The 576716-nt window shown below is 39.6% G+C and overlaps 8 protein-coding genes across 10 annotated transcripts in view; 2 read left to right on the forward strand and 6 right to left on the reverse strand.

The window, feature by feature from the left end:
- Positions 1-2879: 2879 nt before the first annotated feature.
- Positions 2880-45767, forward strand: ccser2a (coiled-coil serine-rich protein 2a; the record flags this gene model as incomplete). Its single annotated transcript, XM_083897693.1, has 9 exons — positions 2880-4323; positions 4401-4603; positions 15454-15547; positions 18165-18273; positions 18386-18566; positions 19583-19648; positions 19796-19918; positions 24503-24649; positions 39106-45767. 9 exons carry the CDS (start codon positions 2880-2882, stop codon positions 39739-39741), a joined length of 3003 nt encoding a protein of 1000 aa, XP_083753819.1. The 3' UTR covers positions 39742-45767.
- Positions 45768-117646: 71879 nt separating this feature from the next.
- grid1a (glutamate receptor, ionotropic, delta 1a) lies at positions 117647-359461 on the reverse strand (the record flags this gene model as incomplete). Its single annotated transcript, XM_083897762.1, has 16 exons — positions 117647-118078; positions 122621-122861; positions 124352-124518; positions 125943-126138; positions 130320-130458; positions 132137-132467; positions 133508-133705; positions 135250-135351; positions 147478-147597; positions 148145-148306; positions 150909-151082; positions 161717-161770; positions 193559-193764; positions 208704-208988; positions 357687-357842; positions 359383-359461. The coding sequence occupies 16 exons, from the start codon at positions 359459-359461 to the stop codon at positions 117647-117649; spliced, it is 3042 nt and encodes a 1013-aa protein (XP_083753888.1).
- Positions 359462-441927: 82466 nt separating this feature from the next.
- Positions 441928-458073, reverse strand: wapla (WAPL cohesin release factor a). Its single transcript, XM_083897811.1, has 20 exons — positions 457866-458073; positions 456859-457268; positions 455422-456145; positions 454197-454513; positions 453916-454040; positions 452778-452873; positions 451993-452202; positions 450827-450963; positions 449885-449996; positions 449082-449312; positions 448867-448978; positions 448615-448712; positions 448261-448337; positions 447563-447738; positions 447320-447435; positions 446803-447033; positions 446360-446561; positions 445410-445498; positions 445209-445304; positions 441928-443719 (listed from the first exon to the last, which is right to left on the reverse strand). Exons 2-20 carry the CDS (start codon positions 457241-457243, stop codon positions 443654-443656), a joined length of 3600 nt encoding a protein of 1199 aa, XP_083753937.1. The 5' UTR covers positions 457244-457268; positions 457866-458073; the 3' UTR covers positions 441928-443653.
- Positions 458074-461248: 3175 nt separating this feature from the next.
- Positions 461249-487820, reverse strand: LOC310933695 (serine protease HTRA1A-like). The gene is made up of 9 exons (XM_083897241.1): positions 487250-487820; positions 478529-478628; positions 477762-477966; positions 467435-467629; positions 467311-467343; positions 467099-467213; positions 466078-466135; positions 465895-465990; positions 461249-461891 (listed from the first exon to the last, which is right to left on the reverse strand). The coding sequence occupies exons 1-9, from the start codon at positions 487710-487712 to the stop codon at positions 461723-461725; spliced, it is 1434 nt and encodes a 477-aa protein (XP_083753367.1). The 5' UTR covers positions 487713-487820; the 3' UTR covers positions 461249-461722.
- Positions 487821-492261: 4441 nt separating this feature from the next.
- Positions 492262-510812, reverse strand: LOC310934361 (pleckstrin homology domain-containing family A member 1-like). Of its 3 annotated transcripts, none has more exons than XM_083898059.1 (13): positions 510715-510812; positions 505569-505787; positions 504431-504487; positions 503894-503939; positions 501626-501723; positions 501081-501212; positions 500506-500646; positions 499877-499945; positions 499262-499326; positions 499029-499092; positions 498483-498572; positions 496952-497025; positions 493687-494053 (listed from the first exon to the last, which is right to left on the reverse strand). In XM_083898059.1, the coding sequence occupies exons 2-13, from the start codon at positions 505707-505709 to the stop codon at positions 493822-493824; spliced, it is 1209 nt and encodes a 402-aa protein (XP_083754185.1). In that variant the 5' UTR covers positions 505710-505787; positions 510715-510812; the 3' UTR covers positions 493687-493821. The 3 variants fall into 3 exon arrangements, with proteins under 3 accessions (XP_083754184.1, XP_083754185.1, XP_083754186.1); XM_083898060.1 differs by lacking the exon at positions 493687-494053 and adding an exon at positions 496577-496858; XM_083898058.1 differs by lacking the exon at positions 496952-497025 and having other exon boundaries at positions 492262-494053.
- Positions 510813-512063: 1251 nt separating this feature from the next.
- Positions 512064-550555, forward strand: phactr2 (phosphatase and actin regulator 2; the record flags this gene model as incomplete). Its single annotated transcript, XM_083897538.1, has 12 exons — positions 512064-512202; positions 537599-537784; positions 538624-538698; positions 539125-539265; positions 541466-541985; positions 543167-543345; positions 543501-543657; positions 544011-544066; positions 546106-546167; positions 546503-546640; positions 548089-548165; positions 549536-550555. The coding sequence occupies 12 exons, from the start codon at positions 512064-512066 to the stop codon at positions 549549-549551; spliced, it is 1746 nt and encodes a 581-aa protein (XP_083753664.1). The 3' UTR covers positions 549552-550555.
- A 14118-nt stretch (positions 550556-564673) lies between these two features.
- Positions 564674-565702, reverse strand: sf3b5 (splicing factor 3b, subunit 5). Its single transcript, XM_083898030.1, has 2 exons — positions 565596-565702; positions 564674-565292 (listed from the first exon to the last, which is right to left on the reverse strand). The coding sequence occupies exon 2, from the start codon at positions 565262-565264 to the stop codon at positions 565004-565006; it is 261 nt and encodes an 86-aa protein (XP_083754156.1). The 5' UTR covers positions 565265-565292; positions 565596-565702; the 3' UTR covers positions 564674-565003.
- An 8336-nt stretch (positions 565703-574038) lies between these two features.
- The window catches only part of oprm1 (opioid receptor, mu 1), a gene marked incomplete at its 3' end in the record, with an annotated part of 26468 nt that continues 23790 nt past the window's right edge, over positions 574039-576716 (reverse strand). Inside the window, exons 4-7 of the mRNA XM_083898013.1 lie at positions 575952-576130; positions 575101-575284; positions 574332-574476; positions 574039-574100 (exon numbers count right to left, since the gene is read on the reverse strand). Coding sequence (XP_083754139.1) covers positions 574039-574100; positions 574332-574476; positions 575101-575284; positions 575952-576130 — 570 coding nt within the window. The remainder of the gene's footprint in view (positions 574101-574331; positions 574477-575100; positions 575285-575951; positions 576131-576716) is intronic.

The following is a 576716-nucleotide window of genomic DNA, read 5'->3' on the forward strand; positions in this document are numbered from 1 at the left end:
GCTGAACGACTTCACTCTTGCATGCCCGGATGTTTTGTGTCTCTGCAAGGTGCTGTTTGTCCTCTGAGGTGAAAACGAACGACAGGGTCATGTCTCATTTTTTTTTTATTTAAAATATTGAGGATTTGTTTACATATTTATTTTGCTGTTTTTAATGACTATAAAACTAAATAAAACATAAATGGTTAAACTTTCTTCTTTGGTCCTTCACTATTTGGTTGAATTTACAGTTCATAATATGTATTTTTCTTTTCTGTAACATGACAGGTTTATAAGATAAAGGTATGATCAGGATCCTGACTGAATCTGGAAGTCAGACTGTCTTTGGATGGAGTATATGGAGTTTATTCCAGGCCTTGACAGTTGTGGAGCTGTGGGATATTTATTTACTGTACTGTACTCTGGGGGGAGGGGCAGAAATGAGAGTGTGACAGATGGCCTGCAAGGGTTTTGCCCTGCCTCTGAATATGTGTCAGTCACAGGGGATCTTTTTTTATTCCAGCTTACCTTTGTCTTTGTACTAGTATTCAACATTTGACTGAGATTTAACCGTATTATATTTTTCCATTTTCCCATCTCTTGTTTGAAATTTAGCACATTAGTTTGAGAGACACTTCACACATCATTGATTTTGGCACTGGTACCTAAGCTGTAATGATGATGATGTGACGTTTATTAGAAAAATGCATTGCTTGTGATGGCATACAGTCACTGAACGAACGATAACATCTGACGTCGGTACAGAAATCCCCCTGAGGCTGGGTGAAGAGTGAGATGACCCAGATGAATAAAATTGCACTTAGTAGTGTGCCAATAGCTATGTGTCATTCTTGATATGAATGAAAGTTAAGATGTTGTGGGGCCATTGAAAGGCAAATCCAGTTGCTACCACAGACATCCACAGTTGCCACCCCCTCCCTAGGGCAAAGAGGCTTTGGCTGACCTGCTTGCACATGCTGACCTGATTTTGTGTAATTGTGGGTTTTTTTTGTGTGTGTCCTCATGCATGTTTATGAAGCAGATTAGAATGGTGGAATGGCCAGGCACTGGTGAGTGTGTCTTTTAGATTGTAGACACGGGTGTTTGTGCTTGAGAATGTGGGCCAGCATGCTATGATTTTTATTTCCAGAATAGGAGACAAGCCTCCCCTATCTGCTCAGTGGATTATTTCTGTAGTATCTCTTTTTGTGTCTGTGTATCAGTTGGTCAAGCGAACCTCTCATTAGGGTTTAACTGTTCCATCTTTTGTGGTGCAACAACACAGCTGGCATTTCTTAAAAGTGAATTAGTAGCTATAAATATTTATTTTATTTGATGCATCAGTACATTAGTTTTTAGTAACAGCTTTTTGTTCCTCGTGTAGATGGCTTGAATTGTTGCTGACTGCACCAACCATATGGAATGTTTCATCTTTTTAATTTCATAATCTTTCAGCCATAGCCAGATGCATGAGATATACAGGTGCACCATTAACACACTTGTCACAAGGCTCACTGGAATTGAATGAAACTAACAATGAGTGAAAGGAAACAGCCATGCTCTCCCTCTGTTGGCTTTCCATGCTATACATCCTCTATCATTGTTGGCTACAATCCCTGTTTGCGCTTTTGTTGGCCAGACGTGTCGGTACTAGTGCCATGTCATGTCATGTGAAAAACACAATTAATCTTGTTACTGTTATACTCAATTACTATATATTAAATTATTATCAAGAATGTTGTGTTTGTTCCTTAAATTTAGGGATTGTAAGCTTACATTTATTAGCTGAATAACAAAATATATATTTTTACAAAGCATGACCTGCTGTTGGCATTTTGGTGCCCTATGTAAGATAAGTATTTGGTTCCAAGTTCACCACATTTCCCAGCTTTATAGCCTCATTGCCTTCTCACATATTAGTGGCACCATAGCTATAGGATAAGTCATTATCCCCGTTATTCACTTTAATACATTGCCATGTTCAAGCAACAATTACCCCAATAGCTTGCGACTGGGCATTCATATTCATTTCCTTTTGCAGCTGTCATTGCAGTATCATCATTTACATTAACTGAATTGCAACTATAATTGGTAGTTGTTGCTAGCTAAAACAAAGGACATATCTACACATAAATCTATTTTAATGTTAGTATAAAAACATCTCCCATGTAAATTGAGCTATACTTACTGAGGTGTCTATCTTTCCCCTGGCAGATCCAATTTTAGCAATCATTATAAATAAAATGATGTACTTTGAGGCACTCTTGCATCAACTCCTGGCATTCTGTTCCCCAAACAACTTACTATATGTGAAATGTATGGATATTTTTTGTCCTCGTAGCATAAAGACAAAGACTCATTCAGCCTCATGTGATCATGTGCATGCATCAAGACAGACTTGCCGTGACAATGTCTAAATTATAATCTAAGCTTCCAGATTAATCCCTAATGCTCCTCGAGTCTGTGATCTTTGAAAAACAGGGTTAACCTAACCCACCACTGCAACGTGTGAACATGATTGCCCTTGTTAAAATTACCATAACACATTCAGTACAATGAACTTGGCTGAGTGATTGAGAACATTTTGACATGTATTATTTTGCGTATAAACATAAAGTAAAAGCTGGATCTCTCTTATGGAGTTTGACAGTGGTAAGTCAAACTATTTGTTTGAGTCATTTTATTTTTCTAGCTTTAGGTAGTAATAGAAAAGGTATACAATGTTACAGCTGTTGGTATTAGTGAAGAGTTTTAAGGACCAAATTAGTCTATGGAAGTATCTGACAGGTTGTCAAGGTAAAAAATGTAAACTTAAATTTAATCTCTTCTTCCATCTTTCTGTTTATTCTTGTTCCAGTTGTGAGTGATTCCACCCTCACCCATGCCTTTGTTGGCATCTAATGGAAAGAAAAGCATCAATCAAGTCTGCAATGGTATCCAGACTGCCTAAATTTGGTGGACGCTCGTCGAGCAGCGGTGCTAATCCCTTGTCTAATGGTTCCACCCAGGCAACTACTCCTACCCAGGATGATAAAACTACTCCCCCAGGATCACAACCAAATGGTGGGATTTGTGCCTCTCCTTTGACCTTGAAATGGAAGAGAGATGAGGGGTTGACCCTCTCCAGCCTCACCAGCCCTGCTGAAAGAGATGAAGGCAAGGCTCAGATGAAGCTTCCCTTGTTGGAAAAGGAGGTAAAGAATGGGTCTCCAGGTGCACCCAAGACTCGGAGGTCTGGTACGTTGATGGTTGCTGTGTCTAGTCCCAAGGCCATCCCTAAGCAATCCTCAAAGATGAGTCCCAAAGTAGGGACTAAGCTAGGCCAGAGCCCATTGGATAGAGCTCCAAAATTGGCTCATACTGGTTCCAACATTCCTGCGAGGACAGGGTCAGAGTCCCGCCTTGTGCGGCCAAAGTTGGGATCTGGTGCTGCTCGAAGCAGCTCCCAAGACAGCCTGTCCCAATCCAGTGACAGCCTGAAGTCTTTAGCCACTGACAACATGGTGCGTTCTAATAGCTTCACTCATTTCAAGCAGATTCCGTCTCCCACTACCCAGACAATGACCAGGTCTTTCTCCTTCAACCGTGCTGTGGAGCTGGCCAAACCTCTGGCCAACACACAACTTCGGCCTCCTTGCAGTTCTTTTCTCAAACCACCTCAGCTGAGCAATGGGAGAGTGGGTTTAGGACTTAGATGCCGAAATGGCAACTTGGGTGGTTCTGAAGGTCAAGATGATGGACCTGGAGTTCTTCAGTATAGCAGAAATCTTTCTGCTGCCTCCTCTCGGACTACATCCTCAATCCCCCAAGCACCCGTTACTCCCAGTGCTCTCAAGAAGCCTCTGTTCCCTAGCTGTGTGCTGACCAAGTCAGTGGGCAGCAATGTGGGGCCTTTGGGTTTCAAGCTGGCCCGATCTGGACAGGCCGTACAGCAAAAGCCTCTTTTTTCAGGTAGGGTCAAGGGGGAAATAAGACCTCCAGTTACCCCTGAGTGTGGAGAGCTATTAGATTTTGTGACAAATGGTGAGGCTAAAAAAGCAGACTCTCCAAGTGACAGTGATGCAAGCTCTGCAGATGGTGGAGGAACAGTAGGAGGAAGTAATGCATTCAGGCAAAACTTGAGCCAGGCAGCTGGCGAGACCATTGAGGACATGTCCTTATCCTCTGCCTCATCTATAGACAGAGGTGAAACCAGTGAAGAGTTTCTAGATGACTTTGACAGTATGAGAGATGCACTCAGTGATGGGGATGTGCCTGACAATAGGAAAGTTGGTGATACCACCCAAACCCGTCTACACAGCCCTCTCAATGAAACCATCAAATTGGACACAACAGACCTGAAAGGTAAATAAAGAGAATTAAAGGTAGATTCAATTAAATTGTATGTCGCCATTTTGTTTGTCCCTACATTTCTTTTGCAGGACATGAAGAAGAAAGCCCCATGCAAGACTCCCATGGACCATTGCTTTTTTCTCCAGAGCATGGTGATATTCCCCTTTCTTCATCTGTGGAGCTGTCGCCTTCCAACAGTTCTGGTGGAACTTACATGTGGGATGAGGAGCCTTTTGTGGGTCATGGGAGTCATCCATTAGACAGCTATGACGATTCAGAGCTCAACAGTATGGTGAGTCTGCTTGCACAACAATGCAAAACAAACAAAACACCCAGCCTTATACACTAATTTTGTCCTAAGATTTTGAACAACTTAGTGACTGGTTAAACAGCAAGAAAAGGAACATCTAAAATGAAAGAATTCACTAACAATGGCCTGTCAAATATAATGATGTTATAACAGCATAGCTTATTAGTTTCAACTCTATTATGATTTATGGTATATTTTCTCAACACTTTCTTTTTAGCTAGTACAGAATTAAACACTTCTATTGCAGTCTCTGTCAATACACCCTCATGCACTATTCCTAACTTACGATCTACTGGCAGATTGTTCAGTGACATTTTTCTGAACGGGAAAGTGGTGGAGAGCAGCCAAATCCCTTAGCACGGATGCTTACACTTAGGCTAAAACATCCTAAGTTAACTGCGAGAACATTCGAAGCTGTTGCAGTTTTAAGTGATTGGAAGTTGGCAAGGAAGAGGCTTGTATGAGAAGTGGGTTCATCAAAATGCAATAGATTTTCGAGAGAGAGAGAGGTTATGAAGTGAGGTGTAAAGGTTGTGAGACCTTAAGAACGATCTGGTGCACATTACTCAGGGGATTATTCTTACAATAGTGTGGGCACTGCAGATCGAAACTACACATAATCAGTCTGTAATTTCACATTTCTCTGTGAAAAATTAAAAAGCTGGAGTGTTATGGAATTTGTATATTTTAAAAAAGTAATGCAAGACAACACTCAGAAATTTGCATTATATAGCCAAGGGCTTTAAAACCTTACTCTTGTGTCATGAAGATGAATTCCCATTACCAAGGGGTAAACCTTACTAATCTAATAGAACCCATCACCATGTGCATATGCTTTTTGTGCAGGTTTCAGTGAAGTCCCCTGGTTACAGGCTTAGACTCTTTAAAATGACACACTGTAATTACCTTAGTCCACACAAATTTCTTTATTGCATAAGTCCTGTTTCCTGTTATAATGTGGGACTTAATTAGCAGAACAAAGAAGAAAAACAGTCTCCAGAGCTTACCACTAACTGAGCAACGGCTTTGTGCCAGTGCCCCTCTGCAGCTGAGAGGAATTCTGACCTCCGACCACAAACTAATGTATGTGTTAATATAGCATTGTTGGCCTTTGCTGTGCTTCTGTATGTTCAGGAACCATGGCACCTGATCACGGGAATGCAATAAACAGCTTAACATTAGCTGGATAAGAAATTGTATAATATGCCTTTCGTGTTTACTAGATTTACCATGTGATATTAACACAATACACTCACTACTTTTTAACATGGGTATATAGTATGCCATGATAATGGCCAGTAGCTACTACCAAGTCAGTAGAAAAAGGTAGCGTAATGGGTTTGTTTGTTTGTTTGAGATTAAGAGGCATTTTTCAAAGGCATTATTCAAATGATGGTTCAGATCCCAACTTGTGTGTATATATAACGTGTGTCTATATAATACTACATGTGTGTGTTTATATCTTAAGTCTTGGTCGGTCCTGGACAGTTTACCACAAAGTTACTAGCATGTGTTGAACTGAAGGACATGTATTCCTGTGACATGAAAGACTGTTATTGCATTTATTTGCTATTATTCCCACCCCGTGGCCACTGCAATGAAACACAACACCACTGACTGTATGTATGTATGTTTCCAGCTTGTGTTTAATATTTTCCGTCTCTTGGCTACCAAAGTAATCTTGAATAAGCCCTTGTCACTCATCTCGTCCATTTCTTAGTGAGGTACAAATAATTGGTTGATTGCTGAGAGATTGAGAGGTAGATGCAAAAGGGACTTTAAGACAATAAGGGTATAACTGAAAAAGATAAATTACGAGAGAGACTTGGAGTCTGATTGCTGGTGTGTGAAGATCAGGTCTATGGGGAATCTGCCTTTGAGATTTTTAACTGAGCTGTTTGATTAGAGGAAATGGGCCCACTTACGCTAATTGGATGCAGTGAGCTCTCTGCCCCACCCCTTTCTTCTTTCTTTTTAATTTCCATCTGTTTGTCTCTTACTCTCTCTTATTCTTTCCTTGTTCACTGAGTAAACAGTTTCTCTTAATGAGGAGACGAAAAACCATGAATCTAATTTTGTAACAAAGCAGTGTCTGTGTCCAAGATGATTAGTAATTCTTGGGGATTTATTTCTCATAATCTACAGTATGTGGTGTGTAGTAGTGTGTGTCATTGTTGGTAGCTAAATGAGGTGCATTTTTAGTAGGATTTTGTTCCTCTCTTGGTTTTGTCTCGGTGAGTGCCTTTTGCTCTGAATTAGATGCTGGGGAAAAATAATAAATGCAGACCTAATCTTAATTACATTCAGAAAATAATCAATTCAATCTTTGTTATTAGACAAGAAAATACTTATTAATGGACATAATGCAATTGGTGTTTATAGCGTGTATGTAAAACAATCTCACTTGTGTTGTTCCTTGCTTTTATGAGAATCTTCAGGTTTGCTTTACCACACTACAGTGGCATGCTCAGTCCACTTGGAGGCACTGTGCATCCTCAAACCAGCACAGGCGACTGCATGTGTGTTTCCGAGGCTGCCTGGTTTGTGGGTGCCCGTATTTTCTGCCTATATAAGGGTCTATCTACATTCATATGCCTCTGTGCAAAATCAAGAAGTGGGCTACCTGAGCTCTTAATAACATTCCCATGATGCACCATGCAGTGTGTTACAGTACCAGCTTTACAAAATTGGCATTGTGAAATGGAGGGCCTGTACTGACTGTTAATGTTTCCACAGCCTTAGTGCAATTTATCATGCACTGGAATCAGCACAATTGTGTATATGAACGTATGATTCAAGTATTTTGTCATGTAACTCACTAACAATGATACATGCTTAAGATAAGATGAGATGAGGGGGAGAGTTGGACTTCATTGTTGATGCTTTCTTCTGCTTATATGGGGGCGGACACCTATTCAATATAATACCTCTGTTCAATGTTTAAACGTTGTGTTGGAACTGATATTGTCTTTGTTGTATTATTACATCATATTGATTATACTGTAAGGGATATGTAATTATGACTTAATTTAATATAATCTAATTTATTATAAAATGGATTACAATATCACAATTGATGTCTTGTGATTGCTCTCATCTCTACCAAATGCACATTTGCCAAATGCAAAATCTTAACATTTTACAAATATAAAGTGGGTTATTAGTTGCATTCCTCATCATATTACATGATCATCATAGCTTATTGTTGCCATGTAGTTCATTGAACATGAACTCAAAACTAGAATGTCTGCAGTAAATTGTGGGTTGGAGTTGTTGCTTTCAGACCATGTATGCCTGTTGTTTGGGAGTGTTTCCTTGAAGAAATATATTTCTCTTGAAATTACAGCCCAGTGTCTCCCTCTTCACAACATGAAACCTTGAACACAAAATGCTTAATTGTTGTACTTTTCCGTCATATAATTCTCATAAGTTATTATCTTCTCTCTTTTTGTAACTACAATACTGGCGTTTGTCACTTTGTTCCTTTTGCACAGTTTCTGCTTAACCCTAATTTATTTATTGTGCCTCTAATTTTAGACTTTTGTGGATACAGGTTGAGACAGGTGAATTCATTAGTGTTTGAATGAGTGGGGTGACTAAGCTCATTGTCTTTAGAGTGTTCAGCCATTTATGGAACATGCTGCAACAGTACTGTTGAATTCACAAGGTTTATAGTTCATCTGTTTTCTTTTGTCTTGTTTTAAATTGACAACAACAGCTCTTAAAGATAAACAATGGTTTTGTGGATAAGGCTGATTCAGTGCTCTCATCACACACGACATACATTTTTGCTTGTAATGACAGTGGTCTGAGTCATCCTCAAAATGATAGTCTATGCTTAAGTTTTCACATCACAGCCATGACAATGTTAAACTGGCTTCTTCTCGTGAGATTTATGAAGGCAGCAACATTGGCAAGATAAAAACAAGACAAACTTTTACTGAGAAGTTTGGCTTCTGATAAATGGTCAAACTCATAGGGTATATATTTTACTGGCAGTGCAATGATTGGATATTGTACTTGAGTAAGTCAGTTAGTCTGTTCCTGCATGGCTGTCCATCTGTTATCATTTCATGAAGGAGAACTTAAAAAATATTTTGGTAATTTATTTGGGTGGAACTTGAAGTCAGTGATATATTGTGTTAAATGTGGGGATTTGTTGTCTTCCGATGACGTTTGAGGGTTGGTCTCTCACCTCTTTCCAACTTTATCTTACAGATAACACCAAATATATAATACAGTACTGTGCAAAAGTTTCAGGCACCACCAGCTCTGTTGTTTTTTCTGTCTGTCAAATTCTGTGATCATTGGAATTTGGAATGAAGTGATGCGACTTAAAGCTGGTCTTGTATATTAGCGAGCTGTCAATGAGTTTAACTCATGCAATATGTGTATGTAATGCTCAAGCATGTCTTGGATAAACCAAGCGTAATAGACATTTTTTTACAGCAGATATTTCTTTTAATGAAAAAAAAAAAAAAAAAAAAGTTGCATACATATTTTCTGGATGTGTTCCAGTAAAGTGAAATAGAAATAATTATATTCTATAAACAACACATTTAATGTTGGCCTAAGACTTCTGCACAGTGCTGTATATCAACACCACTAAATTAAATCAGAAAAATAAACCTAAGCAACTCATTCTGATTTGATGGTGCCTTCTTAGTTTTCTCTTGCAATGGCCATCACTCCAAAATAATTAATTCTACATTTAAAACCTCTAGACTGCCTCTATTATTGTCCCTGTGCAAAACAGAAACAACATATTTAGAAGGGATATAGGCATAGGTAGGGCTTTTGTTGTATTGATTTCTCTTCCTTCCACCATTTGCTGTTCTTTACTACAGTTTGTTGCCTCAATTCAATACATGGGGTGTATTTGAAACATGGGGCCACACAGTTGTTGTAGTGGTTAGCGGTCTGGCGAGACGGTCGGAACAAGGGCCTTCCTGCATGTAGTTTGCAGGATTTCACCATGTGTGCATAGGTTTGCTCTGGGTTCTCCAGTTTCTTCCCACAGTCCAAAAACATGCAGATTTGTGGATTAGGCAAACTCGGACGCTCTAACTTGACCGTAGGTGAGAGTGTGAGAGTCGATTGTTGTTTGTCTCTATGACAGACTGGCGACCTATCCAGGGTGTAACACAACTTTCTCCCTATGTCGGTTGGGATTGGGTTTTACTTTGAAAATTGAACGGTTTGAGTTTACTGGACTGAACACCAGGAAAGAAAGCAAATAGAGAATAATCAATAATTCATAAAAAGCTATCCGCAAAATTTTATAAGTGGCTTGAAACACAAAGTGTTTGTTACTGAGCTTGTCAACAGGCGACCTTGAGTGTCTTGAAAGGCGCCTTCAAATATAATGCATCATTATTATTATTATTATATGGAGGCTGGTGTACAAAATAATGGATGATAATACAGTGAAAAACTGTGTGAGATAGCACGTGTCTTCATGCAGAAGCTGCACATTAACAAGCAATTAAAATGTCCTCACAGTTGTAAACATAATAGTGTTAAATAAGATAAAAAAAAATATTAATTGACCAAACTATTAATCCGTCAATCTGTACTAAAGGGGGTGCTAATGTCACAATTTCATACATAATCTATGGCCCCCAAACACTTACTGTACACAATTAAAGTAGACATTGCATTAGTTTTGTTGCATTCGAGTTATTCTTGGATATTAGTCTGAAAAATATTCAACCTTCATATTATGGTAAAAGATACGTTTCATTTTCATTTCTATCTTTTTCTTTGACAGAACTGAGATTTTTTTTGAATCTATCAGAAAGGTGTTGGTCTGAAAGCTGCAGCTTACTTCATGTGAAACGAAAAAGAAGAACACGTCAGGAATGTCTGAGAGGAACAACTACAGTGAGTCTGGAAACATCTCTCTGGCACCTATTGATTTTACACTCTTATCATAAGTTGAACTTTGTGGTTGTTTGAAGTTGTTTGATAGCAAGCTGCCTAATCTGGGGTTTTGTGGCTTGAATTTTAAGTGACAAGGTAGCACTCAATCAGGCAAAAAGGCAAAGTCTATCACAGATCCAAAAAAAAATTCTCTCAGAGAATGTAATGGGTAGAATTAAGGTAATGAGCTTTTATTTTGCCTTGCAAGTGAGTCTCTCAGACGCACGGGTCATTTGAGGGTAAACTGTGAAAGTTAGCCTAGTCCTTTACCAATGATTATGAAGTTTTAATCAGTGTTTGAACCAGCCGAGTTTGGATTAAAGATTCACCTGATGTCACGGTGGGAGCAGAAGCTGTTCTATGAAACACATTAGAAGACCTTCTAGCCAGATTCTGAGTGATGCTCATGCCGCAGGGGGTGGATTGGTGGAGTGCCTTGAAGATATATAAAAAATATGCACGCCATGTGTCAAATTCATATATTGCTAAAAAGTAACATCATGAATTCCTCAGTAAGAGCAAGTACAACAGCTACAGCTTAATTGGCTCATAGCTTTTCTTCAGATCCATTTCAGCAATAGTTCATATCGGGATCTGCAGCTTATCTAGTTCTTGGTATTCATCGATTGTAAAACAGATTTTTGCTTAAATGAAACGTAACTGTTATACTAAACTCTATAACAGCACTGTAATACAAAAACTGTCTTCACAAAGGAAGTAGGCTGCATTTTTGCATAATATGTTTGACTGAAAAGGCTGGGTTTTAAAAACTTTCAAGGGATGTAGAAGTTATGTTCCAAGGATGACATAATCGGAGTTTGGTGGTGATTTGGATTCAGGATTTTTTTTTCCTTTATCTAAAAAAGTTTCTTAACTTGATGTAGGGTTGTTCTCTGGGTGCATTCTCTTGATCTGTAGCAGACATTTGTTTTTGTCTTTTTCAGTGGAAGAAGTCAGTGTCATAAAAACACACACATACGTGCACTGGACTTTCTTTACACACACGCATGCACGCACACACACAAACACACACACACACACACACACACTTCTCTTGAGATATGATCCAGATTTATCAGTGCTCTCAGCTGTTTTGTCCTGCAAGTGTGAAATGTAATTTCCTCCGGAGCTCCATGTTGTAAACAAGACGGTCAATGAAGATGAAGGGACAGAGACAGATAGTCGGTAAATGTTTTAGAAATAAAATAAGTCATCTAACACTGAGTGGTTCAGTGCTGATTCAGGTATTGGCTCTGAACAAGTCAAAACATAATGTCACATATCTAGTCACACACACACTTGGCATGAGTGTGTTACTATAAACAGGAAGCAGATGTTCTACACTGCTCTTGTTTGCTTATATAGAAACAAGTGTGGGATTTCTTTTGTTTGACCCCAGATGAGGTGAAAGTTGCGTAGTCAGGATTCATAAGAGTCAAACTGAAAACTTTGTCATCATGTGTCCACATCTGTCCATCCAGACAGAAACCAGCTTAAGACATGAACTCTGAAGAATGTCTCCAGAATGGTGTTTGGACATTTTTTGGATTGTGCTGCTCAAAACAGCAGATTAATCTCCACAGAATTCATACCACAGGGTGGAGCCTGGCTTGAGCATTCAGGAGGCATGACACTCACCCAAATACTCACTCTTGTCAGAATTGTCAGGAAGACTTGCAGCTTCTGGTGTTTGTTGCTTTGTGTTGTGCAGCTCATGAATCATCCAAATCTTCGTCAACAAGCAAAGGATTTATCAGATGGAAGAAAAGTTCTACAGCTAAAAAAAATAAATATCCAGCACCTTGGAAAGATGTGTTAACACCTTTATTCTGATGCCAGGACATTTCTAACACTTCGCCAAGAATGTGTGACTGTCCAGAATTTCACAGACTGTCCTTGAAAAAATTAATCATGATATATTGCTTGATCTAATATTAGTTTCATCCATAAACACTGACATACACCATCATATTTAGAGGGTCTGAGGTTAGACATGTGAGCAACAGGATAAAGGTGGACACCTCAAGCTGCTGATATTCTACCCTTCTGTATTCTTCTTGGTTGGTAGTATTTTGAATATTGCACATATGTGTATTTTTGTGTATTCTATTTCATTTACTTCATTACACCTGAAACACTGTGTGCCAGTCCGCTATCACACTACTCATGATATTTTCAATAATGGGTAATTTTATGCTTGTGTCTGGTATTAAAAGCCCTGTCAATTTGGCTTTGTGAAGCACAAAATTGCCTTGAAAAATAAAGCTTTGAACTACTGATTCTTTCTTTTGCTTTTGGGTATATACTTTGAATAATTCTGCAGACAGCAGCAAAGCAGACTCGCTGCATATTCTGAGGCTGTTATGAGAAGTGTTTTTGTTTGGTTTTCAAAGCATCCTGTATTATCCTTCATAACTGAGGAAAAAAATTTTTTTTCCCCTTTGAAACCTGTTTTGTTGTCTCCTCTTGTGTTTTTGTTGTGAGAGAATCGCGTGAAATGTAGGGCCCTATGAAATCCGTTTTATTTTTTTCCAAATTCCGTTTTATTTTTTTCCAAATTCCGTTTTTTCCGTTTTAATTTTTTAGAATTCCGTTTTTTCCGTTTTATTTTTTTTATTCTGTTTTTTTTTTTACCTTTTATACTTACTTTACCACCATAGAATGTGTGCTTTTTGTGTCAGTGAAAAAAATGTCCACTGAAATGCAGCTTTCTTCTTGAATCCACTGACTTCTCAATTGTTCAATTGTTTTGACTTAAGTTAAATCCTAATTAAGTAAATGCCAGTGAATCTTAAAACAAGCCATGCAATGCTGGTCACATTAAAAAGTAAAATAATTAACATAAATAAAAATGTGGTAGTGCCCCCTGGTGCAGACGGATTTCTGCGCACCGCCCCTGCGCTGTACTGTTCTCCCTCTCCTGCGCTGTCCGCTTCTCCGTATCCGTCTGGATCATTTCTCTACACGCAATATTACCCCTACAACTCTGCAATTAAGGGAATAACAGATGCATCAGATGAGCCGATGTCTTTAGTTAACTGTTCAAAGAGAGACAATGTTCTCTGGTGTGAAGTGAAAGTCGCGGGGAGTTCATAAGTTTCACTTTTGCGCAGAGACTTTCCAGCATTTAACAGGCGATGTTCCACAGTTTACTCGCCGTGTTTCGGCCGCCGAATTATCGGTGCATTCCTAAATATAACATCTTTATTGACAATAAAAATATAACCGTAATAATCGCGTATTTGATGGTGTGACTTGAGTTTCAATCGGCACCTGGACAAGGGGACGCTCGCCGGTTACATGCGAGCGCATCGCGCTTGTTCCGCGGTTTCGAAAAAAAAGTGTATATAAAGTAAATAAACAAGCAACACGCACTGGGGGAGACCCTGGCCGGGTGAGTGTTTGTGAGGAGATGCACGGGTGGTGCCACGAATGAGCATTCCCCGGAACATTTCTCCAGACAAACGTTCCTTCTCCTCACGATGACAGCATTTCAGTCAAATTATGTCAATTTCCGCGATATTCCGCGTTTAACATTAGATTCCGTTTTTATTGGCCAATTCCGCGATTCCGTCCGCGATTCCGTTAACACGGAAATCATAGGGCCCTAGAAATGGTATCGCAGAACATTATTATGAAATTAATAAAGCAAGCAATAGTAATAAAATATTATATCAGTGTTATAAAATGACAACGATATTACATGTCACTCTATTCTATATTGGTATTTCTGACATTCATGGACTTATTATATTTTAGTTATTCTTATGTACATTTACTGTATGTTTATACATATATGACTTAAATTGGTAGAAATTAGAAGACATTACTGATAGCTCGGGCTACAGATATTGGAATTACAATGTTGAATTCCTAGCAATACTGATATAACTTTGGTGGTACATGCAACAGCACAGATGTCTTATTAACAGCTAACATTTACAGACCTCACTCACCCTCTTGTCACATGACGGTGGTGGCGGACATCTCTCTTTTAAGCATGTTGCCTGTGTTTAGTCAAGCCTTTATGTCTGATTTATGGTTTACATATCATAAAAAACATTTTTTTAACCCAAATATCCAATCCAGTCATTTTGGCCGCTCTCAGAACAGTGCTGTTACTTGGTATTGTATCAGCTCATCCCTACTAGTATCAAAGTATCCGAGCTTACCACGGACATGTGAATATACAATACTTGCTGGAACTGAGATCATGTACGTCCACATAATTTCACAGTTATGTATTACAAAAAAAGCTGTATTGATAGCAAGAAAGGATGATTGCATATCCTTTTTTTTAAACTCTTACATACATAATGCCTTCAAGAGTAGGTTCTGGTTCATGTTTGACTCGGGCCAAGACGTGCCTCGTAATAAGTGAACATAATCAAATTGTATTAATTTGATCTATTCAAAAGGTATTATTTTTAGCTTTATTCAAGCAAGTCTTGTTACCTACATCTACTTCCTGGTGATGACTATGACTTGGATGATGGACATCTTTAACAGACATATGAATTATAATGTTTAAGGGATCAGTGAGAGTGTTTTTTTTCATGTTTCAGACCACTAGTCTTTGGGGGGAAATATAACACTGAATAATATCCTGTTTTACCAAAGACATTAAAACACAACAGCCATAATGCTTTTCACAAGACATGTTTTTCACTTATTGTTCTTTTATTTTTCCTTTATTTCTCTTTCTCCTTGCTGATACATTAGAACTTGCTTTTTGGTATATGTTTTATATTTTCTTCTTACTCCTTGTATGTGCAAATCTACTCGACCTTAACACATGGCCCTTGACCCTTTTTTGAGCAGAGCTCACACTTTTTGCCCAGGCACAAAATAATATGACTCTAATGCACTCATAATGTGCCTCTAATGCTGCATTCATGTTTATTTCTCAGGATATCCTGAATAACCTGGAGCCTTTAGGAAATAGAAAGTTGGATGATGATGACCTCATGTTAGATGTGGACCTGCCAGAAGACGGTTTGTATGGTGAGCATGCACGCACATGCACACACACACGTGCTGGTTTTGCATTCTTTGTGTGGACTCACATACCCAAACCTTAATAACTAAACTACACAAACTACTATAACTAAATGCCTAACCCTAACCTAAACCTAATTGTAATTCCTAACCATAAAACAAGGTCTTAATCTTCAAAAAGCCTGTTAAAGTTGCTTGGACCAGCCAACCTCACAAAGATAGGTTTGCTTGGTCCACACAGCCTACTCAAGACATTAACAAACACAGAGACAATGATTTCAGTTATCCCACAAAGGATTTAAATTCATGGGGTTTCACAGTGGCCAAGGCAATTCCCAACACCTCCAGCTAAACTGTTACGGCCATAATTGTAAATTAATGCATTAGTAAGGTTTTTGCTTGCTATTGTCAGCATTATTCTTCTTTCTCATATAATGCCTTGAATAAATTAATAATGGCCTGCCTTGGGTGACAATTTTTCTTTGTAGTAGCCATTAAAATCTTTGAATGGACATCTTGTTGTCTATTATGTGCTGTTACTAGAGTTTTAAGTTATTAAATCACGATTCAACTACTGCCCCTCAGCTGGCTCTGAATGACAATGAGGCAGCTGACTTGGAGAAGTACTTAGCCAGCTGTCTGGCTCCGTTTATATTAGCAGTTTCAGTAGGAGCAGAGTTTACGTCCGATTTCCTTGACAACAGCAGTATGATGTTTGCATGATTACCTTAATAGCCTTAATACCTCAATTACTGTTTACCCATTTCAACAACACATTGTGAAGTTATTTTCTACAATCATCCATTTTCATTTTGTAAATTTAATCAAAGACATATCTCATTAAAACTAACTAAAATAACAATACAGATGTTATAGGTTATGGGGTCACACTATTATCATATGATAATGCTGTTGATAATTATGGATTAATTATGGATTCATCAGTAAGCATTGCAGTTATTGTATTCGAGGAAAAGAAGTGTTGAGGAGTATTGAACTGTCATGAATTTTGGGTAGTCATTTGTAGTTGTCGCTCTGGAAACCAGGGTCTATACAGTTCAGTGATTATGTGTTGCACTGCTTTATTGTGGAATCATAGGCACAAATCGGTACAAATAAGGCTTATTTTAATCGGTGATCATGTACACCCATACCCACACTGAAATAGTGTACATGCAACAGTCTGGCAGTAGAGTGATTTAATAATATTTAAGGTTTGTGCTTGTGTTTTTTTAAGTTCATTTTAGTAGCTGTAGATTAGATTATTAAGTGAGAGGCTATGTTTCAGGTTTCTTGTATTAATTGCATTATTTATTGCTTGTTGTATCTAACAAATTATATCCCTGCAGTTGTTCTTTAAGTTTATAAACAGAGGGAGACAGAGAGTGAGAGCAAGGGATAGGAATGTGAATGGGAAAGTGCCATCTCTGCCTACTCTTTTTTTGGGAAGTGATATTTATAGCTCTCTCTGTCATGGCTAGAGTTAGAGTCTGCAGACATAGAGTGAAAGATAGAGGCTTAAGAGTTCCAACCCATGGGGCAGGCCCTGAGATGTGGGCCATGGAAAGGGTGTTTCCTTTCTTGTGTAAGCATTCTGATTCTGCCACAAAACCGGAAGAAGTGAAAGGGAGAAGACGAGTAACAAAAGATGGGTGTATCGAAGCGGTCTCATGTAGCATTTTCATCCAGCTAACACATCCTTTGACAGGAGAGAGTCCTCAGCTTTTCTCTGTCGGCTGCCTCAGCTGGTGACTTATAAGTTTTGGACATAAACCAGTTACCTCAGCTGCTTTCTCACCACCACCACAGTCCTCCTCTCCCCAGCTCCAGTTCCCAGGGAGTTCCCAGAAAAACAAGGCTGTCAACAAACAGAATCAGGCAGTTTGAGCTGCGAGCGGAGTTGACTTTCTCTCTCTGGCCCTTTAACTGCTCACCAGCTGACTGGACAAGGAGTCATTTCTTCCCACTCTCCGTCTCTGCTGTTGAGGGACTTTCTTCTCCACTTTTGTATTTTACTTTTTGAGGACTTTTTACCGAGCTGAATGAATAAGGGAGTTGTTTTGCTATAGTTCAGTATGAAACAGGCTGTTGGCTGCTGTGCTACTTGGTGAGGTGACACTTGGGGTAAAGTATTTTAACCACCATGTCTGAATTCTTTCTCTCTTTTTTGTCTTTACCTAATTTTTCCCTTTACAAAAACTGGTGACAAGTCAAGGGTTATGACTTCTTATGATTTCTTGGTGTTTGTGTTAGTTGTCTATTTTGTTGCTGCCATGGTCCATTTCATAACTTTATGCCATTGTGTGTTGCTAAATACCGTGTTTTTGTGACTCCTTGAAACTGAAATAGCCTAACAATGTGTGTAATAGCTTGTTTTACAGTTGATGGTGGAGACACTGAGAATAAGATAAATCTATGCAGATTTTACTATTTTATAGACAGTTATAGTTTATGCTGAATTACTTATTACCATGTTGTATGAAACATTCACTCACAGGTAGTGAAAGCCTGGAAAAGGCAGTATAATAGAAAACAATAAATAAAGACAAAAGCTATATATAAGTATTGCATGATGCTATTTATCATATTTTTGCTCTTTCTGCTCTACATTTTTCCTGTATAGAGTTGGACAGGATGTCCCACATTGAGCGGTCAGAGAGAGCCGGTCGGCAGGGGCAGCAGCATAAACACCACCGCTGGAGAGGATCAGGTCATTTCAACAATGACAGCAGGTTGGCTAGGCTAGTAATTTAGTAAAAAGTGGATATAAAAATGAGTGACACCACTGTGTTTCAGCCCGACTCTCTGTGACAGTTTCTCTGTCTTTCCCTGCCTTTTTCTCAGGGCTCATGTCTTTCAGAATTATGATAGACTCAAGTCTTCCAGGATTCCTGCACGTCCTCCTCCCTCTGAAGGCAAGCACCATGGCAACATGGCAATGCTGGATGAGCTCACACTCGAACACATGACGCAAGATTGTAGCTTGCTCAAGAACCAGCTGCTGAAGCTCAAAACATTGCTACAGGTGCGACCCACATGTAGTACATACAGTACATACTGTTGCATCACTTTATAATATGTCACACAGAAATTAAATGTTATTTTGCAGTCTTTCTACATTGTATACACTGCATTCAAAATTCAACAAAGAAAGCTGTTAAGGTAAAGGTAAAAAGATAAAGAAGTCCCTCTGGTGAGTTGAGTATAGTGGGGTACAAGTGACAAATACAATACAGTATCTTTGTTGGAGTGTCACACAAAAGAATTGAATACACAACACCCACCATACTAAAACACACAGTACCATCTGGGCAATCACAGAAATTCGCCAAAGCTTTTCACTGTGCACACTCTGCGAGAAGAAAAAGATTATCCTCAATGCCTTGACTCATTCTACCCTCTACCACATATGGCACCCTCTACCCTCTAATATCATATGTGATATTCACTGTTTTCTTTATCATGATGTGAAACTCTAGACAGTGATTTTAAATTAACACCTGAATGGGTTTTAAGTAGTTGGCTGAAAACATATTTATTCAACAAAATAAAAAGGTAATTAGTTGTGTAATTAGTATGAAATTGAGTGTAAGAATAATATTCTGCTTTCTTTTTTACCCCTTCTGTGCCACTATAAACCTGGCCAGATGAAATATACACTTTCATAAACAAAAAAACAAAACATAACCTGTTATAACATATGCATTTCATCACACATTTCATCACAAAATACTGTTCAATACTTCAAAAATAGTAATTGAATAGTTGCACAGAACAGTCTGTAAACTAGATGAAATAAATATATTGCATGTTCAAATACATACGTATCAACTCTGCTAAAGGTTTCAAACATCAGTGGTTGACAGCTCAGGGTTGATAAAGTATATGTGCTTAGGAGTAAAATTATACCCTCATATTGAAATATTGCACTTGAGGCATGCCTAAGGCTGTTGTCATTGATCTGGCTCACTGTGTACTCCTTATATGTGTGTTTCTCCGCTTGCTTGTCCATAATTGTGTGTGTGTTTTGTTTATTTCCAGCTTGAGGATGCAAACTCTAAAGCAGAGGCTCCTGAAGAGAATGAAGACAATACCAGTGCACCACAGGTAAGTAACTTCTACCTTAGCTTTACAGTGGTGATTGATTGAATGTGCTGTTTGCACAGTGTATATATTTTATTTTTCTACATTTTCCATCTGAGTTCATCTGCATCCTTTCACCAAGACTGCATGTGTGTGTTGGTGTGTTTCCAGTTGGGCGAGCTGATTAAGGAAGTTCAGGTGCTCAGAGAGGAGCTGAGGAATCGAGACAAGACCATTGCTCAGCTCACCCTGCAATGTCAACAGCTGCAACAACAACATCAGCGGGAACAAATGGTGAGTTGATATGAACAGGTCTAATAAAATGCCTGAAAAATAGAATTGTATACTGTTTTGGGGGATACACATTATATGCAGTGTTACCTTAAATTAAATATATACACTGAAATACACTGTACAATGTCCTTTTTTATTCTCACGTTTGGTGCACAGTTGCTGATTGAAAACCTTCCACAGAAATTATCTTTATAAAAAAAACTGTGTTTTTAGTGACCCTCATCATTTCTCATATGATGTAAATGTTAGAGCAACATGGCGAATATAAATACAAGCTAATCCTTGAGTGAGTATTGCAGGATTTATATAGTATGTGTGTTCTTAAAGCATTCACAAACAAGGTCAGACAGGCTTCAGCTCATATTTACTGATTGCTTTCATAAAGTGTTCAGGTACTGGGAGCAAGAGGCTTCTCTTCTGGTAGTTCAACCTCCCTGGCAGCAATTCTCACAGATCTGAGATAGTTGAGCATGTCCAGGCACAAATGTTTATCTTTTGTTTACACCAATTCCTGCTTTATCAGATCTTACAAAGAGATAACATGACAAGAAAAAAAGAACAAGTAGGACCTGAACAGCAGAAATTATAATAATAACCTTGTAGAGAAGTTCCAATGCAGTGTGGATGGTGGGCACAGCTGAACATATTTATACTCACATACACTCTATTCACTTTTAACTGGCTCAATCTTCAGTCTAACATTCATTAATGTCTTGGCCAGGCTTCCTTGTTAGCCAAACAACTGTATGCCTTGCTGCCATTATTAAAATACCCACCTTGTCAAGAAATACCAAAATGTCAATGCAGGGATCATCCACAAGCCATCCCACTGCATGCTATCCCTCCAATTAAAGTTAGCACTCACCCACAACATGCTGTTAACATCATTGCAATATTGCTGGCCTCTCACCCTCAACAAGCAAATATATATGGGAAAAGGTGTATTTTTTTATAAACTAATGAGTGTAGAGGCTAGAAGAATGAAGATGCAAGAGGATGTAGAAGAACATAAGATAAAAACAGAGACATTCCGCTCTGCTGCTGAAGGCCACATTATACTTCTACAACTGTGCAATGCGTTATTCAACTGCTTAACCATGGAGACCCCTCCAGCCTTCATAGTTCTCTGTCGTGGTGCCTGATACGCACTGCAATTTCCCACCCGATCAGTAGGGGTCTCTACGCAAAGTTGTTGTGCTTCTGGCTACAGTGAGCAATGGTGTCCGAGAGAGAAAGACTGCTGTTGTTGTTGCAGCTGAATAACATTGAAACAGTGGCCGTTTCTCACCTGAAATAAATATTTTTCTGTGTCCCGGAAACGCAGTTTTAAGATCATTTCAGGCGAGAAATTAGCCATTTAGAGTCTAAATATGTGATTTGTGTATTAAGATATGACATATTTATAGTCTGCCAGTGACGTTATCGGCGGTGATCAGCTCCGTCTCTGTGGATGCTCAGTGCGCACAGTGGCTGGCACAGAGCAGCGCTATCTCGGCCTGTCCTGAGGACCAATCGCAGCCCTTGCTGTCTCGTAGGTCTACGTAGGTTACGCAGAGCCCTCTGCGTCTCCGACTGCACAAAATATTTTTTAAGTGTCCGTCACTCCGTCAAGGGACAACGGAGACAGCAAGAGCTGCCAGGGTTTCCCCCAGTGTATTATAAGCGGCGGGCCGCCAGGCTTTACTTGCCCCCCCGCCAGGCTTAGCGTTGCTTGTTTATTTATTTTAAATAGATTTTCTTTTATACACCGCAGATTTCTGCTCTGTGCCGGCCACAGTGCGCACCGAGCATCCACAGAGGCGGAGCAGATCACCGCCGACAACGTTGCTGCCAAACTATAGTATATAAGTATACTGTGGCCTTTAAAAAAATATTCTGTGCAGCCAGAGACAACGGAGAGGGGTCTCCGTAACCGGCGCAGAGCACTTTATTCAGGAGTATAAATTGGGCTTGACTTAATGCTTAAAGCTCCAGTGTGGAACCTCGAGTGCCCCGTGGACCACTGAGTAATTATCAAAACACTGTGGACCTGATTTGACTTCCACATACCCCTCCCCATTCAACTACAACTATGATAAAGCAACAATAAGCATTGGGACACAACTCTTACAGCTCTGTTGTGCAATGGGACTGAACATTTTTGTACATTTTGAGGGGCCTCCCGTGTTAAATACACCTATAGCTCATCCCTGGGTAACCTGGGTGACCTCAGCTCACAAACTTATGGTTTATCCATAACCTAAAGCTTTTAGCTTCCTAAGCATACCTAAAAACACCAACTAGAAAAGCAAAAACAAAAAAAATAATAACAACAAGGCAATCAGAGATGGCAGACTTCACCCCATTCACGCAACAAGCCTCTGGCAGCCTCTGTTGGTCATACTGGCAAGTGCAAGTGTGGAAGCACAAACAAACAGACACAGAGCCACTAAAAACAATACTTCACTATCACTCTGTGGGGTGAAGCGACAATGACAAAGTCCTACAGAACATTCAGGTTCTCTTTTATCTGAAGAATCCACTTCACCTTGTCTGGGTGGATTGTGGTATTATAAGCCATAGTGTTGCTGCGTGAGATCAGGCAGGTTTGCACATGTAGGCATGTTGTGTGGAAATGTCACCACAGATGAAAACAAACAAAAAAAACTGCTATACTGAGAAACATAAAGAGTGTTGTGTGGAGCTGATAGGCTTAATTAGCAGTGTGTGAACTCAATTTGGCAATGATTTTAATGTAACAGATATTCATTTATTTTTAAAAAGTAACAAAATACAGCTCTAGTGTGCCATGTTGGCAGATGATGTTATGAGGAAAGCTGAAAATGGAATTCTGTTTGTGTTCTCATGGCTTTCGGTTGCCCTTGCAGCACAGGCTTCAACGGCAAATAAAGCACACAAGGCCTAGATCAGTGTGTATCTAATGGTGAGCCCACAGTTTTTGAAAGTAAACATTAGATTTGTTTTTAATATGCAGCAAAATATGCCCAGCCTGCATGCAGTTATAAAACACTTCAGATATAACAAAAACAAATGCAGCACAATTATAGCACAAGAAAAAAACAAAAAGATACACCTACATGCAAGCCAAACTATCAAAACCACCACTTTAGAGCACAATCCTTCATTTTGTTTCAGAAAACTTGAATAATGCAGGTCTGTGAAGATTATGTAGGCCTTGAAGTCAAAAGGCAAGGGACCTGTAGTTTGTCCTTGACATTGAGTAAAATATGATTCTATACTGTTGGTAAGCAACGAAGGAAATGCTAAGTGATGCAGAGAAACTGCTGAAAGACACAAAGGAGGAACCGACTAAAAAAAAAACAATAAAAGAACTGTGTGCGGTGGCGAGAAAGTTTAAATATATAGTATGCATGTCTGTGCGTTTGTGTATGCGGAGCTGAGAGCAGAGAATGAAAAATTTAATAATAGGAGAGAGAGAGAGAAGTGGAACGATCAAAGAAAGAAAGCATACATCTCGTTCCTACTTGACAGAATGAAGTTTTGGATTTGGCTGCTCATGATTATTCTTCTTGTTTGAGCTGGCAAAATACTAGCAACCTCTGTGGGATTGTGATGTAGTATGCATTGCAACCCAGACAAGCTGAACTGCCTATTATTCAGTTATGTAACATTGATTTATTAGTAATAATTCTGACAAAGGAGCATACAAAATAATTTGCTATAGGTGCTATATGTAAGAAATGTATTATATGAAGTCATAAAATAACCATGATGTATCATCAAAGATTAAGGAAACAGTGGTGCTATCAGTATTATATTTTATATGTGTGAAATAAATTTTCATTTGTGGGCAGCAAATTCTGTTTCGGTCTGTTGCTCCACCCAGCAGTTCAACACACACACAAAAGGAGCAGAGAGCAGCTAGTGCTAAGCGTCATAAATACTTAATGATACCAAACCTAAAAAGCCTCACTACCACTCTGAGAAACATCTTGACAAGAGGAGAAAGACAACAAAGATTTGCGGTGGAGATGCATCAACTATAAACAGGTGAAAGCCGTGAGGAAATTGATGACAGACATTCTGGTTAACTAACCCATTCACTCTGTCTTTCTCTCCCTCTTTCTCACACACTTTGTCAGTGGATATTTAAATGGGACATATTGTGCAAAATCAACTTTTTAATTATTTAAATCCTTATATCTGGCACTCTTGAGGTCCTATCAGTCGGCAAAGTGTGAAAAAAGATGACTCACTCATGCTTTTGTGGTCCTTCTCAGTCTAAGTACAGGAGATAAAACATGCGATGTTGAGTGTTTGTTGATTTTCCTGTTGTGAAGCGAACCCAACCAATTATTTCAAGTACTTTTTTTAAACTTTCAAGCAATATATAATTTAAAATTGTTTTGTAAAAGTGTGCTGTTGGTGGTGTTGTATTCGAAGGGCGTATTCAATACTTTTTAGTTTTGCCTATTTAAAGTTTTCTTTCTGTGTGTGTTTTGGTTTGAACCACACTACAAAAGTGGCAGACCTTTTAACGAGCACTATAGCAGAAGCAAGAGAAGTTGATAGATGTGATAGCTGAATATGTTCTTACATCTTTATTCATTTATGTCTCCCCAGCCTGCTGAGGGACATCAGGTCAGGTGTCAGTGCCACCACCAGAGGGCTCCCTCTTTACATCAACAGAGCTACAGGCAGATGGATAAACGGATGCAGCATCACTATGACAAGGCCACCCAGACGTACTGGAGACCGCTAAGCCATGCTGTGAGTCTGAACATCCGAGGCAGTGTTAACAGCTCCCCCGAGGAGTGCACTCTCTCAACCTTTGTTTGCAAACCATAGTTTATGAAAGCATAAGCTGTTATATCCTCCACTATCGAGCTGCTTGCTTGGTGCAGGAGTGCACGTCACATTTAAACAGTCACATCGGGTTAAACTGACCATGTGCACATGTGCAACATGTTGCTGAGTCATCCCACTTAATGTAATTCAGTCAGTCTATCATTTATCTTCTGCCTCTTTCCAGCTGGCGTGTCTGAACTGTTAGATGACTGTGCCCTGGCCTTTCTATAGCGGGCAATTTATTAGGTTGTTAGTGGGCTTGTCACTCTATCTTGCTCACTCTCCCACATCTCACACTGAAGTCAGAGTTGTGAGGCCAGTGTTAACGTTTGAGTGATGGGAACAGAGGAGAGATGTACAGTAGGGCAATAGGAGGAAAAGAGGATGGAAGATTCATTGGAGAAAGACAGAGAGAAAGACAGTCAGAGAGTGAGAGAGTGAGAGAAAGGTGAAAGATTGATAGATAGCCCTTACGTGAGTTCAGTGTGATGCCACAATAGCACGCTGTGTGGCCGCCAAGTATTGATTCAATAGCATGAGTGCCACAGGCAGGGTGCCTAGTAAACACTCACCTAATTGACCTGCTTTTAATGTTTGCACTGCTATACTTTTTAGGACACTGCACTGAATTACATTCCTTTGGGCAGCCTAAACAAAGTGTTATGTTATCCCTAACATAAACCACAACCTGTTTATGCCTCACCCTAACCTCGAAACTTCCTCATTAGGACCAGACTTTGTTCTCCCTGAGGATTACTGGTCCTGATGCACACACACACAACTGAAAAAAAAACTGTACTGTATAGTTAGTGAATTGGTTGATATATTAAGTTGAAAGTATAGTTTTATGTGATAAAGAAAGGCAACAGAAAAAAATAAAGGGAAAAACCAACAAGCTCAATAACTAAGGCTACCACAAGAGCCTGTGGTTTAACAGTTGCTATGGAAACTACCAAAGCAGGGCTAGCGGTACTCGGTGGACATCATCTCTATGGTGGAAACATCTATCTGTGACCTGGAGTGTCTGGTGTATATTTTCACACTACAACATGAAACATAGCAGGACTGAGTTTGTGCTTTTCCTCTGAGTGCTCCATTTTGTTATTTGTTTGCCTCCTATAATCTACATCACCATGCCATCACTACATTGGACACTATTTCCTGCTCTGTGTTTTGCAGGGTTGTGGGGAAAAGCACATTACGGTAGTGACATTTGGATTTTCAGAGAATGCTGTTCCTGTAAAAGGTTAACTGTGAGGTTTTTTGTGTTGTTGTTGTGTGTGGTTATTTTTGACACAGAGTACAGAGTAAACAAGTAACAGAGAGAAACGAATGCTTCTTCCTGAACCGTATCTTACTTTTAAATGGTATCAAAGCTTTTCTCTCACACTGACAGGTATAGCTCAATGTGTTCTTCAAGCAAGGCTTCGCAAATGCTTCTCATATTTTCCCAAACGCTCTTTTACTGTTTTAAAGTTTGGCTCTCTGGCTATAGTTCTAAACCTTGCCATTAAAAACACCAATATTTTTGTTTTTCTTCCGTAATTTTCAGTACTCTCTCACACACATGCACACACATACATCCTTGCTTTCCTTTTCCCTGCTTTTACCCTCTGAAATGCCCCTTTCTTTTTGATTGATACATCCCCTGAGAATTAATGTGCTGCTGTGTCGAAGTGTTCGAGCAGCTCCTCTTTCTCTGAATGTGAAGCCGGACGTATCCACGGAGAATCATTTCAGTGTCACAGGTCAGAAGCTATAATCCTTTTATAGCTTTTTAGCTTTTGATAGCTTATATGAAGTTTCCTTATCAGTAGCCCAGAGGATGAAGTATACAACATGGCCCTTGGAGATCGAGAATTGAGTCTTGCCAACTTGACCATTGACTCCAGAAAAAATTGACAACTTTCTGATGTAAAGTCAGTTTTTACATTTTTCTTAACAATTTGACTCATGCTTCTCAGGGGAATCATTCATTGCTGTGCGTTTTTGGTTTTTGATTTCAAAACATTGTGGGGGTTTGTTTATTGTTGTTTTTAACATATTTCATTGTTTGTGGAAGCCAGGGATGTGCTTGTCTCCTAACTTCTCACAGTCTGAATGCTTTGGCAACACATCCTGACCAACTGCTGTGGGCACCGCTTTCGACAGCTTCCCCTTCTTAATCTCCATACAATCCAATTTTGAGTCCAAAAAAAAAAATGATATGGATGATATGGTCAGTGTGCAACATGCAGAGAATTATTGGACACATTTTTTCACAGTGGGATGCACAAAATGAGCGACATATCAAACCGCCTAAATGTCACTTGAAGGAAATAATCTTTTTGAAAAGCTCCCCTGAGCAATCACAAGAGCATATTTTTTTGGCCCCATCTTCATTTTGCAAACAAATAAAACATGAATGGTATGATTTTAGTAATACTCCACGTAACATAGTATTAAACTGTTCTGCCTTGCATTTCTATTCATCTGTTTATTTGTTCTGTGCGTGTGTGTATACTTGTGTTTCTTACCTCTTTAGGACCTCTGCCGGCATAACCACTGATTTATTCATGGAGACCAAAACCTGGTCCCAATGAGGCAGAACCTCATCTCTGAGGAACTGGTTATGTTTAGGGCTAAGACTTGATTTGTGGTTTGGTGAAGGCTTGCTTTAGGCATTAACTGGTTGTGCTTAAGATCAGGGATGCTTTGTGTGTGCTGTCTAAATGAATGGAATTCAATGCAGTGTCCTGAGAAGAATAGCCTTGCAGACCTGTGTGTGTGCATACATGTGCCTGTGTGCACAAACGGCCACATGTGTCAACGCACACTCATTGTGAGTGAACACTGAGTTCAGCAGACTGAGGACTGGGGAGCCGACCTTGTTAATAACCCAGATAAACAAACACGAAGATGAGCAGCAGCAGTGAGACAAAAGCAACACAATAGGCAGTGTTTCATCAGTAATAGACAGAGAGGGTAATTAGAGCTCTACTCCCACTCCCTCTATGCATTTCAAATATCCCTATCTTAATCTCTCTCTCTCTTCTCATACCTCTCATGTCTTTTAATCACTCCTGCTCTCTCGCTCTTTCTTGCTTCGGTGATATCTTTGTTTCCCTATGTTTTTTGTTTTTCTCATTCTTTCTTTGACATCTCTTCTCTTCTTATACGTAACATGTAATTAGTTCAATACACACACGCACACACAGAGAAAGAGAGAACAGCAGAGCGATAGACAAAAGGATTGATCGGTGTTAAGCTGTAGGTTGAAAGAGCAACTTTTCCTCCCTCAACTCCTGTCATTACCTCGCTACCCACATCCTCTCAATTCTGCCCTCTTGCATCACAGATACACCTTCTCAAACACACACACACACACACACACTGGCCCATCAATGCATTCTCTCACAGCAGAGTCATTTTGGACAGGTGAGGATTAAATTTGCCAAACTTAGTGGAGGAAGACGTTGTTGTCAGACCTCGAGTATTAGCTGCAGGCAACTCTGTGTAGTAGATTAAAGGATTCACACAGAGAGTCTGTTTTGGGAACATAACGTAATCTTGGTTTCTTCTAAATACTGTTGAAAAATTTTGTAGGATCAACCAGAACAACTGTTAAATTCTTGTTCCGCTTAACCCAATGTCATACTTTTGGGTCTCTTCACAGGTGCAAATTGTTTTAAAAATGCTGAGAGTGCACTTTACTCTGAGAATGGAGAAAATCATACATATAACACAATTGCATGGTTTTGTTTTCTTGCATTTTTTTTCTTTTATATCCAGAGCTGAACATCATATTAGCTTTTATGCCACAGCACAAAGCAAGTAGATTTGAAACATATAGTATGGCATTTCCCAATCAAAAGAATACCAGGAGACTTGGATGACATTGGAAAGCAGCGTGGGATTGTGGGAATTGTAAATGTGTTGTCTCATTTGTTACCCCTGTGTGTTTATAGCTTCGGCAACAGAAAAGTAGTAGGAGCGAATATTTTTTTCCTTACTCTTACATTTCATGTGGTTTGCCCAGGAAGATATACTGGAGACAATAAAGCACATGACATCCTTAAAAGATGATCAAAATTTAAAGGTCCATTACCTTGAACCGAAAAACAAATTTCTATGGATTTAGAGTGCTGGTACCTTTCTGGCTAATGTAAATACACTTCTCAAAAAAACACATCATATTGGTTTTGTCTTTTTTGATATTTTAATGAAGAAATAATGCAGATTATATCTTTAAGTCCTGTTATATTCCTCGCCTTGTTTGGCCCTGACCACAAACAGAACTATTGATTCAAGTTTGATTACAGATTTCTTTATTTTATTTTACCAGAAGCATGTACTGTGTTAAAGGTCCCATATATTATATCCTATTTCTCCAAGTTAACCTAGTTCTCTGATGTCCTAATGAACATGTCTGTGACATGCTTTGGTCAAAATACCATTAGGATCAAGCACCACAGCAGTTCAATCACCCTTCCAAAACAGCCCTGGATAGAACGCTCTGTTTAGTAGTAAAAAAAGAGAAAAGTAAAACAAAACTTTTGGGACAGGAAATGAAAAGTGATCGTTTGAAGGCTCTAGCAGGCATATTGCCATCATATATAACATGTACCCACTGGACAGATAAATTCTCTGAGGCTGGAAGTTTGTGTAGCACTGTGGAGCCAAGAATAGAAAATTTTTCGCGGACTTCCGGTTTTAAGATTCTGTTGCCCTTACCAGTACTCTCGCGTGTCTTACAGACAAAGCGGAGCTCTGCGAGACAACAATTCCAGAAATTTAGCGTCTTGTGACGTCCCATGGAGCGCGGAAGTCAACATTGTGTGTTTTATTCATTACCCTTCCGGCGCTGTGTCGAGCGGCAGCCAGCAACAGTTGCTCTCTCTTTTTTCCGCATTTTTAGCTATTTTTTCTTATTTTATTTTATTTTTATTGGTGTTTTCTCCCAGTAAGTTGTTGTGCTAACCCTAGCCAACCATGTTTGTGAACTTTTTTCCATGTTTTTTGTCCTTGTGTCTCATTCTTGGGACAATTTTTCCCGACCGCATCTCCGTCTTGTCGCAGCAATGCGGCGGGTCTATTGTTTACACCCGAGACCAGCTGTTGTCGCTAACACCATCGGCGCTAATGCGGGAGAGGCCTGAAATCCCCAAAGAACTGAGGAGAAAGTACAGGGGATGTAAGGCTGGACGTAAACACCGGGAAAAGAAGAGGAGATACAAACCATCTCTCCTTTCCATCACCATGGGGAACGTGAGGTCGCTGGCTAATAAGATGGACGAGCTGGCGGGCCTGGTGAGGACTCAGCGGGTGTATCGTGAGAGCAGTGTGCTGTGTTTCACGGAGACGTGGCTCCACGAGGACATCCTGGACTCGAATGCAACTGTGGACCGCTTTCAGACTGTTCGGGCGGACAGGAGTCACCGGGAGAGTGGCAAGAGGAAAGGTGGGGGACTTGCTATTCTTATTAACAACAAGTGGTGTCATCCTGGTCACGTTACTGTGAAGGAGCGTGTGTGCAGCCCGGACATTTAACTGCTTGCTGTGAGTCTGCGGCCATACTATCTGCTGAGGGGGTTCTCACACGTTATCGTTCTGGTTGTTTACATTCCTCCGACCTCAAACGCGGCGCGCGCGAGTGACGTCATACACACCGTCTTCGCGGATCTTCAGACACGGCACCCAGGCGCATTCATTGCAATATCTGGGGACTTTAACCACATCACTCTGGCTGCCACACTGCCCACTTTCAAGCAGTTTGTGGACTGTCCCACCAGGGAAAACAAGACACTGGACCTGCTGTATGCCAATGTTAAGGAGGCTTACAGCTCCACTGCCCTTCCTCCTCTTGGAAGATAGGACCACAACCTCATCCACCTGCAGCCCCTGTATAAGGCTCAAGTCCAGCGGCTTCCTGTGACCACCTGGACTGTGAGGAGATGGTCACAGGAGACTAATGAAGCTTTACAGGGCTGCTTCGAACTAACAGACTGGGAGTTGCTCTGTGATTCACATGGAGAGGACCTTGATGATCTCATGGACTGCATAACGGGGTACATCAATTTCTGTGTGGACAGTGTTGTTCCTAAAGTGACTGTACGCTGTTTCCCCAACAACAAGCCGTGGGTCACCAGAGACATCAAGGTCCTGCTGAATGAGAAGAAGAGGGCCTTCAGAGATGGGGACAGAGAGCAGATGAGGCAGGTCCAGAGGGAGCTTAAGGAGAGGATTTAACAGGGCAAAGACAGCTACAGGAGGAAGCTGGAGCACAAACTCCAGCAGAACAATGTAAAGGACGTGTGGAGCGGTATGAGGAGCATCACTGGCTACAAACCATCTGGTAGCCAGACAATAGGAGGTGGTACTGAACGAGCCAACGTGCTGAATCTGTTCTTCAACAGATTTGATGAAAGGGCTCTGGACTACCCCTCCCCGGCTCCTCTACAACCATTCACCTCCAAACCTCCAGCCCTGCTGACACCCCTTCCCCTCAACTCCTTCCTGACTTTACCCTACCTGTCCCTCTGCACTGTGAGAATCATGTTCATGGACTTCTCCAGTGCGTTCAATACCATCCGGCCTGCTCTGCTGGGGAGTAAGCTGACGGCGATGCAGGTGGACCCTCCCCTGGTTTCCTGGATTATGGACTACTTGACGGGTCGACCACAGTATGTCAGACTGCAGGATGGTGTGTCTGATACTGTGGTCAGCAGCACTGGGGCTCCACAGGGAACTGTTCTTTCCCCCTTTCTGTTCACCCTGTACACCTCAGACTTTCAGTTCCTCTCTGAGTCCTGCCACCTGCAGAAGTTTGCTGACGACTCTGCAATTGTTGGCTGTGTCAGTGAGGGGAAGGAGGAGGAGTACAGGGGCGTCGTGGACTCTTTCGTCAACTGGTGTGGAGCTAATCATCTGATTCTCAACTCCACCAAGACTAAGGAGCTAGTGGTAGATTTCCGCAGGAGAAAATCTACCCCCACACCCATCTCCATCAACGGTGTGACTGTAGATGTTGTCCAGGATTACAAGTACCTTGGAGTATACCTGGACAATAAACTGGACTGGGCCAAGAACACTGAGGCTGTGTACAAGAAGGGCCAGAGTCGTCTCTATTTCCTGAAGAGGCTCTGGTCATTCAACGTATGTAACACCATGCTGAGGATGTTCTACCAGTCAGTGGTAGCCAGTGCCATCTTCTTTGCTGTTGTGTGCTGGGGAAGCAGGCTGAGGGCAGCAGACGCCAAGAAGATCAGCAGGATCATCAGGAAAGCTGGCTCCGTCCTGGGGGTCGAGCTGGATTCTTTGGTGGTGGTGTCTGAGAGGAGGATGCTGTGTAAACTGCACAGTATCCTGGACAACAACTCTCACCTTCTCCACCAGCTGCTGACTTCGAGCAGAAGCACCTTCAGCAACAGACTCATTCCCCCCCGGTGTAACACAGAACGCCAGAGGAAGTCTTTTCTTCCTGTGGCCATCAGGCTGTTTAATTTAGCTACTTCTGGCCGCATTAGGAACAGTGGAGACACTGTGTCCTGATCCAAAATGTGACTTTACCCATATCACTTCATCACTTTACTTTGTGTGCACTATGCTGATATCATTAGTCACCTTATCACTGTTTATCACTTTCAACATTTGCTCACCATATTTAGTTGTGCGTACTGCTGTAAATTATATATACCTACGTTGACTGTGATTCTTTTTTTGATTCTTTTTTGTGGCATTGTTGCATTTAAGTTACTGTTGTAAGTTACTGTTGTATGTCTTTTTCCTTCTGTTTGGCACTTTGTTGCATTTGTCTTATTTGTTTATTTTACTTTTATTTTTTTTTATTTTATTTTATTTTATTTTATTTTATGTATCTTTTAACTCTTGTACATCTCCACTTTTACCTCCCAATTGTTGCACAATAATTTCCCTTGGGATAAATAAAGCATCTTGAATCTTGAATCTTATCTCCTCTACTTAGACTGAGGAGGACCACAAAAACATTAGTGAGTAATCTTTTATCACACTTCGGTGACTGTTAGGTCCTCCAAAGTCCCAAATATAAGGATTTAAATGAATTAAAAGTTTAAAACTTTTTCCCAATCCCAATTTTCCAAATCCCAATTTTTCAAAATCACAATGTTCCCATTGTTGTGTAGGCACAACAATCCAGAAGAAAACAGCTTGGCAAGAGTTTTTATTCCCAGAAAAAACAGGCAAGAGTATGAGATTAACCTTTGAACCCGAGTACTAATGATAGAAATCCAAAGAAAAAAAACACAAAAACTTTTCTTCAAATGTATTATGTCCTTGTCCTTGTGAATCTCGCTCAGCCCTGGGAGAGCCTTTACAGCGATGGGAAACTTTTAAAAAAATTGACAGGCTAAGCTGCTCTGGAGGTCTAATAAAGCTGCCAGACTATGTCAGGATCATTTGAGAGCCCTACAACAGACAGACCCTCTCTTTTTCTCATTGCTGAAGGTTTTTCTCACTGCAAATGAAGCCTCAACAGGAGATTTCTGCCAAGACCTCCTGCTGAAACAGTTGTTGATGTTCAAGGAAGGACATGGGCAAGAGCAGATCAGGAAAACTCATTCCTCTCCCCTCCCGCAGTCTCAGTAGGAGGGCTCTAAAAGAGTCTGGGCTGGACTAGCTGGGAAGTAACCACCTTCATGTTCTATTCTTTATCTGTTTCTTTCATCCTCTTACAAAATCAGTATGTCCTTCTTTTGTAATATGTGAGAGATGGCCCTCTATGGAGCTGAGAATAGGAGGAGCATTTTTTTTCTAAGGTCCATCAGCTTAACTTGACAGCTCTGCTGTCCCCTCACTTAACCTCACTAAATTGGGGAAGGGACTTACATAACATGTGTTGTACTAAAGGTCCAGTGTGTAGTATTTAGTGACATCTAATGGTGAGACTGCAGTGTGTAAAAAAACTCAACTCACCCCTATTTTTTTTCAAATCTCCACATACCAAAAAGGATGCAAACATTTCACAATAATAGTCCTTTCCACTCTCTCTGCTTACCTTCTCATTTCTTGTTGGTTTGTGAATCTGATTTTTGAAACTGAACATTTTCAGTTTCTGCCAATATAGCACTGCAAATGTTGGACCTTTTAAGTCAAAGACTTGTATACATATTTTTGTGTATACTTACATACAGTATGTGTAAAATGAGAACGTAGACAGCAGAGTGAAATTTACCTGTCACAATGTTGACCAACATATGGTGACACCAGCTGTCACAGTCTGTATTTACTTGAGTGGATATTGTCTGCAGTATTTATGGATGCATTATTTTCTCAAGCATTGATGGTATCATCCCTTGGCAGTGCTGTTTCACAGGTTAGCTCACCTGTGAAAGCTATTTACCTTTCCATTATCACTGTCTTTTGCTCGACCTACGATGGTGTGCTCTACACTGATTTGTAGGCTACAGGCATCAGGGAGAGTGGGACTGGATGGTAATGGAAACCACAGTTTTCTACAGTGACCCAGAAAGAAACATCAAAAAGATGAATGAAGTCGGATGTTGAAAAGGGTAATTAGTATTAGCTAATAGTGTCTGTTGAACAGTAAGGAACAGTGGCAGACATTGTGGAAAGGATCGACTTGATGCAAATTAGTTTTCTCATAAAAATACACAGTTCAATATTAACATGTGTGCATGTTTATATCATAACATGCATAACCTCTTTAGTGTTTTCGTAGTTAAATGCCAGTGTACAGAACTTTGCAACGTGACACAGTAACACTCACATGGTTTATATGCTCTCTGTGTGCCAATGTATGTCTGCTTGTGTATGTTTTTGTGTGCTGTGTTAACCAGGATATGTCATTAACAATGTCCAGCATTTCTGCCTGTGGTTTTACTGTGTGAGCTTGCTTCTCTGTGTGCTCTGGTGCATCATGCCTTTTGTACCTTGTGTTTTTCCCCCCTCTGTGTAGGGTTTGTTGCCCGCCCCTCTGCTGTCCCCGTGGCAGGCACAGCACCAGGGCTTGACCCGTACCAGCATGCCCCAGCGCAGACAGAGTGAGTCACTAACATTCTTTGCAGTCTCCTCGCCATCTTTCCACAACAAGGGAGTCTAGTCTATTTCTTGGTGTCATCTTCTTATCTTTGTCAACTGTCCCTTCACATCCACCATAGTTCACAGTAGTGTCTTCATACAGTCCAACTATCAGGAGATATATCACAACATAATATGTGAAAAGTAAACTTTGCACCACTCATAAGGTGACCTAAACAGTTTGATGTTGTTAAGAATGATGGTATGAAAGAAACAAGCCCACTGCATTTGCAGCAACTGCACTTAATCCCAGTGAATCTTGCAACAAAGCCTCTGCATTACACTGTGCTGATGAAGTAGTATAGGTGAGGCACATAAAAGAGAGCTTAAGTTATTAAACAGACTTTAGAAGGTGGGCATAAAAGTTGGGAGTCAAAAGCAAAAAAAAAAAAAAACAGACAAAACAAAATAAGACTATCCCACGCTGTGCTCTTCTGGTATTCCTATAGGGTCCAGCTTTGGTTTTTTAACACTCAGGTTATTTCAATATAAATTGCTCTTGTATTTTCATACTATCTTGAAAAAAATGTGTGACAGCTGCCAAGGATTTCGTCAAAAGTTTCCCAAGTAAATAGCATGGTTTAATTAAAAAGAAGGTCTGTACAGTAGGAGGAAAAGGGTGGGAGGAAAGAAGTAATTACACTAAAACAGTCTAAATTCCAGTTGGCAGTCATATTCAAACTAAGATGAGAAAGAGCGGATGGGAGGAAAACAAGTATATTTTTGTACTACTGGATAATCCACTACTGCTTTGACCCCCTACTGTGAGCACTGCCTGTAAACAAACCAGCAAAGAGTTCATGCCAGTATAAAGGCTTTAGAATAGAAATTGCCAGTGTTAGATTAGATAATAAATAAACAAATACATTTTTAGACAGGTCTTGTTTAATGGAGGTAGTAGAAATTACCTTTTGCATTAACTTGGTTTGTTTGATGTGCTGATGTGTGACAATTTCTTGCAAGCATGTGCTGCATTTTAATTACAAATTAATTTTTTTTTAACCCAAATAAGTGTCTATGTTACATGTCTGTGCCTTCTCCTTTTCTCTCTCTGACCTCTAACCTCTCTCTCTCTCTCGCTCCCTCATCTCTGTGCGCACTCAAAAAACCTGAAAATCAATCTCCCTTGTTCTCCCTCTTGTACCTTTGCCTCCCTCGCACAATGGCAAGGAGTGGAGCACCTAGTGCAGTACTTCACTGACACAGCGTGGTACAGTAATCCTTTCTTTAACATGAAGTGGACTTGCTGCCCCCACCATCCTGAACTCCTGCACGCTGAGCTCTGGTGTCATGTGGAAACGACACAAGCATGACCCTTAACATCTGGGTTTGCATGCGCTGCATTGGGTTTTGGGTATTTCTTCTTTTAACTTTGGCGGGTTTTCTTAACTGATTTAGAAACTTTTAGTTTGGTAATTTTTTTTGTTCTTTGATTTCACTTTGCGGTCTTCTTCATTTGCGCAGTTCTATTAAGTAACTTGTAAGTACTGCATGTATTGGTTAATCTCTGTCTGGATTTGTTTTCCTGTATTTTATTTTAATTTATTGAAGCCTCCAGCTGGAAAAATTGGATAGTGTGTATTGAAAGGAACAGTGTTTAAAAAAACAGCTTGTACTATTCAACATGGATGCACATTACTGCTGTCCTAAGCAGTCGCCTTCATTTTAACTGCACTATCAAAGGCAGTTAGGAACAACACACGCAAGACAAATCTGAGTAATCTGACATCCTCTGCTGTCATTCTCTCTGTCTACAGCCTAATTTCAATCACAATCCAAATGGCCCTTTTCACAACCACCTGTATTAAACGATAGTATGAAGTCTAGTGCTTTAAAATGGAGTGCAGCCATATTGCCACTATCACCTGTTTATGGGCAGCAATTGAATTGTCTTCATGCATACGTCAAAAGGTTTATTTACATTTTGTCATCATCTTCTTCATGGTCTTGCATGTTGCTTATCTTATCTCATATTATGTTTTATGATGAGAGCATCTGTCAGTGGCTCCTGACATTGCCATGGTAGTGATTTTCTGTGCCATCATTACAGAGCTTTGATATTTATGTATTTTCAGTGCAGGGAAGAGCTTACAAAGAGAATGACTGCCATGAGTTATTAGCATCTGCATGATTTGCAGGTGGTAGTGGTAGTGTCAACATATCTTGGTGATTTAACAGTCCATCTATCAGAGGATGTGGAGCATCTGCGTATTGCTCATCACTGTCAGGGGATTCTTCCGGCTTGACTACTTACAAATAATATATGCAATCATTTTAATTATTATACATTTTACAATGGACATTTTTGGTCCAGATTATTCAAAACTGTAATTACAAAAAGGTCCAACAACATTTTAGTATGTTTTTGTCCTGTTTGTGAATGAGACAGAAACAAAACAGTAATTCAGGATCATCATAATAATGCCATCCACCTGTTAAATGATGCTGCTTTGATTTGCTTTGGTAAATCAAAGCTGTTTTTCTTGTATTTTGATTGAAGCTGTCCATAGCTGAAGCTGAATCATAATAGGAATGAGAGATGCTGCTTGTGAAGGCTAAACTTGATAACATGGGTTTGTGTTTGTTAAATGAATTTTCAATGTATTTTCTTCATCGAAAAACACTGGAAGGTGGTTGAGGGTTTTGTAACAGGACAGTGGCGGCATTGTGGCAAGGGACCAGGAGATGGAGCTGTGGCCTCGGACATTTACTCCCACTCACAGCACAGCCGGCTGCTGGAAGAAAGAGGCAGAACTGCCTGACCTGCTCAACTATATACCCACATCCTCTGAGATGATTTCACTCCCTCTGTGGGCGTGTTTCTGATGAAACTTAAGTTAATTCTTTTCAGTAGCTTTAGACAATTCAAGGTGGATTTAGATCCCCTTTAGGTTATGCTCAAATTGACATCAATTGAAAATGACCTTGATTTCTGAAACTAAAAAAGTCCAAAATGTTCATAGTGCTAACAGAAGAAATAACCTTAACTATTTTTTATTAATGTTGCAACTGTAAGATTTTGGAAAATGTACTTATGTACTGAATAAGATATTCATCCATCCATCCATCCATCCATTGTCTACCATTTTATCCTCCACATGAGGGTTGGGACACTTCTAGGACGAAAGGCAGGGTACATCCTGGAAAGGTCGCCAATCCATCGCAGGGCCAGTATATAGAGACAACCAAGCATTCACTCACACACTCACAACAATTTAGAGTGTCCAGTTAACCTCTGCATGTTTTTGGACATGTGGGAGGAAACTGGAGAACACGGAGTAAACCTATGCCCACACAGGGAGAACATGCAAACTCCACATAGAAAGGCCCGGACTGGAACACAAACCAGCAACCTTCTTGCTTTGTGTGCTAACCAGTGCTAGCCATGTGCAAGCCATGTGCTCTACTAACTAACTACCGTGTGGCCCTAAGATATTCATGTGAAATTCAATATGTTTATCATTATCTAAACAAGTCAATCCTCGTGGATTGGGTGGACGAACAAAGCAGTTAGCCAGATAAAGGGGCTGTGGAGATGCTCTATATCATGAACAGTCTGACGGACTAAACCAATTCAATGCAGGAGTGATGAAACAGATGTGAACACTTTGAAGTCATAATGAGAGATTGTCTTTTGAAACCATGGTGCATTATGTTGGCTTAACTGTTAATCAACATAGAAATGGAACAGTGTAAGCCTCACTGACGGTAATTGTTGTAGAGCTGTTAAAGAGTTGTATTTGACTGAACAGGTGTGTTTACAGTACCGCATTGAATGTCCCCTAGTGGAGGACAACGCCTTGGTTGGTCTAAATTCACACAGTTAAGTGCTCAGCATGCTCTCGGAATGTTTTTAAGCCCCTTACCAGCAGGGAAGGCAAAATGACTCAAAGACTTCAGTAGATTTGAGATACTAACATGGCAAGGTTATTCTGCACTGCTTGTTCCCACCGCAAGCGCTGAATCAGAGTCCCTCCGTGACTTTGCCCTTCCTGTTCAAGGGTTGTTTGAGGTGCTAGTAGAGAGACGCGCTGTGATATTAAGGAGTAAATAAACAAGTCAAAGAAAGGCAGAATGTTGGATTTGCTCTTTGATTCATTATTTTATTCAGAGGTGCAAAGGGTTTTTTTTTTCATTCAAATTTCTGCTTTCAGTGGGCATCAAAGACACCAATGAGAATATTTCAAAACAATTTTTCTAAAAATATCTGTTTTTCTTATTGTAAAGGGAAAGGTGTCCTTCCCATTGTCCACTAACTGCTCATTGAGACTTTATACTTTTTTTTTTAAATCTTATTGATATCTCTTTCTCTTTTTCTGCAGCCTCAAGTACTACAGCCTTACAGTCCCTGCCCCAACGAGCACCTCCACCAGGGAAGAATAACAAAAATTCCCCCCACCGAGGGCCGCAGTGATGTCACAAGGACCAGGTTAGAGGAAAGGACCTGTGCAAATGCTGACCATCCTCTTGAAGGCCTTATTTCAGATATGACTGCCCCAGCATACACCACCAAGAGGAGTAATCGTCTCAGCTACCACTCACACTTTCCAGGCTCTAGGGCTCCACAGGAGGTAACAGCCAGAGAGGGTGCAGCACCAGTGGCTTGGTCTGCAGCGCAGCATGAAGGGAGAGAACCAACTGTGATGCTGCAGAAGTCTCAGTGCAGAACTGTCTCTCCAAGATCTGCTGGTTCGACTTGCCCTCGCCTGCTGCAGCCCCCTCAACTTCATAAGCATGTGTCTCTCCCTGCACTCAAGCCAGGGTTCACTGGTAACTTTGCCTCTCCGAAGCTGGGCTCCTCTTTAGGGCCTTTTCCGAACCATGCCAAGCAGCTGCCCCCTCCATTTCGAGGTCTTCCTTGCTTCAACTCTGGACCCCAGGCACAGGCTCCAATTCTACGTCGCACTTCGCTGCTTCAGCCTCACAGAGCATCAGACCCTTGCAGAGACCCACGGTGAAAAGACTCCAGCCTGGTGTAATCTGACCCGATGGTCAAAGACCCTGGGTCAAACAAGTTCTTAATCTCTTTGAGCCAATCATATGTCCCCAAGGAAAATATTCCAAATGGAGCATAAATCCATCAAAACTCAAACGTAGAATAAATCTCATGTTGGCATTCATCCCCATTTTGACCTAGCCAAGGTAAAAGCATTATTGTTTTATCTTGTGAGTGTCTGCGAAACCCTCTGCTCAACTTCAATACAATGCACAAGAAATGTCCAGGCATAATTATAACATTTATTGCACCAATAATAAAATACAGTTAGACAGAGAGTGCAAATCAGGAAACTCCCAGTACAGGAGTGAGCCCAAGCAAGACACTGAATAACTGATCTCGAGAGGTGGAGACTGGGTAGTGGCGGCAGAGCTTTGCCAGTAGAAGCAGTGGGCTAGCACGTGAGTGTGAGAGTGGCTGTGATTGCAGCATGACTGATAGATTGTGGTCAGCTGGCAGTCTGATTACAGCTATGGGGCACATGACTAACATGTCCTGCATGAATTAATGCAAAGCTTCATTTAACTAGCTTTGCTCCTGAATGCGGCTTATGCAAAAACTAGAGTATTAGTCAGCGTTTTGTATTCATGTGTAATACCTGCTGGCTATTAAGGCATTTTAAAGTCTAACTTCAGTTGTTCTCACACAGCTGTGACCTCTGACACACACAAGCGTTTGGTTTTAAACACTGAAATGACACAAACGTGACCTTTCTCAGTGTAGTATAAGGTCCAGGGGAGGATGGGGCAAAAACAGGGAGTGGTAGAGAAAGGAAAAGCAAAGTAAAAATAACAGTGGAAGTAAAATTGGGGCTATAGACTGAAAAGCAAAAAAAAATGTCAAAGCTCTCTGAAGCTGTCACTTCAGAAATTAAATTATGTTTGTATGAAAGTGGGTGTGAGTGTGAGAGATGAGACAGAGGCGAGGGACGGCGTGCCCACGCTGTTGCTGCATATACAGTATGTTTTTTAGTTTAGTCTGCTATGCTTCCATCCTCAGTCAAACTTTGAACCCTGCACATATAAGCAAAAGCGGTCGTAGACCTTCTGTGCAATTTTGAGTCAGATGAAATATGGGTCTATAAAAAACAATATCATGCCGGTGCTGGAGATACAATTAGGAGAAACCATACACAAGTGAAAAACTGGCTTTCATAATGTAGAAAAGAGCAGCCTGATAAAGCACTCACACACTTATATAAGCTCAGGTACAATGTAGACTCACTCATGAGGGACACTCATGCACAGACACACAAAGTACTCTTACACTTTGAAGGGTCTGTTATTATTTCAGGGCTATTTTGTGTTTCTTTAGATGGAAAATGGCGAGGAGTAACAGGAACCTTGATGAAAAAGCAGACAGCATGCAACCAAGCTCATTTAGTATCTCTCTGGATAATGAGTTGCCTTCGTAGATGATCACAACACAGACGCATCATCTGGGGGGATGTAGAAAATGTCACTTGAATCAGCTACAAATACATCTGTTCCAGAAGTGCTGAGAACTTTAGAAGTTAGTCACATTATCTGCTGCCTTTTATCATTAAAGTGACCCTTGGTCTGATTTGAGCACAGTTAAAAACATATAATAGTATGGTAATCATTTTGTAATTTTCCAACGTGGTAATTACAACGTTAACGGTGGTGATAAGAAAATATTACAGTAATGCCATGTTATTTACAAAATAGTATCCAGGTTATAGCTTTGCCATTTGAATTTACTGTAGGCTACCATCAGTGTAATACCTTCACATGAAAGTATTTGTGAATCAAAATGGATAATTACCATATTATTATTATATTATTATAATTCATCCTCCTAAGCTTTCATTAAATAAGATAGTAGTGCAATACTATTATCTCCCTAATAAAAACATACAGTTATTCTATGATCACAGTGTTATTGTCCCGCAAAATAGTATGCGAGTCTGCTTCCTTGTGTGTGTCGGTGTGTATCTGAGCCATCGACCTTACCCCCTTCTCTCGCTCTCTTGCACATCACTTTGGGAACATCAAAGGTATTAGTGGGATATTTTCAGGTAGGGAGCCTTTGGGGCTTTACAGGTGTTTCACTTGGAGTTTTGTAAAATCGGGTTTATCTCTCCTTTGCGGAGACCGTTTGTAGTGAAACGCTCCGAAATGTCCCCATATCGGAGCGCAGCAGTGTGTTTAAAAAGAGGCTTTCTGACAGCAACTCTGCTCTCTTCTCTGTCAAGCTGCATGACCGCTTGGTGTACGCCTCCGGCACTGTCCGGTCTGCTGCGCCCAATAATGCACCCTGTATAGACAGAGAGAGAGAGAGACACACACACACACGTATCGTATAAAAAAAATTATATATATATATATAGATATGCACACATCACACACATTTGGACAAAGATGCACATGACAAAACTCAAAGAAACTCAAAGAGACACACACTCCCACAGTGCAGCAACTTGCACACACACACCTTGATATTTTTTTTTTTTTTTACCAAAGTGTGTTTGTGTTGTTTTGGTAGCTCTCACAAATGAGCTCCCCTAGTACCCATTGATTTATCTGTCCACTGTAGCCAGAAAAAGAAGATGGCTGTCTCCAGATTAACCTGGAAAGAGGCAGAAGGCTTTTGTTTGTGTACTTTCCCAGTGTGGATCCATGTGGCTGTTAAAACATGTTTACTCGTCATGTGGCTCAACACTGTGCCAAACCATCCGGGCAGTTAGTCGTTACTGTTCTGTAAAGCCAAAAAAAAAAAAAAAAAAGGACAAAAGTCCAAACATTAACAACAACCAAAACAAAAATATTTTAAATGGAGTTGGAAACAAAGAAGTGGGGGATGAGAAAGTCGCGCAGGAGAAACATTAAGTTGGAGCAACAGGAAAGAGATGAGACAAAAGATGAAGACGAGATAAAATGGAGATGGCACTATGATCAAGTTTCTGGCAGGTATTGTGAAGGTGTGTGTAAGAGAGGAGAGGAGAGGGCGACAGAATACATAGCATAGTTTGTTTGTGTGCATTGTTGTCCAGTGAATACCCCAATTCCCTCTGCTGTGTCACTCACTGCTTAGTAACGCCAAACAGGAAATCAATGTTGCCTGTGAGTGTGTGTGCTTGTGTGTGTTTGTCCTTTTGTCACACCTCTGGTTGCCACTGGTTCATTCATAGAAGTGTGTATATATGTGTGTGTGTGTGTGAGAGAGACACAGAGATGTGAATGCCCACAGGCCAAGAGCAGACCCATGCCAGGGAGAGGGGGCCAATGCCATCCTTCTATCCCTGTGCTGTATCCCCCATCCCCAAATCAATGTCTCTTCTCAGTTTAGCAGTCAAGACAATCTGTCTTGCTCGCTGTGCTGTAACAAAACAACCACAACTGGGCTGAAAACCCTCTGCATTGACTTGGATCAATTCTAATACAGGCTCTGAATTCAATCTATCAAAGCTGCATAATACAGCAGGTAAAAGAGTTACCAAAGGACCGTGCTGCTCTGTATTATTACTCCAAATGCTGCAGAACTGCACTTTGGCACTTATTGTACAATAATCGGTCTAAGAAGTAATTTCTTTTGCACTTCAGTGATGCATAACAACCAATATACTTGACTCGTAAGGCAATGTTTAGACTGCAGGCAAATTGGATTCTTCTCTCTCCCAAATATGATCTTTTCAGTGATCAAATCTGATTTGTGTCCAGGCATAACCAACCTGTTCACATTGGGTTGCTTTGCTCTCATGCAGGATACCTATGTCGTACTTATGTTTGTGATGTGGCTGTCAAACAAGGATGCAGGAAAAACCTGAGGTTCATTGTCTCACTCTCCAAACAGCTGCTCTCGATGCAGAACTCCTCCACTGCACAAGAGAAAGCCTGTATGCGTATATAGCAATGTTCTGTGCATCAGTCACAGCTCGCATCACTGTGCAGTGAGGGATGCAGCATTTCCATCACCAGTTTTGATGTTGTTTGTTATGCAAAAGGCAATTTGATGTCTGCTTTGAGCAGCCAGAGCATCCGCAGAAATCTGAATTTCAATCCCAAACTGCCTCTAAATGTGGTTTGAATCAGATTTCATTTGTTTCATGCAGGTTAAACGTCAGATTTAGTTGGACTTAGACAATTATTCGTTTTTCTTAATGTCATGTAAACACATTAGTTCGACTAAAATCGAGCTAGTCTTAGTCAGGCTAACATATCGGGATAATGCATTTCATAGTCCCATTACTCCTGCATGTATAGGCTTAGTCAGACTGAAGTCAGACTTGGCGTTACGCAGATACACCAATATTTCCTCCCCAGTCTTTGACCTGGAAGTAGATGGAGACGACGTATAAACTACAGTTCTGTTGCCAGAAAAGAACATACTGTGGACAGCTGTGGAGGAGACCCGCTTTTGGACCGATGAAAAGACATGTACAGCAGGTACGAAACATACAGAAACACCTTTTGTTTTTCTGTCACGTAAAGGTCAACAGGAAACGCGCTAGCTTATAGCAAGATACGGTCAATCGGCAAGTTGTCTGATTGCCCGTCTTAGTCGGACTACGGCCTTAGCTCGATCTATTTTTAGTTTTAGGTTTTACTTTGGAGCTGCTATGTGCAATTTTATATCCTTATCAAAATAAATATTGTGTATGTCGCTTTAAAAAAAATAAATAAAACGGAGGGGCCCACACTTTTAACAAGGACAGGAAGTCCATGCAAGCTTCAGCCACTCAAGTGATTTATTTTATTATTTATTTCTTAATCAGTAAGTCAGTGGTGAGGTGAACGTGTGGATGAGTGAATTGTGTTTGTGCATGCATGAGGAGCTTCTGAGAAACTGGCCAGGTGTGCTCATGATCTGATCTTTGCCAATCAGCCGAGCAGGACAACAGAGCGACTCCTCCTTAACTCTGCACACTCTCGCGACCTGCGAGAAACCCGAAGAGGTCATTGCATAAAAAAAAAAAAACTGCAAATGAGTTATAATAATCCTGCTATATATATTTATATATGTATCTGCTGAATAAAGCCACTGCTTGCAACATGTTTTAATATCAACTTTAAAGCAAGCGGCTAAATGCAGTTTGAAATGGTTTAATATCGTCCATGAGGAGGAGGTATTGTTTAGCCACCTCTACCTGCTCCTGATGAGTTTGAAAATCAAATCCAAAGCTTGAAATTACATGTGTTTTTGAGTATGTGTTTTCCAGCAGCAGCAGTTTTGGTCAAACAGCTTAATGAACTGTTAACAGCAGCTCTCAGTTCACCATTCAAGATGTTACTCTTGTCATTTTTTGTTTGCAGCCTAGACTTTGAACATGTTAGCAGATAAAGCATGAGCCATAAATGCAGCTGTATTCATCATCTCCAGTCTGAGCTCCTGTCTGGTGTTCAGCAGTGTCTCCAGAATACTGTGCAATATTGTATGAAGCATAGTGATTGAGGGAAAGCTGCACTATATTTTTAGTACCCTTATATGCAAATAATAAAATAGAAAGCAAATAGAAATCTATGATCTGAAGCACTTTAAAAGGATGCTGTTTATTGATGCTAGAAATATTTTTAGACTGGAGTGAAAAGCTACTTTGACGTTTTTACACCTACTTTGATTTCACTTTGTATTCTTTATTGGAAGTAATGTGAGGCACACGTAAAGGTTGAACCAAAGATCTGACGGAAGTGTTCATCTAATCTTCCTTTGGATGTCTGTGACCTCACACTGTATTCATTAAGAGGGCGTTTCTATCACAGTTCCATGCATGGTTTGTGTAAGTGTAGAGTACAGATGATGTTGCTCTGCTTTCAGTGAGAGACCACATGTGAAAATGCTGACCTGATGGTGAGAGGTACAACTTTAACAGTCAGTGCAGGCCATAGACCTGGATCACAGACCTTCAGCAATTCTTCAATACAAACATAATGCTGCTGATCTCAGTGTAAGATCGAAAGAAAACCTCATTCTCCGTTTGTTTTCCTGTTTTCCACTATCTACTGGTTGAGGTTATGTTGAAATAAAGTATGATTGTGAAAAAAACAACAACATTGTTTCATGTGATGTTTTGTTAAACCTGGATTTAGTGTAATACGGGGCTTGGAGTTTTCCACAATAACAGTTTCATTTTGAGGAAACGCCAAACATAGATAGACCTGGATATGGCTTTATTGTGTTTTCCTTGACAGGAAATGCCTAGAAGCGCAGGCATTTCTTGTAAAATAAATTAAACTGAGTATTATTACTTATCTCTGTTCATTACAAACCATACAACCTCTGTACACCTTGTATATTGTCCACATTCTGATGAGGTTACACATTTCCGTGATGACGGGTGGGTAACAGGCTGCCAAGCCCAAAGATTAGCATGACACCGTCATTAATTTGGTAAAGAGGGAGATGACGTGCAAAAGGTTTTCTTTTTGAAAAGGAAGCCAAGCTCTTTAATCATAAACTGTCAAATGTGAATTGAACATTTTCACGCTTGTAATTTTGTAAGAGTGCTGCTACTCCGAGAACACAGATTGCTTTTATAGGTAAGATGAGCTTTTCTGCGTGACATAAAGAATATATACACCATTTTGACGATGATTTTTCCTTAATCATAATTTATTTAATGCAAATATCTAATGCGTCTAGGCACGTTGACGTGGTCAAGACGACATGTGGAGGTTTAAACTCATCAGAATGAGAAAGAAAGTTGATTTTAGTGCCACACTGACTCGTCTGATTCTTTCAGAAACTGATCTACTGGGAATTTCATGCACAACCGTCTCCAGAGTTTACAGAAAAATATCTAGTGAGCAGCAGCAGCAGCCAAGTCTCATATGTCATATTTTCCACTCCGAGTGTGCTAGAGTTCAGCACATGCTTCCAAACATAAAGACGGGTTAATGTCAAAACCAGATCTTCCCACAGAATTGATTAAAGGTCCAGCAGTAATGATGAGGGTGTACGGACACACATGCTGGCACTTTCGCTGTCACATGCAGATCAGTCAGAGTGACGAGGCCTTGTCGATGCCAGAGGTCAGAGGATAATGGTCAGACTGGTTCAAAGATAACAAGGCAACAGTAAATCAAATAACAACTCGTTACAGCCAGGGTATGCGGACGACTATTTCTCAAAGACAAAATGTTGTGGAACCTTACAAACCTGGTTGTTATGAGATGTCGTCCTGTGTACCTTTATAAAGTGGCTGTGAATGTAAAAAAGAAACATAATATATATAATATGATAGCCTCATTAAAAAAAAATCTTAATAAGATTATGGTCTATCTATGGACTATTCTATTCTAATTATGTTGGAAGTGTGGCTCGTAGGATTGTAAGATTTTGTACAGCCAGCAGCTTCAGTTTTATAATTAATTGTTTATGGCCCGGAATTGAGTGGGACAGAACATTGATTTTAGTCATGTGTCATCCCCATTAGCTCAGCTGACGAGGCGTTGAGCTTTGAAACCAGAGTCCTGGCTTTATAACCCAGTTGTAACCGACTTATAGATACTTTCACCATGATGTTATGATGACTCCAGATATTTTTTTCTATCCTGCGTGGTGTAGATTTGGTTACATTGCCATTTAAAATATATAAAATTGTTGTTTAAAAAAAAAAGAAAAAAAAAAAGTGCATTTGTGTGTAACTTTTACTGTTGAAAAAAGTTATGAAGGGACCATTGGCCCCCGGAAATCTTCACATTATCAAATCTGGCCCTCATTTTAAAAAAGTTTGGACACACCTGATGTAGAGTAATTAAAGTAAGCGGACTTCTCTGCCTTAAACCTTTGCCTTCATCCATTGCCTTTACATGGATGTGAACACGCTCATCTTCAAACGTGGTCTGTTTGTGGACAAATGTTACAGTTTGGAAGAGTTTAGTCTTCCAAACTAACATCTGGAGTTTGGAAGACAAGCTCCATGACGTCGGCTGCTGAGGATTTTCAGGAAAAGTTTCCTCTGTCATGTATTTTGAGTCTGCAATCACTTCATCAGGTAAGTTTAGAACTGCTTTTGAACTTGCACGTCATTGAGTCGTCCTGATTTCTCTGTGTTCTGCTGCTGATGTGAGGCTTAATTGATAAATGATACTTTGGCTTCTCCGGCTGTTGTTTTTTGGTGCTGGATCATTTGCAATGTTTGTGATTAATTATTTGTTGTTGGCTTGTGGATTGGCATCTTCTACTGGTTTGACTGTTTGATTAAGTATAAATGATCGCCCATCTCTGTTTCAACTTTCGTCAACTTTATTTCAACTCCTTACCTGACGTATGAAACATGTCAACGTTCATTCACAAAAACATGTCTTCTTGCCGTAACTGCGCTGTATGTTCACATGCTGCTCATTTTTAATGTGTCTTTTTATTATTATTATTACTTAATTTGCTGAGTTGCCTTTGCATCACTGCTTTAAAGCATCACTGTCATTAATATATGTGTCGTAATATCAAAGAGAACACCAAAAGCATAAAAGTATAAAAGTTCCAACATTGTTGCCACCTTTACACGTTTTAACCAAGGTCCTTAAATGGTCCTTTACTATTAAACATAGTGTATTTAGATAAATAATACATAATTCTGTGGATGTGCTGACCAATTCACTGATGCACAAACCAAACTATAATGCTGAAACGATTACGCAATTACTATTCAGGTTTGTTTTTAAGAATGAAAACAAGTTTAATGATTTTTCAGCTTCTTAAATGTGGGTTCTTTGCTCCATATACAGTAACAACAAACTGCTTAAATCTGAATTTGAGATTCAGATTTGAGAAACAGTGAGCAACATTTTTCAGCATTTTCTGACAGTTTATGGACCAAACAAATAATTGACAGATTAATAAATTCTGAAAAATACTCATTTGTCGCAGCCCTAAACCAAAATATACATTTTCAGCTTTGTCTTTTCTGTCTCTATGACGTGAAGTTACAGTGTGTTTTCTTTTTACATTTACATGCATTCACATGAGCCACACAATTAAAAGTGATGTGAAATGAACCTTGGTGTAGCAGCTGAACGGAGTTATTGCATTAATTGCAGTAAATGTGAAAAGAATTTGAAGCAAAATGTGTAAATTGGTTATATGCAGTGTGCATTTAATAATTTCAGCCACCTGTTTCACTTGCAGAGGGTTGAATCTAATGTGTTACTGCGAAAATAAAATACAATCACGTATGTAAGACTTGTTTTTCACAACTTTAAGCCACATCTGTGTGTGAAATTACATTATTTATTAAGAGTTTTTTGTTTTTTTTACTAGGAAAAGGGCATGAGAAAACTCAGAAGCAAGTCTGCGATGCTTTACGAATAAAATTAGAAGTGGATAAAGGTAAGCATGCATATTTATCTTTTTGTTGTACTTCATTATTATGGGCTATAAACTAATTATCAGCACTAACGTGCTTAATTTCCCCCCATAAACAATGCATTTCTGCTAACTGACAGTTATTCTGAGTGGGAAACTAAATGTTATGTCTTCCATTTCAATTATATTCTGACTGAATATATTCAGACACCCAACTTTCTTCTTGTAGAAATGTGATTAGAAGTCAATTATCCCATAACTAATCTGTTTAGCCTGTGAGCTGGTCAAGCTTTATTATGTTTCAAGCTCTAACCAGACAAGTTCCAGATATTTAAATGCTCTCAGTTTTCATTTTAGTCTTTGAGAGTTTCAGCTTAAGACGAGGAACCCTATATTAGACAAAAAAAACACTAATCTGATATTTATTTGTTTGGCAGATTTGGACTCCACTTTGATCCGTATCTACCACAGGTCATTTATTTCAATGACATCCTAAACATATCTCTCCTCCTAAAGGTCAGTGTTTTCATTTTCAGCGTTTGTTTGTAGACGCGTTGAGTTTTATATACATCATGAAGAGCAGCTGAAACTCTTACACTCTTACTACAGCAGTGTCTTGTGAAGTGGCTGCTTTACAAGCTCTGGGCTTTTGTTTCTGTGACTGCGCACTTTGCCAAGTACCGAGTGGTGCATAAAAGGTAAACAGGACACCGTGAATGGGAATTGTACAGTATATAATTTTAATCCCTGGGGTGTTGTAGCAAGGTTAATGTAGGGCTGAGTTTCATTGTGTACTTGATTGCGTTTTAGAGTGTCTTTGCCGAAGCTGGCAGCTCTTGCATCGCACTCGTTTTTTCTGGGGTTACTGCATTGATACAACACATATGTCAGGTCAGGTGCTCCTATGGTTCACTTTGATTTTCCTTCTTTTGTGTGCGAGCAAATTCATGGCGGGATCACCTAAAATATGCTTAATTAATAATTAAAATGTACTCGTCCATTCATTGTTTGATGATGAACCAAACACTCCAGTATGTATGCAGCACTATTTCCCTCATGTGCTCAGTCTATTGTTCCTAAAGTTTTTACCTTCCACACAGTCACACAGAGACTTTTCTTAAGTTTAGGCTGCAGCTGTAACACTGAGTAATATGCACTGCAATTCTCCCTCACGTTTTGACTTCTCCTTCACTCTTTTAGTCTTTTTTTCTTGTCCCTGAACCACAGTTGCACATGATGCTGAAGTACAGTATATGCACGTGCTCTGCACTTTCTGTAAATGGAATTAGCTCCGTTGGAAACTCTGGTTTGACATTAACTCTTTTGTAGGAATGTGTAAAGATCTTTTCACACTTGGTGGTTCTCATAAGGTGCAAAAAAAAAAAATGAGAGTGAGACTTTGTTCTTTTAATTTAACTTTATTGAGTTGTCCCGATTGATAAATGTGCTCTGGCCCTCAGAAATTGATTCAAAATACCAGACGTGTGCGCTAGCTGATCCTTTTCAGTAAGAATTTGTTTGCATTTTTGGTTAATTCACCTCTCAGTCACTGTCACTACCTGGATCCACTCCCAGCAGGCCTGGGAGTTTGGTGTGAACAGTTAAGCAGCAACAAAGCCACACAAGGACTTTGTGTATTTGACTTTTGTCAAGTTTTCAGGAACACTCTTTGCCACCAAGGTACCATGTCACTTCTCTTCATGTTTTAAAGGCGGCCTTGTATGCATCCTGCGGCAATGCGTTCAAATATTAACAAATGCTGCAGGCAAATCAGCTTAACTTAAATGTAGAAGGAAGGTTTACGGGGGCATTACAGCATTTGTGTGTGTGCTGTGTGGGGTGGCAAGAAACTTGACCATAATTGGATCCCCTGACAGCTTTTTGACTTCCACCTCCTGGAGGACAGGACCCTCTCAGTCTGATGCTTTTATTCACACACAGATGCTCATTATAGCTGTCCTGATCAGTTTGCGCTATGCAGTGGTGATTACATTTAATGACCCAAAGACCATCCATCTATTTCAGAGTGCCCACTGTCAAGGGTGTTTGTTGGCATTGCAAGATGGCAAATTAAAATAAATCCATGTGTGCATAGAATACATTGTTCCTTGTAGTGAAATTACAGCACAACTAATTCTGTGAAATTTGATGCAACCTCACTTTTCACATGAAGCGTGACACAACTAAGTGAAAAAAAATGTTTGACAGGAACAATCCCAATTTCCCATTGTTTCCCCTCACCATTGCCACTTAGACCGAGTTACAAGAAGTACTGCATAAAATGTCGCCCCACAAAATGGGACAACCCTACACCGTGACACCTCATCACGTAAGCAGATGTGACATGTTGTTGCTGGCAATTCAACATATCATTAACTACAAAAACAAAACAATGATGGTTGACCGGTTATTGTATGCTCAAGAGACTGCAAACACATTGTTGTGGTTAGTTTATATATAAACTATAGCTTATAGCTAAAGTATAGCTTTAATCTACAAAAAACCTTTAAAACCTTAAAAAAAAACCTTTACCCTTCACTCTCCTATTCTTCCGCATCAAGTATTGGGACGCACTATGCCTACACGTGAACAGCAATGTGGAGGGGTGGAGACAAGCATTAGTGGCAGTGGGTGAAATGGGATTGAGCCGTAAAATCAGCTGGTGCATATCATCTCAAGAACTTAAACTTTACTGCTTTTCAGGATAGACTTTATACTGTCTGTAAGACGGTTTGAAGCTTGAGGAAGGTCCCATATCTTTGGATTTGAATATTTGTTCAATTTTGCACCGTTTTCCACAGGTTAAACCTAAAATAGATCAAGACAAAACAATTAAATTAGTTAATAGAGATGATGTTTCTCAACACCTCAGCGGATACATTATATAGCCAGATTATAGTGTGTTTTTTTCTGGGACATTCAGGGTGACAGCAGGGATTCTACATGTTGTTGTTCGGTTAGATTCATGTTGTTTCTCACGTCAGAAAAAATAAATTGCAATGTCCTGTCTCCTTTATATTCTCTTTTTCCAACTCCTGTGGGAAATGCCTGCATGGCTCCCCAGCCAGTCATTAACTTTGTGTCCCTGTTTGTCGCTGGACAGGTCATGCAAGGTTTTTTTTATTTTTTTTATACAGCCTTTCAGACAAAAAATAAATAATAATAAAAAAACTGCCTGCGGGAAGGTAAAAACCAAAGCAATGAGCTGTTCCATAGAGCCGGGAGAACCAGACATTTTGGGGACAACCCTCTGCAGAAGAATAGAGATGATGTGACTCAAGAGGAACAACATTTGTTAAGAAAGCAGAAGGTTTACAGTTTAATCCCCGACAGAAAGAGTGTGTGCGTTTGAGCAAATAGTAAAATTTCGAAGTGCTCCAGCGTCATCAATGCATGAATATATGTGAATGAAACTACTGAGCTGTCCTGTTTCTTTAACTTGGAACTTCAAATTCAAGCAGCAAAAAGCCCATAACAGCTTATTCTCTCTAATCTGCTCAACATATTCGAGAATGCAACACCACAGCCTTTTTGGAAGATTTAAAGCTTCAAGCAGCGTTGTGCGGGCCTAACAGCCGCTGTGCTGCCAGCAGGAGGCATTATATGGCCTTGACCTATAGTTTTCACGTGCTGATGTTTTCAGGCCAGGTCTCTTGTCTCACGTATGAAGTTTTGAGCTGATAGGTCAATGTACGGCAAAGGGCAGGGCACGAATGATCGGAATTTGCCAAAATGCTGATGGTTGTCATGGCCACGGCATTTTGAATCTGCAATACCTTTTTTTTTCATTATCGTGCTCAGACGAGTTTGTTCATTCATGAAACGTGCAAATCCCAAATTCAAGCTTGCTCAGCAGCTGAGACTCTACTGACTTCAGTGATTGGTAGTGCCAATGATTTGTGTGCCAAAAAGTGTGTGAGTGCTCGGGCGCTAATTATAGAAAACTGACTACCATGACTAACATGACTTCCAGTGTGTACTGTAACTTAAACCAGCTTAAACACTGGTAGCATCGTTAGGTCCATATTCCAACTGCTCACATTGCTTCACTCTTTGTGAAGAGCAGGAATGTCACAGATCTCAGTACCTGATAGTGATGGGATTGTCAGTTCATTTGAGTGTACTGAATCACTAGAATCCGTTCATTAAAATGATTCGTTCAAAAGATTCGTTCACCGAATTGTTCAGTGTGTCAGTTCGTTCGTCACGCGAACGAGATTCACGTCCACAGCCACAGTTCTCCAGTTCGCTGTGTGTCAGTTTGTTCGTCAGCCACAGTTCACCAGTTCCCTGTGTGTCAGTTTGTTCGCAATGTGAATTTGATTCACGTCCACAGCCACAGTTCAGTGTGTGTCAGTACGTGCGCGGGTCAGTCGACTGACAGCGCGAAAGAATCACAGCAGCACGGCAGACACAGTTATGCAGACTTGTCACTCCCTCCCTGCTCAGCGCACGTTGGCTGGCGTCGTTTGCCGAAGATTCACGAGTGAGTGACGGCGCCGGCGAACGACTTCTTTCGAACGAATCATTCATGACCACCAGAACCCAGAACTCAACCACTAATCCACCATACCTCTGTTATTGGTAAAACTTTGTCGTCCATCACAGGGACACTTAGAGACATACAACCATCCACTATCACACAAACACCTACGGTCAATTTAGAGCAGGGGTGTCAAACTCAAATACGGAGTGGGCCAAAATTTAAAACTGAACAAAGCCGCGGGCCAAGGTTGAACAAATAAACCTTTTAATAGGGACCAAAACAAGTTTTGCATTGAATATTGAACAAGCAAGGCTTATATAACTTTATAGCGACATGCAAAATCGAGTTTCAAATAATAATAATAATAATTAAAAAATATCAATGGCATATCAAATAAAATTTAAATAAAAATTGAATGCACCTTAAATACAGCATAAGCGGTAGATAATAGATGGATAAAAATTTAATGCCTCTTTTCTATTTGCAGCCTTCTGAGGTAAATATCAAAATAAACTTTTTCCACAGGCTAATAATACATTTGAAAATAAAATAACAATAATGAATGAATCAAACATTCAAGCCTTGAAGTAGCAAGAGAAAGTGCATGAATAAAATGTTAATTATTGCTCAGTTTGCTATACTGATTTGCTGAATATGGAACAAGCAACGCTTATATAACTTAAAAGTGCAAAATCAACTTTCAAAAAACAAACGAAAAAACATCAATGGCTTATTAAATAAAATTTAAATAAAAAATTGAATGCCTCTTTTCTATTTGCAGCCTTCTGAGGTAAATATCAACATTAACTTTTTCCACAAGCTAATAAATTTGAAAATAAAATAACAATGAATACAAAACAACAGCAGTGAATTAGCGGTGAATGCAGTGTTATAATACCGCTGTATAATACCGGCGGGCCAGCTCTAATGTTAATTTTATATTGCCTCAAGGGCCAAATGAAATTACACGGCGGGCCAAATTTGGCCCGCGGGCCAGAGTTTGACACCCATGATTTAGAGTATCCAATTTGCCTAATCCCCAAATCTGCTTGTTTTTGGACTGTAGGAGAAAACCCCCCCACACACAGGGAGAACATACAAACTCCATGCAGAGAATTCCCAGACCGGGATTTGAACCCAGCACCTTCTTGCTGTGAGGCAGCAGTGCTTAACCACCATGCCTCTTTTATTGGTTATATCGGCTGTGAATAAGGTCTATTACTGCAGGTTTATTCAAGACATGCTTGAACAGTACATATGCACATTGTACTCATTGTTCGCTAATATATACAGTATGTGCTGTGATTGTCAATGACAGAATTTAACACAGATAAAAACAACAAAGTTGGTGGCGCCCTAAGACATTTGCACAGTACTCTCTAAAGGTTACACTCTAAGATACTGCTTTTTTTTTGGCCTTCTGTTGCAAAAACTGTGGATATAAACAAACCCACTGTGAGTTGAGTGCATCTGAGATGAATGTTGATGTCTGGGGTTAAACCAAGTCTATTCCTTCCCAAGAAGCCACATTGTTCATGCACTTCCAGAGATTGAGGTTGCCTCCACTTCACAATAAAGGTTTCCTCCTCTGCAGGTAGCACTGGTTTGCATGATTGGTTTCGATGGATGTGTTTATTTCTTATTTATCGCCAAGCCTGTGGGAGATATTCATCATTTCTCAGCACTCTCCAGATTCCATATTACTGAGTTATGTGTGTGTGCATATGCATGTTTGGGGTTCTCATACCAACTCATGAGTCATATTTCCATAATCAATCACATGCAAGTTTGACATTTATCTGAACTGAATGGGACAGGGTTACATAACATGTACATCATGATGTTTATTTATTTTTTGTTAACTGCTAAATGTAGCTGCCCCTGGATAAAATAAAAATAAATACACCAGGCCACGTGGAAAATATTTTTTTTTTTTTTTTTTTTAGCTTTGTCTACTTAGTGTTCACTGAGCTAGTGCTGTAGGAAAAAAAGTAAAATTCTGGGCCAAAATGAAAAGACCTTCTCAAAACAGGACACGGCACAATGGGAGCCTTCGAATAAACATGCTTCAAATGAAATTGAAAAATGTCTTTTCAAAACCCTGAATTGCAGATAACACTGAGAAACACAAATCTGCAGCTGAGTATTTTCTGTACAACCTCCTCAATGTCACCGTCTTTCATCTGTCTTCACTGGACACATTGTCATGCTAAAACCTTTAACATCAGGATGTCAGACAAGTTATTATGTGACATACTCGCTAGAATTACTGTCACATTTGCCACAAAAAGGCTAGTCCTAAAAACACAAAGGTTCAAAGGTCAAAGGTATGTCATGAGTGTGCTTGTCTTGTATGCTTTCACCCAAAGAAGTTGATAGCAGACATTTTTCTTTTGATTCTTTTTCTCGAGGTTGCATTTTTTTTTGGCAGTGGCTGTGCTATTTTCTGTTCTTCCCACACTGCTGATACGTGATGGCAGATACATTTAACCTCTCTGAAACGAGGTTGGGAAAGGTGAGAATTCAGAGTGTACGTGCATGCACGGTCACAGCACAGAGCTGCTGTTCAGGCAGTGGTAGTTGGGGAAGAAATTGCAGCTTATAGGTAACATTATGGAGGTTTTATATTATATATGTATTATATGTATAATATATATATTTACATATGATACATATATAATATGTATATATCAGTGGTGATTGCTCTCTATAGACAGTAAGGGAAGCTCAGCTTTCTCTAAAATGTCTTCAAATGTGTTGTATTGTCTTACATGATTGTCGTTACCGTAGCAGCCTCTGCATTAAAACCAAATGTTCTCTATGGGATGACACAGGATAGGTTTTTTTCACTGCGGTGAGCTTGACGGTGATTGGACAAAAAATAGTCACTTCCATGGAAGCTGGGCTTCTGTGAAAGTGGATGGGGGAGTGGCCGGGCAAGGACGCTGGGCCTCTGCATGTTGATTGGAGGAACTGTCTGAAAGGCGGAATCAGTTTTTTATTGACAGCTTTGCAGAAACATACACAACAGTGGAGCCTTTTCTGCCTCAGGCCTGTGTGGATTTTGCATGGGAAGTATGTGGAAAAATAGATGTTCGTTGTGTATTATTTGTTATTTGCTCCTGTTATACTATGACACTATTATAGTATTTCAGTTTACCATAATTATCGCGTTTCCTTGTGCTTGTTGTTTGTTTGCAGAATTTATGTAAGAATGTATGTATAAATAACAGCCTGAAATAAGCTACACACATATATATACGTATATATTATTCCCTGATGCACAAAAGCAAGTCTGTCTCCTCTGTTGTATTAGCCTTTTTAGTGTTTGATAATGAGTAGTAAAAAAAAAAAAAAAGAGCAATAAAAATAGAACTTGACTTTTTTCAGTCCACTTGAAGGATTGCCATCCTGATGTTAAGAGAGAAAAAAAGGCTAAATAAAAGAGTACAAACAAGATTATAGTGCAACTGCATTTCTTCTGTCCTTGGACGCAACCTGTGATTGAAAACAGGATAATGATAAAGCACATAAGGCCACATACTGTGTTTTATAACTGTAAGTAAATGAGATAAAAGCTGCTCATTCATGGTGAGTTAATGACTTTAGCTCATGTTATGTGCCCTTAATGTCTCCTTTTTTGAAGGAGGGGGGCTCTTTATTGGATATTATTTGGGCCTGGAGTCTTTCCATCTACATTATACTAAAAGCGAAGCTTGAAGCTAAAGATAAATAGGTAGATGTCTTCAGAGCTTTTTTTTTTTTTTTTTTTGCATTCTATTCTGTCCGTCTCTCTTTGTCTGCTCCAGCTCAGTGGGAGGGAGCAGGAGAAGATCCATGTCCCGGGGAGAGTATTTGTCAGTAACAGATCAGCAGGTGCTGCTGCAATGGCAGGTATCTCCATCACCTCTATGCTGTCTTCTCCTCCCCTGCATTGATCAGCTCCTTATGTCTGTCTAACAGGAGCCTGGAAACACATCTGCTGCCAGTGAGACCCTTTAACAACTGGGGACTCGTTTGTTTTTCCAACTCTGTGAAAGTCTGGCCAATAGCTCAGGTATTTCATCTCCGCTTTTAACGCTAAGAGAGGTGGATCTGTCGGAGAAGGAGCTGATCTTACAAAAAGGCTCAGAAATGGAGAGCGTTTATGTGTGGCACACCACAATTGTGTGATAGACACCTTTCCTCCCTGTCTGCTGAGCACTACGTGTCATGACAGGCTTCTTTTGTCTCAGAGCACATTGACTCTTTGTGTCAGCCTCCGCACACACTCTTCATCACGAACTTGGTAGCTCTCCCATATGGTCTTGAGTGAGACTGGGAAACAAAGTGTTTGCGAGATGGACAGACGCAATTACAGATTGTTTTCTTGTCAGCCCACATATGTCGAGTGCCTTTCCAATTCTCGGGTACATCAGTAACACGGTTAACAGGAGATGTGATACAGAGTCTCAAGGTGCTGGTTTAAGAGAAGCTTCTATAGAGTAAACACTATATTATGTTTTGGTCCTCATAACAAAGGTCTCCTAAAGGTATCTGATGATCAAACGATATCATAGAACCGTAAAGTAGAGCTTTAGCGCATAATCTCTGGTGATGTTTTGTTGTTGGTGGTATTTTTCCGCCTCTGCAGAGTCTTTGAACACAAAGAAGATACAGTAACAATATTTGTATGATGTGTCCTTCATCTGAAAACAAGCTCTGTTCAGCACTTTCATCAGGCCAGACTGAGGGAGTGTTTGTGTGTATACAGTAGCAGTGCAGGGACAAGAAGCATTTATCCCGTCAAACTGCTCAATGAACCGGTTTTTATAAGAAGTAGCATTGACTTTTCAATTGAAATGTATTTGTATAGTGCCACATACATTATCTCAAGGCACAGTAAATAGTAAGGCAGACATCTTTACTATATTATAGAGAGTACAGAACCACGATAGTTCACACAATGAACAAACACTGGACATCAGTCGTTATAGAGGGTTATAGAGGCATAAGAGAGAGACCAGGAGCAGTTGTATCAACTTATAAGTGCAGGACAGTTCTGAATCTGTAATGACATGTTCATAGTACTATTTATAGTAGTAGTAGTATTCATAGTACGAATTTATACATGCAGTAGCATATTGTTGATATACATTAAACATATAACTTTTAATCATAGCATAATAATGATGGCAATACTACTACTACTAATGATAATAATAACAGTAGTCCCAAAACTGGATCTGGATCCTGCAGCCTGCAAGATGTGGAGAGAGGGAGAGAGAGAGAGAGAGGGAGAGAGAGAGGACAGAATGGAAAGACACAAACGAGAAAGAACAAGGTTAATGACATGTAATAAAGTCATATTCCTACCCTGAGTGTGAGTGCACCACAGAATGTATCCACCCCAGCAGGTTAGGTCTATAACAGCATAACTAAGAGATGGTTCCCTGAGCCTGCTTTAACTATAAGCTTTATCAAAAAGCGAGGTTCTTTAAGGTATGATGGAGCCTGATCATTACGTGCTTTGTAACGTGACAGGGAGGACTTTAAATTTAATTTGAAACTGTACGGGGAGCCAGTGTAGAGAAGCTAACACTGTAGTGATATGGTCTCTCTTTCTAGTTCCTGTCAGAACTCGTGCTGCAGAATTTTGGATTAACTGAAGGGTTTTGACAGACTTGTTGGAACATCCTGATAGTAATGAGTTGCAGTAAATACATTAACTAGTTTTTCAGCATCCTTTAATGTTTCTAATTTTCAGTATGTTCCGCAGGTGGAAGAAGGCTGTTCTGACATGTCCTGGTCAAAAAAGAACCATTTTAAAATAATTTTCTTTGCTCTTTAATGTCTGCATAGCCTTGCTTCACCCTACCTCTCTGAAGGTATTGTGGATCAGATATGCTGATCAATTGCTTCTGACTGTTCCAAAAACTAGGCTGAAGCTCAGAGGGGACCGGTCTTTCGCAGCCTGCTTGTCTTAAGACGTAGTTGTTCTCCTTCGCTTTTGATGCAGTATGAGCTGTTGACTATGTGCAGAACTGCTGTTCTCTCTGTTTTTATAGCCCTGTGAATGTGAGATGTTGTGTTTTTGCTTATTTATTAAGTACGTTTACTTATTTATTGGATTGAGACATTCCTGGAATTGAACAACCTGATTTATTCCATCTCGCCTCATGGATGAATTTAGCTGTGTGTCATCTGCATAACAGTGGACGTTTATGTTGTGCTCTCTAAGCTTTCTGGTCCCCATAAAGGAAGCATGTATAGGGTAAAAGGAATAGGCCCAAGCACCGAGCCATGTGGAACCCCATAATTACTTATGAGAAACTTACTTACTTACTTAACAACTTTTCAGTCATATTCCAACCTTTTTGCAGCTGTCTCACTTTATTAGCTCTGTGATATATATAGACGACACATATTTGTGATTTGTGAACTCATTTGACAATTGTTTGAATTTAATGGACATTTGTTTATTTAAAAAAAAAAAAAAAAAAATGCACTTCGATTTTAAAGTCTGGACAAGTTCTTTGTGGGTTGCTGTGCCTGTTTTTGATATTATTTGCTTTGAATTTTCACTCATTGTTTTAATATTTACTTATGACTGTGTCTGCCTTTACTCCCACGTGAGATGAACTACAGACATGTAGGAGGAGATAATGAAAAAGTTTGACAAAAAAAGTGATGATGGTAAATGAAAAGGTTCTTGAGATCAGAAGATTCTCTCACAGAGTGCTGCTGAAAGGAGGCTGGGATAAGCTTCATCAAAGCTACCTGCCAGGTGCAAGCGCAAGGATCAAGGATCGGAGAGTGATTCAGCAGGGTCAAACAGATCGATGTGAGCCATTTCAAACATGCTAAACTAGGATTTGGCTGTAATGAAGGTTTGCCTCCCTGGAGACAGCAAGCTGGAGAGGGTGAAAACTCCAACAAAGACAATAACTCTCATGTCAATTATCCGAGTATGTGAAACATTAAGATTCTAAGAGTTCGTACATCATTTAACAAAAACCGGATCTGGCATACAAAACAACCTTAAATCGCCTTTGTCCAGAGAGCTGAATGCTCGGAAGTCTCCCTTTATTTGTAACAATTACATAATATTGTGGCAGTAAACCTAACATTAGGGCTTAATGCTTTTCCAAACCTCAAAGAAGGGATGATGAAGAAAGTATATTAATTTAGTTTTAAAAATACCATTCTGAAAACAATGCATATCAGTCTTTTAGATTGTGTATTATATGCTTCTTCACTTTTTTGGCCAGACAGACAGAGGCACAAATTAAGGGATTTCTGAGGTTAACTTTCAATTGAATGCAGGAACCTAGTTACATGGTACAAATGGAAAACACACTTAGCTATTGCTGTGGCCCAAGGCAGTAGATGATGTCATGTTTTTCCTACTTTGTTGGAAAAATCATAAATTACATCCAGGTTTAAATTATTATGAATTCAGAAAAGCTTGTTGCCTGAAGACCAAACATTAGGGAATGGCTAGATGTTTTCTGCTGGTTCAGGCTGATGTAATCATCACAGTAATTGTAGTCATTGAATGCATCTTATGCAACTGTCCATGAAAAGCAGGTGAAATACAAGTAACCCTGATAATCTGTGTATCACTCGTTCATTCATTTTTCAAAATGTGTTCTCTTTCATCCAGTTTGGATTTTTCCATTTAATGCAAGTTAAGTGACGCAGAAGTTGCTTTTTGCATTTTGCATTTTGCATTTTTATGCTTTTCGCTGGAAGTAAGATAACTCCACAGAGAAAGTATCTGTCATCTACGTCTGTCATAAGTTCGAAAGATATTCACAGATTCGAACTTCTGCGATCAATTACATTTAAACAAAACATTGCTGAAACATTTTATTGATCGCTGAATCTTTGACTAGATTTCTAACATATTACTGACAGAGATGACAGATATATTTTCTCTGTGGTCATATCTTCTGGTTTCAGTTCCTCATTTTATTTTGAAAATCAAATTAGCAGTTTGTCAACTGATTATACATTTCATTTTGAGAATGAATGAACGAATGAAATACAGTTTCCAGAGTGTTGGTGGCTATAATTTATCATATGCAGTTGCTTTTACTTGCAGTTTTACCTCTAATAATCTATTCAGGGTTTAAGACAGACTTGCATCGTTGTCACATTGTCCTCGGTCCACTGGCCTTGGACACATTGGAAAGCTTGAGTTGAACCCTTTTTTGTTGAAGGTGCGACTCACTGATGTATGACGACAGACTCTTTGTGAAAAATGCCTTCAGACATGGCACAGAGGCAGACAAGTGTCAACCCCATCAGACAGTGGAGGAAATCCCTTTCAGCATCTTCCTCATCTGCATGTTGGGTGCAGATGAGGAAAACCACGCTATCACTATACCACAAGGACAAAAACATTGAGAGCTCTGAGCTACACCATTGACTTCACACAAACACCTTAAATTTACCAACTGTTATTTCAACAATTTGAGAAATTGCACAAAACTGAATTACACACAACTCACTTTCTGCTAAAAAACTAAAAACTGCTAAAAACACTCCCACTGCTCTTAAATATGGCACCTTTGGATGTGAGATCTCACCTAACTATAGTTTATCCACACTTTTAAAATAAAGGTATAAAAAAAAAAGTTGAGGTGCAGCAACTATCCTTCCAGACTCAGTTGGGTTTAAAAAACATTACATTTGTAATGTTACCTTTATAATATCATACAACTGTTTAAGATTGAAGATGACCAGTTGACCAGCAAAGTCGCTTTGCACTATTGAATAAGAAAATCAGGCCGTACCTAATCCAACAGCAGAGGTGGAAAGTAACGAAATACATTTACTCAAGTTACTGTATTGAATACTTTTTTTTGTGTATTTTGTATTTTTTAAGTACAATTTAAAATCAGGATTTTGTATTTTACTTGAGTACGTATTGACTCAAGTATTGTACTTAGTTACTTTATAAATCCTATCAGTTACAGAGTAAAAATAAAATTTCAGCACAATGAAGACCTACAGGGGGAAAATATAAACCAGAACCAGACGAATGATGATGTGTTTAGCACCAGCACTAGCGCGTGAACATAGAGGGCACACCAAAAGTGACGTAATATCCTGAATCGCGCCAGGCGCGTGAACACCAAAATAGTTTTGGATTTCTGACACCTTGTCATATTTCTACTACCCTCACACCCCACACAAAGTAACTAAGTAACTTTTACTTCAAGTACATTTCAAATGAACTACTTTTTACTTCTACTTGAGTACATTTTCAGATGACTACTTTTACTTCTACTTGAGTAATATTTCATCAAAGTATTGGTACTTGAGTACAATATTTTAGTACTTTTTCCACCTCTGCCCAACATGCTACTGTACAGGATTTCTTCTGCCTCTACTACTGAAATGCCCTGCTAACAGGCCTCCTGACCTGTATAATGTGCGATGAAACAGTTACAGAACGCGACAACCCGTTCCTGGTCTTCAAACAGCATAAAAGAGCACATGTCACCTCTAGCTCCATTGGCTACCCTTAGCTGCCTACATCAAATTCAAATCACTGATGCTAGCCTATAAAGTGCTTCATTGGTCTGCTCCCACCTATTTAAATGCCCTCCTAAAGGCTTTTGTTACCTTGCGGAGTATCAAAGGATTGGCGTCTGGCGGGGTTGTTGGCACCACCAGACGACAATACCCCGCACAAGACAATTCATAATCTTTTTGTGTCTCGTTCCACTCTGGTGGAATGACCCACCGAGCGCTACCAGTACAGGGGCGTCCGTGTCTATCTTCAAGAAGCTTATGAAGACCAAACTATTCCAAGAGCATTCTTCTGCCCTAGCACTTACCTTACCCCCTCCCCCGTACGATCCCTTTCTGCACTTGGATCCACTTCTACACTCCCGCCCTCTGTCATTCCACTGTTCCTATCTGGTGGATTTTTTCCCAAGTCTTCTTCTAGGTAGCTTATTCCTCTTTTGTAAGTCGCTTTGAATGACAGTGTCTGCTAAATGCTAAAATGTAAATGTAATGTCTTTTAGAAGAATTCTGATTTTAGACAATTTTACCTGCATCTTATCACTTCTTTGCCTCAGAATTTTTAAATCTCTAGAACTGCATGAATTTCACACAAAATGTTACTCAACCTTCCCATGACAATTGCAACACCTTGGACCGTGTAATGATGTATATTCTGTGTTCTAACACATCTTCATTTGCGGATGTTGCCTGATCTGATCACTTTTGTTTATTCTGTGGGTAGTTTTCTTCAACAGGATGTTCCAGAAGGAGCTGTTAGGAAAATGCTATCACACAGCTGCATTGGCTGCACATTTTATTGATCTTTAACACAACACTCCTGCAGATATTTTACCCTCCTCTTGTGATCTTGTTGTAGATAGTTTGAACTGTAAATTAAGATCGGCCCTGGACTCATTGGCCCCAATGAATTGAAAGAAGATTGTCTCTAAACCATCTCCTCCTGAGAAAACGAGAAAAATAAAACAATTAAAAAGAAAGTGTAGAATAGCAGAGAGCAAATGGAAAATGAATAAATTAATTACTAAAATTAGCTAATGACTATTTAAAATAACCAATTTTAACTTCAACTGTGATGACTTTGATGTATACTTAATAAAATGGAATCAACTAAATCAAATTAAATCAACTTTAGTCTACAGACCCTGAACCGCGAGGGTCTTTGTTATGAGTCTATTTTGTCCTGTTTTTTTGCTGAAATGTGAGCCAATTAATTTAAAAAAAACTTTATAGCACACTAGAAACAGATTTACTCAACATTGCAAACCCCTCTCTTTCTTTTGGATGTTTTCACAACTACTTGTGCCATAATTAAATCGGATAAATACCAAGCACTCAATTTTACATACCACTTTCCACGCTACCATTTTTAGGTAACATTGTAGATGTTTGATTGAGTTATTATTTTGTTCTTTTAAAATGTACACAATGGAATCTCTATTCTAAGCACTTCTTCGATCTCACCTCACTACTAAACAGTGTATTATAGCGGAAGCATGAATGAATCGTCATCTGAGACCTATAACTTGAACTGTGATGTGAGACGGGGCTCAATTTCAGGTATATCTTTACGTGCTGTCTCCTAGAGATGTCATCATGAGACAGAGCATCAATGTCCATGTAGGCTGGAAACACACTTTACATCGCTGTGTCTCCTAATAACTCTTTTAGACATCAAATCCTGGATGGCAGATACTTTTATTCAAGGTTCTGGAACCAAGAGCGAGACTGAGTGAATTTGAGACCGCAATCTCTGGCTTTCTATGAACATTTCCACAGTGTGCGTTTAACAAGCCACTGCAGAGACTTTGATTCATAAGTTTATTACTTTTTTAATTGATTATTGGAATTCTCTACTGGTCTTCCTAAAGCAAGTGTAGAGCATAGATCAGCTTCATTTAGTAGAAAATAGTGCTGTACACGTGTGGACTCAGACTAGAAAGAGAGCTCATATAACCCCAATTAATACTGACGTCTCTGCACGGGTTCCCTTTGTGCTTCAGAATTGATTTAGAATCACTTTTAAAGCTCTTAATGATCTTGGTCCGTTGTATCTCTCTGAGTCGCTTTTAACCCATCAGCCTCTAAGAATGTGGTCACCTTTTAATTATCACTAAAGGTGGAACAAAAACCCTCAGTGAGGCATCACTTTGTTGCCAACAACTGTGGAATAGCATTTCTTTTTAAACTTATTCTTGACGTTGCCTGTGTTGTTTTCTTCTATTTTAAACAGGTAAGAGTGTGTGTTTCAGCATATTTACACATATGAAGTGGTTAAATACATATTCTCAATCTCAACATTGCTATTTTTTAATGGAAGTCATGTCAGTTTTGGAGCAGTGATGATTTGGTGCTTCTACTGAAAAAGAATAGTGACCTACATGTGTTTTTAAAAATGTAATAAATTGATTTGAACTAACTTACTTATGTAAAGACTGTCTGGAGTTTCAATTTGCAGTGGCCAAATCAATCAAGTCTTAAATTTCCTCTGCCATAAACATTGTGTTTCCATTTTCTTAAATGTGACGATTTTGCTGCCTTTGTTGTCGTATCATTTAAGAATGTTTTTGAATTTTGAGTTATTGATCAGGCAAATTTACTGCAATTTGAACAGAACACAGTGAATCGAGCCATAACTGGCAAAGAAATGAATGAATACTCCCATTCATGAACATGGACAGGACATTTTCTGCTCGTTAACGGTATTCTTTCCAGATTTAAAAAAAATAAAAAAAAACTTTTCTTTTTGGCTCAATCATCATCATATCATTACATCTGTCAAAATGCATTTATTTTGAAAAGAAAGAAGTATATCATTTATTTATAGTAAATCTGTTTTTTTCCTGGCAGAAGCACAATATCACTTGCACAAAGTCAACTTAATGCCCACAGACATGGACTGCCAGTTTCAGTTGTCCAACACATTTGTGTTTATGTAGTGCATGTGATTGTACCTGATCAAATTAGTGTTTTAATTTCCCTGTCTTGCTGTGGGGTGTTTTATTAAAGGCTGAGCATGTAGACTGTTTACCACTATGTCATTTTCTAATTTATTTTAATGGCATAAAACATTTGCAGGGCAAATCATTGCATGTGTTGCATTTAATTGTTATTTTATGCATCGCTGGGTGCAATTTAGGGTTGAGTAATGTCTCAAAGAAGGAATCAGACAACAATAAATGAATCAACAAGTTTGATCATTTCTGACTAACACACATTTGCTGAGTTGCTGTGCATTAAATAACCTCGTAACTGTGGAGATTTTGACAATATTTTGATATCATTTTGACATCTTAATTTCTAGAGATGAACATTTGTGAGCAAAGCAACAGTTTTGAAGATACTTTGTTGAATGAGTTTTACTAATTAATATGTACGACAAGGACTAAGAAACCACTTTGAAACTACAATCTGTAAAGTGTCTAATAATAAAACAAATACATATTAGATTTCACTGTTTACTAGCATTTTATAGGTCATAGCGGTCGATTGGTTATTAAATTAATAAATTATGGTTTATAAATAATGAAATACTGCGTCTTTGACTGGATAATGAAACTTTTAAAATTTTAAAAGCCAAAAGATAGATGATAATCATTGAATGATTATCCCACACAACTTTATGAACAATTTCTAAAAAACTTGTTGCAGTTTATTCTGCCAGTTGAAAGTCACATTTGTCTTCCCTTACTGACACCTTTCCTCTGTCTTGTTTTATTATTGCACAGTAGATGAATTCCTTTGACTTTCACTTTATTTCGGGGGAGTCTGTCCTCTTGCTTCAGGCTCTGGCTCTAACTGATGCTGCTACAGCTGGTGATGAGCAGCAGCAGCAGGGAAAGGTTACCTGTCGACTGCAGCTCTTTCATACAGCTTGTCCTCATGATAGTTTTTGCAATTTTGTGTCTGCTCTGTTCTGCATGAGTGTGTGACAGTAACAGGGACACTGTGAATTGATGCAGAGAGACGAGGTGAAGTTCACTTCTTAAATATTAATCAGCACGGGCCCGGGAACAACATCTCCCTAACTTCCACTCTCATCCTCTGCCACAAAGGGCGAAAGAGCAATGTAGCAGCTGCATGTGCATTAAATTATCTTCTCATCCAGCAACTCTTCCCTCTGTAGTCTCGAAAGTTTATGTTCTTTTTGATATGTCCAGCCGAGAGTCAAAAACCATCTATCAAAACATATAAATTTGTTTGACAAAAATGGCATTTTTCCCCCTAATTTATGCTGCAGTTAATTGTATAAAAAAGTGATAAATAATCGTTGAGTGGTAATTTATTTACTTATTTTTTGTCCTCCAATAATGACAGAAATTAGTAAATGACTTTGAATTAATCAAATTAGTCAGACAAATACATTTATTTCAAATGTGTATGAATTGCAGCCAAACCATAATAGATTTGTTTGTCTTCACATGAGTTTAAAGCAAATGGCAATTGCATTAGGTTTATATTGAATATTAAAACAGAACAATCATCGACCAAATGAATAAAGACATTCAATACATATACTTAACCCGTATTTATAAATTGTTTTGTTATAGAACACAGTGAGTACATTGTTGACGTGAGTGACAGAATAGTATATATAGTATAGGTTTATCAATTATCTGATTATAACTTATTCATGTGTGTTCACACATTCCTCATGTATTAAATATTTAGTGTGAACATTCTGCTTTTATTCAGAATATGCAAGTGCACTGCAGAGAAGATACAAAATGAAGATTGGAGCGATGGACCATAAGTGTTGTTCAGAAAATGTTTGAATAAGGTAAGCAATTTTGCGCATCATTTGTTATGGTTAAGCTGTTGGGGGGTAACGGCCAAACGTGTGGGCCAAAAACTAGTTTTTATGAAATAATCAGCAACTGCTAATCCAGCAGCTGCTGGAGCAAGGAAAGGAGAGAAGTCAGTTTTATGTTTTTATGCTTTCTATTTTCAACAACAACAAAAACAACAACAAATAAATCACAGCACTTTGGTCAACCTGAGTTGTTCTTGAATTTGAGTTGAGTTCAATGCGGTGTCCTTTGACCAGCAGCTTGATTCTCAGGTGTGTGATAAAGTCATAACATACATGAAAGGAAACGCTGTGTATATATACTATATGATATGTTATGAGACATGTGTGATGAGCAATAAGCTGCAATTCATGATACACTTCAGTGTTTTTCATAAATTTACCAATGAGTAGCAGGTTGCCACAGAATCAACACTCACTGTCTTACATTGATTCTGTTCCCCCGACACGCAACGTGTCATTTTTAGCAGCTGTTAATGCACCGTAGGCGGTGAGAGAGGTAAAAGCTCGTTCTAGCTGCGCTCAATTGCTTTTGTCTTACTGCCAGGATACCTGGATGTGTGGCACAAAATAACTCTATTTGGATTGAAAGAAGAAGTGAAAGTGAAGTAAGAGAATGAATGAATGAAATACAGTTTCAAATTTAGTGCAATACATACTGTACTATGTTCTTTTTTTTCGGCGAGTATAAGTTTGTTCACCTTGACACTTTCGACTTCCTGCAATCTGCCTCAGAAGTGTAATGTGATGTGGTGTGATGTTGCTGTGAGCTCCGGTGTTATATTCAGGTTGGAGTGACAGTGCAAGGGTGAGGAGTCCAGCCACTTGGTGAGCACCAAAATATGTGAAGATGAGGGAGCATACAGTACGTACCAGCTGTCCCACACCTGGGATTTGGTACTAAAGAGGCACACCCCCACCGCCTGACCTCAGTCAGATAGCGGACCCCGGACGTTTTGGTAGCCACCAAGCAGCTGGAAGACCTTCTCTCTGCCAGATGGGTTGCACCGTCACTCCAACCTGGATATAACACCGGAGGTCACAGCAACATCACGTGACACTTCTGAGGAAGATTGCAGGAAGTGCAGTCGAAACTGTCAAGGTAAACAAAACAAACTTACACTTGACAAAAAAAAATAAAGAATATTACATTTTGTGAGCTAGAATGAACCTTTTTGGACTTATTGCAATCCACTTTCAAACCAGAACATTCAGTTTTAATTGACTTTTCAAATTCAAATTCAAAAGCAATTATTCAGATTGTTCCTTTCAGGTTCAAATTGATTTTATCCTGTAATTTTGGCTCACCCTCACCTGCACAGAACGCAAACCAAGGCAAAGAGATGAGTGAGAAGCAGCGCGATTTAAAGATGGAGCCTCCGAGTTAGTATTGTTAGAGGAGACGGAAAGTCTATTCCAGGGTACTGGAGAGGAGAGTTCGGCCGATAGTCGAACCTCGGATTCAAGAGGAACAATGCGGCTTTCGTCCTGGCCGTGGAACACTGGACCAGCTCTATACCCTTCGCAGGGTGCTCGAGGGTTCATGGGAGTTTGCTCAACCAGTCCACATGTGTTTTGTGGACTTGGAGAAGGCTTTCGACCGTGTCCCTCGTGGCATTCTGTGGGGGGTGCTCCGGGAGTATGGGGTCGGGGGCCCTTTGCTAAGGGCCGTGCGGTCCCTGTACGACCGGAGCAGGAGCTTGGTTCGCATCGCCGGCAGTAAGTCAGACTTGTTCCCAGTGCATGTCGGACTCCGGCAGGGCTGCCCTTTGTCACCGGTTCTGTTCATTATTTTTATGGACAGAATTTCTAGGCACAGCCGGGGGCCGGAAGGGGTCCAGTTCGGGAGCGGTTGGATTCCATCTCTGCTCTTTGCAGATGATGTGGTCTTGATGGCTCCTACGAACCAGGAACTCCAGAATGCGCTGGGGCGGTTTGCAGCCGAGTGTGAAGCGGCGGGGATGAGAATTAGCACCTCTAAGTCCGAGGCCATGGTTCTCGACCGGAAAAAGGTGGCTTGCTCCCTCCGGGTCAGTGGAGAGATCCTGCCTCAGGTGGAGGAGTTTAAGTATCTTGGGGTCTTGTTCACGAGTGAGGGAAGGATGGAGCGTGAGATTGACAGGCGGATCGGTGCAGCGGCCGCAGTAATGCGGTCGTTGTATCGGTCCGTTGTGGTGAAGAAGGAGCTGAGCCGAAAGGCAAAGCTCTCGATTTACCGGTCAATCTACGTTCCTACCCTCACCTATGGTCATGAGCTTTGGGTTATGACCGAAAGAACAAGATCCCGGATACAAGCGGCTGAAATGAGTTTTCTCCGCAGGGTGGCGGAGCGCTCCCTTAGAGATAGGGTGAGGAGCTCTGTCACCCGGGAGGAGCTCGGAGTAGAGCCGCTGCTCCTCCACATCGAGAGGAGCCAGCTGAGGTGGCTCGGGCATCTGAATCGGATGCCCCCTGGACGCCTCCCTCGGGAGGTGCTCCGGGCATGTCCCACCGGGAGGAGACCCAGAGGAAGACCCAGGACACGCTGGAGTGACTACGTCACCCGGCTGGCCTGGGAACGCCTTGGGGTCCCCCCGGAAGAGCTGGAGGAAGTGTCCTGCGAGAGGGAGATCTGGGCGTCCCTTCTCAGACTGCTGCCCCCGCGACCCGGCCCCGGATAAGCGGTGGAAAATGGATGGATGGATGGATGGAGACGGAAAGCAACAGCTTTATCATGCACTACAAATGAATAATTTGGAATCCACTGTAACATGGAACTTGGCTTCCTTGACAAATAATTGATACCCAGAACAGACAGATTTGCTGCAGACCCAGGAAGTATTGTGCTGTTGTTGCAACATCCCTCAACCAAGAGAGTTTAACTTGGGGCCATGCATCAAATGCTGGCTCACAAAATGTGCTTTGCAACACCACTGGATAATTGTAACAAATCTATTGCTTTTAAATTAACCGCGAGGTAATGAGATGGTTGTAGGGAAGAGTACTTTGGCTGTCAAAGTGATTCTCAGAATACCAAATGAAATGTGTGGGACACACATTTCAAGCAAGTAGTCTCATCAGTGGAGCGCTTCACACATTGTGATTTTCAAATGGTTGTACGCGATAACTTCAGAAAGGGCTTTTGTGGACTTTAAATCCCAGATGTCGTGTATTCTGCAGTGGAGCATGGCAAAAGATTAAGGCTTGCTGATTTTTCTCTTCTTGGCCTTTTTTTTTTTCTTCAAAAGTCAAGACTGTGCTCTTTTATAGGTGTACATTGTAGATGTAGAACATACAGTATAGATTAACTTGAGTATCCATAGCTCAACATCCTACATGTCGCCTACAGGTTCAAGTCAGCAGGAAACATCCGTTAATGTATGATTCATCTACAGTTAATAATATCTGAGGTCTGTTATCATCTACTAATAATGAGCTGTGTGGTTCAGTAGCTACTATGACTATCTGGCGTCTAATCCTTTGTTCACTCACAGTAATACTACTCTACATCATATTTTTGCTGTGGCACATGTAGATTGAAGTTTGTAGTCGTGAACTTTACTGATTAGCAAACCTAAATCCCCAGATGTCGATATGCCTGTATATGTTCAGCATTCATTTACCTGCAAGCCCATTCATTTTAAATGGGGCTGGCTATTACGACTGATTCACTCAAATCGAAGTGATATTTCAGTTTTGATACCAGTTGTGCTTACCTAACCTGATGCATCATTAACTATACACTATTTTTTAACTCACTGCTCTTCTCCAGTACAGTCATAAAGGAGCTAATTCAAACTTAAAACATATCCAGCCTAAAGCACCCCAGACAGTTTGAATTAAGTAACAAGTCATCCAGTAGAGGGCACTGTGAGCGAAGCAGTGACGTTGTGAGGTTTTGGGGTGACAAGAGAGGACACAAACAAACTACACTCATGATCAAAGCATCTAAAAAAGCCTGGTTCTACAGTGTAGATGGCAAAATAATAAACTGATCTGTGGACTCAGATGTTAGCTTCAAGTGTAGTGCTTTCAGACTGGCACAGTTCTGGTTCTGGTTCTGGCTCTGGTGCAGTGCTGGAGCCACGAGAACCAACTTTTCAGATTCCAGACCAAACACGCTGTATGGTTCAAAATTGCCCGTGTGAAAGGGCTGGTCTTGCGTGACCATGATAGTCTTGCAAGATATTTGCGAGAGGATACAGGAAACTGTATCTATCTATAAAAAAAGTTGTGTCTGTGTGTCTGTCTGTCTGTCTGTCTATGTGTCCGTGACCGTTAGTCAGATCGCCCTAAGACTTTGGATATGGGTTGAGCATGGCCCGATGGTGTGCATCCTCAATTTAAAAATTTTTGGATTAATTTTATTTTTCGCTGATTTATCATGGGCAGCGGCTCATCAGCAGCAGCTGTGCTGTCTGGAGCGGGAAGGTGGGAGTGAAGAGGCTGTCCTCACGGTGGGTGAGACATTTTCACATGGTTCACCGCAGAACATGGTGTTCTACTGAAACGACGAAGTCGCTGTCCATTCACCAATACGCTAGCACATATTTATTTTATTAGCATGCCACTACTTTGTGGCTAACTTGGCGAACCTGTTTCCAAAGGTAAGCCAGCGAGGCTACGATTAGCATTAGCATAGGGCTAACATAATAAAAACACTGTGCACCCTCATTAGGCACACAAATGTTTTAATTTTCGATTAGCATTTGCGTAGCTAGCTGTTGTGACTGTCAGCCACGCCAGCCTAATGAGGTTGCACAGTGTTTGTATTATGTTAGCCTTTACGTTCCTTATCATGCATTACCATAACTGAAACATCTTCTTCAGCTCCCACTATAGGAATACATACTTCTTACGGGCACTGCACTAGTATTTTAAATGATTGATCAAAGGATTTTATCAGTATCACTATCAGATCTTTCAAATGAAGCTCAGTACGAATTGGAAAATCAAGTCGTTGACTCAAGCCCTTACTAGGAAAACTTCCTGACTTTATATTTTATTGTCTGTGAGCTATGGATGCCCTTACGATGAGGGTAGGATTTTATCACAAGTGATGTCTTTTTTTCTTAACCTAAACTGTATGTTTTCATTAGCAACTGCCACTGTTGGATGAAATAAATGTGCTGCTGCGAGAGGAGAGAAATTCTGTTTCTGTGTTCTGGAACTGACAGAACCTCTGACACATTTCTTTATCTTGAACAGAAATCTGACAAGTGGCTTGTGAGGTGATACAAAGCAGCCACTGTGGAGGAAACAGAAACACTGTCACTGGCATTTTTTGTCTTTTGTCTGCTCTCTGAAAGGCAGGAGGAGCTCTTTGATAGCTTCTAATTTTTACCACTGGGTGTGAGAAGAATGCCTTGACTTTCTTGATTAGCTAATTCAGATAGTTTGTTTGACCTGAAGGTGTTGTTCGAAGTTTTCCACAAGCTTTTAAACAACTCTGTACAGAGGTTTGTTATTAGTGGTATGTTAACAAGCCTCCTTCTGACTGGTGCTCACAACTTTAAATGAACTTCTTCCAATAGTTTGCTCTGTAATGCGTGTCAAATTACACCTTAATACCAAACAGCTTTAATCTGGATATTCAATATGTATTTTTGGCACTGGTGAATTTCACATGATGCAGATAATCCATCATTGTAAGCAAATTCTTTTCAGTCACTGGGTGAGGAAAATGTATCTGTAAATAATTAGCTGGAGTGTTGTGGTGGTGATTCAAGTCTATATTGAAAGTGATTGCAGCCCGGGTGTATTCCGTAGATTAAGTGGGCAGAAATAATAGTTTGTTTAAGTTATGCTGTGGAGGAAAACGGGACAATATTACAAAATAAAAGAGGGCAGTTTTACTTCAGGTCAATTCTGGGATATAAAGTGAAATATTATTTTCAATAAATTAACAAACTAATTATGAATGTTTGAATGATGATGTTTTAAACACCCCTCAAATAAATTTTAAAAACACCTCGTCTGACAGTGAGAAATAATATGCTTTGCTGGAATATATTGGCGTAAGCGGAAGAGTTTTTGGGTCACCAAAGTTCACTACAACATAATATTTTACCTGTTTTCCACTGTCCTGTAAAATTCATTAGATGGAAGTGATTTGATTGAGGCACCACAGGTTTGTTTCCTTTTTGTTTCAGTCTTTAAGAAGAAAGGATGAAAACAGTAAACATGTTTAAAAAACACAGAACACAGTTACTCTGAATTTATATTTGAGTGACAGGAAATGTTCTTGTCACATGGTCCCATTGGCCACTCATTCCATATTTAAAAGTGCAATAAGGTTACAAAGCATTGTATTGAATTGCTGGATGGATTTTCCCCTGTGGCTAAGACAAAGTGTGTTAGATTGTATGTATCTATAAATTATCCCTAATGAGGGTCCTCTGAACTGTCACACCAAAAGGCACCGTCCAGTGTAAATAAATCATCCACTCATAACAGGAAATATTTGTAAAGGTCCAGAATGTTGAAATGTACTAAAATAAATAGTGGACAAATATAATTGTCTCGTAGTGAGCTATAGATAAATGATGGCCTTTAAATGGGAGTCACCATGCTGCATAAAATGATTCTAATCTCAAAACAAGATAAATATTACCTGTAGATGAAGACATATTTCTTTGAAAAGCTTGTTTTCTTATTACTGTTCCCTAAATAACTTGTAATAATTAATATTACATTATAGAGGCACAAACATTGCAAATGAGACATGATGAAAAATGAGATTACTTTTTTCTATTTTATATCTTCTATTCACACTGGTGACGGCCACACGTAAAGACCTTATGTTTTTAATGTGTCCTTACGAGTGTACCGTTCATCCCTCACTCATGAATGTGACATATCAGAAATGCTTGTGAGGCATTTCTTCACATTTTGATGTCAACAACAATTTGGATGTTGATTTTGATTGCTGCGTACAAGAATTTTCTGAAACACATTTTTGGCCGTTACTCAAACCCGGAGAAAACCCATGCACACACCGGGAGAACTATCTGCAAAGGCAAGGGTGCTAACTACTATACCAACTACGTGGCCCAAATTCATTGTCATGATAGGACACAATAATAATAAAAAAATACTTTTTTTTGGTTGAATTTCCTCAAAAGTCTGCACAGTTCAGCGTAATTGGAGGTCAAAGGATATATATCTGATGATGCAACTGAGCAAACCCAACACAAACCTGAGACTCAATGAGGCCAAATGACCAAACTCTTATCATCCTTCTGTCCAGTTGAATGTTTGTGCATTCTGCATTATCATCACCTTCTTCGTCAGGCCAACAGTTCATTGTTAAGATGCTGTGGATAAAGTTCATTAGCAGAAGAGGCTGTGATAAGCAATCTTACAGAAGAGGCCGGAATATCAATGTGCGACCAAATGAGGTGGGATGCTGGAGGTTTGTGGCCCACTAACAGTAAAGCTCCTGAGGGATCTTCAGAGTGAGGAGAACAGGCCCAGCACAAGGTTAGTAAAAGCACATTATTACCGGAACCTTAATTTGCTTACACGTTACTTACAGTCATGTACACCACACTCAAAATGAAGAGGTCAACCAAGTAGACGGGGGTTAACAAAAATTATGTGCAGGAGGAGTGAATACATTAGAATTTCAACTGAGCGTGTATAATGCAAAGTCAATTAATCCTATCCACAGGCTAAAAGGAGTCAAACCACATGGTTCTCAGGAGGTTGTGAACTAACCTCTAATGATTTCTGGCTTAGTCACAGATTTAATCATAAATAGCAGTATTTCGCCTACATATAAGAAAAAAAAAAAAAACAGTGACTATTTGATTTTACGGCCAACTTATTTCAACAGATGTGTTAACGTGAATGAATATGTGTATTTTCTTTTGTATTTCTGCATCTCTGCTGTTCTGTTGCACACTGAATTTTGCAATAAGACCTCGAGCAGAATAGCTTTGAAACACTCACATGTGAACTACATCTAAATGTAGATGTGATGTACAATCAAGGGACACATTTAACTACTTACTGTGGGGCCGTGCCCTTTGAAGTGACTTGGTGACAAATAAATTGGTTTTCTGAACCATTATATCATATTCTACCATATTTTATTCCTTCATTAATAGAGGTCACAGCGAGGCTGATTGACTGTCTCCTCATGTCTTTCATCATCTATGCGAATGGTTTCATCTAACGTCATGTAAACAAAATAACCAAGGTGAAGTTGAAGGGGAGCTTTGGTGTGTGAAATCCTAACGTCTTTTAGATGGAGTAATCCTGTTAATGATTTATTCTTTTAGCTGGCAAAAATCGCACTTTTTGCATATACTCATTAGAGATTAAGTAAATCTTAAAGCATGTCAAAATGTTCTTGTTGCGCGATACTGAAGGGGACAGTGTTGATATTAATCACGCGTGTTGTGCTGATTAGTAATCAGATCATCTTCCAGGGGTGATTTATATTTTTGCAGTTTTCTATCAGAATTAGGATGTAGGATGAAGATAAACTGTACAATTTGCACCTTGGTGTGCATCTTAACATATATCAGGCGAGGCAGCACGTTTGCCCTCTGAGACTCATGAATCAACACAGTGAATTTCAAATCCTAATAATTCAAGTTTTACAATATCTTCTCTTGAAATGAGACCCCCCACCGGCTGTCAGCTGGATTGACAGACTCAGTGACTGATAGAGATGGATGACTTCATTCATCCTTGTGTGGAAATGTGAGTGTTGTAGCAGCAATAGGACACTTACAGTGAAAATATAAACACAACTTATATGTGATAGAGAATTCTAATCTTCAAGCATCTTTAAGTTTAATTACTCACACACTCTTATAACCAGACCTGGTGTTCAATATAAACAGCCATAACTTAAGATAAGACACAAACGAGGTAGCCTTTTAAGGTTCTCTCCCTAGATACCAAGGCGCCAGGCATTTTAACTTGATGCTGTATCTCAAATCTTCCTAACTATATGTATCAGACATGGCACGCTGCTCGCCAGAATCTGCAATGACACCTCACTGTTCAGATGTCAGCCATTGCCTCAGTTCTCCGGATCTGAGCTGTCTTCAATAAAATCTTTCAACTTAACTCATCACTGACTCCAGAGGTTCCATCATAGGTTTTCATACCTGATAATCAAAAATCTCTATATACCTCCTCTTCCTCTACTTTTTTGGATATTCTTTGCTGATGAATATTAATAGGGCAGTCCACTCTGGCTACATGCCCTTGAGAGTGGATGTTACCTTTAGGGCTGCACTTTAGTGTTTGTTAAAGGTGGAGTCCAATGTCCACCCTTTTGGCCCAAGGTTCATCATGGCCCAGAAAGCTGGGATGTCTGCAGTGAGGTCCATGGGCTGTAGGTTTTAGTATGGTCTATCCTTGTCCTTGTCCCCTTATGTGGTTTAGCCCGCCTGCTGAAGAGGTGTACTGGGGTGTGGTGGTTGGGTCCAACACATGAACATTTTGGAGGATGTACGAGGGCCAGTATGGGCACAGCAGAAAGTAACCAAGGGACTAACCCCCTCTGTCCAGAGCCCCACTCTACATCCCCCATCATCTCACCTGTTAATCAAAAATGTCCGACAACAAATGACGGCGTAAAGACATCTGTAATCTGCATGTCCTTCAGCTGCACAGGTCATTTACAGAGCTTTCAGATTGATTGTTAGGCTCACCTTTGGTACCTGCTGAATCCCATAATATTCTAGGAATTGTCGGAGATTCGTGTCATCCATGTCAGCATTTTACTACTGTGCTGTACCTTTGGGACTGTGAGTCACACAGTTGACAGAGTAGTTTACTTTTGCATAAAAATGGTGGTTTATGCTGGTAATTCATATTTTTTTGTGCCTATTTTTTTTTTTAACATAAACAAAGAGGCTGTTAAATTTAAGTGTGACACTCAATTTAAATGGCATTGCAAATTGAATTCATTAATATACGACTGCCCTCTAGAGATTAAGTTGCAAACTGGTGATCTGAAGTCTGATGACTAAATCGCTGTAAAAACAAGTACTCGAATGGAGCGCTGTCAAAATGCGTTGCCAGACTGCATTGTGGGTCTGTTGCTTCGCGTGGCTCGCACAGTGTGCAGAATCAAAGAATGTTCAAATTTCTTAATCATAAGCACATTTTCTTGCCAACCGAATCAGCTTAAACAGTACACTGTCAAGCTGGAGCTCTGGAAGATATAGCCTTCCCCATTGTTGCCACTTTTTGTGTCAGACAGAATGCACAATGTTGAGATGACACCTGAAGTTTCTCCCATGGGAACAGGGGGTTTTGTGCAGTTTAAGGGTCTAAGGACAGAGGGGGTTACTTCTGTAAGACTGTAAAGCCCTTCGAGGCAAATTGTGTTTATGATGTTGGGCGATATAAATAAAATTGTCTTGACTTGACTTGACCACGTTGCCATTGCTTTAGCAACATTAGCAAGTCCTGACCTCAGGCATTTACGCTGGTAACTTCTGAAAGCATCTCCAAGAATCAGACAAATCCACTGTCGAGCATGAAAGCATCATATGTGGATGCATCATCCGTCATTTTGAAATGCTGCTGCACATCTTTTGACTGGAGCACATGAGAGGGAACACAAAACACCCATTTTAGCTTCACTCCACTGGCTGCCCGTCCATTTTAGAGTTCATTTTAACATTTGTTGGACTGAGCTGCTTCGTCCTTACACTACTGCTTGCTCTCTTAGGTCAGCTGATCAGTTGCTGCTGCAGATACCAAAATCTATTTGGACGCTCAGCGAGGACAGAGCTTTTGCTGTGGAAGAATCTTCCTCTGCATGTTAGACACGCCCTTTGACTGTCCATTTTTAAAACATACTTTAAAACCCATTACTCTTTGGCTTTCGACCCTTTGTGAGATCTTGATTTGTACAGCACTGTACAGCACTTTGTTTCTGCTGTTTTTTTTTTTTTGGATTGGATTGGACTAATTACTTACTTATATGGAACAGGTTTTCTCTGCATTCACCAGTTTCCTCCCCCAGTCCAAAAACGTGCAGATTTGGGGATTAGGCAAATTGGATACTCTAAATTTACCGTAGGTGTGAGTGTGAGAGTGGATGGTCGTTTGTCTCTATGTGACCCTGTAATGGACTGTGCAGGGTGTACCCCACCTTTCACCCTGTGTTAGCTGGGATTGGCACCAGTGCGCCTGTGACCCTCATGTGAAAGATAAAGCGGTAGAAGATGGATAGATAACTGGAACCAGTGTCCTTTATGTTCTTGGCATTATCATTTTTATAAAATCCACAGTTTTAATTCCGTCTGTGACCGCTCACCATTAGTATTCCTGCAGTCAGACATTATACATGTTAAATCTATAGGCACCTGCGAGTGCAGAGGGTCTTCACAGCAGTAGTGAATATCACAATATTCCCATTGGACTGGGATGTTCAGAAATCCTAAACATGTACAAGAGCCAATGTTTTACGCTGCTGCCAGTCCTGTGTGCCATCTCAACCGTCATTGTAAAGAGAATATGGTATGTGCTCATCTAATTGAATCTGCTGCAAATAGGAAACATCCCCTCTGGGCACGCTCTCCCCCTGACGCCTCTGTAAATGCGAATTGGTCCAAGATTTCACTGCTATTGCATATAAAACACTGGTTTAACACTGTTGCTGCTGCATATTCTCAGCTCATTAGGAATGGGCGGCACATCTGAGGTGGAGCTTGAAGAGCTGTCATCTTTGTCAGACAGAGCACGTTCACTAATCTGCTGCCATTCCCCTGGCCAAGGAGGTGCAGTGTGGCCAAGTGTTACCTGAATAGTGGGCAGAGTATGTTTGTCATGGGAAATTGCTTTATACCAGTTGAGTCGAGCAATGGCTGAGAAATCAACTCTATAAGATCTTTCATCAGCCATCAGAGGGCCATTAAAGGCAATTTTCAAAAGCTATTTTAAGCTGGCATAAAAGGACATGCAGACATGTGACCATCTCAGAGTCAATATATTTACCTTGTTTTCACATTCAGAAAAATAAAATAGGCCTTAACTTAACACTGTTTTATGTTTTGTTTTATGTTTGTGGCCTGTGTTAATACCCCCACATGTTTTAACATGTTGAGTTAAAGGTCACCTTGTTCTCTGATCCGTTTCCATTGTAATTTGATTTTGTGTTGGCCAGTATGTTTAATAAAAAAAAAGAAAAACGAAAAAAAAAGATGAGATTTTATGCGTTTGCTGCAGAGGAAGCATTTACTTCTTTCCACTTTTTACATAGCTTTTTAAAAAAATGTGTAATTTGCCCAACCATTTCCACACAACTGCTGCTATATCAGCAAGTTGGCTCTATATGGTTTGCGTTTGGGACCCTTGAGGTGTTGATGTTAATCTGAGTGATACATGCTTCAATCAGCAACATAGATGTTAAAACAATGGAGAAATGTTCAATATTTTTGATGCTGTAACAAATGTAATTCAGGATATTTGTTGAGGGCTTAATGTGCATGTGTTAACTCAGCGGTATTACTTCTAGTTCATTATACAGACAAATGAAGCTCAATTCCAGAGTAAACCGTATCTATTAAGCTTTAATGAGAAGCTTGAGGAATGCATTATACCACGGTATCACCAACCACCGCTATCTTCTTCTCTCCTCTGTCGGTTGTCTAAACAGCCCCATTGTCTTTTCTCTGACGAATATTTTTGACTCAGTCCTTTTTAATGATGAAGACCTATAAGCAATCCTTACTGCTGATGAGACTCCACTTTCTGAAAGGCTGCTGTTCTCTGAAATCTGTGCTCTGTACATCTGTTTCCATATTATATCTTATGTATTGTCCTTCACTTAAGATACCCTTAAAACCAGGACACCATCATTTATTTAGGAGCATTTGTTTTCTATTTGCCAACATTAAAGCATGTTGCAGCATCATTCTCAATTTTGTAATCATAGCAAATGGTCCCTGTATGTTGTAGGTAGAAGCATTTCTTTTTGTGTGTCTTTATGTTGGCCATTTTTTATTTTTTTAAATTATTATTATTATTTTTTTATTTAAAAAAAATAAGTGTTGCATCATGCACTCACGACTGTACAGATGGTGAAGGTAATGCAGGTACATTTAAAACAATTGAGCAAGAAATTAAAGCACTGAACAAACAACAAATCAAGTAACGAGGGAACTTAGTTGATGCCGCAATTAAAAGACACATTACAATACAAAGTAAATGACATTGTTCTCTGTAAAGATTTTTTTTGCAACAAATAACAGGAGAGAGGAAATGGGGGAAAGAAGACTGAGTGTTGCCATGGTGATGCTAGGCAGTCAATAGAGAGCTTGTGTGTCTCCTTTTTACCTCCTTTGAAAGCTGATTGAGTTGACTGGTGAGTCGTGGGGAAGAATGCTGTGGACAGACAGCCTATCCTTCCCTCTTGTTAGTCCTTCAGTCTGTCCTATTTTTTATTAATTTTGGTCATTAGCTCGATATTTGCCCAGGTCGTGGGTGTCCGAGAGTGCTTTCTAATAAAGGGAGATGTTTTTCTGGCTTGTTCCCATGTAGACACATCAACATAATTTTACATATTGCGGTAAAGTCCTAAATCAGTGCGAGCACCAGGTTTATTGCTGTGATGAAAGTGACTCTGTCCATATAAAGTCATTTTTTGAAAACAATTCAGATAGTATACAACGTAAAATGCCTGAAATGATTAGTTGAGAAAAATAAAAGGATAACTTTTGCTAAATCAACAATAACATAGATTTTTATGGAAAAACAGAAATGTCTCCCACCATTTCTTCCTTCTCATCGCTCTAACACTGAGTGGAGGAGATGCTCTGTCGGAGCGTTGACACACAGCTATGATTTATATGAGCCAGCACTTTTCTGCAGAGACTCTGCATTGCTGTTTCGAAAAAAATAACACAGAATCGATTGTATTTTGGACTCAGAGCTGAACCTGCTTTTCTTAAGTATTCTTTAAATATTGGTAGTACAATATGAGGTAGCTTTTTTCACTGATATTGTGATTGGATTTGCAATGTAATTCTCGAATTTCTAATGTCACTGTGTGACGGATCAAACCTTTTGATGGAGTATCACCAAATGAGGTACCATCCAAACATTTACTCTGGAATATTGAGATGCCAAAGACATGCATTGCTTCCAACATGCATGTAGCCTTTAGCATTTTAATTGGGATAGGACATAGAAAGAAGACTTTCCTGTAAAAACTGGTGAAAATGTCACTTCTCTAGTATGATTCTGTAGCTTTTACATTTTGTACAAACTATAACGATAGTGTAAACATATGCATAACATATCCATGGACACATACAGACCACTCACACACCTGCAGGTTAAAAAGGTTTTGTTCTTTGTTTGGATTGTATAACTTAATGAGACCATGCGACTGCGTAATAGGCATGTGCAACAAAGTGCATGGAAACTCAAAAACAAAACATTAATTTATCATCTCCTGTGTTATTATGGGAACTGTAAATATGTTTTGGGTTTATTACAAAACTACACCGGGGCAAATTAAACAATGGCAGGCCGACATAGTTTACATAATTAATGGAAAATGCTGATTGACTGGATCCATTTTCCCAAACGTGAGTCGGATCCGTTTCTATTAAAACCACCGCACTGTCCACTGTTTTATAATCAGAAAGTATTGGTAAACAGAAGCAAAACTAATGTGACATTTTGTGTGTACCATTTATAATACCTAATTAACATTTGACATGGTTCACCGTAGAAGCTAATCCAAAGTTAAGGTATTACTTTTAAGTAATCATAGCCAAAGTAAACGGAAACCTAATGATATGCCATGGTGTACATAATTGAATTTGGAATGGCAAATATAATCACCTTTAATACACATCAAGCCTGTTAGTTGTATTTGAGCTGCCCCATCATGATCATTTAACATCGGCACCAAAAAAATGCCTGTTGGCAACTGTGGGACTGAGATCAAGCTGAAGCTTCATTTGCCAGCGTACTGACACCGTAAAAGAGACAACAAAGAGTCTTTATCTTACGACACCATAATCACCTCCGACTTTGTTTGAACACTGGGGAAGATAATGGTCTGAAGAAACTGGTTTTGATAGTCGACTGTGGTATAAAATAAATATCAGCGGGCCACTAGTATTATAGTATAATACACGTGTAGTGTAATATATTGGTGACTGGGAGCAGAAGAGGAATGTGGAAGACATCAACATAAAATAAGCTCTTTATGCTTATTATAATAATGCTTATTTCCTTGTTATTCATCCATCCAAAAATGTAATCCCAGTTGCCATACGTTATTAAAATAGCATTTTTAAACCTGCAGAGGGTTAGGAATGTGGCCATTATGTAAAATCTGCACAGTAAAAAGCAGATTGTGACGTCACCCCTAACTAATACCTTTCCATAAAATACCAAGGTTTATATGAGACTTGTGCCTGTTATGGGTTGAATATACACCCAGATGCATTAGTGGTTGTTGATAGAACAAGGTGATATAGTGTGTGTTTCCCTTCCGTTACTTTGGTTTATGATAAATCTGCCTCTTGTTAAATGGTACGTGAGCCACTTAGGTGGTGGGCATATGAAGCGATATGCCTGTAAGACTATACTCATTTTTTATATTTTTATGAGCAAAAACAGTGCTGCTCATCAGGCTGTATTTTATCTAAAAATCCATATCATGATATTTAAAAAGACTCGGTCTGAGATTGAAGATCCTTTTCACCCATCACTTACACTGCACCTGCATACAGTACTTAGCAACATGGATATCCACATTTGTAATACATATATCTCTCCTGTCTGCTTGAGAGAAGTCAACAATGAGAAATTCTCAAACTAAATATCTAACATATCTAATAACCCAAGGCCACTAAACTCAACATGCACATGTGTCAGTATCTACACAAATCTCTGCAATGTTGGCGAGCAACACCAAATCCAAATTTAAATCTAAATGGTACAGTCATTTGTTAAAGGTGCATTATGTATTAAATCTAAAGCAACTGGCCATAAAATCCTCCTTATATGTCACAGAGACTCAGGAATAATATTCATATAACAAACTAAACTCACAAACAACAACAGTACAGCCAAAATATTTGCATTAAAAAAGATATTTTGCAGACTGCAAATCATGCTTATGTTTTGAAATCATGTTTTGGCATGTGGCGCCACCTACCGCCGTCTACCAAGCATTGCAGTCAGTAGAGTCTCATCTGCCGAGCAACCATGGGTTGCCAGTTACGTCAGAAAATGAAACCTAAAAGACCTCGGTATTTTGAATTTGAATGTAGTAACTGTTTTGGCCACATTCTTACATATGGCACCTTTAATTTTTAAAAGTTACGCACTACTGTTTTAAGCTCCACATATATATCAAATTGTCGTTTGATATGTGTGGATATCTGTGGTAGAACATGCAAACTCCACGCAGAAATGTTCTTGTTCATACCCGGGTCTACTTGCTGCAAACCACTACACTAGCCATGTCTCTAAGAAAAATACAAGCAATAATGTCCTAACTGAGCTGAAAGTTTTGACGATTAAATTAAGTTTCTATGTTAAAGTGGATCTAATTAAAACCAAATATAGTGAATATAAAATAAAAAGAATAGAATAAAAGAACAGAACAACATATATTATATAGGATTGTTTGCAGCAATCCCACTAATTACTGTTATTTAATTATCCATAGAAACAGTAAATGTCTTCTTTTATTGTCATTTACAACTGTACATGCCCAGATTAGTGTAAATCTTTTTTAATGATGCGTGGTTAATTCATTAAAACAGAGCTGTTTTCGTGTTCACCTACACCAGAACGTCAAGACGCAGAGTTTTTAAATTGCCGCTTGTGTTTTTACTTTAAAGAACATTTTAACATACTTGTTTATTTTTGTGTTTAAGAGCCGTTTGCCAATTAATGAAGGTAACTGCAGAATTAATATTTGCTGTCTGTGTCTTTTCAGATGTGAGGATTTAACTCTGATGATTGGACTTTTGGCTGCACAACACGGTGGCACAGTGGTGCTCGGAGTTTCCCCTCCCAGATTCAAAACACATGCAGTCAAGGTTAGTCGAAAAAAAAGTGCTTGTAGGTGTAAGAGTGAGGTGGAGTGGCTGTTTACATCCATATGTCAGGCATGTAATAAACTGCCTCTTACACATGTCAGCTGGATCTGACTCAACCCTGAAAGGATTTGCAGTATATCTACTTTATGCATTGTTCATTTTTCAGACTTTTATAGACACAATTAATTAGTTGAGTTACAATGTATATGTACTTATGTTGTATGCATTTTATTATGTTATCTAAATGCCTATTCTTGTATTTTAAAAAGGTACACAAACATGATTCGCTCATACTGCGAAATGTTTTTATTTTGGATGGTGCACTACCTTCAAGTCCCTCACCGTCTTTGTCAGGCTGTCTTTGAACGGGTATCCTTGCATTATTTATACTCATAGTACACACAGAATATCTCTCCTGGGCATTAGGTGGAGCTGCATTCACTGAACACATCCACGTTGGCAGGGGAGGAACATCTGCGCCAAGTGTGAGCAGAATTCCTTCCACTTTCAAGATGAAATCTTCTGAGACGGAGCCACAGCTAGAGTAGGTAATGACACGATTATGCACTACATGGTCAGAGTATGTTGACTCAACAGTGCAGCCACAAGTGGTCGGTGAAATCCGTTGGCATTAATATGCAGCTTTAACAGTGAGGGGAAAGGTCTTCGGTCCTGGCAGTGGGGATTTGCTCCTGGTCGACCATTAGAGCATCAGTGAGGTGTGAGGTCTAGCCCTCATGTTGGGTGATGAGGCCTGGCTCATAATTAGTGTTCCAGTTCACGTAGGTGTTTCAGTGGAGTTGGAAGTTAGGGCTCTGTGCAGGCCAGTCATGTTCTGCACAATAAGACATAGAACCCTCTCTTTCTTTTTGGACTATGTAGGGAAATGACAGAGAGGTTGTGTAGTGCTACAGTTGTGGCACAGACTGCTGGAAAGCTGCAGTGTGTAATTTATGGTGATGTTTGTGTGAACAGAAACGATGTAAGATTATCTGTATGTTGTTGCTAAGGCCGCAACTAACAATTATTTTCATAATCGATTATTGATTATTTTGCGATGATTCGAGAATCGTTTGGTCCATAAAATGTTGAAAAATGTTGATCAGTGTTTCTCAAACCAGGAAATGATCATGTTTTCAAAAAGAAACCAGAAAATTAATCACATTTAAGAAGCTGAGAAATCAGAAAATAGTTCAAAAGTAAAAAAAAACCTTAGACTGGTTAATCAGTTCTCAAAGTAGTTGACAATGAAGTTAGTAAGCTGAACACTGCTCTACTCAGAAACATGGAGAGAGTGGAGGCGTAATCAGCATCGTGTGACCACTGCTAAAGCAGATTTAATGGAACAGACATTTGTTTATATTTAAAAGTCGCTTACTACTGTATCAATAAAAGTGCTATCCTTCTGTGAAGAGCCGCAGGAACGTGTTGATATAAAGTCTGAGCATTTAAATCACAGACGTCAACATTCAATTCCATTAATTCCATCTTCAATCTGTGACAAATTCACTTAACTACTTTTCATACTGTGATTGTGCGTGCATGTGTTTTAGGCCTGTTCATTATTTAGTACACATTTAAAATTAATTAAAATATTAAAGGAGGTGCCTGTATCCACCTTGAGGAAGCACAATAAAATGCCCAAAGCCCCCAACCTCACAAATGGAAATTCATTATGTATTCATTATGCTCTTATTTCATCTTCCTTTTTATTTCTTTGATATATTATGTATCTCATTCCCACGTCGACTGGCCTTTTAATCCATAAATATAAAAGAGTTAATAAGATTCATGTTTTGTTCATTGAATCTCTTGAGAAAGAACAATTTTCCTCACACATTTTTTTTTTAACCACTTTATCAAATATGACACTGGCATAATCTTAAGATGCCTTTGATTGGACATGCTGTTGAAAAGGCAAACATCTGTATTACATGTGTTATATGTGGAGTGTGTCAATGTTCATGATGGCGAGTGTGTGAGAAGTCAGTAAGTCTCTTTCCCTCTTTTTTTTTTACCTTGAGCTGTAGTTGCTGCTGTAAAAACTTGCTCACCTTAGATGACTCTCACACCATGACTCCATTACCTGTAGTTATTATTTTAAATTAAAGGCCTTCTGCTGAGTAGCATACTTGTGACTTTATGGCATTGGTGCAGCAGCCGCCGCCGCTCGTTTGCTGTAAATATCAAAAATGCTCGTATGTCTTTGACAGAAACATGGCATCACCACAATGTTTCATGTTTTCCAGAGCTAAAGGAGAACAATGTACAGATCTTGCACAGCCTGTGTTAGTTGTCAGTGACATGGTTGGGAGCTGGAATATGAGAGATGATCAAACTTCTCCACTGCTTTGTTAAGAGTTTTTGTCGTCAAGCCACAGGTAAAATTGGTTCCTAAAGTTTAAGTTGATCTTCAGTCGTTAACCTTCCTCTTTATCCACAGACTGCCTGAGTGCGCTGCATTTTTAGATGATAGTTAATCTGCTCACTATAAAGCAACAGAATTGAATCAGGGACTATAAAGTCTTTATCTCACCATCTCGGACCAAAAATTAAAAATGACAAAATCTCCAATTCGATAAAATGTTTTAATCTTCAATGAGCACCTGTCATGACTCATTATCAGCACTTGATATCACTCGCATCAAAGTAAAACAAAAACAGTTTGGGAAAAGGGCAGCGATGTCTTTGGTTAAAAGAGCATAATTATACTGAATTAAAGAAAAAGTTGGATAAACCATCAGCTGTGTCCTTAAAGATGCAACAACTTAAGTGTATAATCGTTTGGATACTATTATAAAAGAAGCAGCAGTAGTATGGAGAGAATGTTGTGCCGTAATGAACAACATTGCTGTGAAATGTACTTCGGTTGAATGCAATGCAAATGCTAATTGACATGACAGGATCATTTTTAGCATTTTGCAATATCACAAATAAGATGTCCTGTTAAAGGAAAACAGCACAATATGTATCCATGCAGACTTTAACCCTTTAACACCTAACATTCAAAATGTCTGTCTTGACCTTTTTGCTTATTTTAAGGGTTTTTAAAAGGGAATTTGCCCATTTTTCCAGAATAACTTTTAATATCTGGCAGTTATTTACAACAATTTAAAATTAAGAAAATTTAAAAGTTTTACTTCGAAAAAAAAATCAAAACACTGTCCTTATACACTAACACCAGATTTTGCGTGTTCCAGTTGAAATATGAACAGTGTAACACATATTTAAAATAACATTGTTGAGGTTTTGTCTCAATGTCCAAAAGCAGTCCAACAAAAGGTAACTGTACAGGTGCTGATTCGCCAGCTTCCTGCCCACATGTTGGCTTTAAAATGCTTCTCAGCTTTCAGAAACTGTTGGAATTTTGTGTTAAAAGGGTTTAATTGCAAGGTTTTCTTTGCAGGCCTCTCAAAGAGGTCTTTAATCATCAGAGATAAAAATACAAAAGGTCTGCTGTGCCTGCATACACCTGTTCAGGTGGGCGAACTTCGCTCATGTTACCACATTTATGAGCAATTTTATTCCTCACTGCAAACTATTTCAGCAAAGCAAAAGTCATATTATTAGACATTATGTCGTTTGTAGCATAAGAGACTTAACTCGTGCTTATGCATGAATCCCTGTTGTCTGTGGAATCACAGACATAACTCATGCATAATGCTTCACTTCCCTGTTGTTGGTGCTTTCTCCATCTGCTCTGTGTTCCACACAACAATCTAACAGCAAAACACTTCAGCAACAGATACTTTGCACTCTTTGCTGGTTTATTGTGATGTTTTTGCTTTTTTACCCCCCTCTCTTCTACTGCTATAAAATTTCAACAGTGTTATTCGTATTGGAGAAAGTAAAGCACAGAAATGCATTGACATGACAAACGATGTTCCTCAAGCTGGTAATGCAGTTTGTGGGCCAGCTACACAATTTTGGGAGTCACACTGTGACATAAAATTCATTTATCCTAGTGTGCCCCTGTCTTATCGGTTAATACTGTTGATTCCACTTGAAACAGTGTCCTGCATTATTTTCTACATCAATTATTAACTGTCGGGAGGATCATTTTCAGAATTATAGTTGAAAATGGGACTTCTAAGGATTTACTATGCTGGATGTCCACCACAAATCTGGGTGGAGAATCATAATAATGTTTATGTCTTTGCCAAAACTCCAAATATGTATTAATTAATTCCAGCACTACCTGTAAATTAAAATAAATAAATAACAATACAAATAATACATAGTTTTTAGAATGATCCTAAATAGTGTTTGGAATGCCTTCTCGGTGCTAGCATATTTTAATTTGATTGATTTTAATTTAACAAAGTGCTATGCAGCCGGGAATGTTATAGCATATATTTTGCATAATGAGCAGTTGCTGCTTAGAGCTTAGAGCTCTCTTTTTTTGAAGCTGTAGATGTTTACCAATGTTAAGTTAAAGCATACACGTGTGCTGGCCATGCTTCATTGATTAATCCTTTGTATGTGTTTCAAATTCTATACATCGTTTAACTGGATAAAAACCTTTAATCAAACAAAAATGAATCCCGATTTTCTAATTGTTTGCATGAGTACGAATGTGCACTCATGCCAAGTTCGCTTCTGCAACTGCCAGAGACAATTTCATTCAAAGTTTGAAACACCCACTGTTGTCCAGAGCAATCATCCACTAACTCCAAACACTGCGGGACAGATGACAGGGTCTACAACAGCAGTGTTCTAAGAAATAAAAGTTTAGAAGCCCCAAAATGTAAACTGTTGATGTATTTCCAACATTTTGTCAGCACAGATATCATGTCAGCGATCGTTTATTTAAAGTTACAGTATGTCTAAAGAAAACACAGTCAACACACTGTGTCCTTTGGGTGAGGGGTGCACGAAGAGGACAGTTACTTCGTCACAGTGTGAGATCACGCTGAACTTATTCAGTGCGACAGTGCTTTTTTTGGACAGCTTGTTTGCTTAGCACGTGAATGTGCAATACGAAGAGAAGAATATGAAGTGAGACACAATTCAATGATATTTCAACACATTTAAAAGCTGGGGGCACAGTTCAATACTGCGGAAGCAAGCAGGTCATTGTTCAAAGTTACAGTAGAAAGAACTTCCTATAATTACCCCCCAAAAACACATAATAGTGGAATTATCAGGTCCATTGGACATTAATCATTTTCTTCACCCTCTAGGCATATCGGCATATTAACTATCTATGGCTGGGTGATCAATTTTTTTTTTTTTAAATGGCTCTCTGAGTATGCTCAAATCCAGTATATGCAAAGTGGCGTTACAGTGGCTTAGTGCTTGGCACCGTTGCCTCACAGCAAGAAGGTGCTGGGTTTGACTCCCAGTCTTGGTTGTATAATGACAATAAAGACCCTTTCATTTCAAGAGCGTTTTGACAATTTAAAGTAGCTTAAAGGACCCATATTATGCAAAATCTAATACTTTTAATCCTTATATTTGGGACTCTGGAGGTTCTATCAGTCGGCAGAGTGTGAAAAAAGATGACTCACTCACGTTTTTGTGGTCCTCCTCAGTCTAAGTACAGGAGATAAAACACTCATTGGGACGTCACAATGTGCTAAATTCCTGGAATTGAAACACACGAGAGTGCTGGCGAGGGCAACGGTATCCGAAAACCAGAATTGAGGGAAAAGTTCTATTCTTGGATCCACAGTGCAGCACAGAGTCCTACACAAACTTCCAGCCTCAGAGGATTTATCTGTCCAGTGGATACATGTTATATATGACGGCAATGTGCCTGCTAGAGCCTGCAAGTGATCACTTTTCTAAATGCTAACTGCTGTTAGCGCTCAGTAGCCTCTCTGGCTGATGTCATTTCCTGTCCCTTAAGTATCTTACTTTTACTGTTCCTTTTTTTTTTTTGAGAAATAGGGTATAATATGAGTCCTTTAATAATAACCAAATTATTTGATTAGATTTAAGATAAATATTGAAATAAATAACAAAATTAATATAAACATATCTTGTTTAAAACTCTAGTCAGTAACTTTGACATTCAAACCATTGTCAGATGAGCTCACAAAAAGCTCCAAATGACTCTGTTTTCTCAATAAAGCAGTATCTGTACTCTACTATGTATTTAAATAGGTCATATTTTCTTCCTCACACATGAGACTGAATGTTCCATTTTTCATTTGCAAATATTGTCCATATTTTGTCATGTCTGTGAGAAAAAACTGCAAAACATCTGTTTTTTCACACTACTGCTGCCTGACTGTTACCGCTAACAAATTAGCCACTCATCTATGACTTGTTAAAACCCATTGACTCCATGTAGGAATTTAAAAGCTTTTTTTTCACAAATTATACCAAAAAACACCTCAGAGTGTTTTTTGTCTCATGCTTCTTAGATGTGAATGTATCAGCTGGTATGATGAAATTAGAGGAGGGAACCACAATGCCTGCAATACCAGTGTAATAGTCATATGTCAAAAGTCATATGGACTTTCCACATAGTGTTTAGCATGTAAAGAATGGCACGTTTACATCATTTTCATTTCATCATTGATTGATTTTGTCATGGTCATTGTTTACTTCTGGTGTACGTTGACCTCTGACATGGAACCCGGAAATTATCCACGTGAAACAGTCACTTGCCTGCAGGCAGTCAGATACTGTAGAAGAGACAGATATATAGTAGCTGAAGATGGAGAGAGGTGAGGAATTGTTGGGCAGAAGTTACCAAAAGAAATAAACAAAAGTTACCTGGGTGTCAGGGCACAATTTATGGACAATGAGTGGAAGTTGCGATCCTTTGCCTTGACTGTCAAAAAAAACAGATGTGCCACCAATTGTTGAGAGGAGGGGAGAGGAATTCCTCATCGCAACAAGTGGAAAGTAAGTGGCAAACTAACCACTCCAGGCACCGATAGTGCCAGTAATATGCAGCTGCCACCTACGCTGCTTGGCTGACTTTGTCATGACAAATGTGAATGTCTGAGTTTCTAAGGACATTCTCAGGTGGAATTGTTTTGTTGTGATGGTAACACATGTTTTTGTTACATACAGGATGGAGTCATCCATGTTTAGCCTTTATTTTAAGATGACCTGGTTGGCACTTGAGAGATCCTGAGTGTCTTTGAAATCACATAGTTGTCTGAGTAATTCTGTGTTAAAAAAGAAAGATACAATTAAACAATGGTGTGTGAGTAATGCACACTTATTACAAATTAATTTAGTCATTAGAGGAAAAAACTTTTAGTAGTAGTAGATTATTCTTGGTTAGCCCAAGTATTTTTACCATAACATTTTTTTTTAAGGTAAGTCGTATAATATTACACATACAGACACATGAGAAATAATATGTGGAGTAAGACCCCATCACGGCAACATTAACACCTGCTTTGAACAAATTATGTGGGGTTCTAAACAGTTATGACAACCATTATTAAACACTGTTTACAACATGGATAGCTTCTTGTGCTTGCATGTTTTGTATGTTTATCTATTTGTCATCATAGTGTTAATTGTGCTATTTGAGTAAAAAGCTCCTTCCATGAAAAACATCTTTCCAAAGGTTGTGTGTCTGTTCTCACTGTGGGGAAAATGTGGCTGGCCATTCAAATATTTAAATAAAGTGTGGCACTAACAATTTGAAACACAAGCTCTAATCTACACAGTTGATTTAGTTGCTTTTAGCTAATTAAAGATATTAGTCATGACTGCCGGAAACATTGGGCTAGCAATTCTTTAAAATAAGTGAATACACAATCCAGAAGAAAATGTTGAATCTTGAATCCATTAAAGTAATTATGTCTGTGATTACTTTTTGTGTAATGAGAAATTAGTTGGCTGGTGATTTTCATTAATGCATTTTTCATAAACTATTATGGTTTGGATTTAAGGGCAAGGTCTCAGAGCAGAACATTGTTGTGGAGGCAAAGGATGGAGTTTCAAACAGGAATATTTAAATATATCCAGGCTTTGGGCTGATGTTCCGACAGGAGAATCTCTCTCAGTCGCTCACCTTCTTCTGCTTTATGGTGCCAATCCTGGGGCCAATTCTGGTGCCAATCCCAGCTGACATAGGGTGAAAGACAGGGTAGACCCTGGACAGGTCGCCAGTCCATCACAGGGCCACATATGGTGCTTTTACACTACCCAGTTCGGGCATGGCTTGATTCGACATGGCGCGACTTGGCACATTTTTGTTTTTGATTTTCCATTGGCGGTAATACCTGGTATCTGGCATGTTTTTTAAGTACCTGCTCTTGCGAAGTTCAGGCCACTGATTGGCAGAGTGTCGGTACTGGAAGAGCCATGAGCGTGACATCCATCACAGGAATCAAACTGAACAATGTCGAACTGCACATTTAGATCAGTTAAAAAGATTAACAAGCGTTATTCTTCAACATTTAGCAAGGCCATTTAAAATCCACCCAGCTCACTCATACCTTAAACGGCTAATTTTATACCCTATTTCTCCAAGTAAACCTTGTTCACTGATGTCGTAATGAACATGTCTGTGACATGCTTTGGTCAAAATACCATAAGGATGAAGCTCCACAGCAGTTCAATCACCCTGCCAAAACAGTCCTGTTCACAACGCTCTGTTTAGTAGTATCTCTTTTGGTCCACCTTAAAAAAAAAGAAAAAGTAAAACGAAACTAAAAGTGATAGTTCGGAATTTTGGACATAAGAACTCTAACTCAGCTGTTGTGATGGAGACGTCTGGAGACGTTTTCAAGAAATTTCATTCAGTTCTTCTAGTTGCCGAGTTTGCTGATGCTATGGCTAGCGCAAGTCAATGATACAAGTTAGCATGGCATTAAAAACACTCATACCGACTCCACAGTGCACCCGAGGCAAATCAATTGTAACAGCAGACTATCGATGTACAAGCAGGACCAAAAACCAGGAACTCTATCACTGCTGGATCACAGCACTCGTAGTCATAAATCCACTAAAAGCTCTGACTGAAACTTTATTCTATTTCTCAACTTTTTTTTTATCAAAAAAAATCAACACAGATATGTTTTCTATCAACACATATCTGTGTTGATAGAATAATATTCAAAACAAAACTAACCTCGCATCGCATGAATTTTTGAGGGACTACTTTCTCAGCAGCAGCGGAATCAGTCCGCCACTGCCGGAAGTATGACGCACTGCTGCTGAGACATACATTTTTCAAATTGCAAGGTTGGGTTGGAAAATAGGTCTTATGTCCAAAATTCTGAACTATCCCTTCAAGGGACAGGAAATGACATCAGCCACAGAGGCTACTGAGCGCTAACAGCAGTTAGCATTTGGAAAAGTGATCGTTTGCAGGCTCTAGCGGAGCAGAGTTCGCGAGACAACAATTTCAGGAATTTAGCGCATTGTGACGTCCAAATGAGTGCCAAAGTCAACATCGTGTTTCATCTCCTGTACTGAGACAGACCACAAAAACATGAGTGAGCCATTTTTTTTCACACTTTGCCGACTGATAGGACCTCCAGAGTCCCAAATTTAAGGATTTAAATGATTAAAAAGTTGATTTTGCATAATATGTCCCCTTTAAAACAACCTTGGAGAAATGTACACATAGAAAAAAAAACATTCCCTTTTCTATACCACTGTGAGCCGGAGCTCTCTGCCACATTAAATGTGGCAGAGAGCTCCGGCTCACGGAAATATTTGCAAGAGAAATTTTCTCTTGCAAACATTTCCGTTGACAGGATGAGACAAGTTAGATTTTCCTGGCAGATTGGTGAAAAGAAAGGAGGATTGGAGCTGCCACAACTACATTGATGTGGAGATGGAATCAATGTTTCGCTTTGATTGGACACTGAAGATAACCATCTCACATGGATTGGAGTCACTTAGGAATCTGCAGGGTGGAAGTGTTGATAGGTTTTCTTTCCCTCCCATCAGTGTGCCTCTACGAGAAGTTAGAGTAAGAAAACAGGCTCAAAAACAAAAATGTGAGATCACTTTTGTTTCCGTTCGATGCAGTTTAAGGATTTATACAAATTCCTTCATTTTTACTTGGTTGACAGCTATACAATCACTAGTTGTTGGTGACTTGACTTGAAAAAATGACATGGTGCTAGTGGTTTCTATGGGAACATCTCATTGCCCTGGGGCACTTCTCCTGTTGTCATTTCATGAGTCGAAAAAGATAATCCATGGAAACAGAATCAAAATGTAAATCTGAGAAAGAAACTAATCAAATTGAAACCATATTTTGTGCAGCAGAACCTCACTCTGTGCGCATGGTTGACCTGGTAAATTGTGGAGCAACAGGTTTTTGATTTGGATCCTTGATGAATATTTTGTTCTCCATTATGAGCTCCAGTAAATCCCAGACAGAGAAAGGCATGCTGCAGAGATTTAAATGGCTGATGACATGTATAGAGGGCTGTTAATTATCTTGAAAATTGGCTCTATGTTAACATGTAAATATGGAAATGTCTTACTGGTAAGTGTTCAAGTGCATCCTCTTATGTGAGCTCATGCACAGAGGTTCATGATTAAACCATGGATGCTTTCTCAGAAATGTCATTTTTTTCCTGCACTTAATATGCTGACTTGAATTTTTTTTGTTTGTTATTATGTGACAACGTGCCAAGCTTCAGCTCTTAGTTTTTTGTTTTTTATTTACGTTTTGCACAGATTATGTCAGAGGCATGAAGATAATGAGGAAAATGCCTCTTGAAAGCAATTTCAAGTGAAATGTCAGACTAAATGCGACCCTCTGTGTTCTTTACTGACAGAGAAAAATATTTTAGTCTCCTATAAGTAATTTCACATTTAGACGCTGAGCTGAGCTCTGTGATTCTGTATTATTTGTTATTGTTATTTTTCACCCAAACCTACATACATATTATTTGCTTAATCACACATAACATTAATTATTCGGAGTGTTTGTGCCACAGATTGTTGCACACTAGCACAGAACACACAGAATACAGAGCACAGAGTAGAGCATAAACAGACAAAACAACTGCTGTGTTCTCCATAAGATTTACATAAGTGCAAAAAGAGATGCAACATGGACCAGCCGAAATGAGAGAGGAGTTTTTCCAGTGTGCAAACAGAAAGATCCTGTCACTTCAGGTTTTTATTGTGGACCAGGATGAAAGCTGTGTGGGCAGAAGTGCCACAGGCTTCTCTGTGGTGTGGACGCTGAAGATTTTCTAATGCGATCTAAGCTCTCTCCTTATCGTGCATGTGTCCATATGAAGGGACAGCTGCCCTGCCGTGGGCATCATGTCAGATCACTCAGAGCGTACAAACTGCTTTGTAGATGTGTGTGTGTGTGTGTGTTAATGTGAGGGGAGATGACAAGGGCTCCCGCCGTTCTCACCTGACGTCCTGTGCTTCTCTGCTTGAGCTGGAGGAAGCAGAATTTGAGGAGGAGGTCTGAACTTGCAGAGATGCTGAGGCGCTCAAAAACCATTTCAACACATTTTATAAATAGCACGGGGAGGGGGGTCGTGGGTGGGTCGGAGCACAGACGTATGGCAGGTTGCCCTTGTCAGTTTGCTTGACAGAATCTCGGCAGGCTTTTAATGAACCCTGTGCAATTACCTAATTAGTGAATTCATTAAGAGAAGTACAGCATCATGCCAAATAACGCTTTTTCTGGCCAAATGGAAAACAACCAGATTTGCTTCTCTATAACCTAAACCAGATACATGTCTTATGGCTTTTTGACAATGGCAGTGTGACAATATATATACTTGAAGTCGAGTAATATTGTTTTTTAAATGGCTGCTAGAATAACGATAAGCATGAAAAAGCTGTTAGCTGATTAATCAGCCAATACTATGTAGGAATAATCATCATGGGATTCCAAGAATATGTATTCATAACTGTTTTAAAAAGACACAAAACTGAATAATGCTTTATCAGTGATTGCATTGGTTATAAAAAATAAGATGTGCTCGAGGATGTTATTGTTTGTTTTTCAGTGTGTGAAGAATTGCCCTCTTACAAAATGATGTCTGATGTAGAAACATCATTTAAAGTTTGTTGTGTGTGTTTGACTACAGCACAAAAAGAATATTCCTGTTGAAATGAACTTCAAAGTCATGTACTGTACCATTTGAGTTTGACTGGATTGTGTAAACAGTCACTTTTTTGTTATGAATCATCAAGAGAAAAGAAAATCACTGTGTACACACATTCCAAGTAAAAATAGGTATTTTTGAAGGCTTTGCTACTAGCTGAGGGCAACTATACCTATGGAGCATCCATGCCGAGCGCTGATCTGTTACTCCACATGACCGGCGGAGTTAGCACAGCTGTTGCCGTCTGTGCCAGTGGCTCTCAACCTTTTTGGAGACTCGACCCACCAAACCAGTCAGACTTGGGCATGCAAACCCAATAAATGGGAAAGAAAAGAAAAGAAGTCAGAAGCAAGAAAGAAAGGAGACAAAGGCTAACAGAAAGGTGTAAACAAATTTTCTTTAGACCTTTCTGTAAGCCTTTGTCTCCTTTCTTTCTTTTATGTTTGACTGCATCAGTCTCTATTGTGGCTCAGTTGTACTGGTGGCAAGAAGCTATCAGATATTTTTCTCATTGTATTCTCCATTATACCTAACTTAATGACTTTGATGGTATAAGTTAGAAGGAACACTGTGCACCCTGTTTTCTCTCGTTCTCCCTGTGCTGCTGATGCACTATCAGTACAGATAAACAGAACAAATCGCTGTTTAGTTTAAGATTAAGATTCCCTTATTAGTCCTGTCGTGGGGAAATTCCAATTTCTGCATTTTGCAAACAGGTCAGGGCTCAAACCAGCTACCCTCCGGTCTCAAGCTTGAAGCCCTAACCACTAGGCCACAGCTGCCCAACACTCTTTGTGTGTGGTTCTGACCCGGTGCCTTGTACGTTTTTTGTAATCCATTTACGTTATGTACACTTCACAAGCGCGACAGCCATCTTCATGTCATATTGATCCATGTTGCAGAAAGTCAAGCCCAGCGCTGAAACGGTTGGTTTCAGATGATGGAGCTGTTATCGGATTCACAGGAGCAGACCCACCTTAAGACACCTGTTCTTGTTCATCTTGATCCAGAATATTTTTAGAAGATATCCCTCTGTTTTGCTATCACAAACTGGCATGGGACAGGGGTGACATTTACTGCATGAACCCAATTTCCAACCCAATTTTTTTCTCCACAACAATCAATAAATACAAACCATTTACCAGGATGCCCTGTCCAGTGTTACATTGGAAATAGGATTATCAGTGGTGTACAGTGTTCAGGTACACACTGGCGACATGACTTGCCCACTAAGTCTATTTCATTTTCAAATATAACCAATATTATGGTTTATTACCAGTGTTGGGGTAGTTACTCAAAAAACTTAATAAGTTACTTCTGTTAATTGATTAGATTACTTTACTAGTTACTGAATTTGAAAAGTGACTTCAATACTTATTACTTTACTTTCCCGTTTCTTAATTTACCCTGTAGATATATGGACAAACATCACTTTGCCTGCCTACATAGTGTTTATTGTATAATGTATACATAATGGCATGTAAAACCATATGATCCAACGCAGACTGGATAATTTCTCTATGCGCAGTTATATCCACACATCCATTAATGACACGTAAATAATGATTTTTATGACGAGGATCGAGTACAGTTGCGATGAAATACAGGGGATCTGAGTAGATCTTAGTAAAACGTGTTGACAGATTCTCAAGAGCGCACTTTTCATTGTTTTCACTCTGTGGTCTCAATCTTTGTGTAGAATATGCTTTAGCACTGTATTTAAGGGAATAACAGATGCATCAGATGAGCTGATCTCTGTGGTTAACTGCTCAAAGAGCGAGAGTAGAGTCTTTAGGGCATCCTGCCTAAAAGTAGGGCGTCTAATTTCTTATTATTAGGCAAGCACACACACAAGCAACAGGCATGCACACACGTCACTTAAACGGATCAGAACTTTACACACAGACAAACACGGCATGGGTAACGCAGAAAGGCGTGTTACTATAGTCAAGTAAAGTAGTATAGTTACCGATATTTTTAGTGAAATGCATTACTTTACTTCATTACCCAAAAAAGTAGTATCGTTACTGTAATCTGTTACTTTGTAACTCATTACCCCCAACACTGTTAGTTACTGTATCTGTAATAGCACCCTCTTTCACTGAATAAAAATAGTTAAATTAGTTCACTATTGGGTTAAACACTGAACATTAGCAGTCTGTTCTCATGGCAAAAGTTGGCAAAAAGAGGCAAATGGCTTTGTATTCAAGCAAGTCATAACTGGCAAAAAAATATAACCTATTTACATTTAAACTAATAAAGTTGTTAGTATCTGGAGGTGACCTCATTATCTACACAACAAAGACACGGATAAGGCAACTTGCACTTCATGATAAAGACTAAAGCAAAGAAAAAAGCTTGCATAATTACATACATCAGCTTATTACCCTTTGGGAAAATTTTCTCATGTAGTGTCCCTAACAGAAATCACAGATAATCTAAGTTTAATCATCATAATTAAACAAATGTGTTTTTTTGTTGTTGTTTATGAGTAGTTATTAAAGATTGATTGAAGTCTGCCCGGCTGTCACAAGTCCCATGATGTTCAGAAATACAGACAAGCTTTAACACTAAGGGCCTGATTTACTAAGATTCCAAATAGCGAGCGCTAAATTGCTTGCGCGAGCAGAAAGACTGCGCCTGTTACTGGATTATATTTTGCGGGTGAACTACTAAGATTGCGGCCGCAATTGACTACAGGCGCAGAAGTGGTTAAGACCGCCCTATTGAAATGAGGATTTTGCGCGAGTCAAGAGTTGTCCACATGGAGAAAGAGCAGACTCAACGGAAGCGCTGAATTAAATTTGAAGCCACTGAACAGAAAGTGACGTTCAGCGATGAGCTGATAACTGAGATCGAGGGATATGACGTCCTTGTTCCCTGGTACCATAGGACCTTTTTATATTATTATTATTTTAATCCTGCGTCGGTATTTTGGACAGCTCCATCTTTACCTGACGTTTCAAACAAAGAAAACTATGGACAATGGATGTTGCTGTAAAAAAAAAGAAGAAGGTGCTGCGCTCTCCTCCTGACTCACCTGCAGCTCACTGACAGCTGCCAGGGAGCGAGTTCTGCTGTTTCTCTCAAGATTACACATAGGTCTAATTTCAATGGATGAGTCACTTTTTTGTCAATATGTAAATAAATAAATAAAGCGGATCATCAAAACGGCTTTTTAGTCCCAGTCCGTCCCTGGTTTCATCTGTGTTCATTCAGTCAGGCTGAGTTTCCATTACGCGTGCCAACAGCCTTTGATCTGACGTCCGAGGCGATGGGACAATCGATATAGATGACATATCTATAGCTGATTCAGATAGTTACATTAAATAGTGATTGTTGTGATTATTTATTGCATTTAAATGTGTCTGGAACTGGAAGGGTTAGGTTTAGGGTAACCTGCCTGTGAGGTTTTGAGGCCTTTCAAACTAAATACAGACGCAAAAATAAACACCGCAATCAGTTTCAGGTTTGATAAATCACTTTGCACGTGCTAAAATAACATATTTACATTTTATCCTCCCATCACACGCAAAATAGCGTGTAAACGCCCCATATTGCATATGCATTAAGGCAAGAACGCTAAATGGGTTGCCAGTGCTATTTTGCCCGTCTGAGGGACGCACTCCTCGTTGCGCCCTGTTAGTAGATCAGCATCAACGCTAATCTGCGTGTACAATCCAGTTTGCACACGTTTTTGCACGCGCAAAGCTTTAGTAAATCAGGCCCTAAGAGTTATCTTTGAACGTTGTTGCATTATGTTATGTGATGTATGTCTTTGCCATAATTTATATTCACATGTTTTGTTATGTTTTTTGTCTAATCTGCCACACTTTTGAGATTATAATTCAGCACATGTAGTTGTCTTCCTAATGCCAATATTCATCCAACAGCGATGTTCATCAGTTTGTGGGACTTCTATCTCAGAAACACAATTCATGCGATGGGACAGAGACTGTTATGGAAAAATATTGCTTCTGACTTCACACAATAAATATTTTGAATTGTTCCTGGTTCTGTCACGTCCCATTTTGTACTAAACTGTAATGCTTTCGTTCAGCATTATTTTAAAAGATGACACCAGCCCAAATGGAAAAGAGTGTGTGATACTGATTTTCAAATTGCCCACAGATGAAGTTGAGAACATGACTGGATAGATGGATGTTATTTTCTCTACTTCTGCTGTAAAAAGCAAAGACAAAACACCCTGTACAAACGAAATGGACAAAAACACTGCCTTTCATTCTTTGGCATGAACAATATTTTGCTAAAATAAGATGATTCAGCACTGCAATTTTGCCTTTGAACAGCATAGGAAATTATCACTTAGTCCACTCTCTCTGCATTGTTCAGGAAAATGAAAATCCATTTAAGTCTAATGTCCAAGCCACACACACACACACACACACACACACACACACACACACACACACACACACACACACACACACACACACACACACACACACACGTATAAATATACAGTACATATATATGTATGTATGTATGTGTAGATGTGTGTGTATATACACACGCACGCACACACACACACACACACACACACACACACACACACACACGTATATATATACAGTACATATATATGTATGTATGTATGTGTAGATGTGTGTGTATATACACACGCACGCACACACACACACACACACACACACACACACACACACACACACACACACACACACACACACACACACACACACACACACACACACACACACACGTACTGTATATCAAGAAATCCAAGCTAAATAATAATAAAAAAATATATACAAAATATAGCAGATGTAGCAGATATTTATGTCTGACAGTCCGACCAGGAATGATTGATTTGCGTGAGATGTGTTAACACGATTCCTTTGAGGTGTACTCAGTGTTCGCAACTATTTCTCCTTTAAGCTGGAGATGTCGGAGGTTGTTTACTCTGTGCTCAGAGCGTTGGCTGCCTCTCAGTGAGCAGCAGCTGGTGTATAAACCTGCCGTCTAAGTGCTGAGGTGCTATCAGGGAATTTGCACTCACATGAGACAGAAACAAACATTTGACAGCCAACTGTTCAATAACTGTTAAGAAAATGTAGACCTTCGTTTTAATTCTCATGGTTGCATTAGGTTGGGATGAACATTTTTATGTATCTGACCTGTCAAGCGAGTTGGTGTAACATATAAAATACATTGTGTCCTCCTGTGTTCTCGCAGTTTTAGAGGTGGAAATTCCCTCTCTGTTCTGCAGAAAAATAATTGCTTCTCAAAAACCTACAAGATAATGACACATAAATTTACATAATAAAATATGTTCTGAAATTGCACAAGAGGCTTAGCTTTGCATGGGGACAATGTTAACTGTTAAAGTACTTTGTTTAGTAAATTATGCATTTTTAGTGATTTTTTGGGGTAAAATAAATACTGTTTGGGTAAATAGTACATTTAATTTTGTTTTATAAAACAAAAATGCAGTATCTTGACTCAGTATGGCAAACAATCGACTTTAAACCAACATGAAGCCAGATATTGTGTGGACAGAATTTGACACATCTGTTACCACTGCAAGCGAGCTTTGTCTCCATTATAATTAAAAAAAAAACAACAACAACAACAAATCAATAGAAAGACAACAGAGTGTAGAGACAGTAAGCCAATGAAAGTTGAGGCCGATAAAGAAATAACAGTCTGTCTAGCAGAGCTTTATACCAATACAGTTGGAGCATGGATAAATACTCTACTGTTACATTGCAATTGCTGCATTTTACAATGCATTACATTACGTCCATCCATCCATGTTCTACCACTTTATCCTTCACACGAGGGTCGTGGTGTAGAGACAGACAACCATCCACTCTCGCACCTACGGTCAATTTAGAGTGTCCAATTTACCTAATTCCCATATTGCATTCCTCCCAACTGTGGGAGGAAGCCGTAGAAGCCGGAGAAATCCCACGCACACAAGGGGAGGACTCCATGCAAACTCCATGCAGAAAGGCCTTTGTCTCGAACCTGGGTCTTCTTGCTCTAACATTACATCAACATTTTCAAAATGAAATGAATCAAATCATGGTTGTGATTGGTTAAAAATGTATAGAATCCACGCACTTGGACTATTTATTAGACAGAAATAATGCCAAATAAAATAATGAGAAATTAGATGAAACTGAACACAGCGGGATAGTAGCTTGCACTGGCTAGCACAACAAATAGACCCGGCTTTGTGACTCGGCCCAACCGAGGGGCTTTCTGTATGCAGTTTGCATCTTCACCCCGTGTGTGTGCATGTTTCTTTTCTGGGTTCCCCGGTTTCTTCCCTCATTCCAAGACCATGCAAAGGTTGTGGGGAGTGAAAGAGTGAATATTTTGTCATCTCTGTGTGTCGGCTCTGTGATGGACTGGCGACCTGTCCAGGGTGAACCCTTTTGCCCTTTGTAGCGCATGTGGAGGACGAAGTGGTAGACAATGCATGAATGAATCAAAATGAAATGTCAATGTTTTAATGAATATTCTCAAAACTCTATTATCGTATGATCAAATGCTAATGACAACTGTTAATGCTAATGACAACTGAATAAGGCCATTTCAGTTCAAATGTTTGTCCATTTTTAATGTTAATTTAATATTTAAACAACCAAGGCACATCAGTGTACGTGTAATGGGGATAACAGTTGCTGAAAAAGGTCAACAAAATGTAGGACAAAGGACAAAACAGGAGGCAAACATCTCCATCAATTTGACAACATAATTCGCATTAACAAAAAAAAAAAACCTGAAGAGTCCATTTTATGAATTTGAATATGTGGCTTAAAGAACATTTGCTACAAACACACTGCATGCTGTTCAGAATAAAAGTGAGCTGCCAAACTAAAATACCCACTTATTATTCAGTATTAATCTCCCCCTCAAGAATACATGAAGAATGCAACCACATTGTTAAGAAATGTTCTAACATTAATCTTTTATGATTTTGGGAAGACTTGAAAAGTGAAGGTGCATTGTCACAACTTTTGTTTTACTCTGTTTTCTATTTAAACTGCCACATGTAGGTCTTCTTCTTCTTCTCCCTTTAGGGCTTGTCACAGCGGATCATCTGCCTCCATCTCCTCTGTCCTCTTCTGTTACACCAAATGTCCTCATGTCCTTCTTCACAACATCCATGATCCTTCTCTGTGGGCCTCCTCTTTCCCTCTTGCCCGGCAGCTCCATCTTCAACTTCCTTTGTCTAATATAATCATTATCGCTCCTCTGCAAGTGACCAAACAATCTCACCCTTGCCTCTCTTACTTTATCTCCAAACTGTTCAACCTGAGCTGTCTTTTGATTATGCTCATTTCTAATCGTGTCCATCCTGGTCACTCACAACCAAAGTCTCAGTGTCTTCAGTTCTGCCACCTCCAGCTCAGCCTCCAGTCTTTTCAGGTCTCACTAACAGCCTTTAGAGACTTGGTCTGCCTTTTGCTCAGCTTCAAAGGAAAGGAAAATCTAACACAGACAGCCTAAGACCTGGGACTTTCCATCAGTAAAACAGCCGTTATGTGTTATGTGTAACGCTAACCCACTCTTTAAACATTCTTTTAAAGTTTGTGGTGCACAAACAAACCCTTTGGTTTCCATTTTGTGCAAATGATTAAGCTTAAAATATCTAGAATAGAAAGTAAGTAAAACCTTGCTGCAAAAAACAAACAAAAACACATCCTCTGTCAACTGCTCCATGAAATAATGCATGGTTGAGAAGCCAAGTTTAAAAAGGATACGGGATTATTCCCAAGAAAAATGAGGGTTGTGGATTAGGGTTGCAACTACAGGCGTGGGACAGTTTAAAAATGATGTTGTGTTTAACCTGAGCCACTTAATTATTGATGATGATTTGATGACTTCAAATGCCAAAGTGAAATTGCTTCGTATCTTTGGCAAAGAACAAACAGATCTTCTGCATTACACATATTTTCTACTGAAAAATAATATAATTATATATCTTGAGGTCTTGGAATGAATGGAAAGAAGTAAGCTCCCTGTTCAAAATAAATTGCTAGGATTGTATGATGGTGCTTTTTCATGTGAATTAATAATGACTTTTCCCCATTTATGATTATTCAATTCAATTATTGTGAGTGATTTAGATTCTATCTCGAGTAAAATCAAAAGTTTAGTTCCTAATATCTTTATAATGCCTTGTTCTGTCTGATTACGATCAAATGCTTAAAAGTACTTGAGAGAAGCAGAACACGTTTCTTTTTATGGATTGGGCAAAAGATGGACAAACATGATGGCCTGAAATGAAACCATCTTGTACATGTCATAAACCCATCTCCTCCTTGTTAGTGGATGGAATATATGCCAAATTGAACATTTAAACTATATATAAAATATAATTAAAGTTTATTTATTTTGGACCGTTAATTGTACTGCACTTGAGACACATGCTCTAGAAATAGCATCTCCAACTGCAGGCAGGGGAAGTGCTGTGTGGGTGCTAAACAACCAGTTGGTGAAATTAGAACATTTTATTGGATATAATTAAGAGATAAATAGGGAAAAAATAGACACAATGTCTCTAAATATTAACACTAAGAAATGAAATGAAATCCAATATGGGCATTCTCAAAATATGAGAAGAAAAAACGGATGAAAACAAGAAATATTGAGATTCTGCTGGCTCGCCAGTTATGTCTGGTTTTCAGTGAGAGGAAGAGCCTCTGCAGCATGAGGCATAAAACTTTCATAGCTCTGTGGGGATGCTGTGTTTCTCTTGGATTATTTATCAAATAGTGAGAAGTTGTTTATCACACAGCTTATACAGCTCTGCTCAGGTAGGGTCCTGCAATTTTATATATATTGGGTGTGATCATAAATATTAATTTGTTTTCCAGTAAGGTGTAGAAAGGGTTGTGCCACGTCCATTTGACCTGTGCTAAGCTTCTCTTGTGCTGTTGTCTGGGTAAATAAAAACATGGCATAAATGATTTAATGAGGGTGTTATTAGGCGTAGATATAGTACAGTGTTGGTACTCACCTGAGCTGGAAGACAACAGTCAGCAAATAAAACAGTACATTTGTTGCCAAAACAACGTACACTTCCACAGAGACGGAAAAAGAGGCCGCCCTTTTCCAGATGCGGAATTTGTTGAGGTAATCATGGTTCATCACTAATTGACCCTATTGAGCTCTGAGGGCATTGTGTTGGCTTCACAACAAAGTCATTATCTCATCCTAATTAATCCCAGTACAAGCCGTGCAAAGGTCATCGATGGCTGTATGATGCAGCAAGGCGGAGGTCACACAGAGCCTATACTGCAGTGCTGACCTGTGAGGGGCAGTTCAGTTGATTGTCAGGCTACACGTGTTGTTGTGACTCCAGTAACTTTAAAAGAAAAACTCTACTAAAACTGTAGTCTGTACCTACCTATGTCCTTTAGACTGAAATCAATATCAAATGAGTTCATCAGCTCCACATTCACTGACTCTCTGTGTTTCCCGTTATAGCAGCTTTAAGATCTGGCATCACCTGGCAACGATGCTGTGCTGCACAGAGTAAGTCATTTGTTTCATCTGTTACAGCTGCAAACAGGTTGAAGTATAACTGAAATCAAAAAGAAGTGCCTGTTAAAAGTTTCACAAAAAATTTGTCTTTGGCAGTTTTTTTTATTTTTTTTATTTAAATTATTGCCCGCCCCTGTGCTGTTGTTGTATTCAAACAAACGCTCGCTCAGTCAGACCCGATAGTATTGCTTCACAGTTTTTAAATGAAGGACTTGGCATTCAAATAATGTTTCTGTTTATGAAGACCAAACAGAGGCAGAAAAATCCAATCCAGCTTTATTTGTACAGCACTTTAAAACCACCACAGTGGACCAAAGTGCTTTGCGGAATAATAAATAAAAGGCAGGATAAATTAAAATACATAAAACATGGCCAGAAGTAACAGCCATACAATAAAAACTAATAAAATAAAAAAACAAAAAACAAAATAACAACTTAAAATACTGTCAAAGGCCAATGAGAAGATATGATTTTTAAGAAGAGATTTAAAAACAAAAAAGGAAGAGGCCTGTCTAAAGTGCAGAGGCTGATCATTCCACTGTTTAGAAACTACAAATGAGAAAACATGGTCCCTTCTGAGTCTGCTTTTAAATGTTGGGCACATTCAGAAGCAGCTGATGAGCTGACCTGAGGGTGAATGTGTGACGGTGAAGCAGCTCAGCGAGGTAGGGTGGGGGTAAGGCCATTAAGGGATTTAAAAATAAATAAAATCATATTAAAAGGAATCCTAAAATGTATGGGCAGCCTGTGAGCGCTCATATTTACGAGTGCCAGTTAAAAGCATTTTGCACCATCTGAAGACAGGCGACAGAGGATCCACTATATCCACATAAAATGCATTACAGTAATCCAGTCGAGAGGTGAAAAAAAAGTCATTGATTACCGTCTCAAAATAATCCATTGAAGGATGTATTTTCTTTATTTTTGTCAGCTGTCTCAACTGAAAGAAGCTTGATTTTACGACAGCCCTAATCTGACTGTCAAATAAGTTCCATTTAACCCCTAGATGATGGTTACATCATGTTTTGGCAAGTGCAAAGGAGCATTTTATGGGTTGTATTGGCCCTTTAAGTGTATTCAAACAAGTAAAAAGAAGGACTGGGCGAAGTATAAGCTGCCAAACATTACCCTCATGAATGAAACCCAGCGATTTTAAGACAGAGAGAATCTTTCGGTCACAAGGTCAGAGCTGCAATCACTTTTTGGCAAGTGGAAATGTACATTTTGTGTATTCCAACGAGCAGAAATGACTGCGTGAGGTATAACCTTAAACCTTATTGATGAAATCAAGTGATTTTGAGGTGGGAAAAAAACATCATAGGTTACATGAGGTCATGATCATCTTGCCAAGAGGTGATGGTTGGCTTGATATACGGGGCCAATAATCACATAACAAAGAAACAACAATCACCAAAGGTTACACACTGCAGCTTTAAAGCGATGCAATATAGTAATTGCTCTTGGGGTGTCCTTGAAGTTGGAAAAAGGAACTGTCTGTCGCCACTGTTGTAAAACATCTGTTTACAAACCAACGATACCGGTGAACTAACACAGGATTCCAGAGGTGCTGTTCTTATGTTGTGTTTTATACAAGTGAGATACATGGCTTTATTTTTAAAGATATAAAGGAAAACTAACGCAGAACAGAACAATAGTGCTTCAGTTAGCGTAGCTTGCGTTTTCAACTTGGCTTATATGTTTTTCAGCTAAACTGTAATACACTGCTTTTTGCGTAATTGTGCTGTCAACAGGGCAACGTAACGCAAGCAATCATAGATGTTCTAGAAGAGAAAATAATACATACATTAATACATTTGAATTTTAGCCATAATTGACAAGGTTTAGAGAAACAATGTTCTAGCAAAATGTTTTCAATGTGTCTCCTTTCCTTTTCATACACTGACTGTTTCTTCTTACCTGCCTCTGTTGGTTCATTGCTGTGTAGGCCTGTAGATGAGTGAATGTACATCCACAATCCACAACCTGAATAATGACCTATCAACCCAGTTGTGAGACAACATGTTAAGAATATTCATTGGCCAAGTAAACATGGACTCAGACACTTTAAGACAAAAGCAGAAGGAACCAATTAAGGTTCAATCATTCAATCAATTAAGGTTTGTTTGCATAGTAATGTTTTCTCAACAGTGATTCTGTTTCATTGTGCTGATGTCTTGGTCATTAAATATGTGTAGTGATTATACAAAACTGCTAATTAAGACAAAGAAATCACTGACTGGATCGGAAAGACCCTGAACTCAAGGTGAACTCATTAGGAGCTTTTCTTTATTTTCCCCTGTTGAGGTTACGTGTGGAGATTTACACACATACTATTTTTAGGCTCATATAACAGCAGAAGTGACAGCATAGGTGTTACATTCATGTATTTCCATTATTTTATCTCAGAATTTCTCTCTGAGAAATACAGGTCAGAGGGTGAAAACCATGAAAAAAAAAAAAAAAAGAAGATGAATACGACCTCACAATAACAGCTCATTGTGTTGGCTCAGACAAGGATCTTGACAAAGAACTCAAGGCTTCAATTTTAATCTTCACAATAGGCAGTTTATTTTGCAGCCGGGAAAAACAACACTGAACACACATGAGGCAATGAACATAAAATACAATAAATTTATGTGCATACATAAATAAAATGTATGCTAAAAACCTGCCACATGAGCTCACATAAGATATTAGCTGTTCCTACTGTGCCAGCGGAACATAAAATCAGGAGCACACCCAGAAATTATTTTTTTTGATTTACTTTTTGTAAAAGACAATACATTGTTAATTACAGCCATCAATAAAACAGGTTCTAAAACCTCACATTTGCTCAGTTACATCTGCCTTACACAAATTAATTAACTCCATTAATTTACCAACCAACAGTTCTGATCTATTCAAATAAAATAAGCAAAAAACAAGCAAACAAAAAAAAAAACTAATCAGTCCAAAATCAGGTTCGGCAGAGCAGACGATATTGTTATGAGAATAAAGTGAACATGCTGATAATAAGGAAATAGTGATGCCAGACGTGTCTGTGACCTTGTTTACTCCCTCATGGCAGCAGCTGCGCAGGAATAAAAAATAGCTAAAATACCAACCTTTGACAATTTGTTTTAGGGCAATTCTTGGAAAAGAGTTGTCTCAGTAAAAGGAGAATAATATGTAAGACGTGTCGTATGAAGTCAACATGTCAGTGAACATGGTTTGTCATCATGGTTTAAAGAAACAGGCACTAAAGGGAAAGCTTCCCCTTTCTTCTCAGACACGGTGTAGGTGGATATTTATGTTTTTAACAGTGTTGTCTTTGTGTTGTCTCTCATCATGCAACAGACACACTTTTAAAGGCTGCCATGTGGGAATTGATCAAATAGTTCAGTGTGTATAAAAGCAAAACAGACTGTGGGGCAGTTGTATGTGAATGTGCATGAACGTAGTGTAATGCTGGGTGTAAATGCAGTTCTGAGCTTTGGAAAGTATTACATATTTTTATGTGCCTATTTTTCTGACTGTGAAAAGACTTTGTGGCCTGCTATACCTGACATATTTTGTCGAAGCTTTAATAGAAAAGGGCAATCCCCCTTTTTTTGAGAACAAATGTCTTTCTTCTGCACCGGCATAAAAAAATACATGTTTTTAAAGTTTAACATTTTTATGCAGGTACTTAGATCAGTAAGCCTTTACTGTAGGTCCACCACCAAATAGTTCAATAAAAATACATAATTTAACAGTCAAGCACTTATGCAGCCTCACCAACAATGTGTAGCACCTGTTCTTTTACAGCAGGCGCCTCATGAAAAATTCAATATATTTTAGGCCACAACATTTGTTATTATAATACTTTTTTCCCCTTTACCATTGTTTCTTTAACTCAGAAAGGTTCACAGCACGAACATTCACTTTCTCCCACCTGAGTGTCCAATAAAGTATCTAGTTTTGTTCTCATGCAGATAACATAGTTGGTGACAGTTGCGGTTTATTCACTCATGAAAATTGTGATTGCCATGAAGTTGGACACAGAGTTTAATGGCGTCCACAGTCTGACCTTTACTCTAGCACCTCAATTAATTAGATTTCCCTTTACTGAGAAATTGGCCCATAGTTATTCAAACTCAGAGTAGATCATTTCGTCTTCCCGATTTTGTTTTGTTCTCCTGACGGTGAATCAAGCGCCATTATCAAAATTGTTAATTGCCCAGCGCTTATTTTATTAAATACTGACATTCACACAACCAGGATATGTAATGAATTGATCCTAAAAGGTTTCAGTACCAAATAGATAGTCTGCCTTGATTGAAAGCTGAAAGTAAAAACAAAAAAAGCAAAAAAAAAATACACATTACTATTGATTTAACAGTGTTGTACAGATTTAGCCAAGAGCACATTCTTATGGCATAAGCTTAATATGACAACCTTCAGTTACTGTCATTAAAATCCAAAGTTTGAGGGCAAAAAAGGCAAAGCACTTCCCCCTGGATAAAGAAGCAAAGCCCTGCTTGCAGTCGAAGGTGGGATGGCTCAATGCATGGATAATGAGGCTGCAGAGGCAGTCTGGACAGACGGTCAGTGATCTCCCCGCGGGGAGAATAGAAGTTATTTTACAGCAGATTGCCTTGCACTGCCCACACAAGCTAATTATACAGACTATTCATGCGAGTCATGTATGGCAAAATTGTACAATTACAAAGTCCCTGTTCCTGTGATAATGTGCCATGTGAAAAACCAGGGGAGATTTTGTTTTTTTACGAGTAAGGGGTGATTCCCTTTCACGCATAGTGGATTGTCTATGTTAAACTAATATTATTATTAGTGATATATTAAGCAATTTTTTTTATTGTGTATTCACATAATTCTTGTGCTAACTCTCTAGTAATCTGTTCTCATTTTTTTGGGATTTGAAAGTGAGGCAGAGCCTCATAGGAAGAACGTTACTGGTCTGACCCAGGGCCTCTCTGTGTGGAGTTTGGCCATACTCCATAGGTGTGAGAGTGAATAGTTGTTTCTCTCTGCATGTTTGCTCTGCGATGGACTGATGATCTGTCCAGGGCGTACCCTGCCTTTCACCCTATGTCAGCTGGGATTGTCTCCAGCCCCCCTGGCAACCCTCATGTAGAGGATAAAGTGGTAGAAAATGAGTGAGTGAGGCAGAGTCCCTGCTGGATCAGATTTGGAGGTGAAAAAGTTCATGTTATGAGATGAGTCTTGACATAAAGTGGTAGAAGTAGACATTTGTATTAAGCAAAAAATATGAGTAACGTCCCTGACAGGACTCACGCTTAGCTCTCAGAACAAGGTCAGCGGTTCCTTAGAGCACAGCCATGGAGCCTTCAAAGCTCACTCTGCTCAGCAACACGTCCGTTACTGGCAGACAGCATCTTCAGACAGTAAAGGTGACGAGGGCAAATCACCAATCTCATTGTACATGAGCACAGACAGATTTCCTAACATGGTTAAGCTGAAGTCCATGCACACACTCACTCCTGAGGGAAGGAATTTAAATGCCTTACTTCCTTTTTGAAGACTGCACATTAAATGTTGAGCAAGTTTAACTGCAGTGTTATTAAAAAAAGACTGCTCAGAGTCAATTGGAGAGATAATCAACACCAGTCAGTCCAGTTGACAAGTATGAGCGTGTCTTCTCTTGGTGAGATGCTTTGCTACTGGGTGAAGATGAGTGTTCTTCAGACGTGGAGGCAGAAATGAGTCACCATCTGTTTTGGTACCACTGTTGGTGACGCAGCCAACCACCTCATGCTGCTGATGAAACCTACATCATGTAGTATATAGTGTGATAAAAATGTATTTGATGTACCATGTAACAATGGTTCAAATGTTCAACATATATACATATATAATTTATCAATGTAATGTTTATGTTTTTACAAACACACTTTGTGACTCAGTGCATTTAAACTGATTTAAAACGTTTTAACCGTGATGCCATTATTCACCGTTTCATCCAGACCTACAGCGTAGCACATACAGTTTTTTAGCAAAACTTTTCATCAAGTAAAATACTAAGAAAGTAATTTCATTTGCTCTGAAAACTATAATGCATTTATTCTGTTTATGAAGCTGCAAAGTCTTATTGATTATTGTAATTTAATACCAGAGATTATGTTTATTATTCACTGTTCTGTACTGATTTTGTTTACTCTGATTGAATCATTTAACTAACACAAGAACATTTTTTAAAATATCAGGCAATAATATTGTAGAACCCAATGTGAAATCAGGTTTTATCTATTGACAGAATCCTTAAATCCAAACATATTTTACACACTGAGATTCCAACAGAACCTGGGCACATCAAATGTTTAAGCTTCAAGTTACAGGGTTGTTTTCTTCGATTGAATAATAACTGTTTTTATTACCCCAGAGTTATTTGCTCTATCTTTCCATGGGTGTAGTTGTTTTTCTGATTGCTGGCTGATTATATTTCCTGCAGCTTTCCAGCGTGGGATGTCAAGCTGAGTAGTATTACATGATGCACTGGTCGACAGGTGGACAAAAAAAACAAAAAAAAAACGATGTGAGAGATCTCATTCAGTCATGATCGCTGTCAGCACTGAGTTTATTAGAGACACAACAGACAGATCTCTTTCAGTGAAATGTGTATCAAATAAACACAGCATGAAGGGGCCATGAAAAGAGACCTGTTAACCAGAAAGAAAGTTCAACCAACAGTGTTTCGTTTTCCACTTTGACATTTCGTTCAGCAGGTCTTTATGAATGCCTGGTTTGTTTGGCTGACAGGACACTGGGGGTTCAAACTTGGGGTGATGGATCACTAGCCAGACGTTTTCTTCATCAGTGATTCTCTCCACTGACAGTCTGTACTGTGGGTCTGAACAAAGATTTGGTAGCTTATAAACAGAAATGAGCTGAAGAGAATGCTGTTCAGGGAAATCAAGGAAATCAATAGGATATTGCAGCACTGGATGATTTTATTGCAGCTGTTTTTAAAAAATGCAAATATAAACAAATGTTGTCGACTAACTATTGTCAAATTAGTTCAGACAGTTCCACATGACTCCCTGAGTTTCTTAGTATTGCAGTGTTTTGTTTCTCTGCACACAGAGTGACATATTTTAAATCACGACAGATGAGGCATGGCTACACAAAGTGAGGTAAGACAGTGTGTAGTTGTAACAGTACAGCAAACCATTGGACTGTGGCTGAAAATGCTGATAATAATACCATGAAAATCTTCAGAAGTGGATTTTAATGCTAAACATAAACCTGGATGTTCAGTGGAACTTCACAATTGTATTTGACTCGCAATCATAATTTTGACTGAATATTGAAAATAAGAGCACTAAGTACATAAAGCCATCCTTCTGTTGCTGCACCATGCAGCTCCAAGTTTCTTCGCTGCAGTCAGATGAGTACTGCTACGTTCAACGACAGATATATAACACAACACTTACCAAAGTACTGTAAAAACAGAAAAATCGAATGTAATGCACAGCAGAAGGGGAAGAGCGCTGTCTCTCTCTATTCCTCCATCTCTTTCTACCTCTCAGTCTCTCTCTCTCTCTCTCTGTGTATGTGTGGGTGAGTGAGGATGTGCAGGGAGAGAGAGTGTTTTCTAGCTGTGTTTTAGTCATTACTTAAAAGTCCACAGGGGGTAATATAAGTGCTGAACGGAAGCTTTAAAGTACACTAAACAGTGTTAAACCCTTTGAACTAAAGTCCACATGATATTAGAGCTACAGCTAATATTATATTTTGTATAGCATTACATTATTTTTACACAAGTTACGAAATCAAATTACACATATTTTATTAATTTGCCAGTTGCTTGTTCTGTTCATTGATTAACCACTTGCACCATAAATTGTGTAATTGAAAACACATTTTTGACAAAATTAATTAAGCCCATGTCAAGCTTTTCAAATTGCTTGTTCTTCCAGACTAGAGTGTAAAACTCTACACAAAATGTATGAGCTGGAAAATTTAAGTTTGATGATCTGTACTGGGGTAAAAAAGAACAAATGGATTGTTTCAAACTTCTTAGTTGGATGTTGTCACTGGTTCTCATTGATTCTTTGAAAAGTTTGACCAAAAAAAGTCTTAGGTTAGTATTTTGTCCAAAATTTGACCAAAAAGTCAGTATAGTCAGTAAGACAGTATAGTATGTCGTCCAAAGTTTGGCAAAACCAGAAAGTCATATGTTGTCCAAAATCACCGAAAAATGTCTTACTGTCTGGCGTGGCATTCGAACCAGCGTCCCCTGGAAGTCCAAAATTTGACTAAAAAGTCATAGGTTAGTATGTCTTCCAAAATTTGACTAAAAAGTCATAGGTTAGTATGTCGTCCAAAATTTGACTAAAAGTCATAGGTTAGTATGTCGTCCAAAATTTGACTAAAAGTCATAGGTTAGTATGTCGTCCAAAATTTGACAAAAAAGTCATAGGTTAGTATGTCGTCCTAAATTTGACAAAAAAGTCATAGGTTAGTATGTCTTCCAAAATTTGACAAAAAAGTCATAGGTTAGTATGTCGTCCTAAATTTGACTAAAAAAGTCATAGGTTAGTATGTCGTCCAAAATTTGACAAAAAAGTCATAGGTTAGTATGTCGTCCAAAATTTGACTAAAAGTCATAGGTTAGTATGTCGTCCAAAATTTGACTAAAAGTCATAGGTTAGTATGTCTTCCAAAATTTGACTAAAAAGTCATAGGTTAGTATGTCGTCCAAAATTTGACAAAAAAGTCATAGGTTAGTATGTCGGCTAACATTTAACAAAAAAGTCATACTTTAGTATGTCGTCGAAAACGTGACCAAAAAGTCATAGGTTAGCATGTTGTTCAGCATTTAACAAAAAAGGTTTTAGGTTAGTATGTCGTCCAAAATTTGACCAAAAAATCATACTTTTGTATGTCGTCCAAAATTTAACGAAAAAAGTAATTGGTTAGTATGTTGTCCAAAATTTGACAAAAAAGACATAGTATAGTATGTCGTCCAAAATCACCTAAAAATGTCTTAGTTACTGTCCGGCTTGGGATTCGAACCAGCATCCCCTGGGTGAGGATGGCTCCCAAAATGAACCATCATAGGCTGCTGAGTCAATCAAAATCTTGAGCCAACCAAAATCTTAAGCCAGTATGATATATTGTCATATCTTTGTAATTCAACAAAAAAGTCATACTTGAGTATTTTCTTAAATTTGTAAGGGAGAAAGTTATGCAATTCACCAAAATTCATCACCCAGAGACTATTTTATTACGAAGATGATATTTGCACTTTCTTGTCCACCCATCCATCCATCTTCTACTGCTCGTCCGAGGTCAGGTCGCGGGGGTAGCAGCTTGAGCAGAAAAGCCCAGACTTCCCTCTCCCGGCCACTTCGTCTTGCTCTTCCGGGGGAATCCCAAGGCGTTTCCAGGCCAACCAAGAGTCTCTCCAGCAAGTCCTGGGTCGTTCCGGGGCCTCCTCCCAGTGGAACGTGCCTGGAAGACTGAGCCTCTCCCAGATGACCGAGCTTCTCAGCCTGTCTATAAGGGAGAGCAGACACCCGGCGGAGGAAACCCATTTTGGCCGATTGTATTCACGATCTCGTTCTTTCAGTCACTACCCACAGCTCGTGAGCATAGGTGATAGGACCGTAGATCGACCGGTAAATTGAGAGCTTCGCCTTTCGGATCAGCTCTTTCTTCACCAAGACAGACCGATACAGAGCCTGCATTACTGCAGACGCTGCACCGATTCGTCTGTCAATTTCTCGCTCCCGTCACTCGTGAACAAGACCCCAAGATACTTAAACTCCTCCACTTGGGGCAGGATCTCACCCCCAACCACAGCAAACAGGACCACATCATCAGCAAAAAGCAGAGACCCAATCCTGAGCTCACCAAACCGAACTCCCTCAACTCCCTGGCCGCGTCTAGAAATTCTGTACTGTACAATGAACAGAATCGGTGACAAAAGGCAACCTTGGCAGAGTCCAACTCCCACCGGAAACTAAGCTCTGGCACCGGTCATACAGGGTTCCGGAAGCCCATAATCCCAAAGCACTCCCCACAGGAGTCCAAGGGACTCGATCGAATGCCTTCTCCAAATCCACAAAGCCCATGTAGACTGGTTGGGAGTTGTTGGCATTAGAGTTAGCACTTTCTGGTGTCTTGTAATTAATGAGTGTAATTTAACAAGAACAGACTTTTTCATAATGAGATAGCATTGCTGCTTGTAAACATTACTTAAGCAAAAGTAAATCATAGGCCTGGATGATGCAGGAGTGAAGTATATCAACATTGCCGTATTCCAGTGTAAACTCAGAACTAAGAAACAAAACTATTAAAGGATTATTGGAATAAGTAAATAAACGGAGTGTAAATATACTATGCATAGATAAAAGGATGTGTGTTTATATTGTCTCGAACATCATTGGTGCATGGTCTGAGAAAATTCTAAATTTGTCTGCAGAGTGAACAAATTTAAGAAACAGTTTAATAACGATTAATCACAGATTTGTACCTCAAACATTTGTATGCACTTGAAGCACAGATTTATGTGCACACACTGTTTGTGAATGAGGCCCACTGAGTCTTAATTTGTTGCACTGTTTGTGGTCTGGTAAGCGAGTGATCAACACTTGATTTTATTTCCCTCCCGTTGTACAAGCAGACATTTTATCATCCTAGAATCACAGACACTCACTGACAACACACTGAGACTCTAAATATTTTTTCAAGCACACATCTGTGTAGTTTTTGTATTATACTTTTATTTTTTTCATATGAAACAAATCAGTTCTTCCAATGTCTCTGAAGTGTGAAATATCTTTTTTTTTTCATCATGAATTCTGACAGTACATTCAGTTAATGTTAATCAGAAAGAAAACATCTTTGAACTTGGCACTTAGAAAACAACCACAAAGAATTGTCACCTTTTTTCATTTAGAACAAAATTTACAAAGCCATTCAAACAGTCATTTTTTTTTTTTTTTGATAATTTTATGTTTTTTAAACTCAACTGTTGAGAATATTCAAAATACACTTTTAATGTTTCTCCTATCTCTCTTTGTACTTACAAATATTTACATTGAAGTCCCAGTATTTTGTCAAGCATCAGCCCTCTGATTCTTCATCACTGGTAGTAAAAATCCCTTTTTAGTGATTTCTCTTTTCACACTGTTAGCACTCTGTGTGGCTCTGCAGTATTCTTTTTGAGCTCGAGTGTCTGTGAATATTTGTCTTGCTCAGATGGATGTGCCGTGGCTGGGCTCACTGCCTTCTGGGATGGCTCCTCCTGGCACTGGTTGGTAGGCCATTGGCATGGGGGTCTTGACTGGGCTCTGTCGGAAGAGGCCCCCGTTGGGTGCCCTGTGTTTGCAGCGGATAGAGGGCATGGTGGCACTGCTGAGGGGCAATGGCAAGGTCCTGCCAGCCGCTGCACCCAGTGTCCTTCCTGGCCCGTGACCCTCCTGAAGGAAGGTGGTCACAGAGATTGGCCGTGGTCCTCGAGGGTAGTCCCGAGCAGACAAGGCCTCTAGGGACTGGCTGGGCTGCATGCTGCTAATGTCCAGGGCAGAGATCTCAATAGATTGGCCAGGCAGCTGCTTGTGGGCCAAGTCCTCGTCCAGGAGGCTGTTCAAACGCTGGTGGACCTGTTCCAGGTTTACCTCTTTGTCCTAAAGATAGAACCAGAGCAATAGAGAATGTAGGGGGAAAAAAGAAGCCAAGTGAATAGAGGTTTTAATGGAAGGGAGAGCAAAATTGCAATTGGAAACAAGTGTGATAAAGAATAAAAGTGGAAATGAAAGTGCAGTGAAAGGGGTCATGGGTTTAAAAGAAAAAAGAACAGGCAGAATGCAGAGAGTGAAAGAAGAGAGAGAGAAAAAAGACAGGTTACAAAGGTTGTTTCATTATCACCGTCATGACCATCACTTCAGTACATGCAGCTAATGCTTCTCTATTATTCAGCAACACAAAGACTAACACACACACACATAAGAGATTGAAGGATGCCTTAAAATAACACTGAATTATTTCCACTTTGTTTATACACGCATTTTAAAATTTGGGTCATAAAAAGGTAATGTCTCCAGTTTTAAAATGAACTTTAATGGAGATGTCTCTTCATGCAGAAGTTGTTAAGGTTTTCTCCATAATTAGGTGACCACACATTAGCTGGATGTGACTCTTGCATGAAAAGCATCAGCTGTTAACAAGGCAGGCTCCAATGGACACACAAATCGATGAATGTGACAGTAAAATCCAAATGGCGACAAAGTAATAATATCAGTTAATAAGTCTAAATTGTATTGACTTTCAGAAATATTTTCACCCTCGAGACATCAACGAGGCAACAGAGACATAGGAGAACAGAGGACAAGGCCAAGTACAAGAGGACGATTGATTATGAGACTCATGAGCATTAGCCTCCTCACACAACAGACACACACATACACAGAAACATTCAATTTAAGTCATAGTGAGGGGCAGGAGAAACTATCAAGACGACTAACAGGAGAGACAGTGGGGTGACATGACAGATGGAATGACTACAGTCTACCCCTGCCGAGCCCCCATGCCCCGCCCTTTTGCCCTGACAGTCACAATCACAATCCGCGACAGTACGTCAGGCCTCTCCTGACCTGTGTCAAGAACCTCTGCCTTCTCCCAGTCTCTGTCTCTCTGCCTGTCCATATGTCCCTCCCTGCAGGTGACATGCTTGTAATGTCATAATATGTCATTGGACCCGCAATCCTGTTCAGACCATAATCCCTGGTCACCTGCTGGAGATCACAGACAACAATACATGGTCTAATGTGAGTGCAGATATTGACATGTAATTATAATTATACTTTCTGGGCAATAACAGTAATAGTTCAGCTTTGCTTTCTGTTTGAGGATTAGACGGAATATCTATACCAGTCTCATGCCTGTGTGAGTATGAAGTTGCAAATAATATATTAGGCAATTGGGAAATGATTAGTACAAAAGTAGAAAAGGTGTTATTTGCTACAAAATATGGTTCTTGGAAAATACACATTGTTTTTCATTTCTATTGTTCTGCTATATATGATCAATCAAGAAATTAGCAAATAATGTGTCTGAGATTGCCAGGCAACCAGAGGAGGAGGTCAACAAACAGAACAGGTGAGAGTCAAGAAACAGTTTAATAATATAAACCCCTTGTTTTTAGTCTTAATTCTGAGCTAAGCTAGTCATGGGGTTTGTTGCTTTTTACTTAATGATCAGATATGAGAGTGGTGTCAGTCTTCTCATCTAAATCATCCCAAGAAAGCTCTAAAGTATACCTTTATGTGTATTGACCAATATAATTATAATTATAATTATAATTATTATTATTGAAACAGCCTTCACAATGTCCACATACAGTGAGCTGTGATGTTCCAGTAATTGTTAAAACAGATATCAAACATTTTCCCTGTAGGCTTGAAACATCACTGTAAAATGTTTGTTCGGAGGCAGAGATCACCTGTTTTCCATTAAAATGAATAACACATTTTCCAAAAAAAAAAAAAAAAAAAAAAGCATTTCCGTCCACTTCTGTTAAGTGAATGTTGAGGGTAGTTTACTGAGATAATCAGCAGGTGGTGCAAAGTGTGTCACCACAGAGGAAGAATCAGAAGGTGCAAACTGATAATGCAATCTAAGAATGCCAAGTAAGATCACTGTTTCCTCGATTCTTTTTACAATGCAGTAAGTGTGAAAGCTGGACTGAACGTCACCCTTTCTTTCGCCCAATCTGTTTCCAATACATTTATTCACATTCACCTTTTACTTTATCGCAGCTTTTGAGGCGTACACACTTTTCCCACATCTGATCACTAAATCATGATGGGATCAAAGGAGTCATCTGACTCTTGCACTTAGAAGACAATGTGAAATGTGTGATAAAGGGATCGGATCAGAGCTGATCCCCATCACCTCTGCTAAATCTTTTACACTAGTGCCATTTATTTAATATATATATATATATATATTTTTTTTTTAAATATAATTGGTCATATTTTTATAGGATGCCTAATTTTTATCCACCCCATGTCTCTGTCTTCTCTGACCTGAGATCTGTGCTGGGCCAAGCAAACATACACTCATACATGACTGTGGGAACAGTGTGGTTGAGCATCTCCAAGTTTACAACAACACTAGTCGGTGCTGGTACTGAATATAAATGCAAATAATTGGTATCAACACACACACACACACACACACACACACACACACACACACACACACACACACACACACACACACACACACACACACACACACACACACACACACACACACGACAACAACCCTGGTTTATCTACTGGTGAGACCCTGCCCTCCAAAGTCCAACTCGCTCTGCAGCCTCACAGCAAGTGGGTCCAGACTAAACATCTAAGAGCAGCCACACTGCTTGCAGCCTGCTCCTTGAGTACACGAGTGGGCACACTCCAAAGGAGCTCTGCAGGAGACGTGCACCTTAACAACAGAGGTGCACAAGGTGCAACAGATCAGTGCTACTGCCATCAGACACTGCACACTCAACCAGTGTGGACACAGACAGAGGAATCTGCTCTAAACTCCAGTCAGGAATATCCTTTATAGTACTGCCAGTGACTGATTTTAAATGGTGTACGGTGCAGCTTTGTTATCTTGGCAAATGCAAGGTTTGGATTTGGACTTGGATTGGTAGATAATCCACACTAAAAACAACTGAAAGGGGTTGGGGGCCCAAAAAAGCTGGCTGGGACATCCATTATATTAACAAAACATAATTTGCACCAAATCTGAGAAAAAAAAGCATAATTTTGTATTTTATGTTGCACAGTGAATTGTGTCGTAAAAAAAACCTGTCATATATATGTACAGCAATAAGAACTTAACTAGCTGCTCCTGCAGCAGTAGACTGGGGTTGCACGTTTGCTTCTTGTCATTCTAGACCATGATACGAGATCGTAGACACTTTAAAAAACGATTACAGTTGTGAAAACTCCTTAGAGTGTGTTAATTGTATATGTCAAAGAAGCTACAACTGGGAAAAGGGAGCTGCACATTTACATTTGAGATGCAACAAACAATGAGCAAATTATAATCTGCAGTGTTTTGATAAAATGCAGCCCTTACTATTTATTCTGCTGTGAATATCTGACACTATTGCATCAAGATTTATAACCAAGAAAATTGCAAATGATTAACAGTTTTGTTTCAAGCCAGGAAATTAGTGTTTGAAGCTCAAAAGACAGATTTCCGCCAATCAACATAATGGCACACAAAACCATATATAATACATCATAGATCTTTGTTTTGAAATTCACATGGCAGCTGTATGTGGTTGTCATGAGAGCAGTTCTGTACACAAGGACATGAATAGAAATCAATAGCATCAAGTCAAATTATTGTCTGCACCAAAAATTATCAATCATATGGTTCAATGTACTGTGATTACAGAACTGAGCCTTAAATGGACCTCATCCAGTGGTTCTTTTTGGATTGTTGGACTGTCATGTCAAACAGGCAGGTCAAGGCTCAAATTCAACTATCTGCTTTTGCTCACACTTTAGTTTAGGGATCCATGTCAAGCCTTAGTTGTAGTTTGAAGACCTCAAGCTGAGGGGCTGCCCAGTCGACAGCAGCAAGATGAAGTAAGAGCTCTAGAGCATTAAGACTTGAATGGATTAGCAAAACAAAGCTATTGTACAACTGAAGCACTTATTGAATCAGAGGCACAATTTCAGTTTGGTTTTGAATTTGCATTTCAACTTTGTATTTAGTGTTATCGTTCCAACTGCGGTTCTCTCCCATGAGCTCCAGTGACTGTGATTGCTTTCCAGCCTAAAGCACAGGCCTATGCTGTTCTGAATCAGTATGAGAGAGAAGCCTCAGTGAAATCCCTAACAAAGCACCCCAACCCCTCTCCCAATATGAGAAGGAATGGATAGATTGATCACATGATGTCTGGACTATCATTAGGGGCACACCTATTATAACTGGGTATACTGCAGCTCTACTAAATCGGGGCTGGTGTCAGCGCCTGCTGGATCCATAAAGTAGAGTGTGGCAGTGGCATCTCTGGGCAGGACCGGGGGGCCCGGGGGTCTGGGTCTCGACCGGGGCCTTGGAGGGGCAGGGGGACCCGTGGTGGCCACCATGGCCCGGTTCTGGGTAAGCAGGCTTAGGCCTGGGCCCTGGCCCGTTGAGTTGTCATTGGTCACCTCTTTGGGCTGCTCTCTTCGGCAGTGGTTGCTGTTCCACCAGGTCTCCAGTGCAGCCACCAGGAGGGCCAGCAGCAGCCCGGCAGCCAGGATGCAGAACACGCCGGCAAAGCTGTGGAGACGCAGTGCACGTCCCTCCGGCTGGGCATCTGTGTAGCTCTGCAGGTCACAGCGGCCTTTCTTTGGCCACCATTTCTGCTTTAGGATGTCGAGGTCACCTTTTTCCTGAAGCTCCAAGATCCTGTGGATGAGAAAAAACTGAGTAGTTCTTTGACACGAGCTTCTGCACAGCACGCTGGCATAACACACCTTCAGGACACTGAACAAAGCCTTTAGTAGCATTAATTTGTATTATGTGTATTACTACTGCAAATACACAGTACAGAGAACGAAAAAAGTAGAGAATGGAAAAATAAAATAATGACATAAAGCAAATTAAAAACCCATACCCACACCCATGGTGAGTAAAATGCTGTAATACTGCAGTTTGAACTGTTGCAGAGTGTAAGACATGTTGCTGAAACCATTTTAAATGCTAACATGAGCTAAAAGACCAGTTACATGTAAACAATGCAGACAAAACTACAAGATTAATTGTTTTCATATCAATCTCTGAAGTGTAGAAATAAAGATGATCAAATACTACAGTCAGCCCATTAGTTAGTGAGCAGAAGGCTGGGAGGAATGTATATATGCCTTGCTGGAGAATAATGACGGCTGAGTACAAACAAAGGCGAGACAGTTAATCTGTCCCATCGGAGCGGTGAGCTTTCTTCACAGTCATTATTCAACCTCTTCAACAGTGACTGGCACATATGTGCTTGAGCCCAGGCTCACACAGAAAAAAGTTTCTGACATTAAATCTACCGTGCAAATTTACATGCATCATTCATTATGGCAGTGCTTTAAGTTCTGAGAGCAATCAATCCTCCAATTTCAGATTGTGTTAGCTCTGAATTTTATTTTCATGAAGGAGAAAGTTGGTTCTTATTTATTTTGGAAATGAATTCACTAATATAGATTATCAAAACAATGGGTAAATGGTATAGACCAGAGGTGTGTGCCAATATATTTCGTTATAATGAGGCCTTCGCTTCCTTATAGACAGAATTCTATGTTTGTTAGTAATATTTTTTAGACTGAAATATAAATGATGTTCTCTGTCTGCTTCTTGAAGAGAAACTATTAAAATGGTTTCTGTTAAGCACAACATTTAAGCACAACTTAAATCATATTTTAGTATCTCTTGCAATGCCTTCTCTTATTGTTATAATAAAAACTAGGCACATGAAGCAATAAAAAGCCAGTGGACAAATTATGGCCCAATCGGTCCTTTGTAAATTGATATTACTTTTAAAATTGTACATTTTTGTTCAACCTGTGCAACTGAATTTGTGGTCATTTTCATAACAGTATATACTGTATAAAAAACAATAATGTGTATGGATAAGGTAATAATTTATATAAGAGATATAAGTTGAATAAACCCCAGGTTATTGAGTCGTGTTAGTCACACCTGGAAGTAAACCTGTGAAGCAAACTTCATACTTTTGTCAAAATGATTGTTTCCTGACCTCTTGGCCAGGTCACCCTTGGAAGGGCGATTGGATTGGATTTCAATTGGTTCCATCTAGTTAAATCAAGGTTCACTCACAGATTATTGTCCTACAAGTCATATGTTCCATCACTACATGGTATTATGTGGGGTGTTTGTTTATATACTGCACGTACTTCTGTGAGAAGAGGTCTCTGTAGGGACTGCCGTGCTGCAGAGCCATGCCGTAGCCTCTGGTGCTCATGCTGTTTCCCGCTACGGTCAGGGTGCAGTCGTCATCTGTCAGAGCAGCGTACTCCACCACTGCCATGTCCCACAGAAACGCATACGACTCCCGCTTTGCCTGTAAATTTAGGGAAAAAAAATAATGTGAAGCATGCAAACACAGACTTTACTACATCCAGACTCGGTTAAGCAAAGTGACATTATCTTAGCAAACAGACTAATAGAGCATAATAAAGCATCTATATGCAGAGTAAAAACATCATCGATGCTTACACTTGAACATAATGTCCCATTGCCAGTGGCACAGAAGCACAAATTTCTTATGATAAAAAAAAGCAATGAATGCAACAAAGTTCCATAAGCATGCAGAGAAATCAGCACTGGCAGTTTCTTCACTCAGTGAGCGTAAACATGCCCTGCAATGAACATTATTACTTTTCTTTATGTAGGTGAAAATAGATGGATGCTTTTTTGGCTCGCCATTCCTCTGTATGTAGCACATTTTCACAGATGCAATCATGTGCTGTTGCCTCGAGTGCAGAGCCGAATACGTGGAACTATGCCAGCTAAAATCAAATTTTGTGTTTGTTTGTATAAACTTTGCTGGCTTTTCTTCCTCCAGAGTAAAACTATCCCCTCAACAAATACAGCTAAACAGGCATTTCACCTCACTTCTCATTGAGATTGCACAGGGATCTCAGGTTCTCTCTCTTTTAATAAATAAACACAAACAGGAGAATTCACAGTCGTGATAAGTCGGATGGAGACACATGTAGGGGTTTGTTTGTTGTTAGCTCTAAAGAATGATGTTGTAAATTAATAACTGAGTCATTTAATATATTCAGAGTTAAAACTGAGAAGAATGGTCTTCCAATGATGCCATGCAGGCAACTGGCCTCACTACAGTGGATGCAGTAAACAGCTATACCAGTAATGAAGGTGTTTATTGTTTATAGCGTGAATATAAAGTATACTGTATGTATTATGGAGAAATTGGCAATGCCATTTTTTGAGTCTAATAATGTGTTTGTGTAGTTTGTTCGTGTTATCCTTCGAATTTTACTCGATAAAAACATCATTTAAATCATGTCTCAGTTTATCAGTGACACATATTATTAATGTCCTCCCTGTTTGTGTGATGCACACAAAAGAAAGAGCACATTTTTCATTCTTTCTGGAGCTGATTTGAAATGTATCAAAAATAACTATCTTAAAAGAAGTAACTCATGTGTAGCGACGGTAGCTCAGTGGTAGAGCGAGCCGTCTTTCAACTTGGTTGTGGGTTTGAAAAAAAGTGCTGTGCAGTATGGTAGTGTGAGTGAATGGGTGAATGGCACAACTGATCGAAAAACTAGAAAAACATTATATAAATGCATACCATTTACCATTTAATTCGACTTTAAATAATGTTAGCCAAATTCTATTGACAAATACTGTGTAAAGTTTGCGTTTGGTCCCACAAAAAAGCTTGTTGGGAAAAAAAAAATATTTGAGACACCAATGGAATGTTTTGTACTTTTGAAATCCAAAATAAATACTCACCTTCTTGATGCCTTCTGACGGATTGATGACAGAGTTCTCAAAGCCATTGTTCTTGTTAACAGTTTTCCAAAGCTCTGCGAATGTGTTGTCCTGCTCCAGAGGGTTGGTGCCTTTGGCCCGGAAATACTCATACACGGCCGAGTCCCTCACGGTCCCATAAGCCATATCCGCCTGCTTGGACAGGTCCTGGAAAGACCTGCATTCGGAGCACATTAGCGACTTAGTTCAATATATTTGACAGAAAACAGATTTGATAAACAGGAAATCATTTTAAAAAAGTTTTCTTTCACAAGAACATTTCAGTTTGTGTATTAACCAAGAACAGAGATTTATTTAGTCAACATTTTCTTAAACAATTACATAAACACAGATAATAAATAGTTGCAATTGAACCAATGCACTGATCTTCTCCTTTTGAAACACCTATGTGTAATTTGGCTACGAAAATCTATTTATTAACACACCTCAGTGTCTTTTATTTGTGCTATTTTTTTTTTCAAGTCCAGCTTTTGTGAACCTCCTGATTTGTTCCACAAACAGTGAACACTTGAAACTGTACCGCCTCTCCTCTTGTGTATGGCTGAGCAAATCACTAATCAGTGTGCTCTTTATCAACCAAATTAGCTGCCCGCATGCTGCTTAAGAAGTCGCTGCCAACATTTTCCCCGACTACCCCTTCCCTTCTGCAGTACCGACGCCATGCGTGCAACTGGGTTATTGATGACCAATGGGGGGCCAAATTTCTGACTTATTTTGCGATTCATCCTCATGATGGCCATTAACTCCGAAAAGAACCTGTGCCAAACTTTAATTTGCTTTTCATAAACACTACGCATTATACACGCACAATATGTGAAAACTGGCCTCTCCTGATTGAAATCTCTATTATGCAGATGCACTTCAGGCTGTAGGAAATGAGGCTCTTAGCAGCAGCTGTATTTTATATGTACAGATAATTGCTAATTTTGTAATTTAGCAGCATATTTGCTAAATGCCAATGTCCTTATAATTAGAGTTTGCTTCCAATGCAATTTGAATGACAGTCTACCCAGATGATTACCTACATCCTGGACATGTACTGTGGTGATGTGTACCTTTGTACATGTGCTACATTTCTTATTTTACTTATTATAAGAATATTCTACAATTGACTATTTTCCACAAATATAACATATGGTGCAACAATGGTGGTTGGGGGAAAATGTGAGTTAGTGACACAACTCTTTAGATTTTTCATTGTCTGTAGCACATTATGTCAGATTAAAATGAAAGCCTGAAAGCTTTACTGCATTTAGAGTAAAATGTTCAGCATTAACAGATGACTTTTATGTAACTACACAGGCATTTTAACCGATAACGTGTTCTGTGGATTATAAATCTGAGATAAATCAATACACTGTAATTAAGAGGTGAAAGGTAAAATGTCTCCACCTTGAAATGTAATAATTTACACTATGGGGATGAAGAGAAGTCCCTAAAATGTGACCGTGTAAACAGATTTAGGTCCTCACAGCATGTGTAATACCTGGATCATGTGTGCACAAATTCCACAGAAAAAACATGCATGTAGAGACTTTGCTATTTTACTTCTTCAATTTTCCCTTAGGTGTTCCAGTTGGAATTAAAGACACTGAATTGCTGGTCGCCCAGTTGGCCATGGTTATATTTAGCAATATAAATGGAGAATTTGCCAAAGCTCTTACAATTAAAGCAGCATTAAAAGCAAATAAACACTTTGTTGAGCCAAAGATTCCACTTAATTAGCATTCATTAATGCATGCGATATCCTGGAGGAGAAGTAAAGTAAAAACAAACAAAAAAACTAATAAGACTTTCTCTCTTGCTCTCACCACACAAACACATATTGTTATAAAACCCACTGTTATGGGAACAAAAAAATCACCTGTGAGACCAAAAGAGAGGGGGGAGTTGTGAAGTGGGAGAAGACAAACAAGGAAAAAGGTAAAAGTAACCACTGTGCAACAAACTTTGATTTCAATTCAACCAAATTAGGCAGAAATGCATTTAGAAACACAGTCAAAGCACACATTCCACCTCTTCTCTTGAGGCTTTTGCACATTTAAATAAAAAAAAAAACTTTTCTCTCTTTTGACTTTTAGCAGAGAGAAAAGTTGATTTCTTCAAGGATAATAAAAACAACTTGAGTTTGAATTGAACTGCAGATAGACTCAGTCCATCCATTTTTAAAATTCAAGTCATGTCTGCAGAAACTACCAAGGTTTGGGCATTGGATTTATGCTGGAGACAAGCTATCAATACTTTTATGACTAACATTTCAGACGAAGGGGAGAAGAAATTTCTGATTTGCAATTTTGGAGACATCTTGACTTTTCATACTAAGTGAACTTTGCACCTATAAATCCTAGTAATGCCTTTGTATACAAAGAAAAAAAAAGCACAGAATGGTAAAACAAAGTGAGCTGATCAGTGATGGAACTGTCAAACAGACAAAATCAATAAATCATCTCATGGTCCTTTGGCTTCCTTTTTTTGTCCTTAATAAATAAGCCTTGTGTTTAAGCATTTTTAAGAATCTTAGGATAGATGCCATAAAAGTTAATCTCAAAGTTTTTCTTGCAAAAATGTAATCTTACTGTTGAACACTAAATCAACTTAATTGTCCCTGTGAATGCTTTGTCTGGCATGGTGTTGAACACATTGTTCACCCACCTGCCCACTCTACGCTGGGATCTTCTTCAGCTCTTTGTCAAAAGGAAGTTTTGCTACTTTAGCTCAGGGCCAAAATGAGTTCTCCCCTCTCCCCTTTACATCCAGCTTAATTCTTTCTTTCTTTATTGAACTAGCGTTACAATATCTCACAATTTATGTAACAATGTTAAGTAAGATTTAGGACAATTATGGACTAATACAGAGTTGCCTGCCTTGTGATTTAACTTGCAAAATACACCAGAATTTTATGTTGTGCTGGCAGATGTGAAGATCCACTGTCTTAATGTTTATTGAACCCTCAAGTAAGCAGGTAAAAAAAATGCAAGAAAACCACAAGCTAGAGAAACAATATAAGCAGCCAATCCTTTTAAACATGTCAGAAAAACTCATCTTTGAGGTTAGATCTGATTTGCAATTCCTTTTCTTCCTAATAAAAAGAAAGCAATCCGATGTACTGCTGCTAAATGTGATGCCTTGCAGAGGTGTTTTTTTTTTTGCATGTCAGGAAAGAAATTAAGTACAAAATAAAGGCTTGAAATGCTGGTTAAAGAAACAAACATATTCTGCGGATGCAATGATTCCCTCTTCTTCAGCTATTAAAACAAATTAAATTGGTGTTTTAGAGTATTGTCGACTTCTCACGTTTTCATTTAACAAACAAAACATGCATTTTAGTGTAGCGTTAAGGTTTAACACCTCCAGAATTTAAAGTGGGTCGCTGGATTTACTGCTTTAAGGGTGTTTTTCATTTTCTGCACCATTTAGATAAGCCAAGAAGTGAATCCCATACAAGCTGCAGGAATTATAAAGAAGGTTCTATTGAGAACAATGGGGAGACATGTTCAGCTTGTGTTTTGATTATTCCAATGTAAATATAAAGTCAATATAAAGACCCTCTGATACATAAATGCAATCATTTGCTGACAGGTTGATTCCATTCCTGAAACAGTACAAACACACACACGTCCCTCCACAGGTGAGCTGGGTGCTGCTCAGCATTCACTCCCTGTCCCCACCTGTCCACATGTGACCATTTGTTGAGCAGAAGACAGAACCGATGTAATCAAATGCCTCTCTGCCCATTCCTTAGGGAAAGACAGCACACCAAATTGGATTCACTGACAAATAACATTTGGACTGAGAGCAGGCTAGTTGTTAAGATGCGGGTCAAATATTACAGGAATGCAGTCAGACCACACACTCCGTACCACGTGTAGCCGATGAGAGATGCAGACCGACCAACCTTCTGCCTCAGCCCCTGCACTTCTTCACTTCCTTAAGTTAAATTATTGAAAAAGATAACATGCCATGAAAAAAAGATTCCCCCACAATGTGAGCAGCATACACATCCTGCATGTACAAACATTTCCACTTAAACATCTACCTATAATGCTGACTTACAAACCAAGTAAGTGAAAGCACAATAAACAGCTTTTTCAACCTTGGAGAGAAAACAGTGAATCTCCTGACTGAACTGTTGCCAGCTAGGTTGCATTGTGGGTAACGGAGGTGCCAGGTTTTGCTGCAATAAAGGAAAATGTGTAAAAAATATCACTGCTCCTTTTCACAGTCAAAATCCAAGGATTCACTTGAGTCACTTGCATTTGAACCAATGAGATACATATTAATAACAATAATAAATAAATTAAAAAAAAACAGCAAAGTGAAGGAGTTATTGTGTTTTACCTGACAGCGTTATCCATGCGTGACACTGTGAGGTAGGCAGCCAGGTTTGCTGTGTATGACGAACACACAATGAGGGTGAAGAGCCACCAACTGCCCATGACAATACGCAGAGCCACCGAACCAAGAATGGAGTCAGTGCCTGTGGAGGAGAAGTTATACATTAAAATATATGGAGACACACCACCATTATCTTCACTAACCTTTAAATTGTCAGATCTCCCATTTTAATAACTATTTCTCGTCTCAATTTTGGTATGGAAACTAAAAAAAACAAGTTGTATTGCTGCCAAAATGTGTAGGTGTTTTATTATCATTAGGGACTTGTCAACTGATTTTATTGTCCTTAATTCTAAACTTCTACAATTTCATTTTGTAGATAAAATGTACCAGAATAATAGTTATTTTCATTCCAGTGTATTTCCATTAAAATACCTTTATTGAGTTTACAAAATCTACCCTGAAGTGTTAGTTTCAACCCTTTACTTTCCCCTTAATCCAAACCGAAAACGGTGTAATAATCACACATAGTCAATCTTCTTCCTGCCTTTCAAGGTCCTTTCCATGTAATATTTAATCACTGGTTTGTCATAATAACTTTGCTATGTTCAGTTTTTCTTGGTCAAACTCTCGAGCTTGTGAGGTGCATAAGAAAAATGACCGCACTCGTTTTAATTTTAGGGAGCAACGCCACCAAAATGTCATCTGAAAGATTAAGGATTGTGAAATGAAATGAAAACATATTTGTCTGAAAGTGTCACAATCAACGCAGCTGCACCCTGAGGACAGCTTTGGAAAAAAAAACTGAAGGCCATGTCAGATGCATAGTATTCTGGCATTAGTCATTTTTATTGCAGGCTTTGACTGGTTTCTTAAGGTCCTCAAATATGAAATGTGCATCTTGAAATTTTTACTGGATCTTGTCCTACTGCAACAATCCACTTTGGCACAGTTCCTTTCATCTTTGTAATAGATTGATTTAAATAGAAAACAGTTCCACAGTTTCATTTTTTTCATACATCTCCGTGACCTTCTTCTGAAAAACAAATGCATGCAATCCTTAAAATAGAGAAACCAGTGAGGGGAGTTTGTGCATCTGTGGGTGGATAGTTTAATCTGCTCTGAACATACAACAAAAAACAGCCGTATTATGAAATCATGTCATGGATATGTTTGCCAAGTTTATGTTCTCTGACAATGGCACACTATGCATCAGCAGCCAGATCCATATCAGAGTGACCTACCTCTACCAAACAAAAAAACACGCAATCTACTTGACTGAAACAAGAAGTGGCAACGTTAGAACATGAGCCAGAGACGAGGAGGAAAAAAGGGCTAAGAAGAGAAAAGAGATATGGGATTTATTTTCTTTTGAAATAAAGTGTGTGTCAAGTTAAAAAAGGTTCAAAGGCACTGAGCCAGACATTGATAGATGCAGCTCAGGCTTTATCATCACTTGCTGAAGTAGTAATTTATCCAAACCAGACATACCTGGATCACCACCAGGCCTAAAGAGGGGGTGTTCCCCTTGACATGGGCACCTTTAAAAGATGCAGGGCTGGGCATTGTGCCTCAAACAGACACAATAGGCTACTGAATCAGCATCTATTGTATGCGTTTACACCCATGTGTGAATTTTAATTAATTGCACTTGTTTTACTTGAATGGTCTATCCTTAACCTCATGGTTAGGTGTAACAGAAGCGCGGTGACTACAAACAGCTTGGAGTGATGAATCTTCCCAGGTTTGTTTGTGCAATATTTGATGAATACACAGCCGTCCTGCATGTCACTGTGGCCAGAATTAAATATATCACCCACCTTGTTGTACAAAAGCGCCATAGACAATCCAGATGGCACTCTGGAGAGAAGTGGAGACAGAAGGCGGCGGATGTCCGCCTGCACTGTTCTGGCAGCGCACCGCTTGGATGCGCCGGAGCAGGAAGATCATGATGCCTACAACGGGGATGGCTGCAGCAATACATGCCCACACTGCCAGATCAAATGGTGCTAGCAAGGAAAAAATGTTGAGCTTCTCCTCTGACTTGCGCATCAGGATTCCCACGGAATAATCCAGGTAGCGCTTGCTGAAATCGACCACACTCTCGCGCTCAGGGGTGATGGTGATGGCTGATATGGCCAAGTCGGCTCGCTGTGGATCGAGTCACATGTTACCATTATTACAAAAACAAAAAAACACATTTCTGGACATTTTATGCTGCTTGTCAAAAGAGAGAATCTGTTTAATCTCATCTGAATTGAACATGAACTGTTTTTTACTCACTATTCAGACGGTGAAGCATGTGAGAGGGCAAGTCTCAAGTGTGTTACTAAAGCTTACTTAACTTACTAACTGTCATGCAGTAAAAGTTGCAGGGACTAATTTCACTATTCCAAGTTTTTTCTTTTTTTTTTTATGGAGATCATTCTGCCACTGTGAAACTGACCTTTGACCATTTTTGAAAATATTTCATTTCATCACTTGTTCACTTCACCCATGTGTCTGGAATATGTTTATTAATTTATGACAAGAAATGTTGGCTTTGTGATGAGAGTTTGACCTCAGCCTTTGACGTTCAAGCATGAAAAGTTCTAATTTGGGTTCTAGCTTTTTTATTTATTTTCTTTTGCCAGTGTTTATACATTTCCTTAAGACATTTCTTGAGGCAAAAAAAAAACATGTTATGTGAGATCACTGTGAACATGACCTTGGCTCACTGACCACCACAATGTGTGCCAAAATGTAACATATTCCCATTTAAGCAATTCCTAAAATATCACAGTAAAAATATTACATTAATTAGAATGAGTCATTTTTGCACACACACATCAATTAGTGATAGTGCATTTGACCTCTGCATTTAACCCAGTAGTACCAGTAGTGAACACAGGGGAGCAATGGGGGATTGGGTGCCTTGCTTAGGGAACCACTACAGTTTTTTTAGCCAACTAAACCTTGTAAATATTTACAGTAAATAATGTATATCAAAAGGACTCAAAATCTCAAACTCTATACCTTTGTCAAATTATTGAACTCTTTCAGACCCACCTCAGTAAATTACAGGAGGAGAAGCATTATATAGCTTTTTGTTTGTTTTTCTTCCTACTTTACTGACCTCTAAGATTTGGCAGCCATTCAATTGCAAAACAGTGAGGCTGATTTGGACACACAAAAAACGAAAACACACTAACCTTGCCAATGAGATCCCCAATCATCCCATTCCAGGATCCATTAGGGAGTGCTGATCCATACTTCCCATCTCCAACTTGGTAGATGTCATACTTGAAGCCCAGGAGTTTAGCGAGGGCATCCAGAACATCTATTGAGAAACCCTTGTATCTCTTGGGTTGACCCAGAATGTTTTCTGCCACCATCACAAATGGTTCCTCCTGTTTGAACACATTATCGTACAATTACAAGGACCAGTTTGTAGGATTTTGTGAAATGTATTGACCATCTATAGAAATTTTCATTATAATGTAAGAATTGGTTTTAAGTAGGTATGAGCTCTAAAAAGGCAGCTGCCAAGTGTATTACCATAGCACAGACTGGACAAAGTATGTCTAGATAAAGAACTAAAGAACACAATTAAATGGTCATTCAAGGATGTTTGGCACTCACGGAAAGCAAGGGAAGCATAGTCACCATATAAATATAGACATAATAATAATGCTGAGAAATGTGAACATGCATGGACCAAGATTTAGCATCTGACTTGGGGGAAAATAGAGTAGAGTAGTATGTTTACTTTTAATCTCAGACATGTCATTTATCAAGATGCTCCATAATGTCATCTGGGCCAGACTGGTAACTGAGGTCTGGACACGCTCAGTCATCTTAAGAACTTCTGGGTGACAACTTTATGAAGCACTTTGAAGGTGATCTAAGTTAAACTTCAACTTTATAAAGTAGTTTTCCTGAGATACTGTTGGCCTGAAACACATGGTGCCATGACAACTGCTATGGTCCATTAATGTGGAAAACGCCATTTTGAATTGATTGCCCCAACCATGGTTTGTCAACTGTCAGGGCAGAATTAAATGGATGGAGGCGGAGTTAAAAAGAGTTGAAGTCGGGGAGAAAGGGATAGAGAAAAGAGGTTAAGTGTTAAAGCGGGCAGCGGCAAATAACTTGATTAAGTGACACTGCCAGGAGAGAGCTGAGAACGATTATGTGAATAGATATGGTGCAGGTAAATCATGTGTGAAGAAGAGGGAAAAACAGAAAGTGAAAGGAGTCGAGTGAGATGGAGAGGAAGAGGGAATTGGGAGTTGGTGAAGTTAGTTTAAGAAAAGATGCTGCAGTGTGTGATTGATTTTTCTCAGCTCGCCTATGCTTTAGATTCACAGCCAAGACTGAGAAGAGGACCTTATATTCCCTTTTCCAAGAGAGAAAATGTCAGGTGTTATAAACAAACGATGTCAAGCTGATTATAAGAGGTCCACTTCTAAAAGAGTATGTGTTGTTCCTGTCAGGTTCACATTAGTCTTTGATAACACCTCAATGAACCCAGTCCAACTCTAAACTTCAAAGGCGGCTTGTGTTTATACATATAAAACCTCAGACTGAACATAGCTCAGTGCATTTTTTTTTTAACATAAGAAACATGCTCTGCTTCTTTTTTTGCTCAATAAGCTGCTATTGTTGTCCACCTTTAATCCAAAATCACATTTATCAAGGAATCATCTGCAGTTAACATTTACAAAAACTAAAGGTATTAGTGCATTATTTTTTTTATTTGAGATGGATCTACATTTATGTGTTTAGATGTAGTGAACTGAAAAAAACAAACAAATGTTTCATCTGTAGGAGTAATGAACAACCTCATGAATATGTTGATGTGTTTGCTTGCTTCCTGTGGTGTTCATTTTCTTACAGATATTTGCCTACACAGGTCAAGTTCTAATAGATTCAGTGTACTCCCACTACTTACCAGCAGTGTAACAATCTTGAGCGTCACTCCCTGCATACCGCTCTCTATCCGATTTTCCTTTAGGCTACCATTCAAACCACGGGTAGAGTCCCAAGACGCCAGCTATTATCGGGATAAAGAAAAAACAAGATAGGGGAGAAAAAGAGGTAGAAAACTGTGAAGGTGTTAAAGACCCAAAGGTCCCAGGCATCTCTGTTAAACGTCTGTCACCAATGTTATTAAAGAATAAATACTGTGCGGCAGGACGGCATGAAGAGGCCACAAGTGAAGTAATCATCCAATTTACTATTTTGTGACTCAGTTATCAGTGATAATCAGCACTGAGTTTCCAGAGTGAACATCAGAGTTGATTTACAACAACAATCAGCCATTTGCAGTGTTCACAGTTTGTAAACAACTAACAATGTAATTTACGTTACAGGTGGGGATGATAAAATTGCATTTGTACAATAAAATAATAAAAGCTCTAGGTTTACTAAAAGAACTACTTAAGTTGACTGTTGTTAGACTGTTGTTGTTGTTATACTTACTATACTATACAACCATACTCCTTGGTTTTAGATTAAAAAAAAAAAACATAAATTCTGCTCCAGGTACGCCCGCCATCCAAATCACCCTGGAGTTATAGATCCCCAAACAGGGAGAAATATAAAAATGCTGCTGGCTCTGTTTTAGTTTGAAAAATACAGGACTGCATTTCAGCATAGATGGAGAAAAATGGATAACTGTGGAAACAATGACACAGATTCAGTACCTGTGAAAATCGCCATTTAAACACTTTCACAAAAAACCTTGTTCTGCTTTTCACCTTTTTTGTCAGTGCTCTCTGAAACGTGAAAAGTAACAGTCAATATTTTTAGTAAAGTGCACTTTCAAAAAAAAAAAAGAATCATGCCTCAATGCTCAAAGACATTTAAACAAAACAAAACATAGGTTAATACCGGGAATTTTCAGGTAATATTAAGTGCACAACAGAAAGTGATTGAGATCTCACCCACCCGGCTCTAGTCTACATATGCACAGGAAAGAAACATCCGAAACCCCCCCACCAAAGCACGGCATCCCCATCGCACCCACTGCAGAACTTGACGGCATCGCCTCCGCCCCTGGGTACACACCCACAGTACCCAACTCTCAGTTAAATCAGAGAGATTGCAGAGTGAAATTGTATTGTGTACAAAAACGCACACACAGAGAGGGAAAGGAACCTCACATAACTTGTCGAATTTTCTGTTAAAGTAGACATATTATACCTTATTTCTACAAGATAACCTAGTTCCCTGGTGTCCAAATGAACATTTCTGTGACATGCTTTGGTCAAAATACCGTAAGGATGAAGCACCATAGCAGTTCAGTCATCCTGCCAAAAAAGCCCTGTGCAGAATGCTACATTTTGAGGACCTGGAATGTCTCATTGTGACGTAGCAACGAGCCCCCAAGTCAACATTTTTATCAAGTTATATCTCCTGTACTTAGACTGAGGCAGACCACAAAAACATGAGTGAATCATCGTTTTACACATTTTGCCTTCTCATGCGACCTCCAGAGTCCCAAATATAAGTATTAAAATGATTAGAAAGTTGCATAATATGCCTCCTTTAAAGGGACAATGTGTAGTATTTGTGGGTTTATATAACCCAAAATCCACTTTTTTATAGATATTATGTGCTCCTGCATTGTCTAGTCGCTGTATAATAGTTTTTGTTTCATTTTCGTAGTGTTTCAAAAAGTAATGTAAAATAAAATGGTCGCGGACCACGGTTGCGTAACCACTGTTAGCAGCGAGACGCCATGTTTCTACCGGAGCCTGTAAGGACAAACACGAGAGAACAAATCAAGCGTCTCTTTACTTGTAGCGGAAGTCCCGCCTCCTCTCTCTCCGCTTCGTCTGCTACGGCCGCGGTAGCTCGCCCTCTCCCTCACCTCACGAACCTCATCTGCTGACACGGAGAAAGCCGACGAGGACGACATTTGACCAGCTGAGGATACCGTAGCGCTCAGGGAAGGGAGCAGAGCAGCAGGTCTTTGTTGTAAATTTCAGCCTCTCCTCTAGATGGCACTATAAACTACTTACTTCACCTTTAATGCCCGAACCTGAATGTTCATGTGATAAATGTTTGTTGTGTGTTAGTATGGGTGCAGATTACATCTGCAATAGAGCTAAATTGCTCATCTGGATGCAGATTTTTATTTTAATTTTTCAAATGTGAAAACACCCTTTTTACAATGAATGGTATGGATTATTAGCTTCATTCCACGGTCTTAAATTGTAATATTCTGGGATCATGGCTCTCTCTCCAGAGCCCCTCATACCAGATGGACATTCACAAAGGCACACGCCTCATACAGGAAAGATGACCTGAGACAATCTTGTCATTGCACACTCTCACAAACAAAATGTATACATCAGACAGTTTTTTTTCATTTTTTTTTCACTTCCTTTGCAATGTAGTTTGCTACCAATGCTATAGAATAGAACTGCGTAGAGCTGCTTAGTAGATCAGCCGAGAGAATCACCCTCTCTCTCTCTGAACTGTGATTGGTTAAAATCTCCTGTCACAGGAAATATTTTTCCAAGGCCGAAAATGAAGGCTAGAGTAGAGGCATAAGTCTAGTTATATAATGGATCATTCAATTTTAAATATACTGGAAGGTTGTTCTGGAATTATTGAATTATAGTTTGAAATATTGCCAAATAATAATATATCCCAGCATATACTATACACATTGGGTAAAGTTTGTTTCATTCCAAAAACAAACTCCCTCTCCCTCATCTATAAAACTCTCCTTCTGCACTGTCAACATTCTTAAGTTGTGTAGTTGATGTTTGTTAAATTCTTAATCAGTGCTGCGAGCTGGACAAGGATTTTCAAGGATCTGACACATCATTTTTGAGTGGTCTTTGATATTTGAGCTGACAGGACAAGCTTTGTGGCCCAGGGTCAAACAATGGGCCTTTCTGTGCTCATCTTGATACTGTTTTCTATAGAACCACACTGAACTACACATAAAAGTGATGTGCATTATAAAGCAGGCATGAAGGTATTTTTTTTTTTTTAAACTCTTGTTAAATTACTCACTTGTTCTAGCTTTTCATTTTGGATCATTGGGTCCCTCCGATTAACAGGCATTCATTTTGTTACTTGCAGTCTGACATTTCTATTAGATCCACTTGACTAGATACAACATCATACATTTATCAAACGCTCTAAAACTATTGGTAAACACATTGCTTCTTTGAAGTATGTTTGCTGTATGTTATTGCTGCCACACTGTCACAGCACAAGTTCAAAATGGTGCAAGAGGAAAACTTGCTGAATTAGCAGCTCACGTAACTTTTTGCACCATTTGCACCAGTGAAGGGAGGCATTCTATTCTATTTTTTCATTATTAGGTGGAAAACTGTGCCAGAGATCAAACACTTCACCAGGAAGGGAGATGTTTTTATGCTTCAAGTTTCATCATAAGTCAAACATTGTAACTTTGAACTCTCTCATAAAGTATTGATTTTTCTGAGGTACTTTTAGTTGATTGGACACAGGCAGCTTGACTCTCCCGCTCTCTCTTCCTTAAATTATAGTGTTTTTGTAATGTTTTGTGTGGCTACACTCAAGATTGATGAGAAACACAAAATGAACAAAAGGGGAAGAGAACAACTTGAAATTACAAACACCTGTACAATCAGGAGTGAACAAATACTACTGATATGCTGTGCAGCAACAAAGGCTTTCAACTGTGAATGAAGCAGAGGCTTGTACTGCGATGAAAGAGGGAGAAAAAGTAATAAATAAATAAATAACCGCAAAGTCTTTTGTTCCTCACAAACCCACTGGTGAGTAGGCCTCCAAATAATAAAACGAGTTAAGAGTTTCACAGCATTGCTATGCATAGTGTCAATGCAGACTGATAGTGAATTGTGTTCAGAACCTGCCAGCTTGTGTGGGTGTGTATAAACATGTTCTCCTTGTGCAGGATGTTACTCATGAAAAGGACTCCTAGGGCCTTTATCTATAAGCACAGTGTGCATGTCTGTGATATGGAAATTAGTTGTTCCAGGAGCCACTGATTGTAAATATAATATGTTAGTAGTTACACAGTATGTATTTACTTACCTTTGTGTGCTGAGAAGCAAAGCAGTTCCTGCACTGTAAACAGCTCAAAAAAAATAAAAAAATAAATCAAAATTGAGTTTGTTGTTGGCAGTAAACCTTGAGTCTACAGTATGTGTGTAATGAGTATAGTTAGGTAGAGTAGTTCTGCACAACCAAGCTTGCCTACTTTATCTTCATATCAGTTTGTGCAGCTGTGTCTTTTTGTGTGTTCGAGTGTGTGTGGGGAGGCACAACGTCAGTTCCCTGCTTCACAGCTATTTTCTCCATGAGCAGCTTCGTCCTCAGCGGTAAAAAAAAAAGAAAAAAGAAAACCAACAACGGAGCAATCTCTACTCTGTAAACTGAAGAACACTAAAGAGGAACACTTCTACTTCACAGAGCTTTGCACATCAACACAGCACTGGGACAAGGTCACAAATAAAAGCCACGCCACCTGCATATGAATGAACACTTGACTGGACACACTCTGGTCTTTGATTACCTTTAAAGGTATAACTTGTCAATGAATAAGCATTTTCATTTTATAATGTATAGATTTAATGTCATCTAACAAACTAATATCTTACTAAATCAATAATACAAACACATTTTGGGTTTTCCAAGGATGTGACTAACAAAACGACATCCACTCACTCATCTTCAATTGCTTTATCCTCCTCATAAGGGTCACAGGGCACTGGTGTCAGTCTCAGCTAACACCCTAGACAGTTTACTAGTCCATCACAGGGCGACATATAGAGACAAAAAACCCTGCACTCTCACGGTCAATTTACAGTGTCCAATTTGCCTATTCGCCAAAGCTGCATGTCTTTGGACTGTGGGAGGAAACTGGAGAACCCAGAGACATGAGAAGAACATGCAAACTCCATGCAGAAAGGCCCTTGTTCGGGTTGTGTGCTAACCACTACATCAACCGTGTCTTTAGAGGACACATCATGTAAAAAAGAAATATTCTAAAAAAATGTTTTTTTTGGTGCCAAAATCTTAGCTTATTTAGGATTTTAGGTTTAGATACAACTGTAAATACACACAGCAATCAGTCACTAAGAGTGTACATAAAGTGCACTTCAAGTGACATCACACATTAACTTGCTTCTAATCTCCACTAAGATTGTCGAACATCCAGTTTCAAAAGTCACACAAACAGCAAGGCTGCAATTACAGTGATGGTTATGACGCTTAATACCCCAAAATAATGATCTGTAATGGGGCAGAATAAATGCCAATTACCGTTTGAAAATGACAATGGGATGGAAAGGAAATAGCCCTGGATTCATTGCAGCACAACTGCTCAATTACAGTATCTCCTGCAAATCACAGGAAGGACCGCATTCTCTTTCATGCAACCAGTTAAACTGCGTCATTACAGATGCAGAACTATAGTTCAAGTGAGTTGCAGCTATTCTGCCTTTTTTCCCTCTTCTGCCAGTTCAGTCCATCACTTGCTTCCATATTGACAAGCCCATCATGCTGCCAAGTCTCTTATTGACCCACGCTGCTTTGTCTGCCACACATCTCCATTGACATGTGCGTGTGCTCAGTATATAGTATGATGCATCGTAACTTTCTGCCCTGTTTACTGCCTAAGTCAGATGTCTCTGCATGTGTCAGGGAATGTACTGTCTTTGTATTTTTGCTTTATTCGACAGTGACATTAAAGCAAGAAAGGAAAAGTATGGAGGAGAAAAGGGATGCAGCAAAAGTGTTTGCAGAGTACCAGGTGCTATTGGAATTTCCCAGAAGACCACTATTATTCTTATCGAGTACGTCCATGAACTTAGCATACACCACATAGAGTACATACTGTACTGTATGTTTGTAGGCTCGATTGGTGACGGATGGTATTATCTCTAATCACCAGAAGCATGGTGTAAAAATTTTACACCATGCTTCTGGTGTAAAATTTGATGCTTCTATTTAATATGCCCTTTAAATTAGTCAAAAAAGGAGACATCTGTCCTGAAATACTAGAGCTGGCCAGCCCTGCACTATAGTCAACTGCTCTACAGATACAAGAGGCAAGAAAGGCTTTTTCTAGGACTATATTAGACACAGTAACAGTAAAAGTCTTGAAAAATTGAGTTGAGGGGCAAAAGAAATTTGCGAAAAGGAAACAAAACACAAGAGAAAGATATTGGATGAGGTGACTTCATTCTTCTATCGAAGTGACATCACTCAATTTAATAGAAAAATACTGTGAAATGAAAGCGCCAAATGATTAGGTTCATTTCTTTTCCCCTTTCCCCATGCCTTTTCTGTGTTACCTTGAAGAATATCTGTGTCATTTTATATGGATCAGTGCAGTAAACAAGAGTCAGAGTAATGCTCCATCCTCCTGTCTGCTTGAGACTCAATTGTCATGCTTCAAAAAGACTGTATACAAGAGCTAAACAAAAAAGACTGTAATGTCTGCTGCTTTTCTGCAGATTCAGATGAAATATTGTTGAACAGTCTTGAATGTAGCATTTGAAACCCAGAGAGATTTAAGCTTTCCACTTCTCCAAACATATCAATTCTGTTTTCAGCTCATCACCTCCACTTATGAACTAATGATTTTTGCTTACTTCATCTCATGCATTGAGAAAAGCAATGAGCAGGTGGCACAGGGTGATGCTGTGCATTTACTGGACGTCACAAGGTTTATTTCTTGAGGGATGTGGAGAGATCCTGCAGAACAAGGGCCAATTTCAATTCCTACCTTAACCCTCAATCTTAACCCTCAAGCTCAACCCTTAATCTTAACTGGCCCTCAAAACCAATTGTTGAGTGTTGTTTTGTCACTTAGAAATGGGACACCCCTTAAATGCAGATACGTCTTCAGACTGTGGGGTGCAGAATAACGCGAAAGCTGCGTCCAGTCTGTCAACTCCAAAAAAGAAGAAGAACATATTTACATCACGATTATACTCATACAAATATCACAACCACGGACATATTCAGCTGACAGTTACCACACACCACGGCTTAAACTACAACCAACGATTGTGTGTGCGCACTAGCCGGCTATTGACAAAGTCAGTAATCCATAATATGGGCCTAAACTAAGATAATACAATGGTTTTCATAATTTTTATATATCTATTAACAAAGAAAACACTTCATTTGTAGCGTACTCGTTTCGCTGCTTTCGGTGCCATCTTTTTGTGGAAAAAAACAATGCATTCTGGGTAGCCCTTGCCCCTCAACTTAATTTTTCTGAGAATCTGGACAGCACTTGCACTAGCGGGAGCACGCATTTTTGAGATTGAGGGTTAAGATTGAGGGTTAAGCAAGGAATTGGAATTCACCCCAAGTATGACTGGATCCTGTCAGTTGAACAATTAGAGTTAACATTTGTGAGAAAAGGGAAATACATATTTACAGCTCAATGAATTGCACTACGTCACAAAATAAGATTGTTGCTCTAATTTATTCACATAGATTCACCAATGCTATAAGGAGTCTTGAGCCCTTTGTTCATTTTAATGATGTTGACTGGCAACAAAGGAGTTTCAGAATCAAGGTATCTGGCGCTACAGTCGCTACAGTTTTAATTAAATATGGAAATATACAAAATAATCAGTGGGAATGTACGAGTGTTTAATTTGTCTCCAAATATGTGCACATACAAATCATACGCAAGACACAATAAGAGCAAACAGCAGAGGAAACTCCAGTGGGAAACCAGATATGCCATGCACACACTTATAACTCGCCCAGTAAATTGACTTTTCAGACTTTGGAAGAGCAGACATATGCTGATGCCTGTTTAACCTTTGTTTGACCTTCAACAACTATGTGTCTGGTCTGAAGAGAGGCCAGGATGCCAAAATGACATTGATGCTACAATTTTTCATTGACACGCTACTTGCATGTGTTTACAGGCATGTGATGTCTGCTCCAATATGGTGGTAATGATGCAATAAAGCGTACTGCAATTTTTAAAACGCAATATTTGTTAAAGCCAAAATGTGTGTAAAAATATAATTGTGGATGAATTATTGTCTTGTTCTATACACATCATATTCTACAAACTGAAGCTAACATTTTTGTTTCTCACAGACCTGCACAAATATCACACAGTAATCAATTTAAATATGTTTTTTGAACTAAAATTACAATAATGATGTGGAAACCATGTTTTGTATGTTTATATTTTATGTGTTTATTCAAAATCTAATGGGCAGACATGAGCAATGTAATGGCTATGCATACAGCTTTATATGGAACTTTGTGTTTGCTGTATAGTTCACATGTGACAACATGGGAGTGGTTATGCCTGCTTTTTTCTGTGTTCATTTATTGCCAAATGTACAAATGTCATTCTGATCCACGCCGTTGTTCTGTACAACTGGTAAAGAAAAGAAAAAAACAGGTAGCTGCTGTGAAGCCAAAAGCTATACATCAATGCCTGGTAAATTAATCACTGGATCAACTGCCCCATCAACCCCCTCCAGATCTATTGTTGGCAAGGGAGGGAGTGTCCTTTAGAGACTGTTTAATAAAACTTCAGCTTGACAAGTCAGGAGAAATTGCATTTTGGAATGGGACAAATATAAGCTATCAACAACTGCATGCCTGTATGCATGCTATGTGACACATGGAGCTCATGTGACAAAGCCAACTGTTCTGATGAAAAACATCACCCATCAGAGATTGTCATTATGGCAGACTTGAATCATTTCTTGTGCCAGAAAACCGTATGTGAGCTGGCTCTGTTGGTACATGCCTGCCAGAGTTGGCCTGGTTTTTGAAAGTATGGATTTGGTCGATTGAGGATACACATTGGCACTGGGAGCACTTGTACTGATGAGTGTACATAGCTGAATGGATCACCACAAAATCTAGGGGAAAAATACATGTATGTGGCCGTTTTTACTGCTTCTATCTTTAATGGCATAGTCACATGTGCCACATGTCTCAGGCACTGTATTATGGTTCCATCAGATGCTTTAAAGGAGCCATCTGTAACAATGCGGCTAAAAACGGTTACTACACTCAAAATCAAAACACTGTGGCGAGTCGTATCCACCTCCACGGGGTGGTGGTGGTGGTTCTGCCCGGAGACACAACCCCCGCCGCACCGAAGCGGGTATGGCAGCCGCCCGCCGTATTTGACATTCATACCGAGGTCTTTTAGGTTTCCTTTCGTTTCATTTCAATTGTAGCTATGTAACTGGCAACCCATGGTTGCTCAGCAGCTGAGACTCTACCGACTGCTATGATTGGTAGATGGTGGTAGATGGCGCCTCATGCCAAAACATAATTTCAAAACATAAACAAACAAAAAAAAATGTTTTTAATGCAAATATTTATGTTGTACTTTTTTTGTTGGTGAGTTTGTTATATGAACATTATTCCTGGTCCTCTGTGACATAGGATGGCCAGTTGCTTTAGATTTATTACATAATGCACCTTTAAAATACACTAATGGATGTAAATAGTGTATCACAGTGTGCTGAATATAATATATAGTTTCATTTAAAAAAAAAAAAAAAAAATCTACTTTGATGTATTTCATGATTTCAAGAATTAGGAGCTTCACAGACAGACGTGCAGCACTAGGGGGAATTCTTTGTCCTATAAAAAACTACACAATAATACATTGCCAATCTTGTGATGGAGGACATGTTTAGAGACAATTACTGCATGATGCATTCAAAAATGTTTGGCTTGGAGGAACAATTACATTCAAATGAATTGACTTTTCTCTATGAAGATCTCTGGGCAAGCTGGAAGTCATTAGCAATATCTGCCTAGATACGAACTGACACATCAATAAGAGCAAACTGGGGAACCAAAACAACAACAGCAACATTGATCACTCTGTAGCATCACCGGATGGTGGAGAAAACTCACAGTAGCCATCCAGGAAATAGTATTTCAGTCTTCATTACAGTTTCTAAACAGAAAGACGCCTCATCTAAGACCCATCAGGCTTGGGAGAAAATGGACTGAATGCAGATAAACGATGATGGAGAGGGAGGAAACCAGGGCTGAAAAATGAGGAGGAAGGCTCGGGGGAAGAGGAGAAGTGAGCAGAAGAAGATGGTGTAATAGGACAAGAAAAAACGAGAAGGGAGAAAGGAACAAAAATGAGGAGGCTCTAAAGGGGAGGGTGTGGGTCAGGGGGTAGAGCAGGATGTGCAATCACAGTCAGACACCACTCGTAAAAACAAAACACAACAATGATCAGGGAAGCATGTACTAGCTGTCATTTCTTTATGGTACATGTTTTTTTTTCACAACACATGACAAAGAACAGGCTTAAAGTGTTTTGCTATAGAGAAACAGAGAGATGAGGGACACAAATCTGCACATTTTGTCCCAATAAATGGTTCTGTCAAGTTTGTGAGCAGACACACAAGCAGACATGCCACGCAACTAACTAACAACACCGAATGTGTTTGACATCCATTTTGTGGCTTTGCTGTTCCTTTTCCTCCTCTAATGATTTTGAGATACAAGCAGCCACATGTTCATGTGCTCCCTGGCCTCTGTTCTCTGTTCTCTGTTTGCTGGTCCAAACCTTTATAATAGTTGATCTTTACAAGACAAGTTTGTTAAGATCCACTATTAAAGGTTTGTATAATTTGGTGGATGGAAAAGGGTCTGTGCAGACAGGTGGCAAATTAAAGGAAAAAACAAACAAAGAATGCAGAAATATCCATATGACACAAGTGGTTATTTAATTGATTAAATGGCACGAAAACCATGTAATTCCTGTGCTTTGGTCCTCAATATACTATTGAGAGAGTCAGTGGCAAGGGGCTGAAGATGTGTTCTTGCAGAATGTGATGACGTAACACACCTACATGTTGGATCTTTTATTTGTTTACATGTCTGTATCTGTATATATGTGAGTAAACACAGGGTCTATCTCTCTTCTGCGAGCTAATGTTAATGGCCACATTATGATGAATTGGCGTCATGATTTCAGTTGGGCTAAGTGGTGATTAAATCTTCATTACCGCTTCTGGTCAGTCCTGCTCTACATAGATTGCCAAGAAACTCAATTTCTCTTCATTCTGCAAGAAGTCCCTGACTGAATCAGGACATCCACAGCGACAAACAAATTACAGCTCAGAGAAGAGAGCACGAATAACAACCTCCATCTCTCACTTCAGCTCTGCAACACTCAGCGCTCAAGCAGGTTCCGACACTTACTCATCATGAGCACAACACGAAACAATCGGTTTTCAACACATAACCACAGCTAGTATGCATGTTAAAACAAACCCTTATATGCAAAGTCACCATATTGTCTTGTATAATTAGAGTCAAAAAGCCCTAGTATGATTTTTTTCTTTTTGGTTTTTAACCCGGTGCTAGATGACAGTTTACAAGCCAATATGGGCGATACAGTGAAATGGAAGGGTAGAGTTAAGAGATGTGGTTAAATCTGGAGCTCCAGTAGAGGGCACCATCATACCTGACACATCGGCAGAAAATAATGTTAAACGCCCAGTAATCAGGGATCAAAATACATCCTGAAACTCCTGTACAATCATACCTTATGTGTTGCTAGGCAGCTTTGCACTATCAGAGTTAAAGTACAGTCCTATAGGTCCGTACTCTTCCCTGTTTGTAAATGAGGTAAACTTGATATGTACTGCATCTACTTGACAACAGGTTTGGAACAAAGTAACTATTAGGGGAGAAAAAAAAAAAAAAAAAAAAACTTGGGTCATCAATCCTGAAGACTAAAATGGGCACTTAAACTGAGGAGAATTGCAGGGGACCTTGAGCTAATGAGACACTGCTCATTTTTTGCACATTTATTTCTCTCATCTCACAGTAAGTGGTCACACTTAGACAATGTCTAAGTAAAGCTATTTCCATCAGCGGTTTCACAATACCTGCTGTTTCCCACCACCTACAGAAAAGAACAGTTACATAAGTCGTTGCAAAATCACATCCTCTATCACAGAGCTCTTTCGGACAGTATATAACTGGTACACACTGCGGCTGCTTTGTGAAATAACACATTTTGGCACCATGCTGTTAAATACATTATGCCTACTGTATGTACAGCAGCTATATGGTTCTAAAAAGAAACCATCTTGACGCATAAGATTATTGTTTTTGTTTATATCTCACACCACGAAAGGCCAAAAAAGATTTTAAATATTCTTACCCTTTTCACATCTTTCCCAAATGTCTCACTGTAGCTGGTTCCCAGAATCTCAAACTGAACATGTGAGTTAGAGCCTTCAGCACGGAAGTCCATCTGTCCTGTTAGTCCACTGATGCGTCCCTGTAGCAACAACAACCAGAAAGTATTTACTTCCTGTTTTTATGTACTTTTTATTCCTTCAAGCATTCATTAGTAAATGCAAATGCATGCACAATACATCTCAGTAAATGCAAGTGTTTTCATTGATCTAACTATAGAATTTGAACTATTAAACTTGGGGGAGGGGGAGTTTTCATCACTAGTCATACTACATGCAATTTATGCAATGTATTCCTTGTATGTTGAATTGAATATATATATATATATATATAATAGAACTATCAAGAGAAACACAAATAGTGTTTTGCTACTGCAAAAAAGTGAAAAATCTGATTTTGTGAAAATGTATTCGGCGTTAGAGCCTCTAACATGGAACATAAACAGATGCATAAACGTATGAGGAGAAAACAACTGTATTGAGCTGAGATTAAACCAGCATGACTCTCTGCAACAAGAAAAATGTAATTATCACATTGAAATTGATGAAATCAAGCCACCTTCTTGCAGCCATGTTTCAGTATGGAGAAGAATACACAAACAGAAAAAGATATCTCTTAACTTAAGTTACCTTTTGGATTGTGTCCAACATAGACCAGCCACCATTCCATGGCTTCGTGGACTTCCTAATGCAGTTAAGGCTGGCCATACTGTGCCATTTCCTGTCCTCCAGTTTCCTATAGAAGGCGTTGGCCAGCATCAAAACACTGTCGTACAGGTAGAGGTTGGACACCTGTCGTGAGAAAAGAAAAAAAAACAAATAAACTTTTATTTTTATTGATGCATCTTCGGTTTTGTAGATAGTTTCTGCTGTGCAACACACATATAACACTATACTCTGAAACTGAATTGTTGTTGTCAAGAGAACTTTTTTTTTAAAGTTTTTATATCACCCGGATCCACAGTGAAGCTATTGGAATGACGTAATGACACAAATATAGTTGTCTTTTTGTCTAGTTTGAAGTTGGATGGAAAGAAATAGAAGCAAGTAAATAAAAGTCTGTCTCCTCACTTGCAGCGAGAATCAGAAGTTTTAGGATGACTGTCGACCTTTTTTTTTCTCTTTTTTATCTGTCACTGTCATGGCTGCCTTCCGTTGGCAAGATGAAAACACAGTTTTGACACAGTGGCAACTTTGCTCTGTTTGTCCATGTGTTTACACGTATACAATAACAATCGTGGGCTTGAACCAATTATCAAGTCTGTGAAATGTTAGAAAAACAAACCGCTGTAATATCATGAAAGAGTAATTATAGAGTTGTGTGGTGTGAGCGAAAATAAAGGCAAAAAAACAAATTATTTCCAGTTCAATCATTGTCCTGCTAATGAGTTTCAGAGCTGCCATCAACTCAGTTGTTGTGCTCCAACTGCAGCACACTCTGTCATAAATAATGCTCCTGTGTTGGAGTGACAGTGGAATTGGATCGAACGCCTGGGTCAACTTAAGAAAAATCCTCCCACTGAAGAGGATCTGTGGAAGCGATACTAGCTGCCACTCCAGGTATTCATTTTCTGACATTTTAGGACTTCAGTCCAGCCCTCTTAAAGATCATGTTGCAGTGATTTCTGCAGGTCAAATCAAAGCTTGTTACAAGAACTAAAGCTGTGTGTGTTCTCCCCTTTGTGAGATTCGAATGAATTAACTATTCACCATGAGGGCTTCAACAGCCACTACCCTATATTTAAGCCTCTTTCGTGTGAATTATTAAGAACTGTGGGTGCATGCGCCACATGGTTCCGCCATCTGTCCAGAGAATGGCTAAAAACGAAAGTGAACGTTTCAAAGGGGGACACAGCAGTTACACTCCAGATGGATTGGGCAACAGAGATAAGTCTAGTAAAATGGAAAATGGTTTGTATTTATAAAGCACATTTCCAGTCGTGTGCGCTTTGCACTGCCACTTTGCCATTCACCCAGTCGTAGAGTGTATCCATATGCTGCAATTTTCTATTACCCATCATTCATATACTGCCGGCAAAGGCTGCAGGGCCAATTTGGAGTTCATTAATTCGCCTAAGATAACTTTTGCATATGGACTGGGGGAGCCAGGAATTGAACAAACTACCCTCTGATTAAGACCTGCTGTATTTACTGATTTACTTATTTGCTACTTATTATTTTGAGTAGAAAGTAATAACTTTGAAAGGAAAATAAGTGGCAGAGAGAGGGAGATTGGGAATGTCCAAACAAGGCAGTGGCATTGTGTTACCGAAATACTAAAGCTGTAATGTTGCTGAAAAGGTGTATCAACTCTGGAATTTGAATTTGACCTCTGCAATTCTAACCCATTGTTTTTACACACCAGTGGTGAACGCAGTAGGCACCACTTGCTCAGGGGCTCCCCCAGCCCTTGACCCATCTTCAAATTTGAGCTGGCAACCCTTCGGATACAAGCCTAATTCCCTTCCAGTTGGCTATGGGCTGCCATTATAATTTTATGTTAGGTTCAGACAAATCAATACAAATCATAAACATAAACTGTGAATAATACACAGTTTTGTCTACTGTAGAAACCTTTGTTAAACACATGATTTCTCATTATGTCTCATCATTTAACACATCATTTAAAATTAGTGTATAGCATAACCAGTAAGTGGTTCTGCACTTAGATAAAGACACACATTTATTCACATATTTTTACTATGTTATATTCTACTCTGCCTATATCCCCTAGTTACATAGAGCTGCAGCCATAATTATATTCATGGACACTCTTGTTCACCATAATTACGCTACCAGAGGAATTTAATCTATATTCAGTTGCATACATTCACTTAATATTTATATCCACGCCACACTTGGAGGATGTTGTCCTATAGCTGTATGCATATTATATCCTGTAAAGTGTGTGATCCATGAGAATCATGTACCTAACCTTCAGTGCATGCTGGCCGTTACTAAAGCTCAAAGTCGATGTCCTATGAACACAGCAGAAAAGCTTTAGAAAAGGACAGAGGAGAACCTTGTTAGGCTAATGCTCAATGCAACCTCATCCATCATATTACTTCCATGCTGCATACTCTCCATCCTCGCCGCTCAGTCAGAGGCTTTGGCTGAGCCTTGTTTGGAAAATCTATGACTCAACGTGTTCAGTGGAGAATTTGTTTTTTATTATTTCTTATTAGAGTGAAGAAAAATGTTTCTTTGGATAGTTTGATATTAGACGATTTGATTTTTATATATTAATTGTACGATTGGATGGGAAGAAAAACATTTTTTTTTTTTTTTTGAAAAGTAGTTATATTTTGTACCTGTAAACTGTAAATAAATTCACTTCTTTGAAAGCCGTTTGATCGCATTAACTTATAGTTTAAGGTTTTTTTTGTTTGTTTACCTCCAGAGATTGCAGATAGCCTTCCTGTGGGTCACAGAGCAGGGAGGAGATGCGGTGATTGTTCCTCATGCAGCGAACGTTTGTGTCCCTCCACAATGGGAAGATCTGACGAATGATGGTCATCCGGCCTAGAGAGCTGTGAACAAGCTCCATGATGTCTGGATCGCTCACCTCCTGAAGTTGAAAATTAGAAAAATAAATTTTTAAACCTGTACTGTGCAATGTCTACATAATAAAACACATCTCTGGCATTTAAACTATTGCCAAATGAGTTCACACAGTCCTGGTTAAACATATCAGCTCCTCACGACTCTCAGCATTTCTCTGTATAACTATTTTCAATCTGTGTTGCCAGTGGTATTCCTGCACTGTACACTGTTGTAATGCATTTTACATCACAGCTGAGGGAAGCACATCAGCGATACTATAAATATTGGGACAATGACACATTTCTGTTGATTTTGGCTCTCTACACCACTACAATGGAAACAAACACGATGTGCTTTAACTGCACACACTTTAATTTGAGGGTATTTACTTCCAAATCAGGTGAACTGTGTAGGAAACACTTTCTATATGTGCCCCCCACTTTTTAGGGGACCAAAAGTAATTGGACAATTGACTGAAAAGCTATTTCATGGACTAGTGTTGGACTATTCCCTCATCATGTCATCTTCAATTAAGCAGGTACATGTTCTGGAGTTGATTCCAGGAGTGATATTTGCATTTGAAATCAGTTGCTGTAAACTCTCAATATGACATCCAAGGAGCTGTCACTATCACATCTTGTTTGTTGCATTTCAAATCCATTGTAGTGGTGTATAGAGCCAAAAAGTAGAGAATCGTGTCAATGTCCCAATATTTATTGACCTGACTGTTCTGTATATAGCACAGTAAAGTGGATTAATGGCAAAACACACCCAGACGCATCCATAAAAGCTAAACTGCTAACTGTGACCTGCTAAAAGAAAAGATACCTAGTCATTATGTAGGGCTGCACAATCAGATTTAATTTCCAATCTCAATTTTGGCTTGTCATGATTAAATGAACGTGACTGTCTGTTAATTTAACCCCTTGGCCCTTGTTCATGAAGAATTCCCTAAACAACTCTCAGACTACTTGCTTACATGCACACATGACAGCTGTTGTTGTTCCTGTTTCCTGAATGCAGTCTGGGGTGATAGAAATTCCACACTGGTGCTTTTATGTCTTGCCCAGCATTACAATGGTGCGTTTGTGCACTGGGGAATCGTGACACAAACCGTGAATGTTTGAAACCAGTTTTCTGGGTGTAAATTAGTGACTTATGAAACAAGAACCTCTGTGGGGTTTGTGTTGGCAGTATCACTTCTTTAGCAATTAAAATATAAGATGACACACACATGGCTACAGAGCAATCAGTTTTGAGACAAAGGGAGGTAAAGTGAGGATAATTCGAGGAAATTGGGGACAAATGGTTGAGGCTTGGGTTAAAAAACAAACAAACTTGGGCTCAACTTGATTCTTAATCATTTTTTAATTGTTTGTTGCTGTTTGAAAGCCAGTGCACATTAACAGTGACCCTTTAAAGATTCATTCACACATCACTGCTGTCACAGCAGTAGTTCGATATGTGATGAGTCTATAATTTAAGAGTGAATACTACATTTAACAAGAAACATTTTCTCGCCAAGTTTCTAATTGCATTTAAAGGGCTTTTTGTGCCGCACACTTCTTTTTGTATTGATGTCAATTTGCTCATATAAAGCTGTGTCTCAACTGTTGGCACTTATATTTACTATTTTATGTGAAATTTAATGTGCTGAAGCGGAGACGATCAAAGTTGTTTATCTGTCCTGGTGTTTCTGCTTATGACTGTATAATTATGTGAAATCTGAAATTAGAATTTATTGTTCAGAAGAAAATCCTGTTATTGACCACTCAATGAGCATTTCATGCACAGCCTTCCAATAATAGTTCAGGTGACCTTTGACCCTGTTGAGCATGGTAATGCAGTGGATATTTGCCATGTTATGGTTCAGATCAATATTCATGAGGGAGTGAGAGCTGCTTTCCGGTCTCCAGGGCAGGACACGATTCGATGCTGAGGCAGAGACAGCGAGTCTCTTGGGAAACGATCGGTTCATATGCTATCTGACAATAAAATCAGGAGATTACAGTCAGGTTAAAAGTCAAGCAGCTCTGGGCTGAATCTGTGCTCTTTAATGGTTTTCCTGATCAGATAATCCTGATCCTTCCCCTTTGCATCAACTTCTTTGTTCTTAGTGCAGGTCTCTGTCCTCCATCACGTTTGTTTCCTCTGGCATGTGCCTTTTTATACTGCCTTTATTCCTTCATTTATATGCTTTTTAAATCATATTATCTTGTCATAATTCTTACATTGTATTGTTACCTTGTTTAGTTGACTGTCAGTCTTACTTTTTCACAGTATTTGTCTAAATTGTGGTGTAATTTTCTTGTGCTTGTCTGCCTCTTGGCTTTTGTAAAGGAGCTGGCAATAATTTAATTAAATATTTGTGCCTAAATATATAATACCAATCAAAGGGAAAAAAATGTGTATTATATAACAAATTGATATAGCGATGTGTGATAATTCTGAATATTTTTCAGCTCAGACTTCTGCAGTCTAACATTATTTAGTTTGTGGTGTTTTTATGTTTGTTTTCTGCAAATAAAGCAATTTTAAACCACAATTATAGGTTTCTTCAACTTTCACTGAAAACCTGAAGAACTCTTTTGCAATAATGATCAACTATGATCTTTGAGCCTTTTGACTGTGATAATCTATTTGGCCATATCTCCCACATCTATACCAGCATGTGTTGAACACACCCATTTATTCATATTCATTAATTGTGAGTAAACTTCAATGAAAATACAACAGCCAGTATTTCCATTAAATTGTGGGTAGCATTTAAATCACTCTGCAGGCGATTCGAGCTCATCTAGTTTTATCCCTTGGCACTTTCTGACTCTTCACAGTCAGTCAGGTGGAAAGTATGAATATTCATAAGTTCCCTTGACACATTAATCAGACAAATTATGCCTCATGGTTCACAGAGCCGAACCCTCACGTCCAAGCTAATAACTTCCTGTGCCACCCAGTCCAAGTGTTTTGTCATCATCGTGGGTAATATTTGTGTCATAGCATGACCCAGTGATGACATTGACCAGTGGGACATGGCTGACAAAATACATGCCTTTTAACTTCTTCAAAGTGCAGACCAATGGAGGGAAAGTACAGACCATTAAGTCACCATTCAGACACCATTATGATAAATGTATTTTACTTGTACAATATATATACATAGATACATTTTGTGACCATAAGTGGTACTGTTAAAGCAAATTAAGAGCAGTTAGATCAAGACCTCTGACTACAGTGGTACTGGAAACACTTGAGAAAAATAGTTTTAATCTAAATGTGCACTGAACGTGGACACGTCTCAGTATCATTAATAACAGAATAATATGAATTGGTTTAATTATACAATTACAAACTTTACAGTTATAACACAGTCACTTCAGCAGCACAAAAAATAGTGAGCACAGCACAGCCATGTTTCAATAACAGCCGGCGACCAAAACGCATTCATCAAATCAAGTTCAGCAGACAGATGGGCTAAATTATCCTCTTTGTGCTGCTCAGTCAATGTTATTAATTTGTCACCAGAAATAAATAAAAAATTACCCGTTATCATGACGGCAATTTAATTAGAAGTTAAGGTTTTGAAGCTGGAGGCAACAACATTGAGAAGTAACATAAGTCAGGGAGGAAGAACAAAGCAGAAAGTGTCGAACATTAATTGAGGTGACCCTTAAGCAGTACTTTGCTTTTTCAGGTATCTAGTAATAAAGTGTCATATTGGCCTTTTGCAATTGCAAAAAAAGCATTACATCATACAATGATACATTCAAAAGTATTTGCTGATTGGTCAGACTGCGATTTATAAAATGTAAGGTTAAATTTTACACACGTCGACCTTTTAATTCAGTCTTCCAGGTTCCTCCCCTTTTTCCCCTGTACAAGAGTTTCCGTGGAGTTTTTCCTCATTCAATGTGAGGGTCTAAGGATAGAGGGTGTCAATTGCTGTGCAGACTGTAAAGCCCTTCAAGGCAAATTGTGTTTGCGATGCTCGGCTATATAAATAAAATTGACTTTTCTCACCAACACCATCACCTCTATCTTTGGTGTTAACCAGAGAGGAAGTTGAATCATCAAAAATCTCAAGGAGGATTCAAGGGCATAGTAGCCTCTAGTAATCCAAAAGGAACATAGGAATAATAGCTCTTGGTTATTATTTGGTTGTATAGCTTATAAATTCAACATATACTTCATTAAAGCTAAAATGTTGATAGAAGATACTGAAAATCTACAGTCTACAATTTAGTTTTCTTTTGTCTTGCAATAAAATGATAAAATATTAAAACTACAACAAACAACACAATACAGTAAGAGCTAAAACACACTGACATGGCCAGAATAGAGGGAAAATATTGTTCTTGGTGCTTCAGATTACTGTGCAGTTGCAGATTTTCATTAGCATTAGTATAGTCAATGCTTTGTGCCTCAGATCAGTTTGTTATATTAATGATGATGAATCTGGGCTTCACTGGACTTCATTAGCAATGCTCTCAAGTCGGCTGCTGGCAGTAAAGAATGATTGGTAAAATAAAGTTATAGGCTAACACAATAGTTTGTGGCACCTCTTTACATTTCATCTCAGAATAGTACTATAGCAGTAGAAACAAACTTTTCTTTTCCCTTTTCTGTCTAAAAGGAAGCACTTTAAATGCAACTAAAATGAAAGACATTATGTGGTCTGAGCAGACAGAAATGCAACATAATTTCATGCCAAATTGCCTTTCACCGCCTGGACTGCCTCAAAATAACCGTAGCTGTGTTATTCCAACCGCTGTGGTGCACAAGGTTTGTTCTGAGGCAGAAAATTGCCAGCAAAGTACAGGAACTTGGGCCATAATGATACATTAGAACACTGTTGTTATTTAAGATTAGGCAAAAAATTGTCATTCATTTTAAAGCACAGTGTAAATGTGGAGGTCATCCAATTACAAAGCTCATTGTTAAGGAAACCAATTTAACTTCCTTAGTAATGTAGGAACATTCCTTATTGAGCGAACAGTGCAAACATAAGGTTGAGTGATTTGGACCCTGTTCAGGATGGATGAGTGACCTTCGCTGACATCTTCTGAACAGCAGTGGTTTAAATACATTTATTCTAATCAGCACTCTTGTGTTAATTTATTTGCAGCCACCATCATGTGATTTCTCTTTTTTTAATGATTACAACTTTTTTCAGCACAAGGAAAGTTGATTAACGCAAGCTCATCACACACAAACACAGGCTGACAGCGGACACATATTTACAATTTGACTCATTCAAAACATAATTCTGTTCCTGCAAGCAGGCATGATGTGTGTGTGTGTATTTGAGCACAAGGGAAGCCCAGATTTGATAAAATGTGGTCAAAGAAGACGCATCTAGGACACATTTTAATTACAGGTGTGAACAGTCCTACTTAATGCGTTCACACCCTGATTGGATCACTGAGGCTAATACGTAGCTTTATTGCTATGAGGTGGAGTGGATCTATTTAAATTGCATGTAAAGTGTCACTCCACAGGGAAATGTGCAACTAACCACCGGGCCAAATTTGATTGAATACAAAAATTAAAAACTAGGTTTCAATAAAAAGTGCTAAAGCGGTTAAGGAGGAGTTATGCTAACGATGGCCCCAGTGCATCATCAAGTCATTAGACATGCCTAAAACCTGCTGAACAAAACTGGAGAGAAACCGGTTTCAGTCTCGATCATCATGTTGTCTTTTTTCACATGTCCTCAGCTACTATTTTATAACATATATAATGAGTGAAGAGGAGAATCTCTGTATTTGCTTTACAATCACTTTAACGGGACATGCCGTGTGCCATTTCTTCCCTCAAAAACCTCTGTGTTCGGAAATGGCTAACTGCTATGAAATGTAAATCAGATGGTTAGTGAAGGGAGCTGTCTGTCTGAAATTCTTTTATAATTTAAAAAATGATTCATGACCATGACTATGGATGTCTCCTGTGGTCACCAGTTGTGCATACATGACCAGACCAGCATTGTTTACATTATTTTGAATAAGCTATAAGCTAAATGAAAGCTGCCCTTTTCTTGTAAGTGGCCTCTTCCTTAATCCACTTTCCTGCCCCATGGCCTACTGTGGTGCAGAATGCATCAGCAGAATAAGGTAACCAACTCAGTTGCTTGATGGGCAGATACCCCAGAGATCAGTCATATCACGACTGTCCTCCTCGACTCTTGTTTGTCACAGCAGACACAGCCACCTAATCCATCAAACATTCTGAGGTGTCACCATCCTGCCTATGAAGGAAAAAAAAACAAAAAAAAAACAACAAATCCTCCTGAGATGTGCAATCCATCTGAGTCCAGCAGACAGCATCAGATGCAGATAACCCTCTGTGTGCTTGCAGCTGCAGCACACTCATATATTGAGTGGTTCAAGAAGACACATGCCTGCTTGTCATCCCAGCACTCCTCTGTTCAATTCAAGTCTGCTGTTTTTTTTTTTTTTTTATACTCCAATTTCAAACCTTTTTATTTTGGTTGTTTGTGTGGTGAATAAGTTTCATACCCTCAAGGTCCGCAAACTCAGAGCTTTTCAAACCCACTCACTTGGTTTCAAAATACATTAGGGTCAATCTAAAACTAAAATCTAAAGAAAAGTTGTTTTGAGAGAAAAGTTTATTGTGTTAAACTCAAACTTAATTCAGTACATGGTCACTCCATCAGCTGTACATGACAGTTTAAAAATATGCTTTGTGGCTCTGGCAGTAATGTTAGGCGACATCGCTTGAGTTACTGCCGCTTGGGCTTGGCTTTGTGAACTTATAACATAAAAAAATGCATTTCTTGGGAATGTCAAATATGAAAAAAACAAGCATACAGTTCCCCAGCCTGTATAGACTGATCTTACAGAGAGTCAGTGCCACCAGCAAGACCCACCTAGCACAGCTCAAAACCTCCACTTTTTTATGGGGTTTCAACCCCACTCAAGTTGGAATTAATTGTTTCCCTTGTTGTTGACAATTAATTACCCATGTATGTGTACAATTCAGCTCCGGAGATGTCATACTCCTGTTTTCTGTCTCCATCTATCTCATTGTTTGCTCTTATCACACTTTGAGCTTGACAACTATATTCATTTACTGACACATTGCTGCTGGTGGTACATTAGCATAACAGTGTGTAGTGAGACCTGAAATGTGACACATTACTTTCTCTGTGAGAGGGGTAGAGGCTCGCAGGGTTGTGAGGAACTGATGAAAACTTCACAACCTGTTCACAAATAATCTGTGTGAACGAGGGGCCAATACAAATGTGTTTCCTCTGGCAAAGCAAATCCAAATCAGATTTTGTGTTGAACTCAACTTGGGTCAAATTTGATCAGTAAAGTTGCAGCTGAATGTTTGATGGGTTGACCACATTTGGCTGTCACTGGCTAGAGTTTCAATCGTTAGCCAGATGTGAAAGTGAGATTAATACTTATCACGCTCATCAAGTTCATCCCTTATTCTACGTTGGTGCCTCAGTGTCTGCCACCTTTGTCACAGGGAACATTCTGTCTGTCTGGCAGAGTACTATCAAGTTTTCTCGAATCTTTGGGGCCCTGGGAATTTGTACTCTTGGTAACACAAGGGTCATCACATACATAGTATATGGGAAGTGACTTAATGGACAAGTGTTAACAGTTTCATTTTTCTAAAAAGATGAATTAATTCATTAATGAGGGTGCATTCACACTTTGTGTGCATCTTTCATGTGGTTTGGTTCACGTTCACAAAGTTATATCTCAAACACTGTTCGCTGTAAACAAGTTATGTGCACAGAAATTCAGTTCAGTTATTAAGAAGAATGTAGATGAGTAAAAATAGCAAATCAATTGCAGTTTCTACATCATGGAGTACCTGCAGATATCCAGGAAATACCAGAGTAGCAGGCCTAGTGAATATGTTACAACCTCAGTCTTTTCATCCACAGGTGGAGGTATATGAAACTGAGTCATGGAACAGCATCCATCCACAGAGTCTGAGAGGTCCCTGGTTTTCCTCTGCTGCAGGTAAGACAGTACATGTATCCGAGCTAGCAGCATCATCCTGTAGCACCATGAAGCCAACGACTTGCTACTGTTATTTGGCAGACCAGCAGGTGTTTCCCTCCCCTCTTGGGCCATGTGCACTCTGCCTTTAGCTGAGAAACATTGGTAAGTCTGTGGTGAGTCATTGGCTTTGTGGTGCTCCAGGGTGAAGTTGCGTGGCTAAATGTGTCAGTATACCTGTGGAGGAGAGAGAGTTGGGACTTCCCAGAGGAGGATGCACTGTTTTCAGTTCACTCTGGTCCTCTTTTTGGTTCGCAACAAGGCTATATGCTGTGAGAGCTCTGCTTCCAGTAAAAGGTACAGGTGGAGTTCAGGCCAGTGAACTAACTGCTCACACCAACCCGAATGAACCGCATCTGGGGCCATACATGCTCCAGGTTTCACTTCAACCAGACTAAACAACAGCTTTGTGAATGCATCCTTAGATGTGTCAAACTGTACTATGTGATGAAAATAATGATCTGAGGAATGTGCATTTATAACCACATCCCAAGCATCTGCATCAGTGTAAACGTATCCTAAACTGCCTGCAGGCATAAAAATAATCATATGATTGAATTAATAGAAACAAACCCTGTGCCATCAGCCATGTTATGAGCTTCTTAGAAATCAAAGTACATGCTAAAGGAAACAAAGTAGAGTGGCGCCTTCCTTTAAATCCAGTTCCCTTTTAGTATACATGGTGTATTTTGTTGGTTAAACTATGAGAATTTGAAGAACTCAATTATAAATAAATTAAAACAAGATAAGTAACAAGTTGGGGTTCAAATGTTACTTTTCTCTGTATATGAAAAAAAGCCCCAGAGAAAGATCTGTGCGCAAAATAGGTTGGTATGAGTTGAAATCATATAAAGCTGATGTAGCCAAATAGGAAGTGGAAATATATTGAATAGCCACTAGGTTGCAAAGTGACATGTCCAGAGTATCATGGGTGACATCACCGACTATTACTGCAGATTACAACTTTGTTATAATAGGTTTTTCACACACTATCTTAGTAAAACTATAAAAGAGGAGAGATTAAAGAAGAAAAAGAACAACCACAACTTTGAGAGCAAACATATTAAAACATCTCTTTGCTGAGTTTACACAGAGCAAGAGATATGGGGGAGGGGGTGGGCAGAAAAGGAAATTAATATCTTGACAAGAGTTAAGAAAGAGTAAAGAGAATGGGGAAATATTTCACTGAAACAGACGGAAGTAATTTTTCTTTTTAAAGGCGGAAAAATGAGAGCTATCACCACGGTACATTGCACCACATCAAACACTAAGGGGGTGCTATTGAAATTAACATGCTTTAGGTTCTTACTTTCCCGAGTCTGATGCAATTAAAGATAATGTCTTGGTTGAGGTCTGAGATAATTGACTGAGAGACACGCATGAGTTTGTCTGTGAATACTGCTTTGCTTAATAATTACAGACTCTATCCTATCATCTCGTTTGGAACTACAAATTAATTTTTGGACATATCAGTGATCAATGAAATAATGGGACTTAAGCTGCCAGACTGAAAAGAAGTTTCAAAGAAGCCAGTGTCTCATTTGCTGTGAAAATCAATATTTGTTATGTGTGAACTGAAATGCAGTGAAAATGATTTAAAAAAACACAAGGTCGTTATTTCATGAAAACTCATTATAGTCGAAAATGAGGTAATTTAGGCTGCCAGATAGCAGAAGGTTTTCAACACATTGAGCCTCATTAACTTTTGTAAATCAATATTTAAGCTACTGAGACACATTGAAATTCAGCTCGGTGAATTTCTAACTAAAACACAAATGACAACTATTTATTATCTGTTGGTTAAAGTCTAATTTTTATTGGGGCCAATATGTGTTTTCAAGTTCTGTATCTAAAGCTGATTGGCCACACAGAAGCAAACCCTGCTATCCCCAGTGCTAAATTGGTGCTGTCTACATGCACCTGCAGATCATATACACATAAATAATGCTATAGGTTATGGATCAATTTGTGTCATACTTTACGAGCACAGGTTCAGATGTTCAAGATGTGCAAGTGAGGAGTGCATGTGTGTGTGTGTGTGTGTGTGTGTGTGTGTGTGTGTTAGAAAGCTATTAGATGCAGCAATGTTAATATTTCAGGTAAATCAACTGGGAGCAGCCTTTTATCTATTATGTTTCATCCACTGCTTTTAGTATTGGACCAATCACATGACTTCCCCTCAACTTCAAATCACTTTGAATCAATTGAAATGCAGAACAGAGACACTAAAGCTAAAGGCAGGGTCCACTGTTCTGTATTCACAAAGTGCACCTGAATTTTGTGCTGTTACAGCCACTTTGGAAGACCATTTAGGTCAATGTCAGACACACAGAGCACCGGCGCTGAGAGGGAGAAGTCACGCTAACATCACCAGCCAATGGCAGGACAATTATACAATATCTAATAAATGAACAGTCTCTTCGGCAGCCAAGCCAGAAAAAAAACAAGTGCTGCTAATGTAATTGGATATGAAAGCAGACAGAGCGACAGCCTTTATGTTTTCATGTGTCTCGCGTATCTTGGCAGCATAAGAGACAGAGTGACAGAGGTAAACTGACAATAAGGTCTAAATTCACTCAGTTGCAAGGTGCATTAAGTGTGTTTGTGTTTTGTGCCTCACCTCATTGGCATAGACCCAGTGACTGTCCTTGGACGCCAGATTGGTTTCCACAGCCTGAAGTGATGAATAAAAAGGGAGAGAAAGAGAAGAAAGAGACAGCCAATTTAGAACAATTTAAGAAGCTTGTACGTAATTCAATGAGATCTTTTCCTTCAGTCACTCCTCGAGACCATAAAGTGAATGGACCAACACATTTATTTACTGAGAGGACAAGCACACTACCACTGCGTATACATTTTTGCAAAGTAGAAAACCACATTTGGACACCTAATAGTTGCCGTAAAAGCACTCAGGTTTTATTCAGGCATGGAATGGAATCATCTGCATACAATGACGCACCCCAAAGTGGCATCAATCTCTTCCTGCTATTACAGCAACGAGTTCCTGCATCCAAAAGCTTACTTCAGATAGAAATAAATAATCAAGTCTCTCTACCTAAGATAGAATAGCCAGGTTTCTCAGATGCATGATGTTTAAGAAATGAGGTTTAAAAAAATGGAAATAACATCATTTGCAATTACCATAAATGTCTGTTTGATCATTCGTCCACCTGTTCCACATCCACACTTATTTGACATCTGTCATGTTTAATGCCTCTGCTATAATTAGCTGTCATTAGTGTCCAAATTAATCCCTTCCACACAAAGCAATGGATGTTGTTGTAAGACATAATAACAACATGAAACCAAGGAAACCCTGCTGCATTTTCACCCAACAACACTGTGTTTGTGTGCAGTAATTGACGTTCCAACCTGCTTGGACCTCATGATTTGGTTTTAATGCTCCTCTCATTTCCAGATTGTTCTCATCAGAAGAGTGTGATGGTTCTCTGTAGTTGGATATAGCCACAAGGACAGACCAACCTTTTTGGATGTTGAGAACATATTTATTTGAAGGGACGACATATCAGTACTTGTAATCTTTTTTAAACGTTTTAAGGATTAAGTTCTGAGCATCATTATTTTTTTTAATCATTCTTTTATCATGATACCTGGGTTTGCGACCCGTGCGGAACAAAGGCCTTTCTGCATGGAGTTTGCATGTTCTCCCTGGGTGTGCGTGGGTTCGCTGGTTTCCTTCTGCAGTCCAGAAACATGCAGATTTGGGGATTAGACAAAATGGGCGTGTGAAAGGGTGTGAATGTGAAAGTGAATTTGTCTCTATGTGGCCCTGTGATGGACTGCAGACCTGTCCAGGTTGTACACTGCCTTTCGCCCCATGTCAGTTGGGATTGGCACCAGCGTCCCCCACAATCCTCACGTGGAGGATAAAGTGGTAGAATATGAATGAGCAAGTGAGTACACCATGATGACCATGTTGGTTACTGGTTATAACATCCAGCTAGATTAAGTCATACTGACAGCAATTGGTCGAGATTCATGTGTAAATCTCAAATGTGTCATCAGTAACAAGACAACTCACATTTGGTGAAAAATATTGATCATTGTGATTCCATTAATATTGTTATCTCTGACTTTGCATAATGACAATACTGTACTGGTGTGTGTGTGTGTGTGTGTGTGTGTGAGGGAGAGAAAGAAAGGAAGGCTACAAGTAAACCACCTCTCCTTATTTTTTATGAATGTATATTTGAAGATATGCTGAAAAAGGTGTTTTACACTTTCCATAATAATTACCCTCTGAAAAATTTAATTAGCCCATAGGATAAAAATAACTGTTATTATTTTTATTTCCTTTTTAAATAATGTCTAATTCAAAACATGGCCTCTGTAACTAAGGCCTCACAGACACAACAGCTGACCATAAATATTAAAATTAAGAGCAAAATATTTATAGGGTGCTTGTTATCTATCCCCGCGGAAGAAAACAATCTATAAATCTATTCCCGCGGAAGAAATGTATTCAAATGATAAAATGTCTCCTTGAACTGAAAAAACAATCTGACAATGAGAACCATTGTCTGCCACGAAGAACAACCTTCAAAAGGGACACCAGCTCCTTGAACTGCAGTCATTGTTCCAGACAGAATCTGTCAGATGCCATAACGATAACAATAAAGTCAAGTACTACAGTGTGGGCTAGTTAATAGGCACCAGCTGGGATGCAATGTTTGCTGAAGCCCTGGGCACAACAGAACCCACGACTTGAGGTTCAGCACCAGTTCACCGCACAAGCCAATACTGACGACTTTAGACAGTGTTGACATAAAGGTTTATTCATTTGCAAAATTGTGTGTGAACTGCTGTTTAACCTCAATGACAATACACTATATATATTTATGCATCTACCTGCAACGTGCAATATTTCTCTAGCATTCATTCATTGTATATAATGTCCATATTTATTTCTTGTACATAATGCACATAGTCCTTTTTTTTCCTGTATTTTACTGTTCTTTAAACACTTTCTTGTTTTGTTATTGTCAAATTTCGCTGCAGTAACAAGCAAATTTCCCAGATGAGGGATAAATAAAGTTTATTTTATCTTATAGCTATAAGAATGTTAAAAAAAACACACACCCAAAAAAAACATAGTTAAGTGTTTGAAAGATGCTGAATTTATTATTGATCACTACAAGGTCACTCTTCATCATCCCTCTCACATCCTCTCACTGAGATTTAAAGGTGAGAATGATGACTCACACATGGAGATTGGATGTTTCTAGAATACTATAGAACACTAAACAGAGACTTAACATTCATAGCTTGTTTTTTTCGCAACCACTTTTTTTTACAAGCGCCCCATATTTCAAGCGGTTGCTCATTCAGATTGTGAATGAACAACTGTGAAGTGATTGGATGCTCCTGCAACATCACAAATATTTGAATTTGTCCTCAGGTTTCAAAGTGGGTAGCTGTTGGATACAAAATCCCCTACTGTCTGTAGTACAGATTCTACATTATTTCACATAAACAGCCCTTCACAGTCCTATAAGCAAGAATGATCTCATTTGATTCAAACTTATCACACCACTTTAAATGCATTAAACAGGCAGAGTAATTTTGCCATTGTGCATTTTCTCTCTTTCAATTCAATATAGGAGATGATGCAACATTGAAACGCTGGTGGGAAATGTGGTTTAAGAGAAGGAGGCATAGGCAAGAGTCTGGAGTGACATCTGAAAAAATATTTTACTGCCAAAGCCAGACGACAGTAAGATCTCTAATCTAAGAGGCAAAGTACCGCAGGCGTGTTCTTTCACAGTAGCAGTGCCACAAAGGCAGCCAGAGAATGCCAGCTCCAATTTGAAATTGTGACAGTCAGAAAAGGATCGAGAGGAGCAGTGGTTTGAAGGATGAGGAAAAAACAGTGGGTGCAAAAAATTCCTGAATATGAAAACACGGGAGAGCTCATTGTCAACAGGTTATATATTGTAAAGCAAAGCCAGTTTGGATTAGTCACACAGTTACTACACAGTTAGTCACCAAAACGAGTGCATTATTTCACAACAGTTGTGCAGATCACCATTGGATTAAATGTTTTTTTGATGAAAATGTTTTTATTTTTATTTTGTTAAACTTTATGATGATTTTGTTGGCAGGAGCTTGTGATGTTGTTTGACTGAATTGTCCACCCCCATGTGAATAACAATAATTTCAGCTGTATTGCAACACACCATAAGGCCGGAATCCTGTTGAACACATTATTCATGCGCTGTATAGCTATGTATATATATGCACAGTATGCAAATCCCAGTCTGCATCTACACAAATGTACACACAGGCTTTTTTATGAGCAACACACATTCAAATATAAAATAGAACAAACATTTTCCTGATTATTTGTTGAATTAGGTGCATTTGCAATAAAAAGAAACAGATCAGGATCTTTAATTCCATCAAACATTTCATTCATTACATTAACCTTTGAGTTATTAATAAGAAGGTAAATAAATTGAATTACTTAGAGAGCTTAATTAATTTGTAAGTTTGTAAAAAAAAAAAAAAAATACAAGTAAGGCAACACTATGATTCCAAGTTAAGCCAAAGTGTGACTTGCCAATAATATAAATGAACAGTATTTTAGAATCACAAATGTGATATTTCACTTGAGATGGACAACATTTGTTTCTATGTAGTTTTAGAATCAAAATTATGCATAAATCCTTGCTTACAGTGGACTTTGTGCAGTGATTAAAGTTTATTACAGTGTATAGATCTTCCAGGTGATGCAAATCCCCATCCTACAGTTAACAATTTAGATAATGATCTAAATTCAATGTGTTTTCAAAACAAGTACCTACAGCAGTGCCACGTAAGGAGAAAAAGCACCTCTTTTCCCAGCAGGTATTAAAACTCTATTTGCTGTTGAATAAATTATAACTATTTGAAAGTACATGACAGCACTTTTGATTATTATAGTTTATTATTGCCTATGAAACTAAACATCCAAGATAATCTCATTAAAAATGAATCACTAGTTCTATACTATAAATCTTAATAACTCAGTGGACTTATATACCTTTGCCTTATTAACTACCTGCACCTACTCTGCCACTGACTGTAAAAGCCTACATTTGGTGATTTTAGTAGATTGTAGGTACTGCCTCAAATCCACAATAAATGCATTAAAAGGTGTCAATAGTGGGCATATTCCTAGAGGTGGAGGGATTGCCTGATGGTAACAGTCACATATGAAATGCTCATCTGATGAGAGGAGCTCAGACCAAAGAGCGTTGATTCCAAAACATGAGCATTTTAACATGTAGATATATGGGGATCACATTGTGTCTAAGAACTATAATCACATTGCTGGATTTAAGCAATCAGTTTTTTTTTATAAAGTATTATGAGTGCATCGATATCCATTTTATTGTCTATAAAATGCTCTCAGAATGCAGTGTTTATTTTACACCCCTCCCCCTCCCTCACTGTGTGTGTGTGTGTGTGTTCAGTGACAAGCAATTTGTCCCTATTTGTGGCAATGCACCATAGCTTTAAGGTTAGGCCTGGGAGCCTAGCAACCAAAGCATCCTGTTGTTCTGAAGTGGGTACCTTTCGTCGAGTCTCAATATTTGGTTATTATTTGAAGAGGGTGGGCAATGAAAAGGTTTTGGTAGCTGTCACACTTTCTCTGTGCTTCCTGTGTCAGGATCTCACAATGAAGCCAGGAAAGAATAATGAGCTCTGTCATAAAAGATTCACAACAGTCCCTCTGAACTCGGCCCTGCCGCCGTTGCTGTGGTAACACCCTCAGACCACTTAATCTGCTCCATCAGTGCAGCATTGAATACAAAGGTGCCGACCACTTTGGTACAGGCGTTTAAGTCGGCAAATTACAAAGTTCATCTGTAAATATTGATATATTGTTTATTGACAATATGGGTTATCAGCCTGTAGGCAAGTATATGGCAAATTATTTTTCAAATATACTTTTCAGTCATCATTCATTTTCGTTTCACTAAGTTGGTTTATTTTTTTCGATGTGTACGAGATGAATCAAAACCAACAGTTATTTCAATCATGATTGTTCATCATACTGATCTGCAAGTGTTAATCCAACACCTGAACACATCTCCTCTGGCCTTTCACTGGCAGGATTCAAGACCAAGGTCCTCTCACCAAGATGGCACATCATGTGACACATTAAAAACAAATCAGGACTCCCATCTGCCATGGTACAAAGGCTGCCAGCTTCTCTCTGCACGTACAGTAGTTATCTTCCCACAAGCCTTTGCTATAGCAATTAGCAGAATAGCTAGTCTCCTCACCAGGAGACTCAACAGTTGGCGCATTACTGTGGAACTAAAATCAGGAGAAGAAGCTTAGCACTGAACACATGGCTGGAAAACAGCATTTTTATGAACTGGAGAAACATTTCAATGACCACAATGTTGAACAGTGATTCAAATCTTGTCTTCAGTAATACATCATTGCATAATATAGCATCTTCTCTATTGTCATGTTTTGCCTGGAATAGTCATAGGCTGCAAAAATAAGATGAAAGGGTAAAAACTGTACCGTAATGTGTAGTCTTGGATAACATTGCTTACTTAATTACTGCACAGAGGTTTTTATTACCAAATGAGTCACTTAAATAGCCTAAGTGTTTGTCACATGAATAACAAAAAGTGGATATTCTCAAATAATCACTTCTCAAAATCACAAAACCATTTTCACCCCCCCCCCTCAAAAAAAACAACAACAAAACAATTAGATGTCTTAATAACAGATGATAATGCAGTTAAAGGCATCTTAAAGTGACCATTTTTTACTGAAACTCTGCCACTGTACATTGTGTATATTCATCATTTATAGTGCCGCAAGTTTGAGGATTAACAGGATTACACAAACTAAGTGTGCCATTTTTATGAATACCAACGCAAACTGAAGAATTTCCCGGGTGCAAAAGTGAGGTTGGATGAAATATAAGGGTGAGGGTTTTGATGCACTTTTTCAATTGGGACAGTGCAATGGATATGAGTTGGATTCAACACAGCACACTACAGAAAACTGAATGAATTTAAACTGGGTCCTGTTATTTTCCTCAAATGTAATTAGCAATTCCATACAGACACAAACAACTATTCATTCTCACATCCACACTTAACCTAATCCCCAGTGGGACTGTGGGTGGAAGCTGGAGCACTGATGCACACAGGGAGAACATGACAACTCTACACAGAAATATCAAATTGGGATCCAATAATGATCTTCATGCTCTGAGGCCACAGCTCTAGCCACAGAACCTCCGTACAGCCCATGCTAATCTTAATCTATATGTCATTAACTCAGAGAGTAGGCAAAAACTTACTATGCAGCCAAACTGATCAACTGATCAGAGTTTAATCCATTAACAACAAACTCCAAATTATTATAGTTCATAATTATGCATTGGGAGCAAGATTGTCACTTACTTGTATAACCACATCTTGATTGACACAGAATTCAGACTAAGTAAGCATTTTAACAAGATGCCAAAACCAAACTCATGAGCAGTATATCTCAGACAAATGACTTGGCATTTCTGCATGGTGCCCTTGGGAAACATTAACGAAACTTCTGCACCTGGGGGAAAATTATGCTGTGGATCTTTGATGATATTTGCAATTTCATTTTTATTGCACAGCTGATGGAAATAATTAACCAGGATAATTACCAGAGAACAAACTGATTATCCCACCAAAACATACTTTGTTATTCTTTGACTACACTTAAAAAACATATTGATATATATTTAGTTTACAATTATTTTAGTAGAACACAAGGCTACATTTCAGTTGCTAATGGCGCTTTTCAACGACATAGTACCGCCTCGCCTCAGCTTGGCTTGCATCGGCGCGGTTTGGTTGGTTTTCTATTCCTATAATAGCCTCCTTAAAGTGGGCGGGGTCATCATACCACGGCAGCATGAAACTGCTGTGACTTTGTTTAACACTCGACACACACACAAACTAGTAACTAGTGACTTGTAAAGTAGTTGTAGCATGAAAACGATTAGCCTCCGTCTAACACAGTCACTGGACTGAAATACAGTGGCAGGTTTTGTGGCTGCTCGCCGCTTCTGATCGCCAGCTTTTAGCAGTGATGTCGCTAAATACACCAGACTCCATGAAATTTCAGACATTTTCTTGCTAAAAGTTGGAGATTAGCCCACGGACATCGCACTCATGTCTGGCACCTTCATGCATAGTATCAGCTCAACTCGCTTTGAACCTATCCAGTACTCGCATGTACAAAAAAAAGGTACTATCACTTATGGAAAAGCAGAAAAACTGTGCTGGGCTGAGGCAAGTCAAGTCGTGCTAGTGGAAACCATAAGTTTCTCAGTTTCCCAAACTTCCTGGGCCCACGGCCAGATTTGTATATTTGCAACAATGTTGATAACATTAAGTAAGTAGATAACATTGACAGAATTATAACGACCACTTTTGACATGGTTGAGAAGCCCTGTGTTGAATTTACAAATACAAATATCATCAGACATTGTAGGTTAATCCCTACAACTGAGTGTAATTAGCCAATATTAATTTTGACTGAAGAATTAAGGGATGAACTGATGAACAGATAACTGGAGCAAGACCAATTAAAATGAGGCTGACACATACATTCCAAAAAGGTACAAGTATGTAGCCATTGGGAAAGAATCCCAGCAGCAAAGACAGAAGTCTAGCAAAAATAATGCTATTTAAATGCAACTGAATAATACATGCCACCATTACCTAACATTAGAGGAATGATTTTAGGTAAGCAGAATACAGTTTTCCATAAAAGCACTTCCTACCATTTAAAGGCCATTAGCTCAGAATAATTAATCACATAACTTTCCTTTTAACATTAAACTTCAAGCACCGAAAACACAGTTTAAGAGAGAGGTAAGTGAATTTTATTTCAGAATCATAAATATTTAAGCTGTCCTTTTAGTTGATGTTCAATTTAGGGCAGCATAGGCCCTGACAAAAACTGTTTCGTGTAGTGTGCCCTTAGTAAAAAAAAAAATGTCATTTTGTTTATTTTGGTTCTCTCACAATCTCACAGCAAAAGAGAGAACACGAAGCAATGCAACAAAGACAAATGCAACAAAACAAAATCAATCAAAAGAGAAAGTGCAAGTCAAAGTATAAGTGACACTAGCAGCGCTTAGTAATTACGTTAAAGTATGGGTGATGGGTGGACTAAACCATCTCTGACCCTATAGCTATGTTTGTACTATTCATCATCATATTTCAATCTACAGTGTTCCTTGTTACTTTTTTATTTACTACACTTATTATCATGATTTCCCTTTATCTATCCATAATTGTATCTATTTTCCTTTATTTGTGTATCTATGATCTGTTGTACATTGACCAAGTTATCTATTTACTTGATTAGTCCATTTAGGAAACTGCCTAAATTTAACCTGCCTTTCTCTCAAGATTAAAAGCACTGCCACTAGCCTTGATTAGCCTTTAACATCTGATTAGTTGGAGGCTTGTGCTGTTTTGTGTGGCCAGAAATGAGCTGCTTTGATTTCATGCTGTAGCTGGTACACAAGGGTCCTTGTGGAGTTAGAGCCCTCTCACTAAACACCACTATTACAGCTATGATGCTGCGTCCCTGCATGGCACCCAGCTTGTCAAAGCCTCTCAGTTTCCCACATTGCTTGCAAGCAAAACACCCAGACCGTTGTTCAGAAATGCCAAAAGACGCATGTCACTGTAATCTTTGCTTGAGGATACTCGATTACACTCTCACACTGCTGAAACTGCCTCAGTCCCTTCTCACATGAGGGCTGTCAGGAGGGAAGTGACTAAGACATAACTAAGGTGAGAAACCTGAACAAAAAAAAAAAAAAGGAACGTGGTTCAGTATCACTGCTTAGTCGGAATGAAATAAGAAGCAAGATTCTCCCACACATCATCCACATCGTTCCTTGTTTTACGTTGTTTCGTCTTGCATTGATGTTTAAGAGGTGAGAGTGCCTTAAATATTTTTTGTAATTTCTTACTTAAAGGTGAAGTAAGTAGTTTATAGTGCCATCTAGAGGAGAGGCTGAAATTTACAACAAAGAACTGCTCCTCTGCTCACCCCCTCCCTTCCCTGAGCGCTACGGTATCCGCAGCTGGTCAAATGTCGTCCTCGTTGTCTTTCTCCGTGTCAGCAGATGAGGTTCGTGAGGCAAGGGAGAGGGCGAGCTACCGCGGCCGTAGCAGACGAAGCGGAGAGAGAGGAGGCGGGACTTCTGCTACAAGTAAAGAGACGCTTGATTTGTTCTCTCGCGTTTGTCCTTACAGGCTCCGGTAGAAACATGGCGTCTTGCTGCTAACAGTGGCAATGCAACCGCGGCCCGCGACCGTTATTTTACATGACTTTTTGAAACACTACGAAAATGAAACAAAAACTATTATACAGCGAATAGACAATGCAGGAGCACATAAAAAAGTAAATTTTGGGTTATATAAACCCATAAATACTACACAGTGTCCCTTTAATTGCAAAAACCTGTCTTAGGCATGCGGAGCAAATGTGGAGAAAACAAATCTGATTACTTCAAACGAACAAAGATGGAACGTTTCTAGCATCATTTTGAAATTGAATTGAAGTAATATTTATGGAATAATAACTTCTGACTGTCACTAGCATCACCTGCTGTGTAGAGCTATAGGTGTGTTATTTCTGGTGAGCACATTATTAGTACCACATACTGCTTCATGTACTTAATCATATGGCAACTTCACATCAAGGAAGCATCACAATCATTTTGACTCTGATCATGATTGTTGCCAACTCACAGTAGTGTGAGAAAGAAATATGCGCAGAGAGGAGCAGCAAAAATGGAAAACTGCTTATGATAAGAGAAGAATATCCAAGGCTTTGATAACTCAGATGGCCACTCTTCTCAGACAGTTTGAGAGGGAAAAAAGCACCTCAGAATGCAGAGAATGCTGAACCTTGAAGCAGATGGTTCATGACGGTAAAAGGCCAAGCTCCACCAATGCTTGGTGAAAAAACAGAAATTTGAAGCTTCACTGGCTTTGTCCAGGCTGCTGTTTGTCGTGACGATTCCTTTGCACACTTGTAAACTTTCAATACTAATCATTCATTCATCTTCTACCACTTTAGCTGACATAAGGCAAAAGGTGGGGTACAACCTGAACAAGTCGCCAGTCCATCACAGGGACACAGACAGACACAGTAAACAAACAACCATCCAGTCTCACACTCACACAATTTACAGTGTCCTATTTGCCTAACTCCCCAAATCTGCATGTTTTTGGACTGTGGGGGGAACACCCATGCACACACATGGGAGAACATCCAAACATTCCTTTCGTGCATTCCCTTATTCTTTTACACACAAACAATAATGGTAATAAATGATTTTTATTGTGTGCTTGTGTCTACATATTTCCTCATGATGATTTATGGAATGACATTCATACATAAAATACATTATTTATGACACATTGTCCCTGAAGCTATGTCTTACATACCCCCATTTTTCATTACGAGGGGATTTCTGTACTCAGAGATGACTACTTGTGAGGAAACCGTGCTCAGTGACCAGAATGATGTCACTGTAAGTCAGTACCACAGTTACCTTTTGTGTTAGTTGCTAGGTGTCCACTGAACACAAGGTGTGATGAAACATGTTCTTCCAATTTCCAATTAAAGCTCCCACTGCCTCTAATCTTCAGTGGAGTAAACAGGGATATTTCGAGCAGAAGAAATAAAGAAAAAGATAATGATACAAGTTCAGGCACCACAAGAGGTGAGCAGGTCCATCAGTTATTTGGTGTTGATGTGTTGTTTTCTGCAGAAAACCCAATAACCCTAAGTAGAACTATGTTATTAAATATTGCACTAAACTTGATTAGTCTGTATCAATGCTGTTTTCTTCTAGTTCTAAGAAACGACAATACGTGCTCCTGAGTAGTGCAGGTCAGAGGGAACAGATAGGCTTCATGTACAAATCCTGCCATATTAGACAAAAGGATGCAAGAGAAATGGGTGCGCAAGAAGTAAGAACAGAAGGATCTCAAGAGTTAGCTGAGGGAGGTTAGCCGGGCCAAAGATAAACATGAATCTCATTCTAATTATTTACATGCAGTATAAGGCATGTCTTCTTAGAACACCATTACAAAGAAGAGGAGATAATGGTAAGTAGTGTTAGTGTGAAAGTTTAAGTTTGACATAAAGCAATTTTCAAACAGCACTGACATCCTGTGAAGCTGAAGAGAAAAGCAGAGGAGGAGGCAGCAATAGCACTCTGCCAATTATACCTCATAACAATGAAGAGAAGTTTGTTTTGTACTAAATAGCATTAAGCTACAAACATTTTTCTAATACCAGGAAAAGATAAAGATTGGCCCTACCTCTAGTTTTGAAGGACCCTTCAAGGCTGCAAATATTTCAGGGCATTTTCTTCTACCATGCTCTACTCTGGATCCTGCATCTAAAAGGCTTTGTTTGGAAGGCCCTCTAAAGCGCTAGATGACTAATACCTCTATACCTCCTAAAAGCCCAGCTCACTAACAGGCAGACCGCAGTATGGATCCAATCATATTAGTGAATTGGGGCCACACTGAATGCCTGAACATCTGTGAATCTTGCTTTTCATCTCTGTGCAGCCCTATTGCCCACGTGAGACATGCTTTTCAGATCCACTGCTTTCCCTCTTGTGATTAGAGCTCTCGTCTATTTTTACCACAAACCGAATGCGTTTCATCAGGAAAAATAGTAACAGATAATTATCTTTCGCCGCACCATCTGTTGCATATGCTACACACGTAACACGTCCTGTTTTTGCTTAGAAGTAAAAGCTCAGACAAAACAGACAAAAGCTGGTAATTTGATGTAATTCATTCAAATTATTTCAAAACCAAGCCAGAAACTTAGGCATTGTTATGGACTCAGTCCTTAACTTCAACAGTCACATTAACACAGTGAAGTCAGCCTACTACCACCTGAAGGTCTTGTCTCAGCAGGTTGTCCATGCATTCATCTTCAGCAGGCTGGACTAGAGTCCTCACTAAGACCAGAAAAGTAGATCATATCACTCCAGTTCTGAAGTCTTTACACTGGCTTCCTGTGTATCAAAGAATTGACTTCAAAATACTATTGTTGGTTGTTCTGCTTAGCTACAAACCATCCAGAACTCTCAAATCATCGGGGACAGGTCTGCTCTGTGTCCCCAGAGTCAGAACTAAACATAGAGAGGCAGCATTCAGTTTCTATGCACCACATATCTGGAACAAACTCCCAGAAAACTGTAAGTCTGCTGAAACTCTCACCTCTTTTAAATCAAGACTGAAGACTTTTCTTTGCCGCTGCATTTCAGTGATTTCCAGTACTGCACTGTAACCTCTATTCCTTTGATACTCTTGATTTTATCATTTTCTATCTTTTTATTTTATTTGTATCTATTTTATTTTTTAATCTTCTATGTTTTCCGTATACATTTTACCTGCTTGTTTTTAGTTTTAGTTGTTATTTCGATTCTATATCTGATTTTATAAATGTCTATTTTCTACACTTTTTAATGTTTTAAGTAAACCACTTTGAAGTACCTTGTTGTTGAAATGTGCTACACAAATAAACTTGCCTTGCCTATTTATTTCAGTCCCTGACATTATTTTTTATATGTGCAACTAGAGTGCATTTTATGTTTTTTCTTTTGCAGTCTTCTTTTATTTTTTTATGATGCAGTATTAGGGGCAAACTGAAGAGAAAAAAAAAAATATTTCAATAATAATAACATAACAATAATCTTACCAGAAAAAAAGTTGCAATTATTATTATCGTCTTGATGCTAAATGCCAATGTGCCAAAAGTATTAAGTATTTCTTTATTTGTGAAGCCTCTGCGTTCATCTTGACAAGTTGCGGCTGATCATGTTATTTTGCTTAAATAATAATAATTGAAATGACTTCATTCTCATAATATTACGACTTTATTCTCGAAAAGATTACGACTTTATTCTCTGTCGTGATTTTTCACCTGACAGTCAGTTGTTGAAAAAACAAATGCTCATGCAAATATTTATATTGGACTTAACCACTTAACCAATTACACTTGTTTGTCGTTATGATGTTCCAGGCTTTTCGCTTGAGGAGATACTTTCTATCTCAACCTCATGTAAGGAATTGAATTGACTACCCTGGTTAACGCTCTCGCCTTTGCAGCAAGAAGACCCGGGTTCCCTGGGTTCGAGCCCTGGTTGGAACAAGGGCCTTTCTACATGGAGTTTGCATGTTCTCCTCGTGTCTGCGTGGGTTTTCTCCGCCTTCTCCGGCTTCCTCCAGTCCAAAAACATGCAGATTTAGGGATTAGGTGAATTGGTCACTCTAAATTGACCGTAGTTGTGAGAGTGTGAGTGAATGGTTGTTTGTCTATGTGGTCCTGCAATGGACTCGCGAGCTGTCCAGGGTGTACCCTGCCTATTGCCCAATGTCAGCTGAGATAGGCACAGCACCCCTCTATTGGAGGACAAAGCGGTAGATAATGGAAGGATGGATGGAATTGACTACCCCTCTTCTAAAGGAGTGGGAAACCGTTCTGTACAGGGTTGCCTGCAGTCTAGAGGGTAGGGCCAAGAGGCATTATTAGTCCTAAACTCAGTAAACAATGTAATTGTCGAATGAGAGCAATATTTGAATTAGCTACAAATGTATGCAATTAATTAGGTAAAAGTGCTGCATATGTGAAAGGCTTTGTGTTTTTCTGAGGTTGTATGAAAGACAAAACTATTTTTTTATTTTTCTTTCTCTCAGCAGTGGTTTGCATTGCTCGGAAGGAATCCGATTTGCCCACATGCTCAGGTTGTGCAGCCTCAAGTAATAGTTGCCCTGCTTTATAGCTGGCACCAGCTTTTCGATACACCTGAGAAGCACTTAAATTTAATCTGTCTCATCAAGATCAATAAATGTGTTTGAACTGTGACTCTTTGGGACATACTGCCTGTTAATAGGCCTCAATGATTTTAGAGTGGCCATTTTCTACAATCTCTTTTACACTGGGGTCCAGAAGTCTTTTCCGATACGAGAATGTGGTCTTACATGTTTGAAGCCCACTGTGCGCAGTTTGGTGCGCTGCTGTACAGTAAACCACAGCACTTCCAGAATGTGTTACCAACATTATCATAGGGCTGTAATATGAATTCCTTCACAGGGTAGAGTGAAGTGCACACACTTCAGCACAGTTAGAAAAGAAAGAATCAGAAGGATGGAAGCAGAGAGGTTCCCAAAGTTGAGGAGAAGGCAGACGTGGGAGAGGATAGCGGGTGCATGATCAAAGCCTATATTTTGAAATCACTTACTTCTCCATTAGTTTGATTAATGGGGCCGGCCTCACAATCAGACAGAGGCAAGGGGCTTGAAAAATGATGCAATTACTGCTTTTTGAATAGAAGGCTGAAAAGGCCTGTTTGAAAGAAGGATCTGGAGGAGATTCTACAGGGCATCCTGGACGGCAGACTACCTTCTCTTCATCCATCTATCCCCCCCACCCCCCGCCACACACCCTGAAGCCTCACAGCACTACTATAGCTCCTTACCCCCTGAGGCATCTCTCATCAGCCTCAGAGGCATGCATCACTGGCTCTTACTTAGCTGGTGGAGCACTTTATTAATTGTGATTAATATGTATCTGCAGCATCTTTTAATGTTTGTGTTGCATTCTGTTTTAATGCTCCACTCCATACCAAAGAGTTCTTCTTTTCATTTTCATTTTTTATAAAATTTCTTAAATTTGCTTGAAACATATATGCTCATTGTGCAATGTAACTAAGATATTATGCAAACCTGAGTGATCAAATGCAATTAAATGCCACTCACAGACGTTTACTGAGACACTGTAACTCGCCATAGTATTAAACTGCACACACTCTCAAAAGATGGTCATTAGAGTTGATGAGAAGACAAAGGGAATTGGAGGTCAACACTGTATCTCATGAATTACATTCATAAACAACTACGATATATTATCAATTACATTTCATCATAAACATACTTTCTTCCATGTGATACGTTGTTTAGCTATCACCAATAGGGATGTACTTCACATAGTATTTAAAAAAAATAAAATAGAACCTATATGTGTCCAAAAACAGAAAACGAGAACAGTGGTTTCAAACTTTTCTATGAGGGCTCTAAAACACCAGGGAATGTGGACAACAGGCATATCCACAGCAGAATGTATGCATTTTTAAACACAAAATAGTAGCCGCATTCTTGACTCTTCAGTATGAGTTGAGAACATGCAGCTCTCCACAAAAACATCAACCCCTTAGAAGACAACAAATCTCCCCGAGAAACCATCATGACCCAACAGCAGCGGTCATACAGACTGCTTATACACATGTTTATGCATCCATAATCAAGTGTTTGTCTGCAGATGTAGACACGGAGAGGGAGAGAATGTGAACAATGAAATGCTGCGATAGGTTCACCTTTTGAAGTTATGTGAATGAAAGTTTAATAGGAAAGATAAATAAAATCAAAAGTTCAAAGAGGATTCAAATTTTTAACTTTAATTTCACAGCACTCTAAATACTCAAAACTAGTTTTAAATTAATTACAGGATCATGGATTGATGTTGGCACAATAATTAAAAAAACATCCTTGGTAGTATGAAATGAGAGTTCATTAAAACATTTGTATTTACAAAGATTATCTCACAAGTTGTCTTTGCACTGGGGTTTTTACACCAATTTCAGTTAAGAATTTCATTCAGTGCGTCCAATGCACAGCAAATGTGGTAATGCAAATGTTGAAGCACTCACAGTTTTGTGAAACTCCCACAAGCGTATGAGGTGAACTCTTGAGCAGATCTCAGCACAGAGGTGTTGAATGCATAACAACAATAATTACAATAATATTTGTGAATTTATTCATAGTTAACGACCCTGAATGAGCTGCAATATCTGATATCTAATGGTTCTGAGAATTTCCAACATAAACTGATCGATACTGATGAAGATGGTGAAAATTCATACAAAAACAAATATGCTGCTTGAATTATTTTCAGTAGTTAGGCATAAATATGATGCAATACATGCCCATTTATTTTTAAATGTGGGAGTTAACACAGACCTGTGAATGAGACCTTGACAGATGGATGGAAAAATAAATATGTAGTATATATGTATGTAGTTGAACACTGACTCAAAAAATAAGGAACAACAAGCAACAAACAACTAAAACAGGTTAGAAAAAGGTAAAAAGACAATTGAACTGGCATGCAGGTATTTATATTCTTTCCACAGGGGTTGTACTTTAATTGAACATTTTCTCCAGAGCTTTTGGACTGTGATAGGATGTGTGCTGCGTACCAATACAGTACTTGTTTTCCAAGTGGTTGGCTTTGCAATTACCCTTATAACTCTTACTGTATTTGGAGTCTGCCACTTGGGAAGTGGGCAATAATCCTGAGCCCACAGCAACAATTTCACAGAGACAGAACTTTTCAATAGAATTGTTCGAGTTTTGGTATTATTGCATCTCATATTATGCTGCAGGGGGACAAATATGCAGCGATCAAACTGTTAACATACAGGCCAAGTAACTGTGTTTTGACTGTTCCGATTTAACAAGAAAATGAACCATACAAATGTTTTGCAAATGTTAGAAAAGTGTAAAGGAACACATTAGAGTGCACACATGTTTCTGATTTTGTGCTCGACAGTGTCGGCTGACAACAGGAGATAAGGCTTCTGCTTCCTACTTAACTGTAGAGGTTACCAGATAAATGAGACAGACATCACTATACATTTTATGAGATTTACAATTTTCCCTTCTGGAGAAACAACAATTGCCCAAGAGGTTTACTGTTTCAATAATGCAAAGCAAGACTCATAATCGCCAACATCAATCAAACTTTATTACCAGCTGTCAATAAAGTACTGAGGTTTGGGTGCTGCCACTAACATACACAGACTTTGAAGGGCTTTTGCTCTATGTGCCTCAGTGTCAAAAATATTTTATTTTCATACTGAGCAGGGGCAACAGGACATGTTTAATGGTAACATAAGCAGGGAAGCCACGGACTGTGCAGCCTTGGAGTCATAATGTGGCATAAGGAGGTTTTTTGAAACACTCCGGCCACAAATGAGCTTATTCACAATTCAAAAATTCTCAAAAATAATAATATACATATATATATATAAAAAAAAAAATATCACCTAGCAGAAGCATGAATTATCAGTTAGCAGTACTTCCTCTCTCATCTCCTTTATCTGTCCTTTACTATTTTGTCACAGTCTCCATCTGGTGCCTTATCGCTTCCCTCCCAGTCTTTTATTTTATATATTTATTTCATCTGTGTTGAAAACAGTTAACACAGGGTGAAGACATATCCACTTCTCCATTAGTGGTGCCATTTATCCTTTGAAGGGGGGTATAATGGTGATCTCTGCTCATATCAGGCAAGCGATGGAGTTGCCAGTCTATCTATCTATCTATCTATCTATCTATCTATCTATCTATCTATCTATCTATCTATCTATCTATCTATCTATCTATCTATCTATCTACAATGTACAACAATTTGATTATGCAGGCAACTGTGAGTTGGCAGAGTGTGAAAAGAGACCCTGGAGGGCCGCTGTGCAAATTTCAACAGCGCTAACAACTGCACCACTGTGATGACTAGCCAAGTACGTAGCATAAATGCAGATACATGTGTTTGTTTCATTGTCTGCCAAAACTACCCACTGTCTGAGTCAATGTTAGCTGTGAACCCACAGCAGACAGACATTAACACCATATAGACCCCTTGGCAGTCTACGTCACACATGCTTCACCTTCTCTCTACTGTGCATGTCGTTTGGAGAAAGCGCTATTGTGAGCAACAGGTAAACCAACAACATGTCATGTTGTGCTGTCGGTTGCACGAATTGTTTTACCGGATACCGTCAAGTTGCACCCCTTTCAAGGCTAACCGGAGACGTCTTTGGTAGCAAGTAGTGTTGTGTCGGTCATGAGTGATTCGTTCGAAGGAACGAATCATTTGAGTGAACGAACTGACTAGGATCAGTTCATGAAGTGATTCGTTACTTTCTTAGTTCAGTTGAGCTCAGCAGCGATCGCGGCGGCCGGGAACTGTCGCGTTCTGTGAATCACTTGTGAACGCCAGCCAACGTGCGCCGAGCGGGGGGGAAGTGACTAGTAAGAAGAACTGTGTCTGCCGTGCTGCTGTGAACACACACAGAGAACTGGAGAGAACTGTGGTGGTGGACGTGAATCCCGTGAACGAACTGACACACAGAGAACTGTGGATGAGGAACGAACTGACACACAGAGAACTGCAGAACTGTGGCTGAGGACAGGAATCTTGTTCGCGCTGTCACTCACTCTATGACCCGCGGCACGGACGTACTGCACTCAGGGAGGAGGTGAGTCACGTAGCAGTGCACTGGGCTTCTGCTTAGCACTGAACGATTCGGTGAACGAACGGTTTGAACAAATAATTTTAATGAACTGATTCAAGTGATTCAGTACACTCAAATGAACTGCTGATCCCATCACTAGTAGCAAGCCATCAGAAGGAGCGACTGGAACGAGCAAATGATAAAAGAAGCAAGAATTTGCAGTGCTCACGCCATGTCAGTTAAAGGGACACTGTCTAGTATTTATGGGTTTATATGACCCAAAATTCACTTTTTTATACATATTATGTGCTCCTGCATTGTCTAGTCGCTGTATAATATTCTTTGTTTAATTTTCGTAGTGTTTCAAAAAGTCTTGTAAAATAACATGGTCGCGGGCTGCTACTGCATTGCCACGACGACATGTTTCTACCGGAGCCTGTAAGGACAAACGCGAGATAACAAATCAAGCGTCTCTTTATTGTAGCGGAAGTCCCGCCTCCACTCTCTCCACTCTCGCCCTCTCCCTCTCCTCACGAACCTCATCTGCTGACACGGAGAAAGACGACTAGGACAACATTTGACCGGCTGAGGATACCGTAGCGCTCAGGGAAGGGAGGGGGTGAGCAGAGGAGCAGTTTGTTGTTGTACATTTCAGCCTCTCCTCTAGATGGCACTATAAACTACTTACTTCACCTTTAAGGTAAGTTAATTTTTGGCCTCAGGTAACAAGCTAACATGAATGAGGTAATTATTACTATGCATAACAATGTTAAAAAACAATGTTTGAGATCAACAGCGCAATTAAACTCAAGTTTAAGTCAAACTACCGTAGCTTAGAAGCTAATATACTCCGGTTGTTTTGCGAGTTGTGTAGAACTTTCCAGCAGGTATGGAGCATGTATATTGCTAATCTTTTATTTTCCTGTTTTTCATCTGTAACTGATCATCAGAACCTGTATGCTTTGTCGGTTTACAACCTATTAAGTAGTGTATTTAAGTTGTATGTAGAATAAAACCTCTCTCAAAGATGAGTTGTCTGCCATACTTGTACTGGTCGCCCTTCCCAGAGGGATGTTATTGAGCTGTCGGACTGTCGATCAGTTATGAGTGGATATCGGGCCACTGCAGACGGGGTCACTTTGTCTCGTCATTAATGTATGTAGACCTCCATAACTCACATATATGTGCTCTTTTTGCATGATTTTGGCAATAAAAGGTATTGAACTACAAGTAGTGGAAGATTTTGCAATGACTACATATAACATATTAATTTCAACCACACCAGATTCAAGATTGTATACAACACAAAGGGAAGAAGAATATTTGATCATTTTAATTACACACACCTTGGGGGAAAAAATCAAGGTCCAAACCTCTGTGACCTCAATGGTGAATAAGTCCTTGGTTTTAATATAATTCCTCCTCGCCATCCTCGTCATCACCATCACATTCATCATCTTTACCACCATCATCATTATCAGTTACAAAATGCTCATGTTATTTACAATGTAGAGGCCCTTTTCTAGATATTATAATGTCCCCTGACATTGACAAATGTGAAGAAATAAGCCATCACCTCAAATAACAACACAGTTTTAATTCTATCAACATTACTTATTAAAAGACAACCTATTTATATGTGAAAAGCTCTTTAACATCAGCAGATGACTCATACGTTTGCAACTAATAACTGCCAAATACGCTGGAGTTTGTAAATGCAATTATATCTCTCAACTATTTTGCCCTTTTGTGATTATGTGCCTGTAGAGATAGTTTATTTTGATTTAGCTGAAATAAACTATCCTAGTTTCAAAGTGCTGTACTGTTTCAGGTACCTCCTGGCATCCTGAATATTTTAAGCACGTGGTCAGAGAGTTTTGCTGAGGATTTCATAAGCTCCCAGCAGGTACCATTCATTGATATCGGACAGGCAGGGAGCCATTTTTTTTATCACTGAAGCATTTATTCATCAAAAAAAGCAAATAATGTTCTCTGTTTGCTCTACACTTTTATGAAAAAGTTAGAGATTATTATTGCGGGGGTGGGGGGTGTTGTAATGAGATGCTGAATTTAGTCACAGCCAAGTAAAATAATTTTCCCTCAGGGATCGGAGTAGAAATTATTTGTTGGAGGATACAAAGGCAACCAAATTACACACAGCAACAGATCTGCTATACTCATTTGTTCTGTACAAGTTACCATGTTACTGAATTATTACAGGGTTAAACAAATTACCGTGTCCGTGACATAAGTAGCGATGACAGGAAAACAGAGAAAATCAAAGGATAATAAATGAACACAAAGAGAAATGAAGACATAGTATACAGTGCAAAATGAGAGGAGACAGTGTAGGAGATGAGGTTACAGTGGGGCAAAAAGCAAGGGCAGGAAGATAGAAAGTCCATGTCGGGAGTAACATGGAACCGTTCGGATGGGGGGGCACAAAGAAGGAAAGGGGAATGTCCTGTAACAGGGACAAAAGAGGAAAGAGAAGCAATGAGAGAAAGAATAGAGGGTAGAAGAGGATGAGATGTGGGACAATGATAGATCGTTTCGTGGCAGGCTCAATTTGTCATGCTGTTATTGGGAAGAAAATGGAATAGAGGAGCAGTAGTGAGGGTCAGAGGGAGAAGACAGGGGCGCATAGGTGGGAGCGATAACCCACAAGAGAGCTACACCAGTGTATAGTTAAAGTGGGTGAAGTCCACACACCTCTGACCTTCAGCAGTTGATGACTGAGGTTACAGCGCTTTGACAGACCCCACTAATGTGTCCCATCACAAACTGAAAATATCGGTAACACTTTATAATAACTATTCGTTATAACTAGTTAATACATCATTAGTAAACTGTTGAGTAATGAGTTGCTAATGACTTGTTAAGTGTCTGTTAACAGGTTTGTTAAGGATTTATAACGATGCCTTATAGATAGCTAGTCTTACAAGCTGTTAGTTAAGTGAGTTATAAATTGCTTGTTAACTGTATGTTAATGATTTATAACTATACCTTATAAAGTAGTAATAGATCATGAACAAGCTATTAGTAAACTATTTACTAATGACTTGTTCAGTACCAGTTAATGGTTTGTATATGTTATTGGGACGTTATTCTAAAGTTGCAACTATTCCTCATTTATTAACCTTTAGTAAATGAGGAATAGTTGTAACTTTAGAATAACGTTCCAATAACATACATAAGCTAATAACTAATACTTAACTAATATATTTACTCACACATTACAGTTCAGTTGTTAATAGTTTGTTAACCATCTACTAATACCAGTGTAGAACAGCAAATGGGTGGAACAATTCAATCTACAGAAATTTGATATGATATTTCAAATATCACATTTTTGTACCTCAACCTTGTTCCACCCATAGGCTTTTCTGTGTACTCAATTTTACCAAAGAAACACCACAGATGAGATGTTGAACATTGTGTTTAATGTATAGAAACACACATACTGAGCCGTCACATGGCAGAACAGCAGTATACAACACTTTTTTTTGCTAAACACTGGATAAACTGAATTTCAGAGGGACATTTAATGTCCATACATCATAGCAATGTCATGGATTATCTGTCCTAACGGCCCTTTGCGATGCTTACGGGCAAGCCACTCATGCCATTCAATAACACTGAGATGGTCTACCAGCAACTCCTCTGTACGATTCCCCCTGAGTCTCCACACATTTTCCTTAACCGTTCTCCATGCCCTCTCTATGTGCACCCGTTTGGGCATCGACATATGACACACTGTGATTGACAGTGAAATGGGTGTAACCTAGTTGAGGTAAAGCATTGCAATATACGAGATGCTGTTCTGCCATGTGACGGCTCAGTGTGTTTGTTTCTATACATTAAACACAATGTTCAACATCTCATCTGTGGTGTTTCTTTGGTAAAATTGAGTACACAGAAAAGCATATGGGTGGAACAAGGTTGAGGTACAAAAATTTGATATTTGAAATATCATATCAAATTTCTGTAGATTGAATTGTTCCACCCATTTGCTGTTCTACACTGGTATTAGTAGATGGTTAACAAACTATTAACAACTGAACTGTAATGTGTGAGTAAATATATTAGTTAAGTATTAGTTATTAGCTTATGCATGTTATTGGAACGTTATTCTAAAGTTGCAACTATTCCTCATTTACTAAAGGTTAATAAATGAGGAATAGTTGCAACTTTAGAATAACGTCCCAATAACATATACAAACTATTAACTGGTACTGAACAAGTCATTAGTAAATAGTTTACTAATAGCTTGTTCATGATCTATTACTACTTTATTAGGCATTGTTATAAATCCTTAACAAACCTGTTAACAGACACTTAACAAGTCATTAGCAACTCATTAATCAACAGTTTACTAATGATGTATTAACTAGTTATAACAGAGAGTTATAATAAAGTGTTACCAAAATAGGTTCAGATATGATTTTAGCGTGTTTATTTTGTGTGTCGGTATCTTCTGATACACTTTATTAGGTACAGGCAACTGCTTGCATATGTTATCGCACATATCTGCGCAGTACATTTTGACCTATGGACATGGTCAAGATGATCTGCTGAAGTTTAATCTGAGCATCAGATTGGGGAAGATAATTGTCATTTACTTTGGAGATGAATTGAGTCTTCTGTGTGCAAGTGAGTCTTTTCATTGGTACAAAAAAAAAAAAGTACTTCTGGAGCCTTTTAATTATACCTGGCCTGAGTCATTAGCACTAAAGGAGGGGTGTAGAAAGACCTGGCAGTGATAGATCTAGGGAAGGGATGTGAGGTGACAAAATTAAAGTGTGCAAGTGTTTGGGCATTCCTTCCCTGTGTGTGCATGACTCTGAAGACTCTTGTTTGGTGCCAACTCTACGCTCCCCTGCACCAACACCATGCTCTCCGTGTCAGGTTAATGAGTCATGCTGGGATAAACGTTTCCAGGTCATGGCCAGGTTTATTCTGTCTGAGGAACCAGCAAAGTCCAGGTGCCAAGACGCAACTGTGCTGCCAGCTGGAATATTCTGACAAATGTGAGGAGGGAAAAAAATGTAACATGAGTGCAAGCATTAAAAACTAAGCCCAGTATTGTATACCGCCTGTAAAATATGGTGTTGGAAACTGGTGCAATAATACAAGCGGGCGGGGAAAAGTGAGCAAAAAAGAAAAGTACTGGGAACAGGAAATGAAGAATCCATACACAGGGGATATTATCTGTAACTGTTGAGTGGTGTTGGAGATGGAAAGTGGTTTTCTACCTTTTCCACACTTAATAAGTTAAAGTGCTGCAGATAAGAAGCTATAGCATTTGGTGTGAAACATTGCAGATAAAACTGAGCAGATTCTTCCTTTTTTTAAACCCAAATTCAACCACTATTTATTCAACCACTATCTTTAGTCTATTATTAGAACATTTTATTGGTATATAGTATACCCTGTGACTGTTAGCGAGGACACGATCTTCAAAAACCCTCTATTTCTTTAATAATGTTTTCAGCCTGTGACACTGACTTTGACAAAACAATTGGAAGGACACGGAAATGTTACAAAGTGAGAGATTACTGTCAAGAGGCATCAATGGCTTTTATGTCAAAATAAAAACATGTGCATGTGTGTGTGTGTCGTGCCAGACCAGCTGTCATGTCAACAGTACTGAAATCCCCAGCAAGGAAAACCATTACAGCTGTCTCTTTCCAGAGCACCCCGTAATAGCATGTCAACTCAGTCCACTCTTAAATCACCATCAACAAGCATTTGTGACAATAACCCGAAAGAGTCCTTGGCATCAAAACACAATTCCTAGCAAGGGCAAATGTGTTTATTACATCTAACAGTCAAGTGTCACAAAGGGTCTATGTTTAATCAGCGATTCATGGTCTTCTGATCAGTGAATCTATTTCCACCACATTAACCTCATATGACATGCTGTCTAGGGTTCACAAGGTCCTGAAAGACCTTGTGTGTTTTTGATTTTTTTGCCATTTTCTGAGTCAGAAAAGTCACAGTTTCAGTATTGGGTGTGCCTTTTTTTTCCTGATGTACAGTACGCAAAGCTTTGTTCTTTTTATGTTTGACAAATTCTGTGATCCTTGGAATGATGTGACTGAAATGGCACTTTTTTTTTTTTTTCATTAGCGATAGCACTTGGTACCTGGTGCTTTTCTTAGTACCCACTCTAACAAGGTTCCCTTCCGCAGGAAGTACTGAACAATTCTGTGAACAAATATTTTTAATTAACTGATTCTAATGATTCAGTTACACTGAAAAAAAACTGGTTTGACCGTCACTAGTTTGTGTGTCATGTGTACGAGTCACGGCAGTTTCGTGCCACGCCTTGTCGCGCAGTGCTGTGCTGTGCTGAGGTGAGGCAAGCCAGGACCATGTAATGGAAAAGTGGCAATAGTTTTGCCTGCCAGAGCCCTTTTTTCAGATGAAGAAGCCAAACATAAAAAAAAGAATATTGCATCAGTTCTGTTCACAGAGACTTAACAGAGGCAGAATAACAACATCAGCAACAACAAAAATCATCCAAAGTTACAGGCTGATGCAGCACAGAAGAAAGATGAGAGAAATCATCCAATGGGTAAAATAAACAGATTTTTTTCGGACAGTTTGCTGATTGTTTCATGACACAGCTCCAAAATGTTAGTGTTAGGTTTGGGTTAGCATTGCCTCCTTTCCTTTGTAATCAGTATCTGTATATTAAATAGGTCCCCGTTGGGCAGAGATGGTCCACAAAGTTGTAGATCAAAGAAACAGCTACGACTTAAAAAGAAGGCACATGAGCTATAAATGACTACCATCAGTCTAGCTTATCTACTGTATGTCTTAAATTCTTTGGCAGATTTCTGGAGCCTTGCTGAAGCTGCCGGGAATGTCTGCTTTAAAACTGATTTCATTTCAGTTGGAAAACCTCAAAAAACATTCCATCATACAGTGACAGATTCAGGATATCTATGTTTGAATCTGAGGTTTCTGTGACAAGCTGAGTAATGATTATATTTACTCCTAAAGACAGGTAGTGTATAATTCACTCTATCCCACACAGTTGAGACAGCAGTGCTGACGATTTCTCATTCCTGTGTAAACATAATTTAAAAAATAAAATAAAAAAATGCTCTACGCAGAGAATGGCTGGCGAACGTCACAGTCCATTATTTAAAAGGCTTTGGAGGAAAAGTGAAAAAAAGTCTTTAAATATGACGAACATTTTGAGCAATGAGTGTTGTCAGTTAAATTTAACCTCTGAACAGCCTTTCCAAATAAGATGACGATGATGACATTTTTGTTTTAAAAGGATCTTGCAGTGCTGTCGGTGATTTTCCTTCACACAATACAGAGTGTATGCGCTTTAAAAAAGAAAGAAAAAAAAACTAAACAAACAAACAACACATGCCTCCAACTGAAGTCATTTTAGCTGTCACTGTGGTAGAAAGGTATGATAAACCTGCAACAACTTTTCATCTCTCCCACATTAGATATGCAACCTGGGCAGCATTCACACTGTCATAGGCTCCAGATTTAAATGGCGACACAGCTGTCAGACTCCATTCGCTAATTGTCTCAGAACATAAAGCCCTCTTTTTTTCCATTGCTTTAAAAAAATCCTTTTTTCTTAAATGGATACTCTCTCTCGGCTACCACTCTGAAGTTGAGTCACTCATCTCTTTTGTCCCTTTCTCCATATCTCTTCCATTAGACCCCACTCATTATGGTTTCATAAGCATGTGGTTTATCAGGAGCTCTTTCTAGATCTCCTCTCTTTTTCTCATCTTTGACCTTTCTGCCCTAGACTTAACTCGCCATCATTTATTTTTTTCAATCTCCTCTCGGTTGTGCTCTCTCTCTCTCTCTGTCTCCATCTTCCTGTTTTTACCTTGCCTCCACCCGGTACAACGTCTCTCTGTCTTTCTCTCCCCCTCTCACTTTTCTTGGCAGCAAGCAGCAGTGCTTGTCACTCCTGTAGCTTGGTGTAACCGCCGCACAGGAGGCAGACCTCCCCCAACCTTGCTGCTCCATCTATCAAGTGGCCTGCAGAGCTGGCATGCTAACTGACACCACCCATTCTGTTTCCCCTCACATCAACATTTTAGGAGAACACGTCAAGCCGAGTGAGAGCGGATGCAGCGGAGTCTGAGAAGCATTTCCCTCATTCACATTACAAAGCTGATGCAGACTAAAATACTCCCTGGCATGTGATGCTTATCTGAAAAAGCGTGCATGCTCACTTACTGTTCTAGTGAACTTGAACCATATATATATATATATGTATGTAATAGGTTGACTATTGTAATCCATTCAGTAAAGGTATTCCAATTGCTTTTTAAAGCATTTTAATCAGTGATGGTAAAATTAAATCTTCAAAAGCAAAACCCCAGAGAGACAAAAATCTAATTTAGTTGTCTTTAAGATATATAGCTTGGAGCGGCACTGTTGGCAATTAATTGGAGAGTGACTTTGGCAACTCATAAAATGTGTCAAGTTTTTGTACGTAAATGTGCATCGTTTTATGCAAGTGATTTAGCAAATGCTCACTAATATCACCCAAGGACATGGAAATGGGACAGTTGAAAGCTTAAAATTCCACTTTATGGCCCTCTAAAAGCCTTGCATGTCTCAAGATCTCCCTATCGTGAGGGGGAACAGAGCATTTGGGTGTCAGGAACGCAGAGGCACTAAAGCTGACAGAATATGTTGTGTCCTCTCATGGCCATAGTGAACAAGCGATGAGATGGCAACTATCTGGATTGTGGGGGGAGGGGGGTACAAGAGCTCTGAATTTCTGTATGAAACGACTGACACTGCCAATGACATATGCGTCTTGTTCTAAGTATGAGAGATGACTGTGGCCTGAGAGTAGATTGGAGAAGTGACAAGTGACTTGTGAGTGAGTAGTCGAGCACCATTGGAGTAAAAGAACAGAGAAGATTGTGTGACCGAGGATGACTTTGAGCTATGTCCTTATATAATATTGGGTGAAATAATAATTTCAAATTAAAAGTTATGACTATGGTTTAGCTATATTAGTTACTGTAACTATCTGTCTAAAAAAGTGGGACTTTTTGTTTTTCCTCATGCCATCCGACCCTGTATAGTAATACGTAGGTGTGGACAATTGACAGGAAATTGTACATCAGGGCAAAACACAAGTGAAAGATGCCCTGACTTCCCACACAGGTATAACATACCTCATCTGAAAGACTTTGCGCTCACTGTCGTAACTGCTTCTCTGTAATCCTTTGCATCTCTTTGTCACATTTGCCATTTTTAATCACTTTCTTCTCACTTAATTCTCTCTGTAGTGTTTTGTCATTCTGTCATCACATATAAAGCTGCTTTATATGTGATGTATCAGCTGTTAGTTTTGAATTACTTATTAGGTTTGTATGCATCTGCATTCTTCTGTTGGTATTTGCTTAACATGTCTTTCTTTGTTGTTTTGCATTGATTTACAATACCCTCTTATTTTTTGTCTCCCTGACATCATTGTGTATATGTACCGCTTGTTTTTAAATGTGTTCCACTGGTCTTTATTGTTGTTTCTACTTATTTGTCATTTGTCTGAATTTCCTGCTAGTTGTTGTGGATCTCTTTGTGCAGCTGGTTTTGTTTCATTTTCCCGAGTATATTATTAGTTATGTCTCTTTATTCTGTATTTTGCTGATAAAACAAAACTGATGCATCATTGAAAATAATAAGAGTAACTTACGGCAGAGCAGAACATAAAAAAAATGGAGGTGAACAAACAATGATAGATTGAGAAATGACGAGGTAACAGAGTCCTGGACTAAACTACTACCACTTAATCTACTTATACAAATACTGTGAAACAACAAGTGCTGCTAATCCCAGTAACCAATCATATTTCTTGACACTTATATTACTACATGAGGAAAGATTTATCATCGGCCATGCTTTTTTAATCTGGCATTCTTTAGACTGGTCATCACCATGGCAACTTAACTTTTTTTTTCTATAATGCTAATTAGCTCTGGAGTATTTAACTCCCAACGGTGCCACCATCATTCTCCATTCACACCCCCCCCTACTATATTAATATATTCACAGGATCATTTGGAAAGTGCACTGGATGTGGTGCTGTGCTTATTTCCCAGCCCCCAAGATCTTAATTGTATTCAGGATGATGAAGAATATTATTGGTGACGTAAATGTAATCTCATTGGAGGAAAATATATCAACTGTCTTTGTGTTCGAGGAAAAGATCATTGCAGAATGTCAGTAATGGACTTGAAAACCTACACACTCATTTCAAAATGATTAAAAATAAATAATTTTAAATCATTTTTATCTTACTGTTGATTCTCAAAGGTTTAAAGGGGACATATTATACCCTATTTCTAAGTTAACCTAGTTCCCTGGTGTCCTAATAAATATATCACAATAAGTGTCTGTGACATGCTTTGGTCAAAACACCATAAGGATGAAGCACCACAGCAGTTCAATCACCCTGCCAAAACAGCCCTGTTCAGAACGCTCTCTTTAGTAGTATCTCTTTAGGTCCACCTTAAAAAAAGTAAAAACGAAACATAAGGGACAGGAAATGACATCAGCCACAGAGGCTACTGGGAGCTAACAGCAGTTAGCATTTGGAAAAGTGATCATTTGCAGGCTCTAGCAGGCACATTGTCGTCATATATATCCACTGGACAGATAAATCCTCTGAGGCTGGAAGTTTGTGTAGAACTATGTGCTGCACTGTGGAGCCAATAATCGAACTTTTCGCAGACTTCCAGTTCAGAGACAGAGACAACAATTCCAGGAATGTAGCGCATTGTAACGTCCCAGTGAGTGCGGAAGTCAACATTGTTGTTGAGTTAGTCATCTTTTTTCACACTTCGCAGACTGATAGGACCTCCAGAGTCCCAAATGTAAGGATTTAAATGATTAAAAAGTTGATTTTGCATAATATTACCCCTTTAAGAGGTTTAATGCCTGGTTTAATACCTGGTTTCACCACAACTGAGAGAGAACTGGGTAATATGGTTGTGCATAGGCAAAAAAAAATGATATGTGATGTGATACACATCTCTACATGATACATATCTCGATATGGCACTGATAATCCATGCTGTACATTTAAATGCAAGGTGATATATTGCAATTTTCCCCAACCCAAAATAGTCTATTTTAAGAAAACCTATCAGACTAAAGATAACAATTTTATATGCATACATAATATGCAAATGGAACAGCAGGAAAAAGGGAGAGAGTTAAACGGCTAAAACAGCTGCTGCCAACTTGCAGTCAAATGTTACACAACACCACTGTGAAGATTATTTATATGCGTGACAAGATATCTATATATTGTAATACTTTAGTGTATCTACATTTTCTTACACACATAAGGGAAAATCCCCCTGAAGGTGATGATGAGACAAGAGTTGAAATGTCTCTGCAAACAAGCATTAGTCAGACCTAAAAGTGTTTGTTCAGACGAATTCAGGATTAGTCCAGGGTTTTCTGCGGTGCGGTGTGTGGCGTTTTACTGCCATAGAGAGAGACAAGTCATGATAAAAAATAATTCACACCATCTTCTGTCACAGACAACCTGTCAAACAGCGACAAATTACAGCTGCCAAAGATGATGAGCGCACAAAGACAGCCTTAAAAAATGCCAACTGTCAGATAAGTCGATTTTGTGAGACGAATGAGAGTGAGAGGAATCTACTCACTACAGTAACTCAGTCCGCTGGCTAATGGCTTCACTTACAGGAAAAAAGACCTGCCAACAGCTGACATCCAGCTAAAAAGAACTTTTGGTTAGCAGTCGCTGCAACAACAATATGTTTTTACCAGTGTTATTTATATGTCATAGAAAATAGTCAGACATGAAGGATTACGGTTGGACTGACTTCATGAGTGAACATGAGTTTGCTCAACTTGTTGCGAAAAACAACAACAACAACATTTAGCAACATGAGCAAAGAAAGACGCAAGTCCTCTGCGACTCAACACTGTCGATGGTATCTTTCATGAAATGTTCCTGTGGGTCACATGCAATGCTGCTGATCAGAAATGTAAACAAAATCCCCTCACGAGTGAAGAATGGATTGTGTTTTTTTTTTTCCCATGTAAAAATTCTGTTTCATCTGCGCACTTCACATTTGGAGACAGGCAATTGCATCTCGTTTCATCATATTTAACAAGTCACTGATGCAGCATAGACACAGATCAAGAGAAAAGTATTTAAACATTTTTGTAATTAATCTTTTCATCTTTTTTTGTTTTCTCATGTTTTTGATTGTCTGATCGTCTGTTAGTTTAGGGTGTCAGACAGCATATTCCTGTGTAAGTTTTCTCGTCTTTTTGACCATCCCTCTGTTTTGTGTTACTTATCACTTAAAGGTCCCATATTATGCAAAATCAACTTTTCAATAGTTGTAATCCTTATATTTGGGACTCTGGAGGTCCTATCAGTTGGCAAAGTGTGAAAAAAAATGACTCACTTATGTTTTTGTGGTCCTCCTTAGTCTAAGTACAGGAGATACAACACGCAATGTTGACTTCCGTGCTCATTGGGACGTCACAATGGGCTGGAATTGTTATCTTGTGGAGCTTCGCTTTGTCCGCAAAACATGCGAGAGTGCGGGTGAGGGCAACGGCATCCGAAAACTGGAACTCCGCAAAAAGTTCTATTCTTGGCTCCACAGTGCAGCACAGTGTCCTACACAAACGTCCATCCTCAGAGGATTTATCTGTCCATTGGATACAAGTTATATATGACGGCAATGTGCCTGCCAGAGCCTGCAAATGATCACTTTTCCAAATGCTAACTGCTGTTAGCTCCCTATAGCCTCTGTGGCTGAGCATTTCCTATGCCTTAAGTTTTGTTTTATTTTTCATCTATTTATTTTTTATTTTTTTAAAGAAATACTACTAAACAGAGCGTTCTGAACAGGGCTGTTTTGGCAGGGTGATTGCACTGCCGTGGTGCTTCATTCTTATGGTATTTTGACCAAAGCATGTCACAGACATGTTCATTAGGACACCAGGGAACTAGTTTAACTTGGAGAAATAGGGTATAATATGACTCCTTTAATGAGGCAATGACTTGGTGTATGGGCAGTGACTTACCTGGTGGATGAACACCTGTGCACCACGAGGGCTCATGAGCAGCACGGCCCGACGTAGTGTGTCCCGATAGCGGTTGAGCTCCTCAGTGCGCATTGTGTTGAAAAGGTCTGTAAACACACGACTGACGTTGCGGTCCACCCTCTGCAAGGACACATCCAGTCCCAGCCGAGAAGCTTGGTCCATAAATGTTTGCAAACCTCGAATATCTGAAAGAGAACAACCAATGAGAGAGAACAGGTAATCGTGAGAGATGCAAATGTCAGACAGAGAAAGAGGAACAACATCACTTTAGACAGTGCACCATGTTAACAGCACTTTATTCTAAGCGCACTGAAACAGAATATCAGGTAAACAACTTTTATTTTCAACGCCTGTCACCTGCACATGTTCTAAACTTTTTCAGCATTCCTTCCAGGGGATTCAAGTCAGGGTTTGTTCTTTGCTCTTGATCTAAAACATGACAAAGCACAACAAGCAATCTTTCTTTTTCTATGTTTCAGGACAGGTGTTGCTGTCTCCCAGATCTCTCTCACTCTCTGTCTTTGTGTGTGTGTGAGTGTTCACAGCAGGAAACTACTTGTAAAAGAACTGAGCACATGCACGTATAAAAATGTGATTTGCTGCAGAGGGCTCACATTAAGCACTCCGGGTTACAAGAGTCACAGCAGGAGCAACAGCCAAACATGTGTCATGTCAGGACACATTGTTAAAGAGGCTAGTTCTACGTCTGTGTTTGTTGCTCTATTGCATCTGAAGAGTCAATATGCAGAGGCATTCAAAGTGAAATTGACCCTAAAACACATTGTTTGCACATAGATTTTTCATAGAGGTCCAAGCAGGAATTTGGATAATAGGAAATGCTCTGACCTGACCTGGTCTGAGCAGTGAAGCAGATACATTGGTAGTAGTACCAAATCAATCAAATCACAAAGAATGAGATGCAATGTTCGATTATTCCTGCAATTGCTGTATTGCAATTTATTTTATTTATTTATTTATTTTATAGAATATAATGTTCAAAGGGCAGAACAGAACATGAAATTAAATCATTCATCATTTTGAAGTATTGCCAAACTCTTACTGTAGGACTCATCGAACACAAACAGACTCTCTCTCACGCACACGCACGCAACTCCTTTATTTTGCCTCTAAATTGAAATAGCAACCCCTGGTGATGTTACGTTAAATACAATGGAAAAAAGCCCAACGACAGAGTAATCCATCCTTTTGTTAAAGTACAAACACAGTTTTAAATTAGTCACAGTTTGTTCCCTCCTGTCCCAGGACTGGACCATTGCAATTAATTCTGACTTTAGTATTTTCTATACAATGTTCAGCCGCAGTAACATTTGGTGGTATTGGCTAGGGACAGAAAATAAAATTTGTTTTTAATATTTTTTTGTTTTTCAGTGTTAGTCATCTCTTTTCAATAAAACTACAGAGGGAACAAAAGGTTCATAAATATGCAGTGTCTCAATAAGAAATTACTAACTCATAAACACAGCTGTTGTATTCCTGAAACTGGCACAGCACAATAGGAGTTTGAGAAAACGACCAAAAAAAGATTCTTAGTTGCAAAATCATGTAACTGTTGGGAGGAAAATGTACACATCTCAAATGGGAAAACATAGAAATAACATGTAAACAAATAAAGAAAAGTCTTTGATCCCATGAAGAACCAAGGGAAATAATATGATAACTTACAATGCAGATGGAGACTGCATGGAGATGCTCAATTGTTCCTAAACCAAAGCAGACTTTTCAAGGGCAAGCATGTCAGCCAGAAAAGAGGATTAATGTGGAACTGAAGGTCTGATCTTATGTTTACCCATTCATAATTTCTGAACAAAAATCCACTTCTGAAAATGTTTGATATCAAAACTTAATCCTTTTTTAACTTGATCAGTATGCTGCTCTCCTGCTCTGACAACTCATCCATGACCAGTTATTTGTTTCCCTTGCCTGTGTTTTGAAAAAGAACATGCACATCTGCTACCCAACGTTTGAGACCTCACTGGAAATCAAAAATACAAAATGCTGTAAAATGTTGTTCTACTACAAGGTCAGTCTTTAGTTGTGTTGCTTTCATTCAAGCACATATTCAGATGAGACTGAGGCAGTTTGATGTGGTCATTGGTGGGTAACTCCAATCGTTCAAGTTTCCATCATCATTTTTTTACCATTGCGCATTTGCTCATGGCACAAATGGTGTCAAATCTAAGTGAAAGCATCTGGAGCCAAATAGTTGTTGTAGCAAACAGCATCAAACTGTGACTGTGCCTGAGGATTTCTAAGGGGGCAGTAAATGGAGGTCTAATATGCTTTGAATAAAGTAAAGCTGTTGCATCCAAGGCACGATCAGGCTACCACAGCACCAGAGGATCAATACATCAACGTTGGTTTCCTGAGAAAAAAACCCCACAAGACTCCAAACAGCAAATGTACTGTGGAAAGAAAACAGTCTTGGAGTTGTTTCAGAAAATTAGCAATAGTTTCTGAGAGGAAATGAGGCCAAAGCCTGGATGTGGGCTAACTATTTAGTAGTCCTGTATGCCCTGTGTTTACTCATAAATCCATATTGAGATCAGTGTTGTTTTCGTCAACGATGACGATGACAAAATCATTTAGTTGACGCCACTTTTTTTCATGAAAAAAAACATGACGAGACTTTTCGGGCGGCGTGAGTTTTCGTTGCCGAGACGAGAATGGACGAACATGTTAGCGGGTGGTCTGTCCGACGTTTAAAAGGCATGACATTTCTGCTTATTGTGCGTGTCAATTAAAACCTAAAAAGTATCTGCCGCTGCATTCTATCCCTGTTCCCGGTTTTGCCATGGCTGGACACATATTGTAACCACCGAAACGATGTTGTGATGTTGCATGCAAAAACTGCGGCCAGCACGTGCCTGTCTATACCCACTTAGAGTCTGTCCAAGATCAGTTTTTGGAACATTAATAAAACGATTCCAACAAGATGTGAGTACACTGTGGAACAGCACCTATGAAGTGCTGGAAAGTCTCTCTGCACAAAAGCGAAACTTGGCTGCAGCACGGCGCAAATTATGAACACCCTGCAACAGAACTCTCTTCCCTCTTTGAGCAGTTAACTATAGAGAGGAGCTCATCTGATGCATCCGTTATTCCCTTAATTACAGCGTTAAAGCATTTCAACGCGTTTTACTAAGATCTACTCGGATCCGCTGTATGTCATCGCGACTGTACTCGATCCTCGTCATAAAAATCATTATTTATGTGTCATGGATGTGGAGATATAACTGCACATAGAGAAATGATCCATTGTGCGTTGGATACAGAGTCCGCTTACAGCGGCGCATAATGCAGGAGAGGGAGAAGAGCGTCAGCAGGGGCGATGCGCAGAAAAAAAAAGGTCTGCACCAGATGAGGGGCACCCTCTAGAATTGCAATGCATTGACTTTAGTGAGGTAAGGACAGAATAAGTGAGAATGGTACTGCAGTTTCATCAAACCTATTATTGAGAGGGAATAGTCAAGTGTTATTCTAGCTGTACACATTTTGACTGGCTGATTTTTGCTTTTATACCTTGTGTTTTGTTATAGGTGCCAGCCAGGTCTCCCTCCTGGCAATTAAGATCGGTCAGGCAAAAGCCTTAATCAATATACAAAAGGATATAATATAAACCCTTCATACTGAATAACAATCCTCCAAAACCCAGCATCAACAACATCACACAGTGAAGCCATGCACACACATAGAGATTATAAATCCCACAGTCCCAAAGTCCACAAAACCAAGAGGCTGTGGTGGATTAAAATGATAAAGGGATTTAACAACCTCATTGTAAGTTTATACCATAGAACATGTGTGTTCAGTCTGTTTCTCCTTCACGTCGGCTCTCCTGCTGTCTGACTATTCTCACAGAATGAGTCAAATAGAGACAGAAGTGAGTTGAACTGTGTCGCAAGCTGCATGGCAACCAATCTGTGAGTGGTTTGAGAATAGGGGTGTTCAAAAAAGTGCTCTCTGAGGTGAAATCCAAGTTGTTACAACCTGCACCAAATGGACTACACCCAGACCAAAAATACCACACTGTTCTTCAAAGAAATTACACCCACTGGTTTGCAACTTTGGCGAGAGGGATTAATTCTGGAGCAGGATAATGATCTCAAGCACACCTCAAAGCTTTGAAAGAGCCACTTGAAGATCAAAGATCACCAAAGAGTCCCGACTGTCAATAAACCATGAGGTGGACAAATGCTAATATATTCTGAAATGCAAATGCAAATTTTTTTTCAATGTATCACTCAATTTTTTTTGAAGCTGATAATATCGTTTTGACTTTCAAAAAACATTAATAATATTACATTCACAATAATCACAAAATAAAACTATCTTTACTTGTGGTCACAGGCTTTGGGAAACCGCTGCATCTGGCTGAGGGGACAGTGAAGGCACTGAAGATCAAGGGAGACTGATGAAGTTGTTTTTACATCCTTTTAAGCTCTATCTTACTTGAGTTGACCCTCTCAAATTGGAGAAATGCACAAATGAGCATATCACATCCTAAGTGGCTACACTGCTCGTGAATGCTTACAAATAGAGAGTCTGTTAAGCAATCATTATTATTTTATGCATCAATAGCCTCAGTTGTGCATAGGAAATACAGAAGAAAAATAGATAGGCTATAAATGATTTCCTTTCAATCCAATCATGTTTTACTGACTGCAGATCTATACTACATAAAGTTTTAAAGCTCTAAAAGGACAATCCAATACAAGACTGTATCTTATAGAATGGTTATAGGGTTAACACTTTATATTCATACAGCAGTAATTGTCAATCACCATCAGTGCTTTAAGCAGCTGCCAAACATTGAAAGTAAGACTGGAGCGACACTGAATACCTCACTGTAAATCTAAACATTGGCTTTAATAAAAGATATTAAGTGTACTTAACTCCATTTTTATTAACATGTTGCTAACACTCATTTTGAATAAGTTACTTGTACTTTGGGGTTGAAAAACCTTCCAAACTCAGTATGCTCAAGTTGTATTCATTTAGAAAAACCAAGTCCTGGGAACCACATTGTGCCACTGTTCCCCCCTCCCCCTTACCCCAAACGTTTAAAATTTTGCGCATGCGCACTGACACGGGTCTTCAACCACCTGCCTCTTGGCGCGCTGCAGACATGATGTTGGACTTCGACACCGCAGCAATCGCCATCATCACAATTCTGGGAGTCACCATTCTGCTGCTGTTGGGAACATTGATTTGGTGAGTCCATGCTTGAGTAAAAGGGGAACTATGAAAGTCTGTTCGCTTTTCTGCTGTTTCGCTAACCACGCTTTTCTGCTGTTTCGCCAAGTGTCCTCCAATGCATTTTTTTCGATTAAATCGGCGAGAAAACAATCGATAGAGATATGGATAACATTATCCATCATGTACGATGTTACGCCGTGTGTCTCTGTGTAGTCTTATCCGCTATAAACAATAGATTAGGGGGGTTATTTGCTTAGAGGTTAGCTTGGAGATGCGAGAACGTACTCGCAACCCACGACGTCAGTGGAGGTGCGTTTGTTGTTATCGCTGACATACTTAAGGTGAAACACGTTGTACACGCTGTAGTGCATATAACAGGCTGTTGTGACGCTGTGACGCTGCCACACATTGAAAAACAGAGAAGAAGATGGGAAACTTCCCCGCTGTATTTAAACTTTCGACATTATAAGTCGAGTATGTTGATTGGGAGTCGTGTCAGTGCAAATATGACGATCGATGATGATTTTTTATGTTCGGTTACAAGTTAGAGCGGGCGCTGCCTTGTTTGAAACGTGGGGACAGGTTAGTTAGTTATTTTTGTCATGAATGGTCCCTGGGAGTTTAAGATTTCTCTTGACTGCATTTTCAAAAGCAGCTTTGATAAGATGAACAAAATAAAAATTGAATTTGAGAAAGAATAAATGTTACTGTAGATTCACAATGACACAAGTCTTTGTAAATGTTTATGCTTTAACATGTTTTTTTTTTCTTGCTCTTAAAGTGAGGATTTATTGATGTCACTCAATATTATAGGAAATAGTATGGTGTGATTTTAGCATGCTTACCTGGTATTCTCACTGCCCCCCATAACCCCATCACCCTACTTTTTATTTTATTTTTTTTAGGTTTTTGCAGAGTTTAGCAGAATTGCCAACAAACATCTTGAAAGCAGTTTCTTTGAGTCTGTTGACAAGCACACTCCACGCATCATTGAACTCCTGCAGTCAAAAAAAGGAGCTGCTGGACAGAAAATTCAAGAATTAATGGCCAACTTGGTAAGAAATTAATTGTTTCATGTTTTTGAGGAGTTCTTAAACTCGTCTACATACACTGATACAGACCAACATTTTCATTCTTTGACTTGTACCTTGTCATTTTTTATTCTAATTGATGTTTTCTGTCTCTGTCTTTTAAGTCATCAGATGTAACTGCAAGACGCTCTGTGGTCCTCAAAGGGCTTCCCATGATCTTTGGAGATGACCCAAACGGGTTCTATAAGACATGTTTTGTAAGTACTTGGGACGCAAAATACAGTATATTCACTTGTAATACAAACATCAAAGATGTATGTCCCTCACATTTCTGCCTGTATTCATTGATGTAGGCCTTCCTTAACTGTCTTATCTATCACTTTATTTCAAATTTAGAGGGTGGTATTGTAGCTATTGTATTGTAGCTTTCATTTTTTTCAGTGTCTCTCCATCACAGATCTTAGTGTATATTGTATAATGATTCTAGTGTCTCACTATCCAAATGCTTCCTGACTACAATTGTTTTGCTGATTGTTTGTTTCTTTGCAGGAGACAACGAAAGATGAGGCGATAGACAATGTCACAGTCGGCGTATTGACCCTCCTGAGTGAAGACGATCCTGAGCAGCCCGTTTCCACAGCCATCATCCTAGAGGGAGGTATTGTGATGGACAAAATTCGGGATTTGGCACAGGCAGTTTGCCTCATATTTGGCCTCACATATGCCTTGAACCTTGATTACCCAAAATGCGTTGGAAACACATTCAAATTCATTCAAAGTGTAATGCTTGGTCTGGGAAACAGGGCCCTCCCCCCAAAACTGCTAACAGTTAAAAACATGTTGTATAACTAATGAGTCAGATGTGTACGGAAGCCCTGAACAGCAAGTGAAGAGATTTTTTTTTTTGAGATGTTATGTCAAAATAACGAGATAGTATATCGTAATTGCAAGATGAGATCTCGTTATTTCGAGATAACACACCTATGTAAAATAACAAATAAAAATTTTACTTTCAGACATTATCTCGTTATTTCGAGATATTATCTCGTTATTTCGAGATAACAAAAATATTTTTACATAGGTGTTATAACACACCTTTGTAAGTCTATTAAGTCCCTGTTACATGATGACTTCTCAACCTGAAAAGGAATGATATTTGTATTAGAATTCAAAACTTCAGTATTTACATCAACCTGAAAGGGAAGGACATCTGTATTAGATTTCAAGACTTCAGTACTTACATTATTTAGCACAGTATGTATCATTTCAGGGTAATGAGCTGTCTGCCTCTAATCTTGTAACATAACATCTCAAAAAAAAAAATGTCTTCACTTGCGGTTCGGGGCTTGTGTGATGTAGCACTCAATAACATTTGTTCAGCATTTTGAATTGTTTAAAAATGAAGTGAAAACATAATTTCATTATTCAATTCACTCAGACCTGTTCAGTGCCTTTATAATAGTGCCTTCTTATGATGCAGATGTTAAATGGGTTAAAAAAGAAGTGTGATATGTTGGATACCAGGAATCCAGGATGTTAAGAGTCACACTAAAACTGCATACTGTTAATGTTTTTATGACAGCGGTTTGATGCTTTTATTTGAACCATTTTAAGAGCTGCATAGGTACAGCTTTATTGTTAAACGTGATGTATTGGCTAATGTGGCCAGAAAATACCGGTAATCCAGCATACATTCTGTGTTTTCACACTAAATCTGCATACTGTTGATGTTATGACAAAGAGAGGTTTGACGCTTTTATTAAACTGCATTTTGTGATGCAGGTGTTAAATGTTATGAAAAGAAATGTGATGTTTCACAACATAAAAAAATGTGAGCACTAAATCTGCATACTGTTCTGTGCCCATTTGAAATAAATTCAATGCAGATGAAATTCTTTTTCACAGTATTTTTTTTCTTTTAAAATTAGGTGATGATAAAGTTATTTTAAGTACTGTAGACTCAGAATTGACAAGTTTATTTCAGTACAGTAAAGTTACAATAAATTAGTTATTTTAGTAAAATACAATCATAACAAACAAGTTAATTCAATAGCTGTGAACTCAAAATACCCATGTTTAGTTTAGTATAGTAAACTCATTATAAATAAGTTCTTGGAAGTACTGCACACTTATATTTGATAAGTTACATGTACTTACTTAATCAAGTTTACTTAACTCGGTTAGTTTAAGGCAATAAGTTTGCACATTTTTTTTGAGTAAAGCCAACTTATTATATCTTACAATGCTGAAGTAAAGGTAAAAGCACTCTGAAAGATCCACACTTCATACTAAGGAGTCCTGGTGTGTGGTTAAGTACACAGGCAAATTTAAAGGTAAGGACAATTTTCAAAAGCAAACATGTACCAGGTGATTTACCTTTTAAAATTTGAAAGGTGACATTTCCACTTTAAAAGAAGATAAGATCAGACTCATGTACACATTCAAAAAACAGACAAACATGTTTTATGCTGGAAAAAAAGAAGAAAAGAAAAAAGTAATTAACACCTTGTAAAGACCTCATGAACTCTTCAATGCAGCAGCAGTTAAGAAGATTGAGGGATCAAATACCTATTTGTTCAAATAATCAGTAAATGCAGCCAATATATATATATATCTCCAATACCATGTAAATGTCTGAATCACATTCCATGTTCAAATCATCTTTAGGTTTATCTTTGGACATATAAATGATAACGTACACTGCCGTCCATCCTTTTGCGTACACAGTGTGTCAGCACTGACTGAAGGACGTACAGCTTCTATTAGTGGTGGAAATGGAAAATAAAACAGCGAAGGGTAGCTACATTCAGTCAGTTCTGTACCCCAAGTGCTTTCAATGTATATCTCCCCTATATGACACACAACTGGAAAACAAACTAAAAATATCTTGACACACTGTGTACAAAAACAGACTGCAGATAAAGAGGAGGTGGAGGTACTGCTAAATGCCTTCAAATAGCTGCATGTTACATCCATGCCTATCCACACAATTATTATCTATATAGTGGATACGTCATTGGAATGAGGGCCTGAGGTACGTCACTTCTTCTCTTCTTGCTCTTAGTGTGTAAAAACTGCTATAAAGCACTTCAACAATATGGTTCCAATATATGCAATATGGTCTCAATATGCAGAGCAGGCTGAGCTGACGATACTAGACTGAATTATTATTTCGGTCTGAGTCTGATGAATGGTCTCAAAGATACAGCACGATGAGTGCATTTTTGGCTCAGGAGAGCAGAATAAAATTAATTACCCGACTCAGGTTTGCTTGGCATGCTTTTTGTAAGATACAATACTGAATGATTACAGAGTGAAAAAGCTCCATGCCTTGACTTTTGCTTTTGCCCTAAATTTAGCACAGGTTACCATCAAAGGTTCTGTTTAAACCCAAATGATTAAATATTTTTGCTATAGAGTGCAACGTTTCAATATAAATAGATATTTGTTACATTCAAGCCAGTGCAAAATGAGTTCATGATGCTGACTGACACTTGTCACACAATTGAGGCCACACGACTCTCTCTGTGTCTCTCAGAATAGCAGTGTTTTGTTTTCATATTTGTCTGAAGCACTACACATAGTTACAGATGTAAAAGCAAAGCAATTTGAATAGGGTTGAAAATGCCACGAAAATGCACCCACAGAAACTCCCTCATAATCGACCTGCAGCACCTACACATATAGCACATCATGTAGAGACACTGGCAGTTTTGGTTATTACTCAGACTTCCTCATGGAGTGCTTGAAGTTCAATGAGAAAAAAAAAAAAAGGTGTTGGGCCCGAGCATTGGATGCCTTTATGATAACAGAATAGATTTCATGTGGCTCTTTTCACCACTTCTCTATTTGACATCTATATTGTAAATCATTTTGCATCCTGCACCATGTTTACATTAACATCCACATTCTTCTATTGTTATGAAGAGTCAATTAAGTGACGAATTTATTTGACAGTATTATAGAACTTTTGGCCCATGAATGTAACATCAGCTGAGAACACAATAGGAGGCATATGAAAGCACGCCGTAACAAAGCAGCATCTTCACTGTACATAAAAGGCTTTTTAATTTTCTCAAATCTGTCACAACAAGTCAGTCCTCTCATTATACAAAGTCTACAAATGGATGTACAACTCTGCAAGAGATCTCCTTTGTTGTTTGTGTGCATTCAGACCTGAATGTCTGTGTAATAAATGCTTTTTCGACCTCAGAAACTACCTCCTATTTTTGAGCAAATGCAGGTTAATCCATCTAACACTTAGCCTAATTCTCTCTAAAGACCAGGGAGGCCAGAGACAGATGCAGCTTCTCCTCAGTCATTACTTAGTGCAGGTTGACTCAGACAGACATGTAAGAGAAGCTACTTATATTACAATAAAATTGACTCTTCGAAAAGACTTCCTATAATTCCTTATAGGCCTTTCATGCCTTCTTTGTTATGATAAAATGACAAGGCAAGTATTTGTGTTCAAATAGTCCCCAGTTGCTTGTCCTCCCCTACAGAATCAATATCTTTTACATACACAATCTTGTAAATAAAGTGTAAGCATTTCTCTCATGGCATTTAGAAAGCAGTAACATAATATACCCTCTTAAAGACTGTGTTCACACTTGCCTTGTTATGTCTAATTGAACCAAACCCTGGAGCATTTATGCCCCTGGTGCAGACCCTGGTCTATGTTTTGAAATAGGTGACTCTTGCAAGTAAACTCTTGAAACCAAATGGTTTGTCACTGGTGTGAATGCACAATCACAGGAAGCACTGCATTTACAGCTACAGCCACAGTGTTCTCATTCCCATCCCCCAGTTACAGTATGTGATGGGATAATTGAGAGGAAATATGTTGATACACGGAATGACAATGATGATGCTAGCTGGGCTTAATCTTACCTGCTGAGGAGGAAGAGTTAGGACATCCAAAAATCTGAGAATGGATTCTGTTCACAGCATGCTGCCTCATGGACTCATTTCCACCTATCTGTGTTTTTTCTTCTAGTTCTAGCAGATCCTCATTGGGGTTGTGGATGAAAGCACACTCTGCCTTTGGGGCCCTCCTCTGGTATCTCCCAGACATCATCATCATCATTATCAGAGCTAGTATGAACATCTAACCTGCTGATGCTCCAGCTTCCTTTAAGGTTTCCTTTCTGTAGAAATTGTGAGGGATTAGTCTTTTTACCCGCTTCTGTGCACATGGATTTTGTTTACAATTTATAGAGTTTGAGGTTTGCATATGCCAGTGTGAACCAAACCAACTGAAAAATTAAACAATGTTTCCAGATCCAACAAAGCGTACTGTCAGCCTTAAGAGTGCATGTTCTTTTGAGACTAATGCAAACACAATCACAATGACAATGTTAACATATACTGCTGAACGTATAATGCTCATTATATTAACCAGTTACCATACCAACTTATTTAAGTATGCTAGTGGGCTGACAATTGCGACAGTATAAAGGCTAATATAGGGGATGTCAGATGTGAAGCTCATGGTATAAGAGGAAAAGTCATGAATAACGAAAGCTATACGAGTTCATCCTCAGAGAAGTTTGAAAAGTTTCTGATTGTCTGCCTGCCTATAGGCTCTCATACAGGAAAAGTAGATAGACTTTGTCCAAAGAGCCACTTGATCTGTCCCTAAAGAGGTCTTAAAAGAATGTAAATCTTGTGACAAATGCTTTAAATTGGCATTACCGCCTGTAAATGTCCCCTGATGATGTAGTGCCAATTAAAACTTAAAAGAACAACGACCAATAGTGAAAGTCCAAAACTTGGCATGCTGACCAGTGGAGCAAATTCATCATTCAGTCATGAACATTATTTTTAGTTTTCGTGTAAGGTTTAAATGCAAAATGTAAAGACAAATGGAAAAACAATCCAAAACAATAAAGGGAAAGCTAAATCTTCAAAGGTATTGCGTGTATTAGTAGCATGCTGTGATAGGATTATCATACAATTCAGTTCCCTTTTATTTGCCTAAAGGCACAAAAGCCAAAAGCATATAAGGATGTTTTCCAGTTGCAACACAATAGAATGCCATCCTGCCTCCCATCGGGTTCCCGTAGCGTAAGAATAATGTTATTTTTTACTTAGCAAAGAAATGATGGAGCGTGCTCTCCCACAACAGAGAAACGCAATATGTGCTGCAAACATACAATGATAAATGGAACCAGAAGAGGTGAAGCTTTGGAAGGTGTTTACATAATGTGCTCTTCATGCATGTGATACACTGGTGGAGACTAGAATGAATTGGTTTCTGTGATACACTTCATTACTCAGAGCAACACTTTGCCCCTGGAGTCAGAGAAGCCAGATGTTTACGCTGTAATGAAACAGAAACTCTGCCTTGCACTCTACAGTGCTGAGCATGCCGCTGCTTTCTTTAATCAAAAACGAGGGATTAAAACAAATAAATTGTCTGCATACATGTAAAATAGACAATGATGTTTTGGACATTGTGCCACGCCTGGGGTAACATAGTATCCTTTGCAGCCCAGCAAAACACAGCCTTCTCATATCTTGTCCAGTAATCCATCACACAACGTTCCTCCGTTCAATAACGATAGCCTTGGTTTAGCAATAATGGAACTAATGAAGTTGTACTTCTAAGGTCCCATATCTTGTTCATTTACAGAGTCAATGTTTATAGCCTTTCAACGATATAGTTAATGTTGTAATACAACAAACCCCACAAAACATTGTATTTTTGCATGCCAGTTACTATAACCTGTTGGCACAGTGTGTGTGTCAACCATTGATTTGGCACCTGAGCAAGAGCCAGAGTGGAATATGGCAAGTGGATTATCTGGAGAAGGGAGCGGACTGCCTATGTCTTGCCACCACACCATGTGGAGTGTCGTATGGGATTGTTCAGGACTGCAATCAACATGGCCAGACGTGACAGTAAAACAAGAGCATAAAAGGAACAATACCTGTGGTGGTGTGTTGCTGGCACACATGGGGAAATTATGAAGGAAAAATGCTTTGTCTGGGCAGCAGCAGCTATACAGACAAAGCTGTCAAGCAGCTTATCTTATTTTATTTTTTTGATGTACAACATCCAAAACCTGATTGTTTTTTATCAGCCAAGACTCTTGGAAAGCACCATTAACACTTACATTGTTTTTCATTTTCACCTCAATGTAAGTCTCATAAAACATTCCTGCTCTACCTTGCTGTTTCTGGTTGACTGTAATTTGTGAAATGAAGAAGACAACTGCAGAAGGGATAATCAGCAGCATGTTTTTAGGTATTATTGTGGATGCAGACTGCCACTGATACAGAACCGAAATACTTGCCTGGATATAGATCTTTTTCATTTAAATTAAAAAACACGTGGTACAGTAACTGAATGAACCCATATGCAAAGGAGCAAGGCCTTTATAATGGTGTAAAAAAAAAATGGTTAGCACCAGAAAGACCTATTATTCTTCAATGTCATCATCAACCTTCCAGACCAATTTAAAAGCACCAGTACCCACATTCGAGAAACTGTAAACACTTAATCATAGATAATTTTTCAATTAATCATAACCCCAGACACACGCAGTCTGAGGAAGAGTGAGTCAACTCCTGCAGCTGTTTCTCCCTGCTCACACATGTTAAGTATAAATTCAAAATTCCCTCAGTGCCAACACAGATTTACAGACAGTGCGCTTCTCTCCAGGCTGTGGTGTGGGTCACAGTTGTACAGCTTCTAGTCAGGTACCTTGGGTATTTTGATGGTTCTGTGATGAGCATCCTAATTAGCTGCTACATTCTTTAATTAAATGGGTACAGAGTTAAACAGTGTAACACAAGCACAAATGTCACTGGTGCTGACTTTATAGCACCTAATTTAGCAGACTTGAAAAAGACTGTTTTGTCAGGGCGAGTACTTCTATCAATTATTTATTTTCTTACTAATACTGCCTTGTTTAACTGAGCATATATATATATATATATATATATATATATATACACCACACTTCTAAAAAGATTCACTCTGGTCAGGAACGATAGATGGTACTGAAATAACCTTGTTTAACCAGGATTTAAGTCTATCCTAGTAAGACAGACAGATATTACAGATTGATAGCCAATGTCAGAGTCAAATCCAAGGACAGATCAGGGTAAACGTGGAGCAACACATGTCACACACATACACGGATCACACTGACTAGCTATGGAGTCCAAGCTGTGGGGGATGGGCTTGTATGGGGGGGATGTGGCTGATTCCCTTGAGGGCTTGCTTTACTATACACTATATCAGCTCTAACTTCCACTGTACTGAAAAAATAAAACAGATTTACACTCCCTTCTAAATTGCACTCTTCCAAGTAGTAAAAAGATTAGCCAGCAGTGGCAAAGTATCATCTGAGGAATGCCAATGCAGCAATATATACTCTCTTCATCTCCCTGCCCTTGTGCTACCTTGCCAGTCACTCCTCAATTCCACATTCCCTCCTTTGCCAAATGTGGGTCAAGAAAGGTCTACACCATGGTTAGGATCATGAAAACAAAATGGAGAACATCCCAAATGAAGTCCCGTTGGGACGCGCTCTCATCATAGTGATATGGTGAGTGTAGGAAGGAGATCCTGTTTATCCTTATAGTTGCTCCTGTTTTGGATTTAATTACTTAGCACTTAACATATTCAGTGTGATAATGATGTTTTTTCTCAGTTCTCTTTTACTGTATTCATTTCAGCTTATGATTTCTTCATGCTCATTGTACAGCTTTACCTCAGGGGCAGCGTGATCCACCCCCTCGACATGAGAGATGGTTTTGATGCATTTACATTTAAATGGGAGAGCTGAGATTATTTTACATATATACGCCATGTTTATAAGATTCATGTCACCATCAACTGCTCACTTTCGCCAACAACTCACCGTAGTCGCTCTCATAAAAAATGATGAACTTCTGCCAGTGCAGCTCAGAGACTAGCGTGAGCAAGACGTCGTTGAGTCGCACAGGTGGACGAGCAGCCAGCGTGTAGCTCTCTCCGTCTGGGCTGGGGTTGAGCTGGCAGGCAGTTCTGGGTGAACCATCTCCATTTCTCTGGATGAAGAGATGTGGGATGTGCATTGCATCTGTCAGAGACTGCAGGGCACTTGCAGCTGCACAGCCTGTGGATGTGACCAGAGCGAGGATCCCCTGGTTCATCAGCTCACATGCTGGAGAGAAGAAAGAAGGTGGATGAAGTGAAAAAAAGATATGGAGGAATAACACAAAAATGACAGACATAAGGGATACAAAACCAAGGAAGAAATAAGGATAAGGTGGAAATGGGAACATGAATTGAGAAGAATAGAAGGAAGGACATAAAACCTGGTTAGATATGCCTTGAAAGTCAATCTCATACATTCCAACAAGATTGTTATTTCATTTTTATTTCATTTGACTTTTTCAAGGCTTGAATATTTCTGCACTGGACTAAAGAAGTCAAGATGGTTCTTTGTGTATGCTATTTAGGATTAAATCTGAGCCTCAGCAGCAGTTGAGAGGAGATCACAGAAAGGAGGGTGTTGCTACTGAAGCAGTATTATGATGTGTAGATGTGTAGAGATTCAGTGGAGAGGGGGGTGAGTCCTCTAATCCACGTCGCCAGACAAAAAGAGACAGCTGATTAAAGTGAAAATGCTTGCTAAAGGTGAAAGTCACTTGAAAACCACAAATGAATCAAAGAGCCGCAGGAGTCATTGTGATGCTTTGAAGGAAAAAATAATAAAACATACTGTAGACCAGAGGTGCCGAATGAGTGGGAGGAATCTGTCATAAATAAAAACCATAATATCAAGCTAGACGCAGAAGGTTAGAAGCAAACTTATGTTTCCCATGAGTCTAAACCAAACACTGTCCTGAACACCCTTCACCCTCATGTCTTACACATGGTGAATATCCGCCAACGACCACATATCGGCTGTGTGTCCTTGTTGAGTTTTAATGTGTCTACATTGTAAACTACACATGTAATTTGGAAAAAAAATAATGTGTTGGATCCTATTAAGGAATGGCTCAGTATGTAAAGTAAATATGTTCTGTCTAAGTGTAAATATTGAATGATTGTAATTAGACGGAGCTGCAGTGATCTGAAATATGAGGCACATACTCATTAGTGCTGTTTAGATTATCTGACAATTGATCACTAACTTAAAAAAGACAATAATAATATGAATATGTTTAGTGCATATTGGTGCATTCACCTTCAAAGAGCACTGTACTTGAATTGTATTGGCAACAAAGGTTCATAACCATTTACTTTTCACACAATTCTGTAAAGTTAAGGTAAAATACATTTCATAGGCATTATGGAAATATAGGCAGATCAAATTGAGGCTGAGTAGTAACAATCATAATCGTTTACATTTGACATGACATATCTGCAGCCTGTCTCAGCTTGATGGGCACAAGACATAGAAGGAGTCAATTATTAGCAAACTAATAATAATCATGAAATAATGATGTAAATCATAGCGCAAACTCTTGAAATTAAGAATTGTATAGCTCTATCTCTGTTAGGGACTGCATAATGATCGGATAAAGGATTACACTCTCCAGCCTAATGTAGCATATGACATGAGACAGGCTATGACAAATGTAGTATTTAAAATTCAAGTCACTATTTCTCATAAACCAGGGCTCTTACAATTCCAACATTAACAACAGAGAATTTTGTGAATAAAAAACAAACAAACAAGGACTACAATTAAATATTTCCCTGCAGCCTTTCACAACTTTCTCTTCAGTATATAGTCTACCTTAATTATAATGCAGGACTTAGCACTAAGGCAGTGGTTCTCAACCTTTTTGAGTCGCGACCCCCAATATAACATGCACGGCTGTCCGCGAGACAGGGGAGCAAAGCTTCCTTTGAAACATCGTCCATTTTTGTGTCACAGATTACAGACTGATAATCTTTACAATGAGGTTCCTGAAATAAATAACCGTATTCACTCATTACATACTCATTTCCAAACACATGTCAAAAGTCTCCACTTATAAACCTCATGCTATTCCTGCTGTTGCCACCCATGTGTGGTGGCACTGCACTCAAATCACCTACATGTTAATATGGCGTTCCCTCTTCAACTTCTATTTACGAGTTGGACAGAACTGTTTGTTGTGTAGAGGCGGCGATGACTGACACACAGGTGCCTGTTTGCTTGTCGATGTTGTAAGACAGCAGGGAAATGACAGGAGAGTGATTTTTTTTTTTTGCAGTTCTCTGCAAAGGACTGTGCTGCCACACACTTCGATTTGTGATAGCGTGTGACATGAAAATAGGGCTCCCCCAAATGTCACGGTGTAATCCAATCTGGATCCAGAGGAGGTGAAGAGGGGGAGGTGTTGCAGGAAGAAGGGTCATACAGAGAGATGGCATTATGTCTGAAAGGACGGGTGAGAAAGGGGAGGACTGTGATCAGAGAGCAGAACTGTTCTGCTAATGGAGCTATACTGGAAAATCCTTGTATAACGTGTGCACACGCAAGTGTGTGTGTGTGTGTAGAGGAGGACGACCATTAATGTGACAAATGACGATTTCATCTGCTGACTTCGAGCACAGGACTACATTAACGCACTGTAAATCATGGGTACGGGGACAACTAAATACACAGCGAGGAGAAAGAGAAATGACAGACATTGAGATGCTCTGTAGTTGTTGCAGGTGGATTACGACAAGAAAGGATTCACGGCAAGAAGCAAATAGGAAAATATTGCAAGGGGATTATTTGTAACTTCTTGCCTGAGTGGCGTCCCAGGAAGGAAGTCAGTTATTGTGCATGTTATAAGTTGTTATCTTTGTGAATACTTGACTTCTCCCTTCAGGGGTCGCCTCAGTGAATCATCTGCTGCTATCTTGTCTTTTCCCTTGTGGCCTTTTCTGATACACCAACTGTCCACATGTCCTCCTTAACAAAATCCATGAACCTTCTCTGTCTTCTCCTCCTGCCCAGCAGCTCCATCTTCAGCATCCTTTGTCCAACATATTCACTATCCCTCCTCTGCACGTGACCAAACCCTCTCCACCTTGCCTCTCTTACTTTATTTCCAAATCATTCAACTTGGGCTGTCTCTCATATGCTAATTTCTAATCCTGTCCATCCTTGTCTCTCCCAAGAAAAAATCTCAGCATCTTTAGCTGTCCTACACCCAGTTCCATCTCCTGTCTTTTAGACAGTGCCATAGCTGTCTCTAAGCCGTACATCATATCTGGCCTCACTCGACATTACAGAGTAAGGATATTATGGCCAGTACTCACTTCCTGACACATCCCTACTGTTCAGGTTTTATATAATATCTTAGCAAAGTAGATGGAATTAGGTCATTTTTTGCCACATTATTAATATTAATTTATTAAGCACGTGCCTGGTTGGCCACCTCCACAATGTTTAATTATGTATTTTTGTGTATTGATTATTTGAGTGTAATGATGCTAATTGTGTTTTATTTATTTACATTCAAGTCACCACAATTATGTTGTTTGTTCAATTTATTACAATTAATTTGATTTATACATTATATTTGATTTGATATTCATTTGTATTGTTGACTGATTATTATCTTCTCCTCCTTGTTTCCAGAGGAGCTGAGAGCCTAAGGTGGTTGAGGCTGCTTTTGGGTGGTGGTGTCTCCAGCTTGTGTGGGTGTGTTCTCCTGAGCACCCCTTGATCTTCATTCTGGCATGTGTGTGTGTGTGAGTGGGACTGTGCATGTGTGAATCAAGGTGACTCCCTTGGGATCTCCTCCCTCCTTAGCTATTCTCATGACCGGTAATAAGCCTCAGTCCTACATTTTCCTTCCACTATTTTAGCTGTTATATGTTGTTTGAATTGTACATGCGACGTGGAATAAAGATTATTGTCGGATGGAACCACATCTCTTGCTCCTTGGTATAATGAACATGTGTGCCCTTATTTGGGTATTTTGATCTTTTTCATTTCCAGATGAAAGACTTTCCCTGGCTTTCATATCTCCAGGGTAGAGTTGTCCTAATTTTACTATTGAACTAAATGTGCAGATTATCCTTTAAAGACCTATCAACCCTCCACCCTCGCATGAAAAGAAACAAAGCTCTCTCTCTCTCTTTGTTTGTGTGTGTGTGTAATTAACCTCTTGCAGAGGCCAGCATGTACAGTAGGCCACTTGGCAAAACTATTCTGTCATGCAGCATGAAATGCTAATGCTCTACTCAGCAGGAGGCTGTTTGACTGACAGTAATACAAACTGAGCCCACTGTAACACTGATGCAATGTCTGAATATATCTATTGGCAACAACAAACCGTGTACACCACTATGCACTGAAACTGGAGAGCCAGCTCACACATTTCCTCATAAAGTACTCCCTATTATTAATGGTATTGGTATCCATAAAAGTATCAATACCAATAAAAAAGCATTTTTCCTACCTCATCACTAGGATGCGAGATCACAAGCAGCACCATTTGTCCAGATGCTTGGTAATATTCAAGTACTGTAAAACCAGTTCTCAATACACAAATTGCATGGATTTAGTTGCATCTACTTATTTTTTTAAGATTATAGCTTTAGTTGCTGCCCTAGTTGTGAAAAAGTGATTTGATTGTTAATATTTTCCAAATGACTGCAGAACCACATCATTTGCTCCATATCTGGTCTTTCAAAGAAGTCCACGAGTGATTTGTAACTCTGACTTCCTCAGCCACTTTTTGTAGACTGAGACCAAAGTGTGACTGTAGCCATTGTGGCTTCCTAATGGGCCCAGGGCCCATTACGCGGCAGACAGCCCACTGACAGAAGGGAGGATGGCTCCACAGTCATTGGCAAGAATGATAATGGTGGAATAATGACTCTTAAATGTGCCCCCTCAAGTTGACAGGAGCCATCACTCATTTCCTGCGAGTTATCTGACGTCCAAAGTCAGCGTGTAATAGCAGTCTATGTACACTTAAAGGAATAGCATCTTCTGCCAGGATAATTCATATATTCATATGACACAGTCATTGACTTAGGCCAGTGCTTCTCAATTATTTTCTGTCATGCCCCCTTAGGATGAAGAAAACACACTCTCCCCCGCGGCTAAAAATATTATAATTTGTCTATACAATTACATCTTTTTTACAAATTACATATAGCATTTTAGTCTGTAACAGAAAAAAATTAAAGTGCATCAATTTGTGAATGTAGATGTGCAATTGCACTGTATTCTAGTACGGCAAAAATGGCATGACGATTATGGCAATAATTATAATCACCATTATTTCGATTGATATTGAAATCAAAATTAATAAACATGATTATTCATTGATTTCAAAACTTGAGTATTTATTGAACCACCAAAACTCAACATTAAATATAACTTAAAAGAACAGCCAGAAATAAATTAGTTACAACTAAACAAGTATAATATAATAATTATATCATATATAATTATAATATTATTATTATTATTATTATTATTATTATTATTAATAATAATAATAATAATAATAATAAGAGTAAATTAAAATAATGATAGCAATAAAAACAATAAATACAAATAAATAACCTACCTATATCTACTTGCACTGCTGCACAACAAAAAAAAAACACTAATAACACAGGCAAAAACAAAACAAAATACTAAAACAGTGCTATAGTCCCTCAGCCCATCTTTTGCAACGGCATTAGTGTTCTTAATAGAGGACTGGGTTGCGGTGGCGTTGACTGACAAGCTTTTATGCCTGGTCATAGACCACTTTAAGACTGAACTTTAAGTGACTGAATAAGTTGGTTGTCCCCGCGCCCGCCCCACTATTTGAGAAGGACTGACTTAGGGGGTGCATCAGTGGATGCAGAAGATTTAAAAGCACAAACAAAGTTTGCTGTAATTGAAATGTGTTGTAACAGGGAGATGCAAACGATAGATGCTTTCTTTAGCTAGGATTGGTCGACTAATTTATCAAAGCTGTTGTGGAGAAGGTGACTTTTTCTCCTCAGTAATGTTATGGTTGATGGATGGATGCTGCATTAACTTTTTAACATGTCTAATCAACACTGCAATTAAAAGCCTAATACAGCCTATATTACATCAGGATCCCACATATTTGCTCATATGTCAACAAAAGCAGTGACCAAATCAGCAAAGACGCAGGGAGAGTGAAAGCAGCAACGTTAGAAAAGACATCTGCCTCACAGATTGTGTCTCATTTACAAAAAGGACAGAGCATTTTTCTGCACAAGTCCTGGTCTCATTAGGCCAGCTCTATTATGTGTGTATGTGTATAGGGGAAATTATCATCTAGAGGTCAGGCAGGCGCACAATCTGTTTTCCTATGAAAACAGGATGTTATCAATGTCTTGCCCTCATTTTACCAATGTAATATGAAGAGATGAGTTGAACCACCACTGCTGGAGTGAAAACTGCATAAATTGGGGCTGTCTCAGAGATTTCACAGTCTGAATAAGATGGTCTCATTTAGTTTGTTCTGACTCAGAGAACAATCCCAGGATTCAAGAGAGATTCAACACTAGAATAACCTCCACCATGTTGTCAACGCCACTCTCTCTCACTGTGACAGTGATGCAACACTGATCTAATTGAGACAGTTTGTATCACTTGATACAGGGAGACATTTTTGGTGCATTTTCAAAGACAGATACAAAACTTATTCTAGTTATTTACAGGATTAGTTGATATTCAAACTAATAGTAGATTATGAGATAAGAATGATTCACCCCTTTAAAAACGTAAGTTAGTCATGGTAAGAAAAAAGATTTATCTCTCCCAGTGGATAGTGAATATTGAATATACTGTTGAACTTGGACTATTTTAGGCTGTCTAACTTACTCATTCCCCATTTATATTCATAAAACAAATGATTCAAACAATGTGCATGAAATGAACAATAGGTTACATAAGCCAAGTCGAAAATGTAAGCTACATAACCTCAAGCACTAATGTTATTTTGTCTTTTTTTGCTGGGTTAGTTTGTGTTTCTAATATCTTTAAAAAATAGTGTTCATATTTCATATCATTGTATAAAATTCTATGACATAGTCTAACTGTTCCTGGTCTGAAGACATGGTTGTTTGCAAATTAGAAGTCCTGCTTCAGATTCTGCGGTATCCTTGGCATGTCAACATATCCATGTGTAACAATGATTTTACAACAGTTGTAACAGACGAAACCATTTCCCAAATGTAGGAGGACCCAAAGAGCAAATCCTACATTGTGTTACTTTAAGATCTACCACATAATTTCACATTTAAACTGTCAGTGAATGAATGCTGGATCATATTCATCCTTTGTCAGTACATCATTGATTATATCAAGTGCTGAGATAAAGAAAGCCAGCTAGTAAATTAGTCATCAATGGTATTGAAGTATTGAGCATGGAAAAAAAATGTTATATAGTGCAGTTTTTGTGATGTGTTAATTGACGGAATATTCATAAGAGCTTCAAATGAGCGACATCACACGCAACTAAGAGGAGACGATGTTATGTCATTTCCTCATTATTATGAATGGGCCCTAACACTCTGCTGTTAGCTGCCTCCTACATCATAATAGCCCTTCACCACACAGAAGAGCTAAATAAAAGAAACCAATAATACTGTATATGGTGTCTCAGCCGCAGCTTAGTTCAATCTTTAAATGCACAGTAGCAACACTGCACCTCCAGTGAAAATAAAGGGCTTCTCCATCATTCTCTTATTCGCTCACTCAATCCATCTTGGTCTCATCTTTTGGAAAGATAAACATCCATGGCCCTTTCCCCGCACCTGCTTTCCGACTGTCAGACTCCGATAAGGGTAAATATCACTGTCAATACTATTGATGCTAAGACCACCCATGTCATCTGCAGTGTGATGGAGTATTTTGCTGCTGTAAATTATACCTCCCAGACAACTGACAGGTATAAATACTACAATACTGAAGTTACTGTTTCTATACAGCGAGTGGGTAAAATGACAACAAGATCTATACAGTGCAGCACAACTAGAGCAGATACTAGTGTTCAATATCTGTTTTAGCCAAGTGGAAAGCAGTGACATCACCAACAAGAAACTGAGCTCAAGATCTTGCCGATTGATGTTTTTTGCAAATGGAAGTTCACAGACGTCACCTACAACCCAGCGTCTAAAGGACTATACCAGCTGTCTTTCACACTGGTGTCATTTCGAAAATCGACATCATGTGCTATTGAAGAAAACCTGGAACTAGCAATTGAGACATTAACTCCTCGGAAGGAAATGGTAACTGACAATAAATCAATTAGACTCATTTTCCAAGTGACTTCCATTCAAATTGAGTTCTTTTTGCAACAAGCCCACTCACAGTGGCTATTCAATATATCTGTACTTCCTGATTGACTTTGCTGATTAAACCATACGACTACAGAGACATTCTACAGTCTCTATGATGAGCCATATCTGGATCTCTTACTGAGTCTGCACAATCTGGCAAAAAATTGACTACGTACAATACTATTATCTAATATTGCTATGAAGATATGGCATGTGATCAATAAAAGATCTTGAATTGTGCATATATAGTTCCTATGTCTGACTTCCTCTGTCTATTTGCCAGCTATCAGCTCAGTCACAACAAATCCATTCATATTTCTATGTGAAAGCTTGTTTAACATTTTTCACATTCCTCATTTTATCTTATGAGGCATTTGTCTTGTATTTTGTTAGGTCACAGTGACTTTGTTCTTTGACCACGAGATGATTGACCAGTTCAGTCTTGATGGACGTTTGTGCCAGACTGAAATCCTTTAAGGTTTAAGGTTTCCTAAGATGTCAGATTTATGAAGATGGAACATATAGAGGGATATGTTAAAATGTGGTTACACACACAAAATATTTGATCAAACATTCTGTTTTATAATCACGATAATGAAGTGAATCAAACATCAAATTGTCAAATTCAGCGATATCTTTTTCAGATAGGCTCCACTACTGCATGCTTTCCCTCAATCTTAACCCTCAAGCTCAACCCTTAATCTTAACTGGCCCTCAAAACCAAGTGTTGAGGGTTATTTTGTCACTTAGAAATGGGACACGCCTTAAATGCAATTACGTCTTCAGACTGTGGGGGGCAGAATAACGCGAAAGCTGCGTCCAGTCTGTCAACTCCAAAAAACAAGTAGAAGAACACATTTACGACCCAATTATTTATTTATAATTTTTTTCAGTCAAGTTATTAGGTTGTCAGTTAGTTATAAGATGATACTCGGCTTATTGAAGGGTTAACGATAGCGAACGATTGCGTGTCCGCACCGGCCAGCTATTGACAAACGATCGTAAAATAAAAATAAATGTTACGCAACAATGACGTCAGTAATCCATAATCTGGGCCTAAACTAAGATAATACAATGGTTTTCATAATTTTTATATCTCTATTAACAAAGAAAATACTTAATTTGTATCGCACTCGCTTCGCTGCTTTCGACACCATCTTTCTCATGTGAAAAAAAGCAATGCATTCTGGGTAGCCCTTGCTCCCAAGGGTGGTCTTGGAAAATCTCAATATTGAGGGCGATACAGCCCTTAAACCCGTCCCTCAACTCAATTTTTCTGAGAATCGGGACAGCACTTGCACTAGCGGGAGCGCGCATTTTTGAGATTGAGGGTTATGCAAGGAATTGGAATTCACCCTTTGTGTTTGGAATATGAACCTTCATATCTCAGAATGAAACAAAATATGTTTATTAAATGATACAATATATATATATATATTACCCAGTTGACATGAATAAACATTCCTAATGATGCACAGAAATCAAATGTCCAGGGTCTTTTAAACACTTTTCCTCACATGCTATAATATATGCTACTACAATACAACCTCTGAGAATATTATTCTCAGAGGTAACTCATCTATAGGGGGCACTAAGGTGCCAACCTGCCTGGTCCAAAATGTACCCACATTAGAAAAGAATAGCAGACTTTAATTGATTTTGAAAACATTTATAAGATGTATATATATATATATATATATATATATATATATATATATATACATATACATACACATATATATAGATATATATTATTTTCAACTTGCAAAATGCAAACTCTGAAGTGCATGAGAGACTGAGAGGAGCCATGAAATAAAACAGAGTTGCAGAGAACGCAACTGACATTGAGAAAGACAATTCAGCTGAGTTGCTAAAAACAATGCTGTCTGAAAGGAAAGAGTGTGGGTCTGGGTCTTTTGCTTTTTTTTATTGTCATGTATCAATCATTCACCAGAGACTGGGTTGGCATCCACAGATAAGTTGCATGAGATGTATTTTGGCTTGAGCGATACATTTTTCTGGCCTTTTACTCACATAGCACTCACTAAAAGTTGATTAATTTATCAAACATAGATCGCTCTTGAAATCATCGCATAGAATGGTCCTATCGCACATATATGTTAGTTATGGAGGTCTCTTTACATACATTAACTTGTTTTTATGGTCAAAAACCTCCTAGTTGCTGTAAAATGAGCCGATCGACCTCTGCTCACTGAAGCTCTCGTCAGCAGCACTGTTTCAGACCGAAATCGGACTGTGTTGTGATTGGCCCGGTACCTGGAAGTGACGTAACTAGCACGTCATCTCTCAGAAACGCAGCTCCCCCTGTGGAACCGTGGATGCACTGCTACTCGTTATCAAAACATTGTTTTAACAATGTTTGAAAATGGCTATGTCACGATTCCCGCCACAGTCCCTTTTACGCCTTTGACCCGGAGTCGGACCCAGAGTCAGAAGAGTCGTGAAACACCTCCACAACGGACGTTCTTCTTCTTCTGCAGTTCAATGTACACAACCGGATGTGCCCGGACTAGTGCCTGGAGCAAACAGGATCTGTTGTTCAGGAGACGAGATCCTTACATCACGATTCCAGGCTTTTTCAGACCACTTGTAGAGCCCAAGAATATAATAAAACCCAGCGTTCTCATCAGTTGAACTGTTTGTTAGAAGCTTTAGGGCTTCTTAAACAAGGTAATGGCGCATATATATATGTTAAATAAATATGATATGGTGCATAGACTTCCGGTCTATGGGAGCTTTATTGGACAATAAATGTCGTGCTCAGATTTTCTCTTTTTCTCGCAATTTTTTTAATGATCAGATTAGGAAACACTTTCATACATGATAGTAAATGAACAGTCCAACTAATGGTTGGTCGAATAAAAAAAGCGGTCGATGCGTTTGCTCTATGTGAAATCGAAATGAACAATTATATATAGCCAACAGCATTGTAGCTTGTAAAAGGAGGGACAATGTGTTGTGGTTTTCTGTCCCTCTTTTTGTCTGAGGCTTTGTGTTCTTTTACTGTAGAAGGCTCAATCAATAAAAAAATGTATATTGAACATCAAAATGGCCTGTGAATTGACAATGAGACCCAGTTTGTTCTGCTGTGCTTTCATGTCTCCCTGCCTCAGTCCTTATGTTAAATATACTTTTGAGAGCTGCTTCCTATTATTTCTGGAGCTGACAGAAGAAGATAGCTGCTGTGCTCTGTGAAATTTATGCTTGGGGATATTTTTCAACTGCTGCCACTCAAGGGACATGACAGACATAGGCCTGCAGTTGAAATCCTTGCAGCCTGGGCAACGAGTTTGACCTGATGATACATAATCTACGCCATATAAATTGAGACAACAAAAGTAAAAAGAGTAATTCTCAAAACGTTGTGAATCCCTTCCTGCTTTTTAGACACTGACGATAAGACAGCAATACCAACATGTGATGAAACGAGCTGTCTCGTCGCATGGCATCAAATTCAATAGTTGAACAATTGGTTGTGACTTAATCCTTTTCCCAAAAGCACTGAGCTTTTGGTGTGCTCTACAGGGCAGACATGGGTGTGGAGACTTAGCCTATAAAATAAAAGATTATGGGTTTACTTCAGAGGCCTTCTTTATGTCTCTTTTTCGAACAAGGAGACAAATAAATGTCAGTTTGGAAATTCACTCACATTAAGCTGTTTAAATGAAACTCCACCAGTCTAAGTTTTTTCTTGTTACCCCACGCCCCCCCCCCCTCCACGCCCCTTAAGTGTGTTTGACTCCCTGTCACTTATTTTCTCATCCACTCAGCACAGCCAATGTTTCTTCCAGGGCTAATATGGACAGTCTAATGTGCATAACATAGTCATTTGCATACAGAATTATGTTTTTTTTCTCTTTTTTTTCTTGTACTTAAATATTTTGCTCAATTGCTCTATCTCAATTGATAGCACTGTGCCCCGAAGCAGGTGACAAAGGGGTCAAACTAATACTTACGCATCATGTTTGGTTTTGGTGACTAAGTTGGACGGTGTCATTGAGAATCCAATCCAATTTATTTATAAAGCACAAAAAAAAAACAAAAACAAAAAAAAGTTGACCAAAGTGATGTACAATAACATTAAAACATAGATCACAAAGAGAGTACAACTTGACAAGCACTGTCTGGCCTACACTGTCAGAGGACTAGCATGACTCACCATGAGGGTAGGGACAGGCTGGGTGTTTGCTTGTCTGCTTGAATTAGGAAACATCTCACGCTCTCTTGGTAATGTGTCATTTGCTCTGATATCATCTTTTTCTTTGTCTCCCTCAGTCTCTACTTTTCTGGTCTCTCAGTCCGTGTCTACATGTCTCACATTTCTTTCTCATTTGATCCCACTTGTTTGCCACCAACTTATTGTCTTCGTCTCACCTTTCATGCTCCTTATTACAACCAACCGTTGTCTTTCTTGGCCTCTATGCGTCACTCAAATACGCAAGATGAATAATGATTAACAAACATTCAGTAAGGGGTCCTCTCTTCCAGCTTTTAATGATAATACAATGTTGGCAGATGGAAACAAAGTCTCATTCCATCCACAAGTAGATTAAAAAAAAAATAAAAGTAAGTCACCACAAAAAAGCAAAGCTACGACATGAAAAGCAAATAAAAGGTCAAAATATGTGCCAAGCATCATCGTGGCAGGTTTAAATAAACCATGTGCCCTTTTTTTTTAGCTGTAAATTATAAACTTGATGAAACAGAACATCCATTCATATATCAATAAATTAAGCTTGGAGACTCAATATGTTTTAAGCATGACCTTCACTATTCACATCAGATAGCTTGTTAAATAATGCATATTGGAATTGTAAATGTGTTCATTTCAATGTCTCGTGTATGGGCTATTTAATTACATATCCAACATAAATTATGGGCTCTGTCTCAGAATTGGCAGTTTCCCCATATTTAAAGAGTTGAATTGGAATCTTGGCAAAATAAGTTGATAAGGGCATGGATAGTAATAAATAAGAAACAAGTAAATCTTTTTGTCTCCAAGGCATATTTAGCAACTTGAATAGGCAGTGTGTGCATGGTTACTAGCAGATGCACTGTACTGAGGTTTTGCACATTTTTGGGAAGACGTAACTAGGAGAGTGGATCCACAAGCTGGCTGTCATCTCCAAGTGGGTAGAAGGCACTAAGTAGAGCACACTACACACACTAACCCACGTAACAACCCAGAATAAACTGCCATGCAGTTGTTTGTCTTTTTTGTTTTTGAGTAATTCATTGTTCATTGTTGTCATTGAGATCACAGGCTAAACTGAGGCTGCTGTTTTTTGTTCATTTAGTAAGAACGTTTCATTCACTCATTCATCTTCTACTGCTTTGTCCTCCACATGAGGATCACTGTCAGCTGAGGGTGAGGTACACCCCGGACAGATCTTCAGTCCATCCCAGGGCCACACATAGAGACAACCATCCACTCTCAAGATCAATTTAGATTGTCCAATTTGCATAATCCCCAAATCTGCATGTTTTTGGACTGTGGGAGGAAGCTGGAGAACCTGGAGATACCCTCGTACACAGGGAGAACATGCACACTCCATGCAGAAAGGCCCTTGTTGCAATTGAAATTCATTTCCAAGATGCTTCATCTCACTGTCCTAGCCCTGTACTGGGTCAGGTACGGCAACATATTCTAATTCTCCAAGAAATCTTTGTATGACCTGTCGGTTGGATGTTTAAATTAAACATTTACTGACTCCACTTTAGAGGCACACTTTCACCACAACACTGTGATGACATTGCAGAATGCTAACAGTGCTGTGGTGAAACACAGTCTGTGCCCTCTGCAGTATGTTGACCACAATACTGCAAACACTCTTACCAGCTCTACTGCTCCTGTTGGTTTACAAGAGTTACACCTTTTACCACTGTATGTATGCTTGATAGTTTGCAAAGGAACATCCACCACCATCATTACCTGAGATGTGACTCATTGAGAGGAACAGCCTTCTCAAATGTCAAATCAGCTTAATGCGTTGAGCGATTTTTTTGTTGTTGATTCACTTTGCTGAGTTGAGCAATATATCAATGCCATGTCAAGACACAGAACTTTTGTAATGTAGCTTCTGGCACTGGTTCTGAAGTATAAAAAACATATTTGTCAACCTGATGATAAAACTGTACAGAACTACTGACAGGAGGTTTAGAATAATGATATATATAATACCATTTGATGAGAAGGTTTGCACATGGCAAAGTAAAAATCTCATAAGCAGAAAAGTATTAATTAAAACAAGTAAATATACAATGAAGGGCGATGCCATCTTTTTTTTTTTTGTTTCACACATGTATAATACATGTAACAGCACATGTTACCCAGCAGATTTTAAAAATGCAAGGAATGGCAGCACTACTAAGTGTGACTATAAACTGCAGGCCTTAAAAAAGAAAAAAAAAAAAGTTAACAAAAATGAAATTCAAAAAACAAACAAGAGGTCTTTAGAGATAATGGTGTGGTGGACAAAAGTAAACGTGTGAGGTGGAAGGAAGACTATTTATTTAACCTGCTCTTCATTCCATTCCAAGTAATGCTTTTCCATAAGGAGGGCTGGGCTTATAGAAATCATTGGAAATGATTTAAATGTATTGTGCATTGGCCAGTGTATAGGGCTGTTGCACTTTCTTTTATTATGAGAAATTTGAAATGCACTGCTTATGCAAACACAATCCACATCCCGCAGCTTATCCATCAGTCATTTGCTGGTCACAGTGTGTACTTTAATTATTAGGAATGTCTATCTACAATTTGCCAATCAGTGGATTATATTCTGAACATACGACAATAATAATAGTTGTGTGACACTTAAAATTAGTATTTGATGTATGACAAGATAGCAAACAAACACACTGTAATATTATTGTTATTTGGTAAAACTATGCTATGTCTTCTTGCATTTGTTACCTTGACCCATAAAATGATCTTCCTTTAAAAAAAAAAATACATTTAGATTTAGATTAATTTGTTTAACCTGTTTAGAGATTGGAAATATGGGTTTCAGAAGATTTAACTGCATGAAAGTGATAGTTGTCCTTTGAAGAAGAGGCTGCTTCCCCCAAGCTACACTCTCCTTAACATTAGCACTGTCCTGTTGAAAAACAAATTAGCTCATTATCCTTGGGAGGCTGGACACGTAGGAGCAGCATGCATGACAAGCCAAGCCTTTGGATCTGCCAAGCTGAAAATGCCAACATACTACCTTGAGAGTGCACATTAAGCTCAGGCAGTAATGGCTGTCACAAGAGAGATCCCCATTATCAAGTACATGAAGGCACCACACTCCCCAGAAAAAAAAAACGTCCAACAAACATCTGGACTTCAAAGTATGGAATGAATATCTATGGATAAATGTCAAGGTGACATAACGTATGTTCTTTTGCCAACAACACACGTTCACTACTACTGGTGGGGAATGTGTAGCAGGCATATACATGTATATTGCAAGGCTAGATACGTTTTAGCCTTGCAATTCCCCCGTGAAAACTGCGCTTGTTTTTAAACATTGATAAACTAACACAAATGCTATGAAGAAAACAAGCTGTTTTGAAGCTGAGGAAAGAGGAAAAATTGATCAAAGCAATTCAAACAAACAGTAGCCAATGAATTGGGAGGTTCTGAAAGAGAAAGACATGACTGGTGAACAGAGCAACTGACAGTGAGAAGCCACAAAACAGTGGCACTACCACTAATCTCCCACAGAGAGAAGGAACAAGATATCACAAAGACTGAACAGAAACACGGATGCCTCAAATCAGCAGTATGGCAATTTTTGAAAACACAATTCTGGACTGATGTGACCTAGATTAACCTGCAATGAAATTGACAAAGTATGGAAAGGCTCTGCCCACCATCCAAATGTAGGAGTTGGGGACTGCATGTTGGCATGTCTAATAGACTCACTAATGTAAATTGTTGGGAGCAGCTAAATGAGCTTGGAGGTCTTAGAACAAGTGGTTTAGACCAAGCAGACTAACCCACACTTAAGCTAAGTACCCCTTTAACACCTGACATCAGTGTACATAACACTTTGTGTTGGAGGCAACTATCACAAGGTTTTTGTCATGGCCTACTTTGTAGCAAATGTTGCTATTGTTGCTATAGTGATGGCGGCATGATATTTTCCCGTTGTTAGGTGCAGCCTCTGGCAAAAACACAGACAAAGGCAAAAAATGGTCTTGTCCAAAAACTCACTTTGGTTGGAGAAGTACTTGAGTTGAAAGGCATTAATGTGATTTGATTAACTAGCACCTGCATTATATTTGCGTTACATTATTGGATTTTCTGATGAGAAAAGTTGAACATTTCTCAACTTCTGCCACACACAGCATGAGCAAAATGAAGCAGCGGACTCACAAAGCAGCCTTTACATTCAGTGGAGTCTTTTACTGCTTCAATTACAACTGCATTAAAACGTGTGCCATGCATTCTGGGCTGCTTAAATATGATCAAGTACTATCCAATTGCAATCCAATTACTTAAACCACATTTAATTCCAGGTGTAAATGTGATAATTGTCTCATAGCCTAAATAGCAAACCACATATCATTTCATGATTAGGATCCAATTTCCTCTTTGTTGGGCCTTCTCTTTGTTCTGTCGTATTCAGCACTCTAGGTTTTATTAATTTCCCCTTTTGGGAGCCGAATACTGAGCATAGAAACAACAAGATGCGGAAGAAAGGTCCCTCATGCATTAAATGAAAGGGAGCTTTGCCCTCCTGTAAGCTCTGACATTGACTTATCCTCTACAGGTAAAAGGGCTGCATACACTCCAGTCACTGTTACCACTGCATTCTACCACTCTGCTAAATAGGCCTCCAAAAAACACGGATCCACTATATTTGTGCTCCTGAACTTTCCATGAGTGTCTATATTGTCAAGTCTATAACATGTGGGTGGCTCCCTGACAACCACTTGACTACTGTTTCCCTGGTAACAGGCGCACTCATGATGTTAGTCACATTTGTATGCCTGTAGTAGTGTGTTTTTGCCTGCTGTGCATTCTTGTGATAGCAAGCATGCACATAAACTTGTACAAAACTGCTAATCAACACTTTCAAATGTCACCGTTTTAATTATGGTAATTCTTTAATGCTACAATTTTTACATTAAGTGAAAAGGATGTTTAAATATACACCACAACACTACACACAGATGCAGAAGAGACTTTGGCAAGTAGACATAGGAGAATAATACAGATGTGACAGCATATGATAATCCCATCTGTTTAAATATTTACAATAAATCTGTTCACTGTATAAGATTGCTACCATTGAGATCAGACCATTTCAAATGCTGTTTGAAATGGTCTGATCTTATTTATCCACAATATTTTTGAAATTTGTATTGGACTTGCAGTTCATCCGTATTTCATTGGTGTCTAGTGTAGATTTAAATTGTGTCATGTTGCTTAAACAATAGAATAACCTCTTTAACACAATAACCTCCTCACGGTTCATCTAACCCTACACGAGCCATAATGTACTGTGTGTCTCCAGCCAGGTATGTCTCAAAATGACACTAGGACACACAATGAACAATGAATTTGTTCACTATGCCAATCCAACGACACACAGAGCAGGCCATCTGCTTGTAGATACTGAGGTAAATGTGAGCAGACAGAGATTCTCGTGAAAATATGATTTAGTTTATGTAGTCCCTAAGTAAGCTGTCAGGCCGCATAATGCATGAAGAGAGCTGGCAAAAGTAGGTCTATTACCATGTTGATAACATCAATTTAAAGTGTCAGTATGGGGTGAGCTAATACCCTGTCCTGGAAGGCTGCTCTCTTGTCTCCTCAGCCACAGGGATTCTGCTGTGATTAAAATCACAAAGCAGCTTTCATTTCATACACAATTCATTCCACTACCTCCAATAGCAATTAGACATTTTAATACCCCCATTTTTCACTACTGCACAGAGTGAAATTGCTATATTGCAGAGACATTTCAGAAATTCATAATTTCATTGCATTCATAATTTGTATATAATTTGGCCTTAAATGTGTATTGCCTTAGAAATGTAATTTTAAGTTGGTGCACATGCCATTGTGAACGTTTGTGAGGCCATTGATGAAGAGGGGCAATATTTTAATCACTAATCAGGTATGCAACAGTTATGTTTGTAATTGTCTGCTTCCTCCTCTCATGCTGTACCAGTTTGTTCTTTATTTGGTATGAGACGCAGGTGGCTCGCTGCTGAATCGCTCTTCTGTTCTGTGCTCCAGTGATCACTGATCTGAATGACCCAGCAGACCTGAGCTGCCATCTGTTTGAAGACTCCTGCTGTCTTGTCTCAGTCCCCCAGATTTTAAAATGTTCTACGTGTGATGATTTTAAACCAAACCCTTTTATCCGTTTATCTGCATTCCCACCTTTCATCTCTGTGATGTGTTTTCTTGTCACTTGTTTATTCCTTCTGTGATGTGATTTCTCTGCAGCCCCATTTGCCCTGCTTCAATAGTTCTCTACATACAACGCAGTGTAGCAGATAAATCATCGCCCATTCTCTCTGCAATCATAGCCGGTCCAAGAAAACTATAGTAAAACATTTCACAGGTATCACAGGTATCATTACAGGATTCAAGGACTAACTGCGAACTAATCATGACTCCAGTCATCCTCTTGACACTCTGCCTGCATATAATGTATGTAGACTGTACCTTAGAGACTCCCTAAATCTACATATAGAAGAAGCTTTGAGTAATTTGTTACCCTTGAAGGGATTCTCTGTTTTACATTCATCAAGGCCTTCTTTATTGGTTCCTGTAGAAAACAATATACTTATGAGACGATCATGTACCCTGCTAGAATAACTAAATATGTAGCAAGGAACAAAATGAGACCAACATTATTCATGTGAATACATTTTAAGTAAAAAGCCAAATACATTCTTGTAATTTGTATATTAATTTAAAGAATAACATTTAACATGTTTGCATCAGAAGGGAATGGAAATATTTATGTTTGCTTCTGTTTCCATTTAGACCATACGCATAGACGATACGTATCTCTAACTGGAAGTTGTTGCTTTCTCCTTTAGCAGATTTTTCACTTCCCCTTGCTTATTCTCTCCAGCTTGTCTGATCACATAGGTTTGCTTTCCCTGACTATACATAATTCCAGTCCCTGGCCTCATCTCCAAGTCCATTTGCTGCTGGTTCTCGCTTTCGCTTTTTCTATCTCACACACGCTCTCTCACTCAATTTCCCACTGGCTTTGTGGTTGTTTTGCCCTGAGGTCAAACTGAATGGAGCCCAAACTCAGCTACGCTTCTTAAAGTCTAATAAGAGGTGTCAGCCCATAAGATTGTTTTGTTTTAAATTCTTGATATGTTCAGGTTAAATGAGATAATGGAAAACTATATCATATATATAGTTAAGGAGCTTGACAACAAAACTTGGGTTATCATATCTGTATGAAAACTCTACTAGGAACAGAAGTTGTGTATTATTATTATTATGATGATGATGATGATTATTATTGCATCATGTGCATCCTGACACATTTTTGGCCCCTGTCTGAGTTGTTCAATGTTGGGTATCTGCCAATACCATGATACATTTATGCTTGTGTTGGAGGCAAATATGTTTGTTAAGAGCTTCTTCTTCCAAATAAGGTCATGGTCAAAAAAACATACAATATTTAAGTATGATGAAAGTGTACATCGAAAGTGGAGAATGAGAATGAAACATAAAGCGCTGTTGAAACTGAAAGTGCAGCAACAGTGGCATAAAGGGAGGCAGTTCTTCAGTGACAAACAAGCTTTGACATGACGGCCATGTTCAAATCTTGCCTGCCATCAAATTAATTAACTGGTACGAGGTACCACCACTGTGTTATTTTTATCATCACATGCTTCCCTAGGTTAGACATGAAGGCAACGCGATGTAAAACGTGAAACCGAAAATAGGATATGATCCAAAAATGTGCCACTGGGTAATGAGATGTTGACTTTAATACGATCATGTTTTTACTATAATTTAAGTAAATGTCATCCAAAACTCAGATCCTAACAGCTGCCCACAAAAAAACTCCACTCCTCAGTCCTATGAGATAACTAATAAGCAGATGCTCTCTTGCTCGTTACTTCTCTGTTCACTTCATTACATTTTCAATCCTCTAACACTGTCCTCATATTGGCCCTGTCCTTGCTAAATAGCCAAATCCTATGCTATCGCTCTACTAAGAGCATCCCAGAGGTAGTGGGCAGACGGTGAGATGAATCCTGTCTGTCCTACGTTGATGGGGAAAGCAAAAGCCTTGTCACCTCACAGAGTAGCCTCAACTCCCCGGTGCTTCAACTACAGCATATTGTATGCAACAGAACATTTAATTTCATGTGATCAATGGACAGATTTGAAACCAAGTGACAGGGACATATGCAAATCTTTATGCTATAACTGTTTTATGAATAGGATACTGAATTTTCACAGCTTTGAAGTTGTCCTCAGCTGCATTTCAAAGTAGATAAAACAATGTGGTGGGTCTTGATGAACAAGAACCATGATTGCACTGACAGCATAAATGGAAGGAGTATGATTGACAAGACCGCTCCTGACAGTCAGCACTATCACCTCAACTGTCCACCTTTCTGCTGAGTCTTTCTTGCCATGTAGGCAAATGTAGTTTTACCTCAATCATAACTGAGTGACAATTAAAGCTCACTCTTAAGGAAAGGACATAGTTCTTATGTCATAATGACAGGCCATCCGTTTAAAAAAAAAGTGTAGTAGTAAATGCTTCTCAGATAAAAGGCAACATAGAAATGAACAACTAGGTTGAATTATTAGGGTTCGAGCACGACTGTGCAAGAACCCTATTGAAACTGAAAGAGTTATTATTATTATTATTAGGGTTCGAGCACGACTGTGCAAGAACCCTATTGAAACTGAAAGAGTTATTATTAGGGTTCGAGCACGACTGTGCAAGAACCCTATTGAAACTGAAAGAGTTATTAGGGTTCGAGCACGACTGTGCAAGAACCCTATTGAAACTGAAAGAGTTATTATTAGGGTTCGAGCACGACTGTGCAAGAACCCTATTGTAATTGAAAGAGTTATTATTATTATTATTATTATTCTTCACACGAGGAATGTGCATTTTTGAAGGCCTAAACGTATCCCAAACCTCGCGAATTTTTGGGACAACATCAGACCTAACTTAAATCGCCGAACCAAAGTGGTTCGGTGAATGTGCGTCAAAAAATGGAAGTGGGCGGGGCTTCAGACTGACGCAAAAATGTGCTACTAGGTCAACTCCTGTCGGGAATAACGTACATGAACGAAACTTGGTACACACGTTCATTAGGTTGTGCCATGGGCAAAAGTCAATCACAAGTTTTCTGTGAAAGCTACAGGAAGGCCGCCATTTTGGATTGAAGGCGAAAACGGAGGCGTTTTTGGCGAATTTACAGCATAACTTGCCGTAGATACCAAAATCTACAGTTTTTGAGCAATCACCTTCAAACTTGGCGAGGTTGATGTGGACCAGTTGAGGTACGATCTAATCTGACAAGTTTTTTGAAATATTGCATGGCGCACGAGATAGGGGGCGCCAAAGTTGGCGAAAATTCAAAATTTTCCCAACACTCAACGAAACGCTTATAACTTTGCGATGGAAGGTCACGTCGGTGCCAAACTTGCCATGATTGATGATGGGTAGTTGCTGAAGACACCTATGCAAAAATGATCACGTTTGAAACCATCGCCTCCTGGTGGTGGAAGAGAATATACAAAAAAAAAGTTTATTTACGATTTCGGTAATAACTTTTACAGAGTTTGTAAAAGTGTCACTCAAAATGACACTGAAACATTGAAAACACATGGTAGATAATGCGTGTTGAATATGATAGCGCATTCTTTAACGGTGTAGCAGCGTGGGCGGAGCAAAGTCGGATTTTTGCGACAAAAAAACAAACTCTTATAACTTTGCGAATCCTGGTCCAAACTGAACCAAACTTCCTTGGATTGATGTTCCTCCAGTCCTGACGACGTCTACATGAAAATATTCAATTTCGAAAACAGCGCCCCCTGGTGGCAACAGAAAGAATTTTATTTGCTATAAAATCTATCTTGTCCTAGAGCTTTTGTGCTATCACCTTCAAACTTGGCGAGGTCAATGTGGACGAGTTGAGGATCAAATGTTATTGAAAGCTTTCTAAAATGTCGCACGGCGTACGAGATAGGGGGCGCTAAAGTTGGCAAACATTCTGATGTTGACCAAATCTCTTATAACTTTGCATTGGAAGGTCAGATATGAACCAAACTTGCCGTGGTTCATGATCGATAGTTCTTAAAGATGAATATAAAAAAACTGTCACGTTCGGAAACAGCGCCTCTAGTGGTGAGAGGATTATTACCCAAAAAAAGTACATTTATGATGATAACTTTGTGAATCCTGTTCCGATTTGAACCAAACTTCCTTGGATCGATGACAGTCCGACCCTGAACAAGTCTAGATGAAAATATTTAATTTCGAAAACAGCGCCCCCTGGTGGAAACAGAAAGAATTTTATTTGCTATAAAATCTATCTTGTCCTAGAGCTTTTGTGCTATCACCTTCAAACTTGGCGAGGTCAATGTGGACGAGTTGAGGATCAAATGTTATTGAAAGCTTTCTAAAATGTCGCACGGCGTACGAGATAGGGGGCGCTAAAGTTGGCAAACATTCTGATTTGTAAAAACAGACAACGAAACACTTATAACTTTGCGATGGAGGATCCAATGTCCTTCCCTGGATTGATGCCTTGAAGTAGTCTATAAGACAATATTCAATGTCTTAACGACGCCCCCTGGTGGCAGCAGACTATGCCATCTACTGTGCAACACAAAAGAAACTGGTATAACTTTGTAAATCCTGTTCCAATCAGAACCAAACTTCCTTGGATTGATGACAGTATGACCCTGAAAAAGTCTATATGAAAATCTTCAATTTAAAAAACAGCGCCCCCTGGTTGCTGGATATAACATTACATATCAAACTTTTTTATGCTGCTATAACAGGGATTGTTGTATCCTCCTCATACGTGATATGTGGGACCACAAAACCGCTCCGACCATGTCAGCAACAGACGACTTCCTGACAGGAAGTGGATCCGCCACAACAGGAAGTAGAATGTAACTTTGCCATACATTGCCCGATCGCCACGAAACACGATATGTGAGTCAATTGAACTTCCCTGAACATGTTAATGGACACGCCTTTGACCCAACAGGAAGTCAGCCATTTTAAACAGGAAGTCCCCTGTAACTTTACCGTACATTGATCAATCTGCACGGAACTTGACACGTGAGACCAGGAACCTATCCTGGACATGTCTGCAAAAGCTAAACTCCAAACAGGAAGTGGAACGCCAAAACAGGAAGTAGAATTTAACTTTGCCGTACGTTGCCCAATCTCCACGAAACATTATATGTGTGTCAAGGGAACTTCCCTGAACATGTTAATAGACACGCTCTGACCCAACAGGAAGTCAGCCATTTTAACAGGAAGTGCCCTCTAACTTTACTGTACATTGACCGCTCTGCATGGAACTTGGTATGTGAGGCCAGGGACCTATCCTGAACACGCAAACAATGTCCTCCCAACAGAAAGTGTAACGCACTTAACAGGAAATAATATATGACTTTACTCCACAGCCCAACATCCGCACGGACGACGCCAATTAGAACTACGACAGCAAGCAGCGAATGAACGAGAGACGAGATCAGGGCGCAAGCGACGAGGTGGGCGCGGGTCGCGACGTAGCGTCAAGCTCGAACCCGTTACCACCGCTTGCGGTGCTAGTTATTATTATTATTATTATTATTCTTCACACGAGGAATGTGCATTTTTGAAGGCCTAAACGTATCCCAAACCTCGCGAATTTTTGGGACAACATCAGACCTAACTTAAATCGCCGAACCAAAGTGGTTCGGTGAATGTGCGTCAAAAAATGGAAGTGGGCGGGGCTTCAGACTGACGCAAAAATGTGCTACTAGGTCAACTCCTGTCGGGAATAACGTACATGAACGAAACTTGGTACACACGTTCATTAGGTTGTGCCATGGGCAAAAGTCAATCACAAGTTTTCTGTGAAACCTACAGGAAGGCCGCCATCTTGGATTGAAGGCGAAAACGGAGGCGTTTTTGGCGAATTTACAGCATAACTTGCCGTAGATACCAAAATCTACAGTTTTTGAGCAATCAACCTCAAACTTGGCGAGGTTGATGTGGACCAGTTGAGGTACGATCTAATCTGAAAAGTTTTTTGAAATATTGCATGGCGCACGAGATAGGTGGCGCCAAAGTTGGCGAAAATTCCAAATTTTCCCAACACGCAACGAAACGCTTATAACTTTGCGATGGAAGGTCAAGTCGGAGCCAAACTTGCCATGATTGATGATGGGTAGTTGCTGAAGACACCTATGCAAAAATGATCACGTTTGAAACCATCGCCTCCTGGTGGTGGAAGAGAATATACAAAAAAAAAGTTTATTTACGATTTCGGTAATAACTTTTACAGAGTTTGTAAAAGTGTCACTCAAAATGACACTGAAACATTGAAAACACATGGTAGATGATGCGTGTTGAATATGATAGCACATTCTTTAACGGTGTAGCGAGGTGCGGGGTGCAAAGTCGGATTATTGCGACAAAAAAACAAACTCTTATAACTTTGCGAGTCCTGGTCCAAACTGAACCAAACTTCCTTGGATTGATGTTCCTCCAGCCCTGACAATGTCTATATGAAAATATTCAATTTCGAAAACAGCGCCCCCTGGTGGAAACAGAAAGAATTTTATTTGCTATAAAATCTATCTTGTCCTAGAGCTTTTGTGCTATCACCTTCAAACTTGGCGAGGTCAATGTGGACAGGTAGAGGATCAAAAGTTGGTGAAAGCTTTCTAAAATGTCGCACGGCGTACGAGATAGGGGGCGCTAAAGTTGGCGATCATTATGATCTTGACCAAATCTCTTATAACTTTGCATTGGAAGGTCAGATATGAACCAAACTTGCCGTGGTTCATGATCGATAGGTCTTAAAGACGAATATGAAAAAACGGTCACGTTCGGAAACAGCGCCTCTAGTGGTGAGAGTATTATTACCCAAAAAAAGTACATTTATGATGATAACTTTGTGGAACATGTTCCGATTTGAACCAAACTTCCTTGGATCGATGACAGTCCGACCCTGAACAAGTCTACATGAAAATATTCAATTTCGAAAACAGCGCCCCCTGGTGGAAACAGAAAGAATTTTATTTGCTATAAAATCTATCTTGTCCTAGAGCTTTTGTGCTATCACCTTCAAACTTGGCGAGGTCAATGTGGACAGGTAGAGGATCAAAAGTTGGTGAAAGCTTTCTAAAATGTCACAAGGCGTAAGAGATAGGGGGCGCTAAAGTTGGCGATCATTCTGATGTTGACCAAATCTCTTATAACTTTGCATTGGAAGGTCAGATATGAACCAAACTTGCCGTGGTTCATGATCAATAGGTCTTAAAGACGAATATGAAAAAACGGTCACGTTCAGAAACAGCGCCTCTAGTGGTGAGAGTATTATTACCCAAAAAAAGTACATTTATGATGATAACTTTGTGGAACATGTTCGGATTTGAACCAAACCTCCTTGGATCGATGACAGTATGGCCCTGAAAAAGTCCGTATGAAAATCTTCAATTTAAAAAACAGCGCCCCCTGGTTGCTGGATATAACATTACATATCAAACTTTTTTATGCTGCTATAACAAGGATTGTTGTATCCTCCTCATACCTGATATGTGGGACCACAAAACCGCTCCGACCATGTCAGCAACAGACGACTTCCTGACAGGAAGTGGATCTGCCGCAACAGGAAGTAGAATGTAACTTTGCCATACATTGCCCGATCGCCACGAAACATGATATGTGAGTCAATAGAACTTCCCTGAACATGTTAATGGACACGCCTTTGACCCAACAGGAAGTCAGCCATTTTAAACAGGAAGTCCCCTGTAACTTTACCGTACATTGATCAATCTGCACGGAACTTGACACGTGAGACCAGGAACCTATCCTGGACATGTCTGCAAAAGCTAAACTCCAAACAGGAAGTGGAACGCCAAAACAGGAAGTAGAATTTAACTTTGCCGTACGTTGCCCTATCTCCACGAAACATTATATGTGTGTCAAGGGAACTTCCCTGAACATGTTAATAGACACGCTCTGACCCAACAGGAAGTCAGCCATTTTAACAGGAAGTGCCCTCTAACTTTACTGTACATTGACCGCTCTGCATGGAACTTTGTATGTGAGGCCAGGGACCTATCCTGAACACGCAAACAATGTCCTCCCGACAGAAAGTGTAACGCACTTAACAGGAAATAATATATGACTTTACTCCACAGCCCAACATCCGCACGGACGGCGCCAATTAGAACTACGACAGCAAGCAGCGAATGAACGAGAGACGAGATCAGGGCGCAAGCGACGAGGTGGGCGCGGGTCGCGACGTAGCGTCAAGCTCGAACCCGTTACCACCGCTTGCGGTGCTAGTTATTATTCTTATTCTTCCGCCAAATGAATCGCCTTTTTGAGGCCTTTCCCATGCTCAAAAACTCACAGATTTTTGCGACCACGTCAGGCCTGGTGAAAATTTACGTATTTCAAAGGTTCGGTGAAAAAGCGTGGAAAATTGGAAGTGGGAGGGGCAAATAACTGCTCCGCCCCACAAAAGCGTTTGTCCAGAACATCAGCTTTAACGTACATGCACGAAACTCGGTACACACGTTCCTTAGGTCAGGACGGTCAAAAAATCTAGTGAAGACCTATGCTCTAAAACGAACAGGGAAGCCGCCATCTTGGATTGAACGTTCACTTATTGGCGATTTTGGCGAATTTACACCATCGCTACAAAATCTATCTCCTCCTACAGTTTTTGAGCGATCACCTTCAAACTTGGGGAGATCACTGTGGACCAGTTGAGGAACAGAAACAATTGGAAGGATTTTTTAAATATCGTATGGCGCACGAGATAGGGGGCGCTAAAGTTGGCGAAAATTCAGGTTTTTCGCCGCAGAGAACGAAACTCTTATAACTTTACAACGAAAGGTCCGATCGGAACAAAACTTGCTGTGAGTGATGATGGGTGGTGTCTGAAGAAGACTATGAAGAAATGGTCCATTTTGAAAACAGCGCCTCCTGGTGGTGGCAGAAAACATACGAAAATTACACCAGCGCTACAAAATCTATCTCCTCCTACAGTTTTTGAGCGATCACCTTCAAACTTGGGGAGGTCACTGTGGACCAGTTGAGGAACAGAAACAATTGGAAGGATTTTTTAAATATCGTATGGCGCACGAGATAGGGGGCGCTAAAGTGAGTGAAGAACGAAACTCTTATAACTTTACAACGAAAGGTCCGATCGGAACCAAACTTGCCGTGAGTGATGATGGGTGGTTTCTGAAGAAGACTATGAAGAAATGGTCAATTTTGAAAAGAGCGCCTCCTGGTGGTGGCAGAAAACATACGAAAATTACAACAGCGCTACAAAATCTATCTCCTCCTACAGTTTTTGAGCGATCACCTTCAAACTTGGGGAGGTCACTGTGGACCAGTTGAGGAACAGAAACAATTGGAAGGATTTTTTAAATATCGTATGGCGCACGAGATAGGGGGCGCTAAAGTGAGTGAAGAACGAAACTCTTATAACTTCACAACGAAAGGTCCGATCTGAATCAAACTTGCTGTGAGTGATAACAGGCCAGGCCTGAAGACATTTATATGAAAATATTCATCTTTCAGCGCCCCCTGGTGGCTAAAGGCCAACATTGTCCGATCTGCAAGAAAATTGAAATGTGAGGCAAGTGAACTTCCCTGAACACGTTTACGGACACGACTTTCACCCACAGGAAGTCGGCCATTTTAAACAGGAAGTGCCCTCTAACTTTGCTGTACATTTACCGATAAGCACAGAACTTAATATGTGAGACCAGGGACCTGTCCTGAACATGTCTATATAAAAATATTCAACTTTCAGCACCCCCTGGTGGCAGCAGATAGTATTACCTGCACACGTCGCGATGGCTCCTCAGACCGACATGCGTGGGGACGCCGCTGAAAATAACTAGCCCCGCGAGCGGTGAATGAACGGGTTCGTGGGCGAGGCGAGCGAGGAGGCGTGGCACACGCCGACGAGCGCGCATCGGCTCGAACCCGTTCAGATCCGCTCGCGGGGCTAGTTATTTTTATTAGGGTTCGAGCACGACTGTGCAAGAACCCTATTGAAACTGAAAGAGTTATTATTATTATTATTAGGGTTCGAGCACGACTGTGCAAGAACCCTATTGAAACTGAAAGAGTTATTATTATTATTATTATTATTATTATTCTTCCGCCAAATGAATCGCCTTTTTGAGGCCTTTCCCATGCTCAAAAACTCACAGATTTTTGCGACCACGTCAGGCCTGGTGAAAATTTACGTATTTCAAAGGTTCGGTGAAAAAGCGTGGAAAATTGGAAGTGGGAGGGGCCTCAGAGTGACGCAAAAAAGTGCTAGTAGGTCATCTCCTGTCGGGTTTAACGAAAATGAACGAAACTCGGTACACATGTTCATTAGGTTGAGCTTTAAATAAAAGTCGATGACAAGCGTCCTGGGAATCCTACGGGAAGGCCGCCATCTTGGATTGAAGGCGAAAACGGCGGCGTTTTTGGCGAATTTACACCATCGCTACAAAATCTATCTCCTCCTACAGTTTTTGAGCGATCACCTTCAAACTTGGGGAGGTCACTGTGGACAAGTTGAGGAACAGAAACAATTGGAAGGATTTTTTAAATATCGTATGGCGCACGAGATAGGGGGCGCTAAAGTTGGCGAAAATTCGGGTTTTTCGTCACAGAGAACGAAACTCTTATAACTTTACAACGAAAGGTCCGATCGGAACCAAACTTGCTGTGAGTGATGATGGGTGGTTTCTGAAGAAGACTATGAAGAAATGGTCCATTTTGAAAACAGCGCCTCCTGGTGGTGGCAGAAAACATACAAAAATTACACCAGCGCTACAAAATCTATCTCCTCCTACAGTTTTTGGGCGATCACCTTCAAACTTGGGGAGGTCACTGTGGACCAGTTGAGGAACAGAAACAATTGGAAGGATTTTTTAAATATCGTATGGCGCACGAGATAGGGGGCGCTAAAGTGAGTGAAGAACGAAACTCTTATAACTTTACAACGAAAGGTCCGATCGGAACCAAACTTGCTGTGAGTGATAACAGGCCAGGCCTGAAGACATTTATATGAAAATATTCAACTTTCAGCGCCCCCTGGTGGCTAAAGGCCAACATTGTCCGATCTGCAAGAAAATTGAAATGTGAGGCAAGTGAACTTCCCTGAACACGTTTACGGACACGACTTTCACCCACAGGAAGTCGGCCATTTTAAACAGGAAGTGCCCTCTAACTTTGCTGTACATTTACCGATAAGCACAGAACTTAATATGTGAGACCAGGGACCTGTCCTGAACATGTCTATATAAAAATATTCAACTTTCAGCACCCCCTGGTGGCAGCAGATAGTATTACATGCACACGTCGCGATGGCTCCTCAGACCGACATGCGTGGGGACGCCGCTGAAAATAACTAGCCCCGCGAGCGGTGAATGAACGGGTTCGTGGGCGAGGCGAGCGAGGAGGCGTGGCACACGCCGACGAGCGCGCATCGGCTCGAACCCGTTCAGATCCGCTCGCGGGGCTAGTTATTATTATTATTATTATTCTTCCGCCAAATGAATCGCCTTTTTGAGGCCTTTCCCATGCTCAAAAACTCACAGATTTTTGCGACCACGTCAGGCCTGGTGAAAATTTACGTATTTCAAAGGTTCGGTGAAAAAGCGTGGAAAATTGGAAGTGGGAGGGGCTTCAGAGTGACGCAAAAAAGTGCTAGTAGGTCATCTCCTGTCGGGTTTAACGTAAATGAACGAAACTCGGTACACATGTTCATTAGGTTGAGCTTTAAATAAAAGTCGATGACAAGCGTCCTGGGAATCCTACGGGAAGGCCGCCATCTTGGATTGAACGCGAAAACGGCGGCGTTTTTGGCGAATTTACACCATCGCTACAAAATCTATCTCCTCCTACAGTTTTCGAGCGATCACCTTCAAACTTGGGGAGGTCACTGTGGACAAGTTGAGGAACAGAAACAATTGGAAGGATTTTTTAAATATAGTATGGCGCACGAGATAGGGGGCGCTAAAGTTGGCGAAAATTCAGGTTTTTCGCCGCAGAGAACGAAACTCTTATAACTTTACAACGAAAGGTCCGATCGGAACCAAACTTGATGTGAGTGATGATGGGTGGTGTCTGAAGAAGACTATGAAGAAATGGTCCATTTTGAAAACAGCGCCTCCTGGTGGTGGCAGAAAACATACGAAAATTACACCAGCGCTACAAAATCTATCTCCTCCTACAGTTTTTGAGCGATCACCTTCAAACTTGGGGAGGTCACTGTGGACCAGTTGAGGAACAGAAACAATTGGAAGGATTTTTTAAATATCATATGGCGCACGAGATAGGGGGCGCTAAAGTGAGTGAAGAACGAAACTCTTATAACTTTACAACGAAAGGTCCGATCTGAATCAAACTTGCTGTGAGTGATAACAGGCCAGGCCTGAAGACATTTATATGAAAATATTCAACTTTCAGCGCCCCCTGGTGGCTAAAGGCCAACATTGTCCGATCTGCAAGAAAATTGAAATGTGAGGCAAGTGAACTTCCCTGAACACTTTTACGGACACGACTTTCACCCACAGGAAGTCGGCCATCTTAAACAGGAAGTGCCCTCTAACTTTGCTGTACATTTACCGATAAGCACAGAACTTAATATGTGAGACCAGGGACCTGTCCTGAACATGTCTATATTCAACTTTCAGCACCCCCTGGTGGCAGCAGATAGTATTACATGCACACGTCGCGATGGCTCCTCAGACCGACATGCGTGGGGACGCCGCTGAAAATAACTAGCCCCGCGAGCGGTGAATGAACGGGTTCGTGGGCGAGGCGAGCGAGGAGGCGTGGCACACGCCGACGAGCGCGCATCGGCTCGAACCCGTTCAGATCCGCTCGCGGGGCTAGTTATTTTTATTATTATTATTCTTCCGCCAAATGAATCGCCTTTTTGAGGCCTTTCCCATGCTCAAAAACTCACAGATTTTTGCGACCACGTCAGGCCTGGTGAAAATTTACGTATTTCAAAGGTTCGGTGAAAAAGCGTGGAAAATTGGAAGTGGGAGGGGCCTCAGAGTGACGCAAAAAAGTGCTAGTAGGTCATCTCCTGTCGGGTTTAACGAAAATGAACGAAACTCGGTACACATGTTCATTAGGTTGAGCTTTAAATAAAAGTCGATGACAAGCGTCCTGGGAATCCTACGGGAAGGCCGCCATCTTGGATTGAAGGCGAAAACGGCGGCGTTTTTGGCGAATTTACACCATCGCTACAAAATCTATCTCCTCCTACAGTTTTTGAGCGATCACCTTCAAACTTGGGGAGGTCACTGTGGACAAGTTGAGGAACAGAAACAATTGGAAGGATTTTTTAAATATCGTATGGCGCACGAGATAGGGGGCGCTAAAGTTGGCGAAAATTCGGGTTTTTCGTCACAGAGAACGAAACTCTTATAACTTTACAACGAAAGGTCCGATCGGAACCAAACTTGCTGTGAGTGATGATGGGTGGTTTCTGAAGAAGACTATGAAGAAATGGTCCATTTTGAAAACAGCGCCTCCTGGTGGTGGCAGAAAACATACAAAAATTACACCAGCGCTACAAAATCTATCTCCTCCTACAGTTTTTGGGCGATCACCTTCAAACTTGGGGAGGTCACTGTGGACCAGTTGAGGAACAGAAACAATTGGAAGGATTTTTTAAATATCGTATGGCGCACGAGATAGGGGGCGCTAAAGTGAGTGAAGAACGAAACTCTTATAACTTTACAACGAAAGGTCCGATCGGAACCAAACTTGCTGTGAGTGATAACAGGCCAGGCCTGAAGACATTTATATGAAAATATTCAACTTTCAGCGCCCCCTGGTGGCTAAAGGCCAACATTGTCCGATCTGCAAGAAAATTGAAATGTGAGGCAAGTGAACTTCCCTGAACACGTTTACGGACACGACTTTCACCCACAGGAAGTCGGCCATTTTAAACAGGAAGTGCCCTCTAACTTTGCTGTACATTTACCGATAAGCACAGAACTTAATATGTGAGACCAGGGACCTGTCCTGAACATGTCTATATAAAAATATTCAACTTTCAGCACCCCCTGGTGGCAGCAGATAGTATTACATGCACACGTCGCGATGGCTCCTCAGACCGACATGCGTGGGGACGCCGCTGAAAATAACTAGCCCCGCGAGCGGTGAATGAACGGGTTCGTGGGCGAGGCGAGCGAGGAGGCGTGGCACACGCCGACGAGCGCGCATCGGCTCGAACCCGTTCAGATCCGCTCGCGGGGCTAGTTATTTTTATTATTATTATTATTATTCTTCCGCCAAATGAATCGCCTTTTTGAGGCCTTTCCCATGCTCAAAAACTCACAGATTTTTGCGACCACGTCAGGCCTGGTGAAAATTTACGTATTTCAAAGGTTCGGTGAAAAAGCGTGGAAAATTGGAAGTGGGAGGGGCTTCAGAGTGACGCAAAAAAGTGCTAGTAGGTCATCTCCTGTCGGGTTTAACGTAAATGAACGAAACTCGGTACACATGTTCATTAGGTTGAGCTTTAAATAAAAGTCGATGACAAGCGTCCTGGGAATCCTACGGGAAGGCCGCCATCTTGGATTGAACGCGAAAACGGCGGCGTTTTTGGCGAATTTACACCATCGCTACAAAATCTATCTCCTCCTACAGTTTTCGAGCGATCACCTTCAAACTTGGGGAGGTCACTGTGGACAAGTTGAGGAACAGAAACAATTGGAAGGATTTTTTAAATATAGTATGGCGCACGAGATAGGGGGCGCTAAAGTTGGCGAAAATTCAGGTTTTTCGCCGCAGAGAACGAAACTCTTATAACTTTACAACGAAAGGTCCGATCGGAACCAAACTTGATGTGAGTGATGATGGGTGGTGTCTGAAGAAGACTATGAAGAAATGGTCCATTTTGAAAACAGCGCCTCCTGGTGGTGGCAGAAAACATACGAAAATTACACCAGCGCTACAAAATCTATCTCCTCCTACAGTTTTTGAGCGATCACCTTCAAACTTGGGGAGGTCACTGTGGACCAGTTGAGGAACAGAAACAATTGGAAGGATTTTTTAAATATCATATGGCGCACGAGATAGGGGGCGCTAAAGTGAGTGAAGAACGAAACTCTTATAACTTTACAACGAAAGGTCCGATCTGAATCAAACTTGCTGTGAGTGATAACAGGCCAGGCCTGAAGACATTTATATGAAAATATTCAACTTTCAGCGCCCCCTGGTGGCTAAAGGCCAACATTGTCCGATCTGCAAGAAAATTGAAATGTGAGGCAAGTGAACTTCCCTGAACACTTTTACGGACACGACTTTCACCCACAGGAAGTCGGCCATCTTAAACAGGAAGTGCCCTCTAACTTTGCTGTACATTTACCGATAAGCACAGAACTTAATATGTGAGACCAGGGACCTGTCCTGAACATGTCTATATTCAACTTTCAGCACCCCCTGGTGGCAGCAGATAGTATTACATGCACACGTCGCGATGGCTCCTCAGACCGACATGCGTGGGGACGCCGCTGAAAATAACTAGCCCCGCGAGCGGTGAATGAACGGGTTCGTGGGCGAGGCGAGCGAGGAGGCGTGGCACACGCCGACGAGCGCGCATCGGCTCGTTATTATTATTATTATTCTTCCGCCAAATGAATCGCCTTTTTGAGGCCTTTCCCATGCCCAAAAACTCACAGATTTTTGCGACCACGTCAGGCCTGGTGAAAATTTACGTATTTCAAAGGTTCGGTGAAAAAGCGTGGAAAATTGGAAGTGGGAGGGGCTTCAGAGTGACGCAAAAAAGTGCTAGTAGGTCATCTCCTGTCGGGTTTAACGAAAATGAACGAAACTCGGTACACATGTTCATTAGGTTGAGCTTTAAATAAAAGTCGATGACAAGCGTCCTGGGAATCCTACGGGAAGGCCGCCATCTTGGATTGAACGCGAAAACGGCGGCGTTTTTGGCGAATTTACACCATCGCTACAAAATCTATCTCCTCCTACAGTTTTTGAGCGATCACCTTCAAACTTGGGGAGATCACTGTGGACAAGTTGAGGAACAGAAACAATTGGAAGGATTTTTTAAATATCGTATGGCGCACGAGATAGGGGGCGCTAAAGTTGGCGAAAATTCAGGTTTTTCGCCGCAGAGAACGAAACTCTTATAACTTTACAACGAAAGGTCCGATCGGAACCAAACTTGCTGTGAGTGATGATGGGTGGATTCTGAATAAGACTATGAAGAAATGGTCAATTTTGAAAACAGCGCCTCCTGGTGGTGGCAGAAAACATACGAAAATTACAACAGCGCTACAAAATCTATCTCCTCCTACAGTTTTTGAGCGATCACCTTCAAACTTGGGGAGGTCACTGTGGACCAGTTGAGGAACAGAAACAATTGGAAGGATTTTTTAAATATCGTATGGCGCACGAGATAGGGGGCGCTAAAGTGAGTGAAGAACGAAACTCTTATAACTTTACAACGAAAGGTCCGATCTGAATCAAACTTGCTGTGAGTGATAACAGGCCAGGCCTGAAGACATTTATATGAAAATATTCAACTTTCAGCGCCCCCTGGTGGCTAAAGGCCAACATTGTCCGATCTGCAAGAAAATTGAAATGTGAGGCAAGTGAACTTCCCTGAACACTTTTACGGACACGACTTTCACCCACAGGAAGTCGGCCATTTTAAACAGGAAGTGCCCTCTAACTTTGCTGTGCATTTACCGATTAGCACAGAACTTAATATGTGAGACCAGGGACCTGTCCTGAACATGTCTATATAAAAATATTCAACTTTCAGCACCCCCTGGTGGCAGCAGATAGTATTACATGCACACGTCGCGATGGCTCCTCAGACCGACATGCGTGGGGACGCCGCTGAAAATAACTAGCCCCGCGAGCGGTGAATGAACGGGTTCGTGGGCGAGGCGAGCGAGGAGGCGTGGCACACGCCGACGAGCGCGCATCGGCTCGAACCCGTTCAGATCCGCTCGCGGGGCTAGTTATTTTTATTATTATTATTATTATTATTATTCCGGCAAATGAATCGCCTTTTTGAGGCCTTTCCCATGCTCAAAAACTCACAGATTTTTGCGACCACGTCAGGCCTGGTGAAAATTTACGTATTTCAAAGGTTCGGTGAAAAAGCGTGGAAAATTGGAAGTGGGAGGGGCTTAAAAGTGACGCAAAAAAGTGCTAGTAGGTCATCTCCTGTCGGGTTTAACGAAAATGAACGAAACTCGGTACACATGTTCATTAGGTTGAGCTTTAAATAAAAGTCGATGACAAGCGTCCTGGGAATCCTACGGGAAGGCCGCCATCTTGGATTGAAGGCGAAAACGGCGGCGTTTTTGGCGAATTTACACCATCGCTACAAAATCTATCTCCTCCTACAGTTTTTGAGCGATCACCTTCAAACTTGGGGAGATCACTGTGGACAAGTTGAGGAACAGAAACAATTGGAAGGATTTTTTAAATATCGTATGGCGCACGAGATAGGGGGCGCTAAAGTTGGCGAAAATTCAGGTTTTTCGCCGCAGAGAACGAAACTCTTATAACTTTACAACGAAAGGTCCGATCGGAACCAAACTTGCTGTGAGTGATGATGGGTGGTTTCTGAAGAAGACTATGAAGAAATGGTCAATTTTGAAAAGAGCGCCTCCTGGTGGTGGCAGAAAACATACGAAAATTACACCAGCACTAAAAAATCTATCTCCTCCTACAGTTTTTGAGCGATCACCTTCAAACTTGGGGAGGTCACTGTGGACCAGTTGAGGAACAGAAACAATTGGAAGGATTTTTTAAATATCGTATGGCGCACGAGATAGGGGGCGCTAAAGTGAGTGAAGAACGAAACTCTTATAACTTTACAACGAAAGGTCCGATCGGAACCAAACTTGCTGTGGGTGATAACAGGCCAGGCCTGAAGACATTTATATGAAAATATTCAACTTTCAGCGCCCCCTGGTGGCTAAAGGCCAACATTGTCCGATCGGCAAGAAAATTGAAATGTGAGGCAAGTGAACTTCCCTGAACACTTTTACGGACACGACTTTCACCCACAGGAAGTCGGCCATTTTAAACAGGAAGTGCCCTCTAACTTTGCTGTACATTTACCGATAAGCACAGAACTTAATATGTGAGACCAGGGACCTGTCCTGAACATGTCTATATAAAAATATTCAACTTTCAGCACCCCCTGGTGGCAGCAGATAGTATTACATGCACACGTCGCGATGGCTCCTCAGACCGACATGCGTGGGGACGCCGCTGAAAATAACTAGCCCCGCGAGCGGTGAATGAACGGGTTCGTGGGCGAGGCGAGCGAGGAGGCGTGGCACACGCCGACGAGCGCGCATCGGCTCGAACCCGTTCAGATCCGCTCGCGGGGCTAGTTATTTTTATTATTATTATTCCGGCAAATGAATCGCCTTTTTGAGGCCTTTCCCATGCCCAAAAACTCACAGATTTTTGCGACCACGTCAGGCCTGGTGAAAATTTACGTATTTCAAAGGTTCGGGGAAAAAGCGTGGAAAATTGGAAGTGGGAGGGGCTTCAGAGTGACGAAAAAAAGTGCTAGTAGGTCATCTCCTGTCGGGTTTAACGAAAATGAACGAAACTCGGTACACATGTTCATTAGGTTGAGCTTTAAATAAAAGTCGATGACAAGCGTCCTGGGAATCCTACGGGAAGGCCGCCATCTTGGATTGAAGGCGAAAACGGCGGCGTTTTTGGCGAATTTACACCATCGCTACAAAATCTATCTCCTCCTACAGTTTTTGAGCGATCACCTTCAAACTTGGGGAGATCACTGTGGACAAGTTGAGGAACAGAAACAATTGGAAGGATTTTTTAAATATCGTATGGCGCACGAGATAGGGGGCGCTAAAGTTGGCGAAAATTCAGGTTTTTCGCCGCAGAGAACGAAACTCTTATAACTTTACAACGAAAGGTCCGATCGGAACCAAACTTGCTGTGAGTGATGATGGGTGGTTTCTGAAGAAGACTATGAAGAAATGGTCCATTTTGAAAAGAGCGCCTCCTGGTGGTGGCAGAAAACATACGAAAATTACACCAGCGCTACAAAATCTATCTCCTCCTACAGTTTTTGAGCGATCACCTTCAAACTTGGGGAGGTCACTGTGGACAAGTTGAGGAACAGAAACAATTGGAAGGATTTTTTAAATATCGTATGGCGCACGAGATAGGGGGCGCTAAAGTGAGTGAAGAACGAAACTCTTATAACTTTACAACGAAAGGTCCGATCTGAATCAAACTTGCTGTGAGTGATAACAGGCCAGGCCTGAAGACATTTATATGAAAATATTCAACTTTCAGCGCCCCCTGTTGGCTAAAGGCCAACATTGTCCGATCTGCAAGAAAATTGAAATGTGAGGCAAGTGAACTTCCCTGAACACGTTTACGGACACGACTTTCACCCACAGGAAGTCGGCCATTTTAAACAGGAAGTGCCCTCTAACTTTGCTGTACATTTACCGATAAGCACAGAACTTAATATGTGAGACCAGGGACCTGTCCTGAACATGTCTATATAAAAATATTCAACTTTCAGCACCCCCTGGTGGCAGCAGATAGTATTACATGCACACGTCGCGATGGCTCCTCAGACCGACATGCGTGGGGACGCCGCTGAAAATAACTAGCCCCGCGAGCGGTGAATGAACGGGTTCGTGGGCGAGGCGAGCGAGGAGGCGTGGCACACGCCGACGAGCGCGCATCGGCTCGAACCCGTTCAGATCCGCTCGCGGGGCTAGTTATTTTTTTAACTTGAATCTTGTGGGTTTAGAAAAGGGAGCCATGTGTAATCTTGTAAAATGATGGTACACACAGTATCAACAGTAACTCTCACTTTATTAAACCAGAGACTAATGTTGTTGTTTTTCCACCATTTGTTCTTCTTTTGTTTTCCTGTCTGGCATGTCTGTTCTTCAAGCATTCTAATCATACTATTAAGTTTGCAACATGGACGCATTCTAACATTTATTTTGAATTCTATCTCATCTATTGCCTCAGGTTTCATTTTACATTTTCCTTAACTAATATAATATTGCTTGTTCCAAACAGCGATTGCTCTAGGCTGGTGTCTGCTGAGCTCAGAGGAGGATCTTTTGTTGAATGCCAGTGCAGTAAAAACGGAACGACTAAAAATACAGTATAATATAAAAATACATATAAATACACTTTTGATTTGTGCCGCCAGGACATACTTCATGCACATCTGGTCTCCATTTAATGGCACATGAGCTGCCTTCATCAGGCTCATATCTGTTTCATTCACTGTTACTTTAGTTCATTCACTATCACTGAAGAAATCGGGTATTAAACGTGCATAGAACTTGGCGATGTTATACTGTAAGTCCTGTGGGCCTATTTGTTAGCTGTCAGTGACTATCTACCTTCATCGCAGCCCAATTGTGTTTGCTGGCCCACACTGCCAGGAACTGGATCTGTCAAACTGCTGTCCCCGTAGGGTAATAGCAGAGCTCTGCATTTTGTTAAATCGATCCAGGGAGACGTGTAAAGACAGAACGAGCCTAAGAGAGAGGAGATATGAGGGAAAGCAATAATACCACACCAGGAAGCTAGTTAGAGGGGAGATGCTGAGGAGCGAACAGGCAGGTTTGGGCTGACAGACCACAGAGATTAAAATAATAAAAAAAAAAAGATACCATCACAGATACTGAAAATGAGACTGAGGTAGGGAGGGAGATCTCCTTGCACAACAGATGGCTGGTAGGTGAAAGGAAAAAATAAATAAATGGTGTGATGAAGGATGCGTGGAAAATAGATTGCTGCTTTCCTTAGCCAATGTAACGTGTGATACCCAACCTTTGACCAACACATGACATCTGTTTAGCTCACATGAACAAGCTGGAACACTGAGGATGTGTGTGCACATTATGTTCGATGTGGTAACCTAAGAGATTCTGTAGCGACGCGGCAGAGCAAAGGCAGAAACCTTGAGAAAGTATGAATTTGTTTGCATTTTTGTACAGCGGCAATGAAGTGATGGCCATACATCCTCATTAGGAACCATGTCGGTGCCCCGGACATACTCTACATCAGCAGAACCACACACAGTATGTTAAGAGGAGTCGCATGCAATATGGCAGCCACTTAGCTGACACAAGAAGGAGGGAAAACACAAGAAAAGATCCCATAATAATGTAGTAGATGTGTTATTTTTAAAGCCAAGATATGTATTTCTTGAATAATACACGGACTCTTCAGATTCGTGCACATTCCTGCTGTGAGGAAATCGTCATATATAAAATGAGGTGACGTCTTGTAGCTATACGCTCCCATTGCAGGGCTCCATAACTGATGTATTAAATGCCTTATGCCCTTTCACACCCACAGGCAATCTCATTTCTAAATGTTAATAATAATAAGCAATTCTGCCACATTTTAATTAAGACATCAATTGCATAAAAACAAATGTGACTTTCTCCCTAAACCATTGATAATGCAGCATTACCCCATGTGATGTGGAGTAGCAGAAAACCTGTGATTAAGCAGTGAGAGACAGCAGCGGATGAGAGGGAGTGGGGGTGTTACCCTCATTTAGCCTATGGTTCGGACTATTTTCATGCTCATGTTGCTGTCATTCTAAGTTTGAATGAAAAGTAGCCTTTTGTCTTAAAGGGTGTTTGTGGCTACTCGAGAGATTGAAGACAGACTGACAACTGGACAAGGACAGACAGCAACATCGCTCTCCTTCCTTCTAGCGCAGAGGGCATTGAGAAGAGTGGACGTTTTAATTTGCTAGGTCAAAACAAATGCTTCAGGACTCCGCTGGCAGGCTCAGGAGAACCTAATGGGCTCTTGAGTACTGCACTGGCAGAGGGAACACAGACACCCATTCATAGCCCATCAATCTGCCTTAGTTTCTTGTAGTCATCATTTTCTAATGGGTTCTGAGAAAAACAACTTTAATGAACTAAAACAGAGAATGCAGCATTCAACTTGTGTATCAGTGCTTCGTGTGTGTCACACTGTGTCATTTAAGGACATGATGTATTACATTAAAGGAATACTTTGACATTTTTGGAATATTTTACAGATTTTCCTCTTGCTTAAGTAAACGGAAATATAAATATATGTATGAAAAAGCAAGCTACAGCAGACCAGAAGACTCTAAACTCGCTGTAGCAACTCCCTCACCAAGGAGGTCCATTCAACCCCTCAACCCTACTGCAGGTGGGTCAGGTTATAGTTTCATTGCCAATATAAGATCAAATCAATACCATGGGCCAGGAAAACAGCAAAGTCTTCCCAGTCTTACTTTTACTGTGTTCAGGTAATGTCCTTGAACAATGCCGGAGCAGCTAGTGTACCATTAAAAGAGTCATTACACCATCACTATGAAGTGATGCCCATAAGAGCCACAATAATGCTTCTAAATCAATTGGAATGGACATAATTTATCCTCTGGTATTTAAAATTCTGTTTGATTGTTGGAACAAAATGAAAATTTAATTATAGTCATTTAAACCAGAATGAGCAAAACATGATAATTATTCTCACATTGTACAGCTTCAGACCTACACGAAACACACCCAGTGAACATGGTGGACCAGAAAGATTAAAACCCCACGTACTTCAGGAAATATCTGATATCTGTCTCTATTTTCTTAGCACAACTGAATAAACTATGTCCCCTGGTATTTCTGAATAATCTCTCACTAAACACCTACAAAACATATTGTCTGCCTGCTCAAGAGGAGTATAGCGCAATTTTTTTGTGAGCAATTCAAAATGATAATTATTAATTTCTAAAAAAAAAGAATAACTGTCTCATGAATTCTGATGGGGACTGAAGTACCATGGCAATGTCAAGGAAGCAAATATTCACACACTAAAAATCATTTTTATTACTACTTATGAAGAAAGTTAATAACCAGACACAGGGAGCTTCATTTTTAACTCTTATTTTTTTAACTTAACATTTGCATAACATGGAACACTTCGCTTTACAGCAAGAAGCTGTAACAATGGCTCTACTGCATACATGTTTGCATGGTGTCCCCGTGTGTGGGGGGGTTTTCTCTCCAGTTTCCTCCAGCAGTCCAAAAACATGCAGATTTGAGGATGAGGCAGATTGGACACTCTATATTGACTGTGTGTGAGAGTGGATGGTTGTGTGGATGTGGCCCTGTGATGGACCCACAACCCTCATGTGGAGGATAAAGCAGTAGAACTTGAGTGAGTACATAACATGGAGTCTAGATATCATAAATGAGAGGGAGAAGAATCACATTATTATTTAAGTAATAATAATAATGATAATATACAAAAGTCAATCACTACAGAAGGATAGGTAAATATATCTGGTATTTTCAATCAGGTATGACATAGTCATCAAGATCTCTGCAGTAGAGAGAGGAAATGCTGGATTTATTTGAAAGTGATTAATTTTTTCGATTTTTCTGAAAGTAGGGCACAGAGATGTGCTGGTGTTGACTCAGAGGCATTAAGGAGTCAATTTGGTGCATTCTTTGATGCCTGGCCTGGTTGGTGAGATTCTTCAGTAATGAGTAGGTTCAAGGTTTTTTGCGTTTGCTCATCACTGAGCCTTAAAAAAAGACCTGCTGGAGAAACCTGCAGTGAAAGTTAAGCGCTCACAGCATCACTTTTAGAAATAAAAAGGAGAAAGACAGCGAGAAAATCCTTGTCTTTCTTGCCAAGGATTAAAACTGCAAAATCCAGAGCCGAGCACAAAGCCTAACACAGGGATCAATGTAGATACAATTTAGAAATTCATGAAGGGAAAGTAGCCTTCATGAGCCTTCTATCTTTTAATCCTTTTCACTCATCTCTTGTGAGTTTTTTTTTTTTTTTTGCTAATGACAGGTGTCATGTGTCCGCACAATTTAAATTTTTTAAAATGTAACCTAATTAAATCCTCAAACCACTGATCTCTGTCCAACAAACATAACACAGAAACAACAACGGAGCTAAGGTCATCCTTATCACCATCAAATACATTCAAATCCATTCCAAGTGGTTGTCATTAAAATGCAGTTACTGACAGGCTCCATTATCTAAAAACAGATTTTGCCTTAATAGAATCAGCTTGACACTAAATCTTTACCACTCTGTGTACATGCAATTTGTATTTTGGCTGAGGAGGCCACTTATCTAACTAAGCAGCGTCATGCCGACTTTTTTAAAAATGTTTCTCTCTTGTTTGAGTATTTCTGTATTCACAGTATGCTTGCCCGCATGTTTGTATTCTGCAGCCATATTCACCCACTCTCTACAAACTGTTGTTTGACTAAAAGTTGAGCATGTATACATAATTTGTCATGACTAAAGACTTGAGCTCAAAGCAACAGCTTGGCTTTATTTTTGGCAGAACAAAACTTTTATCAGCAAATATTTTTGTTAGCTGTTTGCAGAGTTTTAGTGGGGAAGCAGCAACCTTTATAGAGTGAAGGATCTGAGTGATGCATACACAAACTCTATCCATCAACACACAAGGCGGCAGACAGACAGGGAGTAGAAAAACACTAAAATTACATCCTGATGGATTGGGAAGACCCACACTATGTAATTCAGCTGATGGTTACAAGGATGGTCAGGTGGCTGGTTGAAAGGATTGACAAACTAATTCAGGTTGTTCTACATACAGTAAAAGAGATGAGAAACACTGGACACACACTGGGACGTGTGGGAATGATGATGTGAAAAAGGATAACAAATTACGTATATCCTTTCCTTAGAAGATTTAACAAGGTGATAATTTACTCAGTCTGTACGTTCTTACATCAATGCATGGCAAGGTCAATTTAACATCCAGTAATTTGTTAAGATGAAGAAGACGACCAAGCTTTACAGGCTAAGTGAAATGCCAGAGATGATAAGCCTTTTATTAAACTGTGAACTGGCATTGAGAACTACGACCTCAGCCACGTTATAATGGCATATGTTACACATGGCACGGTTTTCTGTTTTCAAGCTGTTTTCCCCTTTGAGTTGTCTATCAAACTTTACTTTTTACATCTATGATTGTATAAAGCTTATATAATCTTGTACGTCATTTTTAAACACAGCTCTGCAAAAAAACTATTCAAAAAAATTACAACGATCGCATTAACATATTGTCAGCTTTTGCCAACAAGGGATGCTTTAGTGTTTAAGTGCAGGACAAAGGACACTTGAAACACAGAATATTAAGTAAACCTTTACTTACTTAAGAAATGTGGAAATATTTGGAACTTAACAGCTGCATGGTAACATTTCCAGGGCAATGGACACAGACATCCGCTACCAAATTACATGGGGTACATAAACAATAATAATGACTTGCACTAAAATATAATTGTTATTGGGTTTTTTTGTTTGTTTGTTTTTTTTGGGGGGGTCCTTCCCTAACTAAACTGAACTAAACTAAACACATGACAAGGTCAACATTCAGTGTGTGCAAAGATGAAGAGGATAACCAACCTTGGCACCCACTTGGGATCAAAAGTGACAGATTGGACACAAATTGGACAAGCCATCACCAATTAATTGTTTTGAGTATGAAATGTGTCTCCCAAGGACAGAAAAAACACACAGGCACACATATGCACGCAAACACACTCCTTAGTTGGAGGAAAACCAAGCCAGATATTGGCATTGACCACAGGCCTCGTTAACGATGCCAAAGCAAAATGCTGCACTAATCCCAATTAGTCTTCTGTAATGAGGGGAGCCTGCACACAAGGAGGAGGTGCCAAGCTGCATCCCCCAAAACTCAATTACACAGCCATCCAGGCAAAGAACTCAGTGACAGAGCCCAATAATGTGTGTTTATGTAAATGTGCGTGTGTGTGTGTGTGTGTATGTAAGCAAGTTCACTGTGAAGGTTCTGACTATATAAAGAAACAATGGCCACAGAGGGGAAAAACCAAAGGGATTGTGTGGGTGCACAAGAGGCTCTAAGTCCAAGAGAACACACACAGCGAGGATTAAGTGAAAGTCAGGGTTATTTTGTAAGGGAGCGAGAGGTTCACACATGAAATGTCTCTGCAGCTGCAGGCAGAAGCCAACAACCAACAAGTGAGAATAAACTTTGTTACCCACACTGACTCGGTTATGTGAAACAGAGGGGTCAGGTGTAGGTCAAAGAAACACACGCAAACTTTTAACAGAAAGTGCCCAAAAGAAATAACAATGAACAGTCAAGATGTTTGGTGTTATTAACAGATATCACATCAAGAAAACATACTATATGATGAAAGAGTGAGCACTTAACACACCCTTACACTGGCCACTTACACCAGTTAACATCATTTGGAAAAACATTATAAAAATTATACCTACAAATGGCAGTAAGTCCTCGAAAACAAGTCCATTAATGCATTACAGTTACAAAATTTTAGTTAATTAAAGTATTAAATAAACACACAATAAGCCCTTTGCCTCAAATGCTTGGATATTATTATTTTAAGTAGAATATGACACAAATTTCAAAGTGTAAAAGCCATTCACGCTTGTATTCAAGCAAGTTTTCTCTGGGACCAGGTTCTCTGAATTTACTGCTGGCAGCCAGAAAACCCAAGCCAAGTAGAATTAAGTATGATTATTTAAATTCAATACAATTCCAGTCAAATGCACACCCATTTGGATGACCTGTGGGCAGTAACTATTATTCACAATGTGACTGTGACTTAGTAAAAAAGAAATGACAAATATTTATTTATGTTTTCTGCTCAAAGTGTGTGATTCTCTCAGGTTTTCAGAGTCTCCAAATGCTGTTCTCACTTTCTGAATGTGTGGTGAGGCAAGAAAAAGTACTGGATTATAATGCAGTCATTAAACATTTTATCTGAAGTAGATAAAATGCTCTATTAAAATAATTTATCTTAAATAGAATGGGAGGGAGGGAGTTCTGCCCGCCAATCCCACATGGAGATGACAGGTAAAATGGCATATGGCATGATGATTGCATGCTAACTCACTAGATTAATAGACCTTGGCCTTTGAGTGTGTGCAATGCTGAGTATGGGGGAAGGAGGTAGGGTGTCTCCAGTAAAGGTCACCCAGTCCCCGATTAGACACAACAGCAGGATATTAGCAACACAGGGACTGCTGCTGCCGTTCTTCAATCGATGAAAAGGAGGCCATGTGAAAGGACAACTACCACTTCTATCTGCCTCTACCTATATTCCTCACCACACACATACACACACACAAACATGCTGACTGACTGAACCTGGCTAATGCACGTGCACTGGAACACTGCTGGCATGGGTGACTTAATTGCTATAAATGTCCAAATCTCTAATCTCAAAGCCGGGCTTCACATAGATTAGTTTTCTTTCCATCACCATATTGTTAGGAAAAGCTTCGGCATAAATGAACGGCACCAGTGCTGGATTCACTGTGCACTTTAAAGCTCCCATTGAGTGGTCCCATCGCACATAATATGCAAGTTATGGGTGTCTAAATACATACATTAGCTTGTTTTTATGGGCAAAAACCTCCGAGTTGCTTTAAATGAGCCAAAACCTCTCCTCATTGAAGCTCTCGTCAGACTGTGTTGTGAGCGTGAGCTTTCCCAACTGTCCTTTGATTGGCCAATACCTGGAACTGACGTAATCAGCACACCAGCTCTGGAGCGGTGGATGCACTGCTCCTCATTATCAAAACATTGTTTTAACAATGTGTAAAAATAGCTTCGTCACGACTCCCCGCTGCAGTCCCTTTTACGCCTTTGACCCGGAGTCGGACCCAGAGTCAGAAGACACTTTTGCTCGTGAAAAACCTCTGCAACAGCCCTTCTTCTTCTTCTTCTGCGGTTCAATGTACGCAACTGGATGTGTCCGGAGCAGGAGGATCCGCTGTTCGGGAGAAATGTTGTTTACGTAGCGGGACCGGGTGTTTTCAGAGATCTCGTTGAGCCCGAGATTACAATACATCAAAGCATTCTCAGCAGTGGCTGAACTTTTTCGGACCTCCAGGGCTTCAAAACATGGTAATGGCACAAATACACACTACAGATACAAACAGCGCTAATTGGTACTTCCGGGAGCTTTAAATCCACTGAGATCAACCAAAATATCACAAAGGTTGACAGACTGAATATACCTGACCTCGACAATGCCCCCAGTGTGCTTTTCACAAGTATGAAAACAACCAGAATGGACATTTTTCCAGACTTGCAGTATTCAACTTTGTGATAAACCTTCCCTATTCCTAAAATAAACAAGATATTAGGTTAATTATCATTGAATTCTGTAACTGATATGAAGTGAGCACTTCACAAGCAGAATCCATTGCCTGTGGATTCCCATCACTCCATCTTCTATGCTCGTTTTGTGGCAGTTGTCTAACTCTGCTGTTTCGCTGGATCTTTGGTGATCCAGTAAAATGTTCTCTTCTTTGCTTTCCCTTGACTTTCTTGGCATCCCAGTAGGCCAGAACAGCTATCCGCTGTTTTCAGCCAGCGAAGAGATGAATTTGTGGGCAGATGTGAACAGGGCAGCTTCCTGCCAAAATGGCAATGTTTTGATTTCCGAGTGTTGCATGATGGGATTGCATGACGTCCGCTACTTGAGCTTTATGGGCCAAATGCTGCATGGTTTCAAAAATCATTCATGTCGCACGGCCGCATTTCAGATATATCAGACATGAAGTGACACAACAATGGATTCCTGTGTAGACACAGCCCTGAAAAAGATCTGAGTCGCATCAGACCGACAATGTAAATGTAGTCTTTTACCCTGAGTTTTCAAATCTACAGGTGCCTTTTAAACACACAAGAACAACATGCCATCAAATCCATTCACAAATAAACACACAACCATAATTGAATTAATTTCTATTTCTCAGCATAAATGGCAGAGACTCAACACTCTATGCTCTTTTTATGCACATATCATTTTCATTCAAATTTGGAATGACATTCTGATAAAGTGCCTTTGTTACTTGCTCCACCCACCACACACTCAGGCACGCTGAATTACACTGAATTTCTTTCTGTGAGAACAAATCTTTCAACTGCTACCATTGCTCTCGTCTCGTGATGACTTCATTTGAATAATACCCTCAAGGAGAGATAGTAGCAAGAACATTAAGGAATGTCCAGTGTGTTAATGTGTGTCACACTAAAAGTAATTGCAAATCTCTCTCTCTTGACAACATGTAGGTAAGATGAATGGTTTGAGAGGGCCTGGTGATCTGCAGTAGTCAGCTCATAACTAAAGTAATCCAGTGTTAAGTGATGATTTTGTGGAAGACTGCACAAAATATGAGAACACTATGTCTATGTATCATGCAATAAGAGCTGTCCAGGAAATATTTGCGTAACAGTGAACACCAGACAGAGTAATTAGGCTTCTGCGGATTAATCTGAAGATAATTTAAAAGGGATGGTTTCTTAAACTGGTTCTGACGCAAGTCATTTTGTCAGCTCAATTGTAACTTTAACAATACACAATGAAAGAATACCCTTGCAATGAACTGTCAAATATCAGACACTGTATTATCCTAACATAGCCCTTCACCAGCAGGATTACAGTAATTGAAAATGGCTGAAAAGTGTATTTGCATTTGTATCCATATTTAAAAACAGATTAGTGGTGAGGGTTTACAAGCTACGTTCTCAGAACTAAGTGAATCATTAGAATATTTCTTCTTGATCACTCAGCAGGTCAAGTGGGGAATGTCCTCTCTAATATTTTTATTTATGTGGGTCTTGTGTTGGCTCTTCCTCACTTACTCCAAAGTGAGCCTCCACTGTGGGTCCCCCCCATCCCTTTCTTCTCAGGTATAATTTCACCAGCATAGGAATGAAGACTCCCTTTTCATCACATAAAATGTGCAATGAGGGAATGGGAGCTGTTAGCCAATCCCAGGATAATTAATCTTGTTTTTTCCCCCATTTTCATCTCCTCTGACTCCTGTCTTTCAACACGTTTAACGCCAAGTTATTCAGTTGACCAATAAGGAACCAAAAGAGCTCGATATTATCTGTTATTCCAATTACAAAGACAATAATAATTAGAAGAGAATCCGAGGTCATACATTTAAAGACCTAAACTCAAACTGCTAACACCAACTTCAAATTACTCTATTTTAATTAGTCTCCAGAGCTTGAAATGAAGTGATGCATAATTCAAATTAGATTTTTTTTGTTTTTCCCATTTTAGAACTGAAAGAAACAATGATCGGCCTTTTTCTCCCACAGTTAAACTGCATGAACATTCTGACAGACATATCAATGCAGAGGATGCAAATCCTCTTCAACTATGCTCACAAAGTAAACCGATTGGTTCTGCTGAGGATGTCAAGAATTCATTAATCCACAATTAAATAGCTAATTAAAATAGTCTTATTGTGCCTGCTATAAACAGATAAATTACTATTTTTTAAATTATTTCTACACACAGGGAGTTTTTTTTTTTTTTTTTATTCAAAATAAGAAGTAGAAAACATGATGAATAAACATATAATCCGTTTAGTTGTAATCAATGGTAATGCATTTTAATCACTTTCACTGCACAACGATGTTAGCTTTGAAGCTTATTTTATGTTGTATACCACTCTGAATGACATGTCACATATACACCCCATCCCAATGAAGTGCTTTATTTGGAAAACCATATAAAATCTTGAATCTTTGTGACGTGAATTTCACAAGATGCTTCAGGTTCAGTTCCATGTCGACATGGTTGCATCACATCGTTCCTTTGGATTTTGTCAGCTGCACATTCCTGCTGCAAATCTCAAAACCCCTACCACATCCCAAAAGTGATTATGGGATTCAGATCCGAGGCATCGCTGTTGTGACAAAACAGGGGCCTGAAACATGTGCACTGCAATTCCTATGCAAAAGCTGTCACCCATAAAAGCAAAAGAAAATGCCCTGTCTGCTAAATAAAACCTCTTCCCACAAGTTCCCTGGCCTTGTTGTGCAAAAAGTGACTCAGACTTTGACTCAGAACAGTCAACAGCTAAATGATATAAGTCCAATATAGAGTAGTTTGTAAACCCCAGACATAAAATCTGTTTAATAATTAAGGATGGCTGCTTCAAGCTATGAGTCATAAGCATGGGTGTGACGTGCGTGTTTTGAAGTGACAGTTGACCTTCAGCTGGCCTTAGAAGAAGAAATCAAGCATCAACACAGCAGCACTGAAATGGCTTGACATCTTACAAATAGGATGTAATTCTTAACAATGTATTTTGTTGGCTGGTCATCCACTCGTCTTAGTTGACTCACTGGATAAAAATCGGCATTATCTTGGCCTGTCCAGCTATTTGTGTCTAAGATTGGGGGGGAGACAAAGCCAAGGATTTCAGTGAAAAAAATCAATCAGATAGCGTGTGATCTGCAGATCCTCTGAAAAAATGCCATGCTCAGCTGAGCCAAACTGGCTTAGTGCTTTCACTGGGTGATCACACACTGTTTCCAAGGGAGGCCTGGGCATTAGGAAAGTGCTCACTCAACACAGAGGAGACTGACCGTCCTACGATGTGAGTTTGTGTCAACTGAAGCCATTCAAAACCAATTAGCTGATGGATAATGGAAACAAAGATGTTGCTTCGGAAGTGACCAGCGAAAGGACACTATCTATCCTTGCTGTATACTGTAAGGGTAAAGGTCAGAGTCAAATGGGAGGAGGATTGAAACAAACTCCATCCATTATTATCTTATCAAGCAGAGCAGGGCAGGCAAGAAGAAGGGCAAATCTCCTGAAACCCATTAAAGAGGGAACTGGACAGCAGGGCAATCAATGTCGCTTAACGCTTCCTAGTGAATGACAATGGAGCACTTAGCAAGCTTAATTAGTAAAATATTATAAGTGTTTCACAGACAATTAAAGTTTGATTGATGGTATGGCGTCGTCTCACCTATTGTGATGTCATAACAGTGTCCTGCCCCCGTCAACACATTGGAGGAGATATTAAAGGGGTTAGAGCATCAGACGGCCTATGGTCAGATTTTGAGAAATGATGCAATATATGAGAGGACCTTTCTTGTCCCACTTAGACCAATGAGGAGGAATCAGTCCATAAATTTGTATCATTCATGATGTTATGCTTTCAGAGAAGGGAACAAGTAACCTCCAGAGTCTGGGTCATTTCATTGTCTTGTTTCAATGTAGTTTCACCTCTTTAATCTCTGTGTTAATGTCATTACCTTTTGACCCCATTATACTCACCTGCATGTTATTTTATTTTATTTTATTATATATTCACTTTCTTTTTCCATTTGTGACCCTTGTCCTGTGGCATGTCTCCCCCCCCCCCCATTTGGTTCTCTTTGATATGAGTCATAGAGATGACCTTGAGCTAATTACACAAGATTGATCACTGCTTAGATGGGGGAAAGGGAAAAGACCTGGAGTGAATTGCATGAAAGTGCATTGAAGTGGGAGGACATTTTCAATTCACCCTGTGCCCTGTTTCTGTGACACGGATGTGATGTGATGAACACAGTGAACTTGACTTACAGTTAGACAGTAGTAATTATTATTTCTCTCCATTTAAGTACTATATATTGTCAAGTCTTTAAAATGACATTATGACACTGCTCTATATTTATTCATATTTCTCCACTGCTTTCTCTCTACCTGCATGTGGTAATTATGTTCCTCATTAAATTACATCTATATGCAAAGATGGAAATGTCCCCTGCAGATGACTTTTCTGTTCTTTTCTTCAGCTACCATCCTACACACCTAAAAAAATAGACAAAACCACATTTATACTGCCTCTGAATAATTGACATTGGCTAATTTCTTTATGTGTTATTGGGTATAGGTTTTTCTGCAGGTCTCTAATTGTTGAACTGTACAGTGAGCCATTGCAGTTACATACCCTTGCTTAAGTTCACCGTTTACACTGGTGTGTAAAACAATGTTTTTATATTTTGAGGTATTGATGTACACTTACATTAATCATGGTTTGCATGTACTATGGGATTTTACTTATAATTCAGTATCTCGAATGATAAAACATATAAAGTCTAGTGTTTGTTAAATGTGATAACTTTTTTTTCAAAAATTTGCAGAAGTTGAAAGCAAGAAACACCTGAGGCTTCTCTGTAATGTTTGATGCATAACTTCATTCCATATTAGAATTGTGCTCCTCCACACTGTGGAAGTTTTAAACAATGCTGAGCCATTAGGGCTACTGTACTGTGAGACTGTGTTTACTATAGGCAAACAGAGAAAACACAGTAACAGTGAGAGCGAAAGAAGAGAAAATCCCTGTATAATAATGCAATCTGATGCAATATCATAACAAATGGTAGCCTGAAATATTTCCTGTCTGCCACATATTTCACTTCTGTACAACAAGAAATCCCAGAGCAGGTAGTAGAAAACATACAGTACAACTATGGCTTTGGAGTTCTGGGTTGAAGTGGGGGTGCTTTTTTTATTTTGTTTTTATTTTATTTATTTATTTATTTATTTAATTAATTAAGGAAAGGCATATTTAGATTCAGGTGCTCGTTGTGTTCATGATAATAAAAAGGTCTACCATATTTATTTTAAGTTATTTTGCATAATAAACCACATGTAAATATGGCAAAAAAAAAAAAATATTTTTAAATGCAGGCATCTAAGAAAAGCTGCAGGTGTCAAAACAGTGTTTTACAAACAGATTGAAACAAAAGCAAGAACGTTTATCCAGACAAACAACAGCTGCAGCAGCACCAAATGATCAGTGTTTCCTGGTGCTCGCAGTTGTTGTGAAAATTGTTTTAGAACTTTGATTTTCTTATGACAATATCAGAGCAGCAAAATGCATCAGAATGAACTTTATTGTCAGTGTGTCCATAAACAAGTCTACTGTGTACTGCAATTATTTCACACTGACACAAACAATGCTTAACTGCATGCAACACAGCCAGCAGATAAAGGCACAAACAATATGACCAACCATGAGACATTCAGGATGGATGACATTCATCAAGAGTCTTTCCATCCACCCCCCAGTTTCATGGTCTTTTGTGATTGATAGTCAGCATAACTGTGACCAACATGTTGTCCGCTTTAATTAACAAAGATGAACAGCAGTGTGTTGAGGCAGTGTCAGTGTTGTTTGTTGAAAAAAAAAATACATGGAGGGTTGCCCACCAGAAGCAATGGAGGGTGAAACTGTAGCACCTTGCCAACCAAGGTGAGTTTGCAGCTCAAAGTATGCAAGACAAAGTTAAGCTTTTCAGTGCATGTGAAGGGCAAGAATTTCTTCACATACACATTTACACATTTTCCTCGGGCATAGATGCATCATCGGTCATCTCAGCTAACAGACATGATGGTGTCTCACAACCCTCTGTCCAATGCAGATTATTGATATATTTTTTTTCTAAGCATAGACAACAAAATAAATGTTTCTTGTTTTTACAATGAATACCTAATTTGTGGTGCATCTATTATCACAAGTTGGCAGCGACAGCAAACATTTAGCTAGTGGACTCCAAGGTCAACATGCTGTAGATCCTGCAAGTGAGGAAAACTGTTGTTAGATCAACACCATAATCCTGTATCACTTTCACTTGCTCTCTTGCACTGGAGTTTCAAGGAATAGGCAGCCCATGACTGGGAGGAAGGAAATTGGGATCTCCCAATGGGAGATTGCACCTATGTGTGCTCCTGCGCCCGACTTGTGCGTTCACTACTGGTGTGTGATGAGGATCGGTTAAATGCAGAGGATAATTCCCTATCACTAATTGGTGTGTGTGTGCAATAATTACTAATTCTAATTCAGTAGCATTGAATATTTGGATAGCAGATATACTAGAAATACTCATCCGTGCCATAACGGTTTAAGAGTGGGCCTGTCACATATATCAAATAATAATTTAATTGCAAATATATCCATCCATCTTTTACTGATTTTATCCTCGGTCACGGGGGACGCTGGTGCCAATCCCAGCTGATAAAGTGGGGTACACCGTGGACAGGTCGCAGTCCATCACAGGGCCACATCGAGATAAGCAACCATTCACTCTCACACTCGCACCTATGCTCAATTTAGAGTGTTTAATTTGCCTAATCCCCAAATCTACATGTTTCTGGATTGTGGAAGGACACAGGGAGAACATGCAATCTCCATGCAGAAAGGGCCTTGTTCTAGCTGGGTGGCAAACCTGGGTCTTCTTGCTGCAAAAACAAGAGTGCTAACCACTACACCCACCGTGTGGCCTTGCATCGTTAACTTTGTTACAAAATAAGACTATGGTGAAAAACAGTAATATCACAAAACTACAACTAACAAGCAAAGAAATCATTATTATTATTTTTTTTTTTAAAGGCCAGTCATGCAAGTAGATATTACTGAAGCTATATTGTTTAATTGTTTAATTGAGAAAAAAAAGAAAAAGAAAAACATGTTTTCTTCTTAAGGTGCATTAGCCTAATTTGTTGAATGTGGAATAACCTTAGAGAGGAAAAAAAAGATGAAGCTTAAAAAATGAACAGAAGGCAATTAAATCATCAATTGCAGTTTTATGTATGACAATTAATTACCAGCTTAATTTGACAAATGTGACAGCGCAATTTAACAATTGAGGAATTACATAAAATATATAATGAGGGTTTATGCAAACAACTTCAGAGTTCAACTTTAATAATTCATGACTGAAGGAAGACTCTGGTGCTGACTCATACAGTCAGAAAATAGCAAACATTTGTTTTATAGCAAATCGGAATCACTTTTCAAACTGACCTTGTCCACATCTATCAAGTGGCCCATTTGCTGAGGACAGGGGAAACACCACATTTAATAAGAGATACTACATACAGTATGTAATTAAATAACACCCACACTTAGAGCAACCCAAAGGAGGCCATGGAATCAAGCTTTTCTTTCAGTCACTTTTCTATATCAGCTTGGGGTGACATAATATCTGTGAAAATGAAGGGAGTTGATTTTTTAAACTCATGGACAGAATCATGTCAACAGCAACATGTAGGGCTATTACGAAACCAATACAGCAATGGAAAAAAAGTGAAAGCTATCGGACGAGCAAGCGCTCTTCAAATTCAATTTCGTAATGTCACCTTTATAGGTTCAGGTATTCTATATCCGCTTGTGTAACCACATCCTGTAAGTCTGCAAATGATATCGGGAACAATTATTTACCATTTGTTTGTGGGGTGAGGACCTTTTATGATGATCGAGTCCACTGTTCATCATCAAACAGCGGAGGGTGAGCACATTAGGAACCTTGGCAACGGAAAATGACACAGCTTTAGCTCTGAAACCGAGAGCTTCGTATATAAGGATGTGTCTTGCTTCTATTTATTTAGAGTTGTCAAACGTGAATGAGAGGTACCACGTTGTTGCGGAAAAACAATTTTCCACCTTGCTTCTAAAGTGCTTATTACTTAGGTGAATACATGCAGTAAGCTGCCAAATAAATGGCACCTTCGCAGGGCACGCAACACTGGGATGGGATCATTATTTTAAACATTGTTTTCTTAACTTTAAACAGTCCAATAACCACAGTCGTATGTTCTACATGCAAGTGTTTGAGAAACAAATGCCTCCTGGTGGCCCTTTGTTTTTAAGCGGCCCTCATGCTTGAAGACTGCAGCTTGAAGTTTGTTAGACTATTTATTTTCTTTCTAAAGGTGTGTTCCTTTTGTTAGGGTTATAATGATGGTTAACAATGTGTGGTAATATTGATAAAAGTAAGAACAATGCAGTATTGAGGTATGAGGTACCATTGATCTAAGATCAACCTGGCAGTGTGAGACAAAGTAATGTTGTGCTACAGACTCAATATAATGTCAATATAATGGTGAAACAAAACACACTCTGTATTTGATATTTAATAGTTAAGATACAAACAAAGTATATGTGAATAATCGAGACTGGAATATTTCACTTTTCTTCTGCTGTCTTAAGAGTGTCAGCAGTAAAGACTTATAATTGCATCACATTACTTGTGATTTATACACCTGATCTAGATCAATATCAATCAGTATTGGACCAATATTGTATAGAATCTGTACATTATTAGATATCCTGAAATAAAGTGTTAAAGTGAACAATTCAGTTACTCAAGAAGGCATCACCAAGGCTGGGCTGATTTGGGAAAATGTTGGAAGAAATCAGGGGTGAGAGACCATCTCCTCGACGGATCAAGGTGATAAGGTCCTAAGAAAATAGGAGAGCTAGTCATTGTTGGACATCGTTCTTATTTTGTGATTTGCACAATTCCTCAGTGCCAATACTCTGGAACGGTTCAAACAGAAGTGGTGGTTCCAATTTAGAAAAGTAAGGACTTGACGGTGGCTGAGCATTTTAAGTATTTCAGAATCCATGGTTAAAGCTAATGGAAAGGTGCTGACTGTCACTTCTTGTGGAAGAAAAATCTGCTGTGTTTTATATTTTTGAAAGCATGGCAGTGGCACAAATCAAATGTATTGAATAAGAAAATGTAAAAAAAGAAATCAATCAAATATTTGTTCATGGATTTCAGTACTTTGTGTAATGTTGTTTGAGCCACCGATGAATATATTTAGCTTTTAGAAGTGAAATGTTACTGTGAGACTGGGCAAAAGAAAACATGTGGATATAGGAATAATGATCCAAGATTTCAACCTTAGTGACAAAAAGCACCCCGTTTAAGACGTTTGTTTCAGGCCGATCCAAATAGTAGATCTTCGCCAGTATTTGCATACAACAGTGGTTCGTGGTTTTTAATTACAGGAAAGAAGAAAAGCCTTAGAGGACACGCAAAACACAATTGAACTAATCTAAATGAGTTTGGATTACAAAGGTCAGAACAAAGCGAGCAGTGTGCAATGAGGGAATGATGCAGAAAATCTCCAAAACATGATATTTTGAAGATGGAAACAAAGGGGCGACTGAGTCAGCTTTAAGATGACAGCTGTGTACTCGAGTTACTGTAATAATCTGCATGTAAGACACATACTGCACTTCAGAGAGAATCCCCCAGTATTTAAAAGTATGATATACATTTATGCTCAGCATCATAAACTGGTGAAGGATGAGAGAATAACGGAAAATGATGTTGATGGTTCATTCAAAGTTACGTGAAGAGAGCATTAAGTGACGCAACTCAGGGTTCCACTGGAAACAAAAATGCCCTGACTACACAAGTCAATGTTGCCTATAATAACAAGAACATAAGTTATTTTCATTTAGTTTTACAATAAGTAAAACTATACTCATGCATAAAATATGAATAAGGATATATGGAAACCATATACCTACATATTACTGTGGATAAAAAGAAAGTATGACAAAGTGCTGTGGAGTGCATTAGTGGCAGTTGTGGGTGGATGAGCAAGGCTGACTTTAAAGTTCTCAGCAGCCTTGTGGAGTGAACAGGTCTGGGTCTACAGTCTGCCTGTGCTTGATAGATGGCTCTGTATCTCCTACCAGATATAACAGTAATAACAATATTAATACTAATACTAACAATAATGATGTAGGAGTATTTTACCAGATGGAATAATCCACACTGACTGAATTGACTTTAAGTTAACCATCTTTTCTCTTTACAATGGTCCCTTTTCCACCGCAGGAACTTTTCTCATTTACCCTGGATTTTGAAAAACCTTGACACGTTTCCACCAAAAATTATCCAAAAAAATTACTCGAAAGAAGTACCTACGAGTGAATAGGAACTTTTCAGATTACCATGAACTCCAGAGGGGTGGGGCTGTGTGCTGAAGAACGCTGACACACATTTTGCAGCTGTTTCAGTGTTACCAGCTTAGCGAGTATTCAGGTGCCTCTAGTGACTCTTTCAAAAAAGCAATAGCGACAAATCTAGAGACTATTTTTGGTGTTATTAGAGACTTTTGGAGACACTGACGGGAAAGTACAAGTATTTTTTTTAAAGGTCTTTGCAAACCAGATGAGAAAATCGGATGCAAATAACGCACCCTCCCTTGCCACATCAAGCGCGATGCAAAGAAACTAATACATTATGAGGACGAGGGGAACTTATCGCATCACAGTCTGTCTGAGACCAGGCTTCACACACACACAGACACACACACTCAGGTGATGCGGTCTCCCTGGCTGCTGCTGTGGAGACAACAGTTCACAGTGAATTTCGTTGAAAACTAGCTTGATTTACCCACACCGTCACATGGAAGCTCCATTACAACCCCCCTCCACACGTCTTGTAATAGTTTTATAGTGTTTTTTTGTGTTCATTTTGGGAAATGTTTGGTGTACGTCATCAACAGCACTGAATGTGACATTAAAAAAAACAAGAACTTCGAGGTGCGGTGGAAACGCGAACGACACAGATTAGGGGGAATTCTTTCCCCCAGGTAAATACAATGCATTCCTGGTAATAAAAGGGGCTATTGAGGTTTGAGGTTTGGTATGATTTGATACTTAAAGAATGAAAAAAAGACGTTTGTCATAGCCTTCTCAAGAGCAAGAGGCACTCTCCATTCAGTAATTTTCAGAGCAGTAGATTGTTATCCAGATGAGGGGTGTACACTGTGTGAAAGAAAAACTATCCTGCTTTTTAACATGCACTGCAACCATGAACTTTTCAAGACATTATCCAGTGGAACCATCTTAATGAGAACAAACCTCTGAACAGCTGAACCAGACAAAGAAAACAGACTTCACGATATATCCGATACCCAGATCCTTAGTACAAAGTCCATGTAACATCCTTGTATTGTTTCTAAAGAATTCTCCTGGTGATCATCACTCACAGAATATTTCCAACTGTTGTGAATTTATCTTACACATAATATGCCGTTGTCCTGTCACTTGGAAATGCATCCGTTACTGAGCATTTTGCATGCAAATTTATCCCAAAAACCAACACAGCCATTATCTTTAACTCATGGTGATTTTGTGAGAAATAATGGATTTTAGCTGTGCAGAGCAGTAGCTTGGAAATGGCTTGGAAGTGACAGTTGGTTAACATGCAAACTTAATGGCCCATGTTTTTTCACTCACTATTTCATACTAGTTCTGTTCTCTGACAACAGATGCAACAAAAAACTGCCTTCTCTTTGGCTACATTTGGGCACAGAGAGAAGGCAAGGAATAAATAGATAAAGGGTTGAAACTAGCCATCTTTAGACAGAATGTCATCACTAACATGGAAACTGTTCCTCAACCGTTTCTGTAGTCATGCTCTTCTGGGGTTTGATCTTGTCTTGTTTTATCAAATATGAACAAGGTCAATGGCCTGTCTGAATATGAGTTACCATCTGTGATCCGTGGAAGTGTAGCGTGCCATGTTTGTGGCATCACACTGACAAATAGTGACAATCCGTTGCTCAGTTGACAGCATGTAATACCAATGATTTCAGTGTAATACAGACAAGAGCACCGTGAAGCCAATGCTGAAAAGAGTAGAAAAGATGAATAAAGGCAAAGATTAAAGAACAAAAACTAAATATACCTCCCCATCCCAGCAACCTCTCCAGAATTAAATTAGTTTGCTCCAAATGCCATGCACAGATATTGGGCCACAGGCAACTTGCATATATCACATTCTTAGTAGATTAGTCCAGCAATGAGTTCCTCTTCACTGAAACAAGATATCCAAGAATATTAAGCTGTATGGGAGAAGTTTGGTCACAAATGCACCTTGTTTAGAGCAGGTGAAAGATTTGCCAAGTTCAACAGAAATGTATGAATTCTGCGTCGTCCCAAAGAAAAAAAAAACTCTATTAAACTATTAAAAAGTCTATTTTGTCAACACCACAAGCATGAAGACACATCCAACATTTTGGACATTGGAACAACTGCAAGCTAAGCTGTCTGTTAACCTAGCAGTCACAGTGTTACAGAGTTACAGTGACACAGCCAAATAATGCTGTGCTGAAGGACCCTCCTGCTTTTTGATGCATTGAGAGGGGCGATGTTGAACAACACAGCAGCTTCTCGCTCAACAAAAATCACACCTTCACTCATTTGCATATATACCCACAAAGCAAGCTGGCAGATGCTCATTAAACCATCAACATTCTCCCATCTACCCTCAATCATGAAGATAAACTAGTAGCTAAATAGAAACACCCCTTTTTCCATGCTTTATTTGGTTCTAAAGGACAGGAAGCATTGGCAAATTAAGAAATATCTGAAGTACTGTTGCAGCTGAGGATACAGTCCACACGTTATAGGTCGTTTATATTGTTTGTTAGGCTGTTCACATTATTTGTATTATTATTATTATTATTATGTGAGTGTATTAAAAGATCCCAATTATGATGATGAATTTTCTTTCCGTTAAACATGGAGTTTCACAAGGTTTGGTTCTCAGACCAATTATTTTAACCTTATGCACACTTCCTCTAGGCAGTATCATTAAAAAAACGCAACCTAAATATTCATAATTATGCAGATGATAAGCATGAGGTCATACGACAGTAACCAAGTAATAAAGCTCCAGGAATGTTTCACAGACATTAAGGATGATACATACAGTAACGTTTTACTTCTAAAAGGACAAAACTGAAGTTATAGTCCTCGGCCCTAAACTCTACCTGAACATTTAGTCACCCTGAATGGCATTACCATGGCCTCTGGTTCTACTCTAAGGAACCTCTGAGTTGTTATTGACCCAGATGTGTCATTCCACTCACACCTATACAACAAGTCTTCATGTCAGCCTTCTTCCACCTGTGCACCTGTGAAACATTCCACCATTAAAGGATGCTGAAAAACGTGTTCAAGCATTTATTACCTCAAGATGACTACTTATTATCAGGATGCTCTAAAAAAAGTCTCTGAAGATCACATCACTCCAGTGCTGAACACTTTACACTGGCTCCCTATAAAATTTAGAATTTGAAAATCAAGCTCCTCACATTTAAAGCACTCAGGCCACATCATATCTCAAAGACACGATTACTCCTTACCACCCAAAGAGACCACTCTGCTCTGAAAATGGAGACTTGCTTGTGGTTCCCAGATTTTCAAAGTAAAATGGGAGGCGGAGCTTTCGGCTACCAAGCTCCTCTCCCGTGGAACCAGCTCCCACTTTGGGCCCAGAAGGCAGACACTCTCCCTACATTTAAAGTTCAAGTTAAAACTTTCCTCATTAATAAAAGCTTATAGTTAGGGCTGATTCAAGTGAAATCTGAACCACCGCTTAGGTATGCTGCCACAGGCCTAAACTGCTGATCTTTCTCTCTTGCCTCCTCTCTGTCTATCTGTCTGTCTCTCTTCCTCTGCCTCGCTCTCCTCCCCCTTTTCCTACTGCTTGCATTAATGTTATTCTCATCCTCATCCGCCCTACATCAATGGCTTGTCCTTTTCTAAAGGGTCACATGAGGAGCTGGAACCAATCCCAGATGGCGTTGTGATGGCAAAGAGACATGTCACACCCTGGACGAGATGATGAAGATAAAACTGACGATGATTTTTGAAATGCCCCTGGTTTCTATCTTGTTCTCTTTCCTCTCTTTGTAAGTTTATGCTTTGTTTGTAATGTGCTGAACTTGTTTGTGTACACATCTGTCCGTCCTGGGGGAGGGATCTCCCATTTTTGTCGGAAGTTTTTCCTTACTTGTGAGGGTCTAAGGACAGAGGGTGTCACTCGCTGTACAGACTGTAAACCCCTTCAAGGCAAATTGTGTTTGTGATGTTGGGCTGTTGAATACAATTTACTTGTATAGGCAAATTAGAAGATTAAAGGTCAATATATATGTCAAATTTGTTTCATTTCCTGACTCATTATAAGACCACAGCAGACAATCCAGTGTGTGCCAAATTATTTTGTTTTATATAAACTGTATATAATAGAAAGAGACAATTTGATGATAAAGCAGGAATCCCTTATGTGCTTTCACTCTCTCTTCTGATCTGTGAAAACACTTTGGCTTCATCTCAGGAGAGGTTTCTGAGTGAAAAATTAATCATTAAAGTATATGACAACCTCGGCTACGGGTGGGCTGTCACAGCAAGGAAATGCAGTTAGACTTGGCCCAACCACAGACTCAGGCAAAATAACTGGACAGACCTATGACTCCTGTGACCAAAGCATCACCATCGAGCCACCAGAGGCTGCAGGCTCTACAAAAATTGTATGCCACATAAAACTAAACAGAGAACCTCTTGTGAATTGCATTGTAGAGGGATGGAAAATAGATATGAATGTCGAGAATATGAATGAAATTAAGATAGAACTTAAAAGAAATTTAAAAAATAAAATTGATGTTGGACATAATTTTTTACCATATACTATGTATATATAGTATATGTAATTTATTTAATTTATTTTCACTTATTTTGTCTTGTATCTACTAACAATCCACAACAAACTAATTTATTTAAACTCCCCAAACTTCTGTGAATTCTGTAATCTTAAGTTTTACCCAGTGGACTCGAGTGATTATTAAATTTGGCGTGAACAAAACCAAAAAAAAGGTGTGCAAAAAATGGAAAGAGCATGAAACAGATGGAGGGAGCGTTTAATAACACACATGGCTATGAGGACTGAAAACAGCTCTATCAAAATGCTTTTTTTCTGCTTCATTCCCCATTAGGTTTGTTCAGACTGAGTGAACCTATCAGTAAATCAATGACTAACACCACCTGTTTTTATTAAAAGACACCGATACAGCAAAGTAACAGTTTTTAAAATAACAATAAATTCCACTATTTAGGTAATTCACGTAACACAGTTTTTCGTTGAGCTAAAAGGTGGGTCTGTTTGTTTTTAGCATCTCTCTCATCTTAACAAATCAAGGTCGATGAGAGTGTCGGCTCAGGTTGGAATATGTTTGGTTTAAAACTATGATTATGATGTTAGAACTGAATACACATTGAAACAGAAATAAAAAAAACCTGCGTCATTTTTATTGATCACCTATGCTTTCATCATGTTTGGCATGCTGGTAGCTTCTAAGCCTGTCTGTGAAGAAAAATACTCTGAGGCTTCAGTGGCCACAGACTCACCAAAGTTGGACATAAAGACTTTAAAAAAAAAAAAACCTGCTGATGATTGATTTGAATTATTCAGTGCAATCGTGTCAACATGAAGCAGGAAAGTGAATGTATTAATTCTTGTGTCATCCAAGTCAGAAAGGATTGAGGCCCCAGGGCATGCGGCAAACCAGGCTATAAAAACCCACACAAAACAATCCAGGAAATGTCAAAATATGAAAAATGAAACTTTTCACTTGATTTCACAGAAGAATGTTAATTCATTTAAAAGCAGACTGGGCATTAAAGGTACAGTGAGTAAACTTTAGCAACATTTTTGGTGAGGTTGCATGTTGTTACCTTTCAAATATTATGTTGGAGAACTATATCCTTCAGTTAGCGTCACAACTAAAGATATCACCTTGTGTAAAAACAGAGTACAAAACTGTGGCCTCTGTAGAGCTCCCACAGTTCCTCATATAAATATGAAAGGATAATTCTGGGGTGATGAAAAGCAACAATTCAAATCAAATTTAAAAAAAAGTCACCTTATTTTACACACTGGACCTTTAAAAACCTGCTGCATCTGTCACTCATGGTGTGGCTCAGGGTTTGAATTAATGTTAAGTTAAGCAGTGATGTGTGTTTATTTCGCTTCATATGTTTTAAGGTTGGGCTTTGCTTTATAAAACTATAACATGACATTCGTGGATCATTATTAGCATATCATTAACCTACAGCATATCATGTCCCCCACCTGTCTGTCAGAAATATAACCACCATCTGTTCTAGTAACTATTAAAGTTGTCTCATATTTGGTTTGTATTTCATTGCATATGTTCTCACGATTCAGCCACTGTCAGGCAGGAATTTGAAATGCCAATTGAAACTTTTGCCCCCAGACAAAAAGGTAAAAGGGCAGTCTGTAAATGCCACATGATGAACCATGAAACATGCCCACAACGTAGTGTCGGTCTTCTTGTGTCAAAAAGTCTCCCTAACATTCAAAGCAAAAATAAAATGTAGTAAAATAAGCACACAATTAAACTTTGCAAAATGCCAAAGAGATATATTTGTCATTTGGTGTGTGTGTGTGAGGGGCCGTTGGAGAAATAATTCAGTCTTGCGCTCACATGTTACATCATAGTCTCTCACAAACAGTACTATAGTCGAATACATTTACTACCATAATCTCTCACAAACAGTGCTATAGTTGCGTACATTTACTATCATACTCTCTCACAAACAGTACTATAGTCGCGTACATTTACTATCATACTCTCTCACAAACAGTACTATAGTCGCGTACATTTACTATCATACTCTCTCACAAACAGTACTTTAGTCGCGTACATTTACTATCATACTCTCTCACAAACAGTACTATAGTCGCGTACATTTACTATCATACTCTCTCACAAACAGTACTGTAGTCGCATACATTTACTATCATACTCTCTCACAAACAGTACTATAGTCGCGTACATTTACTATCATACTCTCTCACAAACAGTACTATAGTCACGTACATTTACTATCATACTCTCTCACAAACCGTACTATAGTCATGTACATTTAATATCATACTCTCTCACAAACAGTACTATAGTCACGTACATTTACTATCATAGTCTCTCACAAACCGTACTATAGTCATGTACATTTAATATCATACTCTCTTTCACACTATTATGGATGCAACAACATGATAATGAATGTATGAGACAATGATATGCAGTGTATGCGAGTATACTACTGTGTGAGAAAGTTTGATTGAAACAGAAGTTTATATAGTCATATATAACATGTTTCCACTGGACAGATAAATCCTCTGAGGCTGGAAGTTTGTGTAGGACTCTGTGCTGCACTGTGGAACCAAGAATAGAACTTTTCGCAGACTTCCAGTTTTTGTATGGCGTTGCCCTCGCCAGCACTCTCGCGTGTTTTACGGACAAAGCATTTCATCTCCTGTACTTAGACTAAGGAGTACCACAAAACCATGCGTGGGTCATCTTTTTGTTACACTTTGGCGACTGGTAGGGCCTCCAGAGTCCCAAATATGTATTCAAATGATTAAGTTGATTTTGCATTATATGGTATTTAAAGTGATGAAGCTGTGAAAATCTGTGGAGCTGTCATTTTCAATTATGCCTTTTCAAGAACTCACCTTAATAATTAACGTGTCAGGTACAATTTAAAATATGCATAAATATACTCTTATATTCAGTCACTCTGAGTGACTCGGCTCAAAATTATTTTTGAGGGAGGGAGGCTCTGCAGAAAATATTTAAATGATATATAATATTTTATCATTTGAAAGAAATGTAGATATCTTTAGATACATTTATACATGTGAATAGTGTCAACCATATATTTTTCAATTCAAGTCCAGTATCACCACAGGCAGTGTTTCACTTTGAATATAAAAAATCTAATTAAAAGTAGGCCATGCGATTTTGGCCCAGTAACATTGAGGAACCTCCAGCAGCTGTTGCATATTAAGTAGCCATGTGTTTCCTGAAAAACAACAGAAGCACTGGAATATATCAGTGCACCCTAAGTAGGAATCGATTGACAGCGATCAAACAACCATAATAAACACAGTAGTTTGTGGTTTTAAGACCCACAATACTATGATTTGAAGAATGTAGTGGCTTCTTCGAAACTTCAACTTGCATAATTTTGAAAAAAAAAAGAAAATTCCTAATTTCCTTTGTTTACTTGGTTTGAGCTGACTTGTTGCTGGGGGGGTCACATTTGGGAGCCACTGATTTATTGGATCAGTACAAACATGGTTTGACTAAAATATACTGTTTACTGAGGGCGTCTTAAAACGTTTTAACATTTTTAAATGAAAAAAACTGGAGACATGCAAAATATTATACATTCTATGAAATAAGTCTGTTATTATAGTCAAATCCAAATCTACACACCTTTCTTTCCATTCCTCTTTTGCTGCTAATTCCCACTAATGATTCTTGGTATTCTAAAAAATAAAGTATAATCCTGAATATGAAAATTTCACCACACTACTTCTGGGCTTACAGTATTTATTTGATTTTTCTCTAGATTTTGCGGTCAATTTCTGAGTAAAGAACGGATGCAGGTTGGATTACGTCTGTGTTTGTACTCGCATACACACACAGGTGTGCATGAATCTACAAGTGTTGTGTGCATTCTAATGGTAAATGCATGTGTGCATGTGCATTCAAGAGATCAGGCAGAACAGAGAACATGGCAGCTCGAAGCCCCTCAAGCTCAGTCTCAGAGACAGAATACTGATAGAGAAATCTACAGCCTTCACACTTCATGAGCTTCTATCTCTCCATCTTCACCCTGAATCTCCCTCCACCATGCAGTCTTGCTCTTATGCTGTACCCTAATCTCCAACTATCCCTTCCTATTTCAGCTTTCTTATATATTTGATTCATGCGGATTTCCAAATGAGTAGTTCCCCCACCCAGTGTTTTCATTCTAGTTGAATATTTCCCAACTTCACCTAATCCACCTCTCACTCTGTACCCTGCATACGACTATAGTGTTGTCTCTCTGTCACTCACCTCAATTCCCTCTTAGCCACCACATTTAAATGCTTGTTAACTCAAACAAGACTCCGGAGTCCCTCTGGCTTTGCCATCTCAATTAACCATCCACAGCTCATTGAGTGAGCCCTTTATCCATAGTGAGGTATAACATTGACATTGTTTCTCTAAATAAGGACGATCAAGTGTGAATATAAACTTTTTGACAATGACTCTGCGTATGGATTTCACACCATATAAGGCTCCATATTTATTAAAAACCTTTTGTTTTTTATCTTATTTTTTTTAAGCTTATTCAAACATGTTGGTTTGCCATTCAGGTGAATGGTCTATATGATTGTTCTTTATGATTGCATTATGTATTCCTTTTAATCTGGAAAGCAGTATGTGCTAATGAAAAGTGCAACAATACAACAACAGCAATAACAATAATAACAATAATAATAATAATAGTAATAATAATAATAATAATAATAATAATTATAAAAACAACAAGAATAATAATAATAAAAACAATAATAATAATAATAATAATAATAAATATATATATTTTGATTAAACCACATCACACCTAATCCAAAACAAGTCGCATCTGGTCATTACATCGCCCATGGGAATCTGAACTTGCATTTTTAAATCCCTAGAGATTAGTGATTTGTTATCATGTTGGCATTTTGCAACTGGAAATGACATTATTGAAGAAGACCTGAGACTATAGTGTTGTGCATCAAATGAGAAGTTTACTAATTTTTCCAAATAATTCCATTTAAATTGACTAATTTTTGCAACTTTCCCCCTGATGGCCATTAAATACATTATATTTTTACTTCCAGTTTGGCTTCAGGAGGAACCTGGATGATCGGCTCCTGTTGTAATGAGTGTGTGGGTATGTTGTTACAGGCCAGCAGGAAGCAAAGGTTCAAAATTGTGTACAATTATTGTCCTGTTCTAGAGAAGTACTAACTTTATGGCTTTCCTTTTAAAACCACACACACACACACACAACAGTTTCCTTAAAGTGTGTGCATTTGTGTGAAAAAACAAAACACAAAAACAAAGGTTCTTACCTGGTGTAGAGGAATGTCAGCATGAAGCCACAGAGAAAGAGAAAGAGAGAGAAAAAGGAAACACAGTTAGTCAAGCATGGTACCAAACAAATTTATGAGAGAATTAAAAGTGTCATTGGCAAGGTGACATCTATCAATGTCAGTGTTCCTACGTCCAACTTTGAACAGTCATTAATCACAGAGTTGGACTGATGTGGCTCATAATGGCACATACTAGCTTTAGGCTTTAATTATAATTGGCATGGACACCTAGCTTGACAAAAAAACAAACCAAAAAAAAAACAACACAGCCAGAAAAGTGAAAATCCTTGCTTAACCAATCACCTTTAACACAGGACTTTCCAGAGCTATTGGCGTGACTCAAGTGTATGTGGCCTGTGAAGTACTTTGTAATTTCAGCCAAACAAAAACCACGTCTTCATATGATTTCAACACACATTTCAACAAGTCAGTTTTATTTAACCAGATAAAAGACCCATTGAGAGCAAGATCTCATTTACAAGGGTGACCCGGCCATGAGGCAGGTATGGTATTTTCCACTCATCACTTTTGATTGCCATAGAAACACTTAGTGTTGCAGCTCTTCCTTATAATCATCTCCTCAAATTAGTATGCATGTTAAACGAGGCCTTCACTGAACTGCAACTTTCTAAAGATGGCAGGTATGCTATTTCCACACAAGTCAGTAGAGTAGTCTTAATAAATATCACAAATACAAAAAAACAGATTAGAAACAATACATTGACATTAAACAGTGATTTAAAGCTGGAGTTGTGAAAGCAGTCAACATTTTAAGAACACAGGCACTGAACAATGGATTTCCCTTGTCTGCCATTTAAGATGGAGCAAGAAGCATTGATGCATTTGCCACAAGGTTTCCTTGCGTAGAACGGTGAAACAATGTTTTACTGTTGTTCTCTGTGACAAATGTTCACAGATAACAAAATAACCAGGACCTAACCAAATATCTTCATTCATTGTACGACACACTTATGTGAGTAGTGCCATTTCCAAAATAAGGTGTTTGATACTTTGTGTGTAATTTGTGAGTTTAACCAGTCCAAACATAATATGGTTATACTGCCAGTAATGGTGATTTCCAAATTTCTTTCTGTTAGTTCCATGTGCACTGAACCATGGACACCTTATTGTGTTGAACTGCATATTTGTGACGGGCCAAGAAACAGACCATAGGTAATTGTCGTGTGTGCATGATGGAACAAGTACTAATTTGGCATTAATTTTACTGCACAGAGAGTGAATATGAATCCAAAGCAAAGTGAGCTAAAATGGCTGGAGCTTATTATCTCTAGAAAATTAACTCTACAGATTGATAAGCCAGAAGATGCACAGGGTCTTTTTAATTCACTTTATATAGCCTTGCCGTTCTTCTTTCAGAAAAGGCTTGAGGTGTTTTTATAGTTATAGGGCCCCAATTTTAAAACACAAGTGCTTTAACATTGTTGTGTTTTTGTCTTTTCATACTTTACCTTTGTCCATGTCCATTTGTATGACAGATACATGTCCTTGTATGAGCAATCAACCAAATACTAACTAACATTTCTCAATAACTGAGATACACAGTTTATGACTGAAAACAGTTCCCTGTTATATTACATTTTGCCTCTTTTTAAATACTTTTTAAATTGAGGGCCATTTTGTGATTAAGATAATACAAAACACTGAACATTCTTTTTCTGGCTCAGTGTTCTGCCTCGGCTCCAACAATCTGAAGTTTGTGGAAGACACTTTTGATTGCCATAGAAACACTTAGTGTTGCAGCTTTTCCTTATAATCATCCCCTCAAATTAGCATGCACGTGAAATGAGGCCTTCACTGATCTGCAAGTTTCTAAAGATGGCAGGTATGGTGTTTCCACTCAAGTGCACCTGTTTAATAAATGACAGGTAGCCCCATGGCTTTCTGCACAGACTACATCTGGAATAGATGCACACATCACAGTAAATGTGGCTGCTTCAGCTGCATGACCTACGTAACTCAAGAAGATATGCCTGCATAACAAGGTGCTCCTCTCATTCAAAGTGCAATTAAATTGCTTTATTTTACGCATGAATTCATGCATCTTGCCTGCTGTTTCTGCACCATACCTTGTCTGCACTAATAAAAAGGAATATCTCACTGTATTTAATGGTAGTAACACCAAAAGGCAGTGCAAACTCATGAATATTTATCACAGACAACAGCCACTGTCTTGACTCCAACAAGACATCTCCAAGTCCAACAGTTATACCAAGTCAATGACAATTGGAAACTATGACCTGGATGAATGAGAATCTACACAGTAAAAAAGAACAGAACAGGGAGTCTGGATGAAGTGAAGGAGAGACAGTTTTGGATTTTATTTTACAATTTGGATTGACATGCAGCATGAAGTGTGAGGTGTTTTATTTGGTTGTTTTGTTGGTCTGTTCCATATTCAGAAACCTGAAAACCACTGAGAGTTGATCAAGAAACATGTAACATATTAATAAAGTTGAATCAGTAGTACCAAAATGTGGAAATTTGGCTAATTTCCAATTTGTTCTTGTGGCCTCCATATTAATAGGGGTGCTGCATGTTTGTTTAATGTGGTGTCTTTTTGTTGTTTTTTTTTTGGGGGGGGGGGGGCGGACTCTTATTGCAGACACTTTTGGAAACCCATTATTTCCCAGAGTGAGAATTAAATTGCAATAGCAGGATTCTCTCCTGTCTCCTTCCTTCCCCCTGAGTGGCGATAAGATGCTCTGCCCATTTGGACCAAACTTTTCTGTTGCCTCTTATCAAGTCTGATCATAGTACTTTTAAAATAGGTGGCCTGAGAGTAAATGCTCCTTGCTCTGTTTTCTCCTTATTGGCCTAGTCATTGCAATGTCCACTTAAGCCCCATGGGCCCCTGGTCCTGCCCTGTTTCACCTTCTCTTGAAGCCTTTTTAATCACCTTGACTGTGACCTTCCCTATGGGCTGTCTAGTCCAAGGAAATAAAGAATATGAAGCAGCACATACACACAAACACACGTGCGCGCCTGCATGTGCACGCAAAGCTACGACACTGCAACACATATGTTGAAATCTAAACTCCTGATTAATCACAATTTGCATGCAATTATGCGTGGAAATAATCAAGCATCTGTGTTTTCGAGTGAGCTTAAACGACTGCATTTAGCTACTTGCGAGTTTATCAAGTATCTGTCAGCGTTTCAGTTTGTGTTCTGTGATTGCTCTAACCTCTAAACCCACTCTCTAACCTCGCTCAGTGTGATCATTACTGCAAAAACATCAATCTCTCCACACGGCAAACAGAAGAGAGACTTAAAAACACTTGCGAAACCTCTACAAAGTAAAGCAAACAAAATAGAATCACATGCACACATAGGGGTGGATCATACTGTGTGTTGACTTTATATTGTCTTTTGTTATAAGATTTAACATTTTTGATGCATTCATAAACAAGGAAGAAAGATCATGAATGGTGATTATGTGTTTAAAAGACAGTGACGCCTGTTCCCTACTCTACTGAAAATGTCAGGTTTCTGTTGAGATCTAAAATATCAATGTACTGTATGATATATTTATTTAAGTACAATGGTGAAAATATTGCACATTTAAACCATTTTACCTTGACACGAAAACCCCTTTTGCTTATTCAAATGGCTACTTTACTGTCTACATGCAACACACCAATAAATGGTAATAGCAAATGTACTGGATTGAATGCTTTTCCAACAGTATTATAGAGTACGAGCACAAATATGAATCACAGACATCTAATTTCCTACTTTCAGTGATCAAGCGTTTGAATACGTTTTGAGGAAGACCTTGAGGGAAAAATGCAATTGCAGAGGCCCTGTGCTTAGAGACGTCTGGTAGAAGCAACACAGCATCACTGCAGCTGTGGATCACTGTCCCCTCTTTACGTTGTCCTATTTCTTTAAATTACAGCCTACTGTCAATATGGTGGACTCTCCTAGACCCGTTAAGCGTCTTTAGGATGCTGGATGATGACAAATTATATCAGATGTATCGTACAATATACCCTGTCATACAACTCCTGTTGTGCATCGTCTCATACACATTTTAGTGTCAGGACACAGAATAAAGATTCACAACCACATTTGCTTACGTGACCTGACAAACTCATGAATGTGGCTGTAGATCATCCCTCTCTTCTTGACCAGCATACTAATTAATATCAGAGCTGCAAATCTAAACAATTCCCGAGTGAGAGCAGAATATTGATGTGCATGTTGACCCACAACGCTCTGTTGATCGGGCAGGTTCAAGTGGACTTAAAAGATTAAATATATTATAAATAAACTATGGACAACTTGTTGTTTGCGTAGGTTTCACCACATTTTCCTTTCCATCCCTCTCACTCACTCACTCACTCAGACTACAAAACTTTCACAGTTTTTACTGATTTTGAAAAAGCCTTGGAATGCACACTCAACGACTGGTTTCAAGTTTCAACAGATTTTTTTTTTTATGATGACAGAAAGTGTGGGGATGACACATTTAACAACTACACCTGATGAGGCATCACAGACTACATGATTTGTCAAACCAACTGAGGCCAACTGAACACATCAGTGCGAGGGGTAACGTTGTTTAGATATTCCCAGTACATCCATCCTGTGGTCTTCTGACACTATGTTCTGTATCCAACCCACTCTTTTACATTGGCTGTTGGCAGCATGTGTTTGCAGTAAGAGATTTTATTCTGTGAGAATCAGAGTGTTGAAGTTATCGATTGAGGTTTTTTCTCATGCAATTGAAAAAAAACTTGTTTGGCATAATTTGTCTGTTTATCTCTGTTTATTCTCTTTGTCTATTTAACCTCTAAACCTGTAGAGGCCGGAATGTGGAAAGAGCAGCACCCAGGACAGAACTCAGAGTGAGACCTCCTGATAAGTGCTATAAGACAAATAAAGGGTAAACACATACATGGATACAGGATAGCTAAATGTGTGTGCCGGGTTCAGGTCAGGTTTGGCTTTAGTAATGGGTCGGGCGGCTGTAGGTCATAAAAATCCCCACCCTATGCATCATCACAGGATAGCACTTTAATACATGTATTACAGCCTGGTAAAATTGTGACATTTTTGAAATGTTACGACCAAGAAAACTTCAGTTTAACCATTATTTAGGAATGATTATAGGCTCAAGTCTCTAAAGGGCGGCAATCCACAAGATACATCAAGACACAGGATTACACTGGAAAGTAGAATTTACAACTAGACTTATTCTGTTTTAAAAGTAATACCAGTCATTATTTGAACTTGTTCTTTTCTTATGCAAAACTGGGCTCATCGACGGCACATTTACAGTACACACACACACACACACACACACACACACACACACACACGTGTGCATTCACTTATTGGCAACTTTATTAAGGAGTACACAGCCATTCAAATATCTAATGAGCCAGGCAGCAACTCGATGCATTTCAAGACAACCTGCTTACAATAAGAATTGAGCATCAGAATGGAGAAAGAAAGTAATTTAAGTAACTTTGAATGCATGGTTGTTGGTGTCAGATGGGCTGATCAGAGTATTCCAGAAACTGCTAATTTCCTCAGATCTTCACACAAAACCACCACAAGTAATTATTGAGAATTGATTGTATGTATATTAAAAAAGAAAATATCTAGTGCCTAGCAGTTTTCCGGGTGAAAATGTTGATGCCAGAGGTCAGAAGGGGAGTGGCCAGACTGGTTCGAGGTGACCGAGAGGCAACAGTAGCTTGCAACAGGAAGTCAAATAACTACATGTTACAAGAGAGATAGCAGAAGTCTCTGAAACACCTTGAAGTAAGTGTAATACAGCACCATCAGTTGTATTTTGTACCTGATAAAATGGCTGGTGATTATTGGCCATTTGTACAGTGGCTTGATTCAGCAGTTAAACCACCAGCCTGACAAATTGGTTTCCATGAGTGGGTTAACATACTTGCCATCAAACAGTATCAGTAACATCATGACCAACAAACATGATCAAGAACGGTTAAAAAACAAACAAACAAAAAACAATTAAAAGTGTTCATTAACATTTTTTTGAGTGCAGCCGGAACAAAAGAAGTACTGTAATGCACTGAGGAACCACAAGCTGCTGACTAAATTAGCCACTGACGCAGTTAAAGACATTGTATAGGGGATAACATCAAGAAGCAGAATTGTTTTATACTCCTAGCAGCAGAGGAGAACACAGCACATGAGTGTTAGGGTTTGCATGTTTCTCTTCCCTGACAATCTTGTTCAGTAATTGGGTGATTGCAGTTGTATTTGGGTTAGTTCTTTACTCCCGGGCAAGGGTTAAATCAAACAAGTCCAGCTTGTTAAAAAGCCCCCTGGCTCTCAAGAGGAAGTCAGTAAAATGCAAGTTTCCCAGATTTTGCTCATTTAGCCTAATGTTGGTTGTGCTGGGATGGAATTTGGACGGACTCATCACCTACTTTTAATCTGCTCCAACTGTTAGAGTCAGTCAGCTCAGCACTGAAAAGCAAAAACACTCATGAAAACAAACAATTTTTAGCTCGAGTCATAGGCCCAGACATACGCCAAGTGGAAATTTTTTTCTATTCATGTTTTTTTATCTACTTCGTTCTTAATGCTGAAACGCTTTGAGACTGTGTGCTCTCAACTGTGCGGTCTTCCCGGCAAGTTATGAAATCAATCTTTCATTTGTTTAAGTATGCTCGTACAAAGCATGGTGAGGAACGTAGAAAGTGGTGTAGAGACAGTGCCTTTTGGTTAATCGGACTAAGACAAAGGAGATGGTCATGTGGAGGCAACAGAGTGCTTGTCAAAACATGCCCCCAGTTCTGCTCAGCCAGTTGAAATTGTATCAGAATTTAAATAGAATTAATTTAAATTATAGTATAGTACAGCTAAATTCTGGTTATATATATATTTATAAAAAAAATGCAGAGTGTGTACCTCATCAATATAATGTAAGGACAAATGTTTATATAAGTGTTGAATGTGTTTTAACTTTTAATGACGGTCAAGAATTCTCAACATGACTAGTAAAATTATAGGGTTTGGCACATGGGAAGTGTTTATGGAAACCACAAAGAATTGTGTCTGATTCTACCCATTCACCTTTTATAGAGTTCATAAAACTACCCTTGAGCAAACGCAATCGAGCTGCAGCATCAATCAAGAACATTTTTAAGAAGTATTTTATGCCAAATGCAATAACTTTATTTTTATAATTTGTAATTATGAATTCAGAACATTTTTGTGCCTACGTGTTATTTCATTTTGTGTATTGTTGTGTATTAGTTGTCTTTTTAATCACTTTGTGAAGCCAAAGGCAAATTTCCAGTTTTGTGGACAATAAAGATTATTATTTCAGTGAGAATTTCTACTTGCAATCACACTGATTCAGTGTTATAAATAATCTGGGTTCCAGTGAATAAGTGAGTGAGTACATCGTTTAGTTATATCTTACATCTTATATCTTACAATGAGTGGAATGCCCTCATGGTTTAGGCCTTGAAATAAAAGGATGAAAGGTTTTCTTTTTCTGTCTTCTTTCAGGAGGCAATTTGCGAGACATTTTCCACATTTATTACTGCATTTAGACTGTGCATGTCCTTTTTGAGGTTTTTGCAGTGGGAGGTTGAGAAGATGAGCAGTTTAAGCAGTTTAATATGCAGAGAGCTGCCTTTATTGATAAGTTGGTTTTTGAACATCAGACGTCAAAGTAAATCTCTTTTGTGAGGTAAATTTTGTAATTTTTAATTGTTTTACTCAACATAAATCATTGATTTCATTTCAGCAAAATATACACATTCAATCATCTTCCTTTACCTTTGAATAGTACCTTGTGTTTGAGCTGTGACTGAACCTGGCAATGATCGGTTGAGGTGTTCATTTTGGTTAAGATCGGAGACTGCAAATTGAGCCAGAAAATGATCTGGTTGACAGTGTCCTGTGGGAGTTAGGAATTAGCTTTTCATAAAGTCTTTGATCAGAGCCTTGGGACTTTCATGCAGCTGTCGAAGGACCCCAGAGTAGATGAATATTGCTGTGAGGGCCTTAAGTTTGAATATGGATAATTTTCATAGTTTTATTCAACAGTCTGCCAGAAATCACATTCCCACACATCTGAACTGCATTCTCAAGCAACTTTTCATTAGGAACATATATTTTTTTGTAAAACTCTTCATCAGTATTGCTGTAAGTAAGTTTTGCTGCATTTATTGTTAAAATCCGTTTTAGCATCTTTCTGTTTTTTTTTTTCTTTGCTAGATTAAATCACATTGGATACCCATAAATACTTGCTGGTCTCTCGCCTGGTATGGACAAAAATACATTCCTTTCAAAATGTAATTTAGAATGCGATTCAGCTCTGCGAAATGTCATTTTGAAGAGATAGTGTTGTTTTATTTGGCTGCGGGTATTTGGGGAGTAAATTTAAAACTTTGGAGCAAGGTTCATTGCATTGTGCCAGCTGCCACAAACTGACAATTTGGTATCAACTCTTTCTTCACATAAACAGCTTTTGAATTTGTTTTGGCTCTATTGAGGGATACTAACAAATGGATACTGAGCGTGCTACCATATACCAATATATAAAGTAAACAATGTTGTCAGAATTACCAGTTATTAAAAAGCAAGAGAACCACTTTAAGTTCTTTGAAAATATTGCTCTCCATTGAACAATATCACACACTTCAATAATGCACCCTGTATTATTGGTCATGGCAGGAGGAAATTTACTGAACCAACAGCTTTGACGCGTGCCGTCTAAAGCAGGGACTGTAAGGAATACATGTGACAGATCTCACAGTCACCGTATTTTAATTTCATACAGCTCTCTATGTGCTGTCTCTCATCTTATGTTTCCAGCTTTAGCAATATCACTGCCTCGTGCCAACAGCAACTAAATATGCCAATATCCAACACTACCTGTGTCATACTCAAGATCTGTGCTGTTCCATTTCTAAAGAGACAAATCTACACTTTCAATTTCTCTCTAACAACCCACTATGTCAAGTATTCCCCTCTGCTTTTTTCAGTACAATGACAAACTACTGTGATAATGATTACAATGATGATGTCAATATGAGTGATTTTGTTTTAATGTTGTTTTTAATGTTATGTTTAAACACAGCCAACATGACCTAGTAGGAGTCTCTTGCTCTGCATGTGGAGTTTCTATGTGCAAGCAACCAAATCCGGCTCAAGCATGATCAAAAACGGAAACCAAAAGGGTGGAAGGCCCAAAATTGCGTCCCTCGTCTATGATTCTACACATTATCACTTGAAGAATCTGTTGAAAGATAATGTGCAAATGTAACCAGGCAAAAGACAACACTGCTAATAGTAGCCTTAATGATTTTTTTGAGGCTTGTTCTGGAAATAAAAACATATCATTAGTTGCAATAATTGGAAGTTCTCAAACAAGTCTCTGCTGGCCTTTGCACAGTTTTAGCTGAGGAACAAGTGGGACTGAGGTCTCCACACTTTGAAGCATCCTCTTTGAGGATAGACTCCTAATTCCATCCTAAAGGGACACTTTTCTGAGTACCATTTCTCAGAAATTGGGGTCTGAATTTGCTTTCAAGTTGTCAAGTCAGGTCTTTATACATAATATATCAAACCATTATCCTTTAAAATATTTAAGACCCTTTTATTTAAAGGTATTCTGCTGTTAAAGTCCCTGCCTATGTCATTAAACAATTTGCAATTGTAGAAATGTTTATCAGTATTATTGCATACATTAAGAAACATTAAGTAGAAATGTTTGATGGAGATAAGTGAGCCTGAGGTTAGGTTGGTTTGAATCTCCCGTTTTTACCAGAGGAGCAGCCTCAGCTGAAGCGCTAGGACAGCAGCCAAGGTCTGCTGCATTGACTGCGCTGACTCAGCTCATACAGTGCAAGGACATGTTCAGTCAGTGCTGTCTGTTCTGAATGGACTGTGGCCATGTTGCTTTTGCAACTTGTTTTTTAATAACGATGCCATCACTGAGAAACACTCCATCAAGTATAGTGAGCATCCTAAAGGGGGGGGGGGGCAAACAAACAGACAACTGTGTCAAATGCTAATTATTTGGTAGACACTGCTTTTCCCAACTTTTTGTGAAGCCCGCAATCAACCAATCAATCAATCAATCTATCAGACATTATTTATACTTGTAGCAACTTTCATACATAGCAATGCAAATCAAAGTGGTTCACAGGGTAAAAACATAACATCACCCAACAGAACCTCCTCCACACACCAGCCCTAACCCAACCTATCAACATCACTACTCAAAACATGCATAAGACTGACAAATATTAAACATAAAACAGAGATGAGGAAGTGAGAAAGGGTGGGGGAGTGATGAAACACAAACATGGATCACGCACTCAGTCACAACAGAAAGCACCAGAGACTAAAAAACTGATGAATAACCAGAACTCAGCAGGAATAAAAGAGGCATAAATACTTAAAATGTAAAAAATGAAAATTAAATAAATCCATCCAGTATTTGTAGCTCAGTAAATTATTTGGGTGAAAGAATAATACCATGACATAACCTAAATACGCATTCAGCACTCTTAAGCCAGATTTATTTTGGTAGATTTAGGACTGTGTTAGCAATACAAAGAAGTGACAGACAGAACATGTTGGTTCGTAACAAAAATAGTTCAAATGGAGAGCAATTGCACAGCTCCAGAGTGGGATCGGGTTGTTTTATTGGTTGCTTTATCAGGCCCTGACCCCCGATTCTCGTCTCAGCTGGGGTAAACAAATACGAGAAACCAAAACTTGCACTCCTTCACAAGAAACATGAAGAACCTACAAAAACAGACAGTATTTAAATCTGAACAGAACTCTTGACTGTTTTTGTTGTTGTTGTTGTGCATTAAGATATAGAATAAATGTACTCATTGACACACTAAAACTGTTACAAATACCAATTAAAAAAAATGCATTATCTCCAGAAACAGGATTCAATAGATTGCTCATTTATGGACCACAGTGTATCTATGAGCAACTAATAATTATTTCAGGCAATAGCAAATGTTTCCTTGATTACAATTAATTATTTGTTCCATGAGATGAGAACAAGATGAGATTATTAATCAATAGAGAATGGTGATCATATTAACCTGGAGTCCAAGGTGACCATTAAGTCCTAATTTGTCTGCAAAAAAAAAATGATAGTAAATCTGTCACCACATAAACCTGTAGCTAAAAAAACATAATTCATTAAAGACTTAATTATGAACACTTGAAGATTATATCTACGCCAGTTTTCTCATCAAATAGTACTTCTGTGGTGTGCAAACATTTTAAAATAAACAAATTACAGGGACCTAACACCTCCTCTTTACCAATTATGATATGCTTCTTTGACATTGCTCCAGGTTATCCATATACTAATACTATAATAACTGTTCTCCCTGTAATGAAGATGTCCATGGACAACAATAACATTGTTAATAAGCTATTAAAACAGCTCCTCACATTGGTGCCGTGGGGTTGAATGAGTGTTTAAAACTGTAAATGGATTCTAAACATCAGGAGCAGGAGTGTTGGGGAAAAGTCTGTGTGAGTGGTCTGACAGGAAGTGCTGTTTTGAAGTTTGTTTTCCTGCTCTCATAATCCATCTACTCAAACTGCTCTGGAAGGAAGTAGCGCTCTGTGCTGAAGAAGCACAGCTATTTGAAGCCCAGCAGCCGAAAAAAGACAGTGCAAAGATGAGTCTTCAGAATACTAAAATTACATTTAAAATGCTACAGTTACTCTACCCCCTCAGTGTCATTCGGTATAATACCTGTGGGTAGCAAATGGCAGCTGACAGTTTTAGGTTACAATACAAACATGGATAAAGTGACACACCTGAGCGGTGTTCCATAAAATAAGAATAAACAGGTTGCCATGGATTAACTATAGAGTATTTTATATTTGCAGCTCTTCAAACAGAAAGTGCTGATGAGCAGAGTTAATTAGTGAGAGGCAGAATGGCTCTAGGGTTTATGTAATGTTACATTCATCCTGTCAAGCCAGATTAGTGGAGAACAGTGTGGAAAAAGGCATGAGCAAGCAAACGAACAAGGGAAAATAAAGAAACAGATTCCTTCCAGTTTGGCTGACTGCCATGCCGTGACAAAGTCCATATAATAACTCTGCCATCGTGTTGGCATAATACTGGCCACAAATTACTTCAGCACAGAAATGCAAAGTCTAAAAACTAGCAAGCAAACACACAAAAAAAAGATTTGAGTTAATTAATTCACCTCCATATCTCCATATTACACTTTAACAATAATACATAATTTTCCTCTAATTGGATGTCTGAAGTAAACTACCTACAAAAGTGTGAATACTGACTGTCACATGATGATACAACCTCAAAATCCCTTTTTATATTTCCTGTTACACAAAAGCAGCTTTTCTCCTCTTCACGCGTTACATAATGTTAAAAAAAACTGTGGCTGAAAAGAAAATGTAACTGATGATTAAAGAATTACAGAGTAAAGACTAAAAACACTTTCTCTCTGCAGTGTTCTGTTCAGGATTTTATAGACGTGTCTAAAATATGGCTTGATGATGCACCAGAGCCATAATTAGCATAGCTCCTCCTCCAGTGCTGTAACTTCTCTACATGCTTGTTGAACAGGAAAGGTGATACCAGTGTGTTTGTTTATATTGTATATAAATTAACAACTAAGGTGAGTGGACCAGCATGGATGTGTGTGTGGGCTCAGGTCTTCCAGTGCAGCGGTCCCCAAACTTTTTTCTCCACGGACCGGTTTAATGTCAAGAAATATTTTCACGGACTGGCCCCCTAACGTTCTCTGGTCGATATGGTAACGCTTAAACGTGCCTTCAAAAAAAGATACACAAAACAGCTTTAAACGTTTCATTAATGATGATATATTTGTTTCAATCGCTGAATGAAGCCTGTCATATTTGGAACAAGAGTCGGGACATTCAATTGTTTGCACAAAACTATTGATCAGCTCTCAGCATTTGTTTGTTGTTCATCTGGCTGCTGCTCCAGTGGACACACCCATAGTGTTTCAGAGCAGAGAATGCTCCCTAATTTTATATGATTTACCTAATTTCAACACTTAAGCACAGTCATGAGATCTTCAGTGTCACAGCTACCTAATAGGGAAGTGGATTTCAAACCTGTCACCAGCTGCAATGCTGGATAAATAGGTTGGATAAGCCCAACTCAAGGCTGACATCTCACAGCAGCAGAAATCCAATCCACAGAGAAATAAAGATACCATGTAAACTGTATTCCTTCCAGTTTAATTGAAAAAAAAAAAAAAATATATATATATATATATATGTATATATATAATATATACACTACTCACAAAAGTTATAGATGTTTAGCTTTTGGATTCAATTTCAGAATGCACCATGAACTATAAACTTAACAGGTGAACTTAAGCTAACCTTCTCTAAACTTTTGAATGCACATGTCCAATTGTTCAATGTTTCAGTACTTATTGATTAACATGCTGTTCTCTTACAAGGGGATTAACTGCAAAAATCACAAAATCACAACCGTCTGATGTATTGGTTCAGTTGTTATTGAACCACTAAAAGTTCTGGTTCAATGACAATTTGTATTCAAACAGTCAGTTTCGGGATATTCTTGTTGTATACATATATATATATGTGTGTCTATATACTATTGTTAATAAATTCTTAATACTTTTCTAAAGGCAGTGAGGACATTGTCAACAAACAAAGAATTGTGTATTTTGTTTTTTTTTCAGAATGATGTAGGAGAAACTCGATCAAAGTATCAAAGGTCTCCCTAATTGTCGTTGTTTTTTACATGAATGAACACAATGCACTTGTTCTTGGGAACCAATTTGGAATGAATCCACCTTGGGAATATAAAACCTGATAAATGTTTTATCTTAATCTCTGCCATTATGAGCTACACTGTGCACAACAAGGCCCTCTAAAAAAATCCCAGCTTGTGTGCATTAGAGGTAACAGAATAAATAGGAGGCATGATGAGAATGCATTTAACAGCTAATGTCAAAACATCGGCAGGATATTTAGCAATCACAGGGCGAATCATGACTTTGGACCTTGTGAGTTGATCACCACCCACTGTGATGACGCTTTGAAAAAGAACCACCACCCTGGACTGACCTCTCCACACAAGGGAGTCACGCTGACCTTGGTATGCATATACTGTAAAGAGCATGCACACACACACACACGCAGGTAATGCATAAATGTTTCTCAGTGGCTCTGCTCAGCAAAAACATGCAGCTTGAAGGGGAGGTTGCAGGGACGGATAAAAGGGATGATAATTTGACCTTCCCAGGACACTCAAATGACTGAATATGACCACTTTCTATTTCCAGGCAATGCAAGATAGCAAAAGTCTCAACAAACAAACAAAAGAAAATACTTATTCAGTTGTTTATTTAGAAGCAAATAAAACATAAACACCTCCTTTTATGATTCAAATGCGATGAGATGCAGCTTACTTCACAAATGGCTCTCAAACAGGTGTAGATGATATATCCACCGTGCATGTATATGTCCAAAGGGAATTAAATAGTGTAGTGCATTGCAGGATCCAGAGCAGCTGCAAAGATGACTGATACAAGGGCTGTAAAAAATTACTTGTCGCCATAAACTGTTGACAAACACAAAAGGAAACCACAAAACTTAGTATTTAATATGAGAGCATGCACTATATGAAGTTGAACAATTGAAATGTCAAGTAACAAATCAAAAATGCCAATTTAAATATGTCGGCACATTTATATTGTGTCTCTGCAACAAGATAGATGTATCTGCACCACCAGTTTACTGCAAGTCATTTTCAGTTCTCATCTATTTTTCTGCCAACTTTCATCAGCTGCTGACAGCTAAGCCACAATGCCTCTCCTCTCCGTCTTTATTTTGAGATCTCGATCAAACAGAGTCTTTAATCAGAGTGGTGTCTAACTGTTACTCACGGCTTTGTGTCTCACCTGGAAGACAAGTGATACATATACTCTGCATTATCTCCTCTGTCTGATTCCTTGTCTTTTTTCAGTCTCTCGGCTCAAGCATTTCATCCCTAGACTTAACCAGCTACTAAAGGAAGGGGGATAAATCAGAACCCGGTGCTCTACACGCCATCATATTTCCACTTCATCTTTTTGCACCGCAGCACACCAGAGGTGAGAATCACAGGGTACTTCACGACACAATAGGATATGATACACAATACATGCAGGACTTCTCGATTTATTCGCAACATTGAGAACAGAGTGCATGAAATCTATGTATTGAATGTGGTTGGGGCATCACTTAACGTAGCTTTGGCCATTACCCTGCTGTAAACTCCCTGTTCTTCAGCCAAGGTAAATTTGAGCAGTTGCGTTGCGAGGAGACATCATCTAGTGACGCCCATCGACTGAAACTGGCAGGGACTTTTTTAACTTTAGAGTGCCTTAATTATTGATATATATACTAAATATACTACAATATACTAAACCAATATTTTGACCAACCGCTATAGAACATGAATGGAGTGTATGATACTATCATTGTATGATTTACAGCTTCATGATTTGTTACACTGTAATAACTTGATTTAAATAAACCAATGGTAGAGGGGAAATATATTCACAAAACCACAGAGTGGATTCTTCTGAAGGCGCTGGATGACTGCAACTTTTGATGTGGGAAAAAAACAGTTGCGCTGCTTCCACAGGGCCACAAATTCAAGATTTTACCTTATTTAAAGAGTTAAAATGTATGTTTCAAGTGAGGCCTGGCAAACTAGAGACATATTTCTTTTGCTGTTTGGATATTTTGACTACTCAATGTGTATCTTTACTAACGACATCCCACTGCAAAAGCTTTTGACTTATGCTGCCTTCATGTGCAGAGCCATCAGAATCTAAGTCTGATCAAAGCAGTGACTTACCCTTAATGAGACAAGGCCGGAAGATCTCCAGATAGATGAATAGATTAGCATCATTAATGGCAGTGACACAGGGCTTTAATTGTGGCTCTTGTATTCTGGCTAACATGAACCCCAGCGGGCTATATCTCTCAGTGGTGTGGCACAGGCCACTCACAAAAAGCCAGAGCAGACGGATTGGCTCAGATGCTAAATTCATACAGCTATAACCATGGCTACACTTCCATTTCACCCAGAGAGAGAGAGTTACAAGTTCATAGTTCTGTCTATACTTGTCAAGAAGCCTAATTAACAGAGGTTAGGACTTGCCCAAGGATCACCAAATTACTCATGCAGAAAAACACTGAAGGAGCTTTGTTGTGTTTATTCAGAGGTGAAGAAAAATTGGAAGATTAACCACTGGGAAGCAGTGATAAATGATGAAGACTTAACTGGTACTTTGGCAGTGATGCTTGGACAAATTATGTAAAAACTGTAATTTGTGAGGGAAATTATAGCTGCTATGTGGGTCAAACAGTTAGTGATATGAAACAATAGCATTAACTTGAAATATATCACACCATTTATTCGTCGTAGATATATATTCAGAGAGTTAATTGCATACATACATGATTGGATATCATGGCTCTGGTTGGTTAAGTGAATTCTATTATGCCAAGAAAACTTTATCAAAGGTAGCAAGGTACAGAATATGAGGGTTTACAATAGCACTAAGTGCTGTAAAATAAGTAATACATGGGCTTTATGAAGAGAAATAAAACACTTTACAAAGCTCATTTGGCTTCTATGATTGGTTCTCTTTTACCTTCCCTCTTTACTGCACAAAGCACTCACAGATTGTAGAAAAGATCAAGAAAGCACCAGATTTAAAAGAAGAAAATGTCATGTGCCAGGACATAGGAGAGCCATTTAATTTGCCTGCATCGACCAAAGCATGACCAAACTCGGGGGAACACTATGAATAAATGACATGCATTATTTCACATGGATCTGCTTCAACTTTCACTGTTTCTGTTAACTTTGTCATTGCCATGCTCTCTCCACTCACACTGCCATGCCTGTACAATGGAAGCTTCTGAAATGAGTTCAGTGTTGGCATGTCCCACCTCCCCTTTGTCTGTAATGTAAAGGATGTTGCCTCATTGCTGCTGTGTGAATGTCTCCTGCTTTGCTGATGGATGTTCACAGGGTGGATGAAACAGCAGAGACTGATTGAATTTCCCACCGTTAGATTAATCTCAAGCACCGTCACCTAATAGATGGATAGATATGCACGTACATCTATGTGCACATGAACCTAATCACATATTAATAATAAGTAGAATGTTCTCCCTGTGTGTGTGCATGCTTTCTCCAGGTTTTCCGGTTTCCTTCCACAGTCCATAAACATCCAGATTTGGGTATTAGGCAAATTGGACACTATAAATTGACCGTGGGTGTGAGAGTGGATGGTTGTCTGTATGTGGCCTTGGGATGGTTCCATGGTGTACACCACCTTTAGCCCTGCGTCAGTTGGTATTAGCACCAACATCCCCCGCAACCCACATGTAGAGGATAAAGCATATACATATTCCATATGCACTTGTTGAACTGCCTGTTTATAGTTGACCAATCATGTGACAGCACTCAATCCATTCAGGCATGTATACATGGTCATGGTGACCTGCTGAAGTTTAAACTGAGCAACCAAATATTTAAGAAAGGTGATTTAAGTGACTTGAAATGTGACATGGTTGTTGGAGCCAGAGTATTTCAGGAAACTAAGCTACTGGGATTTTTACCACAACCGTCTTAAGGGTTTACAGATAATGTTTTGGAAAAAAAAAGGAAATATCCAGTGAGTGGCAGTTCTCAGGGCAAAAATGCCTTGTTGACACCAGAGGTCATAAGATAAGTGCCAGACCAGCTTGGGATGATAGTGAGTCAACAGTAACTAAAAGAACCACTTGTAATAACAAAAGTATGTAGAGGACCAGCTTTGAATATTGAAGCAGATGGGGAGAACTACGGCTAAATAACGGCTACTTTATTGGAGGTTTGTACCTAATATAGTGGCCTCTGAGTGTGCGCCGTATCCAACCTGTGTTAATTCATTACGAGATTTCCTAGAAAAGATGTTTAAAAAAATATCATGTACATGATAATTATCCAACCTGAAAAAGCTCAGCAGCCATGCCTATTATAATTCCAATGCCAGACACTAATTGTATTCAAACAACCCCTTTCTTCAAACCCAGTTACCTATTTATTATGACCAAGGACAACACCTTTACAATAAGAAGTGGCAGCTTTAATTAATTTTCCTGGCATGCTTTTACATTGCCCTTAATTATGATTTTTTTTTTTTTTATGGGGAAAATGTCCACATTATCAATTAGATTTATAGTCCTATATTATGCGAAACAAAGTTTAAAAGTCGAGAATAGTAGACATTGTCTAAGCAGATACAATTATCTTCCCATACTCAATTCAAGCGTGGAATTACTTTTAATATATCCACAAGTCACTTTGGCATAAATTAACATAATCATCTGATTTAAAATGAAGTATTAGGTTAGTCAAAGCAGTAGTCTACCTTCTGCAATCAGTTTATGTGAGTTTTTGGGTGCTGTGTGACCTGTTAAACAAAGCAGTTGCAGAGACAGGAAAACATGCTTGTAAAGACAATGGATTTATAATTAAAGGTGTAAAGGTGTAGTTTGTATCTACACCTTTACACCTTTAATTCTGAATCCAGGGGAAATAAAATAACACAGATGCAAATATTGATGTTTCTGTTCTAGAATGTAAGTCTTGTGATACTATGGAATAAATAGATAAATGAAATGGAAAATATTGTTAATTGTCATGGCAGGTTTATTTCATAATGCCCCAGCTAAAGGTTTCAACATCATTCGTTATGGATATCATAAAAGTGATAACTTTTTCAGGTTGAAATTATCTTTTTCTAATAGTTCTGTCCAGGCTCTCAGTGCCACTGCAGCTGGACAGCTGTTTGTTGATGGGGTAAAGATACTTAAGAAGATGTTTAATGTTCCTTGTGCATATGTTCAAAAGAAGACGTGACTCTCAGTGGGACAGTTGGATCACAACACATCTGTTCGTGCTCAGACTGTGGTGTCACTTTTAACAATCATACCAAGTGTGCTGCATTCTCCACTCAAAATTTTGCTTTTAAAAAAATCCAGCATGGGAGGTTGCTGGAATGTCTGCTAAAGCTTGTAATAGATCTAACTTTTTATAAAGTTTTCCAACAAAGATGGCATAGGAGTTCTTTTTGACCTAAATTACAGATATTCAAATTCAGCTATTACTTATGAATGGACTTCGCTGTTTCTGGCAGCTTTTTAAAAGTAAGGGAAATGCTGACATTATGAATGAAACATTAGATGAAATCACAAGTTAAATATTTTAACTTAAATTTAGACTGAATGCAACAACGTATGATGAATTCAAAGGCCCAAGAACAAGGAAGGGTTGTACACGAGAGAGACAGACTTAAAACATTTCTGGATTAAAATACGTAAAACAAAAAGTGCTGCAAAGCTGCTGCAATGTTTCACATAGGTTTGCCTTTATAAATTTGCATCAATAATCTACTATCAAATGCTATAAATGCTCCTCTACTCAATAAAATGCCTGGTCTATTCAGCGTGAAGATTGCTTTTAATTTGATATGGGTACAGGACATGTTGTGTTTGTGACACATGCGACAGATATAGGCATCAACCTGCTGTTCAGGGGAGCTGAGAGCCACCAATGCAGCAGCAGACACAGCTTAAGTGAGCCATAGAGAGAGCGAGAGATTGATGTTAACAAATAAATAAATAATAATAATCATAATAAAAAACAGCTGATTGATGGGTGGCATAAGCAACTTAAAAAAAGAAAGAAATACAATGCAACTTTGAGGAAAAGCAAAAAAGACAGAGTATCAGTCACTTAATTAGGAAGTGAGCCAAAGCTCATGATCCCATGATGCTCCCTGATGTCATTTAACTAGATCTTTTGTTATTGTTTTGACTGAGAGAGAGATAGAGAGAGACTCCTTGCGGCAGAAATTACACACTGTGCTTTCAACAAAATAAAACATCCTATATGCAATTATGTATTTACCACAAAAAGGTTTGCAGTGGTTGAAATTCTGTTGAAAGGAATTCATTTTTAATTGTAACAATTACAAAAAAGATGCAACTCATTCACTCATCACTAATAATTTACAAAATGAAAACATCCATCCAACTCAAACCAGTAAGTTAATTAATCAAAATAACACATTAGAAATTCCATAAGAAAAATCAACAAGTGTATGCCTGCCACCTCTGTTGACAGAACAGTAGCTTTCATGCCCTGTCCACAGCATAAAATAGTCACTGAGAACCTGTTTTAAAAGGAAGTGCTGGCCATTCTGCCTTGCAAATGCCAAGTCAGTTAAAACCTACTGTAGGCTACTGACTGCATCATTGTATAACCAACGGATGTCTGAAATCACCAGAAAATGTAATTTCCTGTGGTATTGTTGTCATAGATGAAGTCTGCAGTAGTATAACGTGTCACCCAATCATCTACAGGGGGTTTGGGCAAAACTGTTTTACTTGAGTGTGCTCAAATTCTTTCTATTTTCCCATGCCAGTAGTGCTTACAGTGATTCTCACAGCGGGTGACTTCAAAGAACAAATCCATGCATGTACTACAAATGGTTCAAAATCAGCTTGCTATGTACTTTGGGTGTGCCTTGTAGTAAAGCACCAGTAGTAGCAGTGACCATGTATTGGGTTTCTGCAGGCAGGAAAGTACATTGTCATTCATTTTTGCTCTACAGAACAGAAGTCAAATGCAAGTTTGTTGGCAATCATGGTTACCAGCTCATAATATGCTATTGCGATTATATTCCCACAGTCTGGCCTCCTTGATAAACATTGCTATTTATTTTTCTGCAATCCACGGGAACCTTCGCATTTGTAGTACATTGTGAATGTTATACATATATATATATATACCATATATATATATTAGGACTGTCAAAAAAATCGAATTTTCTCTTTATATTGTTGTAGGAACGGAGAGATAAATAAAGTATGTGAAAATATAAATGTAAAGAACAATAAAATACTGTAAATAACTTGTAAAACCTATACAAACTTAGTAAAAAATAAACATTACATGTAAAAAAAAACACATTATAAGACAATATAAATAAATAGAAAAAATAAAATGCGGTAAATAACTTAAAACAAATATATATACATTGCACTGTAAATAACTCACATTATAAACAAAATATAAAGTATAGAAGTTAAATGGTTTTCTTGGGGGTACTAAACCCACAGCAGGAAATTCCTCATCAGCACTTTGAAGCACTGCTTCTACTAGTTAGCGTTAGCGTCAGCTAGCATTCTGACGCTAATGTTAGCTGCTGTCTGTGTCCCCATTAGTTAGACAATGACTGTTAATGTTATGATTATATCATTATCTGCGCCAGTAGCGCCACTTACAACTGTGTGTCTTTCTTTCTTTTTTCTTCATCCTCTTTTTTTCTTCCTCTTCTAACTACCTGATTGATAACTCCTCCTCATTTTCCTTCAGCTTCACACAGGTTAACGTGAGGAGACGTGGGGCCCCGTTAGGGACGTTTCCTACTGAGATGTCATTGCAAATCAACCCTTGTTGTTTAAGGGAGAAGGGGATGCGGCTGCTCACTGATGCATTTAGGCTCCGACTGTCGGGAGCCCCCCTATCGGCTCTGCACGTCTACCCGTAGCACGATGAAAGTGAGAAAGTGCGTTAATGCGTTAAAAAAAATTAACGCGTTAATTCCACAAATTAATCATCCTGCGTTAACGCGTTAATTTTGACAGCCCTAATGTATATATATATATATATATATATATACATTACCAGTCAAAAGCTTGAACACACCTTCTCATTTTAATGTTTTTTTCTTTATTTTCATGAGTATTTACATTGTAGGTTCTCGCTGAAGGCATCAAAACTATGAATGAACACATAGGGATTAATGTTGCAAACAAGAAAATGTGAAATAACTCGAGATTCCTCCATGTAGCTACCCTTTTCTTTGGTTACGCTTTGCACACTCTTGGCATTCTCTCGATGAGCTTCATGCTGTAGTCACCTGAAAGGTTTTCCAACAGTCTTGTATACAGAGATGCTGAGCACTTGTTGGCCCTTCTGCCTTCACTCTGCAGCAGGGGTCACCAACGTGGTGCCCGCGGGCACCTGGTAGCCCGCAGGCAGCCAATACGGTGCCCGCGGGCTCACTTCACTTCACCTCACTTGCATGTATCCGTATGATCGCTCAGTAAAATATCTTTGATATTGTTTATAAAAACTGGTAATCGTTAGGAGTAAGCACTGGAATTAATGTGTATGCAGTTGAATGCATAATATTAGTCATTTAAATGGTAAACAAACAAAAAAATATTATATGGTAGCCCTCCATATTATTTTTTACCCTTAAGGTAGCTCTCTGTCTCAAAAAGGTTGGTGACCCCTGCTCTGCAGTGTGTCCAAACTTTTGACTGGTAGTATACTTCTCAATACTTTTTGAAGCAAAATTGCTGTGTGTTGCTGTGTAACGTAGAGAGTGAAAGTGAAACACCAGATAGCAAACCACTATTCCAGGACCAGGTTGAAACCATAGATTGGTGTGTTTTAACTTTATGACAGATGTTGTTGCTTCAAGGAAGGACCACAATATGTTCCTCATCCTGACCAGGTGTTTTTGTGTCTAAACCTAAGCATGGGTTACTCACTTAGGGCCTGATTTACTAAGATCCCAAATAGAGAGTGCTAGATTAAAGATTGCACCTGCTGCTGGATTGCGTTTGGTTTAGATTGCCGCCGCAATTGACTACAGGTGCATAAGTGGTTAAAACCACCCTATTTAAATGAGGATTGGGATCGAGGGATATGACATCCTTGAACCACAAACTGCAGACCAAGGTAAGCCCATACCAGTAGAAACACACATTTCTCCTATGGATATCTATATTTAATATATTCAGATATACCAAATAAGAAATGAACGTGCGTCATCGTTGAACGCGTAGTTGAACATGGTCTGGTAAAGTGTAATTTCCTGCTTTACAAAAAGTATTTTTGTTTATGGATTTCTCAGAGGATTATGCTTCAGCAGGGGTGCAGAAGTATGTGCGTAACCGCAGTCATTTGTGCGCACGGCTGTGCCAGTTAAGACCTGGCATTCAAATGTGCTATTATATATGCAAAAATAAGCACCACAATCAGTTTCAGGTTTCATAAATCACTTTGCCCGTGCTAAAATTACATATTTACATTTTCTCCTCCCAGCACACGCAAAATTGCGTGTAAACGCCCCACATCGCATATTCATTAAGGCAAGACCGCTAAATGGAATGCAAACTTTTTTTGCACGTGCAAAGCTTTAGTAAATCAGGCTCTTAGTACTTTCACAGATTGTTCTGGCTAACCCTAACCCTAACGGGAACCAAAGTGGGAGTATGTTACACGCCAGCTGGTTCAAAGTTAGGTTCATGAACCAGAAACCGGCACACAGCCCTGCCGATGTGAAAGGACTCACTAAGACTAAACCTAACCACATTCATAACCAGGAAATCACACCTCATTTCAGCCAAAAGAGAAATAAAACACTATTTCACTGATATGTAGACATTCTATACATAATTGTTCATCAATGTGGCTTCATCTTTGTATCTTTGATTTGCAGGAAAGTAACTGCAACATCCTGATCCTGCCAACTGGGCTTGTGCTTAATGTCTTCCTCTCATTCCTCTGTTATGAGTATTTAAAACATACACTATACATCTATAATAATCCAATGAATTATTAAAATGTCCACTCCACTAAGAGACAAAGAAAGGTTTTTCAAGTTCAAGTATACTTTGCCAAAATAGAAGCTTATTGTTTCTGATAAATAAAGCCAAGTGTCATGGAAACAACATGGAAGTCCCTTGATAGGAAACCAAATTTAGACAACAGCATATGGTTAGTTTCTTAATCCTGGAGCACGGTGAATATTATAGAAAGAGTATTCTCACAAGACAGATCATCACCTCTGTAAATCCAGCATCGTCGTCGGGGTAATTTGTTCCCTCGGTTATCCTCAGCTATATTGTTAGTGACACAGCTTTTAGGACAAATGGATGGGAGTAGACACTGAGGTCATCGAGGTGCTGCTGCTTTCTGCACTCACATCAGATGGCAAAGCCTTGTCTCGCCTCTTTTGTCTTGTCTCCATGCTCGTTTTTCTCATTTTCGCCACAGACTGCAGTCAATGCTATTCTTGCTGGGAGAAATATTGTTTACTACCAGAGATGGCACTGTGAGGCCCACTGTTAAGTCAAATGAATGCAGATGCATTTATGAGATGCAAGCTTCTGTTTACTGCAATAATTTCCCTCAGTGGGGGTTATCGCTGCGATGCACCCTGTGTATAGATCATCTGTTCAACACATCTCATCCCTCATGCTCCCTCTTTCCCAACCTCCATCAACAAACCAGTGGCTAATTGATTCTACCCAGTTTTGTGCTAATTTACAGCAGTATGTTCACACCCATCCTCAAATCACTAATGTGACTGCACAGTTGTTGCCCATTTGTGTGCATTCATACTTGTCTGTGTGGTCTACCTGATGAAGACACATCTTGCTGTGATGATGTATGCATACTAAGCAGATGTGAATCAAACGGAGCTGTATACCAGCACAGGGGAGAAAAAGACTGTAAGAGAGATACAGGGGATAAATGAGGGAGAGAGAGAGAGAGAGACACTGTGAAGAGAGAGACAAGACACTGAGCCTCTGGGCTGAGTAACTGTAATGGTGTCAAATGAATAAGGTCATTACTGACTTTCAGGGCATTACAGTCTATTTGTTAAATCCTTTATACACCCAGACGATGCCTGGACACACTATTGTATGATTTGCATCATTTGAATAGATGGAATCCAGTTTCTATCTCTATTTTAGTGTTGTTTTCTTAGACTAATGAGTCCAAACGTTTTAACTGCCTGAGTTGCTACTGCTCCAAACCACCTAGATTTACAGGTGTCCTGAGTTAACAAGGCACTGGCAGCAGATCCTTTAGTCTCATGAACTGAGATGTGGACCTGCCATTGATCAGACTTGCTCCAGCACGTGCCCAAAAGTCCAGCTGTCGGTTTGTAATTTGCCCGTCCTGGCACCTCTGTCTTTATGCAGCGATGACTTGGACATCCTCATAAGTACTGATGTTAAGAAGATGATCCAACCCAGTCAGAGTTAGTCACAATGATTTGGCTCTAAATCAAAGTCACACAGAGTCCTGGGATCTTCTACCATATTCTCCTGGCTGACAACAGGAACTGTTTGAATGATGATGCTGATAATAATAATGATGATAATAATAATAATAATAGTAATAATAATAATACTAGGTTGTATTGCAGACCTTAGTGTGACTTTTGTTACAAAATGTACAGATGTTGATGTAATTGTCCAATGGCTGATGGCTGTCATCATTTTGATGCATTAGTATTAAAATGTACCGGTGAGGCGCCATATGCAGTATAGTGGGATTCGATTGTCAGTGTTTAACTGTACAAACACATTTGTTTAATCTTTTGATCCATTTGTCAATATGTTATGCACAAAGTAACCCATTACCTGTGAAAAATGTATATTTACAATGCACCTCTTGAGACTATTGGGCATGTAGTTTTTATATAGTAATTATTTAATGATTAAATCACTCTAACATCTAACTTTGCTTCAAACCAAGTTATCAAATATGAAAATAACTGCCAACTTAAATTTTAATGAAAACAATTAGCAGTTGCAGCCCTGGTAAAAAACATATACAAATTCAAATGTATTGATGAGTGTAGCTCTTGGCATAGCCAGTCACTGCTGTCATTTTCATCTATTGCTGTTAATGACCCTTGACTTTGTTGGATGCCCCCAGGCCATGGACAGTGCCATTTCTCAACTTGATGTGGCTGACAGTCTGTCTACCCAGCAGGTCCTCAGGCCTCACTTTCAGCCACTGACCTGCACTGATAAAAACACAGGCCGTCTGTTAGCTCTCTCAGCCAGGCTTTTTGGCACATGGTGCAATCTACTGCACTTAAGCACTCTTCTTTGTGCATGCATGCAAATAATGAGTCATAACAGATACTGGATATGCAAAAAAAATATGTACGGAATATTACAACTAAAGTTTGATGTTTGCATCTCCATCATACAACCAACACTGATGACAGTTAACACTTGCACATCACCTTAACATTTCTCTGCTGGCACCCGAGCGTCTGTCCTAACACCATGACTCCTGCCATATGGCTGGTGACATACTGCTCTTCATTAGAGCTCAAAGCGACAGACCTCTGGGGTAATACCCAAGAATCAAAAATGCCACCCTCCACTCTTATTTACATCCAGGGAGCTTTTCAGTATAGAAGGGTATTTTCTCTGCAAACCAAGACCATCAGGTCAGGTAATCTAAATAATCAGCTAAATAAAATGCTTTGCAAGGGAAAATACACATGATCTTCCCTTTAATCTCTGCAGTGACTATTGTCCATATTTATCTGCTTCCTGTCTGTCTTAATTTGTCAAAATTGTTTTTGTGCAGAATAATGGGCATTTCTATTATTTGTGTAATCTTCATGTAGTAGGTGAGTTCTTCTCATTAACATCACAAATAAGAATAAAATGCAACAATGAATTAACCTTGACCTTGTTTTGGTTTTATAGAATGTATGAAACATCAATATTGATCAATTGGAAAATCTCAAGATAAAACACATGGCCAGTCAGTGATTTCCAATAACACACTGACTAAACAACGCCTCAGTGCACAGGTTTGCATGGTTAACATATTATATGAAGAGATCTAACAATGAATAAAACAACATGGATAGGAGTGGTAGGGGTGAGCTCTAATAAAGATAAGAAAGTAAATTCATGCGACATGGATCGAGGGGGGAGCTACCTGTATCTACCTCCCTTTCACAGATAATAACAGCACTAAAGGCCTCTATAAACGCCCATGTCATTAAGGCAACAAAAGCAAACCCCAGTGGACTGATAAAAAAAAAAATCAATTAAATGATGGTTTCGACCGTGATGATGCATTTTATTTTAATCAAAAATGTTTTGTTCTTCTTTTACTCTAGTGCCACCCTAATCATTTCAAATCAACAGGGAAGAGCACACACCACTTTATTTGGGGACAGTTTTTGTGTTCTACACATTTATGCTATTACTGGAAATGGATTACATTACATATATTATTCATTGATGTGCTTTCTCAGTGCATACCCCATAATAACACTATGTACAAAGGAGTGCTTTTGCCATCCGTGCATACATAAAAACATCATCGCAAACAAATATTTGTCCAGCCTTTCAGTTTATTGGCCTAACTGACCAATAGAGTGTGCAATTAGGGCTATAGCAGCTTTTCCCATGGAGTAACAAAAAACATTGTTGCTTGCAACCATTGAGTCATAGGTGGTGTTTTAGTTTAAAAGCTTTGTAGACCAATTGTTGATGCTGGCTGAGTCAATAAGCAGGGTTGGCGAGAGGAGTGCACACTGGACTCGCTTTAGTGATTATGTTCCTGAATTTTATTTGTGATCAAGGATGGAGATTAAAAGCAGTGAAGGTCAGAGAGGAAACTGCGTTAAAGAGGTACACTTCATGCCAAAGGGTCTTTGAGATCACCGCAAGATTGACCGCGGATGTATCAGCAGACACACAGCTGTCAGATGTCCGGATCCTCAACCAGTGGTGTTTCAAAGCGAAAAACAGCTTAGCGCCCAAAGAGTTTATATTGTGCATGACTCTTAATACCTCAAAGCTACCCGGTTTGATAGGGGACTCTTTGCTACGCAGACTCTTCTGGATAGTACAGCTCTACTCTGACTCTAAGCCCAGATTTCTATGAAATGAGATCCCCCTGTCATACTGAGCAATCACACTGAGCTGTTGACATTTTGAGAAATCCCTGCTGTGTCATCCCTGATGAAAAATGGTCTGCAGCTCAATGACAATCTATTATGGATAGGGTTTTTCTGGAGACACTAAGCCCCAGTGTTAGCATCCAAAGGGCAAACATTTATTCCTTTCCACCACGTTCATCACACGCAATTATATATCTACCTCGTATCACAATTATTATCAATTTTATTAAGACAAACCGATGCTTGTTGACAAAATAGGGAATATAATCCATCAAAGACAAACATGTACATTTACAAATACATATTTACATACATTTAGCACATTGAACATACAGTGTCTCAGAGTTCAGCCTGAATTATTAATAATATCCACATTTTCAGTAGGTTTTATGATGCCAATATGTGTATACAGTAAATATTGGCAGCCCTGTCGTATGTGTATACTCTGACACAAAAGTAATTTTCTCTAGAAAATCAGTTGAAATGCAGGCACTGAGAGAAAGAGCGATATCAATGTTACAGTTGCGATCTATCATCTCGTTCAGAGACACTGACCTGTCTGCTCCCTGTAAGTTGACTTGACCGCTCTAATCTTTAATCATCTGCCCTTCAACCCGTCTGAAATTCTCTCAGGTGCTGCTTTTCTTTCATGCTCTGCTCCAGCACAAACAAGTGAATGTACAACCTGCTGGATTAATTTCACAAACACAGATTCTTTTTCCAGTATAATAGAAAGTTTATGTGCTTATCTAAGTCATACTACAAAATCTAGTCCATCAAACTCCCACAGAAACCTGAGACCTTGCATACCTTGCAGAGGTGACAAAGAAACAACCTTAAAATACCAAATATTGACACGTGTTATGATTCAAAACTAGTCTGTTGTCAATTAGCAAAATTTCTGCAGTGGCATTTCCATAAAAATCTCAAATCAATCCAAAATACTAATTCTCAAGTCAACAATGAATACTTTTTGTATCATCATGTGATCCTATTATTCTACTAACTGGGCAAAAGAACACAATTTCACAAATAGACCAAAATACAAATTTACTATTTTATAAAGAGCAACCAAGCAAATTCTGAGATAAAAAAAAAAAAAAAAAAAATCCCATTCAGCAGCTGATGCTCAACCAGTCCACATTTCGTACTTAGAACTTTGAAAGACTTTTCAAAAAGTCCTTGAGCAAGACCATTCAGCTCAAAATGTAGGGGGGGGGGGTTGCTTCAGGCAGCTTTGAGCTTTTAAAGACATATTTTTAAATCATTGCCATTCCAACAGTTGCTTCATAGTAAGACGAGCATGTTTAGTAGTGAACCATACGTTACCACATTTGAATTATAAAACAAGAGTGAGCCACAAAGAAATCACACGTAGCATCCCTTACGCAAAATATATTAGTAATATAACTCAGGAATTTGTGGTGATATGTTTCTTTATGAGCCTGATAAATAAACACTGCAGTCTGTGACCATAACTCCTCTGTAACGTAATCACTGGAATTGCTGCAAACAATCACATTATATGTTGTTTCTTCTTATTCCGACAACTACTTCCACATAGTTCAATGTAGAAACTTAATTCGGACTTCAAAAAATTCATCTCAATAATAAAAGTATTGCTGTAATTTTTCTAAATGGAATATTTCATAATTTCCCAAATATTTTTTTTTTATTTCTTTTTTTGCACAGTTTATTTGCCGGTTAAAATTAAAAAAACATCTTCTAAAGCACCAATGTTCAGCTTTCTACTCGTTCCACTCACTTAAATGTAGAAATATCATTCAAACTTCAAAATGTTCAGCTGAAAGCTCAGCAATGTTTGACCCTGTCTTCAAATAACCTATACTGGGGTCTTTGGGCCAAGTCTTGTGACATTCACCGGCTGTGAAGAATCAGACAAAACAAGTGCATTTCCAGCAGATTTATGGTCACAGTTCAAACCAAAAGTCAGTCAAGTTGTGGAATAGAGCACTCGTGCGCACAGTGCAACACCAGTCATGGAGTGACACCTTACGTTGTTGCAGCACATCAGCTTGTCATACACTGGTGCTCTGTGTGGTTGTGCTGCATCTTGTCATCCTGTGTGATCGTCTCGGTCATACGGGAGTATTACCATGAGAGCCCTAATGGATGTATTTCCATTTTCGATACATTTTCTACTTTCAATCCCTCATTTTCCAAAAAATTTCAACTTCTTTCCAAACAGTCAGGCATTCAATTAGAAACTTGAACTCATCATTTCCACTTCTTATTCATACCAATTCACTGCAGCATGCCAGATTGGCTTCAGCTCGGGCAGAAGGCAGCAATCCCACTGCAATTTCTACAGAAATTGCCTTCTCTAGTTCAAGGAGTGTGAGACTCTTGACTTTTTTTTTTTTTACATTTTCACATGTCATGGTAGGATATAAAAAATAAATAAAACCAATTACCAGAGTGATCTTAATCAGAAACACCTGGCCTTTCGTTCTGTGTCAGGATCTTTAAGTTGTCTTGTCTTAATTAAAGCTAATAAGTAAAACAAACACAAATATTTTCAAAGTCTCAAATAGCTTTACATTTTAACAGAACAGCACAAACTCTCAACCATTTCCATCAATAAACAAATGGAAATTAGATCACCATGGTAGGCATTGCTCAAATAACTATAATCAAAAATGTGCCACTGACTATTTCTCATTGCATCATCTCCCGCTCTGTTAGGGCCTCAATGAAAAAACATAAGAATAATATCAATTTTGTTCTCTTGAGAAACCTGCTGTTTTGAATCTTGGTATTATCTCCACGCTAAAGTGCCAGTTTGGTTTTTGATACCCTGAAACAAATGTGCATCGTCTCTGGAAAGTTTTAACCGCAAACACTTTAAACTTTAAATGACAGCAAAGATTAAGATACAAATCAGTATTGTATTGAATTTGTGATAAGACTTTTTTTTAAATCCAAGTAACTGAAGTATACATGCAGAAACTTCAACATCACACCTATATCACATTCATATTCATGTCAACAATTGCCTTTAAAACAGCTGTAAATATCTGTTTACAGTTTTATTATTATTATTATTATTATTATTATATTTCTCCCACCAATAGTTCACAGTTAAAAAATTATTCAGTTTTACTATGATGTGTGACAAAGTCAAGTATCAAATATCAATGTGGCCTGCATTGGATTCAATGGTTAACCTCCTACTCCCAAGGCTTAGAGGGCATTACAAGTATTATGAAATCACTACTAGTCAACGTGATGTGATGATAAGTATGAGGGAAGTTTAGACATACATTTGCATGTTTTGCATTTTGTACAACAGAATGGCTGAAGCATTGTTATTTCAGAGAGAGGCATCCGAAATGTTGTTCTTTTTTTTGCCATGCTTGGACGAGTGCATAAAAGCATGTGTTTGCATTTATGCAACTCCATTTCTATCCTTGGTGCCCGGCTTGATGCAAGTCTCCATGAGTATTTCCACTATGATTAGAAGGGTACTGCGGCACTGCAAAAGCCCATCATTCTCGTTTTTCTTTTCTCCACCAGTCACATTTTCATATAAAGAGCTGACAGCCTATTGAACATCATTACAGCGATGCTGCCGGTGCCTTTTGGCACCGTAATGAATACCTCTTTTTGAGGTATGGCCATGTGAAAGTAAACAGTACCTGCTGCTCCTTTACACCTGTCACACGGAAATATACCTCTATATCTCTCTCTCTCACACACACATACACGCACGCACGCACACACAGGGGTGGGGGGTTGTGAATAATAGGCTCCTTTCAATACCTGTAGCTACTCACACATGTGGTATAATTTGAAGAAAATGCAAATTCACGAACACACACACCGGTTTGTGCTGCTATTCTTCTTCTGACACTGCATTGTCTACCATTGATTTGGGCAGCCTAAGCAGAACAGTATCCTCAAACATAACCATAAGCAGTCAATTCTTAATTCTAACCTAGTTATTAATTAATTATTCTCTTTTAAATACACTTTATCTCCCGCATTTTAATGACTATTTTAATTTTAACATAATTTTAATGTCTTGCTTTTATTATGATTCAAGTGATTTCAATGTCTACCTTTTATTTTGATTAATGTCATTTTAATGTATTGCTTTTATTCTATGATTTTCTGAATACATTTCCATGCCCTTGTAAACTACTTTGGGTTGTCATGTATATGAATAAAGCTATACAAATAAACTTCCCTTGCTTTACCTTGCCATGTCTTGCCTAACCCCAATTCAAATCTGTTCCGCTTCATAAGGACGAGGTTTTGATCATCACAACAACTGGACTAAAGGTCCTAAAGAGGTAACTTATACCAGTGTACACACTCTCGCACACAGACATGTAAATATTGCGTTTGTACTTGTTTGAAGGAGAAAAGTGCTGGCGGGTGGAGCGGGTCTTGTATTTGTGGGCATGCTGCAGTAATGGAATCAAAGACTGATGAGTGTGCATACCAGGCTCTTTCCTCTGCCTGCCTCCAAAACAAAAAGCCACAATCCTCACCGTCTTTTCACCAGTGGCCCCACCACCCCACCCCACAACATATGTCCCTCTACCCTCCCCGTCCGCTACAAACTCTGAGTTAATCATTTAGAAATAATTAAATTCAATAAAGCGGAACAGATTAAATAAGAAACAACGATTTGGTGTTAAGGGGCAGGGTGTGTGTTTGTAGCATCCTCCCTCACTGTAGGAAATATAATGCGCAATAAGAGAGAACTAGAGAGAGAGAGAGAGGTGGAGGATGCAGACAGACAAATGTGTGCAACAGTGACAGAAAGGTTTGACAAAGGATAAGAGAAAAAAAAAGCATGAGAATGAAAAGAGAGCAGAGAAGCTTGAGGACCGGTTAAATATTCATAAAGGCTGTGTGGTGATGGGCAGTGACGTAGAGCGGGGAGATAGAGGAGGCTGACTAAGGCGAATAATGAGCAGAAAGGGAGACACCCCCATGCTTTATGACACAGCTGGAGGCACACAGGCAGCAGCAAATACAGTACTCACAAATACAAACATGCAATTGCAGAGAAACAAACACAATGCACGCAAACCTGCACATACTCTGCAGACAGAGCAGCAGCTCTCTCTACTCTGAACAGCTCCAAAAATGCATCATGGCTGTACTGATAAAAGCCTGTGCTTGTATTACGTTTCACAACAAATAATACTTTTTAATACAGTCCAATCCAGTGGTCATTACTGGGGATTGTAAACCATCAAAATACTCAACAATTCCATACACACTAAATGGACCATCCATCCATCTTCTACCGGTTTATACTCCACATGAGGGTCGCGGTGGTGCTGTGCCAATCTCAGCTGACATAGGGCGAGAGGTTGGTACACTCTGGACACTTAGACAGTCCATCGCAGGGACACATATAGAGACAAACAACCATACACTCTCATACCTATGGTCAATTTAAAGTGACCAATTTACCTAATCCCCATATTGCATGTTTTTGGACTGTGGGAGGAAGCCGGAGAACCTGGAAAAAACCCATGCACGCATGGGGAGAACATGCAAACTCCTTGCAGAAAGGCCCTTGTTCCAACTGAGGCTTGAACCCAGGCTAACCACTACTAAGTGGACCATTCAAATAATAATAATACATTATTACAGGGTCTCTGCAGGTTTCAACAAGTCAAATTTAAGATTTTTTTAAGACTTCTTTTAAGACCATAATGAATACAATTTAAGACCCATTTCAAATCCATACTGGCAAAAAAGTACAAAAGACATGAAGGAAAATTGGAGCAACAAATTGCTGAATTTGCACTTACCCATCTTATGCAAGCTATTCGGCTTAGTGGTGGGCTTTCATTAAGTTTTCTCCACTGCTATGCTAAACTGTAACACACCGTGGCGCGTGCACAGCACACTAGCTAGTGGTGCTCTATAAATTCTCACCGTGCAGCACAGGTGGTCTACTTTAGTTCCGTGTTGTAGTTATCGCATCCTCAAAAATAGAAACATTTCAAAGCGAGACTGAAGTTTATGCATGTTTTAAATAAAAGTAACGTTAACAGATTTTTAAGACCTTTCAGAATTGTATTTAAGACCTTTTATGAGATTTAAAGGCCTTAAATTCAAATTTAAGACTTTTTTAAGACCCAGCAGATACCCTGTATTAGCACCTTGAAATGCACCCATGTACACAACAAGCAAGTAAGCATTTAAAACTAAAGTAAAAAGAGGTATAGAGGACATAAATTAATGCGTAAAAATAAGCAATAAAAAGTAAAACAATTGCAAAAGAATAAAAAAAATGGTGCCATATGTTTAAAGGTTCAATGTGAAAAGTCTATTTAAAAAGGTCTGTTTTTAGTTGTGATTTAGAAGCTGTTGGTAAGGCACATTGGTGCACGATTAATGGGAGGCCATTCCAGAGTTTAGAACCAGCAAACTGAGAATGATATTTGTTTCCAAAATAAATATTTACTTCTCAGGTTCCACACAGAATACACAGTGCCCATGTTAATCACTATGGGGAAACATATCTTGCCAGAATAACCTATTTTTTTTTTACAGATAGTAACTGAACAATGAATTCAGGTTTGGTCTTTTCATGGCATTTGTTGGTTATCACAGTAAAACAAGAATATCACCAAACTTATCCTTTAAGGGTAAAGTCAATTGGTTTAGTGCAGGTTGTCCACAAATTGGATTTCTATTGGTCGCTGCCTCCTGAGGGAAACAGCACAAGTATTGACCTTGATAATGCATTTCATATTCTTGCTGTGGTTTACACCACTGGACACTTGAAATCTAGCATCCTCACACTAAGATGAATAAACACTCAATTCCCTTTGCACCCTGCTTTCAAGGCTCATGATTTGTATGTATGGGGTTGTATAGTTCCAGTTGACATATGGGGGCATTTCAGTATCTTTTTTTTCTTTTTTTTTTTTTTAAAGTTGGCTATTGTCCAAGTTAACCCCCCCCCCCCTCTCTTCGCCCTACGACGGAGAAGAAGCTATTGACCAAGCTGCACTGGATTGGACATAAACACTGTATTAGTGTGATTGGTTGGATAGAGCTGATCCATGCTGGGGGCAGCCTGTCTGCCTGCCTGCTGCTGCTAACCAATCTCAGAGGGAAAATCGGAATTCAATTAGTCTGGCCAAAGGAGCTATCCCTATCTTTCTCTCCCTCTCTCCCTCTCTTGCTCTCTCTCTCATTCTCTCTAATGTTTGTTATCCAGTCTCTCAGACCTTTGCTAACTTGCTTTCTTGCAATTCTCCTTTTTTCCCCTCCCTTCTTTCTTATTTCAGTCAGAATTGCCGTATGACTGCTGCTGCAAACCAAACACAGGGGGGCGTGCAATTCAATTAGTCTAGCCTTAGTTTCTCTCTCTTGTTATATTGTATCTCCATTTGAAGCGATGTTATTCATTCTTGCATTCTTGCACTTTCTCTGATGGTCACTCTGATCTCTGCCCACCCTCCTCTCATCCCCTGACTCTGCTCACCTCCTGCATGTTTGCAGCAGCGGTGTAAATCCTTATTGACAGCTGTATAGCGCAATGGTGGAGAACAAAAATAAATAAATAAAATAAAGCTAGAGGGAGAAATGGAGAACGATAGCCATAAGAGGCAGTTGACATCCAGGGGGCTATTAAAAGAGAGGGGGAAGATAAAAGAGGCAGGGAAATGTTGGATGGACTGTAAAGAGAACTGATGGGATAATGGAGTGAAAAAGTAAGACGTATAAATAACTGGATATGACAGAAGCAAGGGAAAGAAACAGTGGATGGTGAAATAATGCAACACAGAACGTAAAAGAGAGACAATGAGGCAAAAGGAAACCAAAGATGCATTTATTACTATGTACAATGGAAACCAGACAAACGTAAAAATTGGAGAGATGAGATAGAAATAGAAAGAACAAAGAGTAATGTGGGAGTCTGATATGAAATGCATTTATCATGAATAACTGACTCCTGACGCAACAGATGTTCAGAAACCCAATCAGCACATCGCTCCATTCCCCCCTCTCCATCCATTTCACACATTATCAGGCTTGTCTGTCTGCACAGCCACAAAAAAGCCAGTGTTATCACAGACTCAAACAACACAACAAGCTGCTCTGGTGAAATTCCAAACACAGGGTACTTTCTCCTCAAACAGTGCTGAATTCACGTCATGCAGTTGTTAGACATCTCTTTTCCACTCAAACCGTGTGTTGTCCACCACAAACGCACACCCACCTGTGGAGAATTTTATTGCTTTGAATCTTCGGCGGGGGGAAAATGGTGAGAGTTGCCTGAAAAGCACTTCAGATTTTATGAATATTATAGTGAGAGATGTGCACACTGTGCTTCAGCGCCTGCCAACGGCTTGTACTATGTTCATCCACAAATCCCACGAGGATCGTGAGCAGTCTGCTTTCCCTTTGACGAGCATCAACTCTCAGCGCTTTGGAGGATTTCAAAGTTGTTGAGGGTGTAAAGTTTTCTATTACAGTCAACTCTAAAATAGGGAAGTAGTTCTTCATCAAAAGACAGCAGGGTTGAAGAGATGTAGGCAGAAAGATGGATTTAGAGCAGAACAACATGTATTATATTATATTGCAGTGCAATCACAATTAGCAGCTACACTTGGTTATATTAAGCGTCACTATAGAAGATAAATATTGAGTATCAGCCTGGATCCACTGAGGATTTTCAGTTTCAATTTTTGCACATGTTGAGAGTTTATCTCTTTGTAATTTGTACATGTACATATATGTTGCGCATGCTTCTTCAGCACTCACATTTAAAATAATATTTAATGGGTCAAATTCAAATAGCTCAGCCCTGGTCGGTTAAGTGACACCACCAGTTTAACACAGCTTTGGAGCTGTAAAACACACAATTGGCCTTTTAATGAAGATCTATCATTGACTGTGGTTGTCAAAATGATCCACTGGCAGAAAATGAGGACGGTATTGTTTCCAGATTATTTTTGAAAAGGATAGGAAGGCTAAGATAGCCCCATGAATGTGAACCTGCGGTGTATGGAATTGTTTGGTTTAAATTAACAGCAATTTATTTACAGTCCCCTTAGAGAGCATGTTCGGCAGCGAGGTTACCTTCCTCAGCCTGTGAAAAGGGATTTGTTTTGTCACTTTCATGACTTTGTTGGCAGTTCATATTTTGATGTGTGTTACATGGGACTGAAAGCCAGCATAACACCTGCGCTGATATAAAAGGTGTTGCTCTTGAGGCATTCAGGGCAAGGACTTAGACAAAGCTGCTGATCCCAGTGAGAGATGGCAGGGCATGACTGCGTTTGATTAGCATGCTGTATAGAGAAGATAAGATGGCACAGCGGAGCAGTGGAGGACAGGAGAGTAAAAAGGTTTTCAAGACCAATCGTTTTCAACATCTTTTTTCTCTTTTGAGGGGAATTGCCTTGGAGCAAGGAAATACAATTTGCAGTATTTTGTTTCTAGATGTGAGTGTATGCGTATGCCTGCCCAAAGGATAGCACAAAGAAGAGGGGAAAGCAGGAAAAGTTGTACCTTGGACATGTATCTCTGTCTATTTAAGTGAGAACTTTTTAAACCCCAAGTGGGAAAAAAAAGTCTCATTCTTATCTGTTCAAGTATTTCAAAGGAGGATGAAAGCAATCTTCACATGGCATCTGTAGCCAAGGAGCTCTTGAACCCAATCAGTAACCGTCAGCCACAAATGGACTCACAGGAGAGTTTCTGTGGTGAACGAAGCTTAATGCCAATCACACCAAACCCTCAAATTCACACACATCAATCAGGCTTTATCAGGCTAAAATAGCTACAACCGGACAGCAGTTGCACCTCTGAAGGGATAAACATCAAACACTCCAAGACTTAATAGTGCAGTCTTGCTCTGGCACTAGATGCAGCAATCCTGTGGTTATGGGGCAGCACATGATCATTGTCCCCAAACAAGGTAAATACTTGCCTCTACTTTATCACAAAGCTAAAGAATGGTCATTCAGACGGAGACGACGGTGCGTGATGCTGAATGTCACCTGCAGCACAACAGGCTGCTGAAACGCATGGCAACTCACTAAAGGTAGTGATACTTGGCAGAATTAGGTTAAATGCAAGACAACATGACAACCTTCGCACTTTATCAAAGATTCAGTTCAACATTGACATCCATAGCAGGGATTATTATTATTCTAAAGTATCAGCAATGACAGTCTAAGAGAAGAGGATATTTCATGCTGTGTAGTTTGCAAAGCTATTTGAAGTGACTGTATGATTTGGCTATACATTAAATTGACTCTACTTGGCTTCATTTACCTGAGCAATCACCTGGAGTCGCTCAGTAGCAAGGTAATACATTTACCTGATGTATTCAAATTGGATCATTTACTTTTTGGCGAATTCCATTTCCTCCTTCATAAAAAATGGTCAAATAGTAGAATATGTAGATTATTTTATGTATGTGTTATTTGTGTGTATACAGTAAAGACAGCAGGAGATGTATTTAGAGCAGGACTACATCAAAAATTTAATTTTACTCACTGCTAGTAACCTGGAAACTCCATTAGTTGGACCACATGTAAAGGAAGTGAAAATGAATATAGTGGTTTCTCTCCATTTTTAAATAAATAAATAAAAAAAATAACTTGTATGCTTTTATTGTGCTATCTGCAAATGGCCTGGAGCAAAGATTGTATATGCTTGATGCTTCTCTAAGTGGGTGACCATAGAGTCATTTTACCTGAAACATGTACAATATGCTGCCAAAAATGCCTCCTGTATTCTCCTGTTTTCAAGGATGGAAAAGCTGTTTTTAACCAAATATAAAGTGCAACGCAGCTCTCTTACAGTTTAAATTCCTTTATTACTCTGCTTAAGATGGTTTATGTATTTATTATTTAGTATACATAAATCACCTTTAGTGTGTACCACTTTTTTGAGCAAAACATCCACTATAGATGTTTAATAAAACAGTAACATTTCTAATAAAGTCTCTTCCCTCCCAGAGAAATAAGTCACTGCTCTCAGGGTATTAAGTGGATGACTTTCCACAGGGCTGGAAATGAATTCCTTGGAACCTTTGCAATTTTCCTGAAACAGAACATTGGCAGTCTGCTTTAGTTAAGTTAAGTCATTTCTGTAATATAAAAATGGTTCTGAATGCAGGCATGTCACTGTCACCTGTGAACTACTAAATGACTTTCGAAATGTGTCATATGACTGCTTTTAAGTTTCATCTGATACTCACAGATTATGTAGAAACATAATATAGATTGCTACTGCTATAATACTGGAGAAAGATGAGATACATGTTTTAAAAGACTGAGATAGAGTTTCTCAAACAGTTGAAGTAATTCTCTAGAAGGAGCCAAATTAACATTAATTGTGTGTGTCTAATGAATTATTGAAGAGATTAATCATTTGGGTATATTTGGTGATGAAAAGGGGATTATTATGACCTCTTATGCATTCTGTTTATTGGATGAGACTGGGCTACATGCCAGTGTCTGTGTATTACAAGGACAAACTCCATCTGTGTCCACTTAAACCCAGCTTGGGTGGACATGAAGTGCTTTGAATGTGGTTGTCTTGTCCACAGAAAGCAGCAAAGAGCCGCTGCCATGGTCAAATGACGCTCATCAGTGTGCCAACCTCTGACGCCAGACAGTTGAATACCTGATACATTTCAGAAACTGCTCATGCACTTATTTATACTTAAATTATCAGGGTAAAAAAATGTGGCACTTAAAGCCAAGAAAACATTTTGACAGCATCGGTGGGTGGCATATCCCCTCTGTGTAACCATGGCAACATGGTGAGTGCAGCCTGGTTTGCTGTGCACAGTTAAGTTTGTTTAGACTCTGGTGTTGGTCATTTTATTTCTCTGCTGGAACTCTTTAGTTATTTGAACTCTAAATAGTTTTCCACCATGTTTATAGTCTCTTGCTCAGTTTATGTGTGTGCCTCCCTGTGTTTTCTCAGCACATGTTGCAAGGGTTACCCAATGAAACCTTGAGACATCTTTACTTTGAAACAGTATATGCAAAATGATGTATGCTCAAGCTGGCAACTTAACACGAGAGAAATGGGTTCACAAGCTTTTAAAGCATAAAGACAAAATTGTATGTTTTTTTGGAAAAAAGGCCAGTGTACTTACAGTGGAAAGCATCTGTCTCTAAGACAAGATCCAATAAACACTGACGATAACTCTTCCACAATACAAACACAGCAAAAGGCCAGAGGAGAAATGCAAATAATAAAACTTCTGGTCTCTTCTTGCTTGTTATATCATTGTTTGTTAGCTACAGTCCACAATGAGTCACTTTTTATCACTGTATTGAAATAGCGTGTGCTCAGTTTGTTGCTTAACCTTTAGTAGAACATAATGTAATAATAATATCCATCCATTTCCAACTGCTTTATCCTCCAAATGAGGGTTGTGGGGATGCTGCAGCCAATCCCACTTGACATAGGGCAAAAGGCAAGGGTACACATTGGACAGGAGCCAATATACAGAGATGGACAACAATTCACTCTCACACCTAGGTCAGTTTAGAGTGAGAATTAATTTAATCTCCAATCTGTGTTTAGACTGTGGAAGGAAGCTGGAGTAGGGAGGGAGAACCCATGTGCAACATAACATCATATAGAAAAAAAATAAATATGGTTATATATGAGTTTTTATTTTATTATTATTTTAGAGTAGTGTAGTTTACCTATGAATATCTCAGTAGCCACAGCCGCCCGCTTGAATTACTGCCGAAAACAGTTATTAATGACATAATTTAAAACAAGAGAAACAAAAAAAAAACACAAATGAGCAAATAATATTGTCATTTAGAATGTACCTGATCTGAATAATGTCCTCAACAATGACAAGCAACATCACCCCTCTTAAAATAGAAGCAGCAACAGTGGCACAATATCTGCACCATGTAACCATCGACTTTTCTGTATAGAGCTGCAAACGCCACGTGACTCAGTTTGTTTCATTTGTCATGTTGGCAGGAAAAGGTTCTGTCAAAATGAACAGTGCTGGAATGGTACTTGGTTCTTCCGGTGTATGGAAGCAGCCATATCGGACATTATCAGTGATCAGCTATATCCACTATTGTCATCTTTTTATAGATGCAGTCAGTGAAGTATCTTTGCTGCTGGTTATATACAGAGTTGAACAGCAGTGTCGCATAATGAGAATGTGTGACGTCAGCTACAAGAGAGCTATTCAGCAAATAGGGATAAACCAAAAAGGATATAAAAGTTGAAAGAAAGAGGAACACACTGGAGGTTGGGGGCGTTGATGCTTCTCTCTGTGTGTGTCTGTGTGTGAATATGTTAATGTATACAATGTGTCAACGTCTGTGTGGGAGCAATACAGAAATGAGTGGGGGAGGGGAAATGTGTTTGTGTGTGGTCCTTTGAGATCCAAGCATCTGTGTCGCAGTAATTATTAACAGATTAGCCGGAAGAAATTCACAAGCGAGAGGTAACAGAATCGCAAAGCTGAATTCCAGTGGCCATTAAATACTTTGATCCGTTGCCTTTGTTACCTTGTCTGTCTTCTGGCTACCATTACTAAACATACACTCACTGACACACACATACACGCGTACACGTGCACAGAACACTCACACACGCAAACAAGTTTGCTCAAACACACACAAAAACATTGTTAGGCAAACAAGTGGATATTCGTGGAGACACAGACTAGAGCAGTGACACAAGTATGTCAGCTCCAATCAAGAAGTATTTGTGTGCTTTGCTCTCTTATTTTCCCAGTGTTTTTCTTCAGTGCTTCACACTTGCATAGGCTCATGCAAAGTGACTGGAAGTGAGCCGCACCCTCTGGGTTTAGGCCCCCCACATCTAACAAAGGCCTATAAGCACAGAAGGGACAGCTAATTAAATATGGATGGAGCTACACTTATGGCTTAGGACATTTTGCCGGCAGTGCCAGTGTGAGCAGGGAGCCACTTCGTTTGCTTGTTCACATCAATTCTGGTCTTATCCACAGGTTTCCTTGTACATTGTCCCTGAAAAAACACTGCGTCTTCATCTGTGAGAGAATGAGAATATAATATATTTACTTAATACTGTATTTAAGTATACATGTGAGGGAGTTTGATTGATTTCAAACAAGTTATACTTGATTTAATAGTACTTTTTTTTTATTTTGCAATTGACTAATTGCTGCTTTTCCAATCAGGTTCCATAGTGTTGTGCAGACTTGCTCAGGCTTTGACAGGGGTGCCATTCACTCTGTTTTAAGTTAGTGTACTATCAAAATAATCTTGGAATCCTACATTGTGTCGTGTTAAAGCTCACATAGAGTGGTCCTGTTGCACATATATGTGAGTTATGGAGGTCTACTTACATACATTAACTTATTTTTATGGTCAAAAACCTCCTAGTTGCTGTAAACGAGCCGATAGAAATCTCTTCTAACTGAAGCTCTTGTCAGCTGCGGTGTTTCAGACTGAAATCTCACACCCAGAAGACAGATTGTGTTGTGATTGGCCAGCCAGCGTGAGCGTTCCCAACTGTCTTATGATTGGCCAATAACCGGAAGTGATGTAATTAGCACACCCGCTCTCAGAACCGCAGCTCCCCCTCTGGAACGGTGGATGCACTGCTACTCATTATCAAAAAAACATGTTTTATATTTATATTTAAAAATAGCTTTGTCACGACTCCTTACCGCAGTCCCTTTTATGACTTTGACCCGGAGTCGGAACCAGAGTCAGAAGACACTGTCGCAAGTGAGACACCTCCACAACGGACGTTCTTCTTCTTCTGCGGTACAATGTACGCAACAGGATTCGCCCGGTCTAGTGCCCGGAGCAGGAGGATCCACTGTTCAGGAGAAATGCTGTTTACGTAACCGGACCGGGTTTTTTCAGACATCTCGCTGAGCCTGAGATTACAATACAACACAGCAGGGCTTCATAAACGAGGTAATGTCGCAGATACACACCAAAAGAACAGCGTTAATTGGAACTTCAGGTCTAGGTATCTGGTCTAGGTCCGCTTTAAATTACAGGAGCCTTTTACTGTATATTCCTTCTTTCATTTTAGATTTTTAATATTAAATTGTAAACTTGTCACTTGTAATTAACTATATTTGTACACATGTTGGTGACATATAGAGTGATTCTTCTACAGCTGGTCTCCATAAATCCTTGTTATGTATACTAAGCAGAGAGCTATGTGACATGTAAATCATGTGTAGCCCTGAACAGACGCCCCTATGAGCTTTGCTTGATGATTTTATGTTATCAAATATGCACTCATGTTTTATTACCACATACTGTAGGTTCCTATGCACCACCACCAAGGACCAGTGCCAGTGCAAAGTGAGGACCTCTCCAGAGAGCTACTACAACACACATTTATGTCGAAGCAGATGGCGGCCATGATGTGTGGTATGGCTGAGTGCACGTGACTAACAATGTCAAGATGAGCCACGGGAGAAATTTTTTAATTGAACTGAAAGATAAATGGATGGTTTTATCAAGGCTTCATTTTGGTGAGAGGAATAGTCTGTATATCAGATAACATTTACTGCTTACAGAAAAAGGTCAAAGCAGGGGAGAAACAAAATCTCTCAATAGTTCAATGAGACGTCCTTACAAACTCACAGAGTGAAATCTGAAATGAAGGGCGTAATGTGAAGTAAAAGGCACCATGAGTTAATATCATGCTGTAAGGAGAAATGAGATGGAACATTATATTTTATCTAACCCGAAGTTAAACTGAAATGAGATGAAGATGACGAGTTGGGGGGGACACTCCACTGAAAATGGAATAAAAGAGTAATTTGAATTTTGTGACATGGTGTCATTGTTATCTTCGTGTTACACAGCGATCGCAGCCAAGTCAATTTTATCCAATCCAATTCAATTTATTTATAAAGCAGATTGAAAACAACATAGTTGACCCAAGTGCTGTACAATAATAATGCAAGACATTTCAACAACATAAAATGCAAAGAGGTCTTACATTTAAAGGGGAAGAACAAAAGGCAAACAGGCAATGACTCACATTCTGTCGAAGGCCAGCGATAAATGATGTGTTTGCCTGTCAAATCTAAAATCAGAGTCCATTATTGCCCCCACGTAAATAACCATTGGGACTCTTTAAAGAACCAAAGAACTCAGAATTGATAGAGGTACTGCCTAGGCCAAACTATATAACTTCAATCTTCTTGTCTTGAGGTGGGACAGAGCATGCATTATTCCACAACAAGGGCACATGCAAGTACACTTGGCAGTTGTCTGCATAAAAATCGAATGACATGCTGAAAGACAGAGCCCAAGGCGAGCTAGTATGAGAACATAAGGGGCCCGAGGACTGAACCCTGCGGCATTCCACAGGGGAAAGTCGCCATAGAAGACACAGAATTACCAACACTAGCACAGACGCTTCTGTCAGTCAGGTAAGAACAAAACCATTCCAAGGTGGAAATTTTAAGTTTTTGAGTAAAGAGGGGATTCAAGGACAGGGTTTTGATAAGCGGCTGCACTACTGCATGCTTAAAACCCTGAGTTACCAAACTAAAGGAAACACTACTGCCAATGACAATGAGGAAAGAGTGACCAATAGTGGCAAAGACCTCTTTAAACAAATTAGGTTGGTTACCATTTGTGGGGGAACCTGAAGGTTTCATATGACCATGAAATGGTGCGGGACATGGGGTCAAACTGATTTAAGACAGCAGGGCTGAGCTCGGTGGGTCATATAAGGGGGGGAGTGCTGAGAGCCTTATAGTTGACGAAACTTTATTAGCAAAACAGCTGAGATTTTTTTTTCAATGAGGTTTCCACCGGCAGTTCGCTCAGTGGTTAAAGCATTGTATTTTTGTTTGATCAACATGGGTTTGACTTTTCCTCACATTTTTTTATGTCATTGTTAATTAGTGCCTAGCCCTGTCTTATCATAGCCCTAACCCTAATCTCATAAACACTTGTGCCTAGTTGAAAAATACCGGTACGCTAAAAACATACGTATGGGTCATATTCAGGGGTTCACCAAAACGACCCAGAGTTTCGTTTCAGTCAGATGACTTGCTGATGTATTGATCACGTCACCAGCTGTCTAATAGCACACCCTTCTTGCACTTGCGCTCTACTCTGATGCACTCTTGTCCGTCAGCAAGAGAGACGTCATTCAAACAATGTAATGTAAATGACGTAGAATAATATACAATGTGAACCCATTTGCCCATACACTAACATAATCATGGGAGCCTTTAGTTTCTTACGCCCCTTCGTTCTTGACATTTCATGCACATCAGATTTGACAACCTGCTCACATTAGCTCACATGCACAGACACACACACACACGTACGCACACACACAACCTTTCCTTGTATAGACACACATGCAATCAAACACTCAAAAGGAACATCCATCAGTGCTGAATACACACTTGTGAATCTAACGCTCAATAAAGCAAATATAAACCTCTAGTTCCTGTTATCTGTCTTCAGCAGGAGCCAAAGCTGTGACAGAAAGCAGGAGAAGAGAAGAGAATTTATTAAAAAAATTAAAGAAAATATGAGGAATGACCACTCTCCAAGTTAACTTTCCTGCAACACCTGAAGCACATTTATATGAAGAAAGATCATATTATCAGAAAACCACACTCTGACACAGACACATATCCAAGAAAATACCCCCACTGTCATAATTCTATAAATAAGGCCACATACAACAGACCTCCATTCACCTCTAATACTCTGTTTGTAGGAGAGAGGTTATTCTGAAAAACACATTTAGAATTTAATCCTACTTTTCTTATATCTCAACCATCGCTCCTCATGGCCAATAGAAACAAAATGTAATCCATGATAGTGTAATAGTAAACAATAGAACAATGGTTTGGTCCAAAATTGTTACAATCATTTTAAGTACAATAAATAAGTTTCCACCCCACCAAGGGTTCTCAGTGGCATCTGGCGCCACCATAAAACATTTCTGTCTTGTCAACTTAGACTGGCAATAAAGTTACGATTTAAAATATGTACCAGCCTAAACATGAGTATTTAAAACTGTTGTACCATCGGTTTTGTTTTATAAACACTGAACCACTTTGGTTAAATTTGTGTGCATGTTAGAAAGTCGCAGGAGGTCAGAAAGTGAAAATATGTCTGCTCCAAGCAACAGCAGCAGAAATCTACCACGTGAAAAGAGGAGGTGAAAAGGCTACAATAACTGACTCTAAAAACATTACATATGTTAAATGTCTGCTGAAAACATGTAGGAGAGTGAGCCAGAGAGAGTTATCTAACCTTTGCTGAAGTTTAATTTCTTCTTAAGACAAAATTACCCACTCTGGCATTTGTCTTCAAATTTCTCTCTTCTTTCAGCCCTTTACATTAAAACATACTGCAGACCCTTGATTCGCTTCTCTGCTGCTCAAGATACTTCTGTGAGGGGTGGTGAGGTATTTTCAGGTTTGGTAACATTAGACATTTCCGATCCATAGTTGCAGCACGTATTGTTTAACTCTTTTGGCAACCCATCCATCCATCCATTATCTACTGCTTTATCCTCAACCAGAGGGTCGCGGGGGTTGCCTATCTCAGCTGACATAGGCGATAGCGATAGGCAGGATACACCCTGGACAGGTCGCCAGTCCATCGTAGGGCCACATAGAGACAAACAACCATTCACTCACACTCTCCTACGCTCAATTTACAGTGACCAATTCACCTAATCCCCAAATCTGTATGTTTTTGGGCTGTGGGAGGATGCCAGAGAACAGTCTCTTTACTTTGCTGATGTTTTCTCCTGTCAAGGAAGGTGGTGTTTTAAGTATTTTATTTAGTTTTCAGCCACAGGTTTTTACCTGTTCCCTCATGGGAAAGGTCAAGCTTGAGTAAAAGCACCGAAGACCTTCACTGGCCCCTGTGGTGGTCGATACACACCACTGCATCTTTTCTCACTTCCCCACATAACGCTGTAGTCATTTCTGTGGTGCCTTGTGTTATCATAAACCCAAAGAGAGGCTTCACTCTCCTGGAAGGAAAGAGAGACAGAGAGACTAATATGGGATGGAAGAGATGGAGATAGAGAGACAGATAGATGTGTGAGGATGAAATTATAATGAAACTGAGATATAAAATGAGATGAGATGTTACTGTTAAATATATTCCCTCTTAGCCATGCATTTCTTTACACCGAATAAATAGCTAACATTACAAACATCCAAGAGTATTTTTTGTTGCGATGTAAGTACACAGTAGGTTACAGCAGAAAAGGATCGGAAAATACTGAGAAAATGTTTAACATGCAGTAGAGCCGGTTTGAGGAATAGGGGGTTTCTGAGGCACTGAAGCATGATGTTACATTATCAATAAGGGGTGCTGGGGGTGACGATTTCCATCAGGCATTGAGCATGGCTGCATCTGTAACTAATGCTTCTGTACTTAAGTTAATCAGTTCCTGGGATGGCATTTGTACAATGGCTGATATTTCTTCTCATTTTACATACTGATTTGTTCTTCCCTCGGGTGCCTCAGATGTACTGTGGTTAAATTGGTAGTAGTATTTCAGCAAATTCAGTGAAGCTTCCTAGTGTTTCTGGGATAGTGAAAGCTGTTATTTGCTCATTGTGGGGATTTATTGTGCTTTGATTTCTACCACCAACAATGTAGCTCACCAAGACAACTCAAACATCACTTGAACAAACCAGAGAAGAATTTGGACAACTATTTTATGACTAGGGCCACACAGTGGTGCACTGGTGCCGTTTTGACCAAGGGCCTTTCTGTGTGGAGATTGCATGTTCTCCTTGGGTGCTTGTGGATTCACTTCAGGTTCTCCTGCTTACTCCCACAGTCCAAATGCATGAGGTTAATTGGACACTAAATTGAAGGTAGGTGTGAGTGTGAGGGGTAATGGTTGTTCATATCTGTATGTTGACCCTGTGATGGACTGGCGACCTGTCTAGTGTACCCCACCCAAGTCAGCTGGGATTGACTACAGCCCCCTGCGACGTCATGTGGAGGACAAATCGGTTTATGAGTTCTATGACTAAGCTCTGTGCTCTTTGCGCAAGGACTCACACAAAGATAGATGACATTTGTGAAGGCATACTCAAACAACAATGGAAACTGTATCGATCCAGCAATTCAAATGGCACACTGATATGCATGAGAATTACCTGAAAAATAAATGTTAACAAGCTCAAAAAGAGGGAAAATAAGTATATCCAAATGAGTAAATCCTTGTCCTCCAGTTCCCTTGCAATTAATGTCAGAGAAACTCAAGTCAAGCAAGGCAAGGTTTAAGGTCAGGAGTGTAAAATTTTCTTGGCAGATATTGAATGCACTACCCACGAGTATGTGTGTACGTATATAAACTGCTTTTGCGTTAAAAAATAAATATTTGATTTCCATAGCCTCAGAATAAGCCATACAAAAATAAGCATAAAGAGGTTGTCGTCTTGAGTACTACATGAACGATGATAAAGAAAAAAGAGTGCTTGAGAAAAGGGAAGGGTGAGTAAAGTATTCATCAACAGTGGTGACTGCAGCAAGGGAAGCTCAACTTCCACTAAAATGTCTTCAAATATGTACTTTCAAGACTAAATGTGCGCCAGAACATGTTCTGTTCAGAATCAGCTGTTTATCACAGATGACAGATCGTCTTACGTGATTTTCCTTTTCCTGTAACCACTTGAATCTCAGCTTCAACTGTTCTCTATGGAACAGCACAGAATTTCTTTTTTTCACTGTGGTGAGCTTGACGGTGATTAGACAAATGTGGCAAAAATGTCACTTCCATGAGCAGAGGGTGGTGCAGAGGCTGGGCTACAGCATGATGATTGGAGGAACTGTCTGAAAGGCCGTTTTTGCTTGACGGCGTTGCAGAGACTTTTCTGCCTTAGTCCTGTGTGAATGAGGGAAGTCTGGAGTCAAATAGCTGGTTATTGTGTGTTATTTGCTCGGCGATATAGACCATTTTTGTTTGTACATATGCACTGTAAATAAAAAAAAAGTATGAGAACATTTCAGTTTTTCACAAGTATCGTGTTTCCTAGTTCTAGTTGTTAGCTTGCAGAATTGATGTAAGAATGTATGCATAAATAACTGGGCCTGAACAGAGCTTCCCCTGTTTGAAAGACCAGCAACTGCCACTGGTCCTTTTTAGATGTCAGTAATTCTTACAGACTAAAATTAAGAATAGAAATCAAATGGAACAACACCCAAGTGAATGCAATATTTTCCTTTGCATCGCAGAACAGTGCTTTGTACTTTTGATGCTTAAGATGCTGCCTGTTTGCCTTCACCTTGTAATTTATTGCCCTCTGACTATTTATGAAAGCTAAGATGAGAACCAGTCATTTCCTGTATTTCCTGTGACATTTTCCTCTGTGACACCGTGTCTGTGTTCAGTTGACAAAGGGGACACAACCGTATCAATATTGGGCTCATCAAGCAAAAGGGGGGTGATTGGTTACAGCTATGGGCAGGTGTGCCTGTCATGTTAAGCCTGACACAGCTTCTGACCTTTCTGTTAGGTCACATTATAAAACACGTGTGTGGAAACTGTGCTCACGCATCTGTGGTTCAGGTTTTTTTCTTGATAGAATGACTAACTTCGCAAAAATGTATCTTCGTGTTAAAATCTCTCTAAATGTAAATTTTGACATGTCATCTACTTTGTTGTATTTTATTCCATCAAGCTTTCATATGCAATTTTGACAAGCAATCTGTACCACTATGAAAGCTTGGCCCTTTGTAGCAGCACGAAAGAATTGTATTTAGACGATCGACACATTCCACACTATGATTTCCCTTCCACAAATGTGTATAAAACCAAACTTCTTCGCTGTCAAATGAAATCCTTTAGCAATTCACTTCACACCATACATAGATGTAGACAAGATATTTCTCAAATTAAACTCTTAAAACAGTGTTTTGAAGCAGAGAAGAGAGGAGTGACAGCATAGAAAGAAGGCGATATATTCTCTATCTAACCCATCAAGGCCATCAGCATTCATAACCTCTGTGACAGATGAGGCAAGGGCTTCTGTTTCGATTAAACTTTGCTCAGTCTGAGACGACATTTACGTGAGAGGACAGTTGATATTTTCACACTGTAATTACAGGCCTGGGTCAGTGAAATGCAGAGGCAGCTGTATACAACCCAGTTCTTACTTCCTAGCAAATCAGTGCTGAGCCAGCCAACAGAAGACTGCTTCGAACCAGAGGTGCATACAGTTTTTTCAATGAAGGAAAAAAGGCAGCATTAGCAAAGAAAAAGGGCATAGTCCTAGTCGATTCTAATTTGTACCACTGTTCAATAAGCATATATATATATTTATTTTTTTTAAGTTGCAGTGTTTGGTATTTGATCGATAGACTCTACAAGCCACAAAACTCAATGCAATAAAATTCAGTACACCAGTGGCTACTGTATCAAAAGTGATTAAGCCTGTAATTTCCAGTTAGGGCTAAGTGCAACAACAAGGTTATAAAATAAACTATAAACACCACCAGCTTCCTCAGGTCTGGCCAGGGTTGTGTCTACTGCGAAGTAGCTCCAAATGGTAAATCACTGAACAAGTTAGACACCAAAGTGAGAATCTTTACAGAGATGATAGCGAGAAAGGCGACAGAGCACAAGCCAAAGCGCAGTTCGAGCTGAGAAGCCACATATAACAGGGGACACGGTGGTCAAAATTATGCTTAAAAAATAGCTAATCTTGTGTTGATTGACACAAGGGATTCTGCAATGATTTTCTGTGTGTTAACGTCAAGTCACAGACAGTGTCCAAGCAGGTAACACCCACAATACAGGACAACACTGCAAGGCTGAACATGTAAAGTACCTTATGACTATCAGCAGCACATTCTTCAGTCAAATGAAACTAATGGCGCTTTTCCACTATTCAGTTCCAGCACGACTCTGCTCAGCTCTAGTCTACTTGTTATTGTTTTCCAGTACTATAGGCTCTCCTCAATATGGGTGGAGACAATTGCTGTGACACACACACAAACTAGTGACTAGTGACTTGTAAAGCAATTCTTTTCACTGTACTGAATCATTAGACTCAGTAAATTAACTGATTATCAATTAACCAATTAATGAAAAGATTTGTTAACAGAACCGTTCAGTACTTCCTGCATGACTCTAGCCAACACATTCACTGAACTGAAATACGGCAGAAGGGGTCCGCTCATGATTGCCGGCTTTTTCGGCAGTGATGGCGCTTAGTACACCAGACTTCTCTGTGATATATTGAGATTTTAGAAATTCCCTTGTTATAGGTTGGAGATCAGCGCATGTTTTCAGGATATTTTAATTCTTTGGATCTGATCTACAGTTCGGCATTGTACGGTTTGATTCCTGTGTTTGATTCCTCATGACTCTTTCAGTGCTGACACTGGCCAATCGGTGGCCAGTAGTCTGTCGACATCACGCTTCATATCGGCTCTGCGCACTTGGAACCTCACCAGAGCATTTATTTAAAAAAGTACCAGGTATCAGTACTATCCCTAACGGAAAAGCAAAAAAAAACCCCAAAAAAACCAGTAGAGCCGAGCCAAGTTGTGCTGGAACTTTGTAGTGGGAAAGCTCGATAATACATTTTGTCTGTATCAGATGCGGTCAAAGATGTTCTGTGCAGAGCAGGCAAGAACTACCACTGCGCTGGAGGTGAAACATGAAGGTGGGGTTGTGTAGTAGAGATGACATTTAGAGGAGGCACTTTGACGTTTCTATACCCAAATGCAGAGTGAAAATAAGACTCCCATTCCGAAGAAGCTTGGCAGGAGAGGAAGTTTAACAGCATTACAGACTCCCACTGCAAACATCACCAGAGGTTTATAAAAGAAAGAAGTGAAAGCTATGACCTGGCAAAGTGCACTAACTTGAAACTATACTGAAACAACTTGATAGTATTTTAAAATGGATGGTAGAGCAAAACCTCCCCCACAGAGCAGCTGAAGGAAAGGAATCATATTTAAAAAAAAAAAATGCATATCTGTCCATAGATTTGTGCGAGACTGGTTTCAGTCAAAGAAAATAGTGCCAACAATAATAATGTTATCTTTTAAATATGAGCCTTTCATTTATATAATCAGCCAAATGTTTCTGCTTTTCCCATTAATTAATTAATACTACATGAACAGGATTTGTGAAGGCTTTAGAGAAAATGTATCTCTCAACACTTAGAGGCTGATGATTTTTGTTTTCTTCTGCAAAAGGTAACTAGTTTATTTTTGCGAGTTGAAAGAACCTTTTGATCAAAATGTTTCTTCGTTATCAGGCTCCTCAGTGGATATTTGATTGATTTAATCCACCAGTATGTATGTTAATCAAATGAATAAATCTGCTGTCAGTCTTCTTAAATCCTCTTATCAAAACTGCATAGAATTCAATCTGCTCATTGTTGTGTTGTAGAACTCGTCGTCAAGTCTCTCCTTTTTTTAAAAAAAAAAGTAATTGAGGGAATAGAACAATGATGATGCTCTTACATGGCATGGTTTGTGAAAAGCAATAATTATTTCAATGTCAATCTGCTGTGTGTATAGTACATGAATGTGTTTTGCATTAGTCCAGTTGCAAGAATAGATTGGACTTCTGGTCTTTATGTCCAATCAAATACAAAGACTGTATTATTTTATTATTTCCCCCTCAGACTGACTAAAATGAGAGTCTTTCTATATGTGACTGATGAGTTAGCCTGTATCATTAAAACCTCTCCTGTTTACTGATTTCTTCATTGATCTCAGAGTCGGTGTCAAATTAGGAGAACAGAAATGCAGAACTGGTTGGGTTCATGGAGCCAAATCAGGTGCATTCTCTCAAGAGTGCTGTTTTCTTCTTTCTTTCATTAACCTTTTACCTCTGCTCCCCATATGGCATTTACTTGAATCATTAGTTCACTTTAAAAAGCCTAATTAGTCCATTTTAAATCTGGGGTTTAGTTACAAATCAACTCAGTTTTGATTTGGCTTAAGTGCATCCAAAATAAATTGATTTTCATAATGCTGTTTGTTTGTTTTTTCCAGTCCCTCCTCTATTATGGTGATATGACTCATGGCAACTGCCCACTTGCTTCTCACATTAGTCACAAAAAAATTGATTTTATTTGAAATCATAATTATTTATTTATATATGTTTTTGTTTGAGTGTTTTTCACTTTTCGCTCTTCCTGTCCTTCTTTGTCTGAGGGAGGTCGGCTGAGTCCAGCCATAATGTAACTCACTACAGCTAAGCCTTTTGTCAGATGCAGCCTGATGCTAGGAGAAGCCCTGTTGATTGGTTTTCCTTTCCTTGGTTGCACTGTCATGTACTGAAAATGGCATTTTCTCACAACACTGAGTAAAACAGCAAAAACTATATATCATACACATGCATATATGTGTGTGTGTGTGTATATATATATATATATATATATATATATATATATATAATATATATATACACACACACACATCATTATATGCAGCAATTAAACATCATTAACCAAATAAATAGTTAAAAATCTACATTGACATATGCAATGTCAAGACAATGGTAAAGCACATTTGCTTTATTCAGCAGAACACGTTTGATACTGCAAATGTTCACTTTGGTGAATACAGACACGGTGAATGCAGCCAAATAGTTAAATAAAAATGTTTGGGATTACATTTTTTAAGTGACATTTATTTTTTTGCTAGTGATGAAAAGGCTGAAGAACTGATTTTGTTTTTTTGACTGATGCAGGAATACATTTTGGCATTTGAAAAAACGAAGTGACATTGTGCACAGGATGAAGTCGGCTGATGCTTGCAATAGATGGAAAGTAAAACTATTTGGGGAAATTTGCAAACACAGTGGCAGTGGAAATTGGTTTGTTGAAATTCATGCTCGAGATGCACCGTGTTAAAATGATCAGAATGCCCTGGCTCACCTTGCGCATAATGGCAAGGCAGTTAGTGATTATCAGCACACGTGCAGCCCGTATGTGCATGCATTCAATGGACCACTGCACATATGTTAACCAGTTCCACACATATCTTCCATAAACACATGCCATTTGTAGATGCCTGCAGAGCATGGCAAGGTTGGTGAAACCATCTGACGAATAACAAATGGCTTGCTGGATTGATGGTGGGGCATAAAATTCCAGGATTAATTACAGTACTTTGCCCGTGTATTTACATAAACATCTATACTCAACGTTTATGGTTCTCTTATTGAAGCATAATCCAATTAAATTCAAAAACAGACTGTGTATACTTCACTGATCAGAACTGTGTCTTACTTATTATGTGTGTGTTCATGGGTATTTGTATGTGTGCATGTTTGTTTGTTAAGTGTTGCATATCCCTGCTTCTGTTTCCAAGTAACTGTTGGACGTGATCAATCCGAGTCCCACACAGCAGCAGGAAATCTATAGAGAATGGACACGTTTCTATCCAATCGTCTGTATAATTGGCAGGTTAGAAGTTCATCCTGCCAGAGAGGCCTACACATAATGTGAACCCATGGCATACATAAGATGTGAACACCGAAGATACTAAATCTCTCTGTTCATTCATGAGTGAAATCCATCTGGTAGACCAGATAACGTCAAGCAAGAGATTCCATTCATTTCTTATGGTCAGACTGCTTTACTGCAATACACTCAGGCTGTATTCTATATATAATATTATTTTTTCTTTGGCTGTATTATACATCAACACCATGTTATTGTGGAATATGGTGTTGGGAAGGATGACAATTTCATTTTCGGCATGCAATTTATCAGTGTGAAGGATCCAGATATTCGAGGTGTAATGATCTGAATCACCAGTCATCTTGAGAAAGGTCAGAAGTAAAATAAATGTCATCTACAGTGAATCCGAAAGAGTTGCAAAGACTTTGGGAGTAAATAATAGATTGACATTAACCAGTTTGCATGCATTTTCAAAGGGCTGCCCCTGCTGCTTTAGAACCATTGGCCATTGACAGATATTGCTGTTATAAATTCAAGGAAGGCTGGTTTTTGCATGTCTGACTGAGTTGAGTGCATATGTCTGATAAAATAATACTAAACTGTCCATAAAATGAATTCAAAAATATCGATTGCATTACATAACAGCTGAGAATGCCAGCTACAGGTACCTATAGAGTGCATCGCATGATTTCCCTATGGACAGCATGAACCTCAAAACACTCTTTGTATGCAAAGGCACTGCATTAGAAGCACATTGATTGATCTCATCCCCCACACACACTGACAGAGGGTGATGCAGTACCTAAAGGCTCAACTGTGCCAGGAAGAAGAAGAAGTATGGCTCAAGAGGCTCAAGTTGATTCAAGGGAGATATGAGGGAAGAGACAAAGAGATATGAGGGAAACAAAAACAGAGACACGTGGGACAGAGACAGACAGACAGATGCTATAATTTATTTTGATAAATGACTGCATGTTGCTGGATGCCATTAACAAATGATTAGTTCTTGATCCATTTATTTACACTAGCTTCGTGGTAACAAACACGATGAGCAAGGATTCAATTGATGGATCATTCTTCCACTAGAGAGGCCAATACCATTTATGCTGGTGAACCTATCAAGTGATAAATTGTTTGCGTTTTCTTTAGCCTAATTTGCTGCTTGGGGCGGAACCTAAAGCAATACAAAATAATATAATAATAATAATAATGATAATTTATGTGCTGAAGTATAATCTCTTCCACAAGGTTAATGGCAGTGTGTGTATGGACAAAATCACAATCTTAAAGCAATGGTTCATTGTAAGGTTCTAGTTATATCCTATGCTGACAGTAAAATACGTGTGTGTGCTTATGAGACAGGCAGAAAACACTGCATTTATACTTTTTTTCTTTTTAAAAATATCTCATTCAATAAATAAATGGTGTATGAGAGAGCTGATCATAAACCACAGAACATATTAAAGCACCAGCAATTTTAAAAAGATTCTTGGTGTGTTTATACCGCCTACATTCTTACGAGAGTCTGGTTCTCAAGGTTTATCAACCATACTGCCATTGCTTCCTCCCTATCTCGATTTTCTAACCTGTTTTTATGCTTTAACATGTTCCCTTTTCTGAAAGGTCATTAAGAAGTTACATTGTTTTTTGTTGAATCATTTTGTAAATTAAAAAAAACCTTATTCGTATCAACCATGACATAGAAACAAAAAGCACTTCTAAAGAGAAAATAAACTTGCCAGTCAGAATGCAAGACAGAGTGAGAGTGAGGGAGAAATAAAAATGACTTACCTCTTTAATATTGCATTAAAGCAATTGAATCCCGATATGACACTGACTCAGAAATGTTGATAAGTATTGATAAGTATTGTTTTTGATGGAATTAGTCGATTAATAATGGAAATGCATAAAAAGACCGAGTACACTCAAGTTTCATTTAAGTTGGTCTAAGCCCCTTATGAGGACTGAGAGTGTAATTTCCAGGATGTTGCAAATGTGTATCTGTGTGTGTTTACACTTTTATCATTGGCATCATGCATGCTCTGATGACCTCACCCCATCATAACCACCATGGAGGATTCAGCATTTCATTTTACTGGTATTTGAGACAGAAAAAACATACATTCAAATGTGGCATACGTACACAATAAACTGTCAAAGTAACACATTATCATATGATCCGTTTCACAACAGCCACTACTGATAGTAGGAATAGCCCATTATTAAGAACCTCTTGCATTTACGTTAAGATTGCACTACATGATATCAGCCTATAATTTCCCAAACTGACAGACATGGGTGTCAGGAGTAAAAAACAAGGAGCATATGTGATGCATGTAATATCTTGTGTGATATACAGTATTATATTGAAAGATAATTCAGGCAGTACCCAGAGTGCCTTGCAACATCCTGGGGAAAACACTAACATGATGGCATAAATCTCTTTGTGGTGCACAAAGTACAGCCACACTGTGATTCCGCCGGGAGTGAATATCTTCATATGCAGTGCATGCATGCTACTGTATGTATTTATAATTAATCGTGAGTGCAGGACACGTGCATGTGTGTGTGTGAATACTCACATTCTTGCATGTGTAGATTAGATTAATCCGAATAAATCCAGCCATCTAAATGATTAGGGGATTCATGCTGCAAAAGGATCGATACAGAGATGAAGGAGGGGATGTGTCATGGCCAGTCAGCCCCCACTCAGATCTCAGATACAGTGTGACAGTGAACACAAGTGAGCAGAGCTAAGCTGACGGGGGAGAATGGGTGAAGGGAACTGCGGTGTTTTTTAATTTCTGAGGAGCAAACAGTTGGCCTTATCTCTGTGTCAGGAGAGAAAGCCTATTGGTGATTCACAACCACATGCTGTAAAGTGGCCAGTCTCTTATTGAGGAACACTATCGCACAGCCGACAACAGCAAACATGTTTAGGTAACACAGCACGAAGAAGGAGCTGTGCATCACACACACAAAGATATGAACACAATTTAAAATGAAGCCTTACAATACACGATCAGCCATTATCATAAATAAGAGTACCGTTTTAATCATGATCCCTTTCATAGCCCCAGCATCTCTTTTTTGAGCTTGTCAGTATGCAATGTGTCATCATAGTTATTCATAATCATGTAAAATAACATAAGACATGGGCGGTAAATGGACTACAGTAACTATAGCTAACAAGGATAACACCTTTTCCCTCTAGTCCAGCTGTTTTTACACAATGTAAAAAACAGTCAACAAACACATGGAGAGTCTCAACATTGAACCAACCGAGGCAGGAAGGAGCACTGAAGACACATGAAGACTGCACCCCATGTGGACCAGTAATCTCTGACCATTGATTGTTAGAACTGCAGCATCAATACGTGAAGTCACAACACCTCCAGCCTCCACCTGCCATCACCAGAAAATGCCTTGAGTAACGTTTTTAACCCAAAACAGCAACTCCCAGTGTCTAACCGATGACCTTTATTAACATTACCTCTTGGACCACTCACAGGAACGGACAGAGAAAAGGTGAAAGATGAATGAAGAGCATGGCTAAAGGGGCTTCTTGAAAGTTTTTCAAAAAAGATGGTATATGAGCGCCCAAGCAAATCCCAGGTGAGCAGAGGTGATAAGCTGGGCTAATGGCTTCAGCACTCAAGGCCACATTGCAGTTGTTTCTGCATTACCAACTCTTATCTCTTCAGGGCCTCTAACCTGTCACTTATTCATCAGCCTCGTTTTTTTTTCTGAAATCACAGTTTACGGTGCATCCACATTGCAAGACTGGCCATTCACAACAGATAACCAAGAAATTATTACACATACACATTCTTCAAAAAACAATCTAAAAAAACAATAACACATAATTGTGTGAATTGTGAACAATCAACGATATTCTTAATAGATTCCAAATAATTGACAAGCCACAGCTGTTGCATACATGCCACTGTATCTGGCATCAAACACCAGCCTGATACCATGGCACTGCTTATTTTTTTTCCAGTTGATTAAGCAACTCTCATACCTTCCGGGGACGGCCAAGAAATCAGCTTGAAGTAGTCTGTTTATTTGTTCAATTAGCCAACACTGGTGATTATTTCATGCACACTTAATGAACTGTCAAGGCAAGTGGGGCCTCGCTCATATTTTGATCTAGTGGCTCTGACAGACAGCTAAGATATCCTCAGTTCATTAGTGCCAAACACTGCATTCTATTCACACAGAATTGTGCAAAACGTGACCTCCATTGTTTTTTTTTTATTATTATTATTTTGAGCTGACTGAATTCTAATGAACTCAACTATCATCAAAAAATGTTCTTAAGGGCTGATTATAGCATTTTCCCAAAAGGATGACAATATGATTCATGTTGTGATTTCAGAAGCATTATGTTTACTCATAGGCAAAAGCAATACTATGCGGGGGGAAAAACCTGAACCAAAAACATAGCAGTCTGATACTGTATGATCTTTATTTTTAGGATTTCCTCTTAAAGCAGCCAGTCATGTTAGTCCTGAGATGTTTTGAAAATATAGCCCCTGGTATCTAAACTCTATGGCTCCACAGGAGTGTAAGCACTACTCCAAAGGGCAATGAACTGTGTCAATTTTTGTGTGGAGAGTACATGTACCATGAAATGTGTGAATGGAACGACCAACCCTGGGACACAAACAGTAGCTCCGTTCTTCTCATTAGGAAGTAGTGAGCTTTGCCGGAAAAGGTAGTCCGAGCTGAATATGAGAATTAATGCTGGAAAGAGCACCTGCTGTGAGTGGGATGAAGACAAACTGAAGAAAAACAGCATGACTTGCGGATGGGAATGAAAAGAGTGAGAGATTGAGTCAAGACAGCAAATGAAGGAGACGGTTTTTTTTACTAGCACAGGGATACTCAGGTCACCACCCTCTTTCGCCATCTACCAACAACCCGCCATGTTGTAAAGGTCACCTGAGGGTCACTCACACAGACCTGAAAAGCCACAGCTCTGCCTTAATCACTACTTGAAACATGGAGGGAATTATGTGTCTCGACCTCTCTTGTGTTAACTCCACTTATCGCCGCTGTATTACTGTGCAATCCTACCCTCATGCCCCTGTGATTATAGCCACACATCTATGCATTCATCTCTCAGAAATTGCTTTCTATACCTCCAGTGACTAAAGTACGCTATTCTGCAATGATAAATGGGTGTTTTGATCAACGAGAAAGCAATAATAAAACACCAAATCTGGGGGACTTTGAGATGATTAATGAAGTAGAAAATAAGGGGGAAAATTTTTTGTTTGTTTTTTAAACTTTATATATGTACTTTTCTGGTGAAACAATACTTATTTTTGTCATGTTTCAATCTCAAAAAGTAATACAATACATGAAAAAAATCTGAGAAGTTTATGGAAAATGAACCATGATCAACTGCTATGAAGAACTCAACTTAACTACACCTCTACATGGTCATTAGCTTTGCTGCATTTCTGATGAACATACATGGTTTAAAGCTTATGACACAAGTCAGATCACTAGTTTAGTGCTATAATTAAACATGATATACACTTTGCAATAATATGTGAACCTTGATCACCTTCTGCAGCAGCACAGCGTAGTTGAGCCCTTGGCACTTAAACGCTCATTGCACAGCTTCATCACACCTGCTGCTGCTGCTATACTCTGGTGAAAGCGCAGCTGGAGATCCTGCATAAATAGTTTCATAAGATCCCACATCCTCCCACCAGATTTTCATTCTCTGCAGAGGTCAGGGTGCCTTGTTGCCACATATCAACTGGGGCTGCAAATAATAATTATTCATTGTTTATATTATCAAACCAACAACATAATAACTTTTAATGGATTATTCAGTTTGACGGAAAAGTATTTGCTTAAAGCAGTGACTTTACTGCAGCTATCTTTTCATTTTGGCTTCTCCATTCATTTTCATATCATTTTCGCCACAGTGGATCATCTGCCTCCATCTCCTCAAGTCCTCCTTCACAACATCCATGAAACCTCTCTGTATGTAAATAATTACTGAGAAATTGTTTCTGAACAGATAAACATTCCAATCATGATTTAAATTACTGAAATTCTTGTGTTTAAATTGTTTGTAAATGAGTATTTTTGCTGGCAAAACCTAATGCCCAAAGTATTTCAATGTATTTACTTATTTTTTTTTTTTAAATTTGTTTTAAATTTAGAAATTAATTTGACTATAGAGTGTGAGTGAACTGTGAAACTGTTAAGTGTTTACCCCACCTATCGCCCTATGTCAGCTGAGATTGGCACAGTACATCCCGTGACCCATGTGGAGGATAAAGTGGTAGAAAATGGATGAATGGATGAATTGATGCCAAATATATTACCTCTTACCACAGTTCCTCAAGTATGTTTTTTGTTTGTTTTTTTAGTCAAGCTTTCATTAAATTTACAGAAACATGTTGCCTGGATTAAGGATGATTTTTTTAGAGAGATTGCTAACCTGGGACCCCAAGATTAAAAGTAGTTTATTTACTTCTGATGCCACATTTGTAGAAGAATGAGAAGATTAACAACATTACCACCATCTTCTTGGCTCAGGATATGATACACACTAAGAAATCAAAGTACAATACTGCACCTAAAAAGGTACAAATGCTTTGTCGCTCCAGTTGTACCTTATCAGGGTACAATCACTTTACATTAAAAATGTGTACCTGCTTGTTTGTACCTCAAAAGAAACATTTCTGCACCCCTAGTGACAAAAATGCACCTGTACACACTGAGAAAGGTACAGTGCTTACGGTACAACTGGAGCAACATCAAAAGGTACAGTCTCGGACTTTGATTTCTTAGTGTGTAGAAGAGTGAGGTTAATCTTGACATTGCTTTAGTGCAAAGACATAAGTGACCCATTCCAACATGTTATATTTAATAGCCTACTAGCGTCTGGGTCCTGGGACTTTATAGCAGTTGGCAACCTGGGAATGTGTTCCTGTTTTACTGCGAGATCATGTCTTGTCTCAAGGTGAGCTTTGCAAAAGCACAAATGTATGAACATGAGAGGTGCTTCACACTGTGTCACATTCATCCAACTCCATTATTAAACAAAGGAGAGATATGAGGTCATGTTTCTCTGAAACATAAAAATCTTTGCCAGAACAATTTCTTTGATTCTGCCACACCCCTCCCTCTAGGAAAAAAAAAACAAAAAACAAAATGAGGAACATGGCTGTTTTGACAACTCTGTGTGATTCTAAATACACAAGTGAGAGAGGATGTTTCTCAACACTTTTGTCTGTCATTTGTTCTCTCCCTAATGTTGAATTGTAAAGCCAGACACCCGCTGTGCTGTTTACTGTCAAACTCTCTGCATGCTGCCTCCAAGCTTTTCATTCAAAAGCATCAGTAAAAAAAAAAAAAACATGATTTATCTCAAAATGAATCATTCAGTAAATAAGAACAAAATAACCAGATTGAGGACAACACTGTGCAATTAAAAGAAATTGTTCATGTTGCATTATGCAACAATATAACAGCAAATGGAGATTTTCAGTGCTGTCTATTTCGATACAAACAATGGTATTGTGCTTTTTAGGGCTCATCTGTGCCTGACCTTGAAGAGCGCCTGTTAGGGTAAAGAGGAGTGCCAGGCAGAGGTCTAATCAGCCAGTGACAAATCAGCTTCTTCTCCAGCTTGTTTTTCATTTGGATAATGCAAGCCTCCTCACATAAGTGATAAAACAACCTCTGTGGAGTGGTCTTTACACACTCAGATTAAATGTGATCACCTTGCCAACATACCCTGGAAGATTGCCATGATTAACAGGCAAGAGACTATGATGATAATCATATGCAGGATAATAGCTGGTTCCAAATGGCTGATCCGTAGATAAATCACAACCCATCTCCCCTAAAGGACACAGGTTTACCCTTTGGCAGGATTTTCCCCGAAAAAAAAGGGTTAACCCCGCATGTGACCTTAATCTGTTTGTTTCACAACCAGACCAAAATATAATATCTCTAATAAATATGTAAAGCCATATTGTTTGTGTTTTATTTTGGGTGATTACAGTCTTTAAAAACCAGCTAAGGGGCTACAAACTGGAACACACACAAGGTTAAGACCTCATGAATGTGATCATGAGGATAATAACCTTTGGGCAAATATTAGCTTAACCTCAAACAACACAGTAATGAGTACATGAGAGTGACTATGTTAGAAGGTGATGCCTTGTAAATCAGCTTCATGAAACCTTGTAGTGTACTAATAAAATTTGTAAATGAGTTACTGCATGTCTATGTCTGTATATGCTTCACATATAAAGACAATGGACTCAGGTGGAAAACAAAAAGATGAATAACTTGCAATTCCCATTGCCAGCAGTTGGTCTGCCCTGTGTTTTGATTGTTTTTTTTAACCCTGCATCAGCCATGCGTGAAGTGCGATGTCATGAATTTCCTGCAAACAGAACCTCCAAACAACAAGAACCCCATGGAGATCAGTCAGCCAATGTTAGGGCGGTTACTATGATGTATATTTTACTTTGGTCCATCTTTCAATCAATTGGTCAACAGATGTGTTCTTGTTTCCCCACTAATGCCAAACCTCATGAAAACCCATACAACTCCGAGAGTCATTTGATCATTTGAGAGTGTTTGATTATTTCACACTCCCCTTGGGTTAACAAAAACATCTTTAAACCATGAGGCCACAGTTAGTTTAAGACAAGTTCGACACCAAACTTTGGCACACACTTGGGCCCTTTCTCAATACCCAAGTACGTACTTGCATACTTGGGTAGTATGCACTTGAGAAGTACGACTGGAGTACATACTCGCCAAGTACGGGAGTACACTCTTAGAAATAAGGGTTCCAAAAGGGTCCTTCTACAAGGGCTGAGGTTCCACCTGGAACTATTTGCTTCTGAAAAACCCTTTCCCGAAGAAAGGGTTTTCCAAGGGTTCTTGGTAACCTTCTACCTGGAGCCAAAAAGGGTTCTCCTATGAGGACAAGCCGAAGAACCTAATATGGTTCTTCTTAGCACTTTTATTTCTAAGAGTGTACACGAGTACGATCTCTTCAATTGGAACAGCAACAGCACCCTACTACCTTGTTTTAGTGTTTGAATGGCGGGTGGCGCCAAGTGCTTAAGCCTTCAAACCCCAACTTTGAATCTTAAATTCAAAATTAAAATGAATAAAACATTAATTATATACAAACGCTCAAACTGTCAGGTCAAAAGGTTTGCATTAAAAACAAAATAATGCGTCAACAACAAATCTGGGCCGTCTGAGCCAGCAGATCATTTAATTACGACAGACTTTTCTTGGCCCTAACCAGGTACTTTTTGCGTTCAAACCTAACTACAAGTCTCATTAACCTAACAACATTCATAACGAACAAAAAATCATGATTACCATTTTCATTTCCTTAAAAAGCACCACAAGCAGTTAAAGCACTATCACGTTAATATGGACATCTGTAGACATGTAAATAAGTAGCGTAATTTTGGAACAGAATATTGCTGCTTTATGAAACACAATTAAGCATGCAGTTAAGTTGTGTGGGAATGTAATTTATAGGAGACAAGGTTATCCACTGAGTTGGGAGAGGGGTTTTTAAGTACTTATACTGGCTCTTTATCTGCAATAATAATAAAAAAAAATCTTCTAAAATCTGGGAGCATCCCATGATTCAGAAGCAGTTCTTGCAGAGACTGAAAGAGTGTGAAATGAATTAGCACCAACTCAATTTGTGATCTATATGATACAGACAGAGCTAGCATCTAGGTAAGACCTCTGACAAGCTTTAGCAATGCCCAAAACCCTCAGGGAAATCGACTCCACAACTAATCCTTTTGAGTAACAAGCTAAGTGGGGAGAGAAAATGCAGAAACAGAGCACATTATTTTAGTGGAAGAAATCGGAAACAGGAAAAAAAAGGTGAGAGGGAGAGGGAGATAAAGAATTACAAAACAAGTGGAAGTGAATCTTAACATTTAGTCTATAATGAGATTGTCTCTGGAGACTCAACACGGGCAAAGGAAGAGCAAATGCAAAATAAACATGAACCAATCAGCAGCAAGAAAACGTGACGCAAAGGGTCAACTGTGTTCAGCGATGTAAACAAAGAGATGAAAGTGAGCTGGAGCCTCAGTGCGCTGCTTCTCACTAACTTTGTGCTGTAAATGTGAAAAACAAAATGTTCTGTCAGAAAAGTACTGCACTTTGCAGGTGCGGCAGGGGAAAGTTTTCTGTCCTTTGAAACACAATTACCATGTGAAATGGAAAGGTCACATTCATCAAGTTATAGCTAGATGTTTGTAACGAAGAATGTGAGGTAAATACCAATTAGGTCGTATCTCAATTTGACTGGAAAGGTGATTGGACGTGTTGAGATGCTAATGCTGTTCCACTGTGCATCACAGTTTTTTTTGTTGTTTTTATTAATTTCATTTTCCAAGTATCGCGACAAAGACAAGGATTTTCCCTCTTTTTGGATCTCCTCTTGAACAGCAAGTGTGTACCTACGCAAAGATAAACAAAGCTAAACAAATAGCTGTTATGTTCTAGTAATTGTGTTTACTTATTTGTCGTGTGAACAGAGGGAAAACCGATAAGGAATAACTTGTATGAATGTAAATGGAAAGGTATATATATGTATATATATATATATATATATATATATTTCCAAGCACTAACATCCATTTATAAAACAGTGAGGGGCATTGAATTCATCACTAGTTGATTTTCCGAGGTCCCTAATGAGGTGATAATATTATGTAAAGCTAACTGTATTTTACAAATAATGTGTTGTTGTCACTGTTGCAATTATTGTTTAGTCCTATTGTGTGTATGAATGTGTGTGGGTGTGTGTGTGTGTGTGTGTGTGTGTGTGTGTGTGTGTGGTGATGCTGTTGCTGTTGCTGTTGCAGTGCCGTTGTTGCAGGAAGGAATGGGGAGCTAAACAAACAAATAGAGTACACATAGAGAACTGGGAGCCGGAGGGTCTGCTCCAACCATTTTGTTTGTCTGCAGTGTTGCGGTGTGGTTTTCCCTGAATATACAGCACAAGAGCGCATGACAGCAAAGGGGACTGAAATAAAACGCAATATAAATTAAGGATTTAGGATTCATTTATTTATTAATATAGCTGTGACCCAATGGTATCAAAAAAGCACTTGATTGTTGCATGCTATTATTTTCTTTTGTCCTTCAATGACTGGCATACTGTTTGTCATGATCTCATCTTAAATTTCCCTTTATATAAGAATGCACTTCAAAGGCTGTTCAGTAATTGTGTATAGCCTGAACTATGGATACCAGTGATTTTTTGCTGAGTGGACAGAAAGACATCCATCCCTTTCTTTGATCATTAAAGGGGGGAGGTATAAGGTCAATTAGAAACCCGCTCCCTCCTGAAAACTTAACAGGGGGATGGTGAATTCACACAGCATGGTCAAACACGCTTGCTCAAACACCTCTGATCAGACTTAATCACATGATCGTTACACTGCAAGCCGATGATGAGTCCAGGAAGGAGAACAGAAGTGCACCACATCCTGATTAGGACGATAATACTGCTGATGGCAATTCCCTTCAGCCTCCAACTCCACTAGTGGCTTTATTGGCCCTCTGTTCAGACACCTATACATTAACCTTCACTCTCTACAAACAGCAAACACAAGGTGCAACAGGTGAACTCACGAGGCAAACTCAACAGGCAGAGAAAGATAAAAGTAGTAGTGTGGTTGTGTTTCACTCAGCAATGGCTGCTGAAATGACTTTTGTATAATATTGGCCAAAAGAAGACAAGGCTTAAAATAACCACTCCGTCATCAGCAGATTACATGGCAACAGTCAAATGGGGGGGGGGGGGGATAATTAGCTAAATGCTACTACATCATACTCATCATAACACTAGAAACAAAATGGATGGCTGTTAATCATTAATTTGGACAACAGAAGCTTGTGAAATGATAACAGATGATAAAATAATCTTAATGTTTTTCCCTTAAAACTTAATTAATGATGAAAAAATGGTTCAGCCATAATGGATATGTATTTGTTTAAAAAACAAAGCACCATAATAATGAAGATTATATACTGTATAATTGTGGCTTGTTGGCTTATTGAGTTATATATCTCCCAAAGCCACATTCATTGAGATCATGTTACATTTAATAAGCAAGCACCACCTCTTAAAATGAAGGGCTGTGAATGAGTCATTGTCAATCTTGATCAATAATCAACACTGCCCAGCCCAGGGTCACAAAGCATTAGAGGAGATACACACACGCACACATCCCTGGTACTGTATTCTTGTTCTCCTCATTTCAAGCCAAACATTGATCCTCACCTTAAACAGTGCCAGGTGTAATCCATTTCTGCTGAGAGCAGCAGCTACAAAGTTTGCAAAGCCTTTCCCTCTTTAGCAGCGCAGCAGTGGGATAAACTCTCCTCTGACAGTCAGAAATACTGCAACGGTCTGACATTAAGGAGCTATAAAAGAAGCTGACATAGACTTTGTTGGATTAGAATGGCTAGTTTAAACGGATAGCAAAAGTAAAAATGGCATTGACAGCACACAAAAATTGAGCGATTGAAAGGCTTTACGGGACTATCAAGATTAGTAATGACAAATTCCATGACTCTTCCCTATTGAGACCTTGCTTTGTGATAGAGGAATGCATTTTCAGAGATTTACACAGTTTAAGGCAAAATCCCAAATGCTTTGAGCCTGTTCCCCACCAGGATGACACTGAGCCTAATCATACATGCACACACCAACACAGAGCCAGACACACGGACTAATACTCGCAAACACATTGATGATCTCAAACAGCAGCATGATTCTAATCTGGCTCTTACAAAAGCTGCTATTAGCAATAACAATTGGAAATGTTTCCAGATAGGGATTTTCAACCTAAAAAATAGCCACTGAAATCCCTTCCAAATGTGATATAATGGGAGCAGATTGTGTCGATGTTCTCTGAAGGTAAAGCAAACAGAGCCAAACAACAAAGAATCACAACCTGCCTTGAAAACTATTCAACAAACGGACAAACAAAACCTTTTTGTTGTTCTGGTTAAATCGCATGAAAAATACTCTTGATATTATGCTCAGAAATATAAAAAACAAACTTAGCTTAAGTACTAAATGGACTTAGACTAACCAGAAAACCAATACAGATGTGTGATCTCGACAGATATTTCACACTGCAATGATTCCATCAACATTTATCCCTCGAGACAAATTCCCAGCAGCCACAGCCATACAACAACTTTGACTTTCAGGCTGATGGGTTTTCTCTCCTCATGAGCTCAGAAGGTAAAAGTACCAGGCACAGTCATTACTGCTCGCTTGCTTCGTTTTCCGATGAGCGGGACTGAAGCTGAACATTCCTGCATATATACCACTAAACCCGCTCTTTTTTTTTTTTTTGGAGAGGACAGCACACATCCATTACAGCAAAGAGAAAATGAATTCCCACTTGACTTGACTGGAGCATTTGGAAAATATCCAGTGCTTGTGTGACAACTATTTGAAATGCTAGGACTTCTCTCCTGCATCTATGTATACATCCCTTTGTCTGTTTCTACCTCCTCAACAGGTGGAGAGGGAATTCTCCAGAGTGCGGGCTGTTGCCATATCAACCAACGCATTGGATCAAAGCACTAAATTATTAATTCCAAGTGCAATTTAGAATATAGATCTGTGTTAACAGGTATGTGGCATAATCATCACAATGTGGACTATGGTTGGTAACTTATCACAGGGTGATAACATGTTAACTCAACTGGCGTGGTATGTAGAACATTATGACCCATGAGCAGTGGCGGCTGGTGTTAAAAAAATTAATTGGGGGGCGTATTTTTATGAAGACAGGACAAAAAAAGGCACAACACACATTAAAAGAAAAAATAGCCGACGCGATCCATTAGAGATCAGACATGACACTCTGACACAGAGAGAGAGAGACGGAGTGTTGCTGGTAATACGTCACTTGACTGGCACTCGCTGTAAACGAGTGAGGGAACGTTTTTAAACTACAATTAAATGCAGATTACAGACTATAAAATGTGTAACTCATTTATTAAAATTGTCATTGTTTTCAATTTATTTTAGACTGGTGCAGTGCCCGTAGGAAGTATGCATTCCTATAGTAGGAGCTGAAGAAGATTTTTAAGTTATAGTAATGCATGATAATGCATGTTTTGTGATTATCAGCCACAGCTAGCTATGCTACTGCCAATCGAAAATGAAAACATTTGCATTGTGCCTAATGAGGTTGCACACGCTAATGCTAATCGTAGCCTCGCTAGCTTACCTTTGGAAACAGGTTCGCCAAGTTAGCCGTAAAACAGTAGCATGCTAATGCTAGATAAATATGTGCTTGCGTATTGGTGAATGGACACCGACTTTGTTGTCTCAGTATAACACCATATTCTGTGGTGAACCGGTTGAAAGTGTCTCACCCACAGTGAGGTCAGCCTCTTCACTCCCACCTCCCCACCAGACAGTGCAGCTGCTGCTGATGAGCCGCTGCCTGTCTGGTGTAGCTTGACAAATCAGCGAAAGTGCAGCATGATAAATCAGTGAAAATTAAAATTCCTCCAAAAAATGTGAAAATCAAGGATGCACACCATTGGACCATGCTCAACCCATAATCAAAGTCTTAGGGCGATCTGACTAACGGTCAGCGAGATTTGCCTGTCACAGACAGACAGACAGACACACAGACACAACTTGCTTTATAGATAGATGATTCCTATCTTCTTAGAGTGGTGGGGCAGCAACCTAGCGTCCACTGTGGACAGGCTGCCACTGCCCATTAGTATATTTTCCTGGGATGATAATAAAATAATTCAAGCCAAAATTGTGTAACATTAGCTGAGCAACAGCAGCCTCTGCGGCCTTGAGAGGTAATTTGTTCTGTTGGGCTCAGTGTCAGAGCGGTTGAGTGATTTTCTTGTATAAAAAAAAACAAAAAAACAATGACTATCAGACACCATGGACTGGAGCTCCAACTGCTTAGTCTCACTCACTGAACTGAAACAAAGCCAAAGGGATTATGTTCCTAAAGATCCCTGGCTTTCCGAACCAGAAGTGCCATCACTGTCACAATCCTGCCAAACTCTGTTGGAAATTCTAGGTCGAGATTCATGCTGCTTCGTAACGACTTGATGATCTACAGTTCAACAGTCCTCATGAATATATTGAACCTGATTCTTTACATGCACGTTATTATCATTAAGAAACAGGCACTCTCCACATCACAAGTCTGCTACCATCAAAATAGTCAAAAAAAATTGTATTTCACATGTTGCAACATAAGCTCATGCAATAAATGTATGAACATGAGCATATTGATCAACGTTAATGACATAAGTGTGACCAAAATTTGGTTTAAGACTTAAGACTTACCCTAATGTCTGTCTAACATTGATTGAAACCTTGGGTGTACTGTACATTTGGTCTTGAGTGGATGACTAACAAGGTAGACTGCTGTTATTTTTACAGAGCCTTTGAAAAACAGGGGGAAAAACAGCCATACACAAGCACAAAGAGTGCACAGATCTTGGCAAATGTGCTGAAGAAGAACTGCAATTCAGTTTTGATGATGACATTGTTATACAAAAACATCCTACTGTGCTGGAAAGAATGTAACAGTGTCCAGAGTTTCCTTTTTGTGTCAGATGGAGGCTTTATTCTGTTAGTGAGTGGGCATGTGGTGAGTCAGTGAAGGACAACTATTCAATGGGGAGATGCCTCATTTTTCTGCATCTCTTCCTGGATGTGTGGCCCGCCAGAATGTTGCTGTGAGGAAGCTGGCACTGCCAGATATTATGACATTGCCTTGATAGACATCCTCAACGCTGTCCAAGAGAAAAGGGAAAGATATGAGAGATGATCTGAAATACAGCTCCATCCTCCTCCACCGCTCCTCCTCTTCATCTCTCCTCAAGGCGATTTGCTTCTCTTCTCTTCCTACTCAACCCTTTTGTATACTTTCACAAAGGTTTCGAGGCATATTTTTCTGATTATGATATTGTTCCTGAGAGGAAAGATAAGTCCTTACATTATGAAAGTTTTGTGTGTTCCCTGAGTTTGACCTCATGAAAATGTTGCTCTTCAAAGCATCTCAATTCATTATTTTTTCTCGCGTTGCTCAGGACACAGCATTTGCTGTTGTGGCAGTGGTGAAGGTACTGATAACTAAGGCTCTAAGTGGCTGAAAACCACTACAGCCAATCTTATTTTTGCCCAAGGGTCATTTGTTTGTTTTACTCTGTGCAAGAGAGTGTGCTTTGTTCAATTTCTACCTGAAGTGAGTCTTGGATGGCCTGTTACTTCAGCAGCAACATACCCAAAGGCCAAAGAACATTGTTTGTTAGCTGGTAGGTGTTGCTTTCACAGGCTCCAAATACTGCGAAAGCAACACATATACTGTTGTATTGAACCAAATATATTTAATTTGATAATGTAAAGGCTAAATATGATCCTAATGCATAATGCTTGGAATTCTATACTTTTACAAGAACCACAGAGACAATGGGACACTGTGATTGTTTCAGGACAGACAATAGATCCATATGATGGATGAGATATATAATATATAATGTTTCATGTAATTGCATTATGTTGTACTTTAGGCTTAAGCGTATGATATTTATAGCCACTTGTCTTGTCTTCTTACACGACCCATATATCGAATGTATGCTGCTATCTGGGGAATGAAGCATCCTATTGTGATGACTGAATCCCTTCAGAGAACATAATTAAGATGGCTCTCTGCTCTGCATGACATCAATCATTGGCTTAATTAGACCAACATGGGGTCAATTACTGTATTTGAAAGTCAAGCAGGTCCAACCCAGGAGATGCCTTTCATTGATTTCAGTTTAAATAAAGACTTATAAACACAGACACATTTGTCATGGTGTTAATGAGAAGGCACCAGGTGTAATAGTTGTCTTAGAGTTTTGAATAAAATGTACAGCTGTTGGTTCTAGTTTCTGCTCATATCACATTGAAGATGACCCAGGGTGAAAATGTTGATATTGATGCCATAACTCTGTGTGTGACTTTCTGGACTTTTGCATCTTGTTAAGTGTGGATTCAAAGGTGGAAGAATGACTTTTGGAAGAGGAAGCGAAACCACACATACACATATAGAGCAGGCTATGTCAGCATTCAAGACACACAAAGGTATACAGGTGACATTCAAATTATGCTATCAAGCGATAAATGCTATGACATCCACATTGTTATTATTTAGACAATCCTAAATATCCTAAGTACATTTCACTCCACAAGTCAACACACTGATTGAAAGACAGTGGAGCCGCAAAATGCCTTGAAAACATGTTGTGTCTAAAGCAAACAAAATGACTATGTCTCAGAGTGACATGATAATGCAGGATGATGAACCTGCTCTGTCTCACTCAAGTGAAACAATGAATCATTCACTTGCCTTGGGTTTGGAAAGGCTTAAGAGCACAAACATTACATTAAGACAACACTCTCCATCACCTCTTTCTCTGGGTGAAGTGATCTTCCTTAACCTGTTAAACCTTCCTGCAGATGAGTGAAATATTTATGGCTGCTAAAGACATCACGCTCTATGCCATCTGTGGTCATGGTATAAATAGCAAATTAATAAATATATTTTTCAGCCGGTAATACTAAGCACATTTTGCATTCCACAAAGAACTCGTAACCACCAGTCAAAAATCACCCGACCTGAAAAACCCCACAACAAAGTCTGACAAAATGTGAAATCACCTCAAATAATGATCATTCTAATTCACGCCTCAATCCTCTGAAGAGCAGTGACGCTAACGGCAGATGCCACAACAGGATACAGCAGAGAGAAAACTATCCTGCATAATGGTACTTAGCGTGTGACAAATGTTTTTTACTTTTTAATGAAACTATTACAAATGTGGACCATAATCATATTTGCTCAAACTGTTTCAGCCTACAGTTACACAATGTTATAATTACTGTGTGGAAATGTGTGAATTTAGCACTATTCATTCATTCTCAATGGGATAAAATGCATTTAAAGGGCAACATATTGTATGAGGCTCTATATTCCAAAAATTAATATACGTAAAATGTAATAATTTTGAATGTAATTGATAACTGGTGATGTGCTGTGAAATGCTTTGGAATAAAATTATGTCAGATCAATTCCATTCACCTCAAATAGCATTATCGATGTTGTTATTATAGTAAAGCTACTTGAACTGAACTGAAAAGAAATAAATACTAGTAGAGTTTTGCTGGTCGATTCCCACCACTTAGAGCCAATTCAGATATCGCAATAATAATTAGGGTTTATTGTGAAATTTGGTGCAGGCATGCATGTTCCTCAGAGGAAAGTCCTAATTACTTTGGGGTAACGCTTTCTTTTACAGTCCCCTAATTACCAGGTATTTACCTGGTAAATTCATGGTAACACCAAAGTGTTACTAGGTAATTACCAATGGTAATAAGAAAGTAAATACAGTGAAACTGTTGCCAAAATACTGGGCATTTACCTGGTAACTATATAGTTAATTATAGCGTGTTAAACTGCTGTTAATAAGAAGGTATGTATAGCTAAACTATGGCAAAACTATGGTAAATGTAAGTGTATTATTGGGTTATAAACTGGTAATAAGCAGGTACCTACAGTCCCCTAATTACTAGCTATTTACCCAAGGGGTAATCTAACAAACCTAACCCTAAAAATGTGTGTAATTACATGGAAACAAGCTTGGCTTTCTTTTACAGTACAGTTTTACTTTACTTACCGAGTACATTACCGTGCATTACCCAGTATTTTGGCAACGGTTTCACTGTATTTACTTATCTTATTACCCTTGGTAATTACCTAGCAACACTTTAGTGTTACCATGAATTTACCAGCTAAATACCAGGTAATTAGGGGACTGTAAAAGAAAGCGTTACCTACTTTGGTTATACCATGACATTTGTGTGCCACAGAGGCTGACATTTGCTCTTATTCATGAATCGTCTTCACATATTGGATGGATTACCAAAAAAAACCTGTCAAATCCTATGATTAAAAGATAATCGTTGCCATTAAGTTTGTTTTAACATCACACAAATGCCATACAAGGACACAGACAGATCAGATAAGAGTCATTCTAGGTCAGTGCTGCAACGTCATTACACTGTTGAGTTTGTTTTTACAGGTGTCGCCATCAGTGTACCACAGCCGCCTCAGCAGAGGAACATGCTTATCATAAACCACACACAAGCATTTTGGCCCCAGTCTTAGGAAGAGGGTTCGGTACAGAATTTCTTACCCCTGGTTCATGTGATCATGTGATGGAGTAATAAGAGTCTCTGTATGACACAATCTACTGTAATAAGAAGCTCACTATGTTAAGATAACAAGTATAAAAAAAGAAGCGTTCATTAGACTCTGTGACACAGGATTTCAAAATCTTGTTCTAGTTATAATTAAAACCCAGCAATGACAACTTGCTTTAATATGACCTACATAGAACTCCTTCTTGTAAAGCGAATAATACAACCGAAACTGGGCCACCATGGACCACATGTGCTCCCAGAATGACTGGCCATGATGTTATAACGGGATGGATTCAAAAAACATGACAAATCATAGTCTATTTAATGTGGAAATGTGTCGTCAGCCCCTTTTTAGAAACAGCAGTGTTCAAGTATTCAACATATATTTGTTGAGTCTCATCTCATCTATTGGCTTACATTTACAAACAATAACAAGTTAAACATCTCATGTTTAAAAAAAAAAAAAAAAAAGGAACAACTCTGACGTGCAGGACGGAGGAATAAGCGGTCAATGAACAGGAACAGAAATTAGTGAATCAGAGAATAAACCTTGTTCACCATGGCATAATATTGCAGAGTTTAAAGGAACTGAGCAATAATCCAATGGCTTGTAATGATTTTATGTAAAATGACTTATTCATCAGCAATACCGTTTGAAGTCATGCAAATATGACCCAGTTTTTAGTGATGCATGTATACTTAGCCATTGACACAATTTTAAGCTTTCAATTATGAGGTATATGCTGGGTGGGTTTTGAGTCCTTAGACACTAGCTTAGCCACATCTTTGGATAAAGTCCATTTGCACGGGCATAGCAGGGGTCCCATGGCAGTGATCGAGGGTCAGAGTCAGAGATTCAGAGACCCGGCGAGGACAACCAAGTCTTGTGACAGATGGTCCCACTCGGCATTCATCTCTGAGGGCAGTAATGCAAACAATGGCTCCCAAATACATTTTGGCATTTCTTCATCAATGAGGCTAGTGAGGCGTTTAAAATGACTTTGCCCCTCTCGTCTTCAATAAAGCCTGACATTTCACTGACTCTGCTCCTTTCACATTATCTTTACCCCATGCCTTCCCCCATCCTCCATCGCCCCACTTCCTCGCTTATGATCACACTTGCTCTCTAGTTCACTCAACTTCAGACCTCCACTCTCAGTAGGACTCCACTTCCTCTACTCACTTCCTTCATCTCTCTCTTGCTCCTTTCTGAAAAGAGTGTGAAGTCGGCAACAGCCGTACAGCATTCCTTTAGCTGACTTTAGCCTCTAATGGGATTTACTCGGGGGCTGATTTTCTGCTCCTTGTCTTCTATCCCGGAATGAATTTGTTGTAATGCCAATGGTGCAGGTGGTGTGTAGTAAATTATATACACTTCCCTCTGAGCTACGCAGCATCGGAGGAGAATGAACACCCTTTCATTTCTAAGCTATTATCAGCACCGTCTCAAACCAAACAACAAAGACATTTAAAAAAAAAAGAAAGAAAAACAGACACTAACTGTCATCACAGCACATTTCGGGCAGCTCAGTGAAGTTGATGCCAATGAGAAATTATGCTAGTAAAAAACATGTGGGACTGCGATGTATTACAGCAGACAGAGGCCGAGGGCCTCATCAGCATCAATCTGGCAGGACAGAACATCTCCTCTGGGCTCTCTCTCTCTCTCCCTCTCTCCCTCTCTCTCTCTCACTGTTTGTGTGTTTCATTCTCACTTGGTCTCTCTCTCTCGCTCTAACAGGTAGAGTAGTATTGATGGCCAATCCCCAGTGGTGGTTGGGGGCTGTTTGGGGTCGTGGCAAAGCACTAACATCTGTCACAGTGTTCTCTACAGCTCGTTATAAATCTGTCACACCGGAAAAAGACAGGAACATGAATAAGACATGGGGCTGAGAGACCTGTGATAGAGAAAACATATGTTATGTGTTCATGTGTATGTATATCAGGCAGCTCCATGAGTTACGTGTGGCATAACGTGCAGGTGTGTTGATAATGGTTTCCCCTTTGTAGCCATTCATCAGACATCAGATGCGGCTTCTGTCACATCTGAAAATCAATACACGCACTTAATGTCTTTCAAACAACAGTTACAAAACCCGGGCCAGGATACATTTCATAGCCTGCTAGTTTGATGTCAGCATCTGACAGTGCTAAATGACCCACATAATCTTTTCTGATGCCATATTTAAGAATCCTGCACACATGTTGCATCATGGCAGGAACAACAGTCAAAATCAATCAAGGTTTTCATTGATATTTCCCAAATGAAATGAGATTTTCAAATGGATTTTTTCCTGTGTTTTGCCAACAGAGACATACCAAGAAACCATTAATCAGCCTTATACACAATGACCTCACAGAACATGCTCAATCAAATACTATGCCAGTTTGAAAAGCAGTGGGAAAGCTTTTAAATCAGCTCTCAGCTGTCTGCCAGTGCGCCACCATTACAATGCCATCATGACGACATAAACACAATAGGATTAGCACAATAATGTAAATCTGTTTGCATCACACACCAAACACCACTCCCTCATTTCCACGTCCAAGTCCCGGTAAAAGTCTTTTGAAAGCAAAACTTGGTGCTTATTTCTTCGTGCGACTTTGTGAAAACTTCAGGCTTCAATTCGTTAACTCAGATTAAAAGATGTATTAAATCCACACTCGTGGTGACATTTAGCAAGCTGACGATTACTCCTTTGAATGCAGATCAGACTTGGCATTTAAGAAAATTGATGTTGTTCCTTTAAATTAATCAGATCAAGAGAAAGCCAAATCATCTGAGACCAAAGCTAAAATCATTTGCACGTCTTTCAAGTCATCATATTTGTTTTTTTCCCCTGTGGGCTGGTAATTGAATTCCAAAAAAAATTCCATTGCTGCTTTTTCAAGCACCCCAAAAAAATAACCAAAGAGAGATCTGATACCTATGTCGAGACTATGAGACTCAGAGGTGTCCTGCTGCAGGGGATGATTGCTGACTGTCTGGCTGTTTGTAGACAGCAAAGAGGATCAATGGGTCCTCAATAAGTAGAGCCAGCATTTAAAAGCCTTGACCTCTGTGTCACTTTCTCTCTGTACTCGACTGTCTCTGTCCTACTCTGTGGCATAGGCTGGTAATAGCACATATTTTTCAGTCAACTCATATAGGCTACAGGTCCAATAGGGGCTCCACTCTTCCTCTGTTCCATCCACATTCAATGGGTATAAAAATATTGTTTAATCCAAAGAACTATTATTTCAACATCACCATACATACATTACTAACATTCATATCATGCAAAACAGTCTGCTTGCATTAACACATCAAAGTCCTCTGATATGCTGTTAATCACACATTGTTCGTTGTTGCACAATAAATAGTCCTCAGTTATGCAAAGTCAACACGGGCCTAGTGGCAATGCTGGCATGTTTTGTCTGAGTCGGTAGATAGTAAATATTTTCGAAAGCATCTTCACTTTGCAGTAATGTAGTAATGTGTGTATATTTTAGAATCATAGCATCATTATTTTTTTAAACCTCAGCTAATCCATCATCTTCCCAGATACCCTCTGGCAACTGCTGAAGTTGTCCCTGATGCAAAAGCACTGGTTTATTAATACTATTATTTTTGAAACAACTAAACTTTGCAATTCTCTTATGTAAAAACATTTATTTATACACGAATAGATCTCCTTGTGTAGGTGTTCTACACCTTTGCATGAACTTGAATGAGCTTACAACTGCAGGATAACCCTATGTGAATGCTGAGTGGTGGGCTTCACACTGTGCAGGGATTAAATTGTGAAAGGTATACGTCTATACCTCAGCTGCAGCATCACTTAGCAGATTAAGGTACCAGCAGCCCTTTATACAGCCCATTGAGGAGCTTATGATGGATTAAAATAACCAGTGGGTAATTAACAGGGGCTGGCAAAATGGCCTGATCATCCCCTCTCTGTGTAGAGCTGGTAGAAAAAAAAAATCCACAAACAAATCCATTACCAAGATTCATGCGGTATTATTAAATTCATTGGGACAATAATAGAGAAAGGGCTGCATTCCATCACGTTTAGAGCACATCGAGTAATGAGTTGTCATAAGCGGAGCATCAGATGGAGGATATTAGATTACCCATTCCAACACTTTAGAATGAGTCATTCTCTTGACTTTTGTGATTTCAGATTGAGAACAGGAAAAGATCAAGCAAACTATGATCAGAATCTCAGTGGGAGCTTTCAATTATTTTTTTATTCGAATTCCTGAACTTTGGAGGTGTAGTGAACTTTTAACGTTTAACAAAAAATATGTGTGTGTAAATATATATACAAGGTTGACCTATTTTGCCTATAGGTCATTTTGATAGAGACATATCATGAGGTGCAATCATTAGATCCATATTTTAATTTGTGTTATGATCAAATACCTGTAAAGTCTCATTTTAACAGACGTTAAATTAGTGTAATATCTGACCGCTGTTGGATCATGTTTGTAAATGGTGTAAATAGAGCATAAGAGACAACGACATAAGATTAATGGTGATAAAATAAAAGCATTAGCATCACCTTCTCAGACTCTGTTTTCTTGTCTTCATGCATCTTTGGTGAAAGAAACATGATCACAATATTTGAACTATGCATCTGGCACAATGGCAACTTGGCCTTTTGGGTTGTCTGTGTTATAGAGCATTGCTCTCTTTTTATATTGAGTTTCTATTATTTGGTCTATCCTTGAATTGATTGATGGTAGGAAAAAGTCGAAATGCAGTACCAAGTACTAATGGTTCAGTCTGTCTCATCACAAACCTTTAAATATTGATGCAGAGGAGAAATGCTAACTTCGTCCTAAAGAGGCTGTGCTTATATTCTCTATGCACGCACATTGTTATTAACAATTTCCATAGGTTAACTTCACATAATCACACAGGAAAGTGGCAGCTTTGCTGTCCCTTTTCTGCCTCTAACTTTGAATAAAATGGAAGGGATTCATACTTGGAGGACAAATGTCTTCTTTTAAATTAAGGTGTGGAATAAGGGGTATGGATCTAATGATGTGTGAATGCGCTGAACTTCAACTTCTAAATTGACTTTGCTCATGTTCAAGTCCTGGTGACACCCAGAAAAATGTATGTGTCAAAATTGCATTTACAATTGCTCACAATGGCAGAACTTGCAGTTAAATTATGCACCGCCATAGCTGAGAGTCAACTAAACTTTCACTTCCATGTGAATTGTGTAATTAAAGGTCCAGTGTTTTACATTTAGGAGGGTTACAGACAGAATTTCTGTCAGGAAGTAGACTGACATGTTTTTTTTTTACTATTATTGTTCTTGTAATTGTATCACAAAGCTGATGGTATCTAGAGACCATCATTTTGGTGACAGACACGCACATTTGTGAGATATTCTTCTTTTATTAATTCTCCAGTTGTTCTAATATATAAACAGGATGGTGGCTGCCAGTTATGTGATCAGGCTTTATATCCAGCCAGCCTTGAGTTGTCATTTCTGAGCGATAAGAGCATGGGAGGACTGAATAGTTGAGTGTTTTTGCGTCCATGGTGTCTATGCGACATCCTTGTTAATGTATGTTCCACCAGTACAAGGACAAAGGAAGCTCAATAAGGACAAGAATGACACGGCAACTACTCCTCTAACTAGGCTGGAAAATCTCTCATAACCACCCATTCACTGTGCATCTGTACTTCTTTTGTCCACTCATGTTTATTCAGGTTCAGGTTTTTCTTTTCAATTTCCTCCCCCTTTGCCGGTACTCACTGTTATACCTGTCGTCTTTCTTCTCTTGACCCTTAATATTTTCCACGACCACTTTATTCTCCTCCATCATCTCAACCTCATTCCCCTCGCTCGGCCTCATCTCCTTCACGTTTGTGCCAACCCGACTGCTCCCCCCTTTGCCATGCAATGGCAAGGTCCTGACTGCCACTCACAGTGGGAAGGTAGCAAACGAAAGAGCAACGCAAAAAGGTCAAGTCGCTTTCAAGTTGTCAGTCAACACGTACCACCGTGCCTTAGATGTGCAACAAGGGTCACGTATCGATCCTCACATCATCGACTGCTCAATATTCCCCATTCTCTATCCTTCCTGCGCCCACTAATCACCCACTTCGGTGAATATTTGATTATCAGCAGTCTAACTGTAAACAATAATTAAGCATTCTAAATGATACCCTATCAAGTCCCAATGACAGACAATTCACTCAGCATGGCAGTAACAGACCCTTTTCATGTCGTCATTCTTTTTTCTGTTTACACATTTTCTGTATGTTTATGCTAATAAACATATATATCATGCAGGGCTGCGTGATCAGAAAACAGCTTGATGATGATAAGTCTGCATTCAGTGAGTATATATCCACCACCAAATGTAGGTCTTAAGTAGGTACGTTTTAAATACTTTAGTCATTAAAGCACTGCACAGATGGCAAATGATTTCCCTGCAAAGTCTGAATAATATCCAGGCTTTCAAGCAAGAGCAATTGATAAATTAGGGAGGTCACACGTGGCTAATACATGGCATTTTCTAATCTCATCACTGCAGCAGCAAGCTACATTTTCTGTGTACTACCATTTATTTGAAGAACCACTCATCTTCATGTGAGCACCATCAGGATTTAAGTTGCCAAAACAATGTGAATTATAGCAAGAGATATCTGTTACAGTGCTATGGACCATGACTAAATGAAAGTGGATAATTATAGCATAAGGCGGCACATATTTTCATCTTTCTATGCCTGTCAGGGGCACTATGAATAGCAATGAGTCATCAGGGCCTTTGTGCAACTGGCAGACAAAAGTACAGACTGGTGCCCAAGTGCAAGGGACATCAACAGCCTTTGAAGGTCCAAAGGAACTTAATCAATGGTTTGTATTTATATAATGCCTTTCTCATCTTGGTGAGTACTGAAAGCTTTGTTACACTACAGTTTTACCATCCAACCACCAAAAGCTGTGGATTAAATTCCCAGCTCTGCTAGTCTACATGCCGATGTGTCCTTGGGCAAGACCCGAAAACCGCCGTTACTCCTGATGGCAACGTATAAACATAAAAGACCTGTGATAGAGAATGCGCTGCAAATTGATGTGCTGTATGAAAGTGTGAAAGGGTGTGAATGGTAAAACTGTAGATTTTAAAGAACCATCAAGATTAGAAAAGCATTATATAAATATACACCATTCACCATACCCACCCACAGCTGTGGGATGGGTATGAATGTGGGGTTAAGTGTCTTGCCCAAGGAAACAATGGCATGTAAACTGGCAAGGCTGGGAAACAAACTCACAACCTTCCGGTTGAAAGACAACCTGGTTTACCACTTACTCACTGTAGCCCCTTATAAAGTATTGATAAAACATTTTAGTAGAATTATTGATAACACTTTATATTAAGGAACACATATTCACGATTAACTATAGGTGCTTACTAACATATATATGTAGCATACTAGCCCGTTATTAGTAATAATTAAGCAGGCATTAACACCTTATTCTACATAACCTTATGCTACCTCTATTACGACATTAATTAAGATTTTCCCTAAATAAGGTGTTAATACGTGCTTAATATTTAGAAATAAGCTAGTATGCTACTTATATCCATGCTAGTCAGCACCTAGTTAATGGTGAATATGTGTCCCCTAATCTAAAGTGTTTATATTTATTTATTCAGGTATGCCATCAACAGCATTTCCACCTTTCAGCGAGTGAAAGTGATAAACGTGACTGAAATAATGTTGTTGCTAAATTCCTTCCTCTCTATATTCTTTACATTACATGGAATCCAAATGAAGCCGACAACATGTGTTTCCAATGAAAAAAGTGAAGGTTAAAACAATGTGCATGAAAATGATTGTGGTGCTCATCCTTCAAACAGAAGCCATACACAAGTGTTTTACCTCCGGGTAAAAAAATAAAAAAATAAAAAACATAGGTGGAGTATTTTTTGTGTGAATTGCAACTTTCAGCATTTTGATATTATTTTGATTTAACACATCCTAAGCTGTTGTGCTCTAACTCAATGCTTCCACCTAGCTTTTCATCCATAGAAGACACCTTGAACAGGAGTTTTGCAGGAGTTGACACGCACGCGCGCACACACACAAACACGCACACAATATCTGGTCACCGATCACAGCAATTAGTCTTGTCCTCACAGAGGCAGAAGCAGAATGTACTAATATATGGATGAACACCAGCTCAGTGCTCATAGGATCAGAGACGAATCAAGAGGAGTGATCCGCCTTGCCGAAGGGGGCAGCCCCAAATAATCAAATAAAAGTGCAGTGACAGCTTATTGAAAGACTGATCCAGTCGGAATTGCACTTACCTTCCTGCACAGCCTGGAAAGGATTGTTAGGCTCGATAAGTTTCACCGAGTGGGTTATTTTCTCGCTCTGCAGAATGTCGTCATTCAGACTGAGGTCTGAAATGGCAAGTTGGAAAATCTCCTCATCTCTCACTGCATTTTCCTCGAATATGGCACCTGTAGAATACAATAGTCACAAGTTATTAGGGCGATGGGGGGGAAGTGAATGAGAATGAGGTGTGATAACGAGGGAGTTGGAGTTAGAGCTTGAGGAGAAGTGAATGAGTCACACCATGACTGTGTAGAAGAAGTGATTGACCAAAAAGGGTCACAGTGATGTATGGTGGAAGGATGGCACGCGGAATTCACTTATATATCATCTGTTTGTGGTTAGTTTATTCTTGGAGTTGTGCAACGTGTGAGTTCAGCGCGCCGCGAGAATATTTCAGCACCATGGACAGCGGGGAGGCCTTATCGCTACAACGCAGTATGAACCGATGTTTAAAAAATAATAAAAAAAAACACCATCGCCAATATTAAGCATTATAGGCCTTGTGTGGGAGGAACAGTGAAGCTTAACTGTCTCTCTCCTCCTCTCCCTTTTTTCCTTTTTATCAAAATGGCATCTGACGCTTTGGGGAGACGCATATATATCACGGAAATGGTTTTAAGCATATACGAGAAGTAGAGGTAAACGTTATGCAGGGCATCAGCCAATATTATCTGGACGGAGTCCCAATGCTGTATTAAGCCAGTGACTGAGCACCTGCTGCTTGCCAGACTGTTGCAGCAAACTGTGAGCAGCAGCTGCAGCAGCGGTGGTGATCGCTGCATCGGCGCAGGGAGACTAAATTTTGGTCTTAGTGACATTGACATTTTGATTTGGGATCACTAAACCAGTCATCATTAGTGCCTACGTGACTGTGAGCGTAAAGGCAGGACCACAGACCGAGTCGAATATTCAGTAGCTGTGTGCGTAACAAGAGGGGAGATCATATTTCAAAAAACTCGAAAATGAAATGTTGCCAAACACCAGATCAGAACGTTGAATGTCATCATGTGCGTAAAGCATCCCCAATCTGTAAATGAAGCAGCTCTGGTTTGAAGTTTCAATACAAAGAGGCTCTATGCGTTTTGCATCTCAGAGACGAAACTCCATTGACATTCCTTCTGTCCTATTATTGACATTGCAGTCACGTTCCGGTGAAAGTTGAGCCTTGTCGGCTACAGACAAGAGGTAGCTTAGTCTAAAAAAAGGCATTGGCCTTTTGGAGGGTTATTGGATCTTAATTTCATCAACTGAAACAGGCCTTCGTGCTTAACTATAAATGTGTGGTTTGCATACAGAGTTGCGGTTTACAGGCCGAGGTAGGGGGTTTAGATCTGAAGTAAAACATGAATGCAGCGATCAGCCGTTTGAAAAGTGAATGCCTGCAAAAACCGACCAATAAATAACTTGTTGTAATAATTAATGTCAAAACAGTTCAGCCAGTTAAAGTCAGTGGTGTCAAGTCTGGAATTTACCAAACACTAACTTTTTAAGAGTCGAGGTGTTGCTTAAAACACATGGATGCAAAGCTGAATAGACCATTTATCCCGCCCTCCCAACAAAACCCCTGTGATAAACGCAGTATGCGCTGGCTGAGCTTTATTCCCGCATGCCTTGCCTTTAACTCCTGCCTGATCCAAACAGCATGTTGTTTGACCGGACGCTTACCAATATGTATGATGGAGTCCGCGCTGGCCGAATTGCATTGCAATATCCACAGGGAGAGGCAGATCAGCAGCAACTCCATCTCGGGATTACAAGGCGGCTCATCCAAGCTCTGCTCTGCTGTCCTATACTGACTGTCCAGATGGAGAGCACCGAGAAGAAGAAGGGGGAAAAAAAGAGAAGATGATCAGAAACCAGCGCAAAACAGAACCGCTTTCCTCCTGCTGCAAGAACAAAACCCGCATAAAAGACTACAGCAAAAAAAAATCACTACAGCTTTTTTTTCCTCTGTATTTTTTTTTTTTTTTACCAACAAAAACAAGCCGACCCCAGAAAAGGTAATCAAAGAGGCGAGGAGGAACCAACGAGGACCCGAGATACAAGACCGAAAAGAAGAAGGTAAAGCCCAATGAGAGAGAGAGAGACCGGTGTTACCTCTCTCACTCTCGCCTCTCTCCCTGCGCTCCGGCGTCTAAAGCATGGCAAGCAGCAAAAATGCGGAGGAGGGACACCCCTCTAACCACACACACACACACAAACACACACACACGCCGAAAAAAATAACGCACTCTTCAGTCCTGTCTCGATCACGTGACTGCAGAGACTTCACGACTCGGCTGCTATCCCGACAAGCCGGCTAGAAATGATCTGAACGAGCCGGAGAAAGACGCTTGGAGACCTAACAACTAAACACATGATAGGAGGTTACCAAGGGATCAGCCGAGAGGAAAAAAACAGAAGAAGAAAAAAAACGACCACACAGACCTGCTCCAGAGACTTAAAACTGGACTGCGCTGTTTACTTTTCGAGAAGTTGGCGTTTGCAGAGAGAGGAGACGCGTGAGAGCTGAGAGACCGAGGCGCATTTTCAGCGCTGCTCCACTTGAGCAGAGACAGACCGCAGCTGATGTGGCAGAGAAAAGGATTTCCACACACACGCCGCGCTCCTCGGTAAAGCGCTGATGGATGAGGGACAGACGTGACAGAAGTAGCAGCAGCAGAGGAAGAAGCAGCAGCGCCAGGCTGGAGCGGTGAACAGCTGGACGGAGTTTAACGGAGGAGCGTTTTGCACACAAATAAACACAAAATATGCTCAATGTTTTGTTGTTTTTTGATCGTAGCTGCTTGACTTGTTCGATCTGTAATTGATTGGTGCTTCGGCGACATTGACGCCCTTGTTTTATCGCGGGATTTTGGCATTGTGGGCTTATTGCATCGACATATGTGTATATACAGTACATATTGGATCACACATACAGTAAATGGTTACTGCCAGTTACACGCCTCATAAGGCTTGAGCAATGCAGAGACACGAAGGAGTCGTACAAGAGACGGAGTGTGTAGATGGGCATAATCTTACAATTAAAGGATATTTCTCGTGGCTGCAATAAAAAACGGAAATATCTCTTAATTGTTTGGTTACGTCTGTCAGAAGCGCAGAGCGCAAACTTTCAGAACCACCGGGGGTGGACAGCTCCCTTCGCAACACGCCAGTGAAAAGGACACCTGTGGAGCAAACAGCAAACTCTGTTCTTTCCCTCATCTATAAACATTGGTTTAGTCCATGTTTCACAATGTGTGTCTTAAATTGAGGGGAACGACGCTTCAGCGACTCTGAAGCTCATTTAAAGAAAACCACTTAAGCATTCACGCCACGTTCATGTCACAATCATGTTCTGTGTCATCATAACCGCCGGGCTTTCATCTCACAGAGAATTAACATCCCTGCCTCCAAAGTTGATGTAAAATCACACAGTACCCCTGCTGGCCACATGTTGACACTGCAGTTGTGGTTACGCAAAAACATCGCCATCTTTTTTTTTTCTTTTTTTTTAACAGGTGAGCCATAACTGCACTCCATTGATATATGTGTCATTTGCATAAACTGTTATTATACTAACTATAATTATGGATGGGGTGTGTGTGGGGGCTTTCCTTAAGCAATTGAGAAAAAGCTAAATAGTACAGGAATTATTCATTCACCTTTGATCCCAATAGAAGCGCCTGTAAGACAGGAGATCGATCGACACTCGTTCCCCTGAGATGAAAATAGACTGATTAGCCTGGAGGTTTGGGGCTGGTTTGGGGTTTGAGTTGATAGGCATCGAAAATACCATGAAAAATTCAGCGCTTCCAGTAGACATATACATCTCTTAATTTCATTGACCTATGAAGTAATTCATTGCGGCGATTTCACAGCTAAATTACTCATTTTAACTTGCTTAAATTGGCATTTCACGCAGCAGCTCTGAGAACATCGTTATTGTTTGTTTATTTGTATCATGGCTCTATGTGATGCAAAGCTGACATTCTCCTCACTTTCTCTCTCTCTCAGTTTCCTCTTCTGGGGAAGTAAAACATGTAAACATGTTGTTGAAAAAACACTTTTATAACAATAATAAAAACAATAGCTTTATGCACATAAAATATTGAAAATGATCAAATGGATATACTGTATGTGCAAACTGCATTTTGTATCAAGTGACAGTTTTGCTTCATGTTTACAGGGGAGCTCCTTGAATTGGAAATGTACACAATTGTATTCAATGTTAGCTATTACCATACATCAGACAGGCATGTTGAATATAACGTATGCCCTCTATAATACTTACACTCTGCATATAGAATGTTATTTATGAGATATTTGAATGGCTGGCACTGAGTGCTTTGTGCTGCTGGTTAGGCAACTTCCATGCATTAGAAAGTAGATTTAATGTGATGGAAAACCATGGAGTGTTATAGTGGTGGAAGTGGAAAAAAAGGCAATTTCCACCTTTTTCAGTGCACTGTTTTTGATTTTTCTTTTAAGACTTCCCCAAATTATTTTCTATATATTTAAAAACAAAGTGCACTTGTCAGCTTTTTGTTCCTTCAGCTCCACTTGTGGAAGCCATCTAATGACCTTCCGTGGGTGTCAACACAAGTTAGCCTCAACAGTTCCGCACACAGCCGCTGAGACGTTGGTGGGAGGTCATGCATGAAGGAAATTCATTGTCAAACAAAACTGCTTCATAATGTTTATGGATATGAGCAATGAGATGAAAAGGAAAGGCACAGTTTCTCTCTTCTTTTTTGAAACAAGGCTGAAAAGTGAGTTTAGAAGAAGAGGATCTGTCATGTGTAGAGGGATCAAAGGTGAAAAAAAAGCAACAAGAGCAGATAAGTACCACTGCTACACTGTGACCTCTTGCTAATGGCCTTTTGCTTGATAAACCCATTTTCCTTCATCTCAAATAAAACGCTTTTCAAAACCAAAAGCCTGTGGCACATGTCTCAGCGTGATTAATTGTAGCTATAGAACGGCATCTTTGTGATCTGGGTCCTCAGTTCCTTCTGATGACTCCCATCTTTCAGTTTAATCTCACATTATTTTCTTATGCGTGGCTTGGGGCAGTGCACACTGCTGCCTGTGAAATGACTGCTGTTTACAGTGTTATACACATGCCTTGCTCCTTTGTAACAGGTCTCGATCTTCAGTGATTAGTCACTCTGTTAGTGCTGTTTATGACTCCGAGAAGGAAAACCTAGCCTTCTACTGAAACACAGTAAGTTTAACTATAACTTTGGCTGATGTGCTATTGACAAAGCCTGACTTTAATTTTTTTATAAGCCTTTAGTTTCAAATATTTATTGTCTAGAGCAGGGGTGTCAAACTCAAATGACCTGGGGACCAATGAGTGTCTAGTCTGGTCAAGATGGGGCCGGACTAGAGAAAAAAAAGCGGGTGAAAAAAAACTGTTCAGTAGTGGCTGGGCAATATGACCTTAAAAATATAATGCAATAAAGATATTGATGATGATATTTCACTGAATTTCAAAGTAAAAGTGCTCATTTTGACATGGAACGATGTGTCATTCACAATAATATATATTTGTAATGCAAAAAGAGAGAAATAAATCTAAAATCAAGTAAATAATAATGTGCACAACTGTAATTAAAACACCTAATAAGCTCATCTATATTTATGTAATTTGCAAATACATTTAGTATTATACTGTGTCTATATTATTTCACCTCACTGTGTTTAAAGGAAGAAGGGTCACATTTTCATTATAACCCAGATATTCATTGGTGGGCCACATGTGGCCGACGGGCCATCAGTTTGACACCTGTGGTCTAGAGCTTGTTGTGTCCCATTCTAAAAATCTTCTAAGGCCCAACTCTTACATCACAACTCAGATCAACACACAAGACCACAGGATCAAGTCCATATTTATTTCAAACGGGCAGAAAAAAAAAAGTAGCTCCATAAATTATCCGTTTACATTTACATGAATATAAAAATTTGCAAAGTAGCTTTAAAAAAAAAAGACCCTATTTCAGTTTTTCCTGAAAGCATAACAAAACAAAACTTTAATACCTGCCTTGTTTATTTGTATGCGCTTCTATGTCCCACTTTGGGCCTCACCTTTTTAAAGAAATAACTTCAGTGAGTGTAAGATAACAGAATTAGGCCAGTTATTGCAGTAGAAACCTGGTCTATTCAAACGTATTAATTCTTAGAACATATTTTTATTAACAGAAAGGAGTGATGTGCAATAAAAAAAGACATGAATTCATTTAGTTTCTATATTAGCCTTTCGCTTAAACTATATGGTCTAAAGACTTAATTTAACAGAGCAGCATAACGTCAGTGTAAGTCAAAATATAAGCCAATTACTGCAGTAGCTGGAATATAATGTTAACATTTCTCAAAATGCACCCAGTGCAACACCATGTGCTCCACAATGATAGAATTACTTGTGTATTTATAAAGCAGTGGGTTAACTTCACTGAAGCGAAAAGCTCAAAATTATACTTTAATAATACTGAACTGTCACCATGCAGATGGCCTTGTCCACCCCACTGTGGACCTGAGTGTTGTGATATGAAATCCCCTGCAGCAATTTGGAAAATGAAGGGTTAAATCTCAGACAAGTTGAAAATCCATTCATGTCAAGCAGAAATGTGCAGGGAATAGCAATAAGTGTCTGCAGCACTAGAGGTGAATAAGCAAGAGTCTCTCTTCCAAATACACAGCCTGAGGTAACATTATAGATTAATCATGTTATGGGAGAATAAGCACAACCTCCATCACAGACTCTGAATTTCAATGTGTGAATTGTTGACTGTCCGCATCATTATATATTTCAGGATTACACTGGGTGGAACCATTGTGAAATATGTACGAGGTTATAAATATATTAAGGTTTACATATACTGAAAGGTGAAAAAAGAACCAGTGGACAAAAGCTCTGAAACAGACAGGTAATAACTATCTGTGTCCCCCGCCTCCTTTTGACAGATGCCAGATCAGAGGTGTTGGAAGTTGGCTGGCCAGAGGCATAACTTTGGATTCAGTCGTATTCAAGTATGCAACCTCGAAGCATAGCCTTGTTATGGGTTTGTTACGATAAGGTAGCGCTTCTATAATGTAGTAACTCCAGACAAGGACCAGTTTTCAGCGACGAACAGTTTACATTAAGCAAAGATAAAATCTCTTTATTCACATTGAGCCCCAGTATGCTGTAGATTTCTATTCATATCGCACACTCGTATTACCACAGCAACCAAAATGTGACAAAGAGTTTTGAAAACAAAACATATGCACTACATCACCTACAGAAAAGACATGGCGTTATGATTGATTGTTGGATTTATCATCCTATTCTTCTTTTTTTTAATGTTTTTTTTTCTTTGTTGGCCCCTAACCATGTTGTTTATCACAATGCTAGTCTCCAAGTGGAGTGTATTGTGGTTGTTCTTTATTATTAAAAATAAAAGAGGTAAAGCACAGACATTGGATGTGTTGTTGTTGTCTGTAACTTATTGTCTGTGTGTGCTTAGTCTGCCTGCCTTTTTGAAGTAGCTCAAAACATTGAGAAGTAATATTTTCTGAAATCTGAGAGCCCCTGTTGCTTTAAATAATGGTTTTCATTTGGAAAATGTGCAAATACAATGAAATAAACATCGAGCTGTTGCAGTCAATACGGCATGCTTATTTTTCAGAATTAGAGGGATCTGCAAAACACCCATTCTGCCTTCAGATGTATTTATAATTTATACTTAAATTGACTGTCCAACCATTTGTTTTGTTGTGCCCCGAGCAGCACTAGTGAATCCAGTCCCTGTCTCAGCTACGTTTCATTCCAGCTGTGACTCATTAGTGAATGAGGTTGTTTAAAGGGTAGCTGGTTAGCAGAAATGTACCTGCAAGAGATACACTCCTGAAATGTGTGCTACAAAAAATTAATTCCAGTCATTAAGTTTCAGGTCAGTCTATTTCAATATTAACCAGATAACACACACACACAAAGTGATAGCGTAAAATATAGAAATATCTAGGTAACCAACATCTGTTTTTCTATTTATCACATTTCTGAGCTTAGGAAAAAAAAAAGTCTTATAATGATGTTTCATTTGTGTTATATAATATGCTTTTCTCTAGCAAAACAATACGATCTATAAAGTCAATGTTTGTAGCTCCATAGGTTATAGACCATACTCATTATCATTGTGCACAAAACACACACATATGCACAAATAATCGAAACGACAATATCTAATACCCTGATTGATTTTTATAAAGATTGAAATGCATGTTATATTGTGTTTTTTGCCAGGCCTGTCATTTCTCTGGACCACACATACAGTGCACCAGCAGAGGGCGCCCACAAACCAAAACACTTGCATAATTAGCAGGAGAAGAAGTCAAAATGCTAGTTGAAGAGACCTCTAGGCTACACCTTCGCTATGACATACTGTAGCACCACGACACAGGAAATGGACAATGCAGCTACAACCGTGATGCAACTGCTTGTGGACCACTCATTTTTAAATGCATCTAATGACAAGAAAAAAAACATCCTGTATCCCCGACTTAACAACAAGGTGACCTGAATGGCTTGCATTTCTATAATTCACTGTTAAATATTCACAAACTATCATTTATTAACACAACTCACAATACAATTTGTGACCGCATCATGCAGCTCTTTCTCATCTGGAAAGTTTTCCCTGTACTGAACTCACAAAGTGTGTCAGTCTCTCAATGCCATTTCCTCTTCTTTTCACTCTCTCTCTCAAGCCGTCCCAATCTGACTATGTTTCTTTCTCAATGCCACCTTCCTCTCTCTCTCATACTGTGAGAGATGACAAGAATCTTAGTATTCAGCTCAGTTCCTGCTCCTTTCAACTCTATGGGGTTCCTCCCTTTCCCTTTGGCACCCCAAACCTATTTTTAAGAAGTTAAACCCTTAGGCCCAATGAATCTAACACAAAGAATGATACCGATATTGGATTTCCTTGCAGTGCCTCCAAATTAATGCTTCTCACTTCAGTGGTTGTGAAGCTCATCCTGGAACTCAGTTGCCAGCATTCTTATGCAGAAATGTCCCACTACAGCTGATTACCGCTCACAGCCAAGATTTATGAACTCCCTGGTCAATCTGTCAGTTCAATACAAAAGATGTGAAGGTATACGCCTCATTTCCTTATTTAAAAGCAGATATTATTTTTTTAAAGTCTCGGCAGCTAAATTATGTGCTTCCATTTGGGTAATTATCCCTCAAATTTAGGGTAAGTGACAGAGTATCCTGGTGGCATCTGATTAATTAGAATGGGATTTAATAGGCATAACCGAGCTGCATTGGATTAATTAATTGGCAGATGATTTAGTCTCATGTTGTGGGTCTATTACATTAACTGTCATACTGCATTTGATGACAAGGTGCCAAGTGATCTATTCAGTGACACAAACACGATTGCAGGAGGATATTATACCGCTTAGGGAGGCCTTAGATCATTTAAAATTCACACTTCTAAGACTTAACAGTAATGGCAATGTCATGAATAGTCCGATAAATGGAGATTACTTGATGCAGCTGTCAGGCAGAATGAAAGGGTTTCCCCTGCAGACAGGAGTAACCATTCATTCAGAGGAGACAGGTGCAGTACAGCAGCAACACACTCCTTTATTTTCATTTGCATACAATTAACATTGTTCTCCTTCATCAGGATCATTCAAAAAGACACCACAAGCAGGTTTTGGTCCAATCTGATCAAACATCTGCATTAGAACGACTTACTGAATAATGGACGGATATTACAGATACAAGTACTGAGCCATAGCCTGCTGTTTTCATGAATTATAAATATGAAACAGTGCAATTTTAGGGCCACAGCCTAAATGTTGTAGCACATACTGGTCAGCACAGATCTACAAAAATATCCACTAGTTTAATTTCTCTTTATCTTTGAGCTTATGTACAGAAATTTTATTGAACTTGATTGTCTTTTTAAAACAATGAATCCATCACCTTCCTTTGTCCAGAAATGTCAAATCAGTTTACATTTGATACATTTCAATGATCAGCTGAGACATTTTGATTAATTGAAAAGACAAGCTTGACTCAAACTTTACAGATTCAAATGCAGATATGAATCAGTCTCCCTGCGCCAGTTGAGAAAACCCTGACAACATCATGAAGCTGAATCTGGAAAAGACTGAGTTTGTATTCTTCACGGGGGGGAGGCGGGAAACCATCCATCTGAAACCTATCTCTCAGTATTGCTGGAGTTCTCGGCACACATGGCAGGAGTAACCTTCACCTGTAAGTTTGTCCATGTACATCAGAAGGAATTTTCCCTTCCCTCACTACAGAGACAACCCAGTGCATCCATATACATTTTCTATCACATGGTTAGCTGTAACTCCCTTCATATCACAGCCTCTACTGTCAAACCTCTACAGGTTGTCCAGAATAATGTTTTTGCCTAGTGTTCAGTCCAAAATGTCCCACACCAATCCCTCGTCTGTGCTCAATACTGGCTCCTTGCTGGAGCTTGCAGCCAGTTAGAGCCTCTGGTGGTGGCCTGCAGGGCAGGAGATAAGGATGAAATGCTCCTTTCTACCTTCAAGCCATGATCACACCCTACACTGTGGCACATCTACAGCACTCCTTTGCCTCTGGATGACTGAGTGACTACATCATTTCTCTGGATTATGTGGTTGCTCCTCTCAATGTGGACTCTTGTTGTGGAATTAACTCTTCACTGTCAGCGAAATCTGCTTCTGCTGCAGGTTGAAAACACCTCAGCACCAATGTTAGCGCTTCACATATTTGTTTTATCTCATACAGTATTAACCCAGAACACTTGTTTGTTTGTAAAGTTTGGGTTACAAGTAGTTCTCGTCTGAATTAATTTTGAATGCATTTCTTTCTAGGGCAGAGAACTATCTGAACTATTTTCACAGGCTGACAAGTTAAGTTACTTTAATGTGTGGAAAAAGTAACCTTTTGACTTTGGCTGAGAAAGGAATATGTAGTTCACAATAAAGCAAGATACAGAATGCAGAGTTTAGAAAAGTAAATTTAGCAGCATTGCAAAAGTGCACAGATTCAGAACAATTTAAAAGTCACATTACTGCCTTTATTGACAAAAACAAATCTGCTCATCCTTTCACGAATGTCTTTTGTTTTTTGGATTGCCCCAGGTTTTTTTGTGGGAGGACAATGTTTTAATATGTCTCCTCTGTCTACCTTAGCTGCAGGCAAAGTATGTCTTGCTGACAGATGATAACAGCATTATTTCACAATGACTGTGACAAGAAAATTGTGTGTGCAGGTCTGTGTGTGTGTGTTTATAGTTTTTATATTTAAGTGTGGTTAAACTGGTCCCGTGACAACCAAATTGTATTATTACAATTTTAAATAGCAGTCTGTCCTCAGGTGTGGTCCCCAAAAAATTTAAACAAGCAGTAGTGCAGCCTCTCATTAAAAAAACCTGGTCTAGATCCTGCAGTTATTTCAAATTTCTGGCCCATCTCCAAACTGTCTTTTATCTCAAAAACCAAAGAGAAAATAATCCATGGTCAATTAATGGCCTTTTTAGAAGAAAATAATATTCTTGAGGTTTTCCAGTCCGGTTTTAAAGACTGCACTGCACAGCACAGAATCAGCACTTTTAAGAATTTTTAATGATGTCTTTTTAGCTACTGACTCCGGTGACTGTGGACCAAAAGATCCTGATCTCTTGTTTGGAGCAGCAGGTGGGCATCAGTGGTTCAGGTCATACTTGGCAGACCGAACTTTCTGTCTCGGCCTCGGTGACTCTGTGTCCTCCTCGGCCCCTCTCACCTGTGGGGTACCACAAGGCTCAGTTTTGGGCCCCCTTCTTTTTCTATCTATCTGCTCCCACTTGGCTCCATTCTTAGAAAGTATGGCATGGTGTTCCACTGTTATACAGATGATAGTCAGATTTATGTACCACTTAAAAAGAATGATGTGGACTCTTTTACTCTTTTACTTAAGTGTCTAGATGACATAAAGGCCTGGATGGCTTTGAACTTTTTACAAACCTGGGGGGAAAAAAAGCTCGACAGCCAGCTCAGGTCCATTGTCAAATCAAAAATCAAGTTTCTTTCATTTGAGGCAGCTGGCCAAAATAAAGCAAATTCTCTCAAGGCAATACTTCGAAATGGTAAATCATGCCTTTGTGACCACACGGCTGGATTACTGCAATTCTCTTCATGTGAAGGTTAGCGCGTCCTTCATTGCCCGCCTTCAGATGGTACAAAATGGGCACACACAAATTTGAGCACATTTTCCCCCATTTTAGCCTAACTCCACTGGCTGCCCATACATTCCAGGATCCATTTTAAAATGATTTTATTTGTTTTTAAATCCCTGAATGGCCTTGCCCCGCCCTACCTCTCTGAGCTTCTACACCCATATTCACCCGCTCGCTCTCTCAGGTCAGCTGATCAGCTGCTCCTAAGTGTGCCTAAAACCAAGCAGAAGCTCAGAAGGGATCGTGCAGTCGCAGCTCCAAAACTTTGGAATGATCTGCCTTTGAACATTAGACAGGCCTCGTCTTTGCCTGTTTTTAAATCCCTTCTTGAAACCCACCTCTTCTCTTTGGCCTTCGACACTTTGCAAGATGTTTGATTTTTATTGTATGGCTGCCATTTTCCTTGTGTTTTTATGATTTTTAAATTATTTTAATCTATTTTATGTTATTTTATTGTATTTCATTTTGTAGGTTTTTACTCATTATGTGTTTTATGATTACTGTAAATAAATTAGGGGAAAAAATATTTTTGTATTTGCAGATTGGATTTGTGAGCAAAATATCTCACCAAGGCAAGGTTATTTCATTATTTAGTAGTCTGAAGAAAGCACAGTGTATGTGTGGATGTTGCTAAGCAGCAAGGAGAATGGTCCACGGGGTCTATATTTCCCAACACCTTGCAGAGTTTTAACCCTTAGTTGTCGCTGTGTGAGAGAATCTACCTGCATTTCTGTCAGTGAAATAGTGTGTGTGTGTGTGTGTGTGTGTTAAAGAGAGAGAGAGCGAGAAAGAGAGAGGAAAAAAACAATTGAGGGGGTTGAGGGTTGCAACGTCTTTAACCAGCTCTGAGCTGATGTCGCGCTTCATTGCTTCAACGCTCCGCTTCTGAATTTATTTTCTCAAAGTGATGGACCTCAGCGGTTTCCGATATTGCTGGTGCATAAGAACTGAACCCAGGTAGTTTCATTCACACACACACACACACACACACACACACACACACACACACACACACACACACACACACACACACACACACACACACACACACACACACAAGACAGTGATCGTTTCCCAGCAGTTGAATCACAAATACGATCTGCTGAGTCCAATAGTACAAACAGGTATGTCACTGGCAGAATCTTAAATGTGCAGTCATACACACCATGTTCTCTTAAATTGGTACACTGAGGAACGGTTTGATGACAGGAGCACGTAGTTAAGTTGCTGATAGCCTTTGCAGAAATCTTTGGACTCCATTGTTAGTCTTGCAATTGTAACCCTTACCTTTTCCTGTCATGTTGAGGCAGCGTAGTATCAACAGTAAAATTAGGGTTAACGTTTATTCTAGACCCGATGAGGAGACTGCTGATATTTACCAGGCTGATTGCTTGACCAGACCATGTAAAATCTACCCCAAAAGTTACACGGAATACAGGTTTATTGTTATATTGGACCAAATGAATATTTATATATAATAGACGATATATATATAATAGACGAATGGCAGCAGATGGACCAAGGACCCAAGTGAAGGATTGAGAAAAACAGCCGGGATTTGAGTGAGTGAACGAACTGACTGGGATCACTTCATGAACTGATTTGTTTCTTTCTTAGTTCAGTTGAGCTCAGCAGTGATCGTGGCGGCTGGGAGTGGAACTGCCGCGTTCTGTGAATCACTCGTGAAGTCGTTCGCCGGCACCGTCACTCACTCGTGCGCCAAGCGGGGAGGGAGTGACTAGTAAGAAGAACTGTGTCTGCCGTGCTGCTGTGATTCGTTCCCGCTGTCAGTCACTGACTCACTCATGATTCGCGAACGATCCGAGACAGAGAGAACTGGTGAACTGTGGCTGAGGACATGAATCTCGTTCGCACCACGAACGAACTGACACAGAACTGGGGAACTGTGGCTGAGGAATGAACTGACACACAGAGAACTGGTGAACTGTGGCTGAGGACATGAAGCTCATGAATTTCGCGCTGTCACTCACTCACTGACCCGCGGCAAGAACTCAGGGAGGAGGTGAGTCACGTAGCAGGGCACTGGGCTCCTGCTGAGCACTGAACGATTCGGTGAACAAATCTTTTGAACGAATAATTTTAATGAATGGATTCTAGTGATTCAGTCAACTCAAATGAACTGCCGAACCCATCACTAGATGGAGATCGACGAATGGCAGCAGACGAACCAAGGACCCAAGTGACTCTATGAAAAAAAAAACAGCTATTTCCTATTTCTTCTCTTCTCTTCCAGCTACTCACACAAACGCACCAGGCATCAGTCAAGAGGGACTTGCAAAGATCGGTGCTTAGGTGAGATGCACACTCTGTCACCTAATTTAAAGCGGACCTAGAGTGGTCCTGTTGCACATATATGTTAGTTATGGAGGTCTACTTACATACATTAACTTTTTTATGGTCAAAAATCTCCTAGTTGCTGTAAACAAGCCAATAGAAATCCTCTTTTCTGACGGTGTTTCCCAGCCGCGAGACTTGAGACTCAACTCTCTCCCCCAGAAGACAGAGTCTTGTGATTGGCCAGTATATTCAGCACACCCGCTCTCAGAAGCACAGCTCCCCCCTCTGGAATGATGGATGCACTGCTACTCATTATCAAAACATTGTTTTAACAATGTTTAAAAATAGCTTCTTCATGACTCCCCGCCGCAGTCCCTTTTATGACTTTGACCCGGAGTCAGACCCAGAGTCAGAAGACACGATCGCTCTGCTAGGGTTTCCTCTAGTCTCTGATCCTGTTTGCGGTTTTCATGGACATGATACTTGTGCCACAGCTGGGGAGAAGAAGCTATCCAATTTCAGGACCTCAGCTATGCAAATGATGTTACGCAGACAGTGACCTTCAGCATATTTATGCACGTGTTGTAGGTCTGGATGAGAGGCAGTACCGGCAATACAGACACCATGGTTCCTCACTGCAAGTTGAGATTGAGTTTCGGCACAAAATAAAAGGAGTTCATGTAAGTATGTACATCAGGGTTAAAATAAAATACAGTAAAATAAAGTGTGAGGTCAGCTTTGGCGCTGCATCAGCAAGAACGTGGGCGTTCAAGTGGATCACAAGAGGAAGAGCCTGAAGGTAAACGTCTCAATTTACCAGGCGTTCAGACACTAGCCTTGAATTGTGACGAAGGGAACAACATTGTGGATTTAAGTAGCTCAGTGAGTTTCCTCAGCAGGAAGGTTTGGCTCACCCATGAAGAAATGATTGCTCCAAAAGTTGGAAGGGAGTATAGAGCAGTTTTCATCAAAGAAGGGGATGGACAGGAGAAGAGTTTGATCATGTGGCCAGAGAGGGGGACATCTGCTGCCACAGTTATCTAGCCACAAAAAAGATGGATGAATGGACTGTGAAGATTTAATACTGTGCTCAGCGCCACACATCATCATTGTGTTCTACATGGAAACCTTTAACTGCATTGCCTTCACAAGATATTGTCAAACACTTAGAGGTAAAGTATGCATTGTGTGAGCCTTTTTGACTTATAATATGTGAGAGCAGTAAGTCAAGACACCACAGTAAAAGAGAAATGGCTGCTGTGAAATGCTGGAGAGAAATTATCCCAATATGTCTTGTTTTGATGAACTTGCATCCGTTTGCAACAAGTAGATGTACAGGCTGCAGGTAAAGCCGCAGGCACTTGGTTAACCTTTGAAAAGAGCAGGGCGGGTTACACAAGTTATTATTTCAGATTAAAAGCAAGTGGGTTGCAGCGAGTGAGATAAATGCATAGCTGATGAGGAAAACATTAATGAGTGCGTGAGTGAGTATTGAGTGAGTATTGGTATACTGCACCAAGACAAGGTATCAAAACTACAAACATTTTTGGCCATACGATGCCTATGGTTGAGCTCACTGAGGTTGTGTGCGAGTTGTGTGTGCGTCCCTCCCTGGTCAGTGCGAGAAGTCGTTCATTTTATTTTCCAGTGGTATAATAGCAGAAGGAAGTGACATTTTACAGCTGAAATCACAATATGGTGAAACTGTGCTATTCTTGTTCATATCATCAGAACCTCAGACAGTCCCATGCCACATGATATGTACACAATTGTGGAGCAGAGCTGCACATCACTAGTACCACACCATCATGTCACATTCAAGAGAATAAAGCCATATTTCCACCGAGTGGAACAATTTGGTACAACACTTGTGTTTTTGAGTTTCCATTAGGAATAGTACCAAAATAACCAGGCAACAGTTCTATTGTTTATAGTACTTGGTAATGGTGCGGTAATAGTGAAGCCAGACCCACAATAGTCAACTTATGGGGCGACCGCTGTTTCGACAACGCCTGCAGTCTATTCTCATACAAAGCTTGTCTTTTTGAGACAATGAGCCACAAACCTCTTCGTTCGTCTTCACACCGGTACAACGTCACACTACTTATCCCGCTGATACAGCCTTCGAACATAGCGCACAACCTAGCTACTAAGTAAAGCATTGCTGTTCTTAGACGAAACTCAAGCCTGACTGACTGAGGGATTTTCCTTTCCAAACCGTATCGTACTGTACCAAACTGAACTGTGCCATGATGGAAACACAGCTTAAAACAGTTCCTGCCAGAACTCCTTTAAAAAGAAGATCCCCATGTCACTGGAGTTGACATACAACAGGAGTCCACTGCATTATATTTTAGATAGTGATGACCCAGTCTGTCAAGATACTATTCTATGTGTAATGGTTTTCAGTAAAAACATTGTAAAAACTTGCAGCCAGCACTGCATCTCAGTGGGTGATCAGTTCAGAGTCCATTAGGGACATCCCACAACCCCAACAGGTTGTTTAAAGTTTTATATTTATTTTAAAGCACTTGAGGTAACCAATTTATATTTTGTGGCAGTTATTGCAGCGGTATCAATGGCTGTTAAATGTTTTTTATGACTGCTCCAGGAGCGCCTGAATCATCCTCTGGGGATGAATAAAGTTTTTTTTTGGAATTGAATGAGTTTACAAATGTGTGCAGTAAGAAAGAAATCAATACCACAGCGGCCTTGTCTGTACCTTCATTTGGGTTTGAAAGCCAAGAGAGACACACATTAAGACAATTAACTGAACGAGAGTTTTAAAATTAGAAATCTAACCAGGTATTTGTTATTTTAGAGGAAACTCTTTGACCAAAATGTTTGAATAAAATTCAAAAACTCCAAAAAGAAATATCCAAAGTAAAACAATTTTCTGGTTTGATTCTTAAAACAAAATGTGCATCAGTGCCCTTAAAGATTTACAGAAGGATTGATGCCTGGTTGTGGTGCTTTGCCTTCAAGAGACAAAGAAAAACACTCGGTGACCCATAACAACAGCAAAGAAAAGGCCCTGTTCCCGTCAGTCACCACCTAGCTTCAAGTGGAGATATTAAATCTAGCCAGAAGGGCTCTCAAAAAGAGAGTTTGGAGGAGTCCAAAAGCGTATATAGCTAAAAGACTGCCAGTTCTTTCGCTGTAATTGTTTGATCTGTTGTAGATATCAGAGTGCATGTGTGTCTGTGGGTGCCGCGGTGTGTGTTTGCTTTCAACCAGGATACAATGCTAATGAGCCGACTTTGAAAAGACATTGTGTTCTGTGTTCATAAAGCTAACATCCTCTGTGCTGAGCTGCTGTGATGAGGCCAAGACAAGCTCCCAGAGTGAGTGGCACTGAAGCAATTAGCATGACCACTACCATTTTCTCATATGCTGCATTCGAATGTGCATGAAAAGCCTAATATTTAATTAAAAGAAAATGTCTGTACATTATCCCTGGCTTTAATGCAGCCATGAAGCAAATGTAAGAATGTTTATTTTAATTTATTTGAGGTTACATCAGATTCTATATGGAGACAAAATATAATATGTACATATCACAGATGGAAGTAGGAGTTTGTACGACAATTGAAGTCTGTGGGAAAATTAGCTTACTTTTCACTTGATTTTATCACCAGTTCCTTGTTACCAATAGTATATGATGTAAATTTCATAAATTTTATAAATAATAATATTTTATGCATATGCATTTAGAGGAAAACACAGCACATATATGATTGACATCTATATCGTCTAACAGGTGCCAGAAGATTACTTCCATTCATAATTATATAGGGTTAAATTAGAGACTTTTTTCATTTTTGCATTGATCGCTTCCCTCATCAACTGTGGAATCAATTAAGATGATAAATCAAATTATTTCCCCTGCATTCTTTCTCTTCCATGCATTCCCAAATAATTATCTGCCCTGACTTATTATAATTACTTGTACATATTGGAAATATGTCAAACCCGTAGTAGATCATTTCCAAGAATGTGTTTTGAGAAAATGAAAATGAAAAAATGAAAATATCCCAGCATCAAATCTGTTGTGTAATATAATGGCCTCAGTATTTGCAGTGATGAGGCTGGTGGGAGAAAACGATTGACTGTGGAGGTGTTTGATAAACCAGTGTTGAAATTACTGTTTCTCACTCTCTCCTATTTCATTCTGTCCTCCAGCACAGCACAACTCTCCCACTGCCACTTACAGACCTGACAATTGGGAGAGAAAAGCTGATTGGTCATGCATGTGTGTGTGTGTTTCTGGCAGCCAGGGCTTTTCTAGTGGGTATGAACAAGTGTGTGCGTGTCTGTAGGAGAGTTTCATTATCCAGTTTCTGATCCCCTACAGTAGCCAGATACCCTGATCTCAGCATCAGTTGCACAGACTCTTCAGGGCCACAGCTTAGAGATTCTTTATACGGCACTGAGCACAAGCAATCAGAACAGGGATATCCATCAAAGAGCTGGCCACGCAGCCGTGTGCAGCTCACTGAGCCGGTTTTTGAGCCTTATAATACTTTCCAAATCATCACTCCATTAGTCGAGGTAAAAGGGGGAGAACGATGCAGTGGTAAGTGCGAGGAGGAGCGTGCTGAAGTGACAAATGAGACAAAGCTCATTGATTTTTCTTTAAAAAGTGATCATTCAGTGCAGCCAAGCACAGTCAGTGTTTTTAGAGCTTTTGAATGACGAGACAGTGGGGGAAAGACCCCCGAGGGCTGGTGTCTAACAGACCAGCCAAAAACAGAAAAGTCAATTAAAGCTCAAATATTTCCGAAAAGATGTTTTAGAAAAAAGATCCAAGACCGCCCAACTATAGAAGTCAAGCACTTTGCTGTAAAGCTGAGACATGTGAATACTTGTGGATGGGGTTGGGCAGTAGTTTTGATATATGCATTTAAAATACATATTTCAAATACAAAACATTATCTTGTAATTTGTATTTTATTGAGGTGACGAAACTGCCATCATATTTTGTATCAAAAATACTTCAGTGCCATGTATTTTTAAAATACTGTCAAATACATACAATGCAATTTCTTTGAAACAACATGCTGATGTCACAAGAACAATACAGATGCAGATTGGACGTCATGGTGCTTGGTGCCTCCTTCATTTTGCCTGGACTTGTGAAAGTCACACATGGCAACACAGTGACTAAGTCACAAGCTTTCAGAGCCACACTTGAGTTACCCTTTTTTTTATTTATGTTTTATTTATTTGTTCTCCATTTAGTGATTGGAGTTATAATAATTGATCTCTTTGAATGTATGTTCTCAGTCCTTCAGCTAAGTGCTATGGTGTGTACAACTTGACAGGATTATTGGCTTCTAAGTAATTATTGTATTGGATGGTAATATGATGTTACATATAAATAGAGGTGGTGCACACACACACACACCAATCACAGTTTCCGCTGTAGACTAAATTATGCAAGTGTACTGTGATGAAACACCATTAGTGTAGTCAGAGCATCCATTTCGATTGTTTGCAGATTCGTTGTGGGCTTCATCTGTTACTGAACACCAAGAAAGTAAATAAAGATACTTATAAAGAGTACCTTGAATTTTGAAAATACAAAAATACAGCAGTTTATTTTGAATGGTGTGGATGCTGTATTGTGTAGTAGGGTAAGTTGGGTATTTAGATGTATTTTTGGAGCATGGAGCAGTTTATGTTATTTACAGACGACGCAAAAACGTTTCATTGTGATAAGCCTATGCACAACTTTAGCTTTGTGACGAGTTTCTTTGCATTTTTAACGTGGAGGAAAATGTCATAGCCCTCTGTTTAAAATGTCCCCCTTAAAAATCTACATTTAAGAGCTACTTAGCCCTTACACTTCACCCTAATCAGGACACACTACAACGACATGTGAACCTTCAAAATAGTGGTGTAGGGCTAAGTGGTAAAGGCAAAGGCAACGGATGAAATGACATTTTCCAAACAAAACCATCCTTATCAATTACAGGCATCGTGACTTAGTGACAACATCAAGAAGCCAAGGTGCAACACATTACTCCGAGTCCGGACAGATGCTTTCTTTACAGCACCCCTATCTGTGGCCAATAACATTTACAAGCTACTTTGGCATTTTATGATCTCTCTTTATTTAGATGGATTAAATCATTAGATTCAATAGTCTATAGTTCATAAACCCTGAGAAATTGCAGTGTTGGGGAGGTCATTTGCCAACTTTACACATTAACCTTAAGATCCCCCTGACTTGGGGGAGAACAATATGCAGATTATACTACTCTCTAAAGTTTCACAGACAATCCACCAAACTGAAATCCACCATTGATCAGATTTATACCTCATTAAGATGAGTCTATTCGCGGCAGATAGATGTGTACCGCATTTACATTTTCCCACAGGGAGATTTCACTCTGTGTGGCTAATTAGAAAAAAAAAACTTGAGAAACGACAACATAGTGCTGTCACACTATATGAATAACACTACATCCGTTTAAAATCTGACTTTCGTTGTCAAGGCCGCCCTCGCAGTAACAAATTGGGTGCCAGGTGTCTTGTGGGCAGCAGACAGAACATGTAGGAGATAAGCGCTGCCTCACCTTGCTGCCACAGGACACGACAGATTATGAAAGAACTCATGCATATTCTGCACAAACCATCACTGATTCCTTCTTTGTAGAAGACGGCTACATATACTGACTTTCTCCACAAGACTTCAGGCCACAACACACTGACTACCAACACCAAAGCCAAACCTCCCCTCAGCCTCTGATATGTGGTCATAAAATAGGATTTCATGGCTTAAGGGGGTTAGGCTGAGGGCTGGTAATTGTTCTGCTAGAGTCAGCTCATCAAGCACAGTGGAACACAAATAAATGAATGCATATACAGATAACCATATGGAATGCCCATATCCTCATTAACATGCCTGTCTGCACACATTCTATGCACAGTTGGGGAAATACAGTACGGAAGTTCCACAACATTACCCGCAGTTAGTACTTGTATAATTACATTTGCAGACCCTCCTTTGGTAATAAACAAACTTGAAAGACATAAAATGTTACAAAGGATGTCCCTGGTGTTGGTATGTTGTATAAATGTTCTTGTCAGTTACTGAGGCAGTTATTCAGATGCCTGAGCAGAATTGATAGAATGAAAATGAAAACAATGGACGCAATGCACGTCACCCTACATGTTACCCTACATGTTACCCTACATGTCACCCTACATGACACCCTACTCGACTTTGAAACTCGAGATCTCGGGTTTCAAAGTCAAGATCTCGAGTTTCCAAAAAAAAAGAAGAAAAAAACAATATTTTTACATTATGTTTTGGAAACTCGAGATATCGACTTTGAAACTTCATGTGTTAGATGCCACTGCTAAATGTTAATAGGAACAAAATGCAATGCCAAATTGATATTTTGGAATTAAAATTTCCCATTCAAATTTGATGCACCCTATATGTACATACAGTATATATATATATATATATATACTATTTAATATATATATATATATATATATATATATATATATAAAATTACACCCACACAATTACTTTGTGTAATGGTCATATAGTATGCTGTATAAATACTGTAAAATAAATGAAAATAAGTAAAGTTATTTATAGTCCCAAGTACGATGTACATGTATATATGTAGTTTTCTCTCTCTTTTTTTTTCATCAAACCATATTTCATAATTATAGTTTTGTTCATTAATATTTGAGGCAAAACTCAGCTTTCTGTGAGGAGGAGGTGTTGGCGGTGTTATTATAATTGTTGACAGGGAGGTTTGTGCAATGATTCAGTAACAATAACTATCACAACATTATTTTCTTTCATGTAATATGTCAAAGTTTAATAAACAGTAAACTGATATGTTTGTGCATTTTGGAAATGTGACCTAAATAAAACAAGAGAAATAAAACAATGTTAGTCAGTGTAACATGTTTGAGCTAAGATGTAGCTCTATTGATTTTAACTTAAAATCAATAGAGCTACATCTTAGCTCAAACATGTTACGCTGACTTTGAGCTAAGGTCAGTGTAACATGATTTTCTTGGATGAGTGGAGATGAAACTATGCTTCCATGTTCACTCACCTTTTGATCAGGGCGTGTGAATGTGTATAGCAATGAGAGACATCAGGCCCACTGACAGGCAGCAAGAGGAGAGGTCATGCAAGAGTAAAAATGACAGCAGTCATTTATGGTGACACGGCTGAGAGGAAAACATCTCCCCTAGACTTAGATGACGCTTTCAGAGACTTTAACAGAAACTACTTCTATGAATATAAATGATGGACAACAGCCTTTGAAAAGGGTACAAAAAATGTACAAGCCTGGTGCCGGGAAAACAGACGCAGTCGTGGCTTGGGCTGACAAGTTAGTCTCCTTAGAGTGTCCATGTTTCTAAAGTGTCCCAGCAGAGAACAGGGATTCAAATGCACATGACATGCTTCCTTGAGTATCAGACTTGTAGCAAAATGTGAAGTGAGTGGATGAACTGAGTGGTGTTTTCATTTCGCTTTCACCATCTGCAGCTTGATATGTGGCTTGGGAGTGGAGATTAAAGACTATGAACTGAGTGTATGAGGAAACCTGTCATTGAATCACAGGGGAGAAATAATATCTGCATTTCACTGGGGGCACATTTTCAGAGTCATACTAAGCTTCAGCCCACTCTTACGAGATCACAACAAATATGTAAAAATATAACCTTGATATATTAAAGCAATAAGACCTTAAATAAAATAGGATCCCTGCAGTGTGTAAATGATTAAACCTTTGCAGCCTATAGCCAACACTGAACACCATGGCACGCACTTAGCATGCTGTTATAAGCTGGTGTCTGACTTAAACAATTATATATATAATAAATAATAAATGTCATGTAATATATATCATTATTTCATTTACTATGATAGAATTATAAAATGATAATAAGACAATATACTACCATTTTGAAAAAAGGTACATATATTATCAAACATATTGTGGTATAATATTTATTTTGTTATATATTAACAGGTTTTACCTCCATCAATCCAGCAAAGTGTGTGTGTGTTCGCATCATGTGATAATGTATACGCATGAACACGATTCCAGCAGTAATGTACATTTTGTGAAATGTCCAATACATTTGTATGCACAAGTGAAAATGCATTAAAATAAGGCCATTATTGAGTATGAAAAGGTAAACAGTAGGGGCGCCAGAACGCAGTTGGTACAGCTGATGCCGCTTTATTTGTAGTGGGAAATCTCAGGAAAAAATCTACCCCAATCAGAGGCTTTAAACGAGTGGGGGGTGGGGGGGGGGGGGGCATCAACAAAAAAAACAACCCGATCCTGCTGAGAAATACTGTTGAAATGCATATTCTGCACAACCCATTCACAACAACCCAATACTGTTACTGCCACTAAATAGATAAATGAATAGCTAACATCCGTGCAGCCATAAATACTCATAAATGTGTTCTCATGCCTAGTTGGTAAAACTTGGTTGACACTGATCTATTGCCACACCGTGTACAGTATGCAGCACGGTCTCATGCACATCTGAATGACAGGCACATGGAGCGGGCCAGTGAAGACTAGGCAGGTAAAAGCTTTGGTGGTTCACTGGGATTTGCCACGGTATATGCCCAGTGGCAGGTCTGATCCTGTTCTGCAGTGGAGGAGGATTTATTTTACATCAGCACAGCTATCAAAAATCCAGGGTCGCAAGATTGTTTTTAAACATGAAATGATAAACACAATGGGCAGTTTTGACTGATAAGAAAAGAAAAAAAAGACAAGTAAATATGTCTGTAAACGCAGTCAAGAAAAACATCTACCTGTCATACTTTACTGTCAATGGAGAGAGCCTTGTGTCTTAAATGGGAATGTTCATAAATGTGGGTGCGTAATGGCGCGTTTACACTGGCTCGACTCTACTCGCCTGAGCGGGGCACGGTTATTTTGCATTTCCACTAGCGATAGTACCTGCTACCTGGTCCTATTTCAGTACACGCTCTGGCGATTCTATGTGTGACGTCTCCGGACTGCCAGACACTGGAAGAGGCATGCGCAACACAGTCAGTCACAAGAATCAACCCGTCAAATGCAGAACTGTAGATCAATTAAAAAGACTTAACGATCCTAAAAATGTGGGTTAATCTCCAACAATTACCAGGAGAAATGTCGAGTCTGGTGTGTTTAGCGACAGCACCACTGATTGTGAGCGACGAGAAACTCTGCCACTGTAATTCAGTCCAGCGTCTGTGTCAAAGTTTTGGTGCTCCGGTCACGGAGGAAGTACTAAGCGCCACGAGACAACAATTCCAGGGATTTTGCACATTGTGACGTCCCAGTGAGCGTGGAAGTCAAAATTGTGTGTTTTATCTCCTGTACTTAGACTGAGGAGGAAGACAAAAACATGAGTGAGTCATCTTTTTTCACACTTTGCCGACTGATAGGACCTCCAGAGTTCCATATATAAGGATTTAAATAATTAAAAAGTTAATTTTGCATAATATTTCCCCTTTAATTAACTTATTCTAATGATTCAGTTACACCGAAAACAACTGCTTTACAAGTCACTATTCACTCAGCCCACGTTGAGTATACTATTTTGTAGTAGAAAAATGTCATAACTGCCAGTAGCTCAGTTCGGCCAGCAGCTGCAGCACAGTGACGATGTCCTATTATGGGACAACTGTGACACTTGTGTCATGTCCACTTAAAGTGCTTTTTTTAAACAAATAAATGGCTCAGATTTCTCTTTCAAAACATTACTGAAGCACTAGTGTCACAGCTCCACAGGATTACATTGTAGCCATTTCCACCGTGTCATGCTGCCGACAGAACCCATCTCATGCACTCATTCTTAAGGTTTCTGTTCACTTACTGCACACACACACACACACATATTTATAAACGTAGAGTCCCAGAAATCCCCCTTTAAATCTAGAAATGATGTCGTAAACATTTAACTTGCATCATTTGTGACAATGTCCTTTCAATAAATAAAACTCCATTGCCGAGTTTCCCAAACATAAATTGTTAAGCTTTAGATTGTTTCTTCCTCCAAAAAGACAGTTAAGACTAAATTGTTTGGCTAGAATTGAAGCAAACCCTCCAGAAAACTGTCATCAGATGCCACACTTAAGTGAGTTTAATCCTTTCCATTTTCTTCGGTTTGTTTATTTTCCCTGTGATGTGCACAAATACAGATGAAGCTGTCTTACCTCGTGGCACCATCTGGGGACATGAAAACAATAAATACAGTCAGATTTTTTTTTTTCCTGAAGCCCATTAAATATGCTCCCCTACTCCTCAGTGTTAAAACTCAACCAATTCAAGTTCAGTCAGAGACTCGACTAAACATAGCTTTCTTTAGGATCTCTGTGTGTGTGCCTGTGTTTGTTTTATATTTTTTTTAAAACTTACTATCTCTGCTGTGCAGCCCTTCACCCAGGGCTGCACAGCCTTGCACCAGCAGCTGCCCAGATGCCACCAACAACAGCCCTCTTAGCTGTGGTGGTTGTGTATCTTTATGCAGAAGTCTTAACTTTTGTGTATAAGTGTGTGTGTGTGTCAGATAAAAGTCAGACACAAATTACACATTTTAGTTTATGTGTAATCGCTTTGGCGAAGACCATGGTTGGCCTTTTAGAAAGTTGATTAGCGCATAAAATTTGGAAATTACTCAAGACAGTGGAACTCCGTGAAGGCACCAACGTGTCGAGGACAGTTTATGTGTAGGAGAAGAAGAGTCGGAGCAGAAGTGATGCATGTTCACAGAAGCTCTGAGCAATTTGAGAGCTGCTAACAAGGCTGAAGCCTTCAACGCACATCGAGTGAGGGGGCACAACCAAACTGACTGACTCATATTCACACCTAAAGGCAATTTTTAGCTACCATGTCACCTCGGTAGGTGGGACTGAACCTGCATCGACATAAAAGAAAAAAAGACATACACAGAAATGCCCCAACCGTCTATAATGGCCGCTGCTCCTAGGCAATTTACTGCATGCACATCTACATGTACAGTATGAGTCTTGATACTGTAGTGGGCAGAGGGACTGATCCTGCTGCAGGAAGAAATGGTATGGATGAAGGATTGCATAAGGTCCCTGAAGCATTTACTAATGCAGTGGCTGCTAGAAAATGCAAATGCCCTATGGGCTGGTTGGTTATCCAGTTTTAATAACTGCATAAACTGAAATACTACTGGATGAATTATCAATTGCATTCATTTATAATGAATGTAAGTGTGAAAATACTCACCCCTACTCACATAATCAGGAAACTGCACGCACACGGCTCTTTTAATTATCCTCAAATTATTGTCTCCTATTGAGGCAATTAATGTTTTAAATATGAAACCTTTCTCTGTTGCTATATTTAAAACATGTTCCCAAATGTTATGGAGTATTTGAGTCCGTAAAACCAAGATATTTGGATGCTGACAGATAATTCATGACTACAATTGTTGTAGGCATGTCCATGAGTGCATGGCCATTTGATGTGAATTTGTAATATTCTTAGAATTATCTGGACAAGGATCATTCCATATAATTTGTATTCACATGTATATTATTATACATAATAATTATTAGTATATAGTTTCTTTGCCAGGCATTTTTATCTAAAACAACTTGAGTACGCTTGAGCACAGCTGGATACTGTGCTAAGTTCGGTGGGGATGAGTTGTTGACTACGTGCAGCAGGACAGCTCTTTTCTGAACAAGAAACATGAAGAGTCTAGACCAGGGGTCTCAAACTCAAACGACCTTGGGGCCAATAAGCATCCAGTCTGGTCATGAGGCGGCCAGTCATGGGGAAAAAGGTTGAAGTATGCAGGGAATTAGCTAAAAATCATATCACAATAATCCCATAAAGATATTTATAATGATATTTCACAGAATTTAAAATAAAAGTATATATGTAAGTATTATATATATATACAAACAAATTTATGTTGTAAATTGAAAAGAAAAATGTAATAATCCAGTAACACGGGCAACTGTAATAAAAATGTACTGTGCATTAAATAAATACATTTAGAAGTGGGAGTCATATAAATGTATTATTATAAAAGTATTGCTCCCTGTTCATGACAATATCATATTTAGTATTATATTCATATATATTCATCTATAATCTAGCTCCCAATAACCACATTGCATCTTTTATTTTCTTTTTTTCTGTGTTTGTGTTTTACGTAAGGTGACCTTTAGTGTCGACAAATGGATTATTATTATTACTACTACATGTGGAGGAGGTCATAGGCCACTTCTCATTAAAAGATGATATTAAGGGGTGGGCCTCATAAAATCAAGTGGGGGCCGTATGAGGCCTGCGGGCCGCGAGTTTGAAACGTTTGGTCTAGACAATGTTTGCTTTGGTGCCGTGTTGACAGTGTTTATGTTCCTTATAGGATCACATCGGCTGAGAGGGAGCCTGAGTCTGCATGACAGGACATAGACATGTAGCCTCTGTCATGGTATTGAAGACACGGCCTTCCTGTTGGAAAATTTAGAACGTACACACAAAAACATGCAGTGTCTCTTAGTCTCAAATCACCCGGGCAATCATGGCAAAGCCAGCAGGCTGACAGTTTTACCATGTGTGATAAAGGACTCCTTCAAGCAGAGGAAACAAATGACCTGTAGAAGGTTCCGTGTGTAATTGGAAAACATGACTCAATGTAAGTCTGAACTATGTCTTTCTTTAGAGGAGGAAAAAGTAAACTGAATACACATGCATGTGCGTGTGTTTAAGAGACGGACAGGGAAAGAAAGAGAAGCAAAACAAGAGCTCTTTTAAAAGTGATGCCTGAGGCTTTTTATACTACAAAGCTTTTCCCTCAGATCAAATGCGATAGGTTACTTTCTTTAATCACTATGTGTCCACAACACCTACACAGACAGAAAAAGATACTGTATATCTGTACAACCATTATTTGAACGTTACCTTTATGTCAATGAGTTCGACGTACTGTATTTACAGCCAACAAGTCAAGAGCACACCCTGTTTTGGACAGAAAGAACAGGTGGCTTAAATGGTTTCTTTAACATTCAGGAAAACCGATACCAGGAAACCAGTTTGTAAAAATGTTTTTTTGTCTCCTATAGCACAGACATCAGGTGAGACTGGAACCCTGACACTTAAAAAAGAAAAGGAAAGAGGTGATTGCTACTGTGGCCTTTAAATCTTTGAAGCAGGACAAAGAATCTGGAGTGAAAAGGCTCTGGGTCAGAAATAGTTCTACATTGAAGAGTGAAAAGAAAATCTATTCAAATGAAGATTTTTGAAAAAAAATGAGCAGCAAAGAGTATTACATTGAGAAAACTAATTTTCCCTTTACAAATCCTCTAATGCTTTAGCCTTCGCTCCTAATCTGCAATACTGTTGGACTAATAATGCATTTTAAAAATGATTAAATTGAAATTGAAAAATGAGATGTCACTTCTTCTTTTTCTTCTTCATTGTCAAAAACCTTGTCTGCTTTACCTACAATTCTACTGAACTGCTGACAGTTCAGCTGAGGTTCTGGATGTTTTATGCTAAGAGTGGCAAATGTAGCCTTGAGCCACTAGCTTCAAGCTGAGATGGCATCGCTACAGAGGTCTCCGAGTTCACTTTTTCATATCCAGAACGCCCTCAGAATTTTTTTTCTTTCAACAAAACCAGGTTCCCTGTGGAGCCGTTAAAAGTATGTGTGTTTTCCACACGTGTGTAGATGCTCACGATCAGTGGAATTCCCCCCTTCATCAAACACATACAAAGCTATTTGATCCAAGTTAAATCAACATTACCAAAGGCTCAGCTTTAGATAGATGTCAGGGTGCTGAGGGGAGTTGAAACAGAGGCACACAGACGTAAGTATTAAGGTATCAGCAGATTACATATGAGAAATGGCAAGTTGTAAAGGTTGCTTTGTTTCAGCTGCTTGTTTTGTGAAAACAAATATTTATTCAGTCTGGCACTGAGCAGTAAAGGAAGGAACTGACATGGTCACAGTGACCTGCTGAAGTTTAAACTGAGAATCAGAATGGGTGATTTGAGAAAGGTGATTATTTTGGCTGATGGTGCAGAAAACGAGACACACAGCGGTTCTTGGGTAAAAAAAAAAAACACTTGTTGATGCCAGAGGTCAGAGGAAAATGACCAAAGAAGTTGGAAATGATCTAGAAAGCCAACAGTAACTCAATTAACCAACAAAGGTATGTGCCCTTTTTGGTGCCCTAGGTGAGATACATTGTATGTATGCATCCCAATGGTTTGTAGAAACTAATTCTTAAGTCACTTCTCAGACAACACATTAATAAACAAGTCATAAAACACTAAATAGTATGGTTGTCAACAGTGAAATTTATAATAGGAGTCTGGAAGCTGGTCTGGAAGCTGGAAGCAAAATGTGCAAATAATTATTAAAAAAAAAAAAATAAACTCTGCATACTAACAAATATCGAGCCCCAGACAAAACATTAATTTGTGCAGACTAATTCATTCCTGGCATTGCAAGGAATCATTATTAGCAAGAAGCATTTAAACCGAATATTAACCCTTGTGTGGCGTCATATTTTTGTTACCCAGCCAGTGATGTTTTGGGTTTTTAATTCAACACAATCAAACAGTTTTATTGATCATCTTGATCAAGTGCAAGAACCTCTGACCATAGAATCGTTTGGCCATCTTGATCAGTTGTGATAAGGAACCACATTGACAAAGCTATATTGATCATGTCCCACCTTAAAATAGAGTGGTCCTATCGCTCATATATGTGAGTTATGGAGGTCTACCTACATACATTAACTTGTTTTTATGGTCAAAAACTCTCACTGAAGCTCTCGTCAGCCACGCTGTTTCAGACTGAACTCTCACACCCAGAATACATACTGTGTTGTGATTGGCCAGCCAATGAGAGCTTTCACAACTCTCTTGTGATTGGCCAGGTACCTGGAATTGACATAATTAGCACACTAGCTTTCAGAAGCGCAGCTCCTCCCTCTGGAACGGTGGATGCACTGCTACTCATTATCAAAACATTGTTTTAACAATGTTTAAAAATGTCTTCGTCACGACTCCCCGCCGCAGTCCCTTTTACGACTTTGACCATCAGACCTAGAGTCAGAAGACACTTTCGCAAGTGAAACACCTCCACAACGGATGTTCTTCTTCTTCTGCGGTTCAATGTACGCAGTGGCTGAACTGTTTGTTTTGAACCTTCAGGGCTTCATAAACGAGGTAAGGGCGCAGATACACACCAAAAAAACAGCGTTAATTGGTACCTCCGTTCTATGGCCGCTTTAAAGTTACAGCTGGGATAGATTATGACAACAAAATACAACAAGACGGAGGGTAAAATGTGCAGGGACGTGAGAGCAGATGGGGTCGGTGCTTGAATTTTGCAATGTTTTGATTTTGTGCGCGCACGGCAGGGGCAGAAACACAAAACTCAAACTTGCATTCTCACACATGCACACAAAGAGCAGGCCCAGACAGGAGTAGGACAGAGTGAAGGTACACAGGACTTACAATTTCCCCCATTTATTAACTCTGGTTCCAGTGGACCCGAATACCCTGTATGTAATGTAACTGTGTAGAGGTGGTGTACAGTGTGTGGTCGATGGAATTGTGTTCGGATACAAATATTTGGTCGTATTTTTCTTTTGATAAAAAAATTTAAAACAGGTCCCAAAGACCCGCACACCATACAAGGGTCAATTAACTTTACAGGAAGCAACATAACCCCACCTCTGCCTCGCTGAATGCATGCACGCTCCTGCAGCAGGGGATACAAATCCTGTCGGGGGAAAACTACCTAGGTACGACACTTGCAGTGCCAGGCTTTTGAGAATATCTTTGTAACTCATTGCCAACCTAAAATAAAACTCAATCACACTCTCTCTGTCCATCCCGAAGCTTAAGCCCTCTTAACTCGCTTTACTTGAGCAGCTCTCCAGGTAATTCATGAGAATGTTATTAATATTATGCGTGTGCACATTTGACCTATTTCGTGGGAACTAATTTGTATTTTGTGCACACAAATAAAAAAAAAATTCCCATGTCATGTCTGGGGCTCTGTAAATAAATAATGTAAATGGTAATAAATGTAGAAAATGGTAAAATGAAGATAACATTGTTACAGATCATTTAAATTTGACACATGTGACTTCATCTTTATCTCTGTCTTAACTATCATTTTATTATTATGTATGTTAATTTGTTAAAAGTAAAGTAAGGCACCAATGAGGGTATGCTGTATATATCATTTGTCTTTGTGGTTGTCGAGCAGATGACTTATGTCTAGAGCCGGCTCTGAATGCAGAAGAACAAGCAACTCTGCAGACATATGGATTTGTCCAAGTGTCCCAGTGTGACAGTAAGTCAACATGCACAACACAAGGATTTAATTTAGCCATTATTTATTTTTATTACACCTATTCTCAAATCTCAGTAAAAGGCTTCGGCGAAGGACAAATGTGGTCAAAACTGAATTTTAAGTTCAGCACTAGCATGGGAAATGACGCATTGGTGTTGTGTGAGGTGGAGGGTGAGGGTCGTTAGAACGGACAGTAGTTCATAAATCAGAACTGTGCTGCACCTGCCATGTGAGTACTTTAAATCAGTTAAGTCTTTTAAAATCTTGGGCACTATTATTAATATGAATTTCAATTTGTTTAGATAACCTTGTTTATAGTGTCTCACAATATTGGATTTATAATTTCATATAGGTTTAATTAAAAATAAAAGGTGAAAACACTTGCCGCAGTTTGATTTGTGTCACTATACATGTGAGCTTATGTACAAGTCCTTATGGACTGTGATGTAAATCTGTGTGTTTACCAGGGCAGGGGAGACTGAACCTGTCACGTAGGTGAGGTATGAGTGATGGAAGGGTTTTGGCCTCTAATACTTTTTTTTTTTTTTATCACCACCAGCGTAGGGCGACCATAAAGCATTTACTCATGCGTTTACAAGAAGCAAATGCAAATGAGGTACCCCACGGTGCAGTAAGTTATTTAGTTTTAATAACTGCGAAGACTTTTATAATACTGCATAAATTACCAACAGATGTATTAATCGAAAAATTAAAGTCAATGTGAGCATTGCCCCAGCCCACTTCAGACATTTCCCACAAGCCACTGATTTATCCATTATTTTTCAGCTACTATACAGTTACTATGGTGAGGAGGTATTGTTCTGGTACTTCACTTAATTATACACAGTAACAGACTTATTACTGCACGGGTAATATATCATTAATGGGTAGGTGGAATTATTAGTACTGCTTTGCAATTTGTTTTTGGTGAAAAATAAGTAGATGTCGTTTACAATTCAAAACTGAATAAAAAGATATCAATTTCAACAATATCAGTCAAACTTACTTTATCTCCTATAGTCTGGTTGATGTGTTGCAATCAAAGCAAATGAAGTGAAAATGATGAGTTCCTTTATCTCACTTTCATGAAGCGAATCAAAACATAATCAAACACGTTCTGCAATAAACCTTTGAAGAAAGGTCTTCAATAGGAGGAGAAGAATATCCACGTGCATGTGTGTGTGTGTGTGTGTGTGTGTGTGTGAGAGAGAGAGATAGACATGAAAAGAAGAAGAGGAATTGAACTGCTCGTCTTTAAAGTGATGTCAAAGGCTTTTTAAACTAAAACATAAATAAATAAGTAATGTATCTCTTCTGATGATTCGTCCATTCAACATGGCTGGATTGTACATACAGTATTTACATATTTAAAGACTATAAAAGTTATTGGATTCCTGTGGTTAAAACACTTCAGGCTTCAGTGGATTAATTATTTACCTCATAAGACTTGGTCTTAGGAGGAAATATTGAATGGCATTGTCTGTAAACTTTCTCTTGTTACTATATCACCCAAGTAAAAATCTGATTCCATCTTTAAAACTCAGTATGAACATCTTGCATTGTAGCACTGTCAGAAAAAACTTGGCAGCAGTGAACAGTTTTTGAGTATCTGTGTTGGATACACCATTACCCCAGCTTCTCCCAGTCAGGAGAGACTCCAATTTACAGCTTCCGTCACAACACTGAATTTAATTTACCAAACCAGAAGTTCTAGTTTTACTTCGTCAATCCATTGGCCTCAAGTCATTTCCATTTCCCTGTTGAAACCTGGTCATAAAAGAGAAGCTGATTGACATGGATTCAGACATGGATTTGAGACAGTCTGCAGCTGGAAACAAGGCTGACGCAGCGCTGTGGGCCCGAAAAACCAAACAAGCTAAAAGTTGCCACAGATGTGTGTAACAGCTGAGCCGGGAAACCTGACAGCACAAACATGAGCAATTTGTAGTTTCAATCAGTGCTTTTCTCTGCACAATTTGAGCTACAGCTGCATGGTGTTCAAAAGCCCTGGTCTATAAGCACTGGTGGGGAATTGATTTGTTGAATAAAGAGTAACCGCCTCTGTCATAACAGTTGGTGATATGTCCTCTTTCAGCCTGTTCATACTCCTCGTCAGTCAAATGAGTGTACTGGCCTAGATTTGACCATGTTTGTTGTTGCTGTGTTCTTATTCACTCTGGTCCAACTGAACACATACATGAAGTATTCATTTTTGTTTTGATTAAGGACCATTTCAGTCAGACTAACATTTTAAAGGTGCCATATTATACCCTATTTCTCCAAGCCAACCTAGTTCCCTGGTGTCCTAATGAACATGTCTGTGACATGCTTTAGTCAAAATACCATAAGGATGAAGCACCAGAGCAGTTCAATCCTGTTCAGTTCAAAGCCCTGTTCAGAACGCTTGGTTTAGAAGTATCTCTTTAGGTCCACCTTAAAAAAAAGTAAAACAATACTTAAAGGGACACTGTGTAGTATTTATGGGTTTATATGACCCAAAATCCACTTTTTTATACGTATTATGTGCTCCTACATTGTCTAGTCGCTGTATAATATTTTTTGTTTCATTTTCGTAGTGTTTCAAAAAGTCATGTAAAATAACATGGTCGCAGGCCGCGGTTGCATTGCCACTGTTAGCAGCGAGACGCCATGTTTCTACTGGAGCCTGTAAGGACAAACGCGAGAGAACAAATCAAGCGTCGCTTTGCTTGTAGCGGAAGTCCCGCCTCCACTCTCTCCGCTTCGTCTGATACGGCCGCGGTAGCTCGCCCTCTCCCTCGCCTCACGAACCTCATCTGCTGACAGAGAAAGATGACGAGGACGACATTTGACCAGCTGCGGACACCGTATCGCTCAGGGAAGGGAGGGGGTGAGCAGAGGAGCAGTTCTTTGTTGTAAATTTCAGCCTCTCCTCTAGATGTCACTATAAACTACTTACTTCACCTTTAAGGGACAGGAAATTACATCAGCCACAGAGGCTACTGGGAGCTAACAGCAGTTAGCATTTGGAAAATGTGATGTCCCAAGGAGCACAGAAGTCAACACCGTGTGTTTTATCTCCTGTACTTAGACTGAGGAGGACCACAAAAACATGAGTGAGTCTTCTTTTTTCACACTTTGGCAACTGGTAGGGCCTCCAGAGTCCCAAATAATATGATTTAAATGATTAAAAAGTTGATTTTGTATGATATGGGACCTTTAAAAGACTACACATCATTGTTTTGTTTACCTTCTATATCGCCATGTTAACATATACAGAAGGTTGAGAAACAGTTGTAAAAGCAATGTGAATTGTGGGCATCGCTTAAACGTATGGTCTTAGAATCTTATTGAGGCTCTGTAGGAACACAAACACATATATTCTACTATTTATCAGATACACACACATGGACAGCAGCAAAGTAGATGTTATTGTTATGCTTACTGAAACAAGTGCATGCTCAGTTGTTGCCCTTTCAGTGTAGTGTTCATGTAGTCTTGTCCACAGCAGTCCTTTTAATAAATTGGAGAGTACAGGGACATCCACACAAAGCACTTTGTTTTAAGTAACACAGGGATGCTTCCAAGGCTACGGTGGAATTTCATTTGAAGAAAGAGTGGGGCTGCACGATGATGAAGAGGAGATGAGAACATTGACGAACAGATCTAGTTCTTGAGGTAAAAATAAACAATAATAATTGTTAGCAAAAAGAAAGAAGATGAAGTAAGAAGAAGGAAAAACTGTTGATATATTTTTCAGCAGATCGAACATGAGAACCCAAATACCCTATCTAAGCTAATAAAAGCCCAACACTCTTTATTTGTTGTGAATTAAAATCAAATGAAGGTTTCAGCATTTTACAGTTTTTTCTGATTGTTTAAACGCATTTTTTGTAACTATTGGCTATTTTTGCAAAACTCTACACACAATAAGAAAACCTTTCACCAAATTATCAAAACATTGTAGTTCTCTTGCAAAAGCGAACACAGTTAGATTAACTCTTCACACCTTCGTAAAAATGGTGTTTTCGTATATCAAACAGTAAACACAAGCCATCATCTACTAAGCACACAATGTGCCAACTACACACTGATGGTATGAATACAAAACACATCTGACTTTTGCTTTCTCTCTGCACAGATGTCAATTTGAGGTCATACTTTTGTCATAGTTCTGTAAACATAAAAGGATCCAAACTTCAAGTATTGGTGTTTATTCACACTCATCAAAACCAAGACAAAGTCAGAACACAAAACAGTAATTTCACACAAAAAAAAGAAAAAAAAAGACAACCAGCCTACATCAAGTCGTCTCTCTAGGTTCGGCCACAAAATTTCGTCCACATCGCATGCGATATCCTCCAGTCCAAGGCACCGGGGAAAATATCTCCTTGAATGCCGTATCCAGGCCTGACATGATGCCTGGTCAATATCCCCACATGCTTCCTCCATTGCCTGTAAAAGAGCTACCTGTTGATGGGGATGACGGTCGTACACTTTCCAGCACCAGGCAAAGAAGAACTCTTCAATGAAATAATGTGTGCAGTGTTATATGGGCCTATGGTTGCATGATGGTGAACAACACCACCAACAACACATGGTTATGTTACCACCACGTTGTCCTGGGACATTGATGATGGCACGGTGTCCAATAATATTCCTGCCACGTCTCCTTGTTTTATTGATGTTAAAACTGGCCTCATCTACAAAAAACAGCTCATGTCCCATGGCACCTGCTTCTAGTTCCATCTCTCTCTGGACAAGACAAAACAAATGCAACACATCAGGCCCATGCACAGCACTACAGTATGCACTTCCAAATTCAGAACCAATGACACTATAGCTTACCTGCACATAGTCATATCTCAGTTGCTTTACACGTTGAGTGTTTCTCTCGAAAGGAACTCTGTAAATTTGCTTCATTCTAATTCTGTTTTGGAAGATGGTGTCATTATCAATTATGCGCTGCTTCATTTTGCGTAGTCTTATTGTGTTATTGGCAATCACCATATTTACTATATGGGTCACTTGCTCTGGAGTGAACATTCTTCCTCTGCCCCCAACATCTGGACGAAATTAGGCTGAACCCATTGGCCAGCTTCCCTCAGGGTCATCCCATGGTTGATGACATGGTCCACTATTGTAGCTCTGATTTTATCAGATATTCTATTTCTTACTCTTCTCACCCTTCCTCTTTCCCCTCCGCGTCCTCTTCTTGCTCCTCCTTGTTACGATTCCACCTGCACCTTCTCCTCAATTTTATTGTTAGTGTTGTTTTTGTGGCTGCTGCTCTTTCCCTCTCCTCTGACTCTGCAGGGGGCGTGGCTGACCCAGTTCCCAGACACCGGTGATCATTTGCACCTGCGCAGCTCCTCCTCACCTGCACCAGATGTGTAATCAGCGGGGCTTAAAGGCGGAGCCATTTCTCCTCACCGGTGTCAGATCGTTTTCGAACTTACATGGGTAAAGACATGCTGCTAGCTCTCTCGCTGTACTTACCTCACAAAGTTACTTACCCGTTCGTCTCCGCTCCAGGTCGTCACGTCTCCTGCTGGTCGTCAACTCCTTGGCTGTTCCGGTCTCCCTATTCTCCTGGGATCTCCTGTGCCACGTTCGTGAGTTGTTTCCACTGTGGTTTTCCGCCGACCTGCCGAGTCACCCCCGCAGTAGCTGCAAGGACAATTTTCCTCCTATCACTCCTTCTATCCCCTATCGCTTCCCACTTTTGGGAAGTCGTTTTATGTTACACATTTTTGTAAATAAATTTATATTGTTTTGAAATAGCTTCCGTCTCCGTCTGCTTTCGGGTCCACGCCACTTAATCATTACATAACGATCTGACCAACATGGACCCGGCGGACTTTGACGCATGTAAGCAGGCTATTTCCGCCCAGGGCGTACTCATCGGGCGCCATAGTCAGATTCTTTCGAAGGTCTCTCTTTCACTCCGCGAACTCATGGCTAATGCGGCTAGGTCGGCTAACCCTCCCGTAGCCTCCGCCACTTCCGTGTCCGCTAGCGCGGAGCGGGTAGTTGCGGCTAGTAGCGCTAGCTTAGCCACTTCCACTAGTTCGCCGCGGGAACCTTTTGTCCCTATCCCCGAACGATTCTCCGGGGAGATTGGTAAATGCACAAGCTTCCTTTTTCAATGTTCGCTAGTTTTTAGCTTACAACCACGCACCTACCCCGATGACAACGCCAGAATTGCCTTCGTGGTAAACTTATTGTCGGGGCGAGCCGCTCAGTGGGCAACGGCCACGCTATCCAACGCAGCCCCCGCTTCAGTTAGCTACTCGTCGTTCACCAGCCAGTTGCGCAAGGTTTTCGATCACTCTCCTCAGGAGTCCGACATCTCCACCAAATTAATCAACACTGAACAGGGCAATTCGTCGGTGGCCGATTTTTCTATTCAGTTCCGCATTCACGCTGCGGAGAGTTCGTGGAACGACGCGGCGCTGCGCGCTATGTTCGTTACAAATCTGAATAGAGAAATACGCGATGAACTAGCAACACGGAACGACGCCCACGATTTAGATTCACTCATTGCCTTGTGTATCATGCTCGATAATCGCATCCAGGAGAGGGATCGAGAGAGAACGGCGAGTAGCCGGCGCGTCACTAGCCACTCACGTCCCCACAATCCGGTTCCCATTCCTCTGCCTCCTTTTTCTACCTTTCCTGGTTCACCTGAACCGATGCAGCTGGGGCGTACTCGACTCACCTCCGCGGAGCGGACGGTGAGGGTGAGAAGCGGGGCCTGCCTCTACTGCGGCGAACTGGGCCATCAACGGGCAAACTGTCCAGTACGCCCTAAAGGACTAAGCCCTCCAACACACGCAGGAGTGTTGGCAGGCGGTGCCGTTTCCCGGGCCACAAAGAAACGTGTGATCCTCCCAGGTCAACTCCGGTGGGACCAGAAGTCGATCACGCTCCCCTGTCTGGTCGATTCGGGCGCAGACGACTGTTTCCTGGACCTGGACACTGCCCTCCAGGCCGGGATCCCCACGATCCCGCTCGAGACTCCGAAGGAGATCCACGATCTCGACGGCAAGATCCTGGCCACAGTCACTCATCGCACCAGACCCATCGCCCTGGTCCTGTCCGGCAACCACCACGAGCTGCTTCAATTGTTCCTGATTCCGTCGTCTTCCTCCCCGATCGTGCTGGGCCTGCCCTGGTTGGCGCTCCACAATCCCCGGTTCGACTGGTCGTCTGGGCAACTCTCCAGCTGGAGCGTTCCATGTCACTCCCGCTGCCTCCGCTCAGCACTGCCCGCTCCTTCGACCTCTCCGGTTCCGGTTCCCAAGCCACCAGATCTTTCCACGATTCCGGCGGCGTACCACGACCTCGGGGAGGTGTTCTCCAAGGACTTGGCTCTCTCACTTCCTCCCCATCGACCATACGACTGCGGCATTGACCTGCTTCCGGGGTCCACATTACCTTCCCGACGGCTGTATAACCTCTCCCAGACCGAACGCTCATGCATGGAGGAATACGTCAACCAGTCTCTGGCCGCTGGTCTCATTCGTCCCTCTTCATCCCCTGTCGGAGCCGGCTTCTTCTTTGTTCAGAAGAAAGATGGTACCCTGCGCCCGTGTATCGACTATCGTGGTCTCAATGAGATCACGGTCCACAACAAATACGCGCTACCGCTTATGGACGCTGCCTTCAGCCCGCTGTGCAAAGCTAAAGTATTCTCCAAACTCGACCTTCGCAACGCGTACCATCTGGTTCGCATCAGAGAGGCCGATGAATGGAAGACCGCCTTCAACACGCCAATGGGACATTTTGAATACCTCGTCATGCCTTTTGGATTAACGAACGCTCCAGCAGTCTTTCAGCACCTAGTCAACGACATTCTGCGTGACATGCTGGACAAATTCCTGTTCGTGTATTTGGATGACATCCTCATCTTCTCGGAGTCCGAGCAGGAACACGTCCAGCATGTCCGCATGGTGCTGCAAAGACTGCTGGAGAACAAGCTGTATGCCAAGGCAGAGAAGTGCGTCTTCCACGCTTCATCAGTTCCTTTCCTAGGCTTCATTATCGACCAGGGTAAGCTGTCTCCAGATCCGGCCAAGATCAGTGCGGTGAGGGACTGGCCGACCCCCTCCAACCGGAAGCAGCTGCAGCGATTCCTGGGTTTCGCGAACTTCTACCGGCGATTCATCCGGGACTACAGCAAGGTGGCTGGACCCCTCACTCGACTCACCTCTCCGCTGCAACCATTCTGCTGGTCCGATGACGCCGAGAACTCATTCCAGAGACTCAAGGTACTGTTCACATCTGCACCTATCCTCTCCCACCCTGACTCTTCCCTACAGTTTGTTGTCGAGGTCGACGCCTCCGACACTGGAGTGGGAGCCGTTCTCTCACAACGCTCACCTGCCGACCAAAAGCTGCACCCATGCGCTTTCTTCAGCCGACGCCTTTCTCCGGCCGAGGCGAACTATGACGTGGGGAACAGGGAGCTGTTGGCGGTCGTGCTGGCACTCCAAGAGTGGCGGCACTGGTTGGAAGGTGCGTCTTTTCCTTTTATCGTTTGGACAGACCATAAAAACTTATCCTATTTACGAGACGCTAAACGTCTCAACTCCAGGCAGGCACGTTGGGCCCTGTTCCTGGGGAGGTTTGTTTTTACCCTTACCTTCCGACCTGGGTCAAGGAACGTTAAACCGGACGCACTATCACGACTATTCTCACCTGATCCACCTTCTCTGTCTCCCGAGCCGATCATTCCCCCAGCTTGTATCGTGGGAGCCGCTTCCTGGCCGGTGGAGGAGAGGGTTCGTCTGGCCCAAAGAGAGGAACCAGACCCAGGGGACGGTCCTCCCAATCGGCTCTTCGTCCCGGGCGCGGCACGTTCGGAGGTGTTACAGTGGGCACATGGCTCTAAGCTCACATGTCATCCCGGCCTCAATCGCACTCTCCGGTTCCTCCGCCAGCGATTTTGGTGGTCCTCCATGCCTCAGGACACTGCCGAGTTCATCCGAGCCTGTCCCGTCTGTGCCCGAGGGAAGACCTCGAACCGCCCTCCAGCTGGTCTCCTGCAGCCGCTCTCCATCCCACGTCGTCCCTGGTCCCACATTGCGGTGGACTTCGTTACCGGTCTACCACCGTCTCGCCTAAACACCACGGTCCTGACGGTGGTGGACCGGTTTTCGAAGTCCGTCCACTATATACCGCTCACCAAGCTCCCAACTGCCATCGAGACGGGGGACCTACTAGTCGAACACGTCTTCAGACTCCACGGGTTCCCGCAGGACATCGTCTCGGACAGAGGGCCTCAGTTCACCTCCCAGGTCTGGAAGGCGTTCTGCTCGGCGCTGGGGGCGTCCACCAGCCTCACGTCGGGCTATCACCCCCAGTCTAACGGCCAAACAGAACGGGCCAACCAGAGCATGGAGAGTGCCCTTCGTTGTGTCGCCGCCCGCCACCCCGCCTCCTGGAGTTCCATGCTTCCATGGGTGGAATACGCGCACAATTCTCTGGTCTCCGCATCTACCGGCATCTCTCCATTCATGGCGACCCTGGGCTACCAACCACCCCTCTTCGACTTCCAGGAGGAGGAGGTCGCCGTTCCTTCTGTCCAGACCTACCTTCGCCGGTGCCACGCGGTGTGGAGACAGGTCCGGTCATCCCTTCAACGATCTTCCATCCAGAGCCAGAGGCAGGCCAATCGCCACCGCATCCCGGCTCCAGACTATCGCCCGGGACAAAAGGTATGGCTGTCCTCTAAAGACCTTCCCCTACAGGTCGAGTCCCGGAAGTTGGCGCCTCGGTTCATTGGGCCGTTCGTCATCGAGCGAATGGTCAACAAGTCCGCCGCCCGCCTGAAGCTTCCTAGAGCTCTACGAGTCCACCCGACCTTCCACGTCTCACTCCTTAAACCAGTGGAGGAGTCGGACCTGGTCCCACCCTCCAACCCTCCTCCTCCACCCAGGTTTATCGACGGGGGGGAGGCCTACACAGCCAGGCGTATCCTGGACAGCCGACGCAGGGGCCGGGGTCACCAGTACCTCGTCGACTGGAAGGGGTACGGCCCGGAGGAGAGATCTTGGGTACCACGCCATTTCATCCTGGACAAAGATTTGCTGAGGGACTTCCATCGGTCCCATCCGGATAAGCCTGGCCTAGCGCCAGGAGGCGCTCTTTGAGGGGGAGGTACTGTTACGATTCCACCTGCACCTTCTCCTCAATTTTATTGTTAGTGTTGTTTTTGTGGCTGCTGCTCTTTCCCTCTCCTCTGACTCTGCAGGGGGCGTGGCTGACCCAGTTCCCAGACACCGGTGATCATTTGCACCTGCGCAGCTCCTCCTCACCTGCACCAGATGTGTAATCAGCGGGGCTTAAAGGCGGAGCCATTTCTCCTCACCGGTGTCAGATCGTTTTCGAACTTACATGGGTAAAGACATGCTGCTAGCTCTCTCGCTGTACTTACCTCACAAAGTTACTTACCCGTTCGTCTCCGCTCCAGGTCGTCACGTCTCCTGCTGGTCGTCAACTCCTTGGCTGTTCCGGTCTCCCTATTCTCCTGGGATCTCCTGTGCCACGTTCGTGAGTTGTTTCCACTGTGGTTTTCCGCCGACCTGCCGAGTCACCCCCGCAGTAGCTGCAAGGACAATTTTCCTCCTATCACTCCTTCTATCCCCTATCGCTTCCCACTTTTGGGAAGTCGTTTTATGTTACACATTTTTGTAAATAAATTTATATTGTTTTGAAATAGCTTCCGTCTCCGTCTGCTTTCGGGTCCACGCCACTTAATCATTACACTCCTTGTCCTCTTCCTCTAACCCTCTCGCTTCTTCACCGCCACGTCCTCTCCCTCGACCTCCTCTGATTCTCACTCTTTTCACTCTTACTGCTCCTTCCATTGTTCTCCACACAGACAGCTTACCTGTGGTTTATTTATAGTGCTATTGCAAAGTGAACTAATTATCTAAAACAGTTTTTACATGTGAAAGTGTGCCAGACAGTTGGCAAAATAGTGTTAATGATAGCCATACATGTGTATAATTTTGCTAGGAGTGTGTTAGAAATTTGGTAATTGAGTGTAAGCAGTGAGTTGTGTTTAAAGTTCCGCAAAAAAGGTGTTGTGCAGTGAATTGTGCCTACAGTTTTGCAAAGTGTGTGTTACAAAATTGCAAACTGAGTTCAAAGCAGTGTTTGTGCTTTTAGTTTTGCAAACTCAGTGAGTGGTTTTGCTATACGTAATAATAGTTTTAGAAATTGTATCACGAGATTAGAATCACGATTAGCGCTTAAGCATTCAGAAAAAACTGTAAGCTTTGTTTTGACTGTATATTTGCAAGGCCAGAAACTTCTCTAATGGATGCTAATGGACACTGTTGCTCTACAACAGCTGAATGAAACATCCTTTTACTAATTAGTGTCACATGCTTTCTTATAATTCACCCGCCTCAAGGTGTCGTCAACAAACAAAACATAAACATAAAATCATTTCATTCACTTGTAACAAATATAATTTTATCTTCCAGTTCATCAACTACATCCCCATTCACATGGCAAAGCCATTCGTGTCGGACTGCTGCTGCTGAAAATGCACCACCCACGCCTCCAACCTTGAGCTATTTTATTACCCTAATTCATGGGCTTGTATATTATAACCTGATAGTCTTCTCCGTATCTATAACACAGTACGTCAAGCATGTAAAAACTTGCCCCCTGTCCCATTTTCAGTACCATTAATTGTTGTGTTTGTACGTGTGGTTCAGATTAAGCATTGTTTGTGTATTTACATTTTACAGGTTTTACAAGAAGCAAAAGCTTTGCAAATAGTCTCACTTTATGCAAGACACTACATACATTTACATGAGATGGAGCAATCTGACAGAAATTCGTTTCTTTCCCTTGTTAACCCTTAGTGCTCACGTGACACGGATCTGTGCTGCAGGTGAACCCATGGTAATTTGCCGTGGGATAATGCACAACTCCGTATATGGACATCCTGGGGGTGTGTTTATAGGTGACAGGCTCTAAAAAAAATAGTCTTCTTACATGTTGTTGAGTACAGTTATGATTCATTGTCAAGTGAACAGTCAGAAAGTTTTTATTTTATTTTTGTTCATAAAAATGAGGCAAGCGAACTTTGAACTGTGACGTATTTCCAATTTTCACAAATTCAATTTTATACATCTTGCCTACCTTTTGCTCAGGTGTGTTCATATAGTTGATGCATTGTTATACTCTGTATATTTTGTATGTTTACACATAGTAATGGAAAAAAGCAGCCACAATGTTCCGTGTTCTAAGGGTTAAAGCGCCTTTCAGTTCAGAATCATTCATGTCATGTCTGAGGCGTGAGCATCATAAAGAGTCAACAGGTGAGTTTATCTGTAAGAGGGAGCGAGTTTGACCTGGAGGAGGCCTGCAACCCAACTGATGCAGAAGCTGTGAAAGGATTGATTCACCACTGAAGAGTATTATTCCCACACCGTCTTGCCAGAGGACAGAGCCAGTGGTGAGGATGTAACACTGTGGCCAAATACAACTCGGTGAAGAGATAATGCTAAGGTTTATATATATGTATGTATATATATATATATATATATAAAAATATATATATTCACATATGTGTGTGTGTATGTATATGTATACAAACATATATACAGTACTGTGCAAAAGTTTCAGCTGTGTTATGTTTTCTGTCTGTCAAATTCTGTGATAATTGGAATTTGGAATGAAGTGATGTGACTTAAAGCTGGTCTTATATATTAGTGAGCTGTTAATGACGTTAACTCATGCAACATGTCTATGTAATGCTCAAGCATGTCTTGAATAAACCTGGCGTAATAGATCTTTTTTTACAGCAGATATTTATTTAAATGAAATAGGTCAAACACAGGATTTACCAGTAACATTAATTAAGTTTCCAATCCAGTATTAACAGAGCTGTGTTATTGTTCAAGTGTAAGGTTAGATCACACTTAAAGCTATACCTACCTTTCTTGCATTTTTACACTTTTTTTTTGTAATCATAAATTGCTCCTAATAATAAGCATATGGCATTCTAAAACGTAAGATAAACCCACCAGTTTTTGAAACTCATCATTATTTAATTATCATATTTTTATGATAAAAGTATGACCAATTAAAATATTCGGACCGAATAAAATAATTGGCCGAGCAACCCGTTTGTCATCTGTCGCGTGCCTCGCGGATCGCTGTCACGGCTTGCGAGTCGCGCGCATCTCTGACAGAGCAGTGTTGGCAACGTGGCGACTTTGTCGCTAAATCTGCCGACTTTTTGTGGTGTTTGAAGACTCTCACGTAATTTATCGCGTATCACTCTGCAGTTACTGTGCTCCACAAACAGCGTGTGTTGTCGGGATCACCTCCCAAAGCACAGGAGCCTCCGCAGTCCCAGCCTACAGTCAGAGCAGGGCGGACAACCTCAGCACTCTGCCTCCACGCTGCTAATGAATCGCACGTGTGCATAGCCTACACTGGGCGGGACTTTGAGGGAGGCGGAGTTGTTAATGTTAATTTTTTTACTAAGTGCTGTGAGACATGCAAGAAAGGTAAGTAAAGCTTTAATACTTGACACCTGTAGATGATGTTTTTTGTTCTCTGAAAAATGTTTAAAAGAAAAAAAAAAGCTGCATTCATATTTTCTGGATGTGTTCCAGTAAAGTGAAATAGAAATAATTATCCTCCATTGTCGTTATAGCATTGCTAAAACAACAAATCTAATGGTGGCATAAGACTTCTGCACAGAACTGTATATACAGTACATGCATATGAACTCATACATTCATACATATACGTTCATGCTTTTTTTTCTCATCACAAACATTTTTGCTGTGTTTATGTGCTTTTTCTGTTGTGATTGTCAGTGCAAAATGGATGTACGGACTGATTTTGACGATGTCAAATTCATGTGTTCATCAGTGTGTAACATTTGTCTTGTGGGTCAATATATTCATGTCATTTACTTTTAAATCATCTCCAGAAAAATAAAACCCCAACTATATTGTCAGATAATGTGTGAGCCACTGAGAAAAACAGATTGATTCACAGAAATGATTGTATAATTTTGAATGAACTTCTGTTTTCAAACGCATATTTAATCAATACAAAAACAACTGTAATGGGTACCGACAAAGCAAACAAGGCTTCAAACAAGGCCAGCACTGTCTAAAAACACTGCAACAGATGCTTGCTGTTGTTCACTAGACAGAATATAATTTATATTCAGACCAGAAGAGCACAGTGTATTTAAAGGTGTGTATTCGCTCTTGTTAACCTGATCAATAGCTGTGATGGAGAAAAGAGATCCTGCAGGATCATTAAATGGACTGTTTGAAGCTCAGCTACAGGTCAGCATTTGTGACGGTCACACAGTTAAATATTTCTGATTATCACCCAGCTGCACCACATAAACACATTGTATAGATTTCCCATCAGTACTGATATGCAGTCTGCAATAAAGAGTATTTCATTGAAACAGTAAATTTGAACACAGTACAAAAGATCGTTATGTTAATGGCACGTCTTATTTTCTATAATATTAAAGACAAGCTAAATGAGCTTTCTTAAATTGTGTGTGTGTATGTGAGAAAGGGAGAGGGGGAGAGAGAGTGAGAGAGATCTATTTTCAGCTTGAGCATGAACTCATCTTAGCACAAAGTAGACCCAATATCATCTCTGCTAGTCTGCTTTGAAAACAAGTTTAAAAATAGAAAAGCCAACAACTGACTGACACATCATTTAAACACTTATGAAAAGAGAACTGCGAGTTATCTATTAATAATACAGAACATGATGTCTAACTCCAATCAAAACTGTCAGAGAACACAACCTACATAGCGGTGTCCTTACGGAAAATAGCAAAACTTTTTTTCTTTTTTCTCAACCTGCTGCAAGAAACAAATTCTGATCAATTTCCCTCCATCCCTGTCTTTTTTAATTAGTGTGCACTGTTTTATCTGGAAAGGTTCTCTTCAGAAGAGGGTCACCCAGCCCTCTACTTATCTCCATTACAGGACATTGCTCTTTTTTATTATCAGCGGTAACCATGGTAACCGAGGATGATCCGTGGAGTTGTGTAGATAACTGAGGAAGGATCCCAGGAGATAACATTCACTCTGACATTCTTACAGACAGAGCAGCAATGTCAAGAGAAGATACAACTAGGTTTAGGACATGGAAAGCATAAAAAGAATTCAAGCAAAGATATAAATAGAATGGAATAGAAATTGGAGAACCTTAAAATAGAGATAGAAAAACAACATCATTTGGTGAGATTGTTTTACATTTCATGTTGTTAGCTTCCTGTATCTAAGCTATCTGTTCCATGGATGCATAGTAGAAATAGTGACTTATTTATTTATGGTGGGAACTGTAGAATTGTTGATGACTGTGCAGTTCATCATTCCTGTATCCTTGTTGAATCAAACCTCCACAATAAATACATCCGTCTCCTGAAACCTCATTACCCCAGCTCACAAGATTTCCACCACAGTCACATCCCGATTAAAGGAGGGGAAATAAACAGTTTGTGTCTATCAGCTCTAACACAACATGACTGTAGTTATATCAAGAGTCCATTCATCTCCTGGCTATTACCACAGATGATAATTAACACATCTGAATCTTAACCCTTTAACACCTAAACCTCAAAATGTTTGTCTGGACTTTTTCTTTTTTGCTTATTTTAACGATAAAAGGTCCAGAAAATGTGCTGTGAGTGAGTGCTTTTGCCCAGTTTTCCCAGAATAACATTCAACACCTGGCAGAATTTACTGCATGTTTAAATAGTGATAGTTAGTTAAACTAGTTCCCTGGTGTCCAAATGAACATGTCTGTGACATGCTGTGGTCAAAATACCGAAGGATGATAAAAGGATGAAGCACCACAGCAGTTCAATCCCCCTGCCAAAACAGCCTTGTTCAGAAAACTCTGTTTAGTATCTCTTTACAAAAAAAAAAAAGTAAAACAGAACTTAAGTGATAGAAAATTACATCAGCCACAGAGGCTACTGGGAGCTAACAGCAGTTAGCATTTGGAAAAGTTATAATTTGCAGGCTCTAGCAGGCACATTGGTGTCATATATAACATGTATCCACTGGACAGATAAATCCTCTGAGGCTGGAAGTGTGTGTAGTACTCTGTGCTGCACTGTGGAGCCAAGAATAGAACATTTTGCTGACTTTCGGTTTTCGGATACCGTTACCCTTGCCAGCACTCTTGCGTGTTTTATGGACAAAGCAGAGCTCCACTTTATTTTCCATGATCAGTTACTGACACTTTCTTCTCCTGTGTTTTTGTGGGGTTTTGTTTGTTTGCTTTAAGATGAAACAAACACCATGCTCACAAAGGGAAAAACTCCAAAAGGTCATTACTCCAAATGTTTACATGGCACAGGAAACTCAATGGAATATCTGCTCCTTGATCTGATCACTGTTATCTACAATCATTACTGCCACAGGCAAAGCAGAGTAGTGAAGTCTGACGATGGGTGCCAGACTATACATATGTTCCCTTTCCCTAAGCCTGATATAAGAGCTTGAAGAAGACCTGGCTGACACAGTGCCTCCCCAGAGGCCAGCAACATTTATTCATATAATATATCACCTTAGCTGATATGGTATTATGATTATGACTAAAGAAAGTAGTTAGAGTTAATAACCATAATTCCCCCCCTTTGTCCAACAAAGTGGACACATTACTGCACTGTGCACACAGGTTTTTTTTTTTTATGATTCAACCTCATATTTTCCTGCTTAGGACATTTTGTGACATTAATGTAAAAATCAGATTTGGAGAGATAAATTGCCACTAACATAATGCGTATGAGTCCTAAACAAGTAAACAACTAATACCACTGATCCCTTCTGTGCTGGGGGACGTTTCACACGGCACAACTTCCATGCTGGCCAGCATGTGATTCATCAGGTCATTTTTAAAGTGTACATCTGTCATTGTTCCAGTGACTGTAATCTGATGTGCCGTTACCACCAGGCCTGGGCCACACTGATTGTGCCTCGCACATCTTTGTTGTTCACACAGGAAGTGCTGCTGCCGTCTTAAATAAGGTTTGCCTTTGAAAAATCACTTTCAAATACTCCTTTGTAGTATGAATTGTGCATCCTTCAGTTATGCAAATATTTCACAATAAAAACCTCACTAAAAAACTGAAATACCAGAGTGCTTTGAAATGGTAAAGCCCTTGGTCAGGTTTGATTTCAACAGGGTGTGGGCTGTACCCGACGGCTGCATGTCGCGACATCGTATCTGTGTGACGTCAACGAACGACGACATCGAACGCAACACAACAGCAATGGAGGACATCCAGCAACTCTTTCTTCGCTGCTCGGTTTGTGGCCGTTTGACATCGACATCAAACTTTGTACAAGAATCCAGTCTACAGGGAGGAGCCAGGAGCCAGGAGCCAGTCTATAGCTCCACCCTTACATATCACACCATTTTACACTGGTAAAGAGGTCATTATTTTGGAAGTTTTCCTAATGGAAACGCAATAGAATATGTATCGTACTGTACCAAACTGAACCATTTAGCTCATTGGAAACACAGTTTATGTATTTGTGACTGATTCAATAAATATAGGCATTAAACATAGGGCTCTATTCCCCAAAAAAATAACAGTCCAGCTCAATCTTTTGTCACAGAGTGGGTCTGCTCTACTCTGATAACATGGGTAAATAAAAAGCAAGACTTTTCATGACACAAACTGAGGCCCAGACCCTAGTTTGGCTTGTTTTCATGTTCTCCAGATACTCCTTCCAAATTTCCAAGGTCTCTGCCCTAATTCTATGGACCTCTAGTATTTATAAGCACATATGCCTGGCACCAAAATGTTAATATGCAGCAAGAGCTTTCAGTGCATTGTCTGATACTCTAGGGCCAAAGATGTTCATCATTTCACATTCACACGTTTTTAGATGCTGCATGTGAATGGCCCTGTGATTGCTCAGTACATCCTGCTGACTTTGGCTTGATGGTCTAAATCCCAGGCCATATTGTGACAACTTATCACCACTACAAGTTGTGTAGATGTGTGTACTTTATAAGCATAAGTGCTGTCAGTCTATTGGAAAGTTTATGTTATTACTGTATCTGTTTTGACCTTAAGCCTGACAGTAGAAAGAAATTACACCTATAAGTGGGGATAACAGACCATTTGCAATTGCAGCACATTACTTGGAAGAAATACTAGATCCTATATCAGTGTATGTGTATAGGGATCAGCTCACTAAAGCACATAAATGCCATGAAGATTTAATTACATGTATATGTCATATAGATTTCCCAGATGAGATAAAAGGTGCAAAAGCAAGAACATATTTACAGCACAATAAACTGGATTTACCTTGACATAGAGGTGTACTTATATGCATGCACATACAAGAGTGTTTGTGCATGTATTATGGTCTTATACTTCAACTTTTATGAGAACCAGAGGAGCACACCACAGAGAGAAACAGTGGAAGAGCCTGTGCCACGAAATAATTTGTGTTCTGTCAGTTCTGAATTGTAAGAAGTCGTGTGGATAACGTATAGAACTACATTTAAAATAAATAATATTATGAGCTTAGGTGTTTTTAAGGGTGATGTCTTATGCGTTACAGGTTACAGGATAGAGGTCTTTAAAAAATAAAAGAATTGCAGAGATACTATAAGAATATGACACAAACAGGTCGACTATGCAGGTTTCGTCGCATCATCCATATGTATTGATGAGTGCGCTTTACTGATCTGATGTACAGTGCAGTATCTATGGGGGATTATGTAGTGCACTGCATATGAAGCACAAATGGCATTTATTTATCTTAAATGCCATCAGCTTCAAGACATCGCCCTTAACGCGATAAGCTTTTTTATAGTGGACATTTTTGACACACATATGTTGCTTAAAACATTAGCATTGGCTATTATCAGTTCAAGAAAAAGAAAGTCAGAAAAGAACCAGCAAGCACCCTTGAATGGGCCTTTTGCACAGCAGCCATTTTGACATAATTTTGACAGCCATTTTAAGATAACAGTAAAAGTATGGACCTTTTTGCTTAATTTAACAATAAAAGGACCAGAAAATGTCCTGCGAGTGAAGTGCTTTTGTCCATTTTTCCAGAATAATTTCCAATATCTGGCAGTTATTTACAATTTCCTGTCTGTTAAAATACTGTTTTAGCTATTTTAAAGGTGCCATATGTAAGAATGTGGCCAAAAACAGTTACTACATTCAAATGTAGTAACTGAGTCTTTGTCTCTCAATGTGCAAAAACATGCTAAAATGCTGTATGTACAGGTGTTCTTCCTACTCTCTCCTCTCTGACAACAAAGATGCTGATTCTCCGGCTTCCTGAAACAGCACGAGTGAAACTACTGTAATAACCACACGTCTCAGAAAGCATTGGAATTCCGATAGCAAAAACCGCTGTGTGATTACGGTAATGCAATATGTGCTTGTGTGAAATGTGTCGTCTGTGATACGCTCTGACTCTGTTCAGTTCAATGTTAAATGGAACTCAGCCATCATTAATAGGATTACTTACACCTGTGATTTTCCTACTGTGACCAGTCAAAATGGCTGCTGTGCAAAGAGCTCCCTGAGAAAGGTAAACTGAACACAGCCATGATTCATTTGATTTCCACCTTTGCTTTTCCTACTGTGACCCATAAAAAATATATGTCATTTTAAAAAAAAAAGTCTATAAAGTCATATTTTCCCCGTGTTGCTGACACCCCCCAGAGTCACATAGGACTGAAGTTGATAAGTAGGACCAAACACATCTTCCATGAGTCTCAAAGTCATCACCTCAATGCCCTCAGATGAGGTCTCTCTGCTGATGAGGTGAAAAGTGTCTAACAGTTTTGTTGCTCTTTGTCTCAGTCTCCCCAAGGCAAGTCATTATATCCATTTTGTCGCTTGTCTTCTCTAGTCTGCTGCCTTGCCAACTCCCAGTACCAAATAGGATGAGAGGAAAGGGAGACTGTTGCCTGAAGTACTCAATTTGGGGTTATGATAACACTACACAGGGTTATTATTAACATCCTCATCACTCCTGGTTAGGACTGAGATCCTCAAAGAGCACAACAAGAGGATTTGACAAAAGAGGGGCCAGGGGACAAAGATCTGCACTGAATAAAACAGTGAACGCTTTACAGCGTCCGTATGTGTGTGTGTGTTTGTGTGTGTGTATATATATATATATATATATGTATATATATATATAAAGACTCTGGCGGCAGCTTAGGATGAGTGTGTCCAAGTTTCCCCGTTGCAGCAGTGCTAACACTGTTGTATGGACAACCCGAGGCTGATTGATGTTTACTTTATGTACAAAATGTACAGAATGAGATCTGATTAAAAGGAGATTGTATTATTGATGTCTAGTGCTGAACACATTTATCAGACCACCACCCAAAGCCACAGCTGCCCTAAATTAACAGCATTGGTAATTATCAAAATCCCTTTTTATGTATCTGTAATGGTAGTGGTTAGCACTCTTGCCTTTGCAGCAAGAAGACCCAGGTTTGAGCCCCAGTCAGAACAAGGGCCTTCCTGCATAGCGTTGATAACATTGGTCAACATCAAATTTATTGTTTAAGGTTTTTTTTAGCTGATTTATGATAATTTTGATGTGTGAATCCAAAAATCACATTGGTTTTGCTCAAGCAGGTCAACTTTCTGAACAAAGCTACATATTTTTTTTACATTTTTGTTAACATGTACGGGTATTTTCCACGTCATATGATGCAAAATTATTTTATATTTCTTGCAATAAACAAATTCTGAAGATTTTGCATGACTAATAAATTGTATTTATTATTTTATATTAATTTTTATATATATATTACAAGTGAATGAAATGGCTTCGACTGGAAGATCTTGCAAAAATAAGCCTGATGTATTCTGCTACTTCTAACAGGAATCTGTTAGAAAACTTTTTTTTTCTCCTAAAACCTTTTTGGATGAGAAATATTAACAAAAATCAACTGATAATGTCACAAAAATGTAATCAATTTAGTCAGATGATTGGATTTTTCCAAATAGAATTAGCATAAAAACCTGACCTGATTGAGAAAAATGGATGTAATTTTTGGATTCAGCGGTGCAAAATGGTCCTAATTAAGTTGAAAAGACAACATACAATATTTTTTTTTGGAACCCAGTGTAACGAGTCGCAGTGCATCCATCGTTCAGAGGGGGAGCTGCGCTTCTGAGAGCTGACGTGCCAATTACGTCACTTCCAGGTATTGGCCAATCAAAGGACAGAGGGAATGCTCTCGTTGTCACATATACAGTATGTGCGATAGGACCACTCTACGGGGGCTTTAATACACCAGTATGTAGAAGCTCTTGAACCAAAAAGATGTTTTTAATGCTAAAATATTATTATTGTTGTTGAATGTTCAAATGTACTGATTTACAAAAAAAAGTACATTATTATTTCTTAATTGAGATGCCAAATTATAGTTATATATTTTCTCATTATAATGACTGGCAGTCTAATCACTGTACTTCATAAATATCTTAATATTAATCCTAGGTGGATGTTGAAACAAAAAGAATGACGGGCAGAGAGAGGGACAGGAAGTGATGCACTTTAAATTGATGCCAAATTGGAAAAGGTTGTGTTTGATATGTACGATGCCGTACGTACGAGTTAAAGATAATTTCCAGCCTTGTATGCATATATAGGACTGTTATTTACCACACATTTGACATTTACACCACTGCACTTCTGAATACTAACACACAAATCAAAGATTAAACTATGAAAACGACTGTTTACAAAAAAACACAATGTTCTGATATGTGCGTAATTTATCCTCAGATTATGTCATTGAACGTCAACGTGTAAACACCTTTTGATTAATACACTTTTTCTATAAATGAGTCTTTGATAATAGTTCATCAATCTTTTGAATTAATTCAGTTATATAGTGTCAATGCAGACTCTTGGTTTAATTAAATTAGCACAAACTCTTATTAAAATGCACCGCCACACTGTTCTTATTTACATAATTTGACAAAGCAAGCAAAGACTTCATCAGATCTTTCGGTGGCTACATTGCCGCCCAGCTACAAATGTTTGATTAGGATATTGGAGTCCACCATGAGACATCTAAGGAGGGTTTAAGGCAGCTTATATTACGACTCAATTAAGAAAGTTACAAATTCACGTTCAACTTTGAGATGGAACACCTACAAAGAAACGGAGAGGGGTGAAGTGGATCAAAGAGTGAACTCATGCAGTGATGTTTTATGTGAGCATCAGAGAATACTGCTGTAGATGTGAAAAATGATTTTCTTTTGGAGAAAATGTGATTTAAATGAAAACACTTATCCCACAAACCTCAGTAAAGACAGTCAGAAGAAATAGTTAGAATAGAAGAAGAAACAAGAGGAAAGACCACCCCTTTGCTTTAGTCTCACATTTTTGTTTTGTTTTATATATTCAGGACATTTTCTTCAGTTTATTTTTAAAACAGAATAGCTAATCAATCAAGAAAATATCCCAAAAGATAAACAACATTTAAAAGAAACCTCACCTTCATGTATTATGCATGAGAGAGTATTAGGGCCAAACTGATGGAAAAAAGAAATGTAATCTTTCGAGAATAAAATTATAATATTATGAGAATAAAGTCAAAATATTATGAGAATAAAGTCATAAAAGTCACTATTATATAATGCATTACATAATTATTATTCAAGCAAAATCTCAGAGGATCAGCTGCTACTCTTGAGGAATGCGGACCATTTTGTGAAGTAAAACTTTGGTTTGAGGCTTCACAAATAAGGAAATACTTCATCCTTTGGCACAGCAGCAGCACATTATCATGAGCATCGAGACTTTGAAAAGATTGTGCAAAGAAACGGAGTCTGTTTGGAAGAAAGAATCACGCAGACTTGGGAGGAAATCATCGCTTTTGTGGTCGACTGCAGGGATATCCCCGGTCACATCTGTGTTCTGTTGCTATTTAAGAACAATAACAATACATTTAGTTTAAAAAAAAAAAGAATATTTTTTTAGATTCCGATTGACATAATTTCGTACAATTTAAATATAAGCAATTTGTTTTTTCATGCCTTCTTGAAGGAAGTAAAATGCTCAGTGGTAAAGATAACAAGGACCTGCATCTTGTTTATTCACATCTTTGTGAAACCTTTTCTGGCCGATCTTTTATCTTTTCCTATCTCATTCATGCCCGCATACATACACCGACATCCCCGCTGTGTGCTGCAGTCCATGGAAGATGATTGCTTGTGTCATGTGAAGAGAAGGCCACAGTTACTGTCCAAGTTACCTTGGAAACTTTTCTCTATGGAAACTAAATAATCTATTCCATGTCCACATAAGTGCATATTGTCCCGTTATATGTCTTACTCTGGAGAGCGACTACATATAAACTGTGCATTTTCTTTATTTCTTCTTGAATGTAGGCTGCTGTACAACATTGACCAAACATTGCACTGAAAGTGTCTGACATATAGCTAGAGTGATATTTTTATATTTAGGCTCATAAAAAGACCGAGATTTAGACAGAGTGTTTAAAAACCTGTTAGCAATCAGGCTGTGAAATTGAAAAGGATCGCCAATAATGTGGATAAATATTTAAGAACCCGCCAGCTTCTGTTGGAAAAAAAAGTGGGAGAAAACGCAGATCTAATGAAAAATAAATGAGGTGCAGTGTAATGCATTTCATTCTGCGTCTTAACATGTGTAAAAACACAAAGGGAATTGTTGCAGATAATGATTGGCAGTTTCATCATATTTCATGCCGACGTCCTCTCACTTGGCACACAGATTCAAGTTTGAAGAACAATGGAGAGCATCACACACGTTTCCATCCCACTTCATCCGATCAGTTTCCTAGTAATCATGTCTGCTATAGCTTTAGCCTCATTTCCTCAAGCCTGCAGCAAACTGCTTTACATTTCCACGTTCCGAGTGTGACATCATACCGGCTCGAACTTATTGAAGATCAAGAAGATAAAAACGGTAATCAAAGAGTTCCTCATTACTCCTTATTCTTTCTTCTAGGATCGTAATAATCTTTTTGCAGAAAAAAATCTACCCTATCTGTGATGTCTCTGACCACAGTGAGTGCAGACAGAAGGCTGCACCTGTAAAATGTTTCAGTCATCGCAATAGGGCTGCAACTTTGTTTATCTGTTCTGTTAATCATTTTGTCCAAAATGATTCAGTTTGATTTTGGGAGGGGGGGGGGTTATACGGAGAAAAGAAACAAGAAAATATTTACATATAAGAAGCTGAACAATCTGGTTTCAATTCAATAGCAATCTACATCGCAATAATATTGTTAATCGCTATTATTTTGGTCAGGATAATTGTGACGTAAACTTTCAAAATCATCCCATGCCTCCTCCCACAGATTAAACATGAAGAGTCGTCCATCCTCTCACAACTCCATGATCACACAGATTCTCTGTTGACCACAGACTGTTGTGTGTGTGTGTGTAGCTCTTCTCTTTAAGAGCTGCACCACTGTGCTGGATACTGTGTGCCGAGTATTTTGGCACTGCTCACAATATTTGACAACGGAAACACACATAATTGTGTAATGTACCGAACTGAACCAAACTGTAATGGTTTTGTTAATACCGACTCGGACTCCACTTGAGCCTGCCCGGGGAGCCTGCCCGGGTCACCTAAACGTCTGTTTCATCTCATCTCATAATTTTTGCTCTATTTCTCCTGATCGCCCTCTTCCTGTCCATCTTTCTGTTTCTCTGAATGTGTCTTCCTCTTCTTTTGTGTTCTCTCAGCCAGTGGAGGAGGAGGAGGAGGAGTGAGGCGGGACCATGCGATTATCCGTCGAGGGAAAGAGAGAGAATTTTCCCATTTAGCTCAGCCAACAGTCAGTTTGCCTTGATATATCTGTGATTGCATTCACTCGATAAACTCGACCTTTCGTTCACACACAGATGCCGACGGTTTCTCCTCAAAGGTCTGTCTCAGACACTTCTCACCAGTCAAAGCTCACACCGTTCCTCTGACCTCACCCCTTCCACTGTAAAAGCATATGTAGCATTGTATTCTGACCATCATCCTCACATGAATTAGGCATCATGCATTTGTTTTCTGTTATTTATGCAAACTTGCAGACTGTGTTGCCAAATAGGCTATTACAAAGCAAATTGCTATTATGCAAATACCTACAGAAAATGAGCACAGGGGATGAGAGCTGTGCTACTGGGACAGTCCAAAGCTGGCAGCAGTATGAATTAATTGCGTCTTGGCATGTTGGGCAGGAGGAAGCAACAGCAGGAGAGGGCTTTATACCTCTCAGTGTGGCCTGGAGTTCTGCTGGAGTTTTAGATCTGGTGATTAGGCTGCGAGGTCGAGCTAGACTCAGCGGAAATCTCATTTGAATTCTGAGGAAGAGCCAAAAGGCATGTTCTTCACCGCGTCAGAGCAGGAGGCCAAAAAAGAGGCTTCTTTTAGGAAGATGCAGGCCCAGATACAGCTGGCCAGTCCACAAAAGAGGAGCGGTCTTCAGGGTCCTTTGATTTGAATCCAGGATCTCATTGTGAGACTTCTAATTGAACCATTTACCCTGATGCCTTTTATACGATGGCTAAAAGTTTCCCTGCCTTGATTAAACTTGTCCCTGTCCATGTTTAATTGCTATGAATATTTCACTTTGCCATCAGTATTCAGACCTGCAGTCCAGTTAAAAGAATTATCTGTGTAATATTAAGAAAAAAAACCACTGGACTCTAGTTTATAATTTACTCACAATTCACATCAAAATAACTGGCTGATATGCAAATTCCCCAGACACTTTCGCAGGAAAGGAACATATTTAGTAATTCAACCACCAAGGTTGTAAATCCACCTAAGGCACTGCATTATTCACAACATAGTCCACAGTATGTTTTGGTGAACAGCATGAAAACACATTCCAATCCCTGACAGACAAGATATAAATCTGACATGATGCAACCATCTCTCATTTGTGAGTGCCCTTTCTGCAAGGAAAACACACCGTTGTCTCAAACAGTGTTACAAGCAGGTGTTAATGTCTGAAAACAATCATTTTCCACGCGATCACAGCGCTGACACAGAGATGCTGGGGAAATGAGTGCACAGAGTGGCAGTTAGGGGTCATAATAAATTGGATCATGAGAGAAAGGAGGAGAGAGAAAAGGGAAACAATCTATACACACTACTATAATCCAATCACAAAGCCACTGCTCTCTATGAAGATGTGAAAGGAAATGGGTGGGGGTTTTGACAGGATACTGCACATCAGTGAAGATGACATAATAATATATTGTGACAGACAGTGTTCAAAGTGAAAACTGCTACTAAAACATTTAGAGCATCAGTATGCCAATCACCGTGCAGGAACTGCACCCTCTGAAGACCTCTGTTGTTTTTCCCCCCCCACATTTCATACCACGACTTCTGTCACTTTTCATGTGTATAAAAGAAAGTCTTTGAAGAGAGGAGATGTGTGCCCTCGTCCCATCTGTACAGTTATCACGTCTCGTCCTTCCTAGCGTCGCAAGTGCAAGCTTTTCACCTCGTCGCGTCTGTCTGGAAGAGGTAAACACAAGCTTTACATGCACGCGCACCGGCACCTCACTTACAGAGACGCTACAAAGCCTAAGCGTGCAGTGGCTACACAGTTCCTCATTTCAGACACTTCTCTTTGTACTATTACAGTTCATACACTCTATGGGCGATATTCTCACCGGTGTGCACTTACTGAAGATGAATTAGCGCTGAAGGATTTGAGTGAAATCTAGTTGTAACTTCTCTGACAAATATATTGCGATGTCATTTGCAATATCGCCTTTTAAGTGTTGTAAATGTTTAAAGGTGCCATATGTAAGAATGTGGCCAAAAACGGTAAAATTTTGAATTTGAATGTAGTAGTTCGTTTTTTGACGTAACTGGCAAACCGTGGTTGCTCGGCAGTTGAGACTCTACTGACTGCAATGATTAGTAGACGGCAGTAGGTGGCGCCACATGCCAAAACATGATTTCAAAACATAAACATGATTTGCAGTCTGCAAAAAAAAATGTAATGTAAATATTTTGGCTCTACTGTTGTTGTTTGTGAGTTCAGTTTGTTATATGAACATTATTCCTGAGTCTCCGTGACATATTAGGAGGATTTTATGCCCAGTTGCTTTAGATTTATTATATAATGCACCTTTAACAAAATGGGGCATTACCACATGAGATACCATCAAACTAGTATACACTAATGCAATTATAAGTTATTTTACAACATTTATAGCATATAATTTCATATTCATTTCTTGTTTAATTGGCATGAATGATTGATGAAATCACACATTTAAAGAGATTAAACGGCGTCCTTTGGGATTTGCTAATTGCATTGTTTGTTATTGCTATTTCAAATTTGAATTTAAAAATAACGAATTGCTCCGCTATAAAATTAATCACAACATTTGACAAGGGCTGTTGCCTGCCAAAATATCCCAGTTAATATGACTCAAACTTAAAAGAACCATTTTCCTTTCCTTACTTTCTTTATACGATGGGTAAATTACACAACTGTCAGCACCAGCGACATCTTTGTCGTGTGTTGCTTCTAAGGAGCCACAGTGCTGCCAGCACAGCAGTCAAGTCCCAGCCGAGAATTCTTAAACAAATAGGACATGATGTTTAATTTATTCGATTTCTTATTCACACCAAAAAATGTGACATGATTTTTAAAATATTTTTTGAGTTGCATCCCCAAGGATATGCACTGCCCTCATAAGGATCAAAAAGTAAAAGCCATAAACACTCTTGCACAAAAAAATAATTAGTAGCATTAATGTCCATTTTGCAAGCAGAAACATTAATAAAAGGATTATTTGAATAGTATGCCTATAGTATCATGATCTAAACACGTGTGCATGATAAGATCTGTCGGGAATATTAACGCGCCAACCGTCTTCTTGCTGATCCGTCAGGTTTTTGTCGTGCGTGACCCAGAAACCCATGACTGAACTGCTCACAGTCAATATTCTGCTTTGTAATCAAAACCTACAGGGAATTTCTAATTAGGTAAGGAAAGAGCACAATGCTGCGAGTAGGAGATAGGATGAGAGGAGAGTGGAGGAAGTGTGAAGGTTCTGGGTCTGATTCGGAAATGAAGACAGAGGAAGACAATCAGCAGAGAGAGGGAGAGGGAGGGAAGAGGAGGAGGAAGATGGACGGGAAAGCAGTGGAAGATAACGGGAGTATTGGGAACTTATCAATTAATTATTACTCAATTGGAAGTGGAAATAGTTGTATGAATAACATGAAGTCACGGTGATATGTGAGGAGAAGCAGTGGCACACACAAAAGAAACCATCACTATGTAGATTTCCACATGGATGGATTTGTAGTAAAAAAGTGATTGGACAGAGCAATTTGCACATAAAAAAGATCAAGAATGAAACTGGACAGAGGGGATATTGGAGGGGAATAAAATCCACCACACAGGAAACCTAAGCATTAACCAGAGAGGCGGCAGGGCCACGTTCCAGCTATCTTGTGTCTACATACCTGCCTGTCAAACTGCCAGCTCTGAATATCCCACAGATGATGTTCCAGAGGGGCCATGGCTCCGTGCCGACACATTCCAACACAGGGGCCCTTTGAGTAGGCATGAGACGGTGGTTATGTGGCCATGGACCAGTCTGGGTCAGCCAGCACTGCAGAGCTAATACGTGCCTAGACTTTCACCACAAAGCCCCACAGGCCCCACAGTCAGTGAGCCTAGAGATTGCTGTGCCTCTTTCACTTTGGGAGCTCGGGATTTGAGAGTGAGAGTGGAGTGGCTCAGCAGCGCCTTGGAAAGAGAAGTAACTGAAACAGATGTTTTAATGGACGTGCAGCTGGCTGCTCTGATATGTATTCAGCTTTAATGACAACACAGCACAGCATCTACGCTAAAAACTGCATCCTCGCACCTGTCAGCCTGTCTTTGCTTTTAAATACAGTATGAAGTGGAAATAAGGCTGTTTCAACAGGATTTCTCTGTTGGTGCCTATTTGCAATTCACACAGGCGGCGTGGGCCTTCTTCTCCACATCATACTTGCAAATGATGCATAGAAGTGTTGGTAAGTGGGTTCACAGGGATGTTGGGAGATAAGCCAGAGACCATCTAAAGCTTTTGGAGAAACTCCACTGAGAAAAACATCGCAGTCTGAGCACAGTTATCAGACACTCTGTTGGAGCCAGCAACACTGTAGCAGCAGTGGAGTCCAAGTGAATATAAAGATGTGTCATGTTTTGACAGTTTGTTTTTCGTCGTTGGACTGATGACTTGTTATCTTGAATTCCATCTGTTGATATTAACCCTCTCTCTTTTGAATAAACATCTTCAGAGGCGAAAGAAACACCGCTGTCACACCAGTGAACACACCACACATGTATTTGTCTTTAACCTATTTAATAAGCCTGTGCGAGTGTGTAACAACGTTGAATGTATTGGCAGATCAGTCCAGATTGTTGGCGATCAGAGAATCTCAGCTGAGCTAAGACTCGCTGCGCGGTTACAGTCACGAGCAAGGCCAAATTTCTGTTGTTTACTTCCTCCCTCTTTTTAGCAAATTCCAGCCTTTCCCACATGGCAGAAGATTTCAAGTCCCAAAATGGAGTGCAACACAAACTGCAACAGAAGCAGCTGCTTTCATTCTTCTTAATAAGCCCAAGGAACTCCTCTCACGTTGCCATATTTGCGGTCTTATTTTGTACATTTTACGAGGATTTTTATCCAAATGTTTTTTTTCACAGAGGATTTTCAAGGATGAACTTTTAATTAACTAAGTACAAATACATATTTAACAACTATCAAATACCTTACACACCCTTGACTGGGTATGGAAATTGAAAACACATAATAAGATAAATAATACAACTTTTCACAATGTTTGTGTTTTAGACAACTTTACTCCATGAATTGGAGTTTGTGTCTAAACTGTGACATGGAAAAAATTAATGACAACAATAAAAACACGTTACCTTTTTGTGGCTTGTCCAAGTTTGGAGTGTGAACAATGTTTGTCACTCTTATTTTGTTGAGGCTGGGTTAACAAAAGGTTGTTGTTATTTTTTTGGTCTGAGTACATTCACTATTCTATTTGCAGTGAAGATAAGTATAGAATAGTATTCCACTAACTCCAGCTGGCATATGTTTGTAAGCACCTGGCTATAAGGTAGAAACAAAAACCCATCATACATCGCTCTTAAAGTGACAGGCACTATCACATGTCACATGGTGACATTAGAGGGAGGGCTTTTCTCAAATCACTACCCACAACCTCATCCAACCTACTTATACTCAGTGTTAACAGTCAAGCAGAGGCACAATAAAGGCCATTCCAAATCAATAGGCCATTTACACAGCAGCCATTTCGACAGGTCACCGTTGGAAAATCACAGCTGTAAATACCCTAAATTAATGACAGCCGAGTTCCATTTAGCTTCCTCTCTTTCAGGGCGCACGCTGGTCCACCGTCACACTGTGACTTACAGGAAATGAACACAGCCGTCATTAATGTGATCCATAACACCTACAGACACGACGCTTGGACACTTAACCCCAAGTTGCTCCTGACAGCTGTGCTGGCGGCATGTGAATGGATATGAAAGATGTCTGATTGTAAAAGCGCAGCACACGGATGCGCCGTATGAATGTGTGAGTGAACGGGTCAATGGCATAGCTGTAGAGAGTGGTCACTGCATAAATACAAACATTTAGGATCAAATATAGCCTCATATAGAAAATGTCACATGTGTTTTTTTATGGGTGAAATCTACATATGTTTCAACTTCATATTATTTATGCATACTCCATTTTTTTTCCCAGTGAACAAGATCTTTTGAACATACAACCACTTGGAAAAAAAGAATAAAATAAAATAAACTTTTGACTATCCCTTTGGGCTTCCCTCATACCGCCAGAGACAAGAATATTTCACAACCTCTGGTTGTTATTTCCCAATTAGTGGCATGAGCGGTATTATGTTAATGGAATAAAACAGAAAAGGAATACCACATAATGGTATTGTGTCAACAAGAAAACAATAATTCATGTTTGTGAACAAATGAAAGGACCACAGTTAAATCCTATTAACAGGCTTAGAGCTGCTGCTTGTGCTTGGTATGAAACCATAGATAAAAAAAAAAGTTCCTCTTCCATCCAGAGAGAGCGTACGTCCCAAAGCAGACCACCGAGTTTCAAGGGAAATTCCTTCAGCGCTGAGTGTCACTAGATATGATTATTGCTATGATGGAGTGGGAGTGGGGAGGGACTGGTTTAAGAAAGCCTCTATAACTTCCTGCCATGATTATCCTGACCAAAATAATTGTCATACACATTATTATTGCAGCAACTGTTAAAATATTCTTTAAAATGCTTTGTTCTTGTTCGTTTGAGATGTGTAAATGTAACATACTGTCCCTACAATCACTTAATGTGTGTACTCTCACAGATTCAGGAGAAAGATATGATTTTATCACTAATGTTACCAAACAAAAAAAAACACTTAAAGGTACAATATGTAGTATTTATGGGTTTATATAACCCAAAATCCACTTTTTTATACATATTATGTGCTCCTGCATTGTCTAGTCGCTGTATAATAGTTTTTGTTTCATTTTCGTAGTGTTTCAAAAAGTCATGTTAAATAACATGACCGCGGACCGCGGTTGCATAGCCACTGTTAGCAGCGAGACGCCATGTTTCTACCGGAGCCTGTAAGGACAAACACGAGAGAACAAAACAAGCGTCTCTTTACTTGTAGCGGAAGTCCCGCCTCCTCTCTCTCCGCTTCGTCTGCTACGGCCGTGGTAGCTCGCCCTCTCCCTCGCCTCACGAACCTCATCTGCTGACACGGAGAAAGACGACGAGGACGACATTTGACCAGCTGCGGATACCGTAGCGCTCAGGGAAGGGAGGGGGTGAGCAGAGCAGCAGGTCTTTGTTGTTAATTTCAGCCTCTCCTCTAGATGGCACTATAAACTACTTATTTCCCCTTTAAAGGTGCCATATGTAAGAATGTGGCCAAAAACTGTTACTACATTCAAATTCAAAATGCAGAGGTCTTTTAGGTTTCGTTTTGTGACGTAACTGGCAACCCGTGGTTGCTCGGCAGCTGAGACTCTACTGAATGCAATGACTAGTAGACAGTGGTAGGTGGCGCCACATGCCAAAACATGATTTCAAAACATAAACATGATTTGCAGTCTGCCAAATATTTTTTTAATGCAAATATTATGGCTGTACTGTTGTTGTTGGTGAGTTTAGTTTGTTATATGAACATTATTCCTGAGTCTCTGTGACATATTAGGAGGATTTTATGGCCAGTTGCTTTAGATTTATTACATAATGCGCCTTTAATCTATCAAAAAAAACTTTAATAAATCGGGTTTCTAAGGAAACATAATGTTTGTGAACAAAGTGAAAAACAACAATCTTGTTGTGAAGCATGAGGCCCTAAAATTGTGGAACTTCAAAATAAATCACAATTACTGTAGAGTGGCAGGCTAGACAGATCGACTCACATGGAATTAGTATTACTTTGCCCATTCACAATTATCCAGAACAGAAACGATGATCAACTTGCAATGAGAGCTTTTCATGAGAGACTAGAACTCCAACTGTTTGCTGTTTAACATTATTGACATTGTTACTCAATAATTAGAATAGTTGCTAGAGTGGATGTTGTCTCAATCAACCAATCAATTCTGGGTGCCGCAGAGATTTACTATTGAAAATGTAATTTGTATATAAGTAACTCTCTGCTGCTACAATAACATGGTGGCCATATGATGACTGAGAAAATGTGTTGTATTTTAGTAAAAATGTGTGAGGTGTGTGTATTTCTGGATGTAGACCTGCCATTAAGTGTATGAAAGAAGTTTTATGGACGGCTGTCCGTCCTTTCGCCAACTGACTGGGCTTAGTGTGCTCCCGAAAGGACCACTTCCTGCTTCTACAGGTACTAGCCACAGGAAAGGGAAGTAGGCTGAGACTATATTTGACCCATAGATGGGGCCCTTACAGGTACTATCGCTACGGTCACTCCACACTCCCTACAAGCAAAAATCTTCATAAACATGGCCCTATCACGGGTTGCTGTTTAACGTCATACCCAGGACCCATTTCTACTGATGAACAATCATATCCTACTGCTTTATCATCCACTTGAGGGTCACGGGGGGCGCTGGTGCCAATCCCAGCCAACATAGGTTGAAAGGCACCCAGGTCTTCTTGCTGCAAACGAAAGGGTGCTAACCACGACACCAACTGTGTGGCACAGTGGTATACATATATCATTTGAGTTAAAAATGCTAATTGACAAAATAAGAGTAGATGCCCATTAGGCCCAGATTATGGAGAGAAAAAACGAAAGCTGTAGCTGCATTAGCGTGAGGCTAATCTACAGTGTCAGCCTTTGATAAATGCATACGTTTTACACATTAATAACGGTTTTAAACGTGAGTTTCATGGGCTCATCTTCATTGTTGTACTTCAACTTCAGCACGACAGACAAAAGTAAAGTCTCGCACAACACAAGTGTGGTGCTTCTGCTCAACTATGCACTGATTCACACGATCAAAGTATCCCACATATCCAGGTCAATTTCATGATAGATTTATCAGATTTGCTTCGGTGTGTTCCGGCTGAACGGCTTCTTGATCAGTACATATCTTCTGAAACCTGATTCTGCGCTCCAACATAGAGTATGATTTCCTTTTTTTTCTTCTGTCTCTCTCTTCAGTTTAATCCCACCTTAGTGCAGGGTGGAAATTATCTCCTTCTGAAGCATCAACATAAAAGACTTCTTTTCATCACTGATAGCCATTGGATTATATTTTCTCCCCTGCAATATATTTCAAAGTCTCTCAGAGGTTGAACACTATTTTGGTCTTTAATGCACAATGTCTTCAAGTGAGGCCCAGACTCACTGAGCGATGTTGTGTTCAGCATACTGAGTGACACGAATAAAGCAGGACGAGACACAGCAGTAAAGATGGTGGGGGGGGGGGGGGGGGATAAAATTACTGAGAGTTTGAAAACAAAACCATAAACATGACATTTGGAAAAGCCTGTGGCCAAAAATAGCAATCACAAGAGCAATCTGAACTGTCACAACGGAGAAGAACCAATCAGCATGGTGGGATGATGCACTGCTTAAACACAGATGCATGGTACTGTAACCATAAAGTTAATGACGCGTTCCTCAACAACTCCTTTTTTTAGGAGGCACACAAAATTGAAGAAGTCACAGTTTATGATTCAAACTGTGCCATTTAGCAGCTCATTCACAGCTAATTAGGAGTGATTGATTAAAAGTGGTCAATGTGCAGGCTTTAAAGGGTTTAGAAATAAGAAACAGATGAATCACTCATGTTACAGAGAGGTGTTTCTTTTGCTGTTTGTTGATGAAGAAAGCTCCGAAATGATTATTGTGGTGATGAGTTGGTGAACGGAAAGGAGCCCTCAAGGAGATATTCTTTTCTCAAGGGATAATGGAGACAAAAACAGGACTGAAAATGAATGCTAATGCTGCTCAATGTCTGATGGATGTGTAAACAGCCCTCTCTTAACATGTTTACCATATTACCATATTAATGCAAACTAATAATGTACAATCGTGTTGTCGACAGATTGCTCTGCTGTTGTCCAAAATGATATGATTTAATCATATTGAGCACGTATACATGTCATGTGTCAATAGGTCCTTGTCTGTGTTGTATTGATTAAAAATATCAGACTCTTTCATTCATTCAACCCTCCATCCATTTTCCCATAATCCATGCATGGGGTGATGTGAGATCTCAATTCTAAGGATTCAACGTGGAGGATAACACTTCTTTATCTTAAAATATGTTCTATGTTGTATATTGTTATTATATTTTGACAATTTAAGCAAACATTGCTGTAAATTTCCATCGCTTTTCTCCCAGTTTGGTCACGGCAACACGTGGCTCAGCCAAATGGCAGCAGGTCATGATATTTCTGAACTCCTGTTTTAAACCTCCAAATATGAGTGGTGTTAACCCTTTAAGGTATGCACCAAGAAAAAAGCAAAGGAAAGGAATTTCTTTGCATTTTTTATTATTTTATTTAATTTACTTATGATAACAATGATGACAATACATATGTATATATATATATATATATGTACAGTATATATATGTATATATCTTTTTTTTTTCTTTAAATTAGACCCTATAGTATTTTAGATACAGGTCTCTACCAAATGGTTGAGATGTCTCTTCATAATAAACCTGGTTTGCATAATTTATAAAGTACAACATTCAGAACAAGTCACATTAATTTAGTGTTAGTGAGTTCAGCTTGATGCATTTTTCAATGAGATATGGTGACTTAAAGTGTCGTAGACCAAATGGTTGAGTAGTACCTTAAAGGGTTAATGTTGATGATTTGCCACGAGAAGTTTAGAGGAGCGGCTTGCAAACAAAAAAAAACTACTGTAACTAATCTGGGTGTGAAATTGATCAAGATATTAAAATTAATAAATTCACTGGTCAAATCTTTTTTTCAGTTGAATTGGTTCATTCATTTAAACTACACTGGATTATTCTAATACCCTCTATATGTTGGCGTTAGCCAGGTTGCCCTCTCTTTTTTTTATACTGCTTTTAGTTTACATTGTTTCATATCCTGTCTGTTTTAAGTGTTTATGCGATGTACAGCACTTTGGCCAACTCAGTTGTTTTTAAATGTGCTATAGAAATACATTTGGATTGTATTGGATTTATATAAGCCATACTTTATTCTCCATTTACATATAAAAGGGACCAAAATTGACATAATGTGCAATTAACCCTCCTGTTACCATCCTGTTGATAGGATTTGGCGTGCGTACTTCTCATGACCATAACTCCTAGACCGTCTGCGATATCTAGAAAATTCAGAAACTATGAACTATGAAACTATGGAAAACAGGGTACCGGAAAACAGAGAAATAGAGCTGTGCGTCCATATACTCGTCATTACGGTAGCCCTCAGAACTTCCGCTGAATGACCGTCTAATCACAGACAACATTGACCAGCGAGTCACACATTTGTGATGTCAGCTTCTAAGTACTGTAATTCCTAAACGGTTGAATAAGTTATAAGTTAGAAACAGTTATTGAAAGTTATCTTGGAGATAATAATTCTATAGCCATGAAATCAAAATACCTCCAGGCGGCCTGATTATCATGATGTCACAAGAGAGTTAAAGAAGGCGAAAAACTAACGAGTGAGGCCATAAACTCATCATGGAGATTTTTAAGGCACCTTAACCCATAGATTTCCATTCAAACAGTTTTGTTTTTGCAACCTGTGAAACTGCCCCCTGGTGGCTATTTATTACATTACTACTTCTAGGTTGACTTCATCAAGACATTTTTCATGGGCTCACCATAACAATAGAATCCATCCTCGTTTGTAAGCCATCCCAGTCACCTGATCATGTATTGTTGCCCACACACACTACAGTCCCTTATCAAATTGTCTATTTTGCCTCTCTCGTCATATCACAGTCCCACCTCTGTTCTTGTGTGCTTGTCTGTATGCCCCCTATATGGATTTGTCTGCCTTTGTTGACTGTCTGCCTGCTGTTGAACTTTGCTTTGAATTTCAGCCCAATAAACCCATCCTCAATACAACTCAGCATCACATCCTGAAGAATGCCTCTAAAGAAAAGAAAAAATGTGCTTCCCTCAGACTAAATGCATTCTGCTGCATTAAGAATGTATGGGAGGCTATTGATTAGAGCTGGCCTCAACTATGTGGAAGTTAAACCTGCAAAGTACTCAGAATGCCTTGAAAACCTTTGCATAATTACTCATCTCAACAATTCCATCATTGCTCACTTTTGGGTGAGGGTAAATCTGATCTAATTACTTTTTAATTCACAATGATTATGACATTCCAGAGGCGACTTTAATAAAATTAGCTGTTTGATTAGGGATTTCACGCAGAGTAGTGCACATTCTGCTCCTATCTCGTTAAAAGGCTAATGAATCTTCTGTGGCACAACCTCCACAGGTGTTACCCCAATATTTTAAATCTAAATCAATTTCTGCCCTTTATGGCATGGCAGAAACTGTGGAATTGGATTTGCAAGGCTCATAGCACCATCCATTGGTCAACTACATTGCTGTCACTAAACCCTCGCCACAGCGTGTGCAGTCCTCGTCGCTGTGGCCTGAGATTAGATGCACAATCCCAGCAGGACTGTTCACTGTTCCCAAGGGACATCTGGTCCCCTGACTGACTGCATGAGCTGTGATGGAGAGGGTAATTAGAAGTGATAAATGTATTCATAATACAGGCAATGTGTGTGTGGAGGGTTTGTAAAGGACAGATGACATGTCTGCTAATTCAGCTGCTCACAGACTAAACTCATTGAATCAGATTACAATAAAATATTTCCACTGTTCAACAGCGAGCGCCGTGGTCTCCAAGGTGATAATAGTTTTGGATTTTTCATTAGTTTTCTTTTTTATTTAGTTTTGAATATTGTTTTAATTAGTTTTCAGAGCGGGTGTGCTTGTTTTAATTTTTTGTAAATGCTTAGTTTGTCTTTATGTAGTTTGGATTTTTTTTTGTGTTGTTTGTATTTGCACAGTGCAAGATTCAAAAACTGGTCAAATGTGTGAACGACATTAAGGCATGGAAGGCGTTAAACTTCCTGAGTTTCAATTACAAAAAAACGGATGTTATATTGTTCTACGGCGCTTTTTGGGGTAGGTGTTCTTTTGCTTTTATACTGATAGTGATAGTATAGTGATAGTACCTGGTACCTGGTACTTTTTTAGTACCTGCTCTGGTGAGGTTCCAAGCGAGCTGAGCCAAAACTAAAATGTGACATCAACGCACTACTAGCCTCTGCCAGGATAAGAGTGTCGAGTCATGAGCGACACAAGAATCAAACCGGTGTGTATCTGCATCCTTACCTTGTTTAAGAAGCCCTGAAGGTTCTAAACAAACAGTTCAGCCACTGCTGAGAACGCTGTGTTTTATTGTAATCTCAGGCTCAGCGAGATCTCTGAAAAAACTCTGTCCGGTTACGTAAACACATGAAGGTCGTGGGGGTGCCGTGCCTATCTTTGCTGACATAGAGCGATAGGCGCGGTACACCCTGGACGGTCCACCATGCCATCGCAGGGCCACGTATTGAGACAACCATTCACACTCACACCTATGTTATTTAGATTTAGAATGTCCAATTTACCTAATCCCCATATTGCATGTTTTTGACTGTGGAATGAAGCCGGAGAACCCGGAGAAAACCCACGCATACACAGGGCGAACATGCAAACTCCATGCAGAAAGGCCCTTGTTCCAACCCACCCGACATGGTTCTTGCTGCAAAGGCAAGAGTGCTCACCACTACACCAACTGTATGGCCCATACATACAACATAAATAATATATATAACAATGTACCCTCATGAGACACATCGCATTACTCAGGGAGCTAAATCAGAAAGAAAATAAAAATAAATATTCATTTAGATGATCCAACTCAACCCAATTAACTACATAACAAATGTTATGTTTAGCTAAGCTTAGCATAGCCTTATGTCCCAGACTGTAAACAAAAACGCATTTATTATATTTTTATTATAATTTCCGTTAACTATAATAACCATGATTGTTTCGTTATGTTTCCACCAAAAGTGATACTTGATTGTTACCTGGATTATATTTCTCCATGGTGTGTGGGCCCTTCTTAGGGCCCCATAAAGGCTTGGCGTGGCCCTGCATTAAAACAACACACGCACACAAACACAACAGGTCAGAGGAACACGCAGGAGGATTTGTTTCACATTGACCACAGTTGCTGCTTCCATGGCGACCTTACGTAAATAAGCAATGAGATCCAGGCCCACGTTGCGCACTGAATACACAAAATACGTTTGAATTAAAATGCCAAAAACACAGAGATGACACAAAACAAATGCTGCAAAAAATACAATTAGATATATGCATCAATACATACGCGGCATGCATGAGCACAAAACCAAGTGTTTTGCACGGCTTTTTGTTTCAGCATCCTGTGACGATACTTATTTCTGTCAAAGCAACAGCAAAACACAGCAGAAAGAAGGAGATTGCAGGCACTGGGATTGTGAGGATGAATAAAAAAAGCTCATGGAGGCAGAAAGAGGAAAAAAGCAGCAGTGGAGAGACAGAGGAGAGTCAGGAGGTTAAAAATGGATACGCATTCTTCCCTCTGAGTATAATTTGTTCTTCACAACAGATCTTTAGTTATTTATTTTCCAGGTTCAGGTGAAGCTCGGCCTGGACCAGTGAGGATAATCAGAGCACAGATGCAGAAAACTCTAAGTGAACTTTCCAAAGTCGACCGGAATCACTCAATAGGGGCAGGAGCTTAGGGAGAGCAAAGGAGGCATGCATTGTTGTTTTGGTTTTAGTGTGCAAATGTTTTTAGTCACCCATGGATAAAGAACAACAAAGCCACTTCGATGCCGGCAACCTCAATTTAGAGTGTTTTCATGCCTGGTAAACTCACCTCGACTCTTAAAAGAGAGCTGTGGGTGTCAGTAAAGATTATGTTTCCCTGTGCCGATCAATAATGGGAACAATCACATCAGATGTCCTCCTGGTGGACGGCCACAATGTGAAAGGAATAAATGAGAGTTGTGATTACATATTCAATTTTGCCTCCAATCTAATGACCTCCTGATCCACTGAAGATTCTTCAGAGACTTTTTTTTTCAGATATTCTAACCAGAGAAATCATCAGTATGTAAAATGGACGAGCGTGTCATTCTATTCTCCCCTTAAGACTCAAGGCTTAGACTCAGCTCATATCATGTCATCTGTATGCAGTTGTATAACATTTGGAGGGGAGCAAGTTCATATTTCCCATGTTCATTTCTGACTTTAACTATCAATTAGGTTGAAGTCCTTGTCTACTCCACTTTAGGTGAAATTAGTGTGCGCCATCAAGAGCTGGTTCAGCTTCATGTAAGCCACCATGAGTTTTGATGCAAATGGCGCTGTTGCACCATACAGTTCTAGCGCGACTCGGCACAGCAGCACGGCTTTTCAATTATTTTGCTTTTCCATTGGTGATTTGTTCTGGCGAGGTTCCAGGCAAGTTGAGCCAATACTAAAATGTGAAGTCGACAGACTGCCGGGCCGCTGATTGACAGAGTGTCATCACTGGAAGAGTCATGAGCACGATGTCTGACACAGGAATCAAACGGAATAATGCCGAACTATAGATCAGTTAAAAAGACTCAAAAATCCTAATTAATCTCCAACATTTAGCAAGGAAATCTCTAATTAATCTCAATATTTAACACAAGAGTCTGGAGTATTTAACCGTCAGCACTGCTGAAAGCCGGCAATCGCGAGCCGAATCACAACCTGTTAAGCTGTGTTTCAGTTCAGTGACCGTGTCAGACGGAGTCTGTGCTCCGGTCATGCAAGGAAGTACTGAACTAATCTTTTTAATGAACTGATTTTAACGATTCAGTGACACTGAAAACAACTGCTTTGCTCGTCGGTAGTTTGTGTGTTTGTGTCATGGATAAAATGACGTCAGCCATTGGACACAATGGGAAGAGATTGGTGGCGGTGGGGGAAATTCAAATGCAACCTGCAACTTCATCTGCTGCTAAATATAACACTCTGTATCGTTCGAAGAACGTTCAACAACATGGTCGCTTTGGTGTTCAAAGACAGCACCGTGTACAGCGTGCAGGTGTAACAGCACCAAATGTGCTACAGCTCACAGCATTTGTCACATTCGTTTCTTTGCCTTCAGCTGTGCAACACAAAAACAACCCGATGTGTTTCGGGCAAGTGGATATTTTTCATCTTTCAAGTGTTTGGAGTTTACCAGGCCATCTTTGTTTAATACGACCATTCATCAGCTCATGATGGCTTGCAGGCCAACGAGGATAAAGGTCACTTCTAAATTGTTGTTTTGGACCATTTTTACCATGGCTCTGAGGATGTCAGCCACGCTGAAACCGTATATAACAGTACACTTTACCTTACAATACAATAACAGAATGTGATAATGTTGTAATACAATACTATGGTAATACCATCCTATTTTATATGAAGGTATTACTATATCTTTGTATTACAACACATCACCATTGTTTTTAAGCTGGAAATTGCAATAGAAATAAAATATTACCATAACATTGTGGCGCTGTTACAAATACATTATCATACAATTATACTTTGTTGTAACTGTACTAGTGTAAATGCAATAATTCTGGCTTTTTATAAATGAAATGTTTCAACAATTGAGTTCCGGCACTGACATCGCTCAAATGAGGCATTTGTATATGTCAATATTGTAGTTGCACTAAAGTTTAAAGCTAAAGAGCACATTTTTAGTAGTATATTGGTGCAGCTGTGGACGGGTTTGTATCGTAAACAGAAGATCGGCAATTTCATCCACAGTTCCTCTGCTGAAATGTCCTTGAGCAAGACGCTGTACCCCAAATAATTACAGGCTGACCCGGCAGCAATGTGGTGGATGTGTGACAGAAAATAGTGCCGCAAACTGTGCTGAATGAATGTTATTTTTACTTGACTTCAATTATTTCTCCCCTACTGCAGAGGTCTACACTGACAAGACAGAGAAAACTGTGAGTTTTCTAGTTTATTTTAGAAATTACTCTACGTTTTTCTCAGGTTTTCTCCAAAAAGAAAAAAAAATGAAAAATCTTGTCAACTTTACTTCAGACAGTCCTAGAATGTCTTTCAACAACTTGTTGGAGGGAAAATGTAAAATTGTTTAATTTAACTGTGAGGAAACCAGTGATGGGTATAGCAACGATATAATGAGAGAGAGAGAGAGAGAGAGAGAGAGAGAGAGAGAGAGCTTGTCTGGGGTTTTTTTGTCCAAAAACAAGGTGAAACTCATTTTACTCAAATACCAAGGCTGCATCAATGTCGATGAAACGTGCTGCAGCTGGAGGAGAAACCACAGTCTCTGTTCTGCTGTATCTGTCAGTATCTGTATCCGTCTGTTTATGTGACTGGTGCAAACTGGTGTGTTTATAATAACCCTTAAACGGTATAATAACAAAGCAATTTAAAAAAAATGGTCAATTGCATTTCTATACAATAAAAAAAATCAGTGTTTTCACTTTCATCGCTGCAGACAAAATGTGTCATTCTGTCAGATTAGATTTTTATTCTTCCTCCTTAAATACTGCCATGGTCAGACTTGGTCTATTCTTCCTTGCATATTAAGGCAAAAGGTCTACATTCATTTCAACATCACGCCATTTGAATAATAAAGATCAGATCAAGTCTGTTTGTAGCCCTCCGTCGGATTATAGCTTCAAGGCAACCAGCACAATTCTGATGTTTCCTCGTTGGATAAATTAAACATTTATAAAAAAAATGGTGTGTTAAAACAAAATCACAAACGTAGGATATTCACAGTTTTGTCTCTGTGTGCCTATAAATGACATCATAGATTAGAATCGTGATATTTTTATATAAAGGAGTGAGGAAAGTCAGCCATGTTTATAAATCCAAATAACAGTTGCCCATGGTCATAAAATGAGCACGAGTCATTCTTATTTATAATAATTTGTGGATTAATTCCGATGGTGAAGGAGCTCTCTCCAAGCAAACGTTGAATTTCAAATTTCCTCATAATGTGCTCCTGACCATGCAGTGAAAACTGGAAAATTAGTTACCTGAAGATATGGAAAGCAATAATGCTGAACTGAGGAGTATAACATGCCCCGGGGGCTGTTCGTCTCTCCTCACTTCATTCAGGCTCCGGTGAACACACCAGTCATTTACCTGAGAAAAGTTCATGTGTTATCACTGTATGAGTTCATGCTAATTAGGAAAAAAAAAACACTGCAGCTTCTCCCTAGATTCTTCATTACACGTCTGACAACATTTCGGATTTGAATGATGAATGCAAAGTGAAAAAAGTTGTTTGCACAAACCTGAACTCTAGACTCTAGACTACAAATACTCACACATAATAGGAATCAGGGTAAGTGTTGTCATACAACTGGAAGACTGAGTAAAACACTCCATTTGGGAGATACAGGCCTGTTTGTTTGCCTCGCTCCAAACTGTTAACATCCTCACAGGGAATTAACTGCTCCATGCAAGTGTCACCAACTTCAAGGGAAAATCCCCAGATCCAAAACAGGGTGCTGAAAAAGTTCCTGCGAGGGAAAAGCTCTAAAAAGCAGGTTATAGTGGAGTTGCATGTGGAAATCCTAAGTAGTTTTGCGGCAAATCTGTTCAAGCAAAAAAAAATAAAATGCAAAACATATTCGGCTCAGTGTTCGCAGAGACAAAACACTTTCCTTTGTTGAAAGTACAACCACAAACTTTCCCTCACCCCAGGGTGCTAAACTGTTTTTATTTATTTATTTTTTGACTACAAGAAAGTTTTACAGGTTTTTTTTTTCACCTTATTGTTTGTCTTCTACCTTCTACCCTCGAACAGAGAAGATGCAGATCTCAGGAGTGTCTCTGTCTTCTTCTTTTTTTCCAAAGGAAATACAGAAGACATTTCACATAAAAACATTGGCAACCGTTCACTTCTCCCTTTTATTGTAATACTGCTTTTACTATTGATCCACATTCAGTTTTACGTATATTTTTTTTTTTATATTGTGAGTCGCTCCATTTAGCCTTTACAGGCAGAACATAAAAAAGAGTTTATGACACATTAAAGCACATGATTTGGCTGGACGCGAACACACAGCAGGAGGACATGTTTTAAGTGGCAATTATCGGTGTGTTTATAAAGAGAAAATCACATTGCCAGCGCCTCTAAGCAAGAAGGTCACCGGTTTGAATCCTGTATCGATTTCGTCCCACAGTCCAGAATATGCAGAGGTTAATTGGACACTCTAGATTGACCTCAGGTGTGAGTGCGAATAGACCGGTGACCAGGTTTGGACACGACCCCCCGCCTTTCACCCTATGTCAGCTGGGATTGACTCCACTTCACACCGGTGACCTTCGTGTGGAGGATAAAGCGGTATTTACATGTGTGCGTGAGCCCACGGAGGACAGTTTTCTGCAGTTCTTATGTGACGCATTTCAGCGTCTTTCAATCCCTAGTTCACGGACAACAAGCAAGCAGCTGTTTCCAGCATAAACACGATTAACAACCAGCACCACACTGCACAGCACCAGACGGCAGACAGATGCTTTTCTGGGAATATTTATAAATTCTGACGACAATTTACATAAACTCTTCATGAAATCATCGCACAAAGTAAAAGAGCCAAATAGTAGTGTTGCCAGAAAGAGATTGGAGAGTGGATATCAAAATGAAAACACTCTTTATTCATTAAATGCGTCCAGCCAATTATAATTCCCTGTGCAGATTATGATGCAAAGTGAAAGGGGTTGCTAAGAGTTATACTCTAAAAAGAATGTCCACCACTGTGAGCTAAATCCCATGTCCTACACTTCACAGCACACACACTCCTGACATGTGGTAGCTTAGACTCTGCCACTGCTGTTTTCAGAGCTACTGCAGAACAGTCAGACGTGTGGATAAAACCAAATGAATCTCTGGATTGGAAGACTTTTCCACCTTTTTTTCACATCCCTGGTGTGAAGCCGCAGCTCTGAATTCAAACCCTGTAAAGCACCGTTTAGCCACATTCCCTGTGATACTGAATGTTTTACTTGAACAGGATATTGGCATGTTCCCCTCAGCGTGTTTTTCCTGTGTTTTCTGTGAGGTGCATCAGCCTCACACAGCAGAGGATTAATATTAATTCCATCCAAGTTGCCCAGAGATTCAAATAATTAAGATAAAGAAAGTGTTTCAGGTCTGTGGTACTCACAGGTGATCAGCTGGAGCAGCAATGTCTGACGCAGCTGAAATGCACCTTCACTGAGATATCCCAGTGTACAGGGTAATGACATCTGGGAGATATTGCCACGGCTAATTTATTATACAACTTAAACTCTGCTGTGCCACTGCAGATTCAGTATCAAAAACCCTTTTTCGCCTTGTCGTATCTCAGTTAAATGTTGTGCCTGTGCTGAATACCAGCCTCTGGAGAAGTATCACTGGGCCCATTAGATGAGGAAAAAGGGAAGATCTTCCAACTCTAGTTAGAGGCCTGTGCAGCTGATGTTTTGGTTTGTTTTTCAGACACCACAGGGGTCTGGAGTAGTTGGGCTGACGTGCCCTTAAATGCTTCACAGGGGCAGTTAATCACACAGATCTCTGGCAATGAAATCGGCCAAGTCAGAGAAAAGTTGGAGAGAGAGAGCGACGGACTATCAGACAGGAGGGACAGAGGGAGACTAAAATAGAAGGAATCGTGCCAAACAAGAGGTAGAGGAGGGAGAAAGTAAGTAATGATAGGAAACATGGCTGTAGCAGACAGCTGTAAACACTAACCCTTTTTTTATTGTGGCAACACTCAGCGTGTTAACTGATTACACTGACTATTGACATCTCATTTGTTTAAAGTGTTCTGCAGGCCGGCAGATCACAAAGTCAACAGCAAAACCATAAAAAATCTGTTTGTTTATCACGCTGTTGGCACTGCGCTAGCTCTTTGCATTCCTCCCACTCCCGCTCTCTCTCTGCCAATCACAGGTACACGCTCTCCTTGCCATAGTTAGATTGAATAACTAAAAGACATCACGGCTTTGATGCTGACTCCACGGTTTTCTTTTTGAACAGTCGTAACAATAAATAATCATTAGATCCAGAGGGATTTGTCACAGAAAAAAAAGATATATTAGACATATTAACTGTCTGCAGGTTTGTAAACATACAGACACTCAAATGAACCTTTGTTGGTGTATCAACGAGGGAAAAGGAGAGTGCTGCAATGCATCATCACAACATATGAATATATAATAATACATTGATATCTTTGAAGTTATAAACCAGTGCTATTCAACTCAAACAGCCGTCAACAATCAGGGCACACTACAGACAAGGGGTGTCAAACTTACATCCCAGGGGCCAGAGGGTCCAATCCGGTCCACAGGATGAATTTATCAAATACAATATTTTCCACTTCCAGATACCTGTGACTAAATGTTTGTGCCTTCATAGATCCAGTGTGATGTGTAAATGGTAAATTTAGGCATAAAATTGTTGAAATTGCACTTATATTTCTCAAGAAATATCATGTTTTGTAAAAGATGCCTCATTAAAGGTGCATTATGTAATAAATCTAAAGCAACTGGCCATACAATCCTCCTAATATGTCACAGAGACTCAGGAATAATATTCATATAACAAACTGAACTCACCAACAACAACAGTACAGCCAAAATATTTGCATTCCAAAAAATATTTTGCAGACTGCAAATCATGTTTATGTTTTGAAATCATGTTTTTGGCATGTGGCGCCACCTACCGCCGTCTACCAATCATTGCAGTCAGTAGAGTCTCAGCTGCCGAGCAACCACGGGTTGCAAGTTACGTCAGAAAACGAAACCTTAAAGAGCTCGGTATTTTGAATTTGAATGTAGTAACCGTTTTTGGCCACATTCTTACATATGGCACCTTTAAATGTAAGTTATTGTTCATAGATTATTATGCTATTATTTTACTGGTCCGGCCGACTTGAGATCAAATTGTCAAAACGGTTTGACACCCCTGCCATAGACATATATATATAAAAAAGTGGAGTTTTCTGGTTTGAGGAGAATCTGGGACATATGCTGCATGGAGTGTTTACATTTCTTGTTTATTGCTATATACCTTCTGTGGGTCAAACTCTCCCTATGTTGCAAATGATGTCTGAAGTGGCAGACATGCACAGATGCCGTGAATTAGTATGTGTCACAGGGACCGATCATAATGTTCTTTTCAGCCCAGCCCACACACACTTATACTCTGTTCACAGCAACCAGCCTCAGAATCATCTGTGCAGCAAGGATTAAATTATAAACAGATATAGATCCTTACACGGCAAATGATTTAAGAACGTGTGCTTGGTTTGTGTTTGAGGAGAGAGACACATGAGACTGTGTGCGTGTGCTGACAGGAGGCAGACATTTTCTTTCCTTCTTTTTTAAATCAAGGGCATATACAGAGCAACGATGTCCAGCTCACTCCGTGGCAACTCAAGGTCTTTAATGAAACAAGCTTGGTGTGTCCGACACTGACGGTGTTCCACTTCTCATATTCGTGAGAGTTTCAGACAGAAAAAGGAAAACGGCATCACATTATGCATGTATTTAACATCTCATCTGTGCACGGCTCTCTTTTTCTTTTCTTTTTCTAAATCATGCACCATGGCTTTCATATTCATAGATATTACTTATAACTCATAACTCCATTCAAAAGCCTCTTTTCCACCTATAGTCCCAGCTCGCCTCGGCAAGTTGGTTTTTTCACTACAATATAGTTACTCCTCAACGTGGGCGGAGTCATCACTGCACGGCTGCATGAAACTGCCGTGACTTTGTTTTACATGCGACACACACAAACCAGTTGTTTTCAGTGTAACTGAATCATTAGAATTAGTTAATTAAAACGATTAATTCAGTTCTTCCTCCATGACCAGAGCACAGACTCCGTCTGACACAGTCACTGGACGGGAATACAGCGGCAGGGTTTGTGATGCGGCTCGCCGCTCGAGATCAGCAGTGCTGTCGCTAAATACACCAGACTCCTCTGTTAAATATTGAGATTTTAGACATTTCCCTGGTAATTGTTGGAAATTAACCCACGTTTTTTGGGATTGTAAAGTCTTTTTAACTGGTCGGCATTGTTCAGCTTGATTCTTGTGTCGGACGGGTTAGGGTTACTTGTGAGGTTCTTGGTTTAGATGCAAAAAAAAAAATCATTTCTATTCACTGCATTAATTATTTTAACACACTTCTTCGAGTTCTTTGTGTGGACTTTCATAGACATGCATTCCCCGAGCGCCTTGCCCTAACCTTAACCATCACAACTAAATGCCTTACCCTAACCCTAAAAACCAGGTCTTATTCCTCAAAAAGGCCATTCAAGTTGTGTGCACGAGCCAAAATATCCTCACAAAGATAGATTTGCTTGACAATTGATCCACACAGCCTATAAGACCTTAAAACTGTTAAACTAACTGTTAAAGTCTAACCCTTATCTTACCATAACCCCAATCCAATTAATCCTAGCCCTAAACTCAGCCTGTTCCTCGCAAATGAGATTTTTACCTGTTTATGCCACAAAAACAAGTAGAAATACAGGTCTACTCCACACATCCTATAATACCTTAACTATAATCATAACCAGTTAAAGTCTAACCCTAATCTTATCATAACCACAATTCGCAAATGAGGTTTGTGCTGCATCAGGACCAGGTTTTGTCTCCATGAGGACTACCGACTACTGACAAGATCAGTGTTCATGCCACAAAGATAGGTTCACAAATACACACACACAAACACAAGAGTGCGCACACACACACACACACAAACACACACACGCACATGACAGAGCACAGCTTCCAGCCCTATTGCTCACACTCAGATTGACAGAGACAAACATACGCATATAAAAAAAAAAACCACAACAGCCATCGGGCTTTCACACCTCTGCCACTGACAGAGAAGGCTGACAGAGCCTGGACATGGAGAACAGCAAAAGGCAGTGTTGAGTAGTAATACCACCACTCTGCTCTGCTTCTCATCTGGCACGTCCGTGGACAAAGCCCATCCGTTAGAGTGCAGGTCACGCACATGCAGGAATACAGATGAGCTAGTGAGTCTTTCCGTCGCGCTACTCAATGATTTAAGGGGTGAGATTAAACAAGAGGAGCTGCCCTCACGTGTTATTAGCAGAGAGGGGTGTGTGTACCTCTCTCTGTTGGGATGTGAAGGCATTTGTGTTTACACATCTGACGTGTTGCACGTGCAGCTACTGCTGTGCCTTTGTTCACTCATTGTTACTGTGAGGGGTTTTCGGGGCCTCTGTTTGTGTGTTTTTTATACTCGCCTGGTTAACTGGTGTACAAATGTGTACTTGTGCGAGAGTAAACAAGACACTAGTGACAGCATGTGTTTCAGCCGCAGAGCACAGTGTGCTGTGGCAGCAGAATACGGCTGCACTGGTAGACAAAGCGAGTAAATTCTTTGTAGTGAAGTTTAAAAAAAAAAAAAAAAAAAAAAAAGATTCATGGCTTGTGCACAACTCATTAAGCGCCGACTCTCTCCCTGCCCAGCACTGTGGTCAAGTGGAAAGATCCTAATTGGGTTAAGAGTGGATATGTTCAGTGTATCCACGTGAATCCCAGTGTATCCAAGAGAGTACATCCAGTTCAGCTCCACCGTCTACCCTCTGCCTTAATCTGCCTTGACATACAAAATTGAAAAGCACAAGTTAGACTGGGGGAAAGGCTGGCTTCACAGGTTTAGCAGCGGTGAACAGTAAGTAAATACTGTATTTTGTTCTTAAGCACAGAGCAGATCTACTTTGTACTTTACATCTTTACTACAAGGCTCAGGCAGCCATCAATTACCTTTACTGCTTATCCTTTCGAGTGTCGTGGGAGGAGCTGGAACCTGGCAAGAGGCGGAGAACACTCTGGACAGGTCGCCAAACACACCGAGACAATCATTCACACTCACAACGATGAGCAATTAAACGTCTCATGTTCACTGAACCTGTGGACGGAGAGAATCCCGCACAAACAAGGGGGTTAATGCGCAAAGTCCTCACAGAAAAGCCTCTGGGATTCAAACCAGCGACAGTCCTAATCACTGCACCACGGCTGTCACAGACCGTATAATGAGTCTTTATGATGAGGCATGACCAGCAATACGCTGATATTAACCAGACTGATATGAACAATTGTCTGAATATGAGGGCGACATGTAATGTCACGTGTGATTACTTGGATACCACATAAGCTCATATTCAGAATGAGCAGAAATGGGATTCCAGTCTTACTCTGATCATGTGGGCATACAGTAAGTGTCTTCATGACATTAGGACATTATGTTAGAATTGTCACAATGTGATGTAGATGTGAGTCATAATTGCAGCATGTAAACAGAAATAGTCTCATAGCCACATCACAATCTGAATAATAATAATAATAATCAGTCAATCAGAATACCTGCAGTCATATCACTGATGTCAGTGTTGCATCACCGTCGATCTAAAAGTGGCATCAGAGGAATAGAGGAAAATATAAAAGAAATAACACCACGCTGCTTTTTGTATTTTTATGGGATTTGTGCACAATATAGAAAAAATACTGCTAACCTCATCTTTTATTTACATTTCGCCGACAGCAATCTCTGTTGTGAGACTGCTATATTCTCTCATGTGAAATTGTGAATGTGGAACTTTTATTCTAATGTTGTGCTTTGGCTGCTCTTATGTAAATAATTCAGCGCCGTTTTAAAAACACAGAGTGTTTGTTTGGGGTTTTTGTTTGCACCTTCATATTTCAGTCGGTGCTCTAAATGACACAGTCAAGTGTCGTGACATTGATTTGACACGGATCAATCCCCTGAAAGAAAAGAGCCGAGTGGCAGCAGGTGGTTATTTTGTCCTGTTTTCTTTTGAGTCTCCACTCACGACCATTTTCAAAAGCAGTCAGAACACACGGACGTAAAAGATTAATGCCTCTGCAGGTGCCCGTCTGTGCCTCACGTGTTTGACGCGCAGGTGAGGTGACAGCTCGATTTAAATTCACTGAATACAGGTGCTGACGGTCAGCAGAGAAACCACTGAGCTTATTCATAAATGTTTCACCACTCTCCAGGACGTGCACGAGTGTGTGCGTGTGACCGCGTCAGTGAGACGAAGGCGTTTATCTCTCTGAAGACAGCAGACTTCTTACAGCTTGAGGGGAAATCAGTAGGCAACACCACTGATGATGTTTGTGTGTGTGTACATGCGTGTTTCACCTTAGCCTTTCAGTGGTCAGAGTGCTCACACCACCTAGTGGCATTAAAGCTTTTTTTTTCCTACCCACAGGAATATTACAAAAATAACAATAAGAAAACAAATATATTTGCGCCTGCAGACTAATCACCCAGTCGATCTTTCCATTCACAACAAAGCAAGCGTGTGACGCAAGTGAGCGACAAATGCTGCCACATGGCATTAAAAGGTCATTTGTTGCTGGAGTTAATCTCACAATAAAAAAACATCACAAAAGAAAAGAACACAGGGGAGACTGGGAGGACAAATGGGGGGGGGGGGTCAGGGAAATTGTAGTCAAAGTCTGTGGGAGATGGAAAGAACGGACGCTGAGGGGAGCTGTAAAATTCAGTTGTAGTTCTCCACCCTTAGGCTGTGCAGCTTCACCGAGACGTCCTTGATTGACAGTTGAGAAAGCGTTAATCCCCATGAGCCCTGCATCAGTTTCTCTCACTGGAGGACATCCCATCAATCTCATTAACCTATAGTAACGCAGCTCCCCCCCCCTCATGTTTACTCTCGTCTTTTTCCCTGCCACCGATCATCAAAGGGGGGAATAATCTCACCGCATTTGACTGAAGACCCGGCATGAATAATGTGCAAAGGTGGATGAAAGGAAAGAGGCGGCGGTCATCCACATGCAAGATTTCTGCCGTTTTGAATTTAAATGTATTTCCACCACCGCCCGTGTCACCTCATATTTACATGCTGCGCAATGACACATAATTAAATGCCATTTGCACTCTTAACTAATCTTGTTTCCCCGACTTGTAAATTCCTGACATTGCTGATTTAAAGCCTGCATTCGTTACCGCTTGTTAGATCATAGTTGACACAGCTGTCGCCTGCATGGAACCACTGTTGCCAGATAGTGTTTTACTACATTCCCCCAGCTCCCTGAGCTATTTGTAAGTTTGACTCTGAGTGCAACTGCAACAAGAATCTTTTGTTTCCATTAAGCAACAGTCAGTCAAGCCAGGGAGTCGTGTCCACAAACTGTCACCACTGAGTACTGTTAAGTACACCAACCACACTTTGGACGCAAACCCTTTGTCAAGGATGAAAAAGAAACAAAGGTGTCTCTCTCACACACACACACACTCGCATGGTTACAGGCACAGCAGGGACAAGCCGGTGTTCAAAGTTCAGCATTCAGCAGCTGCTAGGCACATGAATACCAAAGCAAACTTAAGACATCACTTCTGTTTGGGAGCATTTGCCACCTGTAGCTCAGACTGCAAAAACAAAGCTCAACAATTCCAAGGAACAAAACACGGCGAGTATATTGAAAGTAGCAATTTTTTTTTGTTTTCATTTTGAGATACAACTATTTACACGTAACCAAAGACAATGTCCTTGAAACAGTACAAACTATTTTGCGATGTTTGTGTTTTTTTTTCTCCAAATGATAACTCAGAAATATTGTATAAAATAAAAATATCAGCTTCAGGGAAAAAAAGTAGTCTAAGCATTTTTAAATGTCCATTAACCACTATGTACAGAGTATTTACATGCAGACCAGAATTTGCAAAGGAATCAAAACAGTAAACGGTTGCAGGTGTGTTCACTGCAGCCTTACAAACCAGTTCCACCGCATCTGCTTATACAGGTTATGGCTGTCATTGAAATCAGTGATCGTACATTTGAGCAGTACAAGACGGAGGCGTTTTCAAAAGTCTGGGTTCATCATCACAAAGAAAACGACGTTGTGAAAGAATAAATAAGTAGGAGCTTAACGTGCCATGTTTGATGGAGACACACGATGATACAGGGAGTAAAAACATGAAGCTGCATGTGGCTGGACGCGGAAAATTCATGTGAAATAACGTAAGGATAACATGGCATTTCCCATGTAATTAAATGCATGTTTTATTGAAATTTGACGTGGTTTGAGGCCCAAACAATATTAATGAAGTCGGTTAAATCTGTGGTTACTATACATATCTGTCCAACCACTGAGCGGTGTCTCATGGGGTATATTATAATGAATCATGATGTGAAAGTTTACACACAAATGCTATGTCACGAGGTAAAGACTTTCCATTTACAAAGGAGAAATAAAAAAAAAAAGCATTAAATTAAATACATTAAAAAATAACTTCATGGTCAATTCAAAAGGGGAAGCACAACCATCAATTTCTTGTGAGAAATTTTCTTTTACGTTTGAGATTAAATGCATACTGTAATTACAAACTGTTGATGAATTAATCAAAATTTATATCTAAACAAACCAAAATTCATAATAGTGTGTCGTTTTCTCAGTTTTCATTATCTGTCAAATCAAGAAAATCCTATTAAAACCGGCTCATCACACAGCCCTAATTTTGTTAAAAGCAATTCATAACCTGGGTGGAAAAACAAAATGCCCTTGAGATAAAAAAACAAAAAAACAAAACTAAAAACATGAGAACTCCTATCTCCTCTTCTAACTCACATAGTTCGCTAAATGAATGAGTACAATGAAAACATTAAAATCAAAGCTGAAAAAAAAAGAAGACTCTTTCCCTTAAAACATTCAAGCCAACTGCAAACACACAGCTAAAATGGATGCATGTGTTCAAAATCATTTCACATACGTTTAAGAACAGAGATGTCACTAAAACATCCATGAAAATGATTGTTTTTCATGCTAATCAATGATTTCACCCTTGGCGTTGACATAGATGAGCAGAGATTAAAACGTGATCATCCATAAAATGTGATTCAAAGGTTCGTGCTCCAGCTGAGTGACCGAGAACGGAGACCTGACAATAGACAGGAGACTGACCCAGTGGCCCGTTGCCCTCAAACCTATTTTAGGAGTCCCTCTTTATGTTTGACATTCCACATTTGGAGCACCCAGAGGCCTCTACCCGATTCCCAGTTTCCTGAGGGTGAATCCTGAACCTTTCGAGTTTATCTGACTCTTCACTGCCACATTAGTTGAAGTAGAAGAACAACCAGCAGTTAGTTAAGCAGGGGCTTTGGTTGAGAGAGGAAGTGTCACTTTTGTACTTGCCTATTTTGTATTTGTGCATTTAAACGCACACCAGAGTATCTATCGGTGAAAATTCAGAGTGATCGCAGGATCATGTGAAGACACGGGAAAGCTGCTAAGACTCCAATGACCCCTTGTTGCTTCTGTTATGCAGAGGTACCAGAATAGCCTGGGATCCCTTTTCTGTGCAGTCAGAGTGTGAGTCCGCCGTCTGGCTGTCTGTTAACAGTGCTCCAGGTAGTCAATGACCCGCGAGATGGACTTTTGTCCCGTGGAGCCCATTTCACACTGGGAAGAAAATAAGAAAACCAAAAAACAGGAGTGTGAGAAGACCAACATGTGCTTCTCTGCTGATTGTCAAGTACGCTCGACCCTCTGGTCACATATATATTTATGACAGTTCACAGCTTCAGGTCTGACAGAGTAAATCACAACCAACACCACTATAAAATGTTTGGAACTGTTTAAACTGAAAAGTAATTCAAGCATCAACATAACTCCAACAGAATATACAATATAATTAGAGCTGAAACGATTAATCGATTACTAAATTAATCGGCAAATATTTTGATAATCGATAATCGGTTTGAAGCTTTTTTCATGATTAAAACAAGATTTCTGATTGTTTTAGCTTCTTAAATGTGAATATTCTTTGCTCCACATAACAAAGAAATCATTAAAACTGAATAGTTTTGGTTTGTGGACAAAACAAGACATTTAAGAACATCGTCATTTCCAGGTTTGACGAACACTGATCAACGATTTTTAACATTTTATGGACCAACCGATTCATCGATTAAATAATCGACAGATTAATCAATTATGAAAATAATCATTAGTTGCAGCTCTAAATATAATTGACTTAAATCGCAATAGAATACCAATTGTTTGTTTTCTATCCATAGACATTTTAAAACACAATAAATGTGAATTACTCAAACATTTGAAGAGAGGAGCTTGTGCTCCCCCCCTCAGTCCATGATAAAAACCTAAAAAATAAACATAGACTCCTGAATTTGTGTGTTTCTGACACACATGAATTATGTGAGAGAGAGTCTCTTTCTTTTGGTATTTTTTGGTGTTTACGTAGTCATAGAACACACCGTTTTGTGGGTCTTGGAAAAATTAGTGAAAATGCTGTAAAACCCTTGGCAGTTCTGCACTGAAAACAGCTGGCAGCCAATGAGTTAAGGTAGTTATTGTTGCTTGGACACAAACATTTAATTGATTATTTGTTCATGTCAATAGACATTTTTTATTATAATTGTCCATTACTGCCACAGCACTTCTGTCTCGATAACTTTTGAGCTGCTCAGAAATATCAGATTTTAGAAAAAGGGGAAATCAAGAGAAGCTTTTTCAAACAGGATATTGATCATATCAATTGCCTCTACAGCCATTTCAGACATTATGTTTTCCCAAATTGCTCCAGTAATGAGATAAATGTAAGTAAAAGCTTGTTTTTCCATCTGTTCCCTCGTATTTTTGGAGAAATTAGTTGCCGCCATAGTGCAATAGCAGCGATTATTTGATGGGAAAATGGAAATTAATCATTGTATGAAACCACTGGTCCTCAAAAAAGGTTATCTGTTCCAAGGCACACAAATCAATGAGACCAATTAAATGGCTTTTTGCAACTTCAGTAAAAATTGTTTAAGTTACGCTTGAGATTAAGGTTTTACAAAAAAAACACCTCTCAGTATGCAGGTTTCGAGTTCCATGCAAGATAATGAATCTAATCAATGTCAGCAAAGACTGTTCTGATAGTCGTACTCACCGTGAGGTTCATGAAACTCAAGAATTTCTTCAGCATTTCTGTCATGATGGAGAAATCCCCTTTTGGTAGATTAGTTCTCACAGTAGTCACATTTATCTGGAAGGGGGGGGGGGTACAGACAGGAAAATGGAAAACAACATTAATATTTTTGAGTGCATGAGAAACAATCTCCAATTGTAATGTGTGTCTGGATATTCTCACCTGGCTGCCCTGACACAGACAGCCCAACAGCAGAGCCGTGTAGGAGGCAACGATGCTGTCCTCCATATGTTTGCCCGCGTGCTGCAGAGCTACAGCAAACACAAGGCAAACAGAAAAACAGTCACTTTTACAGTCTGTTGTAGAGAGGAGTTTCAATCTCCTAGCAGTAACTTGAATAACAGCACAGTGTGAAAAACATTCAGGGAAATCTGCAGCAAAGCAATGAGACGGTCAGGTAATGGTTTATATGTGCTCATAACTAATTGATGCAGCTCGAGAAGGGGAATACTACAAATGTATGGACAAGAAACATAAACAAAAAACTCTGTCCTACTGCCTCACAGTAAACATGCTTTTTCTTGTCCCAGCTAATTAGCTGAGCTGTACAGAAGCAAATGAAGGTGCTGCCATGCAATAATCACATCTACAACATTTACCACATGTATCTAGATTTGAAAGATTTTAGCCTGAGCTTTACAGCCGAAATCCTCTGACCTATTACAGTTTCATAATGAACCCATCGTATTTTTACACTGCTCAGTGTTTCCCATACATTGATTTACATGTGGCCACTGCCCCGAGCCAATGTTTTTTTCTCATCTTATTGCAAAGCAAACACACTGTGCATTTATCAACTTAGCCACCCTAGTGGCACCAGGCTGTGTCTCACACAAGTAGCTATTTTTCTTTGGACACTGCATTGACTTTCATTTACTTGGACAGCCTGAAACAAACAAAGAGTTATCCCCAACTTTATGACGATGTTATTGCAAAGTCTGAACATGGCCTTGGGATAACTTTCCATGGTTACCCTGACACCAATTCACACAATAACTCATAATAACTGGTGAAGGGTGTTTAAAAACCTGCAACTTCTCACTGGTCAGTTATATCAAATGGATAAAGAGGTAAAAGGTCCAAAATAACCTTTTGTGTAGCGCTTCGCTTACCTTTATTTAGGTCCAACTCTTCATCCTCTTCCTCTTTCTTCTCGGGTTGGCTGTCATTGGTTTCAGACGCAACCCACTGGATCTCACCTGACGTCTCCTGCCACTCTCCGCTTTGGTCCAGTGCAGGCTTGGGCGCTTCGCTGATGAGGTCATCAGTTTTGGCTTCAGCCAAGATGGCAGCACGTTCTCTCTCCAGGAAGAACTAGAAATTAGATGGAAATTAAGACATCATTTCAAAGCACAAATGTAGACTGATTCAAAAGGCATAAGGTGAAGCAACATGACATGATAAAAGATAATTTTTGGCATATCGTCCAGCCCTCATGCATACAATACAGATTTATGGTCATGATTAAAAATCTTTTAATTGGGGAAAAAACATTTTGAATAACTCAATAAAATTAACAATAAAATATTTATTAATGAGTCCTGACAATACTAACCTTTACAAGTGCAGCTAGAGCACCAGAGGTTTGGGCCTTGTCATCGTCTTCTCCCTGAGCTTCAGCTGTGCTTGGAGGTGCCAACTCTGCCACCGTGTCCGACTGCGTTGGGTCAGCAGGTTGAATAAGGCTGTCTTCCAGACAGCTGTTGTCAACAGTGTACTCCATGTCCACCAGATAGTGGCGATTTCTTGAACTGTACTCAACAAGGTTTATTAGCAGACCAAGGCCCTGAAAGAGAAGAATATATTTTCAATAATTATGTGGTGGTCTTGTTTTACTACCTCTGCCAAGGAGGTTATGTTTTCCATCTTGTTTGTCTCCTTGTGAGCATCATAACTCAGAAATGTAAAGGATGGCTTTAAATAACGTTTTTGTAGAAATTTTGTAGGGATGTAGATCACGGCCCAAAGAACAAGTTATAAAAAAGTGTGTTGACACAGTGGGACACAGAGAAGCCTTGGCAGAGGTTTGCTCTCACAAAGTGCTTTCTCAAGTTCTGAAATATCACACTTACCAGTACTCGCACGTCAAAACGCTGTTCCTGGGGAATGTACCGTGGGACTCGGAGGACACAATTCAGAGCAGTCACTATTAGCTGTTCCTGCTCACCTGTTTTAGTGCTGCCCCATTCTGCAGACAACAATAACATTATTATTCATCTACACTAATATTAGTCATCCAAAAAGATCCAGATTAAAAAAACACATCAAACAAAAAGGGAAATGTAAGAAATATATAGGTTATAAAAGGAGAATACCATTGTCATGAGTGAGGTTAAGTAGCACTCCTATGATAGCCCGCATACAGTCCTCCACTGCCTTGCCCACATTACTGAAGCTGCAGTGGGGCAGTGTTGCACCAGACGATGACAGGGAGCTGTTGTTTAATGCCCTGCTGTACCGCTGGATCATATCCTCGCAGTAACGCAAAGCCCTAGGGAGAATAATAAAAATTGATGTGAGAAGTTAAAAGCAAAGTACAATGGCAGAAATGAGGGGCATTTTAAAGAAAACTAGCACGAGGATGAAAGAACAGAGGAACATAAGCAGAGATGAAGAGCAAGGAGACTCAAAACCACAAAATGAATTAATAACAATTAGTGGATTTGCATACAGGTCTAGTGATATTACATGTCAACCAGTGCAAACTAATAATCCAACTTTAATTAGTGGTTAAAGATAAGATCCACCTTTGCCTGTAATTACCATACACAGCATAGAATCTTATTAGCTAGCAATTACTAAATAATTAATGTAATTTTCTTTTGTTACACAAACCATTCCTTCATTTCTATTAAGTGTTATGTTTTATTTATTCATCTTCTAAATAACGTGAAAATTCCATACAACCATTTAGATACCGTTTCAAATAATGGAACAGTAGAATTATAATAAGTGCAAAAGGTAAACAGGAAGTACTGTATAAATGTCTGTGCCAAGTCAATAGGAGCCTCACCTGGCAGAGGAGACAATGAGTTGAGAGTCCTTGTACGCAATTAAGTAACGCTGGTTTTCTGGGTTCTGCACTGTTACCTGTTGACAGAAGATGAAAGAGAAATATAAACAATAGCAGGGAAAGTACATTATAAAGTCTGAAAGTCAAGAATCCAAAAACAAGGTGAGACTTCTGATCAATGGCATTTTAAGTGAGATAGTTGATAAGAGACAATCAGCTTTTTATTGTGTAACAATAAAATTTACCAGCCAATTCAGAGCCCTTGGTGCTCAATTACTCGCTATGCCCTTGAGTGTCACTTTTGTACGACTTTAATGCAGAGCAGAGAACCCACTTTGACAGAGCAGTACTTACACTTTCAAGCACTCTCAGACATCTCTCTGCCCCCCATAAAGATGCGACGAGGTTCTCCTTGTCATCCTCTTGGCTCAAATTCTGCACACACTCTTTCACTGTAGAAACACGGCGAACACAACATACATGACTATTACACCCTGGCAGCTACTTGAAAGTCAACAGCTGTTACAGTCATCCTGAAGCACACACATTAAAACAGTGACTAAATACCTGCTTTAACACAAGTGCAGCAGAATCCCACACACCCACCTTTGTCTACAATATGGTCCAAACCACCCAGTAGCCGCAGTTCTTCTTTGAACCAATCACCAGCTCTCTTAGAGGTAAGAGACAGTAATGTCTCCATGGCAAGGTGGCCAGTCTAAAAGAGAAAACACAATATGTAAATTCTGCATGACATTTAAAGTATATTTTTCAAATCTGCATGAACTTGATTTGCATTACACTTAAACTCTCCAACAAACCGTTATGTTTTCTAGGTCGAGATGCTTGTTGTGCACAGTCTCACACAGCTTCCTAATCTTCTCCTTGACCTTTGCAACCTCTTTTGGTGTGAGCTGATCCTGGTGAGCAGAGTAGTCCTGGTCTAGCTCCAGCAGCTTGATCATAAGCTCCAGACACGCCCTATCCAGATCCATGTTAAGTCGATCCCGACTCAGAATATACATCAGGGAAGCCGTGCACAGACCGAGGTTCTGATTAAACAATGGAAACAAGCATTAACAAAGTGGATAAAACAGGCAGATCAAAGGTGATCAACGCTGGGAAAAACGGGGAATAATCTTAACCCATTCTCCACCATTACTGGATACTTCTTGAATTCAGAAACAAAAGCTTTAATGGAAAGTAAAAGGGTAAGAGTAAGGATACCCCGCAGTTAAAAATATGGATGTACAACAAAGCTTGAGGCTTTAACTTGCAAAGTTTAATCTTTAAATAACATTATATATGAAGAAATTCAACATGCTCTTCATTAGCAAAAATTAATGAAGTGTGTTAATACAGACATTACAAACATCACGCTCTTAATTTAAAATTGAATACTGGTTAGTCGTTTCACACCATATGGGAATTGCTAATTACATAAGGAAAATTAAACTAGAGTAAAAATGCTGAGAATTTAGAAAGGTTGATAGAAGACAATCAAAACAGATCAGCATGTCTAAACAAGGACACTGTATATAGAATTTGCATAAATACATGCTTAGTTTTTAAGCAAGGCCAATGGATCAAACTCTGATTCAAGCAAAAATAAAGTTTCACTAACCGGATGCTGTGGTGCATCACTGATCATATTGAAAACCTGTGCCACTTTTCCTCTAGCCCGCAGGTGCATCCTGAAACCTGGCATGGCACACCTTGTAGCCAAGCTGATAATACTGGAGCAGGGAGAGAAAGAGAGAGACACACAGATGGGGAGAAACAAAGATTTACAGTAAAGTTGGATCAAATATTTATCAATTTTGTGTTGAATAACTAAGAAAACTTAGACATGTGGGACACCAAAATCCATATTACTATCCAATTTCCAATGCATTCCGTTTTGTATTTCTACTCGGTCAAAAATATGTATACCCCTATACAAGTCAAGTATTCCCCACAGCCATTTCTTTATATATAAAAAAACAAGGTTATCTTTCCAGAGTGGATTTTATTTCCATAATACAAAGGCTGAATATTTTGTCATACTACAAAAATACACATTTTATCCTGCCATAATTCAAATAGACTGTGAAAACATAAATAAGCCATAAAGGCAGGGCAGAGAAAATAGATAAAATATATTTATTCATAAACCTCAACAATAAAAATTAAAAGGATTAATCAAAAACTGCCACCTTTACATAGCACATGAAGAACTTAATTTAACGTACACACCATTTTATGTTGCTTCCCGTTGCTCTCTAATAGCTTTGCAATTGCCGTTTTGTTTACTTTAAGGACAGTTACATACAAATTACACACATCTGGTCATCTAAAGCAGTAGTTTCCCCAGTTGCTTCATTAAAAGACTAGCACTTGCTGAATTGAACAACTGTTAAGTGACAGGCATTGGTACCATTTCATCAATTCCACAAGGTAGATTGTAGGTTAAAAATCAGTACAATCAATGTGCCATTCAAAAAAAGGCAGACCATACTAATTGCATCTATATGCATGTAGAAAATCACAAAAAAAATGTTTTCTACATTTCCCCCCTCAAACTTACCTAAGGCATCTTGTGTTGAGTGGCTGACTGCTCTTCAACCCCGTCTCCAGGTACTCAAAGTCATCTGTGAACTCTTGATTCTCTCCAAACTCCACCACATCATTGAAGTGCTTTACATGCTGCACCACCGTGTATAGCTAGTGGAAGAGAGATGAGGTTAATTACAGCTAATTTGGCCGTAGTGCACTTGTCTATAGATATAATCAACTTGCACAAACACACATACACAAGCACATTAGGAGGAATGCGGTTATTGTTTACGTCCTCTCTACCGGTTTCATTATCAGCAACAGCTGACTGTTCCAATACCCTTGATCAGTCTGCTGAGCGTGTGGAGTAAGGGGCTTGATCAGCAGTTGATTCTGCTTGCCAATATCAACAGTCGTGCTGTGTGTGTGCTCAGTGTGACACACCTCAGCCTCAGACAACACCAGTGAGTAGTGGCAGTTTAGCTGAAACCATTTTACCTCATGGGATCTTTGACAAACAGATTGATTTGGAGCCAGAGAGCCCATTTGTAAATGACATGAGCTTTAGGGGAGTTTAGACTAACAGTCCCAAATGAAACCTCCAACATACAGCTGAGCAATTTCTTTAAATGCCATTAGCAAAGACTGCAATTTAATTGTTCTATATTTAGTCCCAAACAAAAAAATAACTAATAATGATAATAATTTAGGGGATATATCAGCAGAAACTGAATACAACAATTAAAATTGTGTTGAAATTTAGTAATCTGTTGCGTTTTTGTTACATTCCTCTTCCATGTTCGCCATGTTGTACCCAGATTCAGTTTCGCTGTTTCAGATACTGCTACTTCACCCCCAGATGTCACTAAATCCAACCCACTGTTTCATTGGTGATGTCCACCATCCTTTGATTCTATTACTCAATAATTTTGAAGGGAAGCTGAATTTTTTTTTTTTTTTTTAAATCCCAAATCAAATTGCAGTCAAAATACCCCTAAGAAAAATAACAATTATATATTTTCACCAACTTGCTCAGCCCTAATTTCAAATGTCTACAATGTTTTAACTGCATTATCAAACGTGTAAGCATTTGATAACAGCTTGTGCAAGAATAAAATAAGCATACAAATAAGAGTGCCTTTGCGACTCTGTTGTTAAGCTGACATCTAAAAATATGTTTGTGTTCTCAATATTTACCTCCTTGTGCTCCTTTCTGCATTTGAGTGCCGTGACGATATCCTGGTTGAGTCGTGTGGGGATGGTCTCTGACTTAATGACTTTGGGCGGAGGTGGAGGGGCTTTGAATAAGCCGTCATCTTTATGGGAGTTGCTGTCCTTGCTGCTGCTGCCGCCGCCGCTGCTGCTGCTGCTGCCACTGCTGCTGCTGCCGCTGCTCGTTAAAATGGCCTAAGGGGGGAAAAAGAGAAGAAATGGGACTCATACAAAAGCAACAAAAATCTGTTTAATAGCATGTCCGCAAGATTTACCACAGCTGAATATTTTGTCAAGTCTTTCAATTGTTGTTAACAGATGTCACATGCAGTGTTAACAACAACTTTAAATCCTAGTTGCCAGACTCTGGTTAGCTTATCTCTAAACAAAGACTTATTTCCATGGGATGAATTCAATGCAGAAAATACCATGCATTTGTCTTGGAAAAGCTCCACATGAACAGAAAGAGACGGATGAGAGTAATTAATACAGAACTGTTGACTGCCCAGAGACCAATAAACAATATCCCGGATTGTGGACAACGGGGCAGAGGGAATTCTGTGAACAAATGGTCCTGCTTATTAGAATTTGCTTTAGTTGCCTGCTTACTGTGGAAAATTAATGCATCCATTTCAAACAACGTTTAACATAAAATTCAGTTTCCCCCACTGATGTTCTAATCACAAGGCCCCCTGTTAGTTTGTAAAAACAAATAAAACACAGTAAATCTAAACACAACAGCTATAACCACAAAGCAAGTGATCTCTTACTGGGGCAGTTTGAGATCGAGAGAGGGGAGGCACTGGTATCTCTTGTGGTTCAGGTTGGTTCCAGTGGCGAGCATTATACACTGCCTTAGCAGGTGACTGAAAAACAAAACAATAAACAAAACATGTCACATGCCGTTTCTGTTCCTGGTACATCATTCATTTATAGGCAGAAAATCCATCATGGTAAAATCTTTCTCACAGCTAAAAATAAACATAGCTATAGGATTAAAAAAATACTATGTAAAAACAGCTCCATGTTAATGTCTATGAACCATTCTGGCTTAAAGCTTAAGTTATCATTGTGAATTATTACAAATGCACATATAAATGTTTTACAGTGTACTCGTGATGATAGACTGAGACAACAGCAGCCTCAGTGTGAAGCACAACAGTCCCCAAGCACACAAAACATTATCTTAAAATGACACATTGTGTGGCTCAAATATACATTACAAAAGACAATGTTTGGAGTTTTGTTGATGAACACCAAATGGACAGACGGCTCACAAATAACCAAAAGCCACAACAAAACAGGATTCAGATGAACAGAGCATATTTGGGAATTAAACCACAAATCAAAGCTGAGTTTAAGCGGTAATAGTCAAAACCCCATAATAATAAGCGTGTGCAAATGAATACAGAATTACTCCAACCATGTGAGACTGTTCACAAAATAATCCCTGGGCATCAGCATTCAGAGCCTCAAGTATGCAACAGTAGATCTAGCAGAACATATTGCAGTTGAATCACAAAACGACATTACATTAAATGAAATCCAAATAAATTTAGGTTTCAGTTGAGCGGTTTTCCCTCCTACTAGCATTATTTTTCTCCACTCTCTCCAATTACATCAGTCTATTTTGAGAAGAGCTGGGTATTTGGTTATGTAATTGATATTTAATCAACAAAAGTTACCAAGTTCACTGTGGTTGAGGGAAAGTCGTGACAGTTTAGATAACACACCTTGACCTGTCCATATTGAATGTAGACTCCTGTTGAACCAGAGTCGATTCAAATAGGTCAAGAGTTCCATGCTTGTTTTGTTTTAATTGTCTAAGTAATTACTAAAACCAAACCTAATGGGTAATTACTCAAAGACAATAGTTGCATAACGAAGGAAAACAATTGCCTTGTGTACCTTTTTAGGTCCGCTGAAGATCTTTTTCAGTCCACTGCCAGAGTATTTGTCACCCTGTTTCCCTGAGCGTCCTTTCTGCATGTCAGTGCCCCCAGGACTGGAGTCATCAGATAGGTCAAAAGCATCTGCAGGAAGAAACCAAATATATAAATAGACTGAAAAAAACACAATCATCGAAGCTCTACCAGGTATAGAACTACATTTTAAAAGTGAAGTTATGCTAAATGTAATTAAAAGAACAATCAAATAGGCTTTTATCCTTTTGACGTGGGTCAGCGCACCTGTGTTGCTGCTGGCTTGGCTGTCCTGAGAGTCACTGGTATGAGGGCTATCCACACTGGAGCTTAGAGCAGCCAAGGCTACCGCAGCCTTCTTGGCTGCCTTCTTCTCCTTGGCCTGAACGCTGTCATCATCACTGTCACTGTCGCTCTCACTCAGGTCATCAAAGCCAAAGTACTTGATCTTGTAATTACTCTTGCCCACCATGCTACCATCTGAACCGTCCTCGCCCTCCTGTTCCTCTTTCTCCTCAAAGCCAAAGAACTCTAGCTTGCTCTCGGCCTTGGTCTTCTTCGTCTTTGTCTGGGTGGGTCGGAATCTACAAAGATAAGGACAGAGGGATTTGCATCTACATGATTGTTTGTTTGTTTTTAGCAAGATTGTCTGAGAGGGGGAGAAAACGATCTTGAGGTACTTGGGTCAGCTTTTGGATAAGTGAACAAAAGGTTTTCAAAGTATAGCAGCAAAGAAAGACAAGACAGTGCAACTGCACAGACAACATAAGCTTAGAGAAAGATAGTTTCCTTTCGGATACTCATTATAAGGCATGCACTATAGCTACTAAGTAATGTGCATTTTGTGCTTCTTTATATCTCAACGTATTATTGCATATATGATAGTCTTAAGTTCGGAACAAGTGTCCAAAACCTCACTTTTAAAATTGTGAATGCAAAATGACATAATACAAAAGTGTTGTTCATGGTTTGCCCTGCCTTATTTTATTGTGTATGCATGGTGCTGCAACTCTGAAAATATTATAGATGCAAAATCTTGAATTATTTGCACAAACCAAGTTTCTAAAAAGATCAAACATATTTTGGATGTATTCTTTATTGAACTGTTCAAGAATATTGACCAGAGGATGAATGGAATTGAATTAATGCCTGGATAACTTTTCTATCCCCATTATCCATAATTGTTTTTTTTTGTTTGTTTTGTTTTAAATCAGTGTTCAGAGGACATAGGTACTGGCTGGGTTCCAAAGGGTAGTGATGGTTGGGGAATTTCAAATGATCCAATGTAAAGATTACTTTGGCAAGAATGACAATCTTTGAGCAATATTAGGAGCTAAGCCCTACCTTAAGTCAAACAACAAAGGAGTAGCTGTAAAAATGACACTGCACCCAACTGGGAAAATTAGCAATTATCCATACTTGCAGTTTAAACAGAATAGTGTTATTATGTCCATAAAGCAGGGGGTTGTATCAGAAAAAACACTGAGATTACCTTGCGGGTTTAGGTGGTGGAGCATCTGACTTCTTCTTCATCTGGCCTGCCTCTCCGACTTCAGCAGGAGCAGCTGGAGTGACCAGTTCTTCCGTGCTCCGTTCCATTGTGTCCTGAATAGTGACATTGCAGACTGATAGACAGGAAGGGTGCAGAACTGTGTAATCGCGCACCCTCCCACCACCCCTGCCCGGTGGCTTGGCTGCTGGCTTGGCTGCTGGTTTAGTACTGGTGGCACTACTACTTCCACTAGCAGAAAGGACACTGTTGGGTTGATTTGGGGTACTCACTGTTTCACTGGGTATATCACTGTTTTCAGCATGGTCAGAGGATGTGTTGCTAGATCGGGTAGGCCGCTGGTACTTCTTACAGTTAGAGGCCCTTAGAGTGAAAGGGGATGGGGGAATGTTGTCCACTGGTTCTGGTGGGGGCTCAGTGGAAGGCTCGAGGTGAGCACTTGTCATCTCTTCTGATGGCAACCCATCATAAGAGGAAGCTGTGTGGAAGTCTCTACCTCCACCCGGTGCGTCAGTGGACAGTTTAGAGGAGGCATCAATACTGGAAGAGGAAGAGATTGGCCTCTGGGATGCTATGACATTCTGACTATCAGAGGGCACTTTGTTTCTGACATAGGTCGTGCATGTAGGTTTCTGGTTGCTGTCTGGTGTGCTTTTGGACCAGGGCTGATTATTTTTAACAACCTTCTCCTCAAAGGTTTGCTTGCCTACAAAAGGAAGAAGAAAATCACAAATGGTCACATTAAAAACTGATCAGAAGTGACATTCTCTTAGTAGGTCAGTCAAATTATTATTATTAATCCAGTAGTTAATTGCAATGAATCAGATTTAAACCACACGTTAAAAACTATTGTGAATTGTAAATGAACACATTTTAAAGTCTATAACAAACATGTTAAGCAACCTTTATGAGTCTGTGAAACTAATGTACATAAGGTTACTTCATGAACTTTATTGGATTATTATTATGATCAAAAGTGCAATAAGAGGGATTGCTGAGGTAACACACTGCCTACTTCAAAAATGTTAACAGAGAACAAGCAGAACCTTTTCTCAACATCTCTCAACAGTGATGCAGCTTAATTGTGTTATTTATTTAACTTCCTGACAAAGTGACTGAGCCAAATTCTTTTCCCCAAAGTTTTATGATCAGCCGTTTGTGTGACAAGTGTGAAAACTGACCAACCCCCCTCTCTCTGAGCAAGCAGCTGTGTTTGCACATTCACACATGCACTCCATGTGAGACTACACAAGAATTACACCATTAAAATAAAATGTTATGTCACTAATTAATCATGAGTAATGATTGATGCTGACATTCCCTTATTTGTATGTGTTTGTATGGAGCGGATTACTTCTGATGTGAAGCTGAAGCATTTGTCTGGATGCAAATTGTTAGGTGCTGGAAACACTTTCTTACTTGTGAACGTAGTAGCCACTGAGCTTGCAGAAGTCTGTGCAGATGTCACAACAGTGGCTGTCCCACCACTCTGTACTGCAGTTTTCTTAGCACCGTCACCTTCATTGACTTTCACCTGCGATATACTATGAGAGGACACTGTCTTGGACTCATCATCACTGTCAAACCCAAATGGGTCTTCTTCACTGTCGCTATCCTCAAGCCTGGGCCTCTTGGAAAGCTCATCAGTTTTCATCATTGGCCTTTTGGCTCCCAGCTGAGCCTTGTAGGTGGTGTCCCCCCATTTGGTTGTCAGAGTAGACCTTTTATTGGAGAAGACCTCTTCAAATTTCGAATTAGCCTCTCCACCCTTCCGGTTGTACGTTTTGCCAAATCTGGATGTCATGTTGATATGTTGTGTTACATATTCCCTGTGAAAAAAAAACCGCAACATTTTTATTTTCACAAATTAAATACAACATATCGCTCCAGTTTGTTGATGAACAGACGGTATGTGGCCTGACAGTAAAGTGTAACATTTACTTAGCCTAGGCGGCGACGTGTTTTATAAACAGGGGAAACTGTACGAGATTTGTGATTTGTAATTTGTAATTCCAGTTCGATAAGTCAACAGCTGGTTAGCATGGCTAACTCAAGCATCCTGGCTTTGAAATAACACGATCTGTCGTATGTGCGCAATACATCAGGAAGCTAAAGTAAGTCAGATGTACTTAAATTAAAGATTTAATTGTGTCTCCTTGACGTCACGTCATTGGCAGAATTAGCTGAACAGAGTCTGTTAACTCAACACAAGCCTGCTGCAGCTTGCAAAGTTAAAAAGTTAGCCATTAGCACAAACACTACTACGTACGCTAATGCTAACTCCCCATTTACACCCCCAGTGACTGCATCGAATGTCGGAATAGTTTGAATTATATATGTGCTGTCGATAACTTCAAAGGCGCATTTATGTGCAGATATTACGGTAATCATGTGAAGTACACGAGAGTAGTGGCGCACACTCTTACCTTTCAACTCATGCGATTCGGCTACCTGGCCGCTTGTTTTTTAGCCAACCGGCTAGGCCTGTCACACAAATGAAGCGGTAAAGTCCGTTCAACGTTGTAGAAACAACACTAGAAACTCGTCTATATCCCGAATATATCCCCTAGCACACTGTTATTCACGAGATAAAATTATCCTAAACGCACCCGTTGCTACTAGAGTTTTTATAAAGTAAATAATCTGGACATTTTGCAATTTCTAGTGCAACCGACGGCCATTAAAATGTCCCTCCCTCCTCGCATTCTAGCAAGACCTACATGTTGTGCGATGCACGGAGTGAATTGACCAATGAACAACAAGGATGATTTTATGTCTTCTAGCAAACGCGACTGTGATTGGTTTAAAGCAGACGTCATAGAAACTCTAGGGGGCGCTGGAGGACCACATTTGTAGATTTTTTCTTTTTTCTTGAAGATGTGCCAAAGAAAAGCAATAGTGTAGACCACTGACGAACATTTGCGTGACACTGCGCACCGTTAACTTTAACAACACGAGTAACACCTTAACCAATTACTCTTCCCATATTTCTCAAATGTGATTTATAAAAGTTGCTAATCTGACGGTGGTGTAACGCAATGACTTCCTGCTTTGTTCCTTGTTTTGTACCTTACAGCATCAGACTTGTACAACTACAAAAAAAGAGGTCAAATTATTATATATGACTTCCTACTTGACTATATTTACCCTACAGCTTCAGTTTTTGTATACAAAACTAAATACAATACAAAAAAGAGGTCAAAATGTAAATGAAATACTATTAAAAAAGAAATAGCGCCATTACCGAAAGATTTGCCAGGTTTCTTTAATAAGTGCTTTAGGCAAACATGTAAATAGGAATATGTAATACTTCCTTGTCCACTTACTGAATATTTTGAAATTGTATTATATATATATATTTATTTTTTATTTTTTATTTTTTTAAGAAAAACCCTTGCGGTCTGGACCAACGAACACATCACTCTATTAAATTAATAGGAGTCTCTCACTGTCTTTGGAATACAACTCAAAATAATAATAATGATAAATCAATCATTCCCTTTACTGACTACAAATGTAATATCCTGCTTATACCAACATATTAATACATGCCTATTAGTGATCCACTGACATAATAACAAGTATGCTGCATTGTAATAGTATGTACTATAGTATAATCACATTAGGCTGGTGGAATGGATGTCAGAGACTGATAACGGTCCAATAGAATTTTGATGTAGAAACACTGCATATTGCTGTTAATCACTAATAGTTTTTGATTGTTTTGTTTTTCTGATGAAACTATAATTCAAAACCCATAAAGTCAAACATATTTGTATTTAAAGGATATATCTTCAAAAATGGGTGACAATTTTGGAATTTTGGAATTGGAAACACACACACTTTCATACAGTATGCATGCATTCTGGACACAGAAAGCATACACATCAACAATAGTGGATCTGGTATGGGGTCCAGATGGTGTCAATTAATTTAAAAAAAGTGTGTTGTAAACTTTCCAGATCTGTGGTGCAAAATAGTCCCAACTGTATCAACACTGAAATGGCCATTTGTCAGCCTAGACCGACATCCGAACATCTCCTCCCAAGTGTGTACATTCTCATAAAGAGAGAAAAGATGGAGACACCTGTTAGAAAATGGCTCGTCTCCGTTTGAAAACTTAAAGCCACTAATTTCCCAAGAGAGACGTTTTAAATGTTTGTTAGTTTCTCTTCTCATCTCACCGAAAGAAAATACAATAACTCCTACAGTCATATACAACACGTCAGTGGGTCACAGTTGAACCAGTTATGTCACCTGCAGCTGTTCTCTGTATTACCATTACATCACGATTGTAATAGTCAAGAGGAAAATCTGTCTCAGTCCCTGTCACAATTAATCTAATGATCAGACACTTTCAAAGTCACTAGGTTTCTACAATCATGATGCCACAGTTGGAAAACAATGACATTTTAACAGCTGATGTATAATCGCTGTTAAACTTATCTTTTTGACATACTATTACTCAGAGGTGGTGAGGTAATATGGCCATGTCCTGGCCGACTAATGGCTTGGAACTCCACCCTCGACAGTTAAAGGATGTCTTCATTTACAAGCCAAACAGCTGAGTCCACATGCTACATATGCATACCATATTCACTCTGGACGTTTTGTAGTCTTGGAAAAAATGAGTCAGAATTTGCTGCCATTGCCAAAAGAAAGAAATACACGGAATCTCAACTTTGTGTGACATTTGCTGGAAATATTTCCAACAAAGTTGGATTAAGAAACTGCAATAATGACATGGGACCATGAGATGGCGGCAATTCCTGCAGTCACACAAATGTGTTCTTTATATATATGATTTCCCCAAAGTTAAACTTTTTTTCTTTGACTACATATATATATATATATATATATATATGGTCATATATATATATATATAACTGGGTGTCTTTTGAATGTGTAAAAAATATTTTTAAAAGTCCATTGGCCGAATAGATTCTTAAAATAATATGTAATAATGACACATGCCTGTGGGCTGCTAAACATCATGGGAAAGCATTTATCTGTAATATAGCTTCCATGTGGTCTATGGGAATCATAGAATGGAAAAGTGGGGGTGGAAGTTAAACATCCAATGGATATTAGATGAATGCTAGTCTGCAAATCAGATGTAAAAACTGGGAAGCCAAGCCAATGGAACACAAAATATGTCCCTCTGCCTTTACTAAGAGTCGTTTTTAAAGCTCAATATAATCTCCATTTAGACACTACAACAAAACAGTTGTGTCATGAGTTAACACAAGGGCAGGAAAAGCTTCAGCACAGTTTTCCATTACAGATGTCCTACTGTATGTTGTTTATCGTGTTCATCTTAACTCTGTTTGCAGTGTCTGCTAGTTTTCTTAAAGTTCTAATGAGGTTTGCTTCATCATCTTCATCCAAAATAAATGTGGTAAACAAAACCTAAGTGTTTTCATGCGAGCCCTTAATCTGTGGCTACTGCAGTGTGGGTCAGATCTCCGTTTGGCTCGCACTCCATTCTCTGAGGTCAGCCTGCAGAGCCCATGTCCCAAACATCACACCAGACCAATATCAAGCCCATATGATGACAATAAAATCACATTTAAACCAGATTCTCATTGGTTTTATGTCCCTTCTTGTGTGTGAATGTGCACAAGCCATGGCTAAGGAGACTCTCACAAAGAAAATATTGTAATGTCATCTTGGGTGCAGTCCACCTCCAAATGTGTGTGTGAGTATATGTGAAAGCAATTTTGGTGGAAAGAAAGATAGAAAGAAGATGAATAATTCACCATGATTAGTGTCAAGATAAAAGGTCAACCATTTATTTAGTTCTGGGATACAGCAATAAAATCAACAATATATCAACATTCTACAGTACTTTAAAAAGAGTTTAGAAAACAACAATTATACAATTTAGACTTTCCCAGCGAGTCTCTTTAAAAGGCCTCACTAAGAAAAGGCCTGACTGAAAGTCCATGTTAAAAAAAAAAAAACAAGAAACAAAACAAGAAGAAGCAGATAAAACAATATGCCAATAACCGAAGTCTTATGTTTGTGGTCAAACAGTAGTAGCATTGATGAAAGCATTTCAGACAAAGAGTGAAAACACATGGACAGAAAAGTACAGCACTGCTTTAAGAGCAACTGTGCAGTCGTTCCTTTCAAGGCAAAACCAGAATTTTCCTGGATGTGTGGCGCCACTGGCGTTTAGCCACAGGGAGAGGGTGTGTCAGTGACGCCCGTCTCCATTATAAGGTCCACTGGTGATAAGTAAAACCTAGCTCCAGCTCCTGTGATGTGAACTGCTGGAGGGTCAAGGTTCAATCTCCATCGGGACAACAGTGAGGATAGCGTCCTCGTTTCCGCGGCGCACGACTACTTTTAAGCTGCCGTCCTTCTTGACGGCGGCGCTGACATCGGTCGCTGATGAGATCCTCTGACCGTTGATGGAGATGATGACATCGTGCTCTTTCAGTCCAGCGCTGGAGGAGAGAACAGCAAGAGGTGACTGATCTCAGAAAAACATGGACATATTGTGCAGACAAGAAAAAGGCCTGATTGTAGTAGAGTGACATGATAATGTGGCACAAATTACAAAAAGGAGGTGTATGGACATGGTAAATGACGATGACATCTAGAGGATGCTGACTATGTGCGTTCTAGCTGTTGCACTTCAACCCTCATCATCTTCTACCTTAATTTCCTGCACTCTACACAGCATTTCTACAGTATCTCATAAATGTCTTTCTTTCTTTCTACTCATGGCCTTTCCTTTCTTTTTTCATGAGCCAGTTTAATGACAATTCTCTTTCTCTCTTTCATTAGTGTCGCAATGATTTCCTCTTAAAATGTAAACAGGAAGAATTAAAACAGTGGATTTTATTGCCTACAGACGTTATGGATTACAAAGCACACAGAATGCGTTTCTAGTGTTCAAACATAATTAACGTTTTCCTTTTTTGTAACATCTGTAAGCACAGCCCATGTCAACATAAACAGCTGCTGTTCAGAATGTTAATGATGGAAAGATATAAAGCATTGAGTAAATGAAAACATGTTGCCCAAACACACAACTTTACAGAAAAACACAAAACAAACCAGTAAACCTAAAATCACACACAGACCAACGCCGTAACCAGCAGTGATATCAAAAGGTGACTCATAACACCGCCAAGTAAAGCTCAAGTGTGTAACTTCTGCTGCCAAAACACTGCTAGTGTCACTACCCGACCAAATTTACCCCACAGCACAGGTGAACCCGCAGAGCTTTCTGAAAAGACGACTGCTTACATTCCAACCATTCAATTTCAATTTCATTATGACTTTCAAAACAGGGGATAATTCCTTAACCCTAAGTTTGATGCCATCTCACATTATCAGGGTAACATCACTCTGTCACCAAACAAAATAAAACACATCTCTGCTGAGCAGTGGTGGCTTTGAAACAGGGGAAGCTCATATCAGGCACAGTTATTCAAACATAAATTCTGCAAACTAGGGAACATTTTTATTTCCAGTGTATATGTACAAATGAAAATGGTCTATATTGCCGAGCTAATAACACACAACTGAGGCAGAAAAGGCTCTGCTGTCGTGGATATTTCTGCAACGCTGTCAATCAAAACTGGTTCCGCCTCTGATCTATACAATTGCAATGCCTTGACTTTAGTGAGGTAAGTACACACACAGCCATAACAACAACATTGGATTAAAAAAACAATGGTACAGAATTGGCATAATAATTTCTTTCAGTGGTTGGTTTCAGCCAACAATTTTCATTTTGGTGCATCCCTAGTACATATCTGACAACATTTTAGAGGAAGATGAGCTTCCCTTGCTGTCTTAAGCCTGTTTATGCTCACGCGTGACGCTATGGCGCGAGACGGCGCACGACCTACAAGCCTGTATGGAGGCATTAATGCTCAGCGCGTTGTTCGTAGCAGTATTCGCTGCAACGGCAGGGGGCGTACAAGCAAAATATTCAGCTTGTACTGCTGGATAAAATGTCTGCTGCCTAGCAACAGTAGTAAACAACAACTTTCCGCATATCGCTTACATTCTCAAAATTACGGTCCGTCTCTCGGTGTCTCACGTATTGGGACAAACATCCCAACTCCACCAGAATCACAGGGAGGGCTTTTCCCCCTGGGTCACCACTCTTTCTATGGGCTCCTCTTTTGCCTTTCACAAAGCGATCCCTCTTTTTTTTTCACATCCTACGGTAAAAACCATTGTCTTTTTGTAATGTGGTAGCAATCTCCTTCCATGAATTTAGGGCATTTGACTGTCTCGGTGCGCTCGGACAGAAGATTCATATAATGCGTGTACAAGCGGACCTGCTCGGCCAGTCTTCCATTCAAGATAAAGGGATGGCACGAGCCGCAGCCGACAAAGTTACAAAAAAAGGCCGACACAGGATATGACATCATTTTTGTTGCGTGCCCGGCACACTACATCGACCATAAACCTAGCTTTAGAGCAATGCAGACCTGAGAATCAGTATTATGTGGTGTTTCCACTAGCGCGACTTGCGACACACGGCGTAGCTTTCTATTAGCAATTGTACCTGGTATTTTTTTTAGTACCTGCCCAGGCGAGCCGATACTATGCATGACATCGTCAGACTGCTGGCCACTGATTGGTCAGAGTGCCGTCACTGGAAGAGGCACAGGAATCAAACCTAACAATACCAAACTGTAGATCAGTTAAAAAGTATTCTGAAAATGAGGGGTTAATTTCCAACATTTAGCGAGAAAATGTCTAAAATCTCATTTTTTAACACAGGAGTGGTGTATTTAGCGACAGCACTGCTGAAAGTCTGCGATCGCGATTGGCGAGTATGTATCACAAACCCTGCCGCTGTATTCAGTGACATAAAACGGCAGCTTTTTTTTTTCATTTGAAAAGTTACACACTACAGCTTTAATCACTACTACGGGTAAACACAGACCACCAAACCTTCACTTGTAACATAGTCAGCTGCTCTGACACCTCAACGCAAATGAATGGTTCTCTATAGAGCAGGGTCAAGATTTCCAGAGGCCATAAACAGGCACAAAACAGAGTGGGATCAAACGCATGGAAAAGGCAGGCTACAAAAAAAAAACATGCATTATAAAAAGGAACCACAAAAATGTTATTATGCAAAAAGCTGGGTGATTTTAAGCAATGAGTAAACTCTGATGAAGTCTGGAGGGGGACCGGGGGGGGGGGGACCACTGTGGCGTGGGCTGGGTGAGCAGGCGCAGGAAAACCACAGCAGAGCCAGTAACCTCCCTGCATGAGGTTAGAGAGAAACAGCTGATCTCAGCAACTCCTGAGCCTGACTCTGCTGGAGTTGTGGTGGTGGTTGAGCGGAGGGGGCTGCAATTGTGGGAGGAGGGGGATATTTAAGAAGGCCAAGCACTTCAGGCACGCCAGAGTCCACTATGAATTTACGGACTATTTAGTTGTTCATGAGACCGGTGTGCGCCTATGCACACGCTACAGTTGGAGCAGGGAAAGTAAACAATGGAAGAAAAGAAATATATGCCTGTGTGTGTTAACACGCATGTGCAACTCATAATGCAGATCACAAAAACAGTTCTCATCACATTAAAGCCTCGAGAAAAATCAAAACCTTGTTCACAAGTCAGTCACTTTGACCCATTTTAGACTGCAAATAATCTAAATTTAAAGGGAAAACGTTCAGACACAAAGACTGATTAACACGTGACGTATAGTGTGGGCAGTAACTCAATAACAATATGACTTTCTTCAATCACCATATAACACATTTGCTAATACATATTGATAAAATGTTTATGCACTGTGCAAACACACTTTGAGGCAAAACACAAATCTGCTATTAAATGTTTTGCCTCTGGTTTGTTTCTTTGTTTTCTATCCATAAAGAATTTACCACAATTCACTGGTTTCTTAAATTTCCACTTGGGGCAAAACTCTTTAATTATCTGACATGTCATAATTATAAACATATAAATCGTTTTTACAATAATTATCAATGTTGACTGGTTTTAAACTATGACATTGTTGTTAACACCAATGTGTGATTGTTCTTTCATACAGAAGAAGAAAGTTTCAGTTCAATTAAAAACACTTATTTTGAGACCAGTCATTCTGTTTGACAAGAAATACAATGAGATTATTTCTCATTAACATTTTCTTATCTCATTTACTTTGGTAGTGAACTATGTGAGAATGCAAGGGAGGTCTTTCCAAATACAGTGAGAAATACTAATGTGTGTGGGGAAGTTTTATTCATCCTTTATTTAGCTGGGAAGGTCCCATTGAGATACAAGATCTCTTATCCCAGGGAGTTGTGGAAATGATGTTTCTATTTTGAGAACGTTTGTAAAAGTGGTCACAATGATGTTTCTGAACTGAGAAATGCATCAAAGAAAAAAAAAACAGTGGATGTGAAACAGAAACAGCTTCTCTGAAAACCATTGTGTTCCAGCAAAATGTAAAAAGAAAAATCCTCACATTGCAGCCGGTGTCTTTGCAATGACCTCCATAACGTAAGCTCCAGAGGTGACGTCAGGGAAGTCACGATGACGAGTCTTCAGCTCCTTTGCCAGTCTAGAGGTAGAAAAGTAGGAGTTGCATAAAGAAATAATAACTTTCTAATAAATAATAGCTCACTAAATGTTTTGTAGCTTCACATACGTTGGGGTGAGAGTCATCATCCTCACACCGATATATTTCTTCTTAGCAGCTGCTCTTCCTGGAGATAGACAACAATATAACAATCATTTATCCCTTTGCCTGCACCAGTCTGTGTTCTTAGTTTTATGAAGTTGTTTTCTGACCTGAGAGAAAATACATAAATGAAATCCCTGGGTGTTATTATCTGTATTTGAGTAAAAGAAATAAGACTTTGGACTAGACTGTGGAGAACAGATTGAATCACTAATCTTGTCTTTTCACAGCAGTGTGCACTTGTGTAAGGCTGCTCACGCGGTTCTCTATGTGTTCCACAATAAATTTGTCCTGTCTTTTTTTTAAAGTTATTTCATCAAACAAATCAAATCGAGAGGCTATGTTCACAGCCACACAGAAAATAGAATGAAAATAATAAAAAAAAAAAAATAAGGCAAAGGGTAAAAAGCAAACAGCCTACTGGTATATTTCTCTTTGTAGTTTATTTGCAGTGTCATAATCCTGTCAGGCAATGCCGGGCAAGAGGAAAGCTAACTCAAGTCAAACCCAAGAAAAACAAAGAGCTGCTGTGCTGAATGATGTGCTCCTTTCTTGTATGTGCAGGAGATCTTTGCCCAACTATTTATCCTGGTGACTATGAAAAGAACTTAATAAAAAGATAATGACTTGTTATAGTGGTTAGCACGCTTGCCTTTGCAGCAAGAAGATGCAACAATGGTCTTTCTGCATGAAGTTTGCATGATCTCGCCGTGTGTGTATGTTTTCTCCAGGTTCTCCGGTTTTTCCCACAAACTAAAAATATGCAGATTGGGCAAATTGGACACTCTAAATTTTAGGTAGGCATGAGTGTGAGTTGTTTGTCTCTATGTGGCCCTGTGATGGACTGCTGACTCGTCCAGGGTGTACCGCACCTTTCGCTCTATGTCAGCTGGGATTAGCACCAGCGCCCCTCACAAGCCTCATGTGGAGGATCGAGCAGCAGATGAGTGAGTGAGTGAGTGATAATGATGTCAGAGACAGCTCCTACCTCTGGACTGTCTGTCATAGGACTCTGCCAGGAACTCTGAAATTTTGTCTGAAGGTATGGCAAAGGAGATGCCAGCCGTCACTTTCAGCGTGTTGATCCCAATCACCTCGCCATCCTAAAATAGCAAACCTCAATTAAACCTGTAAATCACAATGAAAATATGTGTTGTGTCTGCCATTGAAATAATAATAATAATAAGAAAAAGGTCTTACCAAATTTACCAGAGGCCCTCCAGAGTTACCGTACTGTCAAAAAGATACAGTTCATCATTTATTATTCATGTTGGCAAGAAAAACACAGTATTTGCTCAATAATGATGGATTTTCACACACGTACATTGATGATTGCATCAGTCTGAATGTAGTCCATGTCGGAGTTTCGAAGGCCGAGCTCTCTCCCCCCTCGCTGCGTGGTGCTGACAATCCCCGTGGTGACTGTATTCTGGAGGGAAAATGGGCTGCCGATGGCAACGACAAACTCCCCCGGTCTCAGGCTGGAGGAACGGCCAAGAGGCAGCACAGGCAGCTTGGTCTGCAACACAGATACACAGGAGGACAGTGTTCAAATATCTGAAGGCCACAGAAATACAAATATGTCATAAGGTCTTGGAGAATACATCTTTGTTCAGTGGGTAGAAAACAACAAAAACAAACAATTTATAAACTAGAACGTTTCTGGAGAAGTGTGTATGCTGCAGTCTTGTTCATGGTGTCACCACCAAAAGAGTCACTTGCACTTCAGCACACCAGCTTCTAAAACACGTGACGTATAACACGTGCCTGCACTTCATTGTTTAGGATTGAAGTTGAAGTTTTAAAACTGCCATCTCTGTTTTCTGACTAGCTTCAGGGCTGACTTTAATATGGCAGGTAACTGGAGTTTCTATAAGCAGTTGAATTTAAAATAAGTGTGTCAAGCAAAGATTCTAGTAACACTGGGATTGAAAAAAAAATAATGTCCCAGTGTTTTGATGTATAATTCATTTCTTGGAGTGGAAATTGTTTCCACAAAATCTTTTGGGAGGTTGTCACATAATTGTTAGTAAGTAGTTGATTACACAGACTATTTAGAGAGCCTGTAGTTTGATGTTTTATATGAAAGTCGTACATTATTCATGTGTTTTGGTGACTGTAACTAGTACAGCTCCAAGAGAAATTCAGACACTCTGTTGCTTTGACTGCTATTACTCCACAGAGCTTTACGTGTGACACATAAGGAACAGTAGGAATACAATGTCAACAAAAAGCGTTACGCTTCAAAATGATCTAATAACTTAGTCAATGCTGCTTTCCCACCACAAGGAGAAGAAACTCAACTCAATATTTAAAACCAGAAGCTTATTTGTTGCAAACAAATCTGCAAGTGTTGCTGACAAATGTCTCCTCGTGGCAAGTGTGTGTGCCAATAAAGTCAGATGCTGCAGAACTGACAGATATACAGGAAATAATGACAACCTTAAGCTCTACTTAGTCCTTCCACACTGAGCAGTGGAAATAGGGCTACTAAGAATGTGCCTCTGCAGACAGACGCAGAAAGGATATATTTATCCGTCTGCAGTGACAGTTTCCTTCTCTCTGAATGAAATCATCACGGCCCGGGCAGCCCACAGCCAAAGCCCACGCGCCACCACAGCACGTTGAGTCTGTGCACAGACCTTATGCCCTGACAGCAGGCGAGAACTATCTTAACGAAAGAAAAAAAATGGATCTCTGCTCCTCCTGTGTATCCATTTTGTTTATGCAGGGTTATAAATAGGTGGCAGAGAGGGCTGCAAGGTAAACGTAGACAGCAACACAAGCTGGCAAACACCAACAAAAGGATCTGGGGAAATATGCAAACCCAGTCGGGCACGCTCCCACATGGCAAATCGCGAGTCATATTATTCTGAGTCATAAAACTTGACACCTCCCTGTCTAAACATGTATGCATTTTTCTCTTTTTATCGACGTCTGCAAATGAGGAACAAAATAGACTTGCTGTACGACAAACACCTGATTCAGAGAATGACTGAGAAAACATAAACACACTTTTGATTCAGTTGTCGACACGTTACGACACAGCAAACGGTCTTGACCCCTGAAGTAAAGTTATTTTTAGAAGATGACAAAGATAGTGATACGTACCACCTTACCTTGCATGAGCACTCACACCTACACACACACAGATAAACACATGCAAACACATAAATAACTAACAGAGGCCCTGATCTCCAACAATTATAAAATGCAAACAGGGCAGACGAAAGCACACAGAGACCACAGAAGTGTGTGCACAAGCCAGGAAACAAGCATTTGGCAATGTGCAAACACACAAACAGGCACCTGACAGAGGAGAAGCAGTGAGTATAATCAACCCCTGCTGCTGCCCTTCGCTTCACACATGAGCTTATAACCAGATGGACACACACACACACACAGAGAGCTGAGGGACGAGGATGTTAGGTGGATATGAGCCACAGCCAACACATCCATGACTCGGTCACTGCTGGTCACTATGATTATCATAACAGTCAGTGATACCAGTGTTGTCATGGTGACTGTTGCTACCAGTTGAAAAGCCCAGAACTCCAAAATGTCAAGTCTGGGAATAACATTTTCTAAAACGATGCAGAGTCATCGTTGTCTTTAACCACATACACAAAAACACACATTTTCACAATGCAGTCACGTACAAAAGGTGCAAATAAAGCATCACTTTGCTGATAACCAATCAGCTCCTATGTGTGAGAAGACAGAATAAAACAGTGAACATGCAGACTGCACAATTTTGTTAAAAAAAAGAAACCTCAGCCTGCACATCCATTACTTAACACGTCCATTCAGCAATCTGGAATGACTTGTGGAAAATCTCCACGCTGTGTAAGACTGGACTCTTCTGACCACCAGAGTGACTCACCCTGCTATTTCAAATGAAGGCCATGATGGACTGGTACTTTAGCCACACACACACAAAGGCAAGAGACAAGGTGAAGGAAGGGGAACAACAAACACCACAAACCACTGGCAAAGTGTCTGAGAATGTAAGGCAACAGAGCCGAATGTAGTTCTGTTTGATATTACACTTATGGATTCAGCCAGTGGTGCAGAGATTATGACCTTTTTTATGGTTTGAGACCCAAGAGAGGACCAATTTGGGGGTATCTTGGAAAAATACACTCTGTACGCTGCAAAAAAAAAAATCAGATGTGGTCGACAAGGATAGCATCTCGTTTCTGAAAATGAAAGCGTTGATGTTTTCTTAGGCAGGAGACCACTTCATTACCTCACATTGTTTTTCCTGAACTTCAGCATGATGCCATAGAATTTTCTCTCATTTCTCAAAGCACACCATGTTTCCCAAGTTCCCCCAAGAGTTTAGACAAAGAGAGAGTGCAGGGCATCAGGCACAACAGCTCTGTTTGCCCTGACCAAAGAAGTAGTTACAGGGAGCATGTGCTGGGAAAAAAAATTGCAGTTTTGATATCTCACGCTGACACAGATTTCACCAAAGTTAGGTTATCAGAAAGCCACAGGCAACAGAGAAGAAGACAAAGAAACTGGCAGACAAGCTGCAAAGCTGCTCTAGAGATCTGTTATTGTTTAATGTTACAGCCAGCCTCAGTCGACTGGAGGTTAATTTAAAAGCTATTACGCTAATTACCGTTTTATGGCCAGAAGACCAGGTGCAAACTTAAACTTCACTTAAGCTGGGATGGATCGTGGCCTAATAGTGTTTTGGACACGTGTGCTCTTACAAACACACACACTAAAGAAGGAGGAGGTTGCCTGGGCATGAACCCTCGCAAACTTTAAATTAAAACCCACACACCTGGCATTGCTTAGATATACAACCAGGCCACTTTTAAATTCACACACACACACAGGCTGCTTTGGCTGGGTACGTGAACTATACGTATTTCTTCTCCTTTGGTGTTTTATGGTACTTGGCAACTGTAATGTTGCATTACTCTCTCCTTTCCTTCGCACATGAGTCACTTAAAACTGTAGTGCATCACCTTTCAGTATCAACAAATATCTGTTAACAGTCAAACTGCTGTCAAATGAGTTCACCCAATACTGGTTAAACATATCGGTGTGTGTTTTTTCAGGATAGCAGTGTATAGAGTTTGTGTTGCCTGGTGCCATTCCAGTGCTGCACACAGGAAGGGACTCCGTTTAAATTAAAACAGGCAGAGGCAACAGCAGCATCTTGCTATTAAAGAGAGATGGTTGCAAACAGGTTGTTGGAGTATGATTGAAAATAGAAAGAAGCGCCAATGAAAAGTTTTCAGAAGTGATTCTACTGCTCAAAGGAAATGGTTGTTCAGCAGCTCGACAAGATAAACACTTCTCCCTCAGTCAGTAACAACAACTGAACTTACATACTATAGCTTTAAGCTTTAATGGTGACTTCAAACACAAGTTCTACCTTGCAATTTTTACGCTTAACCCTAAAATATAGAGTTTTACTCTTCCCGTTTGAACCTATGCCTGTTTTGCCTCTGTTTTGCTCTAATGAAGATAAAAAAAGGGCCCGTTTCAGCATGCTCACATATAACATCAAGCCAAAGGATCAGAGGAGCAGAGAGTCATTTATGTTTGCATAAATGCTTGTTTTCACATGTCTGGTGGGCCAGAAAAAAAAGTCACATTTGTAAGTGAATGTTGTAAGTGTAATTTTTACTGAAAACCCACAGTCACACAACACTCTGCAACTCCTTGCACAGGAGGTAACGTCAACATGTTCCAATCACACTGGCTACGCCATATCCTCACTGACACCAGTGCGGAAACCACTATGGTTTCCATATGTTGTTGGAGAGGTTTTTTAGTCTGTATAAGAGCAAACATATGTCTGTGTGTTCCATGTGTATGTGTAGTTCCGCACGAGAACTTGGAGGACTTGAGGGCGTCTCACTTCTGGCCAGACACCACAAAACTTTGAACTGCTCAAATCACAATGATGAGAGGAGATGAGGTCTTATGTGTTCATGTGCTTCAGGAAAACTGCCGAAAAAATGCGAACAAGTTCGCTCTTTTATCGTAAACGTTAACCGTTCCAGCATCTACTGTGGACTTAAATATGGTCCAGTCCTTTATAATGGAAAATAGACAGAAAAAGATTCATTCTCTTCATACAGAGGTAATTGTGGCACCAGTAAAGCCTATAATGGTAACTAATTCCTATAGATTTTATATGTCTAGAGTGATTATATTGTAGTCTAGACTGCTTCTTTATAAGGCTGAGGAGCACAGTGGAATCTCCTCAAGCTACTCTGAGTCTTCCTGGATCCCACTCTAAGAGCTAAATGGTTATAGCCCCCCTTTTGTGTTGCACTTTCCTAAAGCCTACACCCTAATTGAGTAACACTTGCAATAAATGAGTTTAAGGCGCAACTTGTAAAGAAAAAACAACACCTTTTCCCAGTTTTACTGTGGACACAATCTGTAGATTATTGGATGTCCACAACCTGAAGAAATGAATCCATTATTTAGTGGCTGTGCTCTTTGGGTGAAATAACCTTTAAAAAGCAGGGTCATCTGATATAATCTCGACCACAAGCACTTTTCAACTAGCTGGCATCACAGAAAGCAACACACATTTAGTGCCACGTTAAAATAAATGGATAATCGATGAATGTACTGAACCATCTGTCTATATCAGTAGTAGATTTGAATCTAATCTATCAGGCCTCATGTGAATCTATAGACACAGTTCTGGGCAAAGCTGCTGTCTGTCCAGAGGGCTTGGAAAACAATTAAGCAGCTAGAAAGTAGGCCAAGACAAAGTGCATTAAGACCCAGTGGGACAGCCGTGTGTGTGTGATTTCTTTGGCTAGTTGCCCAATCAACTGCATCCTTAAGTATGGGAACCACTTTGGTTGCATTAACAAGGGATGAAGGAGAGAAGATGTGACTATTTTCCCTCGTGTATGTCCTTGAAGGACAGTGGACAGTTTCTCTTTACTTGCAATGGAGCATAAGCTTCCTTGTCCCTGCAGTGGGCCATCTTAAATCCCTTTCACCACACATGCACACGTATACTCTGACTCGATCTTAACATCTCTCACTTCCTGGGGAAACATTTAACAAATGTCGCTGATAAACAGATGCAGCTTCAGACGGCTGCATTCCTCCATTTCCTCTGTGCACACAAACACAGACACACACATACATACATTTTCCATCAATAGCAGAGTCCAAACCAACACCAGGAGAATTTCCCAAGGAGAAAGGCTTGACTTTGTTTGCGAGTTGATACCAGGTGACGGTTAGTGCAGAAACAAATGTTGCCATTCTTTTTAAAGGGACCATACGGGAAACAAGAGTTCTTCCCTGCCACATTATTCAGCTGAGTGTTGAGTTAATCGCTCATATATTGGCATTGACATCCAACAGACTGGGTGGAACTGTGTTTTGTGGCAACTTATCTCAGCACTTCCTGTGTTGTTGAAAATAGGACGAAAGCATCAGCTGAACCCACAGCTGCAGAAGGTCTTTAAAGATTTACCAGTGAGCGAGATCTTTTGACAATAGCAGTGGAGTAATCCTTTGAATTTCATGGGAATTTTAGAGATAAGATAAAGATGAGATTGGTTTCTACATACTGACATTTTCATGTTGTTGGGAAGTCAAATGCATAGTGGATTATATATTTAAAAAGCTCTTACATGTACCAGTTACTGCACACACACATACACTGTAGAGTCTTAAACAACTATCATGGTGCATTAGGGATAATCATTGCTTAGTGGTTTAGCAAATGTTCATTGCCACCATAAACAATTGCCTTGTTTTTCTTATTCCTGTGATGTAATGTGAAACAAGCATATAAATGCATTCACCTACGTGTGCAGCACAAAGACCTCAGACTGCAATGCAGTCGTGTGATAAGATGATCTGGAAATGATATGGAACATTCCCTGCACAGTTTATGTGAAGTCAATCCAAAACAATAGGGTTGTTTACAAGTAAGTGGAAGTAAGTATCAGTTAAATAACCTTCCAAGTCAGCGAGCTTTAAAGTCAGCATGATTCCCTCCAGGTAGAAATCACATCCAAACCATTCCAAGCGAATGTGACCATGTCCAAGTTCCCACTGAGAGAACGGAGTTAATGGTAGGACCTTTAAAAACCTGAAGCACAACAAGTTACATCTATATTAGGCCTTTGCCACATCACACTGTGCTCTCATTAGCCCGTTAGCTCACACAGTCACAGACATATGGATCCATTTTCCAGGCCTTGACGACATCACTCCCTCTTTCTCTGTCCCTCTTGCTTCTTCTCTTCTCCTTGTACGTACTCTCTACACAGGAACAAATGAATGCAGCACTTTCCCCCCTTTCCCTTCCCCTGTGAGGTTCCAGCTGCTGGAGACAGACTAATGTATTCCCCAGAGCCAAGAGGTAGACCACAGCCCAGGGAACGGACAAGGCCTTGCTACCAATAAACTTCAATTCCATGAAGACAATGGCAAGAGAAAGAATAGAGAAATAAATCATTATTTTTTAGGAAAAACTCAACTTTAAACTTTCTCACAAACACGTGTGTGTAAAAGGAAGAACTGCAAGACACTAATAATCACAATATTTATAAACTCAATACAAAATAATGCGTATGGATTCTTTATTCTTATCTTTTCCATTCCATTTCAATCTATGAAGCCACTGTGTGACTTTCTCATCACTTGCTGTTGCAGCTAAGGTTTACTTACAGCAGCCCTGAGACTTCACTTCTAATTCAATTGTCACTGCCCATATGTGCAGTGAAGGGGTTTTCTGTCTGAGTTGAACAGATAAAGTGGCTAGTCATTAACTTAGACTCGCTGAAGCCTCACATTAACCTCAGCTTAACTTTGCACGACACTGTGTCGTGAAAAAGAAAAAATCCACCCTCACTTAAAAGAACAGACTAGATATTTCAAGTTTTTATGTATTTACATTAAATACCCCGTGGCAAAAAATGTGTCTGAAAGACTATATTTAACCTTTTAAATGTGATAATAAATGGCAACTTCACTCTACCTTCTCATTATAACTCATCCTCCAATTTGCCCTTTTATTAACTCTCACTATCTTAGAATATCACACACACACAAACTTGTTTTTATCTCTTCATGAGTACACAGCATTGACATAATGTATTCCCTCACCCTGTATCCTAACTATTACATCTAAGTGCTGAATATTAACCCTTACCTTAACCCGAGCATAAACCCAATTCTAACCCTAACCCTAAAACCAGGTCTTAACCCTGAAAAAGCCCTTTAAAGTTACGGGGCCCAGACAAAATGTCCCCACAATGATAGGTTTTTATGTTTTGGGACCTCACAAAGATATAAATACAACACACACACACACACACATACATGTCTTTACCACATTGTGGGGACCACTTTTGGGACCGAGCATAATGTCCCCACAAGAAAAAATGTCCCCACAAAAAAGGTGTTTTGCCAGGGGGTGGTCCACAGAAGCATAGAAAGACAAGAGCACACGGCGCGCACACACACACACACGCACGCACACACACACAAACTTAACAATAGCCATTAAAACACTTGCCTTTACCAAACCACAATTCAAAGGTTAGCTGTAAACATAACCAGTTACTCAGAAATGAGGTTCTGCCTCATTAGGACCTGGTTATGGTCTCCATGAGGACTGCTGCTCCTGAGTTTATGCCAGTAAAATGTCCTAAAGAGCTAACAAATACAAGTACACACACAGTTTCCCTGATAGCTGTGCTGACAGCGTTTAAATGGGTATAAAAGATGTGTGATAGAAAATGTGCTCCACATAGATTGGCTGTATGAATGTGTAAGTGAATGGGTGTGAATGGGTGAATGGTAAAACTGTAGTGTGAAGCAGCACTGAGTGCTAAACAGGTTTTTCTCACCTTTCCAAAGCAACCAATGATCACTGCATCACTGACATGATCTGAACGTCACTCACTGATTTAAACCAGGCGTCTAAAGTAAAACTGATCTGTGGAGGAGCTTTATGAGCTTATTATGTCATGATATTCCATTGTGATATCGCAATAATGATATTGTGGCAATGTTTCAATTGAAGTTCAAATTAAAACTTGGTTGTGAGTTTGACACCTTTGATTTTGACTCTATTCAGACGAGTACAGAGGAGTACAGACGAGTACAGACAAGATGCTGGATGTTTTTCCCCCCACCTAAATGACACCTTGAATACAGCTGGTTCTCGTTTGATTATTTACACTCGCCTGTTGTTTACCAACCGTGGCATCAAGCTGAGCAAAGGCTGCATTCGAAATGAAAGGCTGGAGAATATTTCTGCAGGCAATGTATGCCAAATATGTGCAAAATAAAGTATCAATCACCCCCTGAATCTGGAACAACATGTGATGCAAACAAACATGGGACAGTATGAAGTTCATCATCACCAAATGTGGCTTCTACTACAGGATGAACAAAAACAAAGCATCTGTCACTGCTCTCTTCCTCACTGTTCCCTCACATTGTCAGCCAGACAAAACCCTCAATGCTCCATTCGGCTTTCAAAAATGGAGGTCTTTGAAAAACACCTTATGTTGCTGTCAGAGACATCTATTCAGCTGCGTCATCCAGCCATGAGAGCGAGCTCCATAATGGACGCTTTTCTGTTATGACTTCCAGTCAATAAGCCCTGGCTTTCTGCCATGCATTCCTTCTCATGACTCCTAGCTCTGATTAATATGAAACATTGTGGCTCCCACTTATCCCATGGACACAGAAACACACAAAGAAACATGGACTTGGTTACAAAGAGGAAGGATTGTAACAAACATCTTATAAACAGCCTGCGCATCTGAGCGCAGGAAGATGGTTACCCTTGTTCTACTAAATATTTGCGCTTCAAAATGACCATGGGTTTACGCCTTTTGGTGATTAGTCACTGTCTAATGCAAGCTGTTCATGGGAAAACTGTGTGATATTTGTTAACCGACATCTGACAGACTGTCGGACAGCTGCATTCTCATTTTCAGAGCAATTTAACACCAAAAACTACAAGCTAATGGTTTTCCAATGGAATTCCCCAGCACTCAAATGGGACCATTATTAAAACACCATGTTAATGTTTTCATCTGACTACACTGCCTCACAGAAAGCTGTCGAGAGAACCATCGCAGTTTAAGTGCTAAGTGATGAAATAAATCTTTACGCTGAGGTTAAATCCTGAAATAAACATTTGTCCACATCTGTTGCTCTCATCCTGGAGTCAGTTCAGAGGTCTATCAGGTGAATTTGGAAGGTTGTCAGCAAACAGATGTTAACACAATGTGTTTTCTTCAATAAGAATCATACTATTATGTTGACTTGTATTGGAAGATGTGAGTTGACATGTAAGTGTAATTCTTGAGGTTAAGGACCATAAATCAAAGCTGGAAGCCAACAGAGGAGAACTTATAAAGAAGGAAATGTATCCTCCAATCAACTTATTTCTTTGGCCTCACGTGAAACAAACACAACTCGTTCTCTTGGCTCTCGTTACAAATTTTAAAAATAGACACGAGTGGTACAGATTTTATCTCGCTCTCAGCAAGAAAGTGAAATGTCATATTCCCTCGAGGAAGACTTGACAGTAAACAGCAGCAACCAAAACCTTCAAACTTGTAGTTTCATCATCTTTGTTGATGTGACTGAAACAAAGTGTCTTTGCCGGAACTCACCGGTGCTTCGATCGTGATGAGGGCGATGTCCGATTTCTCATCCACGTCTTTGATTTTTGCATCATAGGTGGCGCCGCTCTTCAGCTCCACCTTGACTCTGTGTTTATTGGCCACAACATGGGCATTGGTCACAATCTGGCCATCTTCTGACACAACAAAGCCAGAACCGCTGGCCACTGCCACCTCACGCTTGGAATAGGTCATCCTGTGGAGTGAAGGAGACAATTATGGCAGGAAGGAGGAGGAAGGATAGAACTTTACTATTGGGTGTATTCTAAAAACAGAAACCGAGGACAGTAAAACAGATGCATGATGTAACAGTGAGGTAAGTTTAGCAATAAAACCATGTAACACGTAAATATACAAACAGGAGTATTCAAAAGTGAGCTATGAAGATTAAGAACAGGGGGGGGAAACAAACTGACACCCAGTGAAAAGTGCTTTCAGAAGGAGACACTAGAGAGAAGAAAAGGGGAGATAAGAGACATATCTGAGTGACAGACGGAAAAACTGAAAAAAGAACCACTTAACAGAACAGACATAACAGAGACAGAAGAGTGGCGACGCAGGCGTGGAATCAAGGTGTCAAGGATGACAGGTATAGATGAAAGACGCTGGGAAGCAAAGAAAGATGTTGAAAAAGGCTGAAGTGAAGTGGTGACAAAGGGGTACTACTGAATTAAGTGGCCTGGTTAAGTATACAGGTAGGCTGTAAAATTTAGTGTCTCTCAGTCCGGTCCATATACAAACAGATTCATGGCTCTTACTTGCGGTAAAGTTCAATGTGAACTACAGATGGGGCAATTTTCTCCACCACATCGGCGATGAAGTTGTATTTGTGTCTTGCGCTCTCTGGATTGTCCTGAGCTGGAAATACAACACATGGGATGTCAGATGAGCAAAAACAAATAGCGTGCATGATGTAATCGCTGTGTGAGAACAGACAACCATCAAACAAAGCTGCCCTTTATCATAACACAGTACAGGAAAAGAGGGGATGGCACTCCATCTGCGGTTGAGACTGTCTCGGTCAGGTCTGACACACATGCTCTCACGCTCATTTGCAAACACTTAGCACTGTTAGTAAGTTGTACAAATAAGCACTTAACCTTCAACTTTATCCTCAACTTACCCCACAGTTGTTTGCACATGCACACTTTAAACTTCATATACCATCAGCACAGAAATGTCATAATACCACTTACACATGCATATATACTGTGTGAGACTGTATGCACGAAGACTGCCAAGTCCACTAAACCCACCCTACCATCTCTCCAGAGTTGGGCAAGTCAGTGATTTACCTGGTAATTAAGTCCTACCCAGAAGACAGTTTAACCGAAGCTATGAATCAACTCTCCTCAGACTTTTCCCTCAGATATTTTCATCGCTCCATTCCTAAATCCTCACTTTTGCCACGTACCTTTGACTATTTTGTCTCATAAAGGAACATTTTCAGTCGTTACATTTTCCAGGAGGGACAGAGTTTGCAGAGTTAAAGGCAAACATAAGCCCTGGGATATCACTGATTGCAGTAAGGGGTTAAGGGAAGAAAAAGAGACTTTCCACTCCAAGTACAGCTCAAGTATAGAATGAGTGCCATGATGCAGTAACGAGTGCCACTAAATTATAGAGTATGTAAACATTTGTCAACTCACAGACGGGAAATTCTGGAGTTATATCATCACCGGTTCATCTGTCGGTCTGGCTGTCGCCTGACCTTGAACCTTGACCTTGCCTTGAACATTTAAAGGTGCCATATGTAAAAATGTGGCCAAAAACAGTTACTACATTCAAATTCAAAATACCGAGGTGTTTTAGGTTTCGTTCACTGACGTAACTGGCAACCCGTGGTTGCTCAGCAGATGAGACTCTACTGACTGCAATGATTGGTAGACGGCGGTAGGTGGCGCCACATGCCAAAACATGATTTCAAAACATAAACATGATTTGCAGTCTGCAAAATATTTTTTTTAATGCCAAAATTTTGGCTGTACTGTTGTTGTTGGTGCGTTCAGTTTGTTATATGAACATTATTCCTGAGTGTGGATGATTTTATGGCCAGTTGCTTTAGATTTATTACACAATGCACCTTTAAGCTAAATGCTAATTTGTCAATTTTTTACTAGCAAAAGAATGTTACTGTTTTTTTTTTTGTTTGTTTTTAATATTGGTAACTAATCACATATTTTAATGAATTCAACTTTGGACCTTTTGATGGTGGGGACATCTTACTCTCGCCACCACCAGTCCTTCCAGCTATGCAAGAAGTTTGCCTCAAATAGAAAGCAAATACAAGGATAAAATATGGTCTATACATAAACGTAAATTGAGATGAGTTTTGTAAAGCCTGCCCCACACTAGAGGATTTCAAATGTCTTGATTTGATGAAAACGTGGGAGACCACAGACACAATGAACTTTATAACCGAGTAGACGCAGGACCACACAAGCGTAATCAAGCGATTTCAGGGAGGAGATCCCAGGGATTTGGGATCTCACAGAAATTCCACGATTTAACGTGACTTCAGAATATAGACAGACATGGAGGCGGACTGTCGTCAGTTAAAAGGTGTTGTGTGTGCGATAGCTTGTGCTGAGAAACGCAAATAAACTGTTGATGAAGTCTTGGCTGAGAAGACGGAATCCACTTGGCTTGTACAAGTTATGGTTTTAAACAAAAGTATGCAAAATCCGTTTCCTGGTCAATACGCTCCCATTAGTTATTGTTGGGTTATACTTGATACTGATGACGTAGTCATCACTTGACACTGTACGGATACTACAGGATAATTGGGGCAGAACTGTTCAAATCAGCCTTAAATCAGAAGGCATCCATGATTGTCGGAAGGGCCAGATCTGGACAATTATCCCCTTGTGTCGGTCAGGCTTTAGAAAGACATTTTTGTTAGACAGTAGGACAGTAGGAGTTATTTTTCCCCCATACTCGCTTCACACACATGATTCGCGGTCAGTTATGGAGGGAACCAGTCCAGGATCCAAAAGCTGTTGTTTCTGGAGCGTCCACACAGGCTCCTCAACCTCCTCCACTTCACCATGTTATGACCGACTGCTGCCTCTTCACACACATGCTGGAATTTACTGCTATAAAGCCTTATAAGCCCAGTGGTGATGGTTTGAAAGACATATGCAATGATACATTTAAATGTTTCTCACAGCTCAGCAACATTAGAAAACCAGGGAGATTATTTCACTGCCAAACTGATCTTACAAAGGCTTTACAATTGCAGGATTATGTTGAGTCGAACTGCAAAGCAGCGGTTTCCTTTAATTCCCAAAAATGACTCTCTTTCTCTCTCGATGTTTACATTCTGTGTGTGGAGAGAACGAAGAGATGTAAACCGCCCTGATTAATGTCCGACATGTATTTGTCCTGCTTAACAGTAAACAGTAAATCTTTCTTTTCTTTTTTTTCATATTGTTTTCAGAGAATTTTAAAAGTACACAGCTTACTGCAGTTAAATTACACAGGATATCTTGCCAAGAGTGTCATAAGCCCATAAAACAGGACACAACTAATAAAACAAAAAGGCAAACACATGCAAACAGGGATAGTTTATGTATTACAACATTAAACCAGGATGATGAATGACATTAGTTTGTCAGCAATCATGCATTTTACAAGCAGCAGTGCATCAGATACAGAAAGCACTTGAACGATAAATACATCATTTAAGAACTCGGCCGCTAAGAATTATCTCTTCATATGGACAAAAAAGCTCAACGCCGTCGCAGAGACAGGCTCCAGTATTAGCAAACACAATGGGGGTTTCATTTCATACTAGTTCTGATTTGTTTTGCAGATAATCCCCAAACCATGTCAACCTGTCAGTAAGATATGACGGTGCATTCCAAAGCACCAGGAGCTGAGCCGTGAGGCAGCAGAGAGTCAAAACAATCATTTACAGCATTATATTCAATAAGAGGAGAATATAACACTTCATCTTGAGATTCAGGAGTTCTTCTTCAGTGAAGTCATTCTGTTGAATGCCAGATTAAAGCTTATGAAAGGTTTTTCCTACAGATTTAACACCCATGGTGGTATTAAAAGTTCACTTTAGAGATCGGCACGTTAAGTATAGGGATAAGTGTACGAAATGTACATAGTTTGATAATAAATTATAATAACATACCCAAAAGATTATTCATGGGGTCAATAACATTCAGAAAATAAAAACCTCATATAGGCATTACCCCTCCCCTCTCTTCACATCAACCTTCACTATTAGAGTACCTCACTCAAGATCTCAGCTTCTTTTCCTCTTCAGTTTTAACATCCACAGTACCTGCTGTTTTATTGTCATCTGCAGACAGAAGCAGCTTTTTCAGGAACTACAGTGAGCTCATATACTGATTCTCTACTGTAGGATCTTACAGATTCCTTTTCATAGAGTTGTGTTACATGATTTCTATTTTTAATGGTGGGCCTTCATTCATGTGTAGTGTACGTTCAGTATTTATTAATTGATCATAATTAGGGAATGTTACTGCGTAAGTGTATGATCATAACTCATCGAGGACTAATGAGGCTTTTGCATGGTTTAGAAGACACTGATTATTCTGCTGTGTCTAATGTTAAAAAAGACTCATTTTGAGACAACCCATTATCCAAACTTTTCCACAGTCCTGCTTCCGGTTGTGTCATGAAAACTTTTCCATTAGAGACTTCATAACAACAGTAGCAGCACAAGATATAACCAGACACAAACATGCACACACACACACACACACACACACACACACAGGGACAGTTTTAACAGCAATTCTAAGGTTTGAAAAAATAACTTACATTTTGATGTATATTGAGGGTGGAAGACAGCAGGTAAAATAAAACTTTAAATAAGTTCATATGATTTAAACTCAGTGTCACTGCAAGACTCAGTTCAATGTTTTAAGTCATTCAAGAAAAAGTCTTTGACTGAACCTTCATGAAGAGAGCGAGACAAGACAGGAGGCGCAGACAGGTTTGTTTGTCTTATTAGTGAGGGAAAAAACATTTCCATTTAGTCGACAGAATCTGAGGAAATTACAGTTAAAAAAAAAGTGTCCATGCAAGAGGCTGCAGCAAAGGTGGTCAAGCAGAAAGAGAAGTACAGAAATAATATAGGCAAGAGACTTGTCTGGTGAACAGGAAGGGAAACAGATGAGGAAAACAGACCGAGTGACGTGCAGAAATAGGAGCAGAGACAGTCCGATAGAACAACATAGAAACTGTAAGACACATGCACAAAGATGATGTTTTATGCTGTATTATGAGGGGCTTAGACAGGTTGGGAAGAATGTGCATATTCAGCACAAGCACCACCACCCTGAGTCAGAGTGCATACATCAGCTGTGCAACACAGCACAGTCTGGGTTTTTAATTTAAATGAATCCTAAACAGATGGTTAATAAATCTGCATGATCACAACCTTGGGCACACAGACTTTACACATTTTGTTTGGCTTTTTTTTTTTCTTCTCACCAGCCAGTAAATATAGTTTGGCTTCAAAAATGGGTAATTTGTGGCATCCTGTGAACCATTTATGTAAAAACCATTCCAGCTGGAGGACTTTGTTTCTCCTTGTCAATCCTTGATTGTCTCTATCAACAATGGCTTGATAATACCTCCCAAAATAGTGTTGTTCCTGGTTAAGTTGAGGTCAGAGGCAATATATGACCTACTTCTCCTTGGCAGAAAAAACGTTTGGATAACGCCCATCTTTACGGTAACATCCAGACACATAGTGACATCATGCGAAGTGTACTTGCATATGTTTTCGTTACTTGGGGCCAAGTTGCAGGGTGCATTAAAGGTGCACAGAGAGGGTTGAGTTTATTTTCCTTGTCAAAATCAGTTACAGCAGACTGAGGCTAATTCAACAAAATAAAAAATAAAAAGAGATGTTAAATGCTATTAGAGAGGAAATCACTGAGCGACTTCTCAGACAGAGGAACATCTGAGGTACCACATTAAATGTGACACGTTTTATTGCAGTGATGAGTATTTTCCTGAATGCATAAGAAAATCAATAGTACACACCGCAGTCTTGCTCCGGGTTCAGACATGGTTAGCTGTCTAGGGAAAAACTTGACCGTTTAAGTTGCTTACATGACTGACAAACAAATGTGGTGATACAGTCAGCCCTGCCGCGGCGCCCACACAGTTTTTGATGTACATAAACCTTTTCCCAAAAATATGGGTTGCTAATTTTGGGTTTTCCTTGGTATCCTTAGCCTGATTTAAACGGTCTTCACAGAGGAGGAACTGTGGCGTTGAATCAGCGCCAGGCATTCCTTCATGAGACAGTAAAGTGTGATTTATGTGTGAGTGACAACAAGAAACACAGCGGAGGATGAGAGACACTAAGAGAGAAAAGGGGGATGGAGGACAAGGTTGGGGAAGGTTAGGGGGGTTAGTTTCCCGGCCTTGATGTATGTTATAGTTCTTTGAGGCAGCTGGTGTTGAAGCTCTTTATTCAAAATGTTTCAGCTGCACACATGGTGCCCACTTCAGACGGACATAAGGAAAAACATGCACACAATGAAAACACCGGAGAGAGATACGATGTCTTTACCACCTGTGGCGTCACATGTGTCTGAGTCTGGTGGTTCTAATCTAAATCACATACATGCTGTAGCACTGATGAGGATGGACGACTCACTTATTGAACTGTATAGAAGAACTGTGTAGTTTCATGAAAGATGCAGAAAGAAAGATGTCAGAGCTCCACTGATTGGGTTGAAATGCTTTTCATGCGACAGATTTGATAAAGTACGGTTCCACACTGAAACGCTCACATGTACCATTTAGTACAAATACTTACTTTTAGTGCATTGCTCCAGTTTTTATTCCATTCTCAGCAACTTCAATGAATACCGTTAAATGGTGGGAAGTGGTAATGAAAACTGTGGGTTTATGTGAGGAAAATCATATACGCACAATAGAATGCACAGGAAATACTAGCCATCATTTTTTAGGGATTCAGAAGTTGGTCAAGTTGCAGTTAGTTCCCTGCAGCAATGCAAGCAAATTAAAGCTCCAGTGTGTAACTTTTAAACATAAACAAATGTCTGTTAGATTGTCAAATGCCATCAGACTCCCTCTGTGTTTCTCAGTAGAGCATCCGCGTACATTCTCAAGCTGCACACAGATTTGTTTTAAGTCAAGACAGACGGAGGCTACAGCAGCGTTGTGCTAGTAAAGCGAGGCGGCTGCAAACAGGTGTGAGCAAGACTGAAAAACAAAGAAGTGAAGTGAATTTTACTGAAAATTAGGTGCAAATACCAGAGGAAGAAAGACTTATCTATTAAGGCCCTGGAATATTTCTGCACACAGCATGAATTGAGTCATCAACGCACAATGCGCAGCACAGATTTTGGAGCATTGGGTGCGTGTGGACAGCGCATGCATGCAACTGAATTTCCACCCCAGCTGTAGGAGGCCCGCTCATCAAGCAGAAAAAAATATCTGACAATAGAAGAAGTAGTTGCCAAGGATAGTCATCTGCTCGAAACAGACGTGTCCGAGGAAGCTGTAGAATCGTTCTCTTCTTCTTTTGTTAGAATGCATCCTATTCCTTGCGTCCAGACTTGTACCGCCACCCAATGGTGAAGTGGGATACTACAGGACCCTAACGTGCCAGGGTTCACTTTAAGGCGTCGTCTATAGCAAGCGATATTGTAAGAAAAAAAAAAGATGAAGGCCTTGTTTGATGGAGGCAAACAAAACAACGGAGCTGGTTTAGGATGAACTGTGCATAAGATAAAAGTAAAGTGAAAGTTCAACACGTGCGACCTTCTGCAACAGTGTTTGGACAAAGTATTTGAAACATATTTCATTCCTACAGAAAGAGGAACACTATGAGTTTGACCGATGAGCCAACTCTTTAAAGAAGACAATGATCCATGATTCCTCACTTTTAAATTCCCCAGTTCTTTATTTCTTCCACTAAAATTTCAGAAACATATATATCATATATCGCTTATTCAAGCAAATGCGGAATTAGTTGCAGACCTTGAACCCCACAGTGAATTTAAAATCACATCTGGAAAACCTGAGGTATTGTCAGACTTTTGAATGGTCAAACTTACAAAAGATTTTGGAAATGATTTCACTGTCCGGCTAATGTTTAGCAGACCCCTCTGGCATGGATTATATTGTTCAAAACAATCACACAGATTGGATCCATGTGACCGTGAATACACGCCAGAGATCATCCCAGGCTTAACTCATGCAAGAAATGAACTCATTCAGCAAAGCAAACAATTCTCCGAGTCTGATCAAGTCTCATTGTAATGCAGGAGCAAACACAGGAACGCAGTTGAATAATGGCTCTTGTTGTGCCAGACACATGGGGGGATTGTGTGCCAGTGAATGCAGCTTTTATTTGCCACATCTGTGTGAACTCCAGAAAAGAGTCAAGAATTCATGTGCAAAAGCACATTGTAAACGAATAGAGGTGAAATGACAAGAAAAAACACAAATAAGAAGCTTTCGACACCAAACCATGCAGTGGCTTTTATGATAAAGTACATGGTTTTGTACATAGTACAATAACTTTCCTCAACAGAAGTGTTACACTTAATACCCAATACCTTTCAAATGTCATGTCATGATTTATTTTGTGAATTATGTTCACAATAATGGTTGTGTAATGTTTTTAAAAAGTGGGTCCCCATATAAAACATATGGAATATTGTGATTGAATGTAGTAGTTGTACTACAGTATACTTTTCCAATAAATATTTGCCTACATTTTGTTCCTGTTCTAACAGATTCCATATGTATTACTTTTTCAGTATTGATCTGTAGGCAACTGGGAAATTATTATTATTATTATTACTTTTGTTTTAGTTTGAATCCCCACTATGTGGGATTAATAAAAATATACACTTATATTATGTTTTCTTATATTATCCCAATACAGACCAGAGTCATTTGGCCCAGCACATTCTCTAGACATTGACATAGGGCAGATGAACTGAACATGTGTGGCAGAGGAGACACAGTCACACCACAGTCAGTGTGGTGGAAAATGAGATAAGGATCAGGTGTATTTGACCTACATATCAAATTAAAACTGTACATATATGGCTCAAATCAAAAATATTGTTTATTCTCATGGGTTAGGGTTATATTGGTACTTTGAAAAAAAAATATCTCCCCAAGAATGGACCATTTTGCATAGCAGCCATTTTGGCACAGGTGTTACTTATCACACTAATGATGGCTCTGTTCAGATCATGTACCTCAGGTCAGTGACACAATAAACCAGCAAGCGCCCAGAAACTGAGAAAGCTAAATGGAACTCAGCCATTAATCACAATTCATTTGAATATTTACACCTGTGATTATCAGAAAGTGACCTGTGAAAAATGGCTGCTGTGCAAAAAAAAAAAGGCGTCTGTATTCTTCACCATTTCTATCCATATGTTGATTTTCTTGGTTGACGCTGTTGTTATGAACACGACCCGCATGAAGCTTACCTTTCCCGCAGGCTCCCCGCTGAATGAAGAGAACAGGTGGCTGCTGCAGCTTCTCGGCCCGGCGGCTGACCCTCTTCAGCTCGCAGATATTCCTGTAGGACACCCCGTCACTTCCACACACCGGATCGGTGGTCTTGCAGGCGCACACCCCACTCTTGCTTCTCCTCCTCACCGTGACACTGTATGCCACCCCGGCGGGGATGGCGCACTCCAGCCCCTCTCCGCACACGGGGTCCCCGAGCTTCCCGGTGCCGCCGCAGGCTTCTCCCTCCCCGGACGCGCACACCGAGCAGCAGCGGCAGGCGTCGAGGGCTTGACCAGCCGGACAGTCCGCTGGTAACCGCGGGCACAGCGCTTTATCACACCTCGCAGGACACCCGATGACATACCGGCTGGAGCTCTGTGCGTGAGCCGGCGCAGACGCAAAGGCGACGATTACGCACGACAGCAGCGACCAAAACATAATTCAAATGAGGAAAAAAAAAGTTAAATAGAAAGTTTTAAAAGTGTACAAAAAGTTCGCTCTCTGCTGGCAGTGTTATGGGATGAGAAAGCTCAGTCAGTGCTGCTGCTGCTGCTGCTGCTGCTGAGGGGGGAGGCACTTCAACGGCAGAGGCATTTAACAGAAAACTCCACTGCGCAACCATTTACGCGACGTTGTTGGCACCGCATCATACAAGTGAACCACAACACGCTTGGTCATAGGTGGGTGGATGTGACGCAGTGGGTGGAAGAGCTGCTTTACTGTTTTCTGTTTGTTTGTGTGTCTTCAGAGGCTGAAATGAGAGGAAACACAAACATGTGCGTCAATTCTATTCTTTTCTATTCTTTATTTTAGACCTGGTTTCCTTTCTTCAGGTCAGAGGTCAACTTCACTTTAAAGGACCAGTGACATTTCTGACCTGCTACTTTCGCTGAATCTGATTTCATTATTTACAAACAAATGAAAAGTATTATTAAAAGATAACACAAAAAGTTCACTTATCATTAGTTAATGTTAAGTAATACTTATCTAATGTTAGATTGATTATGATGATTAAATGGTTAATTATTTCTGCATGTGCAAAAAGGGCCACTTTTGGACAGGGAGCATGAGTGAAATTTCTGCATAAGGAATACAGAAAGTGTGATGATTAGTTAATCACTGGTATATGGTTAGTTTACCTTTTTTTGCTTACCTTTTAAAGGGGACATATTATACCCTATTTCTCCACATTAACCTGGTTCCCTGGTGTCCTAATGAACATGTCTGTGACATGCTTTGGTCAAAATACCATAAGGATGAAGCACCACAGCAGTTCAATCACCCTGCCAAAACAGCCCTGTTCAGAACACTGGGTTTAGTAGTATCTCTTTAGGTCCACCTTAAAAAAAGTAAAACAAAACTTAAGGGACAGGAAATTACATCAGCCACAGACAGATAAATCACAGATAAAAATAAAGTTTGTGTAGAAGTCTGTGCTGCACTGGCCCTCGCCAGCGCTCTCGCGTGTTTTACGAACAAAGTGGCGCTCCGTGACACAACAATTCCAGGAATTTAGCGCATTGTGACCCAGTTAGTGCAGATGTCAACATCGCGTCTCATCTCCTGTACTTAGACTGAGGAGAACCACAAAAACATGAGTGAGTCATCTTTTTTCACACTTTGCCGATTGATAGGACCTCCAGAGTCCCAAATATAAGGATTTAAATGATTAAAAAGTAGATTTTGCATAATATGTCCCTTTTAATGTTAAGTGTCTATTGTGGATATGTTTTCCATGCAGCTCTGTCATTTCACATGCGTTTTATGTGCACAGCATACATTCCTCTAGTCCTACCATGTGGTCATATGAACATCAGAGATGATTTAGCCTATAATAGGGGTAGGAATCACAGGATACGACATGGCTCGATACGTGATACACAGTCCACCAATAATATCATGATACAACGATTCTGCGATAATCAAATCATATGGTGATACGCCACGATATCTAACTGAAGAAAACAAAACGGAAATGTAAAAGTGCATAAAGTCTATGTTTTCTCAACTCATCACACACTCTTCTTCAGCCAGGTAACTTCTGCCAGTGGAGACATGAAGTAGCGACGCCTGGTGAGTGAAACAGGCAGGGTGCCTTCATTTGTTCATTAAAATATCAGTGTTTGCCCTGGCATATTGATGATGGTATTACATGAGGAAGGATGATGATGATATATCACCAAATCGATGTTTTGTCCCACCCTAAACTGTGCTGTCATCGTTGAAACACACCCAGGGATACGGACATTCCTTTTGGCTGAAACATTGGCTGCCAGGAAAGACAGAGACAAAAACACATTATCCACCGTGTAACCAAAGGCTGAACTATTAAAATCATTTTATTCTGACACTTGTTTCTCAGGGAGACTACTGTCTCCAGTTCATGAACTAAAGATTAGCACGTTTTCCAATCTCTGGTATACAATATTTACAAAAATGCACCAAAATAAACATTGTCAATTAAACCAATGAATAAAAATAGATAAACAAGTGGTTCAGATGTATTATGTGCTCCACATTTGCAACAGGCTTATTTTCTGCAGGTTTTTTCCCACTCCCTTAATTAGTCACTGACGGCGTCCACACAAACATCACGGCTAATTAGGAAAATCAGACAAGGAAAAAAAGAAAGTTGGGCGGATTGAGAGATTTGTGGAGTTAATGTAGTCCATTCACATATAAGCTGCCAAATATGTTGTAATTGAAAATTAGCTTGAGAACATCATTTATTCATTTATTAAAATCGCATCCCAACTCTGTTGGTAATGAGCACACAGTGTGCAGGGGAATAAGCAACACTGAATTGTAATATCTAAATAATGATGAACATAACTTCCAGTGGAAATATGCTTATCAATTTTCCTAATATGTATTCATCAAGTCTGCAGCAGACTAAATGGAAATACCGCACAATAATCTTTAAATTGCATGTTAAGGACACACTCTTGCTGGGTGTTAATGGTAGGTAACAACACATCTGTGTTAGGTCAAGATGTGTGTGATGAGCCATCAAAGAGTCTCAACACTGAGGTGAGAAGTCAGTGCTGTTAAAAGCCTCAACACAAATGTGATTGATTGGAGGTGCTTTGATTGGTTTAAATGTAGTGCAGTGGTGAAGGTTGCTTGGTAATGAAGGCACCAGAGGGTCGAGGCTTCCTGTGGTAATGGAGCTGTGGGTAACACAGACATCTCTTTATCCAAAAGGCAATTAGAAAGGGAAGGAGAAAAAAGGAACGGGATGCAGTTGTATGCTCTCTCGATCGGCTTGTCGAGCTGCGGGAAACAGTGTTTCGAATGTTTGTGCTCTTTACCCAGAGCTCAATCATTTCTCAACCAGTTGAACACCATGTCATTCCTATGGTGCATAACTTCACACGCTGGTGACTATAGTGCAGCCCCACAGCATCATCATCATCATCACACTCCACATTGTGGCAATGCACAGGAGAGAAATGGTGGGAAAATGTTCACATGAAAACAACCTCATGTGCAAGGAACACCCATTCTCCAACCAGAGTCGCCAAGCGTATCAAATGGATGCCACTGAGGTCTGTGTGATCTCTTTCCTGCACAAGACGGCAACGACGTCTCGGCGAGGAGTGAGTTCATGTCCACGCCTGAAGCCACACCAAAGTCTCATCTCCTACAGCTCAGACAAGATCACTGACAAGCTGGGAAATCAGTATATTTGTGAAGATAAAGAGTGCAGCATGACAAACATGTTCTCTTCTTTCAGGGAACTATGGAATAGATCTTACTTAAACCGTAAAATGGAAAAAAAAAAGATGAATCCAGTCTCTTGCAGTTAAGAGGGAATGGGTGACAAAGTTCAGAGCTTTTGGAAATGATGTTTTATTTTTTTCCATCAACTCCCTTGTCACGCATAGCACATTAACAATATTCAATGCACGCACAGACTGAAGCCCAGAATATGTCACTTCAGGCTTTACAGTGTGTTGTCAGTGTTCCTCCATGACCTCACTCTGTAAATCTATATGAGGCAAGAGGCTGCAAAGGTAACACACAAGGATGAACTCACTCACTATGGGACTTCATCATCAGCATGAGAGAAAAATTAAACACATGCTGAATATGTAGTGTTGAATTACATTTACTCAAACTCAAGTCCTGTGCGTAAGTACTAGTATGTTACTCCTTTACCGTTTGATGAGACTTTGCATAAGTTCCTAAAAGGAAAATATCATAAGATTGAGACTAAGAAAATTTTCACTGCAGGAATTTAATTCTCATAGTTGTGTTACTTTCATCCCTATTTTTGAGGTAATAAATCATTTTGTAAACAAAATACCAAAGGCAGCTCTTAACTGGCCCTTCGCACAACAGCCATTTTAACACATTTTAATATATCAGAATTAGCTCCAGAAGTACACTAAAGTACATCGTTTATTGTGATGAAGATCAATTATTTTACATGTGGTCTGTTATTTACTAAATAACAATAGTGTCCATTTTGTACATAATGATTTATCACTCTGGAAGAAAAAAGGGCAACATTTGAAAGTTATGGTCTTAATGGTTTCAGTTTCCAGCTCACTCCACTTTTTTGCAATTCCATACAAACTTGATTTCTCTCTCTCGGTCTACTGTTACATTCTAGTGTCCTATTGTCTGATATTTTATTACTCCTGACTTTATTGTCCCAGGTGTTTTCTACCACAGAAACTTTTTAACTCTTAAAACTAAAACCATTCCAGCTCTGGTAATGACTTCCACAGCACTATTGCATAAGAGGTTCAGGGCTGTGAAACCAGTGCAGGTTTTCCCTCTCACCACAAGAGGGCAGAGGAAGCACTGATGAATTCCACAACAACAAACAAGCCTGAGAGCAGTGACTGTGCTGGTTTCAAACTCGGAACTGAATTATACTCCAGGAAACCGAAGCACATTTTCAGTGTTTATTTCTTTCAAGTCATCCACATAATAAATAGAAACAAATCAAACCAATTAATACATGAACATTGGTGAAGTAGTTTGGCTTTGCTGGGATGAAATGGAGCAGGCACTTTTTAACAAAAGATTAGTGTGTATTATTTTGGAGGACTTACATGGGACATTTTAAATAATATCTGCCTGCTACTGGGAAGGGAACACAGGTTTGAGCATTAAGGTAAGGAAACATCTAAAAGCATATAAAAATAATTCTGATGCACACGGCTCTATTATGCAAAAATCACCAAGAGCAGCTGCAGATTAACAAAAACTAAGAAAAGAGGACAATGTGAAGAATCATTAACATGCAACGGAAGTGTCCTAGCTTGAATCTTGTTTTGTTGATCAACTGTGATCAAAAATGCTTGTATGGTGTATATTCAGTCTCATCCTCTTCCGACAATGGACTGTAGGTTTAATTCATTCACAGAAACCAGTTACAACCCAGTCAATGACACAAGGATTATCTATACCTGACCCAACACTAAGCTGACGTTTTTATGACAATGAATTCCAAAAAAAAAAAAAACCTATGTCTTGTTTACTTGTGGCACTCCTGTCCCAAATTATCCAGTGTCAGAAACATGAGTCCACAACGTTTGCTATGCTGAAACGCAAAGATGCCGAGTCAGGTTCTGAAGTGACGTGTGTTACGTGTACACTTACATGCAAGCTAAGTGAGCATGTAGTCAATAACAGTCAAATAATAAACTCACTGAAAACAGTTAAAACAACTGACCTCAACACTCTGATATAAAAAAAACCCGAAATAAAAAAAGCTTTAAAACAAAGACTTGGCAACTAAAACACTAAATCAGACTAAATGAGACTGAAATACATTTGGTCTTGCACTATTTTAGACACTAGATTATTTCAGATTTTTTTGCATCTACTGCTAAATCCAGTGTTAAAAAAACGTGAGTGTGAATGAACCACACTGTTTATACCAGATGATGGAGAGGTTATGAATAAGCTAGTCATCACTAAAAACTTTTCTCAGATATGAGGAAACACCTCGCACCATTTAAAAGCTCCCTTATTTTCTTGGAACAAAGTGGTTTACAAAATTCCTCTGCCCACAAACACCACTGAACACATCACTGCACAGGTTAGAATAAAACTGCTGCTGAAATCTAAAACAGCACAAGTAAATCCGATTGGTAGTTTTTGTTTGACAACGTCAAGTAAATAAATATGCAGGTGTGAATGCGACAGCAGGCAGTCGTGTTGGGTGAAGAGTGAGTCGTCTTTGGCACACAAGTGCAGTTCAGTGGTGATCCAACTTGTTTCTCTTTCACACTGACGGCACTGACAGAGGAGCTCAAAAGATGAGTTTGTGGTGTTGGGACACTTAAGTGCAGCTTTGATTTGAAACCAGTGCCGGCCCCCCTTTCTTTTTTTTTTTAAACTGTGGTGTGTGGTTTCCTTTGTATCCATGATAATTTGATGTCCAATGCAGGGTCTCAGACCTCACTCACTGGCAGGTCAGCATCATCCAAGTCCACAGGTGATTCGGGCATGTGGGGTTCAAAGCTGCTCCGCCGTCTCCACGGTGACTCCTCCATGTTGGTGATGGCAGTCACAGATGGCTCGCAGGTCACTTTGACAGACGCGTCTCCTGCAGGGACAGGCGCGCTGGCGTGTGGCTGTGACTGGGCCGTGGCAACAGGCTCATAAAGTGCTCGCTGTCCCACGCCAGGCTGCGAGCGTGTGCCGCACGAGACAGCAGTGCCCCACTCTGGGTAGCATGGTGACATGGAAGATATGGGCGAGCGAGGGACGGGGGGGCCCGTGGGGCTGCGGTAGAAAGTGGAACGGCTGCAGGATTCCTGCAGCAGAAACAGTGGAGGAAACAGAGGGAAGCGGAATGATGGATCGTTAGTAACATCAGCAAAATCCTGATTAAGTATTATATTGAGAGGAGCCAAAGTGAGTTACAGACTTGGAATAAGCACCAGCCTGTGGAGCCTGATGCAGCTTGAAGGATGTAGGTGCTGAAGAATGTAGCATTGCTAGAGAGTGGAGAAGGTGGCTGTAGTAGTAGCAGTAGAAGTAGTAGTAGTAGTACGAGTAGTAGAGTTAGCAGGAGTAGCGGGAGTGGTGTCAGCAGGTTTTAATTATGGTAGTCTCAACAAGTTGCAGTGGAAGAGCAGAGTGTCTTAGGAAGCAGTGGGTGGTGTTTGCACATTATTTCACAGCTTTTCACTGTCAGATTTCAATCTCTGAAACACAAAACATAAGCATGGGAAGATAGAACCCAAAAACACAGCAGAGGTAGTGAAAATGAAAAGGGAGTAACCAATTAGCAGTTGGTAAAACTCGATAGACCTCGACGCAAATATCCATTTTTAAGTTCCGTTTCGTGACACTGTTTCTCCCGCATGATGTGACCGTAGCATAATGACATCCTGGAATATAGCAGGCTTGTGAAATTGCTGATAATTAAAATAAATTAAGTTCAACATAGGCATCACAAGATTTAAGAAGCTGCTTTCTTACACGGACTTAAAAAAATTCCAAGGGTGAACCACATGAGATTTATGTTGAATCCAAAGGTCCAAAACAAAATCAGACCTCCTCATTCCTTACCATATAATTTTATAACAAATTCACTTTAAAGCCTGATTCATACTCTGTTGCACAACACTTTAGATAATTGTCGCTCAACAAAACTTAAAGAGGCGTGCGACATTTTTAATTTACGCTGCAGCCAAAGGTTTCAGTCGTCTCCATGTAACCACACCCCCAACTGGGTCTTTCATCATCCTCATGGGCATACATATCGTATTCATATCTGTGCTACTTTTGTGGGGGGTTTGGAAAGGGAAGGATTTGATGAGAACTTTTACTGAGAGGACATACAGAAGAGCAAGAAAACAGCTGATCGGTGGATTGACTGAAACCATCAAAAGCGTAACCCTGGATTTCCACTGGACGCGTTACAGCTGTGGCACGTCAGTGGCACGGTCGCCGTTGCAAATCGATTCCATTCTAATCAATGAGAGCATTTTCACCAGACACGCTGCGGCACGTCTCAGCAGCGTCCCAGAAGCGGCTTGCCGCGTAAATTTCAACAGAGCAGATCCCACCAGACAGGAAGTGTGACACAGACTCAAAGTAAAACGCCCCCCTTTCAAAATACAACACAATACGCCGGTCATATAGCCTGTCACAGCTTCACATCAACATTACGTTGTGACCGGTGCTACCAGGTCAACAGTCAATTAATCAGAGCGTCTCGGAAAGTCATAATGTACGACGAGAGACTGATTGTTGAAGTTGAGAAACATAAAATCATTTATGACACCAGATCAACAGTTCTTCCACGTCGGAGAATGAAAAGAAGCTGTGTTGTTGTGTCCTTTATACACACAGTCTATTGCGGGATCTTCCGTGAATACCGCTGGCTCCCAAGGCACCACGCCGCTGCTGTAACGCGCCCGGTGGGGATTGACACTGGGCAGAGGACAAAGCAGAACCGCGCCGCTGACGTGCCGCAGCTGTAACGTGTCCAGTGGAAATCCGGGGTCATGGGGAGAATGTGTATTTCTGACAGTGAAAGAGCAAGTGACTTCCAATCCCATTTCACAAAATATGACTATCTCCACGACACAAGAAAGTTCTGCAGGTGGGTGGCGAGAGAAAAGTGTCACTATTTTCTATCCATTTCTGTAGCTCGAAAAATGTTGTGCGATGGAGTTTAAATCAAACTTAAGCAACTTAATCCATACATGTAAATCAAACTCTGGCAACTCTGAACGTGTGGATTCAGCAATAGCAATTGAAAGCAGGTAAAATGATTATCATTTAACATGTAAAAGGTATAGGAAGTTTAGGTGGAAACAGGTTTATTATGTGTATGAACAAGAGAGAAACAAAAAAAACATACAGGCAGCGAACAGGAGGGAGGAGGAGAGACAGGCAGGATGTCACACATCTAAGACAGGTACACAGCTGCAGCAGACTGCAGAGATAACAGAGCACGAAGGGAAGAGAAACACAAGGTGTGAAAGACACATGTAACCAGTGTTAGAGACAAAGAGAAAAAAAAACAGGTTTTGGGTACTTGCAGATAAGATGATCAGTAGTTCAAGCACAGAGTGCATTTTTAGGAATGAGCTGTAATCGTGTATTTATGCATTTAATCATCAATAATCATAAAGACACATGAAAGCTGTGCAAGTAAAGCCATGAAGGGGGAGGGAAGAAGTACAGGTCTTTTTAATAGTTATGGTTAAATTAGAACGGTTTAGTCATACTGTACCTGAATGACAAATTTTATGTTTAATTGCTTGAAAAACTTTGAGGTGTGCTTGATTTGAGTTTCCATGCTTGTGGTGAAAATCATCAAATGCAGCAGAGACAATAAATTAAGCACATCTTGAGCCTCACAGTTTTACCTGTTCTAACTAAAATAAAACCACATGGAGTGGTGCTTGAAGTGACAGTTCGGGCAGGGGGAAAGCAAATGAAGAAGAGAAGTGGATAAGAGAAGCGTTGCGCACGAGGGCGTGAAGGAAGTAGCGCTCATTGGGTTATCACAGCCATATGTACTAGGGTGTGGTTGGTTCTCAGCAAAGTAAAAAAAAAAAAGCATCAGATGTGCCATCAGATCTGATCTGCCCTCATAATACCTACAACCACAAAGTGCCAGCCAGTGAGTGGAAAACAGTATTAAAAAAGGTGAACTTAAAGTTTCAAGGGGGAATTTAGACGAGCTGACATACGTGCTGCTGCACTCCCCGATTCGGGACGTATACCTCTGTATACAGGGGTTCGACAGCCGTCTGGCCTGCCGCATCTGCAACAACACAGTGCAAAGCAGGATTAGAGCAGATGGGCCATCTGCCAACAGGGAAAGGAGGTGGAGAGAATGTGACACAGACAGAGAGAGGGGGAACAGGGAGGGAGGGAGGGGGGGGGGGGGGGAGGGGGAGAGAGAGACCAGGCACAAGAGAGGGAAAAAGGTGAGAGAAACACAAGCAAGAGAGAAAGAAGGGCATGAGAAGGAATGAAAGAGGAAACTGTAATGCACAGACGTGTTGAGAGTGATTCCAGTCTAACCAGAGGGAACCAGGGCTGTGTTTCCAGTCAGGATTATTTAACCAGTTAAATTCTCTCTCTTCACACCTGGTGAGTCTCCCTGCCCAGATCTCAGCATGTTAGCCTGCTGACTAAGGATGCACAACCTTATCTATACAATATCGGTATCGACCAATGTTGGCTTTAAACCGTATTATCAGATATGACTAAAACAGTTAGGATGCTACCTCCTTCACTTCTATTCTAGTGCCCTCAGGTTTACGTATTTTGCACAATGAAGAACATTTTTATCTATATCTACTGTGACACGAGTATGGAAAATTTTATGTTAATTTCACTAAAGAAGAGACTAAATAACACCCCTTATATATAGAGGCATATTGGATTTCGGATATCGGTAAAATGTTCAATATCAAGCAGTTCTTAGCTAGTGTATTCGTGCTGGATGCTTCAAAAAGGAGATAACAGAGTGGTTATCTTGTGAGATATTTAAGTTTAATTTCAGTATAGGGACACCCTGGTGGCTAAAGTCAGAAGCTATTGTACAGTAGCAGTAATGAACATGTGATTCCCCATTTCTCTCCCTCGCCCCTCATTTCTTGTCATTTATCAACTCCAAAGTGGCTAATGAAGAAAATCACAAGGCCAACAAAAAAAAATCTGCTTCTTTGTAACGGTATGGTGGTAAATGGAGAACAGGCTGTGCCAAACACAGGAAATGGAATATTGCAGAAATGCAGATACAAGTTGTTTCCTCAATAGCAGGTAACAACTGTTCCAACACAGTATAGGTCAGAGATGTGAAGTAAACGTTTACAGAGAAGACAGCAAAATCTAACTTCCCAAGTGTTTTCACTGTATTCATCTGTCTTGAACAATTCAGCTTAATATTGGTAGACAACAACATATTCAACCTACTGTAGCCATAATAATACTTATTCTTTGTTCATCTCTGTAGCTATGAGTTGTTGGATCACTTGTGCAAGAAAGAAACTGTAAATAAATAATCAGTAACTGACATGCGTAAAACAAAATTAGTATTTTGAATAGTCATAGCCTGAGATGAAATCGACACATCAAGGCAAAGGTCATTCCCCTTTTTCACAGGTACATGCAAGATCTCTGAATTAGTAAATCCAGACAGACAGTTTGATTGCGAGTTCTTTATACCGTGGTGGTGCTGCACCAAACTATTGTGTGGTGTGTGATACATACTGTGGCAGCAGACCTTCCAGGCCCCCGTTGGGCCACAATGGCTCCTGAAACAGCCTTGATCCAGCTGTGCATCTCCTCTGGACTGTCGGCCTAATGGAGACACAAATACAGAAAACATCAGTAAGGAAACGGAGCAGAAAATGAGATGGAATAGAGTGGAGAGATGGCAAATATACACACACAGGGCAAGTAGGGCTGGGCGATATATATCCAAAAACATAATCACAATAAGATTAGTCGATATTGACAATTACTATAAGATTATGACTCCTACGTAGAAACCGATTTGTTGTGGTTTTAAACTTCTTTATGGAAAACACAAACATTTCACAAATCGGAGGCAAACATGCAACAGCAATTATGGATTGTGTCTCAATCAAAATAATACATCAGCATAGATATAACATTAGTGATATTGACAAAAATTATATTGCAATCTATCGTTACTAAATTATTGCCCAGCCCTAAAGGTAAAAAAGTGAAGAACATTGACATACAGTAACAGAAAAATGTGTGTATGAGAATCAACAGTAGAAAAAGCTTCACCTGTATGTAAAACGTCCTTGATGTTGTGACAACCTCAAACAGATTATCTCTCATCATAATGTCGCTACAAACAAAGTAAAAAAAAAAGAAAGAAAAAGAAAAGGAAAAACAGGTCAAATCATATTTATGTCATCTACTGAATATCTTAAGCTACATCAGAGCAGGAAAATACCATCCTCTTGGACAAAAGGAAGTTTTTGTAAAATGGGAAAATGTTGGGACATGTTAAATACCTCTGTTTACACTCCTGGACTTTGTGAACTTCCTTCAGCGGGATCATTCTCAGTGGCTCTTTCTCCTAAAGTTAAGAAATGATATCAAATTAATAATTAATTAGTCAGCCCAAGCCAAAGCGGAACTGAAAAACACAGAATAAATATCGCAAAGGCTATTCCTAATATTCTGAATTTAAAATATTTCATAGAAACTAAAAGGGAACGTTCCTAGAAGCAGCAAAGTTGTTTATAACTTTCTTGACATGGACATTTTATACAACAGACAGAGAGTCTATGTCCTTGGGGCCTGTTGATAGCCAAACAGACAGATAAAACTGTCAAATAAGGGCAGACCCTGCCAAGTACAGTACGTGAAGTATTGTCTGTGTATGAGTGATTGTGTGTGTGTGTGTGTGTGTGTGTGTGTGTGTGTGTGTGTGTGTGTGTGTGTGTGTGTAAGTAACTGTGTGTCAATGGGGAACAAGGCATGACAGGACATGTGAAATGAGGGCAGCGAATTCCTCACACAGCAGATAAAACATGTTAGAAGTCAGAAGTGTGCATTTGCTGCAGACTGTGAGGGCAAATCCAATCTACATGCATCCATCTTTTAACTTTATCAAAGTTAATTACCAAATCAGACTTGAAGTAACTCATTGAGTTTTCTTCCAGTAGGAAATATCGACGTTTCCAGTTCCTCATCTGGGGGGAAAAGGACAAAATGTTCAGAGCAGGAGTCAAATGTTCATTCAACGTCAATGTTTTCATATCTGGACCAAACAAGCTTTGAAAAAAATTACAATTTTGTAAATAAGAATGTAGGATCACTTTTTGGTTGTACTGCTCTTGAGTACTGGGTGGCATAGAGTTAGTCAAATATAAACCCAATGAATAAAATCAAGCTGCAATCACTTTTTGACAAGTGGAAAACAGTTTTACTGCTTGTAATAGCATTTTATTTCAACAAGTAAAAATGAAGGTGTGGGCAGATGTAACAGTCATGAATGAAATCCAGTCATTTGGAGGCAGTAACAACCTTTAAATGTACATTATTGGAGCTGCAATCACTGTTTGGTAAGGGAAGGACTGCTTTTTATTGCTTCTATTCGCCCTTCACAAAAATGTAACAGGTAAATGATGACTATAATCTTTTAAATATGACCAGGAGAAATTAAATTGAAATTGAAACTGTTTCCAGTGACAATATTTAGGAAAGTAAAAAAATTATTTTACTGTGTACTGTGACAGTGGAAGGTACTCACAACAGCCCCTTGTTTGACACAGTAGCCTGACTTGATGACTGTGTGTTCCTGAGCCGGCCTGCTCAGGAAGTATGGCAGCTGGCTGTGAGAGCGATGTATGGCGTCCCGCTCTGCTCTGTCTGCACCATCTCCACTTTCATGCTGAAGGGTGACAGACACTTGAATTATTAACTGCAAGTTCTCCAGTAAAAATTTTAAAAAACAACATAGACAGCTTTTCTAAAGTTTGAGGGCAAAGCTATGTTGTGTAGCAAGATGGCAATCAAACCAACTACATGCTTTACCTGACTATATGGTCAACTCATAACATGAATAAGAAAAAAGAAAATGTGAAAACATTTTACCAAAATGGTAATTATTTCTAGAGCTGTATTTAAGGAGTAACTTAATCTACTAATTATTTCTAATATGAATTCATTTACTATTGAATCAACATAAGATTAAATGATTTCTAACCAGCGCTTGAACACCCAATGCTTCTCCATTTACAATAAGGAACAATTCATTTCCTTTAAGACTTCAATTATCTGTATTCAGTATTATTCATCCTATAATATACACGCAAAAAAGTTCACCTGTGTCTGGGTGACAATGGGAACTCCTCCAATGATCTCTGTCCTATACGAGACTTGTTTCTTGGTTCCAACAACATCTGGTAAAGCCTTTTGGTTCTCTGGATTCTGCTGGCCATCACAAGGCTTTGGCACCTTAGACACACACAAATACATCGCACTTGAGAACAGTAAAGTTTTAAATTTAACACAGCAATAAATAAGACATTTTGTAGAATCAAGAAGGAGAATGGAAAGAGAGACTCTGCGTATGTAGAAGGTGACAGACTTTTAACATGTTTTATATTAATTTCCTTTCTGGATGCTGAAGTCTTCATAGAGAACAATGGGAGTAATCATTTATCCCGGCAACAATGCAGCATCCTGTTGGTCATACTCTGACTCACATGAGCCTTGACAGTCCACTCATTCATATTTCTAGAAAAGGAAGGTTTATAAGGTTCCTCCAAGTCATAAAACATGAGCCAGGAAGATAAGACATAAACTGACTCAGTGGTGAACTGTGTGTCTTGTGTTTATTTGTGCATTTGTTCATTTGTTCATCTCACAGTGATTTTGGTGGCTTTATTGAGAGCGTTGACCCAGTCCACGAGGTCCTGCTGATCATTAGCCTGCAGGAAGAACTTCCTCATCCCCGCATTGATGACTAATAGATCATAAAAAAAAAACAGTGGGAACACCAGCAAGTGTGAAAGTGTATTCAGGCCTCTTCGGTCTGACTCAGACTACATTAGACTCTGAACTATACAGTCTGATTCAGTCTGTTTAATATGAATCACATGCATGTAAAGCACAAGTATAAGGATGTACTGTGAAGTGACGTTGACTAACAGTGCGTTTGGCTTGTGATGTGAATAAGAGAACACATTTCTCTGGAAGAGAAACATGACTGAGTCAAGGAACTCAGACCCTTTGATGACAGGAAAAAAGAAAGAAAAACTCCCCAGCTTTCATCCACCAAATACTATTCTCACACTTTCCTAGCCATATGAACATTGGCAAACCACATTTTAAATCACAAAGACATTTGTGATTTTAAATGTGAAAGAAAGATTCCTTCTTTAACATAAATCCTTCAATTCTGTGGCTCAAACCCTTCTTGTGTCTGCTTTCAGTGCTGTGGGAATAGATTACATTAAAGCTCTAATCCTATAGTCAACTCTGGCAAGCTATAAAAGGCAACAAGTACTCAAACTGGCACAATAAGGATCATTCATCCTTTTGAATGTCTGGTCAAACTCCTCTTTTTCAACTTCCCAGTAAATAAATCTGTCTGGTCTCATTCAGGTGACCAGCATAAATCAATCCCACAGTATTAACCTCTGAATGCGTCTACTGTATTGTGTGGGCAGTAAATTGCTTAGTAACAGTGAAAGTGTTGTGGTCTCTTGGGCAGAGGGATGTCAAATCTGGGAGGTGGTTATCAGATGTGACTCACTTGCACACAATAAAACAATGTGCCCTACTGACAAACACAGCACTTTCTTTTAAAAATCTCCATCAACATCACATATCAATCCCATACAGCAATGGACCCTCTCTCCTTTCTTACTGTGAAAAGATGTGCAAGTGTGATGGCCATTACAAATCCTTTGTAAATACTTCCCCACCCTCCGATTCTTCATAAGGAAGGGGGTAGCAGTTGGATTTGAAGATATCAGCGAAAAATCCCAGTTTAAAGTAACACAAAGTAGGATTTGCTCTCAGGGTCTTCCTGCAGTATGCAAACTGTGTTGTCCATTACAACAGTATAAAAATAAATGTTGCGGTAACACATGTATTTGTTGACAAGGCAACAATACTGGAACAATACTCTGAAGCAGGACTTTTTATGTACAAACGACCATGTCTTCAGACCAGGTACAGTAGTCACTGTTGGAGCTTTTAAACTAATATGATACCAGATATCAGAAATGAAAACTTATCCCGGGAAAAATACAAAAGTACGAAGGTGCTTTAGATTACAGTCTGGGACTGTGTTGTATGCTGTGAAGTAGTATATTGTTATTTTTTGTGGCATCGACCCAAAACGAGGAGTTCCATAGTGCCAACACAGGCTATGCAGACCTCCTCAGGCCATTCACCCTGTTAGACGTTGATGTACTATCTATGTATGATCTTGGAGACAAGGTTGAAATCCTGCATTGTGTTGCTTACTAAGCACCTGCATATATGAACCTGTTTCCAATTAGGACTCTGTCAAAACCTTAACAAGGGAACTGATGGAAGACCATGCACACACAAAAACTACTAGTGTGTCTGGAAGAGGAGAAGAGGGGCTAGAGAACAACAACAGGGAATGTCAGCCTATTTGACCATTAGTGGGGCTTTTTTTTGACAAACAAGAGCACAGGAGCATACATGTAAGGCACAAGCACAGATTTGACTAGAAACATACACCAGTAATTAGAAGAAGTAGTTAATGTTAAAGTTACACGATATAGGATTTCAACCTCCATATTTATTTTGATGGTACAAAATGAACAGGTCTGCATTGCCTGCATTGGCACTATGTAACCTCTGGTTACAGAACTACAGCATTCTGCTTTACTGCATACGTAACCCGAACTAACACTTCACACTCTCTCCATCTTATTATTCACATAAATATTTAAAACTGAGAAGTTTATCTGAAGTACAATGTGGAAAATGGGCCTGCTGGGAGTAATTAGTCTGGTTGCTCAAGTTCTGAAAGGATCCAACCTAAAAATCTATCAATTTTAAAGCACTTAACAAATTGTAAATTTCTTAAATGCAGAATGCTAAACCTTAAATGTAACTCATGTACATTATAATAATAATGACAGTTTTCTTACCAAAACAGTATTCTGCCTTAGGCCTCAGCTTAGTGGCATCGCTGACCTAGAGAACAACACAACTGTTAGCGGCTCGTTCAATCAAATACCATAAATGAGCATATACCATACTGTGAAAAAGTCTAAAGCCACCATTAGATGTTGTTTCACCAATGGTGTAATTCTATAGTATAATTAATTCTCACTCACTTTATTATAACACACACACAGAAAATACAGGAAACATGTATGCAGTTATCAGTAAAAAACTGCTTCTACCTTACACAATAGCACAACCCTGGGTAACCTGTGTTTGTCCTACTATTTCATGTCGACAAATATCTGCTGGGAAAAAGGTCTATTATGCGATGTTTATTCAAGACATGCTTGAACATTGCATATACATGTTGTATGAACAGCTTGCTAAGACAAACTTTCAGTCACATCATTCCAATCCAAAGTTCACAGAATATGACAGAAATAAAAACAGACTTTTGCACGGCACTGTACATAAAAAAAATCTAGTTCAGATAAGTTTCTGAAGTAATATTTGTGTACCTTTGAAATGTAGGTGAGCTTGAGTGAACCAACGCAATCCGTACCCACAGGCAAGTTCTGTGGAAGTTAAAAAACAAAACAACAATTTGCTATAGCTTAGCTTTTGAAAAATAATGTATAGTCTGGTAAAAGTTCAAATACAAGTTCTGAAAAGCTAGTCAATTCTAAAGATTAAATTCTGTATATTATGGCTGCATACCATGACAGTTAATTCAGTGTCATGCTAAATTTGTCAAACTACAGGGATCCAGATTTAACATCGTAAAAAAAAAAAAAAAACAGTCTATAAAAGGGAAAGGATTCTTGAATTATTTAAAAATGCACTCTGCACTACATCGCAAGCCAACATGATGTAGAAACCAATAGGACAGTTACACTTTGACACCAAGGTTAACAATAAAGAAAATGTTAATCACTGGTGTAATGTCATCACTCACAAAGCTTCAACTGTTGCCATAGTATTCGACACCCAAATTAATATTAGCATGTTATTGTGTTTTTGTTGTTTTTTTAATCATTATTATGATTGCATGTGCATTACCACAATGTCAAGGAATTTTTATTTTTGTGCATCACTGGTTTAATCTTAATGTTAGCGCCACTGATAGAAACACTAACAATACACTGCACAAGTCATCAGGGATTATTTCCAAATTTATGAAGATGACCCATCAAAAGGAAGAAACCTAAATATGCCAAAAGAAACTGGTTCATCAGTCGCTATGAATTCATTCGCTTCTCATTCTAACCCATTAAAAGAAATTAATGGTAGAGGAAGCTCAGACAGAGTTAACACTGAACTCCTCCTGTGCCTGTAATATGTGCTTCCTAATTGCCGTCAACAACAATTAGATAATACAAGTTTGTTCATCTTCGCATGGCTGTCTGGCACTGCACATACCTACACTTGGCTTTTTGTTAACAATGAATGAAGACAGTTTTTTTTCAAAAAGTGGCCTGCAGTTAGCCATGAGGTGCATGGGAGCCGACCATAAACAATGATAACTAACATTAGCTGGCATGTAGTTAGCTAAAAGTCATCCATTTACCATCAACATTCACCCGTGCAGTAACCTGAAGGATTCATTTACCAAAAATTAAGCTAAGAGCTAAGCTAGCATAGCCTTTTTATAGTTACCTGTGGGTTGTCCATAAACCACACCAGGCTACCCTGCTGTGTGTCCAGTATGAAGTAACGGCGCAGGAACTTCCCACTGCTCTCATTCTCCTCGATGTCCAGGAAGCCACAGATGCGGTTCTGTCGGTCCACGTAAGGCATCTCGCTGCCGGGACATTCCCTGGCCTGCTTGGGCCCGGAGTGTAGAGGAGCAAGGGCGAATGGGATCGGGAAGAATTACTGAAGGAGAGAGAGACAGAGAAGAGTGCAAAGAGAACGGGTTAAGGAGAGGGCGGGAAAACAAGGATTTTCTGTTGTCTTTTTGGCGAGCCTTGCTAGTGTGTCCCGCTCCCTCTTTCTCTCTGTATCCACTATATCTATGGTCTCTCTGCCACCTGGACCTCACTAGGCTACAGCCTGCATGGGGATCATGTGACACAAACCACAACCCCGCCTTTATCCTTTTATATCAGCCTCACCCACTCTCTCTCGTTCTCTCCAAGTCTCTCTTTTTTCCCATGTAACACATGCTATTCTCTGTCACCCTCTCTTATATCTTCTGCACCCACCCTGGCGTGTTCTCTTTTCCTTGTGCCTCTTCTGTTGGAGGATTCTCCCCACTCACTTTATGTGCTATCGCCTCCCAAATGCCCTCTCATCCGATTTGGCAAGCCTCTGGCCAGCCCCTTCTATTCCCTCCCTCCTGCCACAGCTGAGCACCCACTGGAGCTTGGTCAAAAAAAAAACACAGATGCTTCACAGAAAAGAAAGTGTAAAATTTAACCTACTGAGGTCTGACCTTGATTAAAAAACTACTGCTTACGTAAAATTAATATGTAAAGTCAAACATACACATGCATGTATCTCAATGTCATACTCAGTGTGTGCGAGTGCACTATTACTGCAGACATATTGTGACATTAGCCTGTTTAAGTGACTGTCTTTTCAGACAGAACCTAAAATATGCAAGTGAGATGAGTCTTTGAAAAGAAAAGATAAAGACGGTCTTTCTCCATGATGTTATGAGCACCATGTGGGTGGATGGGGGGAAAACCGGGGACAAAAGGCCTGGTTGTTGTGCATGGACTATGCACTTCGAGCATCTCAGTTAGACCCCGCGTCTCTCCGAGTCATTCTATTTGACACACAGGCCTGAAAAAGGAACGATGCTGTCAGAGGCGACTATCTCAGTACTACACAAACACTAATTGTCACGCAGGAGTGAGATACGTCATTGTAGAGTATAGAGAGCCAGTAAATAAGGTGCTGTGTACATGATCATATGCATGCACTTCTATGCATTTTAGTGACACCAATTTGACAGTAGAGATAGTGAATAACAAAATCCCCACAAGATAAACAGGCACACATGTATATTGTGTAAGCTTTTAATTAAATTACTTGCAAATTAGTGGCCTCTTACTCAGGTTCATGTGGCAAATTACCATCTCTACAGCAAAACATTTGAGGCTGATACAAGCAAGGGTATATTTAAGTTTTAAAAACTTCATGGAACTATAGTATACTGGCCAATTTTCATCGAGTTTCAGCTCATTAGCAGTCCAAGCCATAACCCCAACGTTTTGGTTCACTGTAACTTCTCTTACAGTGTGTTTAGCCACAACAGACAAATGGCTCTTAAATATCAATTTACATTACCTTCCATTGCCATTTAAGTTTGGACATTTTTCTGAAAACCAGTTAGTGCAGGCACATCTTTGAATGCTGTTCATCCAAACCCTCAACCCTCACTGTCACTACTGTATTGGCCAAGGTACATGAGCATTAAAGAAGGAACCCTCTTCATTTTCTGGCTGCTATAACAAGATTACAACTGTACTGTAGTAGGTTGCCATTGGCTGCCAATGCCATATTGGCTCCCTAAATTAAGACAATATTTTGTTGAAACTTTAAGTGGGGTGTGTCTCATATTTGAGGATGACATTATTTAATGTTCCTTTATTAAAATATTTTTTTTTCACTGGAGCGAGTTCCAGCATAAATGTAAACTTTGAAGTGAGTAGGTGGATTTTCCCCCAAATCATTCTCTTGTCTTTCAGAATAAATCAAACTTAAAAGTGTTAAGTTAGCGCAGTTTTCCCACTATACAGTTCCAGCCCAACTCGACTCGGCTCAACTCAAGGTATCGTTTTCCGTTACTATAGTACCTCCTCAACATGGGCGCAGCTGCATGAAACTGCTGTGATGTTTCATACACGACACACAAACTAGTGACTAGTACAGCACTACTTTTTGGTGTACTGAATCATTAGAATCAGTTCATTAAAATAAATACACAAGACTCCTCATATCACATAATGAGCTTTTAGAAATGTCCTTGTGTGTTAAAGATTAACACATGTTTTCAGGATTTTTAGGTCTTTTTAACTGATCTAAAGTTCAGCATTGTTTGGTCTGATTACTGTCATGCTCATGACTCTTCCAGTGCTGAAACTCAGTCAGTTGACGTCCCTTTTCGTATCGGCTCAGCTCGCCAGTTGGAAAAGTAAAAAAACAAAACATGCATGCAGTGCATTCAAGCCGTGCCGAGTCATGCTGGAATAGTGTAGTGGAAAAGAGCCATATGAGGTTGGTGTAAGGTGCTCTGCTGCTACTGTTGACATAATTCATTTTGAGGGAAGATGCAGTCTGTCTGCAAAAATGATCCAGTAAGGAAATCAGAGAGCTAAGACTTATTTGATCTCAAAAAGACAGCTTGTGAAATGTTAACTGTCAGAAATAGTTTGCAAAAGGACAAAAAGTGAGAGAGGAACATTCACAAGAGCAACTAGTCAGCTGACTAGTGGAACGTTGGACAATGAGCTCTCTATAGATGACATACTGAACAAACATTTGGGTAAGCAGCCAGACACTATTGCATTGTCAGATGGTTATACCAATGTTATTTTGCGTGGTGCAAAATTAGAACACTCAGAAAAATGCAACTGATTATTTTAGGAAATACTTAATTCATATGTGAGAATATTTTATGTTTTTCCTTTTTGCTACTGTCTGAGTGTACTGTTAAAAAAACAAACTAACTCTTGAGAGGGTCAGATAAGGTTACATTATACGTAGACTTCTTTCTAGGACAAACATTTCACCTGGTAAAGTTACTCTTTACATTCACTGGAAGGCTTTGTCCACCATCACGTGGCAACCAACTGGTCACGCAGGACAAGTCATAAAACATCAGTAAGCGCCAGCTGCATAGCCCTATAGAGGGTGATTATTTTCCTTTCATGATCCAAGACCACTGCCTTAACAGTACAGTAACACAACAGCTGGAAACAGTAACTGGAGACGAAAACTTGTCCTGTTGTTTTCATGCTTACCTACCCCACATATGAACTACACAGCTGATGGCATATCTAGGTGTCAAGGTCAGGACAAAGCAAGATTAACTCCCAGAGGGCAGATCTTTGTTACTGGGCCCTTATTGATCAGAACCATATATGGTAGTGTTAATTTGCCAAAGCACCCAACAAGTACTGTGGAATTGAATTATTATTTAGGAAGTGATTGGCAACAACTATGATAAGCTACTGTGTTCAAGTTCATTGGTTAGCATGATACTACTTCAAAGGAGATTTGCTAGTCTCAGTTTCCACTACAGTAAAACAAATAGTTCACTGTTGTAAAACAATATGAATTACTTCAACATGCACTACAATTAAAATAATCTTACAAGAACGTTAATTTAAGAAATAAACTGCCACACCTACTGGTGATTATGGAGTGATACTGAACATGGAGTTCAGAGTAGGGATGGGACAATATTACGCAGTGTGATAAAAGCAGTAACTGGGCTAGTAAATTTCCTTTCTCAAGATAACCGTGAAATTAATTTATAAAGGTTTTATTTTTAACTTGTGTGTTAACTAAAAATATATATTCTATACTAGGTCACATGTTTGATAACATTACTGCATTATTGTACCAGTTTTTATTTTTGTAGCATTACTTCATCTTCTGAACGTCCATATCCGTGTACATTTTCCAAAAGCTAATGGTTTATGGATCAAATGAACGGTAAATGGTCTGTATTTTTATGTAGAGCTTTTCTGGTCTCGGTGACCACTCATAGCTGCTTATACACTGCAGTGTTTTTCCCCATTCACCCTTTCACTCACATTCATACAGTGCATCTATGCAGCACTTTCTTCAATCACACAACTTTCATACCCAGTCACAGGCAGCTGACATAGCCCAAGTGTCTTGCGCAGGGACACATCAGGATGAGAGGACGGGCAGAGCTGGGAATGAAACCCTTGACCTCCTGGTTGAATGGTGACTCGCTATACCATCGATCCACTGTCGGTTTGTAAATATGGACAGAAGTTTAATATTTCAAATGTATTTATTATAGGGATAATAATAAGTGTGAATTTTCATATGATCCCACACCTAATTCAATACAAATGTCATTCTGGACCTGTCAATGATACAGCCTTGTTTTACCCCCGATGTTATTCATTGGGAAGAAGTTATGTATTATTTAAGAAAAGATCAGTGAGATATACCAGAGGAACTGGGGGAACAAGTGGAAAAAGGTCGGGATTGAATACGTTCTTTACAGGTCAAAGGTGTAACAGGTCATTCCAGTTCAGCCAATAAGAGTAATTTCTGACAAGTATCAGGTTTTGGATGAAGCACACGTTTGACAGACAGCCTCTGAGTGGTGGTTACCAAAATTCAAATGTAGAACTCGTTATTGTTTAGTTGAAATGTCATGTTTTGAGTCACAATAACACATAACTTCACCTACAAGACGAAGCATGAAAACATGAAATGATTTAACACTACCACATAACACCCTGACAACACTTGTGTTAGCAGGAGCTGCGTTAACTGCGGCTCGCTGGCCTAAAGTTAACTGGGCCTGCTATTAACAACCAAGACTACTTCATGCCACAACGTTAGAATAATTCACTGAACTCTAAAAAACTGTTATTCCCGATTTTACTTTTTCACTTTTCTTATGTAATTGTATCTGCTGTTCTGGCAAAATAAGCTTTCGTGCACGGTACACGCTGACCTAGCTAACATTAGCGACTCGTCACATTCGGTGCCTCAAATCTTGCGGGCGCCTAGAAACTGCGCGAAACAATAACGCCACTCAAGACCGTGTGAAATTACGTTGTTCACCGTCCCAGAAAAAACTTACATTAGTCTTCCCTTCGACAGTCAGCGTCCGTGAAGTCGTCGGTTCAGTCCCTTCTCTCTCAGCCCATCTCCACTGATGCAGGACGCTTGAGAGTTTTCCCAACCCAGTTCAGAATAAGCCACGCCCACTTCCGTATATAGACTTGACGGAGTGCCGCATTGGTCGCAGAGTCGTACCGTACACCACGTGATCGTGCGTCAACGTCGCCGCCATATTGGAATGGGGAGTCTGCTTCATAGATGGTCTGCTTCTTCTATTTGTAAACACTGCAAAACACACATTATTAACTGCTCACAAAAGTCCACCGAACATTTGAATAAATAACGTTATTATTTAAAACAAACAAACAAAAGAATGTTTAGAAAACCCCTAAAACCACTGATTATTCTTTTCTGTGATCATTCTCAACATAAGACAATTTGAGCAGAATTTCTGTAATTGTCTCTTTTGTCTTTAATTTATCAATGAATAGCGCTACTCTGCTACAGCTTTCTTTTCACTTCTATTATTAGTTATGTGTCAACTGAAATGTGAATTTAAATTGTAATATTCATGATACTATTGTTACGGAGGTTAATAATTTGGACTGATGTGATTTGCAATAATAAAAATAGGTTTTGTACAGTGCATGATATAAAATAAGAAAAGGCTGAACCTGGAGTACGATATGAATCTTAAGACAAAATAGTAACTGCTGTTAAATGTGGACGTGCCACAACAATCAAGGACGTAAATACACTACAAACTACAGAAATTGAACAAAATGGATATAGTAGTACGTGGGGGCCTCTGCTGGTCGCCTTCCACACTACAAGGAAGGAGAACATTTGCTTCTATTTACTTAGATTTGTTTGAGCTGCAAGGTGCTGTGCCGGACATTTTGTTTTAAAATGAACAGAACATGCCTATTATTATGATAGAATTGCACATATATTTTTCCTATTTCTCTTGGTTTTCATTGTTGATCTATTTACTTTCACTTCACTTCCACGTCTTATTTTCCAAACTGTGTTTGTTTTAGTATATAACAATAATGTATCATAATAGCCTTTACGAGACCAAAAGAATCAAAGGAACAGGTTTGACAGTTAGTCAGATAATTAGCATGTTTCATAATCCCCATCATATTTGAAAACAAGTTTTCACACAGGTAACCTACATGTCTCTCCGAGGCGATGGGCGTGAACAACTACAGGAACACACACACATACACACACTTTCTCTCTCTACAGAGGGAGAGTTTGGGTGGAGGAGAATCGGAGTTCAAGCTGCTGATGAAGATGAAATTCATGTGAAGTCTCCTGTGAATGTGAGACTCACCTCCCGGTGGGCTGACGGAGCAGGGGATCATGGGAGAGGAGGGGGACACCTACCCGCCGGAGATCAGGCACTTTCCTCAGCTGTGGCCTCTCCCCAGGCTCCGCTCTCATAGTGACACCTCCGGATTTCGCTCCAGAGTGTTGCTCAGGCTCCGGGGAGCCCGCTCAGGTAGGAAACACCTCACACAATTACCAAATAATTGCAGCTTTGCAAAGCATTGGAAGATTGGGTTTATTAATTTATTATTTATTGTGCAGTTTTATACATTTAGATTCCTGCTAAAGTCTATCCAGCACCTGTAACAACTGCAGGTGTCATTGCAGTTGCAGCCTCTGTGTTTAATCACGCAGGAAGGCTACATGTATTGTTGGTGTTGCAAGTTATACCAGTTGCTCCTGGTGAGACAGAATCTCGAAATGACTAATAAAGCAGAAGTGGCTTCCTGTTCGTCTGCATTTACCTTTCCTTCCATGTATGTTGTGTGTCTTGATACCAAAAATAATTAACCTTTATCATTTTTGTTTGTCTTTATCAGGTCATATTAAATTAAATTTAATTAAATAAAAAACAAACAAAAAAATCAATTTTATGGTACACAACATGACACATCTTAGTGCTCACTGATCATGCAGCAGGCTGTGATATCCAGTGTCAAGTACAAATACTTTGTTATTGTACTTAAGTACAACATTCATGTATCTGTACTTTACTCCACTACATTTCCTCTAACTATTGTTGTTGCCCCTTTCCACCAAATACAATCAGAAGAAGAAGAAGAGTGGGTTATGGTCTGTATTTGTCTGTATTTATATAGAGCTTTTCTAGTCTTGAGCTGCTTTGCAGTATAGTTTTCACCCATTCACAGACAGCAATTGAGCCAGAAATTTAACCCACAACCTTCCAGTTGAAAGATAACTTGCCCTACCACTGAGTGACCATGGCTCCTCACGTTTTTTAATACTTTTATATTTACTTCTAAAACTTAAGTACATGTTATATCAGAAAAACTACCTTGTATGCGTAAGTACAGTAAATCATATACTTTAAGACTTTAAACTTATTTAAGTAATATCATAAAAAGTGACTTCAACTTTACCAAAGTCATTTTCTGGTAAGATACTTGTACTTTTACTCAAGTATCCCTTTTAGGTACTTTATACAAGACTGGTAATAGCAGAGTGCTGGGCACATAAAGACACCAATCAAATCCATTATCCATTAAACATGTATTCTTCATTTGTATCATAGGCAAATCATCCTTTTTATTTTATACAAAGTTATTGTTCTGTATTTCCTTTTGCGGCCTAATGGGAGGAGATGACCTCTTTCCACAGACACAGAGAGAGACCTCAACTGCAGTGTTAATCAGCTTTTTGTGCCCAGTGCTTCACATGAATGTCAGTGTCATAGTTCTGCTGCCTGAAGCCTCTGCTGTTGAGAGCGACCTGACATTCTTATGTGTCAGTGGTTATAACCACTTCCCACCGGTTTTGTCTTCAGTGTTTTTCACCCTGCAGTTGGTGCTCCCCACGCACACTGCTGCACGCCTACATCTGCCCTGACCTAAACAACAGACATTTAACAATACACTGCTTTTTAAAAAAAAATTCCACAATGACAATGTAGTTTTCTGTTGTCTAATTGCATTAATACACAATATGAAGTAGCTTTTCTTGTCTCAAATGGGAAACAGGAAATGATCTGCTTATGTGGTTATGTCGTAATTACAGGATATGACCATGGAAGTTGTTTATGTCTCTTGCCAGTTTGGGGTTTGAGCTCTATTTTTATACTTTAACTAAATTCAGAAAAGGTCCCTTCAATATATGCTGTGACTTGTGATTTTGTATGAACAGAGCAGTTTATAAAATACACAACAGAGGGCGCTAAACTACCTTTTTACAACATTGCAACAACATTGTGTGTAGTATAATGACATTGGTGGTTTTTGTCTTTTTCTCATATCTCGCAGGGTGTCTCCTCAAAATCATCAGACTCTGGGGTGAAATGTAGATAAGAGCTAACTTAAATATCTCCATTTGTCTGTGCTGATAAGGAAATTGTACATACATACTGAAAATGATTCTTATTTGGAATCTTACAGCAATTAACTACATTAGGGAGGGATTTCCTTTTAACATTTTACAAACTAACGACTTTAAGAAATGCAAGTCAGTTTGATGTGCTACAGTAACACATCACCACTTATTTACTCCACTTGTCCACTTGATCCTTGTGAGACTCGAACTCTGTTCATATTGTACCGTTTACATACCTCATGCAGTTATTGAAAGGCAATTATTACGTGCGGTAAAGTTTAAAAGCAATTCCGGAAGTTGTATTCCTCTTCCAGGTCACGTGGTAAGGCAGGATGATAAAAGGCGGGCGTTTACTCTCAAACCTGTTGCGATCAAAGGAAAATGTGTCATCAGATTGATATTCCACTATTGACGGAAACATAGTGGAATTCACAACGTCCTAAGGAGGAGAGATTAAATGTGTTTATTTGGGCTGCAATATGAATCCACAGATTAAGCCATTATGAAAACAATTGTTAGTTGCTGAGTATTATTTTCTAGGTATTCAAAAATAGGCATTAAATATGTTGCATGTGTATTTAGGGCCTAGGTGTTTAGATTAAGGTTTACAGTGGGATGGTACATACAGTATAGCACGTGGTCTTCCAGATGGGTGCTGTATCTCACTAAGTATACACAGGCAGAGAAAACAAGAAACCAGAGGGTTGTTAAATGGAGAGAAGGGATACAGGGACAAAAGAGCGAGGGAGGGCAGGCCATAGACGTAAAACAATAAAATAAAAATAGACACTTTAGAATTTAATGTTTTATTAAAAAACAACAAATATCGAAGCTGTGGCAAAAAGACAAGATGATTAGGCAGGACGAGGAGGCAGAGGGAAAGGCTGAAGAAAGGAAGAGTGTCAGCTTGCTGATGTGCTCTGCTGCTAGTGGGTACTCTCCTTGAAATAACATTCATTACACACTCTTTTAGTCTGTAACAACTGCTTGTTAAATGTGCTGTAATGCAGAGAACAGCCCGCCCCCCTTCACTGCCCACACACAGTCTGTCCTCCGGCACCGCTGCTTTAACATCCACTGATATACCCAATATGTTATATGTTTTAAGCTTCTTTTTTTAAGGAGCTTATATATCTATGTTGTAGTTACAACTGCTCACACACTGTATTTACCTTCAACTGCTGATTCAGACTCAAATTAGTTTTTACAAATTGCAGTCATGACCCCCATGGCAGGACAACAGAGAAAGCCAGTGCATCCTGTCTCCAACATTCGTATCATCCTCTGAGGAAGATATTTGTATCACTAGTGTGGCTAAACCATCCTTATTTTAGATTCATTATGAAATTTCTGTGCCGTTCCTATTTTATATGACGAAGATTAACCATTGTGTTTAAAAAAACAAAACAAAATTTGCATTTGAATCATTGTATTTGTAAGTCTGGTCCATCAGGGATAATGGAAGACATCAAGTGATATTATTGGCTGCAGTGGCAGGTGGTCGGGTATAGCTTAGATGGATGGATGGGTCAACAAAACATTGGACTTTAACTTTACTAGGGTCTCTTACCGACCTGTGTCTGCAGTTGTTACTTAACACTGATCATTACTGTAACCATGACAATGGCTTTTCCTCAACCGTAAACAAATCGTGTTTGAACAAAACCTTAACCACAGTATCTTCTTTTCAGCTTTAAGACTTGGTTGTAATGTTAGGGTTAGACTTAGGTTTATGTTAGGGTTAGGTAGTTAGTTGTGATGGTTAATGTCAGGGTAAGGAAGGGGCTTGGGAATGCATTATGTCTATGATATGTCCTCACCAGAGGTGGAAAGTAATAAATTGCATACTTTCGCGTTAATTGAGTAGATTTTTTGTGTACTTTGTGTACATTTCGTGAACGAGGACAGGTGAATGATGAGGACAGACAGGTGAATGATGAGGACAGACAGGTGAATGATGAGGACAGGCAGGTGAATGATGAGGACAGACAGGTGAATGATGATGACAGGCAGGTGAATGATGAGGACAGACAGGTGAATGATGAGGACAGGCAGGTGAATGATGAGGACAGACAGGTGAATGATGAGGACAGGCAGGTGAATGATGAGGACAGGTGAATGATGAGGACAGGTGACTGATGAGGACCGACAGGTGAATGATGAGGACAGACAGGTGAATGATGAGGACAGGTTATTGATAAGGACAGGCAGGTGAATGATGAGGACAGACAGGTGAATGATGAGGACAGGCAGGTGAATGATGAGGACAGACAGGTGAATGATGAGGACAGGCAGGTGAATGATGAGGACAGGTGAATGATGAGGACAGGTGACTGATGAGGACCGACAGGTGAATGATGAGGACAGACAGGTGAATGATGAGGACAGGTTATTGATGAGGACAGGCAGGTGAATGATGAGGACAGACAGGTGAATGATGAGGACAGGCAGGTGAATGATGAGGACAGGTGAATGATGAGGACAGGCAGGTGAATGATGAGGACAGACAGGTGAATGATGAGGACAGGCAGGTGAATGATGAGGACAGGCAGGTGAATGATGAGGACAGACAGGTGAATGATGAGGACAGGTGAATGATGAGGACAGACAGGTCAATGATGAGGACAGACAGGTGAATGATGAGGACAGGTGAATGATGAGGACCAACAGGTGAATGATGAGGACAGAAAGGTGAATTATGAGGACAGACAGGTGAATGATGAGGACAGGTTATTGATGAGGACAGGCAGGTGAATGATGAGAACAGGTGAATGATGAGGACAGACAGGTGAATGATGAGGACAGGTGAATTATGAGGACAGGCAGGTGAATGATGAGGACAGGTGAATGATGAGGACAGTCAGGTGAATGATGAGGACAGACAGGTGAATGATGAGGACAGACAGGTGAATGATGAGGACAGACAGGTGAATGATGATGACAGGCAGGTGAATGATGAGGACAGACAGGTGAATGATGAGGACAGGCAGGTGAATGATGAGGACAGACAGGTGAATGATGAGGACAGACAGGTGAAGGATGAGAACAGGTGAATGATGAGGACAGACAGGTTTTAAGTACTCTTTCCACTTCTGGTCCTCACTAAGGTATAAAAACACATGTGTGTGGGGTGGGTGTGTGTTGTTGGAGTTGATGAGCCAGTAGTTTTGTTTTTGCTTGTTGGCAGTTGTGTCATTGGGCCGCATCAAAAGTCAAAGTCTCACATTCACCAGCTCTCTGTGGTCAGTAACTCTGTGTGGTTACTTACTAAGCCTTTAACTCTATTATTAGCATGTGTTGGAAACACCTTAATAGCAAATGCACAGGATGTGGACATTACACTGCACAGCAAGGTACTAAAAAAAGAACAGGTGTTAGAGATGTAAGTCACCAATACAATAAATAAGATAAAAAGCTATATCTTATAGCTTTATAAGATAAAGCTATAAGATATAATAGAATATATATAGAATAGTTTGACACATTGGACAGTCAGGGAAATACAAGTGAAAAGAAGTGAGGGAGAAAAGGAAACAGAAAAGAAAAGCTACAACAGAGAAAATATATAATGTATGGGTCACTTTATTTATCATTTCATGGCTATATGGACAATATTTATGTCCATATAACCATATAGACGTTTACTGACTTTGGGCGTTCGTTTGTACTCTGTGGGTCCATGAAATGTTTTCAGAATCCTCCATTAAGCAAAAAGCTTCAGAGTACAATGATCAATCCATTTAGTTGTCATTTTGTTATCTGGAATAGCTCTTTTATAATCATTTTAACAATTTATTTAAATTATTCAGAGTTTGAAAGCAAGCGTTCTGATTTTTCAGCTTCTTAAATGTGACTATTTTCTTGCTCCATGTAAGAAATAATTCAAACTAAATGATTTTGGTTAGTAGACAAAACAAGACCTCATCATTTCCAGGTTTGGTAAACACTGAGCAAACAATTGTTATCGACAGATGAATCAATTATGAAAAACAATCTACCACAGGCACATACACGTGTTGACATTGGTCAACTTTAAGGACTTAAAGCTGTAGTGTGTAATATTTGAATATAAACAAATGTCTATTACATTGCCATATGAGTTCACACAATGGTGTTTAAGCCTGAGATCAACATGACTCTCTCACTGTTTCTAGGAGGGCACAGCTTCATACAGCAGCACTGTGGCGGACAGCCTGATGTGTACTTTATGCAAAGCCTTTTGTCCCCACAACACATATTATAAACTTTGAACATGCATCATCACAATACACAAACACATTCACAAAAAAATATGTCCTCCGCCAACTGCAATCAAGTGCTCCCTGAACAGCAGCCTGACGACGCACCTGTATGTGCCGGTCAAGGCTGCTGCTGTTTACTTCACCGTGCAGCTCCAATTCAGTTTCTTGGACGCAGTGATGACAAGTAATGCTATGTAAAAAGACAGACATACAACACATAACTTACCAAAGCACAGTAGAAACAGACAACAGAAGACTGCATCGCTTCTTTCCCTTCTCTCATGCTGTATGTGTGTAATACAGTATTATGTTAACCATAACCACAACCACTACTTACCCTTACCTCTAAATTTCACATTTCTCTCTCTGTTTGTGTGTGTGATATCAATTATCACAATTAGAGTTCTGTTGCCTGTTTGTGGGTTTTCTCTGGTTTCCTCCCAAAGGCCGAACGCACACAGATTTGGGGATTAGGACACTCTAAATAGACTGTAGGTGTGAGTGTGAGAGGGTTTTGTTGTCTGTCTCTATATGTGGCCCTGTGAAGGACCCGTGACCTGTCCAGGGTGTACCTTGCCTTTTGCCCTATGTCAGCTGGGATTGGCACCAGCGACCCTCATGTAGAGGATAAAGTGGTAGAACATGAGTGAGTGAGTTCTGTTGCTCCAGCATTAAACCTTTGTCTTACACCGATGACATATTTACTGTGTGGAGTGGCTCTTCTAAGTGCCTCTTAGCCCCTCTTGTATTCCACAGCTGTATATTCGAGTCGTCTCTATTTCTACTTCTGTGCGCCTGTATCTGAGAGTTTATGTGTATTGATTTATCAAGCTTTGCGATTATCACTGATGTTATTTTTATGACGTACATTGCTTTTATCGCGCTGCAGTCACTGTGGCGCCATGGTCGTCAGGTGTGTTCCCCGTTCATCACTTTATATTCAAAGATCTCAGATTTCAAAAAGCCAACCAATGTGCGTTGTCAAGAATATGTAGTCAGTTGGGCTGCACGTTTGGTGTAGTGATTCGCGCTCTTGCCTTTGCAGCATGAAGACCCGGGTTCGAGCCCAGTTTGGCACAAGGGCCTCTCTGCATGGAATTTGCATGTCCCCCCCCCCCCCGTGTGTGTGGGTTTTCACCGGGTTCTGCAGCTTCTTCCCACAGTCCAAAAACATGCAATCTGGGGATGAGATAAACTGGCCACTCTAAATTGACCGTAGGTTTGAATGTGAGAGTGAATGGTTGATTGTCTCTATGTGGCCCTGTGATGAACTGTGTAGGGCAGGGCTATTCAACTAAAATTCCCAGAGGGCCAGCTCACACTATTTTTTGTTGCATGTACAGTAAAGGGATACAAATAGATAAAAAATGTTATAATTATTTAGCACTAGTTTTGTGCAAAAAAGGTAAGTAACAAAACCACCAACATTCAGGTACAATACAATTTGCGTATAGTGCAAAAAGGTTATAGTTACAGTACCAACAATGTCACAATTAGCTCTTACAAAATTAGATGTAACAATATAAACAACATTATGGCCACAATGGCCACAATGGCCACAATAGGCTATTTTTGCAGAAATATAAGTAACAGTACCAATAATATTCAGGTACAACTGCTACAGTTGGCTCATAGTGCAAAATTAGCTGGTACATGCAAAAGCTGCCTACAATTACAGCTGTACTAGTATTTGCCAAAAAGGGACGCAAAGTGTTGCAAATTGTCGCAAAGTGCCAGAAATAGGCGAAGCTATAGTCTTATTGGCTTTTTAATAATACATTCATTATTTATGGGTTAATGGGCTGCGGGCCAGTCCAAATTGCTTGAAGGGCCGGTTCTGGAACCCGGGCCTTAAGTTGAATAGCCTTGGTGTAGGGTGTACCCCGCCTTTTGTCCTATGTCAGCTGAGATTGGCAACCCAACCCCCCAGTGACCCTAAAGCAGTAAATAATGGATGGATGTAATCAGTTTGTGAAAAATGTCAAATATTGTCTGGTTCTGGCATCTTATGCAGCTTTCCTTATTTCTGTCCAGTTTATGTCACATACGTTGTGTTGTTTTATACCTGATGTTGATTTGTGCACTCCGTCTGTCTTGTGGCATCTCACCCCAGGACCAGCTGAGGCAGATCTTTGAGTCTGGTTATCAGACATTTATTTTTTCTCCACTGTTGCCTAGTGCTTACTTGTTGTGTGAACTGTTAGGCTTATTTTTTTCCCTAGCCTTACCAGAAAAGATACCTTGTAATATTTGATTAGACTTCAATGGTCTGATAAGCACTTTCTTTAGTTTATTATTTTTATGGTAAATGTATATTGTTTTTTGTTCTATTACAAATCAACAACAACAAAAACAAATCACCTCAGTCAGGCATTTTTGTGATATTTTACAGACTGAATATTCAACATTCATTTTAATTTCTGATTTAAAAAATAACAACCTGCAAATGGTTCCGATGACCTTGTCTGTCCCTTTGACATAATCACAATTTCCAGATGTCAACGTGCCCTCCTTCTGGCTCTTAAAAAATTATCACTATTTGTAAACATGTTATTGATATTTGGAGATAAATACGGCACAGCAAGGGAAGTAAACACACCAAACAGGAAGCAAACTTCCTGCTGATTTCCTTCTCTATAGCGTTCGTTCTTAAACAATGATTTCCTGTCTGCATCCTTTCCTCTCTCATCCGTTCCTCTCCTCTCCTCTCTTCTCATTTCCTACGTCACCATGGGACCACAACACAGCATTGGAGAGTGAAAATAAAATGAGACATGGAGCCAGAGTCTGTAGCTATAGGAAGAAACAGATTGAGAGAGAGAGAGAGGGAGAGAGAAGGAATAGAGATGGAAACAAACATTAACTTTTAATGGTCTTTATTGGTGTGAGGGGAGAGTCAGGAGGGATGGATGGAGGAGGGGCAAAGGAGTAGCAGACAGTGGAGGGAGGGAGGGCAGTGACGAAGGAGGGAAGTAGATAGTGAGGGAGGAGAGAGAGAGAGAGAGAGAGAGAATAGGAGAAGGAGGAAGACAGTTGAGAGGAGGGGGAGTCAGTGGGGGGAAGGAGGGAGGGAGGCACAGAGGTGGTGTGTCGGGAAGAGGCAAGGATCAACTCACACACTGCTGATAAAATTACCTGGGTCAAATCATGGAACATGATGGTGAGTTTCCTCCTCCTCCTCCTCTAAAACGCTTCTGTTTGCCTGTGCTTGTGTGCTCCAGTGTGACATTGACTTTCTGTGTGTCTGTGTCTGTTAGTCACACACACACACACACACACACACACACACACACACACACACACACACACACACACACACACACAGAATCTTTCCACCACTTCTTCCCCTCACATGCTGTCCTTATATGTAGCTTAAGATGTCACCTGTTAGCAGTGACTGCGTTACACATAGTAGAATGTGAAGGACACACACACACACACACACACACACACACCCACACACACCCACAGGCTATAAATCTTTTGAGTCGCCCTCAGCTACACTGATATATTGATGTGTACCAATATTTTTCCAGTGTCTGTTTACTTTTATACAGCTTTGTAAACAGCACGTAGATAAACAACTTTTACATAGAAAAGGTGTCTGCATTTGCATCACGAGTGTCTGTGCCGGTGTCGCTAGAGATTATTTGGCTGTCGTTATGAGGAGTCACTGAGCTGGAGCTGGTTTTTCTTGTCCTCTGCCCTGGTTTCATGACTTCAAAATAAATATGGCAATGAATGACAATAGGGCAATGACAACAATACGCAGTCATGCATTATGTTCAGGAACACCACTTTAAAAGCAGTGACAACTGCGGTACATTGTGTACAGAGTTAATTAGATGCTATTGTTCCAAGTAGAACACTTAATAGCATTTAGGCTGGCTGTATTTCCACTTAACCAGGTTTGTTGACAGTTTTTTTTTTTTTTTTTTTTAAGGTAAAGGAAATGATGACATTGTGTCTAACTTTTAAGTAACTATTGAGAAGATAATATTGTTTTGACAAAGCTACATCCACAATAATGGCAGTGATTTTATTGTCAATATTAGAATATTGAAAGAGCAGTCACTACAGGTGGCTTCTCTGGGTTTATTAAACAAAATGACAGTTGTCGGTGACACACTTGCAAGAGAAGGCAGGAAGTCTATATCGAGCCTGTGTTATCTAATATAGTTTAATTACTGTTTGCAGAGGTTGTCACAACACATTATGGACAGGAACCTCCTGCTGCCACTGGTTCATAAAACAAAACGGAAAAAAAGAGACAGAAAACCCACTGAAATTTAAGACAGAGAATAGTTGTATACTCATTTTGTTTTTTTTAATCCACTTCTTTGTGTATGTGTTGGTCTGTGTCGACAGAGATGTGCGTGCAGAGGCACACGACAAATGTCTGAAAAGCCTTTTGCAATGCAAAACAGTATCTGTGATTGTATGCACATGCATCTGCATATTGGGTTGTGCGCTTGTCTAGAGTGAGTGGTTGGGTCGTCGCTGCACAATGCAGTCGGCACTATGTGGAGACACGTTTGTCGTACGTGTAGCTCAAGAGTGTAAACAACCTTACATTTTTTTGATTTTCAGTTTATTGCACGTCCACCTCTGCACTCAGAGAAGTTCCCTTCTTAACGGGAAATGGTTATTCTTACATTGAGTTGTGAATGTAATGTAATACTATAATTTTCCCACTGCAGCTACATCTGTTCATCCAACTTTCTTGTTTTTATAAAGGAGAAAATCTCATTTTGGTTATGTAATGATTGAATGAATGGCAGCAATATTCATCCTATAGTTGAAGAGATAATGCATTCTTTTTTTATCTTGCTGGTAAATCTGCACCTCTGATAACATTAATATGATTGCCACTTTCTAAACAGAGTGCATCAGTGAGTGTTATTTGGACAAAGACCAAAGCAACCGTCTTCAAACAGTGCAAGTCCAGTTTAAAACAAACCTTGCTCAGATGCTGTTTGGTCTTGTCCAATATTAACACAACAGTACTAAGCAAACGTGACTGTGGAAGCTCAGAACAGTTGCTTTTGCCAAATGACATTGATGCTTTACCAAATATGTGCAAATATTGCCTTAGATAAATAGAATACGATGCTGTGGAAATAAACGCTGGCTGGTGTTCGTTTACTCTAAACTTTCACTGTCCTCTTGTGGCCTCATATCACAGCGTTTTCTTTCTGCCAATAATCTTGAGTGTGCTATTACAATTTCTTGCCACTGTGGCCTTTCTTATGTGGCGGTTGTTATTAAAGAGCTTAAGAATATCAATCTTTCCCAGAGCTTGCTCCGTCCCCGTCTTCTCCTCTGCCTGCCACTCTCAAGCTCGTTTTCTCCTAAGCTCTCAGGCTGCCTGTCTGGCAGGATGTCAGCTATTGATTTATACAGGCAACATTTTAGCAATGATGGCGGCTTATGGGTTGCACCAAACAGAATACAACAAACAGGAGATCAGGTTTCAAACGAGCTGGCTGGCAGATGGGAAGAGGAAGAGAAATGACAGTAACCGCTAAAGTACCAATACAACAAAAGACTGCACAGTTGATGTCATGAAGTAAATATGCCTTTAATGGGAAACCTCTTCTTTGTTCGAAGGAATTATTGACAACTGGGTCATGTGCAACAACTGATGAGATCAATATTAAGTTTTTACTTTAGATAATCGTCAGCTGCCAAATCTACAGGCTTAATTTATTTTAAGACTTATATTTGACAGCAAGCAGCTGAGCAATAAATATCAGTCAGGCCATACCTTTGGGATAAAATGGTGCCATAAAACTACAGAAATTGAAAAAAAAAAGAGTCAATATTAAAGGTGCCATATGTAAGAATGTGGCCAAAAACGGTTACTACATTCAAATAAAATACCGAGGTCTTTTAGGCTTCGTTTTCTGACGTAATTGGCAACCCGTGGTTGCTGGGGAGCTGAGATTCTACTGACTGCAATAATTGGTAGATTGGCAGTAGGTGGCGCCGCATGCCAAAACATGATTTCAGAACATAAACATGATTTGCAGTCTGCAAAATATTTACAAAAATAAATACAAATATTTTGGCTGTACTGTTGTTGTTGGTGAGTTCAGTTTGTGATATGAATATTATTCCTGTGTCTCTGTGACATATTTGGAGGATTTTATGGCCAGTTGCTTTAGATTTATTACATAATGCACCTTTAAATATTAACGATTACACCACCAACAGTACATGTTTAAGTCTAAAGATACCGCTCATGACCTCTGCATTTTCAAGAGTGTATCAGGTTTGGTTGATGAGTGACCATAATGTTAAGTTACCTCTATAAGAAAAGGCTAAAGGTCCAGTGTGCAATAATGACTGACGTCTAATGGTGCGACACTAAATTGTAACATAGAACTCTTCACTCCTTCCTTTCCCAAAAATGTCGATCTATTTGGGTATGTGGTAAACTTTACTTCAAAACACGAAATACACTGTAATGTACAAATAAAATGTTATGGAAAAGCAATTACTTATGTAAACATTTACTTCCTGTCATTAAACCCTCCTACATGTTACATACTGGGAAATGTGAAAGTGAAATTTTGTTTTCACGAGGAGCACATTCATTAATTGCCTTTGTTGTTATTTTATTGCTGCTCTTTTAGCTAAACCATCTCATTAGAAAAAAAATCAAAAGTTGGAAAATAACTACAATAAGATTATTGGGTTAATTGTGCTTTAATATTCATATAATTAACAGAAAATCTGCTTTTCTTTGAGCCTTTAAAACACATGGTCAGAATAGTCAATGTTATCTCTCAGTATACTGAGAATGTTTGTAATTATGATAGAGACAAAGCTTTGGACCATTTAAACTACTGAATACAATGGTGAGATAGCATTCAGAGAGACTGTAGGTACAGTCATGCTGCTTGTTAAAGTGAGCTGAGTCCATGCTGAGTCACACTTGACTGTTATGACTGTTATGTGGTCGGAATCATGATCCTGATCAAGCGATGTCCGGTCGCTCTAAAAGGTTAGCTGCCCCACAATGTGCATTAAAAGCTGCACATGTAAGTTCTCACACTTTTGTGCAAGTGCATGTGGATGGCAACTATTTTCTTTTATTAAAGGTGCCATATGTAAGAATGTGGCCCAAAACGGTTTACGACATTCAAATTCAAAATACCAAGGTCTTTTAGGTTTTGTTTTCAGACGTAACTGGCAATCCGTGGTTGCTCGGCAGCTGAGACTCTACTGACTGTAATGATTGGTAGACGGCGATAGGTGGCGCCACATGCCAAAACATGATTTGCAGTCTGTAAAATATTTTTTTTAATGCAAATATTTTGTCTGTACTGTTGTTGTTGGTGAGTTCAGTTTGTTATATGAACATTATTCCAGAGTCTCTGTGACATATTAGGAGGATTTTACAGCCAGTTGCTTTAGATTTTTTACATAATGGGCCTTTAAATGTACAAAATGCTTTACATTTGCCAAAATCACACACACTCACACACATGTTTTTTTAACGCACCCTGTCAGAAACGACATGTACGTTTAATAAATAAATAAAGGGGAGGAGAGAAAAGCTCTGAAAAGTAGCACTTAAACAATTATTACCTCCTTGTTCTGCTGAGGCTACTACTTAATATTTGATGGCTTCTTTCCTTTCGTCTTGCCCTCCTCCTCCTCCTCCTCTCCCGTCTTTTATTTTGTTTTCCGGTCAATGCAAAGGTCAAACAGCCTCAGTTGATCTCAGTTATTTAGTGTCAAGTTAAACAGGAAGTAGTTTTGGAAAAGAGTCACCTTCACACTCGAATTCCTAAAATCAATGGGATGCTTTCTCCACCTCCCAAATTTAATTTCCAATTATTTTTGTTTTGGATATACTGTATTCTTGCACACAGCACGCCATGTCTGGTCAAGGCAGCTTCTCTAAATGGATTGGATCTAATAATTAACCAATACCGTTTAATTCATGTGACTGAAAGTTAGTCTTATATGTTAAGTTGTCAATGAGTTTAGCTTGTGCTCGTGGCGTAATAGACCTTTACCAAAGCAGATTTGAAATAGGAAAACAGGTTTTACTAAACATTAATGAGGTTTTAAGAGAGTGCGGGTAAGTCACACTAAGTACTTTAACCTGTATTTATACATGTATACATGTATTTCAGTAAAGTGATACTGCATGTTCATTATAACATTGCTAAAACAACAAACCCTATGATGAACTAAGATTTGTCACATAGTGAAAACATTGAAAATCTTTTCTTTGCACCTTTGTTTGTAAAAAAAGAAAGAAAATAATGGTTTAAATTAATTTAGCAAATTAATTGAATTCAGTTTGACGTGGTACACAGATAGTTTGTCAATGTCAATGCTAACACTGTCAGTTAGCTGCACTATAAATCTCTCTGCATCTCCATCCTCCCACGTCTTCACGGCTTCCCTCCTGCACCCGTTTATTTAGTTACCTCTTAAGACTGCCTCCTATTTACCCTTAAATAAATATGTTTAAGTCTTAACAGTGTACACTACAAACAAAACCGGGTCTAGATTATTTGAACTAATGTGAGGATTTATGGAATCCATGTCCATAAAAGCTGTAAGATTCAGTGTGACTGTGTCATGAGGTACAGGATGTGGTACAGTGTCTGCACACGTCACTACAGGAGCTATCCGTCATCCTGGAATCCCCACAGCTGTTGAGCAAAGAGTTGAGTTTTGTAGTGAACACTAGATGGCAGTCTTGGCTTGGAATGTCACACTGAGTGTATATATGGGAGTTCTGTCAGGCCTGGTTCTGCATGATCTCAACTGACACTGTTGACAGAGATGACAGATAGAGTTCTGTCTCTCTTGGTCACACACACAAACACACAGGTTGGTGCAGTTGTTTTTCTGAGGACACTGGATTGAATTGCATTCATTTGAGCAGCCAAACAAAGCCTTATCCCTGACCTTAACCTCACCGCAATTCAAATCTTATCGTGTAACTTAACCGGTTGCTCAGAAATGAGGTTCTGCTTCATTAGGGAATATGTTTTGGTCTCCACGAGGACTGTTGGTCCTGACAAGGTCAGTGTTTATGCCAGGACGTGTCCTAAAGAGGTAACAAATACAAGTATACACACACACACACACACACACACACACACACACATGGTGAGTGTTTGGCTTGGTTTATCACAGTTGTCAGTGAAGTGACGTGGGGCCATGTGTGTAATATGAAGCAGATATTATTCTGTGCTGTGTTCTACTATGAAACTTTTTCTCCCCATCTCATCCCATTACACACTGGAGTCAGGCTTCATTTACATCTCTCTTTCTCTTTTTAATGAAAATAAGTTGACTATTAGCAGAGTTTGTTGTCGTGGCCCTTCAGAGCCACTGTCAAGACCCAAAACCATTGATTCATTATGAACTCTATAAGCTAGAACAATTTAGTGCCACGCTGGTTTTTGTTCAATCTTACGTTGTAGTCCATTAATACAGTAACTCTAATAATATTTCACTTTTACTTCCTTTTATCATCATCTGTGTGGTATAAAGCAACATTTATACACTGGAAAACATTTTTATTTGCCAATGTATAGATTATGAAATCTGCAGAAATAAAGCAATCATTATTTGCTTATCAACTTTAATGGACCTCCTCCGATGACAGCCATCCGCTCTTATCTATCCCTGCTTCTGAGGATCAAGAGTGAGGTCTATTAGTGGATATCTTTTCCTGACGTAAGCAGTTTTCTATCACACACACACACATAAGTCTATGGTCTGCACACACCAGCATAATTTTCCTCTTTAAAACAATAAAAAAAAATATTGAAGGAAATACACAGATCGTTCTATTCAGTAAACACGTCATAAAGAGTAATGCAGCTACTGTATGTATCAACACACTTAATCAACACCTGTCATTCATGGTTTCATGTGTTATATAAAAAAGTGACCACCTTTTCACAGTAGCGGTTTATAGTCTTGGCAGTTGGTCAGGTCTAGGTTCAGCAACACTATGCGCCCAAAGATTTGCGTCAGCTGATTATACCCCATCAATGGATGATTTTCTTCCCTGAAGGCACGGGCATATTCCAAGATGACAATGCCAGGATTCATCGGGCTCAAATTGTGAAAGAGTGGTTCAGGGAGCATGAGACATCGTTTTCGCACATCATGGATTGGCCCCCACAGAGTTCAGACCTTAACCCCATTGAGAATCTCTGGGATGTGCTGGAGAAGGCTTTGCGCAGTGGTCCGACTCTCCCATCATCAATACAAGATCTTGGTGAAAAATGAATGTGACACTGGACGGAAATAAATCTTGTGATATTGCAGAAGCTTATCGAAACAATGCCACAGCGAATGAGGCATCAACATTGCTCACATGCTCTTTCTCCTTTTACTTAAAAATTAGTACACATAGTACTAAACAGTGCTACATCATAATTTGTGTATTTAATATATTGTGTGTTATTAATCTGACTCAGCATGTTTTCTATAATGTGTACTGGAATACAGTATATTGCCTTCCTTAACTGTAGTAAAGCACACAAGTGTCATCTGAAAACCACAAGTTCATATCAAGCTTATTTATTTATCCTCTTATTTCGCTTTGAAAATAATTTACACTCAGGAAACTGCAACGTTGCAACGAACGATGCATTATCTTCATAGCCTGAGTGCTTCAGTATTCAACATATACAATTTCAAAAGCAGAGCAGCGCTCCATGCTTCAGTCTATGGTCCACAGACTCATGGAGCTTTTACTGTCGGACAATTTAATTTACAGTGACATTATTAATTGCTTTTCACAATTGAGAAACTGGTTGGCATCTCTGCTTAAAAATTATTCTAATTCAACTAATTTATTATCTAATTGAGCTCTAGGGTTTTGTCGGTTAGGGTTGGTTAGCTTTCTGTGTAAACAGGTTGACTAAACAGTTTTGAGGTTTTAAAGTGCTTTTCAAGGAGCTCAACCAAAGTAATTATTTTAATTTGTAAGAATTGTGACATCTAGTGGTGAGAAAATGAAGACTCTCCACTCATCCTTTCCTTTCCCACTTGTGTCAGGCATCTTCATTTCTTTTGTTTGTGAGTTTTGTTAACTTCTGCTTAATACATGCCTTATGACAGTTTTGTCCATTTTGGGCTACTGTAGAAACATGATGGCACAAAATGGTGCCTAAACTAAACTACATGCCTAAACTACATGTGTAAGGCTACAACCCAAACTGTTTTTTAAATTAAATATACACTGACAGCATATCCCATTTCTGACATTAAACCCTTCTAAATGTTCGACACTTGACCTAGTTTTGTGCTGTGACCACTCAGGAGGTTAAAGACAACGTTCAACTACTGTTCATTTGTATATAAAAAACAAAAATAAGGAATGTTTCTCTGTCATGGTGACTGTGTTTGTCAATCGCGTGGTGACAGCTCCTGCTGCTTACTAGCTTGTGCTAGCATGTAAACGTCTGGTTTTAAGGTGTGGGACCCCCCCTCAACCTTTGACCCCGGCAGCTACTCCTCATCCATAGTCTAATCCCGCAAAGGGGAATGAGAGGCATTCTTCAGCTGCTCACAGGAGGAGGAGGAGGAGGAGGAGGTGGTGGTGGGGGCGGGGGGCGGTGGTGGTTGTGGAGGGAGGGGAAGTAACGACGTAGTAGGGACTCACACTCAGTCAGTGAACCAAGTTTCCAGCGACATCACGTTCAGTAACTGTTTTGAAATGAACCCACTCGGCGGACAGAGTTTATTCGGCGATAGAAAGCCGTGATTGCGGGTTTGGGGGCCCGGTCCGGCCCGGTTTCTCTGGATAAAGCTGATTATGGGTCAGACTGCTGTGTCTGCTGTGTCCCAGACCGCGAGCGGTGAGTATGAAGTGTGTGTACGTGTGTGCAGTTTCCCTTCACACACACATTCCGCTATCTTTACTCCGGAAGTCTTCTCGTTGTGTGTTTTTGTTTTCGTTTAACATTCTTGTGTCGCATGGTTTTTCGAAACTTTGACACAGCTGCATAAAAAGAGAGCGCTCACTGGTTTTCTAGTGAAGGGAGGTCGATGACCTGTATGTGTTCCGAGTAATTCAAACGCTCTTGTTTGCAGCATTGTTGGCTACGAGTCTTTTCTAAAAGAGTGCGTGTGTGTGAGAGTCAAACCAGTGAATCAGCCAACTAATGCAGAACGTGTGTGTTTATAAAGCGACATAGTTTCAGTGAAGTTCACTGTCAGACGGTTGTGTACTTAGCAGCCAGTTTGACATCAGTCCAGGTTAATGGAGAAGAGCAGCTGAGTTATTAAAGATGTAATGTGTAAGCATAAGGAGGGTTTATTGGCAGAAATTGGACATATATCTCATAATTATGTTTGAATCAGTGTTTGGTGTGTTAGTTGTGATGAAGCCTTTTATAGTTATGGTCATCATCAGCCATCTTGAGTTGCCATGTTTCTACAGCAGCCCGAATGTACAAGTTGAGGCTTACTACTGAAATAAGGAAAACCGCTTCGCAAACAAAAACATGAGGCATAAACAAACTTTATAACATCCGTGCTAACTTCATCATCTGACAGTAAGTCCATTTACATGCACAGTTTAATCGAGCTAAGGCCGCAGTCCGACTAAAACAGGCAATCGGACAACTTGTCAAGTCCCGAGTATCGATTTATTGGCCTTGTACATCTGACTCCGCCTCCATAAATGGTGCTCTATCTCTCTATAACCTAGTGTATATTGAATGATTCTCATGTTGACATTTACATTGCAGAAAAACAAACAGTGAATGGCAAGGTGGATGCTGAGATGGATGCTGTGTTCTGTATGTTTCATACATACATAAATCTTGTCTCTTCATCAGTCTAAAAGTGGGTCTACTACTCCGTAGCTAACTCTCCCCGACGCCATCGGGTTGTTCGTTTCGGACAACGGTTCTGCAGTTTATATGCTGTCTCCTTCTACTTCCGGGTCAAAGACCGGGTAGGACATTTTGGTCCAACTCCAGTCCAACTCCAATGCAGGAGTAATTGGACTATGAATCACATTATCCATGTATGTTAGTTGGACTAAGAGGAGCTTGATGTTAGTCAGACCAATGTATGACATTAAGTAAACTGAATTATTGACTTAGTCTGACTAAAATCTGACTTTTAACATGCACCGAATGACCACATTCTTGTGAAGGGCACTGTAGTTCCCTGCTGGTCTTGAGCAGAGGAGTCCTTTTTTTGTCTGCAGTCTCATCATTAGATGTTACTAATTCTGCCACAGAGGAACTATTTGAAGCTCTAACTCTACAGTGAGTGGATTTATATTTAAATATGTCATGACTGAGTCAACAACAAGCCCTGTTTTTCAAGGCTCCCTAGACGTTCATCATTTATATGACTGTTAGCGTTGTTGATGTCTTGTTTTGTCCACAAACTAAAAATATTCAGTTGGTGTCATAGAGGTTGTGACGTAGAGAAGCTTTTTTTTATTTTTTCAAAAAAAGTCAAATGATTTACTTATTGTTTGACAACAGAGTTTAAAGTGATAGCTCAGGTTTTTCTGAAGTGTGGCTTTATGTGTGGTTGCTGCTGACATGTTTGGTATGTTTGTTACTTAAATATGTCTGAAAATAGGCTTTGAAGTCACAAAAGAACTAATTTGAACATAGCGATGGAGGCAGCTCTGGACTTTAGAGGAGGAGACTTTACAAAGCGATGGGAATTCAGTTTTCATTTATAAAAGTCTGTATAAGGGTGAAATAAAGTAAAGTAGAGTAAACATATTCCTAAGATGTCATACATTTTATTAGATGAGTATTTGGTTAAATAGCCAAAACCTTATTTTCCTCATTTGCTTTTTTATGACTTGAACTACTCTTTTATAACAAGAACAACCACATTAATTTAACATATTCTCAATATCTGTTATTGTGACATTATGTTTAACCCTAAAACAAAGATAGTGAAACTTTGGTATCAGCTCTTTGTGGAAGGATCAGCAGCAAAGAAAAGCATCACACCCTCACATTTGAGAAGCTGGATGTAGCAGAATTGCTGATTAAGCATATATTTCACCATGAGAACTGGTGCTAAAGCTAATATCTGTCAAATCTAAGATTTGTCAAATTAATAATGAACGAAGGGCTGCAGCTCATAGCAGTTTAGATCCTCCCTTAAAGGGGATATTATGCTAAATCAACTTTTTAATCATTTAAATCCTTATATTAGGGACTGTGAAGGTCCTATCAGTCGACAAAGTGTGAAAAAAGATGACTCACTCATGTCTTTGTGGTACTCCTCAGTCTAAGTACAGGATATGAAACACACAATGTTGACTTCTGCGCTCATTGGGACGTCACAATGTGCTAAATTCCTGGAAGTGTTGCCTTGCGGAGCTCCGCTTTGTCCGTAAAACATGCGAGAGTGCTGGCGAGGGCAAAAAACTGGAAGTCCGCAAAAAATTATCTTCTTGGCTCCACAGTGCAGCACAGAGTCCTACACAAACTTCCAGCCTCAGAGGATTTATCTGTCCAGTGGATACATGTTATATATGACGGCAATGTGCCTGCTCGAGCCTGCAAATGGTCACTTTTCCAAATGCTAACTGCTGTTAGCTCCCAGTGGTAGCTCTGTGGATGATGTCATTTCCTGTCCCTTAAGTTTTGTTACTTTTTTTTTTAAGGTGGACCTAAAGAGATACTACTAAACCAGGGCAGGGTGATAACCCTAACCCCGCTGTCGTGCTTCATCCTTATGGTATTGTTACCAAAGCATGTCACAGACATGCTCATTAGGACACAAGGAAATTAGGTTAACTTGGAGAAATAAGGTATAATATGTCCCCTTTAAAATAAAACATATTTGGATAAACAATATCATTTTCTCACTCACTGATGGAGAGTGTAACATTTTTAAAATAAATACACTGTAGCTAAGTGCAGAGTGTACATAGATTTTCGTTTGTGGTTTGGGAGCTTAGCAGTTTTTTAATAATTACATTGACCCTAGCGATTACCATGGAAAAAAAATCAGCAAGTATGATTTAGTGGAGTTACATAAACAACACTAAATATAATTTCAAGCTTAAGGGGATCAGTGTCTTCTGTGTCATAACTACATGCTAAGCTTTTTTTCTTTTGGTCTGTCCGTCTGTAAGCCATGATTGTAAACATTTCACATCCTTATGGGAAAATTGTAATGCAGTTAGGAAGAGAAAAGGAAGAACACTTGATGAAAACACAACATAAACCGTTTTTATTATTCTGTCAGCAATTGAGGCCCAACACAGACTGTTTAGTTGCATACTTAAGTCAACATAATAATGATGTGCATTCGGCATTGTGTGACACAATGCGATGTGTTTTAAATGCTGGATATACAGGACTAAGAGCAGCAGGGGGGAATTGATTCAATGATAACATAAAACTGATATCCTGTTGAGTTATTGCTCTATGTTAAATACTGTAAAGCTGCAGTTTCCTGTTTGTTTCCCTTGTTCCTCCATTACTCTTGACTTAATCCAAACTGCTAGGTCGTGTGAGTATCATGAGTTAAACTCTACTGAGCTTCCCTGTCCTACATTGGACAGAGATTTGGAAGAAATGACCCAAGTGTTAAAAACTGAAGCTACACCGTGGTGCCCACCCACTTCTGCTCTCGTCCAACACCTCTTGTTTCCTTCTTTCTCTCACTATTTCTTCTCTCCCTTCTTCCATATTTCATTTGTTACCCCCCCCCCCCCTCAGTTTCTACTTCTCCCCTTTTTTATTTTCTCCATTCTTTTTGCCTCTTCTCTTTTTCGCCCTCCCTCTCTCCCCTTCAGTCCCTCTTCCTCTGTGCCTTATGTCTGGTTCTTCCTTCTCCGGTGACTTGCAGTGAAGGAAGGAAGCCTCTCCCTTTCCCCCTCTCTCTGAACACATGTTCCTGCCATAGTGTCTGAAAAAAAGGCTTTGTCGCAATACATCCCCACTCAATCGCAATGATGTTGTTCCACACAATGTGTAACATACAGCGCATTGAAGACATATGAGACGAGGCTGAACAGCAGTTAACATACAGTATAACTAAAACATTACTGGCCCTTGTGTCGTCGTTGCACAATGTTCTCCGTTTATTGAACAAGTCAGATTTCTAATGTGTCCTAAGTTGTGTTTCTGATTATCCCATCCACTTCCACAGCTGCTATCCAAATCTTGATTCACCCCTCCTACATGACCTCATGAGTCATCTGTTGGGGGGGAAAAGAGCTTTGGTATGAAATCCAGTGTGGAATCATGACGCTGAGTCGGCAGTTGTTATGTGTAATTAAATCGCGAGTTAAGCTCAGGTGAATTTAGAAATACAGTGTGTTACTTTCTTAGATTGATTTGCTTTGTGATCAGTGCAGCCGTACTGTGAAACCACCAACATTTTCAGTTCCTGTGTTTTATTTTTGACTTGGCACATGAATGTGTGTATGTTGTTGTGCATGCAATGTAAAGTACCATGTCCAGCCAATGTCCTGGCTGTGTAAATAAGAAAATTGGCTTAGTTATTCTATAGCTCTCTGCTTGCTCCATTACTTAAATCTCTCCCTTTGTTGCTAATGGTTTTACCATAGGAGAAAAATCTGGTGCAACATTACAAATGATAAGTGGTTGTAATTTACTGTAGTGGCAGGAGGAGGTACTGTATATCTAGAGGTTGTTTTGAAACATTAACAATATGACTTTAGACTTGTTTTGTAGGTGAGATTCTTCTTCTTCCCCCAGGGTGTTTGGCTTGTGTTGACACAGCTAATTTAGTCTGTTTTAACAGGTCTGTAATTTATTTATTTTATGCTATGAAAATGTATTTAGATGCACATTAAGATGTGCAAATCTTGCAGCACCTTTGATCCATGCTGAAGGCACTCAACCATGGGAACCATCAGACTGCAGAGCAGGATGACTGAACCTCCTCTTTTAAAAACAAAAATAACCTCTGTTGTAATGAAAACTGCAGAAAGGAAACTGGCATCAGTAAACAGCGTTGTAAAGCTGCCTTGGGTGTATTTTACTGACTCACAAACAGAGAATTTAGAGTGAAGTTGTTGTTGGGTGATTTTAGACTCAACACACTAATTGTGAATGTATCGTGAACTACGTGTGTGTGACATAAGCCCACTAAAATGTCTATTTATCATACTGTTGTATGACACATGAGTCTCACATATTCTCAAACCTTCCCATACTGACAAGTAACTTTGACCTATTTATTCTTGGTACTTTAAGAGCTTTCTTTTAAGATGATCTAAAGTTCACAGTGGCCTTTTGTTTTCATCCTCTCAGCTCCTCTCCTTTCTTTTCTCTTCTCTATATGAAATCATTTAGACCATTGTCCTCAGTTTGTCCCCGCTAGAGGTTTAATAATCGAGCTAACGTTGATGATAATTGCTGTGACTGATTTTCCCATCATTAGCTGCTGAAAGGCATCTATTGTTGTGATTTGATATCAATACTGGAACAGGAAGTGTGTATGTGCACGTGTGTGGACTAAAACTACGGGAGAGAATATACTGTGCTCTGCGCTACACTTTTCCGTGTTTCACTATAGTTTTTCTTTTTCCTCTTCATTTATTCACAGTAACATCTGGGGATGTTATTATTTTGTCGATACTGATATCTGAACACAGCGGTATGTGGTGGATAACTGTGAGAGAAGAGGAGAGTTCTTCTTTCCTCACCACCAGAGATAAAGTGATGCTAAAAGTAGCTTTACAATTAACTATTCACCTTATTCCTGGAGGTGCTACTGTTCATTAAATGATTAAGTTTGGAACTTCTTGAGCAGAAGAGGAAGTAGCAGTAAGCTAGTTATTTCCAGAGGCTCTCCACGGTGTGGGCAGCAGGGTTACATGGGTACAGGATCATGCTGGTCTTGCAATTCAAGAGCATCTTGCTGTTTGTCAGTTTTTCACCTGATGTTGAAACTAAAAACCCAGGCTTGTTAATGTTGAACACTCTCTATATTGTCTGCCTTTAAATAAGATTGTGTCCTACTTTTTTTTTTTTTTTTTTTACAAACCACAACCAAACTAATTTCTGAAGCCACTTCCTCCCATGCCTCAATACACAGTAAATCTAGCAGCGTTAACAACAAAACAATAATTATTAAAAATGTATATATTATTTGGGAAATACAGACACTATTTCCACATCATTGTTCTAATGTGACTTATATGTAAAACAATCTGACAGTGTTGAATTAACACTAAAATAATCAATTAAAGTCTTTATATTTACACATATCTCAATTGTGTCTAGTTCTAAACAGAACTGGTGTTAAATTGACAATTTTCTCATCATTCTGTTTGAAGTGTATCAGTGATTTTCTTCACCAGAATTTTTCAGTTTCTGTTTCAGTGTTCCTTACACTTCAGCTTTGTCACAGTGAACTTCACACTGTTGAAATGATGTCCCCACGTGTTACATTTCGCAATGGCTCTCACTGATTAGCATCTAGTTACCATCTGCTCTCAGCAATAAACTATGCCCACAATTCGTGCAAGGTATCATGGGGGATAGGAATAAGGTTCATACCAAGTGTTATGTTATGTAAGTTTATTGATACTGATAATCATATACTGACAAACGAGGAACCAATACCGCTTGACCAAAATGTGTTTGGAAGCTTGTTGGGTTTTATATGAGGTGATGTCACTCACACGTCACCTTGTATTATGGTATTGTTTGGTTTTATATGAGGTGATGTCACTCACACAAATGTAGTTTCAGTTAGTTTGAATCTGAGGAATTACCTCTTATTTCTTGGTATGGTTCTGCTATGGTGAAAGCAACACACACACACATATTATGACCATATGCATTCCCTATCCCCTTACTCTAATCTTTACAAATAAATGCCCATCCCCAACCCTCAACCTAACCCTAACCAAAACCTAATTGACCCTAACTCTAAACCCAAGTTTGAAAAAGTCCTTTAATCTCGCGAGAACTATGTGTATATATATATATATATATACGTATGTGTATAGTGCACACACACACACACCATTCACTCACTGCATTTTCCAGAAGCTCATCTAATCTTTCAACAGGAAGTGGAGGAGTTGTGGAAGGCTTTAACCAGCCAAGTCACACAGACACACACACACACACACACTGCAAATACTGTAAAGACATAGTAAGAAATATTCCATCTTTGATGGTCAAGGCTGAGTTTAAGAGTGGGGCAGATGTATGTCCACAATATTCTTTATCTGTTTATGTGTACTTGTCAGACCCATTTTTCCTGTCTCTAATTCAGATGTCATATTTTTGCATATATTTTCTCTCCTAGTTGATGGGTTGGAGAAATCATCATCATTGGCCAGCTGTGATGTGGTGGTGGACAGTGCCACGAATACCCAGAATCCTCCTGCATCACGGCAGCAACGAGGAAAACTGTCATCATTAGGAAAACTGTTCAAACCCTGGAAGTGGAGGAAGAAGAAAACCAGTGACAAGTTCCAGGATCTTTCCAAAGGTTGGACTGTGTGTGTGTGTGTGTGTGTGTGTGTGTGTGCGAGGGTGGGGGGTGTTGTCTTGTAATTCTATGAACAAGCTCATGAGTGTCTGTACAACATCACAGGCAGCTTATATTTTTGGATTTGTGCTGAACACGGAAATCATGGGGTGAAGAGTTTACTAAAATCCTTCATAAAAAAAAAGTTAAAATTTTGTTTTGGTTGTTTTTACATGAATGCACTATTTGTCATTGGATTGGATTCCAGAAGCATTGAACACATTCTACATTGTACATTTAAATATGGATTGCTCCATTGCTATTCAAACATACATTTTGGCCTAATGGTCACTATGGATTGTCACCATTAAACTTGTTTGTCTAGGTCATGTATTTGGCAGTGAAGGACAACATGTAATTGAAGATTGTGTGGATGGTTATGGCTGCATAAGGATACTGTCTGCTTTATTAGCAAAGATTGGGACAATGAACAGAAACATCAAATTAATTATCATGAACCAGTGTGTATTCAGCCAAGAGAATGTGCAGTGGGTGATGATGATGATGATGATGATGATGATGATGATGATGATGATGATGATGATGATGATGATGATGATGTTCAGTTGTACCATAATGACAGAATTCACCTAGTTCCTCATTTATGTGGTGCTGTTCTGCTCGCTGAAGTTAGGGGATTGCAATGCTGCTTTGCAATAAAAGGAGGAACAAACTGGATCAGTTCTGCAATGCTTTTTCCGATTTCTGTCAAAAATGTAACAGCTGTCGAGGACTAGATGGACTAAATAGAACTCCTTGTGCTGAATCATGCTTTGACCGTGACTTTGTTCATCCATTAGTTCTAGAGAGAAAAATCTCCACCAGACAAACAAGAGAGGAGCTCATCAAGAAAGGAGTTCTCATCCCTGACCAAGGTTTGTCTATCATCCTGTGACACATTTTCAATACTTCTGTCAAATGCAAAATCAGAAATGATAATAACACAAAGCAGAGTTAGCAGAATTTGAATATAGTGTGTAACCGATTTAAATACACATTTTTGTTTTTTGTAGTTTTAGAAGAAGCTTTGCAACCATTATTATGTCAATATATATTTTACACAGGCTGCCATGCAGTATACGTTTCTGGTATACAAAAGCCACCGTAGTTTGCTAGATGTCACAAAGTCTTACACACTGGACCTTTAAATACAAATGGAGTCATATTTAAGATGTACCAAGTGATTTATTTTCACCAGCATGAGCAGTTTTCATTCTGTTTCAGTTCCTCTCTCGTGCTCTCATGCATTGCTGAAACGGTAAACGATATAAACTGAGTGTACTCTTTAATCTCTCCACCAGAAGAGTCAATCAACAGTCAAAATCTCAATGGCCATGCCACATCCAGTGTGACAAAAGAGGAGGTCAAAGTTGACATAGAGTCTCCAGAAACAGTGCTGCAGGAACAGGCTACTGGTCCCATCCGTACTGAGGACAAACCAGGTAACTTCTTTGACCTTTTATAGAGGGATACAGAACAGTGAACCTTCCACGTTGGCCATTTTATTTTTAGATGCTTGACGTCAATGTTGCTGGGTTTTTTTTGTTGTTGTAGTTTTTAGTTTCTTTGAAGTTTCTTTTTCCTCTCAGTCGTGGAATGCATTTGTATCGGCAGCCTGACATTGAATCCCCTGTGGGATCTCTGACCGGCCCTAATGTGTTCAAATAGATATTCCCATTACTGCATCAGCCTGCAGCAGGTATTCTCAGCCTGAACAGAGCAGCATCTCCATCTCCCTCTAGAGACAGACCACTGCTCCTCTATCTGATGCTGCTTAAGTGTTGAGATGTTTTCATCTCAACCCTGTTAGCATTGAACAGGGCCATTTGTTTGTTCATTTATCAATAAATGGAACATGGCGCAAGCAACTAAGACTGTGAACACGAACACACGGATCATGCTGGAGGTTAATGGGTTCATTCTATCTGTTAATCTTATGTAAATGAGAATACAGATCACACATCTTTTGGTCATCATCATTAGCTCTTTTCAATGCACTCTTTATCTGCAATCATCTCTTCTGTCTTTGTGTGCTTGTCTTGCATGTCCATTTTGCGTAGAGGCACATCTTCTCTTCTGCCTCTCAACTCTCCATTTTAACCTAAACGCCAAACGTTTTCTTCCTGCTTCCTCTGCTCTGCCCAGCGAGGTGTGACACTAAACCCGTCGCTCGGGCAAACCAGGCACGACCTCAGGATGTTCAAGCTAAAAAATTGCAAAGTGCCACTCTGCCTGCCTCATCCAAATCTGCAGGTGGCACTGCAGCCACAAACAGGCATAAAGAAGTTGCCACAGGGACTAAAAAGACATCTAAAACAACAGGCAAGACAGGCTCATCCACTCAGGCTAAAGCTAACCCACGGGGCTCTAACAACACGAGCCGTGTCATTGGTAAGTTAGTTGGGGCCTGAAGCCAGTTTGCCTGTTGCCTGTCTGCATGGAAAATGTGCTCGCATCACTGTTTGAATGGAAAAGGAGGCTCAATATAAAGCTGCCTGTCAACCATTGTTTCATGTACACTCCATCATGTATTTGAAGTGCTTCCTTCAAGTTCCTGCAAAATAGTATTTTTTCCCCTCCCTGTCTCTTTCTCTGGATAATGTCCTTTCCACATTAGAAATGGTTTCCGGTCATGTCTGTCTGTTTTCTCACAAAGCAGAAGTGAACATTTATTCACTCTGCTCTGCTAATGATGCAAAAGTGTGTACATGCGCACGTGCATGTGTGTGTCTGTGTGTCGATGTACTTGATAACATACACAATGATGAATGTAAACCTGACCACAGCCCATAATAGTGCATGCAATATTTGTCTGGTCTTTTCTGAAGCCTCCTGTGTATTTTTCTGCTGTTATTGGAACAAACTGGTATATACATATATTTTATTAGTGTTAATAAGTACAGCTTGAAGTTAATCTCATCCCTTGGGCTGATTTTACCAGAACACAACAGAAATGATTGATGAATTTAAAGGATATCAGCGTTACTTTAGGTAATCTAAATTTGGATATTTGTTATATTATAGCAGCTTCATAACAGATCAATTGTGGATTGCATATATAATGCTTATATATAATGTATTAAAAATAAGAATGGAGCTAATAAATGATTAATCACTGTTTTAAGTGTGAGTAATTTGTGTTTGTCCTTTGGTAAGTTAAAACCAGAAATGATTAGACATCACTCTGTGTGCCAGGAATTTGTTTAATAGTTGTGGACCTCAGAGTAAAAATTAAAACTCAAGAAGTGTGTCTATTTATATTTGTTTCTTTCATATTATGATAGATGGTTTTTGGATTTGATTTCTGTAGTAGTATCTCCATTGTTGTACCTTTTCAATATAATGACATGATAATGTATATCTAAAAAATTTATATCTTTTTTTCTGACTTCCAAGTGATTTTATGGTTGTTAACCCTTGTTTACTCTTTATCCACTAGAGAGACAAAAAGCAGCATCATTTCATTTTAAACCTTAAGAGATGCCTCAGTGAGATTTTCATAGAGAGAACCACACTCACACATGCAGACAGTTGGAGGGTTTTGTGTCCCGTGTGTAGCTTTGCATGTCCTCAGATTTATAATAAAACTGAAACCCTGAGAAGAAAGCTCTCTTACAATGTCTTGCTCCTGTTTCTCCTCAGCCAAATCCTCCCATCCAAAAAAGACAGGAGGCACAGCGAAAACAACCCCTGCGTCCACCTCCAACCCACGCTCTCGTACGTTGAAGGATGCAGGTGGTGCAGCACAGACTGACAAGACAAATGCAAGGACCAACCGTAAATCATGCACTCCCAACTCTTCCTCTTTACCTCAGAAGGCCACCGCAGAGACTTCTAAACAGTCTGGGGCGTTAAAACCATCGGCCATTTCCTCACGCACCACCAAGACGGCCTTATCTAAAGCCTCAGTCAAAGAGACGGAGGGAACTTCTCAATCTGCTCTGGATGCCTCTGCTGTGGGTAAGGAGACCCACAAAGGAGTGACTCCTGAAGCTACAGCGGGTCATTCTGCCCATGTTAACACTGTCACAGAAGACACTTCCTTCACAGAGGGAGACACGGATAACAGCTCACAGGATGAGAAAAGAAGAAATGAAAAGGAGGGAGGAGAGGAAGAAAAGAAGAATGGAGAAATGGAGCCTGCTGTGAAGAACAGTCCCAGGTAACAACATAGTCAGGACATTTGTTCACAATCTCTGCATCTCAATCTTACATATGTGATGCTTTATAAAGCTGCCTTAATGGATTTCTAATGCTGAAAAGTTTTAACGCTGCAGTGCATAACATTTGGTTTTTGTTGCTGATTACTTTTCCTCTGTTTGGTCATAAACAGAAACGATGTAATGGCGCTATTCCACTACACAGTCCCAGCACGGCATCTACTTGACTTTTTAGTACCTGCTCTTACAAGGGTCTGACATTCGACACAAGAATCAAACCAAACAATGCCGAACTGTAGATCAGTTAAAATACTTTAAAATCCTGAAAACTTACGTGTTAATCTCCAACATTTAACAAGGAAACGTCTAATATCTCAACATTGAACATAGGAGTCTAGTGTATTTAGCGGCAACACTGCCGAAAGTGGAGAGCGGCAAGCCGCATCACAACCGCTGTGTTTCAGCTTTCAGCTCAGTGACTGTGTCAGACAGAGTCTGTGCCTCGGTACTGAACAATTCTGTGAACAAATCTTTTTAATTAGCTGAGTCTAATGATTCAGTTACACAGAAAACAACTGCTTTACAAGTCACTAGTTTGTGTGTGTCGCATGTAAAACAAAGTCGGTTTCATGCAGCTGAGCTATGATGACTCCGCCCACGTTGAGGAGATACTATAGTAATGGAAAACAATACCAAACTGCGTTGAGGTGAGTCGTGCCGGGACTGTGTCGTGGCAAAGCACCATAAGAGTATTTGTACGCCGTGTCCCTCATCTGAAAACAGGCTCTGTCAAGCAGCTGTCACACCAGACTGAGGGAGCAGGGGCAGGCGGGGACAAGAAGCATTTCTCCTGTCAACCTGCTCAATGACAGCATTTTTTAAACAGTAGAATTTGTATTTGTATTTTCAGTCAAACTCCAACCTGTTTTCCATTGCTCAGTGTTGCTGTTGCCTTTGTTTATCACTTCCATGGTGGATCACAGAAATGTTACCGCGGTGACGCGAGATCTAAACACCACTATACTGAGCATTGTTTGACAGTAGTAACATGCATTTCTTCATATTTAAAGGTTACGAATGATAATGAGTTGATTTACAATAGACTTAAAGCAAAGTATGAACATTTAGTCGATCATTTTCAAAAAGTCAAGGACTGTTCTACTTTTTATTTTTTTGGCTGCAGGTCGCAAGAGGGCCAGTCTGAAAAGACACAGGGCCTGAGCGTAAAAACAGATCAGGTCTTAGTGACGGTGATCCCTGATCGGCCAAGAGACAGCCAGACTAGTGACTCTGACTCTGACGGCCCAATCCTGTACCGGGATGAGGAAGAAGAAGACGAGGAAGACGACGAGTACACGAATAGTATGCACCACACAGTCAAACATACCCTTAAACACAAAAATATCCGCATTTATCATTGTAGACTTGATCAATGTTTGATTGTGATCTCCAACTGATTACTGTGCCGTTTGTTTCAAGGCCTGTAACAAATTCTCGCTGCTGCACCTTTATTTCAGGTGCTCTGGCCATCAAGATCCGGCGGAGAGACACTCTAAACATCAAGCTCGGGAACCGACCCAGCAAGAGAGAGCTGGAGGAGAAAAACATTCTGCCAAGGAGCTCGGAGACAGAAAGACACGAGATGCGCCAGCAGATAGGCTCCAAACTAGTCAGGTACCAACACACACACACACACACACACACAGAGCATGCTGGGATTATGTATCTAGGTGTGAATATTCATCATAGATTTGGCAGAAATATGAGGTCATAAGAGAGAATGTTGATTGTTTTTTTTGTTGTTGTGGGTGGTGTACGAGTACAAATGATGCACAGTAAAAATCCTAGTTTTCTTTTGACCAGAGAGGCTGATAAAAAGATAAACCTTTGGGTTTACAAGGGAAAAAAAAAGGTGTAAATAGCTTTTCTCACAAGTATAACTGTGAAGATCCACGCTGTATTTCTGAAGAGCTGTGAACGTTTGAATCATTGTAAAAATGTATGAGAACACAGATTTCTCTTTTCAGACGCCTGAGCCAAAGACCCACCACAGAGGAGCTGGAGCAGAGAAACATCCTTAAACGTAAGTTTCTGAAAGACATGTCATATTCATTTCATATTGGTATAAATAAATTGAAAAAGTTGTATTCATAATAGTTCTTGTTGTGGAAAAGCAGACTTAAACACAGACACTAGTAAGTAGGGCTGTCACTTTTTATTCAAAATGTGATATTATTACACAAGTGGGATTGAGAATGCATGCTGTCTTCTCATAAGCAATTCATATCATTGTGGCGACAGCATCTTGGAGATGCAAGTCTCCTCTCTCTCATCGCAACTTCCTGTAAGATGGCTCATAAATGTCTGCGTGTGTGTGCCGGGGACATCTGTGTGCGCCGAGCGTTCTCGCCCACGGGTATTATTGTAAATTTGACAAAAAACAGCCACTCTCCATTCTGATCAGGTTGTCAGACTTGTGTTTCTGGTAAATAATATCAGAAGTTAAATTGGGTCATTTGCTTTGTTTATCAGTTCTATAGTTCTAACTACATTATTACATTTTAGTGGAATGCTGTTGGAGCTTCCTCCTGTTGTCAGTGATTTATTTAATCCTATACTGAGTGCTATATTGTACACTAGCAGCACTGTGAATAAGGTAACAATTATTAAAATTGTTACTAAAGTAATGAAAACTGTGATGTTTGTGCTGTATTCGGGGATCAGCAACTTTCTGCTTTCACAGACCAGATTAAAGAAAGCCAAAAGAAGACGACAGACTAGAACATAAACAAAAGTAACGAGAACAAAATTAAAAGTATGATAATAATGGTAATGTAAATAAAGCAACTAATAAAAAGGTGTATAGGTGTTAGTTAATAACTGTCAATATAAAGGTCAGGATAAAATCAGTAAATATAGCAGTAAAAATAAGTAAAAGTTACAAGAAGTAGTTTTAAGAACAGATTTAAAAGATGCTACTGTTTCTGCGAGCCTCATCTCCTCAGGCAGCTCCGCTCAAAAGTCGCGCAGCCCTGACGGCAAAGGCTCGGTCTTCTCTGGATTGAGCCTCGACTTTGGAACAGTCCACAGGGCCATGCCCGAGGAGCAACATTATGACTATGCTTTCAGGTTGTCATATCTATAATGTTTGTAATTCACCTGAAATCAAGGTCGTTCTGCCATATGTTGAACTTTGTAGAAATAAATCATGAACATGAGTTAGAGATTTAGATTTAACTAGTTAGAGTTATGTTAAATATAGTTCTTACTAATCACAATAGAATAGGTTCAAATGAGGTTGTTATCCTTGGGTTAGGGTTAATTATCTCTCTGTTCAGAGAGCTGAAGGCATGGATGTTTCTGTTTCTGTCCTCACACCAGAGTCTCTGTAAGCTGAACAGCAAACAGTACTTGTCTCAGTTTATGTGTCTAATTACACCAAAACCCTTCCAGCAGCTTGTTTTTGTGCTTTTAGACCAGGTTTTAACGGGTGTGACACTTGCATAAAACAATGGTTTGACTCTTTGGTTCACTGTTTTAAAGTCGCTATCGGCAATCGCTTTAAGCATTCAGATTGCAGGTCTCTCAAACACTGCTGCTTTATCTTTCTCTCTCTCGTCATGTGATGACTGAGTTTTAACAATCGGCAACCAACAAAACCGTAAATAAATGTTTGATCATAATTAAAAACATGATCTTCCATGCCCAAGCACCAAACTTTTAAATCAACACAATCGGTGAAATCCTCTGTGATATTTGGTGAAGCAATCTGTCGCGCAATTCCAATTGCAAACATCAAATCCACTGAGTTATTTTTATAAAATTGTGTTTTCCTTTAAACCTGAAAAACAAGTGGGTCAGTGTGAGATGTTTGGCTCTTCTGCAGTATATTGTCACATTGTTTATTTACATGCATATTTACTCTCTCTATGTAAAGTTTACGTCTATGAAGACATTGTCTTAATTACAGAGCTAACTCACATGATCCAGTCATAGTCATACTGTGTTACAGCCATGGTCATGCTTTTTATAACAAGTCACATTTCCCAGTTATTGATAAAAGGATAAGCTTGTTACAGACACAGTAGTTGTGAAGTGACTCAGCTGGTTCATTTCTTGCAGAGAAAAATGAAGTAGAGGAGCACGAAGCCAAGCAAGAGATTAAAAGGAGACTCTCCAGAAAGGTACTGCAAACACTAAACGCACTCACACACACATTTAAGAGCGAAGACGGAGTCTATATTTAGCTGCTAAAATGTTAAGTTTCATCTTATGAAGTCTTATTGGGGGGGAAATAATGATGCCATGTTTGGTGAACTGAGCCATCTAGTGGACATGAATGGAACTAGGAAATAAGATCAGTTTCCTGCATGTGTTTTAATTAAAGTCAGGGCACAGCAGTAAAAATTAAGCATGCATAAATTATATTTTCAATTATATGCTATAGCTTAAAAAATAAATAAATAAATAAAACACTGAAGTCTGTCTGATATGTCTTTTTCTTGGTGCTTGTGTGTAGTTGAGTGTGAGGCCTACAGTGGCAGAGCTCATTGCTCGAAGGATCCTGCGTTTCAACGAGTACGTGGAAGTAACAGATGCCAAGGATTATGACCGGCGAGCAGACAAACCCTGGACACGCCTGACTCCTGCTGACAAGGTACTGCAGTTAACAAGCTCAATATTACAGTGGCTGGTGCATATTTTATACATAAAATACGAGTGAAGTTGAGGTGTTTAATTGATGAAACACAGCTGGATACCCAAACAAAGCATGATGTCAGCATTTGAACACACATGAATGTTGATCGTCTCCACTGATGCAGAGAGTGGTTAGCATTCAGCCATTAATAGCATCAGTGAAACTGATGTTTGGTGATAAGGTCACAGTGTTACATTTTTTCCAGGACTTGACAACTTCATTGAATTGTGAAAGCTTAATATTATCTTCAACTGCAAAATAATGGTTTGTATTTTCTGGTCTTAAGCAGTTAAACTAAACAAAAAAGTATAGGATTTATGATGTATAGTATGTTTTTGGACACATTGGAATAATACACTCACTGGAAGAATAACTTTTTTGTTTTCAAAGTACAAGGTCTTTTTTAATCTGTTATAGAACCTTCTCACAGAAGGAGAAAAAAGCTATTTCTGTGTCCGGTGCTCCCTCTGCTGTTGATGTGTGGAAGTGCACAAAAATCACACTAAAATCTCCATCACCATAAACCAGGGGCCTGCAACCTGTGGCTTGAGAACCTCATGTGGCTCTTCAGCGGCTCCTTGTAGCTTTGAAGAAAGCACACTTTTTTGTCCAGATAAAGGCATAAATAAAAGTTTTTTGATATTTTCTCTGTCACATCCAACAGAAAAACCTCCCCTGAAAGCCATTAAAGTAATGTGTACATGAAGAAGTTCACATTTGGAGTCCTGTCCATCTTTAGATCCATGTACTTACACTAGGCAGGTTTTCTCAGACATAAACTACATATCACGTATCAACTTGTATCAACAAACTGTAGTTCTTTAAATGTAGTAGGCTATATATGTATATATATAAAAAAAACTGTACATTTTATGTCTGGAGCATTAATTGGAGCATTAATTATCTTCATTTTAAGGATCCTTAAAATGAAGATAATTAATGCTCCAGATGAATTTTATTTGGGTGCAGAGGGGACAAAAATGTCTCTTTTCATTCTAAAGGTTGCAGACCCCTGTCCTAAACCCTAAACATGACTCCTCTCATAGAGTTTAACTACCATCTGTATGATCAGGCAAATGGACAGGAGCTCATGCCAAAAAAATAGTTCTCTGATCAGTCACATTCAATACTCATGGTCCTGAGTTTCAGTATCCTCTAATTCCATCCCATATATTATGATATAAAAATAAGTGACAAACTAACATAAACCTTTCCTAACGATACAAATGTTTGCTTGGTTTTATGCCATCCCTTATCAAATTTTGGACAGACAACCCCAGTATTAGCCTTTATTTGATGTGTGATTGTGTGTGTGTGTGTGTGTGTGTGTGTGTGTGTGTGTGTGTGTGTGTGTGTGTGTGTGTGTGTGTGTGTGTGTGTGTGTGTGTGTCCTCTCTGCCCCTCAGGCTGCTATTCGCAAGGAGCTGAACGAGTTTAAGAGCCGAGAGATGGAGGTTCATGAAGACAGCAAACAGTTCACCAGGTACTCAGCGGTCGATTTTTTGTTCCCGACTCTGATGATAGCTTGCACTTCATTAGTAATTTACCCCTGTAAATCCTGCTGGTTATTAGCTCCCTGTGATCAATATTTATATTATTCCGGTCCCCTGAAGCCTTTTCCGCTAACCACATTAAAGTCATGATATACACACACGCAGGTCGACTACAGACTACAGTTTATTATCCTTTGGGATTGATTGCCAATAAAGTTCAGGTTCTCTCTCGATGTCTGTGTTATTAGATCTGTGCGACATGGTTTTATATGATACTACTGTTCAGATCTCTAAGAGAATATGTCTGTAAAAGCCTTCTCTGCTTTTCCATTATAATACAGTATTTATTTTTTTATCCACACAATATGAAAGTATAAAGCTCACTTATTAATATTAAATAATTCTCAGAAGTTGTTTTACTGATTTACTGTGAGTCTTCAGGTCGTGTCCAGTGCTTGAAATCCTTGAAAGTGCTTGAAGTTGCAACTTTATTTCTTTCACAACAAACAGCTACATGACTGAGAAGTTAACCTATAACAGGGAGAAATTATAATACTGTTTTCCTTATTTATTTTTCTGCAATTACAGAATACACATTGCTTATAACATAACACCATCTCTTTCAATGTCATTTTATAATGTAAAGTCATAATTTTTCATATTAAGGCTGTCAAAATATAGATGTTTCTTCATTTCAATGAATCCCCAAAGTTCAATTGTTAATCACACGTTTCAGTTTGCATTATTTACTGTTCACATGAGTTTTCAAGTCCATATTAACAATGTAAAGCAACTCTCACTGGTGTATCTTGATTCTAATGGTGTTTCCACCTCCTCGCCTCGGAAACGGTTAAGTTGTGTTACCACTAGCATAGTACCTGGTACCAGGCGCTTTTTTTAGTACCTGCTCTGGTGAGGTTCCAAGCGAGCTGAGGCGAAAATATGCATGATGTCGCCAGACTGCTGGCCACTGATTGGTCAGAGTGCCGACACAAGAATCAAGCCTAACAGTGCCGAACTGTAGATCAGATAAAAAGTCTTAACAATCCTCAAAACGTTTCGGCGAGCGTGATCGGTTTTCTTTAGTTGCATGCGCCACACAACAATCAACTGTGACACTGACCCACTCCTGACCTTCATTTTAAACGTGTAAATTCCATGGTACCACAGCTGTAAATGCTTGTAAAATGCTTGAATTTGACCTTAAAGATGTGTATTACGTATATCAGTTTTATTGTTTTGTGAAGATCTCTCATATACGCTCTACTGCGTCTTATATTTCCCAAAAGTAGATGATATGATACTGCGTTAATTTCCCCTGCCTTGTATCATTTCATGATCAAATCCTGTGTATTTTCAGATTCCATCGACCTTGAGGGCGCTTTCACTGCCACAAACCCTCTGGACCACATTTCCCAGCAGCCCTCTGGCCATCTGGACCCTCACTACACAGCCACACATCAACTCATGACGCATCTTTCTCTATAATGATAGTTAAAGGTTTGTCTTAAGGCGCTGGTCATCCACAGACTCTGGAAAAAAACAAACACATATAAACACATATCTATAGTCACAACAGTATGTAGAACTATTTATTGACTGTGGATGTGGAGAGCATACTGGTATGAAGTGTTTCTTTTCCCTTTCTTTTGTTCACTTCAGGCCTTGTAATAAAATGGGAGGGAAAATAGCCTTGTAATGAATGTGACCCAAGTGTACTGTACAGGTTGTGTACATGCCACGGTATTCTTTGTCATAAACTGCCAAATAACCACATATGGGCACCCTCTTTAGAGCAGAAGATGGGAGCGATTGGTTGGTTGTGTGCCGTTGTCAGTGCCTGTGTCATAGAGGAGAGAGGTTTGTTCTGCTTTGATGTGGCTCTCGGGGTTGAATCTGAAATACTGCAGTTAATTGTAAGACATATTTGAAGTATATTGCCACTAGAGGGCATTATATCATAAGAGTTGTAGCCTGTACTGATGAAGTGTTGAGCTTTTAAACTGCTGAAGCCGAGGGAGCAGTGGGTACCTGAGGCTTTAATAATGAAGTGCAATGGAAATCGCTCCGGTTTATAGCTCGATCTAATCACTCGGGCGCTCCTGATGATACACAATAATCATGTGTCTTCTTGTGGCGAGTTATTCAGTGCTTAGATTCAACCTCAGTATTTCATTTTAGCTGTAATTTGATTGAACCTTGGTCTTTTGCTGGGTGGATGTTGTTGGCTGTGCTATTTTTTTTGTTGCGTTTCACCACTGAATGTACCATGTAAAAGGCGATCATTAACGTAGAGCTGCAACCAACGATTAATTTCATAATCAATGAATCTTTCGATTATGTTCTCCATTAATCGAGTCTTTGTTTGGTTCATAAAACGTTGATAAAATGTGTCCAAACTTTGAAATGATGACCAATATCTTTCACTTTTAATGATTTCTTTGTCAAATGGAGCAATGAAAACAGAAAATATTCACACGTTGCAGCCCTACATTAATGCATAGATGGAGAAACTTAACCTTTTACATCAGAAATGTAAAAAAGCTGGTAGATGAAGAGATAAAACACGGGTGCTTATTGTTGCCAAGCATTTTCATACGTAACTCAAACGACCACATTAGTAATTCTTCATTCCCGGGACTAGACGGTGATTCTTGATAGCGATTGACAGGACAGACTTCCTGCCTCCACAACGCTCGTCGTTCTTACAAAGAGTAACTGAAAAGGACAATTATTCTGTCTGTGTTTGATTGTGTGGAGGTTGCAACATGAAAAAAAAAAGGTGTACAGTGATGGAAAAACAACCAACAGTATTCATTTGTGTCCATGTTTATGTTGTTATATATTGATTTTGTACAGAATGTATATGGAGCATGTGCATACATCGAAATGAAATTTACTATCAATATTATACAGTGATGTGAAAGTTTGAAGCTCTGATTTTACTTTTGTTTTTTGTTTTTTTTAATCATCAAACCTGCCTGTTCCTGGAGGCAGTGACAAATCTGATTATTCATTGTCCTTAATGCAGCTGACATCACTGGTAGTGACTTGTTTAAAAAGTGATTTGTAATCCACTCAAATTTAGATTTACCGCGTGTTACCTCGCTCAAACAATGACACAAGTGAGATTAAACAATCTCAAACATTCTAGAGTATCAAGACAGTGGTCTTGTATAATCCAGGTGCGTTTTGTCATAAAGGGAAACATGAGTCCATGTGGAATTAGATTTTATATAAATGAGCCAGAGCAGCAAGACCAGAAGGCTCTTATTTCACAAAAAAACAAAACAAATCGAAAGTCTTAAAAGGTGCTCACAGCTTGATGCAGTAATACCTCGGTAAACATGAACTGCTTTTTAAAAGACTATAAATTGAATCAGGTGATGCAGAACTGCTTTATTTTAAAGTCTGTGTACAGTGTGTAGTACTTAGAAGCAGGCATAAACAGATATGAAGACATTTGAAGTGTTTATTAATGCATTTCTCAGCCCCGTACGAAGGGTTAACAACTATGTGGAGAATGATATGCATTAATTGTACTTCATTACAGCCATTTCACACCGTGTTATCAAATCACAGTTTCAAATGTCCTTAGATGTGATAATGGCGACAGATGTGCTGCTTAAACGTGTGAAATCTTGACATTTACCTACCAAGAAGCATTAGAAATCCAATTTGTGTAAGTGATTCAAACATATAGATATTTATTTATAATGCGAGTGCTTATTCCCCACCTAAAATATTCAGTGTGACATTAAAGTACCAAACATTCAGTAATTTTAGAGTGATTTTTAAAACACTCACGTCCACTTTGAAACTTTTGTGGCTTCGACTTTTTTTAATTTGCAGCTGCAGAGGCTTTCGCAATTTCAAGACAATGTTTACATTTGAGAATGCCTCATGCATTTTTTATTTCCTCCCAAATGCTCAGTAAGGTATCAGGAGCATTTCCTTTTCTTTCTTTTTTTTCTGTCCCCCACATAAGGGCAGCGCAATGCTCAAAGCAGCAAAGACCTGGGGCTGGATATTTCACATGGACTCCAAATACCTTTACTGTGTGTCGGTCTTTGAACCTGTAGGATGACGTCATGCTGTATATCCACCCCCAAAAAACTGCTACTGTTACATGTAAACTGTCAAAACATGTATATTGTTTTTGTATATAAAGAATCATGAAAATACACAGTACACAGTTTGTCATCAGAGTTTTTTCCACAAGTGGAGCAGTCAGAAAGGATGAATATTATGGTAATAAGCACTTAATTTTAAATCCATACACTGTACATGCCTGAATAATTATAGACGGTTTTTATCCCCCTTCCTTCTTGTGTGTGTTACTCAGAAGTCAGAACAGGCTATTCAGAGTGCCACATATAAATGCACTGTTCACAGACATGAAAGGCAAAGAGGAAGGCACTTAGGCTCAGTTGGGTTTTATTTATAAACCATAGTCAATAGTATTTAACTGCATTATGCCCTAAGCCAATAAGAAAACCCAGACTGAGTTTACAATGCCGGTTACAAGATCATTTGCAGACTTTCTGGAAACACTAGAACAAAAAAACCTTTCAGCTTGTCCAATCAGTTATTCCAATAGTAATCATTTTGTGTGCAAAAAGCTACTTTTTTAATCAAGGATTCTAAAGCTCAACAGAGAAGCCTTTAAAGCCAATAACTCTAAAAGGTTGTGGAACATCATGATTTTTATGACTGGAATATGTTATTGAACTAAACCCCTTGTGACAGTTTCACTATCCACCCATCTTTTTTCTACCACTTTATCCTCCACAGGAGGGTCGCTGTGCCAATCTCAGCTGACATAGGGCGATAGGCGGGGTACACCCCGGACAGGTCGCCAGTCCATCAAAGGGCCACATAAACAACCATTCACTCTCACTCTCACGCCTACGATTAATTTAGAGTGACCAATTTGCCTAATCCTCATATTGCATGGTTTTGGACTGTGGGAGGAAGCCGGAGAAGCTGGAGAAAACCCACGCACACAGAGAGAGAACATGCAAACCACTGCACTAAAAACTGTGGCACATTTCCACTAACTATTATATTTGCATTTGATTGATTTGAAAAACATACGCTGTTACATACTAATCTCACAGCCTGAATCATTATTACTCTTGAAGATGTCGGCGCACAAACTCCAAGAAATTGCTAAAGGTGTTGGTGTTTGATTTAAAGGTGATATAGGTGACAGCGGCCTTTATCATTTAGCACGGTGACTGCGATCAACATGTTGCACAAACACTTATACACAAACATATCTGCCCCAACCATCTGTTTTATGCTTTTCGACATTGAACCTATTTGGTTTATTTTTAGCGCGTCAGCAGCAGGAGGAGTCTGCTCGAGAACAGCACCAGAGAATTAGCACATAATGAGGAGAGGAAACGACAAGGGAAAACTAACAGTCTGTAAAAACATTATGTTAAATATAGAGGATATAAAGTGTCTGAGAGGGAAAGATGTTACGACCGGATTCAAGGTCTTGGACTCGAATGCGTGAGACTTGGAGCAGGTTTCAAAAAGTTTATTTGCTTCAACAAAAACTCAATAACTCAGAAAATAAAATGACAGCTTAGCTGTGTCAAAAAACCTGAAAACAAATCTACACTTGCTGAGAGAATCCCATAAACGAGGGAATGACGAGCTACGAGCACATGGATCAAGGAATAGGTCATCTTTGAACAATCATGAATAACGGACTGACGACTAACAAGGGAAGAAGGAACTTTTAAAGGGGCAGTGGTAATGAACGTTATGTGCAAGTGATTACTAATCAACAGTGAGCACAGACAGTGGAAACCCATCACCAAAATAAAACAGGAAGTGAAGTGCATGCTCCACTTCCTCTCTGCTTTTTCTATTTTAACGCAGTCCCTCGTTCTTTTTTTCCTCTGCTCTACATGCTTTTAATAGGGTACAAAGGCTTGATTGTTGAAGTGCCTCTAGCTGCATTATTGGGTGGATGGCAATAGGTGGCGCAACAGACCAAACCCCCCAAAAATTCAACATAGTTGCCTACAAATTAAATTCCTTTTGTGATTGTCAGTAAAGCCAGTATTGTCATTGTTATATAAAACACTCCTTACATGGAGCCTATTTTTAAGAGGTTTGCAGTAGAGCTGTCACAAGTGTGGCAGCCAATCTTTCAGGCATCTATTAACATACACACTATCCCTTTATTGTGGGAATCATCACTAATAATCCCTTTAACACAAATGTTTTTTTAAATATGTGTTATGCTTCAAATTTAAACTTGAGCAAAATCTGGTGTTCGTGTGTACCTACAGTGTTCTTTCTCAATAAAACTTTCTGTTTTTCTTTATTTAAAATTGTTAATACACTATTTTAACATGCAGCAAATTGTAAATAACTACCAGATACTGAACTTTATTCTGGAAAAATTTGCAAAAGCATAGGACATTTTCTGCCCCTTTTATGGTTAAAATAAACAAAAAAAAGTTAAAGGACACATAAACAACACATAACCTTTCTATAGTACTGTAGAAACAAAAATATAATGTCTTGCATTCTCTCTCTTTCTCTCTCTGGAGAGAGTGGGGGAGACGCGGGGTGATGGATAATTAGGTTTGTACTCTACAGTGTAATTACTCAGAAGTCCAGAAGGGGGCGATATTTTGTCTGCACCGGAGCTTTAAAATTCTGAATATGAACTATGACTGTCGAACCAAGGACATAGTGTCCCATGATTTAATAGGATCAGATAAAAACAGGCTTCTATGCATCTGTCCATACTTAAGTTTAATGAAGAAATTAAAACAAGGTCAAGTAGACTGTGGAAGTATTTCTCTGTCTTTGCAGTGATTGATTGCATTTTGGGGTGACCTGTAAAGCGTCCTCCTCATGCCGTGTTATTAATTGTTCTTGCGTCATGTGTGACATTACAGATCTGCAAGACAAATTTTTTTCTTTCAATCATTGATCGCAATCCTCCGAAATCTGCCTTGAACCTTGCTGTTGCTTTTGGCTCCTAATGAGTTTCATTGGTTTTAAAAGCACAAAGGACACAGTGTAACTCAAGGGTCACTCGGTCTCTTTGTAGGTCGGTCGCCCAAGGAAATTACTCAACTACAAAATTATTATTGGAAATGGTTTCCATGACAACAGATATTCATCGTGCCCTAGAGGTAAACCCTGATGTTGCTTTGTGACGCTGTGAACGGTTAGTTGCACTACTCCTCTAATTCTAGAAACCGGTATTCAAACACGATGATTGAAGCAGTGAATACTTGTTTGTTTGCAATGAACAATGCTGTGGTCTTTGAGAGCTCGTCGTCCAAATGAAAGCCCGCGTCACAATCGTCTCAGAGCTATTCTGTGCAACTGTGTGTTTGGGTTTATGTGGAAAGTTCCTCTGTCAATGACCATTAAAGTATCACATTTCAGCCCTCTCCGTCAGCTTCATCCACAGCGTGGATGGGATATGGGCATAATGGAGTTGCTTCTGCAGAAAGGGACGAGGAACTAAGGAGCAGAGAGTAGAGTAGAGAGGGAGAGATTAAAGTTTTTTTTTTAATTAAAGGTGCATTATGTAATAAATCTAAAGCAACTGGCCATAAAATCCTCCTAATATGTCACAGACTCAGGAATTATGTTCATATAACAAACTGAACTCACCAACAACAACAGTACAGCCAAAATATTTGCAATAAAAAAAAATCTTTTGCAGACTGCAAATCATGTTTATGTTTTGAAATCATGTTTTGGCATGTGGCGCCACCTACCGCCGTCTACCAATCATTGCAGTCAGTAGAGTCTCAGCTGCCGAGCAACCACGGGTTGCCAGTTACGTCAGAAAACAAAACCTAAAAGACCTCTGTATTTTATATTTGAATGTAGTAACTGTTTTTGGCCACATTCTTACATATGGCACCTTTTCAAGTTTGTCTTTATCCACCCACTTGTCAAGTCAGTAGTAATTGAAAATGATAGTGTATATAATGCTTTCTTCCCTAAAATCAATAATTAATATAAATAAATGGGGGGGGGGGGCATTTATCTCTAAACATAAGGCCTCAGAAATGGTCTTACTGGTCCAGTATGAATACCAGAGAAGGTTCTAGAGGGGTAACAAAACACACACACATACACACATAATATCGCATACATATACATAACGACACATAATCGCTTTCTCTCTCTCTATATATTATATATAGAGAGAGAGAAAGCGAAAAGATTATACAGTCTACACCGTAGGGAAATCTGTAAAATGTTTTAGAACTTGGAGTTAGTGGAGAATCTCAGGCAGTTTTGTCCCTGGCACGTCGCCGGGAGGCTGAAATGCAGATTCTCCTATTTCGTATAAAAGAGTGGATATTTATCACCATTCAGTATCTTCTCCTCTGCTGGTACAGAAAGTATGATTATTAGAGAATTCCTTCTGCACATTATGACGGCCATTCCACGTCTCAAATGACTTGCTCTCTTGAGTGGCACGGAGGGCCATAAAAAAGGCAGGAAAAGAGAGAACGATGGTTTTCTGCGCTTCATTTCAGACATGCCTTAAAGTATTTTGTCATTTGTTTCATCTGCAAATTTGACGTATAAAAAATTAGCTTTTGTGAAAATATTCATGCGTTTGGCTTCAGGGTCATTTGTGTGTTTCATCTTGGAATGCGTCAACTTCCTCTCTGTCACAGACAGAGAATAAAATAAAGAGTAGAAAGTCGGTGCAAAGTGATGAGGTTTTCAAACCTTGGTGTAAAAAGTGAAGAAAATGAGAGCAGAGAGTGTGGTGGAGGAGGATCATTGATGGGAAGAGATAGTGCAGCTTGATGGATAAAACAGGTGGGTGGCACAGAAGGGCAAAGATAATTGGATCGTGGGAGCAGTTACATTTGACGAGGGTGAATGTGCTTCCTGGACCTTTTAACCATTTGGCCGAGCTTTTGTGTAATCAGAGAAAAGAGCTGATGTGGACGAGCGTCCAAACGAGACGCCAGGACATAGAAAGGCAAAACACGTGTCCACATATACACAAAAAATACGAAATATGTATTAACAGCACGATTCCAGACTGCTCATTACTGAGCACAGCTCCCTTGGTCTCATTTTCAAATATCTTTCTAAATCACAGTTTTGCAGATCCCTGAACACAAACCACATCATTTAAAGCTCACTCTGTTCACCTGGAAACACTGGCCCTTCAAAATACAACACTCTAAACACCAGTTTGTCTCACTCGGGCTGGAGTTTTGCTAAATAATACACTAAATAAATAACATTTATTTGGCATTTACACTACGTGTTGTAATAGAACTGCTGTTTTGCCTTTGCTGGTAGAAGAAATCCGGCACTGAGCAGCTGAACAACGGAGGTCTTTATGCAGTTGGTAATTGGTGGTGATCAAACACAGGTGTGTGCAATCAGCCAGTGCCAAGGAGAGAGTCAAAACAAGGAGTGGAGTGAAGGATCGTGACATGTGCCACATAAAGCCTTACATGAAAACTGTTGATGGCAGTGCTCTGAATCTATCACGACTGTGCAGTGTATGATATGAGAATACAGTATCTCTGTGTGTGTGTGTGTGTGTGTGTGTGTGTGTCGCTGTGTTTAATTCCTAAGATATCTCTAGTGTTGTTGACAAAGTGGGCTTCAGTTTGTATTTAGTTTTAGGAAATTGACTGGATTAGAATGTCTGGATCCTCACGTTGGCAGGTGACACACACAGGTGATACTCAAATGACTTGCTCACATGAAAATTGATATCGTTGTGGATTGACATGACAGTGTAATACAAAAGTTTGCCCTCCATGGATCAGACTTGTTTGCCTAGCACATCCCTGGTCCTTGGGACACACTGCTGTGCATGTTTTACACGTTTCCCTGCTCCAGCACACCTGATTCAAATAGTCAGCTCATCAACAGGCTCTGCAGGAGCCTAGTAACAACCCATTTATTTGAATCAGATGTGTTGGAGCAGGGAAACATCTGAAAACATGCAGGGCAGTGGATCCTGGGGATCAGGATTGAGTAACAATTCAATTCAATTCAATTTTATTTGTATAGCATCTCAAGGCACTGTACATGGACAACATCATGGAGAGCAGAGAAACCCAACAATTCACTCAATGATCAAGCACTAGGCATCAGTGCAGAGGGAAAAACTCCCTTTTATCAGAAGAAGAAATCTCTGACAGAACCACACTCAAAGATGTGCAGCATCTGCCTCGACCGGTTGAGGTGAAAGGGAAAAATGGCTGACAAAAAGGACAAGAGGGAGATGAGGTAGAGACAGAAAAAGAGACCAGGAGCAGATATACAACAACTGTGTCACATTATAAATTTATACAGGACAGTTATGAGAGTCAATGATGACATGTTTATAGAACTACAATGTCATTTATATAAGCAGCAGCAGAGATTGTTGATAAAAATTATACTGATATTGACTTTTAATTATAGCATGATAATAATAGTAGTAGTAGTAGCCTCTGAACTGGATCTGGATCCTGCAACCTGCAAGGTGAGAACACAGAGAGAGAGAGAGGAAAGGAAGGAAAGACACAAACTAGAGAGAGAAAGAACAAGGGTTAACTATTAGCTTTATCAAAAAAGGAAGGTTTTAAGTACCTTTAAATACAGAGATATCCGCCTCCCGAACTGTCATTGGGAGCTGGTTCCACAGGAGAGGAACCTGGTAACTGAAGGCTCTGCCTCCCATTCTGCTCTTACAGACTCTGGGAACCACAAGTAAGCCTGTATTTTGGGACCAAAGTGATCTGTTAGGGTGATAAGGTAAAACTAGGTCTTTCAGGTATGAAGGGGCCTGACCATTAAGTGCTTTGTAGGTGAGGAGGAGGAGGATTTTAAATTGAATTCTAAACTGTACGGAGAGCCAGCGTAGAGAAGCTAACACTAGAGTGATATGTTCTCTCTTTCTAGTTCCTGTCGTGCTGCAGCATTTTGAATCAACTGAAGGGTTTTCACAGACTTGTTGGAACATCCTGATAATAAGGAGTTACAGTAATCTAATCTCGATGTAACAAAAGCATGAACTAGTTTTTCAGCGTCCTTTGAGGACAAAATGTTTCTAATTTTCATGTTCCGCAGGTGGAAGAGGGCTGTTCTGGAAATTAGCTTTATGTGTGAGTCAAATGACATGTCCTGGTCAAAAATAACTCAAAGGTACCTCACAAGTGGAACTGGATGGTGATGTCATCTAAAGTGACAGTGTGGTCAGAGAGTTTTTCTCTAAGGTGTTTAGGGCAGAGTATAATGACCGCAGTTTTTTTCTGAGTTTAAAAGTGGAAAGTTACAGGTCATCTAGGACTTAATGTCTCTGAGACATTCCTGGAGTTGGACAACCTGATGTATTTCATCCGGCCTCATTGATAAATGCAACTGTGTGTCATCTGCATAACAATGAAAGTGTAGGTATGTGTTTTCTAATAATGTTCCCTAAAGGAAGCATATACTATATAAGGCCCGAACATAGAGCCCTGTGGAACTCCACAATTAACTTTTGTTTGTAATGAGGCATTATCATTTACATGAGAAAACTGGAATCTATCAGATAAAGTATACTTTAAAGAGAGCAGTACCTGTGTCTCTGCAAATGCAATAGAATATTGTGATCAAAGGTATCGAATGCAGCACTAAGATCTCACAGGACAAGAGTGGTTAGCATTCGTCCATTAATAGCATCAGTGACATTAATGGCCTTCAAACAGGCCATTAATGTGCAAATATTCACATAATTGAACTGTCTTTTTTTGGTTATCAGCAAAACATCTGGGTCAATGGTCGCTTTTTTGAGAAGGGGTTTAATAACTATCTAATAACTAATAAGGGAGGTCAAGTCAACACCTTGAACTCATACCCGTGTATCTCAAACTACTCTTGATCCATTTGTGCAGTGTGACGGAGGTTTATCCTGCTGTCACTGCACTCTTACTGGAGTTTGATCGACCTTGTCGTCGTGACTCGGAGGGGAAATAATCAGGTTGCTACAGGTGATTCACCACGAGACAGATGCACACTGCCTCCGTCTATAATTTTTCTCTTATACAAGAACACCACATCTTTATTTTCTAGGGGTAGAGGGTTTTCTGCATGACAACCACACACTTCAGACTTTTGCTTCGAGTTGTCTTTCCTTTGTCCAGACCATATTTTAATCAGCAAAAACAAGACACCCTGAATAATAGACGATTGCTTCAGAGGCAGTCAATAATAATAGTTCTATTACATTAATTTTAATTTAGCAGTAAATCACAAAAAAAAATCCACATTGGCTGTTAATATATATGGCAAAGTGCGTTGGTTTACAATATATTTATTTTCTAAAAAAAATCTCTCTGTGCTACATGTCACACACAATCTGCTCCTTCAGCCTGTCGTGTCTCATCTGGACGAGATTGTGCACAATGGTGTCCAGCAGCTTTCTTGTCGAGTTCTTCTTCTCCAATTTGTCGTAAACCTCAGCCATGAGCCACGGCAGGAAGTGAGTCTCAATATCTCTCACCACAGGATCATCGAAGAAGCCTCTGCTTGAGAACGAGGTGAAGACTGCAGGGTACAGATCAGCCAAGTGCTCTTTAGTATACGCCCGGGCAGCAATTTTCTCTGCAGTCCGTCTTTCTTTCAGCTGTGCCTCCTTCTGCTCTGCTATTCTGCGTTCTTTTTCCTCTCTGTGGCGTCTCACCAGCTCCTTAAGTCGCTGCACCTCTGCCAGCTCACTATTCCGGAGCTCTTGGAAGGCCTTCTGCTGTGCAGCCAGACGGGCCAGCTCGTCTTCCTCCTTCACCTCTAGCACAGACTGCTCTATCACCTTGTCCACCATTATCTCTACCAGTGGTGGCACCTCCCTGTCAAAGTCAAACAAATCCCCCTGCTCTATCTGTATTGAAATATCTTTGCCAATTTTAGGAGGTATGAAGATTGCTGGTGTGCTCCGAAACGTATTAGTCTGGGACTCAACACCTGGGATTATTTTAGCAACACTCATTTCTCCAAGATTAGGATCTGTTTGAGCGCCGCTGTCTTTTGAGACCGCTGGGGCTTTGTCGGTTTTGGTTGGTGCCGTTTTCTGGCTGGTATGATTTAGAGCAGTGGCTTCCCTTCGTGGACTTCGTTTTTTTTCAGCCGACGGAGTTGCTGTGACAACGCAGCAGTCAAACGTAATGGTTTCATCGTTGGGGAAACCGTTTTCAGGTGGAGATCCGAAGACGTTCTCCACAGAGATGGAGTAACCGGAGAGAGCATAAATTCTGCTCGGATGTTTTTTGTGTGGTGAATTGAAAGCCATGTCGGACGCTATCAGGAACCTGCAAACATGCAGTTCTGACACGTGGTGTGCTCTCTATCTGTGGCTGTGCTGTCGTTGTTCTTGGTGTTTTATGACAGATAGCATTACATAATATTTTACATTACATCCTCCTTCTTTTTTCCTCATTAATCTCAAGGGTGTAAAAAAAAAAAGATCATGATGATGTCACACCTTTACTGACTTTGAAGTCGCTGACTCTGAAGTTTCAAAGTTCCAGATCGTAGCCACGGTTGGGAATCTGACACTGTATAGGTCATATGGTTATAATCAAGATATAAAAGGCAATCGGAGATGGCAGACTTCACCGCATTCACGCAACAAGCCTCTGTCGGCCTCTGTTGGTCATATTGGAAAGTGCAAGTGCAGAGACACAAGTAATAAACCTTGTTTCATCCACTGCAAATACCTTGAAATGAATTGCAGCTCAGCAGTAGAGCAGGAAAGCTCCGCTAGTCTACATTACGATGTGTCCTTGGGCAAGACACGTAACCCCATGCTGTTCCTGATGGCTATTTGAATGGGTATGAAATATGTGTGATAGATAGCCATAGATGTGCTGTGTGAATGGGTGAATGACAAAACTGCAGCATGAAGCAGCTTTGAGTGATCATCAAGACTTCATGTGCATTATTTTCTTGTATTGCTTTCTTTTGTATCCAGTGTATTTTTCCTATCCATACCCAATATCCATTATGCAAAATTGACAACCTACATGTCACACTATGGATTTAGATAAATGCTTTCATAACCGTATAACAGTATAGAGAAAATAATGCGTTAAACAATTCAATTTTACTCAGTTTATATATGTTTTTTTTCAGTTATTTACAGTATTTTATTGTTCTATATATTTATATTGTTTTATAATGTGGGTTCTTTACAGTGTAATGTTTTTTTTTTTACTATGTTTATATAGTTTTTTAAAACCTATTTACAGTATTTTATTCTTTGCATTTATATTTTCATGTAATTTTTTAATTATAAAGGTTTTTCCATGTTATTTCATTCATTTAAAAAAAACAAAAACATTTTGAACTCATACATTTTTCATTGGTGTCAGATTATTTGTAACACAATGGTGATGAACACTGGTTGGAAGGGCTCCCTGGGAAATTTTGCTTAGGGCCACTACAGACTCTAGAATCGCCTCTGTGTATAATGTCAGTATTAATAGTCATTGTGAAGGGCTGAATGAATCAACAATTTTTTGACCTGATTCTTCTCCTTTGTACTGTCTGTGCCTTTTCCTTTCCTTTCCTTTGTGGTTGTTATTATGTCTTATTTGTAAACGTGTGTTAATTGACTGAGAGAACATCTCTCTCATTGTGTTCAATTATTTTTCTCAACTGCTGGTGATTTCCTCAAGTCACTTAATACAATAAATGGTTCCTGTTTCCTCACCTTTCTCTGTAGAAGAGGTCTCTCTCTTTAAAGAAAGCGGGCAGCAGGTGCTAGTTTATATGTTGGTTTCTCAGACAGAACAGGTTGAGGTATAAGAAGTGTGTGTTGCGTGTGTGTCTGACCTCACATGGATAGACCTCATGCCTGACTTGGCACTGCCAACCCCCACGACTCTCACAGTAAGAACAGATGGCAAGGACTTACCCGACACAGAAACCCTCAAACGCACTCAAACACAAGCATTATATACATGAAACAACAACATAAGAACCTCCGTGGCACCACCTGACTTGCCTCTCAATCCAACAATGAGTCATGCACATAGCATCCGCTCCCACCAAGCGTCTGTGTTGATGTGTGTGTGTGAATCTGGCCCGGCTGTATGCTTCGATAAATCACCTGAGGTCAGCAGAGTCGAACCAAAGCACCTGCTGCTTTTTGCAGCCATACGTCTCGCAGTGACATGACGTCATTTGGATTATGAAACACTTTTTTTTTCGTGACTAGTGTGAGTTAAAAAAAACACGACCCCTTCACTTTTAACACAAGAATAATCATCGTAATCTGAATTTACTCATGAGCTGTGTGTCGTTGCATAGCGGTGCCACTCCTTGAGAAAGTAATTTGCGCACTCTGACATCTGACTGTTGTTGCTTTTCAACCACCATAATGACAGCCATTAACATATGAAATATAAATGAGCAAAGTCTTTGAACCATCGTAAGAGACATATCACGCATAAAAAAAAACCTTTACATCTTAAACACAAAGCAAGTAATAATTTAGTGAGCAGGGTGCAAAACAAGATGCAGCTGATACGTGTGCACTCATACATGTGGGTGGATAATTGGGTGCGAATGTGTGTGTGTGTGTGTGTGTGTGATTGTAGTGCATGTGTGAGAGACTGTGTAGGAGGACAACGGTTTGAGGCCAAACAAAGTCCTTGCTGCAATGACAGTCTGTTCTGTGCAGTTTTTTTATTGTATGCACAGATGAAAGCTTCAGGGCTAAATCATACTCAGGCTTTCCAGTCAAATTAGTTTAGTCCGATTTTTGTTGCTGTAGCATTTATTGTATCTTTAATTTATGACAGTGAGCACGTGTTTTCTCGTCCTTTTATTACTTATTATTTCTCATTATATTACAGTTTTAAAATGTGTTTCTTTCCTTTGTCAAATGAATAACAAATATGTAAACAACTGAAAAACTAATCAGGGTACCTTTTTTCCTTAACACCACAGGTGTTGATTTTCTTCACAGATTTCAGCCTGAGCATCTCCATTTTTCAAACATCTTACATAAAAACTTGTAAGGCACTCTTGGCATACTTGCATTAAGGTTAAAAGGTTATAATGAGATTAAAAGGAGTGAAGCTTGAGTGGCTGAACACCTTTGTACTGTGCCATTACAGTGACGGCAGACTAATCGCTGACACTGCACAGAAAATAAATATAGTAAATAGAGTCCTATGACAACAATAATTAAGCTTTATTTATTAATTGAATAATCCACGTTAAGTGCCACTAAAATACTGTATTCATTTAGTCCTAAATGACTGAAATTTTAGGAAATGTAGCTCAGTTTTTCCATGACATACTGTTTCGTCGAGTAGTTCCTGTTTTAATGTTGTTACCATCGTCACTGAGGGTAATGCATGAATTAAATGTCTCGATTTTAAGGATCCACAGGAAGAGGAGGCCAGCATAGAGAAAAAAACATTTTAATTAACTCAAGACATTTCAGAGCTAAAATGCAGCCCAGTCAATTAATACAAATGCTTTCACAGATGATACGGATCATAAAGTTGTACAATTAACGTGCATGTTCTCTGGTGAATGTACAGGAAACTGTTCTTTTTAAACTTCATAGCTAACGTTCCTGAAAGTTGTAGACCTTTTATGGGTCAAGAAGTAATGTTTTTATTAGTGATCCAGATGAAAACATAACCGAGTGTCTAGGCATCTTACATTGTGTACATGATTATCCAGTCCATCATTTCAGACGCACCCATGACACAGGATGTTTGGCAGAAAAATCAAGATGAGGAAAAATCAACAAAATCCTTAAAAAAAGTATTCACTACAAAAAAACACACCAGGCTGAAAGTGTAACCTAAGCATCGTCCGGTTTGTCTGCTGGTGGTCCACATGGCTGGAGCATCTTCTCCATCAGGTTGAAGCGGACGCGAGCTTTGCTCTCATTCTCAGCAACGGAGAAGTAATTGAGCAGGTCAAAATGTCCCATGTAGGAGCAGTAAGAGTCCCGGTGCTGGTTCACCAGCCATTCCCACTTGCTGGTGTCGGCGTGCCCAGTGCCTATGTACTTGGACTGCAGATGCTCCAGTTGACTGTGGATGTTGTATCGGTCCGTCATTGTGGCTCAAATGAGATTTCCGGAAGCTCTGGTGAGAGAAAAACAAGTTTTCAGTCAAGTTAGTAGTTAGACTCGTACCTGGTACATATTATAGCATTGCTTGATAACTGTGGATATGACAGCATCATCTGGTGTATACCGTAATAGTTGGATATAACCTGAATATCTCTCCGATAATTTTTTTTGTCTCTACAGATGAATTGTTAGCATGCTAACAGTAAACGTGTGGCTGGCTAGCAGCTAACTACCCACACGTACAGTGTGTTTACTATTTCCGCATCGGCTAATTTAGCGAAATGTCACAAACATAAAACGCACTAAACATACGTACCCGGTTAAGATGTAAAAAGATGAGTGGAGGAGACAGAAGACGTAAAATAAGAGACTGAAGCGACTTCGTTTCCCCCGCACCACAAACACTGGAGTTGTGACTTCCGGTATCGCCCCCCCGTAAAAAGAGCCGGTAGGTGGAATAGGCTGCAATCTTCAGTTCCGCCGTTCCTCCATTAGACTCTTTAATTTGGATCTCTCTCTTTGGATCTCGCTCTTTTACTCACTCTCTCTATATATACAGTGCTTAACACATTTATTACACCACCACCCTGTCCTAAAGTAAGAGCACTGGTAATTATCAAAACAATTTTTTTTATGTTTCTGTAATTTTCAAATGTATTGTTTTACATTTTTTTTTTAAATAGCGTAGCATATTATTATTTATTGATGAAGATGTCAAATTGTAGTTATTTACTTTTTTTTTTTTCCTGTGATTGAATGTTATGCTTCATTATTTTCTGACTCTTCTGAAGCCCAGATCAAATTTCTCTGCCAAGTGTTATTGCAATCAGCCAAAAGCTGTAATTTGAATATGTGCACAACATTTAATTGTGATGAAGCGGTATCTGAAAAGCTGCTGGTTTATATTGGCCTGGACCTTGGTGTCATCCCTGGAGACACACTGCCAAATATAATTATATTTTTATATAATTTATCAAGCAGCACACTGAATCTATAAAGGTGACTTTGAGATTAGTCTGGCTGCGATGATAAATGGTTTTCAGAATGTGAATTTATAGTTCAATTTGTGACTGAACGTCACAGACGGATTATTTATGTATCTACAAATGATTTCTCATTTATTTTATCCAATAGTATAAACCACTTTTAACTATTTACTAAATATAGCCTGTGCAACACATTATGTCTTTCTATAATATGTATTCATTTTATTGTCCATCGGCGCACTGATACAGTGTGATCATTTTATAGGCCCTATGAGAGGTGTAACTGTTATCTTCGTATGATCTGAAGCGAAATCAAATAAACTGCTGTAATAGTAGTGTCCCTTGTGTTGAGTAGATATTTATAAGGAAAACTAATTTCCTGTTTTAGTCCCTTCATGGGAACAGTTTACACAACCTGCCTTGCCTCTTCAAGTGCAGGTTTTTAGTCTTTAAAAAAATTATAATGAGATGGTTTCTTGTTGGTTCAACACATCGTTGTTGTCATTTCTCTTTAAAAATGTCAGTGGAAATGTGTGGAGACAGCAGAGGGAAGCAGATGGCAACAGCTGTCATAACAGGTACACTGTAACAGTATTATTGTCCCGAGCAGAACACATCCACTGAGTTATGTGACTGTAACGTCAGACACATCCATCTGAGTGTGTTTTTCTTGAGTTGGTAATTGGTAAAGCATTTCATGACCATCTACAAGTTGAAGCTCCTTTGAGGAAAAATGGTGATAATTTATCAGTTATTATGTGTTCGAACTTTGATGAATAGGAATAAATATGTGGAAAACAAAGCAGAAATCTGTCAGGTGACATTCTGTATTTTCAATGTATGAAGTTACGTATAATTTCACCTTCATGTGTCATTTAACCAGACCACATTTCATATTCAGTGAGGCCACATGAGGTCAGTTATTCATGACTATTAATTGTCTCTTTTGGTCCATTTATTAACCTTAGTTGTGCACATTCACATTTCTGGGAACCGAGAGAAAACTCTGGGAGCAAGAGATCAGGATTGTGCAGTAAACGAGGCTGATATCAGAGCCCAGATGTACGTGAGAGACGTGCTTACATGGATGGATAAAGCTGAAATACTGTGTATCTCCAGTCTGAATGCACAAATGAATAGCCCTGCATTTGCATCTGAATGAGAGAAAAGATTCAATTATATGTAGGCCATTAGTCTTCTGACATTCACTTGAGAGTGGTGTAATGAGATAGAGGGTCTCCCTTCTATAATAAGAGAAAGAGTCTGTGTTAAGTTTTTTTTTCTTCATCCACTTATCTCCATATCATGGTCACAATACAAAAGCCTCGTCATGAGTTGAACCGTTTGCATGACAATGGCTTTTCAATACACATTCATTAGTGTGCACTGATGAGATACAGTAGTTAAAATTCAAAGAAACACAACATTTTACATGTTTCATAGTTTCCTATAATATCACAGAAATGACCTGAGATACTTATCCTTCACAGGAATGAAACTAGTAAATAAAATAGTTTGGTTTTGAGACACTCCAGCCTTGTTCTATATTAACAGATACATTGCATTAAAAAAAATTAAGCGGTACAGTTTTGGCTTCGTTAAAACCAATGCGTTGTTGGATAATTATAGATTTAAATCATGGAATAATACATTTAAACAGATACAACTGGGGGAGAATCAAGGTAAAATAGAAGCAGCAATGGCTTCATATGTATATCTTTATATCTATATCTTTATACAATATTGACCTTTAGTATAAGCCAAGCTTCAAAAACACTAGTCTAGAACAAGTGCATGGATTATATTAGTTTCCTCTCGTTTGTTCTCTGCCTGAAACAAAATAGCTTAATCTCATTTTACTGAGCCACATCTCAGGTAATCTGTCATCACAGGGGGAGGATTATTCAACTTTGATGGCCAATCTTTTTTTGTGAGCAGTTCTGGGAGCTGCAAAGGGTAATGAAATCAGTTGAATGGATGTGAATATGGTCTGGTGTGATGGCTCCTGTGCCTCATGGTCCTGCTGAATGATAGCATAGTAAAAAAAGAAAAACAAAAAAAACTGACTCATGATACTTTCAGGGATTTAAACCAACTGTCCATGTCGGGGCACATTTCCAACCACCAGACGTCCGGGTTTGATAGAGAAAAGAGGTAAAAAACAAATGACACCCTGCAGAGTTGTTTCAGCGACGGCTGGTCTGGCGAACAGAGGCAGCTCATTGGACAGCTGACAAACTGCCCGGCTATAACTGGGTGGCTACTTTATTGGCAGGGAAAATGATAAGATAGATTGGATGTTTGCATGATTCTGCTCCTGGCTTCACCTTCTGTTTTTGGGACTTCTATCTCCCCACCACACCTGAGACACCCCCCTCGTATTGGTTAGATGATGAGAGCCTGTAAGCCATTCATCTGGGTGTGAAACAGCCTGAGGAAACAACTGCTCTGTGCTGAGTTGTGTATCAAAGCCTGGAGGACTTTAAATCGGATTTGGCACGGCTCTGAGCAAACAATCTCACTCCTCCTCACTCGTACCGCTTTGGATTCCTTCAATGATGTCTGTGCACTTGCTGTTTAAAACAGCTGTTTTCCACTCATCACATACTATGATCAGCTACGGCTTCAGTGGTGACCTGTGCAACCTGTGACCCTTGTAGCCATACCAAAGATGACACAAGTTTCCCAGGAGCCCTCGCAAGCAGAGCAATAGTGTGCAGTATGAAGGTTAGGTTAAACTTCATTGTCCACAATGTGGAAAATTGCCTTCGGCTCCACATAAGAAACAAGACACAGCAGATCACTAAGATCTGCCTTCCTGCACTGAAATATACAACCTGCAGCACAGACGCAGACAGAATGATTAAAGGGATACTTCACTGATTTGCATGTGGCTTTGTATTGCTAGAATAGGAGTAGTATTTTTTAGAAAATGTGTTTCCCTCCCGCAGTTTTTCACTGAGCTGTAATAAATCCGTTTTCCCTTTTCCAATAGAGCCCCCACACACGTGACAAACCGCGTCAAATGACGCGTTTTGCGTCATCTGACGCGGTTTGTCACGTGTGTGGGGGCTCTATTAGTTTCAGTGGTGAAACTACAACTTCTAAAACTTCTATTTCCGCATTTCTTAGACCCACCCACAGGGGGACGATACCTGATCCCCAGAATGTAAACCCAGTGTCCGCCATCTTTGATATCAGTTACGCTGACCGGCTCTTGCTCTGCAGAGTAAAAACTATGGCAGAAGGGAGTTCTCAAAGTGATATTTCAGAAAAATATTTTTACGATTTGCTCCTGGAATCTGATATTCGTGGGTACCTGTACGAGCCTCAGTACAGTGAGGAGCAGTTGAGGGCGTTGGAAGAACAGGAGGCAGCTGATGCTGAGGCTGCGGCGGCAGCAGCCGAGAGTGAGGATCCCGGGCTGACTCGAGGGTGGACTGGTGGTGCAAGTGCTCACACTGTGCGCCTATGGACACGGAGACAGAGTCCTTGTGCTGCGGGGAATTTCAGCGATGTCAGTTTCTAATCGAGGAAATCGCGGAGTCGGCCGAGGAAACGGCAGTGTGTGTGACACAGCACCCCAGCTTTGTGCCGCATATGGACAGAGGAGTCCTGGAGACATATTTCAGGATCCCTAAAGTGAATTGGAAACGCCAGCCAAAGCCCGCCGGGAGAAACGGACGTCTGAGTGTCACGTAAGTATTTCTTTTTTGTTACTAACACTATATGTACACAGTATATCTCAATCATATTCCTGGGGATCATGGGTTATCATGGGAGCATCCCAGTACAATGCACGTTTTCACCATATCGAAAGAATAACATGTAAATTACAAGTTGTTTTCGCCGAAGAGTTGGTCACGGGAATGTGGATGTCCACAGGTATTACGCTAGAAATACCGGCAGTAAACAGTGGGTGTGGCCTAGGGCTGTAGCAGGCGTGGGCTTGTGGGGCAGCGAGCACAGTATATTCGGGGAGTTGTCGTTCGTGTACATGATCGAAAAATAAATTTTTCTGCCTTTCTCGGCCAAGAAGACACTTTCTTCAAAAATTATTTCTCATTTATACGCCCAATTTGGTAACGCTTTCTTTTACAGTCCCCTAATTTCCAGGTATTTATCAGGTAAATTCATGGTAACACAAAAGTGTTGCTAGGTAATTACCAAGGGTTATAAGATAAGTAAATCGATGAAACCGTTGCCAAAATACTTGGTAATGCACGGTAATGTACTCGGTAAGTAAAGTAAAACTGTACTGTAAAAGAAAGCCAAGCTTGTTTCCATGTAATTACACACATAGTTAGGGTTAGGTTTGTTTGGTTACCCCTTGGGTAAATAGCTAGTAATTAGGGGACTGTAGGTACCTGTTTATTACCAGTTTATAACCCAATAATACACTTAAATTTACCATAGTTTTGCCATAGTTTAGCTGTACATACCTTCTTATTAACAGCAGTAATAACACACTATAATTTACTATATAGTTACCAGGTAAATGCCCAGTATTTTGGCAACAGTTTCACAGTATTTACTTTCTTATTACCATTGGTAATTACCTAGTAACACTTTTGTGTTACCAGGAATTTACCAGGTAAATACCTGGTAATTAGGGGACTGTAAAAGAAAGCGTTACCCAGAATAAAACCCACAGGACATCCTCGATGTACAATGCTTTTCGTGAACATGTGTGCAGAAAACCACTGTGCATGCGTTGCAATTAATCTGATTAAGCTGATCGATTATGTCCAATGAAGACAAAACAAACATGTGCACTATAGTCAACAGTGGCCACAACCACAAGGGTTTCATGAAGGAGAAAGACAGATGGCAGAGAGGAGTTTCACATGAAAATGCTGCGCGCTGTTCTCATGGAGACCTTCATTTCCCTCCTCTCGACAAAGCCTTAACTTTGTTTTGGTTGATTAGCTTCCTGCACAGACAAGGGCAGCTCCACAGCGTCAGGTCTGTGCCAGAGCGGAAAATCAGCACGAGGGGACATTTGAAGCTGCTCGATAATAATCACCATGACAGGACCAATCATGCTGCCAACTCCAATATCGGAGTGACTGGGCTTCCCGACAGACCCATACATGACAAGATAGAGTTGCAGGCATGTACCCACACACATCACAAGAGGGAACATCATTTGTACAATAAAGTTCCAAGTAATATAAGGGTTTAATAATAATCTTTCTCAGGTTTTTGTGCATGTTGCACTTTCTTGCAACCACACACAAACACACAAGCTGATGCAACCCCTTGCTGATGAATCATAAGAATGACAAAATAATAACAATAATTAAGTTTTTACATTGCATTAATCATTTGTCTCTGTGGAGCCAAATGATTAATGGGAGGGAAAAAGGCCCAGCCTGTTAGCGATGATTGCTGGAGGTTGTAATGATTCTCCATATTTCATGTTTAACTGTGTATTAGTCATCTCTTAGTACACAGGGAGGACAAGCTGTGCTGCGTCTCCGTTTGACAGTGACAAACGCATGTTCGTCCGGTAACTGACGGGAAAGACGAGACGAGGCCACAGCGCAGATGACACTTTATTCAAATGCGAGGAAAACAATTAGTCAATTATTACGTTTTATTTCATAGACAACGCACCAACGAGCAGTAAAAGTAACCACGTATAGTGTGCACAGCGTGTCATACATGGAGTACAAATGATCGTCTATACAGCAGATTACACCAAAACGCCATTTCAAGACTAGACAAGCCAGGTCACGACTGAGTCACAAGTGGTGTAAACATCTCATTCATTTTATATTTACATTCTGTCACCTGCAGTGAAAAAAAGTGGCACATATTATATTATATTATATTAAATTTTAATTAATGGCAATTTTACTTTCTTGACAGTGTTGCATGAAGTCAATGACAGTGGCTTTTATGCTTTAAGTAACAGTGTTTCATTCACTTCAGATTGATAGGGCTTAAATGTTTCAGTAGATCATGAATTTCTTTAAATCTAATCAACAAAAAAAGCATCTTACAATCTGCAACCAACCTGAAAAACACAAGTTTTATTTTTTCTTATTCTTGGCATTTTGATTTGTGTCATTTCTTTTTTTTATTTTCTGTTTTATGTCCTCTGAACTGACGCCTTTATCCTTTCCAGTCAAAAAGCAAACACGTGAAACGTTTTTTTTTTCATAAAAAGTTCATCTCTGTATAAGCTACATACACAATCTAAGATTTTATTTTATCATCGCTGTTTAATTCATATGAAAAAGCAACATGATACTTACAATATTTTACAAAGGAGATTAATACAATCATGATCATCTTTACAGATCTTAATAACAGTAATAATAATAATAATATCATAATAAAAACAATACTGGTGCACAGAATATTCAGTAGAGCTCCAAAAAAAAAGGCAACTGGCAAAAAGAGCACATGGCACAATACATAAGCACAAGCAATTGTTACAATGACAATATACAATCCTGCTTGGCTCACTGGTAAATACTTCAGAGCAGAAGTGGCTCCATTCTACCTGGTAAAAAGGTTATTATGCTGTTGATGAACACATACACAGTCAGAACCATATGTTTGTATAATACGCCACACACAGTACGCAGAGTGCGCTGTGCAAACAAGCGGATGTGTGTTCTTTGCTGGTTTTCGTCGATCGATCCGCAGTTCAGCACAAAGCTCCCGAGTGAATAACAGATGGTTGCTCTCCTCGGCAGAGAGAACATCCAGTGTTCTACTGTAATGTAAGTCCAGCGACACAGAAAAAAAGATGTCTTTAGAGGGAAAGAAAGTTAGAAAGAAAAGTATAGATTGAGGGAGGGAAAGTCTTTCATCGTCTAGCGCTGCATCTTCCACGTGAAGGTTGCGGGGGCCAGCGGACGTAGTGCGAGAGGCGGGGTACACCCTGAGTCGGGTGAATATAGATAATCTTGAACTGCTCAAAGCCAACGAAGTACAGTGCATACACAATCGGGATGAAAAGCACAGTCGGTGCTGTGAACGACACTGAAAGCCCCTAAAATCCATTAATGCCCTTGAGAGAGCCTTTGTCCTCTTACGAGTGTGAACGATTGAAAAGTGACAACAGTCTGTTATACTGGCATACGAAACCACCAGACGTAACGCAATTAATTGATCTGCTTCGTCTTCTTTTGCTCCCTTTTTTTCTCAACAGCTGAGAGAATGAATGATACGATGAGCGTTTGGTCAAGGAGATTAGATCAATGAGGCAGCTCTTCTAAAAGAACACAACACCATCTTATTAGAGACTAAAGTGGCTTCCATGGATCCGTCTGTACATCTGTCTGTCTTTACTGTACATACACGATTCTGTCTTTCTAGTCTACATGGTAGGTATAATGGTAATGATCCCTTTTCTCACAACTTCTTCATCAAGTCACTGGTCAGATGGCGGACAACCAGATTTGATGCAATTGTCTGTGCTTTTGAGTTGTAGTCACATCCTGTAATTTGTGTGTATGTGTATGTGTATGTGTGTGTGTGTGTGTGTGTGTTGTCTGGCATAACACTGACCTTGTCAGGACCGGTAGTCCTCATGGAGACCAAAAACCTGGTCCTAATGAGACAGAACCTCATTTCTGAGGAATTGTGGTGAGGTCAAGGTTAGGGATAATGTTTAGGCTGTCCGAATGAATTAAAAGGACAGTAACGCAAACCTGTGTGTGTTTGTATTTGTGTTTGTGTGTGTGTGTGTGTGTGTGAGTGTGTGTGGGTGGTCACAGCCCTGTGGTGACCTGTGTGACCTCCGAGTTGGGATCATCATTGGTAACGCTGCCGCAACAGCGAGAGTCCACCGACGACCCCTCCAAGGCTAGTCATACCTACAGAGAGAGAGAGGGTGTTCAGAGGATATTCTGCCTATGTTTCCGTTACATGACCTCCTGACCCCTCACACGCTTTTTTTTTATTCATTCAGTTTCCAGTGCATATTATGCTTTGAGAGTCGCAGGGGTTCACAGCAGCGGATCCAAGAGTAAACAGCAGACAGGTCACCACACAGGGATCAAAGGGCCAATATATATATACGGAGACTAAAAACCATTCACACTCACATTTGCACATAATCTTTAGCACTTTAGATTCTCCACTGAAGACTAACAGGGTCACAGCTTTAGAAATTAGAGCTGTGAAGCTCTGGAGCTCAGTGCCTGAGGAAACATCACAGGCTGCAGAAGCCTCCTTTACATAGAAGTCTATCTGTCAGCAGAATCACTCAAAAGGGCAGTTTTGAGAAATGATTAAAATCTACTCTGGATCCTGATCGTGATTTTCTTTTCAAAAGCAATTGTTAACCTTGTGAGACAGAGACTGTGTTATTCATTTCATCCGTGGGGAACTGAGCAGCCTTGGTGGAGTTTCATAATCTTTAATTAGTTTTATGGTTGGTCCATTTTTGAGAATTTTATTTTCCTGTTTAACTTAAACAGTCCGTCTTTTTATTTGTGCAGCACTTATTTAGCTTTTTTGGGGAAAAATACGATAAAGAATATTGAAAATGAAGATTAACAGTGACTCTCCAGCCTGCATGTCTTTGGACTGTGGGAGGTATCCGAAGTACGTGGGAAAAATACAAACTCACAGAGAGGCTGTGAATCAGACTGGAAGACTTATCGCTGTCAGACATCAGTGCTAAGTAACCACTGCTCAACCATGCTGTGATGTAAAAACATTTCACAGTTCAAATAATCAAGAACATGCAGTTTTATTAGGTTTCAGATGATTTCTTGACCAATTGCAGTTCATCCACTCAGTCTCTTGTTTTAAAAAACAAATTAACCTGAAGATTCAGTAAAGCGCCCACACACAGAGAAGCCAAATTACCTGTTGATTGGACCTTTCTCCTGTGTTGGCGCTGTTGTGTTCACGCTGTGGGAGCTTGCGGCTTGTGGCTCCGGTCCTGGACGAGTTCTGCATCTCCAGCACTGAAGGACTCGGGGTGCAGAACTCACGGAAACAGCGCTTGAAGTTCTCGTCCAGGTAGCCATAAAGAACCGGGTTCAGACTACTACAGGGAGCAAAAGTGAGGTCATAATGTGTCACACTCATTAGGGGAGTGAAATCTACAACTTGAGTCATTCTGCAGACAGGTAGGAAGAAATCTAAAGGTCAGTACCATTTGCTATCTAAATATTTATATTAACCCTTAGTGCTACAGGTGCACCCTTGGTAAATTGCCATGGGAATAATACACAAGCGCTTACATGGACATGCTGCGGGTGCGTGTTTATAGGTCACATCTTTACTAAATGTGTTTTTTCATCTTCTCATCTGTTGTTGAGTCAAAGTTATGATTCATTTTAGATTGCATATCCGTTTGAGTTCTTTTTGCTCAGGTGTGTTTATATAGCTGGTGAAAAGGTTGCAGATTAGAATATAAGACGCTCTATACTGCACATTCTAATAGCCTCTGTATATATATTTTTACACAGTAAAGCCAAAAAGCAGCCTAAATGCTCTGTGTTCTGATGAGGTTTTCAGTCAATCACTAAATATGACAAAGAAAATGCTTAACACTGCTGAAACATGAATTGACAACCTACTAATAGAGAATTAAACAATCATCGATTAATCATCAACACTATTTGTCAAGAGATGAGGTAATCCGTTATGCCCGCTTGTTGAATTTCAGTAAATATGTTTGCCTAAGCCTTGGGCTACTGCCAAGAGCAAACCTGTTTGTGTAGCCAAGGGCGATGCAGAAGTGCCAGGTGATCGTCTGCAGCGTGGAGCTGGGGATGGTGACGAGGGCAGAGATGATGACAAAGATGTGAATGGGTGTCCAGCAGACGATGAAGACGGCGACCACCACCAGGACCATGCGAGTGATACGACGCAGGTTCCTGTCCTTCTCCTGTGCGTGAAGGGGGAGGTAAAGTACGTTAGTGCTGGAGGTCGACGGGGATATGAAGTATATAGGGTGAATTCCAATTCCTTGCTTAACCCTCAATCTCAAAAATGCAGAAAAGTTACGTTGAGGGGCAAGTTTAAGGGCTGTATCGCCCTCAATATTGAGATTTTCCGAGACCACCCTTGGGAGCAAGGGCTACCCAGAATGCATTGCGTGTTTTGCCATAACAAAGATGGTGCCGAAAGCAGTGAAACGAGTACGCTACAAATTCAAAGTATTTTCTTTGTTAATAGAGATATAAAAATGATGAAAACCATTGTATTATCTTAGTTTAGGCCCATATTATGGATTACTGACGTCATTGTTGCGTAACATTTATTTTTATTTTACGATCTTTTTATCAATAGCCGGCCGGTGCGGACAAGTGATCGTTTGCTGTCGTTTACTTTTCAATAAGCCGTGGTGTGTGGTAACTGTCAGCTGAATATGTCCGTGGTTGTGGTATTTGTATGAGTATCATCTTATAACTAACTGACAACCTAATAACTTGACTGACAAACGGATCGTAATAAATAATTGTGACGTAAAT

This window comes from Microchirus variegatus (assembly GCF_963457635.1).
Source record: "Microchirus variegatus genome assembly, chromosome: 11".
Taxonomy (NCBI): domain Eukaryota; kingdom Metazoa; phylum Chordata; class Actinopteri; order Pleuronectiformes; family Soleidae; genus Microchirus; species Microchirus variegatus.

What these genes read in the sequence shown, in the direction of transcription:
- wapla (XM_083897811.1), bottom strand. Translation starts at nt 457,243, where the DNA reads ATGACATCCAGATTTGGCAAAACGTACAACCGGAAGGGTGGAGAGGCT. An exon ending in CCAAGCCAGCAGCAACACAG is followed by an intron (nt 454,041 to 454,196) that starts GTGCGCTGACCC and finishes TTCTTCCTGCAG; the next exon opens with ATGCTTTTGACCTATCTGAT. An exon ending in GTCTGAGAGTGCTTGAAAGT is followed by an intron (nt 448,338 to 448,614) that starts GTAAGTACTGCT and finishes TTCTGTCAACAG; the next exon opens with GTAACAGTGCAGAACCCAGA.
- LOC310933695 (XM_083897241.1), bottom strand. Translation starts at nt 487,712, where the DNA reads ATGTTTTGGTCGCTGCTGTCGTGCGTAATCGTCGCCTTTGCGTCTGCG. An exon ending in CACATTGAACTTTACCGCAA is followed by an intron (nt 477,967 to 478,528) that starts GTAAGAGCCATG and finishes TTCACTCCACAG; the next exon opens with GATGACCTATTCCAAGCGTG. An exon ending in GCAAAGACACCGGCTGCAAT is followed by an intron (nt 461,892 to 465,894) that starts GTGAGGATTTTT and finishes TCTCTCCTCCAG; the next exon opens with CGCTGGACTGAAAGAGCACG.
- LOC310934361 (XM_083898058.1), bottom strand. Translation starts at nt 505,709, where the DNA reads ATGCCTTACGTGGACCGACAGAACCGCATCTGTGGCTTCCTGGACATC. An exon ending in GTGTCAAACAAGGGGCTGTT is followed by an intron (nt 499,946 to 500,505) that starts GTGAGTACCTTC and finishes TTTTCCCCCCAG; the next exon opens with ATGAGGAACTGGAAACGTCG. An exon ending in GTCCAGGAGTGTAAACAGAG is followed by an intron (nt 499,093 to 499,261) that starts GTATTTAACATG and finishes CTTTGTTTGTAG; the next exon opens with CGACATTATGATGAGAGATA.
- sf3b5 (XM_083898030.1), bottom strand. Translation starts at nt 565,264, where the DNA reads ATGACGGACCGATACAACATCCACAGTCAACTGGAGCATCTGCAGTCC.